At 46.5% G+C, this 576,716-nt stretch overlaps 1 protein-coding gene, 6 long non-coding RNA genes and 1 other non-coding gene across 17 annotated transcripts; 3 read left to right on the top strand and 5 right to left on the bottom strand.

The window, feature by feature from the left end:
* Window positions 1-96,165: 96,165 nt before the first annotated feature.
* LOC123586342 lies at window positions 96,166-142,086 on the bottom strand. 2 transcript variants are annotated; one of them, XR_006706755.1, is made up of 3 exons: window positions 141,928-142,086; window positions 135,431-135,491; window positions 96,166-97,053 (listed from the first exon to the last, which is right to left on the bottom strand). It is a non-coding gene; the product is annotated as an uncharacterized LOC123586342 (long non-coding RNA). The 2 variants fall into 2 exon arrangements; XR_006706754.1 differs by lacking the exon at window positions 96,166-97,053 and adding an exon at window positions 132,631-132,886 and having other exon boundaries at window positions 141,928-142,083.
* A 68,394-nt stretch (window positions 142,087-210,480) lies between these two features.
* On the bottom strand, window positions 210,481-507,732 carry PBX1 (PBX homeobox 1). Of its 5 annotated transcripts, XM_045455404.1 has the most exons (10): window positions 507,292-507,714; window positions 506,801-507,091; window positions 503,590-503,663; window positions 268,485-268,729; window positions 261,947-262,137; window positions 255,099-255,234; window positions 249,817-249,976; window positions 242,937-243,049; window positions 241,441-241,530; window positions 210,481-215,712 (listed from the first exon to the last, which is right to left on the bottom strand). In XM_045455404.1, the coding sequence occupies exons 2-10, from the start codon at window positions 506,989-506,991 to the stop codon at window positions 215,620-215,622; spliced, it is 1,293 nt and encodes a 430-aa protein (XP_045311360.1). In that variant the 5' UTR covers window positions 506,992-507,091; window positions 507,292-507,714; the 3' UTR covers window positions 210,481-215,619. The 5 variants fall into 5 exon arrangements, with proteins under 5 accessions (XP_045311360.1, XP_045311359.1, XP_045311362.1 ...); XM_045455403.1 differs by having other exon boundaries at window positions 506,801-507,732; XM_045455406.1 differs by lacking the exons at window positions 503,590-503,663; window positions 506,801-507,091; window positions 507,292-507,714 and adding an exon at window positions 312,540-312,681.
* LOC123586339 lies at window positions 219,286-228,621 on the bottom strand. The gene is made up of 2 exons (XR_006706751.1): window positions 220,773-228,621; window positions 219,286-220,259 (listed from the first exon to the last, which is right to left on the bottom strand). It is a non-coding gene; the product is annotated as an uncharacterized LOC123586339 (long non-coding RNA).
* LOC123586337 lies at window positions 226,220-227,072 on the top strand. The gene is made up of 3 exons (XR_006706749.1): window positions 226,220-226,369; window positions 226,834-226,905; window positions 226,989-227,072. It is a non-coding gene; the product is annotated as an uncharacterized LOC123586337 (long non-coding RNA).
* LOC123586340 lies at window positions 267,817-270,605 on the top strand. Its single transcript, XR_006706752.1, has 2 exons — window positions 267,817-267,927; window positions 270,266-270,605. It is a non-coding gene; the product is annotated as an uncharacterized LOC123586340 (long non-coding RNA).
* Window positions 352,765-360,601, bottom strand: LOC123586338. The gene is made up of 2 exons (XR_006706750.1): window positions 360,314-360,601; window positions 352,765-359,259 (listed from the first exon to the last, which is right to left on the bottom strand). It is a non-coding gene; the product is annotated as an uncharacterized LOC123586338 (long non-coding RNA).
* On the bottom strand, window positions 368,649-368,751 carry LOC123587056. Its single transcript, XR_006707124.1, has one exon. It is a non-coding gene; the product is annotated as a U6 spliceosomal RNA (small nuclear RNA).
* A 145-nt stretch (window positions 507,733-507,877) lies between the features above and the next one.
* On the top strand, window positions 507,878-540,879 carry LOC123586335. 5 transcript variants are annotated; one of them, XR_006706746.1, is made up of 6 exons: window positions 507,878-508,108; window positions 512,030-512,196; window positions 515,097-515,628; window positions 530,401-530,577; window positions 538,989-539,078; window positions 540,317-540,747. It is a non-coding gene; the product is annotated as an uncharacterized LOC123586335 (long non-coding RNA). The 5 variants fall into 5 exon arrangements; XR_006706747.1 differs by lacking the exon at window positions 507,878-508,108 and having other exon boundaries at window positions 511,403-512,196; window positions 540,317-540,746; XR_006706745.1 differs by lacking the exons at window positions 507,878-508,108; window positions 512,030-512,196; window positions 540,317-540,747 and adding an exon at window positions 540,843-540,879 and having other exon boundaries at window positions 513,853-515,628.
* The last annotated feature ends 35,837 nt before the right edge of the window (window positions 540,880-576,716 follow it).

Here is a 576,716-nt window from a genome sequence, read left to right as displayed (position 1 = left end):
CCACCCCTGTGTCCTCCCCGGACGGCCAGAGGACTCAGGGCGAAGGGACAAGGTGACTGTGGGGTGGTCCTGGAGCCAAGGACACAGCCGCACTTCCTCATCTGCCCCAGCGGCAGCCTGGCGGGGGGGCTAACGAGCAGCGGGGTGACAGGCAGGGACTGCAGGGGGGTCACAGCTGCTCAGACTGTGCAGGCACAGGGGCTGCGCCGCCCTCCCTCCCAAAGGAGGCTCTTACTGCCCGCGGCCGGGACACCTCGGGCCCCTTCACTCACCCCCTCCGACCTCCCACTCGTGGGTGCAGGCGGCCCTTGGCCTGGGAAAGGGTTCAGCCCGTTTACTTGCAGGGGAAAAGCCTCCTCCGTCTGCCCAGCGGGGCTTTCTGCTTCTGGCCTTGCTGCAGATGAGAAGTGGGGGGCAGAGGATTGCTGGGGTGCCCCAGCACTGGCGACACGGGCCTGCCCAGGCGTAAGCTTGGGAAAGCGCCTAACGCCTGTGGCCTCCAACACTCAGTCCGGGAAGTCCCCCTGGGTTTCTCCTGCCTCCAGCCTGGGACGGGAGCCCGGAGGCCACCTGTGCCTGGCTCTCCCTGCCACCTCCCCACCTGGTTGGGACAGGCTACTCCTGTCTTGTTTCCAGCCTCGCCGTGTTGCCCCAGCTCTGACCCGGGTGCCCGGCAGAGGCGGGTTCCGTGAAGGTTGTTGAGTGAATAAGACAAGCGAACCAACCATTCGGATTCGCCAGCTAGCTCAGCTCCGAGGAGCAGGATCCGGAGAGGCCCAGGAGCTCACCTACACTCCAGGGGCAAGTGTCACCCCCTTCCTGGCACCCCGTAGGGGTGCCCTACAGGCGAGGTCTCTCCCCTCGGCTCCCTCCTCAGGGACAGGCAGCCGCCCTGATCCTTTCGTTAGAAAGTCACCGTCACAGTGGGTGTGGGGACACCCCTGGGGGCAGGGAGGAAGCCGTTCTTTAAAGAAAAGCGTGTTCCTTCTGGAATGACGTGTGTCCCACAACCTGCAGAGCCCTTTGCACCTTCCCCACAAGCTGGCTTGTGCCCCTGTCCTGGAGCCTCTCTCTCTCTCTCTCTCTCTCTCTCTCTCTCTCTCTCGTGCTCAAGTGAGTTCCTGGAGGTACAGACCCCCTCCCAACCCCAGTGTCTCCCCCTCCCGATGTCCCAAACTGCCTCTTCCTTCTTCCCCCTCCTCCTACAATAGCTTCAGTCCAGGAGGACAGTTCCCGTTGCTGGGGCCAAGGGCGCTTCCTGATGTCCCCCATGAACCCCCCTTCTCTGTGCCGGCCTCTCCGCTGCGACCAGGAGGAGGAAGGCGACTAAGGAGGAAGAAGCAGGATACTAATGCCCACAGCCTCCTGCGGGCCCAGCCCGCGGAGGAACAAAGCTGTGGTCGCCGGCTGCGAGCGCGCACATTCGGCCCAAGCGCGTCACCTGCCTCTGTCCTCGAGACGCCCGCCGCGCGCCGCCTCTCACAACAGCTGGCCCACGTGTCACAGCCAATTAGGCTTTGGAGGGAGCGAGAGGGAAAGGAGTGACACCGCATATTGACCCCTGCTGTCGTGGGGGCCGGGGCGGAGGCCAGCACGCGTCCCCGCACAGCCACGCCGCTAATTAATCACCTCGGCCACCGAGTCGTGACAGCGCTTTGCGCGCGGCGCCAAGATCACGTGGAGGCAGGACCGCACCTGCAGGGACCGCGGCGCCGGCCACGCTCCCGGCCACCAGCCGCCCCTGTCTCAGCTGGCCCTGCGAGGCCTGCTTCTGGCAAGTCTTCTGGAAGCTGTTGGGGTTAAAGGAAAGGGTGGAAAAGAGCGAGGACACTTTCTAAAAGCCACAAATAATGACACGGAATGCCGATTGGTGGAGACAGCTGGGCGCAGAGACGGAACTGGCTGGGAGCCAGCCGGGGCAGGGCCCCCTCTCTGGGGCTGGTGACTTGGCCTCCTTCGCAGGTGCTCAGGGATTCGCGGGGGGCGTGGGCCTGGGACCAGGCGGCCCTGCATCTTCAGGGTTGTCTTTCCTTCTTTCCACTGGCTTCTCCCTCCCCCTTCGTCCTACCCTTCCTTCCTCAGGCATGCAGGGAGCCGGGCCTAGCTGCTGCACGTCTCTGAAGACTTGAATTAGATGTCGCCGCCTCCAGGAGGCACCCACTGTGGGTACATCCTCGGCCATCCGGAGAGTACCCTGCACCCTGTGTCCTGAAGTCCTGGCACTCGAGACCCTGAACTCTGACGGGCTATTTGCTGAAGGCAAAGGCCCGTCTGAGCAGCTCCCGTCTTAGTGCAGTCTCTGCCATAGTGTCTGGTCCCAGCTTTGTACTCAGCAACATTTGTGGAACGACTCCCCGGATAAGGTCTCATCTCACCTTCATGAGCTCAAGGTCCGCCGGAGGGATAGACACAGACCGGGTAACTGCACGGCAGCCAGGCAAAGCCTGTGGTGTCCCATGGCAGGGTTCGGGGTGGGGATAGGGGAGGGCAGACAAGAGAAACGCCAGCCCCCCCGCCTCCAGCCACAAAGCGCGCAAGGGACCTTGTGTTGTTGACAGCCGCTTTCGTGGAACTCTTGGGTGGAGTCCACTCCATTTCTGCCAAAAGCTCGAAATAATGGCCAGAGCGGTCAGGGCAGTCGCTGTAGGGCTTATTCGTGGGCAAAAGTCCTCCTTTGGGATAAAGCTTATCCTGGTCACTCACAGACTGAACACAGGCAAGGCTGCTTGCTTCAGGGGACACAAAACACAGCAGGGGCGTGTTCTGGGCCTCCATTGGGATATAGATCATTCAAGGTTCCTTTCTAATTTTAAGAGCCGGGAGCCATTTGCGTGTGCGGAATCAAGCCCAAACTCTTCCTCAGTGCGAGTGGGAGAGAAATCGTTCCGCAAGGTCAGATCCCTCCTGTTCCACGACAAGAGCCATCGTGAGCGGGTAGGAGCGGCGCTGGACGGTTACAAAACAGTGCGTTCTGTTTTTCGTCGGGCTGAGTGGAAGGAAGACTCTAGAACAAACAAGTGAGGGAGTTTCCAGCCTCTCTGTCAACGGTCACTGAAGTAACAGCTGATTCTGCGCAATCATTCACTTCCTGATAAAGACACTGAGTAGTCTCTGGCTCTGGAAGGAGAATATATTCTTCGAAAAGAGAATATGCCTTCAAGAAATCTCTACCCAAATGTTTAGGTCTTGGGATAACCCCCCCCCCCCCAAAAAAGTATCTCTGTGTTTCTAAAGAAAAATTTAAGTAAAGTATATAAAAAGAGTTAAAAAGATGGTTTAAAAGTCTAATAAGTGATACTTTAAGATGTCAGAAACTGGAATTTGTAGCTTAAATGTGTAAAAAAAAAGTATTTATATTAAGAAAACACAACCACGCCTACAGGAATGGCTGGTGCACTCCCCAGATTGCCCGAACCGAGAGTGACCCCGACCCAGAATTATGTACGTGGGGTGGGGGTGGGGGTGAAGTTAGAGCTGGTGTTTGTGAGGACAACAGCAGAGTTCCGGACCGTACTGCAGGGACATTTGACCCTGGGACTTGTCTATAGTCTACCTTTGGTTGTCAGCGTCAAATGGCAATGGTTGTACTGCAGAGAAGATATACGTTAATGACAGGCTAGGATTGAATTCAAGTGTGCCCTCTTGGCTGGAGTGATTTGGGGCCACATTCTCTTCTTTGGCTAGTGCTTCTCGAGCACACACTCGCTCGTGCACTCATATCCACTCCTACATTTATATCCCAACTAAGAACACAGAGAGTCAGGTGCTCTGCTAGGACTAGGGATACAGAGGGATAGTCGAGACATGCTCCCTGCCCCAGGGCTCTCTGTTCAGTGACCAGTGCTGTTGGATTTCTCTAGGCGTGGATGTCTTCCTTCAGGATGTAGGAATGGGAAGGCCAGTCTCAAGGTCATGCCGTTTCTGATTCGGACAGTTTACCTAGAGCAACAGCCAGGCTGGCGTGCATTTCATTTTGACTTCTGGTACTTGCTTTGGATCGATGCTGTCCAGTTTTGGACATTTCTAACAAAGTTTTGGTGGACAATAAATGAACCAGTGTGTGCTCTTTCAAAAATTACTTTATCCAGAAAGGAGTCAATCATTTAAACATTTTTTTCTTCCGGCTTCAAATGTGTTGCGTTTCTTTGTTTTTTTTGCTTTTCCTTTTACTTGATAACCAGTGCAATGCCAGGTATGACCGGGGATGCAGAATAATGTTCTCGTATTTCCTGTTTTCTTACTTGGGATGCGTACATAAGTGTGAGTGATAAGTGTGTGGCCATGCATGTGAGTGTGTGTGCACGGGTGTAGGGTTAGTGTGTGCACACGGAAGGGCATGTGAGGGCTTGTGGATGTTTGTATGAGAGTGTTTGGGTCTATATGTGTGTGCGTGACCATGAGTGTAGGTGTGGGTGAACACACATGTGAGTGAGAATATGTGTGGGTGGGTGTGTATCTGTAAATGTGTTCATAGAAGACGTGTGTGGGTGAGCGCAAGAGTGGAGGGGCAGCGTGCGTTTGTATGCACATGTATGCATGTGTGCACGTGTAGAAGTGTGTCAGCATGTATGTCTGTGAGTGACAGTATGTGTGTGTGTGTGTGTGTGTGTGTGTGTCTGTGAAGGCACTGTGATGTCTCTCTTACTGACAGACTCTGGAGACCAGACGTCTGCTCCTGAGAACGAAAACACAGGAAGTCTTTAAAAAATGTTGTTTAACGTTTATTTATATTTGAGAGAGAGAGAGAGAGAGTCACAAGCGGGGGCGGTGGGCAGAGAGAGAGGGAGACACAGAATCCAAAGCAGGCTCCACGCTCTGGGCTGTCAGCACAGAGCCCGATTTGGGGCTCGAACTCAGGACCTGTGAGATCATGACCTGAGCCAAAGTTGGACGCTTAACCAACTGAGCCACCCAGGCGCCCCAAGAAAAACAGGAAATCTTAGTATGAGGACAAAAGGCAGGCAACTTGCTCCTCCAGATGACTTTTTTGACAGGTCTTTTTCTTCCTAATTAGTCTTTAAATATGAAACCAAACTTAGTAAAAACAATAATAAAAACAGAGGGGGGATTGGTCTGAAAAGGAAAAAGATCCCAGAGATAGAATCCAGCAGGGATTGAAAAAAAATAGGTGACAGGCTGGACCTTTCTGGCAAAATTTAAACTGAGCAAAGATGAGTTGAGCCATTGCAGGGCGGGCAGTGTGCCCCCGGGCTCTGCTCTGTGATGGGCCAAGTTCCCAGAACGTGGGAGGACTTCTCTCCCAGCCTCCCCGCGCGACACCCGGAAAGCTGGGCAAAGGGTCTCCGTCTAAAAGGTGAAGTCTCCATCTAGTGGCCACACACAAAACTGCAGCTCCCCCAGAGCCGTTCCAGAACAAAATCAGAAACCAGCTAAGAGCAGGGCCTGAAGGCAAACCTGGGAGACTGCCCGAGTTGTCTGCAGCCCCAGCCTCCTCCCTGTGACATCATAGAAAAAAAACATGTTGGCTTCTGCCCCCAGTTCCTGCACAGAGCTCCCTAAAATCCTTGCAATTTCTTAAGTGATAAGAGCTCTCGGGGTATCTTTTGTTGTAATATCTGGTCTGTCCCGAGTTCCTGACGTTCCTTACAGTCCCTTAGAATTTCCTGGGGGGGGTAGTAGTGCTTTTGTCTAACGAGGTGACTGGGGGGGAGCTGGTCACCGGAAAGACTGAGTCATGGTTAGAAGCCCGGCCCCACCCCATCGTCCAGGCTGTGGGTAACCTGGGGACCTACTATTTGCCCTGGAGCCTGAGGTGGGGACGGTCTTGTGGGACTGAGCCCGTGACCTGCGGAGACTGCAGTAACCCTGAGTAGTGTCCGAATTATATTAGATTGTAGGACACCCAGCTAAGCATTGCTTGGTGTGGGGAAAAGCCCCGCATCTGGGGTCAGAAGTGTTGTGAGTGTGGCAGTGGTGTGACAGTAAAGGAGATGCCCAGGGGCTGGTTTCCTCGACCCCCCCCTTGCAAACTCCCTCCTGCTCCCTTCAAAGGCTCTCTGCCCTCCTGCCTTCCAACCACCGCAGCTGGCAAACTCTCTCTCAGTCATTTGCGTCTCCTTCCCCCATTTTCCCGTTGGGAGACGGAGCTGCCGCCTTATGGAAGACAAGGACGAAGGCCACGGTCAGAGGCGGTCCGACATGTGATTTCTGGACTTCAGTCGCCAAAAGGGTGGGCGTCGCGTTTTCTCTAAAAGGGTGGTGAGAATGGGCAGTCACACTCAGACACGAAGGTCACCAAATCAGCCAGCCTGCCAGGGCAGGTGCCGCTTCGGATGTGGCCCTAGGCAGGAGGTGGGCGAGCGCCCGGGCGTCAGCCTGCGGAAGGAAAGCCGACTCACCAGGCAGGTGGAGCCGGCAGGCACCTGTAGCCTGAGACTGAGCCGCTGACATCCAGGCAGTGGCCGCTTTGGGGCTAAGGCAGCCTCCTTGGAGCCTTGGGGTTCTAGAATCCAGCACACCCCAAGCATACCAGGAGGGTCCTTGGGGTTTATCGCAGATGCCAGCTATGGGCATGTAAAGTAAAACGAGCGTCCTCTCGTCAGAATAGAAACACTGACATTTCAAATGGCTTTGTGGAACAATGACAATGACAATGACTGACATGGTGAAGGGCTTTTTTTGTTTTGTTCTGAGGAATGGAGGGGCAGAGGGAGAGAATCTTTTTTTTTTTTTATTAAAGTTTATTTATTTTGAGAGCGGGGAGAGGGGCAGAGAGAGGGAGAAAGAATCCCAAGCGGGCTCCGTGCTGTCCGCACAGAGCCTGATGTGGGGCTCAGTCCCGCGAATCATGACATCGTGACCTGAACTGAAATTAAGAGTCAGATGCTCCACCGACTGAGCCATCCAGGCGTCCCTGAAGTGCTTTTGATGATGCCTGACAGCTACTTAATAACTATTAGCTGCTACGATTATTATGAAGTCATTTTCAATGGTGTCAGGGCCATCTTTCTAACAAGCCAGTAATCAGACACAAATATTATCTCAATCTCACAGACAAGAAAACTAAAGTGTCGAGAGCCTCGGCACCCTGGTTAGACTCTGGCTACACAGGGTCTCCAATCCCTGTTGACTTGAGTCCCCAACTCGCTCTCATCCAGTGTACCACACTATTTTTAGGGAACATGTAAAGACATGGAAGGATGTTCCCAATGTATCATCTGAAAAGGACAGTCTTACAAAATCATGTTATGGTACAGCCCTACGCTTGTACATACGTGTGTGCATGTGCAGTAGATGGCTGGGTGCAGATTATAAAGGTGGAATGAAGGGCATAAGAGCAAGAGGTCGGGAGCCCGTTTTCCGCGTTCAAGTTCTGGCTCAGCGATTTCCTCACCCTGTCGGGGAATCACAGACGAGGGTCACCTCTATGGACTGCAGAAACAGTGGTGGGCTTGTTATAAGAATTAATCAGGTGAGGGGCTCCTGGGTGGCTCAGGGGTTTGAGTGGCTGACTCTTGACTTCGGCTCAGGTCACGATCTCATGGCTCATGGGTTCGAGCCCTGTTTTGGGCTCTATGCTGATGGTGTGGAGCCTGCTTGGGATTCTCTCTCTCCCTCTCTCTCTCTCTCTCTCTGCCCCTCCTCGGTTCTCTCTCTCTTTATCTCCCTCAAAATAAATACAATAAACTTAAAAAAAAAAAAAAAAGAATGGAATCAGGTGGAACAGGTGAGCACCTGACATGGGGTGTGGCACTTATTATAGATACATACTAACACTTTACAGCCATGATCTCAACATAGCGTGAATAGGGGTCCTTGTCTTCTTCTGTTGTATGCATGTTTTCAAAGTGACCTGTCATTAACGTGTAATCCAGGCGAGATGTCATTTGAAAAGGATGCGGGGAAAGCAGGAGGGTCACGGGGGGCGGGAGACGGGGGGCTGGCTGAAGGTCCGGTGAAGGCTGGCGGTGGGAAGGGAGGAGGCTCTAGGCGTCCATATGCCTGGGTGGACCCAGCAGGTGGATCAGAGGTTTGGGGCAGCTGATCTGATACAGCTTGTGCTCACCGTGGCGCAGTGGAGGCAGCTCGCTCTCCCCAACACCTACTCCTCCCTTCCCGCAACCCCAACCTCTGGGTTCGTGACCGCCCCGAACACAAGCTACATTTCTGGCTTTCCTTGTAGTCAAGTGACTCCCTCTGGCCCGTGGCATGCACGTGCCGTGTGTCACTTCTGGGACGTGTCTCTGAAGGTAGAGGGACGTTGGCGCTCCACTCTCTGCCCTTCCTGTGGCTCGAAGCTGGACGTGGTGGCTGCACTTTGGACCCTGAATGGGAACTCACATGTGGCTGGTGTGATCCTCAGAGAGGCAGCTCCTGGTGGCCTCTTTGTTAGATGGCTTACTTTGGGACGGCGCTCGCAGGAGGGAGAAACAAATTTCCGCCTCATTTTAGCTACTGTTATTTGGGATTTTGTGCCATTCACGGCTCATTGGTTTTCAATTGTGGCCATCTCAGGGGACTCGTGGGAATATCAGGAGACGTTTTTGGTTATAACAGCTGGAGGGAAGCTACTGGCATCTTGTAGGTAGGGACCAGAAGAGCTGGCAACCAGTATACGGAAAGGCCTCCACAGCTAGGATCTATGTGGCCCCAAATGTCATCAGTGCGAGTTGAGAGACCTTGCTCACAGCTGAACTCAATCCTAATGTAAGTGGCTTCCCAGGAGCATATTCACGATGGCTTTGTAGCGAGATTTGACCTGCGGAAGCATGGCCATGAGGTTGGCCCGGGCCGTGGGAAACCCTGCCACGGTGATCCTAGCAGGATAGGGGGTCAATGGGAACAAAGATGAGCCTTGTTGAAAGCCACTTTTGTAGCTTCCGCTCTGAGGCAGAGATCCAGGTGACTGTCCCCTTACTGAGAGGTCAGTGTATTCTGGCTGGAGGAGGGGGGCAGAGGGGGGCACTCTGTAGTCACAGTTACCCAGGGCATGGATATTCCTATTCCATGAACCCTCCAGTGATACTGATGCACTTGGATGGCAACCCCGTGTCTCCCTGGAGGGCTCTCCAGCTCCAGACCTAGCCTAAGCCCTGGGCTTCTGGTCCACAAACACCCAGTCCCCTGCGCACCAGGCCTCTCCGGTGAGCGGCAGCATAAGAAGGGCCACAGATCTATTGCTTAGGCCAACACTGGCCTAGGTTAGGAGTAGGACGTGACTGGTCCCAAGGACCCAGTTGGCTGACCTCCCCCAAATCCCTGGGGCCATGATGACACTCTCAGAGAGGAAGTACCTCCCAGCCTGGAACCCAAAGATGAGCTTCACACGTCATGTGCTGTGAAGTCTGAGAGTGAGTGACATCTGCCAGGCTCTTTTACGGATGGACTAGCGGGTCTTTCCTTGACCAGGCGAAACCCTGGCAGAACAGTCCTAAGGAGTATGTGACTGCATGTCTAACAGCAACTCCCTAAAGCGGGACAGACATGGTTGTCTGAGTTTGGAGGAATCTGCCTCACTCTGTCCCCAGCAGCCCTGCCAGTATGTCTGCGAGAGCGCAGGGATTTCACAAGGGTGTTGGGGCTTCCCAGTCTCTGTGACTTGCCTTGATGGACCAGGGATCCCCCTGGTCCGGGCTGAGCCTCCGTTCTGCAGGAAGCGTGAATTGACCCAATCAGGTTGGTTGTAAGGATCGCCTCATTAAGCACTTCCGGATGTGGGCAGTTGGATTCCCGCTCAGGTCCTGGGTGAGAGGCTAGACATGGCGGCCCAGGATGGAGACCAGAAGTGGTGCGCATGGCAGGTGGTGAGATCGGCAGCTTCCTGTTCAACCACGCTGATCAACTCTACCGGAGTTTTGAAGAATTCTTAAAAATCTCTTGACAGGCATGATTAGAGACTTCTGCGACCCAACAGGAAAAATGATGGCAGCAACCAGGGTCAGATGATGGGAGTTCTAAGGCGACAGAGATTGGGTGAGAAAGAAGCCGAAGGTCAGTCATAATTGAGGAGGGGAGTGAAAATATTGGACGTAGTTGCTCAAGCAAATCAAGTGACTTATTTTAAAGTAGGGCCCTTGGGCAAAAATAGTTTTAAATAATAATATACAGAAGCGAAGAGAATAGTAATAAGCCTCCTATGGCCATGAATTCACGGCCCATCTTATTTCATTTTGTCCCTCATCGACTTCCTGCATCACCCTGTACCCTGAGATTATTTTGAAACCTCTTCATATAAATACTTTAGTGACTACCTCCAAATATATTCTTTTTAAACATTTTTTTTTCAACATTTATTTATTTTTGGGACAGAGAGAGACAGAGCATGAATGGGGGAGGGGCAGAGAGAGAGGGAGACACAGAATCGGAAACAGGCTCCAGGCTCTGAGCCATCAGCCCAGAGCCCGACGCGGGGCTCGAACTCACGGACCGCGAGATCGTGACCCGGGCTGAAGTCGGACGCTTAACCGACTGCGCCACCCAGGAGCCCCAAATATATTCTTATAAAAATAAGTATGATATCATTATCACACATAAAAAGGAATACTTTTTAATATCATCATTTAATTGGTGTTCCTATTTCTCCAACTGCCTCAGAATATTTTTCGTAGTTTGTTTTGCATAAAGATAGAAAATCCATGCACTGTGGTTGATTGATGCCATTTAAATGCTTTCTCAGGTTCCCCCCTATGTCTTTTTCCCCCGTTGCAATTCATTTAAGAAACCAAGTTGTTTATCCTATAGATTTTTCTCATGGTCTGCGTTTTTCTGTTTCCACTCCGAAGGCGATGGTTAATACGCTATTCAGTGGCCTACGTTTCCCAAACTTAGTGCTTAGGTAGAAGACAGATCAAATTTGGATGTGATTTTATTGTTGTTGTTGTTGTTAAGACTACTTCAGAAGTGGTGCTTTGCGTTTCCATTGGGGAGTACATTTGTCTGATTGTGTGTCTTTTTGATGAGTGTTGCCTAGATCCATTAATTCCTAGGGGTTGTGAAATTTGTGAAATGGTGACCTTGAACCCCCTCTAGTGGTCCAGGCTATACAGCAGGTATCTAAAAGGGCACCTTGCACCAGCTCTTCTGGGTTTTTTTTTTTTTCCTCCCCCGAGGAAAAGTATTTGCCAAATTGTTGAAAATAGTGTGGCAGAATGACAAATGTCAGACTGACATCTGTTGGGATCCTAATCCTATCCTAATCCTAGCACCTACTCATGCTACGACTCGATATGTAAATTCCTTCATTTCTCTGCACTTTAATCTCCTAATGTGTGAAATGGAAGTAACAGAACGCACCATGTATGAATGTGGTATTAGAAAGAATGTATATAAAATTGGTAGGTAATAAACTCTCGGTAAAAACTAACATTTGTCCCCCATCTCATTGACGGTAAGATGCACTTTTTTTTTTCACGTGTTAACATCTCTGAAATCGAGATGCATCTCATGATCTAAGGTATTTTAGTTTCAATGGCATAGGACTGCAATTGAGAGAGCGTTCTTTTGCTCAAATGCATTGAGTCTAAATCATGGATGTTGCTACCGAGACTCATAAGCACTTGAAATGGGCTTTCTGAAGTGAGCACACTGTTAATAGTGTCTATTGGTTCTAGAACTTTCCAGCTTCACAGAGGCTGTCCATTCTAGGATACTAGGTATGACTTTGATATACCTTGTTATTAGATCAACAAAAGTGAACTCTCAGAAGCGCTTGAAAACGCTAATATTATTATATAACATTAGCTGTTTAAGACGGAAGAAAATTAGGCATTGAGAAAGTGCACTCCCTCCTTGTTATAGGTTGCTTTGGGCCCCTCCCTCATCTCTTCCTTTCCTTCCCCCTTTTTCTCTGATCACAAGGAGTTAACTGTATGGGCCACATTCTGGAATTTGAATGGCGCTGTCATGGGCTGAATGTTTTGTGTCCCCCCCCCCCCCCCAGAATGCATACGTTGAAACCTAACTGATGGTACTGGGGTGGGGGGCCTCTGGGGAGTGGTTTAGGTCATGGGGGTGGAGTCCTCTTGAACGGGATTAGTGTCCTTACAAAAGGGACCCCAGAGAATTCCCACAGCCCTTCTGCCACTTGAGGACACCTCAGAGGCTGGCTGTCTGCTGCTGGTGGAGGGCTCTCACCAGCTCCCAACCACGCTGGCTCCCTGAGCCTGGCTTTCCATCTTCAGCACTGCAAGAAATAAGTGTCTGTCCCTTACAGCCACCCAGTCCCTGGCGCTTTGTCATCCCAGCCCCGCAGAATAGTGCGTGTGAGTGCTGGTCTCACCCACCTGCCTCATCCGTGGCAGCAGGTGGAGAAGTCCTGGCCATCTCGATCTTCCTCATGATCATGTTCTGTTTAGCTTCACCTTGGACGTCAGATATCCTTCTGTGCTTCTGAACAGTTAGATGTTAATAGTTAAATGCTTATCGTTAATGCTAAGCTTCACTCCACAGTTATATATTAATTCCATGGACCATCATCCTAAGGGGGGCATCTTTGTAATTTTTCATGGTCACAAAAACATTACAATAAACACCTTTGGGACAAGCATTCTTTTCTTATTTTGGATTGTTTATTTAGAATGGATTCCCAGAAGTAACGCGACCATGGCTAATCAAAGTGATTATTTGGGGGAAAAAAAGTATTTTTATAAGTTTGGTTTTAAGAGGATCTGTCCAAGGCTGAGGAATGATTCCATTAGGTCATGGAAGGCCAGGAAGGGAAGGGGTTTGGGCTTGGGCTTGGGGGCAGAGGGGTGTCATGGCTCTAATCATTGAGCTGTGACTCCAGTAGAAGCCGCTGAGCTGCTGATACACATTTTGGTGAGCTTCGATTCTTACCAAGAATACTTTGTCTTTGGTATTGATGCCTTCCTGAGCACAAAATGCCAGATATCCTGAAAAATCCCTTCCTTCCCACTTGGGGACAGCACACTGGAAATGCTTGATAATCAGTAAAGAACCTCTTATTGTCAAGTGCAATCAATGAGTTCTATATAATGTCTTTGGCCAAATTTCCACGATTCCCTTTTTTGGGGATTTTTTTATGACTTCATATCTAGGTAGTAGTGAATAGTTTACTGCTCCCTACGCATAACACTGTCTTTCACGTATTCTGCCTCTAACATCCTTCCTCCCCCTTGTCACCAGGTTGGCCCCTTTCGGCAGACCCTGTGTTGCTTGCCTACCAAACAGCCACTTTCCTCTGCTCTGCTGGAAGAACCCTAAGTTGGCTCAGGTTTAGAGCAGTAATGTGCTCAGTTGGTGGGCTCTTCCTGGTCTAAGCCAATCCTGGTGGTCCCATGATGCTTTGTCAACAATTGGTTTAGAACTGTGCAAGCAACCCAATTAGGGCTAATGGAACCTAAGAGGAAGTCTGCTGGAGGCTTCTAGAATGTATTTTTCACCCTGATACATGGCAAGAGTGCTCCCATCCTTTTCTACATTGGAACATTGTTATGTGAAGACGTGTGTTGTATGAAGCTTCAGCAGCCATCTTGCATCATGGGGGGCAATATCCCTGACATACTGAATATGGAGGGCTAGACCAATGGAAAGAGCTTGTTTCCTTCAGAGAGTAGAACGGCCCACTGTGAGTAGACACCAGCAGCTTATCACCTAGACAGAGAGTGGACACCGAGCCCTCACTAATGGCATTGTCATAGTGTGAAACAATGACAACGTTAGGAACAGACTGTGTCCTGGGCTTTTTCTATTTGGGGATGCTGTTTGGCTGCATGAAGAAAAATCTGATTAATGGCTTCATCAGACTTCGGCTTATATTTCACTTTTACATGAAGTCGTGAGGTAAGCAATCTCGACCAGATGCCGTGGCTCCATGAAGGCGTCAATGTCCTAGGTTCCTTCGGTCTTTCTCCTTCACCATCCTGGGCTCGTGGCTTCGCTTTCGATTTTTGCTTCAAGCCTGCTTCACTTGGACGCTCACGTCCACACTCTAGAGAGTGTGAGGGAGAAAGAGACAAGCCCAAAATGTCCTAGCAACTTCTGCTTACTTCTTCCTGACCAGAGCTATTACATGGCTACCTCTGGGGGTTCTGGGAAGCATGGTTTCTTGGGAGGGGGGGACACATTACCATCCTGAGTAGAACTGGAAACCTGTGAGTAAAGAGTGAGGGCTATGGGATAGGTAGGCAGCAACATTATTTGGGAAGATTCTCCAGCCACCACCATACTGGAGTAGATGTGTCTGGTGCAAGTGTGACAGATGGACATGTCACGTGCCACCAACCCGGGCATGAGCCAAGCTTAATGAAGCAATGGCACATTCTCCAATGTCACGGAACAGCTTCGGTTTAAAAACAGTTCAGGAGTACCTGGTGGCTCAGTTGGTCGCGTGTCTGACTTCGGCTCAGGTCATGATCTCGTGGTTCGTGAGTTCGAGCCCCGCATCGGGCTCTGTGCTGATGGCTCAGAGCCTGGAGCCTGCTTCAGATTCTGTGTCTCCCTCTCTCTCTCCCCCTCCCCCACTTGTGCTCTCTCTCTCTCTCAAAAATAAATAAATAAAAATTAAAAAATAAATAAATAAAAATAAAACCAGTTCAGCATTTTCTCATCGTATTATACTGCTGCAATTCTCCCCCCCCCGCCCCCCACTCTCTCTCTCTCTCTCTCTCTCTCTCTCGTTTGCTCTCCCAGTGGTCTCAAACTTGCCTGCACGCTTTTATCACCTGGAGCCACTCCTGAAGGCTCCTGATGTCCAAACCTCCCAGAAGACCAATGAAATCAGCCTCCTCGGAGAGGGGACCCAGGCCTCAGTACTTTAAAAAAAATTTTTTTTTTAAGTTCCCAGGTGATTCCGATGTGCTGCCACGGTTGAGAAACTCTGCAGCAGTGGTTTGAAATCCTGGCCACATATCAGAATCATCCAGGGGGCTTTCAAAAACTGCTGATGCCAATTCCCACCCCCAGAGATTCTGGCTTAATTGGATCGGGGTGGGGCCCGGGCAGCGATCGCTTTTTAAGACTCCCCCGGTGGTTCTAAAGTGCAGCCAGGTTTGGGAACCGCCTCACTGGAGCCACAAAACCAAGGCAGGAAGGAGGAATCTTTTCTTTTCTTTTTTTCCTAGGCAGTAAAGCTGGTAAAGTGCTATCACGTAGCATGTTTCTCTGTGTGCCCAGAACAGGGGTTCTCAGCCTAGCTGGCACATTCGCGTCCCCGGGGGCACTTTTTAAAAGTCCTACGTCCTGGGCTCTGCTCTCCGGGACTTTAACTCGGTGGTGGTGGGGCCGACCCCAGAATCTCGCTTGTCTATTTGCTTTTAAAGCCCTTGCATGACTGTTGCAGACAGGAGGGCGGAGGGCCACTGCAAAATATTAGTGAGAATAAGGATAATGATGATGGTGGTGGTAATATAGAATAATGGCCCATAAAAATTATAACTGTGCCAGTCGAAGACCGTGTTAGTGAAGACGGGGAAGGTTTTATACATGCCAGGGTGCTGACCACCAGTATCTGTGTCTTTTTCCACTGTTAATCCAGTATACTTTCTGCATCCTTAAAGAACTGCCTTCATCAAGAATGGGCTCTACTCATGTTTTGTCTGCTTTTTACTGTCACCCAACGTCATAGGGAGGCCCTAGAAGCATTACAGATTAACCGAGTGGCTTAAGCTATCAAAAGTCTCAAGGTACCTGTTTAAGGCTGGCTCCAATTCGCTATTTAAGCAATGTCCCCTCGCTGCCCTACCCCATCCGTCTTTTGGTGAAGATCTTAGTCAAACTTGTTGCTTGGGGTTGTGTAAACAGAGCCACCAGCCTAAACGTGTTATGGCTGTGACAGATGTTCCCGGGGATACAAGTGTGCCCTGCACGCTGGGAGCCTTGGCTGCTCACGGCTCAGTCCCCGCCTCCCTCCGCAGAGGCGGCAGGTGCTGGCAGGAGGGCACCCAAGGACACGAGCCTCTCTGCTCCTTCCTCTGCACACCAGAGCCCCTGCCAGTGGGGAGGACACGCGGGTCCCCGGAGAGACGCTCACAGGGCACGGCTGGAGGCTGGCCGGGGCAGATCCATCCAGGGTAGGGGTGACGGCCTCCCTGCTTGCCCTGAGCCCTTCCCTAGCTCTGTCCCGAATGCCTCATGACTCGCCTCCTGCAGCTGTAAGGGAAAGTGCACCTGCCCACTCAGGGGGGGAGGGGGGCGGGGTCACTCTGCCCTTTGGGGCAACGATGCCATATCCAGTCCTCATTGGGTGTCTCTCCATCTTCCTTCCTACTTTCAGAACGATTTCTTTAAATTTGATCTAAAAGTCCCACATGGAAAAGAGGTAGAAATCAGCACTCCTCTGATGGAAGAGGTCCCCGCCTCCAACCCCACCGCCCGAACTTCTACAAACCTGTAAGATTCCGCGCACACAGGCTGGATACCTCTGTGGATCCCCCCACCCCCGACATGCTGGGGGGGTTGCGGTTCAGAGTGCGCTTTTCCTCCGTTACACCGTAAAGGAGGCCGCTCTGAATGCAGGCAGGCCCGGGATGAGCCCCTGCACCTGGGGACAAACCTGGGTGATCTGAAGGCGGCCAGCCATCCCCCCGTCCCCACCCCCGCAGGCCTGGGGTATGCAGATTTGACAGAGCATTGCCAAGGCAAGAAAGGCCACCCCTTCGTGCCTCCGCGACTTGGCAGAGAGGACCACAGAGACGACAGAGGGGTGGTGTCTCTCAGCACCCAGATGCACATTATCAAGAAGATTAGAAAACCCCAATCTCTTTGCTCAAACTGCTTATATCTGGGGCGCCTGGGTGGCTCAGTCGGTTAAGCATCCCACTTCGGCTCAGGTCATGATCTCGCGGTTCGTGAGTTCAAGCCCCGCGTCGAGCTCTGTGCTGACAGCTCAGAGCCTGGAGCCTGTTTCACATTCTGTGTCTCCCTCTCTCTCTGATCCTCCCCCATTCATGCTCTGTCTCTCTCTGTCTCAAAAATAAATAAACATTAAAAAAGAATTAAAAACAAAAACAAAAACAAAAAACAAACTGCTTATGTCTGCGGTTTTCTAAGATCCAGTGCGAATGGTTAATATGATTGTGTTACTAGGAACGTGGTCAGTGACCAGAGCACAAAATGAGGCCAAAACTTTAAGAAAATGAACAGATTCCTTTTGTCTCTGATGTAAGAACAAAGTAAGAAGGACAAGTTTTCTGGTCCAACCTGGGCACGATGGACACTCCGGGCAGAAGCTCTTGTTGTGGGGCTTCTGTGTCACCTCTACTCGCTAGATGCTGGGCATCCTCCGACAAATTGAGACAACAAAAAATGTCTCTGAACATCGCCAGTGTTTCCTGATGGGCAAAGTCATCTGAACCATCACTTTGATCAGTTGGCTTAGAAGGCTAAAGACTATTTGCCAAGCCAATTTCGGGCCACAGGCTGGGGAGATAAAAATCATTTTAAGGCTAGAAGGAGACGCTTTTTCCAAGTCTGAAGGGAGAACATTCCAGGCAGCTTACTAATGGGGTCGTTTTGGGGAGGGCCCCTCTGGCCCATGAACACACACATGGGAAGTGGTCTGAAGGACGAGATAGCAGAGATCTTGTGAAGTCGGGGGTTCCAGAGCCAAGGACCCTGCACCTTAATTCGATGGCATAGCCTAGGGAAACTTCCAGCTTAGGAAGACCCCAGTGCGGCCCACACCGATTCATGGTGCCGAGAAAGTAGCTGAAAGTGTCAGGCTATGGAGAAGGCCTTGGAAAAGTAGTTGGGAGAGGCTGGCAGACCCAAAGGATCCCGAGAGAGACTGGGTGATGGTGGGGAGACATCAAGACTTTTGACGGAAGACTGAGACCAAAAACAGGTGAGGGGCACCTGGGTGGCTCAGTTGGTTAAGCATCTGACTTCGGCTCAGGTCACGATCTCATGGTTCTTGGATTTGGTCCCGTGTCGGGCTCTGTGCTGACAGCTCAGAGCCTGGAGCCTGCTTCGGATTCTGTGTCTCCCTGTCTCTCTGCCCCTCCCCAACTCGCACTCTGTCTCTCTCTCTCAAAATAAATAAACATTAAAAAAATTTTTTAAAAAAGGTGAGAAGTGCCCCCTCAAGTGGGCATCTCGGGGGGGCTGTACCTGAAGACCTGTACCCCACCCCCCACCCCAGCAAAGCCTGCAGAAGTAAGGCCCGCCCGAGTTTCTACCACCTGCGGAAAGTGTAGGACAAAGGGAGGACAAAGTCCCGAACTGGAGAACATTTGCTGTGACAGCGTCTCCCTTGCCTTGTCAATGCTTTTTTCCCAAGACCGCAAAACAGGATGGAAGGAAAGCTTCTGTTCAGCCTTAGAAAACAGTTACCCTTTGGCTCGCCTGCGTTTGTGACATTTGTGCCGGCTACGATGTGTGCAAGCCAGCGTTTCTGGTCTTCTTGGGCAGGGGACACATTCTCTTTTCTAAAGAAATACCTACGACCAGCCTTTCAGAGCAGTGTCCTGTTGAATACGCTTCAGGGACCGCTGGCATAAAGCGGACACGCTTCGTGTCTTTCCTAGAAAACAAACCTGTTCGTGGATCATTGTGCTTGCTCATTAGCAATTCTGAATTGTCTCTGTTGAGTGCATTTTTTGTTTTTGTTGGACTCAACGTGTTCCGAGTTAGCAGTCGGAGCCAGGCTCTGAGGGGCCGACGAGGAAAGATTCTGAGGTCTTGGGCATGAGGTCCGCCTGCCCTTTGCTGAACTTGAGACCAATGAGGCGTGCGGGAGCACCCGGGTGCAGAGCGGAAGACATCGGGCAGGAGGCGGGGGCCGGGTTTCAGAGCCTGGCCTTTCGCCTCGTGTGCTGGGGGAATTTAAGAGTTGAACTTGGGGCCGGACCTGGCTCTCCATCTGTCCAGTGCTCCCCAGCTCTCCTCCTCTCTTCTGTCACTTCCCTGCAGCCTCAGGGACATCCTGTTCAGCATCTTGGGAGTCCCCCAAAGTAGGAGGAGAAGGTCAGGTAGGAGAAGGTCGAGCCTGAACGTGGCCAAGGGGTCACAGTAGCGACGGCCCCTGGTGGAGAAACCCCATGTGACAGGTGCGTCCTCGGCGCCAGAGGAAGGCGTGAGTTGGTGGTTCTTCACAGAAGTAATTCGTTCTCCACAGGCCATTTGGTGATTTGGGGGGACCTTCTTGTCCATCAAACTGATTGATGAGTTTTATTGACACTTGTGGGTCGGGACCGGGGTCGTTACATATCCCGAAATACAGCGGACGGTCTAGCATGCCACTGAATTGTCCGGGCATCCCCTACTGCTTTGGAAAGTTCTGCTGGAACAGGCAAAAAGCCTATTTGTAGCTGCCGGAGGAACCTAGACCCTAACTCCATCTAACAGGAAAACACAAAGGACTTCTTGCAAAATTTTAGTATACCTTAGGGGTGCCTGGGTGGCGCAGTCGGTTAAGCGGCCGACTTCAGCCAGGTCACGATCTCGCGGTCCGGGAGTTTGAGCCCCGCGTCAGGCTCTGGGCTGATGGCTCAGAGCCTGGAGCCTGTTTCCAGTTCTGTGTCTCCCTCTCTCTCTGCCCCTCCCCCATTCATGCTCTGTCTCTCTCTGTCCCAAAAATAAATAAACGTTGAAAAAAAAAAATTTTAGTATACCTTAAATGTCCTAGACATGATCCTGTGTGCAGATCCCAGGGAGGGGTGTTCTTGCTTTGTTCAGAATTTTACCAGCTCTTTCTTATTTATTTCGAAAAATCGCATAATCTGTAGCAAGGTGCTGGTGGCACGTGAGAGGCCAGTATAGTCTTCTGCCTGTTGCATTTGTGACCATCACGTTTCTAGTGATTCTGATTAGATGCAAGTGTCCAAATAACGGTGCCTTCTAGAACACTCGGACCCAGATGTTATATATTTAAATGCAGATTCACTCGTTCATTCATTATACGTACACGTATTAATTCATTTTTTTGATTTTACTCTCCTTGGATTTTTCTTCTGTGTTACAATTAAGGTTTTTATGGATTCCTTTTGAAATCATATGCATAAGTGAGCTATATTCAATTCAAAGTGTAAAGAGCACAAGATATTTTTTTATTAACAGGGGACCCCCTCAGGGGCAAGGTCCTTGTGTGCAAAGACAATGGTAGCAATTCTACAAACTGGCCACTGGAGGTTGCTAGAATCTCACCCAAATGGGTCAGGGAAGCTGGCAGGAGAATTCTGTTTCTCCCACATTAAGTCAATAGTGATACAAATGGCTATTAACATTACTCACTCCCCCCCCTACACACACACGCACACACACACACACAGGATTGTGTTTCCCCAAGTGTCTCCTCTCGTATCTTTTACACGTGTGTCAGCATCAGGCTCCTTTATTCACGCCCAGGGCGCCCTGTGTCCGCTTTCCCTGAGGTTCAATTTCAAGGCTATAGAGATGTTGAGCTGCATGGGGGCATGACTGCCTTATCTCTCCGCTCTGGTAAAAATCAGATAAATCGGCGTTTTGCAGAATTTAAAATTAGACCATACATTACACGCTGTGTTGAAGTTTACCAGCCCGTATTGCCGCCCCAGGGGCAAATAGAACGAGTTCCCTTCAACAGAGCAGTATAAATGATACGACTCTTTTAACGTTAAAATAGAGAAATGGCCAAAGAGGGGGAAAAGCCTCAATATTTTTAAAAACTCTATTTGGCTATCAGAGGAAAAACATTTTTCGATACAACACGTCTTCAATGGCCTTAGCGTATTGCAAAGGCCTTGGCCATGAGACGCCTCCTGAGAAGCTATCTTTGATTTGAATCAAAATCTGTTTTCTTGGTGTCCCACAAAACCAATTTGCCTGGACTTTCACTCCCATTTAGAGATGTAGAACACATGCGCGGCACGATTTCTGAGGATTGTCAGAGAAAACAGGTCGTCAGGTCCACAGTGCTAGAGCTTTGAAGATAAGAGCCGAGAGCTGGGCTCATCAGCCCCCTCCAGTGGCCTCCCACCCCTTAGAGGGGAGCAGCCCGCATCCTGGGAAGGAAAGTGGGAAGATGACAATCAGGTTCAGGGTGAAGCCTGGGTCCCTCCGGTGAGCGGACGGAGCACGTGGGGGCAAGCTCACCGGTGAGTGTCTTCTGCTTCTTGTGTTGGGTGGGGGCACAGACATTTATGATACAAACGCGTGAAACAAACAAATAAAGCCCAAAGTGGGCCGTGCCCAGCCCAGAGATGAGAGGGCATCCTGCACCAAAGACGGTGATAAATCCAAGTCTGTGTTCCTGGGTCCGAAAGGGAGGGAAGAAAGGGTGGTTTCTGAGGTCACACTTCAGCTCGAAAAACCTGAATCCAGACTCAGATCTTGCTCTCTAGCTCTAAACCTAAGTCAAATCTGTACCTGCAGTTGTCTTGCAACACACGTTTTGCTGAAAGCTAGTTTAAAAAAAAAAAAAAGCTAATAAAAATAGTCAAAAGGCTGGCGGAGGTCCGTGTAGGGTGGAAGAGACGACATCAAGACGGCGACCTTTATTTGAGCAGGTAAATTTCACACAGTCTAAGATCCGTAGACCCTGCTTCTGTCTGAGCTCTGCACTGACCACACGCCCCGGGTATCCAGCTCCGAGAAAGACAATATTCAAAGGATTCTCCCTCTACGGAGAGGATCGAATAAATGTAGGAATACATTAATAGGCCTATCAGTGGTAATAGACCACTGTTAAGGAATTTCCTGATTTTCTTTTTTCCTGGGTCAGGATTTAGCCCAGCTACAGCCCATGGGCCAAACCCAGTCTGCTGCTCGTTTGTGGACATCAAGGTGCACAGCAGTGGTGCCCACTGGGATGGGTTTGCTCCCAAAGGGGCGTTGGGTCTGGAAACATTTTTGGTTGGCCGGTCGTGGGTCCAGCCGAGGGACGCTGTCACTCATGGTACGGTGCACACAACAGAGAATTAGTGGGCCAGAATGTCGGTAGTATGGAGCTGGAAAGTTCCCGGTGTTCTTTTCTTTCTTTCTTTCTTTCTTTCTTTCTTTCTTTCTTTCTTTCTTTTAAGTTTGGTTATTTGTTTTGAGAGACACAGGGAGCACAAGCAGGGGAGGGACAGAGAGAGCGGGACAGAGGATCCGAAGCAGGCTCCGGGCTGCGGGGCCCGAACCCACAAACCGTGAGATCATGATCTGAGCTGAAGTCAGCCACTTAACTGCCTGAGCCACCCAGGTGCCCCACCCTGGTTTTCTTGGTACCTGGTCACATTCATGGGTTTCTCCCCAGCAGAGCTGAGTAGTTGAGACAGAAATCATATGGTTCCCAAAGCCCAAAACATTTAGTGTCTGTCCCTTTATAGAAAAAGCTTGCCAACCCGAACCCAAATCTAGACCAATCAGTTAAGAACAAGCAACAAATAAACCCGCATGACACTTAAAACGGCGGTGTTTTATCTGCAGTGTGTGCAATGTCCCTTAGAAATCTGCTTTGACTTTTTATGGCTATGTTTTAATTCTATATCCTTCTGATTGCCACTCCATTATCTCTATTTATTAAGGCCCTGCTTACACACCAGGCACTGAGCGGAGGCCTCTGCCATTCAAACACAGACATAGTTCCTGCTCTTGGGGGGCAAGGGGGGGGTCCCTAGCCCAGCGGAAAGACAGACATTAATTAAACCATCGCCTTAGTGAATGTATAGTGACAAACTCTAGTAAGAGCTTGAAGGCTAGAGGCAGGTTGTGTGACAGTTGACTGGGGCTCAGCAAAGGCTCCAGAGCCTTTGAACAGAGGCTTGGAAGTGGTTTGAACAGAGCCCTAAGTGGGGCGTAGGGGTCAACTACACCAAGACTCTGTGCGATGGTGGCCCCAGGCCAGGTGCACAGGTGGTGGTGGTGAGTCAGCTGGTGGTAAGAGAGAGAGGTGGGGACCCTGGTAACTGAGGCGCAAAGAATCTCGAGGTGGAGGTGGTTGGTTGGAGATATTCTGGAGCAGCTCAGGGACCAAGCAAAACCCTGCGTGCCGGGTTGCACGTTTGGTCTTTATCCCAAGAGCGTTAGGAGTGAAGAGAAGCCTTGACGATCATGGGGAAGGGGATTTGGTTGGATTTGTATTTCAGGATCGTAAATTGTCAGACTCCAAAACTGAAAAAAAAAAAAAAAAGCTGAACTTATTTTAAAACGTAGTTATTTTATTTATTTATTTTTTTTAATTTTTTTTTTTCAACGTTTATTTATTTTTGGGACAGAGAGAGACAGAGCATGAACGGGGGAGGGGCAGAGAGAGAGGGAGACACAGAATCGGAAACAGGCTCCAGGCTCTGAGCCATCAGCCCAGAGCCCGACACGGGGCTCGAACTCACGGACCGCGAGATCGTGACCTGGCTGAAGTCGGACGCTTAACCGACTGCGCCACCCAGGCGCCCCTAAAACGTAGTTATTTTAAAAACCACTAGCTGATTAACTTGAGAAAAATCTAATGAAACCATTGTGTTCCTTTTTTTTTTTTTTCCCTTCCCAACGTAGTCAGTAAAGGGTCTGAATTCAAATATGATCGTTTTCTTATTATAAAATAGGTTGGTGTATGTAGACTCAGCTGGAATTCATCCTACAGTGATTTCTTTTTTTTTTAAATTTTTTTTTCAATGTTTATTTATTTTTGGGACAGAGAGAGACAGAGCATGAACGGGGGAGGGGCAGAGAGAGAGGGAGACACAGAATCGGAAACAGGCTCCAGGCTCTGAGCCATCAGCCCAGAGCCTGACGCGGGGCTCGAACTCACGGACCGCGAGATCGTGACCTGGCTGAAGTCGGACGCTTAACCGACTGTGCCACCCAGGCGCCCCAATCCTACAGTGATTTCTAAGGTCATACTTCTTTTGAAGATCAGTTGAATATTTATGTGTGTGTGTGTGTGTGTGTGTGTGTGTGTGTGTTAAGATTCCCAATTCTCACTGTGCCTTCTAAGTTTTCTAAGACTTTTAGAAAACGCTTCCCAGAGAGTTAGTAAAATCAATAGCTCATTGTATAAAGTCTCTTTGGGGTGTACCATCTAGTCTTTCTGTGCAAAATGTGGTTTTTAACAAGTTTTTATTTCCTTTTTTGTCTTATCCCTATAGCTGATCATACCTAGCCTACTAAATTTGTATTACTGTTCACTACCTGTCCACTATTATTAGCAGTACCTTTGGAAATGTAGTCTGCAAATCCTCTATGCGACCGAAATCAATAAAGTATTCTCTTGTATAGGTTAAAGGGTGGACAAAGGAGGGAGTGCATAGTAGGATGTGATTTTGGTTATGGTTCCTTTGGATTATTGACCATTGTCCTTCACGAAACAATGATTTCTATTCTCCAGCAGGAGTTGTCACAGTACGAAGTCCGGCTGGCTGTCTGGTTTGTGCATAAAGTTTTATGGGAACACAGCCACGCTCCTTTGTTTACATATTGTCTCATGGCTGCTTGAGACAAAGTTGAGTAGTTGTGACAGAGGTTGTACAGCTGCAAGCCTGAAATGTTTACTCTCTGGCCCTTCGCAGAAAAAAGTTTGCTGAGTCCTGTTTTAGAGAAAGCAGATGAAGCTATTGATATGTTCCTTTTACATAAGGCCACTTGGTGGCCACTACATACATAGCCTTTGCCTTTTTATGGGCACCCCAAAAACCCTGCATTTTCCTACCACTCAGGTAATACCCTAGAAAGGACAGATGATAGCCTTTAGCCCTTACAACATAAGCAACACTTCGCTAGGGATTTTAAATACAGTATCTCACAGAATCCATGCCCACGGATTCCTGGGTTACTCACCACTCTATTGCAGTGGATTAACTCCCTGAATATTTTCCATCAGAGCCACTTGACAAAGGACAATGGCTGTTGGGTCCAAAAGTAGCCTGTCGCTTCCTGGAAGGGGCCCTGCGTGGTCAGTTTTCAGGACAAACATAAAACGTACTTCCACGTGCATAGACCTGCCTTCCTTAGAGACAACCAAGCAGACTGTGCTTGAAATGGGTGCTCTGAGGCCGACTCCGCAGCCATTGATGGCTTATGTCCACAGATAGGTTTCTTCGTTTCATTCTTGAGGGATTTTAATTTCATCTTGAAGCATGTAAGGTAAGGGAGACTAAGAAACGGCTTTCAACCACCACGGGGTTCCAATATACGCTACATTCAAAGCTCTCTGGGGGTGCCTGGGTGGCTCATTTGGTTAAGCGTCCGACTTCGGCCCAGGTCATGATCTCACACTTTGTGGGTTCGGGCCCCACGTCCGGCTCTGTGCTGACAGCTCGGAGCCTGCTTCAGATTCTGCGTCTCCCTTTCTCTCTGCCCCTCCCCTGCTTGCACTCTGTCCCCCAAAAATAAATATTTAAAAAAAAAGCTCCCTGTTACCCGAGACCAGAACATTTGATGGAATTATAGAATTATTAAGGAAGCACCCCTTCCCAGCCCCATCTGTCATCATGTGAATATTTGCATCTCATAAGCAGGGCAAACTGCCTAAAGAGAATGTTGCTGTTGACATCACAGAGGGGCTCCAAGGCTGCCCCAGCCCAGAGATGCAGGGGTGGGGGGAGTTCTTCGGTGACATGTTATGGCATCGCCTGCAGCAAATGGAAACCCTTGATCTTTTTGTCAAGCTCATTTGAGTACAAAAGAACTCACTGCGCGTGGACCTTTCAGAACTCCAGTCCATTTGTCCCCAGATGCACAAACTGATTTGTGAGAATCAACTCAGTGGCTTGCGTTCAACAGGTTATTTTCAAAAGAGCCAGGTTTTTGATGTCATTCAAATTTCTTTTCCCTTGCAGCAATTTGTTTGAAAAAATAATATGTCTTTTTAATGCTTCTTCAAGATGGAATAAAATAATACTGCACCCTGGGGCTTTTCCTTACCATAGGATGCATCGGGAATTCTTTTTAATGTCTCCTGAACACACAGATACTCCATTCACCTCCCTGGTCTGGAATTAGGTCACTAGGGTTGAGTAAGTTAAAAACCGGAATTTTTCAAGTCCCCAACTATAAAGGGAATTACCCAACAGATGCAGCAGGCTCTGAAGGAATCATTAGGAGCCATTTAGCTAAATAATATCTGTGCTAACAAGTCCCACAAAACAGATTTCTGTGACAATGTGCATCCTACAATAGCCCTAAACACACATCACACCATAAGGGTTCTATCAGTTAATTAATATAGGGCGAGCGCTTAAAGAAATGAAGTCAACTGAAGAAGATTCTCTTAAGTGATCTCCCTGCTTAAAGAGCATGAGGAGAGCCACCTGTGTAGCTCGGAGAGCATCAAGTCTCCAATTGACTTTGTTTTGGCCTCTGAGGACAGGAACACCTGCAGAGTTTTGTCCTCCCTTGCCCTTCTAGAAACTCTCCCGGGAAATATGCTACTGCCACAGCAGGAGTGATGAAGAGTCTCATCTTATACGAGTTTGTCATAATCTTCTGCAGATATAGTCATTCATTTGTCCTTTCAACATTTATGAAGCTCCCACTGTGTGCCAGGCACGTGGCACTTGATGTTAACACACAAGGCTGCCTTCACTCCCTGACTGAGTCTCCCAATGTTTGTCACGCTGGGCGACCTTGCTGGATGACATTATTCCACTCAGGGAAGCTCTTGGGGCTTTAGCGAGTGAGTCTCAGGAGACTTCCAACTTGGACCCATCTCGTGAGCACTTTATTCCAAGCCCATAGTGGCCTTTTGCAGCTGTGGGTGTGCAGCACTAAAACTTTCTAGCCCCAACAACCGAAATCAGAAAGTTACACTAAATATACTTCACGGACATGCATGTGATAAGCCCCACTCTATCCCCCTAAACCAGAGATATCCTGGCAAGGCGTCTGGCCCAACCGTTAACATGTTGCCATTACAAGTTCACGTAAAAATTCATTTCCTCCTGTTTCTATATCAGAACCACCACCAAAGGGATGCTGGAAGTAATATGGGGCTGCTGGGAGTTTGGTCTTTAAGTATATAATCAACATCCAAGTTCCCTGGACATACGTGTGGTCCTAACATTGCTCATAGTCTAGTAAGATGAATAGCCAACAAACAGTTGCAATCCAGTGTGATAGATCGATAGAGCTGTGTACAAAGCCTACTAGTTGCATGAAAAATGGAGGGACCATTGCTGCCATGGCTGGAGGATTGGGAGTGGCTTCTTAGAGGAAGGGATGAAATACAGCCCTGAAAATCCATTCAACTTGGAGGATATGGGTCGAGGAGATGGGAAGGAATGAGCATTCCAGGCAGAGGAACAAAATGATAAAGCTCCAGCGAAATAGGGTGCTAAGGCCAGGGTTGCATTGGTAGTTTGGTATCACTGAGGCATCTGGGATGAGACAAGGGAATGTTGGACATGGGGATTGATAGATAGGCAGGGACTACAGAGCAAAGAGTAAAATATACATTTTTATATGAAAGGTGCTAGGCTTTTTGCAAGTAACAGGGTACCCTATTTATCACTGTATTACTCTGAGCATCAAACAGGGTGCTTTGGCCTTGTTAGATCCTTGCTAACTATCTACTCATTTATCTGTTGAATAAAATACTGAAACGATATTTTTCGATCATTTATTGGCCCATTTCTGCACAATTGGCTGGATCATTGGTATGGTAAACGGAATCACAACATGCACTCTTCCTAAAACTTGGGATGCGAGACACCGGTAAACAAAGGTATTCCTAGAAAGAGTTGCTGATCATTGACTTGGGCACAACATGCCCAACGTGGGTGGAATTGGTTATGTGGGAGGAAAACTGTACGGAAAGGTGTTGGGGGATGATTCCTCTTTGAGGAGTAGGGGACAGGAACATGATGGAAGGGTGCAGACTGTGCTCAACTCTCAGAGCCACACTGTCCCATAGAAACGTAATGCAGGCCGCATACACAATGCGATGATGTAGCTACGTTAAAAAAGTAAAAAGCATCCGGTGACATTAATTTTAACCATATATCTTATTTTAACCTTCTATAGCAAAATCGTCATGGCAATATGTAATTACTATAAAAATTACGAATGAGAAATTTTACACTCTTCCTAAAAACTGTCTTCAAACTCCTGTGTGCTTTATACTGATATCGAAGTTCAGTTTGGACAAGCCACATTTCAAGGGTTCCGTAGCCACACGTGACTGGTGGCGACTGGATCAGAGAGCGCATCTTGGACTATCTCCAAATAACCTGAAGATGAGATCACCAAAATGCTGCTCTCTACGGTTGATTAGCAGGTTATTGGCTTATACTAAAGAACAAAAACTTTCAGCCTGAGAAAGTGAAGTCCACACTTCGCTCCTGTAGCTCGCAGGGGCGGTGGTACATTGTTTGAACCATGACTCTTATCATGGCTGTTCTTTCTAACAAGGGACCACATAGGGGCAGGATACAATAATTGTTGACATTTACCGAGCACGTACTATGTGCCAGACGCTGCCTGTGGGTTATTGCACTTGATTCTTACAATGACCTATGAAATAAACGTTGTCAGTATCTTCTTTTTACACAGAAGAAAGTTGAGACTCCAAAGCCTAACTTTATTGCCCAACTTTACATGAATGGGATGAAAAGCAGGGACCATCACTGTTCTCCCTCCCAGCCGGCATCAGTGTCTTTGGTAATGTACTCATGCTGGCTGCAAATGTTTGCTACATTAGTCCTGCTAGAAGGTAGAAGGCAAAATGCAGGAGGGAGAGTGTGATAAGATCAACTGGGGAGACTGGCTTTCTAAGGGGGGGGGTCCTCAGAGTTGCTTCCAGAAGGATGAGTATCTCTCCACGCAGATTCCAATGAACAACTTTTCGTGACTCAGCTCAATGAGTCCATTTCCCCAATGGACAGTGAGACACGGAACTCATGGGGTTGCTTTTTCCCGCTCCTTTGGAAGTCTCCTCCCTCTGGTGTAGTGTTTTCATACTCAGGAAATTAATTAGGTGAGTCAAGAGTAGCATTTATCCTAATGAAATAAATTAAAACAGTCAAGAACAATAGGTATCGGGGCAGTTCTGGCCTCGGCATTCATATCCTTTCTGAATATGTATAAAGTCCCATCCAAGCTATCAGATGTTGATCTTGTGCATGTTGGACTGAGTAGAAGCGTTATTTCGTGAGTCTTCAGCTTGGTACAGGGGGGCGCAATAGGAAATGTGTTTCATTGGGCAGCCATGGTTGTGAAAGTTCGAAAACCACTGCTGTGTGTGTGTGTGTGTGTGTGTGTGTGTGTGTGAGAGACTGCTGAGCAGGGATTGCCTTCTTCTTGCCGGAGCTGGCCTGGCAACGTGTCTTCACAGCTCCCTGGGGCTGCCCATCATGGTGCTGAACTGCCCAGTGGACACAACTCTCTCCATAACGTGCTGTGCCCTCCAGCAGGATGCCTGGGGCTAAGGGGTGGGTGTGGGGTGGCCGCACCTCCTTCGCTGCCCCACCTCCCTTCCCTTACAGCTCCTCATCCCAAGCCATCTTCTGGTGCACCATCTTTGATGGGAGTTGACTTTCCCATAGGAGGAGAAAAACTCTAAACGTGCCTATCCCCTTAGTCCATGAGGAAAGCGCCCCGGATGTTAAAATAGTCACAGGGGCCCATTCCCCAACATCTGCATTTCTTTTTTTTTAAAGTTTATTTATTTATTTTGAGAGAGACAAAGAGAGCGAGGGAGGAGCAGAGAGAGAGGGAGAGAGAGAGAATCCTAAGCAAGCTTCGCACTGTCAGCACAGAGCCTGACGCGGGGCTCAATGACACGAACCGTGAGATCATAACCTGAGCTAAAATCAAGAGTTGGACACTGAACCGACCGAGCCACCCAGGTGCCCCAACATGTGCATTTCTTAATCTTGAGTCTTGGCCTCAGTTCTGCTCTTCTCTCTAAGAACACCTCCCTCTGCACTTGAAACTAGTCTAACGCTGTATGTTAACTAACTGCAATGAAAATAAAAACCAAAACCAAAACCAAACCAAACAAAGCAAAACACACAACTTAGGTATAGAATCATTAAAAAAAAAAAAAAAAGAAAGAATACTTCCGTCTTCTAACTTCTACTGTGCCAACTGTCATTTGACCTGTCAGGCAATCTTACAGGGGCAGATCTGGCCTGGGATTCATATCTTCTCTGGCAGCTGGACTTTTTCAGAGTGAGTTTCCATTATGGAATCATGCCCTAGATACGAGGAAGCGTAGTCCGGTAAGCCCAGCGTGTGTGTGTGTGCGCACAGGCCTGTGGCAGGGAGAAATATAGACCTTCCATGTCGTGAGGAATTTTCAAGTGATCCATGTTTTAGAAGCATTTGAGATGCCTAACATTTAAATTCTGGGGCCTTTGCCCAGGGAATTTTAGTTCTCAAGCCCTGAGCAGGGAGGGCCTAGGAATGTCAATCCTAACAAACGCCCCAGGGGATTCTGAAGCAGCCTTGGGACCTCCCTTTGAAAAACGTTGCCATACTTCCTTGAGCCACTTTCCCAGGGACGCTACCACCGGCAAAGCCACCTTTTCACAGTGGAGTCAGGACTTCACGTTATTATGCAGAACAATGTATTTCGTTCCTTTCTCATCCCCGGCTCACAGCCCTTCCCCTCCCTGCCTTACCACAAAGCCCACCGAGAAGAAGACTCAGGCGACTCCCCACCCCCACCCCTGCCACCCACCTGCAGAGCTAGAGTCCTAGGTAGTGGCTTCCCTGAAGGGCACACCACACCAGGATGGTGAAATAGCCACCTGTGTGTGCCTGGTTACACCTGGTGTGCAAGGCTTGGTGTGTGCACCAAGGCCTTTCTCCCCTGGATGTTCCAGCCGCAGTCACATTTACCTTCTGCAAGTTACAGGATCAATTCACTCTTCCGCTGAGAGAAATGGCTGAGAAGACCCTCAGGCTGGGTTGTTCAAAGAGCCTTTGGAGTTGGGGCGCCTGGGGGGCTTAGTTGGTTTAGCGTCCGACTCCGGCTCAGGTCATGATCTCACGGTTCATAGGTTCGAGCCCCGCACTGGGCTCCGTGCTGACAGCATGGAGCCTGCCTTGGATCCTCTGTCCCTCTCTCTCTCTGCCCTTCTCCCGCTCTCTCTCTCTCTCTCTCTTAAAAATAAAGCGAACATTAAAAAAAAGAGACTTTGGAGTTTCCTCTGAGGAAGATCATGGCCAGCTTTAGGCACACATCTGCCTTGGGGGGCCGGGAGGGTGAGGGGCGCAAACCATTTGTGACAGTCAGTGATTGTGCCCATTTCAAGAGGGGAAAGTCTGGGGAAAGGCAAGCCTAGGACTGAGGGGAGACATAAATGTGGTCGCCCTTCTGCCGGGCCCCTGGCCTGTCCTCTGTCCTCTGGCTGATAGGCAACCGCTGCTCTGCGTGGGCTAATTTACCGTGAAGACCAATAAACCCGCTCTTCTACCAACGACTCTAAATCTCAAGCTGATGGGCCAGCAGGTGTTCTAAGACTGCTTCTCTTCTTTTTTTCTTTACGTTTCTCCCCGCAGATTTACACTTGCTCAAAGGCTCCCTTCCCCCTTAATGTCCCTTTTCCTCAGCTCTCAATTTCATTTCTTGGTCTCTATTTGAGGAGGACTCTGCCCCTTGCCCGGACGACCTTTTCTCAGCATCATCCCGGATGCTGTACGTGACCTGGTTCCACACACCTAGTTCTTGTGGCTTGGGTGTATTTATAGAATGCTATCCTGCGATTAAACAGCTCTGGGGAGAGCCATTTTATCAACTTTTCCACAATGCTTTGTAGTCTTTTAATCACATGGTTGCCCTTCTGTATGGTTGAACCTAACCCCAGTCTGGGTTTCCTTATTATGTGATTACTAATGACTACTGTTGACTATGAGTTTCAGTCACATGGGCCTCCTTCCTATTCTCTGAACATTCCTAGGGACTTCCACTCTATGGCCTTTGTGCTGGCTGCTCCTCTTGCCTGGAATGCTCAGGTATCAGCATGGCTTACCCCATGACCTCCCTTAAGTCCCTCTCAATGAGTTGTACCCTAGCCATTCCTTTTAAGATGGCAACCTTACCACAGTCCCCATCCCCTTAATTGCTCTGTTCATTTGTTGTACTTACTGGTTCTTTATTGTTTGTGCTTTGTTGTCTGTCTCCCTCTGCTAGACTGCAAGTTCCAAGAGGCTGGGGATTTTGTTCTGTTTTGAACACTAATGTGTCCCCAAGCACTCAGGCCAGACCCTGGTTCATAGCAGGTGCTTATTTGTTGAATAACTGAAATCCCCCTCGAGGACAGGGTCTCTGTTCCCTCCCTGGATCTGCTTTAGCACTTCAGAGAATGCACATGGGAAGGGTTCAATAAATTGTCATTAAGCTCTAATTGTATTTTTATTACTCATTTCATAATAACCCATGGATGTCAAGCGACATCAATTCAAAGGTTATTATTATGTTTTTAATCCAGAGGCAGTAGTGGAGGAGGTGGGGCCGTGGCACACATGCTGTTCATGTTGTGTTTCCCTCCTCCTCCCACTCATGCCATTTGCTGGGTTGGCCTTCATGTCCCCTTGTGCCTCTCACCCACCGCACTTGGTAGGTTCTTCTCTATTAATTTAACGAAGGAGGCTGGCGGATTGCCCACCTCACTTTTGTGGCTGCAGTGCCTTGATGTCTGCATTTGGGGTACTGTATAAGAACTGCTATGATCAGGTTGATCTAGATGAAATTGCCATTTTTTTGTGTGAGTAAAAAATGATCCAATGTCAGCAGTTTCATACGGTTTGACCTAAACACCCAGTTAATCTGATGCTGTTGTGAATGGAACTGTGAATAACTAGACAAAAGAGACTCATCCGTGAAGAAATCCAGGCTCTGCGTTTTCCTCCTCTTGAGCCAGTTCTCAACCAGTTGGTGTGGATCCATGCTTGGAAGTGCTCAGCTAGATTCTATCTGTTCAATTTCGGAAATGACTCTCCTTTTCAGTCAGCTTCCAGGTTCTGAGCCCTGTGATCGTCCAGGGTGACAGTCAGAGTCCTGAGTATGTGTCCCAGGATCCCCTCCCTCTCAGAGAAACAGCACAACTTGATCATGCCCCCTTCCCCAAACCTTAAATGTCATCATCTAGATCAAGGGTCTGTAAGGTTTTCAACCTGTGAACCAGTTGGTCAGAGCCTCTATCGAGACCTTGCAAACCAGAGACTGCACTCCCACTCCTCAGCAGGAGAATGATACCCTGACATTCTAGAATAAATGGTACCTGAGAAGGAGAAGATGCCCAGTCTTTTGGATAAGGTGCCAAGAAGCAATGTCTGGACTTCATAAAATATTGATGCAAACCAGGAAACAAATGACAATATGTTCTGGTCACGAAACACACGAGACATGGAGAAGTTTAATGCACTGCAGAAAGCTGGTCGATCCCGTTTTAAGAACCATTGATTGGCAGCCAGTAATCGCATCTCTGTTTTGAAGAGCTGCATCACCCTTTTGGTCTGATTGAGACACACTCATCGTTCAACAAGGATTTAATGGGCACTATGGCAGCAGGGGGTCATAGGTGAGAGCAAGGAGTCCTACCTGTGCCATTTACAGCTGCAGGATCTTAGGGAAGTTATGGAACCTCTCTGTGCCTCAATTTCTCCATCTGTTACAGGGAGAAACTGGTGCCTACCTGATAGGTTTGATGTGAGAACTGAATAGATGGACACAAACATTCAAAAAGTGATTCACATCGGGCTTCACCCATGAGGAGCACTACATCCGTGTGAGCTACAACCATCACAATGTGTCTGCATCTTCAGAACACTCAGAGTGCCCAGTGCAACACAATTTAGGAAATGGCAGGGGCTCCTTGAGCGAGCACCTGCGTGAGAAAATGGATGTGGCTGGATGATCATAACTGCACCAATAGGCTGAACTTACTTATGCCTGTGTCCACAATTCACCAGGAAAGCAGATCAATGCAGTGGGGGACACATAAGACTGGTTGTTTGATGCTATGTATATATATCCCCCAGTGTTACTTATGTTTAATTGTGAATGTGGTTTAATTAATTGTGGCTGCAAGGATGTATTTTAAATCACCGTTGTGCAAACCATTATAACGGTCAATTTCCAGTACTCTTGAGGGGAACAGAAACCCTTGCCGGAGGAACTATTTGCGTTCAAGATAGGGTCCTGCCCATGTTCCCATTACCCAAATAAACTCTACTGTCTACTCCACAGGGCAATGGGGAATATTTCCACGATAATGCTGACCACGGGAATACCCATTTAGTGTTTCTGCATAGAGAATTTCTTCTGCTATTATTCAAGCATCAGTTGGGAAACACCATCTTGATCTGAGCGAGCTTTGATGATGCAGGAATTTACAGCCATAAGCAGAGAAAGATCCATTTTCTTCAACAAATTTGGTGGAAGCAGAAAAACATGTAGTAAATTAAACCTGATTTGCATGCCATTGTGCACGCATGCAGTCCTTCTTATGAGCCCGGGAATGCTCTTTGATTGAATTTTTCTTTTCCTCTATGTTTGTATGGTATTCTGGGAACAATCGAGGAGCCCTCTGTTGGCTAATTAACACCTGTAAATTCACATTGCCTGGTGTCTCCCTTATATTGCAGAGGTAATGAGTCCAAATCCTGGTAGGGTTGTATTTTTATTAAAATTTCTTCGTTTCTTTCCCTTTTCATGTCAAACAGATTGCTACACGCTTAACCCTGTAATGCCTTTTATGTTCTCCCATGACCCTGGGAAATAAAGCAGAAGGTAGAGAGCTATCATTGGGTTGCTGAGAGGCAGAAGTCAAACCCTAGGGATTGGTCAAATGTAGGTTCTGACTGTGTAGCGACGAGATAGCTGGAGAATGAAATTCCAGCCATTTAATCTGTAGAGCGGTCTACCTGATGCCAAATAAATGCTCACTAATTCATCAGGTATATCTTGAGCGACATGTATGTGATGATGAAGGCAAGGTGGTTTTCAGGAGGAGCAATGTAGCCACTGTCACCCAAGTCACAGCTGGCAACAGAGATAACAGTAAATAAATGCACAAGTGGCTAATACAGAGAAATATGCTCAGGGTACTACAGAAAAAGAGAGAAGGGAGAAACTTACCAATTCGGAGGGATCATAGGCTTCTCACAGTAGATAAAACTTAACCTGAGCATGAAAGGATGAGAGGACTTGGCTGCAGAACAGGGATGGGGCGCTCAGAGGAAGGAAATAGCATATACAAATACTCTGTTAGCAGAGAGTGCAGTTGCCCATGTCTGCACAGTTCCAGGGAGAGTTCTGATGATCCCTTCTATCACGGGATGGCTCCCATGGTAAAGACCAGTCCAATATGGCAATCCTGCTCTGTGAGGCTTAAAGGTCGTTTGGCTCTAATTCCTAGTTAGTCAGACTTATTCCCTAGGGTGGGCTGGCTATTGCATCATGACCTATTCCATGGAGGAAATATTCTTTGCTGACTTACTGGACATCTGCACCAGCAGTAGAGGTAACCTCTAGAACCACTTGTCAGGGAAAGCCTCAACACACAAGTAATAGAGAAACTATACTCCTTCCCTACATCCTTCCAGTCCATCTACGAGTCAGGGCACCAGATCATGGTGGACCTCAGGGAATCAACATGTACTCAGAATGACACAAACTTGAACCTGTTTTGTGTTGATGTACCAGGCCCTGTTGTTGACCAGCCTCAAGCTTGCCTCATTCTGAGTAGATATGGTCAATGGGCACTTTCTACTGGAGAGATTAATAATGAGTGAGACTCTACTCAAGGAAGTCAGAGTAAAGGGCCATATGGAGAGGTTGATTCTGTTGATTGCTCTATCCACTGAGGTGAGCTAGCTACCATAACAAACAGGTTCCCCAATATATCATGGCTCACACATAGTAAAAGTTTGCTTTTGTTTTTGTTTTTGTTTTTGTTTTTGTTTTTGTTTTTTACAAGTTTGCTTTTTGATGTGTAACAATACTGAGAATGAAAACAGGTTGATGGAGTGGCTCTCAACCGTGCAAATTATTTAGAGATCCAGGCTGATGGGAAATGAGCCATCTTCAGGTTGTGGCTGCCAAAATTACCTTGGGATTGTCCCCATTCCTACCAGTCACAGGAAAAAGGAACACGGAGGACAGGGTAGGAGAGATTTTTATGGAGTGCTTGGAAATGGAACACATTGTATCCATTCACATTCTATTGACTAGAACTCAGTCACATGGCCACATCTAACTGCAAGGGATTTGGGGAAATATAGTCTAGCAATATTCCCCCAAGGAAGAGGAAAACACGGATTTTAGATAATAGCTAACAGTCTTCCACAACCTCCCACCCCATCCACCTTTTATTATTAGACCTTATGTGGAGTTTGGATGTGGCCCAATAAGCACCCTGGACACCAGGACTGTGGTTTACTGTTATCATTGCCTATAAGTCACGTGGCCAATATGCTCTGTCCTCACTACTGCTATCCAGGGTGATGTGATGGTTCGTGGTTGATCGCCTGAGACCACAAAAATAAGAATTGGAGGAGCTTCCCCTGTGATTTCATGTCTGGAGGTCCACACTGATTTAAAATGATAAGATCTGAAGCTTTTGTCTGCTTCATTCGTTCATAGTTCTATGCAACATTATGACTGAACAAAAGAGATCCTGACAAAAAATTCTGAAAATAGCTGGGCTAGATTTCCAAACTAATTCTTGCGAGTCTTAGAAATAGGTTGTGTCAGACGACCTGAAAAGTTGTGATTGAACAGTTGGCGAGTCATGAGAGATATCTAGAATTCAATATCAAGAGATAGGAAGAGTATGAAAAGAATACAAGATCCTGACAGGTCCAGAAGTCCTTAGAGTTAACTGGAAAATGCATTTATGTATTTTAAGATACAAAGGAAAGCAAAATGCAACCAAGCAAGCCAGGGTTGGGAATGAGGTTTTCTGGGGTGAATGGAAGAAATCATGTATTATATAACTTGATGTGAACTCAACAGTCTATGAGTCCACCTCATCGGAGCGTTCTGATATAACCTTGGTAAATGGCACTACGCGTGCCCCATCCGTGTGATTGACAAATATCCAGTCCCCATCCCAGCCCAAACTCGGGATCGTCATATAACCCCCACTGACTCAGATATTATCCTCCCAAACTATTTGGGTCACACAACTGTTTCTTTTCTGGGTAAGCATCTTTCAAAACTCAGAAGATTTAGAATTAAGCATTGAAATGTTTAAAAGACAAGAACCACAGTATTGTTGTCTTCGTGTCAGGAATCTGAAAAACATTGGAATTTTAGTTATTAGTAATATTTAGATACTTATGATGACCTTTGAAGAATAGTTTCACTTTGTAACTTCAATTTAAAATTACAATTGATTGTAATTGATTTAGTCCTGTAATTTTAGGTTGAAATCTTACTAATTTTATAGACAGTGTTGAAATATTTAAGAGAACTTAAATTTCACTGTGTTTAAAAGTCTAATTTATTAGATTTATAAGAATTACTTAAGTATGGGGAAAGTTTTTCAGCCAGATAATTGAAGTGTTTAAGGAGAAAATTGAATATATTAAATTTATAAGGGCAGTTTAAAATTTGCAAAGGAGCTTAACCAAGTTTGTAAATGGGATCAAGCATTCAGAATGCCCCCCTACCAAAATATGATTAAGATTTGTTAGATTTAAAAATAACAGGATTTGTAAATTGAACTAAAAAGCTTAAAGAAGGATTGAGTTTTTGGATTAGTAACTTTAATAAAAGGAGTATTAATGACTACAACCAAAGAAGATATCTGACTGGAATTTGCTGGCACACAAAATGACTCTCGAGGACACACACACATATAATCCTTATATTTAGTAGATTTTATATTCAGGATTCTATATGAAGTTTCAGTCAACTTTTAAAACAGAAAAAAAAAATCAGTCAACCAGTCGTTTCGTGGAACGGAGTAGACCTTTCGGTATAACTCACTGGTCTTCAGATTCCTCTCCCAAAGGTTTCCCTGGAGCAAACCCCGTAGACGGAGGGCTGGTTCACTTTGTGCAGTGGTCCTCAAACTTGAGTAAGGGTGTAGACGCCCTTTAAAGGGAAACAATGCTCAGAGAACTCGGTGTTAAATTTGTTAAATTATTTTTACGTTATGCTGATATGCCTAACATAAAACCAGATATAAAGCGTTCGTGTTAACAGCTCTAAGACACCAAAGACACCTTCACCAACTAAATACAAACTCAGAGATACACATAAGAAGATTCAAACGAACTCAGGAATGTTCGGTGATGAGCCACGTTTGGCTGAAGCTGAGTCACAGTGTGCAACTCGAGTGTGGGACTGGCTACCGCAGTCCTAGGTCCTCGGAGTTCTCCACGTGCCCAGGCTGTTACCTTGTATACTGGCCCATTTGCACATCACTTTTCTCTACGGAACTATCTTGTACGGCCTGCTGTGATGTCATTTGGCCTCCATTTGGCACAAACGCATCATTTGCTATTCAGTTCACCTCTGTTCTTTTCTCATTAGTTGGAGCCATTAAAGTTGTGCCACTTGGCAAGAACCTAATTGCAAACAAAAGCAAGTAACAGTGAAACGTGGCAAAGCCCAGTTACAAAGCGGGTACTGAGATGATCCAGAATATTTGTTACATTCAAGTTTTTGGATTATTATAAAAGTACAAACTGAATTTAAAACTTACTACGGAATGTCCATCGATTTCAAGGATATCCCGTTTGAGAAACGTGTAGTAACATGGAAAGAGCTTAAGCTTTCTAGAAAGACAGGCTCAGGTTCAAACCTAGCTTTTCCACTTAATCCACAGGTGTGGGACCTCCTTGTGTCTCTTTTTCCCATTTCTAAAATCAGGATAATAATATCAATCACACGGAGCTGAAATGAGAAACAGAGGTAATACGTATAAAGTTGTGAGCAAACGGGTAAGCATTCAGTAAGAGAGAGTTAGTATTATTAGAGATTATACTTAGTATACTTGCCCAGTAACCTGTTCTGAGGGTGAGTGTGTGTGTAGTGAATTTTATGGCTAAAAATTAAAAAAAAATTTTTTTTGAAAACCATTGGCGTGTGATTATAATGATGATGATGACAACTGTTGACCCATTGTTATGTGGCAGTCACAACAACTTTACGAATTAGGTAGTGTCCTTAACCTACACTAGTAAAAAAAATTAAAATTAAATTCGAGGTGTATATATATGTATATGTATATATATGTATGTGTATATATGTATGTATTCATGCATGTATAATATAGATATGTATGTATACTTATGTATATGTGTGTATACATATGTGTGTATACATGTATGTATGCATGCATATATAATATAGATATGTATACATATTTACGTGTATGTATATGCGTGTGTGTATACACACAAATATGCATACTTTTTGCCTCCTCTAGTGCTTTGAACAAAATCTAGTCCTGGCAATACCATGACAACAACCTGAAATATCCCGCAATTTTGAAAGCCCTTGTGAACAGATCTTGCGGGTCTAAACTTAAAATGTAATTCCTTAAACATCAGGCAGAATCATCTCACCTTTTTGAAATACTATCGCGTGGCTGTGCACAGCCATCAGCGAGGAATTCACACCTCTCAAGCCTGCCTCTTAATGAGTCAGCATCCTTCATTTGATTCCTATTAAAATGAAGAAGCGTGAAACCAGTTCTCAAGCAAGTTGAGAAAATAGACTGCCTCAAGATTTTTCACCGTAATTTCATCCCCGGGGCCCTAGAAACGCAGACACACGCATACCCACTGGCTAACACCCCCCATTTCAGACACAAGTGTGCGTGCAGAGACATGTACACACACGGATACAGGGAAAAGGTTTGTTATTGTTATGCGAATGGATCTGTTAACTAAAATAAAGACTGGGGCATCGTCTAAGGAATTTATTAATTCTGAACTCTGAAGAAAATACCTGATGAGAATGAGTGAAACCATTTTCTGAACTTCCTATGAAATTCTTGGGGTTGGGGTTACAGACCTGTGTGCTTGGGGTTACAGACCCTGTGTCGTCATCTTAATGTGTTACTTCATTTTTGTCAAAGGGGAAAAATAAATTTTGCCCCAGAAAGCGTTAAGTGACTCATCTCACGTTACTGGCAAAAGGGTTCCCTTTCATGTTATAACGAGCCAGTGTCGGTGAAAATTTGGAATGTTGTCGCTCAGATTCTCAAAGGCTTGTAGGCTTTGGAGGCTGCGTTCTCCCTGTCTGCTCTCAGCACGAGGGGCGGACAGTTAGAGCACGTTGTTCTTAAAAGCTTCTGCCTGGACACCCGCAGATGACCTCTGAATTGACTTTTCTTTTCCTTCAAGGGAATCATTATTTTCAACAGTCTTAAACAGTTGGGTTGATTGAATCAACCGTACCATTATTTTAACAGGTCATTAAAATAAATGAAAAAAAAAAATTAAATGATTATAAAACCTGTGTTTTCTGCAGTATAATCACAGCCAGAAGCTCTGTGTGTACGTAATAAAACAAGGCCATGGCACAATATCTCATAATGTCCCTCAAGTATTCTTTGAAACCAGGAGGGTATAAATAAAATTCGTTAGCGGAGGGAAAAAATGTCTAGCTAACACGGCCAAGGGTTGAGAGCATGTTGTGATGACGATGTGAAGCTAGAATTTAGGAAAACAGGGCCCTTGCTTCTGCTCGCCAGCAATGAACTAGATTATACTGAAAGAGTTGCTCATTTTCTTTGCATCCGATCTTTTCCTATACTAAATAGAAAGAGTTGTGGCCCCACCTGTGTTAAGTCCTTAGTGTGGGAATCCATATTTGTAGTGCTTCAACGACTATCTCAGGCTCTCCAGCTGCGGCACAGAAGGGTTGTCCTTCCCGCTTACTTCTAGCGTAGGTATTGCCAGAAAAAATACTCTGGCCAATGAAACGTAAGCAACAGCACTGTGTAGGAGCTTTAAGAACCGGTGACTGATTTGCCGCCTGCTCTTGTCACTGTAGTAGTGATTATAGAAGCTCCCGGGGCCGACATCTTGATCATGGCAGGCTGGGGCCCTCAGTGACTCTACCTAGCGGAGCCCTGAGGCCCCATGTTGGATGTACAGCCTAAGTAAGAATTTTTATCATGTTGCGCTTTCGAGATTCTGGTGTTGCTTATTACCGCAGCAGAACCTAGCGCATCCTGATTAAAACAATGTACGCAAGCACTCTGGGGAGTAGTAAGGCTTCTTCCGATATAAGAAGGAAGAAACCATAGTTTCGAAAAACGTTTTTATTCTATTTGGGTTTTTAAAGAGCTCCGAAGGAAAATGGCATATTTCTTCGCAGGGGAACCTCCAGTTGTAAGTGCACAATAAGGAAGCAGCCCTGCGTAGGGAGAAACAGAGATGGAGAATTCACAAGAGGTACAGTAACAATACGCAGGTAGCTCCTGGTAAGCAAGCCAAGGAATGCTTCTGGTTTCATTTTGGTTTTTGCTGGTTTGGACATATGTTAGCATCTGTTTTTAACTGATCAGGAGAAATATAGGCTTGGGTTCTAAGAGAAAGTGTTGTTTTATGCATTCAGAAGAGACAATGTGGGAGGGGTCCTAGAAACACGGTATTTTGTTTTGTCAGCACGGTGTTCAGTTCTCTTCCTTTTCTTAATTGGAATGACTTCCTGTGGGCACGGGTCTGGCCGTTCTCCAGAGCACCCAGCCCTCCCCAGTGCCTCACACCCAGCCCCCCTCTACAGCTGTTACTGCCTCACCCCTGAGACCACTCTGATTTTGCAACCCTTGCACTGAAGCGGAGAGATTTCAGAGAGAAATGGGAGTTTACAGGAGTGATGAAAAACTTCCACGTCCGTACAAGAGTGGAAAAAATGTATACGTTTCTGTTCAACGAAACTGTTGTTGAGATCATACCAGTATAGGGCAACATGCAAATCATTAGAAACCAGAATCGACAACTCCTTGGGAGGAAGTTAATATATTTTTTTTAACCCTGAAAAGACAATTAAGAGCTAGGTGATGATTGAAAATTAAACTTGAATTGGATTAGTTGCCAAAGTGACTGACGTAAATGTGACATTTCTTTTGATTCTTCTCCTTATTTTTTTTACAACGTCCCCATCAAATGGCCAGATCCAGATATAAATCAATAGGAACTAGGCTGTCCACGTGATTGACTCTTTGTGACATTGACCATACTTTGGGCCTTGGACCATACTTGGGAAAAAAAAACACTTAAAGGTATTATCTTGCAAATCCGCCCTGCCTAGGAGAAGGCAAGAGATGAGCCCGGAAGAGACGTGCTGTGGTCAAGTACCTCCGGGATTTTGCAAGTCTTGGAATAGGAGTTCCACTTTCCTCGAGGACATTGTCTCCCCTGGGCCGATGTCTTAGCTGGAGTTACCTGGGAAGTTCAAAATCTTCTTTATAAAAACCTCTTTCTCTCACACCTAGATGCATTCTATCAGCACATCGTGCTGCCTTGGTTTCAACACGTATCTAGAATGTGGCCACTACTTTGTTTCCTTCACCACGCCTGTGACACCCCGCCCGCTCTCTGGCCGCCATCCCAACTCCAGGCTGCCTGCCTACCTCGTTCCATCTCCCCCCCACCAGTCCAGCCTCCTGAAACATGCCAGGGGCGCCCTGGCTTCCTTCTCTTCCCAGAATGCTTTTCTGCCAGACACCTGCCCAGGCACTCCTTCAACTGTCCACGTCTTTGCTCTAAAATCCCTATGCGCATGCTCGCTCCCCTTATACCAGGGTTTTTGTTATTATTACACTTATCAGTGCCTGACATTGTGCCATACATTTGTAACAGGATGTTAAAGTAAGACGCCGCCCATCTTGGAGGCCCCAAAGCTGGGAACGATTGGACAGCTCACTGCTCGTGCTGGGCATGGCAGCTGCAGCTTCGATAGGAGAAGCTAAGATTAAATTGGGAAGGAGGATTTTAAAAGTTTCAGAGTAAAATATCTTTGGAGAGAGGGCCAGGTGATGAGGATAAGGGCGTAGAATCTCAAGGAAAATACTGGAGAGAATTTAACCCATGTTTCCTGGAGTTTGAGGGTTCCTTAGGGACTGGGGTGCCTGGCTAAGAGTTAAAAAAAACAAACAAACAAACTTCTAAGAGAGAGGCTGGCTGATGCATCCTGTGGTGGGAGGCTAGTCTTTCAAGTTTGAGGGGGACAAGTATGTGGCTCTCTTTGGTGGGCTTTGTTTGGAGGGACTAGCGGATTGGGGAGGGGGGTGGTGAAATGAGGGAGAGCCTCTTTCCCACAGAACCTTCCATACCTGGATCAGTCCTGAGCTGGGGAGGGGAAGGGCAGGAAGGGGGATATTTGAAACAGATGACACAGCAAAACTTTTTAATCTGTTACCGTAAATTTATTTATTTATTTATTTATTTATTTATTTACTTACTTACTTATTTTCTTACAAACTTGCAAAAGGGACTCCTTCTCCAGACTGTTTCTAACGATTTTTGAGACCTGATCCTGTAGGACTGTCAAGATGGAGATGGCAGTCGAGGAAGAGAGGGAAGCAGTTGGAGAAATGGGGAGAGGGAGAAAACCCACCCCTGCGAAGGGAGAGCGTCTCCTGGAGAGGGAGAGAATCTTACTTTGGATGCCTCCCTGGCTCTCAGGCCTGGGAAGCAGCCCCAGAGCGGATCGGCTCTGTGGACCCTGGGAACAAAGATCTGAGTTTCTGCTCTCAGGGACCACGATGGATTGGCCAAGGTGCGTAAAGTGTGACTTTCGTGGGTGGAGGCCTGGGGGCCACGCCTTAGCTGTGAGCCCTGGAAAGATCCGCAGCACCGCAGAACCTCTGCATTGTCCTTCAGAGGGGAGGCTTGGTGCTGTACCGAGGGAGGTTCAGGGTCATAATTAATTTGATTTAGAGAACTTAAATAATGTCTTGCACCTGAGTGTAGTGGCTGCAAATTTATATCCACCACACAAGAGAATGGGGCCGCAGGGCGTAATCCTGGAGAGTCAGAGGAGAGGGATTAGGCCACCTTCTAATTAACTGCTCCATACAACGTGCCTGTCAGGTGCACAGTGGGCGGGTACCTGGAGTCCCATTTTGCCAGCAATAAAATTAAGTCACAAGCCGCTTGTCGACAGAGGATCTTGGAGTAAGACATTGTCAGGGCCAGAGAGCCAGCCAGAGCCAGAGGTCAGACAGCCCACTCTGGCTCCTGCCAGCCCTCACCCTTCCTCAGACCCCTCCTTCCGGAAGCCCGGGGCTCCACAAAGATTTAAGGGGAAACATGCAAAAAGCCTCATTGGAAATTGAATTAATTCCTGCCAGGGGGTGGAAAGGAATAAAAGGGGAATTTGCAAATCCATCAGGGAAAAGGGAGCATTACAGAGAAGAGAGCCAGTTATAAATGAAAAGGGGTGGGAAATTAATGGGGACTAAAATAGATTAGAATTTTATGTGCTCCGCAGGGTTTACAACACTTTGCTCGCAATTAGGAATAAAAATCACGGCCTCCCCAAACCCCTGATCCCCGGAGGCAAAGCGGGGAAGTGATAGGCGTGTAGGGAGAGCAAACCTGGCAGGACCTTCGTTACAAAGACTCAGGCTGGGCCTTGGTGGGGCAGCAGCCTAGACTTCCTGGGCCTTAGCCGTGTCCTCTGTGCACCCACGTCTGTAGGGAGACCAAGGCACAGGCGTGACGGGGGAGAGGGGAGCCACCAGAGGCCACCGCTTTCTCCCCTCCTCTCTCGTCCTGGTCAAGCACAGTGGAAACTGAGCCATTTCATGGTGGGCGTGGTTTCTCTGTAAAGGAAGGGAGATGTATTTACTAATGCTGGTGACCGCTGGCCTCTTTCACAAATAGGGTCCTGTGGAGACAAGATCCTTTGAGAAAGGTAGGAGGAGAAAGGATTACAAGCATCATATCTCCCTTCTTCTACAGATTCAAACAACCAAGGCTCAGAAAACATAGCTAAATGGCCCAAAGGGGCACAAATACTAGGCAGTGGAGGCTGGATTCAAACCCAGGTTTAAAATCCTCATCCAGACACGCTCTTTTCCTGGGCTGGGAAGAGGGGTGTAGGAGGGCAGGTTTGGTGTGCGAGACAGAGGAAATGGAACGGTGAAGTCACCACGCTGAGGTCTGCCTGCCCCAGACGACCTCCCAACCGGCTTTTGTAAAGGTGACAAGCCCACCGGGAGAGCTGCATTTATCTGCGGTGCTTCTCAGCTGAGGTGCTCCAGGCAGTTGGCATGGGACAGTTCTATGTTGTTCCAGATTGCAGGCTGTTTGGCATCATCGCCTTCTACCCAATATAAACTGGCAGTGCCATCCGTAGTCATCATGATAATAAAAACATTCCAGTCAGTTCTAAACGCTTGCTGGAGCCTGGGGCTGTCCTCAGATGAATATTGTGTCTCTTAAGAAGGGTAGCATGTTCCCTTGTATTAGTGGCTGAACTCTAGATTTGGAGCTTGACGTCTCCCCATGCCTTGCACTGCGGGAAAGCAAACCACAGAACTGAACACGGCAACACGCATCCCATTGGCTGGATTCACCAGCAATTAGCAGAGGGGAGGGTCGAGCAAGCAAGCATCCTGGGCTCATGGATGACACTATCTGAAACAGAGCCCAGGCTTCTACTGCTATCACCTCTAGAGAGATTCAGAAGGCAATGTGCAAAGAGTGTGTTTCTTCTAGTAAATGTAGCTACACAGGGAAGTCCTAGGTTCTTGATTTGTGGACGGGGAGACTGTACTTTCTGGTTTATCTGGGGATAAATCAACGTCAACATTGGGGATAACATCAATGTCAACAGCACCTTCTTTCCCTCTGGAAAGCATCCTGGTTTGCATGATAAAGTATATATTCCTCCTAATATGGCAGCACTCAGACAAAGGTAATTCCCTACATCCTGTGTGTCTGAGAACCTCCGTAGAACTTAGAAGTTCTTCCTTTGAACTATAGTATGTACTTAGCCACTGTTATGGTCTGATTTGTGTCCTCCCCCAAATTTACATGTCAAATTGCTAACCCCCCCGCCCCCCCCCCCCCCCCCCCCCCCCCCCCCCCAGTATCTCAGGATGTGACTGTATTAGGAGATAGGGTCTTTAAACAGACAATTAAGTCAAAGTGAAGTCATCAGGGTGGACCCTAATCCAATATGACTGATGTCCTTATAAGAAGAGGAGATTAAGACACAGAGGAAAGAACACCAGTGAACACATAGGGAGAAGGCAGCCATCTACAAGCCAGGAGAGAAACCTTAGAGGAAACCAACTCTGCCCTTGATCGACCTTGATCTTGGACTTTTGGTCTCCAGCACTGTGAGGAAATAAATGTGATTTATTTATCTAGTCTGTGGCACTTTGTTATGGCTGCTCTAATAAACTAATAAAGTCACCTTCTGGGATATATTGACCACCAGGAAATAGAAGACACAGTGTTCCTGGAGTGGTGGGACTTTGGGCCTGATCTACCAAACAGCTTCACTTGGTCTGTAAGACCAAGAGCCTGAGGAAGAAAAATCATTCTTGAGAGGCCAGATCTAGAGACAGGGACCTGGTCAGTGTGAAGTACCCATGAGGAGCTAGTGGTTCAGCCTCTGGCAATTGCAGACCTTTACAAAGCTCTGGAAGCAAGGCTTGAGACCTGGCCGCGTCCCCTCCCCTTGGCAGCCAAGGGGAAAAGCCTTACTTTTCCAGTGGGGCTGTATGGGGAAGGATCCCATGAGCTTTCTGACTTGAGCTGCTCTTGGTGGTTGCGTCTACCATGTACGAGGAACATGACTTCAGGGACGGCTTCTGGCCTTGAGGGTTCTGTGGTTACCCCCATAAAGCACACACACCGCCAGTAGGAGGGTAAAGTGATTTCGCCTTGTACGCTCACTACTCTGGAGCCTGGGTAATGGGCCCGAGAGGCATCCTGAGTGACGAGCGGGGCCAGCAATCTGCAATCCAGTGTATATCCACTTGCTAAGTGCTGGCCTTTGAGACCCTACAGACTTGCCTTCCTCTTGGCTCTGCCACGTGCCAGTGTTACCATCTTACGCAAAATACCGAATCCTTCTAACTCTAGGATTTGGGGTTGCAATACTATCTGCCAACTAGGGTTATTGTAAGGACTAGGTGAGATTATATACGTGAGTTTCCCCAATATACGTCTACATAAGGAAGCGTAGCCGATGCTAGTGGTAATATTTCTGGACTAGATCAATGCGACTCTTGATCTCTGGGAAGTGACTTCAAGCCCTACGGTGGGTGTAGATCTTACTTAAATTTTTTAAAAAATATTTCTGGGCAAAGCTCAGCTTCAGTGGTGTCAGCTGCTTTTCTGGCTCCCAAGGATAGAAATTCAAACACGGTTCATAGTGGAGGTCCTCCGACTCACAAGACCACCCTCAAGGTCCCGCACTTGGGGCCTGGTGGTCTTTGTCACTTACAGTGCATGTTTCTTCGTGGTTCTCAGCTCTTTCTGAGTGGAGACCTGTGTTTTCCTTGGAGCACCTATACCCCAAAATTCACCTTTAAGTTCCAAAGACTTCTGCTTTACCTTCTATTCCCTATCTGGGGATCGCAAACAAGGCAGTATTTCAGAACAGGTTATGGAGATGCTGATTCATCAACCAGAGTAAAACTCAGGACAGACTCCAGGGCCCCCACACCCCCAGGCGTACTGGCTTTGCAGGAAGAGTTCACCTTCACAAAGAAGGTCACCAGCTTCTTATAACCTAAGGACAGGAAGAGGTCCATTGACTCTTGGGGGACCAAGGTCTCTAATCAATCACCATCAGAAGTCCCTATCCATTGCCTCTACCCCTCACTTGGATCAACTTTATAAGGCTCAGGGCTACAGAAAGCTGAACCGGTCCCCGAGACTGGATTAGAAAAGGTGGCAATGTTGGGATGGTTTTTTAGAAAATCTCTAGGTTCCCAAACACACAATGTTTACCGATACAACACCTCCACCATCGTCAATATGTATTCCTGGTAGAACCAAAAGTCATTTCTAATGCCCTTCATATAATATCAAACTTCCTAAGTATTTGTTCCCTCTGAAGTATAGATTCCTGACTTCCTGCCTGCCAGTGTGTATTTCTCTTTAGGGAACTTTAAATAGTATCTGTATCTGCCCAGAGGATGTAGGTAAAAAGGAACACACACTTATTATGTTGTCCCTACTAAGGTATTTAAAGCAAATGATAGATAGTAGAGTCATCCCTTTATATTTTTTCATATGAAGTATTTTTGAGGATATAAACCATATACATCATTTAAGATACATATTATATAGATGAATAGATAAGAAGACAAAATACATGTTTAGGAAGAAAAATCTTTTGTACGTGTTATGTGTCTGTATATACACAGACACATACAGATAAACACATGTACACATATACATACATACATGTACACATGCATATACAAAACAAGAATTGCTCTGTCAGGAGACAGGAATATTTTTGAGGATCTTGATTCATGCTGTTAAAGCACCTTATGGAAGGGTTGTATCATGATATGGTGCCACAAAAACGTAAAGAGCGGATGTTTCAGTGGATAATAATGTGTATTGTCATTTAGAGAAATATGTGCTAGTTTATAGATGAAAATGATGTCTCCCTTTAATTCCTGCATCCTTAAAAAAACGGATGGCATAAGAGACTCCTAAAAACTGAGAACAAACTGAGGGTTTATGGGGGGGTGGGAGGGAGGGGGAGGGTGGGTGATAGGTATCGAGGAGGGCACCTGTTGGGATGAGCACTGGGTGTTGTATGGAAACCAATTTGACAATAAATTTCATAATAAAAAGATGCAAAAATAAAATGTAAAACAGTAAAAAAAAAAACAAAAAACGGATGGCCAGGTTGTACAGCTTTGATGTGTTAATTGATCAGCAGCGTTTGTCTTCTTGTGAATTGTTGGTTCTCATGTTACTATTTTTTAGGGTTCTGTTACCAACTGACACGCACTTTAAAATATCGCAGCGAGGGGCGCCTGGGTGGCGCAGTCGGTTAAGCGTCCGACTTCAGCCAGGTCACGATCTCGCGGTCCATGAGTTCGAGCCCCGCATCAGGCTCTGGGCTGATGGCTCAGAGCCTGGAGACTGTTTCTGATTCTGTGTCTCCCTCTCTCTCTGCCCCTCCCCCGTTCATGCTCTGTCTCTCTCTGTCCCAAAAATAAATAAACGTTGAAAAAAAAAAAATTTAAAATATCGCGGCGAGACCTGGTCTGACGCCATCTTGTGCACATGAGGACACATCCCAGGAGTTCGTCGCTCGAGGCTCGGATCCAATCCAGACTGAGGCTTGCCTGGCTGCAGGACTTCTTCTCTCCCAGTCACACGGCCCTTGTTCCCAGTGTGCCAGGGAAATGGCAAGCTAGACAATGTCTGTGTGGGGTCTGAGGCAACTCAGAGCCAGGACCCACATAAAAAGGGAGCTTAATTACGGCGACGCGGGTCCTGGAACTGTCTCATAAATAATTTCTCATTTAACCTCAAAACACTCCTATTAGACAAGAATCAAGTATAATTATGGTATTGACATTTTACAGATGAAGCTGCAAGGGTAAAATAAGATCCATGGGCATTAGGTCAAGTAGAGGTCAAATCCAGTCTTAGATTCAATACTATTATTTTATGATAATATGTAACACTCCATTTATCTGTCACCATCGGGAGGAAGAGGCAGTCACTTCAGTTAATTTTCAGTTAAATAAAAATTACCCCTTCAAATACCAATTTTTAAAAACCTTTTGCGGAACTTTCACAAAAAATACAACTGATTGATCACACACCCTTCTCTTTTCTTCCTCTTGAAAAGCCACTAAAATGATAGTAAATAAAAATTTTAAAGGCATAAAACACAACCATGAAGGGAACACCAGAGATGAAAAATTCAAATGAATTCTTGAAAGAGGGAGAGGGAGAGAGAGAGAGAGAGAGACGCTGAGTGAGAATATAGGGAATTTGTAACTGTTGAAGCAGGACATACAAGGCCTCTAGTGAGCAGTGCTACTGAGACTGTGGTCTCTGGACCAGTACCAACAGCAATGCCCCAGAATGTGTTAGGGAAGTGAATTTGTGGGTCCCGCGCCAGACCTACTGAATCTGACTCTGTGAGTGGGGCCTGGAATATGTATTTAAATGGGCTCAGATCATCCCTATACACAGTCAGGTTTCAGAAGCATCAGCCTAGAGAGCACCTAGACAATATAACTGAGGACGTTGTTCTTTGCCTTCTAATCCCAGAGGGGCTTGGATTTGCAAGTACCACGTGTGAGAGAGACCGAGGAAAACAAGATCCCTCCTTTCATTCATGGGGCCTGAGGCAACAGCACACGTGGGGTCCTCCAACCCCCAGCTGGCACCCCTTGTTACCCTTGCCTACATCCAGCTTCCTACTCTGCACCACTCCGGGCCTCCTGTGTACCTGCAGTCAGTCCAGTTGGCAACTGTTGCTCCATTGACACATATATGGTGCTCCTTGGCTACCGTTCAAGGCCTGGGGAGAGGCCCACACAGTGCCTGGAAGGAAGAGCATTAGGGCTGAGTGGGCAGGGAATTCTGGGGTCCCAGTTACTCAGAGCACATGGTCTAGAAGGAGGACTGTGAATATTGGATGCAGTCTCCCTTGGCCCCTCACACTCTTTGCCCCGGGGGAAGGGCTGAGGCCAGAGGAAAGACAGAGCAGGAGCCTCACAGAGCATAGGAATCAGGGCAGAGGCTGCAGGAACATGGCTGGGAGAGTGAATAGAGAGATACCATGGGGTTATGAACTCAGGGATTAATTGAAAGTACATGCATGACACCCTTGGCATTCCTTAGCGCCTCCATTAGCCTTGACTTCCAGAATATTCTTGCCTAAGTTGAGAAGTTGGATATCTTTTAAGGAAAAAAATGGCCTTTTCTCTTTTCGAGATCTCCCTAAAAAACAGTCATGCACTTCCAGCCTGATCGTCCTGGGCCATAGCCTGACAGATGAAAGCCTTGCCTACAGGCACTAAGCCCCTAGTCAGCTCTCGGTTGTCACATTTAAGAACTAAAGATCAACAGACAGTTGAGGATTTCCAGCACCATGAAAGATGGAGAGAAGATAGAAAATAACCTCATGGAAAACCATAACAAATAAGAAAATCTAAGAGAACAGAAATAAAACTAATTAGAATCCTCTGAGATAATATGAATAATTAGCATGCATAAAGCAAGAAATTATAGGGGTGCCTGGGTGGCTCAGTTGGTTTGAGCGTCTGACTCTTGATTTCGGCTCAGGTCATGATCCCAGGGTCGTGGGATCAAGACCCATGTCTGGCTCCATGCTGGAGCCTGCTTAGGATTCTCTCTCTCTCTCTCTCTCTCTCTCTCTCTGCCCCACTCCCCTGCTTGCATTCTCTTTCAAATCAATAAATCAATACATAACAAAACAATAAAGTATATTAAAAATTATAAGAATGGAAAAAGCCACCCAGGAAAGGATATCTGACATGAAGACACTGGTTTCCGAAGAGCACTGTCAATCCATGCAACAACCATTCGCTTCTCTTCCTCTTTTCCAACAGAATCCTAATTGCCTCCCCCTTCTCCAAATGCCTCCTGTTTCGGGGGAAACGTGGCCCCTTCCTGGCGCCAGGAGTGGATCTTGATTAAGATAACAGTGGTAATTCTGTTCTTTCGGTCACTTAATTGGTTTAAGGACGGGTTTGTGGACACAATACTGGCCAACGAGGTTTGAAGCAAAGTCTGCAGAAAAGTTTCTGGGAAAGATTGTTCTCCTTTGTAAAAAAGGACACAATGCAGATGGTTCCTTTTGTTCCTTCGGATCTAGGACGCTTGGAGTTGTTGCAATCACCTTGCTACTAAAAGTCTCCGGGTCCAATGACAGGGATGACACGTGAGGCTGCCAGAGCCCCTCTGTCGTGAAGAAGCTGAGTTTATTGGGGCGCCTGGGGGGCTCAGTCAGTTGGGCGTCTGACTTCGGCTCAGGTCAGGATCTCACAGTTCGCGAGTTCGAGCCCCGCGTCGGACTCTGTGCTGACAGCCCAGAGCCCGGAGCTGCTTCAGAGTCTGTGTCTCCCTCTCTCTGCCCCTGCCCCACTCACTCTCTGTCTCTCTCCAAAAATAAATAAACATTAAAAAAAAAAAAAAAGAAGCTGAGTTTATTAATCTCTTGTGCCATCCTCCTCTGGACTTTTTGCCGTGGAAGATAATGCCCTTTTTGTTGAAACCATTTTGAGCTGAGTCCTCATGTACTTGTAGCCAAAAAGGATTTTAACTGAGATATTGAAATAAAAATATTCAATAAGAAGCTTAGAAAGTAGTACCAAGAAGGTCCCTAAAAACACACAAATAGGCAGATAATGGGATATAGGAGTCTAAAGGTCAGACTTAAAGGTCACCCAGGAAGGAGTTCTAGAAAGAGCAGAGAAATGGAGAAGGGGGAGAAATTATCAAAGAAATAGTACGATGGAATTTTCCAGAGTGAGGGTAGTCAGTGTCCACATTGGAAGCCCTTCCCTATTGTTAATTAAAATAAATGGAGAAAGATCAAAATATAGACATACCATCATGGAATTTCAGAACACCAAAGATAAAAAGGCGTTTCCAGAGAGGAAACAAAATAGGTCACTTCGAAGAGAAACGACCATATATCTTATCAGCAATATTGGATGCTAGAAGTCAGTGGGACAATTCTCTCGAAATACTAATGAATGCTACAGAGAAGCATATTGGTCAGAGGCTTTTAAGTGTGCTTGTGAGGTTCACTTTGGCCTCCTGTATTCTGCCTTCTCTCATTAAAAAAAAAAAAAAAAAAAGCTAGCCTCAGGTTGGGCTGCTTTTTCAATCTGGATCCCGGAACAGGGGATTTGAACCTATCCACAACCTGGAAACAAGGCCGATGGCACTGAGGTGTTTCAATGGTGAAGAGAGTCTAGATATGATGGAAAGCTTGAAAAGAAAAAAGAAAGAGTAGCACAACTCCAAAAGGAAGACAATAGGAAACACTAAAACAAAACAAATCGTACAAGAAAGTAAATGTCATCAAAAAACTATAAGTGGCTCTACTATGAATGGTAGTTATAATCCTTACTGATTTAACTGAAATAACAATATAACTATATTGAGTAGAGGTCAAGATTCATTTTCCCCCCATACAAATAGCCAATTGTTCCAGCACAATTTGTTGTAAGATATTTCCTTTCCTCTGTGAATTGCCTTGGCAGCTTTGTTGAAAATCAATTTGCTTCATATGTGGGGGTCTATTTCTGGGCCCTCTGTTCTGTCCCATTGATCTATCATTATGCCAATACCATACTTCATTATTGTAGCTTTATGATAGGTCTTGAAATCAGGGCTCAGTATTCAACTTTGGTTACGCCTTTTTTTAGATTGTTTTGGTTATTCTAGGTCTTTGAATTTCCACACATATTTTAGAATCAACTTATCAATTTCTATTAAAAATGCTGTGGGTGTGAAAAGGATTGTGTTTAATCTATAGATCAGGGCGAGGAGAACGAATGTGTTAACAAAGTTGAGTCTTCCAGTCTATGGGACTGGTATCTCTACTTATTTAAGTGCTAAGTTATATCAGATATTTCGTACTTTCAGGGTAGAAGTCTTGCATGATTCTTGTTTAATTTATTCTTACATTTTTTATATTTGTGGATGCTATTATAAATGGGTTGTTTTTTTAAGCTTCATTTTCCAATTATTTGCTGATTTTTTATATTGACCTTGTATCTGGTGACCTTTCTAATTCCGCTTAACAAGTCTAGTATCTTTTTTTTTAAAGATTCATAAAGTTTCCTATGTAAACAATTATTTCATCTATGAGTATTTTACTATTTCTTCTCCAAACTGTGGACTTTATCCCTTTGCCTGTTGCCCTGGATAATACCAGAAGTGATAAGAGCAGATATCCTTGCCTTGTCCCAATCTTCAGGGCTGAAGGTATTCAATATATCACTATTATCAGCATTAGGGATAATGATTGCATAGGGTTTTTTCATAGACATCTTTTATCAGGTTGAGGTTTCCTTTTCTGACAATTGTTAAAATCATAAATGGATGTGGAATTTTGGCAATCTTTCCCACCTCTGTTTGTGGCTCTCATGTTTTTCTCTTTCACTCTGTCATTGTGATAACTTTGATTTTTAATTATTGAACTGACATCACATTTCAGAAGTAAATTCTACTTGGTCTTGAAGAGATTTTGCTAAATTTTATTAAGGATTGCTTTGTGTTCATGTAATGAAAGATATTAACCTGTAATTTAATTTTCTTGTGATAGCTTGTTGAATTTTGATATTAAGGTTATATTGGCCTTATGAAGAAATTGTGGGGTTCTCTTTTCCTCTCTATTTTCTAAAAAGTTTTGAAAGACTGTTATTATGTATTCTTTTATATATTTGGCATAATTGACTGGTGAAAGCATCTGAGCATGCAGTTTCTGTGTGTGAAAGTTTTTTTTTTTATTATCAATCCAATTTTTAAAATAAATAGGACTACTTCCATTTCCTATTTCTTTTGTGTCAGTTTTAACAAGTTGTATCTTACTAGAAAATTGTCTATTTCCTCCAAGATGTTGAATTTATTAGGAAACAATTTAATCTTACCCTTTTAATATCTGCAGAATCTGTAGTCGTATTTCCACTTTCATTCCTCATGCTGGTAATTTGTGTTTTCTGTCTTTTTTCCCTTAATCAATCATCCAATCAAACCTGTGCTGACAGCTCAGAGCCTGGAGCCTGCATCAGATTCTGTGTCCCCTTCTCTCTCTGCCCCTCCCCCCAGTCGTGCTCTGTCTCACTCTCTCAAAAATAAATAAAAACATTTAAAACATTAAAAAAAAACTTGATTATTTGTCAATTTCTTCTATTATTTGTCTGTTCCTATTTAATAATTTCTGCCCATACTTTATTTTTTCCTTTTCTGTGGTTTTAGTTTGCTTTCCTTCTTCTGTAGGATCTTAAGATGAAGACTTTGATCAGTGATTTTAAATCTTTCTTCTTTTCTAATATAAGCACTGAAAACTGTAAGTTTCCCTCTAAGTACTATTTCTCCTATATCTAACAAATTTTATATACTATCATTTCATTTTTCATGTAGTTCAAAGTATTTTCTACTTGTGATTTTTGACTCCTGAGTTAAGAAATCCTGTGTAATTTTAAAGCATTTTGGGATATTCTTTTGTTACCATTTTCTTTTTTTTTTTTTTTTAATTTTTTTTAATGTTTATTTATTTTGGGGACAGAGAGAGACAGAGCATGAATGGGGGAGGGGCAGAGAGAGAGGGAGACACAGAATCGGAAGCAGGCTCCAGGCTCTGAGCCATCAGCCCAGAGCCCGACGCGGGGCTCGAACTCACGGACCGCGAGATCGTGACCTGAGCTGAAGTCAGACGCTCAACCGACTGAGCCACCCAGGCGCCCCTCCATTTTCTAATTTAATCCATTGTGGCAAAAATATACTCTAGATTTCAATAGAGACATTTATGGCTCAGAATATGATCTATATCATTTAAAATGTGTATTCCATTCTTCATGTTGGGCATCATATTGTATGAATATCTATAAGGTGAAGGTAGTTGAAAGTGTCATTTGTATCTTCATAGCTTTATCAATTTTCATCCAGTTGTTCTACCCATTATTGATAGTGGAGTGTTAAGATCTCTAAGATTAATTTCTTTATTTCATTGTTAGGTTTTACTTTACGTATTTTTAAGCTCTATTATTTTATTTACATTCAATTACAGTTCTTTTGTCTCCTGATGGAATGGTCTTTATCATTAATAAATATTTCTCTTTATTTCTGGCAATACTCTTTGTTTTGAAATCTATTTCCCCTGATATGCTTATGCTTACTATCTGAATGTGCATCTTTCTTTAAAAAAATTCTTTTTCTTTTTCTTTATATTTGGAGTGCATCTCTTTTAGATAGAATAAACTTGGATCTTAATTTTTATACAAACCGTCAGAGCCTCTCAAAGTCCCTCAAATTACAACACTGAATTCAGGACCTTGCTTACTGTACTCATGTCAACAAATTTGTACTGGTGTCATATTATATCCCTTTCATCCTGATCCAAACTTTTAGGATCTTTTCTTACATGTGTTGCTCCAGACTTTTTATTATATAGTCAACAAATCTTGGGTTCATTTTCTGTGTTACATCCTTACGGGTCACACTTTGAAATGACTCCTTGGGGACCTGATGGGACTTGACTCTGGATATAGCTTTGAAAGTAATTCATGGTTGTAGGGAGAGGTCTTGAGGAAGATCTGCACTGTCCTGCAAGATAAGAGATGCCCTCACAGGTTCTTTAGGGAAAGGAAGACTAATCTCAGATAGGGCAAAAAAATATGCAGCCAGTAACAAACAAACCTTGGCAGAATATGGGAGTTCAAGGTCCTTGGCTTCGTCCGAATCTATTCATATATCACCATTCCAAATATTGCTATCCTAATCCTTTCCAGGTAACTTCTTGAATTTAACAGAAGAGATTCTGTGAGCCTATAAATTCAATTTGCATTGTAATTTAGCTACCCGCAAGATTGTGCTTTGGGAAGCCATTGCTTCCCTACCTACCTCTGGGGGGTCTGCTGCTAGGAGGCTGGAGGTAGGCTGAGTTGGGCTGTTGAACCAACCATCAGGCAGAAGAGCTGGGATGGAGTGAAGGAGATTGATGACAAGCTGGAATTTGCTAGGCACCTCTTCTTCTGCTTGTCATCATATCAAACTGCAAAGAACTTCAGACAGTAATGGCTGCTGCTTCACTTTCTACTCCCGAATTTCATGCCCATTCTTCTTCTCCTGGCAACTGTGGTCCAGAATCATGCAGAAGGGGACTCTGGGTAATAGGCTTCTTGGTTTAGCCAAGCTGGCAATAGAACAACCCAACACACACATCTTGAACACCACTCATTTTGTCTCTCCAAAATTATTTCTAAAATCAGTAACAGTGATTATCAAACTCAGGGATGCAGATCTTGATAATGAATTTTAAGGTGCTAAGTGAAAACTTCTAGATACCTCTCTAGTGTATGTGCATATATGTATATATAGATGAACATGTATGGATATGTCTGTATGTATAGACATATACACACGCAGGAAGATGGATTGCATGTAATTCTCTTGCCATTTTTTCACATATTTTATATTGAACATGCATTATTTTATAATCAGAAATTTTATAAATTACAACCAAATGAGTAAGTGCTTTCTTTTGCCTTTATTTGGAACGAAATGCTCAATGGCACATGTGCATACAGTTAACATTAACTTGACTCCATCAAAACCTATGATCTGGAACTTCCAGCGTTGTAGGCATTACCAGCTGAGTTCTTAATTTTGAATTTTATTGAGTAGATCAGTGGCTCTTTTTCTGCACTTTTTCTTCTCTACCTCCACCTTTCATTATATTACAAAGAAAAAAGCTTATTTATTTTCATAGTAGCAACCCCTTCCCACGTCCCTTCATATCCTCCTTTACAGAAGTGAAAACATTAACCTTCTCACTTAATGAAAATCATGGCCCCAAGGCTTTGGCACTGGACAGAGACACAGACAGCCTTAGGAAGAGGCACAGACTGCCTTGGGATTGGCCGCCCCCGGCTGGATCTGTGCACTCTAAATCTCCACAAATCAGAGCAAAATGCCTGGGTATTTAAATTTGGCTACTGAGAAAGAAGGATAAAAATCTAACAACCGTGTCTTCATTTCATCTTTGGGTTGTAGAGTGGGGATATGGGTTTCTATGCCCCCTCAGGGAAACAAAGGAGCTAGGCTGGCACTTAATTTCATCATGGGAATCATCTATGACCATCCAGGGGCCTGTGCCCGCTAGTCCCATTCCTCTGACTATATTTAGTCCATTATGAATATGGAATAACACTGAAGATGATTCACATCGACATCCCTCTGTCTAGCCTAATAACGTCAAAGTCATTAACAGCAACGTTAAGTTCACCCTGACAGTGTGGTTTGGAAACCTAGCCCTCTCCAGTGCCCTCCTCTGCCGTCTTGATGTCCTGGACACAAGAACCTAGCATGCATGCCCTTCCACTCCCCAGTCACCTCCCTGCTCCAGAGGTGGGGGGTGGGGGGGGGAGATAAAAAGGCCAGGGAGAGAAAAAGTTGCTGTTGGCTATAAGGACTGTGGATAAAATGTGGAGCCAGCTGGAGTCGGGCCCTTATCACAGAGAAACAGAGAGAGGTGAGGGTAAAATGGGAGTGAGTAGAGAGGCCTTTTCTCTTTCTCTCTGTCTCGCTCTGCCTTTCATTTTTCCTATGCATACTGGTCAAGAGGCTGATACCCTACAATCAACTGTCATTCTCTCATCTGTCAACTGCAGTGTTTTCATTGTTATTGTGTCTGGTCAGGATTTTCCAACAGAGGACTTCTCCAGATATTACCTCACATGTTACTCCATTAAGAGTAACTAAGTAACTAAGTGAGTTGTCTCCTTTTGGTCTTGATCATATTTATCTAAATAAATATATTTTCCTCATTAACCTGTAAGCTCTGTGAGGGCAAGGACTCTGGTTTGCCTATCATTTTGTTGGCCTGGAGCAGTGACCCTTATATCATGGTGTTAAAGACACAGCAGTTAAATAAATGAATAAAAGGAGAAAAGGAGGAGAGGTAAGGTGGGGTCGGAGAGAGAGACAGAGAACTTGAGAGAGAGAAAAGATAATCAAATATTGATTTCATTTTATATAGGAGAAACAGAGGTACTGAACTGGCAAGCCATTTCATTCAGGCCTCTTGGCAAAGTCCAAGTGAGTTACTGCATATTTATACTCTGGCTTTGGGGTTCCCATCCCCACCCTGAAATCACTTGTTCCTCTAAAATTACTGGCAACTATGTTGTGAGCTCACTTGTGCATGCCTATCCCGGATTTGCCTCTCTCTGGTCCGTGACAGATCATGGCGGTCAAGTAAATTCTGGGTAATTCTGTGGTCAAGGTAGAGGACCACACAGTGACTGACTGAGACCCTGAAACCCTTTCCCTTTGTTTTGGGTGTGGACTGTCGCGGTGGGAAGTCTATCTAACCTCTCTTCAGCTATCTTCACAACAAAACTATCTGGCCAAACTCTTGCAACTTAAAGCCAGAATGGGTCTCCACTCTTCAGTTGCATTGCTTGGCGTATGACAGAGAGAAACTCATAACACAGCCTTGTCTACTTGTGCCAATTTTTCTCTCCTTTCCTATATCACACCTAACACTTGTTCTCTAGAGGAAAAATCTCTTCCCCAACCTTCCTGGCAGGGGCTGAGTAGCCTTCTGCACCTTCCCCAGTATTAGGTTATCTTCCTAAACAAAGAGAAATGGCTTAAGAAGATATGAGATCCATTGGTCCAAGGGTCATTTGCACTCATTTGAGAGGATAGGCACAGGATTTCCAGCTGCAACAAAAGAAAAGATTTAGGGGAAGGACTCATATAATTTCCTTCTCTTCTGGGCCCAGTGAGGACCTGAGAAGTTCCTTTCAACTTCTTGCTGCTGAAGCTGGTAGCTTCTTTCTACTTCATAAAGGGAGGGTGAATAAAGAAATCATTTTGTCAACAGAACTTAATAGATATTCTGTTCCAAGTTAAATTGATGAATGGGACTATTAAACAAATGTGCGTGAACCCTTGGATAAAGGTGTGATTTTCCCTGGGAACCAGCGTGCGATCATCATGTCAAACCCTTCTTTTGGGAAATGATGTCCGCAGATCAGGTGCCCATCATAGGGCGTACTTTCACACAGGCACTGAACTCAGATGGAAGAGCAAATATAAATTCTAGAAATAAAATTGAAAATCTTAAAACTCAACAAGTTCCAAGTTTCTTTAGTATCCATAATGTTTACTAAATATTTGTGTTTTCCCGTGCCTGGTTCTCCGCTCAAATTTTCAATTCAGTTTTGTTATTATTGAGGCATAATTTACATGCAGTAAATGTTCTTATTTAAATGTACAGTTTGATGAATTTGGACAAATGTGTACATGAATGTAACCAGCCCCATTATCAGGATACAGAACTTCAATGCTGTTTGGATATTATGGTACGGAGAATTCACTTCATCCTCCACTGCCTGCCGATACTTTCCACCATGGTCCGGAGAGAGAAATGAACTGCATACTTGAGATGAAAAAGATTTGTTTGTTTGTTTATATCTTTAATTGTGTTAAAATATGCACAACATAACATTGATCATCTTAACCATTTTTAAGCTCACACGTTAGTAATATTCAGTATATTCCCATGGTTGTATATAACCCAATCCCCTGAACTCTTTCAGAGATGGAAAATAATTTTGAATAAATGTTACTTAAGTTACCATGCTGAGTTTATCAGGCATTTTCTAAGCTCCCAATAGGTCAGATCATAAAGGAGACACTTTACATATGTTCAAGAATATGACCTGTAAAATTACACCACCCAGCTTCAAACCCAAATCCCACCACTTAGCGTACTATTTCATCTCTAAGACACCACCAATCATGAGATTCATCATTATTATTTTAAACACTTAGAAGGAAAACAACGTCACTAATTAAACTAGGAAGCAATGCCTTCATAATGGTTCTACATGACACATGCCTCAGATCTACCAGTGTCTTATTGCCTTGAAATTTCTTTCTTCTTTTTCGAAGAATCTGGCCATTCTTTACAGCGCCATGCTTGGCACGTGAGAAGCAATCCTTTTGCACATATCTCAGGAATAAAGAGAAACAGCTTCAGCTTTTTATGGGCATCTTCCCTTTTTAGGTCTCATAAAAGACTTGGTAGTGTCTTGCTAGAAAATATGGAATTGTCATTCCTTCAGCAATAAATATTTGCATCTCAAATATAAAATTTATGGTCTGCTGCTCTATTGTCTTTTTGTGTCCACGATAACTTTTAATTTTATTTCCAAGCCATAGAATACACTTTCAAAAATATTTTAAACAGCTGTTAGGTTCAGTGCATGTAACTTGATGGAAGCCATAACACTGTCAACAGCCATGGCCAAGGTCACACATGTGCACACAATTGCAGTTATATTAAACTGCTGCCTGGTTACCAGCAATTGTGAGACATCATTGATTGTTAAGAGGCACCCTGATTTCAGAGATGTTAAATATGAAAAAATGTGCATAATATAATCCATGAAATACAGTGTAGTCTGTGCCCTTGGGCAGGATGTTTAACTTCCTTGTGCCTCAGGCTCCTGATCTATAAAATGAGGTTACTAATAATACTTGCCTCATAGGGTATGTGTGAAAATTAAATGAAACATTTAGCACAGTAAGTGATGTATAATAAGCATCCAATAAATATTAACCACTGTTGTTATTAATATATCATCTTAGTTGTATCCAACGATATCAGGTATCTTTTGCTGCATAATAAATTGCCTGGAACTTAGTGGCTTAAAACAATAAACATTTATTATCTCACAGTGTCTGTGAGTCAGGATTTTCGAGTGGCTTAGCTGGGTGGTTCGGGCTCAGATTGCCTCATGTGGTTGCAGTCAGGAAGTCAGCAGGGGCTGCAGTCATCTGCAGGCTTGACTGAGCTTGGAGAATCTACCTCCTAGATGACTAATTCACGTGGTGAGTGAACCATTGGTTTCTTCCTTTGAGCTTGTAAGGGAAAAATGAGGAGAAAGAAAACAGGTAAGTATCCTAAAAAAACAACAACAACAGAACCGTTAAATCTCTATTTCTGTGACATCATCAGGTTTCCTATTCCTCTTACCCTCTCCCAACATCTCAGATGGACAGGGATCTTTACCTTGTAGGGATAATTAAGCCTTAATTTCCACAGAAGCTGAGTTCTTGATGGCCACGTTTTATTTGGTTCCCACAGATACCCATTAGCTAGGGTTATGGGGAAAGGAGCACTAAAAGTAATCTGGTAAATTCATTCTGTTCTCAATATGGTGTTTCTTACTGCTTTTGTAGAGCAGTCACCAAGTTTCTTCTGATAACTGGAATTAAACACTCCCCCACCCGGTGCAATGATCTCCTCTTCTCTGCTTGTTGGTTTAGAGGTAAAGGAACACAAAATGGGCAGAAGGCACATGTAGCTGCCAGTTCATCTGAAGGATAATTTGATTTGCGGTTGGAAACTTCTCCACTGGGCTTTAGAACCTCCAAAAACATAACTGAGGTCCATAGGAAGAGGAAGGAGAAATTCTTCCAGTAGGTTATTAGATATAATAGTGAGAGAGACCTCTCCCAGTTTCAGTTCTTGACTCCTGAACCCATGTATGCTGACTATGGGAAGGTGATGTTGGTTTAGAGCATATATAGCATCTGAACAATAGTAGCCCAATTACGTAGGGTGTTATCTCTCAGCAGAGACTGTAAGTGCAGTGACCGTAGTCAGCCAGGTCACTGCTTTATCAAGCCAGCTGCCTCTACAAGTTGGGGAGTTTGATCAAAACAAAACAAAACACCGAATTCTTGTGGTTGCAAACAAGGTCATTATTTTATAAAATATGTCTACTGCTATTAGGCACTCTTGTGTGAGATACCATCTTGATGGATGAGTCATTTTTAAGTTTACAAATAATGATGCTGACCGAAACACTTCAGGTTATGAAAGCAAATACGTGTTTATTCCAGCGAAGACAAGATGCTACCTACTTTATAATAAACAGAGTCCAGTACAACGAACCTGTAAGCTGACCAATCCCCTTCAGGGAATAATGCCAATGGAGGGCTCAGCCTGGGCCTCTGCGGTTGGCAGATTGGCCACTCAGCCATCATGGTAGCTGGACTTGCTATGCAGAGAAAGACCCTGGTGTTAAGCCCACCTGGAGTCTTCCTCCATGCTTCCAGGGCCACCCTGTACATGGGTCCATTGAGTAAGCACTGGGGTGGCTGGGGACAAAGGCTGATTGTCATCTTTAATGAGCCATCATGCCCATTTATTTATTGGGCATCTCCTTGGCTGTGGATGCCTTCTAGTGGGCATTTATCAGGATAATCTCTTGATTCTCTATTCTCAGAGCTCCATGTGTATACTCCTTGTCCTCAGTTTTCCTGTTTTGTCCTTTCCAAATTCCTAATCAGCTAGCCAACCCATTAGCCACCGTCCATGAATCAGGGTAGATATGTAATCAGGCTATCTTTCCTTCCATACAAAGTGTGTGATAGAATATACTGCACACATCTGCCATGTGGTGGGATTTCCCTTATTACTACCTTTCAAGGCTGCCCTTGAATATGAATATAGTGCAGCGTCTGCAGAATTTTTGCTGTTTACTGTGATAATCTATGAACGAACCACACCAGTGTTTTCTCTTCTTCTGTTACTTGGTCATAGGGAAGACCACACGAGGCCATAGGAATAGGCTGGGGAAGAGGCAGTGGAACAGTGTGGACAGGTACCATAGTAGTCTGGGCTCTCTCTTTGTACAATTCGCCTGTGCCTTCTTGACCACTTGGGGCTCAATCTTTTACATACAATTTCTTCTATAATAAACTGATTCTTGGTGTGTGTGTGTGTGTGTGTGTGTGTGTGTGTGTGTGTGTGAATTGGGGGTTCTGTAGATAACACCCAGTTCCTTATGGGATATTCAGGTCCCACAGTCACTTGGCGACCCATTGTCATGCACTCAGTCTACACCACTGGCAATTCATAAGCTACTTTCAAATGCAGAGTGGTTGTCGATAGATCTGAGCTTGGCTTTAATCAGGTTCTATGCTGTGGTTTTCCTATTGGGCCTTCCAGAGGCTCCATACTGCATCTGTGTCTAACGTAGATCGTTCCTACATAAATGGGTCTTCTGGGTCATAAAGGCAGCTTGCATCATAGCTTTCATCTGTCACAGAGCCCTTTGTTCTGAGATTTGCTCAAAACTGACAGACTTAAGGATTGCTTGGTACATGGGTCAGAGTATCATGCCAAGATATGTATATGTTGCATCTCCAAACCAAAAGGCCACTGAGGCATTGTGCTTTGTGATAGGGGTATAACAACTAGTCTGTCACTATATTTAGAAGGAGTATGCCAACGTGCTCTGGAAAACTCCTGAACCCTGGGAAACTTGCTAATGTGGCAAGACTTTGAACTTTTTACAGGGTTTAACTCTTACCCTTTGACCTGTATATGTTTCTACTAAAGCATGTAGGAAGTTTATTATTCCACGACGAACGGTTCTGAATAGCATGATGTTGTTAAGTGACGCTGACGCTGAACAATCATGTTGCGAGCTTCTGTAGGATATCAGAACAATTATGACAGAGCAAAACCGTTGCTAGAACTCTGAGGAAATACTGTAAAAGTGTATTATTAACAATCCCCCATAAATGCAAATCGCTGCTGTTTATTGTTACCAACTGAAATGAAAATAAAGCATTTACCAAGTCAATAGCTGTGCATCTGACATTAGGGATGGTGATTCATTTTCTCTAGTAAATATTGTTCCCCTAGAATTACAACTATGATTATAACAATATGATTAAATGTTAATTCATCTGTTGCCATTCTTTATTTTTTTTATTGTTTACTTATTTATTTTGAGAGAGACAGAGGAAGAGAGAGAATCCCAAGCAGGCCCCACACTGTCAGCACAGAGCCCGACGTGGGGCTCTATCCCCACGAACTGTGAGATCATGACCTGAGCCAAAATGAAGAGTTGGACACCTAACCACCTGAGCCACCCACATGCTCCTCTATTGCCAATCTAGGTTTTGCACCAGACATAGGAAAGTTTATTGAGGATTTGGAAGAAATTTTCACATCTGCATCTCCCAAGTTTTTGGCAGAGATCCTATTTTCTGCAGTTTCCCTAAGTTTGTGGTATTGATTTTGCTTTACTATTTTGGTGGAGGTGGAAAGAAGTCAGTTGCAAGGGTTTCTTCTTGGTCCTTCCTAACAGAATGACCTTACTGTAAGGGAAGGGAATAATTACATAATCCGCTTTTTACCTAGTATTTCGACGTCTATTACACAGTCTGTGACCAGAGGAAACCACCCCAGATGAATCTGCATGGGTCCATTGTGAGATGAGCCAGACCAAGATTCCATCTATTATATGATCTTTACTATAATATAATATAATATAATATAATATAATATAATTAATATAATAAAGATATTAGGCCAGTGCACCATAATGGCATTTTGAGCCCCTGGGGATCAGCATTATTTCAGAGCCAGTATCTAATAATCCCAGGAAATTTATTTTTTCCTCTACTCCAGTGTACAATTACCCTGGTAAATGGCTTCAAATCTCTGTGATGTGGGCTTGGTGTGCGTTTTATGGTTTACAAGTTACATGGTATACACATGGCTGCATTACAGAGTCAACACTCAAAGGAATCTGGCTCTGAGGGTAGGGACAGACTTACTTCTAGGAACAGGTTGAAGCATTGAGAATCTTCATTATGGCAACTTAAGTTAGCTTTCTGCACATCAGACCCAAAATATTTTCTCTTGTATAAGTCAAGCAACCTTAGTAGACAGCTTATCTATGTTATATCTAGGGAGCCTGTGATGAATTACTCTTCATTGCACATTAAAACACTTTGATTATTATGTTGTCATTGTGGTCTGTGATAGTAATTGCCCTCCTCGTCTCTGATAATTAAGTGATGCCACCTGGCCTGTACCAGTGCAGGATCCCATTGGTGCCATTTAGATCAGGGAACTGAAATCTATTGCACCGTCCCCTAGTGCTTTCCCTATCCTGTAGAGGACAGCCACCACAAGAGCCTGCGGCAGTGCTGGTGTCCCTTTCACCAATGCATTTCTTAATTCCTTGGTGAAGGGAGTGTCCTTTGGGCCCTCCTCCTTGGGGGAGAGAGGACAGGGAGAAGTACATTTAGGGAATATTTAAGCAGAATGCGTATAATGGACCCGTTCCAATATTCCCACTTACTGACCCTTCAGATGCGTTGCTCTGCAGAATTTAGTGGTTTCTGGCATTTTGATTTTTTTAATTCAAGGCCATGGTTAATTATAGGTTTTGACTGTCCAAAACATTAAACCCTACATTTGGGGTTACTGTACCTAGGTCTGTGAAATGAGCTTGTTTGAATCCGGTATTTATTCCTCCTAGTCTAATGCCCTTACGATCCACCCTTGAGCTTCCCTTACTCCTGGTTGGGGAGGTCTTCTAAGTATTTTTATGTAGAGGCTCCTCCTCATGGAGCAGGGCTTCTACTTCTCTGGCTGAACGAACCTTTATTATTGGACTAGAGGCAATGACAGCTGCTGCTGCTGGTGGCCTGAGGAGAATTGACATCAGCTTGTGAGCAAGTGCCCCGGGAGCAGTCATTGAAAGCCTTTTATCCAGAGAAGGGTGAATTGAAGGAGGAAAAGAGGGGAGAGGGTGGGGGCAAGAGCTGCTTCCTTTGACAAGAGAGGTTGAGGGATTTTAGTGGTCCAAAGTTTTCAGCCCCATCTGTGTCTTTCCAGATAACCACCTCCCACATCTCATGGCTCCACTCCTTCCCACCAGGCTCTTGCCATGGTATGGAGGCAGTTAACTGGCACTGTAACATTTCAAGCTTTACAATCCGGAGTTAGGGCTTGATATACAGCCATATTTGCCTTACCACCATTGGAGAGGGAGCACTCTTCAAAGCTGCCGTGGTGGCCTTCGGATTCCTTACACTGTCCTCAACTACATTTCCACAGCTTTCAACTGATTTCCCTAGAGGTACACACTAGGGCAAGACACACAGATAGACACCAACAGAATTCTTCATTCCCTTCTCTGAAGTCTACTCCGGCTTTCCCTACCTCATTCAATGTTACTAGTACCCACCCAGTTGCTCAACCTCAAATTGAAGGTTCCTTTCCTTCCTCATCTGCATACCCCACCTCTTAGCAAATCCTGTGACTTCAGCTATCTTATGCTCCCATCCACTTACTCTAAATACCCTTATTGCTATAGCCCTGGTCTCCGCCACCCCATCTCTTGTCAGTCTCCCAACTGGCAATCTTACTTTCACTCCTGACAACTTACTCTCCACCCAGAACTCTGAGTGATCCCTAAAAAAATACAAGTGGAAGGGTATTCCTCTGCTGTTTAGAAACTCTCCAATGCCTTTCTGTCATTCTAGAATTAAAATGAATAATAATCTTTTTATCTCGTTTAAAAGCCACAGATGCTCTGGTACTTGCCTATTTCTCTGTTTTCCAGTATTATTACTCTCCCTAGACCGTTATGTTTTAGCCACATGGGTCTTTTAATTCCTTGAACATGCCAACTTCCTCCATCTTTGAACTTTTACCCCAGCTGGTCCCTCTGCCTGGATGATTCTTCCTTCTGATGTTTGAAGAGCTGGCTTCTTGTCATTCGGATTTCAACTGAAATGCCTTCTCCTCAGAGACATCCGCAGAGCACTTTTACCATCCTACATTTTTGTTAATTATGCCTTTATTTTCCTGCCTATTTATCCTCTCCCTCTCCCTTTAGAATATAACCATATTCACGAATGTATCTCTACACCTAGAACCTGGCATAGAGTTGTAAGTAGTAATTCAATATATATTTGTTGAATAAATGAATGAATCCTGCCTCACTTGAGAGGGAACTCTTTTGGCTAATAGGATATCACCTACGTAAAACCACGGAGGATGTGAGCCATTAACTAACCACTGGGGGCTACGGAGATGCCATAAATAAAAGGACATATTAGGTGCAAAGAACTTGATTTTTTTGAAATCCTTAGGTTATTTATGAGAGAAGAAAACCAATAGTAGGCATATAGGAAATTGCTTAATTATGAGATACTGAATATACCCATGGAAAATGACCAAACTATATATGTAACTAGGACCCTCAGTCTACAGCAGTTAAGTCCAGGAAGGCAACCTACTATCTGCCATAACCAATCCAGAAAGCCAACCCAGTATGTATATATCCAGTCAAGGAAGTCAAATAATAACTCCTATAAGCAGTTGGTCCCAAACAACCGGGGCTTGATTCATGGAGAGCTTTCCCAAGTTTTGCCTCTATTTCCAACTTAGGACCAACTGGAGAAAGCCAAATCTGCACCCAATCCCATCACAGAGGATACCCCTTTTCTAGGTAGTTCACCCAGAGCTTTTTCATCCCAACAGCCTCCAGTCAGGGCGTACCCGAAGCCTTCTCTTTTTTTTTTCCCAGTAAAAATGCATTCCTACCTTTCTGCCTATATTTGAGGCTCTGCCAAGCTTATGGGATGGTGGGTGACTCCCTTGCTATATCAAGCTCTGAATAAATAGCCTTTGCTTATTCTCTTACAAGTGCTACGTGTTTATTTTCACAATTATACCACCACACCTAGTACCTAGATAATTTGGGATAATGAAAGGATTCAGTGTGAATTTTCCAGATAATTTTGCAGCGTGGACCAGGCCTCCGGGATTTGAGATGGACTTTTGAATGTAAATGCTGTGTATAGCACACCATTTAATGCCAGAATCGTCTAATGAGGTTGCATTGTATTGTGTGATATATATCCCCAGGAGTATTGACTTGATAGATCATTATGCAGTCACATTGCCTTCTCTCTTCAAAAACAGAACAGAAAAAAAAATGGGAAAAAGAGGTTGAGTTTGAAAATAGTGTAAAGTCCCTTTTCTTCAAGAAATGTCTACCAAATTAAATATATATAATTATGTATCGTTATTTATCTTTAATGGATGTTTCTGACACAGAATTATAAGGGAAACTACCTTGCTGTTGTGGTTGCCTGTTTGGGTTCTGTGAGCTAGAAAGAAATTGCTTTATTCAAACCATTAATGAAATGTCACTGTCAGTCCACCTCTAACTGCATCATGTGCTTTTTATTCTTTGTGTTAAAAATAAAGAAATAAAGAAGAAAATATTTCCAGATACCATTTTGTTCCTCTAGAGGAGAGCTGTGTTCTTACCCCAAGCTTTATATTTATTTCCTGCTTATTTATAAATTTCACCATTAAAAAAAATCAAACATTCAAATTGAAGAACATAAGAAAAAATCATCATGAAGAATTTTCCCCTTGTATATTATATTTCCAGTCACATCCTCTAATTTTTCTGGCGATTTAGTGAAATGTTTTCCCTCTTTCTCCCTTTCTCCTCCCCTTCCTCCCTCCCTTCCTTCCTTCCATCCTTCCTCCCTTCCTTCCTTCTTTCTTTCCTTCCTCCCTTCCTCCCTCCCTCCCTCCCTTCTTTCCTTCCTTCCTTCCTTCCTTCCTTCCTTCCTTCCTTCCTTCCCTCTTTTCCCTCCTTTCCTCCTTCCCTCCCTTCTTTATTTCTGTTGTTTTTTTGCAAGGAGAGAATCAGAGCCTCTAAGTTACCTTTTCTCCCTGTGGCCCTACACTTTCTTACTCAGGCCCCTGATATGTGTATGCTTCATGCAGATTTTGAAAACGCATATTCTTAATAAACCACAATAAGTTGGGGTGCTTCGGTGGCTCAGTGGGTTAAGTGTCCAACTTCAGCTCAGGTCACCATCTCACAGCTCGTGGGTTCGAGCCCCAAATCGGGCTCTGTGCTGACAGCTCAGAGCCTGGAGCCTGCCTCAGATTCTGTGTCTCCCTCTCTCTCTGCCCCTACCCTACTTGACCTCTGTCTCTCTCTCTCTCTCTCTCTTAAAAATAAATAAACATTAAAATATTGTTTTTTAAAAAAGAAACCACTATAGGTTAATAATGGCCCCATTTTCTGATGTGGTCCTAGGACAGATGATCTGGAGTAATATGAGGTATACTTGATAAAAGTTGCTCTGTATTTCATATGGCAACACAGACTCAACTAAGATAGGACTAAGCAGCACGTTTGATTGAATCCTTAGGATGTAGTATTTCTCCTGGATAACTTGGTATCAGAGCAGCCATATCCTGCTCAGTCCTGGCTCCTTCAAACTCCTCAGCTCCCTCAGGAACACACTTCGGCAAAGCTAAACCAAGACAGCTAATGCTTTTTGCAAGCAATTGTATTGCTGGGGCAAGAGGTCTCCTGCCATAGGTGGGTGCCATGACTCAAACTTTTGAGCCTGGCTTTTGACACCACTGGTAAAGGATGAATCTGATCTGCCTGTCGTAGGAGGGAAGATGGGGCTGGAGGGAGCACAGGACTGGAAGCAAAAAAAATAAAAGGGGGGTCAACCGTGGCATCTTTATTGCAAACTTTCATTTATTTCATTATATTGGATGGAAAAAAAGGATTACAGGGACATGTCTTGGCCCCTAGACCCAGAGGCAGAGAGAATAAGTGGACCTGACAGGGTCTCCCTTCCTGGGCTCCCTGAACTGACTGGGCGGAGGAAGTGGTGACTGGTGGGATGCTGGGCTTGGAGGCTGCGCGTTACAGAGTTTAGTTTTGTGCTGGCAAGACTCTCAGCTGTCTTTGGCACCTAGAAGCGCCAACAGCAGCCCCCGGGGCTCTGGCAACTAGCCACCTTCGGAGCTTAAGCACCAAGGGCATTGAGATGCTTTGTACTTTGGTAAAGTGGTTCGCATCACGGCAGCCATATTGGTAACTAGCATGCCTCCAATACTTGCCATGTGCGATGCTAGGGGCAGTGTGTACGTTATTTTCTTGGGTCTTTGATACTTCACAAGGGGGATACCAATAATAGCCTTCTTTTGCAGAAGATGAGACCGAGGCACAGAGAGCTCGGAGGCTTGCCCAAGCCATGATTAGCGCCTAGCTCTACGTGTCCACACCCGTGATCCTAGTTTCTGTGCTATCTGGGAGAAATAAGCCCACGTGCCCCAATTCTTGGATTTTGGACTCAATTACGTGTGTGTGTGTGTGTGTGTGTGTGTGTGTGTTTTCTGCAGCAGTCAAACAATAAAAACGCCTGGCCTGTCACCCACTTTTTGTCTCTTACCTTTTCTCAGTCCCCAATTCATCTTTCCTTAATGATTATCAACTGTTAGGTTGTGCCGTGATTCATTCGGTACCATTTGCATTTATTTGCATAATATATTATGCGTCCTGCTCATGCTCACTCCTCTCCAGCCCTTGTCTCCAGGGCTCTCTACACCCCCCCACCCCAATTTTGGAACCCTCATCTATAGCCATTAACTGACTTAACAAATCTTTCTGTCAGTGGGGTACTTTATGGAAATTGAAAACTAATTAACGTTTATCTCGGCGGCTAATCACATAAAATCTACTGCCTTCCTATCTCAGGTTCTAAAATAACGATTGCCCGTGAATTGAGCAAGGAAGATCTTGATAAGTCCTGACAAGGCACAAGCTGAGATGAGAGGGAACCGGTAGGTTTCAGCCCCTTCTGCTAATGAGCACCACGGGGGCTATAGCAGTGGAGAGCCTCTAGGAAGAGGTGGCCTCTCCACTTGGTCAGTCGGTCACCTGGACGCACAGGCTGTGTCTGTACATGCAACATACACACAGATAGGAATGTTAAACACCAAAAAAAGTTGTTGATTTCGATGCTTAAAAATTGTCCTTTATAAAAAATACATAACCACTTATTCATCTGTTCATTCATTCCGTAAGTTCTTATGTATTATGTACGCTAGGCATTTTTATGTGTGTATTGTGTACTGGCCACTAATGTGTGATCCCTGGGTCAGCATTTAAGTTATAAGCCACAGACACTCAGTGGAAGGAAGAAAAGGGTTGTCCAGGGACATGTCTTAAGTAGAAAGCGATCAAATAGGAAGAAGGAAAGAAACTGGTTCTCTTTCAATTTGGGAGACCGAGTTAAGCCATGTTTTCTGAGTCAGCCAGGTTTCTTTACTATAGGACTTCTCAGAGACTTTAATATGCTCATACATATTGGTAATTGTGTGTGTGTGTGTGTGTGTGTGTGTGTGTGTGTGTGTGATATTTACCATATAGGATAAAGTTTCCTAGGACATATTTTGGGAAATTGTGACCTTCAGTGAAATCTTTTAAGTAGAAGAATTAAGATTAGAAAATAGGTATAAATAATGTTTCTGTGGTGGGGGAGACTTGAGAAGAACACTGTTAATGGGATGAGGGCCACTGTTGAGCTGACCTGGCGATCATGTGGCATGGGGACTGTGACCACATGGCCATCTCTACTCACAGGCGTGCCCCTGGCCCATCACTACCCTAGAACAAATTCCAAACCTGCACCCCTCCTCTGGGCTGATACAGTTCTGGATAGTCCAGGTTCCAACCCCTACTCCCTCCCCACTGGGTACCCTTGGGCAGTATACAACTCACACAACTGGTCTGGAAACCAAGTCTCCCCTTCATGCTGACCTTGACTGAACTTCTCAATGCCACACTTCGGTCTTCCAAACAGTAAGTCAACTATCGACATGGAATCACAGCAGAATCAACTGGAAAGTTGTTGAAAATCAAGATTTCAGGCCTTTCTCCAGACCCACCGGATCAGAGACACAAGTGGATCCCTGGAGTTTGAATTTCTGACAAGCATTCCAGGCTGTTCTGATAGATAGCCACTTTGGGGGACCTGTGTGCCAAGAACTACCTCGATTACATTTAAGTCGTAGGAGAAATAGCAATTTTGACCTAAAACCAAGCAATTCCTTTTTTTTCCTTAATACAAGAGGAAGACGGAATGTTTGGACAAGAAATAGAATAGAACCACTACAGCGAAAACTTATTAGCTAAAATTAATTTAGTTAGGTTTCTTAATTAAGCTGTCTACCTATACAATTGTCTAGTAGAATTTTGTTTGTATCCCTAAAGTACTTTCTATTCTAACAAATTGCATACTCAACAGGTGGGCGCTTCCAAGGGATGATATTAGGGGGGTTACCTGGCCCAGAGTTCAGAGTCTCCAACAGCCCCGTCCCCTGGGTCCCCTTGGGTTGTGGTAGGAGTAGGTGCCTGAGCTGGACTCAAACGCCCTGAGATGATTTCTCTAGCTGAGTGAGATGAAGCTAAACACCTTGCGGGAAAAGAAAACGAATTATGGCTTAAAAAAGCGACTCGCCTTCGTTTTGTCAAATGCAGATTTGTTGAAACTCAACTCTTATTAATACCAAACCCATTGAGTCGTGGTAACAACCTTCACAAAGCTCATAGCACATAGTTACAGATGGAAGATCCTGGAGGGTGGGAATAGCATGGCATTAACTTCAGGACCTCCCAGAACCCAGGATTAGTTCAACTAATGCATCTGTTTATCTTTTAGTCAACACATAACAGGTGATTTATAAGTATGTGCGGCGTTAATAAACATGTTGTTTTTGAAAATATTTTAAAATATTTTTTCAAGTGTTATAAATGGGTTGATGTAACAGTCCAGTCACAGGCATTATAAGATCTATTTTGGGTACAGTTCTTATAGTTACAGTGAACGTAAACTTAGCCAAAATAGGAAATCCAGAGTGACTTAGCAGAAAGCATGGCGGGGTCTCAGGAGGTCTGGAAGCAGGAATTGGAACATTCCCAGGTACTCCGGCTTTGTGCTTCCCTGCTTTCTCTCTCTCCTCCTCTCTCTCTCCTCCCCCCCCCCCCACCCCTGCCTTCTCTCTCTCTTTCTCTGTCTCCCTGTCTTTCTCCCTCTCCCTCTCTCCAGATGGCTTTCTGTGCTTTGTTCTATGACCTTTGTCAGACATGATCTCCAAAGGGCTCCCAAATGTATACGTCCTCCGTGCAAATGGATACATCAGGGTCAAATGAGTCCCTCAATCCCAACTCCAAGCTCTCAGGGGAGAGGATCTGATTGGCTCATTTTGAATCAGGGTCTCACTCAAGATCAAATCGTTCATAGCCGCGCTTAGGGAAAGAAGGGCATGTCCTAACACACATGGGCAACTAGACTCACACATGATGTTGATATGATGTCCTCAAAGAAGAGGAGTGTGAGCTGGAAGGGTCCCTGGAATGTCATCTAGTGTAAGATCCCTGTACTAGGTCCCCTGTCATTTGTACCCACTGCCAGCCCGCTCCATTTTTAGGGCATCTTCGTGCTTTGCCCTTATAAGGAGAATTTGTCAAACAACATAGTTGTGTCAATTAAATTTTAGTAAATGGGACATGACATCTGGATTCTGCAGAGAATGAGTCATTTAAAGGGATCGTGTGTGAACACTTTTAAATGAAGAAATAGCATTAATTTATCAGTTCTCTCGGCAAAGGTTTTAGCTGCTTAGATTTCCTGAGAGCAGGAACATGAACAATGTGTTTCTGTGCACTGCATTTTCCTTACAGAACCAAACACGGCATGTGAATAGAGCACTTAGGGAAAAGAACACCATGATGGTCAGGATTTCCGCTCAACAGAAAAAAAAAAAAGATTCGTTCAATAAACCAAGAACAGACATTTATAAAGACAAAATGGTATTAAAGTTCTAAGTATAAATATTTCAAAGAGGTTAAAATTATATTATTGTTAAGTTTGGATAAACAACGTTCGCATTTTGGGGCGCCTGGGTGGCGCAGTCGGTTGGGCGTCCGACTTCAGCCAGGTCGTGATCTCGCGGTCCGTGAGTTCGAGCCCCGCATCAGGCTCGGGGCTGATGGCTCAGAGCCTGGAGCCTGTTTCCGATTCTGTGTCTCCCTCTCTCTCTGCCCCTCCCCCGTTCATGCTCTGTCTCTCTCTGTCCCAGAGATAAATAAACGTTGAAAAAAAAAAAAAAAAAAGGACAAAGTAATGGTGATATATGTGAGTTTCAGAAGAAAAGTCAACATGCCATACTTACTGTGATCCTAAATATGCAAAGTAGACATTTTTTGTAAGAGGAATCACCAAAATATTAAGGGTAGTTACATATGAATAATTATAAAGGGCAATTTACATGCTTTTCCATATATCTTCCTATATTTTGAAAGTGACATGTCTTACTTTTTTACTGGGGGCTGATATAGTATTTTTTTAGTTAGTTTTACTGTTCTTTTTTTTTTTTTTTTTTTTAACAATTGGCTTTACTCAGACATCAAAAATGTCCCCAGCCTATCCTTTCTCTGTCCCAGGACGCGATCCAGGATACAGTGTTGCACCGAGTGGTCATGTCTCCTTAAGTCTCTCCAAGCTGTGACAGATTCTCATTCAGTCCTTGTTTGTAACGGCCTCAGCATTTTTGAAGAGTACCGGACAGGTATTCTGCAGAATGTTCCTCAGTTTGGGTGTGTCCGATTGGATCAGATGTATGTATTTTTTAAAAAAAAGGCTTTAGTTCCTTGGGCAGTTTCAGATTTGCAGAAAAATCGAGCTGGAAGGAGAGGCTGCTCCCACGTGCCCCCTTCCATCCCAGCAGAAAACATTTCCACGTTAAAAAAAAAAAATTAAAAAAAAAAGGGGCGCCTGGGTGTCTCAGTCAGTTTAGCGTCCGACTTCAGCTCAGGTCATGATCTCACGGTCCGTGGGTTCGAGCCCCCCATTGGGCTCTGAGCTGAGCCTGGAGCCTGTTTCAGATTCTATGTCTCCCTCTCTCTCTGCCCCTCCCCCACTCGCTCTCTGTCTCCCTCTGTCTCAAAAATAAATAAACGTTAAAAAAAAATTTTAGAAAACATTTCCGTAGACTCAAGAGCCAGTGGAACCTTGTGGATTATGGAATCCCAACCCATTTACTTCACAGATGACAACATGAGGCTCGGGACACTGAAGCCATCTGCCCAAGGTCACACAGTAGTGGTTCTACTTACAATACACACATTTTTGGTGTGTTTTTCAATTATTCTGAGTTAATTCTCTAAGTAACCTAAGGGATGCCTCTGTCATAAAAGTATGACACTCGGAAACTTTTGTGCGGCTTTTTTTTTTTTTTTTTAAGCTTCTTTTAATTGCAGAACTTGGAGACTGCCTTGCGTTAAGCTTCTCTCCGAAACAATACATGCTGACAGTCATTCTTCCAGCAAAGAGGCAAAGAGAGCCAGCATCTGGTTTTAAATATGGTTAGCACAATGGAGCAAAGACCCTGCTGAATGTATATAGAACTTCGCCGTTTACACAATCGAAGGGGGCGTCCGGGAGGGTTTTTTTTCGTTCCTCCTCTTTTGGGGGCTATCAAGAGACAGACGTCTTCTGAGAAGAGCATCTTTTTCTTGAATAATGGTTTTCAAACTTGCAAGGCACTCCAGGGCTACTGGGTAAGTGAAGCCCAGCTTTAGGTTGTCTGTGAAATTACTGACCGTCTCTGTGGTTTTCCACGGTTTTGTGTGCATGTTATTTCTGACTCCAACCTCTTCCCTCTCGCTTGGTCCGCAAGCTGTGCTCTCTTCCTCCTGCCCTAAGGGAGCCTCGTTCCCAGGGAATGCCCAGGAAATGGCCACAAAGCAGGCATCGTGAGTAAGGCAACCCAGAGATGCAGACTTGATCACCTTTTCCCTAAATGGAGAAAAGCGACATTGAGATGCCTCAAATTTTCTTTGGCTCAAAACCTTTATCTTCCTAGAATAGAGGGGCAGAAAGGAAAATCACGAGCTCAGGTTACAGTCAGAGGAATGTTTGAGTCCCAGCCCCACACTTCGTTTGGTTTAAGACCTTGCAGACGCCTGGGCTCTCTGACTTCTTCACCAACGGCTGCCAACCTTCCACCTCTGCAAACAGTCCTTAAGGCCGTGTAGACCCTGTCTGGGGCTTTCGTCACCGCCAGGGTGCTAGGCCTTGCTGTCGGTGCCCAGCTGCCGTCAGATTCCTAAGTGCACAAAACGAAGAGATAACTCCCCTTGAAGGACAGCAGCTCTTTCGGCCCAAACATCGGTGCTTCCTGTATACCCCAATGCGCGTGCAAGACCTCTTTCCTTCATCAGTTACAGGCTATAGCAAAACTCGCATTAAAGGGGGTTCCCTTGCCTCACCGTCTCACTCAGCAGATGCACATTATCTCAGATGAAGGTGGCTGGTTCACCTTCCAGTCTACGGGAGGTGAGCACTACCTTCCTTTCCTTGTTGGCAAGCCCTTAAGCTCAAGATGTCTTGGGTTGTTTTTTTGTTTTTGTTTTTGTTTTTGTTTTTGTACTTTCTGCCTCTTTTTTTGGTGAAGGGAGCAACCACTCAGAGAGCAGACTTTGGCGTTCCTCTGTGATGCCTGAGGGCTCTTATATTTTGTAAGCAGATCAGACCCTGACTGTATCATTTCCAAAGGTCCCTCACATCCGTAGGGTTGGAAACCCCAGTAAACAGAAAAGAGATCTATCTAGAGTGTGGGTTCTAATAAAAAAAGAAAAACCTACCTCTTCTAACTCAGTTTCCCCTTTAAATGGAACACAACTATTTTTATGTAGGCAGAGCCTACTCTGGGGACCGCTTGCCTCTTTTTCCGGATCTTTCGCCCATCTCCTGCTGTCCAACGTTTTGTTCAAGGGATGCCAAACATTTGGATTGTTAGCTGGATTTTTCAGTTTTGCACCCAGATGTTTGGAATCCTGTGGACATTGTCAACGATTTGTTTATTATCATCCAGCCTGTAATCACGCTGGGTCTGCATAATCTCCATCTTCCAGATGAAAACTGAAAAAGTCAGTCAGTCATCCAGATGCTTCCAAATGTCTGGGTGTTTGTCATTGCCAAAGAACATCTGGATGGCTGCAATTTTCCCCAGCTTTTATTCATGTCTTTGGCACAGACACAGTCTTGGGTTTACTTGCTCTGGATGCAGCACAATAAACAGCCTGAATGGGATGGGTAGATATTTAACAGAGATACATTCCCTGCGCTCCTGTAGTTAAAATGCTGGTCACTGGTCTGTGCAATTGGAAAACCAGCTCCGCCTGAGAAAGTATCCCAGGAAAGTGACAGGGTGACCCCCTAGTGTTCTCTCTAGAGGCCTGTCAGCTTCAGGGGAGTTAGGAAGCTGTGTACCGTCTCCATTGGTGTGCAGAGAGCCTCCAAGGCTAGAGATACAACTCAGAGAAAGAGAAACAGACCTTGGCACCATTTACAGCCCCAAAGATAAAGCCTGAAAATAACCATCCATCATAATGGTAGCAGATATCTAAAGAAAGCTTGGGGGAAATTGTTTGCCCTTTTGGGACAACTTTTAACAAGCTCTCTTCCAGCTCTGGCTTATTGTTCCAGTAAAATCTCCGTGCCTCGGGGCGCCTGGGTGGCTCAGTCGGTGAAGCATCTGACTTCGTCTCAGGTCATGATCTCGTGGTTCGTGAGTTCGAGCCCTGCGTCGGGCTCTGTGTCCCCCTCTCTGCCTGCCCCTCCCCTGCTCGCACTCTGTCTCTCTCTAAAAAATAAATAAACCTTAAAAAAATTAAAAAAAAAATTAAGATCCCCGTGCCTCTTACCTGAAGGAGGGGAGACTAAAGGAGGCAGAGTAGGCTGGCGGTGAGGGTTCAAGGTCAGGAAGACCCCGTTCACCTGCTGGTGCCGTCCTCACCTGCTCGGAGCCCACGCAAACTTCTAGCTTCGCCGAGTCTTGCTTTTCTCGCGTTGTCCGAGTGTAATAACGTGGCACGCTGTGGAGAGGATTAAATAAGACCATGTGTCTGAAGAGCTCGCCTAGTGCCTGCTGTTCCAGAAAACTCCAGGAAAATACACTTGAGGTAGACTTAAGACTCATCCTTTAATTAATGTCCAGAGTGACTCTGGAATTCAGAAGAGAGGCCTGGCGGAAGTCCTCAACAAGGAGTCAGATGGAAAACCCCAGAAGAAAGAGTAGAGAGCGAGGACCGGAGGTGGAGGGTCAGAGCCTGAGCTACTCCAGTACGAAAGGCAGGGCGGAGAAGGGTCAGCCAGTGAGGCGGGGCTGGGGGAACACTGGGAGGGAAGGTGTCCTGGAAATCAAGAGAGGAGAGAGTTTTCAGGAAAGACGGAAGGACGTTGTGGGTCACATGCTGCTAACTGGTCAGCAAGCAGAGACAGGGGACTGGGTGTGAGCCTAAGGGAGGTTGTCGTAGTTTGGCTTCCTTCAGAAGTCAGCCCGGGAATGGAGGTTCAAGCCTTGGTTGTTTGTCGAAGAGTTGATGGCCGGGGGAGGAGAGACAAAGAAGGGAAAACAGCCAGCGGCGTGGGGGCAACTGATGAGAACCACTAGGGAGACTGGACGCGGCTGTGAAACCGCTCCTCAGAGGGAAATTCCTTACCCATCAAACCCTGCCGGTCCCAGGTTGAGCCCTGCACCTGCGGTGGGAGGTGGGGGGGACCCCGATTGGCTGGGGTTTCTGGTCTGCAGGGTGGTGGCTCCGAAAGACAGCTGGGTAAAGAATTGCACACCCTGGCATCCGGAAGCGGGGCCTGCAGGCCCTGGGGAGGCGAAGGTGCAGAGTAAAGGCCGGGGCGGTGGGGCAGCGGGGCCAGAAACCGGACCGAAACCAGACGGCAGTGTGGGAGGCAGTGTGGTCCGGGGGCGGAGAGGGTAGAAGGGAAAGATGTGAGAGGGTCCAGGAGACGACACGAAGGAATTCTCCCAGAGAAGGAAAAGCCAACTCCCTCCGTTTCCATCTCTTCTCTGAACTTTCCCTTTACCTGCTTTCCTGCCGTGTCACCCTCATTTCACTGAACGCTGCCCGTCTCCTGAGGACACTACCCTTCCCCACAGCCCCAGTGAAGGGAGCTGCCTTTGCCCTCCCCTCCCATGTCCCTCAGAACCACGTGGGGCCACCGCCGGACCCGTCATTCTCTTCCTGCCTCTTAGAATCCACAGTTTCCGGGTTCTGGAAGACATCTCGCGATTTGCCCTTGCTCATTCATTCATTTCCCTGCTGCATCAATTTTCCTTTTTTATTTGTTCCAAAAGGCGTGTCAATCCCCATTTCTTGTGTTTGTTTCTGTTGGAATCACTGCTTATCTCATTTACCTTTGTTTTCGTCTCATGATGTTGCTTCCCCCCCCCCCCCCCATCCTGCGCCCACCCGCCTCCGCCTTCAGTCTGTGATGTTTTCTGCTCCTTTTTCAGAGAGGCCATCCCTTCTAAACCTTGTCTAAGGATGCCAGGCAGTTTCTGCACCTTCGCTTCCATGCGCTACAAAAGGCTAGTTTCGGAGAAATGATCTCTTCCCGGTCTTCTGGGGACTTCCTCTTGCTCGGACATATTTTTTCTCCTAGTCCCATTTCGGGTTATTTGTCCTTAGTCGTCTTTGAATAAAGCAGCGTCTCCGTCCACGTTTGTTGCTCATGGCGAAGGTATTGTTTTGGCTCACGTCTCGGCTTACCTAGGCGGTGGCTTCATCTTTTCAAATCCGCCACTGGAGGGTCAGTGGACGAGCTTCGAATCTGTTTCTCACTTTCTGGACGAGTTTCAGCCAGTGCACCCTGCTCTCCTGAGCTGGCCACTTACATCCACGTGGATGCTTTATTTTTGACTACTGAGAGTCCACGTGGTACTTTAAAATCGATTATTTATGGTGTGTGTGGCTACCGAGACTCCTGCAGTCTTGCCACCGAGAGTTTTCCCTTATTTTCTAGCCGAGCTCTTTTCTAAGATGACGGACCCCGCCTGAAGGAGAGTGATGTGCTTGTGTAGATAGCCAGACCACTAGGGAAGAAACGATGTTAAAGGAAAGATATCTTCCGAAAAATAAGATAAAAACAGAGAGGGAGAATCACCATAAGAGACTCCTAAATACAGAGAACAAACCGAGGGTTGCCAGAGGAGTGTTGGGTGATGGGATGGGTTACATGGGCCGGCCCTTGTTGGGATGAGCACTGGGTGTTCTAAGGAAGTGATGAATCACTAAATTCTATTCCTGAAGTCGTGATTACACTATATGTTGACTAACTTGGATTTAAATAAAACTTAAAAAAAAAAAAAAGGAAAAGTATCTTCCCATGTAGACTAACACCAAAGGGGAGGAAGGGGCTGTCCAGTATCCAGCTGGACTCAGGAGATAGCTGCAAGGGAAAGCATTGTAAAGCTTTACCTTATCTTTGTTCAGGAAGCCTCTGGTCCAGGAGGTGAGACTCGGTTATGCCATATGCCGAAGTCTGGCCAGGGTTTTCTCCACCCAGGTCTGTTGGTGTCGTCATTCGTAGCAATCACTCCCCATTTCCAGCATTAGATGGTCTGCTCTTCTCGTTTTTCAGAATGTCACCTTTCTTCCTCCTCCCACCCCGAATCCTCTGTCATACTTTAGGAACAAAGTGAGTTGTTCATGGTGAACAAGGTGATTTGGAGCGGCTAACGAGGTTCACTCTGGATCAGCAGCTCCTACCCTTTGCAGATGGGTGAAATATCTAACCCAATATATGGCTCATTATTATGACTCACATGAAGTCTTGTGACTCACATGAAGTTCTTGTAACCCATGTTAAGGAGCATAATAAACCGGGCCAACTACCTTATACCACTAATAACTAACCTTCTATTGCACCTTTATAAAGTTTTTATGCATATACACACATATTTTTTTTTTTCACTGACTCTTTCAGAAGAACCTCGTGAAGGAGGGAGTGTTGCCTGCACCTTCTCTTACAGAACGAGCTGCGGAGAAGTAAAGTGAAGTCTTCAATACCGCTCGCTAATTTAGAGCTTGGGCCTTGCACCCAAGTCCTCTGCTGTGCAGACCCATGGCTTTCAACACTACCCCTCCAATGTGACAAAGCACTGGGAGGGCACCTGTCCGAACGGCCCCATTTCCAGAGGAAGAACTTCCACCCCACTGCATGCCGGGGAAGCAGATGATCTTTCCGGAGGCTTGTCGTGAGGAGCGAAGGAAAGCATCTCTTCTACTCTGGATCCCACCCAGTTCAGCTGTACATGCGAAAGCCCAGCTACACAAGATGTTTTGTCAGGTGTCATTTGTGTTCCTTGTAAGAAATGCTTCCCAGTGAACACACTTAAGGTATCACTATTTGTTTTATTATTAATGGAAACTGAGCAGCAACATTGTCACTTGGATCATTTATGTCTTTTTTTTTTCTACTAAAAGTAAATTCACAGGCAACTGAGAAAAATGGACAACTACTTTAACAAAAAAATTTGCCATTTTATGAAGGAAGCTAAGGCTGGAAGCGAATAGGGAGGGCAGGGGAGACTTCTTGGTCTTTTGGATGTTGTCTCCGCTGTTTGAGATAGAAGATATATCCAAACCGTTGCTTTCCCTTTTCTTAGGGTGGGAAGGGAAGAAATGGTCAAAAGGAAAACTTCTTCCCACCCATTTTGATGTTTCCTGACATAATACATAGGAGCTGAGAGCAGCGAGTAAATTCTCACTCATTGTTTCCTTCCCATGGGGGCTTACAGGGACAAGGGCCTTCAGGCATTTTTTTAAGTTAAGGGCCTATAAAAACAGAGTTGTGTGGACATTTTCTCACAGAAGTGCCTGTACATTTGTTATCAAATAATTCAAAGCTATTTGAGCTTTCCTATTCAGTTTATAAATGGTCTTGACTTTATTTACCTTCTAAGCCTGGGAAGAGCCGGTAGGTCCTGTGTGCAGTCACTGTGGGGCCGCACACGAGGCAGAGAAGTCATGCTCAGCCGTGGCTGGTGGAGAGAACATAGGGGCAATAGCCCCAGAGAAGTAGAAATCTCCAGAGGAAATGCAAGCAAATGACTAAACCAACAGATGGAAACAAGACAAGAAGAACCAGAGTCTAAAACCTTAACAAATCTTGACCTTCAGACTCACGTCCCAAATAGACAACTGGGACTATATCAAAATAAAAAAAAACAGGCAAAGGTCTTGAAAAGACATTTCTCTAAAGAAGCCATAAAAATGATCAACAGGTACATGAAGAGATGTTCACCATCACTCATCACCAGGGCAATGCAAATGAAAACTACAATGAGACATCACCTCACACTTGTTACGATGACTATTACCAAAAAGACAAGAAATCGCAAGGGTTGGCGAGCATGTGGAGGAAAGGGAGTCCTCGTATACTATTGTGGGAATGTAAGATGATGCAGCCACTATGAAAACAGCCCAGTAAGTACCGAATGTTTCTTGTAAGAACATTGATGGAAAAAAATTAAACATAGAACAACCATCTGATCCAGAAATCTTACTTCTGGGTATTTATCCACAAGAGACAAAATCACTACCTGGAAGAGAGATCAGCTCCCATGTTCACTGCAATGTTATTGGAAATAGCCCAGGTATGGAAACAATCAAAATGTCCACCAGCAGATGAAGGGTTGAAGAAACCGTGGTATATACTTTGTGTTGTGTGTAAGTGATGAATCACTGAATTCCACTCTTGAAACCAATATTGCACTGTATGTTACCTAACTAGAATTTAAATAAAAATTTGAAATTAATATATATATATATATATATATATATATATATATATATATATATTGGAATAACTAACTGGAATATATATTTAAATTCCAGTTAGTTTTTTTTATTTTTCAAATTTTTATTTAAATTTGAAAATTAAAAAAAAATATATATATATATTGGAATAACTAACTGGAATATATATTTAAATTCCAGTTAGTTTTTTTTATTTTTCAAGTTTTTATTTAAATTTGAAAAAATATATATATATGTATATATATATATAGATAGATAGATAGATAGATAGATAGGAAAAACTAACTGGAATATATATTTAAATTCCAGTTAGTTTTTGTTTTATTTTTCAAAATTTTATTTAAATTCCAGTTAGGTAACATACAGTGCAATATTGGTTTCAGGAATAGAATTCAGTGATTCCATTATACATATATTATATATTAATATATTATATATTATAATAGATAACATATATATAATATTATTATAGATTATAGATTATGATATAATATTATATTATATTATATATATAATGGAATATTATTCACCCTTAAAAAGAAGGAAATCTTGCCATATGTGGGGACATGGATGGGCTTGACGGATATTGTGCTACGTGAAAGAAGCCAGTCACAGAAGGACAAATCCTACATGATTCCACTTACATGAGGTCCCTAAAATAGTCAAAGTCATAGAGACAGAAAGTAGAACGGTGTTTGCCAGGGGCTGGGAGAAGGGGAAATGGGGATTTGCTGCTCAATGGACATCGAATGTCAGTTATAGAAGGTGAATAGGTTCTAGGGATCCATTGTACAACGTTGGGACTATAGTAAATAAAATAGTGTTGCGAACTTAAAAATTTGCTAAGAGAGTAGATGTCATGTGTGTCCTACAATTTTCAAAAAGGAAGGAAAAAAACCTTTCATGTGCAAAACATCTAGAGACCGTGTTAAAAAGAACAAAGAATTGCAACAATGAGAAAAAAATGGATTGACTGTAGATGTAGGGATTTTTTTTTTTTTTTTTTTTTACCAATTTTCAATTCCATTTCATTGATCTGTATGTCTGTTCCTATGTCAGTACCACACTGTTTTGATCACTGCAGCTTGTTTGAAATTTTGAAATCAGGAAGCAGGAATCCTTCCTTCCTCTAACTACCAGCTCATCGGGTTACTTCCAGAGACTTCCTTTGCCCTGCTAGTCTCTCCACTCTGCGGTCTGAATGACGTTTCTGGTCCACAGACCGTATCATGATCCCTGACGCATGATAACTCTTCAAGGGTCTCCACGGTCTTCAGTTAAAATCCAAATTCCTTAATATGGCTTCAAAGATACTTTTCAGCTTTGACATCCATGAAATTACAGCCACACCACAAGAACACAATCCAAGCAATTCCAGTGTAGAACGATGAGTGGTGCCGAGGTTAAAACAGTAGGTGCTATGGAAACACATAGACAACGTTCCTAACCCAGGCTTGAGTGGTCAGGGAAGGGCTTCCTAGAGGAGGTGACACAAGGAAAGAGAGTGGGCCTCATCCGCATAAAGAGGAGAATATACAGAAAGTTGTTAATTGCTTGACCCCCCTGTCCATCCTTCTTCCAACTGTCAACTCACCTGAAAATAGCTCATTAGCAGAGATCAGTTGGTGTAACTTCCTGACACCCAGTGGTGACCACCAGTGGGCTCCAGTGGGAGCCCAGTAAGTACTGATTGTTTTGTGTGAGAACATTGATGCAATTTAATTGATCTGCAAACACTTAGGGCTAATTGTAGAGCCTGAACTCTCAGTCTTACCCAGAGCTTTGCCTCTGTTGAGAACTAAGACCAGATAAGGCAGAGCCAGGCGACTATGCACATCATGGGGATTCAGGCCAGGGAAGAGCTTGTGGGGACCCAATAAAGTCAACACTCTCATTGCACGGAAGTGAAAAAGCTGAAGCCTAGAAAGGTTCCATGACTCATCATGGGCCAAAGGGGTGAGATTTAGCAGAACAGAGATGAAAATATCAGTCTCCTAACCCCCAGTGTCACCATCTGCGCGTGCAGCTGGGTGGCCTCTTCAGGCACATCATAGGACAAAAGTCTGCCCTCTGACTCATCATCGAGGAACCAGACCTCGGGTGATTTGGGGACCTGCAAAACCGAACGTGCCTTTTCTTGTAGGTAATAATCTTTCTCCTGGCGAGACGGTGCTGATATCACCACAAAGGCAGCCTGCCCGAGCCAGGGTTCTGCAAGGCCGAGTGCTGTCTCCCGTGACTTCCAACAGAGCCGGCCTCCCGTACTTTGTATAAAAATTGGATTATTTAAAAGGGATTATTGGAATGAAGAACCTATCGTCAGGCATTTTGTACAGCCTAAATGATTGTGGTGCAAAGAGCTCCGCAGTACTGTTTTTAATGAATAAAAGGAGTGGTTGGGCCAAAAGTCTCTTAATATTTTTTCTATCACAGAGATTTTATGAGTATACTGATAGCAGAAATGATCACTTTTCAACTTCTTTGCTTTTGGTGAGCCTGGATTCTTGGCTGGCAAACACGGAAGGAAGGAGGACCAGAATAAGCTGAACATCTAGTATCTGCCGGGTACCTTCTGTGCATTAATATAATATGATATAATATAATATAATATAATATTGCATAATATTGTATAATATATATTATCAAACCTTGGTTTGCAAGCATAATTCCTTCTGGAAACATGCTTGTAATCCAAAGCACTTGTATATCCAAGCGAATTTCAAGAACCGTTGGCTCAGTTGTGGCCACATGACGTTCGGCATCCCGTACTACTCATATTATAAGACATCGCTCGTTTATCAGGTTACAATCTATTAGAAATACTTGCTGGTCTTACGGGACACTTGCAGAGCAAGTTACTTGCAATCCAAGGTTTTACTGTATAATATAATATGATATGATATAACATAATATACTATAATCCTACTGACATTGTCACGAGGTCCGAGCTTTACTTTACAGATAAAGCTTCTGAGGTTCAGAGAGTTTGTGTGGCTTCATCGAGGCAGAAGGCAAGTTTGGCCGGCTCCATGCTTCGACCTCGGTCTGTGTGATGTCCAAGCTGGAGGCTGACTCGGTAGCCCCTTTGGTTGGTCACACTGACCCCTTTTACAGTTTGTCGAACACAAAGTACAGTTCCACTTCAGTCATGTCTGTGATCACTGAATAAAATTCCAGGCGAAAGTATCCTGAAGGGGAGTTTAAATAGAATAAGGAATTTGGGCTCCTCTTTACCTTTTGGAGAAACTGCCTCCTGACTGTAGACTATCAGTGTTGTCTTCACCCGGGATATCACGGGTGGCTGCAAGAACTCACCTGCTCCGTCGCCTGGAATCTTTTTTATGCAAAGTTCCCAAAAGAAATGGGTTTTACTCAGCATTACTTAAATGCACAGAGGGAGAAATACAGACTGTTTCTTTCTTTTTTTTTTTTTTCAACGTTTATTTATTTTTGGGACAGAGAGAGACAGAGCATGAACGGGGGAGGGGCAGAGAGAGAGGGAGACACAGAATTGGAAACAGGCTCCAGGCTCTGAGCCATCAGCCCAGAGCCCGACGCGGGGCTCGAACTCACGGACCGTGAGATCGTGACCTGGCTGAAGTCGGGAAGTCGGACGCTTAACCGACTGCGCCACCCAGGTGCCCCTCTTTTTTTTTTTTTTTTAAAACATTTTTTTTTAACGTTTTTTATTTATTTTTGGGACAGAGAGACAGAGCATGAATGGGGGAGGGGCAGAGAGAGAGGGAGACACAGAATCGGAAACAGGCTCCAGGCTCTGAGCCATCAGCCCAGAGCCTGACGCGGGGCTTGAACTCACGGACCGCGAGATCGTGACCTGGCTGAAGTCGGACGCTTAACCGACTGCGCCACCCAGGCGCCCCACACAGACTGTTTCTTAGAGACGTCACTCCAGATTGAGAAGTGGGTAAAGCCGGGCAATCACCTGACCAGAGACTGATCCGTTCTGAGGTTTTCTGCTCTGTAACCAATTGGGGTACTTTCTTCTTATGACCTGGCCTAACTGACCAGGAGTTTGCCTTAGAAGCACAGCCTTGAGAGAAGTGATAGGGGATAACTCCTCCAGCGTTGTAGCGAACAGTCGATAAGAATCAATTAGGAGTCTGCTAAATATCCGCATTGTTTTAGGGACAGAACAGCTGATCGAACGCATCGACACTCTAGAGGGTGGAAGCAGATGATGTGAACCTATAACCACACAAAAAGTCATTTTGGAGACTGTTTAGTGCTGTGGAGAAAACAAAATGGAACATTGTGATATGGAGTGACCAATGAAGACGTGGGGTGGGGGTGACTGCTTTATGCAGGGTGTTTGGGGATGTCCTCCTTGAGAAGGTGATACTTAAGTGATGAGTAGGAGGCAGCCATGAAAACATCGAAAGAAGCATTTACAACAGAAGGAGTAACTAGTGTGCAAAGGCCCCAAGAAGAACATAATCTGGGTGTGTTGGAGGGTTGGAGGGGCAGAGAGTCGGTGTGGTGGGGACACCCAGTGAGTGAGGGACTGCGGGGAGTGATGAGGCAGAAAATAGGCACAAAAGTTTGACATCACTTTGTAGGTACAGGAAGTGCGGCAAACACCATTGTTCTCTCCCCCCTCCTTCTGATCCTCTGCCTTCTCAGAAATGAGATTACAATGTATTCTGGGAAGGTATGCTTCCCGCCCTTCTCCAGGAAATGAACCATGCTTGAGTAGGATGTTTCTTTTTAGCAGTGATTAACTTAGGGCTAGTCATGTAACTCAGTTGGGGACCTAAGAGGAGTCTTAAACAGAGCACTGGAGAAAGATTCTCCTCCCCCCTAATACAACAAAGCCCTCTCTGTCCTTCCAGCTCTTCAATATTGTTATGTGAGGATGTGATACTTGGAGCTGCCGCAGCCATCTTGCATCCATGAGGTGAGGTATCACTGATGCACTGAAGATTATAGATCAGAAAGGTGGAAGAGATTACGGAGCTCTAGAACCAAAGTTGGAGCCACTGACCTTTGGCATTAGTAAGGAGTAAAATATAAAACTACTTTCTGTTGGGTATTTGTGACTCAGAGTTAAAAGTACTCTAATATGGTAGGAATATTGGACTTTGTTGTGATTATAAAGAAAAGGCAGTGAAGAGTTTTTTTTTTTAAATTTTTTTTTTTCAACGTTTATTTATTTTTGGGACAGAGAGAGACAGAGCATGAACGGGGGAGGGGCAGAGAGAGAGGGAGACACAGAATCGGAAACAGGCTCCAGGCTCTGAGCCATCAGCCCAGAGCCCGACGCGGGGCTCGAACTCACAGACCGCGAGATCGTGACCTGGCTGAAGTCGGACGCTTAACCGACTGCGCCACCCAGGCGCCCCGGCAGTGAAGAGTTTTAAGCAGAGTAGGATTATACTTTGACTTAGGGCTGAAGAGATTTTTCTGGAGGTTATTTGGAGAATGGGCCACAGTGGAAGTAGGAAGAGTAGTTAAGAGCCTACTGCAGGAGCCCAGGATTGGGTAGGGATGTGAAATGGAGACGGAGGAAGTGTTCGCACTGGGGATGTGCTGTGGGGATGATATTGGCAGGACTTGCTGATGTGTTGGTTTGGATGTGGAATATGAGGAAAAGAAGGATTCACGTAGGCCTCCTGGATTTCTGTCCCAAAGAAAGTGATAGGTGATAATGGTATTTATTGAGACAGAGAAGAATTAGAGAGAGAGAGAGATGGAGTCAATGGTCCTATTTGATTAAATTAATTTTGGGTTGTTTATTAAAACCCCAAGTGGACATGATGACATTGTCCAGTGGAGAAGCATACGTGCAAGTCTAGAGCTCAGGGGAAAGACTGGGGACAGAGACACGGTTGAGAGTCATCAGCGTTCAGGGGGGTACTAGGTAAAATCAGCCACGAAGAACATAGATGGAGAATGAAGAGGACGGAAGGTAAAGCCTGGGGGCACGATAATGTTCGGAGGTGTGGCAGAGAAGACAAAGGGACCAAAGGAGAAGACAATCAAAGAACACTGACAAGAATGGCCAGGGAAGTAGGAAGTAAACCAGAAAATAAAGGTGCTCTTACCAAAGCCCAGACAAAAATATTTCAGTAATGTGGGAATACCAAGTGTAGCTAAGAGCACCGAGAGCTGAACATTGGTCATTTATTTTGGGAAGATCTAAGTCCCTGTTTCTCAATATTTAATGAGCATTGAGATTATCTGGGACATCTTATTAAAATCATATTCTGTGGTTGGGCTAGGAGTCTGCGTTTCTGCCTCTAAGTGAGGCTGCAGCAACGGGTCCATAGACCACACTTTAAGCATCAGAGGTCTAGGTCACCTTGACAAGAAGTCAATTTCCGGAGGTGGTAGAAGATGAAAGCCATATTGGAATGGGTTGGGGAGAGATTGGAGATGTAAGGAGGGGAGACAGAACGTGGGCGATTGTCAAAGATACAAAAGGTTTCTCGTTCTCTCTCTCTCTCTCTCTTTCTCTCTCCCTCTTGCTACCACTGTAGTGTGTGCTTGTTTGATTTGCATCTACACGTGCCTGCACAAATTCATCCTCCTGCTTATCACCCCATAAGATGATCGCTGTTATTCTCGAGGGGAGATCAGATCTGCCCTGCGCAGCCCCAGTGACCAGCCCCCAGGCTAAATCCCGGAATCACCCTAGCACTAGGGAGGCAGAGCATATGACCTTCAGGCTGCTGCAACCTTTGTGGATTTGCCACACTGCTGAAGGCGTCACAGAGCCACTCAGCAGACTACAAATCGTGACATTCCTTTCCAGAGGCCCTCCAAGCAGAGTCTCTTTTAGTGATGAGATATTTTATGGAAAATCATACATATAAATATAATATTTGTAAACTGTAAATTATTTGTTACGAGACTATCTTATGGGCTTTATTGTAAAGCACATTCTACTACCCACAGGTGCCCAAGGTTACCAGGACTCACGTTGGACTGTTCAGGTTCAAAACCCGGTTCCAATATTTATTAGCTGGGTAAGCTCGAGCAGCTTATTTAAACTCCCTAAATTTCCATTTCCTCACTCAGTAGAAATAAAAGTACTCAGAAGATTTCAGGGCACCTGGGTGGCTCAGTGGGTTAGGCGTCAGACTCCTAATTTTGGTTCAGATCATGATCTCACGGTCATGAGCTCAAACCCTGCATCAGGCTCCTGCTTAAGATTCTCTCTCTCTCCCTGCTTCTACTCATGTTCTCTCTGTCTCCAAAAAAAAAAAAAATCACTCAGCAGCAGCTTTGTTGAGAGAATTAAGCAAGATAATAAATATTAGCGCCTGGCCTGGCACCACACACATAGTAAAAGCTTCATAATTTTTGTCTATTATTATATAATTGAACGCATAAGGCAAGGAATTGGACCTTTATTAAGTATAGAATAATGTTAACTTTACAATGATTTTATAGAATGATTAACAAGGAAATGTTTGTGATGAATAAAACATCATTTTAGTCCCAAATTTAAAAATGTAAAAATTATGTGTGGTGATCAAAATACTACTAAATAGTAAAATAATTTCTGACATTGCTTTATTTTTTTAAAAAGGTATTCCGGGGGCTCCTGGGTGGCTCAGTCGCTTAAGCAGCCGACCTCGGCTCAGGTCATGATCTCAAGGTGCGTGAGTTCGAGCCCTGCATCGGGCTCTGTGCTGACAGCTCGGAGCCTGGAGCCTGCTTCGGATTCTGTGTCTCCCTCTCCCTCTGCCCCTCCCCTGCTCATGCTCTGACTCTCTCTGTCTTTCAATAATAAATAAACGTTAAAAAAAAAAAAAAGAGTGCACCTTCTTGGCGTTTGACCTGCACATTCTCATCCACATTTCGCCCATCCCTGTTGGTTCTGATCTGATGCCCTGCTCATCGCTGCAAGTTCTCTCCTGCTTCAACCTGGTTTATGAAACATCTCCTCCCTTCCACAAGTGTTTCTATAGACGAGCTTCCTGGCATGGCTTGTAACCCTCTCCAAAGTACTGCCCCCATAGGGAGTCGGCTGAGGTGTCCAAGGTCTCACCTTTCCTGACCTCAGGTGTTGAGTCTGGGTATATTTAACTCACTTAAACCCCATAGACCAAAATCCAGATAAACAACTTCAAATGGGATCAGTTGAGAACTGCTTTATGTTAGAGTTCGTTTGAATGTTATCTTGATGACCTTGGGCAGGATGGCAAGTGGCTTTCATTTCATGTGCTAACTCCAAATAATTGGTGAAGGCTGCCTAGAATATTCTGATGACTGTGGTCTGGGCTGACCCTTACCTTAAAGGAAAGAGTAAGAACAGGATAAGCACTGTAACCAGTTAGAAATTTCTGCCACGGGCCACCGAGCGGGGACGTGGGGGTTCACATCTGCCTTTTGTCAGTCTCTGAGTGGCTGACGGGGTGGGTTGCTTTCCTGGGTGCCCTTGGAGACTGGAAGTTTTTCCCTGCTCCTCAAGTGAGAAACTTTATACCTCTCCACTTTCAGGGGGATCGTACCATATTTAGAGAATTTAAGAAGGTTCCAAAGAGAAGAAGGACATTCAAACTTGCTGAAGGCTTACTGTGTCCTACATACTTTCATGGACATGACCTTTTTTAAGTATTAAAAAAAATACGTGTGGGGAGGGAATGATTTGCCCTGACTTGGAAGCAGAGCCTGCTGGCCAGGGTCAAATGTCCCAGCTGTTGGAAGAAAAGGAGGTTGGGGTCAGGGAACCTGCAGGCCCTGATATTTGTGATGTCACATTGTCACAGTGAAGTGTCAGAGAACCAGACAGGCAACACCGAATAATGAGAGAGGAGATAATGGGAAGCCCATTAGCATATTGCATAAAAACGAGTAACTCACACGTTGCTTCACTGTCACACGGCGCTTTGGGACCCCCAGCTCTGCTTCGTGTAGCTCAGGCACCCCCCATCACCCATTTCCTTACTCTGGTAGGTGGCTCTGGAATTCCTATGGGTGGGGACCTCATCCCATTTGAGCACATGCCTGAGGTTGGGGTCTGGGGCTCCAGGGACTTAGGTCCAGTTTTTGGCTCTACACACCTCTGCTCGAAAAACGTAAAGTACGTCCTAAAACTCAAGACCATTTTCTTTTCTCACAAATGAGAAACTTTAGCCCCATTATATACTCTAAAGGTTGCGACGACTCTGTACTGAACGTGCCGGGAACTTCCTCAAAAATGGTTTTTGCCTGGAAGAGGAAACTTTGCCTTTCTGGCCAGTTTACCCAGGATTTGTTCTCTCATGGAGCCTGAGGCCGTGTGAACTTTAATAATGTACGCTCTCTTGGCACCTGCTTGTGGAGGACTTAATGCTAAGTACCACCACCCCAAACACACACATGCACACATGCACACACTCATCCACACCCTAGTGCACACACATGCTTGTATTTCTGGCAGCCCCTAGAGATAGTTCCTGTGTATCCAGGAATAAATCCAGTCAGCTGCCGGGCAGTGTTCCCGGGTCCTGCTCCTCTCTCTGTCCCCAGTGTCACCACCTCCACCACATTCAGCGACCTGCTGCCTCTGCTGGTGCTGCTGTCATTGCGAAGGGAGACTGTTCAGGCTCTGGTCGGATGCCACGTCTCTTGCCATTGGCCTCCCTGCTTCCTCTGAGGTCCCGCGGCCACTGCCCTCCCAGACGTCACTGGTGTGGCTTCTCCCTTGTCCCACCAGACCCTGAAATCTGCCAGGAATTTTAACTAAGTTCTTCTTTTTTATTATTATCTTATTCAAATCTAAGTTAGTTAACATATAGTCTAATAATGGTTTCAGGAGCAGAATTTGGCGATTCATCGCTTTCCGGTAACACCCAACGCTCACCCCAACAAGTGTCCTCCTTAATGCCTCTTGCCCATCTAGCCCATCCCCCGACCCAACACCCCTCCAGCGACCCTCAGTTTTTCTCTGTATTTAAGACTCTCTTATGGTTTGTCTCCCTCTCTCTTTCTATCTTATTTTCCCTTCCCTTCCCCTATCCTTTTTGTTTCTTAAATTCCACATATGAATGAAACTATGTGATGTTTACCTTTCTCTGACGAACTTACGTTGCTGAGCATGATACTCTCCAGCTCCTTCCATGTTGTTGCAAATGGCAAGATTTCATTCTTTTTGATGGCCAAGTAATATTCCATCGTATATATACCATGTCTTCTTCATCCACTTGTCAGCTGATGGACTTTTGGGCTCTTTCCAGAAGCTGGCTATCGTCGATATGTAACTAAGTGCTTAAGGTAACATATCTGCACAGTGGTTTCTGGTTCAATTAGGGATACTCTCTCCCTCAGTAACCGTTACTGAAATGTGAAACGCAATCCTAGAGTCACTCCTCTCTTTATTTGTTTGGTCTTAAATTTAATTCACTGAACGTCCTCTGTGTTCATTGCACTGGGTGCCAGGCCACGGCCAAAATACTGCTCCCTCTAGCAGCACCACTTCTAATGACCACAATGACCACAACTATGACCCAGGCTCCTGCTAGACCCCAGTCACTGTATTCCGTGTCTCATTTACCTTAGTTTATCCAGTCCCCAGGACAGCACAGTGAGGGGCCAATTCCATCCCGATGTTGCAGGTGAGAAAGACAAAGCTTGTGAGGTCGAAGGGTCTGTTCAAGGTTGTCTACTGGCGACAAGTACCAGAGTCGAGGTCCAAACTCACAAAGCCGATGACTGAAAAAGGGTCACTACCCTCCAGTGTCACACAGTCCTGTTCCCTCTGATCTGAACACACTGGCATGCCATAGAAGCACGATCGTGTTGTCAGGCACATCCAGACAAACACACGTAGGGATATTTTGTGAATTTGTCAATCGTTGTCACCTCAGAAAAGAGTGGGACACCCATCATGGTGGACACTCAGGTGTGTCCTGTAAGTCAAGCTGACTTCGTGACCTCTTCAATGCAGCATCTTCCGCTCTGTGGTACCCCTGACCCCTTATGGCGGCTGTGTTCCCGCAGAGGGTGGACGTCTGGTGCAGTTGTAGGCTGTGATGGTACGGTGGTCTGGAGAGCAGGAAATGTGTCTTACCTCTCTCATTCCCACAGTTGGGGGTCTGTCTGTTTGAGCTCAGCAGGGGCAGAACAGGGATGCTTCTAAGGAAGGCCACCCTGGCTGCACCTCTGGGTGATACAGAACAGTTTCATGTATATGGTAGAACCCGGGGATCCACATCGACTGTTCTGGACTGAATGGACCTTCCCCCCTATCCTCCTATTTGTTGAGTGAATCCTTTTTTTTCTTCAAAAGATGCCTCAGATAGGAGGGGTCCTGTTTGGAACAAAGTGATTCGGGAAACACTTTGGGAAAGTGTTTGCAGGTCACTGCTCTTGAGTAACTTGATCTCAGAGAAGGGCTGAGGATGAGCAGAGCCACATCTATTACCTTACAAAAGGGACATTTGCCTTAATGGTAAAACAGTAACGTTCTAAGGAAATAACTGTTCGTAATGTTGTTAGTCACCGGCATGCAAAGTCATTTCCAAGCACTAAACATGAATGACGTCTTTGATGATGATTATCGGCATAGAAAGAGGGCCTGGGCTTTGTTATTATGGAGGGGGCTGGGGAAAGAGGAGGAGAAAGGGTGCTTCCCAGGTTCCTTCTCTTGCAAGAACGGAGATTGGAATCTGAGCATGAAGGCTACAGGTACAGAGACTGACCTCCAAGCATCCCAGGTTCATCCTGTCTAATGGGCACCAAGAAATGCTCCCCTTTCCCTGGGGAAGGAAGGATACTAAGCTCACTTTTACTCTGGGAACTGAAATGGGGAAAAACATCAACAACAAATACAGGTCAAGCTACACCGACAACGTGTTTTTCTGTTATCCTGCCGTCTTCCAGAAGCACCAGGGAAAGCAAGGAAATGGTGCTTCTGACCATCTGTGTGGCCCTTGGAGTTTTCAATCTGTTCACATAAACTGACCCACTATGTCTTCCAATAGCCCTGTGACCTAGGAATTTCCATTCACATCGTATAGACAAAAAAGTGAAGCTCGGATAAGGGAGTTGAATCCAGTATTTTCTAAAATCACGGGCTTGTGGACTAGGAGGCTTAGATGGCACCCAATCTAGCTGGAACTCTGGTTCAAATTAGTTGAACCCAACTTGATCCCATTGGATTCAGAGCGTTCATATATTACCTGGCTGTGCTTAGCACTGCATCAGATGCTGGGTATAAAAACCGGAATTGGTCGTGGTGTCTGTCCTTGAAGAGTCCATCTTCTGACGGGGGAAATGGCGTGGCAAACAAGAAACTCCCATACTATGAAGTAAATGATACCCAGAAGAGGTGTGGTGCAGTCTGGGTGGGGGCTATGACCTTGCCTGGGAGACAGCCCAGAAGGGTGCTTCGAACTAAGCTCTGGAGGAGGGCAGGGTTGTGGGGGGGAGGCTCTCTTCTGGAAGACCAGCTGGTGAAGGTGGTTGGGCAACAGGGCAGAGCCATGCAGGTGGAGGGCATGGCACGAACAGAGGACAAAGCAATGCTGCAGAAGGTCAGCAGTTCTGTGTGGTTAGAACACTGTGTTGTAGGAGAAAGGTGAGGAGGCTGGAAAGAGAAATTAGAATCAGAATCTGCAGAACTTTAAGGGCCTTGTTAAGCAAGTCAGATTTGCTCCAGTAGGAAATAGAAACTCATCGGCTGCTTTTAAACACAGGAGCTCAGTAATAGCGATAATGATAATATGACAATAATGAGAATAGGTAATATTTATTGAGCATTTACTACAAGCAGGCACTTTGCCAGGCACTTTATAAGTGGTACCTCAGTTAATCTTCTCAAATACACTTTGAGGTAGGAACGTTTAGAACCCCCATTTTACTGACGTGGACACCAAGGTTAGTAGCCTCCTGTGAGAGAGCCAGGTCTCCAGTGATAATGGGCTCCCGTGTCTCTGTTTGTTAGAAGGATCATGAAAGGTAGTGTGCAAGGTTGGCCTCGGTGGAGAACAGGGTTATCCTGCACAGACAAGCATGAGTTAGGCCCACTGGCAATGTCCTTGATTTCTGAGCTGGAGAGGGAAATGTCCCTTTCCTCTAGCACTTGCTTTACTCCCCAGGAAGCCTGGGAAGGAGCGGGGCCCCGGCTACCCAGGCCACCGGCGACTGCCTCCCACCTGCCCCTCTACCGACATACACCCCCTTTTCCTTAGTGATAGCTCTGAAATCCACCACTGTGACCCCAAGGTCTTTAGTCAAGTCAAGGCTCTTCAACCTAGGGGGTGAAGGACAAACAGGGTGGAAGCGACCGGTCCAAGACAGGTTGGGGGAGGCAGGATGAGTGGAGACCCCCATTCCATAGAACAGTCCCTGGAAATGCTCAGATTCCATGCCAATTAAATGTGGGTAATGTAATTGTGATTGTACTGGTTAAAGAGAGGAAAATGGCTGAACTGTAAATCAGTTTATTGAAATGCATTTTTGTGAGAGCAGAGTATAGGCATATCATTAGCTTGTAAATGTGTCTAATAAGCCTGTCTTCACTAATATGCCAAAAAGAGCCTAATTAACTTTTTTTTCCCTCCAGTTAGGCAGTAGTATGAGAGTCCCTGATCACATTTCCACACTATCTTTTTAGCATCAGCAAAGCGGCACTAAAACAGCCCCTGTGACATCTATAAAAATGCTAGTTTATAATTAGGACGATCTTGGCTTGAACAATAATGTTGCAATTTGTAGTGATGGCTTCTGTTTCTCTTTAATTTTAACGTATTAGCCTACAATGCTCTGGAGATTTCTACGCAGACCAGCCTGTTGCCGTTTCCAAAACTGCTGGCATTATGTGCTTTAGGTTGAGCAAGGAGGAGCAGCTGCTGTTTGGTAGGGTCATTTTTGTTTTTAATGAATGCAAAGGCAGAAGGAATACTGAGGAGGAAGCATCCCCCACGTGTGCTTAATTCATCGTCCGGACATGAGGACCACGTCTCGGAGACGATGCTGACGAGAAGCAGACACAAATCGCAAACAGCAGAATCCTGGTGTCTCCCGATGTTCTCCAGTGCAGGGGTCGTTAGCCTCTTTCCATCAGGGTCCTGGAGGCCTGGAAATCTCTGCCATGGATTCTACAAACAAAATTCCTCCTTTAGTCCCGTAAGTCTTCCGGGACTCCACTTGCTTACTGATACAAAGTGCCAACATCAGTGTCAAGACCACATCACTGATGTGCACTGTGGCTCTTTCTGGTCCGGAGTACAATCGCTCCTGTTGCCTGAAGTTAGGGTTCTTAGTACTGGGAGAGACTGCCCCCTGGATAGGCTTCAGGAGATCTCTGAACACCCTGAAATAGAACATAATTCTGATTGAACATCAGTATTATTTGCAGGAGATTTTACCCATACCAAAAACTTGGATTTCACCATTGAAGAATCTGCAGCAGGATATCTTGGATGGGATTAGGGGATCTGTATTAGAAAAAAAAAATACCAGGGGCACCTGGGTGGCTCAGTCGGTTAAGCTCCTGACTTTTGGTTTTAGCTCGGGTCATGATCTCATGGTTCGTGAGTTTGAGCCCTGCATCAGGGTCTGTGCTGGCAATGTGAAGCCTGTTTGAGATTCTCTTTCTCTCTACCTCTCTCTCTGTTCCTCTACTGCTTGTTCTCTCTTTGAAAATAAAGAGGCTTAAAAAAAATAAGAGGGTGCCTGGGTGGGTCAGTTGGTTAGGCATCTGACTTCAGCGCAGGTCACGATCTCACGGTTTGCGGGTTGGAGCCCCACATCGGGGCTGATAGTCCAGAACCTGCTCGGGATTCTCTCTCTCTCTCTCTCTCTGTCCCTCTTCCACTTGTGCTCTCTCTCTCTCTCTCTCTCTCTCTCTCTCTCAAAAATAAATAAATCTTTAAAAGACAACTAGATCATTTTGATGATTAACCTTTAACCGGGAAGAATTTTCACAACTGTTATCAGACCCTCAAATACCTTTGTGAGCCCCAACAAGATTAAGAGCTATTGGCCTCAAGAAGTCTGGCATTCCAGGCATGTTCCTTCATCTGGCCTCATCTTTTGTCCAACCCTGTTCTTCTACTGGGGATTGAGGGACCCAGTGAACAGAACCGCTCTCCCCTGCCTGAGTTCTCAGCCAATTTAGAAATAAGACAAATGAGTCCGGTGGAAGGGAGATGAACAGATTACCTTTATTTCCTAAGTGGCTACAATTGAGGTTGGCATACGGCTTCAAGCTAGTGGGCTTGTTAATACTGAAACCCCAGCTTTCTACAGATCCACCCACCCAGTGTCAGGCAGTGTTGGACTGGGGGGTAGGCACCACCCACCCACCAGAGCAGGAGGTGCCCCTGAAAACTTAGAAGTGGAGGAGTGGAATGGTACCCCACTCAGCTACTCTGAGCAGCTGGCTAGTTCTTTGTGCCTATTTAAGACAGTTGTTTTAAAGTCTTTGTCTAGGAGAACCCGGGGGGCTCGGTCGGTTGAGCGTCCAACTTCAGCTCGGGTCATGATCTCGCGTTGTGTGCGTTCGAGCCCCACGTCGGGCTCTGTGCTGACAGCTCGGAGCCTGGAGCCTGCTTCGGGTCCTGTGTCTCCCTCTCTCTCTGCCCCTCCCCTGCTCATGCTCTCTGTCCCTCTCTCAAAAGTAAATAAACATTAAAAAAATTTTAAAAAGCCTCTCCTTGAAGAGCGAAAGGGACTTTTCTGATGTCACACAGTCTGTGGGTGCAGAGCTAGGCCCCAGACACAGCTTTTCTCATTCAGATCCATTAAGATCAGCTTAAGAGATACACGTGCCGTGGGAGAGTTCAGCCAGTGGGATTTAAGCCACCCCAGCTATGCTCCCATCCTGTGTGCCCTGACTCTACCCTTTTCCAAACACCCTCCTCCTCTGTCTCACCGGCACCCGTGGTTTCTAGGTCTCCCCATGAGAGTGCCGACATGGCCACCCAGATCAGACACGCGGCTGCTGTCTCTCTTTGCAAGCATTGCCTCTAGAAGCCCCCCAACACCGGCCCAAGAATGCCGCTGGCACCAGGGCAGAGAGAGTGATGAGTGGCCCATGCTTTTATCTCAGGACGCTCACTGATTATCATGTGATTGCTGATGATGTCAGGCTCAAAGACTTGGGGTCTTCCTAGAACCTGGGACAGGGGCCTCTGTCAAGGAAACTAAACCTGTTCAGGTAACCTAAAAAACCGAATTTAAGGACATTTTTCATCGGGAACGATTCTCCTGCAGGATTCTATGTTATATATCCTGCATGGTGCCCACTGGTCTGATTATCAAGAGTGTAACAGGGAAGGGGGTGACAGCAGTGACTTGTTCTTAGCTACTCAGTGAAATCCTCGGGGTCCCGGTTTTGTAAACGTTTCGTGGATCACTAGCTCCTCGAGAATCTTACAAAGAGCTCCCACGGACAACGTGCATGCAAATAAACACACATTTATCCATGAGCTCGTAAGGGCTTCACGAGCCTCCCGAAATCCAGAGGTCAGGTTCAGCAACCATGTGGGCAGAAAGCTGGACTCAGGGGTCAGTGGCGCCTTGGTGGTACCTTAGCCTATTTGCGATGCCGGTTGGGGTCAGCCGGTTTTTTCTAGCTTTTGTCTCCTCCTCGGTTCAGATGTGAAGGGACAGTGTATTCCCAGTTGGGGAGAGAGAAGGCCATGCCTGGTGGCGGTCTCGGCCACCGGAGCAAGCAGATGTTGGTGGCACACAAGAAGGGGAGGGATGGAATCTGCCTGGTGGGGGTGCGAGGGAGTCTTGCAAGAGGCTGGCATGACCTTCAACAGGCCGGCTTTACAGAGGTCCACCCACAGGAATAGGTTGGAGATGGGGGGTATTGACAGGTCTTGACGGGCAGGATGCGCCGGAAGGCAGACAATGTTATGGGTCTTGGCAGGAACTGTCAGCACCAGGGAGGTTTGAAAGAAAGTGGCAGGAACTGAATCCGCAGACTGGGATGAGGGGCAGAAGCGCAGTCCCTGGGAAGGTAAGTCAGAGGAACAGTCCAACAGGAAGTGGAATGTAGGCAGGTCCTAGAAGAAAGACTCAAAAACAAGAACCAAGAGCCATCTGGCCACAAAAGTGGGGCTCGGGATGGGGGCTGAGACAGGGGACAAAGCTGTACATTCATAGAAGCCAGACAGATTGAGGACAGACACAGACAATTGATAAAGAAAGGATCCAATGAATTCATTGGTACAGGTATAAAAGCATTAGACCTCAATATTAATCAAATAACTGCAAACTAAAATAACACAAGATACCACGTTTCACTTATCAAAATAGCAGTGATTTTTTTTTTTTTTTTTCATTAAAGCAAAATAACAACTAGTTTTAGTCAGGGAGTAGGGTCATGGGTATACACACTCGATGCTGGGCCATTTGATTGGTATAATCTCTCCTAATTTGAAAAAAAAAAAAAAAAGTATGTCAAAAAATGTGCACATATTTTGGTCCAGCATTTTCACCTTGAGAAATGTATACTAAGGAAATGTTTAAGAATATGCACACCATTTAGCTATAAGAATGCTAACTATAGGGACGCCTGGGTGGCTCAGTCAGTTAAATGTTGGACTTCAGCTCAGGTGACGATCTCATGGTTCGTGGGTTCGAGCCCCGCGTCAGGCTCTGTGCTGACAGCTTGGAGCCTGGAGCCTGCTTCGGATTCTGTGTCTCCCTCTCTCTCTGACCCTCCCCCTGCGCATAATCTGTCTCTCTCAAAAACAGATAAACAGTAAAAAAAAAAAAAAATTTTTTAAAGAATGCTAATTGCAGGGAAGTCAGATGTGCAACAGTAAGTAACTGGTTAATATATTACACAATAACCACACATTGGCATACAATGAACAAATATAATCGATGGCATATTTATTGGCATAGGAAGATGTTCATGACACATTGCTAAATAAAATAAAAAGACTAGTTCCAAATATGTGCATTTGACATGTTCTCAACACATAGCATACTCAATAAAAATGTGATTTTTTTCAAGAAAGTTTTTATTTGAGCACAGTTGACACAACATGTAACATTAATTTTGGATGTACAAGATAGTGATTCGACTTCTCTACAGATTATGAAAAATGAGCATCAAATGGCAAAATGTCAATAGTTACTATCTAGGGTTAGTAGATACTGGGAATTTTTTCTCTTTCTTTCTTTCTTTCTTTCTTTCTTTTTCTTTCTTTTGTTCTTTTTTTCTTTCTTTCCTTCTTTCTTTCTTTCTTTCTCTTCCTTTCTTTCTTTCCCCTTCCTTCCTCCCTCCCTTTCTTTCTTTCTTTCTTTCTTTCTTTCTTTCTTTTTCTTTCTTTTTCTTTCCCCTTCCTTCCTCCTCCCTTTCTTCCTTTCTTTCTTTCCCCTTCCTTCCTCCCTTTCTTTCTTTCTTTCTTTCCCCTTCCTTCCTCCTCTTTCTTTCTTTCTTTCTTTCTTTCTTTCTTTCCCCTTCCTTCCTTCCTTCCTCCCTCCCTCTTTCTTTCTTTCTTTCTTTCTTTCTTTCTTTCCCCTTCCTTCCTCCCTCCTTTCTTTCTTTCTTTTCTTTTTCTTCCTTTCTTTCTTTCCCCTTCCTTCCTCCCTCCCTTTCTTTCTTTCTTTCTTTCTTTCCCCTTCCTTCCTCCCTCCCTTTCTTTCTTTCTTTCCTTCTTTCTTTCTTTCTTTCCCCTTCCTTCCTCCCTCTTTCTTTCTTTCTTTCTTTCTTTCTTTCTTTCTTTCCCCTTCCTTCCTCCTCCCTTTCTTTCTTTCTTTTTTTCTTTCTTTCCCCTTCCTTCCTTCCTTCCTTCCTCCCTCTTTCTCTTTCTTTCTTTCTTTCTTTCTTTCCCCTTCCTTTCTCCCTCTTTCTTTCTTTCTTTCTTTCTTTCTTTCTTTCTTTCTTTATTTCCTTTTTCTTTCTTTCTTTCTTTCTTTCTTTCTTTCTTTCTTTCTTTCTTTCCCCTTCCTTCCTCCCTCCCTTTCTTTCTTTCTTTCTTTCTTTCCCCTTCCTTCCTTCCTTCCTCCCTCTTTCTCTTTCTTTCTTTCTTTCTTTCTTTCCCCTTCCTTTCTCCCTCTTTCTTTCTTTCTTTCTTTCTTTCTTTCTTTATTTCCTCTTTCTTTCTTTCTTTCTTTCTTTCCCCTTCCTTCCTCCTCCCTTTCTTTCTTTCTTTCTTTCTTCCTTTCTTTCTTTCCCCTTCCTTCCGTCCTCCCTCTTTCTCTTTCTTTCTTTCTTTCTTTCTTTCTTTCTTTCCCCTTCCTTCCTCCCTTTCTTTCTTTCTTTCTTTCTTTCCCTTTTCTTTCTTTCTTTCTTTCTTTCTTTCTTTCTTTCTTTCTTTCCCCTTCCTTCCTCCCTCTCTTTCTTTCTTTCTTTCTTTCTTTCTTTCCTTCTTTCTTTCCTTCTTTCCTTATCTGTTTTCCTACTTTTCCTCCAATGAACAGGTACTATTTGTATAACACACAAAAAGTGAAAGTCACATTAAAAAAAATGGAAATCAGGGGCACCTGGGTGGGTCGGTCAGTTATGTGTCTGACTTCTGCTCTGATCACGATCTCGTGGTTTGTGGGTTCAAACCCCTCATCGGGCTCTGTGCTGACAGCTTGAAGCCCGGAGCCTGCTTCGGATTCTGTGTCTTCCTCTCTCTCTGCCCCTCCCCCACGCAAGCTCTGTCTCTCTAGTTTCTCAAAAATAAACATGAAAAAAAGGTTCTAAAATGGAAGTCGTTTGCTACATGCCTCCTTTACCAGGGGTCTTTGTAATACTAATTAGCGTGCCCCGATCTGCAAGTCAGGCTTAGATAACACAGTGGAGGCCTGGGTGGCAGCCACCAGGTGCCGGTACAAAGAAGGCAGGCAGTGTTTCTCCCATCCTGATTCCCTCCCCCCTCCCCACACCCTGCTACTGCCTAACACGAGGTCACCATCAGGCCCATAGCCAAATCCCAATTCCGCACCCCCCCCCCCGCCCCACCAATGCCTGACCTCACTTGAAAGAGCTTTTCTCAAGCTCCTTTTGCTAATGACACAGATATCAAAACCCCCCACCATGATGGCTAACAGGTCTACTTTGTGTGCGGCATTATCCCCATGTCCATAGCACAGCGCTCGTCACACAATAGATCCTTGATAAGTATTTGAGTAACTGATACGGCACAATTCTTAGAAAACAATGTGGGAAAGAGAGGAAAGGAAATAAAATTCGATTCCATAAGTATGATCTACAGGCCAAACACTATTTTAAGAATTTTTCATGACTCTTAAAAGTCAATACAACGTGGATGGAAATATACAACCCCAAAGTCAAGATGCCTGGGTTCTCCTTACTAGCTCTGTGACTTTGAGAAGGTTACTTAGCGGCCAGAACCTCGGGGTTCTCATAAGTGAAATGGAAAACGTGGCAGCCGGTCTCCAAAACCGGCCCCCAATAAGCCACGCCTCCTGATATTCATGCCCTGTGTAACCCCCTCCCACATTCACCTTCTGCCCACCCTTGACCTGACTGAATAAATAAAAGGAAACTGACAGTGATGTTCTGGGCATTAAAAGGCCTGGCGGATTCTGGCTCCGAGTGGTCATGCAAGAAGTCCGTCCTTCTGGGGACGCCGCATGGAGAGGTGAGGCCCTGAGACCACGTGGGGAGAGCAGCCCAACAATCCCATGGTCCCAGAGGAGCCTAGGCGACTCGATCCCCAATTGCATCTGAGAGCACCACACCACAGCCCCTTAAGCAAAGCCGGCAGAAGGCTCTCAAGTGAGCTCTATCAACTCCCAGAACTGTTAAGAAACAATCCAATGACTGCATAAGGCCCCGGTATCTGGGAGTGGACTATCACACATTAGACAACAAAACCCTGGAACAATCGCTTTTCCCTTTTTGATAAAATACAGTCGTGCCTATGAAACACGTGGAGCATAATAATTGCTCAGAAAATTTCATTAATTGTTCAGTCTTTGCAAACAATTCTGTACGGGAGGTAGGAAACCACAGGGCGGATTTAAGGAGCCAGCTTTATTTCACTGCAGCTGAAGCGGCCACTTGCCCCAAAGTCTCAGGCAATCTACAACCAAGTTTTCGGTATCAAAGCCCCCTAGTAACAAACAGCGAGGGAAAGAAGGACAAGGGCGCAGTGCGCCTGGAGGACCGGTTGGGGGGGTGATGGCTACCTTGTCTTGGGCGCTCGACGATTTCAGCTGGGGGAAATGAGCCACGGGGAGTGACTGCACCAGGAAGCCGCCACGCTCTCTCTCCTAATGCAACGTCATGAAGGGAGTGAAACTACAAATGGATGAAAATAGGGATGGAATATTTTCTAAAGATAATGCTTCCTGGCACCTCCAAAGCGCTCTAACGAACACCATCCGCTGGCAGAATGAGAACAGTAAGCGCCATTCCGTGTTAATTACATTTAAATGTAAATCTAAAGGCGCCAAGCTCAGACGAGTCATTTTCAATAACACCTCGTCCCCGGCTATTAAAATTTTTATTTGTCACCATCTAATTGATTTGTGTCCGTTTCAATGATTTGTTTACTTTACGCTCGTCACTTTTCTGGGCCAGTGGGAACAGGCGGCCGGCAGCCTTCATTTCTTCCTCTCATCAACACCTACCATCCCAAATATCTGACACTGGACCTTCTCAAAGTACAGTTGCCCCTTGGAGAACTTGGGTTAGAACCACGCGCGTCCACGAATAAGTGGATTTTTTTTCGATAAACACAGTATAGTATTGTAAATGTATTTTCTCTTCCTTATGATTTTCTTCATATTTTCTTTCCTCTGCTTACTTTGTTGTAAGATCACAATATATATAATACATATAACGTAAGAAATATGTGTTACTCAACTGTTGATGTTATCAGTAAGGCTTCTGGTCAACAGGAGGCTATTAGGAGTTAAGTTTGGGGGGAGTAAACAATTATATGTGGATTTTAGACTGCGTTGGGTGGTTGGTGCCCCTAACCCCTGACTTGTTCAAGTGTAGTGCACTTTCTGCCTGCTCCCTGACCTTATGGTCCTGCTGATTGAACCCAGTTCCAAAGTCAGCCCAGGGAGGCGTCCCCACCTAACCCTATCCCTCTCTTCCATACTCACTACTCAACAGGATCACTGGATCCTATATCAATATATTTTGCCTTTCAGGGTCCATCGCCCAACTTGTATTACATGTATGTTTGGTCTCATTCAGCATCTACGAGCTCTTGGGGGCAAAGTTGTGCTTTCTGTCTTCCAGCTCAGATGTTTTTCATAATGGGCAACCCACACAGTCACACACACCCCCAACACACACACCCTATCCAGTATTCTGAGTTTTAATTCCTTTCATCCAAATTTACTCATCATGCGTCCCCCCCCCCCACCCCGCCCCATTCTCTCAAGTCTCCTCCAAGGGGCCAAGAGTGGTGATGGTGTCATTAACGAAATGAAGGGCTGCTAATATGTTAATTGATCCTGCCAGATAATAATAAACTCTAAATTAAATAAAAATGCACGTATCTCCTTAGGATGAGAATTGAATCACTGGAGGACATAAGGGGCTTTATACTAGAGGAAGAGGGTGCATCATTATAGACAAGGAGACCTTTTGGACCCTCAAATCACATCAGGAATTCAGCTGCCTATTGTGCCCAGTCTTTGAATGCCAGGTTTACAGCAACTTTGTTTTGTAAACCTGAAGTGGCTGATGTTGAAATTGGGGCCTTTAGGGCCCTCCCCCACCTGCTAGATAATAAAAATCAGATGGGATATGGTACCCAGACATGCTGGGCTTTAGGACAAGTATAGGACAGAGGTCGCAGTAGAGGCAGAGAGGGACACACCCCCCCCCCACACCCTAGTTGCCTGCACATCCCCTCCTCGCCCTCCCCCACACTCTCCTTCAAGCTCAGCCAACACGCTCGTGCCTTTGAATGCCTCCAACTCGAGGCATGATATGTTTTCCACAGCAGTATGAATCAGAGTAGACATGGCTTCCAAAGAGCCAAAGGGAATGGCATTCACCCATCACTGCAGGGACAGGCACTGGAGGCTCCAGCAGTTGACAATATGTTTGTAACAGATCACTGGGCAATTTTCCAGTCTGATACTTCCACTCTGCCTGTGTCCTCCAGAGCACAAGGTATCAGGAAAGTTGGCAGTCTAGTGTGAATGAGGGTTTGAAACACGACCCCATCACACACCACGGGCTGGAAGGCATCCAAGCCATAAGACCCTGTAGGATCCATCTGCAAGTCTCTGAGCCCCAGGTTAATTGTACCAAACAATGGCCCTGACCCATCAGCACAAAAGGAAAGCTGCCAGGCTCACAAGCGTCTGTTCATTTAACTCGCCTTTCTAAGTGTCAAGGTACTTACGTGGGCTCATGTGTACGTGGTAAGCACGGGAATACGTGTACTGATGCCTATTAGTGCACATGTACACCTAGGCAGATAGCCACGTGCACACACACACATACATTCATGCACGTAAACACGCTTGCACGCACACACACGCACACACACACACACACACACACAATGCAAACTAGGGAGATCGTCCATCGGGCTGGCTCTTGAGTCAAGCCAACTGGACTTGGCCTTCGCAGTCTGCTCCCAGAGCCAGAGAGCACAGCTCTGCAATGCTCTGAGTAGGAAGCACGTTCTGGCTCCTGATAGTTACCTGAGCCTGAATACTTCTCCCCAGTACAGCCTGGCCACTTCGCTTTGAAAATCAGCAAGTCCGTGTACCAGCCACGAAACAGAGGCTTTCCACAGCCACCCAACCTGCATCCAGGATGCCACTGACTCCTTCTCCTGCTCTGGGGAAGGCCCAGAGGCCCCACATTGTCCCCCTTGGTCTTGTAGCTCTGCCTCCTGTCACATGGCTCTCCCTCCCCTGACTCTCATGGTCACTTGGCTGATGAGCATCCGTCCACGCTTGTGTGCCTTCCTGTCACTTCTGGTGGAGGTCCATCCGGCCGCGGTGATGGGCTGGGCTGGTGACATACTCGGTCCTCACAAGGTGAGAGAACTTGGAGTCAAAGAAATCACTGCCAAGGACACGTAGATAAATGCGGCCGTTCAACCCAGAGTAGTTTCTCTCTGTCCTTGCTCTTAGGCCCCTCACTCCCCTGTCTGCACTAGGTTATGGTACAGCTGGAAGCCTTCAGGTGTGTGTTAAGCAGTCACTGGCATCATCACAAGCCCATGTGTGGCAACCCTGCCAGATGGACACAAACAATCACATCCCAGGTACATGATAAGAGTTAAAAGCTTGAAAACGCTCCCACAGAATCCGAGGTCCACATGCAGTGGAACTTTGAGGGAAGGGGTCTCCTGGCTGAGGGGTTGGGAGCTCCGCTCCGAGAGGAGAAGGAGCCCAAGCCATGTGTGTGTTAGAAATGGCAGGAGCCACACACCCCCTTGTGGGACCTCGGGAGTCCCTTCATGGAGACAGTTCTGTGACAGGATACAGTCTGTCTGGGCCCCTGGGTACACATGTGAACCCCAAGCCAGGTTTCTGATTCCAGGTGAGAAGGATAAGAAGAAGGAAAGCTATTGCCCTCTTTCCAGGTGAGTTGCCTAAGAACTTCAGAATCCCATCGCTTCTGACATAGGGTCTGACAAGGACAGTGCTACCCAAGGGAATAATATTATATTTCTCGAGCAATTACTATGTGTCGGGCATAGTTCTAAATACTCTGCATGTATCTTCACATGTATCTGCAAGGTGGGGACTTCTTATTCCCATTCTGTAGAGAAGGAAACGGAACTAAGAGAGGAATCAGTTCTAGAAAGTTCACACGGCTAGCACGGGCACAGGTAGGACTTGAACCCTGGAGTCTGGCTCAGGAGCCTCGACTAATAACCATCATGCAGGCAGGGCGGATACACAACAGGAGGCCTGGGCATCATTAGTGGGTGCCGAACCAACAGGACAGTGGGGTGGGACTTCTCTGGACGGAAGCCATGGCACTTTCTCAACCTTTGTGACCCAGTGACCATACAGAGCACAGATAACTAAACCTGTTTGTGAAATCTCCGAAATAGTCTTTTTCCTCACCTTCAAATAGGAGGACAGGCCAGACTAGAGACCTGATTCTAGCAAATGGCAGAGGGCGTGGGGAGGAGGGAATCTTAAGTAGGGAGTAATCAAGTCATTTGTACCTTCAATGCGTCCAGGCAAGTTTGGTCCAGCACTGGGATCAACGATGCCTGTAGCCACTTCCAGCCTGACACCTGTTTTTGTGAATAAAGCTGGGACACAGCCATGCCCGTTCACTTACACGTTCTCTGTGGCTGCTTTTGCACAACAACATCAGAGTTGAATTGTTGTGACAGGCTCTACGGTCTCAAAGCCAAAAATATCTAAAATCTAGCCTTTTGCAGAAAAAAATTTTGCTGACTTCTGGTCTAGAGAAATATTTGTCCTTGAACATGTTCTCATTCAGTCCTCCCAGGCCGGCGCGCTCATTATGTTTTCTCATTCCCATTTTACAGATGGAAAAAATCCGAGGCCCTGAGGAGTTAGGCCATTTATTCAAAACTTCACGGCTACAACGTTCTGTGTGTCAGAATTAGGGCCCAGATCCCTGGACTCCAAGGCCAGTTTTTCTTTGATTTCATCCTTCCACATTTCTTCCATGTGTGTAGATGGCAGAGAAGCCTCTATTTTCTCCTCCAAAGCTCACAAAGCCCCGGGGAACAGGAAAAGTGGTAAATAACTCATGGATGCAGGCAGATACACAGTATTTTCTTTCACTCTCTGGTTCCAAAAACTCAAGGACACTGGATGTTGATCGCGCCCAATGACCTCTACTTTGCACAATGCATGCATGCATGAAGACTTCAGGCTTCTATCATGATTGTTTCATGATTGTTTTTGGAGTCATCGGAGAGCTCAGATCACAGAGAAACCAACCGGCCCTAAATCTAAGGAGAGACAGTGCCTGTAGGGAGAGAAGAAATGCAGAAACATGTCCACTTGGGGTGGACACATCTGGACACTGGAAAGAAGAGTTCCTTCCCTGCACCAGCTGATGAACTGGTCAAGGTGGTGTGCTGGCCCTGGGGGCCGGTGGGACGCTGTGACTCCCCCTAGTGGGGAAGAGTGGTTTGGTCGGCCCTCTCTTGCATCCTCCTTCTCCTGGCACTAACAGAAAAGATCAGAGAGCCCAAAGAAGGGTCTGTCGTGCTGCAGACACAGTGGAGAGGAAAAGCCGTCTCAGGGAGGGGCAAGAAATTCACCTAGATCATTCTCTTTTATTTCCCATGTAGAGCTAAAAGCTTAAATCTCTGAGGAGAAGGGCAATATATGCTCTGGCCCTAGGACGTTCGTGAACACTCCTTTATTTCAGCTGGGCAGAGGGAACGAAGAGGAAAATTCTACTCCTGGAGAGAATCCTGACACATGTCACCTTAGTAAAATGATGGAGGTTAACATCACTAGTAACACACATTGCCATCCAATACCCCCTGATACGATGCACTGAGAGGGTGCCTCACCTCCGTGGCATCCTGCCAATAGTGCCTAACTTCCATCTAATTATGAGGAAACATCAGACAAATCCAGGTGAGGGATAGTCCATAAAATAGCTAACCAGTGACCTTCAAGGCTGTCAAAGTCATGAAAGGGAAGGAAAAACTAAGTAACTGCACAGTTTGGAGGAGATGTATATGTAGCGTGTATATAGAGGTGTATATATTTTGACACATCATCAAATATAGCGTGGGGTCCTGGGGAGGATCCTGGAAGGGGAAAAAGAAAAAGGACCTTAGTGGAGAAACTTTTGAAATCTGAAAAACTCCACATTTTAGTTAATAGTATTGCACTAAGGTTAGTTTCGTAGATTTTATAAATATTTGTTTAAGATGTTAACGTTAGGGGGAGTGGGGTGAGGAACATATGAGGACTCTCTGTAGTCTATTTTGTAATCCTGCTATAAATCTAAAGTATTATTTTACATTGTGAAAACAACTCTTAAAAAACACATGTGAGCTGAATTTTGCTTTACCACCGATGGCCATTAGAGTTCCAGAAACCTGTTATTTGATCCCGATTGTTCTTTAAGGACTATGACACGTTGGTTTGTTTTCTGTATCTCTACTCCCTTAACTCTCTGACAATTATGTCCTTATCTGTAAACAAACATACCACTTTTTGAGTACAACATGTTTCAAAGATCCTTTTATTGACATTTTTCAAATAAATGACATCTTTTGCAAACTTGAGTGTCCTCCAATGTGCGTGCTCTCTAAATTGAATGTTCACACGTCAGACCCCGTCGGTTAACGAGTACCTACCAGACCGAACATAATATGCGCTTTAGCACCTCACTGCCTTGGTTTCGCTACCTCACAGCTGACATGGGTTTGCTCCTCCGGTCTGTCAGTCCTCCTCGTCATTCAAAATGCAGTGCACATGTTCCACTCTCGTCCTATTGTGCTTCCAGAATGTGGTTCTTTCACGGCTACAATATTCAAAACACTGAAAAGCTGATGCATCATAGGCATTGACCCATCAGAACTGACACTGGCCATCAACATACAATTTGGTCACACTGGTACATACTTGTTGAATATCAGCTCTTCGTTTCCAGTTGCACATTCCATTGAGCCTTGCAACCCACATAGCGTTTTAAAAGATGTGGCTGACTTTGCCCATCGAGCAGTAGAATCTTTAGGAGTAGCTTCTTCATCTTTGTGTACCCCCAACACATGTAACACGGTGCCTTTCCCCTAACACCGGTTCTGAGGACCCACAGAGCTAAGTGATGGGGCCGGAATTTGAACCCGCCATTAACTCTTATGACTGCACGTTCTGCACTCTTTGTAACGCGTCTCTCATGTATGCTGTGCTTGTTAGAATGTGTTTGGCTCCAAGGAACAGAATATAGGTCAACAATAGCTTTGGCAATGAAGAAATGTAATTATCTCACATCACAACGCGATGGTGGATCACACCAGGTTTATTGCAGAGTCGACACATCATCAAGAACCCAGGTTCACTCCGTCTCTCCTCCCTACCGTCCTCAGTGTGCTGCTTTTCGCACTTTAGGCTTCTTCCTCATGGTGACAAAATGGCTCCAAACGCCAGTCACACATGCTGGCATCTCGCACAGAAACAAAAAGGTACAGAAAAGAAAACCCTTGTACCCCAAGAGACTTTCCTTTATGTCTCACTATCCAGAAGAGGTTCATACGCCTAATCCTAGACCAGTCACCGGCAATAAGAAATGGAAGGTCTATGATTGGCGTAGACGAAATATAGTTCCTTCCCCGAACATGGAGAAGGGACCTACATTCCCAGGGAATAATCTGTGTCAAGACAAACCTGGGGGTCCATTGGCACGAAGGAAGAGGGCAATGGTTGTTGGATAGACAACCAGCATCTGTCACATATACTAACTTGAACTTTTCTTTGTTTTTTTATATGCATTTATACTGCCCCTTTAATTACATTCATTATGGTCCTGATAGCAAGAATCAAGTCTTAGACTTATTTTGCATTCTCTGGAGAGCCTGGTCCAGAGCTGAGCTCAGTAAATATTTGTTGATCGTTGAAGAGTTGAAGACCCTGTCATTCACGGTGCCTCCATATTTCCATGCTAGCTTTCCATGGGTCCCTCTGGTACACTTGCAGATGATGCCAAGCTGGAAGAAGGGTTACCAGGAACTCTGTGTGGCAATATTCAGTTCATTGGCTGGGCATGCACACATGCCAAATTATACACCAGGCAGACATTGGGACACCTGCTTTGACAAAGCACGTCTATTATGGGATTTGTGTAAATACTAATGCCAGCAGCAGACTTCTCCACATTCATCATGTTGGTTTCATTTCCATATTTTTGCTCATGTTACCTCTACTTCCTGGTATGCTTCCTCCTCTCCTTCTATTCTTTCACCTGGCTGAATCCCTCCACAGAGTCTTTCTTCCCAGATTCTTTCCACCAGGTGGGATTTGGGGGCTCCTCCTCTGTGGTCCTGGTTGGGGATCCTAATAATTGCGTATAATAATGTTGTGTGTCATGGATATGTGATAGTATTTATTGAGTGCTTACCATCTTCAAGGCTTGTGATGAATGTTTTAAATATATCACCTCAGTCAGAAAAAACTCTGTGATGCATTAGGAGGCATACTTTCTGGCTTGAAGTACAGATGATCGAATAATGGCAGAATCAAAGGTACAGTCACAAACTCTGAAAAATGCTCTCAAGGAAAACATACAGGGCCATGAACGTATCTGAGAGGGCAAGCAGATTTAGTCTGTCCCAAAGAAGCAATATTTCAGTTAAGAGCAACAGACTGAATGGACATTAGCCAAGTCAAGGGAAGAGGGACAGGGGAGTCTGAACAGAGAGCAAAGCACCGGTAAGGCCCCGTGACTTGGAGGGAGCATGATGGAGAAAAAGGTCTGTGAGAGTGCCACAGAGAGCAAAGGGAAGAGTGTTCAAGGTGAAGCTGGGATGACAAGTGGGGCCAGTCCGCACAGGCCCTCGTAGACTGCACAAAGGGTATCGTGTTGTTCATCTAAAAGCCACTGGGAAGGTGTTCCTTTTAATAAGTCTGGGAGAGGGTGACTGTGTGTGTGGGGGGGGGGGGTGGCGTTAGGCAGGAATCACATGGCTGGGTTTCTATACAAAGAAATGATTTGGGCTGTGGTGTAAAGACCTCCTAGAAGTTGAGGCAGAAGGATGTGGAAAGAAGGACTGGTTCAGGAGAGAGCCGGCGGGGCCTTAGACTAAGGTAGGGGCCATGGAGGTGTAGCAACATAGAGGGATTCAAGCTGTATTAGTTTTCTATTGCTGCTGTAACAAGTTAACAAGCGTAGTGGCTTAAAACAGCACGCATTTAGAATCTGACAGTGGGTCAGAAGTCTTGGCACAGAATAGCTTCACTGGGCCCTCCACTCAGGGCCTCCCAAGGCTGAAGCCATGATTCAGGAACCCCGGGCTCTTCTCTAGGGGCAACAAGGGCAGACTGCTTTCAAACTCACTTCAGGTTGTTGGCAGAATTGAGTTCCTTGCAGTTGGAGGACTGTGGCTTCTATTTCCTTGACACATGACCACCTTCATCTTCAAGCCAATGATGGTGCATCGGATTTTCCTCGTGCTTGGAACCTCCTACTTCCCCTTCTGCTGCATTTATCTGATTTTTACCTTAATATAAGCACGGGCATGACATTAGAGATCAAAGGCCACGGGGACCAAATTCTGCCTACCACACAAGCTTAATAAAGGAGATGAAATCAACAATGCTTGGAAATGGATTGAAGGGACAATAATTGTATTCTTCTTCCTGGCAGACAGATGCGAGTGGAGAGAAGTTAACCCCATATCGGGTGACAGGTGACTGCTGTTTATCAGCTAGTACCCTCAGATATTTTGCAAGTTTGACACCTAAGTGTGAGTAATGCTGCCTGGGTCAGCCCTGTGGGTCTCTGAACAAGCCAGTCCACCTCTTGGGGCTTGGTTTCCTAATTTTTTGTAAAAGGAAGGAATTGAAACAGATAGTCTCTTCCAACTGCAAATTTCTAACACTGAGTTAATCATATTCATTTGTCTTTTCTTTCTGCTACTTGCTCAGGAGCGGGCCAGGTGTGAGGAGAAGGCGCCGTGGAACAGCCTGCATATGCTGAATTCATCACGTCTTTTCATAGAGTGTAATGCCAACAGATGTTTCTGAGTCAGAATAAAAGGTTAAATATTTTAATAAAAAAGACACATGTTGAAAGTGATTTGGGTTTCTGTTAAACTCCCCCATACCCACCATTTTTTCCTCACATGCAAATGAACTGGAAGCTTATTAATGAGATGAGAGGCTGAAGCCTAATTAGCAGCAGGACTGGGGAAGCTTATATTAGCTGATTCAGCAAACTAACTGGATAATTACTGTAGCTGGACTTTGGCAGCTTCTAGAAAAGCTTATTAATGGAGCTCTCAGAAATTGCCTTGATTATGGTCTCTCAACCTAAGGGCTTAATCCAGGCCATAGACGTTTTATGGTTATTCTGTGCAGGGAATCACTGTCCTCCATCATCGTTAGTGGGCAAGCAGAATACAAACCATCTCCTGCTAGGTCAAAGCCTTATCAACTTGGAGACCCATGGGGTCTCTGTATCTGCTGCTGACCCAATCTTTCCTTGAGCCCAGTCTTCATTTGCTCCTTGGCTTCGAGAGATACACTTGATGACCTGATGATACTTTACACAATCATTGCCTATTTGACAGTAGGAGGTCTAGTATTTTAGGCATTAATTTTTAAAGTAAAAAAAAAACCCCACTTATATCATATTTAGCATGGTAGACACAGTTCTAAGTGACTTACACTTATGAAACCCCATTTAATCCTCACAAAAATGCTATGGGGTACATGTTATTAGTATCATCAATTTCCAGATGAGGAAACGGAGGTACAAAGTAATTCACCTGCAGTCACACAGTCAGTAAGAAGCAAAGCCAGTATATGAACTCAGGAAATTTGGCTCTGGAATCCAGACTCTTAGCCATATCCTTATGATGACTTTGTAGCTTGACATGGTAATAGTTAAGAGGAAAAACTGAACAAGGAAAAGCACTAGGCTCCCAAACTAAGCTGGCCATCTCAAACTGTGGTTGCAAAACCGGAACATTCACTCTATTTTGTTAGAATAACTTAATGTCATTTGACTTTTCCCAGATCTTGTTTTGTTATTAAACAATCATTTCTTTTCTGTGTTTATGACTTCAAACCTGGGTAGCCAGACTGCTTTCAAATTGCAATTATTTTGCCTAGTCTTTGGAGTTCAAAGTTAACTGGCTCCAGCTTACTGGTCTTGTCTTAGCTTGTATTACCAAAACTGTTCCTTTGAGCTACTGCCTCAGGGACTAGAATGGGGGGAGGATGTCCAGGCCCTCATCTTATGGAAGGTCTTGTCCTAGGTTACTTACTCTAACCTCTTTTTCACACTGAAACCTTTGTCCTGGTCTTCCTACTTTCCACTGAGCTGAATTTGTTAATCTTCTGCTCTGTTCTATGCACCCCTGAGCTGAAAGCTAGAAGTACAGGGTAAAACAGGACATAGTTCTTACTCTTGGGGAACTTACATAGCCTAACGAAGAAAATAGGCTCCATCTTTAAAATAAATCAATACAATATGGTGCGTGGAGATAGATGTAAACTTGGGGTTCTCTGAAAGATTAGAGGTGAAAATGTTTTTTGGAGAAGGTGATATCTGAGATGAGTCTTGAAAGTTAAGTAAGAGTTGCGCAGGTAAGAGAGTGGGTAGGTGAACACAGGAGGTGGGGGCCCCTGAGAATGGAACAGCCTGGGGTATACAGGGAAATGCAAGCCATGGGCTGTGAAAAGTGACGGGCGGGGAGTTGTTGCGTGAACTGAGTCTGGAGAAAAGGCCCATGACGTGGAGGATCTTGCACAGCCTGATAATGTGCTTGAGCTTATTCTACTGTTGGTGCAGACATCTTGAAAGGCGTTGAGCGGGGTTGTGAGTAGGCCTCTGACTACAGGAGGGGGAATGGATTTCATGGATCAAGACCGGAGACAGGGAGACCAGTTGGGTTTTGTTTGTTGGTTTTGCAGAGATACTGCTTGCAAATGGCATCTGGTTTGCAGCCCCAATGGTTCTGGATTACAACATTCCATCAAAATAGCTATTTACTCAGCAAAAACAAAGACTGATGGACCACATAAGAATAGCATGTTTGAGGACTCTACTGACTAAAAGTACAAGGGGCTGGATTAAGAGATTTTGCTTCAGGTGAAAGAGATCCTCATGAGAAAGTGTAGGAAGAGGCTTCACATCTCTGAGCCAGGGGCCTCACTGATCCCTGCAGTCCTCTTTAGGGTTCTTTATTTTTCTTGGAAGAGTTGTATTAATGTGCTGTTACCTTTTCCTCAACTCTCCATTTTTCAAACCATCATAACATGGCTTCTGCCCTCATGCTCTACCAAAACTACTCTTGTCAAGACCATCAGTGATGTCCCTGTTACCAAATCCAATGGACTCTCCCTTGGTCCTCATCTTACACAAACTCCCAGAAGCATTTGACATAGTCAGCATCATTCTCCTTCTCTGGTGACGTTCATGACACCTTCCTCTCTTGGGTTCCTGCCTGCCTCACCGGTTGGTCTTTCTCAGTCCCTATTTTGTGACTTCCTACTTCACTCAGAAAATGCGAGGACTTCCACAGGGCTCTGTGCTAAGCTCCAGTCTCTTCATTCTCTTCCAAGGTAATCTCACACTTTTCCATGGTTGAAATAACATTTTTTCAAATTTTTAATATTTATCTATTTATTTTGAGAGAGAGAGAGAGAGAGAGCATGAGTGTGGGAGGGGCAGAGAGAGAGGGAGACACTGAATCTGAAGCAGGTTCCAGGCTCCAAGCTGTCAGCACAGAGCCCGATGCAAAGCTCAACCTCCCAAACTGCGAGATCATGACCTGAGCCGAAGTTGGACTCTTAACTGATTGAGCCACCCAGGTGCCCCAAAATAACATTAAATCTTTTTTTTAATGTTTATTTATTTTTGAAAGAGAGAGAGACAGAGTGTGATTGGGGGGTGGGGCACAGACAGAGGGAGACACAGAATCCAAAGCAGGCTCCGGGCTCTGGGCTGTCAGCCCAGAGCCTGACGCGGGGCTTGAAATCATGAGCTGTGAGATCATGACCTGAGCCGAAGTTGGACACTTAACCCACTGAGCCACTCAGGTGCCCCTCGAAATAACATTTTTTTAATGATCTTGGTTCTCAAATGTACCTCCTCAGCCCAGATAACTCCTCTGAGCACCAAACTCACACCTCCGGTTTCATCCAGTATCTCCACCTGAAGGCCTATCACACACCTTTAGCATTACATATCCGATATGGAACTCTTGATTTATGACTTCTACCCCAACATGTTTTATGCCTGCTGAATATCGAATACTCGAGCTGAACATCCCCTTGAGTCCTTACCCTGCACTAATCAGCAATTGTGTGTGGTAAGCTGCTCAAGGTTGGAGAAAGAAGTCCTCAAAAGGATTAGAGGGAATGATCCCTGGTACTCACGCAGGGCTGGGAATTATGTCTGTTCCCACAAGGCAGGGTGAGAAACCTCATAATTTACAGGGCATTGGGCAGAGCGCTCAAAGGGGTTTGCCTCAGTAGTGGGGAAAATTAACCTCACACAAAAAACCCTAGGCTGTTGTACTGAGTAATCAAATTACAGATGAAGGAAAACAGCTTAAATGCAAAAGCTGAAAGGAGCAAACTATGTCTAAACAAATGAAACAGAATCCCAAAACAATGCTCAAGGATAGTTATAGGAATACAAAAATATCCAATATCCAACAAGGTAAGATTCATGCCTGATATGCAATGAAAAATTACCAGGCATGCAAAGAAGCAGGAAAATACGACCCACAATGTGGAGAAAAATCAACCAGTTGAAGTCGACCCATAATGACACAAATAGAATTAGTGGGCAAGGACATTAAAAATGTAATTGTAGAAGGAATGCAATTGTAACCAAATTGCATATGTCTAAAAACCTCGAGAAAAATTTAAGCACGTTAAGTAAAACCTAGAATGTGAGATGTAAAATACCCTAGATGGGGTTCATGGTAGATTAGACAATGCAGAATAAAAGAACAATGAACTTGAAGACAGCAATAGAAACTGCCAAAATTAAAACACTGACAGAAAAAAAAAAAAGATTAAAAAGAAAAAGAGAGGAGGAAGAAGAAAAGAAATGTGGAACATCTTCAAACAGCCTAATAAATAGGCATTTGGAGTCTCTGAAAGAGCAGGGAACAGAAAAAATATTTAAAGAAATAATAGCTAACATTTTTTTCCTTGGAAGAAAACCATAAGGCCACAGATCCATAGAACGGAATACTACACAGAAATAGAAAGTAATGAACCATAGACACATGGGGTCATATAGATGAATCTCAAAATAATTATGCTGAGTGAAAGAAGACAGACCCCCTTCCCCTCACCTCCCCCTACAAAAAGAGAAAGAATATACTGTATGACTATGAACGTACATCGTATATATGATTAACATACTGTATGAGAAGATACTGTATGTATCTATAAAGTTCTAGAAAATGCTAGCTAACTTTTAATGACAGAAAGCAGATCAGTGGTTGTCTGGGGAGTCAGAGGTGGGAGTAAGGGATTACTAAGGAGCACAAGGAAATTTGGGGGATGATGGATGTGTTTATTACACTGACTGCAGTAGTGTTTTCACAAGTGTGTATTAATTTCAACACTTATAAAATTGCCACTTTAAATAGTGAAGTTTATTGTATAGTAATTGTGTTTCCATAGAGCTGTTTTAGAGAAAACTTGACCACTGGAGAAATTTTGTGAACCACTCACTGTTTTGAAAAGTAGTAAATAAAAGGAAAAGGAATGACGGGAATAAAATTAATACTTTGTCCTTCCTTTCCTATATGAACTGTACCACTGGGTATCCAACTAATAGATAAAGGGAAATTTCTCATATAGATGTAACCCAGCTTAAAACAAATGACAGAAGAGTGATAGAAACAGAATTTACCGTTTTCTAATCCCTAGTGACTAATGGATCTAGGCATTGATAAGCAATGACTGCAAATACTACCGAAACCAGTGAGAGCAAGACATTCTGTGCTGCCTGATGTTAGAACACAATATCACCTCTGAATTAGTCTTGCAAAAAAAAAAAATAGACCTCGATATCCAACAACATAATCATGGGAGGCATAGAGGACGGGTGAACATGTTAAAGTATACCACGGAAGTGCAATTGGCAAAATGTAGTCTATGTGAAGCCCTACAGGACAAACCACTCAATTCTTCAACAAATAAATTACTGGGTTGGTGGGGGGAACAGATCAAGAGAATGTACAGATTAAAAGAAATTTAAGAGGCATTTCCACTAATTGCGATGTATACAACTTATTTGGATCTTGATTTGAACAATATGTAAGAAAGTGATGCAATTGTCATAAAACTGATGAAAATTTGAAAGCTGGGACACTGGATATTAGATGGGATGAAGTAATTAACATTAACATTTTATGTTAATTAACAACATGTTAACTTTGTTAACTTTAGGATAACAAGATAACTTTAAGATAAAGATAACATATTGTTATCTTTAAAATACGTATGTATTTTGTTTTAAGAGTTCTATACCCAAATATTTGTGGATGAAATACTATGAAGCCTGGGATTTGCTTCAAAAGAATACAGGATAAGATAGTGGGCAAGCGTATATGTAAAATAAGATTTGCCACAAGTTCATAATGGTTAAAGCTGGATGGTGTGTATGATAGAGTTTATTATTCTCTCTTATGCACATCACTGAAAATGTTAATAAAAATTTTTAAAAATAATTTTATCCTATTTGAAACCTGAGTTTTATTTTTTGTTTCACAAAGCTAAAGAAAACTACTTCAAATCATGTGGAATTACATGACCTAGAGAAACATGGAAAGTTAAACGAAGTTTTGTTTTTAATTAGATACACAACTGGTTTCAAGGACAGTAATGGCACCTGGGTAAAGGAGAGAAGCCTGCTTGTTTATACCCCAGGATGGAAATTATCGTATTTGTTTATACCCAAACTGAACAAATCTGACGCTGCGAGAAACCACAGACTTCCTTACCAGCATCGTTGGCAGAAACCCCTGCCTCGGCGGGGTGCGCGCATCCAGATTCTTGGATGTTCATCAAGACCAGATTGAGTCTTTAGGGCTTCACCCATCACCAAGCAGAAGGATGTTTCATTGCTTTCCCCACCACATATGTCACTGAAGATTAGGATTTCCTAGTTAAATCTTACCCTGAGGTAGTTGTCGGGAGCACACCTCATTTACTTAAGGCCAACGTCAACCTCAGAACTATAACATGTTTCCCTTTCCAACAAAGGGATGCCAGTCTTCCGTGTCGTGTTGGTTCTCGGCATGCGTTATAGTTTAGAAGCCTGTACATCCCTTCAGCATATTTTTGCATATAGCTAATCCTCCTGCTTTGAGTTCAACATCTTTGCTGGGATGACACCATGCAATACAACCCAGTGAGAGATTGCTCTGGAAAAGGAGTTGTTCTCAGAATCCCGTAGGAGAGTAAATCCCGCAGGAAGAGGGGTTTAAATTACTTGTTGTCTCTTCCAAAGCCATTCTGCTGTAGTCAGGATATGCCAGTGCATCTCAACCCTGGATGTGAATTAGAATCATGTGTGGATCTTGCAGATATCCTGATGAATGAGCCCACTTCCAGAGACTCTCACTATTGGCATGAAACAGCTTCAGGCATCAGTACTTTTTTTTAACAGTTGTCCAGATGATTCCGATGTTCAATAAAGGCTGAGTATCCCTGAGTAGAAAGGCCTCAGCTAACATCAATGATGATGTGAAACTCTGTGAACAGTGTTGCTGAATGCTAATCTCATGCCTATTCGTGAAGATTCGTGGGGGACAAAGGAAGACAATAGGCACAGCTGTAAGAAGATTAAATGCTTTACCTGAACTGAACTTGCTCCCCGTTTTCCATGTTATGTCCTCTGATCAATCCAACAGGCAAAAGGCTCATGGGTTAGCTCTTCCATTCTCTGGGTCCATTGCTGCAGACCTAGCATTCATGGACGCCGATGACAAGTGTAAACAGCCCAGAAATGGGACTCAAGGAGATAGGCTCTAGCCCTAGCTTGGCCATTATCTTGTTAACCTGTCTGAACCAGAAGGCACCCTCAGGCACCCTCTACCTACCTGCGGGCATGGCCAGACACCCTGTAACCGGTGGTGATGGTGTTCATCTCAAGGAATGGTTGCCCTGCACTTGCAACTGTTTTGATGTGTCCTTGCCTCCAATTTCGTCCCATTGTCTTAAAATTCACCTTGGTAGTTTTGCCTAGCTCCTATGGACTTCAGTTTAATTAGGTTCTTAGCTTGGCTAGAGACGCTGCCTTTCAGATTTCCCCAGGTCATAGCAATCCAACCCCACTCGTGCTATAGCCCCCAGCCTGTCAGAATCCCTGTCCCCCATCTGTAGTCCTCATCCTCACCCCTGCCCTGAGACTGGTCCCCTAGGATACCAGTCTTCCTAGAATTATGGGCCTCTTTGGAGAAAACCTAGTATAGAAAGACAGTAGGCTTTGGTGTTGGCCAAATTTGGATTTGAATCCCCACCCCCAGCCCCTGTTTACTGACCCTATGATCTTTATTTTTTTTTAAGTTTATTTATTTGTTTTTGAGAGACAGAAAAAGCACAAGTTGTGGGGGGGGGGCAGAAGAAGAGGGAGAGAGAGAGAATCCCAAACAGGGTCCACACTGTCAGTGCAGAGCCAGATATGGGTCTCAAACCCACAAACCGTAAGAGCTGAAGTCAGACGCTTAACCAACCGAGCCACCCAGGTGCCCCCACCTTGTGACCTTTCTTTTTTTTTTTAAATGTTTTATTTATTTTTGAGAGAGAGAGAGAGAGAGAGAGAGAGAACAAGCAGGGGAGGGGGAGAAAGAGAGGGGGACAGAGGATCTGAAGTGGGCTCCATACTGAGAGCATTGAGCCCAACGTGGGGCTCGAACTCACAAATTGTGAGATTATGACCTGAGCCAAAGTCGGACACTCAACCCACTGAGCCACCCAGGTGCCCCAATCTTGTGACCTTCCTTAAACTCTGTGGGCCTCTGTAAATTGTGCGTGACGATATTCATCCATTAGAAATATTGCAGGGAATACATTAGAGGATATCTGTAACGTAACTGTTTCACAATAGGTAATAGTACACCATTGTGTTGACTTTTGCCCCAAATCCAAGTTTCATTGTCTGCTCTGTGAAAATGGAGATGGGCCCTTTAGATATTTCCCCTTTGTCAGCTGGCTCACAGTAAAGCTTTTGTCCACAGAGGACGCTAGAAGGACACCGGTAGAGGACGGAGTTTTCCTTCCTAGTTCTTTGTGCTTTCATGGCAGTACCTTCCAGCAAACGCAACTTCCTCAGGGCCTGACCCCCGCAGCATGGAAAGATCCTTCCGAGCCACCTTACTGCAGCAAATGGCTTTCCAGCACCCAACTTCACAACACCCCCAGTGGTCGGCAGCTCACCCCAGCACCCCCACTCAAGCATCTTCATGAAAGAGCCCCCTGGCAAGGGCACCTCCCATCAGAGGCTTCCCTGGCTTATCCTTTGTGGGATTTCTCAGCAAGTGCTGAGTTGCGTGACCTCCCTGTCGACAACTTCCGCGGGCACCTGAAGGAGAGGTTCTAGCAAAGGCCACCTGCCTGACACCTCAGCGAATTCGTCATTATCCAGTACCCTCTCTGGATCCCAGCTCGAGAGGAGGAGAGAAGGGCATCTTTCCAGAGCACTCTACGATAGCCTAGGGGAATGGCGGTTGCTACTATCTGCTATCCTATATTCCTTAGAGAACTCTTTGCTTCTTACCAGCCAATCCCCTGTTACAGTTAATAGTATATTTTCCTTGTTCAAGCTCTTGTGTAGTTTCTCTCTCCTGACTGATATAGGTACTCAATTCATATCAGGGGAGCCCTAGACTGGAGAGATTGGCCTGTATAATCTCTTGTATTTCTCTTCCAGTTCTTAGACTTAAAAAAAAAAAAAAGTATTCCGTAGCTAGTGTTACTTCTTAGGATAATACAAAGTATAATGCATACATTAGGAATTAGTATCTGGAGATAAAACAATGAAGACCCTGACATATGACATGTATCCATATTAGCATATGGCCAGATTCAGGTCTAGCAAGAGTCCTTTGGTGATCGGTATCTCCTGTCTGAGGACCTTTGTTCTGCAGTAACATACTCTCCTACCTTGCTTTCGGAAGCATTATTAGAAAAGAGATTCTATCAAGGAGTTCTTTTCTGGAATGTCCCCCAATATGGTTTCATGAAAAGGGGTGCGTTAGTTCAGAGATGAGATTGCTTATCACTAGAAAACAAAATGTTCTCGGGACCTCAGAAAAATGAGGTGGAAAATTGTCTGCATTAGTGATTGCTTAGAGAAACAGAACAGGAATGAATAAAGTTTGGATAACAAAGGTCAAAGTGTTAATTGTACCACTAAGCTGGCAGTCGCTTTAATTTCCTGCCAATGGGATATTGTTGAGAAATTTGACTTAAAATTAAAGGCAGTCCCTTTCACAATGACTCACTGGTAATTGGTGCCTTGAAAAGATGGAACAGGACTTATGACTTGAGGTTTCTTTCTTAATTTGCATTTTTAATTAGATGGGATCTCAAAGGGTTTCTGAGCCTTTTCTCTTTTTGCCTTTTGCATTGTCTTTTTTGGATTGTTGCTCGCAATTAGAATTTGTAACGAATGAGTCGCTGGCATATAAATGTCAACTGTGAGGTAAAATATGGTTACTGAAGGACTGAGCAGGGTTCTGACCATTACTTTTTTAAACGAAAGCACTTTTCAAAAGGTTAGCACATTCCTTCGATGGGAGAGAATCGGTGGGGCTGGAAGAAGGGACGTCTGGATTTCACTCTGGCTCACGTTCGTTCTGTAAACTGTTTTCTCCACGTATGTTTGAGTAATTTCTGAAACACAGCACGCACTCCCACTTCGGAGAACATTTCCTTCTTATTCAAAAGCCTGTGTAGAATCAAGCAGACAAAGTTAACAATCCAGAAGAAGGGAGCTGGACTCGGTCATTCTTCAAAGAGCCTCCCTTGGCCAAATGGTGTGCATCTGGCCAAATCTCGTTTTATGAAACGATTGTAGGAAAATAACCACGGGGCCGATATTTGACCAGCCACAAACCAGTAGACTGCATTTGATCATTGCTAAGTCATTCTATGTGAACTCCTGACTTCGCTCGTTCGTTCCCATTCACAGAGCCCACGTCCTGGGTCGGGTGCTGCAGACAGTGGTGAAGTGGGCCGGCTATCAGAAGGGCAGTAAAGGCACAGCCGGACCTCCAAGGGGATATTAAAAGGACATATATCTGCCGCTCTAGGTACAGATCATCTAAGCTCTTTTTAAAGGCTTCTAAGGAAGATGATTCTGCAAACTCCCATGACAACCTATCCAGCATACTGCCAGGAACCACTTTCTCCCATCCTGCGGAAGCCCCCCATTCTAGGGCTAAGCCATTATTCTCTGGTTCTGTTCTCGGCTGCGAGAGAAAACAGCTGCTCTTCATCCTGCTTAGGTGAGCCTTTTATAGACTTCAAGACGGTGTCTGCCTTCTGTCTACTTGTGACAGGAAAGAAACTGGGGCTGCCAACCAAGATAACAATAATAATTTTCACTCGGAGATGGAATTATTATTGCTATGGTTACTAGTAAAATTTTTTCCAAAGGGGGAAAAAAAAGACATTTCTTCGGCACTGTGCCTCTGAGAAGAACAAAGTGCTAATAAACCCTGGTTTGTCTGCTTTGTTGATTACTCAGAAACATCAAACGGGAACTGCCCAGAATATGTCCCGCTGCCATTTGGATTCTGGCGGAGAACTTGATGAAACGCAGGTCCTTCTTTCAATTTCTGAGCAAAAGTTCAATGCTCAAACCCAACAGAATCTCCCAGTTTATTAAATCAGGGTAATTTCAAGAGGGGGCTTTGAAGGACGAAGCAAGTAGAGTGTGACTTAGAAGTTACAATTGTCATTAAGAGAAAAGGGATAGGACAGCTTTTCTTTTCCTCTCTTTTCTTTTCTCTTCTTTTCTTTTCCTTTCTCTTTTCTCTTCTTTTCTTCTTTCCTTTTCTCTTCCCTTCCCTTTTCTTCCCTTTTCTTCCCTTTCCTTCCCTTTCCTTTCCTTTCCTTTCCTTGCCTTTCCTTTCCTTTCCTTTCCTTTCCTTTCCCTTCCTTTTTTTTCACTGAAGAAAACCCCCAGAGAAGTCACAAAATGGTCAGGACAAGCTTATGTGCAGTTAGCTGCCTGGGTCTTGTGCTTTGAAGAATGGTAGGCATGACTAACTGCCTTCCCAAAATCTATCCCCCAGTGGCCAGCCAAGGGCTCACCATTCTCCCATCTGTCGTTTTTCTAGTTTTAGATGGAAAAGTTCAAAATTAAAGTAAAATTGTCTTCTGAGACAAATAAAACACCCAGTCATTATCAGTTCTTGGCTCTCACGCTCTAATTAGTTGGTTAGGTGGGGCGCCTGGGTGACTCCGTCGGTTCAGTGTCCGACCTTGGCTCAGGTCACGAGCTCACAACTCGTGAGTTCAAGCCCGGAGTCGGGCCCTGCACTGACAGCTCAGAGCCTGGAGGCTGTTTCAGATTCTGTGTTTCCCTCTCTCTCTGCCCCTCTCCCGCTTGGGCTCTCTCTCTCTCTCTCAAAAATAAAAAAATAAACTTTTTTTAAAAAGTTGGTTAGGTTAGTTCTAGCCCAGAGCAGGGCTCTAAGAGAATGGATAAGGACAAATGTGTGTGTCTGGGCTGAGGGGTTGGGGAAGAGGGAAGGCTGAGTTAATGCCATGGCACCCTGACCTTAGGGTCAAAAGTCCGCCGAGGGCAGAGATGTGGGGGTGAACAGGGACAGCCAGTGGAAACAACCTTACCAACTTCCCAATTTTCATGGCACTTTATATAGAGAGACCACACCTGTTAAAACACCATACCTGTTTTTTTTTTGTTGTTGTTGTTGTTGTTTTTTGGTAAGCTGAATTAAATGCAGTAAGTAGAATGTCAGTAGCAAATATTTTTTGCAAATCATAAAATATATTCTTACATTTTTATGTGTTCATGATTTTTTAAAAAATGACTTGTGGTGGCTTAAACAATTAATGCTTAATATGAAAAAAAGTAGAAGTTAATAAAGAAGGAGAAACAGAGTCTAGTTGAGGAGAAGCAGTAGTTAGCCTATGAAAGGTATGTATTTGTTTAGCTTTTATTTTATCGTTTTTTAAACCTTCTCTGAAGTAGGACAATAAAAATAGAGAAGTGTACATGAGACAGAGCTAGTGAATTTTTATAAACTAAATATACCACAAAAGTGGCACTCAGAGAGACGAACAGGACATTCCTAACACCCCCAGAAAACCTTCCCCTGTTTCCTTTCAGTTACCACGTCACCACAAGTGTGACCACTCTCCTGGATTCTGACAGTAGAAGTGATATTTCTGTTATACTTTATATAACTGGCCTAAAGCTGTGTATCTTCCTCCTTTTTTGGTCTAGCTTTTCTTGTTCTTTATGTGAGATTTGTGAGATTCATCAATATTTTATATATATTTATGAATTATTTCCTTCCATTGCTAATTAACATTCCTTTGTGTGAACAAACAATATATTTCTCGTTCTATTATCAACGGACACCCAGGTAGTGTCCAGGCTGGAGTATTAAAGGTACTGCTGCGAACATTCTATTCTCTGACATTCGATGAACAAATGTACTGATTTCTGTTGGTATATACTCTGGAGTAGAATTCTCTGGTCTTTGGGACTGCATATGTTCAGCTTTTCAAATTTCACTTAAAAAAAAAAGGCTGCTGGGATTTTGAGCACAACTTCATTAAATCTATAGATTAATTTGGGAAAATTGACACACTGCATTCTCCAATCTCTGAATGGGGTAAACTCATCCATTTAATTCATTTCTCTAGTAATAGTTTGTATTTTTCAGTGGAGTGGTCTTGTATACCTTTCCCTAGATTTATTTATAAGCATTTGACACATTTTGATGTTATATTTTATAATTTTTTCTTTCATATTTTTTGTTGTCAGCATATGACTAATTCTTTTATGTTGGCCTTATATTTGCAACTTGGCTGAATTCGTTTATACGTCTAATAACTTGCTGACTATTTTGGATTTTCTAGATGAACGATCATGTCATCTATGAAAAATGAGAGTTTTATTTCTTTCTTTTCATATGGATGCTTTTTATTTCTTTTCCTGGACTTATTACTATGGCTACTGCCTCCATCGGAATGTTGAATAAAAGTGAGGCGAGCCGGAATTTTTGCTTCATTTCCCAACTCAGGGGTTAAGTTTTCAATATTGTTATTATTGGCATGATATTTGCTACAGGGTTTTTTGTAGATTATCACATTAAAGAAGTTTCATTCTGTTCTTTTTTTTGCTGTGAGTTTTTCATGAATGAGTATTGAATTTTGCCAAATGATTTCTCTGCATCTATCAAGATAACGTTTTCTCCCATGATATGATAGCATTTTCTCCCTTTTTCTATTCATGTTGTCCATTGCACTAATTAATTTTGTAATGTTAAACTGCCTTTCTATGTCTAAAACAATCCTACTTGGCGCTGTTAACCCCCCCTTTTATATTTCACTGTATTCTATTTGTTAATATTTTCTAAATGAATTTTGAATCTATATTTATGAGAACTATGTTGGGCTATTGATTTTTCTTCCTTGAAGAGTCACTGTCAAACTTGAGAATTAGGTTATGCTGGTATCCAAAAAGATTGGGAAATGTTCCCTCATTCTGTTTCCTGGATGTGTTTGTGCAAGAGTGGTGCTATTTTTTTTTTTTTCTTAAATGTTTGGACAAAAACTTTTCTAGCCTGAAGAATCAGGCATTAACATGTTGGGGGGTTTTATTGCTGTTATTTTCCATATCAGGTTGTTTTTTTTTTTATTTATACCAGGTTTCCATCTGGTGTAGGAGTAGTGAATGCTTTGGGATGTTTCTTTAACTTTCAAGGAACCTCTTTTCTTCTGGGCTAATGACAATTCTACCCCCAGGAAACCAGGACCTAAGAGAATCTGTCTCACTTTGGGGGCCATAAAGTCAGGAGTAGGGAGTGGGTACAAAGAAGCAGAGAGGAGTGGCCTGCAGAAAGACAGAAGGAAGAAGCTAATACATGGAAGAGAACAGGGACAAGGGACAGACAGCAATTCCAGATGGCTGTCTGGTTCTTGGAGTCAGCTTTTTCCAGAGGCTCCATGGCCCTGGGTTCTGTGAGACATAATAGATTCCCCTTTCCTGCATAAGCTAGCTCTCGTGGTCATTGTTACTTGTCACCTAAGGAACATTAACAAATACAGCAGCAGAAACTTGAATCCACCAGTTAGGAGAAAGCATTATTGACACATTCTCATCACAGAGGTGGTGAATCGTTAGGGTTGGGTATTGCTATGCAGAGTAGACCAACAAAACAACCCTAGCTAAAATAAGATAGAACCTATTTCTGTTTTGGATAAAGTAAATTTAGAGGCAGGAAGTTCAGGGCTCATACGACAGGTCTTCAGTTATCAGGAAACTAAAATCCTTCGTCTGTCTTCTTTGCTACATTTGGCTCAAAATCCCTCCCTCGACATTGCCTCACAGTTCAATTTAGCGGCTGAAGCTCCAGCCTTCATGTTCAAGTTTCAGACCTAAAAGAAGAAGGACAGAAGGGCAGAAAGGAGCTCCAGGCTCCCCCTCAGTTGTATGGTGCTTTCTCAGAAGTTCCTCTGAACTATTCCGTTTACATCTCTATCGCCAGAACACAGTCAACTGGCCACTCTTTGCCGGTATAGTGTACTAAAAATGTCTTTTTTGCCTGGGACATTGCTAGACCCAAAGATATAGGGGTTCCCTTGGAAAGAAGAATGGGAAGTGGAGGACAGGCATAGAGCTAAAACCCCTGCAAGCCACATTGTACCTTTATGCATATCCACAAGAGTATATCTAAAAGCACACGAGTCTGCTCAAGTTAGCAGAACTGGTGATCTATCAAAATTCTCCACAGCAAGTGCCATTAAGCAGGGAGAGGCGGAGAGGCCACTGGATCCATGGCCATTGTCCCTCAGGAAGGGGCTGAGGGAAGCCACGGGCATGAGGTGATAAAAATTTGCTCCCTTGTTCACAACCCAGCAGTTGAGTTAAGGGGCTTAAATTTCCCATCAGCATCATAAATTTCCTTTGAGCTACTTCCTTTGAGATATCCAATATCTCTCCTGCTTCCTCCTGTAGAGACGATGTGCATTGTTTCTCCCAGGAAGCGGGCAAAAGGGGTTAGTTGGCAAACAACTAAAATAAGTTCTCTAGAGGCTCTTTCAGTCTTAGACCTATGCAGTGTCCCTATGGGACAATCTATAGAGGAAATTCATCCTTTTGCAATCGAGCAAGAAGTCCAAGTATCTGGAAGGGTCCCTAGAGCCCCCATGCGTGCTGACCAGAAGCACAAAGGTGAAAAGAGCAGAGGGGACTGGAAGAAGATGCGGAAAGAGTTGAGAAAGAGGGTCACACTCTCAAAAGGGAGCGCCATATTTTTTTAATGTCAGATCCTTGCTGCAAACTGCCGGCAATAAAAAGAAGATACCAGCTCACCTTGGGACGTGCGGATACTTCTGAATTTATGAGAAAGGACATCTGTGGAGCATGAAAAAAAACACATTCAAGGCAGGCAACAAGATCTGCTGTTGGAAGTTCTCTGGGCTGGGAATTGAGATTTTCCCCGGCTCAGAGTGCGGCTTTCTGCACTTTGTTCAGCCTCTGGAAACATCCTCAGTCCAACCGCACCACTGCTATGCATTCACTGTGTGAAACCACTCAGGCCTAGGGAGAAAGAAACTGTTTCCTCACTCACCCGAGATGCCCTTTAATCACTGGGATGCTTTCTGGAGTGGTGCTGTGGGGCATATGGTTAATCCCCAGCATTGCTCTTGTTACCAGGTTTAAGTTGGGTTGTATTTTCCCTTATCACAACTTGTGCACTGGCATGGTTTTCCGGAGGTTATGGTGTTTAAGCATTATTTGTGAAACATGCATAATGTTAATTACATTTCAAGAAAACCTCAGGACTTCTCAGAAGCAGACATGAATTCTGGAAAAGAGAAATAATTGCAATTTTCTCTTCTAGCCGAGTGTCAAAACTTTCTATAATGGATAAACGCACGGGCTCTGGGGTCAGAGCACATGAATTCAAATCTGAACTCTATCACTTAGCTGCTGTGTGCCTTTGGACAAGATATTTGGTTTCTGTGTCTCTGTTGACATATAGTAGTATTTTTTTTTTTAATTTTTTTTTTCAACGTTTATTTATTTTTGGGACAGAGAGAGACAGAGCATGAACGGGGGAGGGGCAGAGAGAGAGGGAGACACAGAATCGGAAACAGGCTCCAGGCTCTGAGCCATCAGCCCAGAGCCCGACGCGGGGCTCGAACTCACGGACCACGAGATCGTGACCTGGCTGAAGTCGGACGCTTAACCGACTGCGCCACCCAGGCGCCCCGACATATAGTAGTATTAATGCAAGGATTCAAAGCAGAACTCTCAGGGACGCCTGGGTGGCTCAGTCAGGTAAGCCTCGGACTTCGGCTCCGGTCATGATCTTACAGTTCGTGAGTCCAAGCCCCTGGTCGGGGTCTGTGCTGACAGCTCAGAGCCTGGAGCCTGCTGCGGACTCTGTGTCTCCTTCCCTCTCTGCCCCTCCCCTGCTCACGTTCTGTCTCTCTCTGCCTCTCAAAAATAAACAAACATTAAAAACAACGAACAATAAAGCTCATTACAAAGCAGAACTCTTAAAACAATGCTGGCTCTCTATAAATATCAGCTGTTATTGTGAATTATCAGGATATCATTTACTGCTCAACAAGATCACTGTCCAAATGGGTCTCCTCGAGACCCCCTTACGCCCACCCATCCGGAGAGTGACACACATTTGATCCACACACTTCTTTAGTTACTATTAAGAATTCCTGGGTAATACTTCCTGTTTTTGGTGGGTACCCACACTCCTGACAAGCCCTTTCTCTTACCTGAGAAAAATGTAAAGCTCGATCTGAAGAGACAGTCACAGTGTTATGGGCTGAACGTTTGTGCCTCAAAGGTCATAGGTTGAAGCTTAATTCCCAAGGTGACGGTACTAGGGGGTGAGGCCTTGGGGAGGTCATGAGGTCATGAGGGTGGATCGATGTCCTCATAAAAGAGGCCTCAGACACCTCTCTTGCCCCTTCTGCCGCGTGAGGTCACAGTGAGAAGACAGCCATCTATATACCAGGAAGCAGGCTTGTCGTAGACACTGAATCTGCCAGCACCTTGGTCTTGGACTTTCAGCCCCCGAAACTGTGACAAATACATATTGACTGTTTCGGCCTCCTGGTATATGGTATTTTTTTTTTTTTTTTTTTTTTTTTTTTTTACAGAAGCTTGAACAGACTGAGACAAACAATTACTTTTAAGCGCCCATGAGATCCTTTAAGCCTCCCCGATTCCTGGTACTCTTGGCTGTGGCAATGGCCACCCTGGTTTCATGCCTTACGAGTTGAAGCAGGTTTGTTCATGCCCGGAGCCCTCTATGCTGCTTCCTTTCACCTCCTGCCCCGGGACTTCTTTGTTGTTGCTGAAACATAAGCCACCAAGAAGCACCAGGTTCACTCCCCAAGGAGATGGCCCTGTGTCTAACGGGAGAAGGGAGCCAGCAGGGGGACTCTTCTCCCTTCCTCCACCGAGATGGAGTATCCTAAGAAGCAGCTACTCACGTGGTGCCTCAGGAGATGGTCCCGGGAGACCCAGCAGTCAGTTGCCCTGGACACCAAGAGCTTGGACACCCCTCGAATTCCTCCTCCTCCTGCCCTGTCCTGCCCCATTTTCCCTCCCTTTTGCTTCTGGGGGACTGCACTTTTAATGAAGTGGTATCACTTAGGCTTTTGACTGATGCTCTGCTTTCTGGGGAACCCAGGCTACAGCAAAATCTACAGTTTTTTTTTTAATGTTTATTTATTTTTGAGACAGAGAGAGACAGAGCATGAGCAGGGGAGGGTCAGAGAGAGAGGGAGACACAGAATCTGAAACAGGCTCCAGGCTCCGAGCTGTCAGCACACAGCCCGACGTGGGGCTCGAACTCACAGACCGTGAGATCGTGACCTGAGCTGAAGTCAGACGCTCAACTGACTGAGCCACCCAGGCACCCCAAAAATCTACAGTTTTTAATTGTAAGTAAGATTGGTCCCTTTTAAAACTACACTCATCTGGCTAAAATGAACAAATCAGAAGACTGTAGATGCTGGCGAGGAGGTGAAGAAACGGGAACCCTCTTGCCCTGTTGGTGGGAATGCAAACTGGTGCAGCCATTCTGGAAAACAGTGTGGAGCTTCCTCAAAAAATTAAAAATAGACCTACCCTATGACCCAGCAGTAGCACTGTTAGGAATTTACCCCAGGGATACAGGAGTGCTGATGCATAGGGGCACTTGTACCCCAATGTTTATAGTAGCACTTTCAACAAAAGCCAAATTCTGGAAAGGGCCTAAATGTCCATCAACTGACGAATGAATAAAGAAGTTGTGGTTTATATATACAATGGAATACTACTTGGCAATGAGAAAGAATGAAATCTGGCCATTTGTAGCAACGTGGTTGGAACTGGAGAGTGTTATGCTAAGTGAAGTAAGTCAGGCAGAGAAAGACAGACACCGTATGTTTTCACTCATATGTGGATCCTGAGAAACTTAACAGAAGACCAGGGAGGAGGGGGAGGGGGGGAAAAAGTTACAGAGGTGGAAGGAGGCAAACCATAAGAGACTCTTAAATACTGAGAACAAACTGAGGGTTGATGGGGGTTGGGGGAGAGGGGAAAGTGGGTGATGGGCATTGAGGAGGGCACCTGTGGGGATGAGCACTGGGTGTTGTATGGAAACCAATTTGACATAAGTTATATTTAATATAACAAAAATAAAACAACGTATTATTGAATGAAAATGTATGGCAAGTTGGTGCAAAACTGAACCTACCACAGAAGATGTGGGGCTGTCAGAACTTTTACACATTTTTACTGGGAGTATAAATTGGTACAAATGCTTAGAGAACAGTTAGGTTGAGTCTATTTAAGTTCTGCACATGCATACCCCAATGCTAGGTGTATACTCTTCCCCCAAATGTATGTATGTGCACAAAAAGATATGTACAAGAATGTTGACAGCAGTATTCTTTGTGATAGCTAAAAATTAGAGCAACACCTAAATGTCCATGAATAGCAGAATGCATGGATAAATTATTGTCTATTACTATACTGGAATATTCTACAGCAAAGAGAATGCACAAACGACAGGGAGCATAATGTTGAAAGAAATACAAAATACTATATGTCATAAGAGTTTATTAATATAACGTCCTGGAACAGTAAAAACTAGTCTATAGCGTTAGGAGTCAGAACAGGATTAACCTTTGGGAGAAGAGTAGGAGATAGCGATTCAGAAGGGGCAAGGTGATTGACTTTGAGGTCCTGGAAATGTTCTGTTGTTTTGATGTGGGTAATTGTCTTTAAATAATCCAATTGTTCATTGTGATTATTTACTGGTCTTCATATGTATGATTCGTGTACTTTTTTGTTTGTGTAGCTAGATAAAAAAGAGTTCTAAAATTAAAAAAGAAAATAAAACTACACTCATTTATTTTACATGTGCATATTAGAAGCTCCTATCCTGTGTGCATTGATTCTTTAGAGTGGTTTGAATCTTGATACCCATGGATTTCTTCCTTGGAAGTTCCAGAGATTCTTTAAGAGTAATTTTTTCTCGGGGTGCCTGGGTGGCTCAGTTGGTTAAGAGTCCAACTTCAGCTCAGGTCATGATCTCACAGTTCCTGAGTTCGAGCCCTGCATCAGTCTCTCTGCTGCCCGCACAGAGCCCACCTGGGATCTTTTGTCTCCCTCTCTCTCTGCTCCTCCCCTGCTCATGCTCACTCTCTCTCTCAAAAATAAACATTTTTTACATATATTTTTTTCTCTGCAGAAGATGAAGAAATCTTATATGCAGAGCCACCCCAGTGTCATAGCCCAGACTAAGGATCCGAGAAGGGTCATCTCCAGTCCTGGCCAAAAGCTATCATCCTTAACCGCATCCAAAATACCTAGCACGCTTTCAAGGTTATTTGTCTTCGAGACTTCATCACTTTGCTCTGCCAAACATCTAACAGTTTCAGATCTACTTCTGCAAAAGACGTTAGGTATGCCTACGTTCTCTACTGCCCTTACGTTAATAGGCTGGGCTACATTTCTTTCATCTCTCTGCCCCCCACCCTCACTCCTTGCAACCAATTCCAGGACCTCCCCCCATCTGCTATCACATAATGCTTTCAGCATTTACACACTGTTATTTATACATACTGAGTGCGACATGTAATGTGATATGATATGAATTTGACTGAGGTGCATTGGGGCTCCCTAAATAAGCCTTAGCTCAATATTATTCACCAGGAAGCTATTTATTATTGAATTATGTTTATGACTGTAAGCTTATATGACAAAACAATACCTGCTAAAAGACCCAGCATGTTTTAATAGCTCTTTACTTTTTCTTCTTTCCCTCCTGCTGCTCTCCTTTCTCATCACACCCATTTTTTTCCCCTCTTACAGGGTGGTTAATTCTTGAGAAAGAGAGCACCCCTATTTCTCCTCTCTCTGGATTTGTCCTGCCTTTCCTTTAGTGATGGGAAAAAATTTGCAATGATGTGGGAGACTAGTTTGATGTACCGCCCTACCACCTTCCTTGGTATGTAGTTCTCCCACCTTCCTCCCTCCCCGACTCAGACAGCAGTGAAGTATTCTTTACTCCCCACCCAGGATGCAAAAGGGCAAGGAAAAAGGGAGAAATGTTCAAGTTAGGCTTTTTTTTCTCTTAAATAGATATTGTGTTATGGACCGAGTGTCCTCAAAATTCCTAGGTTGAAATCCTAACTCCCAATGTGATGAAAGTAGTGGGGCCTTCAGGAGGTGACTAGATTTTGAGGGCGGAGACCTCATGAGTGGGATTAGTCCCTTATAAGAGAGACCCTGGAGAGCTCCTTCACCCCTCCTGCCATACAAGGACACGGTCTGTGAACAAGGAAGTAAGCTCTCACCAGACACCGATTTGCCAGCACGTTGGTCTTAGAATTCCTAGCTTCCAGAAGAGTGAGAAATAAGTTTTTGTTGTTTATAAGCTGCCTACACTGTAGTAGTTCATTCTAGAAGCCTGAACAAATGAAGACGTACCTTTCAAATTCATTATTTGGGGGGCGGGGGGAAGATGTAGGATGTTGAATTCTGGGAAACTGGCTTTTCAGGAATAAAAGTAAGATCCTTAAAGGATCTATAGGGAATAAAAATTATGTCTATCAATTGATTTAAAAGACATATGGAACCTACTTGCCCTCATAGAGGACACCTAATGTCCTTGGGAAGACAGCGGGGAGCCAGAGAGGAATTGGACATTACTCTAGGTCCCTAGGAAGCATCTCTGCATCCCATTCACCCCTACTCTTTCTCCTCAGGATGTGAAGTCACACCCCTTAAAAGCTTTCTTGAAGTGCCCAACTGCCATAGTAGAGGAAGAAGAAGAAGAAGAAGATGAAGAAGAGAGGACTCTGCAATCACCTATCAATTTTCCTGTGATCCCATAGTAGTTTGGAGCAATAATTGATGTTGTCTTAGATGCTTCTTGAGAGAATCTTTGAAGTAGCATAAAGAGAGTCAGCAGACCTGAAGAGGCCTTGTGGTTGGGTTCTGGGGAGGCTATGGCATGCCTCCCATGGACCAATGACAAGATTAAACACCACCATGGATGCCAGGAGAGGTTATAGATGCCGTGGACTAGGTGAGTGGTCTGAGGAATCATAGCCACTGTGTATATTAATTGGAATTATTAAAAAGGAGCGTGTTTCAAAGGCTTATGACGGGTTGAAGAGCTATTAAGTGCCCAAGATAGTCATTCTCACTGAACATTGAAACTTTAGCAGATCTATCGTGGGGCTAGAGGCTAAGTCCCCTTCTCTTATTTCCTTGGAGTCCCCTCAACCATCTAGTATGTCACCCACACCCACCATTTACAACCAGCACCATAATAGAAATAGGTAGAGAAGTCACTGGCCTTAAGGAATTTAGAATCCCCTGTCTAACAGCTCACCTTTCCCTTGCTGGAAGACTGTGTGCTGTCTCTCCATGGTGCCTCTCTTCAGCTTATTCTTCTGTAAAAGGAGAGAATAATATTTGCATCCTATTTATAGAAAGATGGAAATAAATTAGGTGAGCATATGGGCTCTAATGGACTCTGAGTTCTTTGGGAAAAGTTGCTGACCAAGGACAATACACTTTTTTTTTAACTGACCATTGCACATAGAATCAGTTCTTTAACACCACAGTGTCCTTCCTTTTTTTTTTTCCTACAAGATGTCATGTCATGTCTTTGCAAGACTTCCAGTGAACAGGAGGGCTCATCAATTTCAACCTAAAGCTATTAAAATGTTACTTTGTTAGCAATAATTAAGGTGTGCAGCCAGGGCTCCCTATAGATCACACTTGAAGGCACAGTCATATTTTTCTCCTATTGCTCCTCAGGTGTCTTAAATTGTCAGGTAGTCAGGGGAGGGGGGGTAACTGGGAGCTGGGCAAGAAAGGAGAGAGGGACGAAGATGCTTGCCTTACAAATAAAGGTAGAAACAATAAGAATCTTTTTCATTGAGCCAACCTTCTCATAAGAGTTGTCTAAGATTTTTTTTTCAGGTTTAATCTGTTGAAATGCTTCTAATAAAAATCTGTCTGATCAAAAACATTTCTTAATTAGATTTTTTAAGTCATCAAAGACTCTCACTAAAATTTCCCTTTGACTTTGGCTGACAACATATCTGACAGGCTATGAATTCTATAGCAATGGCACCAAGAAACATCATGTCATCTCCACCATGTTTTATTCGTGGGCTTGCTTTCTTCCACGGAATGAATCTTCAGCTGTACAAGAAAACGCTGCTTGTTGGCTGTTTTCTTTCTGTGCTCTTGGCCAGCCCACTCCACCCTATCTTCTGACATTCCAGAAAGATCATAGTCCCTTGGAAGTTTGTCAAAGTAATTTTCCTATAGAAAAATTAGCTTGCACAAAATTTCGAGGACATAGGGTATGGAAGGAAAGGCTAGTTTGGAACTCAAGCCATGGGGAAGCATTAGAAGCAAAAAAGACTTGGACTTTGAAGCCTGATGAATAGAGCTAGCTGTCTAGTATGGGTGAAAATGCATTCTTGTGTTTTTGTTACTCACCCTGCCTGGGTCCATAAGGACTGTAAAGTATTTACCACCCTGTGCATTGGAGAGGTTTTGATCACAAAAGAGATCCAGAGCCTGCTTTTATGAACTGATGGTCTAGAAGTTTGATGCAGTGGAAATAGCTTCAGATTTGGAGATGAGAGACCTAGGTTTTATTAATTATGTGACTTTGACCTCAACATCTAAAGACTTTCTTTCTTGGGGCACCTGGGTGGCACAGTCGGTTAAGCGTCCGACTTCAGCCAGGTCACGATCTCGCGGTCCGTGAGTTCGAGTCCCGCGTCGGGCTCTGGGCTGATGGCTCAGAGCCTGGAGCCTGCTTCCAATTCTGTGTCTCCCTCTCTCTCTGCCCCTCCCCCGTTCATGCTCTGTCTCTCTCTGTCCCCCCCCCAAAAAAAAATAAAATAAACGTTGAAAAAAAAATATTTTAAAGACTTTCTTTCTTTCCGATGAAGGAGTCAAATGGAGACACCTTCTACCTATGAGTAGTGTTATGAGGTGAAAGAACATTATAGACAATAAAGTGCTACACCAATGTTGTTTTTGCTGAGTTCTTTAGTAGACTGGATTCCTGACCCCAATTCTTCACCCTTCCCTGGATCCATGACCTTGGTCATAAGTATCACTTTGGCAATGGAATGTGGACATATACTCTATCAGCGGCCAATTCCTCACCTGAGCCTTAAGAGAGGTTGCACATTTCTGCCCTCCCTCTTGTGCCTCTGCCATTGTCCTATGTAGCTGATGGTCCAAGAAGGATGAGAGATCTAATCTGCAAATTAGAGCAATGGTTCTTGAACTTTAGCATCAGAATCACCTGGAAAGCTCATTAAAACACAGATTGGTTCAGTTGTTCTCAGAAGTAACTAACTTCCTTTCTCCCTCCCTCTCTCCCTTCCTTCCTTCCTTCCTTCATTCCTTCCTTCCTCCCTTCCTTCTCTATTTTTCTTTCTTTCTCTTTTTCTGTTTTTTCCTTCCTTCCTTTCTTTCTTCCTTCTTGCCTTCCTTCCTTCTTTCCTTCCTTACCTTTCTCTCTTTCTGTCTGTCTTTTCCTTCCTTCCTTCTTCCTTCCTTCCTTCCTTCCTTCCTTCCTTCCTTCCTTCCTTCTTCCTTCCTTCCTTCCTTCCTTCCTTCCTTCCTTCCTACCTTCCTTCCTTCCTTCTCTTTCTCTCTTTCTGTCTTTTCCTCCCTTCCTTCCTTCCTTCCTTCTTTCCTTCCTTACCTTTCTCTCTTTCTGTCTTTCCCTTCCTTCCTTCCTTCCTTATCTTTCTCTCTTTCTGTCTGTCTTTTCCTCCCTCCCCTCCCTTCCTTCCTTCCTTCCTTCTTTCCTTCCTTCCTTCCTTCCTTCTCTATCTTTCTGTCTTTCTCTCTTTCTGTCTGTATTTTCCTTCCTTCCTTCCTTCCTTCCTTCCTTCCTTCCTTCCTCCCTCCCTTCTATCCATCCTCCTTTCTTTCCATCCTTCATTTCTTCCTCCTTTTCTACCCCACTCCCAGTGTGTATCACAGGTCATATTATGTTCTAAAACAGTCCAAAAAGAGCAACTCCAGCCCATCCCCAAATGCAACTGAATTTAAAATTCACTGTCAAACCTGTTTCTAAAGACCAGAGCAACTGAGCCCAGCCTGTATCGGCCAACCTCCGGACAGCCTGAGGAGAGGTGAGCAACATAAATGCTTATTGCTGCATGTCCCTGAGATCCTGTGTTTGTTACACAGCAATAGCTGACCAATGTAAGTAATTGCTCAGACAGATTGCGAATTACAGAATATATGTTTGTCTTCTCAGTAACACGGCTTCTCAAAGAGAGGTAAGTGACAGCTGCTGAATCATGAGGAGGCTGCAGGACAGTCTTTAAAATCTCATTTATCAGTGATCTTTCCCAGGGAAACCCCAACATTTCTGCACCCCAACATTTCTGCACCCCAACATTTCTCAAGTTTTCCCCCACTCCTTTCCGCTTCTGACTCTATCTCCCTGCTCTAAGTGATCCTGGGAACTCATGAAACATGCCTCAGAAGCAGGTTGAAGATGAACTCTAAACACAGCCATACTAGCCACCAATGAATGGAGTGAGCTTCTCCTATTGGTCTATTTTAGAACACAACGTGACCTACAATCCAGAGATGACGCACATACTGAGAGAGATGAGGGAGGGAAAGAGGAAGGATGAACTTGCAGGGCCCCTTGGAGTCTGATGAACTCTCTCTGTTCAATGACCCACAGATGCAGTTTTTACAAACCTCCCTGAGTATCTGCTTGGGGGACAAAGGGGACCAAAGGACTGCATCTGTCCCTCTAGCTCCATTTTGTGTTTGATAACAGTTCATCCAGTGGGCACAGGGAACAGATAACGTCCCCCTCCATATGATAAGCTCCTCAAGGGTAGGGATCTTTGTGTTGTTCACTGGCATAACTCAAAAACCCACAGAAGTGCTGGTGTACTGGGCATTCAATAACTACTTTTTGAATTGAAAATGAATTGAATTGCCTGGAGGCCATACTATGGACAATATCTGGGAGCAGCATATTGCCGGGCAGATGGGCCACCCCTGCCGTCCCCAGCAAGCCGGTCACGCTGGCTCTCAGTTCCCAGTACCCACGCCCCTGCAGTACTATGACACCCGATCACAGGAGCCACGTGTTCCATTTACTATATTTAGCGACTTCTTTCTCTCTTAAATCCTTTTCATTAACTGGCTCATTTCCCACTCAGCTTCATTTCCTTTAAGTCTACACCCCTCCGTTGTTTCTTACCATAATACCATTATCTCTTGGCCATTCTGGAGTTTTTTGCTGTTTATAGGAATATTTAGTTTGCTCTTTTCAACAACATCGCAGTGGAGATGTTATAAAAATTTTACACCTTTGGAAACTGAGGCACAGAGAAGATGAGTAATTTGCAGGATGGAGGGGAGACTTGAATTCCCAGAGAGGACCGTCCTCCCCACTGCTCCATGATGCCTGGAGGGTGTTTGGCGCCTTTCTGAGCCAGCGTTAGATGCAGGCAGTGAATCCGATAAAGCCTATCTAGGTGTCTAGGACTATGATGTGGAATGCTAACTCCTATATTCCATCAGGGCGACGAGAAATTCACAGACTTCTAGACGACTCTGCAACCTGCAAAGAACCTTCATGCGCACAGTCTCGTTTGAGAGTGAAGGACTCTCCCTGGTTCGGGTGATGCCTTTTCTTGGTAGATTTCCTGCAGTTCTGTAAGGGAAAAAAAGCACGCCCAGCATCAGCGTGATAAATAATGTTCTATCGATGCAGCCGCTTTCCCAGGACAGCAACCCCTCGCACTGAGCTGAGCTGTGGCCCTGAAGAAGCCAAGATGATTCTCTGGGTCTCAAATTGACGTCTGGAAGTGGGATCATGGAAAATGGAGCCAGAGGAAGGAGGAAGAGGCAGCGAGAATGGGACATCTCCTCACCACGGAGGCAAATGCTGACGGGAGCACGCACAGTAAAATATTTTACTACGAAGCAGAATTACTCCAAAGACTGATGGGCCCGCTCGCGAGACCCACTCACATTTATGAAGGTCATAAGTTACAGACGCCCAGCCCGCTCGCAGGAGCACAGCCGTCACCTTTTATGGGTGAAACTTCCTGCAATATATTAAACTCTCCAGAAAACAGACAAGGGGTTTATGGCAAACGATAACTTTAATGCCTAGAAACCATTCGGTGATTTGGGGAGGATTATTAGTAACAAGGGCAAGATGCTGAGTCGTTTCCAGGCACCAGGCCCTGGCTCTCCTGCCGGCTCAAGCCAACCCTCTCTTCTCTGCATCCCAACCAGAAACGTGGACCCCGAGTCGCACCTGGGGTGAGAGGGAGTGTGAGTAGGAAGTGTGCTGAGGAGGGTGGACTGTTATGGACTGAAAAGAATTATATTTGAGGAGAAGAAGTGCCTGATGGGAATCCTTAGGTTGCAGCCCAGACTGTCGCCGGAGATCTATACAGGACGGGTGGCCAGGAGACAGCTACGATCACTGCCGCTTGTTACAAGTGATAAGGAGGTACCTGTCTGTGCTCCCCATGCTTGGAGGAAGTCGTAGAAAGGCCAAGGATCGCATCATCTTAAATGCTTTGCCCTATGTGATTTAGAGGAATCTGAGAAAGTCCTCCCCATCAAAGTCCTATCCCTCCGACTCGGTTTATTCCATGCCTGGCTCACAAAAGCATGGAACTGCGAGCCGATGGATACTGTCAGTCGGCAGAGGGGTCGCAGGAAGCTGGGCCAGCAGATCTGAGCACCTTGGAGTCAGCAAAAGTGTCCAATGCAGGGAGTCAGATGGGCAGGTCCTTCCCGCACGAGACATCCGTCCCACGGTCGGGATCGAGAGGGGCCAGAGCACTGGAGGAGGAGTCGGGTGTGTTTGAAATCACAGCCTGGGACTGCAGACATGTCACTGCTCCTGTGGGGACCTCAGTTCTATGGTTTGTAAAAGAAGTGGGTACGATGCTCCCATGGAGTCCTTTGTCTTCATAGCCTCTGACTGTGGCTTCTTCCCTGGGCTCCGGCTGAACATGTCCCAGCGGCACTCAAATGATATTTAGTTCTCCAAATGGTACTTAGACTTTTTTGTTTTCCCCATGGACCTGCTCTTAAAAAGCATGTTCAGATCATTCTTAGTGGCTGAGCATCAAATTTCTTAATTGCAGAACAGGGAAGGAAAAGAAAGGAGAAAAGCAGAAAGTGTTCCACAGTGAGAATACAGGGTCCTGGATTCTAGTTCTCACGGAGCCCTGAACGGTGTGCATACCTTCCCACACTGAACTTGCATTTCTTCCTCTATAAACTCAATGGGACCAGGGGCACCTGGGTGGCTCAGTCCGTTGAGCATCCGACTTCGGCTCAGGTCATGATCTTAGAGTCTGTGAGTTCGAGCCCCGTGTCAGGCTCTGTCCTGACAGCTCAGAGCCTGGAACCTGCTTTGGATTCTGTGTCTCCTTCTCTCTCTGCCCCTCCCCTGCTCATGCTCTCTCTCCTCTCTCTCTCTCTCTCAAAAGTAAATAAACACTAAAAAATTTTTTAAATAAAATAAAAAAACAAACTCAATAGGACCAGATAATAATTGCTTACATTTATGACTGCTTCCTATGTACCAGCCACTATCCTAAGTGCTTCACACGCACAAAGGCATTTAATCCTCACAATTCTATGGGGTAGAGATTATTGTTACACCTACTTTACAGATGGGGAGATCAAGGCATATAGGGGCTAGTAACTTGTCCAAGGTCTTACAGGGAGTAAGCGGCAGAGCTGAGATTTAAAACTCAAGCAGTCTGGCTTCAGAATCTAACTTTATGCAGCTGTGATTCTTTTTTGAAGCTGAATAAAAGTTCTAAGGAAACAGCAAACCTTTCACGATTTTCGGGAACCTTCAGATGGGGTCCATTTCACCTAACTCTGACCATATGGAGACAGGCAGACCCTCTGCACTAGCTCAGCAAGTTCACAAGCACGTGTGTCCAAATGTGTCATCCGTGAAGCTTCTAGAACATTCAGCTTCCAGACCTTCTTGTACGGATGGTGATCTCACAGTTATGGGCAAGTCCCAGGATGCCGTATTTGTATCTGATGTCAGAGGATGTCGTTGGAGGACCATGACTTTCTGGAAACACTGCTCTAAAGTATCACCGGGTATTTTCGGAGGCTCTTTCAGGAGTGAGGGACAGGTGAATGGGTAGACAGAAGAACGTCTTTGAAGAGCTCACCATCCTGTTAGAGAGAAAGCCCAACACAGAGATGTTACGATGACAAGGCGGCCCGGGATATTTTCACCTTCCCCACCGGGCTGTGACTCTTTTCCACCCATCCACGTACGACTCAAGTTCCATTTTGAGTACTTTGAGACAAGGGTAGCCTCTCTGTTCCCAGGACGTTCGGCTCTCAGCACTGTCCTGGGCCTCACCGGCAGCTCCGGGACCAGAGTTCAGGGGCGGGGTAGACATGAAGCCCACTCTACTGCCTTCGCCACCTGTGAGGGCAAGAGACAAGGGCCACTGCAAAGCCATTTGCACCCCGAGCGGCAGCCTTTAGCCAGGGTGGGTGCTTCCTGGTCCCCTCTGCTTAGGGAAGGATCCAGACAGACTATGACCTGTTTCTTTCTCCTATTTATGAAGGAGAGGTTGTCCTTGCAGTTGTTCACGGACACCCGAATATTCCTTCCGCTTCCCTCCACTGAGCGTGTGGGAGAAAATGCACGCGGGAATGACACAGTCCACCGTGTGATCTGGAATCCCCCCTCACCTGGCATCTGAACCAGGCACCTGCATCCCCCGTGAGCCATCGCTGTTTTGACACGAGTCTGACCGAGGCTCTCTTGTTGAGCTGCAAGGGACTCTCTTGTCCCATCGTGCTTTCCTGTCTATCTGTTATTAGATCAGCCATTTCCTGAGGGCAGGAGTTGATGGCTATAAACCTCATTGTTGTTTTGTTTTTAAACTTTTTTTTAAAGTTTATTTATTTTTAAGAGAGAGAGAGAGACTGAGTGGGCGAGGGACAGCGATAGGAAGACAAAGGATCTAAAGCAGGTTCTATGCCGACAGCAGCAAGACCGATGTGGGGCTCAAACTCAGGAACCGAGAGGTCATGACCTGAGCCGAAATCGGATGCTAAACCCACTGAGTCACCCAGCGTCCCCAAACCTCATTTGGTAATGCTCACGCAGGTTTCCATGGATGTGGGCGCTTAACACAAGACATTGCTCCCAGGTGAGGGTCGTCTGATGCTTACGTCACACCTGTGAATCCACCCGGTAATGTTGAAGCGTCTTGAAGCAAGTTACAGACACGGGAATGGCATTCCCTGGCTTGACATGCCATCGTTTAGTCTTACTTTCGAATGTTCGCTTGGCAATTGCACTGGTTCGTGGGATTTTTCACATGGGCTCCAGAATGTCCTGGAATCCTCCCTGCTCCATTCACCCCGCCCACCACAGCTACCAAGTGGAGACAGGGTAGAGGGTGTCTCATGCAGAGACTGAAGAGGGCTCACACGCTCTCGAATCAAGGCGACTCTCCTCTTACATGCACACATCTGCCTCCCAAAGACTTTCTTGTGGAAAGGTTTTTGACGCTTTGAGGAAAGGGTGCAAATCATGTGAACTTTTCAACTTATCTCTGGTTTAAATAATCCAACCCAGTGTTGTTGCTGCTAGTGTTCTGCTGCCCCAAAATGTTTGCTTGGTATTCGCTATATCCTTGCCAAAAAGATTTAACCAAAATGGGGCGCCTGGGTGGCTCAGTCGGTTAAGCGTCCGACTCTGGCTCAGGTCATGATCTCGCGGTTAGTGAGTTTGAGCCCCGCGTCGGGCTCTGTGCTGACAGCTCAGAGCCTGGAGCCTGCTTTGGATTCTATGTCTCTGGCCCTCTCCTGCTCATGCTCTCTCTCTCTCTCTCTCTCAAAAATAAATAAATATTTTTTAAAAATTAAAAAAAAATTTAACCAAATGGGGCTAAGCCCATCACTAGAGACTTCATGGAAGTTAATAAAAGTACATGTAAAGGACTAAGTCCATAGGTAAATATTTGTTATGATTAATATTATAATTATTATTAGAAACTGTCCTGCATCATTACTATTAATCCAGGAATGTGTACTTTTTACTAGAGTTTTTTTTTTTTTTTCAACGTTTTTATTTATTTTTTTTGGGACAGAGAGAGACAGAGCATGAACGGGGGAGGGGCAGAGAGAGAGGGAGACACAGAATCGGAAACAGGCTCCAGGCTCTGAGCCATCAGCCCCGAGCCTGACGCGGGGCTCGAACTCCCGGAACCGCGAGATCGTGACCTGGCTGAAGTCGGACGCTTAACCGACTGCGCCACCCAGGCGCCCCAACTAGAGTTTTTCAATAACTTCGCATAACTGAGTTCTCAGCCAATTCACTTTTCTTCATCTTGCTTACAAAGATATAATTTTTAAAACCGTCGAACGTCTTGCTGAAAAAGACATAGGGCGTTCTCCTGATCTGTCAGTTTAATACTCATAGTAAAATAAGGACACACATCCAGAGTGCGTGAATTGTTCATAGTGAATCCATGCTGATCCCAGAGACCACTGCTTTCTTTTTGAAATACTTATCATTGGGGTGCCTGGGTGGCTCAGTCGGTTAAGCGTCTGACTTTGGCTCAGGTTGTGATCTCTGGATTTGTGAGTTTGAGCCCCGTGTCGGGGTCTGTGCCGACAGCCCGGAGCCCGGAGATTGTTTCGGATTCTGTGTCTCCCTCCCTCTCTGCCCCTCCCCTGCTCTGTGCACACTCTCTCTTTCAAAAATAAACAAACACTAAGAAAAAGTTTTTAAAAAACACTTATCATTGGTTACTTCTCTGTTTGATAATTTTCCTCAACAGTACCCATCTATGTTGTTAGTGTGCAGTTTCTAGATTCAATCTCTTTTTTTCCCTGCCTGAGAACCTGAATTGGATTTTATTCTCTCCTGCCTTGTATTTTGTATGGTTTCTCAAAGATCTTCATTCTGTAGTTATGTCTGGAAGCTCCCTATTTTCTATCAAAATGAGAACAAAGTCCTTTCACGTGGGGCTAGCCCCAGGACTCCTACAGAGAGCTGATGTGTTCTCCTACTATCTGCACGACTGACCTGGGCTTTCTTTTCTGCTTTGAGGATCATCATCCTTGAAGAAAAATAAGGGGGTAAACAGAGAATTAAAAATTGCGTTTTGGGGCACCTCAGTGGCTCAGTCGGTGCAGCATCCGACTCTTGATTTCAGCTCAGGTCATGATCTCACAGTTCGTGAGATCGAGCCCCATGTCAGGCTCCGTGCTGACAGCACAGAGCCCGCTTGGGATTGTCTCTCTCCCTCTCTGTCTGCCTCTCACCCGCTCATGCTCTCCTCCCCCCATGAAATATATACATAAACTTAAAAAATGATTTAATAAAAAAAAGGAAATGCCTTTCATCTTTGATCAGGTGTAAAGTAAGGTTTGGCAGAGGCCAAGAGTCCTACGACGTACCCTTGGCCACACAGAATGAAACCAGTGAAGTATCTCTCTGAGCATCAGGAGGAAGACGTCATCATCCTCAGACACGTGGGAGAAGGTACCCCTTAGGTTCTGATTTGTCACTCCTTCTGGAATATTTGGTTTCACAAAAGGATGCTTCTTTCCCGTCTCATGCAAAATTGCACTTATGCCTCTAAGAGGCAGAGGCAGGAACTGTCCTTGGATTTTTCATTTGAATATGCCTGAATAATCTCTTTGAGAAAATGCATCCTAGTATCTAAGCCTGAATTCCTGTTACTAGATTTTGGGGGTTATGTCTTCTTTCTTCAGTGAGTTGGGGGAAAGCTCACAGAAGCTGACACTCGCTCTTCTGTGACATGAATATGTTTCATCTGAATCGAGAATAAATACTGGCCATCTGCTGTATGCTAAGGATTGTACCCGCCATCGTGGGGAGAGCGTGGCCATTAGATCAGACAGTGCTGCGTTTAAATCCAGAGTTGAGCTCTGAACTGCCACTTAGCCCTGGACATTTCATCAGCCCCTTGCAATCTAAATTTCTGCATTTGTAAAACAGGGCTTTTAAATTTTATTATACCTATTTCACAGGACTATTTTTCTGATTAAAGGAATATGGTGTGAAAACAGTCCTTCCCAAACTTTGCTGCACAGCGGAATCACCTGGGAATCTTTTAAAAATGCTGATAGCTGGCTCCCACCTCCGAACATAGTGAATTAATTAGTACAGGGCATTAAGAGGTTTAAAGCTTCCCTGGGTGATTCTAATGTGCAACAAAGTTTGGGAACCACGCATTAAAGTACCAGACACAGAGCAGGCAGCTGTTAAATACTGGCTTCTTCCCCTTCGCTTTCTCTTCGCTGAAAGAGCATTTAACAGCTTCCCAGGATACACAAGCTGGGTGCTCTATTTTCCATACCTGAGTTGAACAGGATGGGTCACTCCAGTGGGAATCCGTGGTGTGGACAAGGCAAAGTCCTTGCCCTCTTGAGGATGACATTCTCATAGAGCATCCTTTCCTGTAGACATTGCTTCCATGGTCATCCCTCAAGTTTAGACTTTTGAGTTTCCTAAAGATCTGTAGACTTGGCCACCTTCTCAAGTCAGAATGTGCTCCTCTCTTCAGTTCCCCTTCTCTGCTCTCCTCTCTTACTTCCGTCTCCCACTAAACACACCTCTGGCTGGTACTTATTTCTGGCTTCCAAGCCCTTCAGACCCAGGAGAGCTCCTATCAGGAAGAAGAGGCACCTGCCAAGGGCCCGTCACAGTGGGGAGCCTGCACCTGCCTCTAATCCTAATTCGCTTTCCACTAGAAGCTCCCAGGGGGCACCTTGACCCCCCTAACTCTAATTTGAACACGAGATTACTCACTGGCCTAACGTTGCACTCCCTGAGTCCGCTTCCATCAGGGACCCGAGAACTAACCCACTGACAAACACCTTTTACCCTGCAGGTTCAGATTGTCATTGACTTGGAACAGTTCATGAAGCGGCTTCTGGGACAAATCCTCCCTTGTGGGTTAGCGTATGTGGGTGCGTTGGAAAGATCTAAGTGGCTTCCTCTCCCAACACCAAATTGCTTTCTGGAGGATCCTTTTGTCATTGTCTTAAGTTGGACCGAAGTCAGGGATGTTGACTTCTAAAACCCCAGCCACAGGGCAGGTGGTTGGCATCCCACTGGACTTCAAGCTCCAAGACTTGATGCAGTGGTTCTCAACAGAAGTAGGAAAGATTACCTGGAAACTTTTCAAAAATAGTCACCTCTTCCACCCCATTTTATTGTATTCTGCTTGGCTGAACGGGCATGCTAGTATGTTTATCTGAGCAGAGAAAAGCCTCCTTCACCTAATCAGTCATTAACCAGTGACTCCATCATCACCACATAATTCAAAATCACAGATTCAGTGGTGAGATGCACCTGTCTCTATAAGCAGTTCTTTCAAATCTCTGCCTGATCATTAGAGTCATAAGTGTTGCTTTTACAGAATACGGATTCCCAGGTCCCACTCAAACTCTGCTAAATCAGACTCTTTTCCAATCGTGTGAGAAATCAAATCAAATAGCACGAGAAACAGGCTCCTAGGTGACGGTGGGTTCAGCCAGGGCCGACAACCACTAACATGGCGAGCGGAAGCCTGGAATCTGGACTCAAACGTGGAATAAATCTTTATAGAGGTCACAACACCCAATCTGGCATCTTGAACTAGCATCTTGGGTGCTCGGAAATAATAACAAAAAGTTGTCACCGTTGAGCACCTGTTCTATGTAAGCAATGGACAGGTGCTTTACACACGTTATTTCATCCTGTTCTCATAATAATCAACAGTATCTTGAAGTTCAGAGACCTCAAGGCTGGACGTGGCAGAATCTACACTGAGACCCCGGTCTAGTTCCAGAACTCATGCCTATTTCACACCACATTCTGCCCCGTGAGTGGTGAGTGCATGAATTGCCAATATTATAGCCCTTTCTATGGCCTTAGTCTCAAATGAAAAGTCACCTGCCACCTCATGCAGACACTTGAAATGAATACCCACTTAATCATACGCACATAGATGAGAACAGAACTCATTCCATGTAAATGCCTGTGTGGGAGCTTTTGGGTGGCTGAAAAAGGATCAAGCGTCCTCTGAATTTTAAGTTTTCAGTACCTGGGGTGCCTGCGTGGCTCCGTCGGTTGGGCGTCCAACTTTGGCTCAGGTCATGTCCTTGCCGCTCACGAGTTCAAGCCCCGCGTTGGGCTCTGTGCCGACAGCTCAGAGTCTGGAGACTTGTTTTGGATTCTGTGTCTCCCTCTCTCTTTGCCCCTGCTCACGCTCTGTCTCTCTCTCCCTCAGGAATAAGTAAACATTAAAAAAAAGAGTTTTCAGTAGCCATTTTCTTGGGAGAATGTGTGGAGCCTCAGACCCAGGCTGGTTAGACGGGGCTGGTGTCCAGAGGTTCAGGGATAAAGGATTTAAAGTTTGAAGGAGGCGTTTGGAAGGATGCGAGTGCGGAGCAAACTGCTTGCTCACCCACCACCGATGTTTTCCCCAGACAACGTTTCATAAAATAGATGATCTTAATGCCCTCGAATGGCATTTTATGGTTAACCACAGGTCCCACGTATTGGTCTACACATGAAAGTAGGCATTTGGCGTTAGGATCCCTAGAAGGGACATATATCAGGCAGGCAGACGCTGGAGCCAGAAAGCCAACTGAGCGGGGAGGGCAGAAGCAGACCAGGCCCATGGGTCTGTAAGTTCAAGACGCTGCCCCAGGGAGGAAATGACCCTGGGTTTGGCTGTGTGTGATGAGCTCTGGGCTCGTGGGCCATGGTTGGACATAAAAAGCTGTTGAGGGCCATCAAAGCACATCAGGCAAATTGTGAGAACTTCCAGTCACTGCAAAGCACCAGGGTACTCTGGATACTGTAACCAATCCACACCCCAACTTAGAGTCAGAGAACCTCCTGGTTCCCAGATGCAGGCAGTGGAGAAATGTGTGGATCCACAGCTCAACCCGTCTCTGCCATATGCACCTGCACGGGCACGTGCATGCACACGCGTGCACACACACGCACCCACACCGCCCAGCGGCTATTTTTAGGACATGCCCTTATCTCCACATTCTAACAGCCCTAAAGACCCCTGATATGAGGAAGATTCAGTACCTGTTTAGCTGAGGCCAGAGCTGGGGTCACATGATGTTTGCCAGGACCGGTGGCTTCATCTGGGAGTTTAGGAACAGATGAATGAGAGTCCAAGGGCAAAGGACACATCTTCAGGGAGACAGCTGTCTGTTCAGAGAGGCAGAGGGGCAGCAAGTCCTTCCAATGAAGGACATTCCTCCCTTTTAGCTCACTCCTGGTGCTGTCATTGATCCAGAAACTGAGTCTTAACGGCTCATTTGCCGAGAAGTACATCTTCCCTCGATTCGGTAAGAGGTGCCCACTGACACAGTGAGCCATTCACAGGGAATGTGTCCCCTCACATTGCTTTACCTGTTAGAAGGCTCTTCCTTCATTTGAATTAAAAACAGTGAACACCTACTAGCTGGGAACAGGTCGTAGAGTTTACTTGTGTTTAGGAGAACAAGTTCACAGACCTGACCACAGATTGGGAGCAGTGGTGAGGTAAAGGGAAAAAAGCAGTTCGAGGTAATGCCCAAGTTGCTGAGTTAGGCAACAGAAGATGCGTGGTTACAAGGTGGCATATTGCACAAGTTGCCCCTGCTTTTCCAGAAGGGCACTCGCTCTCTCATCGACCCTCTCCTTCCCCACCTGGATCTTTCAGCCTCACTTTCCACTGCTTTCCTTCCACCCCTGCTGGCCCCTTAGCACTCTGGTCCTTTCTCCTCATTCCGCTCACCATCTGAGACTCCCACTGTTAGTGCTGTCACTAATGATAATACCTCACGCTTGTGTGTGAGGCACACCTGACTTCCTCAAAACACGTCTATGTGCGCCGTCTCATTTTTTCCCTGCAAAACAACCTTCCTCTTTCACCAAAAAGTCACGTCCGCAGGTTGCTTTTCCTCCAAAGGTAAGACACGAAGACTAGTTTTTGGCTGCTTCATTTGTGTGTTTCTTTCTGGCCCTTGTTCTAGAATCTCGGTAGATCTGCCTCATTGTTGCTCATCTTGGACCCTGCACTCCTCACCGGCCTAGGGCACGGCAAGCACAAAGCAGCAAGAGCTGCGAGGAACCTGGTGATTATATTACTCGCCGAGGAATGGGGTTGACTGTTGTGGACACACACAACTAAAGCAGCCTGACAGTGAAATGAGCTGCCTTCGGAGGTGGTGAGACCCTCCTCACTGGAGATGTTCACTCGACAGCATGGTTCCTCCAAACACTGCAGAGCAAACTGGGAGTTAAAGTCGGGGCTTAGATTGAGAAACCCTATACTTCCTGTCAACCTCTCTGATCTTGGTACATGAAAGCATCTACCACAAGGGTTCACGAAAGCTGATCCCATCCACAAGAAGTATGGCAGCAAAGACTCTCCAAGGAGTGTGTTCTGAGGCCTCCTTTGTATTGAAATTCTGATAGGCCCACCCTCCTCCCTTCAAAGCATCAGTGAGTAGAATTCTTCAGGCTTTTCTTCCTGGTAACACTACCCCGTGGCCACCGGGTCTTAGAGCAAATGCCCCATTCATAGCTTTTGAAGGAATAGGGCTGGATTCCTCAGCCAGAAGCTACTGAGGTGGGAGAATCAACTTGCCCCTCATGCCTCTGGGTTGATCACTTCTCCATCCTTCCTCTCTTTTTAAATATCCTTTGGCACTTTAAAATGATTCCTCATGGTGCCTGGGTGGCTCAGTCGGTTAAACATCCAACTCTCGCTTTGGGCTCAGGTCATTTTCTCACAGTTCGTGGGATTGAACCCCACGTGGGTCTCCATGCTGGCAGTGGAGCCCGCTTGGGATTCTCTCTCTCTGGCCTTACTCCGATCATGCTCTCTCTCTCTTTCTCTCAAAATAAACAAATAAACTTAAAAAAAAAATGATTCCTTAGCATCTCCCTATACGTCTCTCCAAGCACCATTTGGTCTCACAAATGCAAACCATTTCAGTGTTAGTCTAAGGAAGCATTTCTGTAAGTGAGATTAGAGCAACACTTGCCCTAATACCTGCTACAGGAACACAGATCCTTGTGTTCAAATGTTGCTGTGCGTGTTGTTCCTCTTTGGAAAACTTCGATGCATATTATCATATTGGAAGTTTTGAAGAATCCTTCACAAAGAAACCTGTATCACTTGTTTGTTTGTTTGTTTTTCTTAAGTTTATTTATTTTGATAGTTGGAGAGAGCAGAGTTGGGACAGAAAGAGAGGGAAAGAGAGAATCCCAGTCAGGTTCCCCCTGATCATGAATGACGTTATGAGTTTTTGCCCTATCCGAGCCATTCTTTGCAGGTATTCCAAGTACCAACTCATTTGCCAGAGGCCAGTTATCCCCTTCCCCTCCAAAACAATGTTCTATGAAAGCATCTCTATCTCATATAAGTTTGTGGAACTCTGGGTTAACAAAGTGATACAGGTTTCGGAATCCCGATGTGGGGCTTGAACTCACAAACTGTGAGATCACAACCCGAGCCAAAACTAAGACTTAGACTTCACCAACTGAGCCACCCCAGAGCCCCTTGTTTGTTATTTTTTAACCTTTATTTATTTTGAGAGAGAGACAGGCAGATAGAGCATGAGTGGGAGGGAGGGGCAGAGAGAGAATGAGACACAGAATCTGAAGCAGACTCCAAGCTCTGAGCTGTCAGCACTGAGCCTGACGTGGGCCTCCAACCCACCATCCACGAGATCATGACCTGAGCCAAAGTCAGAGCTTAACCCACTGAACCATCCAAGTGCCCCAAAACCTGTATCACTTGTTAACCCAGACTTCCACAAACTTATTTGAGATAGAGATCCTTTCACAGAACATTATTTTGGAGGGGAAGGGGAGAACTGGCCTCTGGCAAGTGAGTTGCTACTTGGAATACCTGCAAAGGGTGGCCCGGATAGGGCAAAAACTCATAACGTCATTCATGATCAGGGGGATATAGCTTTGGTTTCTGGATTACGTATTGTTTGGATCAGCTTGTGCCACGGTGCCTGCTTCCACCTGCAGGCATGGGGACACAAATGTTGAGTATTGCAACGACAGTGCGCCCCTGGCACCTCCTTTGGGAATCAGTCTTTGATGAGTGCTGTTGACTTGGCTCCAAGTCACCATGCAGAGCAAGATGACCTTCACCTTCAGGGCTGTGACCGGGATGTGTCTGCAGTTTCCTCCAGGAGCAAGTGTATTTCATCCTCCAGCTCCAGGGCACTGGTTCTGCAGCACCTGGAAGAGAATGATAACTCTATCGTTGCCATGGGATGTTCCTGGTAATTCAGCTGGCAGGAGCGAGGGGCCCAGAGGCTCCCTTCACAAATCTCTAAATCAACTGGCCATGCAGATGCAGGAGCAGCCGCAGCTGTTTCAGAGGCAAAGGCCATTCATCTTCTGCCTTTTATTCTCTTGTTTCTGGGAACCTGGAAGAGTGAATATCTCTGCCACAAAGCATCACCTGCCCGGGCGCTCAACGAAGGTTGAGACTGTGTTCCACGGTTGGGACTGTGGAATGTGCTAGGTGCTTGCAGAAAGCTTCCACATGGAGGACCAAGTTCTTTTATGCAAAGGGCGTGGAGACGTTAGGATTCTGTTTTACAAGAGCTCATGGAACCCCAAATTCCTGCTCTGTAGCTCCTCTTGGCACTACTCAATATGATCAGGTATTTACGGTGCCCAGTACTGCTCCGAGAACTGAAGCAGGTCCAGAAAAAGGCACAAGATGATGGATCTGAGCTTCTGGTTAAGAAGCGGTCATAATACCTCTGAGGGGCACTAATTACCCCCCAATAATCTCCATTTCCCCCTTGAACCACTCCAAATAACCATGAGATCAGCAGGAAAAGAAAACTTTCCTGTGGCTCTGCCTCTCCACATGGATGTTTAATAGATGCCACACGCTCACCAGGCCCAAAGTTCAACTTTTGGTCTTTATTCCCAGCCTGCCTATTCCCAGTCTTCCTCAGCCCAGGGGAAAGTAACTCTATCCTTCTTGAAACAATAGTTGTAGAGCCATTCCTGAGTCAAGTCTGTCTCTGTCAGCAGGTGCATTGGCTCTACTTCTAGAAATAGCCAGAATCTTTTAATCTGGACCTATTGCACCCTTACAAAGGTCACCTTCCTCTTCTACCTCATTTACTGCCACACTAGTTTCCTGCCGTGTCCCCAGTTTCTGCCTTTTGCCCAGCTGCAATCTATCCTTAACCTGGTGACAAGTGACTCTTAAAATTTTAAGTCAGAAAGTGTCACTCTTCGGTTCAAAATGCTTCACTGTCATCCCTTTTTGCTCAAGGTATTACCTACAGTCCTTCAGTCAACTTCATGGGTCTCCCCGAGCCCCTCTGATCTTATTCCCTACCACATTCCTCTTTCTTTCTGCCCCAACCATATTTTTCCCAAATCCCCAGGCACAAACTTCCTCAGCACATTGTACTTGTTTGCTGTCACTTTTACCTGGAGATCTCTTTTCTCAAACTATCTGCATGGGTCAACCCCTTGCCTTCACAGGTCTTTGCTTAAGGCTCTCTCACCACCTCTACTAAAGCACTCACAGTCCCCCTCCACTGCTTTGTTTTTCTAGCACTTACCACCATCTACCACAGTGTGCAGTTTACTTTTATGATTTTTCCCACACCCATTTTCATCTAAGTTCTTTAGAGTTCTTTAGAGGAGTATTTGCCTGTTTGATTCACTGTTTCATGGAATATGGAAGGCACTCAACAAATACTCTGCATGAAGGAACCAAAGGGTGGTAATATTCACTCAACATATTTCCATATACCACCCATGAGACAGGTGCCACATATATTTAATTCAATCTTCATTCCTCTGTTAAACATGAGAAAACTGAGGCGCTTATCAGATTTAGAACTTAATCAGATTTCGAACTCAACCTACCCACCTTCTAAATCCATGTACCGGAACACTCCACAGCAATCCCGTGAATCCCCTGGGGAACCAGAGCTATTGGGATTCCAAGGAAAGAGAAATGAGTTGTCACTTAGGGGGGGCCTGGGAAAGGTTCACCCCCAAGCTAGAATTTGATGAGGACCTTGGCAGATGGGCACAATTCTGTTATTTAGAAAAAAGATGGTGTTCTAAGCAAGAAAAGCATGAGGGGACAGAGAAACAGAATAACCCAAAATTTGTTCATCCAAGAGTGACTTAGACTGAGTAACTGCTCATCCCAGTTTGCCCAGAACTCTCCTGGTTCTTGCACCAAAGATCCTGTGTCACGGGAACCCCCTCAGTCCTGGGCAAACTGGGATCATGGATCACCCTATAAGACAAATGTACCATTTTAATAGAATGGAGTATTTATGCGCATTGTTGAAGAAATGTTGAGAGTAACAGCGAAAAATGAATTTTGAGGCCGGGGGAATGGGTTTGGAGCTCATGGTGCAGGTAAAGGGAAGCCTTTACAAGTTTTAGAGTAAAGGCCATTGTGTGTGAACAGAAGAAGCCCACATGAAACAGGAGAAGGCAATGAGAGCCTAACCATGGCAAATAAAATATAGCATTGCATGGGGGCAGTCCAGGGATGCTAGGGAAACTCATAGCAGAGGAAGATTGAATTAAATCTAGATTAATTTATCCCACATTCCTTCAAAGAGTTGCTTCCTCTTGAAACTGGCACTTTTTCTTCTCCTTATAGTTCTTCAATCCTGGGTAACACCTGTTGTTAACGTCAGCTCCTGGGAGTGGATAGAGGTATGTCGTCTCCCATAGATTTGTATCCAAAAAGAACTTAGGGACCCAGGGAAAGCCTGTCTTGGCTTCATTTCACACTTTCCCACCCCCTAAATCTTCCTCTCCTACAGCATGCACCTATGAACTGCTTTTCTCTAGAGCAGCAGGGCTTATGGTCAAGATCCTCTTGGATGCTTATGCACTTTGGCTGCCTCTATATTAACATGTCTCTGGGGACACCGTCATGTCTTTTGGGAGCCTTACGCTTACTAATTTAGTGGAAAGTCCTTGTTGAAAGAAAGGTGTGAGTGCAGTGCTCGTGCATATTTAAATAGAGGAGAAAGAAGTACCAGGGAGCCTACGAGTGCCCTTTATCCTTGGAGGTATCCAGGATCATCTATGAAAATTGCACCAAAGGCAGTGATGCTGCATAAAAACAACCAAAATAAATGCATGTGATAGTTTCTTCCTCACTGTAGTGTGTTTAATATCAAGTACAACAGTCCTGCCATCAGAGGTCCTCAGCACTTCATGAACCAACTGGAATGGGAAGTAAGGCTCCAGCAAACTACTGCTCAACAGAGATAAACAAACTAGGCTTCTGGTAGAGCTGGAAATCGTCCTCTGCTCCCACAGATACCCTGCCAATGCATATGTGTGTGTGTGTGTGTGTGTGCATGCACACACACACACACACACACACAAGCACACCTGTTTCTTGTTTTTCAATTTCCAGAATATATGAAGGAATTTTGTCTTAAAAATACAAGTTCCCCCAGAAATAACTGGCTTCAGTGCCTAGGAAATTGTCATCAGTTCTTTTCAGGAGTCAAGTCAGGTTTTTCCCAAAGGTCAGAAAGCTTGACCTCCTTCCCTGTACCAGCTGTTTTCTGGGTGAGTCGAAGACAGTGCCCTGCACTTCGGTGGAAGGGAAGCTCTACCAATGGAGCCATGGTCCGCACGATGAGATGGATAGAAATCAGCTGATGGACACAGAGAAAAGAGTGTCTCTGCTGTTTTATTTCACTATTTTGGCACTGGTACAGAGCAGGGCCCAGAAACGTTCCCTCTTCCTCTCCCCTGCACATCCTCCTCATTTCAGTGTTACTAATTTGGATTCAGATGGAGCCTGACTCAATTCTGGATACCTCAGTTACTACCTGTGTGAACTGTGGGAGGGCCAGGGCCAGGCTATCCCAAAATATGCCGCTTGGGCATATTGGTTATTTTGAATTTAAATTTACTTAAGTGAGGGTGCCTGGATAGCTCAGTCAGTTGAGCCTCCAACTCTTGATTTCAGCTCAGGTCATGGTCTCAGTGTTGTGGGATCAAGCCCCACATCAGGCTCCACTCAGAGTGTGGAGCCTGCTTGGGATTCTCTCTCTCTCTCTCTGCTTGCTCTCTCTCTCTCTTTAAAAAAAAAAAAAAAGAATAGATAGATTTACTTGAGAAACAGCCAGAGTAAGAGGAACACTCTTACCCACCTTTGTCCCCAGAAAACAAGAAATAAGTCTCCCGTGTGAAAAGTGCCCTCCCTGTACCAGGAAGTAAAGAGACATCCTATCACCAGAGACAAGGAGTTCAGAGCTGAGAAAATTGTATAACAAACCTTGTTACTTTTACTAATTTTCCACCCTAGCCCAAATTCTGTTTAAAATTCTTTTTTTTTTAAAGAATTTTTTTTCTTTTCATTTATTAATTTATTTATTTTGTGTGGGGGGGATAGAGAGAATCCTAAACACTCTCTGTGCTGTCGGCACAGAGTCCAACTCAGGGCTCGAACTCACAAACTGTGAGATCCTGACCTGAGCTGAAATCAAGAGTTAGACAATTAACCAACAGAGTCACCCAGGTGCCTCTGAATTCCTTACTAATTGAAGCTCCAAACATATATTTTCTTTGTCCTGTCAATTCCTCACAGATTTATTGTTTGTCTAAAATACATAAAAACTGTGTTGGTCATTGGGTCTCAATTTTATTATTGGACCTCTGTGCACATGTAATTAAATTGTGTTTCTCTTCTGTTAATCTGTCTCATGCAATTTCATTATTAGACCACCCAGAAGAATCTTGAAGGGTAGAGGAAATTTTTTCTTTTCCAGCAACTGGATATTTTACTTAACTTACAAACTTAAATTTATTGGCCTATAAAGCAGGGAAACTCCTTTCTTGGTAGCCTGAAAGTTGCCATGGGTTTGTTGCAAGACATTACCAACGAAGTGCTTAGCACAGTACCTAGAATTCAGTAAGAGGTCAAACAAGGTAGTGGGAGTTATTACGCCTTCAGCTCTCTCTCCATTTTCTTCTTCTATTTCTTTTTGTCTTGCTCACTTGTTTCCTACCCTAACTTTGACTTCCAACCCTGGGAGGGCAAATTGGTACCTGTTTTCACCTGCCATTGATTGATTTTTTTAGATGGGCTGTTCTGTAGAAAAATTCTTAGGAGCTTCACTGGATTTGAAATTTAAAACCATCTCATTTTCATATGTAGCTTAGACATTGCTTGAATCTGGCTAGTTCAAAAAAAAATTTTTTTAAGATGGATATATGTTTAAAAAGCTTACAAGTTCTCTTGGGCACCAAATGGCTCTTTGGAAAGAATCGTGTGACAAGTTAAGTGTAAATGAACCAGAAACATAGAGATTAAATTCCTCCTGAAATACTCCTGGGTGTGGAAATTAAGGAAAAAGCAATTGCAAGATATCTCTCGTTTTGCAGACCTGCATTCAGCTGGCTTCCCTTAAGGATGCCTGCTGAGCTGTGGGAAGAGCTGGCTGGCTCAGCCTGGCCTCCAGGGTACCCCCGGAGCCATGGGGTTACTTCCTCCCAGGTGGGGCGGCAGAGGTGATTTGCTGGGGGAAACTTTCATTCCAACCGCTCTTCCGGCAAAGATCCTCTCCGGGGACCTCAGACTGGCACCTTTCACCATTGTTAAATTCACTTAAGATAAAAGCGACACCAGGCAAATGACAAGGGAAGAGCCATTAAGGGGTGAGCATAAGCAGTGACTGACAGGCAAGCTCTACTAAACACTCAGCTGCCAGCCCAGCCTCGGCTGGCATCACTCCCGAACGCCTGCCCCAGCCAGCGCTTGACAGACACAGGATGCAATCCAAGCCCGTGGGCCTCAGCCTTTGTTTCCTGGAGCTTCAGCCTGCAGGTGCGTCCACCCACAGCCACCAGCCCTCCGCCCCAGGGACAGCACCGAAGTCCAGGCTGAAAGGAGATGGTGGCCTGATGAAGGTGAAAACCTGCCCTTTGCCTGCCCTCAGGTGGGTGCCTGCAGCTTGCGGGCCATATCCACTCACATTGTCCTTAGGAGAGGTGAAGACGGAGCTCAGCCAACTATGAGGACACATACTCTGTCAAGTCTCTCTTTTCTCTAGTTGTTTTTTGGTCTTAGTTTAAAGTCACATTGGTCGCGTTGATCTTTTCTCGCGGTTGTGTACAAGGGGACCCACGGGGGCTCTTTGCTGGGAGACGCTCACCACCCAGCATCCCGGGAGTCCTGCAGCGCTGGGTCTTATTCACCTACTACTTGCTTAATAATTTTTATTAAGGTGCTTTGTTGGGAAATATTTGAAAAATACAAAAAGTTAAAAACCCACAATGAAAAGAAAAAGAACAGTCATTCAGAAAGCCCACAATTGTTAACACACTTACAAGGTTTGCGGTCTTGACCATGCAACCTTGGGAGAGTTTCTTTGCTCCTCTGTGCTTTCCTTTTCTCATCTATAAAATGAAGATTAAGTACAGAACTTACCTCGTGGAGTTGTGAGCATTCTTAAGAACGTGAAACAGTCAGAAGAGGGCCTGGGTGATGTAAAGACTCAACAAGACAGTCGTCATTGTTTTCAGGCAATGATTTTCACCAACCTGTGATTGCAACTACAGCTCCATTAGATCGGTGGTTCTCTGCCTGGGGAGATTGGCCCAGAGAGGACATTGGACAGTATCTGGAGACATTTTTGGTCACAACGGGGGAGGGGTTACTGCTGGCAGGTGTGGGTCGAGGTCAGGGATGCTACCAAATACCCTGCCATGCCCAGAATGGCCCCTTCAACAAAGAACGATCTGACCTCAAACGTCAGTAGTGCTGAAGTTGAGAAATCTTAAATCAGATTAAGGCACATATTATGTGACAGATCCCAGGCCCTGCTTGCTCACCCTGAACTTCAACTGCCCCTCAGGGCATGTCGCAATCTTTTCCAGGGGTTCCGGGTGCTTGGGAACATGCCTCTCCTCTGCCCCGGCCTCCTTTCCACCTGTGCCGCTGCCTCTGTGACGTGGAAGCGAACAGCTGTCCTCTGCCGATGCCACCCTGAGCCGAGTTGGAGGTTGGGGACAGGGTGGGCCAACGGCTTTCTCCCAAATCTCTGACGTCTTGTTTCCTAGATCCTGAAGTGGCATCACGGATGCCCAGAGGCTGGCGGTTTTTACCAACACAGCCTGCAGCTTCTCTCCCTACCTTGTCTCTTGGTGGGGTCTCAAAACCAAACTCTCTGTCTGGGTTTTGGAGCAGAGTCCATGTCATGGAAGTCATTCTCATCTCCTTTTCCCTCCATTTCCTTGGGTATCTCCATCCCCAAAATGTCTTTCCCTTCCTTCAGCCCAAAAGATAAGGATCTCGGGCATGTCACAGGAGTCACATTAGCTCGGGCGAACAGATTCTCAGGAGCAGCAAGCCAAGGGTATGTGCATCTCAGCAGTAGTCCTGTTAGTACCCATGAACTTACAGATAGAGAATTTTTTTAAGTTTATTTATTTATTTTTGAGAGAGAGAGCAGGCAAGGAGCAGAGAGAGAGAGAGAGAGAGGCAGAGAGAGAGACAGAGAGAGAGAATCCCGAGCAGGCTCCATGCCACCAGTGCTGAGCTCAGTGGGGGGCTCAAACTCATGAACGGTGAAATCATGTCCTGAGCCAAAACAAAGAGTCTGACGCTTAACTGACTGAGCCACCCAGGCACCCTGATAACATAACTTTTTCAATCAAAGTTGTGATGTTATCATACATTTGTCCCTTAGTACTGAAAATAAGATAGTGCCACACTGAATAGCATTATAAAGCAGCTTTGTACTCTTGTCTACTCACTTTCTAAAGATAAATTTCAGAATATAATTTAAGGGTTGTGAAAGAAAGGACTTAGGAACTCTGTCTTAGGCAACGTCCGCCCATTGTAAGTATATCAGAATAGCAATCCAACACCCAACCTGGCTGGGAAAGTGAAGTACCTTAGTCATTGGAAAGTTCTGGTTAGTTGAGAATTTCCACCCCCTAATACCATACGTGGAAAGATTATTTCTAAATAACATGCTTCACACTAAATGACAGAGAACAAAATTCTGTTTTCCCTTAATAATTCAAAGGGTACTCATAGAGCTTCAGGGTCATTAATATAACCTCACTTCTCACTGCAGAGTTTCAGGTGATGTGTGTAGAAGCTTTTTGTGAGTGGCAAAAAACAAACAAACAAACAAACTAAACTAAAGAAACATAAAGGTTTATAATTTCAGTTTTTTTTTATTTTTTTTTTCAACGTTTATTTATTTTTTTGGGACAGAGAGAGACAGAGCATGAATGGGGGAGGGGCAGAGAGAGAGGGAGACACAGAATTGGAAACAGGCTCCAGGCTCTGAGCCATCAGCCCAGAGCCTGACGCGGGGCTCAAACTCACGGACCGCGAGATCGTGACCTGGCTGAAGTCGGACGCTTAACCGACTGCGCCACCCAGGCGCCCCTATAATTTCAGTTTTTAAATGGGGAGAAACTATCTTGACCAGATTCGTCAAGAAAGGACATGGCTTAGAAACTTCTGATTTTGGATACGTTTCTGACCTCAATTTGTTTACATGTCATTTATCCCTTTTCCTCATAAAAGCAAAGTTAAGGGGCGCCTGGGTGGCTTGGTCGGTTAAGCGTCCAACTTCGGCTCAGGTCATGATCTCACGGTCTGTGAGTTCGAGCCCCGCGTCGGGCTCTGTGATGACAGCTCAGAGCCTGGAGCCTGTTTCAGATTCTGTGTCTCCCTCTCTCTGCCCCTCCCCTGTTCATGTTCTGTCTCTCTCAGTCTCAAAAATAAATAAACGTTAAAAATAAATAAATAAATAAAAATAAAAGCAAAGTTAAGACTATGTAAAAATTCCTTTTGCTCCAGGTTTTGGATTATGTTCCAGAGGAATATATTTTACTATAATCTTGATATTTCAAAACATTTCTCAGTCATCAATTCTTCTCTGTCTGCTCCCAATGAGAAAAAATCGGATGATCATAACAGAGAAGCATCACAGTGGGGGAAAAAAGGTACTTTCCACCTGTGCCTTCATTAAGTGAGGAATCAATGGATAAGCCCAATACTACCTCTTGTAGCCATGACCTTGGACAAGTCAATTATCCTTTCTGGAACACGTTTTCTTCATACAACGTGAAAAAAACAGTGAATCCCAAGATCTTTTTAAGTTCTAAACCTTCTGTGAGTTGCTGATTTAGTTTGTTCCTTCTGAAGGATTTGAAATTCTGTTCTCTAATTTTCTTGAAAAAAAAAAGTCTTGAGCTAAATAAAAACACTTTTCTTGGAAAACAGGATATCGAATGCAATTTCCCCAGCATCTTGGAATGTTGGCCAAAGCCCCAAAGCTGAGAACAGTGGATGAGAAGTAACTCCTCATTTTAAAGAGAGGAACTAGAAACATACTACCAAAATGTGCTCAAAGGAAAGCAGGACCTGCCCAGCGACCATCAGCCCCATCAATGTCCAGCACTGACTAGAAGACAAGTCCAGAGATTCAAATGGATGACTTATGAGATTCATTGAAACCTGGTTTTTAGACTAGCAGGGAGGACTGTGATGTCTCTTCTCCATATTCTTTCCTTCTTAATGGTGCCTTCCTCCAAATCAAGTGGTGGGGACACAAGAGAAATACTCAAAGAGGTTGCAAGTGCACCTGAGAAGCAAAGTGTCTCTCAATGCCCCCACGGGATATTCAGGAAGTGTAGACTGGGCTCTGGGGCTAAAGGAAGGAAATGAGGTGAAAGACTCCTTCTTTGAGACTGTATGTGAAACTCACGACTGGTACCTGCTTCTCCCCCTAGAATTCAGAAGGCTGGAGACCACCTGTGGCCATGCATAATGGTAGGTGTGAAGCGACAATGACAGAGGGTACCCTTTGGTCTGGCAAGGATGAGTGAGTTTCCTATGGCCAAATGGATCTTGTGGGGAGTCCCTAGACTTGAGTTACCATTCCAGAGGGCAGCCTGTTGGGGCAAAAGTTTTTAAGCAGTAAGAGGTAGGAGGTGAACAACGCTGACAGCCAGGATTAGCCAAGAGAAGATTACAGTAGCAGCAGTGATATGAAAGTCTTCCCCTCTTCATCCTATCACACTTCCCCCCTGCTCAGACCCCAGAAGATGTGGGGGGATGGCAGACAAAGAATGAAAGAACATATCATGCTTTCCCCCCAACTGTTGAGCAAGGAGTTAAAGAGAGGAAAGAAATTCTAGACTGAATCCGAAATTAAAGTTGTTTTTTTTTTTAATTTTTAAAGTTTGTTTATTTATTTGTTTATTTATTTTTATTTATTTTTGAGAGAGAGAGAGAGAGAAGGCATGCAAGCAGGCGAGGAACAGAGAGAGAGAGAGGAGAGAGAGGATCCCAAGCAGGCTCCAAGCTGTCAGCGTGGAGCCCAACGCGGGGCTTGAACCCTCAAACTGTGAGATCATGACCTGAGTGGAAATTAAGAGTCAGACGCTTAACTGACTGAGCCACTCAGGCACCCCTGAAATTAAAGTTTTAATATGAGACTGGATTGGGCTTTTTAATACTTTAAGGGGAGCAATAATTAATGAAATGACTCTATTTATAGCAGAAAGTAAACATATACTCCAGGATCTGCCTTGACATTCTATGAAGGGGAAAGAAAAGGAGGTATAACTAAACAAATGTCATGAGTGGTGGACTCCAGCTGAGTCAACACGAAAATAACGCCAATAAGTCTGGGATTAAGTGTGTGTTCAAGGACCACTATTTTTTGTTTGTGTGTTTTTATAGCTGAGAAAACGGAGACAAGGACTGTGATCCTTTAACCAAGAATCTGCTTCACCTATCCTAACAGTATGAGGTGGTTTTTTTCTAAACACATTTTTCTTTTCTATGGACGTCTTTATTTTCACAACCACAATATTACTCTAAAGTAATAATTCTATAGCAGAAGCAAAAATCAGTAAATGTCATTTCTTCATCAGATATATAGAGGAAGGTTTAAGACATGGTAGTGAAAAAACTCTGTCTATAATAAAGTAATGCTATAGTTTAACCATAGAATTGTTACTTTCAGTGACCTCTTTCTTCAGATATATGAGATTTAACAAACTGGTAGCGAATGTTCCTTATTTAGTTATCCCTGTATAAGCCATGTAGAAAGAAATCTATACCTTTCAAAGAAATTGCATTATAGAACTGGGTTCATGGAAAGTTATGGCCTTTGAAGATAGACAGATTGGAGTTAAATTCCTGGCTTTACCACCCACTAACTATGTGACCTAGGGAAAATCATTCAGTCTATCTGAACCTCAGTTTTCCAATCTGTAAAGGGGGACTACTAACATTTATTTCATTGAATCGTGAGGATTAAATAAAATCACATATACCACTCATCGACTCAAAGTAGACAGACAATAAATTTGTTTCCTGCCCTTCCTCTGCTTTTTGGGCCTAAACACAAGTTTGCCTAATTTTATTTATTCTAGTTTGATTGATTGATTGATTACATATATATGTATTATGTGTATGTATATGTATAAACACATATAGTTTACTTAAATGGATTTTTAATAATCATAAACATAATCTGTAATCTTTGCTACAAGTCAAAGAGAAGCATAATAAAATGTTTAATGACCTCACCATCCCCAATCCCAGCCTCCTTAAATATCCAGTATTAGTAGTTTTGGGGGGCACTCTCCCATAGCCTTCTCTGTGCTCAAACATCCTTTACACATCACTCTGAAAATTGCTTTTTGTCCCTTAAAATATATATTCAGGACACATCTCAGGTCAATATATATAACTCATGTTTATCCTTTGGAGTAGTTATATAATGACCCTTAACTTGATGACCCTATTTTAACTTCTTTTCATTGACATTTTGGATGCTTCCAACTTTTCCAACCATGATGCATCCATGATGGTTACTCACATTTGGGGGTCATGCCCTCTGAAGTCTTCATTTACCGAGTCTATAATCCCCACCGAGGGACTGCTGAGGCAAGTGTGTACATTTTTTAGGAGTGTGCACATTTTGATGTGAAAAGATATTGACCTATATTGTAAATTTTCATAGGTAAGTTCATTCTATAAAAACGAAACAAAACAACAAATGACTCAAAGAAACAAAATTCAATGAATTCTGTAAGGCAAAGGCCACTTTTTATGCACCAAGCCTTTAATTTACTCGTTTGGTAAATTCAAAATGTCAGAGATTGCTTTTTCTCTGATTGGGAAAAAGAAGACTTTCCATGCCAGAATGGCTGTGGTGAGTGGCTCAAGGGAAGCTTAATAATGCGTTGTCAACTTAGTGTCCAAGGCAGGGCTCTGGTCCTCAGACCATTTCATTCCCTCTGGCCATTAGCTTTTGTGAGTCAGATGTGAGCTACTTGCCACATTGGAAACTGCCCCTAATGTCACCATGCAAGCTCTTCCCATTTAGAACAAATCCAATCTCTGGGTCACTAGAAAGTCACATGTCACATGTCACAGACTGTCAGCTTTTGTCTCCCATCACTCCTTATTAAGGGTGTTGGCTGAGATCCCAACATCTTTATCTCTTAGGGGGTTGGAAGCCTGGGCAGTTTCTGTCCCTCTCTCTGTGGTTTCTTCCCCGTATTCCTCCACTTGGTCCTGGGCTTCTAGAAAGCTCTTGCTCAGAATTTTCTGACCCTTGGAGATCTGGATTCCAATACTGATCATATCAACACCAGTAGGATTAATGGGGAAAAAACCCACCAATCTATATCTGCATCCAGCTCTGGGCAGAATATAATATGGGAGTGGCCACGGAAGTTGGGCCTTTGTGTTCAAAAGAATCATAAAATCATTGTCCTCTCTGACTTTCTGCAAGCATGAGGAGGTGATTTCTTCTTAGTTTTCCTCCTTTAGAATAAGAAGAATTTCCATTAGTGTTGTATAACAATTATAATTATTATATCATATATTATTTGTATTACTGTGTAATAATAATGATTATTTTGCAAGCACTTCTTATGTACCAATTTGTTTGCGAATGCTTCTTGTACCTTGTCTTGTTTAATCCTTTCAACAACCATTTTGGATGAGGAAAATCACATTCAAGAACATAAGGTCACTTTTGGAAAGCATCACGATGATCAATTGTAGAGTTGAATTTGAACCTAGAACCATCTTCCTCTGAAACCCACGTTCAAATCCAACTGCCATGTTATGGTATAAGAAGTCCTGAATAGAACTAATGCAGGCAGACCAAGGTAGTGTTGCATGTCCCAATTACGTTGGCCAGGAACTTCATGAGGACAAATTTCCTCTATGTGCATAATTGGGCAAAAGTGTTGCCCAGTAAGGATAATAGTGTGGTCAAAATTTATCATATACATTCTATTGCTAGATAATCCATTTCAAAGGCATTAAAAACATCAAAACACTTCTATGATAAAACAGTGATGGCCTTATTTCTCTGATTATTTACAAGGAACCTCAGTGTCATAGGTTCTTGGGACCAGAGAAATTTAGATACTAAAAGTAGAAGAGGGACAACTGGGTGGCACCTCAGTTAAGTGTCTGAGTTCAGCTTAGGTCATGATCTCAAGTTGGTGAGTTTGAGCCGTGCGTCGGGCTCTGTGCTGACAGCTCGGAGCCTGGAGCCTCCTTCGGATTCTGTGTCTCCCACGCTCTCCACCCCTCCCCTACTCGTGCTCTGTCTCTCTCTCAAAAATAAATAAACATCAAAAAAATTTTTTTTCACTTTAAAAAAATGTTTTAAAAAAGTAGAAGAGACTTACCTTTTTACTTGATTGTTAATTTTTCCATTTCATGTCCCTGAAATATGTCATAGATCACACATTTGGGACATACCAGTAATGGCGATTTCATTTTAACGTGACAGAGAAGAGGAGCAAGACAAGTAAATAGACAACTACCATCAGATTTCATGAATGCTCTAAAAGAAATGAGTACAAGTTACGAGGGAGTGTAGAAACGGGGCCTGGTGTGGAAGGAGTGGGATTCAGAAAAGGATTGCTGAGTGAATATGACAGTGTGTTGGCTCTTAAATGAAAGAAACAAGTCTGTGAAACAGGAGGGATAGTAGAAGAGTGAATGGAGATAACTCAGCTGGAAGCAAGCAAAAGCCCCCAATATTTAGCAAGCATGGGGACCATGCTGAGTGTATCTCAGCGTGGATGGAACATGGGCTGTGGATGGAGAAGTGGTGACAGAGAAGGCAAAGCCCAGAATGCAAAAGTGTATCCCGTTCTGACGAGTTTGGATTTGATCCTGAAGATGAAAGGGAGTCATTGAAAGTTTTTAGAGGGAGAAACGATATTAATTCTGCATTTTCGAATAAGCACTAGAGGGCGCCATTGTAGCCAATGGGTCAGGAGAGGATGAAAATGGGGTCTGGATGAAGAAAGAGCAGGGCTGGACAAAGAGGGGCAAGGACGGAGGACAGATGAAGTGGATTCCTATTTAGCACCTAGAGTTGAAAGGATTTGGCGAGAACACGGGTGTGGCGTAGGTAGAGAGTGGGAGAAGTGGAGAACAAGACCCAGGTTTCCAGCTTGGGTACCTCGGGCACGTAGGTCAGAAGAACCTGGGGAAAAGCACAAGTTCTATGCCATCATTGGCCAGCTCTGGGTGTAAAGCAATTCTGGTATTGATCTGACAACTACTGTTCTTTAACATTCTCTGCGTTGGGTCTTTGTCATCACAAAGAGCAACGGCTCTTACTTTGTAGATGCACTGAGTTGCAAGTAAACAGACTCATGCTTGATAAACTGTTTAGTAAATCAGATGTTATCTGTCTCTGTATATATGTGTGTTTGTATTATGTACGTATGTATTATTTCTATTTGCCAACATATATTTATATTTATGTTTCTTTGAGCCCCTTAGAAAAACAAGAATTATGCAATTCCAAGGGTTCATTCCCATAATTATGCTTAATATCTGAAAAAAACAAGTTTACCTTCTGTGTTTTGATAAGGAATAAGGAAATACAAGTTCCGCTTTCCCCACTGGCCTCTTGGTTGCCGGGTGTTATGTGTATTGCCATTTATTCCACTGTAATGACTCGGAGGCTGACTGCATCTCTGTTCCTGATACGATGCTCCCTGTTTCACAAAAGCCCTTGGGATGAGGGAATCAAATATAGAATTTGCTGAAGGGCACAAATATTAGCAGTATTCAGCTACCCAAATCCAACCTAATGACATTCGTCTAAATCTGGGATGTCAACGGTGCCATTCACCCTCCATGACAACTGTTACTGCTTTTTTGTTTTTTTCTTTTTCCCATCCAGACTTTTTTTCAAAGGGAGGATATCTTTTGACTTGGTCAGTCCCTAAACTTCACTTGAGGAAGACGCACGAAGAATGAAGTGGTTTTGTATAGAGACACCATTTGTGAAGGTCTTACCGATTCCTGGTCGGCCCACCATGCCTGTCACTTCCGACATTGTGTGACCTCAAACTGCACAGCCTTTTTTCTCTTTCCAACAGCGTTTCACTCATGTGGCAAACTCGCAACTGTGCCTTATTTTAATAAGAGTAAGTGTGGTATTTCTCATTCTTCTGTTGAGCCAGTGTCATTTTTTCAAATATATGAGAAAACATTGTGTTTATTAAATACAATCCCATGAAATTAAAAACTGCTGTAAGACATCACCCAAGGATGTAGATTTAAGATGGTGGAGTAATAATATTTTCATTGAGCTCCTCTCCCTTGAAATCTACTAATCCATTGAAATTAGTTTTAAAAAAAAAAATGAAAGAATACAAAGGAGAATAAGCTTCCTCTTTGATGAAATAAGAAAATGCCACAAACCCAAGCCACAAAGTATAAAACACATCCACCTAATAATGTTAAGTCTGGGATAAGATGTTGGGACATAGGGGAGCCAAATACATGACTTCTTAGAACAGGAGTAATTTATAGCTGCCCCCAAGCCACCCTACCAAGGAAGTTTCTCCGTGGACTCTGGGTGAGGGAAGGAGAAGCAGAAAATGGACAGATTGGGACATGAAGTGTCTGTGAGCTAACCAAGAATCCTCTCCCATTTTCTTTTGGAGAATCAAGTTTTGTACAGACTTAGAAGTACTCCTGTGCTAAAGACTTTAACCTTTTCCTTAACCTTAACCTTAACCTATATAGGTTGAACATCTTCTTCCAGAACTTCTGGTTTATTTAACTTTTCCATATAATTTATTCGGTTTTGATGTTGCTTTTACTGGGTGCAGGGAACAAGCAAGGAGCCTACTGGGTAGCCTGATATATTCTTCCCTACCTTTGGTGCTATGTTTAGAAGATCTTATCCACCCTGATATCTTTATTGAAAGGTTAGTTCATCTGAAATTTATTTTGAAATTTTTCTTTCCCAGCAAATTAACTATTTAACCCAACAGGGAATAAACCAGACCTTCCACCGGCACCTTTATCCCGTGTTAACGTCTATATACTCCTGTCTGTTTTTGAGCCTTTGACCTTCGCTCTGTAGCTCTTTAACATGGTGGTGCAAGACTAAGTACTGCTCCTATTAAAACTGGTGGACGTTGAGAATGGCATTATGATCGGGTAAAAACTAATTAAGTCAGATACAAAGTATCTAAAGGTGTCTCAAATGTACTTTAGCAAAGATAAAAGGGGTTAAAACTAAAGGAAGTATAGAAAAAATGGATAGCTGTTGAAGCTTCACAAGGAACAGGGCTGTACTCCGTTCTTGTGGGCACGTTTGGAAAAGCTCGTAATAAAATCTTTAAAAATGTTCGGTTGACACGTATGGTAGCCATCTTGGATTCCCTCTGCTCTCCAATAACTGAAGACCCGTTCTTTTACCGCCGTCTCTATTGTAACCTCTCATCTGACTTTGCCCTTTTTCTCAGCTGTGGTAGCCAGGAGTCTCCTAGGTTCACCTTTCTTGCTCTGACCTCTTGGCAAACTGCTGACGCTACTCACTCTTCATTGGCTTGGACCAGCTGGTATGAGGCTGGCAGCCGCCTTGCGGGCTGTCCTCCAGAGGGAATAAAGGAGAAATTTCTGGAAGCCCGCCATTGGCCACTTGCCCTCAATTGTCCCACCACCCCCAGCCTTCACTCCCACTTCATGGTCAGGCACAGACATACAGATATCCTTCCTATCAAATGTTCTTTATTAGTTTTCTACACTTATTTAGAGAAAGCAAGAACCTGGTTTTCTATTAATCATAATTTTAGGCCCTCTTATTAATATATGTAGTCCATACTTCAGTTATCCTCTTGCTCTCTCCCTAAAGTTTCCCAAAACAAAGCTGCACCCCTGTAAGAGTTCTGATGAGTCTTCTAGAATTTACTAAATTCCTCTGGCAGAACATTCCACTAGAGATATCTCCGAGTGGAACACGTTGCATTTCCCAAGTGTTTCTTCCAGTGGACCAGCCACCACATCTCCTCTTTCTTTCTTCCTTTCGGTACCCTCTTTTCATCCTAATTTTACAGATGGCAAATAAGGAAACGTAATAAAATGGTAAAACTAAAATGGCAGTAGACCAGAACCTTCTCACCAAGATCATTTTTCCAGGCTATTTGCAAACCGCTTTGCATGCCTTTTCATTTAACCCCTAAAACACTCCCGTGTAGTATATATTACTATGTCACCCTTCTACAGAGGTACAAACTGAGGACCAGGGAGGTTAACTAAGGTTGCCCAAGGCCATGCAACTAATAAGTATCCGCGCAAAGACTCAGACTCAGATCTGTCCGAATGCAAAGCCCATGCTGTTGGAGGCCACCTAACACTGCCTCGCAAATCCTCATTTATTCGGGACTCACATCCATATTAAACACTCTTCATCCCCAGCTAGACCTGTCCCTTACTGCTGGGTGAGGGACCGTGCTGTTAATCACCATTGTGGGAAGAAACCTTTGTGACAGTTAGTGGTCTCCCCGCAAGTAGGAGACTTGCAATAAAACACAATAGCCTGTTTGCATAAGGACAATCTGCTCACATGTCAGGAAGCACAAGCTGGCGACAAATTTAAAGACCAGGCAAAGGAGCATTAGGCATCGCCACGTGCCTCCCACCCATTCTTGTCCCTGCGGCCTCCGTCCTGGACCCTGGGAGCAGCCAGGAAGTACATCCTGTCGGGTGAACCCTGACCAGACAGACGTTGTCATTTGACTTCGGCAGACCGTTCTGATCCAAACCAGCTCCCGGTGCAAACTTGACACCCAATCATGAATGCAAGTTGGTTTGACATGTACCTGGTTGTGAAAGCCAAGTTCTTGCCCCCAACCCTGCCTCGCTTGACGCCCCCCCAGCCTCATATGTCAGAAGGTGACATCCCAGGGGTCACCTGTAACACCAAGTGCGCAGAGCAGGAGATAGACAGGCAATGACAGCAGAGGCACCAGGACCCGCCTCCAGCCCAGGCTGGGGGGGACTGGGGCTCGCCCGCTGTGTGTCAGGGAGGCTGGGGCTGCGAAGTCCCCTCGGCTGGGTGCCACGGGGTCGGGAATGTCCCTGCCAGAATTTTCCCTGTGCTTAAGCATTGTACTCTTCTTCTAACCTCAGAGTCATTCATGGTGAATCCGGATTATCCACCGGCATTTTCCCAGGCTGGGAGAACCCGGGGTGCAGGCATGTAGACATGAGGGAACGACAGACAAGACAATGTACGGCTTTGCCCCAGACCGGCCCTAAAGGCAAGTCAGGAAGAGGCCATGTGCAAGCGGAGACAGAAACTTGCCCTGACTGAGCATTTAGTCCCAAATTAGCAGCTTTGTCTAAATTATATGATTTTATTGTCACAACAGCACTGCAGAGCTCGAAAAGGAACCAGCTCAAGACCCCACGTTTATTTAAAAACATTTTTTTTAAATATTTATTTTTGAGAGAGAGAGAGACAGAGTGCAAGTGGGGGAGGGGCAGAGAGAGAGAAACAGAATCCGAAGCAGGCTCCAGGCTCCGAGCTGTCAGCACAGAGCCCGATGTGGGGCTCGAACTCACGAACTGCGAGATCATGACCTGTGCCGAAGTCGGACGCTTCACCGACTGAGCCACCAGGCGCCCCAAGACCCCACGTTTATTACACGGTGGCCCCGGAACCCTGCCTGGTTGAGGGCACAGCATCCCTTCTATTACTATGACTTCCCATTATGTCTCTTCTCCTGAGGCAGGAAGAGCACTTGGTGAGTTCTCAGCTCTTTGCATCCCCTCTCCTGTCTGGCACCCCCAGAAATGGGAAGCAACATTCAAACACAGAGGCAAATCGGCCCACCCACTTGCCGAGCTCCCAAGGTCCTGTGGCAGCTAAAAGGCTCCCGTTCCTCCCAGACATCCTATAGCACCCATGGGACTGCACGGGGTCCTCACAACGAACCAGGCAGGGGCATTCAGCGCCACGAAGGCAGGGTCTGACTCCCATGGTGCCAAGGCTGATGCCTGGCAAGAGGGCGATGCTTTCAGGACCCTCCTGCTCATCTTTGCCAACACAGCTGGCCACAACGTAAGGGGCATCATACAGCGTTGTGTTCTCAGCCTGGGGATTTTTTTTTTAATTTTTAAAAACATCGAAGCCTGTCGTATAATTGCCAGTGTTTTATTTTGCCAAGCACATTCACAAAGCACCCCCAATTATTACCCCTATAATATCATAAAGAAGGGACCTTCTTGAAAAACATAGGAAAGACGTCATCTCATCATAAAAGACCAAGAAAGGAGGTTGGCGAGCTATGTTGACGGCCGTGGTGCATGTTTTGTTACAGGTGTATGAAGATATTCCCAGCTGCCTGAGTCCTTAGACTGACGTGTGGGCACCTCTGATTTTCCAAGGAAAAACCTGGGACTGAGGTTCAGGAGAACGGGGCCAGCCCTTGACCTCACCACCGACGGTCTATGTGGCCCTGGGCGAGTGACACCATCACCTGGTACTTAGTGTTCTGCCCCATGGGATGGCGTGACAGTAACGGCACCCATTTTAGAGGGTCGCTGTGATGATTAAATGAATCGTGGGAACTCATCTGTTGAGTAGGGAATTAGATAAAATGAGCTTTGAGATCCCTTCCAGGGAAAGCACTCCAGGAAAGCAGCCCTGGGCTCCTCTGGCACGTGCCTCAGAAAGCACATTCCCGACAGAGAGTGACCCTCAAAATGAAAGTATCCCATAAATCCCAAGGCAGATCAAATTTGGAGTGCATTCGGGCAAATTCTCGGCCCCAGTTTCACCCATGGTCTTGTCCTGGCCTTATTCACACGTAAACGAGAGCAGCAAACACCTCTGTGTTGTGCTTTGGCAGAGGTGGGGCCCCGGAAGTAGCCATGGCAGGCTGACCACCTCCGGAAGCTGGTCAGGAGGTAAAACGCAAGGACACGAAAAATTGAAAAAATCACAAAAGAGTTCGACCCAGAACCTATCACTAGCTGTAACTCCACCGTTTCAGGACCCCTAAATCCTATTCCATCTCGCTTCCAGACTGTGACACGCTCAGGAGTGTCAAATCTCTGGCTGACGCGGGGGAAGATGGCTGTCACAGGGCACATGTTGTGTGCCAGGCTCATGGCTGTGAGCAGGAAGGAGGGGGTGGTGGGATGTCTTTGCTTCTCCCTCCACTGTCCTCCCGCCTCTTCCTGCCTCAGGCCCCATCCACCTGAGGCCCACTAGGAGCGAGAGGCCCCACGTTCTTTCAGCCTTCCAAGGGGGCAGTAGCCACTGACTTATGCTCACTTGCCTTTCCTTACATGCAGCCAGATTTACACGTTAGGTGAATGAGGCCAGATACAGCTTAGGCGGGAGACATGCTTTCCAAAGCTCAAAGAATGATTTAAAAGCACTCCAGGCTCATTGCACCAAGCACCAGGCTGGATGCAGGTGCATTGGTGGCACCTGCGTTTGCCTAACTGTTGGACTTCATCCTGTCTCCAGACCCCATTGTCACAAAATGTGGCCCAAGTCCAGCCTCATCTATACAGAGGATAGTTACAGAGAGTCCTGCCAGCCCCAAGACATCCTGGAAGCCTGAACATCACGTGTAGAAGGCTGTGTGTGTGTGTGTGTGTGTGTGTGTGTGTGTGCGCGCCCCAATTACCCACCCAGGAAGAGTGAGGGCAATCTGGATGCAGCTTGCTAACGGACCCCAAGTATCAGCGTGTTATCATTTAATGCTGTGAAGCTTGTCTTCCACAGTCAAAGTGCACCTGAGGGTTAGTATGCCTGCAGGAAGTGGCATTAGAAGCTCTTACTAGGCAAGAAGGGCTGAGCCAAGAACGCCCCATGGCCTCACCACCAACTCTGCCCAAACCCTTCACCAGCCCGAGGAAGCTGCTTCCAACCCTACAGACTCTAGCACTTGGAAATATGTGGGAAGCATCTCGGGGATGCCTGAGCCAATGGCAGTGGGAGAGGGCAGTGGTGGAGCTTTGAAACGAATAACAGACCTGGACAATGTTTTGTAGCTGCCAACGTCAGGTTTCCCATCTGTTCTTTTAAGGAAAAGTTGAGGCACATCTAAGGAGGGCAGGAGGCAGCTTTCCGAGCTCTTGCCTTACCCAGGGTTTCTCCTTTTTTATTATTTGCACATGTGAACCAGAAGCTTTCAAACAAACTCAGCAAGTTTTATTGCCTTTTTCTGAACAACAGAGATAGTTTCTGTAAGGGCCATCGTGATTAAAATGGCATCCAAAGAGGCATCCGTACAGCCATAGGATAAAATAGTAAAAAAAGGAGGAAATCGTTCAAGAACAGCACAAACCATGGTCCCCTCCCCGATCAAGCTCCCACTTTTTTTTCCCCCAAGAAGAACCGACTTGTAAAACACTACAGGTCTCAACAGAAAAAATGCTAAAGATGCAAGAGTGAAGTTTAATAGGGTCCGCTCTGTGCTGGATCACCTCTCTTCCTTGAGAACGCTTACTGTCGGAAAGAGTGTCAGATCATGTAAATAGAGAAGGTGTGAGCATCCTGGGACAGGTGGCACTTCAGTGCAAACTCCTCCACCAGGAGCTGCCAGGACTGAACTGTAGCGGAAAGCCCCCCTCCCCAGGGGTGGGTGTGGGGCACAGGCCTAGAAGTGGCTTTGGGCAGGTTTGTCAGAAGCCAGAAAAAAAATGTGTACCACACATACATTGTGCTGGGGCTCATCCATCAGGCATTGTCTAGAGCCTTGTATTAGTCAAGGTTCTCTAGAGAAACAGAGAAACAGAACCAATAGGAGGGATACGTGTGTGTGTATGTGTGTGTGTGTGTGTGTGTGTGTGTGTATGCTCATGCATATGTGTATGCGTATATGTATATGTATATGTACATGTATATCATGTTTGAGAAGGGCTTGGTGACCAGAACCACCTGTCTGCTAAATATATTCTTCTCCAACCCAACTGGTAACAGCAGCACTATCTAACCATGGTCAATTACCCCATCTCCTTTCCTTCCTTGCTGGTCTTTTGTCACAAAGAGCCCAACATGCCCAGACAGCAGCTTAGAGTTCAATGGGATTTGTTCCGTCTCCCGGAGGCAGCATTCCTTCTTTGTGAACTGGACTTCTGAATCTACAGAGACCAGAGTTATGGAAAAGGGGTACACACCTGCCCAAGTAGGTCACTGGGAGTAATGGGAGTGTGGTCACTTTGATTTCTACCCCTTGGTGTCAGATTCTACATACCCCTTGGTGTCAGGGCCCAGCACCTGACAACGATCATCGATTTAGGATGCACAGTGTGTTATGGAAAATGGAGCCCCATCATCGCAAGGTATCATCTCTGAGCTGGTGCTGTCTTCCGAAATCCACTTTATTATGTTCCTCATGCTAGTAGCATCTGGATGATGTTGAATATCATAGGAAAAGTAGACTCCATGGTCATGTACTTACTGCCACCCCTCCTTTGCTACAAATTGAGTTTCTTGGTCCAATGCAATATTATGTAGACTCCTGTTTCAGTAGGTTAGACATTTTAGAAACCCTCAGAGAGTGGTACTAGCTAAGGCTTTGAAGGCAAGAAGGACAAATCCAAATGTGGGGTATCTGCAGACTCCAGTCAAGATGAATTCTTGCCTACTATAGACTGAAAGGGATCCCATGTTGTCAAGTTGCTACCAAGTGGTTGGTTTGTCTCCTGGGGATGGTGCCATTTTGGGGAGAGATTGGAGAGGAGCTGGGTTTGGTCTATGTTGCTGCGTAGACATTTGGCCATGGCAGTATCTAGATCAGGCTTGGTGGATGGAAGCCCATGCATGTGCCCTGCTGCTACGGGTGTTCCGTTTATGAGCCCATTGTGCCAACACTGTGGTGGCCAATGAGATAAACAGGCTGATATTAACCTTCTGAGTCATTCAGTCTAACTGGGTGTTTAGTGCCTCTTCTGTGGTGGATAGCCTCTGGCAATCATTGAGGAAGAGATACTTCCACTCCCCGAAGTCCATCCACATATGTCTTCCCCAGATCTCCTTATCTCTGATCTTAAATCTTTCTTCTTCCAGGCTCCTGAACACTAACCATGCCATTCGCCATTGCCCATGTGTCTCTATGAATCTTCACTTCAGTTCACTTCTTTTTCCAGACCAAGTAGAGAAAGAGAAATTCCAGAAACTTGTACTAGGTCTCCCTCAGTACGATAACTCAAGCCCCACAGACCAAAGAACCGTGTGAGGTTTCTATCAACTACCAAGTATATACATTCCAATTATTTATTTAGGGACTGAGAAAATTACCAAGTATGGGTTCATGGACCCAGAAAACGCCGTAAGAATCAGACCTAGGACCCCCATTCTAACAAGTCTATGATAATTATCTCCGTTCCAGACATCAATGTCAGCCTGGTGCCTGTGTCTAACAGCCTTCAACTGCTTGAGTAGCCTTCTTCCCCCAGCATATGCTTATCTGAGCATAGCCAAGGACCTTTTGGGGAAGAAATGGGAGAATCATTACCATATATATATATATATATATATATATATAGTCATATCTGAATGGTCTTTCCACATGGGCCCCCAGCCTTTCCTTCTGCCAATGACTTCTGGATCTGAAAAATGACTCATGCCTGGAAGCTAGGTAATAGACTTCGACTTTTAATTGGGGTGGCTGTGCTCAGCCTCCTGATGATGTATCCTTGGTTTCTTTGATTGTATAGATTAAACAACATTCTTATTGACTATCTCTCTATCTTGCCCCTGGAGATGCCATGTTTTACTAACCATCTCCATGGTGCTCTAAGTGTGCAATCTCCCTGGCTGCATTCCAACTTGTCACTCATTACAATAATTATAGCCTGGGCCAGTGAGATGTGGTTATCCAGCTTCTAGGAGATCTCTAGGGATGAGCATTTCACTACCTCCTGAGACAGCTTATATCATCATTACACATCCAATTTTGTGGAAATCCTTTCTTATGGAGCAGAAATATGCTTCCTGGAATTTCTGTCCATGTGACCACACTTTTAGCTATTTGAAAGAGCTACCAGGCAAATCCTCCTTTTTTTACGTTTCCCCAACAACGACTAATTCCTCTTGCTTCTAGGCTAATCTAAGCAAAGCCAGGCCTTCACGTTACCAAGGGGATCAGAATGCTCATCTCAGATTATCTGGAGGGAAAAGAGAACACCGGGGCGTGGCAAAGTAAGAATAAGATTATAATGCAAACAAGCAGATAACACACGTGGAGTGATTACTGGTGCCAAGCCCTGTGCAAAGCGTGTCATTCATATTATCCCCACCACAACCAGCCATTTGTGCAACAAATATTTATTAAGCACCTAACTCATTCTAGAAACTGGAGATACAACAGTGAAGAATACAAAACGCCCTGCCCTTAGAGAGCGTACAGTCTAGAGGTGGGAAACAAGCAATAAATAATTAAGTGCTGTGTATAGCATGTTAGGTGTTAAGTGGTAAGGAGAATAATAAAATGAGGAAAGGGGACAGGAAATGCCAGCGGGTTTGCAAGTGTAGATGTCATATTCAAGGAAAGTCTTGCTAAAAAAGGAAGCTGGGTGAAGCCCTGAAGGAGGTACAAGAGGGATCTCTGTGGATGACTGGGGAAGACTGTTCCAAAGAGAAGGGACAATACGGGCAAAGACCCTGAGGTAGGTATTATTATCTCCATTATACAGATGGTTAAATGACTTGCCCAGCGGAACACTGCTTGAAAATGGAGCCAGGATTCAAACTCAAGTCTACTTGACTTTGGAGCTAGTATATCACACACCTGCCCAGCAATGGAGTGTGAGCAACCTTAATCCAGAAACGCGCCATATCACAGATGGCGACAGACGCCTACAAGAGGGAAGCAAGGTGCTCAGATGAACACACGCAGACGATGACTGAGCTGAGACCAGAGCTCTGTCCTTGCCAGTCTACCGTCCCTGCCTCCAGAACCCAGGCGTCTATCCTCTGGCCAGAAATCTTTCCCAAAGCAATTAATGGACTTGGCAAACTTTATCGATGTATTTTACTGAGAGGCATCTTAAAGAGTCTTGTCTTGACCCAACAGATGATGTCTCTGTGCTCTGATTTCTCTCCGTGGCAGTGGGTTAGTAACAGGGCATAGACTGTGGCATCGGACACATCTAAACTTGAAAACGAGCTCCACACTTTGCTCACTCTGGGACCTTGAGCAAGTTATTAAACACCTCTGACTCCCAGCATCATCATCCCTAGGACAAGGACAGGAAAGCCTCTTAGGGATGAGGTGGGGACCGGACGCACGAATACAGGTGCAGCACCCTACAGAGTGACCGGCGTGTAGGAGATGCTCTAAATGTGTTCATGGTCTTCTCCCCGGGTGGTTCGTTGTATTTTCACATGCACAACTCTTGCTTTGTTAGTGTGTTATGAGCTTACTGAGCGTTGAGACGTTGTCTTCTATATCTAGGTACTCACCACCGTTTAAATTATATGGCGGTGCATAGTAAACGCTTACAAGTGATCGTTTGACTCCTGGATTAGTGGGGAAGAGACAGAGTAGTGATTATCGCTTTGGGACTCTGCTGATGGGACAGCCATCTACTTGCAACAACGTCTGCCAGCCCTCTGCTCACCAGACTTGTTCTGGCTGATATGCCTGGCCCGCGGGTGTCCTCTTACTCCTTCAAAAGTCAATAGGTGTCATTCTGGAAGACAGACCACTTTTCACTTTCACGTAGAGGAAGACATTTCTTCGGTCAAGGGAAGAGTAACTGTCACCAGCAGGACATCCAAACGATCAGTAGGTTCTTGCAATTTCCTGGTAAGAAGGCAAAATTCCAGTTTAACTCACAACTTCAACACCCGCTCTCCACAACTCTTTCATCAGCACTGCTATCAAAGAGTCAAATTGACCGATTTCAGTTTTTATTTCTTTTGCCCACCCTCTGGCAAGATCGCGATGAGCAGCTAACCAGCTGAAAATAGGAGGAGAAGGGAAAGGCCCAGACCTAGACGATGTAGGAAATGGCTCATCGGCCATCAAAAATGGAAGTTACTTTTTCATTCATGTAACGTGGGGCAAAAACTCGCCGTGATAAATATTGGGGAGAGTTCAGCGGAGTCACTGTTTATAATTTCTTCTTAAGGAAAACAAGTGACTCATGTGTGTGGCACTTTCTCTTACATTAGCTTGTTTAATCCTCATGACAACCCTGTGAGATATTTATTATTATCTGTGTTCTGCAGATGAAGCCACTGATCCAAGTAATATTAAATAGCTTGCCTGAGATGATACAGCTGGTAAGTCGCAAGCTCAGAACTTGAATCCACAGGCTCTTAGTTAGAATCCAATGATTTTCCTCTGCACCTCGTTTTTATGTCTCCATCTAAAGACAATTGATACAGGACAGTCTCTTCTGACCCTATTATAGGCCAATGAAGGCTCAGAGGAAGCATTACAGAACTGGTTCCTCTTTTAATGAATCTGTGGATACATAGGACCCGGCTTTAATGCAAAAGTATTTTCAGAGAATAAAAATAGTTTCCGGGGCGCCTGGCTGGCTCCCTCGGTGGAGTGTGTGACTCTCGGTCTCGGGGTTGTGAGTGTGGCTCCCACGTCGGGGATAGAGATCGCTTGAAAATAAAATCTTTTTAAAAAATAGTTGTTTCAAAAGTTAATAATGTTTCTAAAGTTTAATTTGTACCTGTGTCTGAATAGCTGATAATATCCAACAGGCATGAAGCTTTATCCCCAATCACTACAGACGGGGAGAAAAAGCATCCGTGTTTGATTTTGTGGGGAATCAAGAGGAGAGGAAGAACATATCGCAAAGTTGGAAAAAGAGCCAGTATTCTAACTCCCGAACTCATATGTTGCCCAAGTTCTACCTGACAAGCTTTTTACAATAAATCCGTCTATCAACAAATTGCCGAAGCATCAATGACATTTATGGACACATAGAGAAGAATAACAGAAAATGAGTATTATTGTCTTAAGGTAATAGAATTATCCTATTTTCCCAATTTTACATTTTGTGCAATGATCTTATGTTATTTCATACAAGGAAGGCATAAAGCAATAAATCTACTCACTTTACTGATTGCTAAGCGGGTGGCCATTTGCCTGGGGGTGGGCTACTTCTTTCCATCAAATTCCCAATATAACGACTGAACAGACACTCTTGGGAGATAGATTTCATCTGGATCAGAGGCACTGATAGCATCTTCTTAATGACATTGTGCATGGAATCAGCACCCCTCCCCTGAACAGCGGTGGCCTCAATTTCCTCTTAGTGCACCTTATAATAAGCACGGAGGGAGAACTTGATTTTGGGGGCTAATGTCCCGTAGAACAGCTTCTCTAGCAAGGTGTTGTATTGTTTTGTTTTGTTTTGTTTTGTTTTGTTTTGTTTTTACCTTTTCTCTTCATCGTAAGGGTTTGGACGATATTTTTTTAAGTCAATTATCTCAGTTAAATATACTCAATTCACTAACTGGTGTCATTTCCCACGTAGTTCACTAGTGTTTATAATTCCCCACTCCACTTCAGGGAAAGGAGACAGTTAAACTTACCCATCTGCAAATGAAGAAACTGAGGCTTAGAGAATGTACTTGTAAATCTAAGGTAAGTATGTACCCGAGAGCATGGCATATATGTTATTTTTCCAATTATAATTACAGGCTGGCCTATAAAATAAATACAGCTGCTCCTCTCCTTGGTATCACTCGCTTTCTCATTTATAAAGTTCATTAGTTCAGCAGAAAGTACTCAAGTCCTTGGTATTGAGGGCTTCAGAATAAACTTGATCTATGGAATTTTCACATTTTATGATGAAAGGCAGGCACTGTTCATGGATGAACTTACGCGTGGAAAACTGTAATAATAGGTTTATAATGGGGCGCCTGGGTGGCTCATTGGTTAAGCGTCCGACTTCGGCTCAGGTCATGATCTTGTGGTCCATGAGTTCGAGCCCCGCGTCAGGCTCTGTGCTGACAGCTCGGAGCCTGGGGCCTGCTTCAGATTCTGTGTCTCACTCGTTCTCTGCCCCTCCCCTACTCATGCTCTGTCTCTCTCTCAAAAATAAATAAACATTTAAAAAATTTAAAAAATTAGATTTATATTTCACCCATTTTCTCACAGGAGAATGTTATCCCATGATTTGAAAATCTGAAACAGAATCTGTCAAATCAAAGGAAAAGGGAGTCATCCCTTCCTCTTCCCGTCTGGGGAAATCCCATGGCTTGGAGAAGGCTGATGTCCTCCCCCAGATTTCTGCTAATTCAAGGTAGCAGTGAGCTGTGGCAAAGAGGAGAGCTGTTCACTGTTGTTGTCTCTGCCTCTCAGCCTCTTACAGCCTCCTTGAAATTTGCATCTGTCTTACACCACTTCAAGCCCAAAGAAAAATTTAACCCTTTCTTTGGAATTAGCAGCCACCATCACGATGAAAAATATCTATTCCCAGTATTTGAAATTATAATATCTTTTGCAAGAGAATTCCGAGCAGCCAAGTTTGGGAGGAATCACATCACCCAGCACCCAGGACTCAGCTCTCTGCTCGTTTCTAGGCTCCCTTTTTGTCTCCCTACTTCCTTCTACTTTCCCTCCTTCCTTTCTGTTATCCTGAGAACTCCAAGTTCACCTCCAGGTATGATAAAGGGCTGCATCGGGCTTCCTCCTAAATCTTCATGCCTACCTTATAATGTTGGCATATCAAAATTGACCCTTCTTTTTCTCCAAAGAGATCATTCTCTCTTTAGTGGCTTTTATAAGGGTTATAAACATTTCCCCCAAGGTTACCCGGACCAATCCCCTGAACGGGGCACACAGAGACAAGTAGAAAGGCCTGGGCAAGGCACAGACAGGTAAAGATCCCCGGTGGGAATGTGCTGTGGCAAACAATTCCTCCAAGAGTTAAAGACTGAATTACAGTAGGACCCAGGAGTCCCATTCCTAGGTTTATACCCAAGAGACATGAAAATGTGTACCTGTAGAGAACCTTACTTGCACATGAATGTTTATAGCAACATTATCCTAAAACCCCAAAGCTGGAAACAAACTCAGATTCCCATCAGCGGACGCATGGATAAACACAGCGTGGTATAGCCATGTGGTGGAATATTATTCGGCCGTGAAAAGAAACAAATCACTGATGCGTGGGACCACATAGATGAACCTTCAAAGCATTTTGCTGAAGGAAGCCAAACACAAAAGCACACCTATTGGATGATACGTTATTATACTATGTCTGCAAGAGGCAAATCCACAGAGACAGAAAGTAGTTCAGGGGTTGCTGGGTGATGGGGACCGGAGGTACGGGGAGTGATTGGTGAGTGAGTACAGGTGTCTCTGTGGGATGATGACAATGTTTTGAAACTCCGGGCAGCTGTGTGCTGTACGACATCGTGAGTCCTCTAAATAATACCAAACTGCACACTTTAAAACGCTTAACTGTATCATATGTGAATTTCAATTAATTTTTTTTAGTATGCCCCCCCCCAAAAGGAAAAAGAACAAGAAGAAGAAAGGGAGTCACGAAAGGGAGGGAAAGCGATGATGGGAGCTTCCCAGGCTCTCCCAGGTTGGGGGGGGGCTCTCAGGGGGACCCCAGAGTCGCCTTCACTTTCTGACAAGGTGCACGGTGAGCCCTGTAGTCAGGCTTTGGCAGCCTGGGCTCTAGACCTGGATCTGCCTGTCATCATCCGTGTGATTTTGAGAAAATCACTCAGTCTCTCTGGTCCTGAAAAGACGTTTTGGACTACACAATCTTTATATCATGTGGATTGCCTGAAACGGACTCTGGTTATTCGAAGCGGAAAAGGAATGGATCGGAAAGATATCCACTGGCTCGGAGAACCTTAGGAAGCCTAGTCGGTCCTGGCAAAAGAGAGAAGCAGGGCAGCATGGTGGGCGAGGCTGGCGGGGGTGGGGGTGGAGGCTCGCAGGGGAAGGGCTGTAGTCCCGGGGGGCAGGTCTCCTTGAAGTACTATTGCCAGAGCAAATGGGCTCATGGCGCTTTTACCTTGCATCTCTCTACTCAAGACCCAGAATCCTGGGGTAGAGGCTCATGGTGTAGGGGAGACCCGTGTGTGCAAATCTCACCTCGGATAGCAGCTAATTTAATTACAGCTTCAACAAGACTGCCCTTGGGGAGAGGCTGTTAGCAAGGGGCAGACACTGAGAAGTAAACAGTATAGTCTTTTAGGACTTTTCTTCTTCCTCCCTTCCTAACTTCCTTCCTTCCTTTCTTCCTTCCTTCCTCCCCTCTTTCCTCCCTTCCTTTCTCATTCTTTCCTCCCTCCCTTCCTTTCTCCCTCCCTTCCTAACTTCCTTCCTCCCTTCCTTTCTCCTTCTTTCCTCCCTTCCTTTCTCCTTCTTTTCTTCCTTCCTCCCTTCCTTCCTTCCTCCTTCTTCCTTCCTCCCTTCCTTTCTTCCTTCCTTCCATCCTTCCTCTCTTCCTTCCTTTCTCCTTCTTTCCTCCCTTCCTCCCTTCCTTCCTTCTTTTCCTCCTCTTCCCTCCCTCCTTTCTCCTTTCCTCCCTCCTTCCTTCCCTTCTTTCTTTCTTTCTTTCTTTCTTTCTTTCTTTCTTCTCTTTCTCTCATCTTGAGGGCTCTTACAAATATCAACTGGCTTTTATACAATGGAGAGATTAGATTTTAACAAACAAAGGTGAGCCGTTCTCTCCCAGAAAAATCCTCCCTTCTCTCCAGACTCCCAAGAAGATGGGCTCACGGGGTGGGGAGAAGGAAAGGATTGTCCTGGCTGCAGCTGGGTACTGACAGTGCCCACAAGGACCAGAGCCAGAGAGGGCTGGGAGTTCTGAGCTCGGAGCAGATGGCCAGGAGAACAGACTACCAAAGACCCCCAGGTACCGCAGCTCATCTGAGGGGTTTCATTTCAGAGTGTTCCCATTAACACATTTTCTTGGCTTCGTGTTATGGCTGCTGGGATGAGTGGCTTTTTTCCTTTTCCAAACTGTCCTTATCAGTAATGCAACAATAGCTAATTTAATTAGCTGACCTGAAAGGCAGCCAGTTTGAGCTAATTTGGTTTTGCTAGCTGCTCCCTGGTACATACAGAGCTGATAAGCATACTTCCCTCCAGACAAACAGTGGGGGTTGGGAGGGGCAGGGGAGAGCCACGGCGACTCCTCCAAAGTGTGTCCTACACCTATGGGATTTATCACTTGACCAAAGGCAAGTTATTCTTGAGTCAGTATCCCCCAGGGGCCTGTCAAATCTGTCAGCTGAAAGAGATAAAATGGACAACCAGGAAATTGCAAAGGCAAGGTGCCCAGGATGAGAGGGATGGGGGAAAACGTTCCCCTTAGCAGAAAGAACTCTTGGCCAAAAGATCTGGATCTCAGCCACTGACTGCCCTTCCCCAAGTCACTCCCCCTCTGTGTCTCAGCTACTGATGCTTAATAATCATCACCACTGCCCCACTTCCTTCGCCCGCATGTCGTAGAACGCCAATATGATGTAGATGACATTTTTTTGACGCATATCAAGGGTTACACCAATGAGACGGTTTTGATCATTAGCGCACTACCCTTGAGTGTATTCTCTGCTTCTCAAGGGCAGGAGCTAAATACCATTCTTCTTTGTGCCCCTAGCACTTAACGTGAGGTCTACCGTAGAAGGTGCTTGACATGCGTCTGTCGACCCAATGATAGAGAAACAGGGGCGTGAGGAGATGAGAAGCGGTGGTTTGAGGTACGAGGAGGTCAGCAAACAACTAGTAAATGTCATAAAAATAAGCCTTTTCAGTTCAGGATCTTAACCTTCTCCATCCTGAGCAAAAAGAAGAAGTTTTAGAAGGACACCGCCGTTTATGCCAGATCCGTACATGAGGCCACAAAGTAGCTGTTCTATTCCATCCACACCTCCGCCGATCACCTGCCACCCCAAGTTCTCCCAGTGCTTCTGCCCCAGCGAGTAGGTAAAGGACCACACCCAGGGTGGGCTTTTGTGTTTACTTGGGAGTCCTTTTCCCCTGTCAGCGCCGCCATTCAATGGGATACAGATCAGAGCTGGCATCGATTCACGGAGAATAAAGAGCGAACGCTTAAAAAAGTTGTGAAAAAGTTGTCAGTAGGAAAGATCTATATGATATATTGCCCATTCCCATTGTCTTAGCATGCCTTCCGATACTGGTATTTGCTCAAACTTATTTTCACCATCACGACCACTGCGTTGACCATCTGCTTGCCCTCCTCATACTCTCCCGGGGAGACCTCATCCACTCCTACGGCTTCGACGACATCCTAAATGTTCATGACTCACAAGTATTTCTCTTCGACCTTGACCTCACACCGGAGCTCAGGATCTAGAATCGCAACTACCTGTTGGAAGTGCCCACCTGGATCTCCCGTGGCACCTCAAACCTGAGAGCCCCAGAATTGCCCTCATCACCTATTTTATAAAATCTGTGTATCTTAATTCTGTCATCGTGAGTGGCTCACGGTTCCCAAAGCCAGAACCGCGATCTTTCCTTTATGTCTCCTTCTGGGTACACACTCAGTGCATTGATTTTGCCTTCTAAATACCCCCTTGGAACCAGGCCTTTCTTACGCAACTTATGTATTCTTTATCTTTCATCCTCTATCACAAATTCCAGACAGGAATATCTCAAAAGCAGACATTCTGTGCCTATCGGACAAATAAGAAACACTTACTCATCGGAACTGAATTAAAATTTCCCTCCTTCTATTAAACCAAATTCCAGGTCTTTAGTGAGTATCCATTTCTGTACTTAATGTAACTGAGTTCCTCTATTCTACTATACCAGGTGTCCCAGTGGGCTTGACATTGACAGCCCACCCCCAAGAAGGGGTGAGTACATCCTTCTCAGCTGGGACCATGCAACCACCCTGCATGCTCAGTGATGGGTTTACCCTCTGGTCTGGCTCAAACAGAGAACACTCAAGAAGCTTTTCCAGTGTTTCTCGCATAGACAGAATTGGCTCTGGCTGCCATAGTTTCTTCTTTGTGGATTCCTTGTCTTTGACTCACTTACAGCGAAACTAGAATCAGATGCGAATCACCCTTCATAATTTCAAATTACCGGTATATGCCTGAAATACACTTGAAGTATTGGATGTCCCTTAATAATAATTAGTGCCCTATCATTTTGTTCTTTCATTAGCTGTTTTCCTAATTTTTACTTGGTTACTGATATGGTCTTCATATCTAGCTATTTTTTCCCCAAAATGTGAACCTTTCATGTTAGTGAACAATGTCACTGCATACTGAAAGGTAGCCAAATCATAATGGAAGATAACACAAGGTCTTGAGCCAGACGGCCTCAGTTTAAACTCTGATTCTCCCATCTATTATCTGTGAGAAAAGAAAATGAACGCATCTTGGGTACCTTGGTGGCTCAGTCGGTTGAGCCACCGTCTCTTGATTTTGGCTCAGGTCACGATCTCAGGGTCGTGAGATCGAGCCCCACGTGGGGCTCCCACACTGAGCATGGAGCTTGCTTGGGATTTTCTCTCTACCTTCCTCGGTCACAATAAATAAATAAACATGAAACAAGAAAAGAAAATGAGCACGTCTCTTAGTTGTCTCTCGGTCTCAGTTTCCTCACCTCTATGTGGGTATAACAATGTACCCACACACTTCACAGGTTTCTTGTGAAGATTAAAAGAGCTAATTTATCAGCCACTCTTGGTGTTCTACTTGGCACAATTTTTGCCGATTTTTATTACAATACTTGATACTGAAAACATGAGAGACGTCAAAGGGAGTTTGATGAAAATACTGTTTTTCTTACTACAATTTTCTATTTGAATCGCCAAATCAAGTGCTTACCATGTACATACAGGTCCTGTGCTATCCACTTTACCTATATTATCCCATCCCACCCTCACACTGACTCCACGATGTCGTATTTGTCACACCCATTGCCCAGATGAGCAACCTGAGCCTTGGGGAGGTTAAGAAATGTGCCACTTGGCACGTAGATAGTAAGCGACAGTGTGGGAATTTGAACCTGAACTGAATCCAAAGCTAAAATTAAACAAAATACATACTAATTATTCAAAGTCTTCCTGCCTCTGTAAATAAAACAAAGAAAAAGAAAACACTTGGGTGAATCTCAAAATAATTACGCTGAGTGAAAGAAACCAGACCAAGAAAAAAAAAAAAGCGAGAGCATCTCCTGCGTGATTCCATTTATATAAAACTCTAGGAGATGCAAACTAACAATAGGGACAGAGAACAGATCAGTGTTGCCTGGGGAGGGTATCAGGTGGGGGGAGGGGTAGGAGGGATGGGTCACAAAGGAGGAAACTTTTGGAGGAGACGGATATGTTCATTGTGTTGCTTGTGGTGATGGCATCACGGATGCTTTTGTGTGTCAAAACCACCCAAACTGTATACTTCAAATATGTCCCTTATGTTCAGCAAAGCTATTTCTTTGAAAAAGCAAACACTGGAGGGGCAGTTGGTGGGCTCAGTTGGGCATCCGACTTCAGCTCGGGTCACGATCTCATGGTTCACGAGTTCGAGCCCCACGTCGGGCTCTGTGCTGACGGCTCGGAGCCTGGAGCCTGCTTCGGATTCTCTGTCTCCCTCTCCCTCTGCCCTTCCCCCACTCATGCTCTCTTTCTGTCTCTCAAAAACTGAATAAACGTTAAAAATTTTTTTTAAAAAGCAAACACTTGAGCTACTTTTATGCCCTCAAAATCTGACTCACTCAACACAAGGTGATTAATCATCATTAAGAACACAGCCCCGTGATGGGCAAAAAAGAAACAAACCCCCAAGCGTCAGGACCTCTGAGTTCATGGTGGTCTAACAAGATTACCATCACTTCACTGACCCACCTGGTGCTCACCCCCTCCGCCTTGAACTAGTGGTCTGACTTTTGGTAAGAGTTACTTAACGAAATCTTCGTGTTCTTACTTAGAGTGAGGACATTCGAGGCGAGGAATCCTGAGTCACAGGCCTCCCTGCCCCATGAGGATGCAACAAGATGGTGGGCCTAGACCGCTCAGCGGAGTATTTGGTTCCTGGGAACCCTTTATCAAGGTCTGCTAGGTGTTGGGAAGGTGCACGAAAGGTCCAGATGAGGCTCCCTGGGGTTTGCAGCTTCTGGGTTCAGGTCCACAGCCAGGGAGGGGGTGGGGGGAGATGAGCCATTATCCCAAAGTGACTCAGTCATTACACAAATGTGTGCCCTGAGAGGCCCCAGGCACTGGGGGGCTGTGATCAATCAATGTGTCAGGCTCTCTCTGATTCCCTGGGGGGCTCTCCCCATCTTCCAGCTCCCACACTGCCCAGAATGCAGAAAGGAAGACAGCAGCTACCCCACCCGGCTCGGACTTTTGCTTTTTCTGCAGAAAACACTGATGCAGGCTGCTTCCTTCCACTCCCCGCTCACCTTCCTGCGCTGGCCTGGCGGATAAATGAGGTAATAAGCTTAGCGCACGGAACACAGTGTCTGGGTCACAGGAGGCACTCAATAAACGTTAATTCCCTGCCCCCGTCCCTGTTGGAGAGGAGCCCTGACTTCCCAGAAATGCAAATCCACAAGCACTCACCCCGGTCTGCTTTCCCTGGTTCTGCAGAAAGGGGCCTTTTTACACCCCCTCAAAGCCAGCCCGCATCCCTCTCCTCTGCTAATTGTCCCACAGAGGCCACCCTGAGGCCCGCACCTCCCCGCAGAGGAGGCTGGGCTCATTACTGAGCCTCAGGAGCCTTTCTCTATCTTCACAGACATTGCTGGGTCGTCCATTTTAAATGACAAGGAAGCCAACCCGTTTATCAAGATCAGCATACTACTATATTATTATGATTATTTAGCATTTACATAACACTGTATTTGCAAAGTGCTTAATAATAATTTATTTATTGCTTCATCTAACTACTCACTAATGGAAATTCAAGGGGTTGTCCTGAGTTCCCTGACCTCCACTCTGGAGATACCTCAGGCCATTTCCAATAGCTTACCCAAGTCCCTCCCTCCCCCGGTAAAATATTTTAATGAAAACCATCTGGCATATATACATATATATATATATATATATATATATATACTTTTCTTTTTTTTGGCTTGTGTCTATTGAGACAATACTCCTACTTTACAATGAATAAAAATCAGCATTACTCTTATTATGAAGTCACCAAAGTCCTATTTCTCTAAGAGTAAATTTGAGAGCAAGATCTCTCTATTCCTTCCGCTCTGTGACACCTGTAAATCTATATGGAGTGGGATTTGATTTAATACAAATTCTGAGTCTTTAGCTTCCATGTAAGGGGGTTTTGTAGTAGAAGACAGTTTGGAGGAAAAGCTCACTGCTCCAGAGCACCCCCCCCCCCGCCTTTTCTTACCTACTACAATGAGTAATGTTTCTATCTCTGTCAAAATATTAGTAGAAAGACGATGATGAGCACGGATTGATATGTGTGAAAATTATACAGTAAAAATTTATGTGTATGTGTAAAACAATACATTTAACATGCAATACATAACAACACACATAATTTAAAAGTATCATACTGTAAGGGATCTAATACCTATACACCTGTAAAAAAAAAAAAAAAAATCAGTCGAGACAGGGATCTCCCAGCAGAGAGAAAATGGGTAGAGCGGTCTGGTCTCACTGATGGATGAGGAAAGAGACTACATTTCAAGGGGATCTAATACCTGACCCTTCTATCAAACTTGACTCAATGGGGGTAAGAAAAAAAATCTCAAGTGAACCTCCAAGGACAACAGTTTGTTGGACGGTGCCCCCTTCAGATTCCAGGGGGTGCGGCTTCCCCCCATTAGCTGCTCAGACTCGTCCCCCGTGGACGCTTCATTTGCAAGCCGAGAATCTGAACTGACGACGCGGACCCTCTCCTTTCCGTCCCTCCCTTTTGTGTTTGAACAAACTTGAAAGAAACCCAGGTGGGTCTGTGCCTTTTTTCTCCGTGGTCTCCGATCAAAGGTGTCTACCACAAAGGAATCTATCAAGGGACTTGATCAGGGTTTGTGAAATCAGAAGCCAACAAAACTATGTCTGTTTCTGTAATTAAAAAAAAAAAAAGAAAAAAAAAAGGCTGTCATCGGCAGGCTCCTGCAGAAGATTGTCATTGGCCCCTAGCTCCGGGAGTCACACAGGTGAATGGAAGTTCATAATTTAAGAGGTTGTATTGGCTAAGATTTTAAAGTCTATTCAGTAAGGTTTTGTGTAAATTCATGGAGGATGGATCCATAAGGGCTTAAGACCCGTATGTGGGATGCTTGCGAGAGCGTCAGGAAGGAGATCTCTGGCTTCGCTTCGCGGCTGCTGTCAGAGGCCTGGTAAAAGAAGGTATATAGCCTCCTCCCCCTCCCCAGCCACCAAGAAGGCTCAGCATTGTTCTGGGCAAGACTCGAGACTCACTCCCTTCAACAATTGTTTCAGAACATGCGGTAGAAGAATCTGGGACTTATGGAGGCCGGCGTGAATCTGCCCAGACTAACCACACCACGTTCATTCGCCATTTACCGTTTGGTAAGGGGGCCCAAGGAACCGCGCAGAAGGTCCACGACTCTTTCTTCACGACGCTGAACAAAATCCCTCCTGCCGTTCCTGGGGATAAGGTGGGTCCGGTGGGAGGTAACCTGCCAGTCGTGGGGAAGGACTCGTGACAAATGGATCAAGCCTCAGCCCCGGGAGCTCTCTCGAGTTTGCTACCAGGCTGGGGGCCTGGCCTGGCCTGTCCCAAACATCACTGAGTTGGATGAGAGAAGCATCCCAGGGGGGCTTAGGTGCACAGCTTTCAGAGTCAGACAGAGGGGGGTTCAAATCCCGATTCTCCTCCACTCTGGCCGTGTGTCCCCGGACGATTACTCAACTTTTCTCAGTCACAGTACGCTCAACTATCAAACGGGGATAGCACACGCTCCAGAGAGGCAACGTGAGTGCCGAGTGAACTAACGTGCTGTGTAAAGCCCAGGACCCGTCAGAGAGATACTCCAAATGTGGCACTCTTCGTCGCGCGTTCACCACACGGTCTGCGAGTAATGAGCTCGTATGCCAGATGACGACACCCGAGTCTGGAAAGGCCTCACGAGGCTGGACTCAAGGAGCAAATCGAATAGGATGGCATTGAGCGAGGATGAATGTAAAGACACTACAGTTAGGGGTGGGTCACAAGCTGCACCCAGGTCCGGTGGGGAGCACAGCTCACCTGGGGCGTTACCGGACTCAAAGCTCCTTCCCGGGTCTATGGGGTGGGGTGGCCGCCAAAAAGCAAATGCGGTCTCAAAGAGGCATGAAGGCAAACCCATTGTCTGGAACACAGGGAGAAATAGTGCCTGACTCCATTACCCTTCTCTGGGTGTTAATAGGAGTGGCAATAAACTGGGGTTTTCCAAAGACATAATCAGGATGGTGAGGGGGCATAAACCCCATCAGAGCAAAGAACGGCAGAAGCCAGGGAAACCAGAGAGGCTCAGGACAAGGGTCCACAGGGAACAAAGCAGTTACATGCGCCATGATGAATTAGAGCCATTGGGCTACCGGTTCCCAGCTCCGTCCCTGCTTCAAGTGGCTCAGCAGGGAGCTAAGACAAGGGGGGATTTCCAGAAAGGAAGGTTGCTATGCAATTCAAAAACAATACCTCTAACCATTAAGGCTGCCCCCACACGGGAAGGGAGCGAACTCCCTTCTCCAGGAGTGTCCCGGCTGAGGCTGCAGGATGGTCCCTGAAGGAGGTCCCTAGAGCAGGGTTCCACCTACAGCCCCGTGCCCCAGAAATCGTTTGCAAAATCGTATCAGCATACGCCTATGTGCGTTTTTCTCTAGGGAGAGGGCTCATGGCTTGCCTCGGATCCTTTATGGAGCCTGAAACCCTCCAAAAAGATTAAGATGAACTGAGCTGGTGTATTACTGCTTTCAATATTTATGGAACATCTATATGCTCCTAGGCTAGGTACTGAGGGCACAGACGTAAGTAAGATAGCGTCTCTGTCCTTATAAAGGGGAACTCCAAGTCTGGTGCGTTCTTTTCAACAGACGAGTTTGAAAAACTCCTCATCTGCACTGTGATGGGGAATGGTTTCCAGTGGAGCAGCAAGACATAGGATGGCTTATTCTACCCGAGATGATCTTCCTTCCAACTCTGGGATTCAGGGGATTCCACGACGGACAGTGGCAAGGTCCACTGGCCCCTGCCCTTCTTTGGGGGGAAGTTCTGCTGACAGCCTCACCAGGGATACCAGGAGGACGGGTTCGGCAAAACAGCAGACATCCCGACAAACTGACACCCCAGCAAGGCTCTGGGAATCACTCAACTCCAGACCTGCCTCTCCCGCCAAGATCCATCCCATCTGCGATGAGGCAGGCTTTCCCCAGGACGTCCTAAAATGAGATGCCATGACACCTGCAGGAACGTGATCTTGATCAGTTCATGAAAACCCAGATCACTGGCTGCCTGGGCCTTTGAGCACACATTAAACTGCCAACCTGCTTTACCCTTACGTACCCACGACGGAACGCCTGCCATATTGGGCCAATAAATTAGAGGCAGCAGTGATTCTCGCCCATCAAAATCTTACCTGGCTTCCAAGGCCTGGCTGTCACCCTACTTCTTCCAGAGGTCTCCCCAAGCCCCGTGCCTACTGAGAACACTCTGTTCTCTGAACCCCTGTAGCTCCCACTCTATGTACCTCTCATTAGGCACCTACTGTTTACCATTTTGTACTCCTGTCTAGCTGGATCCTCTGAGCACATTTTGTCTTGTTTTCGACCAGACAAGTTCTTGCCTGACTACATCATCAACTCTCCAGGCATGGAGAACCTGGCTTATGTCCTTCTCTGTCTTCCATCTAGCTCTGCCTAGGGCCGGCTATGTCAAAGGGGCTCAATTAAATCGGATGGAATAATGATTATAAAACGAGAGTGTTGAGGAGAATCAGCTTGATCTGGTTGCTAAGCATTTGGGAGAGGAGGGGTGGAGGTGGGATTTAAGACCCCCGCAGAGAGATAGAGGAATCTTCTATACCTCTCATCGGTCCCCACACCTGAACCAAATAGGAGGTAGGGAGCAATGCTCTCCTGGTCTCTCACTGTGATCTTCCAGAGGAACCCTGGACAAGGAAGGCCATGGAGACGGGGCAATGCCAGCAAACAGTCCCCCTGATTTACTTTTAAATTTGTTTGACTAGAATCATGGCATGCTAGAGCTGGAAACATGATAGAATTCAAAAGTATAAACTCCTCATTCTAAAGGTGATGAATCTAAGGGCGGCAGAAGTAATTTTAGGGTGAGAATTTTTTAAATGACTTGGTAATAGAGCCCATTAGGAGCAAAACTGAGACTCGGACCCAAATCACCTGAGTTCCAGATAAGTGCTTCTCTACCCAAACCTTCCAGAACTCTCCTGTATCTGCCTAAATAGAAACCATGGTCCTGGCAGAGGCCTCCGGTGCCACCTACTAATGGTCTTGTGTTCCTCTGCTCCAGCCATGCTGACCTCTGCTCTGTTCTTTGAAGCACCAGGCATGCCTCTGCCTCAGGACCTTTGAACATGCTGTCTCTGCCTAGATTGCTTATGCCCCCCACACACATCCACGTGGCTTGCTGCCTCCCCTTTTCTCGGTCTTGTTCACCTGTCTCCTTCTTACAGAGGCCTTCCCTGGCCATCCCAGCTAACATCACATGTTAGCCTGCCCCAAACATTTGCTCTCTTCCTCCTCTGCTAACCGTTCTTTTTAGCATTTACCGGTAGCATTCTCAATGTGTTACTTATTCGTTTTGTTTCGGCTTCTCTCCTTTAGTATCATGTGTGTTCTCACAAAGCAGGGATTTTCAACCTGCTGTTTGTTCATGATCTATCCCCAGTACTTAACACAAGGCCTGGTACACAGAAGGTGTTTAGTGAATGCTTATCAAATAAATGAAGGCAGTGCTGACCGGGACAAGAGAAAAAGCTCCGGAGTATCTTCTAGTTGTCGGGTGTTTCCTAGAAAACTGCCAGAGCCACACGGAGCCCAGTCGGGGAAGTGAACCCGCCTCCCTCTGCCGGTAGGTGTGGTCCAGGCTCCCTGACAAGCAGGGCAGGAGAAAGCAGATGGATGTCACGGGGTTTTAACAATGGATTTCAAACTGTGGCCTTCAGGTTTTTCAGTGCACTACCCTGCATCTTGTAGCATCTAAGTAAACCTCCATAGATAGACATGATGTCTGGGGCTGTTTGGGGCGGGGGAATCACTGAGGTCATATTTAGGTTTTGTTAAAATAAAAGCTCATTATGAATTCATGCTGGAGATAAAAATCAACATTCAAACTGTCAGGGGTCTATTTGCCAGTGGCCAGGAGAACCCTTTTCATCGGCCGGCAAGGATCCCCTAAGCTCACTCAGAGAGCCACTGACCTAGGTGAGGACACAGAATACGGAACCAGAACAATTACAGTCACGAGCTACCCACATTCATTGTGAAGTATCTTTGCCTGTGAGTCGTGCAAGTTCATAACCGGCTCTCAGAGGGACTCAAAGCATCTGAGTCCTGATCCGCACCTGTGCCCCACGGAGCATCGCCTGCGGGAGGGGGTCAGACTCCCAGGGCCTCTGATGTGAGCCCAGACCTTCCCCAGGGTCTCTCATGGACTCTCGGCCACCGTGGGCCCTCGTCAAGGGCCAAAGAAACCCAGGAGAGGATTCCTTTGTACTCAGTGACCCAAATCCAGCCATTTCCAGGCATTTTCCAAGTCAAAATGTCACAGGGTGGATATTTTAGCTCCGCCCATCCCTCGCCCACATCGTTTGCAAGCCAGCTAGGTTTCAGAGCACAGGGCCTTTCTCTCTCCACTTTCTTGCACCCCAGGTGGGGTTCCTGCATGCCGGGTAACCACTGGGACTCAGTGGTCCAAGCACCGGCTCAGAGCAGGAATATTCGCCAGGAAAAATCTCAACCCTTAACCGTGGAGCTCACACTGGCCCTCCCAGCCTTCCAGCGCCCCGTGCACGGAGCCAGATCAGCTTGGTCTTGATGCTTAGACCTTGGTCTTGATGCGTCCAAGCCCCTCCTGCCTCGGAGAGTGGCTCTGGAAACCGAGTGTCCACCCAGGGAGGGAAGGACTGCTCAGGGCAGACACCGGCTGTGAACACGGCCTCCCTCAGGAGTTCCCTCTGGCTGTGGCTGAACCAGAAACCGGGAAACCACCAGCCATTTCCTTATGGGTCTACTGCATATGCTTGGCCAACGGAAGCTAGCTGGAAGCTTCTCCTGTTCTTTCTTTCTCCAGATTCTCTTCCTCCCGCGCGAGTGCTGGGGGCCCACCTGAGACCTAACATTTGTCTGTTTTGAGAATAGATGAGTATTTATTAGAATTAAACAGCTGGGGGCCCTGTGATATTTAGACGGGCATTAGGAGGAGTGTATGAGGAGAAGATAATGCTGGGTCTTTTTTTTCTGTAAACCAGTCTGGTCTTAGTTACTGAGGGGATTTCTCGAGTCTCCTGTGAGAGCCAGATACAGTTAATTTCCTGCAAAAGCTGCGGGCTGGGCCGTGCTGATATTGCAGTGTTATTTAGAATAGAAAGGTCAGGCCTGAGATTGAATAATCATTGACAAGAAATCCACGGGGGATACAAAGCAGTTGGTGAGCGGCGACTGAAACCCAGCCTGATTCTTGCCTCCCCCCACTTTCCTTCCTTTCAGGTATCCGGCCGATCCTGAGTTTGTTTATTCTTCTTCCCGCATGCTCAGAGCTGATGGGCAAAAGGTGAGATGGGACAGGGGGAGAGGGGACAGTTTTCAGGTCTCATTCAAGATGGGACACTTCACCCCATGCACTTGGTAGGCCTACTCTGGGGCCGCCATTGACCCCAGGCACCCGCACCTGAATCACAAATGCTGGCTTCCTCCTCAGCACCTCAAGGCACTTTGTCCCCAACAGGGCATTTTTTTTTTCTGCGTGGTCTCTGAGCTGTAACCCGCATAGCCCAATTTCATAGCCTGTCCTGGGTGTGAAGTCAGGTGTCGAGCATCACAAAAGCGCCAAGGCGGCCAGATGGATAGGGCACCTGCTACGCGCCATGCGTGTGCCGTGCCCTTTGATTATAGTGTCTCATTAATCCTGGTGGCCCTGAGACCCTGCTGCACAGTGAAGGAAAAGGCTCAGAAAGTTCAGAGAGGCTGAATAACTTGCTCAAGATCTCCCAGCTTCCAAGCGGCGGGACAAAGGTTTTACACCGAGGGCTCTCGGCACCACGTGATCTCCTGAATTTCCGAATTTCCACCGTTCTCTGAATGATATTCTCCTTCTCTTTGATGCAGTCACCCTAGAGGAGTTCTCAGAAACCCAGGCTTTCAATATAAGTTTCTCTCTCATGGAAAACCATCTGTAGCCACTATTTCGGAGGCCAGATCCCACAAACTGGACGGCACAGGGTTGTGTCCAGGTTGGAAACAGGAGAAGGAGGCCATGGGATTTCTGAGGTCCCCTTTAAATATCAGATGTCACCCAGCTTATTTTTTTTTAAATTAGGTTAGCTTATTAAAAGTTTGGTCTTGGGGGGCACCTGGGTGGCTCAGTCGGTTAAGCATCCGACTTCGGCTCAGGTCATGGTCCCACGGTTTGTGAGTTCAAGCCCCACACTGGGCTCTATGCTGACAGCTCAGAGCCTGGAGCCTGCTTCGGATTCGAGCCTGGAGCCTGCTTCGGATTCTGTGTCTCCCTCTCTCTCTCTGCCCCTCCCTTGCTCACGCTCCGTCTGTCTCTCTCTCAAAAATAAATACACTTTTTTAAAAAAAGGTTTGGTCTTGAAACCATTCTTCAAAGCGTAGTCATCTTGCTTAATCTGTGGACTTTAAGGGGGACGGGTATTAAAATAATCAACAAATAGTCTACCAACCAGCAATTGAATTAACATCCAGGTTATGGTTACAGTTATTCTGAAGGTCATGATTGGAGCCAGGTGAGGGTTAGTGTCCACGTATCTCGTTAGAATAAGGGGAGGTCTATGGTTGCAAAGTCAGGATCAAGGCTCTATCTCTGTGGATAGCTTGTAATCTAGGTAAGATTGTCAGTAGGGAAGGCTACTCGAGGATGACTTCCTGGCACAGTGGCTTTTGGCCACAGCTCGTCTGACACTGTCCTGTGTTGTGACAGAATGTTCTGGCATCCAGTGACCCTTTCTGTGCTCTCTGAGACTCCATGGCTGGGAGGTATGGAGAAATCATGGAAAACGGGATTCAAGATAGAAGCTGGAACAACAGCTTCTCCCTGAGGGTTGCCCACCAGGAGGCATGAGACCTGGGTAGGAAAGTGATTAGACACCCCCAGTCATCCACTTTACCCCGGGTTATAGAAATTTATCTCCTTCGCTGAGATGCAATTCGATCTCAAACCAGTTGTCAAACCAGTTATGGAACAATGAATAGAAACATCTACTTGGTATGTATACATTTTAAAATGTCAATTAAAAAAGATGTGTGTTTAAGGGGCTGGTATTTGGACTAGAAGCTTGGAGTCCTGAGTTCTTTCTCCAGATGGGACTCCTCTTTCTTCTGAAAACTTGAGGAAGTTTGGTGCCTCGAGTGCATTTCCTGGGGCTCCAGAAAGCTCGGGGACTTGCCCTGCTAGTCTGTCTTAAAAGGTCTGCGTTTTCCAGTGCAGCAAGGACGTCTGCTATCTTTTCTCCCCAGCCCCTCCTGAGCTCCTAGTCCCACAGCCGGGCCAGGACCGCCTGTTTCTTCCCCCCTGCACCTGAACTCCGCAGTGAGACAGGAAGATAGACACGGAGAGCAGGAAACTGTATGTTCTGGAAGAAAAACAAAGAGGTGATACGGCTGTCGCACGTGGTCGATAGCTCAGATTCTGCCAAAGTCCAACCCGGTATCTTCACTTCGCAGCCGGGGACCCGTGGGAAAGTTGCCCAACCTCTCTACCCTTCGGTTTGGTCATCGGTCGTGGAAAGACAATGGCACCTGCCCGTGGGTTGTTGAGGAAATTGAGGAAGTGAATACGGGCAGAGCCCTAAACCAGTGCCCCGTCCACCGTAATCACAGTAAGGTGGAGACAGACCTTTTCCTGCCTGCTGTGCCTTGGTATCTTCAAAGCACCTTTCCCAGGGCTGAGCACCCTGGCGTGCACGAGAATTCATTGTGGGTGGGGGTTGGTGGTGATTCAGTTGGGGACTGCGGGCTCCTAGGCTCTCGTCCTGGCCCTTCCTCCGGACGCGGTTTCAGAAGCACCTTCAGAAGCGGTTTGAGGCTGCTTTGGGGCAGCAGGAAGCCATTCATTAACTCAGCAAACACCTGTATGGGCCGGTGCCACCCCGGCCACTCACTGCACAGCCCCTGCCTCTCCGTTTGAAGATGGGACTCAGGACACCTGCCCCGTCACACTCACGGGACTATTGCGAGCCCCAAAGGAATGTGTCGGCACAACCCACAAAACGCCAGATGACCTGGTGGCGTTAGCAGAATGAGCACGGTGACTGTCACCCCCTCCAGGCTCGTGGCCCTGCTGTCAGGTGGCCGTCCCTCCAGGGTGGGGCGGCACCAGATCAGACAGATGACCTCGGGAACGCAAGCTCCTTGGCACCATCTGGCATCCTCTGTGCCTCTGATTTATCAGCGCAGATCCGTTCCCACCCATAAAGGCAGGTTAGGCGACACCTTTACTGCCTGGCACAGTATGGAGCCGGGACGATCTTACGCATGCAAGGACAAGGTGCGGAGGCTCACCCCTGCCGCCTCAGCATGCGTGTCTTCAGCTAGGAAAGGCCGCAGGTGCTGCCCCGGAGACTGTGGCCGCTCTAGCCGCCCCGGGATGGGTCAGGCTGAGCCCTCAACATCACAGCGACCGAGGCCGTGCCAGGTGTCGCCCTCCCCTCCCCCACCCCCTCCCCGGTTGGCTCCAGTGGCTGCCATCCCTGAAGTTTATAGGTATCGTTACCTATGAAAAATCTGTTCCATCTGAAGACGGTCCGGGTTGGGGACGGGTGGCAGATTGCAATTTAATGATCAGATTAAAATATGCTAAAGCAAACAAATAAATAAATAAAAAGCCCAGCAGCCCGGAGCACCACAATTCATTCTGTGGGCAACGGAGGCTGGGGCTCCAGAGACCAGCTCGTAACTCACCCCACAGGCAGGTTTAGGAGCCCGTTACTGTATGACCACAAGGAGAAACAACTCTCCAAGAAAGATTTACACCCGATGGCGCTGGAGGCTGAAGGGCTAGGGGCCAGGAGAGGAGAGAGGAGTGGGGGGGAAACCAGCGGGTCCCGGAGCTGATAGTGGGCCAGGGCTGGTGGGAAGCTGCCTCACGTCAAGTTCAGTGACCCGCGTCTTTCCTCCCCTTACGAGTGCTTCCCACTCTCCACAACCCACCACCCTGGAACCAACTCTAACGGCACTTCAACCTAACCTGAAAATACCCCATGCCATAACGTAGGGTCATGTGTCTAGTCTGTGTCTTACCAGGCCGTGATCTCATGAGGGATGAGAACGGAAACGATTTATCTTCTTACCCCTGCGTCACGAAGGAGCCACTCCTCCCTCAGACCCTGCTCTCCCCGCTGAGAGCCTGCTTCACGGGACTCTGGAGCGGGGAGCAAGACGGATGAACGCGCCATCCGGGTCCCATGAGGCCCCCCCTCGAGTCCCTGCCCTTGCTCTCGCTGGCCTGCATTCGCGTAGCCGTCCCCCCCAGCCTCCCTGCTCTGACACAGCCATTGCACCTGCTGCCTCTCCTGCCTCGACCTCTCTTCTCACCCTTCGTGACATAATTCACCTGTTTTCGCAGATTGCAGCTTGGGAGGCAGCTCCCCAAGAAGACATTGTTGACCCCCTCGACCGATCCAATTTCCTTTAGCGTCAACTCTCCTAGGCTCCTAATTCTCGTATTCGTATTACTTACCGAGTTGCAGATTTACACCCACCTGTGCACATCACCGTGGATTGATGAGAGACCCCCCCACCACCACCGCCACTAGCCTGGAAGCACCCTGAGAGGAGAGACTAGGTATTTTCACGTTTGCTCGTCACCCCCCGGCCCAGCACCCGGAGCAATGCCAGACACGTGGTAAGCTCTCAGGAAACACCTGTTGATCGGAAGGGCGGGACCTTTCCTTCGGGATGTCGTCATCCTATGTGAAAGGGACATCACTGGAGCCCCCCCACCGCACCCTATTACTCCACGACCCGTCACCCTTTGCTCTCCCCTGATAAGTCTATGGCTGTTACGGCAGCAGGACCCCACAAAGCTGGGTATAAAAGTGTTGAGGGCAGCTCCCCGCCAGGGCCCGGGATGGCGGTGGGTTGCTGTTGTGTCTGGAGGGAAGAGAAAAAGGGTGAGGGGATCTGAGGTAATCATTCATTTCCTCCCTTTGGGGAAACTTTTTTTTTTTTTTTTTTTTTTACTCATCCTCAGCAAATGATGCTCTTGTACGAATAACAAATGTCAAATGCTCTGTCTGGGACTTGGCGGAGACAGAACATTAGCAAAGGCAGAGCCATTCAGCGAAAAGGACAGAATTTCTGTTTAAGGACTGAAAAGCCAAGTAACAAATGTCACCAGGAGGCTCCAGGGAGGCCGCTTTGCATCAACCACAGGCACTACGGAAAACACAAATGCATCCACAGCGACTTTTAATCACCTTGCACTTCCCCCTTCTGGAATCTTCCACGGGCTCTCTCACTCTGACGGGACCCCAGCTCTCGGCACTGTAGGATCCGCAGGTCACCATCCTGGCGGGACGGAGCCCTGGGGAGCAACCAGGGGAAGCGTGGGAGCAGCCAGGGACACCCTGCGTTGTGACTCCATAAACAGCATCACGAATAAGGACACCGCATCTCCAGCCACGGTGGTTTGGCTTCCGGTAAACTCGTTGGCTTATTCACTTGACAACTATGAGCCCAACTGCGTAGCACACGTGGGAGTGGTTGTTTTCCCACACTAGACTGTGCTGGGGATCATGTCTGATTGGCCTTTTTTATTTCCACTGAGGACACAGGTGTGTGGACTGACGTCAAGGGACTTTCGGATCAGAAGAGGACGGATGTAAACGAGTAATTGCGACAGGATAGGATCTGGGCTACAAGGGAGGCACACACAGAGTGCTGGGGGGTGACAATCCTCTATGGGGACTCCAGGCAAAATGGGTGACGTCAGCACTGCGCCTCGAAATACAGGGAGGTGTTGCACCAGGGAGAAAGTCGTCGTAGGCAGAAGAAAGTGTGTGTGCAGAGGCAGGTCCCAGGGAAGGCAAACAGCCTTTAGTTATGCCAGTATTTTCTCTGGGGCCAAGCCACCGTCCCCTCTTGTTCCAAATACTGCAATTGTCTCCTGAGTGGCCTCCCTGTGTCCAAACTGTGGTCTGTCCCCAACACCACTGCGAGCGTCATACAGAGACGCACGGGTTGTGTCACACGACATCATCTGCTGCTCCAAAGCCTCCAAGGCCTCCAGGCTCACTCAGAGGAACAGCCAAAGTCCTTAGCAGGCCCCCCAGGAGGCTCTGTGTTCTGTGCTCCTTCCACCATAATTTTCAGAGCGATGTCCTCATAGTCCTGTTCTGACTCAGCCACCGTGGGCTCAAACCGACCAGAGGTGCTCCTGCCTCAGGGCCTTTGCAAGGGCTGTTCCCCCGTCTGGAACTGCCTGCTCAGATCCTCCGACCGTCTGCTCCCTCACGTCCTTCAGCCTGTCCCCCCAGGCCACCCTATCTTGACTCACAGTAGGACTTCCTCCTTTCTTACCTTCCCCCCAGCACAATTACCACCCAATACTCCATTTGCTCACTCGTTTTGTTCGCTGCCTGTGTCCTTCCCACGAGGACCTAAGCGCCCTGACAACAGAGGTTTGGTTTAGTGTTGGGTCTCTGTTCCCAGCCCAGATCCTGGCACGTGGGGTGAGTGTTTGTCCCTCGTTGAGAGAAAGAATAAAGGAATAGATCACAAAGAAGTGTGTGTCCAAGCCAACGCCAGGGGCAGTCAGGCCTATTAGAGCTTAAAAATAATTAGGATTCTTTCTTTTTATTTTTTTTTTTTAACGTTTCTTTTATTTATTTTGCGAGAGAGCATGCGCAAGAGAGGGGCAGAGGGAGAGGGAGAGAGAGAATCCCAAACAGGCTCCGCACCGTCAATATGGAGTCCGACATGGGGCTCGATCTCACGAACCGTGAGATCACGACCTGGGCCAAAATCAAGAGAGGATGCTCAACCGACTGAGCCATGCAGGTGCCCCGGTTAGCATTCTTCCAATAAGTCACAGACTTGAGGTTCACAAGCTGGGTGGGCAGAGCTCACTTAAACAAAACTGTGAGGTCGTGCCATCCACGTTTCTCTTCCTCCTCCCTCCACGCTTTCCCTGAGCCTTTGTTCCTCTTTGCAGCCACCTGTTTTGACGTCTTACTTCCCAAATGCCAGAGATCTCACAAAATTTAGGGGGGGTGGAGGGATATGACACACCTTGCACGTCTTCCTTGAATGGCTTTGGTCTCTCCCCTCCCTTCCCCCCCCCCCCCGTTTATATTTCCGCTTCTGCCTCTCCCTCCTTTCTATGCTCCTTCTCGTTTTCCCTCCTCTCGTTCTGTCCCTTCTTTGTCCTTTCTACCTCCCCTTTCTCTCTTCCCTTTATTTTCCTGTGTCCTGCCTCATTTCCTCCCTCCCCCCCTTCTTCTCTTTACTGAGTGCCTACTAGATGTGCAACACGGCGCATCCTTCTCTGTGTGTGACAGATCTGGCCCCTTAAAGTCTCACCATTTATGTGGAGACACAAGATATTTGGTTACAGTTCAAGGCAGGGCCAGAGACACACAGGAAGGGTTTGGAGGAATGGGGATCCCGGGGAGCAGAAAGGCTTCACAGAAGAGATGGCCGCTTGCTCCAAGACGGAGTCTGTGACTGAGGCGGGGACCGTCATTTACGGCGGCTGACATCATGACATCAGGAGCGAGGTTTGCAAACAGGCTGGAATAAGGGAACCAGCTTGGAATTCTGGGGATGTTGTCGGAAGACTATTGGCAAGAGCCAACTGTTCTAATCTGAACTTACGGGGAAAAGGAGAGGTCAGTAAGGGCCCTCCACGTTCAGTACAGTAGAACCTTGGTTTGCAAGATGATTCATTCTGGAAACGCGCTTGTCATCCAAAGCACTTGTATATCAAAGCAAATTTCAAGAACCATTGGCTCAGTTGTGATCGTGTGATGTTTGGTGTCACACACTACTCGCATTGCACGACATCGCTCGTTCATCAGGTTAAAATTTATTAGAAATGGTTGCTCGTCTTGCGAAACACTTGCGGAACAAGTTACCGGCAACCCAAGGTTTTACTGTATTTCCTTTCTGCCGTTCTCACCTTGTTTCTTCACCTCTACAGAGCAACCTAACTTCATACACATATATTTCTGTTATTTTTCATTTTATTTTTATTTTAGAGAGGGGGGAGAGAGGGGCAGAGAGAGAAAAAGAATCCCAAGCAGTTTCCATGCTCAGTACAGAGCCCCATGGGGGGCTCCATCCCGTTACCCTGGACCATGACCTGAGCCAAAATCAAGAGTCGACGCTCAACCGACTAAGCCACCTGGGCGCCCCAACGTACATTTTTTTTTTTTTTTTTTTAAAGAAAGCAATTGCTAACCAATCTTAGTGATCTTTTTTGCTGGTGTAATCCCAGCACTCAGCTGCCAAGAAGTATTGGCTGAATTGAATGGACTTGAATTCCTGTATGACTGGAGGAAGACACAGTAACTACATTCCAGGCTTGGGAAGGCTCTAAATCAACATCATCATTGCTTCTGGGTGTTAGGGATTCCTGCCTTGTATCTTTGCGCCTCTCCTTGAAGCTAGATGATTGAAAATAATTGGTTCATACATTTCCTCAGCAGCTTCTGGAGCTTCCTCTTGCTCCACTCCTTGATGGGATTAGTTGTTTGCAGTCATTCGATAGCAAGAAGGTTTTCATTTTAGTCCACATCTGTGCCCATAAACCCAGCTTAATTCCATCTCCCCCTGGTTCAGGGCTTTGTTAATGGACATCATAGTTTTAAATTCTTGCCCAAGCTTGTGAACCGGCGAATACAGGCATATTCATCAACAAGGACCTACAGATTTGGGTGGCTTTTTGTTTAATCCCTTGTCTTATTGAAAAAGTAGTCCTACCAGAGGCTAAGATCCTTCTGAAGTACAGAGCAGTGCCTGGAGCATAGGAGGTGGTCGGGGCCATGCTCGTTCCCTCAAGAAACACAAGGATGCTCAAACAGGTGGCTGCCATTCCGGCAATGTCCGTGATGCCCTGGGCAGTAGCCCCTGGGGGGAGAGGAGACCAGGGCATTCACAGAATCCCCAGCAGACATTTCGCTGTTGGCATAAAGGAGGTATGGGCCATGCTCTGAAAGTCCCAGAGAGGAAAGTGGTGCTGAATACAGCAGTAATGTGTGGAGAGGCAGGACCGCAGACCTGGGAGGAAAAGACCTGTGTTTATGTCACTGCTGCTCCAGAGGCAGTGACTTGGCGGGGATAAACAGCCCTTCGTCTTCAGTTTGATGAGGTCAGAACTGGGAGGTCTGCTCCGTTCTCTAAGTTTCCCCGAGGCCTCCACTTGGATAGCAACTTGGCATATCTTTGGCCATTGATAAAAAATGGTTTTTCTCTTTTTCAGTTTTATTGAGATATAATTGACATACAGCGCCGTATAATTTTAAGGTGTAGAACGTGATGACTTGGCTTGCAGATATTGTAAAATGATTTTCACAATAAATTTAATTAATGTACCCCATCTCATAGATACCCCCCCCAAAAGAAAAATGTTTTCTTTCCCCCCCTGTGATGAGAACTTTTACAATCTACTCTCTTAGCACCTTTGAAATACACCATAAGCAGTGTCAGCTATGGTCATCATGTTGTACATTTCCCGATCCCATTTGGCGACTGCTACACATATTGATTAATAAGAAACTGGAAACCCCCAACCTTCAACATAAGTTAGATGGAGCTAGCAGACTGGCAGAGTATCACCTGTGTTGAAGTCATTCAAGTAAGACATTTGGAGCACACAGCATCCTTTCCTCCTAAGCTGAAATGTCCTTGGTGATGAGAAGCCTTAGAAAAGGAGGTTCAGGGGACAATGAGAATTTAAAGAAAGTACGTGGCGTGTAAAAAGACACTTGAGTCACTTCACAGACGTGTCCAAAGATCAACTCTGCTTATCTACTTCTAAGCACCAGGTGTGTGATTTCTCTCAAGAATTTTGGAATCTTTTAAGGTAGGAACTGCGGGCGAGTCATGGAAAAATGATGGAGGACGTGTTGATTGAGCCAGGGAGGTCGCAGGGATTTCCTCAGGAAGGGTAAGATCTTAGCATACCGGCTAGACTGATATAAAAAGAAAGAAAAGAAAGAAAGGAAAACATACCTGTAATTAACAGTTCTACCCATAATTAGCAATGGAACTAGAGAAAAGAGGGCATCCTGATTGTTACCAGTTCAGGGAGGGAGATACACCCAGATAGATACATGAGGAGAATAAATAATAAACACGTTTGTAGCAATGACTATGTCAGGTATTGTTCTAGATAGTAACTCATCTAATCTTCCCCAAACCTTATGAGGTAGGTATTCATGTTATCCGCATTTTATAGATGAGGAACCTGAGGCACAGATTGTTGAAGCAGTTTATCCTAGGTCACAAAGCTGGTAAATGGCTGTAGTATAATGGAAGATACTTTTAGTCTTTGTCCCTGGATCCTGGCACCGGAGGTCCTAAAACCCTTGGAATTTCCCGAGTGATAAATGTGATGGGAGCATCCTAGAACTCTTCAGGATGGGGGCTGATCCAGAAAAAGACCAAATCTTGATTAGAAACTCAAAACTTTCAGCCTCACCTCCCAGCCTCCAGGGAGGGGAGGGAGCCGGAAAGTGAGTTAATCACCAACGGCTAATGATTTCACTAATCATCCCAGGTGCTGAAACCACCTTAAGCACCCCTAAACCACAGGGCCTGGGGAGCTTCTGAGTTGGCAAATGCATCCACAAGCTGAGAAGATGGCACACCCCAGCTCCACGGGGCCAGAAGATCCCCACCCAGGACCCTTTTAGACCCTACCCCATGTATCTCTTCATCTGGATATTCATTGGTATCTTGTATAATCAGCCAGTACACGGGGTTTCCTGTGTTCTGTGTGTCAGTCTAACACATTATCAAACCTGAGCTGGAGATTGTGGAAAATCCCAATTTATAACTGGTCAGTCAGAAGCAAGGGTGGCCCAAGATGTGCACCTGGCATCTGAACCGAGGGCAGACTTGAGGGACTGAGCCTTTCAACCTGTGGAGTCGGATGCTCACCCTGGGGAGTGGGTGTCAGAATTGAATTGAATCGTCGGATACCTAGTTGGGGTTGGAATGTTGGAGAATCGGGCGGTGGAAGAAAAGTTCTCTCATCTAGCTTCAGAAAGAAGCTTCTTTACAAAATTTTTAAGTCTATTTATTTATTTTGAGAGAGAGAGAGAGAGAGAGAGAAAACAGCATGAGTGGGGGAGGGGCAGAGAGAGAAGGAGAGAGAATCCCAAGCAGGCTCTTTGCTGTCAGCGCACAAAGCCTGACTCGGGGCTCAAACTCACAAACTGTGAGATCATGACCTGGGCTGAAATCAAGAGTCAGATGTTTAACCGACGGAGCTGCCCAGGGGCCCCTGGAAAGAATCTGACGGTAGTGGGGCTAGGATTCAAGTCTGTATAGTTTGACTTTTAAGATCCTCATGAGCAGACTATATGTATTCCTCACCAAAGGATCCGGGAAAGCCCCTCTGAGATGTCCCTGTGGATGACTTTAAAGGTCTCACTAGATGATAAAAGAAAATGTGGACACATCTGAAGGGGAAAATCAAGAAGATCATGTTGAACGCTTCAAGGATGATCAGTGAATTTCAGCATTGCTGTTGCCACGTATAGGGGCTCTGAAACGTCCTGTGCTCTGCGGGTGGGTCCGGAGACTGCTCTAAGGGAGGGCTGGGGGGTGCTATGGGCACACACCACACAGGAAAACAGTGCCTGAATGTGGGTGATGCAAAGACACCTCTTCTTAGGACTCAGCTCAAGGCACGGAAAGGAAAAGACAGCTGAGCAGAATCTATCTGAACAATGGAAGCCTTGGACAGATCCAGAATTTTTGAAAACCTTTGCAACATAGAATTTAGAGAAGTATGCTAAAACAACGACAACAACAACAACAACAAAACACAAATGTCTGGGCTGACCGGCAAAGAGAGCAAACCCTCCGTAAAACCGAGAAGGGGTGTCAGTGGTGAAAAGGGGGTTAGACGATGTGAACTGTACTGGCTCTACTTTAAAGGAATTGGGGGGAAATTGGACAGAAACATGAAGGCAAGGCTCAAAGAGAGCTCGGGACGGACAGGCAGGGTTTGCAGGCTGAGGCCTGCAAATTCGACCTCAGCCCCTGTTCGACAGCTGGATGTGGACTCAGAGGGAGAGCTCGGATGGCGTCGTGCCCTGGAGAAAGTCCGGAGAAGGAAGAGTAGAAGTCACAGTGGTACCGGGATAAACACATCTGGGATGAGGACCACAGAGCTTCACGAGAAATGGAAATCGACATACATCTCGAACACGTCTATAGATACCAGGGGGAAGAAGGGAGTCTCAAGAAAGCCTGCGGACAGGAGGGGACCCATTTTACATTTTTGCATTTTTCACAAAGACATGAATATTTCAAAGGTCATTCTCGGAGAGAGGAGGCAGGCTGCGTAGATTGGATTGGTTCCCCCCGGACTTAGGAAGCAGAGTGCGAAATGAACCTCTCGACGGTGGCTTGTCCTCCAACACTGCCGGTGATACTAATCAACAGGCATGGTAAAGACCGCAATACAGACCTTCTTTTCACTCTTTCTCGTGTTTTCTGTCTTTCCTGCTTCTTCTCTGAACGATAACATCTCTGCTCTGGCCACTGATCAGCAACGTTCATGCGATCTTATGATCTGGGTTCTGCGAACTTGATTCGGACCAGAAGCCTGGGCTTCGCTTGTGGTTTCTGCATTCTGTGGGGGCAGGCTGCTGCTGAGATATGGTGCAAATACCTCCTCAAGTGACTTTAAAAAAAAACAACAAAAACAAAACGGGGTACTAGAGAGATTCAAAGCTGGATTCATCGAAGTTTGGAGGAATCGGAACAGGGACTGCCTTTCCCACAGACGGCCACTGCCATAGAAGGGAAATCTTCATTCTATTTCTATTTCTACTTCTACTTCCGGCTGAGAGGGGACCCAGGAGGAAACCAAAGAAGGCAGAGCTATAGGCTAGCATTTGAACTGTAGTTTATAAGAGAGGAGGATTTTATTTTGAACTTCAGTTTCTCTCTGGATACATATCAGCAGAAGGGTTATATTCAAACTACTGTAGCACTTGGTGGTGCCTTTGGTGCTATCAGAAGTTCCTCACTGATGACTCTGGTGAACTACACTGGACGGTGTGGCTGAATATCGTGGCACAAGGTGAATTTTGGCTGGGGTACAGTGTAACGTGGATGTGAACGAATGAGTCCTCCTGCTCTGAGTCTGGGGGCATCCAGAAGCTGGAGCTAAGCTGTATTTTGCATGGGTCCCTGGGAGATGCATGAGGACAGTGGTTCTCCGAAGCATGCGGCCCTGGGCACGGTCACTGCCACAGTCCTTTACGGCACCTCTGCCCCCACGCCCACACTGCCCAAGGCTACAAGCCATTGACTGCATCTCATGGGAAACCCTCTGCTGGCTTCATTTGTAGGCTGTCACTGCTTTAATGCAAGACATGAGGGCAATGTCCCCAAAGCAGAGCCTCATTCCTTGCTCCAGGCTTCCAGGTCAGAGATCCAGGCTAATACACACTTCCGGACGCTGTGAATCATTTCTTAACACGGAGCTCTAGAGGCACTCCCTACACTGGATGTTTCCAGAAGCTGTATTGTGGATAACAAACAGCGCTCAGAACATTGGCATTTTGCTGCGTGTTTTTTTTTTTTTTTTTTTTTTTTAAACCAGGCAGGTGCAGAAGTCTATAAAGATAAGCATGTAGAAACCAATGGGGGGCAGGCAGAGGGCAGTGAGCTTATCAGATTTGGTGATTTTAAGGCTTCAGACCTAAAGTCTTCAAAGTGACTGCCGGCCACCAGACTTGACCTGCCGGCCAGCAATGAACATGGGGTCACCTCCTGAAGGTGGGAACGGGTTGTCTTAATGGACCACAGCTTCCCCTGGGTGGTGACTACAGCCTGGGCGCTGGGACCGGAGTCTGGGCAAGAGCCAAGTTTGAAAAATGTTGGGGATGGGGGATGTCCCCTCCCTCTCTCACATCCCCATGAGGAAGAGACTTCCGTTTACTCTCCCTTGAGGGGGGATATTAGGTGGAACAGCTCTAGGGCCTGTGGGTATACACCCCTTTCTCTCTTCTCCCCACTGGAGAGTCACAAAGCCAACTTTGGAAGGTTGACTGGAAATGTCTTTCCTGGGAATGTGTCTAGTGCAGTGAAACAGCCACTTGGGATTGTCTTTTGCTCTCCCTTATCCATTTGGTCACCTGCTATGACATAGAAGGCCAAATGTCCAAAAAGTTGGGGTGTGGCATTACTGTCTGGAAGTGATAAACCAGGGACAATTTTTCCGCCCTCCCACCCCCATCGCCCACCCGATGCACTTGAGAATAGGGGTGGAAGCGACGTCCTGGTCAAAGGCTTCAAGAAGTGGTAAGCCTTCTTCCTACTCTCCCTTCTGCCAGCTAGATGTGAAGGACTACACAATCCAGGAGGGTGCAAGAGCCACAATGTGGAAGGAGCCAGATTCCGGAATCTGTGTACCGAGAAGAGGCACCCGGACCAGGAATACTGGCCTCGGGCTATTACCTAAGCGAGAAATAGACTGTATTGAATTTGAGGTTCACGCATGTTTGGTCTATTTGTTCCAAAAGTTTAATGTCACTCTAAGTAGTAAACTAGGGGGGCAGAGTCTGGTCCACAAGTTTCCATGCAACTGGAAAAGGAAGTAGTCTGAGCCCGCCTGGCACACCAGACCTCCCACGAGTGTGTTCCAACGTCTAGGTTGCAAGAAGGAACACGAGGCGTCCAGTTTGGCTGCTGGTGATGTTCTCCAAATCAGCATGAGCAGCGAGCCTTACGCTATGGAGGCCATTGGGCTCTTAGCTTGTCCATTAATAAACATGATCCTTTGATCCTCATTGACTCTCCATCCCTTTGATCCATATTCTATTGATTAGAATCACCATCAGGATGAGAGGGTGAGTGATGAGTTCATTCAAGACATTCATACATGCCTGCCTCATTGGGGCTCTGGAGACTTAAGGTGTGAAAACAAGAAATCGGTCATGTGATGTCCCTGGAGGGATAAGGACACGTCAAATGCCAGATAAGTTCCATCCTGCTCATGGATGGGAAGACGGTGTCAATGGCTGGGAGACAGCCTGAGGCCTGGAGGGCTGACATGGCACTGTGGCCAGAACACTTGGAGACACCAAACACCGTAACAGACCAAATCCAAAGGTCAGGGGCGCAATATGGGTGCAAAGAATGGGGAGAGATGCTTACATAGGATGGTAGACATCACGCATGGCAGATGTGCAGATCTACTAGAGCGACATCTAGCCTACAACTGAGTATGATTCATCACCCAGATTCCTTCCTCTAAACCACCTCTCGGGTACCATGAATTTCCAGCTACTGTGATTTCCCAGCAGACAAAGAGAAGGAAAGGGAAGCCACCGGGTAAAACAGCTGTGACTTAAAAACTTAGCATCTATTATGGAAAATCTCCCTGGTATTTCTTTTAACTGGTGCCTAGTGGGTGGCCCCCAGTCGTAGCTAAGCACACAAGGTGGGGTGCTCTGCCCGCCCGCAGCACAGCTCGTAATTGCCCATAAGAGCTCCCTCCCTACTTCTTCCCTTCCTCCCTTCTTAGTTCACAGGTGAGACAGGTGGCTCGTGTGGTCATTCGCCCCCCTGCCCTGGTCTGGAGCCTTTAAAATGATTAGGGCCACAGTGTAAACCATAATCCACACTAACACAGCCCTAGTTTGGGTTGCCAGCACGTTAAGAGAAGAAATTTACACAAAATACAAGTGTATATATTTTTTGCAACAAAAGAAACTATTTATTTGGAATATGCATTACCAGTACAAATTAGGAGACTGTCAAACCTACACCGTGTTAGTATCATTAGAGAACACAAAAGTTCAGTTGGAATCAAAAGGGACCGAAGCCTGTGCTCTCACAGAAGCAGAAAAGCTTAAACTTTCAAAACCAAAAACAGAGCAGAACTTTGTAGGTTTATACTCTGAATAGTAAGAACAGGGGAGGGGAGCAGGAGAATAAAACCAACAACCAAAGGAAAGCACTTCAAAATCATGGAAAACGCCAAAGGAAAGAAAGGAAGTCGTAAGAGAGGAAAGGGGAAAAACATTGAATGTTTTATTAATTTTAACAAAAGGGAAAAAAAAAGTTTACAAAAAATAGAAGATTCCAGAAAGCTTTGAGCTGGGTGTTGAAACCGTAAAGGTGATGTGAAAAGCTCGTCATTATTTTGTTGACTCAGGAACAAGCGTGCAGGTGTGTGGGCAGAAACACTGCCAAACCTTTGTTCCGCGGTCCTGCACCGTGGCCTACACTTTCCTTGCTTATGTTCTGGTTGCTTTCTGGACACTTAATCATTTGTTGAATGCAAGATATTTATAATAAGCTTCTTCCAGATCATACTGCTTTCTTTTCCCCTAGAACTAATAAAAAACATTCCAAATCAAGCCAGTTTAACCGTTTGCTTGAAGCAGCCGCCTACATCAGAGACGTAGAAGAGGTTTGTCGTCAAGAAATCAAACTTCACCTCTCGCCATTAAAAGGAGAGCACTGAGTCGGGCTCGATTTCTCAACTCTTCGTCCAAAATCAGGATTCAAGAGATCAGTAGGCCGACTGACCGACCCCAGGGATGGCGTCCTGGATCGAGTCTATGCAGCCAATGGTCCATCACACCAGGATTTCCTGTGGGATGCTTCTGGAAGAAAAATCCTCTCTGGTTGTAAGAGGGCTCATGGAATGTTGTTATTAATCAGGAAGAAAGAAAGCACTTTGTTGTGACATTCACAGGCAACAAAGGGCGAAAAGTCTTTCCCTTCCTTATAAAATGTCTCCTGGACCGACTCGTTGAATTTGTAAAGGGCCAAAAGGAGAACCCAGGTCCCTGTGTTTTTCTCGGGGACTGTGGGAATGCCACACGCTCTGAAAATACAGGGGAGCGATGTGACATCATGATGGGCTTCATCTTTGTCTTTGAAGTCAACTGAATTCCGGAGCAAAATAGAAGCACAGGGAAACCGCCTACTCTACCAATGTCATCTTTTCACATCACCTCGTGTACATATTTAAGGAATAAAAACAGCAAGAGCATAATCCTGACAATTAAAAAAAAAAAAGCACCCCCCCGTAATAAACAAACCAAAAATAACACAAAACATAATTTTTTTTTTATATTTTAAAGAGTAGGAAGAAAGAAAGAAAAGAATTTATTTCTGGGTCTCAAAGTTAATAAACATAACATGTTAGGTTGTACCTATGATGCTTCACTATCCCAACCTTTTTTTTTTCTTTTTTTTTCTTTTTTTAGTTTACAAAATGAGTTACTGTCACTTTTAAACATTGTGAAACAGGAAATGAATGTGCACAACTCGACACTTTTCTAGCATTCTTGAACTAATTCACAAATGCAAGAAAATAAAAGAAAAATGGGGGAAATGATTAATGTAGGTAGTCTGGCGTGAGAAACAAATGCAGGAATGATGCGTATTGTCACAGAGAGAAGAGGGGAGCCCCCCCATCCTGTTTTGCGTGCTATGAGGGTCATTTTTTAAAATTTTTATTATAAACACTATTAAATCCAGACCGCTTTTTTGGTTTTTTTTTTTCTTTATCTGAATATACAAGAACATTCGTTATCAAATGTTCATCATCAATACTACAAAGAACGAGACACAAGTCGCAAGAAACAATGGAAAATGTTAATAAAGCTGAAAGAATCGTCGAGTATTTTTTTTTGTATTTTTTTAAGTTTTTTTTAAATTTGAGTTTCTGTAGTTTCATCTTTTTTTTTTGGTATCGAAGTCAGGTTTTTCTGGGCAGAAAAATAAAACTCAGAAGGAAAAGAGGTGGGGGGGGGGCGGGGAAGGTACGTGAGCGAAGACGACCAGCAAATAAAGAACCACCACCACAGCAAAGTAAAAAGAATCAATGTAAGGAAGGTGCCACTTGTCACAAAGTACTGCACAGGCGTCAGTTTCACGCCAGGGGAAGGAGTCAGGGATGAAGAGGAAGAGGTGATGAAGAGTTACAAGGTGGGCAAACCCAAGGGCTACTTTTTCTCAGGGGAAATCGGCTGCCAGGGAAGATGGAGCGTTCTCGCTCCTGTCAGAAAATGCAGGAGTCCTGGGGCACATTTTGGTATCTGTAGGATTGACCTAATGTGGATTCCCAGGGAGCTGTATCTCCAGAGGCACGCTCTCTCCATCCCCTTCCTTCTGCCGCCAGAGATCCCATGCTTCGCTTACCGTCGGGGGATCTGGCGGCTGCCACGTTGGACGTGATGGAGGGCGTGGAAGGGAGGTGGTGGAAAACTGGAGCAGACAGGGCGGAGAGAAGTGCTGGGTTGGGAAGGTGCTGGGAGAGGTGAGAATCAGTGCACACTCCGGCGGGAGAGAAACTGTCTGTGCAAATGCAGCTCTGCTCTGCGTCATCAACTTCAAACGGCAATGCCTCAACCCAAATCTGGAATCATTCTTCCTGTGTCCCAGAGAACCCTTTTGGGTCTCTTCTGTCCTGTGCTCAGTCAGCCATGTGTTCCAACTGTCCTCCTGTGTGGGTGGTTTAGATTCCTGATGCTAAGCAAGACTCTCCTCTGGTTCTACAACTACGGGGTGGTCGGTCACAAGATGGCTCTTGCCAAGAAGCCTCCCTACCGAGCCCTGTTCTGATTGGGGCACAGGTCAGCAGACACCACCTTTCCACTGCTTTTAGTCATCACGGCCTTATCCCATCTTGCCAAAGATTTACTTTTTGCCTCTCCTTCAAATTCACACACCTTCCTGTTTCTTAGGTAACCCCTCTCCCCAGTACACACAGGAAGTTTCTATTCCTTACTGGAGTGCCATGCACGATTTCCATGACCTTGTTAGACGGCCATCCTCACCCCTCAGGGTCTTATATTTCTCCCACGGGCCTCTCAAGCAGAGTGCGTGTGACAGGGGACTCCGTACTTACAAGGCCACGTGCTGGATTCAAGTACAAACGAAGAGAACTGGGCCCTATTTTTCTAGTTTGGAGGCTTCTCTCTAGTCTATGGAACCACACAGACCAAAACAAACAAAAAAGTAACACCATCCCTTCCTTTCCTTGTCATCGTGGCAATGACCTCAGGATACTGATGCTACCTAGACGCTGGAACAGGGAAACAGTATGTTGCCCCTACGTGGCATGAACTGGGTTAGTTTGGAGATAACACTTCCCCTGACTTCACGTTTACGGATCGCATACGAATGAAATCAATTTCTTCGGTCTCTCACAAGCCTCTTGGTAAGCCAGGCCTAAGAATCCCCATTTCACAGGTGAAGAAAATGAGGCACTGAGAGATCTGACCAACCTGCTTCCACTGAGTCAAGTTACAGAGCCGCCATCGTTCCCGCTGGCACAGCTGGCTAGGAGGAATGTAAGCTCAGGTGACACTACTGAGTAACTCTCTAGTACGTAACTCTTCTCTCAGACATTCCCGGGGAATGAAAATCACTGGGACGATTTCACGGAGAATATCACCGCCCCTTTCCCCATCGCTCCCAGGTCTTCAAATGAAGCTGGCAAAACGTGCCTGGGCCGTGTGCTCACACAACCCCTCCAGAACAAGAATGTGGCGCCACGGAACACTCCGGACAATTAATGCAATGTCCCTAATACAAAAACAAAACCAGAACAGAACCAAAGCCATTGCAGACATTGCTAAGTACTGTGCGTGGCTCCCTGAGAGTCCAGAGGTGCTGGGAACGGGAAGAGCTTACACTGCAAACCTGGCTTCCACCGTGATTGGTCCCGTGTATGCAGTTCTGCGTGCAAGCCGGGGGGCCGCGGGGCCTGGAAGGTTCAGGCACGTGCTGTCTCTCTGTCTCCGTGAGCCTCGCTCAGAGCCGCTAATTCCCTCTCCTGGGCTAATTGCTGCAGTTGCTAATGTGGGTATTTCTGCAAGCGGCCTGTGACGGATCTGGAGAAAGTGAACGTGTGAGACCGCGCGCGTGCGTGTGCGAGAAGGTGCCGTTGAAGGGTTTCAGGGTGAGAACGTTCTACTCTGTAGCGGTTCGTTCGTCGCCATGCCCACTCGGATCTGGTTTTGCGGTAGGTTCTGGACCTTGCTTACTAAGAGTTGCATGGTCTCCAAAGACTGTGCCTCTGAAACCAAGAGCTGTTAGGAGAAGGAGGAGAAAGTCTCCGAGAATTCTGCCCTTCTGGTTGCTTCCATCCTCTCCTGCTGCTTGACTTCCTGCCTGGGGATCAACCTAGTGGAGGTGAGACCGGAAAATGTGGCACCTTTAGAAGCCCAGCTATGGCAGTCCCCAGGGCACAGCTAGGGCTGGGGAGGAAGAGGAAGAAGTGTTCTAAGCGGAGCTGGCCCAGGGAGGGGAGAGCAAGAGAAGGCAGGGGGCCTGGAACGAGTGGGGCAACGTTGCGCATTCCTGCTAAGAGGTAGTGAGAGTAAGAAGAGAAACTGGGAAGGGCTGCCTGTTCACAGAGGGAGCGAGGGATCCGAGTGAGGTAAATCTGGCTCCTCAAACCACCAGCGTGAAAACATACAAACACGTTTATTATTTTCTTTGTATTTTCTTTCCTCTTTAAATTCCTCTAATGGTTGAAAATATCCTTCCGTGGTGTAAGAGAGGGCGGGGGCTCCGGGAGTCTAGGACAGAGGGAAGGGGCGGGAAAGATGGCGGACACCAGGCTGACAGCTGGAGGCAGGGAAGGGTGGCTTCTACCCAGAAAAAAAAAAGGGAAGAGAGTATAAAGAAGTGTCCAGATTGGCTGAAATAGCATCCCAAAGAAGAGAAGAGAAGGAGACTCTTATTGTGTTTGCTGATTGCTTCGACCTCCAGTCTGACTGCTTCAGCGTTGGGAGAGAAACCCTCCCTCCTGGCCCTGTCCCGACTGGGGCACAGGGTCAGCCGGGATGCGATTGCTGGGAGATCAGTTGGAGGTATCAGAGTGAACACTGCCAGGGCCTTCTGTAGGGGAGGTCACTGATGAAGGGGTAGTGGCATCCTGCCAACCTCCATTAGCCTAGAAGGGAAAAAGGGAGAGAAGTCAGTCTTCTGAGATTGGGTGGCCATTTTGAGCAGACAATGACAACAAGGCAACTTGTGTGAAGGGCCTAGCACGGTGCCTGGCACATAGGACGCTCCTCGGCTGGGCCGCTATTCTTGTGGTTGGTAGTACTCCCTCCACCCTCAGAGGAGTATGGGCCCTCCCATTGAGCCTTTGGACACAAGGTTAATACCCCCCACTTCTCGAAGCTTTTTGAAGTCAGTTCAAGCTGTCAGATGATCATGGTGGTGCTCTAGGGGAATGACAGGTCGAGGGACCCAAGTTCTGGTTCCGACACTGGCCATGGCTAGCTGTTGACCCTGGTGAAGCACTTCTACGTCTTTGGGCCTCGGGTTCCCCTTTAGAAAAATTAAAAGATTGCCCGAATGCCTTCTAAAGCCTTTCTATGCGTGTTCCGTACGTTAGGGGATTCCAGGCACCTGTTCTGTGCAAGGTTCTGTATAGATGCTCTTGGGTATACAATGACGAGTGAGATACGGTTCGTGGCTTCAAGGAGGTGGATAAGACATGCATGTGAATGAACTATCATTCAAGGCAGAACCTAAGAAACAGTACAACCCAGTTGTTATGACGGTTCAGATGAAGGCAATACCCCATCTTGTTGGAGCATCAGGGAAGGCATCATGGAAGAGGTAGTGTTTGAGGTGAGCCTTGAAAAGTACAGAGGGTGATTCAGGCAAATAAAACAGGCGAAAACAAAGGTGGACCAGGGACTGATCTACACAAATATATCTAGAGAGGTGGTGATCCAGGAAGCTGTAAGTTTGATCTATGTTTATAGATCATTTTTCTAAGACTCTAAATCCAGAAGCATCCAGAAATGGAATTGTTCTGAAAGGATTTATTTTGATGACCACCCCTTTCCAAAGATATCCCCCCGTTAAAATGGCTGGAGGATGATTTGCTAGAGTGGTTAATTCACGATGCATAATTCAGGACTGTTTATGTATTTTAAAGCATTGAAATATAAGTGAGCTAAGATGCCTTTTCCCCGCCTCAGTTGCTGTGTTCCTTTGGAGTTAATGTACCTCAGCTCTAAAAATGTGAATGTTGAACAGACCAGGTCTTGGGCATTCTGGGTCAATTATTTTCTACTGTACTATTGCCACTTGGGAAGGTCACAACTTCCACTCTAGGATACTCCAGGGCACCCAGGACCTACATGCAAACGTGTTCACATTTCATTCATAAGAAAGCAGGGGTGCGAGAGAAAAGTGGGCTTCTGGTCTTGGGCATTCTGGGTCAATTATTTTCTACTGTATTATTGCCACTTGGAAAGGTCACAACTTCCACTCTAGGATACTCCAGGACCTACATGCAAACGTGTTCACATTTCATTCATAAGAAAGCAGGGGTGCGAGAGAAAAGCGGGCTTCTGGTCTTGGGCATTCTGGGTCAATTATTTTCTACTGTACTATTGCCACTTGGGAAGGGTCACAACTTCCACTCTAGGATACTCCAGGGCACCCAGGACCTACATGCAAACGTGTTCACATTTCATTCATAAGAAAGCAGGGGTGCGAGAGAAAAGCGGGCTTCTGGTCTTGGGCATTCTGGGTCAATTATTTTCTACTGTACTATTGCCACTTGGGAAGGGTCACAACTTCCACTCTAGGATACTCCAGGACCTACGTGCAAACGTGTTCACATTTCATTCATAAGAAAGCAGGGGTGCGAGAGAAAAGCGGGCTTCTGGTTTATGACTGAGACACACAGGCTTCTCAACCTTTGAATCCGGGCTCCTTTTCCTCTGCCCTTCTCATCCTCTTGGCTTTCTTTTTCACTGGCTCACCCAAAGGATGTTCCAATTTTCCCGGGAAAGCCGGGCTTTTCATTCAAAGCAGCTCCCACCAGTTACCTCGACACGAGGATAGATGTTTTTCCGCACCTCCCTAAAGAGCAAGCAGGTCTAGATACTAAGAGGGCAAAAGGTTAGCCTGGGCAATGCCAAGGGCATTTCACCTCAATTGGGGATCCATGAATAATTGCACGAAAATCCAAATCTCCATCTCCTGACCTAGTCAGTAGCTCCTCCTCCCCCTCTCCCTGTCCAGCACCCCTTGGTGGTGGATCCCTTGCCCTTGGTGAGGGATCGGAAGGGGAACAACGAGGAGGAAATGGGAACTCTTTATTTTACAGTGATTCTTTCTGGGGCGCCTGGGTGACTCAGTTGGTTAAGCGTCTGACTCTTGATCTCGGCTCAGGTCATGATCTCACGGGTATGAGGTGGAGCCCTGTGTCGGGCTCCGTGCTGGGCGTGAAGCATGCTTGGGCTTCTCTTTCTGTCTCTGTCTCTCTCTGCCCCTCCTCCACATGCTCTCTCCCCAAATAAATAAATAAACATTTGGGGCACCTGGGTGGCTCAGTCGGTTAGGCGTCCGACTTCGGCTCAGGTCATGATCTCACGGTTTGTGGGTTCGAGCCCCAAGTTGGGCTCTGTGCGGATAGCTTAGAGCCTGGAGCCTGCTTTGGATTCTCTGTCTCCCTCTCCCTCTGCCCCTCCCCTGCTCATGCTCTTTCTCTCTCTGTCTCTCAAAAATAAATAAATGTAAAAAAATAAAAATACAAAAAAATATTTAAAAATATACAACAATTCTTTCTGGGTTGTATAAAAATATACAACCATCTTTCTGGGGCCAATACCCTGTCATATGATCATAATCATATTAATTCAGTTTCCTAACGCAGGTTTGTCACAGGGGTGGCAAGAGGTTAGTCTCTCTTCCCGACCAAGAACATATATATTCTGGTGCCATTTTAGGAGGAGTGGGAACAGCGATTATACTCATTTTACCCCAAAGAAAATTCTTTAATGTCATTTATCTTTTCTGATTACAGAAGATAAGCTTATATAAGATTTTCAAATACAGTATTTGCAACTGGATATGCAATATAATATTTGGAAAATAGAAAAAGCATGAAAAACAAAAGGCGCAACTCTCAAAATCCTACTGTGCAAAGATAGCCAACTATTAGCATTTTGATACCTGTCTTAAGAATCCTTTTTTTATATGTGTGTGTTTAGCAGAGATAGATGGATAAATAAGTAAATGGCGGGGTGTGTGTGTGTGCGTGTGTGTGTGTGTGTGTGTGTGTGTGTGTGTGTTTGCTGAGTAGTACAGGATTTTAAGAAAACTTCACAGAGCTTCCTGAAGTACAGTGTCATGAGGCAGAGAATAAAGTGCTCGCACAAGAAGAGAAGACTCACGTATCTTGGAATCGACCTGGTGGGGGACGTGTAGATGCGGAAACCCCAGGAAAGCAGTCTACGTCCATGTCAGAGTACAAGGCGCAAAAACGTTTCACTACATCGCGCTCCTAATATATCACTACTCTTACCATTATTTAGCCATGCTTCAATTTCATTAAAGTAACAGTAAGTGGTGCCCAAAGTAAAGCCATTAGTAGAGAAAATGAGCCTGGCGGTGTCTCATTCGGAGGGATTTGGCAAGGCATCCTGGACTGACCAGAAGATTCCAGGAGACTCCTTTTGATTCGTGTGTCTGAGATGAAATAACTCAAACAGGAGACGTTTGAAAAAGTTTTGTTTTCTCAGACCAGTGCACAGGATGCCAGAGGGTACAGGAAACTCACAGATGGTAGAGACAGGAATCAGTTCAAGCTGATACCAAAACTGGCATCTTAATTATCCTAGTTGGCCCAGTGAGGAAGAATATATAAGACCTCTTAAAAATAAATAAAATCAATCTCTTTTCTTTCACTCCCCCTCTATCCATAAACACACACGCAGACACACACAACTTCAGATTGGGCGGTCAGCTATCCCCTTGTGCCCGGGGCCCCTCAACATTAACACTGAAGTCCTGTATTCCTGTAACTACTCCCCCCACCCCCGCGCCCCCCGCTAAAACCTCCGTGATCAGAAACTGCGAGCAAGCCCAACTTCGCCAGGTTTCCTGTAAATCACTCTGGCTGCTTCGGCGGCGCTGTTCCAGCCTTAATGCAAGCCGTTCAGAGGCTGCTCCGTCTTGGGAAACAGCTGACCTCGCTTACTGCCACGTTAACCCTGGGGAGCAATTCCTTCCCGCTTCCTGACTGCGGGTGCATATTAAGTAGGAAACTCCGCCTTTGTGTGTTTATTTATCTCTGGGGCGGGCGCAGGGAGCAGGGAGGATGGTCTCATTAGCGACCGTGGGGGCGGGGGGTGGCAAGAAATAAGACTTTCCTTCTGATTTTTCTTCTGCGCCCCAACTGCCGCCTCCACTCATCTTCGGATGCAAACCTCCCTTTAGAACAGACACACTCCCTTCAAAATGCTGATGTCGGAAACGCACTGAGGCCTCACGGGGGTGGGAAGGTGAAATCTGCAAAACCAAGTGTGCCCTTGTTATCTCTAGGAACATGCCTCCTGCAGGAGCCTTTACGTTCGCAGCTAGTCGTACAGGAAATTCTGCGGCCTGTGGCCTGGAAGCGAGGCCTGATCTCACATTTAATTCCACCAGATGAAGCCTAAGCCAGCAGCAGGCTCATCATGGAACCTCCTGGAGGAGGAAGCCAAAGGAATACACAATTAGGACAAAATGCACACGGTTTCCCAGACAAGAAAACCCGGACTTTCAAACACAAATTAAAGAAAGGGATTTGGGAACAAAACATTTCAGAACAAACAAACGACTGCGGACTCCACATCCTGCCCGAATGAATCTGGCACGTAATTGATATATACCCAATGTTGCCGGGACCCCCTCTAATGGATAAGGCGCAGCCTGCCTATCGGACGAGGCACAGCGAGCTCTGAGGCCAGGGATGGGGCAGTGGGGGATGGGAACACCCACCTGGGTTCTCCTGACCAAACGCGAGAACACGGAATTGTCCCTGAAGCCCCGACTTCTCTCCCTCTCTCTCTCTGCCACCTTCCCGAGCCCAAACAAGGGCCACCTGCCTCTCCCCTGCTGTTGAGGTTCCAGCACCGCTTTCAGCCCAGAGCAGTGGCTGCTGAGCTGAGAACTGCTAGTCCCACCCTCCGCTCCTTCCCGCTCTTCCTCTGAGCTTACCTTAGCAGCACACCGTTGATGCAGAGAATTCATCACCTGATGTGACAGCCCGAGCGAAGCCTGGCACTAAGAAACTCTCATTTGCAACCCAGAAATACGCTGAGGTGCCACAAACTGGCTGATGTCAGCACCAAGGAGAGCTCGATGTGCATATGGGCCAGATGCCATTACCAGAGATGCCTTCGGCGTGGGTGGGGAGGCGGACGTGCTCCAGGCCCCCAAAGGCCCGGCACTGGTGGGGCCGGCCAGGAAGAAAAACAAAAGAAACGGGGATGTGTGCTCCCTCTCCATGCGGACAGGCATGCACAGACAAACACACACAGCCACCACTCATCAGCAGGGACGTCGGCTCACTCGGCGGGGCCACATCCTAGATCGACCACTTTTCCAAGAAGCTCGAAGAACGATGTTTTCCTGATATGCGCACACTTTTCCCAAGATTATACCCCGAGCATTTGCCCTTGGGGACAAAACAGTCAAAGTTTCCCCGGAAAGTCTGACAACGGTTAGTAGGTGCCGGCCCACTCTGACAACCTCTGGTCCTCCCTCCAGCTGCCCCCAGAGTGATCTTCCCAACATGTAATTGTGATCTCCCTCTTTCACCTTCAGTGGCTTCTCATTAGCCTCCAGATGAGGTTGAGTGTCCTCACCAGGCCCACAATGTCCTTGATCTTGCCCACTCTCCAACGCAACCCTTGTGTTTCATACTTCAACCGTTAGCAGGCTGCTAAGAAATTCCCGGAACAGAGGAGTCAGTTCATGCCTGCTTCTTTCCCCTTGAAGACCCCACTTATCCAATGACATGCCACTCACGCCTTGTACTGTTCTTCAAGACTGAGGTTAAGTATCCTTGTGCCCTATCTGCCCCCGGCAATGTCTCTTCCTCCTGCAGGTTCCCCCCCACCCCCCGCCCGCGTTCTCTGTATGCACCTGTATCGCAGTACCCGGGCGGCCATACTGCATTTGTTCTTCTATATGTCTGCCTCACTCATCAGACCACGATGGCTGGGCTGTGGAACTTTGCTTCCGAAGTGCCTGCCACAGCACAGACTTTAATAAATATCTCTTGGAGGGGCCTACGAAGAAGTACATAAACGTTCAGCGGCAGGCACTCCAACGTTCCTTCTCCATCGTGGGCTTGGAGGGATCCACGGTAGCAGATCCGGGACCTCCGCGGTTTAGTCTGACTACACGGAAAGAGCTTGTGAGCACCGAGAAGCTACTCAAGCGACAAGGCAGAGGCAGTGCCAGGTTGCAGGGTGACTTCTACATCCAGGAAGTGAACTCTTCTCTTACTCAGCAGACATCAAGACATCCAAATAAGGAACTATATGATTAATATTCATACTGTTCTGTACTGTTTCTTTAAAAAACAGTTGGAAAAAAAAAAAAACAACAACAACAAACCCAAACACTGGACCCTGCCTGTCGTGGCTCCACAGCTTAGCTCACCATGTCAACAAGGGCTGTTCTCCAAAGGGCACGGGGAGGGCCTGGCATCTGGACTGGCCTTCCCGTTGCCTCCTCCGGCTTAGTGGGGTTCACGGAAATGTACGGAACAGACACGGTCCCTGTGTGGCCTGCAGGGGCTTTTCCCATCTTTATCCTCTCTGAGGCTGAGACTCCCACGCAGATCCAGCTTCTACCACCTTGGGATCTGGGAATGGAGCCGCCAGAGAAAATAGAGGACACCTCCCAAAGCTGGGATAAACAACAAGTAACTGTTTAGTGTACGTCTGTCCCGTGCAGTGTCTACACTCACTAGATCTGGGCATCCCTGCTGGGGAATAACAGGGACACTCAACCCAAAAGATTCTATTCTGGCTCACCGGGTACCCCAGGCAACTCAGAATCAATTTTGCTGCTTGTCCTGCTCTGACCTCTTGCACCTGTTTCTTTGTACAGGTACTTCTCTTCTGCGGCTAAAGCCACCTCTGCCAAATCCACGGCCAGCTTCTGCGTAAATTCCCGCTATTTCTGCCAGTTCGGCTAAGACCGAGATCGTGACTTGCCCTTGCAACTCGAAGCTTGCTCTGGAGCCTCAGCTCACCAACTCCCACCTGCCATCACATTTCCCCGGAGTCAACCCTCTGCTTGGATTATCCCCATGCTGCTGGCCCCAGAATCCCTGTTTCCATGGTCCCCTGACCGCAGAGGGTGTCCTCCCTGGTTGCCACCTGCCACTCGGTCAGTCCCTGGTGACCTTCCAGCCGGGTCCCACCATGCTCTCCCTTTCTAGGCGGGCCCCACCGCAGCTTCTCGAGCCTCGAGATTTTGCCCTGAAAGGTCTGTGTATGTTAAGACAAATCAGCCGTTCCTGGTAGAGAACAGATACCCTTGCTAACCGAGACTTCAGTAGTTTCAGCTGAATAACAGATCGCCCACTGCCCAAGTGAGGGTCCCTTTTGCTCTACAGATGAAATCCAGCGAGAGGCTCTTGGCCTTTGCCCGTCCCTCTCCTCTGGCCTCTAGAAACCTGCGTCATCTTCCACGGCCTGGTCAGAGAGCCACCTCCTTCCTCTTTCAAGGCACACCATCACCCACTTCCCTAAATGCCAGGACCCCCGACTTTTTGACCCTTCATGTTGACTTTTAACCATATGCAGCTCTTATTTATTTAAAGGTCTATGTGAGTACCGGCTCTTCCTCACGGTCACCATTTCATTCTGATCCACAAATACGTCTCCAGTGCCTGCCCCGTGCTATGCACCGGGCATACAGTGGTAGATTTGACACATCTGACATCTGCTCTCCCGCTTCTTCCTGCCTCGTGGGACACAGACATTGGATAACTTGTCAAAAGGACAAACGTAGATTCTAGGTGGTAGTAAGTGCGAGGAGAGAATATAGTAGGGACCTCATTGCACTCGGGCTTCTGGGAAGTCAGCCCAGAGGTGAGCGGATACAGACAAGTAGAAAGAGGGGCAAAGAGGCCACTGGGCAGAGAGAGAATCCCTTCCCAAGGCTCCAAGGAACTGAGAGGAGGCCAGAAGCAATGGAACCAGGAGAAGAGCAGCCACGGCAGCAAGATGGGGCCGGAGAGTGGCAGGGCTCCATCATGCCAAGGCTTGCAGGCCATATGAATGGCTTTCGTCTTCAGTCTCAACGAGATCACAGATCATTCAGCCACAGGGCCTCAGAGAACAGGGATCACGTCTCACCGGGAGCCGCTTGGTTAAGTCTCGAGTTGGATGAACAGAGAAACGAATGCTTTGAAAGCTTCCGTTGGCGGCCTGCCCTGTGCGTGCAAGGCCGTCGGGCCGCCGGTGTCTGTGATAACTGCACAGTAACACACGGATTGTGGTAGCGATTCTCTTACTCTGGTGGATGAGTCTCAAATGGTACACAAACCCTGCGGGGGTTCCTATTCCTACTTGTCAGGTGAGGAAACTAGGACTCAGAAACTAGAATATGCCAAACGCAGTCCCCGCTCTGTGCCACTATTTTAGACACTTCAAATTTGAAAAGGTCGGGCTGTGTGACACGTGTGGGCACCACACGTGAAGCGTGGCTTAGGGCTGAAGGCAGGGGATTCGTGTCTGTGGTTCCCCTTCAGGGAATCTTTGTGCTGTTTAGGAAGATGCCGGAACCTATGAGCCACAAGACGGCCTCAAAAGAGTCTTTTAGGGGATTCTGATACCGCTCACTCCTAAGCCTCAGTCCACCTCACCAAACTTGGTTTTGGACAAGACAAGCTCTACTGCCCTGGTGTTATGCCACTGTGGGTAGCGCCATCTTGCTAGTTAATATTAAGTCACCTTATCCGGAAAGGCGGGGTCCTGCTCGAAGACCTGTGGAGTAAATTTGGTGGCCATCTACCTGGGAGGAGCACGGACTCTCCATGACCAGTCGCTGCCTCCAACCTTATCTGGCACACACTCTAACTGCTGCCCGAGGGGTGCCCGTCGAAACCCAACCACAAGACCATTGACTGCCACATGGTCACCGGGCGCCACCCTGCCAGCACCCCGCACCACACGACTCAAGTGCACATGGAGGTCGACTCTGAGATCAAGACCTATGATGGCACCGTCTAAGCTTCGTCATTTATGAAGTCATCTGTTGTGAAGGCCCGCAATCAATACCGTCCTGTAAGGCGCTTCAGACACAGAGGATGGTTTTGGGTGACCCTTTCACAGCTCGCACGGGAGATGAAGTAGTGTGAGTTTCCAAGTTCATCCGTTGGGTTGCTTTCTTATTTCTGTTAAAAGTGCACATAGGACGGTGACACATAACGTCTCCACGTCCCACCGACTTACGGAGTCCCTATGTTAAATGTACATCAGGAGTTAAAAATCTGTTTTATTTAACTTTGCAGAGTCAAGGAAAATAAGTTCAGCTTGATTTAGCTAAATAGAGGTGCCTCAGTGCAGCAAAGTATTTATATCTGAATAAACATCCTCTACGCTCAGACCTGCAGAAACCAGCACACATCCACACTTAACACACATCCACACACAGTGTTCACCAACAGGCAAAATGTCGACACACTTTGTCATATTTACACAGAGCCACTACGCATGTAGAAAACACAACACCTGAAGAATGCATATAGGAACACGCACACACGTGCACACACACACAGATGCTGCTTCTGCTGGAAAAGAGGAGCTGTGTAAGACAACAGAACATTGCATCTACTCATATGGCCAAATCTGGATAATGCAAGCAAAGGGTATTTTTAAACACTTTTTTTTTAACTCTCAGTATAAATTATCCAACGGGCTGATTCTCCACAGCCCCAAGTTCTTCATTTTATTTTTGTAACCTCTGATTTTGCTTTGGCTTTTCTGAAAGGCTTTTATTTACTCAGGGCACACACAGAGATTGTATACACACCTTCACCATGAACGGTAGCCATGCACAGAACACACACACGCGCACACACACACACACACACGCGCGCACTCATGGTGTGGACCTGGAAGCTATTTACCATCACACAGGAAGCTAAAGCCCCTTACACTTTTCTGACCATCCAAGAGACAGCAATTACCCCAGATTATCAGACCAACAATGACATGCCATGTAGAGAGAGACACTGAGCCAACTCTGCGTCCCAAAGACTGGCATATTCAAGTACACTTAGGACATTAATAGCAATTTACGTGCCATCACTGAGACAAAGCCACAAAGGCGCCACTGGCAGCCTCTTATTTTGAAGCCTGTTATTTGTGGGAGTTACAGGCTATAATCACAACAGAAACTTTCAAAACCCTTATCTTCTGTGACGCACCAAATCTATTTCAGAGTCATAATTGCTATGTCACCGGAGAGTTTGCTGCTTAATGCACTCAAATGCCATTTAGTGTTTGCAGGGTCATTACAGCTCACAGAAGAGGGGGGTGGATACGGTGGGAAGCTGTAGGGGAGAATGCAGACAGAGGACGTTGAGGGGAATGTGCTAGAATGGGGCACTAATTTATTTAAGGAAGGGTATTGTTGTTTTGAGAATTCCACTTACTGACAGAAATGAGAACAAGGGCTTGAAAACAACCTATGGACTGGAGAATTCAGAATTCATGGATCCCCCCCCCCCCCGAGATCTTCTGTGGATGCTGGGGAGTGGCCTCTTTTCTTCTGAGATTCTCAACCAGGTGCGAGAGTGGGTTGATTTTTTAAAGTTGAATTTTTTTTTCCCCTTTCACATTGTTCCAGAAACCTCCGCAGTGGGAGTCTTCCATTGGTGCTGTGGGCTTGGGAATCTGACCTGGCTTTTCTGTATGTGCTCTGATATGGAACCACGAGGGCAGAGGGGGACAGCGCCGGTGATGTGTCAAAATTCAACAGCCCAGAAGAATGTGCTCCCTCACAGGTGGCAGGAGAAGATACCAGGAGACTGATACGGCAGCCAAACTACCAGAAAACAGCCTGTCACTCAGAAGACCATGTTTTAGACCTAAGTCGAGCTAAGGTCATAAGAAAGCTTGTTAAATGTCTGTAGCTTTCTTTCTTCATCCGGGGTACAAACTAGCCAAGGACTTACTCGGCAAATCCTAATACTTCCGGTAGTATTAGGGTAAACTGTCCAGGAACATTTGACTGATTAATATATCTCTAGGTTTTCCAAGAAAACTCTCGGGTTCTACTTGATAGCTCTGAGTTCTTTCATAGACTAGAAATATAGAAAATGGTAAGTGAATTCAGATTGCAGGGTTATTATTATTATTATTTTTTAAAGATCAACACCAGTATCACTTATAGATTTGCCTTTAGTTTTCCTAGGATAAAAATCCACCTTTCACGCTGAAGAACTTTCCACAGAAACAAGACAGAATGAGACCTGGAGCCTTATTCCACAAGAGCCCCCTTCTGCTGAGAAATAAGAGTTTTCTCTATTTTCTACATGTTGGAAAAGTGCACGATGGGATAATAACCTTCTTGTATAAAAGTTCTTAGAAATCGATACAAAAAGATGAACATTTCATACAAGGCTAACAAATGAAAGACGTTCAATCTCACTAGTAATCAAAGAGATACAAATTAAATTAAAATAAAAATGAGATGCCGTTTTATAGTTTGATAATTGACAAAGATTTAAAAAAACTGCTAAGACGCTGTTCCTGAGAGTGGGGAAGCAGGAATGATCATAAACTGCTGCTGGGAAACATACATGCATAGAAGTTTCCAGAAGAAAAATTTGCCATACATCACCACAGCCTTAGACTAGTTCATATCCTTCGATCTGGCAATTCCATTTCTAGGAATTTATTCAAGGAAATAACAGAAAATATACAGTGAGTCTTCTGTACTATGATGTTTACCACAGTGTTTTTAATAATAGTAAAAAAAAAAAAAAAAAAGGAAAAGAAAACAGCTTGCACGGTCCACTGTACACATTGATTAAGTAAATTATGGACTTTCCCTATAATAGACTCCTGTGTGGTTATTAAAATTATGTTTGAGAAGAAATGTTTAGTGATATGGAAAATATTCATAATATATTTTTAGTCAAATAAGTAGATTACAAAATGATATGTTCGATACGATCATAGCTTTTCTACACCTACACAAAACATACTTACACACAAAATGCTAGAAAGCTGGAGAGCAAAAAGTTAGCAGTAACTTCCTTCCATGTGATTTTCCTGCATTCTCCAAATTTTCTATGTTAAATATTAATTTTTAATCAGAAAATAAAAAGTAAATGCAGGAGTGCCTGGGTGGCCCGGATGAGTGTCCAACTCTTGATTTCGGCTCAGGTCATGATCTCACAGGTCATGGATTAGAGCCCTGCATCAGGCTCTGCGCTGTCGGCATGGAGCCTGCTTGGGATTCTCTCTCTCCCTCTTTCTCTGCCCCTCCCCTGCACTTTCTCTGTCTCAAAATAAATAAATAAATGTTAAAAAAAAAAAAAAAAAGAAAAAAGTAAATGTAAAATTTAGACAAAGCGTGTGCGGGAAAGTCCACATCTGATTTAGGTCTTTGTCTTGTGTGTTTGAAAGGTCTTGGCCAACCTCCAGAGCTCACTGGAAAACAAACCAGTGCAATCAATGGTCAAATAAATATAGGTCGGAGGCCTTTCTTAGATGGAGGGAAGTAGGACTCTTGCTTAGAGAAGAGAAAGTTATCAAATGACTTCCAAACTCTCTTCAAAATATAACTACCTGTGAAGAATGTTAATGTTGTGTTTCCCTTGCCACAAAAAATAAGGTCAAAGAAAGCGAAACATAGCAATCAACTTAGATGAGATGCAGAGTTGCTTGATTTTCCCTGCCCTAATGCCCAATGCAGTAATGGGGTAATAACCGATTCCAAGAAAATGCTTGCCAATCAAATGAATGAACTGTGGATCAAGCTCAAGGCCACAGAGACAACACCTGTCCCAGAAGAAAGAGAAGTTGGAGGATGAGGAGCGGGGGGGGGGGAGGGGGAGGAGGGGGGGAGGGGGAGATGAAGAAGAAGAAGAAAAAGAGGAAGCAGCAGCAGCAGCCATTTTTGTGTGTGGGAGAGACATTCTGAACAACAGAAACACAAAAATATGTGTGTTTGTGGGGATTCTGGGCAAGCAGAAGATCCAGTCACAGGCCTTCTTGCTGGTTTAAAAATAAATAAAGGGAAAGGGAAAGGGATAGGGAAGAAGAGAAACGTCCTGACTACAGGTTCAAGGATACTCCATGCAAAAAGCATGCATTAAGCACCTACTATGTACCATGCCTGAATTGAAGGCTAGGATACAAAACTAGGGTCCTTCTGTTTAGAAATCAGGGGGCCTCGGGGCGCCTGGGTGGCGCAGTCAGTTAAGCGGCCGACTTCAGCCAGGTCACGATCTCGCGGTCCGTGAGTTCGAGCCCCGCGTCGGGCTCTGGGCTGATGGCTCAGAGCCTGGAGCCTGTTTCCGATTCTGTGTCTCCCTCTCTCTCTGCCCCTCCCCCGTTCATGCTCTGTCTCTCTCTGTCCCAAAAATAAATAAACGTTGAAAAAAAAAATTTTTAGAAATCAGGGGGCCTAGAGAGAAAGAAAAGCAATCAGAAAAGGACTCCCATTCCAACCCAGTGAGCTAAGTACTACATAGATCCAGTCTGCAGGGACGGGGAAGTCCTTCTAGGAGAAGATAACTCTGAGCTAAATCTTTTTTTTAAAAAAAATTTTTTTTTTCAACGTTTATTTATTTTTGGGACAGAGAGAGAGACAGAGCATGAATGGGGGAGGGGCAGAGAGAGAGGGAGACACAGAATCGGAAACAGGCTCCAGGCTCTGAGCCATCAGCCCAGAGCCCGACGTGGGGCTTGAACTCACGGACCGTGAGATCGTGACCTGGCTGAAGTCAGACGCTTAACCGACTGCGCCACCCAGGCGCCCCTGAGCTAAATCTTTTAAATTGAGTGGGATCATGAGATCCTTGCCCAATGCCATAGATTCTGGGCTATGGATTCTATCGCTTGAGAACTTTAATTGGTAGGAATTGCCTGTAGGAAAGGCCAAACACAGTAGGACAAGATGCGGACAGAAGGGACATTTACAGCACCAGGCACTTGCAGAGCCCGTAGTCTACGTGGGAAGCGCCAGGCCAGGTACTTGAGATTTTCTTTTTAAATTTTTTTTTTTTTTCAACGTTTATTTATTTTTGGGACAGAGAGAGACAGAGCATGAACGGGGGAGGGGCAGAGAGAGAGGGAGACACAGAATCGGAAACAGGCTCCAGGCTCTGAGCCATCAGCCCAGAGCCTGACACGGGGCTCGAACTCACGGGCCGCGAGATCGTGACCTGGCTGAAGTCGGACGCTTAACCGACTGCGCCACCCAGGCGCCCCATTGTACTTGAGATTTTCAACAGCGAAATCAATCACGCTGGACAAGGAACAGGAACGGATACCTAGATGCCTGTTTTGCTCACCTTCCGTTCTGTTGTTGTGATTGTTCTGATGCCTGGTTTTGCCTCCCTCTGAACATTTTTTGTTTCCATTTGGAAATGTCCTACTTGTTTTAATAAACTTGAATTAAATAAGATCATGCATATAAAGTGCCTAGCACATGAGAAGTCAGTAAGTGTTAGTTATTAATACAATTATTAACTGTCATTTTAGCCTGTTAATTTTCTATCCTTAGTGTTTTTTAATTGTTCTTTAATTTACGGCTTTATACCACTTCCTTATTTTATTACCACTTGATCTGTTTTATAATCTTTGTAAGTATGTTCTTAGCTGATGTTATTTATTTTAACTACTCATCCTAGCTTATTTTATGTTTTTATTGTTCTCTTTAGTAATTGTGTTTCCTAATTGCTTTAACTTTCACTTTGCCACTTCACATGCAATTTCCTCTTTCTCCCACCATTTTGTTCCTCCTGTTGGTTCCCGTCGTTCGTTAGTATACTCTTCCTTCCCGATTGTGTTCTTCTTTCCTCGCTCTTTTTTTAAGAATTTTTCTTAATGGAAGTATAGTTGGCATATTTCCTAACTCTATGAATTTACTATTTGTCACTCTTTTTTATATTTAAATTTTTAAAGTTTTACTCCTATTCTACTATCCTTGTATTTTGTTGCACTTAGTTTTTAATGTACTGAAAATGCCAAGTGTTCAGTGTCAACAAAGAGGAGGGACGGTCCCGATAGAAGTCGCGGCAAAGCAAGGTGATCTCTTCTTATCCTTCCTGTTGGTCCAGGAGAGACGGTTACTTCTGTAGTTGTTTCCCCAGTTTCTTTTTTTTTTTTTTTTTAGTTTATTTATTTATTTGGGGGAAAGAGAGCAAGCAGGGGAGGGGCAGAGAGAGAGAGAGAGAGAGAGAGAGAGAGACACAGACTCCGAAGCAGGTTCCAGGCTCTGAGCTGTCAGCTCAGAGCCCGATGCAGGGCTCGAACCCATGAACCGTGAGATCATAACCTGAGCTGAAGTCAGACACTTAACTGACTGAGCCACCCAGGTGCCCTTTCCCCAGTTTTTTTTTTTTCTTAACGCTAATCTTCCCCCTCTAAAGCCATTATTTAACATGGGTAAGCTACTGAGGTAACAGGCTAAAATTTCCTCTTCTTCTATTTTACTGTCCCCAAGTTAAAAAAAAAAAAAAAAAGATTTCTCTTGATTTCATATCTAGATTCCTCCAACAGTCTTGCCATCTATTTTAACGAACCACCCAATTTCTCCATGAGGAGACCCTGGGCCTAAAGTTTCTGCTCTCTCTCATGTATGATCACTGGGTCCCTGGCTAAGTTGGTTAACCCGACAGGACACAACAGCAGAGTCATATAGGCCACATCCAGGGAAGGACTTTCTATGTGATTTTTAGATTTAATTTTAGTAAGAGAACCAACTGGTCTTAAGCATTCCATGTGCCACCCAAAAAAGGATACATAACATAACAGTCATAACTCAGTTCTCATTCTTTTCCATATCAGCCAGGCTCTAAAATATTTATGACCAGGAAACGTAACAGATTCTCTGAGTGGGAGGATCGTGCCAATTTCCTTTACTTAACATAAGAACTAGAGGTTCAAGACTCCCTCTGGACAGAGGGAAAGAACAGAGGCCTTGGAGTCACTTGGCTGGGTCCACATCCAGGCTCTAGCCCTTTCTGGCTGTTGGATCTTGAGGAAATGACTTAATCTCTGTCTGTTTTCTCATCCATGAAATGGAGAAGAGAGTGTTAATAAAAACACTAGACTGTATCAGGACACATATTAAGTGTTCCAAGTTAGTATTCTCAGTATAGGGATTCATGTAAGGTCAGGTTTGCCTCAGAACTTTAAGTGTGGAGTTAGCTGTGCCTTGTCTCTCTTGCCCCTCGGAAAGGGCACAGAGTGTTCAGTAGATCTCTATGACTCCCAGCTCTGGCATGAGGGGGGCCTGGAGCTTCTCTCCTCCGGGTTTCACCCCCTCCGGTTATCCCCTTAGTCTCAGGGTTGGCGGAAGATGGGCTTGCACACTCCCGTGACAGGTCACTTTCCCTAAGGAGGAATAATTTTGGACAGGTGTGTGGCTTTGAAAGATAATAGGTTTGTATACATTTGGCTTCTGAACTGGACTTCAAGTTAAGGGGGCTAGAGAAGAAAAGGGAGAAAAAGGCAGAAGATAAGAGGGGATCTATAAAAGCTTCTAAGCGAGGAAATCCACTCTAATTTTCAAATATCATTAGTGTCTGTTTTTATGTATTTCAAAAGTTTTAATTATGGAAAAGGGAACACAAGTCCCTTTAAAAGCAGTGATATCAAGTCCGAACCTAAGGTGGGTGTCGAATAAAGCATCCAATTTGATGTAAGGTGGACTTCTTAGCAGAGTCTGACTCTCAGGTCAAGCGAGGGGGAGAGTGGTGGCGAGGGAGACATCTGATGGGCTGGAGAAACACAGACTATTCTATGGACAATTTGTGCTCTGTCCTTCTTTTTCCTTTGTTTTTGTTTTTGTGGACTATCAGAAAGGGACAGACACAAGAAAGTAAGGGCAGTAGACTTCTATGCAAATGTACTATAGTCAAAAGCTCAAAAAAACGTACACTTCTTCTCTGCACACTTAAGTGTGTAAAATTTTACCTTGAAAGAGAGAAAAAAAACCTGTGATCAAATAGTGAACTCTAGTTAATGATACACATACCAGTAATGTTTATTTAGGCAAACCTGTGCTGCTGTCTACAATTTACTTTGAAATGCATCAGAAAAAGCAACCTGAGGGGTGCTTGCGTGGCTCCGTCTGTTAAGTGTCCAACTTTGGGCTACGTCATGATCTCACCAGTCCTGAGTTCGAGCCCCGCGTCAGGCTCTGTGCTGACAGCTCAGAGCCTGGAGTCTGCTTCAGATTCTGTGTCTCCCTCTCTCTCTCCCCGTCCCCCACTCACACTCTCTTTCTCGCAAAAATAAATCAACATTAAACAAAAGAAAAAAAAGAAAAAGTAAGCTGGATTGGTAGATGGACAGAAGGATGCAGACAAGGACAGATATATGATGAAGCCAGCAGAGTGAAATACTGATGACAGAATTATAGGTGGTAGGTATACTGGTTTTACTGTCAAATTCTTCCAACTCTTCTGTATGCTTGAAAAACTTGAAAATAAAACATTGGGGGAAAATTTAAAAGTAATATCCTTAATGCAAGGAAAACAACATAATCCCTTCTCGCGGGTGAATCCTAAGCAGCATTTAAATGTGCTCCTTGCTAGAGCAGAACTTCTCAAACTTCACGTGCTTAGGCATCACCGGGGAATCTCATCAAAGCACAGAATCTGATTTAACAGTCTTGGTGGGGCCCGAGCTCACAAGGTCCTGGGCAATGCCAAGGTTGCTGATCTGCGGGCCATGCTTTGAAGAGGCCAGCAGGTCAGGGAGGAAGGAACAGCTCAGCAGCGGCCACCAGAGAAGGCTCTGAGCACCTGGGGAATGTGAAACAGAAATGAGACCTCCTATAAGCTCCAAACGGTTTTTGGATGTAAAGAAAGGGTTCAAGAGGAGTTCAAAGAAACGTCCTGCTTAGGCTTGAAAATGATCAGGTTAGATGAACTAATGGCTGCCAGAGTTGAAAATTACTGCAAATAGAGCCATAATAAATGTGCCGTCTATATATTTACATTTTAAATCTCCCTCCATATTATTTCATTGTTTAAAGCATATTATGCTAATCGCAGTTAACTTCTTGTGCACGGTTAATTTTTAATAGAGAGTTCTATTTACATTAGGAAAGGCTTATTTAAGCAGAAAGCATGCTTTTCTGGGCTCTGTGTCAGGAAGTCTCCTGTTTTCACGGCATGGCTGCTGATTCAACACTATCATCCCACCTTTGGTGGCTACTCCGTGACTGGCAGGGCATCTAGAATGTTCTGTGCAATATGGTAGCCGCTAGCCACACGTGGCTATTTAAATTGCAATTAACTCAAATTAGATACAGTTAAGAATTTGTTTTTTCAGTCACACTAGCCATATTTCAAGCGCTCAACAGCCCTGCGTGGCTCATGGTTAACTTATTGGACAGCACTGAAATAGAAGCAGGGATGGAATGAGATGAACTCCGAGCCTTTCTAGGGTTCTGTGACTTTACAGAGTGCAAGAACCATGTCTTATGATGATGGATATTAGAAGGTTCTCAACAAACATTTGTTTAATAAAGCATCTATTCATTTATTTAGTTATATGGTTAGTTGTTCTAGACTCAAATCAGTCCCCCGCCTTCTGCCTTATTCTCTAAGTGCAGAATATAAACATCGAATATTTAGAGAGATGGAAAAAAATTTCCTCAAACTCAAATAGAGTCAAATAGAGATTTTGAAGTAGAGATTTTTTTAAGGTACCAAATCTTAAAATAACAACTGGATTATCTAAGACACAGGTCTCACATTTTTGTCTGAAAACAAGCTAAGACCATGTAACTCCTTCCCACAAGGCAAGGAGCCATCAGCAGTTATCAATGCCAATGTTTCCCACAATTAAATTCAGGCGATTTAATTAGCTTAATTTTTACTGAGGTCTAGAGGAATCCAGCCACTTTCAGGAGCAACTGCAAAACCAAACTGTCCTTTTGAGGTTGTGAATTTTTTCTTTACAGAGCAGACAGTGGGACCGACTTGAGTCTGGAAAAACTGACCAGATTCTAGCCCAAGGATAGCATGGCGATGGGGACAAATGTGGGCCTGACTGAACAGGATGCTGTAAACTACCAATTCCAACGAAAACAGCATGGTGTACATTGTCATCTCACAGATGGGACTCTTTTCAAAAAGACAAATTTCTCTTTAATTTATAGCTCTAAACTATTTCCCTTCCAGTTGTATTTTCCTGGAAATGGGGAAATATCATGTTTTCTAAGTAGCATATGATACTGGGAGAGGCCACAGACATCTCGCTCAGTTGTCCTTTTTAGAGTTCAGGAAACTGAGTCCTATCGAGGGAAAGCGATTTGTCCACGGTCACACAGGCGGAAAGTGGCAAAAAACAGAATACACGCACACACACACACACACAACCACACACACTATGGATGTGATCTTGCTTGGAACTAGGTTTGAGACCAAGAGATTTCTCCGTGACTACTCCTACAGAGAGATAAGGAGTGTCTAGAACAAAGGATATGTATTACAAGACCACAGTATGGAGGAAGGTAGATTGCTTAAACTACACTGGTTGGTCTTGGGTCTGCCTGTTCTGCTGTAGAACTCACTTTCAGATTCTCTTTCCTAAAATTCAGAGTAGACTGGCTCCCTTGTTCGAGTGTTCCAAGAACAGGAAACCTGGTCACAAAGTGCTGAATGACACTGAAAACTAAAACATGTGCTGACAGGCATCAGGATTTTACATAATCTAGGTACAGGCTTTCCCCAACCTGACCTGGATATAATAGGATGTCGTCTTATTCGCCAAGGTCAAAAATACTGACTTATTTATTGGATGGATGGATGAACGGACAGATGCACGGATGAATACATGAACACATGAGTGCATGAGTGTGTAAGGATGCCACTGGACAATTTGGACTCATTCGTTTTCTGTACCTTCAAGGGCTTTCCCCTGGCCACGGAGGAAAAACAATGGATGCCTAGAAAATTACAATATTAAGATATTTGTTTTTGCTTCTCCAACTATTGTGGGCTCAAATAAAATGCTTTTCCCTTCTCAAATGCTGAGCTGATATGGTATTAAGGTTTAAAGGCCTCATCAGATAAGAAACTAAAGGGGCTTCCTCTGTTTCCTTTTGACTCTGCCATAAAAGAAAGCCAGGCTGGAAGCTTCTGGAAGGCAGGAGTCCATCTACCCCATTCCTGCTGCCTTCAAATCCTCTGGAGATTGGTTCACCATGTTCAGACCTGTTGATTCTCATCACTCCCTTCACCCTTCCAGCCTGGGCCTGTTCACTGGTCCCCTACCGCAGCATCAGAAGGTACCCGAAGGCAGGTAAGCGGGGAGCATATCTGGATATGTCTTTGTACCTTCACATTTCAAATTCCACTTGGCAAAATAGAAGAATTAAAACTTCATATAATTAAAATGAGTTTTTAAAGATTTGCATATGAATTTTAATTATCACCCTAACTTCCCAGTCCTACAATTTCACACGTGGCAACGTCTTATTAATATATACTTTAAGTGGAGGGAGGTCTCTCTGAAGTAGTTAAGAAAAAATTAAAATGATGGCACGTAGCCAAGTATTACCAAGTAACCCTTCTGATACCTAAGCGCCTGCAATGTGTTCACCAGGATGCTATTTTCATCCTCAAGATTTATATTTTCTTTATTTCCTCAATAAGTGTCCTTTTTTCCCTCTGCCGAACATGGGAGAAAAGCAAACCCAAACAAAAATACATATGCTATGGCTTCCAAAGAGAAAAGTTTCATCTCTGTTTTTCCATTCCTGTAATTATCACAAAGCAAAACTCACGGGACGTTTCTGTCATAAACGGACATTGATGGCGCCCTGCCTTTACAGAGAGAACACTAACACTTTATTTCCACCTTCTCTAAAACTCTTGAATAAGAAACATCGTACAGGGGTTGCTCTTTTTCTTCCAGGGGTTTCTATTTACATTTAAAATTGGCTGGAGTGAACTCACTCCCTTAACTCACATTTGAAAATAATTAAAAATAAAGTGTTCCGCCCCGGGAAGAATAATGCTTTCTGCTTCCACGGATCTCTGAGAATTCACAAGGAAAGGTTTATGTAATGAAAGCTCTTCCTCCTTCCCATGTAGGACCTCAAGATACAATTTTAGGGGTTAGAGGGGGAGGCTAGAAGGAGTGGCAGGGGCTAACTCTACCCAAGGAGGTGTCCAGGGAGGCTAGGCTACAGTGGAGTCGGGCATCCCTGGAGCTGACAGGAGGAACCAAAGGTCATACTGGAAGGACTCTAGAACTATGGAATTTAGAAGGGGAGTTTAGAACTTGCTTATCTGGTAAACTTTATAGACGAGGCAAAAATACAGAGGCGATGCCACTTATCAAAAGCAGAGCCACAGGAAGGATCTAAATTTCCCAATTTCAAGTTGCTTCTACCCCCAACACGTCTGTCCATGGAGGTTTCAATGCCCCATCTGGTAGAGATGACAAAGAGAAAAGGCCACCAGAAATTATTTCTATTTCTACTATGGATGGTATCCCACAAACAGGTTTTGGCATAGGGTTTCTTTGAGGACAGGAGAAGTTCTGCAGAATTCAAAGGGATCATCCTCTTGACAATATCATCACTATCTAGCTTCATGGATTTAATGCTGATTCGAATCATGTTCTCAGAGAATCCGCACTGGCCAAAAGTTCGGAAACTTTTTATTAAAGGGCAGACTGGAGAAACTTTTTGAATTAAAAACACGGGATATTTGTGGGTTAGTAAAGCATTTAAAAGAAAAATCACTACTAGATACTTTACTGCTATGTAAGATGTGGATATTGGCCACTGAGTGCACTTTGTAAATCCAGTGGCGACTTGTCTTCTCTTACCTGATTCATTCATCAGCAAACATGTTTTGAGCAACTAATACAGGCATTTAGGAAATATTTAGGAAATATTCAGGAGTGAAAGACACGAAGACCAAGTAGGTCTGTCTGTTCATGTATCTATAACGCAAAGGAAGGGTATGTGTGATGAGGCAGAGAGAAGCAGGGGAGAAGGGCTAAGGAGGAAAACATAGGCAGCAAGGAGGAGACGGCTGTGGAAGCAAAAGGGATTTTTGAGGGTGGGGAGGCATGGGGAAGGCGGCACAGGAATGAAGGGCATTTATGGAGGTGGTGGCCATGAGCAAACATAGGGGGATGTGGGTAACCAGGCAACGATGAACTGACCATGTTGCCCAGCAACCAAATTCTACCTGGATGTCAGGAGGATGAGGTAGAAGGGCAGGTAGGTTGGGGCCAGAGTGTGGGAGACCCCGGATGTCGGACTTGGGGTTTGAACTCGCTTAGGTAGGCAGCAGACCGGCGCTGGTGATTTCCGGGCAAGGAATGGCAAAATTCAGAGGGTGTATGCAGGAGAAAGGAGACACCGAAGGCAAGAACAGTGACTAGAAAATGGTCATGTGAAATGGCCCAGCCAATGAACTATTCTAGAACTAGGGCAACGGCAGCGAGAAAGGAAAGAGAAGAACGTGATCTAAGTACGTCTGATTGACAGGGAAGTAGAATAACCTCCCGCTGTTCCTCAGAGCCCCTCTAAGCTGCTACGTGTTGTCCATTGTCGTCTGAGAGCACAGGGGACCTAAGCTCACCGCCGCTAAGGAAGGGAGTGTTCAGGACTCGCGAACCCTACATCCTTTTCGAAAGCGTAGCTTCCCACCAGGAGAGAAAAAAGTGACAGCCGTGTCCTGACCAATCCTCACTAGGAACTACCTACTGTAAAAAACTGCTCACACAAGAGGAGAAAAAAGGTCAGATTAGAACGTTATCGCTTAGAACATTTCATACTGCATTCGTGTGGAACAATTTCTACTTTGCCAAGCCCTTTCCTCCTTATTTTCTCATTTTCCCTGAAGCAGCCCTTGGGGTTTTAAGGGTGGGAAGTACTGGCCCTGTTTTCTGGAAGAGAGGTACGATGCCTGCCCACGGACACACGAGAGTGACCAGGGCCAGGGTCTCCCAGCTCTTCCGCGACCTTCCACGCCTTTGCCACCTGGGCTCACTGAAAGGCAAGTGGTCTGGACTTGATGGGATTTAAAATAGACGTTGGTTGGATAAGAAACGGGTGCTATGCAAACCCAGCCAGGGGAGCAGATAAAGGCTGCCCAGAAAATGTCCTCTGCCGAATGAAACACAATCCAGAGTCCAGCTGGAAATTCCATTGCTGCCTTGGGTTTGGGAATTGTTTATTTTTATTTCTTGGCTCAAACCTCTCATTCCTGCCCTCATCTCTTCTTGTCTCCCTCCTTCCCTCTTTCTTCTCCTGGCGGCCAGAGCCCCACTCTGCACGTACACACGGGTCCGTGTCGAACGCCACGGTCTAAAAACACAGCTTGCTCTAACCGGCTTCGTCTCCTGCAGGTGGCACCACGGAAAATTTAAAATGGATACCAAAAGGCACGCATCCTCCACGATCAGCCTTTGAATCATTTACCCCGCATATTAAAGGCCCAGAAATAAAACAAACATGGTTCCCAGGGAAAAAAATTAACGCACAACCACAGACTCTTTCGAGTGGCATTTTCAAGCCCAGTTTCTGTGGGAAGCTTATGTAATCAGACATAATTGTCTGCACATGTTTGGTTACCCTCTTGCAGAAATGATTCCCAGCCCACCAGATAACATCAGAGGGGTCAATGTTGACCCCCACCCCCAACCCAGAGCCTGAGTGGCACCCTCTTCTGCACTACCCAGTTAGGAAGAAAGATACCACACAGCAGAAGTGGGAGCCCATTTCTTGCCCACTCACATAGACTTTCTGCAGTTCCTTGTTTCAGTGTGCCTATATTCTCGTCCCCACCCTCTGGTACTTTCCTCATGTTCCTGTCTTCCACTTATACAGAGCGAAGCTTTCTCTGGAAAAAAAAACCTATCTTCAGAAAACGCATAAATGCATATGTGCTTGAAACCCCTCCCCCCGCCCCCCGCCACAAAGAAGCACAGGGCACCTTCCTTGAGCTGGCATCCGTTTTTGAGAACACAGTCTTCCACCAAGTATCTTGTATTTCTCTGAGCAGGTTTCTGGCAAGTCAGCCGTTAATACGGTAATAACGATTAGTAGGAGCCTAAGAAGAGAAGCACGCCTCTGTTCTGGAAATTCTTTCTGGAAAATTGCCATGATATTGCCCAGACTACATTCAATAGGGTTAGCTTTGACCTCCTCCAGCTCCTGCCAGAGAGGGACTTGATAAATATCATACAAATTCAGAGTGGATCCCACCAAAAGTAGGTAGAAAATAAAGGATTCCTAATTGGCAGGGGCCTCAAAAGTCACCAAGACACTTACAACCTGGTACTTGACTCCTTTCTCTGACATCCTAAGTAGCTAGCTCCGCCATGCTTGAGTGCTCTGATGATGGGGAAATCTTGACCTTCCCAGGAAGCCAATCCCTTCTCCAGGTAACTCTGTGAGAAAGGCCCATTAACTGTTGAAATGCGATGTATTTCCCTGAATCTTCCACCCAGGGCTTCTATCCTTCCCCCCTTCCGATCACTCACGATGAATCCAATCTTCCCCACAAATAACGTGTTTCAAATTACTATACACCAACCGCATTTTCTCTTTTATGGGCTAAGAACTAATTCTTTGAACGAATCCTTGTGATGAACCAGTTGGTATTCCATTGATTCCTTCTAGTCTGGGCTTAGTCATGTCTGACTTGACGCATGTGGGGTGGAAGGAGCCATCACCTCCCTCACTGCAGACACTGTACCTCAATGAGTATAGACTGGGATGCCATTAACATGTCATGCCTACCTTTCCTTCGTTCCATCCCCAACGCATTTGAATCACAACAACAGAAACAAACAAGAAATCGTCACCATCAATCAACCACAGTTTTCTTCTACAGTTCTGAGCCAATGGTTGTGGTGGCGCTTTCTGTGACCTCTAAAAGCCCAGGAAATGACCCCCTGATCTGAAGAACAGCCTCCTTTTCCAGGCTGCCTCTTGTCCCAGCTTGCTGTCACCGCTGCTGAGATAGCGGACGATTGATCTGAGAAATCAAGTTGGATTGCTGTCCCAAATCTACATTCGGTTCTCCTTGTGTCTGTCTGATCGATTTCACTCTGTGCGACACAGCTTGTCGCTATGAATTTTCATGCTAGTCAGAAGCCGCCAGCGCGCCCAAGAACACGAAGATGGTCCGCACCCCTCCCCATCCCTTCAACGCACCCGGCCTCTGAGTTAATTTCTTTTTTTTCTTTTCGTCCTTAGACAGATTGGAGAAAGGCTGTTTTTTGGTTTTTGTTTTTTTTTTAAGACCACAGGCCTGGATGCAATGGATTTTGGCTACTGGTTTTCCCACCCAGGTCCCCAGGCCCCTGCTTGTGGCGACATTTCCTACCACTGTTGTGCTAGGTGTCACCTGGTTAGCGGCTCCTCTCGGCTGAACGCGAGTGGCCGCAGGTGCCATGCGAACACTGATTGCGTGTGACAGCCCTAGACGCCAGCTGCCTGCGTGAAGCCTGCCCAGTCGCCACTTTTTGTGTGGGTGGAACGCTGCCGACGGCGTGGCCGATACAGAAACAAGAAACTAGGTGACCATAAAGCTGAGACGAGTCCTACTAAGTGGCATTCCAAGCCCTGTGGCTTTGAAATAATTGGTTATGATAGAAGAAACACAAAGGGTGGGGGAGCCTTGTTTTCTTACACTGATGCCCTGCGGACTGTACATCTGACTGGCTGCGAGTCCGTCACTGTATCCTCCTGTCTGGCTGATAACATGGCGAAGGGTATCCACCTAAACAATGAACAACAACAGAGAGGCAATTAGTCAGGGAGACGCAGGCAAAGGGAGGCAGAGAATCATCAGGCAGGCGACCGCGTGGACGCGCCACATTCACGCGATCGTGACGCAGGTAACCTCCCCGGGAGGGGCCCGCCAGGAGGCGGCCGCCTCTCTATCTGCCAAATCCGTTTTCCTTTCTGAGTTCAGTGAGCAAGACGGGAGAATGGTCAGAGAAACCTGGGATTCCCACCGCTGAAACTGACTCACGGCGTTGCATGAGACGGCGGGGACCGGGTGACAGGAGCAGGGACAGAGTGAAGGAGCCACACCCCCCCTTTCGTGCAGATCACCCGCCAGAGCTTCTCCTTCGCTGGTATCCCACACAAGTCAAGGCTCTGTCTAGAGGGGGCTGGGGCAGCCACCTCACAGACAGAGCGGTCTGTGACTAACGCCATCTTTTGGAGGACTCGGATGACGGCCAGCTGTTCGCTCGCTTGGCCAGTCTGACCATGGCTCCTCACACTTGTCCCCAGGCAGCTCCCTGAGCGAGGGGCTGAATCACTGGCCGGGTGGTCTCTTCCAGGCATGTAGGGTTTCCTGTTCCACACGCAGGGTGGGAGGGTGGGCTAAGGTGGTCCCAACTTCCCTAGCAACCCTGACCCAGGGCATTCGACTTTACCCTCTCACAGCAGGCTCTGTGCTGAGACCGGAGGGTGGCTTCCTGAGGCGTAGTGAAGGCGGGCTGCTTGCTAATGGGTACCAAGGGTTTACACCACACGACCTGATGTTTGCTTCCCAACATGGGCTCTGACTCATGACCAGAAACCCAAGTTCCTTGACCTCAAGGATGACTGAGAAGATGAGTTTAGTCAACATGGCTGGGTGTTTTTACAGCTTGAAACAAAAACAGGAGATACGAAGGCATTTGCCTACTCATCAGTTACCTCCTTAGTTGGCAAATATTGAGTGTGGGAAGCCCACGACCGAGAGGGAGACCTGCCACGTGAGACAATGGACTGAACTCCTCCTCCCTTCCCTTCAGTGAGGAAAGAATACGCTGCTGGTTCCACGTGCCCGATGGGCCTTGGTCGCCTCACCCTGGGCTTGCTATTCTCCTGCTTTCCCAGTGTGGCTGACAAGCCAGAGCCAAATGCATTCACAAAGTGTGGACGAGATTCCCCATGACCATGGCTGTCTTTGTTTTGTTTTGGTTTGGTTGTTGGTAAGATTGTGTTTCTGCCTTTCCCCCCTCTCTCTCTTTCTCTCTCTCTCTCTCTCTCACTCTCTCTCTCCCCGCCCATCGCTCCCTCTCTCACCATCTCCCTCTCTCTCTCTGGACAGACTGGCAAGTGCCAATACGACCGAGGGCTCTGGGACTCCAATGCATTCACCTGGTGGCACATTGGCTGGGTCCCTACCTGTGACTGCACGTTGGCTCCAACCTGGGCCCCTTGGTAAGAGTCCCCATTGAGTGACTGCACGCCCATGAACAAATCTCCAGAGTTTGACATGTTAAAAGAACTGGAAGAACCTGGAAAGGAAAGAGTGAGGCACCTGAATCACAGAAAGGCAAAGGGTCACAACCCCTGCAACTAACAGCCAAGAGGAAGAATGACATGCAAAGCGACACCCCCCCAAATAAACACTAAAATAAAAATAATATCAACAGAATCCGGTTAGTAGCATGAAGGACAGAGCAAGCGATAAAGGGTGCGTATCGTCCATGTTATGGGAAGCCACATCTTACTGCAAGTTGCCAATAGGACTGTGTCCCCTTAACAGCTTCAAGCTGAGAAAGGGGACATTTCTTCTTCTCAACTTAGTCTATGCGAATCGGAGACGGTCTCCAGACCCGAGACCTCTCTTTCATGCCCGTTAAACTCTAGGGGTTCTCCACCAGTTGAAGAACTTGGGCCGGTGCCACCATGTTGGAGCACATGAGCTGCTGTTCAGCTGGCTTTCAAACAGGCCACTGCCAACCCATCTGCCCTCATGTGGGAAGCAGCCCCGGGTGGGGTATGCATGAAAGCAGTGCCACGTGTTAGGGCTGGCCCTGGGACGCGAGTCCATTGACATTCCTGATTTCTGGAAAGAAGGCCGGGCTCCTTGCTGGGTGGCAAGCAGCCCGGGAGAGCGTCAAGGACTGCAAGAAGTCGTGAGAATGGTCACCTGCTTCCCTTGCCGCCCGCCATTACGGAGGAACGTGACACAGAATAACGGGCCAGGAATTCTGAAGCATGCACGGAATACGAAATGCTAATAATGACACTTATGGTAATAATAAAAGTGGGCCTCAAGAAAAGCAGTCAGCCATCTGCTTTCACCTCCCAGAGAAGAAGCCTTCTCCCAGGCAGTTAGCCTTCAGGCAGCACCCAGGTCGCACTGGGGTAAACCCAGCCTACCCGCAGCCGAAACACAAGGGCGTGGGGAAGCTTCATATTATTCTGAAGTCATCGTGCAGCTCAGCGCATTAGGAAAGAAAGCTCAACGTGCAAGGTTTGGTTAAAACATGACATTAGCCTAGAAAAGGAGAGACCTTAGGGACCCAGGTCAGTTCCACTCTACTTCCAACTCTGTCTTGTTCAAACTGCGCCCTTGCCCTCACACTCTGACAGCCATCATCCGTGTGGGATCACCCAGCAATGATGCCCCAGCTCTGACACTTTCTCATCTCCCAAGATAGGGATCTGCGCTCTCCTAGAGGGCTGTCTCCTGGAGCTCGAGAGAAGGCTCTTTCTGTGCCCTGGAAGAGTCCCTTAACCGGCAATGAATTCTGAACGCTGCCACTCTGTGCTATGTCTAACCGCTCATAGCGTCCCCATCCTCCCAAGGCAGGAGCCATTCCGAAGAACCCAACAGTTTCCTTGGGGAGATTCTCAACTTCCAGTAATGTGGCACAAATCTCCCCAACGTGTGGGTGAAGCAGGGTGCAGCACAGATCCCACTGTCACGTTGAGGTACATAATTCCCAGACCTGCATGTCCTATTTACATCCCTCTCAAACCTTTCCTTTAATTGAACCCAAATAATAACAGCCATTGTGTACTCGTTGTTACAACGCGTGCTCCCGCGTAGATGGCATCAGAACGGAGAACAGTCAGCTCCCAGATCCCCGAATGAGAATTGTCTGTATGACACCAGGATGTTTTTCCTCCGAGAATGTTTAGTTTGATGCCCAGGGATTTTCTTTCTCTCCCAATCAAATACCACGTAATAAACCCACACTCTATATGCTTCGCTGATGGCTTACGGGAAATTAGCACGCAAACGAAGGAATGGGAGAAAAGCCCCACAGGGCTGCAATGGTGCCGGGTACCATGAAGGTACGGAATGTGCCATTTACAAGATACACACCGCAATTGACACAGATGATTTAAAAAATATATGTGCATAGATAAATTGTAAATATGTCTGGCTGCCGAGTGTACATGGAAATAAATATGCGCATATCAATGTCCTTCATGTACAAGTGCATTTGAATCAGAGCAGTAATTGCAGGAATGATCCCTGTGTTCTTGCCTCTGCATTTTATTGTCCATACACCCATGTACAACATTACCATGGCTTCCGACCCTCTGATAAGGATCTAGAGGCACTGATTTTTCTCAGAGAAGAGGCCGCGTGCCATTGACATGGCATTAAGGCAGCCATAAGCCCACACGAGACTCTAAGTAAGGAGGAGAAGACGCGTTCTTCTCCTGGACTGGAGGTTAGAAAAAACATCTCACAGAATGGACAGCCTCCGGAGGCGGACGGACTTTCTTGACAAATAGAGAACAGGCAGTCTTAGCGGTGCTGCGGAATTCTCAAAGAACTAACACAGAATTACCTGGCTTGCTGAGAAGGTCCGTCAGGCACCTTACCTGCAGGTGGCTGGGAATCAGCAATTACTAAGAGCACATTTTGAGACGTGCTTGCCAGTTAAAAGGTTCCGAATTTGGAGGGGGAAGGAAGGCAAGTGGCTCATTTAAGCTGTCGTCCAGACATTTGGGGCATATACAGAGCTAAATCTACAATCCACTAGACAGACAAGAACTAATGGGTCACCTACGGATTCTAATGCATTTGCTCAGGCAAATATGGCAAGGCGGAGATGTGCTAACATCCATTTTCGGAAGATCATTTCCCAAAGACTGCATTGCTACTGAAGAGTCTTTAGGAGACTTAAGTTTGTTCAGAAAAAAACCAAAACAAAACAATTAACTTCATAATCCGAAAACCAGAATACTAATGATCAAGTCTAAACTTAAAGCAAGGTTTCTATTGACATTTTGGCCTGGAAATTTCCTTGTGGAGGAATGCTTTATGTATCGGAGGGTGGTCAGCCACATCCCTGGCCTCTATTCACCAGATGCCAGTGGTACCCACCTCCCCAAAGTGGGACAGCCAAATGTCTCCAAACATTACGGAATGTCACCTGAGGTACAAGTTCATCCAGTTGAGAACCAATGACGTAGCATAAGAGAGGATTTACTTTTCCTTGCTGAGGAATGCAAAGTGTTTAAAAGTACTGGCTGGTTATTCCCCATAGCATTTTCATAAACTGGCTGTGTGACAAGTATTACCCTAATTGTGCAGCCTTGAAATCAAGGCTTCAGAGAGATTAGATGGTAGCTGATCAGACTGGACCCCCTACACCATCCGGAGGCGCAAAAGATGGGGCGTCTTTGATAGACGTAAGCTTCGCTGCATCTCAGGCTTGCTTCTCTCTTTTCCATGATTAGTCCCCTTCCAAACTCCAAAAATCATTGCCACTTTCTACTCAGGACAAAGCACAAGAGGGAGAGGCTGTCTGGCTCAGTGTGACATCCCTTTAGCAGGCGCACATGGCAAGGTTCTAGAGTTCCAATTCCAGCAGGCTGTGTTTTCATTTTCTAACGTAGAAATTAAGGGAAGAAAAAAACACAGCAGAAAACATCAGTGTGATCAATTCTTTCGCTTGGCTTTAAAAAAAATTGTAAAAGTTCCTAAGGATTTATTAAGGATTGGCCAACCTCTCTGGGTGTGCTACCTCCTCTCTGTGGGTCCTACATACATAAACTTCTCTTACAAAGCCAGGATCTAGGGGTTTTAATAAGAACATGCTCTCCCAATCCGTAAAAACACCAAACCTCTATTAGGGGTAGCACACACATGTACTTGAGTTTGCCACTGACTAAATAGTGCCAGAGGAAGTACTTTGATGGCCAAGCTCGCAGTTGCCCCTAACACACGCCCCAGAGCCAGCAAAAGAATTCGAATCGTGGGAGGGGGTCCTGAGCCTCAATGAGCCTGGGGTTGCTTGGCTAATCACAGCATCTAATAAAATACCAATGCTGATGCTATGCGGCAGCAAAACATCTGTAACGCACAAGCCAATTTCTTCCTTCTTGGATGCTAAAATGTTCCCTAGAAGATCATCTGACTTTCCAAAAGGGGCCCTGTTTTTCTGAGATCTGATTCTTGCTCTTATAATCTCATCAAAAATAGGACAGTAAGGATGAGTTTCCCCAGGTGATTGCAGGATTATGGACCTGAGGTTATAACTGTTGCTTCAAATGGTCCCCATTTTGCCTTTTCGTGTGTGTGTGTGTGTGTGTGTGTGTGTGTGTGTCTGAAGATTTCATTTTCTTGTCATCCTTCCATTCTTTCTTTTTGTTCCATCCATTCTGCCCAACTCTGCTGGTGTCAGATATGAAACACGCCAAGTAAATGCTTACTCACCCCGCCCCCGGTCCTCACCCAAAGTGATTTTAACGAATTTTGCTTAAGGAAACAAGAGACCAGGCATACATCAACAAATAGGAATATTCAGAAGTGACCTAAATAAAGATACTTGAGTACTGCTTGTCTACACAAAAGCCTCTAGAGGGAAGAAGATTTACTTGCAAAGTATCCTTTTTGCCGTAAAAATGAGTATTTATATTTAGTAAAGCATCTGGGAAAAAAAACCCTGCTTCAATATGAAGGATATAAAAAGTTTCCAGGTTCCAGATCTCTAGACTTCAAACTCAGCCAAAATATATTTTCACATATTAACCTCTTATTCAACACTCCTATCTGTTTCAATGATCATTTACCCTTTGGAATTATCAAAGAACTAGTTAGTATACAAGATTATCAACACCCTAGGTGAAAAGTTTGAACATTTTAAAGTTCTCACTTTATCTGTGCAATGATACAGGTTGTGTTAAGAGCGAAGGAAAATGCAGAAAAGCCCCCATAAGACTTTTTCTGTTAAAACATTGATGAATGAAAATTCCGTGCTATTGCACATATACAGTAGTATTTTCTTTTGTCTCTGCTGTAAGAAAAAAAAAAAGCACTACAAAGGGGTTCCTCTGCATATTGTTTCCAACAGCTTAGGCACAACTGGACGGCTTAGCTCAAATTTTCCATGATAATTTACTCTGTGCTTAGAAGAGTCACATAAGTTGAAGCTACCAGTAAAATTCCTTAGAAAACTGTAATCATTGACTGACATTCCAAGAGAGGCAACATAATTCTTAAACCAGAGTGGTGGTGGGGGGGGGGGGGAGGTTAAAATGCTTACTTTTCTCTTTTTAAGTGCTTGAGAAACGAATAAAAAGTTACGGCTTTAGTAATGAAGGGAGTCCACAGGGCCCTTCTAGGGACTAGTCATAAATCATCCTCAACCATCTGCAATGCAGATATATCAGGGACAGGAAAAAGTCATTTTGATATCTGTTTTGCATTATGATAACCTTTGCAGGAGTGTTGAGTGTGTTTTTGCTAATGTTGACAGGATTGTACTTCTTCCAGAGACAAATGAACATGTCTGCCTCGCAGTGCGATTCAACTAAGTGTTGCTGGAGCCTGAAAGGCTTAATAGTTGACCAGATGGGGAAGAAGGAAACTCTCTGGTTATTGAACCTCTTAGCCTTGATCCTTTGTCAATCATGCCACGAGGGGGAAAGAAGGAAATACACACGCACAAACCTCAAAAAGTATACGCTCTTCAGAGTTACCCAACCTGGCATGCTGGGAAAAATAAAACTAGACTGAATTCTACATTGTCTTACCATGTCCATGCTTACAACGCTCAGGCCACTCTTCACGCGTGATTCCGTTTAAACAAAACAAGGCTATGATGGAACAGGCCAGTGACGTGGAGAGCCTTATGATACCAAATTAGTGCCTCTAGAAGCTCACGGAAGACGTTAGCATGTGGAGCTTTACACGTCTCCAATAACCATCCACCATAAGGTAGAAAGAGAATTTACTTTAGCGAACAAACAAGTTCCGGGGTCAAGGACGCTTCCCAGAAATGGTAGAAATTAGATTTATAATCCTATTATGGTCAAACATATTTAAATTTGTGACCCTTCAAGTTGGAGGCATCAATTTTCTTAGATGTGCACCGCACCACCAAAATCAATGCGGATGTTTCATTATGGGGGCAAATACCACATAATCTGAGACCACAACTATTTAATAAGGAACGATTTCTGGTTTCCCCTTACCAAAAAAAAAAAAAAAAAAAAAAAAAAAAAAAAGTACCAACATGCCTTCCATAGAATAGAAACACTAAGGTTAGATTTTATGTATTATTGACAGTTTTTTTCACATATGGAAATTCAGCACTGGTGGTACAAGGCAAACCCCAAAATATATTACGTTAGCCTGAACTCTGAAGTTAGTGATGGAACGCATATTCACTGAAGTAAAACCAGGAGCACAGCACATGACTAATACTATAATAGGAAAACTGGAATATGCGTAATTTGAATTAATGATTGGCAATTTTCTTTGTAGTTGACATAAAGAAACCAACAAGGTAAAACAGTAAAGAACAACAGCTATAAACAGTGGACAGGGGTAATCCCAGGCTGGCTTTGCACACCAGAGCACTGTAATGAGGAATATTCCTGCAGAGAGGTGGGTCTCTCAGACACTATGTGATGGGAACAGCAAAGTAGACCAGGTTAAAAACTTCATGTGAAACAGACTAAACGCTAGAGCCCCAAGGGACTATCTCTAAGTAACAGATCTAGATCTAGTTCATCTTTGAAAGGAGAATGTGAAGGTCTTCTCATCCAAACCAACCAATTTAGGTCCGTCCAACCTAAACAGACACATTAGCGCAAACGTCCGGACAAACCCGTCTTCTAAAGAGTAAGACGCACTGCTCTTTGGAAATGAAAGGAAAAACCCAAAGTGGCATCGACAACAAAAAAGACAAATCAAATACATCAGTGAACCAATCAGAAACCTAAGGGATTAAAAGAGAACCCCAATGTAGGAAAAGCAGGTATGAAAAATGGAGCACGATCCCCCCAAATCAAAGAAAAAACTAACCAGCTGAGTTAGGAGTCGAGGGTGAGTTAGCTTGGCTTCCATGGGCTGACACATTGGTAGCAGTGACAGCCGTTTTGGCAGCATAAATATTGGCTTCCTCTTGAAATTTACCTATGTTCTTCTTGTACCGGATTCGCTTATTTCCAAACCAGTTTGATACCTAGAGCAGTTTAAGAGAAGAGGAGAAAGTTAACATTCCATCCGGCGCAAACATCTCAGAGGAAACAGAAGGGGATCAGGAGAGGGCTGCGGAGGCAGGCTATGTGGATGGATCCTATCCTGATTTAACAACATCAATGAAAAAGATCTGAAGGAAGACTACTGAGAGGACCCATCGCAGACAATGAGATTCTCTTGCTTAGTACAACGCCATTGAGGGAGACCACTGTGGCAAAACTTCTTAGGAAGGAGCTGCTCATTGAGACTTGGACACTTGTAAGTTAGGGCAGGCATTTTAAAGTCGCGTACCTCTTTTTTTTTTAATTTTCTTTTTTTTACATTTTATTTAATTTTTGAGAAACAGAGTGAGACAAAGCATGAGAGGGGGAGGGGGAGAGAGAGAAGAAGACACAGAATCTGAAGCAGGCTCCAGGCTCCGAGCAAGCGGTCAGCACAGAGCCTGACGCGGGGCTCGAACCCACAAACTGTGAGATCATGACCTGGGCCGAAGTCGGACGCTCAACCGACTGAGCCACCCAGGTGCCCCATAAAGTTGCTTACTTCTTAAGAACATGACACCAAAATAAGCACAGCAATTCAGGCAAAATGCCTGTTACTGATCAATGCTAACACTGAGCAATCAAGGGGCACAGAATTTTAAATATCCATATATGGGGCACCTGGGTGGCTCAGTCAGTTAAGCTCCCAACTTTGGGTTTCAGCTGAGGTCACAATCTCACAGTTTGTGAGTTCGAACGCTGCCTGGGGCTACGTGCTGACAGCGTGGAGCCTGCTTGGGATCCTCTCTCTCCCTCTCTCGCTGCTCCCTCCCCCTCTCAAAATAGATTAATAAACTTAAAAAAAAAGAAATGAAAAAAAAAATACCCATACAAATTTATATCAACATATAGGTGCTCTCACTGATGGAATAATTTCAAATTTATAGAAGTTAAATAATGCTAATATTGACTAGATTCTTAGCGGCATGTACTATAGACCTTAGGATCAATATAATTCAATCTGGTGGATTTCACGAAGTATTTTGTGCAAAGCTTGGTGTTAACAACACAAGGAAACACTGAAGCGGACCACCTTACTCCTTTGAATTCCAGGCTTTAAATGCTAAAGCCAATACACAAAATAAGCCTACTCTACTTTCACTTGTTAATTTATTTCCTTCATGTGGCTCACAGCAGCTGTCCTCACTCCATTCTACATCCCCGTTCCCTTTGTACCACGACCTCGGCCACACAAGTACAGATGCAGTGAAATTCAAGTTTTACCCCTAAATCCCTGCCTTGTGAGGAATGTTTTATACCCTGTATTCCAGATATGACTCCAAACTAAAATGTTGTCTTTTTGTAAAGAAAGTTCCAAAACGAATCATGAATTTGGTGAGGGAAGAGAAAGTTGCTAACACACGTATCCCCAACACTGGCAGATAAAAATAATTCTTGCAAAACTACATTTATCTTTTAAATGCATTAGCAACACTTAGGGGCGCCTGGGTGGCTCGGTCGGTTAAGCGTCTCTTGGTTTCGGCTCAGGTCACGATCTCACAGTTCGTGAGTTCGAGCCCCACATCGGGCTCCACACTGACAGCACGGAGCCTGCCTGGGATTCTCTCTCTCTCTGCCCCTCCTCTGCTCTGTCTCTCAAAATAAATAAACTGGAAAAAAAAAAAATTAAATGCATTAGCAAAACTTAGAAATCTTATAAGGTTAGCCCTCACAGGCCTGGGTGGCTTATACCATGGCAGAAATACCAAGCCTTTGTCACCAAAATCAAACCATACCATTGCAGTATTAGTAAAGGAAAGGAGAGAAAGAAATTCCATGAGAAATTGTTTTATTTATTGTAAATGCTGGTGCCTACAGAGTTACATTAAGAGAGGAAGGGCACTCCGGGGCCATTTTAGGACCACAGGATATCTGATTTCATTCCCAAACTCATGCTTTCCGTGATGTAACTTCCACTCTTCAGACGACAGAGAGGAAAAAGAGGAAGATTTTTCTAAGATAACTGGATGATCTGGAAGAAAGGCGGAAAGTTGAAGGTAGTTTGGGAGGGCTTCTGAGGAAGAAAAGAAATGTCTGAGGTCTATGTGGTTAAATCAGCTACATGAGAGAAAAGAAGGAAGAGAAGGATGAGGGTGGAGAAGGGACGTGGCGGTGGAGTGATTCCCTTATCAGTGAGAAGAGCAGACAGATCGGCAGACAAGACGCTTAGTCAGTTCCCGTATTTCCAACATGGCCCACGAGGTGATATCAGATGCCCTGAGCCACGGATATAACCAGTGTTTTCATTAATTAGCTTGCTGTTCATAGTCATGGGGGATCTACTATGTGCGAGGCCCTGGGGACACACAGATGACAGACACAGTCTGAGACAGGTAATACACAAAAAATAATCGTTTCTCTGGGGAGAGTTTGATTGCCTCTTGAACTTGTTAAGTTTGAAGAGCCTGCGAAGAGCCATGGCAGGGTCCACTGGGAAGTAAGCTGTAGGAGTTTGGTGTTCCAGAAGCCTCATCTGGATGTTCAAATAAAGGTATACTTTCAGCTGGAGGCACAGTAGAGATCACTCAGACAAAGTGTGTAGAACAATACTTTTCTGAGTCAAAGTGTGCATGGAGTGCTCGTGAAAACAGACCCCAACCCGCTCCGTGCCATGATTCTAACTCAGGACTGGGGTGAGATCTAAGGATTTACATTTTGAACAAGCTTCCAAAGTGTCTTCTTTGAGACCACACGCCAAGCAGCTCTGGTAATACAGGAAGGGCTGTTTAGGGATCAAAGGGGAGGATGGTCTATAGAAAAATTTGGGTATATCAGCACACTTTTTGTTGTGGATCACGGGAGGAATCAACAATAAGTAGATTTTGAAAGAATCTGTGGCTAAAAAAAAAAAACAAAGGTCAAGAACCATGGTATAGGCATGAAGAGACGAAGGCTAAAGAAAAAATGGTACTTCTAGGGTCGAAAGAGACAGCAGGTCCTCTAAGAAGACCAAGCAAAAGTCGCCCAAGAGGAAGAAGGCAACTCCAGAGAGGACAGTGGCAAGAAAACCAAGGTAGGATAATTTCAAGATGGAGGGGTAATTATTAACCAAAATAAATGACAGCAGCAACAAAAAACAAAACAAAACAACAAACAAAACAAAACGCAAGAAAGATACAGCCCCAAAATAGCTACAGCACACACACACACACATACACACACACACACAAGCCCCAAATCTGCATCCCCTAGATTTGGGAACTAAAGGGAAATTTAATAAATCGTGTGGTCCAATGAACCATGATTGGCAGGCAGGGCTACTGAGACCCCAAAAGAGGGAGTTCCCTAAAATCTCACAGTTGATTCTTGACAAAAACATGCTCCTGGCCAAATGCTCTTGCTGTGATATTGTATCATACTGTCTCTCACTGGGACTTGTTCGGCAACAGTGGGACAGCTTAGTTGTCGAGAGGGAGTAATGTGATGGGGAAGGAAGAATGGCGTGGCCTTAAGGTGGGTGAAGGAAAGGGAAAGGCGATACCATATATAAATACTCATTTTAACGGGCAAATTATTTGCACCTTGCTTTTCCATAATGAAGTCAGTGAAGGTTGCTGGAACGGGCCAGGATTCCATCTCTGATCTAGATTTAATACAGACTAACTCCTGAAGAGTTCATTCTATCTTCAACAGGGATTTAGAATTCTGAATCCCAGAATTACAAGTCAGACCATATAGTGATTTAATTCTGCTTCAGAAGTAGAACATTCCATGTATCAAATTCGCTGTCAGTGACATGGCTCCTACCTGAAACCATCCTTTAAACATGCAGCAAATATCAAAAACATCAATTCTCTTCTCTTGTGGACAAGGGATCTGAAGTTGGACAAGAATGGTTCGAGACCTGGACAAAACCAGGTCACCTGAGCTTGACCTCTGGCGTTCTGCTTTCCCAGGGTTAAGACTGGAAAAACCTCCACTGGAATCAAAGCATCTAAGGAAGGTCTGAGATGAAAAGGAATTGGGGTTTGCAAGGCTGCTGCCAAAATCCCCACAGCATGTGGGGGAGGCCTTGGTAATCTCCTTGTTGTATGTACTCTGCGTGGAGTTCTCGATTCTGACTAGAATTAATTCTGCTTAGGTAAACAGAGGATGATGGGATCAGTACCCCACAGGGAGTAACAGAAGCCAGGATTTAATTCAAGGAAGTACAAATGTTCAGTTTATACAAAACAGCATCTCCTTTACTTGGAAGATGCCAGGTGAAGTTTCGTAGCCTTCTTCCCCCCACCCCTTTTATGGAAATGCCAGTACATTTGGTTCTCTTGCCTGTGACAGAATTCAGAGGGACTTTTTCTGTTAGATTTCAGAATTCTCACTACTGTTCTTAACTAGAGACCAGTGGACATCTTTGAGATGGCATTCAGATTAAATAAGAAGTTTTGGATGGATCCTTTGAGCCGACAAAATATACGTACACAGAAATATTGCCTACTTTTCTATTTCCATATTACTGTTGAAGATACCAGGTCCATAAAACTATTTTTATCATGTATCTTTCCATGCCGACTGGCAACTATTATGGTTATTGCTCTTTGGGGGAAGGGGGCACTCAGTGACATTTTGTGCAACCATTCTGATGCCATCACAGAGACATGTTAAAAGTCCTACCTCCCATCAGTTACAGAGACGAGCATGTCAAGAGAGGACATCTCAAAGTTCCATTCACTGGCTCCTTCTTGGGTTGGGCAAAAGATGAGCTAAGGAATGGCCTGTGTTTGAGCAAACCACGCGACAAATGCAGATGGCTTTCCCAGGACACGTAAGAACGTTGGCCCATTTTTAAAGCAACCGAGCATTCAACGGGAAGAACCCCAACCCTGTTTTTATACTGTACTCTATTCCTCCAGTTCTGCTAGACCCTCTCTACTTTGCCCAGGGACTTACCTGGAAGCTCTCCTATTTCAACTTACAAGGTGCTCCCCTTGCCATTTTTAGGGCTTTAGCAGATGGATGCTAAAGCGAGCAAGGCATGAAAGCTTGGTAAAGCCACACCTCCAAGACCCTGCCACGTGGGCTCCACCACAGCCAGGCTAGAAGCTGAGCCTTTTGAGGGCCCCTTACCTGGGACACTGTGATGCCACACTTCTTGGCTAACTCCTCTTTGGCTTCCTCACTGGGGTAAGGGTTGCTGAGATGGGAATAGAAATATTCATTCAGGATTTCCGTTGCTTGCTTGTTGAAATTCCGTCTCTTCCGCCTTCGTGAACAGAAAGGAAAGAAGGACAAAAAAGTTCACACCGAGTGCACATAAAAAGGGAGAGACGAGGATCTCCTTCTGGGAAAAGGCAAATTTTGGAGCGAAACGTGGAATTAGGGGAAATCTGCACAAAGGGGCTGGGTGCCAAAACCGCCGCGGAAGGCATTTGTTAAATGCTTCGTGGTGCCTCATGGGGGCACCGAGCAGAGAATCAGTCGCCAATATTTGTACAGAGGGGTGAGGACCATGGAGTTGTACAACTCAACCACCTTGATATTGAATCCTGGACCAATTGAACGCCCGCTGGGGGGCTGGGATGCCTCTCCAAGCCTCAGCTTCTTCAGCTGAGAGCGAAAGGAGTCACGCTGGCCTCGCAGGGTGACCAGAACAGGAAAATGAGGCCACACATGGAAAGGGCTCTGCACGGTGCCTGGTACATGGTGAATGCCCGGTGATGGTGTTTCTTCCTACCAGGCTCCAGGCACTGGATCTTCCCACTCATCAACTCAAATTACTCACTCTACACGTCTAGCGAGATAGGTACGGGTCTTCCCATCTACCAAAGTTCACTCAGCCGGTAGGTTATAGAGCCAAGACCTCCATTTGGGTCTGCCTGACTATACAACCCAGCCCTCTTTCTTATACACAAATCGCCTCCTGCCGATTACACAGAGACTCTATAGACGTAAGTTAAAAATAAGCGAGCATTTCCCCTTTCTTCCATTCCCAGGTAAATGCATACAATGTTCTGTAAAGGCATCTGGAGAAGAGGGTGTGGAAGAAACTAGAATCACCCCCCTGGACTGCTTGACCTCCCTCAGAAGGAGAGAAATCACACCAAGACCAGCTGCTAAATGGTAAAACAAAAGCCCGCAGAAATCCTCTTAATACACAGGTTGCTGAAAGGGAGAGAACCACTTTTGGAACAAAAGTGTTTTTCTGTCTTTAAGAAAAAAGTGCTAATTGAACTACTTTAAAGTGAGAATCGCTTTACTGCCTCCTCACAGCTCTGGCCTGTGGGCAGCTGGGGAGCTGTCTGGGGATGCCCGGCTCACAGCAGAGGCTGGCTGGCCCTCCTCGAGGCGGTGGGGACCCCATCGTTAAATGAGCTCTGTTAGCACTCTGCCTTTCTTGCTTTTATCAAAAGCTCTTCCTTATGGAAGAGATTTCCAGAACATCCTTGGTTATGCCAGGATACAGGAGTTCCCGATTTAGCCCAACAGAAAACACCGATCGCCTTGCTAGACAGGAAATTCAGCTAATATTGTATTTTCAGGGTCCCACTTGGATTAATTAACACAATAAAGTGCCTGATTTTACCGGATGAACACCATCTGTCCATAGGTATTAACCACATCTGTCCAGACTATGCCAAGCCCGAGTCACTTTCCCAAATCACGCTGAGTTTCTGGGTCACCCAGCATCAGAAATTGGGCAGAACGGATTAAAAAAGCCCAACTCGAAAAACAGGCATTTGTTAAAAGTCCTCGCCTGCTGGGAATTTGAGGAAAGTAGCCAAGTGGCTAACAAGGGCTCCCGGCCAGGCTTTCGGTAACCTCTGGCTTCTTCCCTGCCTAAAGAAAACAGTTGTCTTAGGCCTGGGGAACTGGACCCTGAAGGCTCCCCTAATTGGGAGAACCTTGGTTCATTCATTCAGCTGTCTGCATTAGCATCACACTGTATTTTTTGGGAGTCTTCCAACTGAGCTCAAAGGAAACCTCTCTGGAATGAGCTGGTGGGTGTGGGGCTGGTACAGACAGCTGTTCCCGACTCTCTTCTCATTGTGATGTGCAACCTTCCCTAGGCGGTCTCATCTACTCTGATGGGCTCGCTTATCACCTCTCTCCATGACGGTCTCCGCTGAGGGCCTTGGCAATCCCAAGATCAGGACTTTGCACAATTTCAAGAAACCTAGTGAAGAGAATATACTTCTGATGATACGCTTATTTGAGCGACCCCCCTGGCTTTGGCCTGAAGTGTGATCGGCTTGGTAGGTTAACGTTTGAGACTCTGGGTCTTGGGAGGTGGGGATCTAGGCTGTTAACGTAAGAAAGTGGGGGTTGATGAAATAGCATTGGATACATGTGGCGCTTTAGGAAGGGAAACTTTTGAATCATAGTGACTCAAGAGTGAGAAGTGCAGGGGCAGCACACATACGCTGCTAAGTACCAACTATCTTGCCTCCCGCCCTATCACCTCTTGGAGGATCACTGCCCATCTCCCATCGCACAGCCTAGACACTCCGCGTCTCCAAAACCAGCATCGCACCGCACCCAAATCAGCTCCGTTTTCTCCATTACCCACATCCCCATAGCCACGGTTCGGTGCGTCTAAATTTATTCATCCGCTCATTCAAATACCTGAGGACCTCACAGCTGCCAGAACCCGGGAGTGACTCAGCCTCTCCTGCTGTCTTACCTTCGTCCGATGACGGGCCCGAAAGCAAGTTCTGCCAGGTCTAGTCCTTCAAACCCAACTCTTCCGTTCCAGCCTATTGTCACTCTAGTTCTGAAATGGGTTTCGATAGGCCACTGTCTGATCATGTCACTAATCACAGCAATCACAATCACAATAATGATAATAAAATAATAATAATAAGGAATCCATAACGCAGTGATCCTTAGTATATTCTAGCTGAATCATTGTGTGAATACGATGATCCGGACGCTATACTAAGGTTTTTGTTTTCTTATTCCCTTGTTTATTCCTGTGTATAGGGTTATCCCCACTTTACAGACAGGAGTCCTAGGGAGGACAGGGTTACAAAGGTAGCCAGACTTGGAAACCACGCCGTGCAGTTTGGGAACTTATGCTGTCGATGACTATACTCCGTCCTCAAACAGCTCTGAAGGTTTCTGCTGCTTACCAGGACAAATTTTGAAATCTTCACGGGTATAGTTTAGGGTTTTGCAGCGGACCTAGCCTATCCCTGGTGCCTCATTTCCCCCATCCCTAAACATGCTCTGCGTAGTTTCGTCCAGCCACATCATTGCTTCTCCATTCCCCAAAGACACTCGTGACTTCCATGCTCCTGACCTCGTCACACCACCCTGTGTACTCCTCTCCTACAGCATTTGCCACAAGCTCACATACGTCTCCCCACCTAGACAGCAAAGTCCTCAAGGGCAGGAGCCATGTGTCACTCATCCTTGAAACGCTAGTGCCCTCACACACGGGAAGCGTTCCAGTAAGTATTGCTTGTCAAAGTTGGATCACATTGTTTCATTCTGCTCAACGGGGGGTGGAGGCTATTTGGCAAACACCACGCCAGCTCTGAGATGCCCCGTCCTGCATTCCGCCTCCCCTTCCGGTGCAGCCAGGAGGTAAGCATGTGTAACATGCGGTTTTAAGTTCACTGGTAGACGAGTGTCGGTTTGTCCCACAAGATTCTGAGCTCCTTGAAGGTGGGACCCACATTTATATATGTTTTTCTCCCCCCGCCCTTAGTTATTCCAGTGGCTGCTACAGCTTCTGGCAGAGACTAAAACTCAATGAGATACACAAATCTAAACACGGGCCAGTCTGCCCAGACCTTACTGGATGTCCTTCCCTCCTGTCGTCTTCCGCTTTACTAACTAATTTTTACGGCATCCCTCTCTCGGGGGGAAATGCAGAGGTGTTCTTCTGATATCTGATTATCTTCTTAGTGTCGTCTCCAGCAAAATGTTACCAAACAGAAGTTAAAATTATTGCTTGAAAACCATTAAGAGTGTTCCTAAGTTCTCTCTCTTTCAACTGAGAAAACCGTGCTTATGATGCTGACAATAACTTTACCAAGTTTTACAGCACAATGTTCGGTACATACCAGGAGAGAATAAATGTAGAATGAATGAGTGAATGAATGAATGAGTTCTTCTGGCACTATTAAGTCAATGGAAGGAAGAGAAAAAGGATAGGATGTGAATGGACACAGCTGGACCAAGCGCTCAGCTGAAGGGTATGGATGATAGAGTTCTAGAAAGGCGTAAGAGTCCAGCCTGGCATCCACGCCCTCCCCCGAGTGTGGCCGTGACGATAAAAAGGTATCATCCTCTGTTCAGGGAGATGATGTTAAAGCCTTAAAATAGTGAGATTCTCTTGCTGGTTTCCGGGAAGAAAGCAAGCAGCCAAGATGAGAGCTGGCCATGGAGAGAGTGGTTCGTGGGAGCTGGGACCTCGGTCCCACAACCACAAGGCACCGAATGCTGCCCACGGTGGGAATAAGCCTGGAAGAGGAACTGTGTCTCTGATGAGGTCACGGCCTCAGCTGACACCCAGATTACAGCTTTGTGAGACTAAGTTAAACTGTCCCCAGACACCTAAACAACAGAAGCTGTGTTGTAATAATGTTGTGTTGTTTGAGGCTGCTAGATTTGAGTAATCCGTTAGGTGGTCACGAGAAACTAAGACAAGGAGTGTTACATAGCAAAGCAGGACGCTTTGATTCTACACACCTGTTACATTACAAAGACTAATCCTATTACTAAGTCAAAGTCCCCCTGTATTTCATCTGTCTTCCATCGAATCTTTCAGGGATGAAGCCCTGGCCATCACACGCACGTGAATAGCAGCACCGAGTCTGTCTGTCTGTCTTTCTCACCAAGGTTTGTCAAGCCAGCTCCCCAATTACAGCACAGGAAGCAAGCAAGGAAATGAACTACCCAAATCAAGAGGTCCACACTTATTTTTGAGTGAGAAAGCCATTTTGCTTAGCCATGGGCTGGCATTTGGAGTTATATTCTTTCACTGATACCAAATATATCCTCAAAATCAATGCTAGTAACAATGACAATAGTTGAGTTGTTTTCGTTTTGAAGCTTGGCTCAGGGGCAAGGATTCAAAGGTTGCAACCAAAGCAGGAAAGAGACCCTCTGTTAAGTGACCGTCCTTCAGATGCCAACTGGAACCACATAGGCAAAAGCTGGTGGAAAGGACAGCAACTGTGTACAAAGCTCGCCTCGTTTGGGGTCTGACCTCCAACTGCACACAGCCCAATTCCTGCGAGAAGAAATCCAACAAGACAATGATTCTGCGCCTCCCTTCTCCCCGGGTTCTGTCTGCAAAAAGAATCCAGTCTGGGCCCAACTTTTCTCTTTTTCAGGAACTGCCAACACACATACCAGCTCCAGAATTTTAACCAGGGGAGTTTCCATGGGGATGGAAACAAGCCACACAGAGTGGCGGTGGCTGTAGCACGGGCAGGGGACCGACCCAGACAGAGGTCACCAGTCACCTGCACTCCATACCGTGTGCAACAATCTGCTTTAAAGAAGCCGGGCTGGCAGCGGCCACGAGGCCAGGGAGATCGACGCACAGGGGCCCTGCTTCAGGGTGACACTGCCTCCCCCATCCAGAGTCTTCCCCAGCTGGGAAAAGCTGTCTGTATTTTCACTCTGTCCTGACTTAACCCTCTGGCATTCTGGGGGCCCAGGGATACATTTTGCTGGCTGGCAGTCTCATTTCATGCTCCGTGCGACCCAAAACACACCGAAAGAAAGGGAGTTTAGGAGATGCCAGGAGTTTTAGAGAGGTCTGTGGATTGCAAAGACCACAACTGTGAACAGAGAGAGAGATACAGGTGAGAGAGCTAAGGCACGACGGTGGCAGCGAAAAAATTCTACCAGGAGCAGTGAGTCTTTCTGTCTCACTGAAAAGGGACAAAACTATAAACGATGAAATGGCATACTCCCCCGACATACCTAGAGCTTTAATAACTAAAATCATAGATGGGGATGATTTTTAGGGATCGAAGTAATGAACGATGAAAGCTGCATTTGTAGAGGTTGGCTAATCTAAGGGGGAGCATGAGTCGCCAGGGGCGCCCACACTCTGAAAACGTGGCCGCTGGAACGATGATCAAAATACTCCTCCGGAGTAAATGAAAGATAGGATTATCACCAGCTTGCAGGCCGCGAAACAGAAATTAAAGGAAATCAGAGAGAGATGCATAAACCCACTGGTCGAGAGAGTAAAGGACCAAGAAATGATTGCTTGCTCTCTGTTCTGTTTTTTATCTTTTTTTTTTTTTTTAAAAGGACCTTTCCATCCAGGGTTTCTTCACCGGGATTCTGTGAACTCACACGTGAGGTCAGGAGTAGCACTGCCAGACGAACACATCAAGCCTTGATTGAAAATCTGGCGCCTTATCAGACCAGCCCCTGCTCCTCTGGGCCCATGGACCATGGCCCCAGTCATCTCCATCCTCTTAAACTTAGCCCGGAGTGCCGCACGTGGCAATCCGCTTCCAAATATTTGCTGAGCTGAACTGAGTGCGCGCCCTGCCCGTATATACGGTGGAAGAGATCTCGCTCTCAAACCGCACTGTCCTGCTGGGGGACGCGCGTCACTGCAGCGTTCAGGAAGACCGCTAGGGGCCCAGAGCTACGACACGGCGGGAGCGAGTGCTACGAAAACAAACGTGCAGCTTTTGCCCTCACCCAGCTTGGTCATCCCCGCTGCGCACTCAGAGGGAGCCGCGGTGGTGACGGCAAGCATCCGTCCCCATCACACGTGCTCCCGGAGCTGTCTGAAACCAACGGCTAATCCGGTCTTGCAGCCTCCCGCACCCGACCCAAGAGACTTCCGCAGGCTGCCGTTTGGCGTGGCCTTTCACCCGATGAAAATGGAGCCTGTGGACAGGGCCCGCTGTGGGTCCCAACCCCAGATCCGGGATGCCCTCCCCACCCCCTGCCCCGCCCCTGCCAGCGGACAGGCGGCCCCGTTGGCGACTCACCGCGCGTCCAGAAACCGGGAGCGCAGGATCATGACGGCCTCGCATGTGCTCTGCTTAAGCTGCATCTGGATGGAGCTGAATTTGCGGTGGATGATGCTGACCATACGCTCGATCTCCTTGGGGGAGATGGGCCTGGTCCGGCTCTGCTCCCGCAGCAGGTTCATCACGTGGGTGGTAAACTCGTTGCACGCCTGGAACGGCAGGACAACAAACAGGGGCCGTGTGGAGGGTCCGGGCCCGGACAGAAGGCTGGGTGGGATTTTCTAGACACTGGCACAAGGGAAGCCAACTCACCCCACACAAGTTCGTGGGGTGTTGTCACGCCAGAGGGATGAAATAAATGGTTGCTTAGAAATACCTTGCATCATGTTTGAATTTAACTTTTGGCCACCATGGACATTTTTTTTCTTTTAAGGGAAAAAAAAGAATTCCTGTTTTTCATGATTTACTGTAGTTGAAAGGTGAGAACACAAATCCTAGTATAAAACGCACCCCACAGCCCGGGGCACCTGGGTGGCTCAGTCAGTTAAGCATCCGACTTCAGCTCAGGTCCTGATCTTGTGGCTTGTGGGTTCGGGCCCCGTGTCGGGCTCTGTGCTGACAGCTCGGAGCCTGGAGCCTGCCTCAGATTCTGTGTCTCCTCCTCTCTCTGCCCCTCCCATGCTCGTGCTCTGTCTCTCAGTAATAAATAAATGCTAAAAAAAATTTTTTAAAAAAATGCACCCTACAGCCCTTCACCCCAATGTTAACAGCCAGAGACAGTTGGGGGGCCAAATACCGCATAAACTTCTGCCTTGCTCATTATCTCTGATATATTAGAACTTCCAAATGTTTGATTTTCGGATGCATCAACAGCCAAAGAATGGAATCATGGAATTAAAAGCTAACCTTCCCGGGAGATTTTGCATCAACCTATTTCTCCTTTTAGTTTTATTATGAGAATTGCCTCCTCTGTCGGCCTTCGGAAGACCCACTAAAGCCACGACACAGAAGGACAGATCCTCAGAGGCCTTGTAGAAATAGCATCAACACATGATGTCGAGGATTCAGAAGCCATCTCTGCAGAAAGGAAAGCTCTCGGGTTAGACTAACGTACCATCAGCTCTGGAAGGGAAGTTAAAGATCGTATTTCCCACCTTCTTATTTTACAGTTGGGAAAACTGTGGCCCAGAGAGAGGAAGGGCCTTTTCTGAAGGCACATGGCAAAAAAGGACCAGCTGAGTCAGGACCCTTAACACTTCCTATTCCAGGCCGGGGACTTCCGTCCAAACTTTCTCCTCCGAACATCACTACCCTTCCTGTGGTTACTATTTCTTAACATCTGAAGTGTGGTTTCCTTACCTGAGCGTTCAATAAAATATCTATGCACAGGTTAACTCACAGCAACGTTATAAAACTGTATTAGATTCGTAACGAAAAAGGCAAGACAATCGTTGGACAGCTGAAGAACCAAGGACTCAAAGGGCTCCAACTTAATATCAATAACAGAAACACAACCATTCATGAGAACACTGCAAGGCCCCTGTTTTTCCAACGCAAAGCCTTTCACATCTGTCAAGAATGCAGTGACAACAACCCACTCACTGTTCGTTTCTCTAAGAAATCCTTTGAGGTTGGTTGGCCAAAGATACCTGGGGAGCCGACCAGGCAACGTCTACACTGGAGACTGGGAGGTCTGGTCTTTGACCCCGCCTCCCTAAGTGTCTGGGCAAAGCCTATCACTACTCCGTGCCTCGTTTTATGCATCCGAGGGAGTAGATTTAATCACTGCAAACCTGTAGCAAGGCTAGCAGCAACTACGGACCTGTACAGTGACCTGTGGACGGAGTGAACCGTGCTCGCAAACACAGGGGAGCACGCGAGAAGGGCCTGGATGGCCTGCGCTCAGATCCTGCCTCTGGGACTCACTTAGCTGTGGGACCTTGGAAAGTTGTCTAATCTCTCTGTGACTTGTCTTCCTTATTTGTGAATTGGGGGTGGCAGCACCCACCTCAAAGGGGATGGTAAGGGTCAGGTGACTTACTAGGTGTGTGTCTGGCTGCAGAAGGATGTGTCCGGGTGCCAGTTTCCCTCTTGGTAAAAATAAACAGGGTGATAAACACCTGCTTTCTACTCTGCAGGCAAATGCTGAAGATAAATCTGTAGATCAGGTCCACGTAGCATTTTGCTCTCCACTAAGAAAATTACTATATAAACCCAAGATCTGTATGAGAAGCTTCCTCCCTGCCCACCCAGCCCCCAGTTGTAAACAAAGGGAAGGACAGAAAACCTGGCATCCGCTTGGCTGGATTCGATGAGGCCACGGGGTGGGGAGTGCCGGGTTAGGCACACAGCAAGCATCCCGACCAGCTTTGTGGGCAAACGCTGCACCTCGCTGGCCTGCAGCCTCCTGACCTCGTGGGGGCTCAAAGAGAGGAGGGGCCGGATGTGGGGAGGCATTGTCAAGGGCACTCGCTCTCCGCTGGGAAGCCGCAGTGCTGGGCTCACAATAATGCGCTTCATTACAGGGAATAAAAATACTCACAATATCTGATTATTCAAGGCATTTCATCCTGGGGCCCTTTCTGCTCTGCCATAAACAGACAGTGGGGTCTTTTCACCCACTGCTGAGGTGGAACGAGGCAGCTGCTCGGGAACACACACTATAGAGCAGAGGCGAGGTCCAAGTCCATGTGAGACGGACAGAGCATAACGATCTGGGGTTTTCCCAGGACCTTCACTACCCATGAGTCCTCCTCAGATCCCGCCAGCCTCCACCTTGGGAAGCTGGGCTGCCTCTGTTAGGTCAGGTGTTCTCGAAGCGCCAGCGATGGGGAGAGCTGGGGTTACAACTCGCTAACTACACAGAACCCTCGGAGGCTGAAAGTTTCTGTGACGGGGCCGACTCCACTGTGGGCGGTCATAAAGGCAGTCACTTTCAGGAGGTGCCATTCCGGGTGCCCCAGAGACCCCGAGGATTTCGAAGGGACTCTTCCGAGGTTCCAGGGCAATGGTGTTTCTGGGAGCCGCAGACTAAAGACAAGCCCCCGCCTCGAACATTCTGCTCAACGGGCCAGAGTTTTAAGTTTCTGTCCTGCACTCTGTTGAGCCCGCCTTCTTCCCTCACTCCTTCAAAGTGGATTTGGTGCCAATCTCGGCAAAGAATATAACTAGGATTTAGGGTCCTCTTAGCCGTGAACCCGCCAACCCAGCCCAGTTCAGCCTTACAGATTCAGCCCCATCCACGCCCCAGCAGCATTATGTATGAAAGCCGGAGAGCCCTGGAGAGCTCCAAGACCCATCATTTAAAAAAAATATATCAGCTGGAATAAAATTCAGCTTTCTGACATCATGGTGTTGTCTATTAGAATGCATCAGTTCTTATATACCTTAGCTACCTACATGATCTGCTAAAAAGCATTTTACCAACACCATTTACTGAATAAAATAATTTCTTTCCTTTCTGTCTAATAAACATCTCTAGAAGCTTTCTTTATGGAATAACCTCAGGGTGAATCAAAGGCTGATTCAGGTAGGGGGTTTTTGTTTTTGTTTTAAGGGATGGGGTTGAGGAGGGCGATGATACCTAATTAGCAGAAAGCTAATTGATCGTCTGGTCATCTATCACCACCACGCTAAAAACAAAACCAATAAAAACAACAGAGTCAGCTATTAATAGCCAATTTGGCAACTCTACCCACGTACTACTAAAGTAGAGAATGACATTTTTACTTTCCTGAAGTTACCTGATTTTTAAAAAGCTCCCACAAGGAATGGTCACAGAAAAGTGGAGAAGATACATCTCCCAGACATATGAGTGAGGAGTTTAATGCCATAATTTCCCTACAATCCGTTATTTACTATAATTAACAATATAACTAGTATTAATAAATTACTAAACACCCAAAGTGTGTTAAGTAGGATTCAGTTCTTGCCCAGAAACTAAGGAAATGATTTGTTAGTTTTTTTTAAGAATAAGAAATACAGATGATCACCACCATACTTGTACAATTTGTCCTGCACCGATGGGAATTTTTCTAAGTTTCTGCTTTCCCACATCTTTATTATTTAAAATAGGCAGATATCGGGGCGCCTGGGTGGCGCAGTCGGTTAAGCGTCCGACTTCAGCCAGGTCACGATCTCGCGGTCCGGGAGTTCGAGCCCCGCGTCAGGCTCTGGGCTGATGGCTCAGAGCCTGGAGCCTGTTTCCAATTCTGTGTCTCCCTCTCTCTCTGCCCCTCCCCCGTTCATGCTCTGTCTCTCTCTGTCCCAAAAATAAATAAACGTTGAAAAAAAAAATTAAAAAAAAAAAAAAAATAAATAAATAAATAAAATAGGCAGATATCCAGGACCATATTAGCCCTGGCCTCTCTTAGGTACCAGTAATCTAGTCCATGGAAGTAACACAGGACAAGCTGACTCCCTTCCTGTCTACACAAGTCCACACTCTCTCCATATTGAGTGCAGTCAGGTGGTGGTCTTATAAGAGCCCATAAACTAAGGCTCAGAAACTGGATTCCAGGGCAAGCTCTGCCCTTCACAGGATGTGTGACCCAGATACACAAGCTAAGCCTTTTGATCTCCATTCCCTCACCTGTATCAAAATGGAGAGGGTGGCAGTTCTTGTCCTGGGTACCCACCCAACCACAAAACTGTCTTGAGAGACAAGTGCAATGCTGTTGGCAACAGCGTTTTACTCATTTTGGATGAGCGTAGAAAAATGACAAGGGGGTTTAAATCAAGTAAACAGTCAGTTCTTCTTTGTTGCTGGCAACCTGAGCTAAGAATAAAGCCAGTTTTCAACACCTTCCAGCCTAATATCCATCGTAGTCATGGGTCTAGTGGGGGAAGCCACCCTCTGGGCCCTTCTTGTGCCCCCTGGAGTTTGGAGGGAGTTAAATGGATGGCAGGTCTAGATAGGTTGTTATAACCAGGCTTAATCTTGAAGGTCAAGTAGGAACAGCACTGAGTAGGAAGAACTCAAGAGGCTAGCTAGAGACCTTTATAGGAAATATCTCCATCTGTCTTCCCAAGCTATCCCACAGGTGAGGGCAGACTCTGAACTCTACAGTGATGGATCGGGTTGGAGAAGCTTCAGGGATCAGCCCGCTACCTGGGCTCAGCATTTCCTGAGATCTTGGGAAGTGTCTCCATGATCCAACACTGTGGCAAGAATGTATGTTGTCTCCCAAGAAGGTGAACAGAAATGACTCACAGGTTCTTACCACCAGATCGCTTCTCTTTTCCTCCCCTCAAACCCTCCCCAGGCTTATCTGATCGTTGAGCTTCCATGCTTGGCTTCATACTTCACAGCAATTTTTTTCCCCCTCATAAAAGAAGGGACTCGGTAGAAATCCATTTCAAAGGTAGACGGGAGTGCAATAATGAAACTTTCTTTGCTTTAAAATTTAAAATGCCTATTTCTACTTTAAAATTTAAATTTTCTATTAAGTTTGCATTTGCCTTGTACCTAGATAGTCCTGAGTGGACTGTACAGGGTCTTTTGATTTGCTTTTGCTCCCTCTTCTTTCGTGACTCTTAGAAAAGAAAGCCGGAAAGCCAGCAATTTGATGAAAGTTAACTATAGAACTTCAGGATAATGCTGCATTCAAAAATGTGACAACAAACACACCTGTCGCCTACTTGTGGAAGAACGACTGGTGTAAGGGCCTTTTGCTCCTACTGACCAGAGGAAGCAGAATGGATATGCAAATTCCCGTGTGTGTGCGTAGAGGGGAGGGTCTCTTAGAGAGAGGAGCTCTGTTATTACGTACACTTTACATACTGCTTTGTAATTTAAAGTCTTTCTTATGCTCTCCTTCATATGGTCTTTGTGGTCCTGTGATGCCAAATGCACAGCTCTTTGCCATACATCACCAGCTTTTGGGTGGAATATGTGGACCACTGGGTCCTACGGGCCATCCGTGGGGTAGCAGGACTGGAATCCAACTTTGTTGCCTACAGGGGTCACCTGAGACCTTCTACTCTTCTTCTGGAGGGAGGTGAGTATCCTATTCTGTATCATGTACAAAAAGAACATGTTTGACTCTCAGTTGAATGCAGTCTGGGTACAGCAAGGGCTTTAAGGCTATGTTTTAGTATCCTTTCCCGTAGGATTCCATGAGTACCCAGAAGATAAGGAATCCTCCCCCAAATGAGCAAACAAGGGCCCTAGGAACCCAGCGACCACCCCACAGGTCAGGTGGTGACTCTGCTAATGACCTCTATTACCCTGATGAGACCTGACTGCATGCCAGGGGCAAATGCTCTGGAGCCCTAGCCTGAGTGTTTGTTATACTGACTAGTAATGTTTCCTGAAATCATCGCTTACAACTTACGTTTTTAAAATGCCTTAATGTCCAGTGTGCCTGGGTTTTTAACAGTGGATTTGGTAGACTCGAGGATTTGGATCGAGGATTTGGTGGACTCCATTCTGACCAGGGGCTCTGTGTTGAAGCACAGAGGCTGGCCCCCGGGGTCTCTGTAAGCCCCTGAGTTAAGAGGTTCTTCGTCCTTCCTAAAAGGTCCTGGCACCCGATGCCCTCATGGCCATGGTTACCTGCTCGTACTTCTCCAGCTCCGTGTGGTAGATCTGTCTGATCTGGGACAGCTTGGCTCTGTAATCGGAGTGCTCCACGGAGTTGTCTGAGCCAGCGCCTCCCGAAGCCGCTGCTGCGGCTGCGGCTGCCGCCGAGCCACCACCCTTCTCGGGGCCCGCCACCCCCTCGGCCAGCAGCATGTTGTCCAGTCGCATCAGCTGGGGGTCTGTCGGCTCCTCCTCCTGGGCTCCCCGGATACTCAAGACTGCAGAGGGACACAGTGGGAGGGGAGGGTTAGTGGTCACCCAAGCGAGCAAATGACGAAAAATAAAAACAAGGCTCAGCAAATCACCGAAGAGCTTGCAAAATGGCATCTGCAGAATGGGTGAGGAATCAGGTGAGGGGATACCGAGAGTGGGGGGAGAATGCCAGGAGAGGACTGCTTTGTTCCAGAAAGTAACGATGCTCCAGCTACCCAGAACAGTCCAATTCACAGGGGCAGAAGGTAGAGGGAGCTGGGGACAGGGGCCTGGGAGTCAGTGTTGCATGGGGACAGAGTTTCACATGGGAAAGGATGGTGGAGTGTCACATGGAGACAGACAGTGGTGACGGCTGCACTACTGAATGCACCTAATGCCGCCGAACTGCACCCTGGACGCTGAAAAATGGTCAAAATGAGAACTTCTGTTATGTCTATTGTACCACAAAGAAAGTTCAAAAGTAAAAAATTTAATTATAACAGAATATAATCTTCACGTTCATCCCCAAACTGCCGAATTTTTAATTCAAGAAAAGACATTTCCTTCTTCGTTTCTAATTTTAGATTTCCACGAGTTTGTGGTTTTATACTCATTGACTCTGTAATATTTGATCAGCCCGAATTTTCACATTTCCAAAATAACCTAAGCCACGTACATCCAGTCATTTTGGATGGAAATGTTGAGACCTTTCCTGCAGACCTGCAGGGAGGGTAGAGAAGTCTAAAAAGGCAAGAAGATATCTTGCATGTCAATGTCAATTATTCTTCAATAAAAAAAATAAAATAACAAAACAGCACGAAGGCAAATTGGCCATCAAGTGGGGAATATTTATCTCTGGACACAGAGATCTCTCCATTCCAGGGGAGGACTCTGTCCTGTTCGAAACCAGGGTGAGACCCATTTAACAAGCCGTTTTGGGTATTCAGAGAAGCCAGGTAGGGTGGAGGAGCCTCAGATGGATGAGATGGCTGCTTTTTATTAAAACGCGGTGGCCATTTGGGTGGGGGGAGTGGTTTGGACTGGAAGAGATCAAGTGTTTTAGTAAATCAGCAGAAGAGCCAGGCAGTCTCTTTTTACTACCCTCATACAACCTGCCATAAAATAAATCACTCATCTAAACCCAGTTTAGCTGTCAGCAGCCAAGTCTTTGTTGAGAGGGAACATGAAAAGAATTTCCAATTAAAAAAAAATGGAAAAAAAATTGGGGGTAAGTCGTGGGAAAGGAGGGAAGTGATTCGAAGAGAAGGAGTCCTACATCCATTTCCGTTTGGGGATGGGGATAGCAGGCATGATGTGGCCCGACAGATACGCAAGCACTGGAATGATCCGAGAATCAAGAGCGGTTTCCAGGTAGGGTGTCATCTGGGGAGCCCCAAAGGGGGGGTGTCAGTGTCAGTCATCTCCGGAGCCCCAGCCAGGCAGCCCCACGGGGCCGACACCAGGAAGGTGGGTATGAGCGCAGTACGAGGGAGCGTATAAATGTTCAGGGCATCCTATCACACAGAATATCAGCATGACCACACGTTCCTGGCTTCCAACAGGCATGACAAGAAGCAACCTCGAGCGTCGTTCGGAAGGAAATCCCAACTCCTGTGCTGAAAGGGACCCTGCAGCTGGGCTCTCACGACACATGAGACAGCCAAGAGGCATGCTGAGTCGCGGCCCAAGAGGGGCAGTTAGAGCAGAGGGTAAAAGGCACCGGGTAGAAGAGCAACGAAATAAGAAAGGGTGGCGGGAGGGAAGGGAGCCAGCTGGGGTGGAAAGGAGGAAGCCTGTGCACCTGTACACAAACACCATGCACGACCGGCCCCGTTCTGCGTTCACACCGGAATCCTTAACATTCTGCTTCACCAAAATAAAATGACCACACGGGTGATGGCACCGTTGAAGTTTGCTTTGTGGACTTTTTCTTTTCCAGTGAAATCCTTCTTTTGTCGGTCCAGGACACTCACTGGGAAATTGCCCCTTTGACTGATCTTTGAGTAACATTTGGTCATGTTACTCTGTCCCTTGAATTTATTTACCCAAACCTCCAAAGTCCTGTGAAGAACCTATCACCACTAACAGAGGTTTCCTTAAGAAAATAATTCAATGCTGTACCCATTTCCTGCATTAGACACCCTTCCCGTCCCCAAAGGAACGAAAAGAATGGGATCACCCAAGCACCCGGTGGTACAGTCCCTCTTCTCTGCACCTTTGCAAGTGAGGGCATTCGTGTGTGGGGTCTGTGGGCGTTTCTCTACTGGATTTTATTTGGCGAGTTGTAATTGCTTTATCAACAAAAATATTTATGGGTCGTTTAAAAGTAAAAGATTCGCCTCTGAGCCATTCTTTTACATTTTTTTTAATGTTTACTTATTTTTTTTGAGAGAGAGAGACAGAGCGCGAGCAGGGGAGGGGCAGAGACAGAGGGAGACACAGAATCCAAAGAGGCTCCAGGCTCTGAGCTGTCAGCACAGAGCCGGAGGCGGGGCTCGAATTTGTGAACCGCAAGATCATGACCTGAGCCCAAGTCAGGTGCTTCGCTGACTGAGCCCCCCAGGCACCCCTCTGAGCCATTCTTAAGAAACAAATGTAACTGCCCCACTTTAGCTTGGGCAGTAATTAAATTGTGCCGGGGCAAAATTCTACTCTCTTATCCACTAGACTGAATCTGGTGTCGCATATCCTCCAGAAGAGGCCACGGACTCCGGGAGAGCAGCCCCTGTACCCTCCCCACCCCCTCCAAGACTGCCAGGAAACCCCCACCCCAAGATGCTTGAGCCAATCAAGGTAATGCCTCCAAGTGGATCTTCCTGGCCACTCCATAGCCAATCCCTAGCGCACGTGAAAGATCTTATAATTTCTGGTCTCCAGGAAGGTAGCAAAGAGAAAGAGAGTGATGTCATCCGAATGGTCAGGACTCGCCCCATGAGGGCCAGCCTATAACCTGTCCACCCAAGATGATGGCAAAGATGCTGAGACAGCACATGAGCCTGGGACAACCTCACTCAGTCTGTCAGTTTATTCCATTAGCAAAGTTCAATTAGGAGAAAAGTAGGAGAAGCAGGGATAGATAGTCACAGACCAGAGGTCTGGCCCAGTCCCTCCACATACTAGGCAGGGAACCACGGGCATGTTACCACCACCAACATTCACTTCTGAGTGTATTTTCCCTTTCCAGACCCGCACGGTTTCACCTACCCCCTATTCTCCACTTTTTCTTTTTAAAGTCATTTTTAAAAACATTTGATTCATTTATTTTGAGAGAGAGAGAGAGAGAGAGAGAGAGAGAATCCCAAGCAGGCTCTGCAGCTGTCAGCACAGAGCCTGATATGGGGCTCGAACTCACGAACCATGAGATTACCACCTGAGCCAAAATCAAGAGTCGGACGCTCAACTGACTGAGCCACCCAGCTGCTCTCCACCTTTTCTTTTCTTTTCTTTTTTTTCTTTTCTTTTCCTTCTTTTTACTTTTTAAATTTTTTAAATTTTTATTTATACTTGAGAGACAGAGACAGAGAGAGAGAGAGAGAGAGTGCGCAAGCAAGTGCAGGGGAAAGGCAGAGAGAGAGGGAGACGCAAAATCCGAAGCAGGCTCCAGGCTCTGAGCTGTCAGCACAGAGCCTGACGCAGGGCTTGAACTCATGAGCCGTGAGACCATGATCTGAGCCAAAGTCAGAGGCTCAACCCACTGAACCACACCCAGGCGCCCCTCTACCTTTCCTTTGAAACAATCGATGGGATACACAAACTCTTCACACAGACTCTGCACACCCACCTAATTAACATTTTGTTGGTCTCGAAATCCAACTGGCTTTAAATAAAACAAGACAGAAAATTGCTGAGATCAGCAAAGCACACTGAAAGGATACACTGTAAGCCCCAAACCACCATGGAAACTTCAGGTTAGTCACACAGTGCAAAGCACTCATCTGTATTGACTCTTTTTTTTTTTCCCCCTGCTCAGGTAGAGAGGACAGATTTAGTTGAGGGGGGAAAAACACAGTGCAAATGTTAGCACTTAACTTAGCTTTTATATCATTGTACGGATCCTATGTATCATTGTAAGCAAATACTCCTTAAAAAGAAATTTGGATTTAGTAAGATTTTTTTTTTTTTTTTAATTTTTTTTTCAACGTTTATTCATTTTTGGGACAGAGAGAGACAGAGCATGAACGGGGGAGGGGCAGAGAGAGAAGGAGACACAGAATCGGAAACAGGCTCCAGGCTCCGAGCCATCAGCCCAGAGCCCGACGCGGGGCTCGAACTCACGGACCGCGAGATCGTGACCTGGCTGAAGTCGGACGCCCAACCGACTGCGCCACCCAGGCGCCCCTAGTAAGATTTAATACAGCTGGTTTCTAAACGTGGCCAGTAAGAAACTGGCCTGATGGAATACAGTGCACCTTAGCCTAGATGTTGCTTGCATTTATTTAGTTATTAAATTTTTTTAAGTTGATTTATTTATTTTTGAGAGAGAGAGAGAGCACAAGTGAGGGAGGGCAGAGAGATAGAGGTATACACAGAATCAGAAGTAGGCTCCAGGCTCCGAGCCGTCAGCACAGAACCCGACCTGAGGCTTGAACCCACGGACAGTGAGATCATGACCTGAGCTGAAATTGGACGCTTAACCGACTGAGCCACCCAGGCACTCCTTTGCTTATTTATTTATTTTTTTAAAAAAATATTTATTTTTGGGAGAGCACAAGCAGGGGAGGGGTCGAGAGAGGGGAAAAGAGGATCCGAAGTGCGCTCTGCACCAACAGGCTGACAGCAGAGAGCCCGATGCAGGGCTTGAACTCACAAACCACGAGATCATGACCTGAGCCCAAGTTGGATGCTCTACCGACTGAGCCACCCAGGTGCCCCTGTTGCTTGCATTTATACTCAGAATTCACAACTCATAAATAGGTCCCAAACCAGAGAACTGATGAAAATGAAATAATATAAAGATGGGGGGAAGGGAGCAGTCCTCTCCAAATTATACCTTTTTTTTTTTTTCAACGTTTATTTATTTTTAGGACAGAGAGAGACAGAGCATGAACGGGGGAGGGGCAGAGAGAGAGGGAGACACAGAATCGGAAACAGGCTCCAGGCTCTGAGCCATCAGCCCAGAGCCCGACGTGGGGCTCGAACTCACGGACCGCGAGATCGTGACCTGGCTGAAGTCGGACGCTCAACCGACTGCGCCACCCAGGCGCCCCCAAATTGTACCTTTTAAATGATACTGAAATCATAAATAAAAACTTTCAGGGTATGTGTCAGACTCCCCCACTATATGTGTGTGTGTGTGTGTGTGTGTGTGTGTGTGTATACACATGTATACATATACACTCACATAATGTATACATATATGATGTGTATATATAATGTATGTGTATAATGTGTGTATATATTGCATATATATAATGTACATATATAATGTATATATAAAATGTGTGTATATAATGTGTACAAATAATGTATATGTAACGTGTATACATATAATGTGCATGTAATATAAGTATATACAATATGTATATAATGTACATATAATGTATGTATATAATGTACATATAATGTATATAAATAATATATAATTATATAAGTGTATGTAATGTATATATGTGTGCATACACATGTGTGTATATAATGTATATATAATGTGTATATACTGTACATATTGTATGTATATATAATGTGTGTATACATAATGTATCATAATGTATGTATATATGTATACGTAATGTATATATGTGTATAAATAATGTATATATGTGTGTATATATATGCGTATATGTCTATATAATGTGTATATACTGTACATATTGTATGTATGTATAATGTGTGTATATAATATATATAACGTGTGTATAAATAATATATATATAACGTGTGTGTATATAGTGTATAATGTGTGTATATATGCATGTATATATAATGTGGTATCTATACATGTATATACACATATGATATGTGTATACATAGTAACAACATAAGCAAGAGAACACATTCATCTTCCACTACTTCACATAGAAGATTCTGGTTCTGATGGTCTTGGGCTGTGTCTCTGTGCTTGGAGGAGGCATCCATGGCAATAAACTGCATACACCTTATTTCTACCCAGAAGGAGAATCCGTGTGAACCATTATAAAAATGGGTGTTGGGATTCACGGATACGGAAACTGTTCAGCTAGTCGGTTTAAAAAAAAAAAAAACAACAACTTCCACCAACATTAAATAAATAAATGAAAAGGGTGATATGTCTAAGCAGAACTGATGCTACCTATTTATTGCTTGAAGCCAGCACACTGGTGTGTAGGAGACAAAATGATTATTTAAAAGCTCCTTTTTATCTCTGTGGCACCATGCAAGACTCAAATGAACCTTTCGCCAGGACACCAGAGATGTTAACACTCATCCTCCAAGATCCAATTTCCACCGGCGGAGCTGTTACCTAATCCAGCAACCATCACATATGATCAGGTTTCTGCTTCTCTGATGGGCGCCCTGCGCTCTCTCCCTCCCCCCCGCCACCCCTTGCTCCCCCATCCAGCAGCTTTTACTGAACCAGGTTTTAAAGGGCCAAGTCCCCTGTTTACAGCAGTGTATACAGGGTTTTAACAGTCAGGTCTGTACTCGTCCACTATCAGAGGACGTAATCAACTGCGGTGGGCTCGCTATCCAGGGGGGCTGCCCAAGGAGGCAGTTAACCCTTTTGCTAATGACCGCCAAGGAAGGAGTCTCCTCCTTGCACATCTACCCCATCTTGTATGAGACCAGTCAAGGCAGGTGAGTGATTTTTGTAGAAACTGTAACGAGCCCTTTGAAAAGCATCTGATGTCACATTGCCATGGCTGGCCCAGGGGTTAATTCTTCTTCCGTAAAACTCCCAAGATAAGGGGACTGTCATAGCACAGTCGGAACTGCTCTCACCACTGGTCTCCCGCTGTTCTTTCTTTCTTTTTCTTCAGAGAAAGAGAAAAACAAACCAAACCCAAAGGCATATTCAAGATCCTTGGCTGGGGGGGGGGGGGGGGGGGGGGGGCTGCATGCTGGTTTTGTCCTTGTCTGAACAACACGGATCCTGAGCAGCTCCAGCCTATGCCCACTAGAGGGCACTCTTTCTTCACCAAGGATGGGTTCTGCAGGGAGGGTCCGGCAGTTTCCAGTCCCCAAGTTAGCCTTGGGGGAGATGCCCCTGCTTAGACTCAACTTTCACGATGGGGGCTGGTGGCGGGGGAGGAGGGCAGATCTACAGAGAGGCTTGTCTTCAGATTTGGACAGCAGTCCAGGGACCTAAAGGTGGGCTGGGGGACAGAGATACTGATAGAGATATGGAGATAGAGATAGCACACAGATAACAGAGATAGACAGAAGACGACAGGTGGTTTGAGAAAGGGCATGAGGAGGCCTGGCCAGGGTAGATGCCCTCACACTCTCTGGCCAGTGTCTTTGCTTGATTGGAAAGTGTGAGACTTAAACCCCCCCGCTGGGGCATTTCATCGTCCATGGACTAGTCTTCACTACACATGACCAGGAAGAGTCAGGAGACAGCAACTCTCCCAGCCTCCCCCAAGACTGTTCCGCCATCTCTAGGAGAGAAGTGTGAGACGGAAATACGTTGTCCTTGCATTTTTAGGGGTACAGCCAAGTGCTGGCCTCCTGAAAATATCACAGACACCCCTTGTATTTGTTCATCAAGTACTTGTACATACCGAATTGTGTCACCTTATAAAACATGAAGTCCAAAGTGCATAGCGGATGATTCAAGATGACAAAGGCAATGTCACAACAAAGTAACTTTCCCCCCAAATCGAAGCAAATGGGCCACAGCCAAGACTAGAATCTAGAGTCTTAGACACCTTATTCTTGACCACAACATTAGGATGCTGACTCTTTCACGAACAGTAATTAAGTGCACATGATATCAACTTGGGGGGGATGTGTGCACATGTGTGTGCACGCACACAATGTCTTTCCACGCGCAGATGATGACTAACATTCTGGGGAGAAGACAACCAGAGATAAGGCAGGAAAGGAAGGAAGAAAGGTCTTCTTACTGACTTCTTAATTTCTTTCAATTCCTCCAAATCTGGTCCCCTTCAATCACCTCTTTCTGCCAATGGCACATAAACGGTTAGAGCCACCGTGCCACGGGACAGAATGCCCTCTTCTCTCTCGGCCAGAGAAATCCACTTATCACAGTTCTATCCTATTTCGAATCTCAGCTCGGCACCCTCCCCCACGAAACCTAACCTAATAATAGCCCAAAACAAACTCCCTCACCTCTGAGCCACCAGACCATGTGCTGTCTACACCATGGCCACAGGGCATCGCAGAACACCCGAGGTCACACCTAGCAGCTTGCCAGAGCAAGGCCGTGAGCTCCTGAAAGGCAGAGAAGACCTGTCCTGCATCTGGGTGTCCCCCATGTGGCCTCTCAGAGCCTCGGGCGCTAAGCACCTGTCCAAGCATTTCTTCACATGTAAAAAGAGCGAAGGAGGAAAAGATGGCGGGTGGTGGGACCCAAAGCCTTTTGCCTCACCATGCCAGGAGGGAGGTGGGGGGTTCTCGCGTGCCTCATCCCCTAGGTGCCAGTTCGAGGCTGGACCAAGGCCAGTATGCTCTTGGATCAAAGGCCTTCTCCCACGTCAAAAGTCTGCCTTTGCAAATCTGACGATTCCAAACAAGCAAATCTAGGCTGTCATTAAGCCAGAGTCTCCGGGACCCGGAGCCTGGGGTATCCCCAGAAAGCCAACGTTATCCATGAGGAAGGCTCTGGCTGCTGTGGCGAACCGGGCACGTGGCCAGTGCCTGGGAAGAACTCCCACAAGGGCTGACAGAGGCCCCCGGTGAAGGGGCCGTGCACACGATGTGACCACAGCTGAGCCCTATGAGGAACGCTCAGTCCACTTACATTACTGACCACAGGCACCTCTAAGGTGCCAGGAACGAGGTGGGTGCTGGGATTTGCAAGAGGAACCAGCCATGGGCTCCGGCTTCCAGAGGCCCGTGAGTTCTAGTCCTCTGGTCCCTTCTCGCACACGACGCCAACCGCCTCGAGGCCTGCGATGGGCACAGAAAGTCGCCAGAGGAAAACCCTCAACCAATGCACAGCCTCCTCCCCGTCCTCCTGGTTCTTTCGTTTCCCACAAGCCCGATCACACCCGCAAACCAGGAACTCCTCAGCTCGAGCTGAGAAACGACTATGACATAATTTGATTCTTCTACACCAAAGGAGGGACCGCAGTCTCCAGTTAGTGGCTTGAGGCTCAGGGTAGTGCATCCTGATGCTCTTAACCCCCTCGTTTGTTTCACAGAGAAGTTTATTTTCGTGTGCTTTTAAAAGAGTGTCCATCAAACAGTTGGAAACGATTAGCAATTCAATGCCCTGAAGTTTCCAGACCAGCACTCTAGCCGGCTATTGGTCAGTGCTTCTGGTTAACATGGGGGGTGCCAGCGGCCATGGGAGCGGAGACCCTCCTGGTGCCCCATGCCTGGTGCACGCTACGATGGGCTTGGGGCTGCCTTGTCAGGTGAGAAGGCCAAGGTCACGAAATCTTCAGGTGCTGGAAACCACGCTGGGACTCTGTGCTGTCTGTGTCTCAGCCCTTCAGAAGCTCAGGGACATGAAGGTGGGACCCCAGCTCCAGGGTCTCTTTAAGTGCCACCAGGGATTTAGCTACGAAGACAAGATGTCCTATGGCTCTTTCCCCTTTCCTTCTGGGTCTAGACGTGGCAGGTGGACCCAGAGAGGGGACCTAAGGGCCTTAGCGAATCGGCAGCAAGATCTTGAGATGCCTCAAATACCTCATCCTACAAATATTTCCCGAGCATTCCCTTCGGCACCAGGCACCGTGCTGGGTATCGAAACACGACGTGATGCCCTTACTGCTTCACATACAGCCCACAGCCACCAAATGTGCAGGGCTCCGTGGGAGGTTTTTGGGCGGGGCGGGGGGGGGGAACTAAAATTATAGGACACTCTTGAGATGATTTTAAAGTTTGTTTGTTTTGGGGGGTTTATGTTCTCGGGTGTTCTTTAGAGAAACACATCGCGATTTTCTTGTCACCTCTCCTTCTGGGCTAGGCTTCGGCGGGCCTGGTCACATGCGTTTTCTCCTTTTCAGGCGATGCTCGGGCACGGATCCCATTCACACGTCCCCTGCTTGGCACAGGAGACTCCCCGGGCCAGCTGGCAGAGACAGGGCTTATGTGCCGGGCAGCAGGCTCCTGCCTTTCTGGATGGGCACCGGCTGCCTGGGCGAGGGGCTTTGGTCCTTAATAGCTCAAGCCTGGACGGCAGCACGGGGAACCCCTTTGCCCGAAGAGTCGCTGCAGAGGCCGGTAGGAGGGCGTGACCCAGGAGCCCTGGACGTGTGAGGCCTGCTCTGCACGCGGTAGCCCAGGACGCAAGAAAGGGTCTCCTACCAGGCTGTACATAAAAGCATCAGGACTGGATAGCGGCCCGCTGTGCGTTCCCAGGCGATGCACGCTTTCTCTGCCACGGGAGTCTCTGAAAGAGGTGACCGCTGAGGAAGTGAGAGACACTCCTCAATATTCTCTTGCCTAAAGATGAAAATGTTCCGTGGCTTGGAGTCTCCGGTACCTTCTCTGCTTCGCTGCGAGTGCTAACACGCGGTAGATTTCCTTTCCCGTCATAGGTTAATATCCCCAAAGTGTGTGAGTACACGCCCAGGGCCCTCTTCTGTCAGCTCCACAGCCCGGCACGGAGAAGGATCACTGGTACAAAGTCACGTGCGGGATTCCCACGCCGTGACCCGGCCCTTCCCTTCAGCTCGGCTTCCTTATCACCCAGCCGTCAATAATAATATCAGCCACACCATAATTCTTATTAAGGATGAAATAAGGTCATTTTTATAAAAGCACATGTCTGTGCTCAGTAACTGGTAGGTTTTCAACTGTTGGTTAAACCCGAATCAATCCCATTGAAAAAGGTCCCTTTGGGAGGAATGAGAAAGCAAGACAGATTTAGAATTAAGAGTTTGGGTTCTGTATCTTAAGAATCAGCAACACAGAAGGAACTGGGATAAGTCAATGAGTGTTCACAAACACACACACACACACACACACACACACACACACACACACACCAGTTCCCCCCCCCCCACACACACAAGTATGCACGCACATGCACATGCACACTCTCCCCCAGTTCCACACACACACACACACAACCAGTTCCCCCCCCACACACAAGTACACACGCACATGTACACGCACACTCTCCCCCAGTTCACACACACCCATGCACACTCCCCCACTTCCCCCCACACACACGTGCACACACACATGCACACTCTCCCCCAGTTCCACACACACACACACACACACGTGTGCATGCATACGCACACTCTCCCCCACTGTCCTGTGATTCCAGGCAGGCTCATTTTCACACCATCACAGACCAACCAACTGATCCTCAGCCAACAGAATAAATTTCAAGTATCTTTTTGTCCTCTTTCTCCCCCCTTCACGTTCCTAGCTTCCTATTCTCCTCCCAAGCACATTTAAGAACCTTGCTTCCTCTGAAGCCTGAAGACTCCTCTCTTTACACAGAGCCCCTGACTTCGGTCTTCCTGAGTCTCGAAGCATCTGAGACTCCCGGACCTGGCAGAGCTCGCTCGGGAAGGCTCAGCCCTTCGAGAAGCTGGAACACCCTTCTGGGAACCACTTAGCTCTGACGCAGCCTCCGCTTGGGTCAGACAAGCTAGCCTGGCTGCTTCTCATTGCCACTTAAAAATAAATAAATAAATTATAACCAAAGAGAAGAAAGCCTGTTCACCATCAAGGTCTGAGCAAGCTTGTTTCAGTTTACTTTCGGGTGGGATTCAGGCCACACGATCATCCTTTGCCGCAGGGGCATTAAGGAACCCCACACTCAAATGTGAAAACAACCGGATGTTGCCACATTTCTATCATGTGTGGTCTTACCATCTTGACATCGTTTCATTGTCTTGGGACGACGCATGCTTTTCCGGTTCCTGGTGACAAGTGGGATTTCCTTGCCTGTATTTACAGACTCGATCATAGCAGAAGCATTTTATTTCTCCAACCTTCCAAACAATTTCATCAGAATTTAGTTTGAAATAAAGAACATTCTGTTCTCATACAGCATCCTTCCCAGTTTTTGAAAACCACAGAATAATTCAAAGGCAGGTTTCCTAATGCAATGTGCTACTGACCTTAAGGGATCTTCCCACAAGACAGTGATAACTGAGTCTTAGCCTGCTCCATGACTATTCCCCACTGCACCAATCACAGGAGACACGTACTAGTACAAATAGTACGCCCTTGCCCTGCTCGAGTTAGCTCACACCTCCGTCGATGGCCAGATGACCGCCATCGACAGAGGTGTGCACCCCAAGGACAGACAGACCATGACATCACAGATGGCAAGCAGCAGATTCCAGCAGAGTAGACGCAGGGTCTGGAATCAAATGAGGTGCAACATTCTAGTTCAGTCCATCCTTTGGCCTCTTTCATTCAGTCCTTCTGTTTCTCTCTCCATTAGAAACACGAGCCCCTTGACTCTATAAAGAGGATGAGAACTTGAAGTGTGGGAGAGAAAAATGACTAGTGTGTTTATCTTGAACAAGACAAGAGAAAGGGACTCCCCGAGGCTCAGACTACTGTTACCACTGCAACTCCCATTGACGATGAGATCATTTCACATAAATGTGTATGTTGACTATGCTAATATTATGTCGAGATAGGAGATAGGATGCAGTGTGTGCCCATCTCCTACTTGGGGCTCGGGAGATGGGCTACCTGGGGAAGGGCCTGGCAAAGAGTGTGGACGCAAAGGTGAAGGATCAGGTTGATCCGTTAGTGTCTTCCAATATATTCCTCTCTGTAGAGACGGAACATTGGCTTTTAGCTGAGTTCATGGCCACTGAGAGATGCTTTCCAGCTTCCCTTGCAGCTAGATGTGGTCGTGTCTTGGGTGACAAAATTCTAGAGACAGATGAGTTGAGGTATAATATAAAACTTCTAGGAATGTCCTTAAAAAGAAGGAATGTCTTTCTTGTCCCTCTCTCTACTCTTCTATTAGCTAGAACATGAATATAATGGCTGGAGCTCTAATAGTCACTTTGGACCACAAATTGGCCTGGGGAATGGAAGCCACGCCAGGAAGAAGTTATCATACTCTAGACACCAGCCTGGATGGTCACCTTTGGACTATATGAAAATGGGGAGAAATCAACTTGTACCTGAATTTTGTTTAAGTTAGTTATTTTGAAGGTTTTGGAAGTTCTTGTGCTTTGGGCAGCCTGGCCAATCCAAGCTAATAAGAAGGAGGGGGCAGAACAATTCTGCAAGGGGGAGAGAGTTCACGGTGGTTAGTGTATTACAGAGATCATGACAAAGGGGCAGATTTAAGACCTAGAAGCAAGTCACAGAAAAACCCGAGTCGCTACTGGGGAGAATTTCTTCCTGCAGAAGGAGAAGGTTTAGAACAGATAGAAAGAGGGCTGATCATCAGAGGGGCCTCTCTGGGAACTGCCCTGGCTAATCAGCAGATGCGGTGGGGGGGGGGGGGGGAAGATCCAGGAAGTCTGGGGCCGGGGTGCAGGGAAGGAGGTCCTCTGAGTCAGGCTGCTGGGTGACCTGTAGCCTAGAGTGGGGAAGACGGTGTTGGCGGTGAGAGGCAGCTGCACGTGGAAACCAGCTGAGAACATTCTGCTGCCTCCGCGATGAAGTAGAGAGCGAAGGGAGGTTCTGTCCTGACCAGAGGAAAACTAGGGCGGACCAAACCATAAACCTGGAGGCAAATACAGGGGCAGGAACCACACGGGAGACTGAATTCTCACAAACCACTTTGGGCCGCTGTAACTCGCCCACCTACATACAGCTCGTATTGGGACATTCCCTTACGCGAGAGTAAAATAATGTTTGCATCCTAAGCAGCCTGCAGGATCTGTTGGTTCCAGAGGACCGGAATGGGGACACAGGAGAAGGAAACGGGAAATCCTGATGCAGCGTACTAACAGAAGAAATCACGTCCGCTCACGTGGTTGGTGGAAGAAACGCCGCAGCTGAAGGACAGCGGGTCTATTTACGGGCGCCCCAGGTCCATTCCAAAACACATGCCAATTAGCTTTCCTTCTTCCATGACCACACACAACACCTGTGACCCCAGACAGCCATCTCACAAATGCATACAAGGTCAGGCAGGTCCTTCGGGGAGAGTCTACGGATGATCCATCACCACTCGTTACAAAAACCACCCTGAGCACAGGCCTCGCTGCTAATGAGTCACCATGCCAGCCTCAGACACACGGAGTTGCAGGATCCACAGGCAAACAGGCCGCGGGAGAAGCAGGATGCTTTTGCTGCGTCTCAAAACTTTCTTAGTAGCCTCCGAAAGCTCTAGGTCTTGAGTGACAGGGATGATTGGATGGCACACTGGATGCCGTGTCTGGATTCTCGCCCTAGGCACAAAATGCTGGTGGTGGTGGTGACGGAAGTGGGGGAGGCTATTTGAGATTATGAGTTCCAGACTGCAAAACATGCCTTCACTAGCCCGGTCACTGGATAAAAGAGAAACGTCTCCTGGGGACCACGAAAGGTCTCGGATTGATGTCTTAAGGGAGGCGTGACATTTCTGCATTGGGGAAGAGTCCGTGGAGCCATCATTTCCTACCTCTGACATCTGGGGACCTGTGCCTTTCCTTGGGGAATGAGCCCCGGTGGCCCTGACCTCTTGGACGGCCCTCCATGGCGCCTCTCCCTCTCCTCCCAGCTGAGCCCAGGGGGCTGAAACCTTGAGTGCATTAACCCCCGGCGGACGAGGGCTTCACTTCCCTCGAACCTGAGCACAAGCATTCAAATCCCATCCTGAACAGAGCTTCTCAGATGCCGAGTCAAGTTTCCAGGGGGACATTTTAAGGGAGAAGTAGATTTCGAGTAAATGATTGCAACTTATCGAAAATAATGTGCTACTTAGCGTCTGCGGCAAACATCCTGGCAGGCAGCTAGGGGAAGCAGCGCGGGAGCAGATGGGAGCGATTAGGCTCCGAGTTTCAGACGAGCGTTTTGTTGTCGTCTCCGCTTGCTTTTACATCCTGGTAAAATCCAGAAGAAGGGGAGAAGGGAGAAGGGTCCTCCGGCCCATCCCTTCTCCCGGCGCACTCGAGACGGGGCCCCTCCCGCCCCCCACCAAGCGTTCTCGCATAGGGGGCGCCTCCCACCGTGGGGAGGTACAGTGGCCATCATGACCATCATCATCAAAAAGCATTTAGCACCGCAAGGCGCTAGCTAAATGCATCAACGGTTGACAGAGAGACAGATGACAGGCCATCTTAATTTTCCTTTAAAGATCTGCCTCCCTGAGGCTGGGCCTTATTTACTGTGGTTCTTACTATATTTATCTGAAGAGGTGTCTTGTTTTCTCCTCCACTGAGTGAGCCAACATCCCTCGCTGACCCACAAAATAGCTGCTCTCAAGCTGATGCGGTGTGGGAGCTCCCCACCTGTTCCACTGGCCAGAGGTTAGCACGGCCCTACTCAGGGCCTTTCCTGCCACAACTTCCCTGGGCCACATCTGGCCTCGGGGGAGGACGACACCGAGGCCCAGAGCGCCAAGCATTCAGCAAGTGCCCGGCAGATCAGACAAGAGACTCGAGCTGTGCCCACTTCAGTAAAGGCCTTTGCAGGGGCTTGGCCTCTCCGGGGTCGCAGACGCATGGTCATCTTAGAAGCCAAATTTGCATTTCTCTTCCGGGGCCGCCTGCTTTCCAGCGGCACTTGGCTCAACTCTGCCAAACTGGTCATGTCCACTTAGGTTTCGTGACAGCCTCGCAGCTCAGTTAAAATAAAAAGCTCTCAGCCTGCGCAAAGTGTTACTGGCCTTCACGATTTCCCCAACCCTGCCATCTGACAAGGACCCAGGTCCATCCACTTGTCGCTCAACAGACACAGACTGCGTCTCCACTCTCTGCTAAGTCCTGTATTTCCACTGGAGAGACTCAATCAGAAATGAAGTCTGCAGGATCACGGGAGAAAGAGAAGCATTAGCTCATGACACAAAGCGAAACGGATAGGTGTGTGGACAACTGTATGAAAAGAACGGAGTTAGGGGTGGTAGTTTCTTGCGTGGGAATTAAACTTTACAAAGCGGCTTATCAAAAATGAGCTCGTCTGCATGAACATTCTGGGGTATTATTAAACCCTTTATTCACATGAGGGAACAGAAGCACGGGGGGGTCAGATGGACTCACAGCCGCACAACTGGTTATGCCGTTGACTTTAGGGCTTTCCCCCTACATCACAGCTGCCTCAGGTCTTAGTGCGGCCAGTAGCAAGCGAGGGCCCATGCCCGGAAACACCCACAGGACTGGACTGGGACCCCAGGGCCTGAATTAGCAGCTGGCAAGTTTCACAGGTTGGAGGCCAATGCGAACATTCATGGTGCCATTTGCAGAATTTCGTTTCTCTGCTCTCCTGAACTGGCCTAAACCAAGGAGAACTAGGAGCAACATGCGGTTTTCCCAGCTCCAATGCCCTCAATCCCGTTCCATCTTAAAAGTAACCCCCAAAGTCACAGAACTGTTTACATGCTAAACCGTCAAAATTACAGTTGTGAGAACACTTTTTTTTTTTTTAAAGCCTGATTTGTTTTTGCCTCTTATAATGGTGGATGCGGAGGTGAAATCCTGGCAGCCGTCCCGTTGCTCTGTTCGGGAACGACGGCATTGGCTTGCTCGTACAAGACCTTGGTGCTGGGGTTCGACACCACACGGTGGGAGGCGCCCTCTGATTTCAGGCTCTGTTCCCAGTGTGCAAACCACAAGTATGGGTCCCCTCTGTGCCGTCATACATGGCCAAAATGGCACACGGGCTCACGCAGGTGGGAAAGTAAGATGCTCTGAAGTCCTGCCGTGAAGAAAGTGCCGGATGCCTGGATCAAGTCGCTCAGTGTGCGCACTGTGTATATTTCCTTTTCCTAGAAAAAGTTAAAAGGTCTGGAGCCATCTCAGCCTCTCCTCCTCTTCTTCAAACACTATTTCCAACAGGTAATGATGGAACCATGACAACTTTAGGGCAAAAACTGGCTAATTTTAAGACTCCATCAACCAAAGCAAATTATGTTTATGTATTTGTTTCCTCTTCGAGGGAGGATCCCAGAGAACCGACTTCGGTCAAGACCCAGACGTTTCTACTTTAAGCAAACATTCAACCAATACTGCTGGTCCTAAAACTCAGGATGGCAGGGAGTTCAGAAAGGATGGAAAGAATCATGAAGAGAATAAAAAGCAGGGGTTTCCCTAATTCCTCTCTGCCTTGCTGCTACTGTGTTTGGAAGGAAATTAGACTCTCAAAACATGATAGTCTGGTCCCTGCTTATGTCCTGTGGGAAAACGCCCAGGTTTGGCTCGATGGTCAGAGTCTCCGGGATGCAATATCACTATTCATTTTCTGACTCTAAAAACCTCTGGATGGCTAATATTAACAACTCAGGCAACAACAGATGTTGGCGAGGATGTGGAGAAAGAGGATCTCTTTTGCACTGCTGGTGGGAATGCAAACTGGTACAGCCACTCCGGGAAACAGCATGGAGGTTCCTCAAAAAATTAAAAATAGAACTACCCTACGACCCAGCCATTGCACTACTAGGTATTTATCCAAGGGATACAGGTGTGCTGTTTCGAGGGGGCACATGCACCCCAATGTTTACAGCAACACTATCGACAATAGCCAAAGGATGGAAGGAGCCCAAATGTCCATCGCTGGATGAATGGATAAAGATGTGATGTGTGTGTGCGTATATATATACATATATATATATATATGTATATATATACGCACACGCAATATATATACATATACACACACATATACACACATATATATGTGTATATACATATGTATATATACATACAATGGAGTGCATCACTCGGCAATCAAAAAGAATGAAATCTTGACATTTGCAACTATGTGGATGGAACTAGAGGGTATTATGCTAAGCGAAAAAGGTAGGTCAGAGAAAGACAAATATCATATGACTTCACTCATATGAGGACTTTAAGATATAAAACAGATGAACAGAAGGGAAGGCAAGCAAAAATAATATAAGAACAGGCAGGGGGACAAAAACATAAGAGACTCTTAAATATGGAGAACAAACAGAGTGTTCCTGGAGGGGGTGTGGGAGGGGGGATGGGCTAAATGGGTAAGGGGCACTAAGGAACCTACTCCTGAAATCATTGTTGCACTATATGTGAATTAACCTGGATGCGAATTTAAAAAAAAAAAAGGTTAAAAAAAAAGAAATAAATAAATTAAAAACGTCTGAGATCATTTCAAAGATGCTAAGGTGAGTTTTAAAATGTGGTTTTCCTGGACAATTATCCTTTTGACAGTCAAGCCTTTACTCAAAGCAAAAAGGCTTGTACCACCAGCTTCTGAATGACAGCACACATACCCTATCTCTCACACACACACACAGAAAACACACAAATGCACAACCACGAACCTAGAGTAGACAACCAGTCTAAAGTTTTCACTGTGACTTAGAAGCTAAAGCCATACATACAACGATGGGCGCAAAACTCATAGATTTATAATCCCTTCAAATAAAGAAGAGAAAATTCATCAATGCACATCAAAGAAAACTTTCATTGCTCATATTAGGCTTAGAACGTGGCAGTTATTTTTCATAGCTCTGTTTTAGTGGGCCATACCCCTCTGCATGGTTCTCTGGATTTATCCTAGAAGTAGAAATTAATTCAAGTTCAGAAGAAAAAGAAATCTCCCTGGGGGTACAACTTCTCCATTTGGAGAATATGCTGATATTCAGGAGACAACAATTTCCCTAGAAAGGGGAAGGGAAGAAGGAGAATTTGGGGGAGGGGGGTGGGAAGAGGATTAAGAGAGGAAAGTGAAGGGGGAAAAGGCAGGAGAAAAGAGGGAGATCAAGTAAGTCTCAAGACGTCCGTGGATCAAGATGCATTACATGGACCACATGCCCAGTGGTTAGGACATAACACAGTGGCTCTTCTGTCTAAGTCTCATGTCACAGGGGCACCTGGGTGGCTCAGTCGGTTAAGCGACCGACTTCAGCTCAGGTCATGATCTCATGGTTCGTGGGTTCGAGCCCTGCATCAGGCTCTGTGCTGATGGCTCGGAGCCTGGCGCCTGCTTCAGATTCTGTGTCTCCCCCCCTCTCTGCCCCTCCCCTGCTCATGCTCTGTCTCAAAAATACATAAAAACATTAAATCTCGTGTCACAGTGTCCTTCCTAATATGTGACTTGTCTCTGCTGTGTCCTTTCCTTTCTTCAGCTCACCATGTCCTTTCCGTCTAAGGAATACTCATGTCCCTGGGGATTTAGAGTCTACCTCAAAGAAAGAAAAGTAGGGGGGCAACTGTGTGGCTCAGTCGGTTCAGCGTCTGACTCTTGATTTCAGCTCATGAGTTCGAGCCCCGCGTCGGGCTCCACGCTGACAGTGAGAAGCCTGCTAGGGATTCTCTCTCACTCCCTCTCTCTCAGCTCCTCCCCTGCTCATGCTCTCTCAAAATAAATAAAGAAACATTTAAAACAAAAAGAAAGAAAAGCAGGAATGCGTGAGGGAGCTGTACGAAACACCCAACAATTCATACTTGCGGCCCCTTTTTACTGAAATGTATTGATTAGCGTTTTCACTCACTAAATCCAGAACATCATTCTCGGGGTGTTTACCATGTGCCAGGCAGTACGGGTATGCTGGGGACACAGAAATCAAAGACAAAATGCCTGCCTTAAGGGAGTTCCACGGAGAAAGGCAGACGAACAGATCTTTCACACAGACTAGCGTGGACAAAGTTTACTCACCAAAATGCCTCCCCACTTGTGATAGTTTCACAGTCAAGCGTGCCTGCCGTTCATCCTAATGTCCTCGCTCCAGTGTAGACCACCACATATTCGAGTACACACAGCGACGCCAACATATCCTGGCACACAGGTTGACGAGGCCAGGGGCCAGGTGCTCGTGTCCACCCGTGACCAGCGCTCATTTCGTCCTTGCGCCAGTGACTTGGCAGCCACTTGTAGAATTTAAACACGAAAGAGCCATCACTAGGCAGAACCTCAGCTCCGCATCTGGGGTCAGGATCCCTGCCCTCTCCCTGGAGAGTTGCTCTGGTGGGAGGAGTGGGGGGGTGGGGGGTGGAGTCCCAAGTCGCTTGGCAGGCAGTCTTAACGAACGTGGTTCCCCCTCCATGAAGACCAAGGGCCCTGTAGACTGCACCCAAGCCACAGCCGCACAGCCCACCAGCGATGGGCCGGGAGGGAGAGACAAAGGTGATTTCAAGGCTTTTGTGGCTTCGAAGAAGACATCTGTGGATGTGAGAAAGCACTCAAATGGTCTCCGCAGGCATCCCTGCCCTGTGGTCGGCCCTGTAGTCTCAGGTCTGTGGCTGTTGACTTCACCAAACACTCAGCTTTGTGCCGCCATATTCCTCCCTCCCTCAGGCCTCAGCACCCCACCAAGATGGTCCTACAAAGCTACCGGGAAGGTGTGGGGCCGTGACCTTTCACTCCGTGGTCTTCGACAGAGAAGCCTGGGGACGAAAGTCTCAGACTCCTACAGTCTTATCTAGTTCCTTCCGTGAACAGAGAAGAAAAGTAAATACTGAGCCTGCAGCGCAGAGGTTGGGAGGAAAGGAGCTGCGATCGAGACTCCCATTTCTTACCCGTCCCAGATCTGAGGGGAAGCCGGCTACCCCTGACCCCTAAGCAAGCTTACTCAGTGCAGTAAGAGCACAGACGGCAACCGGCAATAATTCCACATATGAACAACTCTTGCTAGGCATGAAGCACACACCAGACGGTAATCAGCTTATCTAATAGAACAGGCCTCTTTTCCTAACACAGAGGAGGATTAGCAGGCTTGAATTACAGCCGTGAAGTGTAATCAAGCCCTGATCGGCACTGGCAAAGGATACTGTATATTCCTGCTGGGCCACGGGTTATTGGCGCAGGGTGGTGGACCTACGGGGGACAAACAGGAAATGCTTCTGGTGGTAATTACGCTGGGAGACAGCGACTGAGCAATGGGGAAGAGCCAGTATTACGGGAGAAAAATCAGATTACAGCGGACGCCCCCATCCCCATTCTACTGCTTCCAATCTGTGGCAAGTCTCGAAGTTGCTGCACTTGAGCACATTTTTCAGGTCCGTTAAAAACACAACATCCCCTAAATCACAACAAGCCAGGGTAAACTTCCCCCTCGGCTGGCCACAGAAGCAACGTGGGCAGTGTCCGTGGCACTGAGCCCACGGCCTCTGACCGTGGTGACCGCTTGGAAATCCAAGTAAATAAATTTAAGAATTCCTTCCTCAACTGGAAGAGGCCAAGCCAACTCAACCCTTTCCTAGCCCCTGGACGGAGCCTTCTCAGCGGACTTGAGAGTTGGCGTTTTGTGATACGAAAAGGTCTTAACTTCCTAAATTCTGTGAGAGGAGATACCACGGCTTCTGAAATTTGTGAAGCTTCCCAAAGGACCTTGCTTGAAAAGGAAAACATTTTTAAGTTTCTTTTCTCTTGTTCTGCCATTTCTTTTCTTTAAAAAAAATTTTTTTAATGTTTGTTTATTTTTGAGAGAGAGAGAGAGACAGAGTGTGAACAGGGGAGGGACAGAGAGAGAGGGAGACACAGAATCTGAAGCAGGCTCCAGGCTCTGAGCTGTCAGCACAGAACCCGACGCGGGGCTCAAACTCACAAACTGCGAGATCGTGACCTGAGCCGAAGTCGGATGTTTAACCCACTGAGCCACCCAGGCGCCCCTTGTTCTGCCATTTCTTCATGATGGACCTTTCCTAACATCCTCTGCATAGAATCCCTCCATGTAAAGCAAATCAACAGCCTATTAGCCTTCTCTTCTGAAGAATTAATCACGGTGCCCTTTGAAATTCCTCATCTATCTTGCCATCTATCCCTTTCTGCTATTCGTATTTCTTCAAGATCAAAGAGTCCAAAATGGACGCCATACCTTGGGCAACTGCCTGCATTAACATGGGGACTGCCAGGGAAAAAGGACTTCCTGACTTTCCTGAGTCGTGGACCTACCTCTTGAGGCAGATACATTGATGGTACAAACTTGTTGCTCACCTGCCCTGGGGCCCTGCCACACTCTTGCTTCTCTTCAGTTGAATCTCACCTCAGCTATTTCTTTCTCATACCTGCTTTTCAATGCCTTGCCAACACCCAATTCCTCCCAGTACACTCAGCAGGTGTCTGAAGGTGACATCATGAATCCCCTCTAGAGATCATCCACGGGTTCGAAAATGATGTGCCTGAACCACCTGCCCTACCAGCCCCATGGAATCCCTTAAGCCATACGCCCCCAAAAGCACTCTCTACCCTTGATCACAGAGCGGAACCCTACAGCAGAGATCTTCATCCACATGGTCTCTGACAGGACGTGTTGAGGCCAAAACTGTCAGACTCTTAAACAATTTACAAGTTCATAAAAAGTCATCTTTTATAACAATAGAAGAGACCACGGTAGAGTTGCTGTTGCACATAAGATACACAGAGTGTCAGCAGTGGAATGTTGAGCTCAATGGAATGTTGAGCTGAGGGGTCACCCCGTACTGTCTAACAGGATGCAATCCATCTGCCAAGAGCAGAAGGTAAGAAAGAGACACAGTCATATCAAGAAGGACTGTGTGGTGACTGTATTTGGGAACCGGGTCAGGGGAGAAAAGAGTTCTAGTCAATGAATGTGACATGGTGGTGAAGATCCTTTGAGAGAGCTTATAATTCATGCCAAAAGTGCAGCCAGAATAATTCTAGTATTTAAAATTATGCTGCCCACACAGAGAGGCTGAGAACCACCAGGGTTAGCGGGACAAAGCCACCAAAGACAAGAGCCAAGCTCTATCAAGAATTCTCTTGGTGATGGGGCGCTCGGGTGGCTCAGTCGGTCAAGTGTCTGACTCTTGACTCCGGGGCAGGTCATGATCTCACTGTTCGTGAGTTTGAGCCCCGCGTCAGGCTCCGCGCTGACTGTGCAGAGCCTGCTTGGGACTCTGTCTCCCTCTCTCTCTCTCTCAATAAATTAAACTTAAAAAAAAAAAAAAATTCTCTCGGTGATGAGTTCAGCTGATCTGAACTGACAATGGTTTTGATAACCCAAGAAGAGTTTAGGGCTGGAGCCCAGAGCTGGGCGTGGTCATATCTGGAAAATCAGACACTCTGAGTACAAGCACCTCTCCTGGTCTGACTCAGCAGGCACCTCTCCCCTCTGACAGGCCCAACCACTTGAGCCAGGCCTGCATTCAGGGGCTGGCTAAAGGCTAAATCCTGCCAGCTTTGCTCACGCTTCTAGCCAGCCCCAGGGGTCATCCAACTAGCCTTGCAAACCACATTCTACTATCTCCACCCCACCCCCAAAAGCATGCAGGGCAGCAACACTGCCCTCCTGAGGTATAGGGTATGCAGCAGGGGAGGGAAGGGGCCACACCCCAAGCCAGAAATGCAGCTTCTGTTACAGCTTTCCAAATTGGTACGGGGTCCCGCTACCAACAGTCACTCTGTACCCCAGGGAGTGTGGCACCATCTGCAAAATGGGCAGCTGCCTTTCCCTTCCTGACCTGTTGTTAAGTTTTGTAAACACACTCTCTGCAAAGCCCTCCCAAATTTATTTTCCTAGCTGACACCTTCCACAGTCACATTGAGCAGGGACACTGCTAGAGTGGCTTGTCAGACTGGGTGAAATGGTGGTCGCCTCTCTGGCCAGGATTTAAAATGTCCGAAAGGATTTTAAACCATACACTCTTAAATCTAGACTTAAAAAAAAAAATCGCATCACTGAACCCCAAGATCTCGTGGCAAAGAATTTTGGTCTCGTGAATCTGTAATCAATTATATCCTGTGGTGGAAAAGCTTTGCCATACGAAGGTGTTGCTGCTATACAAATCTTTGTTGAGTTTCCGATCTGTAGCTGAAATGGGTCTTTTGCAGCAGATCTTCGGGGAAGAGCAATCGGGTGCTTTCTTGAGAACAGATGAGCCGTGGGGTCTTTTCCGTGCTCGGGGTAGGGCCCAAACTTGAATTCAGCTCTGTCTTCCCCTTCACCGATCTCGGGTTTCTGCATTCCGTTCTCCTTCCCTCGGGTTCCCCCAGCCCCCCTTGGGGCCAGGAGGCGCGGTCCCATCCCAGCAGACAGGTCTGGCGGGGGCAGGTGGGTAATTTTTCCCTTTCAGCTTTAATGGCTGCTATTAACAATAAGTTGCCCTGCCCTCCCGATGGCTCAACTTGCAGCTTTTTCTCTGATTGCCTATGAGTAACGCTGTGTCACATGAGCTGTGTTTAACAGAGGTGTAATAAATGCCAAAGAAGAAATATTGCCCAAAATAAAAAAGAGTTTGTCCCTGTGTGGCCAGGATCCCATGACTTACAACAACGTTCATTTTAGCTTCCAGCGCAATTTCCATTTGCATTCTTTTTTTTTGTTTTTAAGGGGTCTCTGGGGGCTTTAAAAAAGCCGTTTAAGAAAAAAGCCAGAAAGACTATAGTGACTGTCGAGTGCAGGGACTTCTGCGTCCCAGACAAATGACGCGGGCAGACAACAGACAGACTGACCGACAGGGGAACCCTCTGGACTAAGGGGACAGACAGAAGCAGGTAGAAGCAGGTAGACAAGAAAGCTAATTACTGAACGTCTCCCTTGGGAGAAAGGCAGACTGCTGTCCTTGGTGTGGTTGGGAACACCGGCCTACCAGGCTACCAGGAGACAGAGATCGGGGAAGGGAAGGCTGGATACCCCTTCCCCCCAAACACACACACACACCCCTGGGGCAAGAAAGACATCAAGTTGTCATTTAGTTGCAAGAAAACTCTATTCTCCTTTTGATAATAAGCAAAAAATACTTCTACGCTTTTCAAATAGTGGCTGGTCGGAGCCGTTCCAATCTCGGAGAAAAAAAGCAATAAACACTCAAATTCCCCGGCGGTCCCTTGGTGGAAGATGTTGGTCAGGAAGTATTTCAAATTCTCAAGGTTTTCAGGCAAAGGGAAGACAGAGGAGTAAGGAGGGTGAAGACCCCCCTCACACACTCCCCTACCCAGGAATCCTGGGAGAAAAAGTCTTGTGAAGATGGGGTCTTAAGGGAATGGGATCAAGAGGTACCTACTTCTAATTTGCTTTGCTGAAAATATCAGACAAACACAGAGGGGCAGCGGTCTCTGGAATGATGAATTCGCAAATGCTGCGTGTACTGGCCTGTGTCCCTCTTTCAAAGGTCATAGACCTCCTGACCTCCTTCTCTGCACACCTCTCACGCCTGTGTAATAAATGCTGGACGCTTCGCTGCGCATCTGAGTAACAGATTCAGGGGCATCTAAAGACGCCGTGATACCAGGGCTTGGCTTCAGAAAGGCACTTTGCTCAAGGAAATTCCCTGAGCTGGCAGCATAAACTGGTAGAGATGGTGACCGTTTTCAACGGTTCCGACGGTAAGAAGAGACAGGCCAGCAGGAGAGATCGCCTGACCACACCCTACAGAAGAAGACCCTGGAAAACACTGGAGCCTTGTAGATGCAGAATGCCTGCAGCTCTCTCAGAATAAAATAAATGACATCAGAAAAAAAAAGGAATAAGAAAAAGAACAACCGGCCATTTTCTAAACTGAAAGAGCTAGTGAGCGAGCACGAGCCAGCCTTTGGACGGAGATTGGGACTCCTTTTCTGCTATAGGGCTTTGGGCTCTACCAAGAACCTTCCTATTACCTCATCCACACGCTCGCGTCTGATCCACACATCACTCTTCAGAAGTAGATCACGTAGAACCCATTTTTTAAGGAAATTGGCTCAAAGACGCTCAACTCAGCCCAGGTTTACACAGCTCACTCAAGTCCAGTGCTTCAAAGTCCAAGCCCTCGGCACCATCATGGGCTTCCGTCCTGGGACTGGGAGAGGCAAGGAGTGCCTGGGTCTGAGCAGGGGGATGGACGTACTGTTCTCAAGCCCGTTCCCTTGTGGTGAGCTGGAGTGAAAGGTAGGGGTGCGAGCAGGTGCAGGCGAGCTGAGAGGGTGTGTGGAGATACTCAAGGGCACGGCCTCTTATGGCGCCTGAACAAAGTGGGGCATGATGGCAGCCAGTAGACCCAACTCCCTTTTAGTAACAAGTGCCCCTTCACTTAGACGACAGTGATTCGCAAACCATTTCATCTGGTGCCACAGGAATAAACATTGGCTTGAAGTCCACGTTTGGCACGTGTTCCCTAGATGGCCACCTCATGCCCCAGCTTCCTGGTTATGACGACCTAATTTTTATTTGTGCAGCACACATGGAACACTTCATCTGATCCTTACGAAGGGTCTTGTCGAAGACTACCTCTCTTGGTAAATGACACCGCGAGACTCCATTAGGTGAGGGACAGAGAAGAGAGTATGACCCATGCCTTCCCCACTTTATCTAAGGGTCTTCTGAGCCTAATGCCCTTGTTTTATACTCTACCCCCCCCCCCCCCCCCCCCGCACAGAACCTGAGTCGGAGATGGAGTTGTTTCTGACATCAAAGGGAATGTGTCTTCTCAGCTCCAGAGGGGCCAGGAAATGACAAGAACTCAGGGTACAGACCCATGATTTGGGGCCAGAGTCTCATTCAACCTCTGCGAGATTCTTCGCGATCCTCTCAAAACCTTGAACCGGCGAATTCCATTTATTTGTGAGGGAATCGAACCACACGTACAGGTGAAGGCAGTGTATCTAAAGTTTAAATCAACCCGAACAGACCGATAATAAAAGCACCCTTACGTCACACAAATAAGCAAATACTCAAGGACGTGAGGCAGGGTGGAGTGGGCAAAGACAGTGGTGAGCATGCGAAGTTTCTTTTAGGGAAGAGCTGATACGCGTCTCTCTCGATTGTGCTATACTCCGCTCAAGGCAACTGTTCTCACCGGTGGGAACCATTCTACTGGGGACCACTGGGTTTTACACAGTGGAAAGGTGATGTAAGCTATAAATCCAAATCACATTTCAGAACCATTTCAGTGAGCAGAGGCAAAGTTATAAAGCAGTACTCAGCTTTATGAGGACCCGGAGAACGTTCACAGCAGAGGCCCATCTTGATAGCACGGTTCCTACTAGGTTGAGAGGGCTGGATGACCTCGCAGCCTCTGTTCCTCTCCCTGTCTCTGGCTTCCCGGGCTGGAATCGAGATGGGAGAGTAATCTGGTGTGTGGGGAGGAAATGGGCTTTGGACTTAGAATCTAAGTCCTGTTTGTATCACTTATTGGCAGGAAGGCCGTGGGCGACCTTTTGGAACTTGTTTTTTTGCACTGTAAAATAAAGTTGAGGGTGCTTTCTGTCTGTGGCTTTGGGGAGCCCCTAGTCCACGGCTGGGTGTGAAATACATATTAGGTTTTTGTTCATGTCCCTTTTGATAGTAGGATTTCTAGAAGCTCAAAATTTTGGCTTAGCCTCTCCAGAATAAGTTGTCTTTGTTACATGGGCACATCTACTGATGTACAAAAAACTGGGGCACCTGGGTGGCTCAGTAGGTTAAGTGTCCGACTTCGAACCCCGCATCAGGCTCTGTGCTGACAGCTCGGAGCCCACAGCCTGCTTCGGATTCTGTGTCTCCCTTGCTCTCTGCTCCTCCCCCTCTCATATTCTCTCTCTCTCTCTCTCTCTCTCTCTCTGCCCCCCCCCTTAAAAATAAACATTAAAACAAAACAACACAAAAAACAACAACAAAAAAGCCCCATGCATATGGAGAAACAAAAATAAAAACAAAAAAATACCCCCTCCGTCCAAAGATGCAGAGTTAAAGCACATTCTGGTTCAACAACACGAGTCCTTTGTTGGAAATCTTGTTCTACTTAAATACCCTGTGGTTTTAGCTGCAATTTCATGTTTTGTTTAATTGTCCAGAGTGGCAGATGTGATTTTCGTGTGCGTTTCCATTCCACCTGTTTTCGTGCCAGAAATACATGTGGAAGGTACTGGGACTTCTACATAACGATGGGCCTTATCTCCACTTAAAATAATAAACTTACAAACTTGAAACTGAACCAAATCTGGGTTGGCAGGGAGCACAGAAGCCCAGTTTTTGATGTGTGCTCCCTCCCACTTATCCATTCTCTTCTTTGCTCCAAATCAGAATTCTTCAGGAATGACTAATAAAGAGATAGCTTTCCTCATGCAAGGGAGAGTTAACACGTTCCTGGTACATCTACACAGACAGGCAGACGCAGGAAACCACCTCCATCCTGCACCTGAACCCTGTTCCTCTCTGGCCCCGACAGGGTATACGTGCCTCCTTCCCATTCCCTGTTTACAGAGGCCCTGAGAAGTTTCTAGGGCAAAAAGTATTCCTTGTATCCTAAGCAAAACCTCCAAACAGGGCTGACCTTATGGATGAGAGACCCATGCTCAGAAAGACTCTGTATTTGGTTTCACGCTCTCAGGTTGCCATCTTGAAATTCTAAGTCATTTTTGAACAAAGGGGGGAGGTTCACATTTTTGTTTTGCACTCAGGCCCCAACAAGTTATATAGTTGGTTCTGCCTCAGAATGTATTTTCTTATTAAAAACGATCCTGTAGGGGCGCCTGGGTGGCTCAGTTGGTTAAGAGTCCGGCTTTGGCTCAGGTCACGATCTTGCGGTTCCTGAGTTCAAGCCCCGTGTCAGGCTCTGTGCTGACAGCTCAGAGCCTGGAGCCTGCTTTGGATTCTGTCTGTCTGTCTCCCTCTCTCTGCACCCCCGCATTTGTACTCTGTCTCTGTCTCTCTCTCAAAAAAAAAATACACATTTAAAAACTTTTTTAAATAAAAAATAAAAACAATCCTGTAAATAGTGACCTGATATATAACCCAAATAGGACCAGTGCATCATACTCAAGGCACACTCTATCTTAAAACCAGCACCCATGTCTGGGCCTGGGAACCTAACTGTGTAACACCTGCCAAAAACGAAAAAGCTATTGTCAGGAGATCAGCATCAGGAGAGACTGCAAAAGAAAAAAGCGGGGGGCAGGAGGGATAAACGAAAATGTCTCGAATACAACCCGTTCATCAACTGGCACCCACTGAAGGGGTATCGTACTCTAGAAGAGCCCTTACTTTTTATGTCCAAAGTGGCATCAGAAGACCTAGGGGCAATGTCCAGTCTCTGCGTCCCACTAGCTGGGTCTGCCTCTCCCAGCCCAGCGCCCCTCACGCATTTCTTCTAGAGCCTTTCACAGAGCACCCTGCGAGGAGCTGGGCTTGGCTGGTGCTCCCCATCTGTAAAACGGGGGTGACGATGGTGACCACGGTGAGTCAGGACCATCAGGGAACCTCAATATGAGAGGCGGGTAGACAAGATAAGGGAACAGAAGTGCTCGGCAAACTGTAGAGTGCCAGGCCAACCAAAGGCTTCTCTTCTTCCACTTGCAGGATGATGATGCTTTGTCCGTGTTTGGTCCACTGGTCCTCCAAGATCTTCTCCCAGCGCCCCCCGTCCTCCCATCCAGCCACACGGAAAGCATCCTTGTAGGGCTCTGTTCAACTAGACTATGCACATCTCCCCCTCCTCTGCTTCTCCAGGGCTTTGAATGACGGCACACAGCTCAGTAGGTCCTGTGGACACCCCACGCGTCACGGATTTATTAGAAATCACAGCTACCAGTTGTTCTCCATGCTGTTTGCTCGTTGCCAACTGGGAGCTACCCGTGCAAGGGTGGGGACCATACGTTACCCTTCTTTTGTCTTCTTACAGCAATTAGGACTTTGCTAGGGGCATGAAACGGGCTCATAAATACTTTCTAATATATTCAAACAAGGTAAGCTGAGTCAGTGAGTAGAGCACATAAAGGCATCACTATGATCTCACATAACAATCTTTTAGGGGGCGTTTCATACCCTGAGAGAAGGAGTGTATCTGATGGACAGGGACACAAGTTTCCATGGTGCCCTAGAAACTGGATGGCTTTATAATCAGACAGACCTATTCAATTCTGGTTCCTCTGCCTCTTATTAGCTGTCTGGCTCCAGGCAAGTTAGTTCACTTCTCAAAGCCCCAGATTGTTTCCTCATCTGTAAACTGGGGGGAATCACACGTATCTGGCAGAATTGCTAACAGGTTTAAATGAGTTAACGTGTGTAAAGTCATCAGACGTGTGCTTGGCACACAGAAGGCATCCGGTACCTGTTAGCTGCTTTCTCTCAGACTTTTGCTAGGTGAAATTCATTTTGAACAGTTAGGACTCCACCAAGTATTTGCTTCCTCCTTCCCCAAATCTGGCATCAGAAAACAGTCCCTATCAGGAGCCAATCACCTTCATAGATAAAGCTGGTGTTCCCTTACCTCAGGCCCCATTTGCAAAACAATCAGAGCAAAAGTGTCCTGTTTCCTAAAGGACATTTAACGTCCACTCTACTGCACAGGGTGCGCACGCGCGCGCGCGCGCGCGCACACACACACACACACACAATACACCCAAGACAAATTTTTTAAAGATAACATTTCATCTTTCTGGGCAGAGACAGAATCATGGGTGAATTAAGGGCAGAACTGTATGTATATATGTCTTTATACCACCTGCCAATTCTTGTCAAGACATTATCTCTTTATGTTCCCGGAACTGAGGGTTAAATCAATATCCATATACTGGTGATGACCACATACATAGTTGTTGGCAGAAAGGCCAGGGTGGAGGAAAAGTATCTTAAATCTGGAACTATATGGATATCTGCCTTTCAGTGCTGGAAAATTCCTTCCCAAAGGAAGAAGATCAATTCATAGAAGAATTATAACAACGTGACTAACAAAAATGAAGGGGAAAAAAGCCTTGAGTCATAAGAATAATGTCTTTAGACATAAGAAACAGACAGTAGTTTCAATGATGATAAAGAAATAGACTAACCTACAATAATGTCTTTAGACATAAGAAACAGACAGTAGTTTCAATGATGATAAAGAAATAGACTAACCTACATACTTCATATAGAGTTGTGAAAAAAGGCTTTGTATCTGGAAATATTTCACTACGCATCTCAAATTATAGTCTATGTAGATCTATGTACCAAAGCTGCCACGATTTTTAAGTCTTTTTCCAGGTAGGTGGACTATAGTTATTTTGACAAATCCCAATAGCATTATAAAGGCAGAATAAAAGAAAAACATACAGCTGAAAATGTAACAAAATAAGACAACTAAATTAGGGGACCACACATCGGGGTCTAAATAAAATACGTGATGGCGTGGGCAAGCCTGTAAAGCTTCTCCCGACATTCTGAAGAGACCAGCAATGTTCACTCGTGAGTAATGCGGTCATCCCCACGTTACTACAACAAAAATATTCGAGCAAGCTACACTGTCAAGTAGTCTATGTGGATTTGTGACCTAAGGAAAATCCTATTAAGAGGCCAAAGTGATATACAATGTGAAATATTATACACAGATACACAAATGCACACGAAATTCTTTCTGTCACAAACATATAGGGGCTCTGTTTTCATCTTATCCTTTGAAAAACATAAATAAATAAAAGTTGGCCACCGGCTGTCAGTATCTGTGACATGTGACGTGTGTGCGGCGTGATTCCAAAGCCCTTCGGGCATCTGATTTAACTGACAAAGTGCCGAGGGAGGACACCCTACTTGCTCAGCTCATGGCCAAGGACTCGGGTGATATTTGGACTACAAGGCAAAAAGTACATGCCCAAGTAGATGGAAACCGGGATTGGTTTTTCGCTAGAAATAAAGTCAGGGGTAAGAAGCCCTCTCCACTGAGGCCAGATGGAGACACACAGGTTCCTTGACCACGGGCGGTAGAATAACCAAGGAGTTGACCCCATAAATCTCTGCAATCCTATAAACCACTCTTTTATGATTTCAGCGGAAGTAACACCAAGGGGGCTAGTGGATTTCGCAGCTACGTATTTTTTCTTTTTTTTAATTCTGCAAGAAGTACACAAAGTCAACTTTAAGAATTTACACCGGGGCTCGAAGGTCACTCCCATCTCCAAGGACTGACGGCCAGTGGCAGGATCAGAGTCAGACCCTTATCGGTCTCGCTGTTGCTCTCCAAAGCATGGCACCTCCTCGGCACGAATGCATTCAGTTACGCCCATGTAGCAAACGTTCATGAACACAATGATCAAGATTCGCCTTTGCCTGTAGCAAACAGGCTCTCTGGTTTAATAGGACACTTCGGTCCCGAATCGGCTGTAGACAATAAAAATGACTACCCGGTCTATCATACCTGGTCAAGGGTCAAGGGACATTTGGGGGCTAAGGTTCCCACTTCTCTTCAAGAGCCGGTGCGATTTCAGAAGTCTACCCTGTTTCTAAGAGGTAACTGAAATATTTCCACACAGCTACGTTTTCAAGGCTGTTCCTTACAGCTAAGAGTGGCCAGATCAGTAAGTCCTAGTCAATGGGATACAGGGGGAAGTAGAGCTAGTATTCTAGAAAGTCCTCCTAAAAAGAAGTTAGTCCTTCCTGACTAAGTGGCTTAGTCAGTGAAGCTTCTGACTCTTGATTTCAGCTCAGGTCACGGTGTCATGGTTCCTGAGAACAAGTCGCATGTGAGCTCAGAGCCTGCCTGGGATGCTCTCTCCCTCTGCCTTGCTTTCTCTCAAAAATAAATAAACATTTTTTTTTCTAAAGGAGTAAGTCCACTCTTCTTCCTTACCTCTTCCTCCATTCTGATGCCTGGAATGCAAAGATTACACTTGTCTTCTATTTCTTGAAATGGGGGGAGTGTGGTTTCTACTGAAGTTGAACCTAATCCTAACACATCTGCACGGGATTTGAATTGTGATTTCAGAATCTAAGTTTGTTTTCCAATCTGTAATCTAAGAAAAATAAAATACTTCTTCAGAGTTATCAGGAGGGTAAAAACAGAGATATTATACACTAAAAGTATTTTGTACATTGAAAATTACTGTACCAATATTAGTATCGTTGCTATTATTTTTCAGTTTATTTCAAATTACCAGAGAAAAGTAGGTCAACGATTGACAAATTAAAGCCAGCTAAAAATAGGAACTCTAATTTCATTTCTCTGGCAAGATTTTTTTATTGGCAGAAAGTGAGTCCAAGATAATTAGTTGTATGAAAGTGAACACAGATTATTAAACATTTCTAATTGTTGTATTCCTAGAAAATTGCTATAAAGACATTCTTTATGAATGCAAAACAGGGAACAATGGCATGTCTAATTCCATGTAGGTCCCAAGTTTCTACTGCTTGCTCACCTAAAATCATTTGGACACAGAGCTGAGCCAGGAATCAAGGTGGACGGAGACCCACGGAGGACTCCATCCACAGCACGCTTCAGAACCAGATGTTCAACTACTAGGTCACCTCCAAAAAATGTTTTAGCATAAACCAATATGAAAATAAAGCACACTTTACTTTTAAAAGTATGTAAGGGGCTCCTGCGTGGCTCGGTCAATGAAGCCTCTGACTCCTGCTTTTGGCTCGAGTCACAATCTCGAGGCTCGTGGCATCGAGCCCTGTGTTGGGCTCTGCGCTGACAGTGAGGAGCCTGCTTGGGATTGTCTCTCTCTCCTCTCCCTCTGTCGTTCCCCTGCTCTCTCTGTCTCTGTCTCTGTCTCTCTCTCTCTCTCAACATAAATAAACTAAAAAAAATTAAAAGTGTGTCATGTCTCTGAAAAATGTAACCCTCTGTTTTGGGTTACTCCTCACTGTTCTCTCTCCACTAGGCTGGATTCCATTTAACTGAGTAGGAAAAAGAAGGGGTGAGGCTGAGCTGAGAGGTGCTGCAGCTGGCAAGGAAAAGAACAGGGTCCCTTAACCACGGCTGGTGCTGACCTGTGTGGACTCGGCGTCTCAGCTCCTACTATCACATGCTCACACTCTCTCGTCTACATCGGCGATTTCTCTTGTAGACCACTTCATCCTTCATCTTAAATGACTTAAACAGAGGGGCGCCCGGGTGGCTCAGTTGGTGAAGCGTCCGACTTCGGCTCAGGTCACGATCTCGCGGTCCGTGAGTTCGAGCCCCGCATCGGGCTCTGTGCTGACAGCTCAGAGCCTGGAGCCTGCTTCGGAGTCTGTGTCTCCCTCTCTCTCTGCCCCTCCCCCACTCGTGCTGTCTCTCTCTCTCTCTCTCAAAAATAAATACACATAAAAAAATTTTTTTAATGACTTAAAGAAAATGCAGGTGGGTAGAGTAGGAGACAGTGTAAATGCATGCCCCCATTTCACTTTACAAGGTAGATTCCCCCAAGTGAAGAAAGAAAAAATAACAGACCTACAAGTGTGACCACACAGAACTGGCTTCCCACAGCAGGTGAGGAACACAGCAAAATTTAAAAAAATTTTTTTTAGTGTTTATTTATTTTTGACAGAGAGAGAGAGAGAGAGAGAGAGCATGAGCAGGGGAGGGGCAGAGAGAGAGGGAGACACAGAATCCAAAACAGGTTCCAGGCTCTGAGCCCTCAGCACAGAGCCCAATGTGGGGCTCGAACTCACGGACTGCGAGATCATGACCTGAGCTGAAGTCGGATGCTCAACCAACTGAGCCACCCAGGTGCCCCGACACAGCGAAATTCTTAATAAAAAATCATCTTCGTGGAGCATCTGCATAATCTCATGAAATCTCAGTCAATCAAAGGGAAACATGGCCGCTGGTTTTCCCCCATTCTTTGAAACAGCTGGTAGATACCTGAACTAGAAACTCCTCTGAATGCAACTATAACACTGCATTTGCCCAACACTTAGCACTCATGAATTTGGGGTTGAGGGAGAAAAAAAAAAACCTTATACTGATCCCAAATAAATACAGCCTGAATAAACAGCATGCTTTCCTACTTACCTAAATGTTCATAAAAATAATGCCCCAGTAAAAGAACATATTCAATGTTTATTTTTCAGACTTCCAAAACACTCAAACCCGAGCCTTTTGGCACGCACGAGCACGCACGCGTGCACACACACGCACGCTTACACTACTACCAGTGTCTAATAAATATGTGCATATAAGATTACACTCATAAGTTTGCATAATGTGCTGCACACGTGTGTTCTATTTTTAAACACCGACTTAGTGAGCTGCGTATACATGTGTTAATCTGAAGACAAATCCTTGTCCCTGACCACAAATGTGTCCTTAAGTGGCATGATGCGACAGGGCAGGACTTTTAACGGCACAGAGGCAGAGAAGTGGTTGTACTGAAGGTTCTTGAATAAGTCATGGAGTCAGAGGCAAGGAATCGACGAGAAATAGGCAGGAGAAAGAAAGAGGCAGGGTGGGGGCTGAGGCCGCTTGTGCATTTGTCCTACGGCCTCAGCCCAGGTGAGAGGAAAGAAAACATCCAAAAAACCAACTGCGACCGTTATTCCCTCGGCTTCCAGTGGGAGTGCGACCAAGTACTCTGAGGGCAGATCTAACAGCCAATGTCCGAGGCGGGACACAGGCAGTTTGAGAAATTCCTACCCATCAAGCTTTATTGTGTTATTCCAACTAAGCAGAGACAAAAAGACAAATCTGAGCTCCCGACTTTCATTTATAATTGAACCAGGTCCAGAAGGATGAATCAAGTACCATCTGTAACGCATGCTGCATTAGCAGCCGGGAGAATAAAATATTCAAATTACTCTAGGCTACCTCGCATAATGACAGGGCTACAGAAACCGACTTGTACGTGGGGGGGCGGGGCGCAAACGAAGAAAAGAAAGTTTTTGTGTTTTGTTTTCTTTTTTTTTTTCAAGTTTATTTTGAGAGAGAGAGAGAGAGAGAGAAGGACAGACAGGTAGACAGAGAATCCCAAGCAGGCTGCTCACTGTCAGCAAAGAACCTGACGTGGGGCTCGAACTCACAAACCTGGAGATCATGACCTGAGCCGAAATCAAGAGTCGGACGCTTAACCGACTCAGCCACCCTGGCACCCCTGTTTTCTTTTTTTTTTTTATTGTTGCTATTTCTGGGCAAGAATCAACCCAAAAAGTGTCATTCTCAAAGAGAGAAAAAAACATAGTTGGGGGTGGTGGGCGCTTTTAATGTATTTATTATTCTCAGAAAAAGCTGAAGAAGGGACAGAGGGAAAGAGGGAGGGAGGCAGGAAGAAAGGAAGAAAGGAAAAAGAGGTGGGGGGAGGGAAGTGCTGTCCCCAAATTCATCAATTTAGAATCCTTCTCCCTTTAGATACAGAATCCTGTGGTTCTAGTACCTTCCTTTGTGTACACAGGGGCACTATTTGGGGGAGGGGGCGCGGGTGGAGTCGAGCTGCTCATTCTGATACCGCTAATCAGGGCTGCCGAAACGTGTGACATGGTAAGTGGCTGTAGCCCCTAGCAGTAGTCAAGACGGAGTGACAGGCTCCATTTAAGATGTCACTGCACATAATAAAGTGTAAAACTATACTTAAAATAAACGAGATAGAAACAATAAACTTGACTCAGTATTTGAACTTTTACAGACACACGGAGCCTGGGAGAGAAAGCATGTGTGCTCTGGGACTTTGCAGAGGCTCCTGGTTCTACGGTGCTTTTACGACTCCCATTTCTGGGAGATCCGGTCAGACTCCAAGTGCAGGTCAAGTGGTTGTACCTTATCATGTGAACTGGGCATCTGACTCGCTCACAGCCCCAAACCCGAGGGGGCAGCAGCACAAGCCACGCCAAGGGCCAATTCGAGAGTCACCGTGTTCCCTTCAAACGCCTCGGAAAGGGACGTGAGCGCGCTTCCGTGTCCGGGTTCCGGAAGTTTCTCTCAGCTACAGTTCTCTGTGCCCCCAAACGTCCACCTGTGCCTTGCCGCAGCTTGGTTTCATCTCTTCGGAAGGTTTAACGCAATATTGTCAAGGCTGGTTGGCCCCAAATTGGAATGATACTTTTTTTTCCCCCTCCAGGGCCTGCAATTACTGTTACATGTGGGGGTGGATTCAATGTCAAAGCAAATGTTTTCCTTATGTTTCTTTCTTTAAAAAAAAAAATAAAATAAAAGCATAAATGGGAGCCAGCAGACAAAGCTGAACCAGCCACCCAGCCTTCTGAGTCATAGACAGGCACTGAACGTGGACTTCCTTGTGTGTTAGACTTGGGGGCTTCAGCTCCGGTGACCCCAGCCCCGAAATCTGTTAATGCCACACGTAAGGGCAGGGCTTGGAATGAACCGCTACGCCTTGCTAGCACAGCACATTACTGGAATTTGGGCTCAGTCAAAATAATGTTATAATCTACTGCCTATATATTAGTTACCATTTCCACCTTCTATCCTAGCTGCCTGGCTTAATGACTTTTAGCAAAGTGCATGTAGTCCAGTGTCCAGAACTGGGTTCAAGAAAGAGAATAAATGGGGGCCTGGCTGGCTCGGTTGGTAGAGCTCACGACTCTTGATCTTGGGCTCGTGAGTTCAAGCCCCGTGCTGGGCGTAAACATAAAACGTTTAAGGTTGTTATCATCCGCAGGAAATAAAAAGCAATGGCGGGGTGCCTGGGTGGCTCAGTCGGTTAAGTCTCTGACTCTTGATTTCGGCTCAGGTCATGATCTCACTGTTCATGAGATCGAGCCCCATGTCGGGCTCTGCACCGACAGCATGAAGCCTGCTTCGGATTCTCTCTCCCTCTCTCTCTTGCCCTCCCCTGCTTGCTCTTTCTCTCTCTCAAAGATAAAAAAAAAAAGGCAATTGCAAAGTTGCATGAATTAAAAAATAACAATAATAATAATTAGCAGCCCCCACTCCAAAGCCTGGGCAGCCCCTTGCCATTAAGGGTGACCCTGACCTTCTAGGATATCCAACCCGACTCCTCTTAAGAAGAGGTTTGTTTGGCCTTCTCTTGAGCTTAATTTTCCCTTATACTTCCTCATCATTCCATCCGGCCTGGCACTCTCATCATTTGGTCAGTCAGCAAGTGTTTGGTGAGCATCTAGTGCGTGTCAGGCACCGAGAGCCCGACAGACACTCAAGACGTGCCAGTGGAACTGACCAAACCGAAAGGAAAAAGCAACAGACTTTGGTTTCAAACATCTTGACTGCTGGAGGGAAAAGAGAGTGAGAAAAAAAAGTGAATCACCGAACTAGCACACTTGGAGGGAGGCTAGGTGTAATCCCACCTTGTCCTGTGCACTCTAGTCTTGCACGTGGCTGGCTGCTGGAGAGGAAAAGAAAGGCTGCATCATGGATTCTGAAGGTGACGGAATAGGAAAGAAGTGAGGAGAGGCAGGTTTCCACCCGGCCACAGGCCCTGGGAGTCCCCTTCCTGCCGTGCTCTGATAGGGCTCATTAGGCGGGGACCCTTCTGTCACCTGCTTTTCCCATGTCCTCGACTCCGTGGAGCTGAGATCAATCCCCAGCATCAGGGCACATCTAAAACCTGCCACTTCAGAGTCTGTCTGCAGCTTGCAATGTCACTTCCCACCAAGCCGGGCTGCAGTCACTCGGAGTGGGAGTTTTATTAGCCATAAGCCATGACACCATGCAATGATATATTTAAGCAATAATGAACAAGAAAACAGTGGTTGCCTGAAACAACCATTGAAGTGGTAAAAATAACCAACGGTGTTTTGTGAACAAAGTGCTACGTGCAGAGTAGATTCTGTAAGAAGCAAAATAACACGGGCTTCGGGGGGCCGGGAGGGGGGGGGTTGGGTCAAGTTGTAGGACCGAAGAGGGGAAACTTGCTGGGGAACATGAAATACTGCAGGAACGTCAGGTGGTCGTGGCCGTGGCTCCGAGTGGCCAACCGGATGGTCGGAGTCGATCCGCTGCCCGACCGATAATCCCACGTGTCCCAGAGCTCAGCTTGCCTACAAAGTCGAATTGCCTCAAAAGCCACGAAAGGCCATTTCAAATTATAAAAGTATTAGCGTTGCAGTGGAAGATAAGAACTACAGGAGAATTTACTCAGTCTTAGGAGATCCGAATAGACCCAAATGTTCGCTTTGACGGGCCCAGCTGAAGTACGGACCTCGGCCTGGCCCGCAGACCTCACGGGGTTTTACTGGGTCAACGCAACCTGTGTGAGAGCCTGAGTCAGTGCAGACTGGGCTACAAAATAGAAGCAGCATGATTTAGAGGTTTAAAAAAAAAAAAAAAAAGGTTTAAACCGGCTTGGAAAAATGCCTTTTAAAAGCCTTTTCTTCCTTCTCTGTCAATACCCAATTGGCTGCAGGTGTAACACTGACTTCATGGGCCAACTATGCAAAATGGGTAATATAATTTACGTGATTAGGAGGGTGGGTGAGATAACACCTTTCAAGCCCTTAAAACTCTTTAAGGTAGTTTGGAAGGTGAAACATGACTTTGGGGCTGCTATTTAAAAATCAACCCCTTTGTGTTCCCTATTTGGTCACACTCCAGACAATAATAGAAAATACGAATCTTAAGTGTGAAAGTTACGACTAGGTTACAACGAATGCCGTTCACTTAGAACTGTTCAGGTCCTGTGTTCACATTTTGAAAACTTACAATGTTTCATGACTTTTTTCCACTTGTACTCTCTGAAACTGAATCTCAAAGTCACGGTCAGCTCATCAAAAATATCACTGGAGTCCCTGGTCGGGTTATATCCTTGAAACCCAATGTAGTTTATATACATCTCCCCTCCAAGAATCTGCCCACGGGGGCAGTGATGTTCTCTGTCTTGTTCATTGCTATAGCTTCTGTTCTTGGCGCAAAAAAAGGAGCCCCATAAATATTTGATGCATCTTCCTCTTGACCAAAAAAATAATAAAATCTAGATCAGCAAGTTTCAGAAATCTAGCTACAAACCTTACCTTCACTTCACTAACTCCAAACACTGTGCAACTCCCAATGTATCACTGACCTAAGAGGGTTGAGTTCTTCAGCGAGTTGCTACATAAATATAAAAAATTCTCTCCTTATCTAGACTTTATCTTTTTAAAAAGCGTTTATTTAACATTTATTTATTATTGAGAAACAGAAAGATACAGAGCATAAGCATGGGCATGGGAGGGGCAGAGAGAGAGGGGAAACACAGAATCCGAAGCAGGCTCCAGGCTCCAAGCTGTCAGCACAGAGCCCCACACCACATGGGGCTCGAACTCATGAACCACGAGATCATGACCTGAGCCGAAGCCGGACGCTTAATAGACTGAGCCACCCAGGCGCCCCTAGACTTTATCTTTGACAACTGTTTGAATTATGATTTTTGTTGTATTATCACATTATGACTTCTCTGGATCCCAATCTTTACCCTTCCCCTCTGCACACATGTTCCTATGTCATGATAAGCCTAAATGCATATATTCATAAATAAGTATACAGACATCCAGAGTTGGTACTAAATACATTACCTTCTTCCATTTGTCTCATAAGCACTGAATCCGGAGAGCTACGCAACATCCCAGGAATTCTCAAATCAATTTTCCTCTAGTGAGTGGATTTTAGGGTTCTGGTATTTTCATTACATAGGCTTCTATTCTGAATGACCAGAATTCACGTGATGCTTTTTAAATTTCTGGACTATGCACGCAACGTTAGGGTGTCCTAAGACCCCACGGCCAAGTGTTTTTTTTTTTTTTTTTAAATCACAGCAAAGAAAAAGTAATTATGACTGTGAGCATAGGTGTATGGCATTTCTGTGTAAAAAATGTGTGAATTATTTCTTTGGAAACAAACAAACAAAAAAACCGCTCTTCTAATTTTTAACCCGTTTTGCAATGCCCAAATTAAAGGGGCCCTTTTTAAAAATTGAGGTTTCCAACTGACCCCACTGTTTTCCAGAAGACTACAGAGGCGGGGGGGAAATCCACCAGCCTTTTTGTGACAGGACTTGAGTTACGTAGGGCGGCGTGAGGGAGGGAAGGGGGCTAGTCTTTGTGCCCGGCCATCCCTGTGCAATGCTATTCGCATAATATGACAATGATGGCTTACATCAAAAGCCACAGTGCAAATAATCCCCTTCTCCATGCCATCCCGAAGTAAAAGCCGGCCCCTTAGAATGAGAGGCAAGGTGCCAGCATTAGATAGTCCTTGTAGGCCAGCTAGCTCTGCACAGAGGGGAAGGCAGGGGAGTTTTCTTCCTGAATTGGGTTTTACGATGAATGCTGACTGGCACCAGGAGGCTACCTTGGGCCCCCAGAGCCTTCTTAAAACCCTGGCAGCCAGCCAGGGAAGCTCCAACTTTGCGGCCCAGAGAGAGCCATGTTGGCAGCTTGTCAGGAGCCAGGGAGTTACACGGCGCCCTGGGGGTAATAATATTTTCCAGAACGCTCAGGCTAATAGTCCCATGACGGGCGATTCTAAGGACTATAGGTATGCTCTTCCCTGTCCGCGGTGTTGAGGCTCCCATCCATCTCCGCAAAGTGCCGAGGCCACACTCCGCTGACCTTCAATGGCAGAGTTGGGGACACATCCTTTGTTTCACGCCACTTCATGAGGGTGCTCCATTCAAGCCAAGTCTGGCTTCTACTTATTGTCATGCTCTGAATTATTTTAAGAAAAGAACATGTTGTACATGTACCTGGAGGCATTCTGGCACCGGATGCCTTTTTCTACCTTCTTAAAAAAAAAAAAAAAAAAAAAAAGGTCCCACAATTACCTACACATAAATACACAGTACAGATCCACACTGGTTTAGGAGGATGTCCAATTGACACCCTGGTTTCTCTCTAGATCAGCAAACTGGAATCTTCCGTTGTTTCTCTGAAGGCAGCTGCAGAGGCCGACGGTTGACAAGCTCTGTTCTTCCACCGAAGGTCCAAGTAGGGAGAAGCTGTGTTTCGTCTCCCGGATTCATCCTTAGCTTCTGAAATGTTAATCTCTTTAATTTCTCTCATCACGATGGTTTTTAGGGGGGCCTGGGTGGCTCAGTTGGTTAAGCATCCGACTTCGGCTCAGGTCATGATCTCAAAGTTTGTGAGTTCGAGCCCCACATCCGGCTCTCTGCTGACAGCACAGAGCCCGCTTTGGCTCCTCTGTCTCCCTCTCTCTCTGCCCCTCCCTCTCTCTCTCTCCCTCAGTCTCCCTCTAAAAAATAAACATTAAGAAAAACATGATTTTTAATTCTTAGCATCACCTTTAATACTACTTAGAAATGCGTAGGGTTCTCTGTTTACATTTTATTGATGGAAAAGATAAAGACGGAGGAATCGAGTTCGCACCTCCAAAACGTTCAGATAAAAGAGATCCGTGGTGCCACGGAGCCTGCTGGGTGAGCTGAGTCAACTTCAGGGGCTGTAGTACAATCTATGATGCACCATCACAAAAAAATGATGGAGCGTAACATGCCCACAAAGCCAATCTGTATCACCTTAATATGTAGATCTCTCTCTCTCTCGCACACACCCCTCTATTTGTTTTAGAACAATAAACTGCATTTCGTTACCCTGTTGAAAAGTAGGGTAGCCATTTCTCTTTACACAACGACTTTTTTTCAGGCCCCGCGAGGCAACGGCATTGAAACCCACATACAGGTTGATGCCAGTTTTACGTGTTGAAACAAACCAGTCACTCTTTCTCCTGCTAAGCAGTTAAATTAGAGAGTATTCAATTAATAACAGCTGAATATTCTGTCACATTTAGGAAGATGTATGGTAAGACAAGCGAGTTGTGATGTATCTGACAGAAATGATAAAGGTTCTCCCGACACAGTCTGGCAGATACTTGGCTCCTACCGCGGCTCTTTCTCATGTTCTAAAACGTCAGCAGCACAGACCCAAGATCCAGCACTGGCTTCAAGAAAAGAAACACTCCAAAGCGAATCAGAGGAGCCTCTGCCAAGTTCTCGAAAGGTGTCCAGCCTCTGCTTTTCCCCCATGAGCCACGGACCCGTGTTCCTGTCCCTAAGCGAGCCGGGCACTCAGGCATCAAGACAGCAGGTGCACAGTCATCTGGGGATCCTGGCCACGCCGGGTGGGGCCCAGACAGGACGTCCCCCCACCCCCCACCTGCCCAGCCCAGGCTCACAAAGATACGCACTTTCCCCAAGCCCACGCCTCTAATGGCCAAGCGAAAATGCTTTTCTTATTTGTTACCTATTCCTCGAGAAGCAGGAATGCTGACCCCTTCCTGGCCACATTAAACAGAAATCCCCCCTCTCAGGGGCCTTTCAAGGCTGCCTGGCCCCTTCGGAGCGGGAGGGAACAGTTCAGACTGCATTTATCCCTGCTCCCAACACTGGGAGCCTTTATCCACATTCCGTTAGCAAACCGCTCAGGCCCAAATTGAAAAGGAAAGAAAAGAGACCACAGTAAAATTGCTAACATACGGGGAGTAACAGAGCAATGCATGACACAGTCCTAGGACACTCTCCCCGGCCCCAGATCCCGCCCCCCCCCCCAGCCCCCGGCGGGCCAGCCACAGTGGCCCGGGGGAGGGGGGGGGGCGCCGCTCTCATTTCCGAGAACCCACAGGGTCAAAGCCACACACTGGCTGTGTTGCTCACAGATGGCACTGGCAGAACGGAGCGAGGGCAAACGCGGTCTCACAGGACGCGATGTTAACTTCCAGGCAGCTCCTTCTCGAAAACTGAAGTGTCTGTGTCCCAAGGGTGGGGGCCACGGGACCGAGAGCAAATGCAAAACAAGGAGGTGGAAAGTCCTGCTACAAAACGACATGAAACCCACAGCAAACCAAACCACACCGAGCCGAAGAACGAGGAGAATTCAAGTAGCCCTGCTTTCGCACGGAAGCGATCAGAGCATTCGTCTAGAGTTTTGTTTTCAAAACAAAGGCGAAAAGTTGTTGATTTAACTCGAGATCGGTCTTTGCAAAATGGGGTTGCACCACCTAAGAAACCCCAGAACCCCATGCTGTGCACTTTTTTACAATCACGAAAGAATCAGAAGAAACAAAAAAGCCTAGCCAATATTTTGCGCTTTTCCACAACTTTTCTCTGGCCGTGTGGACAGGATTCATGTCGTTTTCACTGTCCTCCCACTAACTCCATCAACAAAAAATGTGCAAAACACAAACTTACTCATGTCTGCTATTAAGAAATCAAATTCAGGGGGCGCCTGGGTGGCTCAGTCGGTTGAGCGTCTGACTTCAGCTCGGGTCACGATCTCGCGGTCCGTGGGTTCGTGCCCCACGTCGGGCTCTGGGCTGACGGCTTGGAGCCTGGAGCCTGCTTCCGATTCTGTGTCTCCCTCTCTCTCTGCCCCTCCCCCAATCATGCTCTGTCTCTCTCTGTCTCAAAAATAAATAAAGGTTAAAAAAAAATTAAAAAAATAAAAAAAGAAATCAAATTCAGGGGCACCTGGGTTAAGCGTCAGTCGGTGAAGCGTCCCGACTCTTGATTTCAGCTCAGGTCACGGTCTCACGGTTCGTGAGTTCGAGCCCCGCATGGGGCTCTGCACTGACAGGGCAGAGCCTGCTTGGGATTCTCTCTTTCCCTCTCTCTCTCTCTCTGCCCCTCCCCTGCTCATGCTCTCTCTCCTTCTCTCTCTCAAAATAAATAAAATAAATAAGCTTTAAAAAAAAGAAATCAAAATCATCTCCAAAACCCTTTCAAGTTACAGTCTTTCAAAATTCTCATGCCCAAACTCACACACCATCCCCCTGCAAAGCGACTGAAAAACTGATACCAGTCCCAAGGATGCCACAGACTTTTCCCAAGGGCAGAAAGCACTTACACGGTCACGGAAAGGCCTCACCTCCTTGCCCCAGCGGCAGAGGCCGAACCATCTTGGCAGAGTATATCAGCGGATTCACTACACTCTTCCCTGGATCAAAATGCCCCTTGATTTTTTCATGTTCCACAGAATTATGATTACTGCCAACTTTCCCCTCTACTCTATTGGCAAATGCCTTGGATGAATAAAGCCCTCGTGGTGTTTAGGAGCACAAGATCACTTTATTCCCCTAATACACCCAGTGACACCGTGGGGCAACAGACCCTACCACTTAATTAGATTATAGAACTGTCAGGAGTGGGTGAGGTCTTGAATTTATGTTCCAATTAATATTTAATAGAGCTTAATTAACAATTCCCCCCTCTCCTCCTTCCATATTCTGCATTCTTCCCCCCGTCTTCGTTCTCAGATCTTGTTCTAGGATGGAACTATGGCTCGCAGTATCTGGTAGGGTAGCACCTAGACACCAGAGGCCGGTTTTGCTTAGAAAAGGCACTGGTTGTGGTGCCAGCAGAAGAAATTATGGGGAAGCCTCTTTCTTAAGAGCTTGTCCTGTGCCTGCCTAAATGTCCAAGCATTCAGGGTGCAAAACAAAAACCTGACGTGAGCTAAACGGACATGCTGATTGACGACCCCTTTAACTTGTTCATTTCTTGGGAAGTCACTTTGAAGCCTCCACGGCACTTGAAAGGCAATGGTGCTGACACTTCCTCAAAGCCAGGGATCACACAAAGGGAAAGAGAGCTTTTAGAGCCAGCAATTCTCAAACATTTGGGGCGTGGGACCCCTCCACGTTCTTAAAAAGTTCCTTAAGCCCGGGGCGCCTGGGTGGCGCAGTCGGTTAAGCGTCCGACTTCAGCCAGGTCACGATCTCGCGGTCTGTGAGTTCGAGCCCCGCGTCAGGCTCTGGGCTGATGGCTCAGAGCCTGGAGCCTGTTTCTGATTCTGTGTCTCCCTCTCTCTCTGCCCCTCCCCCGTTCATGCTCTGTCTCTCCCTGTCCCAAAAATAAATAAACGTTGAAAAAAAAAAAAAAAAAAGTTCCTTAAGCCCTCCAAAGAGTTTGTGTTCATATAGATAATAGCTAACGGTATTTGCTGTATGAGAAATTTGAAACTAGAAAATTTTAAATGTCTCTTCATCCATTTTAAAACAGTAATAAGCCCACTACATGTTAACATAAATGTTTTTTATGAAAAATGCTATTTTTGAAATTAAAAATATAAGAAAAATGTTTTACATTTTTGTAAATCTTTTTTTTTTTAATTTTTTTATGTTTTCATTTTATTTTTCAGAGAAAGACAGAGTGAGAGCAGGGGAGGGGCAGAGAGAGACACACACACAGAATCCGAAGCAGGCTCCAGGCTCTGAGCTGTCAGCGCAGAGCCTGACGTGGGGCTTGAACCCACAGACTGTGAGATCATGACCTGAGCCGAAGTCTGACACTTAACCAACTGAGCCACATAGGTATCCCAACATTTTTGTAAATCTTTTTAAAGTGTGACCTAATAGAAGGCAGGGGGGTCCTCATATCTGCATTCAGTCCTTGGCAACGTCATATACCATGTAGCCTCTAGAAAACTCCACTGTATACTCATCAAAGACTGAGTGTGAAAAAAAAAAAAAAGGCAAATAATGTCTTAGTATCATTATCAAAATAGTTTTGACCTCCTGGTTCCCTGAAAGGGTTTGCAGACCCCCCAACCATCTCTGGAGAGCTGCATGTAGCACTGGAGAATTTCAAAACGTTTTATGGATACAACACAACAGGCATGAACAGGTCAAATCGCCCTTCACTCCCCCAGTCTCCACTCTGATCATCATAGCTCATTACGCCATACATAAACCATTGGTTACAAGTTACAATGAAGACAAATCTGACTACAGGCTTTCTGCTCCAGAACTTACCCTGCTAGTTCTTATAAAACGTTCTTACCTAGGATATAAAATAAGGAACACTTAAAACTAAAAAGACACAAAGGCAGAAGAAAAAGGAAAAACAAAGTCTTCTCCAAGCCTCCTACAAGCTACCTCTTGTTCCAGTATCCAGACTGAGATAAAGCTGCGTCAGCCAGGGACAGAGCCCCAAGGCAGCAAGATGGCAAGAGGACATCATACTATTTCAGATCGACTGCACTCCCCCTGGCCCTCCCCACCGAGAATAGCCAGACCAGACATCAAGTATGAGTGTACTTTTTCTTTTTAATGCCCTTGTTTGAGAATATATTTTAGTTGCTAAGAAACTAGTTTCTTATTGTAGATTCAGTGAGAGTAAAGATAAAGCAACTGTCAAAATAGCATGTTATTTTGACAGTAGCCATATCATAACCATAAATGATACAGTTTATCTGTACATTTTTACCTTCACTAATGGGGTCTAAATACTGTATTCTCAGATATCTCATACATACACAAAGACACACACACACACATGCTTTTTAATAAGGCCACCACATAGCAATGAGCACTCCGGGAACATGAACGAATGAACACACACACCACTCAGCCCAAATTTGAAAGTTCCTCTTATTTATTTATTTTTAAATGTTTATTTTTTTGACAGAGAGAGAGAGCACATGTGCACAAGCAATGTGGCGGGGGGGGGGGGGGAGTGGGGAAGGAGGAGAGAGAGACAGAGAAAGACAGAGACACAAAGACAGAAAGGGAAAGAGAAGGAATCCCAAGCAGGCTCCCCGCTGTCAGTACATAGAGTCTGATGCGGGGCTTGGAATCATGAAATCATGACCTGAGCCAAGATCAAAAGTCCCACGCTTAACCCATTGAGGCACTCAGTCGCCCCAGGGGCCCGTGAAATCCCCCTTGTAAATGCAACTTTAGCAAAGTACAAACACTCTACTGGCTTTAGCTCAGTGTTTACTACGTGTGAAGTATTTTTTTTAAAAAGAGATAAAACTGCCTTTTATTCTATTATTTTTTTAATGTTCATGTATTTATTTTGAGAGAGACAGATAGTAGGTATGAGCGGAGGAGCAGCAGAGAGAGAGAGAGGGAGACAGACAGAGAATCCTAACTAAGCAGGCTCTGTACAGTCAGCACAGAGCCTGACATGGGGCTCAACCCCACACACCCTGAGATTATGATCTGAGCCCAAATCACAAGTCGGATGCTGATCCAACTGAGCCACCCAGGTGCCCTGAAATTGCGTTTTTAAAAAGTAATACACATTGTCTTCTAAGCAATAATGTTTTTGCTTAAATCCTAACTTTTTATGTAAAGCAAAAAAGGCTTGGGTAGGGCTGTATTCACTCAAATCATCATTCCTACATACTGACTCTCAGTCCCTGAGAGGATGGTAACCACCATCGGACAAGGCAGACCTTCTATACTGGCCTGCTTGGTCTGTGGTTCTCCTGAACCAGGCACTTGGGCTTTGATTGGGCACCCTCCCATCCCCTCAGCCATCCGTCCCAACATCCCCTAGCTACTGTCCTTGTAGAAAGCTTTTGGTGTGGTCAAACGGTCCAGGCCTCGCTTATTTTTTTTTTTAATGTTTTATTTTTTTTTTAATTTTTGAGACAGACAGAGACAGAGCACGAACGGGGGAGGGGCAGAGAGAGAGGGAGACACAGAATCCGAAACAGGCTCCAGGCTCTGAGCTGTCAGCACAGAGTCTGACGCGGGGCTCGAACTCACGGACCGTGAGATCTCGACTTGACCCAAAGTCGGACGCTCAACCGACTGAGCCACCCAGGCGCCCCCAGGCCTCGCTTCTTTAACAAAAGTAAGTTCATGTGAACGATCAAATCTACCAAAATCTCCAACAACTCAAACCAAATACCTGAATCTATACTTCATCACATTTCCGTTTGGCTGACAAGCAGTTTGGGGCAGAAATGAAGGAAAAACAAAAACAGATCTTCATCTCCCTATGTCTACCTACCGAGGGACTGGTAATAATAAATGCTATTCATCATCACTTTCACCTATTTCTTAGGGCAATTACCCTTAAAACTCTATCTAAGGAACAGTAAGCGGTTGTTAAAAATCATTATTTCAAAATAGTATAGCAACATGGAAAAGTTCTATACTGTTTTGTTAGTTTAGTCATAAGCAAGATGTTGGTGCCTGTTCCAATTCTAGCAATCTCACCTACATCTCTATCTATGCATCTCTCAGTCTACAAATGGATAAAAACGAGGGAGATAACAACAACAAAAAAAATGCAACGTGTTGCTGTATCTGAGGGGACAGGATTGTCGGTATTTCTTTCTTTTGTTTCCCCAACTCTCTGTGCTGCTTTAACAGCATCTGGATAATCACAAAGAGAAGGAAGGACATCTTAGGAATTCAGCCGTACTTGATTTTCCCTACTTTGGGGTGGCTTGAAAAGTTTTACCAGAGGTAGTAATACCTATCCAGCAATGTCAAGGTTAGGCTAAAATCAAACCTATGATTAGAGTTGTACGTGGTTTCTTTCTGGCTTCCTCCTCATAATGCTGATCCTCCTTGAACTGGAGAAAGATGTCCTGTCTTCTCTAGCACCCAACTACCACATCCCCCCTCCATCCTGAGGTGCTTCCGTAAGATTAGGGTGGTATTTTCAAATCCTCATACAAGATCTGAGGCAATGTGGTGATCTTTCTCCCCATCCAGAATAAAGGACAGATGTCATGGCCGTTTGTTCCCCATGACCAACAGTCCCCGCTTCTCGTCAGCTCCAGGAGAGCCTCCTCTGAATTCAGCCAAACCGCAATGTGTAAACACTTCTGCTGTGAGACTCGAATTTGGTGATAGAAATTCCAAGAAGCCAGAGGCTTCTGCAAAATAAGTGAATCATAGGGAAAAAATCTGCTCTTTTCTGATTGACCCTTTTAATGACGTATTATTTAACCTTCGATGATCGAGGTCACAGAGCCTGCCATGACCTCTTCTAATGACTATTAAGCTGACCTTAGGCAACAAAGCCAGCAGGAATGAGAATTGATTAGGAGAATGTGCTGCCTCTTTCTGAAGAGGCCGGACGTAGAGTTCTTATTTCCACTTAATTATCTCTTGGCCTGTCCTCTGATACACATGACTGCTTCTAGAAGCCAGCAAGCCGGAATCACGAAGCAGTGGAAGTCAGGTGAACCCCCATGAACTGTCTCTCCCTGCTCTCCTTGGGGACGTGGACACACACACACACACACACACACACACACACACCCCTTTGATCACACCATTACCATTTATGGTGTGATATGGTCTTTCGGTATCTTCTGTTTTGAATAAAGAATCTGAGGCTCTTAGTGTTTAACACTTTGCATCTCAAATGCTGCTGATCTATTTGTATAATTTGTCAAACCGAAAGTAAAAAAAGAATGCATGGTGTCCACACTATTTCCCATATTGGCTGAACTTCATTTTGAGCTTAAAACGGTGGGGAGACCTTTCTTCATAGGTTGTTTGGCATATATTATTTTAATACTCACAATCAGTGTATATGTTAGGAGATGGAGTAAGAAATATTTCTGCTGTGATATGTAAACCTTATCTCCCAGCTGTCAACCTTGAATCTAAACAAAATTCTAAAGCTGTCTGACCCCACCATGGGACACAATTCCTCCACAAATATGCAGGCTGTGATCTTCCTTGGTCTCACTGCAACTCAGGTCAAGTCCTTGGGCATCACCAAGGTCCAGCACATGTCTCCACTCAAAGGATTATTAATTATCTCACAATTGCTTTACTCCTTAGCCCAGGAAGAAACGGCAAACGAAATCCTACTTTGCTTATTCTTCACGTGCAAGATGGCAGATACTTTCATTTCTAGCGCGCCCGTGGTCGTTCAAGATTCAGAGAGGTGCAGTTACTTGCTTACGGTTACAGAGTCGAGGGCTGTTCTAATCTAAGATCCAGCGAGCAGAACACAAGATACACAAAAATGTATTGTCCTAGTTACATCTGTAATAGGCCAAGAATATAAACATGACCGAACTTGTCTTCGTCCTAGCTTTTGCAATCTTTTCTTGTACTTTCAAATATAGACATGAAACACACACACACACACACACACACACACACACACACACACACGTATGGATGCCACATTAACATAAACAAGAGAGTAACAAACATAGTACTCTCTACTGTCTGGATCTGCTAAAAGGAAAAAGATCATTCTCAAATTCACTAGTATTTAAATCTGGAAAAAAAGGAATTTAGTGGACAAATAAAATTTAGAGTCAGAAGATCGGAATTTGAGCTAGTCGTCGGTCACTTTTGAGTTAGGTGCCCCCTGGAAACCCAGGTTGCTGAAGCCTGAGCTCCTCACCTGCACAAAGGGAACGATACCCCTCAAGGACTCGCGGGATAATAAAATGAGACAATGCGGTGATTTTCATGTTTTCTGAAACATGAAATCCTTCCTTTAGGATTATCTGGAAGCACCATACGTAAACTAGACGAAGGCGGCTACACTCCAGAAGAGAAGTGAGATCCTGTCCCAAGTCACCTCAACCCCACCCCATGTACCCACAAGCAACCATGAGGACCCCATGGAATTCTGTGCAGAAAAATTGGAGATAATTCATATAAAGGCAATGTAAAACGGTTGTTGCTAGGGGCCCTGGGTGGCTCAGTCGGTTTAGTGTCCGACTTTGGCTCAGGTCATGATCTCGTAGTTCGTGAGTTTGAGCCATGCGTCAGGTTCTGTGCTGACAGCTTGGAGCCTGGAGCCTGCTTCGGATTCTGTGTCTCCTTCTCTCTACCCCTCCCCACTCCTCAAAAATAAATAGACATTTAAAAAACTAAAAAAAAACTGTTGTTGCTAAAAGGAGAACTGATAAGAAATCTAGACAGGGAACACATAGAAGAAAATAAAAGACAACTATTCACCATAACTTTCTCAAGTGACACTTAAGAGTTTGACTACTTGTTAGCACTTTTACCTACAAATCCCATGCTAAGCGACCAAGATGTGTGAGCACAGTGCTCCCTATTAATTTACTATCCATTCGGAACCTCTTGCACCAAGAGGCCAAGCACAGGAACAATAATTCTGAATACTTGTGACACCTAAAAGCTGGCTTTCTTAGCTTTTCTTTGGCCATAGGAAAATTAGAGTCAATACTTTATTTCCAAATACTTAGGATGGCCACTTAAAATATACATGTTATACTGTTCTTTTTATTTATTTATTTTTAATTTTAGAAAGAGAGACAGGGGAGGGGGGCAGAGGGAGAGAGAAAGAATCTCAAATAGGCTCCGTGCTGTCAGTGCAGAGCCAGACACAGGGGCTCGAACTCATGACCCATGAGATGATGACCTGAGCCAAAATCAAGAGTCAGATGCTTAACTGACTGAGCCACCCAGGCGCCCTGGAGAGATATATATATATATAGAGAGAGAGAGAGAGAGAGAGAACGAACCCAACATGGGGTTCAATCCATGACACTGGGATCATGACCTGAGCCCAAATCAAGAGTCAGATGCCCCATATACTGACTGTTATAAAATAATCAGAGGCCTTTCCTGGGCATTGCTCAGGGCCATGTGGCAACAGCGTTATCAGTGAGAGATTGTTTCAACTCTGATATTTAGAAGGTGTCATGGAGGCCACCTGGGAGGATCCTTCAGAAGCACATGGCTCAGGAATGTCAACTCTGGTTGGACCAGACAGTACAAGCATCCGGAGGAGAATGGAACTCAGGATTATGATATCGACAGCCATGGCCCTTGGTCCCATATGTACATCTGAAGGCATGAGCCAAATTCACTAAGAGACTTCTGAAGGCTCTTGGAGAGGTCTGGCCTCAAGATGGTCTCTCACTCAGCTCACGTCTTTATTAGACACCTCACAGAAGGAGTGAATTGGCAGAAAATGCTTAGAGCCTTTGCCCTAACCTGTAGCTGCTTGACTAAGTTCACGACTAATGACTCCTGAATTGATAGTGTTACTATTACTTTCTTTGGGTGCTTTACGTTTAGAGGATGCAACTCAACTAGAAGATTCAAAGCCACTTACTGGGTTGACCGTGTTGAGAAGCAGGGAGGCACCTCATCTGTGGTTCTCTATGCGCTTTCCAACACATTAATTATTATAGCACTCTGGCCAAGAGACAATGTTATTAGCCCAATAAGATAAGGGCAGAAGTGTAGGTGTTGATATAACTGTTATTGTTAAGATGAAGTCGCATTTGGATTAATAAAGGCTCGATCCTTTATGAAGCACTTTCAGCAGGCAGCATGTGATGATAAAGGGAAGTCCCAGGGCAGCGTCGGGGAAAGACAGAATTCAGTAATTCTAATTTCCAGGCCATTGCTCAGTCTGTAGCCCATGCTTTCCTTCTATTTTTCACTGTAAAGTTTAAGTTCCCTGCTCTGATATTTTTCCTTGGTTGGAGAGGCAATGTGGCACTGTGGGAAAAAAAAAAATATGGATTCTAATATCAGCTTTGCTAGTATCTAGTAAACGTACTTAGATATGTGACCTTGAGCGACTTTCTTCATCTCTCAGACTCAGTTTCTCCATCTTTAAAATGAGAATAGAAGTATTAACCTGTAAGTCTGATGTAGATAATAAAATATTACCATCTAAGTTTGGTGTCGAGAAGAAAAATATTACCTCCCAAGTTTGGTATATTACACGGAATAGTCTTGCAGATGACAAGTAATCAACCAAGATACCATCCCTCCCTTCCCTCCTGCACTCCCCCCAGTCCCCACACACCCTATCTTTTTAGATACAACACCAGACCAAATAGCTCAACTAAGATTTGGGACCCACGTAAAATCTCCACCTATGCTGATGAACAAACTTCCCTCAGATTACCTATATGTTGTTCTTCCCCTGCCCTATAGGGTTGTTGCAAAGATCCAAGAAGGCAATGGATCTAAAGACATTGGGTATGGAGGCTATACAAATATATCAGAATAGCTGTGAGTGCTATAGTCACTTCACGTAAGAGAGCCGTGTTCAGTAACTATTTGCTCATTGGACACATAAGAGGTTGTGGTTGGAAGCTCGTTAGTAGTGAGTGTAGACGATTTGTGTTATCTCAATCCAAACATAAAGAAGTAAGGAACTACAGAATGGAGAAAAGGGAATCTCCTAAAGTTACAAGATTAGGCTAGAAATGAGCGTAGGAAACATAAGCTACCACTGAGTCAGACACATTACTTTGAATTTCAACTTGGTGTTGAACGTGGGTGTCGTCTGCCTGTGTCTTCCGCTATTTCTGAAATTCTGCTAGTGTTCTCTGCTGTTCTGTGACCTTACCTCTCGGTGTTATCTTCTGGTGTATGGGACAGACGTTGAGATGATAATGCCCCAAGTCCATACGACCCCATCTGACTTGCAAGTTGACGAGCCAATATCCACTCTACCTTTCCTCCTTAGAATCAGAAGTCCGATGTATTTAGAAAATATGCCCAGGTAAATGGTTACATTCTTCAGCTTCCTTGAAGCTAGCAATGGCCACGGAACTAAGTTCTGGGTAATATGTATGTGGAATGTTCTATAAGGGTTTTTAGAAGGCTCCTTAAAGGAATAATTCAGATAAGAAGTATGCCCTTTCTAACCTTCTCCGTCCTTCCTGATTGCCTGGAAAGTTGATGTGATGGCTGGAAATCCAGGAGTAATGCTAGATTATGAGGTGACCTTGGGGGTGGAAGTTAAATGCAGAATGATAGCTTTCTAAGGCCCCTCGCTCTCAGATGACTCACTTTTGGAATTCTAGTCCACAAGATACTGTTTAAGCCACCAATATTTTTAATGTTGCTGGCAGACGGATCTAATGCTAAGTGATACAGAGTTGGTAAACTGTCGAAGAGAATCCTGGATTTTCTTGGAATCGATTTTGGAAACATACATGAAATATGATGCGTAGTCTCACAGATGCTACCTAATAAATCCTGAGGGGTCTGGCTGATATAGTTATGCAAAAGTGCAGGTTGGACAGATAGCCTTTCCAACAGCAGCAGACGAAAGTAAGTTTTTGAGTAAAAAGATCAAAATAGTGGATAGTGAGGGCTAGGAGTGTTGGGTCCTTGAGTCCTGAGGATACCTTAGTAAAAATGAGAGAGCGAGACATGGAGAGAGAAAGAAGGATAGGAAAATAGAACAGGTCAGCATGTCCGAGTCAACCAAGACTGACTTTACAGTGGAGGAAGGAAATGAACAAAACAGATCAATAGAACCGTTATCAAATTTGTTATCACGGCAATGAATATTCCTATTATCACGGGCATCTAATTATGTTGCCATTGATTGGATGTTTGCTGTGGGAGGAAGGCAACAGGTAAGATACTACCAGGAGCATCTCCTTCGGGCTATAGCTCATTTTTTCTGGCTTTGTTCTGTCCCAAGTCTCGGCCCCTCAGGAACCTTCTTCACTGGCTTACACTGCCATTGGCCAGGAACTGACCCCACAGCAGGAAAGTCGATTGTATTATTGGAGTCCAAGCTTGGTGCCACTCCTTCTGTCCAGTAAGTAGTATGCAAAGCCATGACTCCTCTGCTCTATGATGAAGTCATTCATTACCATTTCACATTCATCACTGTCAATTGCTCTACAGTGACTTTCAGAAGCCATGACTCGAGCATTTTCAAGCAGCAGGCTGGCTAGAACTGTTAACCCCCTCTCTGTAGATTTCCAAATAAAAGCCCAAATTTGGTGACAAGGATCTCCACGTGGTCTTTGTTTGCGTCAAGCCGCAAGCAGCAGCTCTGTGATTCCCTTTTTTTTAAGGGTCAGAGGTTGGGGCGCCTGGGTGACTCAGTCAGTTAAGTGTCCGACTTCGGCTCAGGTCATGACCTCGCGGTTTGTGAGTTCAAGCCCCATGTCAGGCTCTGTGCTGACAGTGCAGAGCCTGGAGCCTGCTTTGGATTCTGTCTCCCTCTCTCTCTGCCCCTCCCCCGCTCACCCTCTGTCTCTCTGTCTCTTTCTCTCTCTCTCAAAAATAAATTTAAAAAATAATAATAAAACAAAAGATGTTAACAAGGTTAGTTAAAAATGGACTGTTTCCATAGAGCAGGTTCCTCAAGTAGCTACCAGAGTTCTAATGCAGATATTGGCTTCAGGGTGTCATTCATTCATTCTTTATTTACTCATTTGTTTGTTTACCACAAGTCTCCTACTATACTAGAAATCCAGTTTTGTGATCCTCAGTGTTGACTACAAGATAGATACTCCAGTCCACAAGTAACATTGATACCCCATAGTTGAAGGCTTTGAAGACTTTTCTCCCTCTACCTAGTATAGAACAAATACCAAATATCTGCACATTTCCCTATTCTAGAGTTTCTCTAGAACTGACTGTACTGTAAGTAGAGAAAAATACTTTTCTCTTCGAGACTCCCTAGAAGAGGGGCGCCTGGGTGGCTCAGTCGGTTACGAGTCCGGCTTCGGCTCAGGTCACAATCTCACGGTTTGCGAGTTCGAAGCCCCACGTCAGGCTCTGTGATGACAGCTCAGAGCCTGGAGCCTGCTTCGGATTCTGTGTCTCCCTCTCTCTCTGCCCCTCCCATGCTCATGCTGTCTCTCAATAATAAATAAACGTTAAAAAAAATTAAAAAAAAAAAAAGACTCCCTAGAAGACTGTCTTTCAAAGATGGTATTTTTTATTTGGCTCTTAGATGAAAACTACAACTCTCAGCTTTTCTTCTTGCCCATAAATTTGCATTTTTTCCAGATGGGATATGGTTTCGCCTAGAAAGGTTAAAGAAATTTCTATTTTAAAAGAATTAAACCATTGGCTGTTAGCTCCAGGTTTACAAGTCCCTCTTGGAACTGATGGTGACATTTCTTTGCTGTTCATGTAGGTGATTTTCACCCTCGTACTTCATTGTAGCTTTGGTGGTTCATAAATCAAGCACACTTACGTACGTGTACACACACACACACACACACACACACACACACACACGCTGACTACAGCCTCCTCCTAGGATACCAGCTTCACACTGTTGTCTCCATCTAGAGATCATAACGACGACGACGGCCAGGGGACTTATTAAAACACTCTCACCATTTATTAGAGCAGTGTAGTGAAAAAGAGAAAAAAAAAAGGTTGGCTAACATCCTACCAGTGCAACCAACTGGGACTCGCAGCCCATTTCTGCCATTACCTCCTTGTACAGGCATTACATTTCAACGACAGGAACGAAAGACGCTGATCCACTATACCATCATTCTTTCACTCTTGGATCTGAAATACATTTTACTTATAGCACCCTTTCTGGACGGTTGTTAACAGGAATTGCAATTTATAACCTTGGAAATCTGACCAGCATCCCCTGGAATAGTAAAAGCATACCTCTAAGTCATAGGAATTCTGGATCACTAAAAAGAATTTTACCCTAACGTCTTCCTGGCTCACTGAATCCAGAGCTATGCTCCTCATGACCCACAGACACTGTCCTCCCTCCATGAGCCTTAAATAGTCACAAGGACTACTTGGCCAACTTTTCTGCTTATGTCTTAGAAAATGTGTCTCTCAGTACATCCCTGAGCTGGGATAAGTAAAACTATTAATACCACATGGTAGCAAAGAAGAAGAGGAAGAATTAGCCCTTTACTAATGTTAACACCAATACTCACACATAGGTAAATTACCAGCTCGTTAGATTTTCTCTTGTTAAATTTTTACAGTTTACTTACAATGTTTAATAATGTCCCATGTCTGATGGTTTTGAAATCTTTATCCTATATCTAGTAACAGTGATCAGATATCAATATCCACAGGTAGAGTTAATTTTACCTTTTCTGTCTTCCCACAGAATTTTGCAAATATTTATATTATAAAGCACTTATCACGCGCTCAAAACAGCTGACTATATATCTGTCTGTTACATAAACTATGAGTTCTTTGAGAGCAAAGATAATGTCTTACTCATGCCTGGCACCTAACAGGTACATATCCAATATTTTGCAAATTAATGAATGAATTCATATTGGAATCCGAAGTACCTTATACAAATCATTGGTGTATATCAGGTACTCAGTAAATATACTAATTCCCTATTACATAAACCCTTCTTGGTGGGGTCTGAGCTTGGTGGGCCCTCCCCAGATGAGTCATAGATTCGTTTCTTCCATCCACTGGTCCCTCTCTCTGACATAGTCCCCTATTTGCAATATAGCTGCCTGCTACTGGACATCAAGTTTATGGCCACTAGGCTGTGAGTTCTCTGAAGACAGAACTGAGTCTTTTCACATTTTTTTATCCTTTCCATACTGTAAGTTAAAACGTATTTTCTTCATCATATGGCCTAGCACATATAAAGCATATGGCATGGAGTAATGGCTCAATATGTTCTGTTGCCATGGTCGTGGATCACAGGAAAGAAAACTAGGACCCATGGGAACTGAACCTCTGGTATTGAATCAATGACTAGGATGCTCTCCTGGCCTCCGCCAACCGGCTATAGCATTTCACCCATCACCCTCTTGCCTGCATCTCTGTCCCCAGTCAGTCCTTCACTTGGAACTTTTATTTCCTCTTCTCGTGTTTATATCAAATTGTCCCTTCTTCACATATAAAAATCTTTCAAGCATATCCTACCTTGCTTACGCTTAAGTCACTGAAGCCAGGAGCCAACAGTATCTTTCTCCACAAAGAAATGGAGACTTTCCATAAGGTGCATTTACATTTTTTTAAAGCTATAGACCTCTGGTATTTGTGCCTAAGGAAAATGGACCCTATAACTAAAATATTAAAATGGCACTCAAATATTTCAATATAATCTATTTTGTCTCTGAGATCTCAGGTAAACGCCAATGTGTATGAAAACACACACACACACACACACACACACACACACACACACACACCATCAGTGTTGCAGCAGGAAGCGCGTCCAATCCCAGAGAAAGAGACGGCGCTGGGCAGCTTAACTGAAAAGGAAGAAAAAAGGCAAGAGGGGGAAAAAAAAGTATAATCATCTAAACTTTTAAAGACAGCAATTTAAGCAAATTGCCATATCTGCTTTTAGAAATGAAAGGGGAAGAAAAATGCTCATTTCTTTCGAAGCAAAACCGAGCAGGTCAATGGCTGTGACAATCCTCTCAATAACCACTAACAAAAGACCAGTTTGGGTGGTTAGGGAAGCTGTTCAATAGCAGGTATTCATTGAATCTTGGAATAATTTCGCTTCCCACAAGCTGTGAGAGCGAACCAAGCACTGTATAGAATACAGCCTGCTAGGTAACACATCAGCAGCCGTGGTGGAAAAATAAAACCCGCAACCAAATATTTCTTGAGCTTTAGCGCGTGATTATTTACTCAAAAAGGCAGGGAGCTGAATGTGGGGCCCATTTAAGGCACAGGAGCAGGTGAGAAGGCTTCACAGCAAAAACCACGGAGACGGAGTAGGCACGCGAGCGGAGGTCTGTGATGGATGGACACCCGCGGAACGCACATGGTGCAAGATATTTTACCTTAGACGACAGAGCCGTGGCGAGTTTTTGGACTACAGCTTCCGGGGACCAGTGTCACCTGTTGCATAATTTATTGAGTCCCCTATGGCGTGCACGACATGAGAAAGGAGCATGGGGACTGGGAAAGGGTGAAAGGTATCACCAAACAGACCGACCATCACACCAACTAGACCCTGGATAGTTACAAAACTATTCCCCAGACGGGAAAGCACAACAGCATTGTTTACATAAATAATAGCGGCAGAAATGAGAACTAAGTGAGCCATTTAGAAAAGGTTTCTTGCACCAGGTGAGAAATGGGGCCAGAGAACGCGATGGGTAGCACAACCCTGTTTTCGTGTTTCCTTAACTGACCGCACAATTCAACTAGGTCAGCTCTTAATTAAGACCTGTCAATTTTAGGAGAGGTTTTATTTTAATGTTACTTAATTTAAAAAAATTTTTTTTAATGTTTATTTATTTTTGAGAGAGACAGAGACAGAATATGAGTGGGTTGGGGCAGAGAGAGAGGGAGACACAGAACCTGAAGCAGGCTCCAGGCTCTGAGCTGTCAGCACAAAGCCGACACGGGGCTCGAACCCACGAACCGTGAGATCGTGACCTGAGCCGAAGCTGAACGCTCAACTGACTGGGCCACCCAGGCGCCCCTAATGTTACTTAATTTTAAAAACGGAGTAATTTGCACTCTTTATTGGAGCATAAAGATTCTAGAACACTAGAAGTCTGTATCAACTGGCCTATTTCTATCACTGTGAGATCTCACCTAATTTTTCCTTTGTGGAAAAGACGGTGTAGTCTCACTCAAGGAAGAGCTAGAAGAATAACCACTTTAGAATACAGTGTGGTAGTTCTTATAAAATGACATACGAAGTTACTACGTGATTAGGAGTACAAGTCCTAGATGTTAACCCAAGAGACGTGAAGATACATTCCACACAAAGATTTGTGCACAGGTGTTCGTAGTAGCTTTATTCATAAGAGCCCCACATTGGAAATGATCCAAATGTCCACCACTAGAGGAACAAACTGTGCTATTTTCCCACAATGAAATCATACTCAGCAACAAAAGGAACACATTACAGAGCCAAGCACCAAGGGGGGGGGGGTGCCTCTCAAAATACTATTTTTGAGATTTTATATAAGAAGCCTGTAACAAAAGACTCCATTCTGTACAATTTCATTTATATGAAGTTCTAGAAGAGGGAAACTATACATAGTGACAGAAAGCAGACTGCCAGGGGCAGGGATGGTGGTGGGGGTGGTGCATGGCTGTAAAGGGGCAAGAGGCAACTTTATGAGGAAGTAGAACAGTTCTCTGTCTCAATTGAGGTGGTGACTGGGGGGAGATACGTAGATTTGTCAAAGTTCAACAAACTCTACACATAAAACAGGTGTATTTATATAAACCACACCTCAGGGCACCTGGCTGGCTTAATCGGTTAAGCATCTGACTCTTGATTTTGGCTCAAGTCGAGATCTCAAGGTTGTGGGATTGAGCCCCACGTCGAACTCTGCACTGACAGCAAGGAGCCCGCTTGGGATTCTCTTCCTCCCTTCCCCCCCTTCTGCCCCACCCCCGCTCATGCGGGCTCTCTCCCTCTCTCAAAATAAATTAATAAACTTTAGACAAATAAAAATTAAAAAATAAATTATACCTCAAGTCGATAACCATAAACACTAAAAAAAAAAAAAAAAAAAAAAGGAAAAAAAAGGAAACAATATTCACACTTCACTACTGAAATAAAGACTCTGACATAGTTCCCTAACCTCATCCTACTTTATTTCTTGACTTAGGGGACTGATCCACCCCCACCTTTAAACACCACTAATGTCACACGCGATGCACGTCAATCGAACTTCAAGTAAATGACCATTCGGGGACCTGAGAGCTTAACAAACCAAGGCTCACGGAAGGACTTTCCTCGGGGGGCTCTGCCATCAGGGGGCCAAGAGAACACAGAGTGGGCACACTTCTCAGCGCTGCCCAAAGTCAAGGCAGGGAGGTCCTGAGGTGAGACCACTGGGTCGAGTCCACTTGGACACATACCTGTCTCTCTCATCTCCTTGGATCTTGGTCAACAGCGTTCCCTCCCACTTCACCTCCTAATCCTCCGGAATCTCTACAGCAAGTACTTCTCACTCACTTCTTACTTGGAAACTCACAAGGCTTTCACAGGGTATCTCTTTTCTGGTTCCCCCATAGTGCCACCCACCATCCCTCACGTGAAGCTCTGGGCTTCACTTCAAGAGGGACTAGAAGGAAACCAGACACCGAGAAACCCTGTGCTTCCAAGCTCTCTTCTCCACTTCCTTCTCCCTCCGCTGTTGCAGCAAATCCCTGTCGTCTCCTTCCCATTCGGCTTTGCTGACTTCTTCTCCCTCCTCCCCTCCCTCTGTCCATCTTGTCGACCTCATATTAGGTTGACAATGATTTTTCTGACTTTCGGTGCCTTTCCTGGCTTGTGCCTTTGTGAAAATCTATGTATTTTCTGAAGGATAATGCATATGTCATTGTTCCTCATGTGGCTTTTTCCCTTTTCTTCACTCGGGTAGCAGAGGAATGGATTTTTCTCAAAGAGGGAAGATGAAAGGAGGAATTAGGTGGAGACGAGAGAGCGTGGAATGAGAGAGGAAGGTGTCAATTAAAAAAATGAACCCCACCGCATCCCCCTCTTGACAGGTGGGGTGAGTGGAGCTGACAGCCGTCGCATTAGCTGGCTTTGGTGGAACCCTCATGCCTCGTGGTCCCCCGAGCTCCAAAGGAGTGATTCCGGGCCTAGCGGACACACTCGCACATTTTTACTTGGTGTTCCGCCGCCTCCCCCGCAGCTATTTCTAATAATGGTAATTATAATGATTTGAGGCTTAAGCAGGGCAATCCCGGCCTGAAGGCAGATTGTAATGAAGTAGTCAGGGTGAAGGGAAGGGAGGGGGGCAACCGGGGAGGAGGCTGGATGGGGCGCTTTTGGGCCTTCGATGGCTTTGTCTAGTCAAGTGCAACCAGGCGGCCTCCATCGGGGAGCCCCGAGTTCCATCCCGCAGGACATTCAGAAACCTGTCTCTGTCGGGGAAGGAGGATCGGATCACTTACACCCACAGACAGGCCATGCTGACTCCTGGGCAAACCGACAGCTTCGTGTGCCCGCACTCTCTCTGCCCGCGGCCCGGGGCTGGCTGCTGTTCTCCGGGTGGTGGCTTGGGTCCCACCCGACACGCTGGGCCCAGCGTCTCCCGTGCCCTTACCGTTGATAACACGGTCCTAAGAGCCTTGGCCAGAATCCAATTACTGCTGATATACATCTTCTCTTGACTCCAAATGGCTCTTTCTGCCATTGAAGGATACCCTGGAATGCTGAAAACTTGTCCTGATTGCTGAGTTAATGGTCATGTGGTCCTCGGCTCTGAAGGAATGGCCTTAGGGGGAGCCTTGATAGGCCTCCCCAGTCATCAGCGCTACCCCACCTCTCCGCTCAGCCCTTATTAAAGCCATTCGTTCTGAAAGCTACAAGAGTATGTTTCCTCTTCAAATGCTCGAAAACAATAGCAGGCAGCCGGGGATCAGATAGAACAATGCTTGCTTAATCACTATTCTTTTTCCTTCTCTTTCAATTGCTTCCATTTTCAGCTTTGTTCCCCACTCTCCACGGCAAGGCCCCTACATGCCTCTCCGCGATTGCATACACGCGGATATATGCACACACATATAGGCACACACACACACACACATCCATAATACTTAACAACAAATTTCCGAAGTGCAAAAACGTGCGTAGTCTCTGTATGTATGACATATAGAATTTAATCTCATTATATCCAGATGACGCTTATTTTTGGCCTCTCTGAGCAATCAATACATTCTTTTGCTGCCAAGTGTTGAATGAATACGCATATCTAAATACTTCATTTTACAAAAGCAATATTTATTTTTTTTTCAAATGATCGTGGTGTTGCAAATATGGAATGTATTTATGTTGTGGCTGGAACAGAGATGAGCTCAGCTGTGGTGAATATATATAGAGTTTATGCAATATAATGTAAATAATTGCATAATACATATAATGAAACATATTAAACATTTAAATGAAATTCTAACTGGAAAGGAACACTTTTGTAATAGCATTAATGCATTACAGAAGCATTTAGAATGTTCTCGGTTTCACTTTTCACCTGATATCTATAGCTCTTGCTATCCAGCTCAGGAAATAATGCCATGATATGATCTCTTTAACTCCACGTTTCCTGACTTCAGAGATATTCCTAAAGCAATTGACTTCATTGGCAAAAAGGCAGCCCCATGAATATTCCTTCTCCAGATCACAGTACCATCAAATACAATTTTATCTTTCCCTTCCTCGCCCTTTACACGCTGTCCAGGCACCTAAGTAAATACTACCACAAGAGAGAAAAATGTTCAGTATGTCAAACCTTGTCACTCATGGTAATGGTACATTATTAATTTTGTCACACTATAATTCATTAGTACAGATAAAATAATACCATGTTATCCTCAGGGCCTAGTCCTGTGTGCAACATACAACAGGCATCAAATAGTGTTTGTTAAGTCAATCCTTATGTGATAGCCGTATCACGGAAACGGGGAAAACAGTACCCAATCCCTAAAACTTCAATAATCAGTACATGGTGGGTCACGGCAAATACTTCATCTGATGGTGATGGCTTGCAAAACAAACAAAATCACATTAAAAGAAGCATTCAGATCATGAAATTAATTATTCAGACAAGAAATAATAGCAGTAGTTAATTAGCATTGCAATTTTTATATTTTCTGTATTTTCAAATTTTTTAACGTTTATTTTTGAGGGAGAGAGACAGAAAGCAAGCGGGGGAAGGGCAGAGAGAGAGAGAGAGAGAGAGAGAGAGAGATTCAGAATCTGAAGCAGGCTCCAGGCTCCGAGCTGTCAGCACAGAGCCCAACGCGGGGCTCAAACTCACGAACCGTGAGATTATGACCTGAGCCCAAGTTGGACGTTCAACCGACTGAGCCACCCAGGTGCCCCTGTATTTTCTGTATTTTAAACATGCAGATGAATTGCCCATTGAAGTTGATTTTGGCCCATTAGGTACAAGCACTGCTTCCTTCAAACCATTACTGGTAATCAGGACCTACAATACTATACTTCTTACAACAAAATTCCAGGAGAAAACGAGAAAGCAGATAACTTCAAACTCTAGGGTACTAGCACCTGATGTATTAGTGCTGTACATAAAGTGCATGCCCGCTGAAATCACATACATCTGAATGTCCACCAAAGTCACAATCTGCCAACACATGGTGAGAAATTCAAGCACACATAATAAATCGACACTCCCACAACATAGCAACACACAGTACATAAGTACCTGCATGTGCCCAATAAAGTCCAATCACCCATTTGCAAATTGGTCAACTAAAGAAAAAAAAAAATGAGTAGAATATTTCTGTGGACATAGTGAGAAACAAACACAAAACAAGGGTCTATGTGTTAGAGCACGCTGTAATTGAATAAAAGCTATTTTCCTTTTAGTTAAGATTTTAAAATATTTGATAGAAGTGAAAATCTCACTTACAATTAATTCCACTATAAAGTTCTTTAATAGTCTTTGTTTCTAGTTTATTGAAAACTTGAAATGGATATTTAAGTGGATAAAAAAAACAAATTTCAATGTTTCTTCAGTCCCAAATTAAGCCTCCCTTTATGTCTGAGCAGTACCCTTCTGTCAATTTTTGAAGATGACCTTACTTACGTACAGATTACTTTTTATCCTTTAATTTTTGTAATTTAAATTTTAGTTAGTAGCAGGCTACTTTTTATAAACAGATGGTAGTACACAGAATAAAACCACACTGCGTGGTATTCCAGTATTCTTTTTCCGCACCAACATCTTTTGGAATTTTACAACCAGATAAGACCTTCTTTGAATCCAACTTTGAAACGATTCCAGTCCTAGGATATCCTTATTAGATGATACAAAGACCTACCTGCATAAGTCCTGTGTAAGAAGAAAGGTGGCGTTGGAAGCAAGAAAGACTCTTGAGAGTTGCCCTGCTGGGTACCCAAAGACGCGCATGGATCCAGGGCTCTGCGGTCGAGGGAGAGGAGGCGCCCATTGTGTCAATGGTGGCACTACACCCTTGTGGGGCACAACAGTGAATGAGACACACAACCAGGTATCGGGGAGTTCTTAGTCTACTGGGTGAGTCACAAACATCCCGAGATCGATGGCATCACCCACCCAGTGTGTAGAATGAGGTCCATCTAGAGACCATCCGAGGTTGGAACTCTAGACAAATACCAATATCTAAGGGTCTGATGGAGAAAGAGAAGCCCATTAAAGGGGAACAAAATCATTCAGAATGATAAAGGCCAACGGAGTACAGCTTCTGAGAAGAGGTCATAAAGAAAAGTGTTAAACACAGCAAAGGAAGAAGTCCAGTAAGATGAGGACTGAAAATTACACGTATGTTCAAGCACCTGTGGCACTTGGGTGACATTATCTAGAACGGTCCCAGTCAAGGATGGAGGCAAAGGAAGGCTGAAGTAGGCTGAGAAAGATGAGCGGTAGATTTCTGCTGTTACGCATTTGAAGGATATAAGGAAGGGAAAGCCTAGACAGCTATGGAAAGACAGAGCCACAGGAAGGTTTCCGTAGGTTAGAAAAGACTTAAAAATGTCCACGAAGACACAGAGGACAACAAGACCAGAAGAGAGAAGAGGCCAGCATAAGGGGCAAGGGTAGAAGAATCACCTTTATATAAGAAAGGAAATAAATATCTCAGGGCACCTGGGTGGCTCAGTCGGTTAAGTGTTCGACTTCGACTCAGGTCACGGTCTCACAGTTTGTGAGTTCGTGCCCCCCATCGGGCTCTCTACTGTCAGCACAGAGTCCGCTTCGGATCCTCTGTCTCCCTCTCTCTTGGCCCCTCCCCAGCTCTCTCTCTCTCTCTCTCAGAAATAATAAATAAACATTTTTTTTTAAAGAATGGAAATGTCTCATGGAGGAAGCAGAACAGGAAGGCAGAATACGGATACATTTAGAGACAACGCGGGGAAGGTGGGTAGAGAGGAGATGGAGGGATTTTTGAGATTAAGGAGTTCAGTTTTCCTCATGAAGCAGAAAGCAACGTCCTCTGCCAGAAGGAGGCTGCATTTAGGACTAAGAAGGGCACAACACGTGTGACAGTCACTAGGGCAACTAGCTTGTCTGCAAGGAGTGAAAGCATGAACGGGCAGGGCGGAGCGCCCAGGTGAAGTTTGGGAACCGGTATCTGGGGCGGCACTCGTGTCGCACCCACGTGATCCCGGCCCTGCCTCACCACTCCTTGGTCCACCCCTCGGTACAAAAGCAGGCCCATGTTTGCAGAGGGCAAGGTGGTACTCAAAACCGGATGACCTGGGGCGGATTTCTAGCCCCCTCTTATTTTTGCTTCGATCACCTACGGGGAACACCTCCTGCGCCCCGGCACCAGGATGGCGTCTGGCTCCTTTACGAGCTCGCAAAGCCAACCAGGCGATCACAGAAAAAGAAGGCAAGGCTGGCTCCCACGTTCACCGGGCAGGCTGGTGTTTTGCGCATCTCTTTGCGGGTTGTCCCGGCCCTCTCCCCAGCATCAGCCCTGTCCTTCTGGATGCCCGGGGTGCAGGGAAGGGCCTGGTAGTTGATGCCCTGGGAGGCCCTGAGCGCTGACCCTTCCCGCACCTCCGGCCCCCCGCATGCCGCCGGCGAGGCCGGAAGGTCGCGGAGACCCGCGGCGGCGGGGGGGGCCGGGGCGCCATCCGTGGACCCGCAGAGCACACGCGGGCCGCCAAGCCGTGCTCACTTCTGTGGCAGACTTCATAAGGCTCCGCTCTTTGACTGGCGTTGAGTTTATGTGAAAGTAATTAACAGTAATTAATCCTTAATTACAGTAATTAGCCAAGTCGCAGTAAATTAAACCACATCTGGAGCAGATGAGGGCTTCCGAATGGGAGGCAAAGAGAGGCGACAATCGGGGAGATGCTGAATTCATCTGACAGCATCTGATTAAGCCTACCTGTTGCTGGCAGCCTCATTTGCATGTTGTTTTTGTTTGCATTTCCCAGTAACCCTTTCAACGGCATTCACAGTGTGGACCTCTTGGTCCCTGCTTAACTACCGGTTAGGCAGCCTTGCTGCCGTGGGAGGAGGGAGTCCCTTCACATCCAGCAGGGTGGTCGGGTTTGCCTGGGCTTTATTGATACGTTTTCCCCCTCCTTCCCAACAAACAAAAATATAAATAGCAGGGACCTCATCAACTGACAGGCTGAAATCAGAGAAGCCAAGCGAGATTTTTTTTTTTTTTTTTGGCTGATGAAAAGGGAAGATGATATGAGCCATTAACATGTCTGATGGGGGAGGGAAAGTGAAGAGTCGAAAAAGGAAAAGACACTTGGAAAAATGGGTCACAGGGGTCATCACTTGTAAAGAAGTTCCCAGAGCCTACAGAAAGGGAGTCGAGCCTCCAGAAGGCCTACATGTCACCGACACAGACATACGTGCACACACAGACACACACAACACACTGGCAAGAAACACACCAGACTCCTCCGTTCTCTCATTCTGATGAGAACCATCCATCCATGCATTACGTTGTTGCCCACTTATTTTTTTTTACGTTTATTTATTTTGAGAGGCGGGGGGGTGGGGAGAGAGGAGGAGAGAGAGAATCCCAAGCAGGCTCCACAACGTCAGTGCAGACAGAGCCCCACGTGGGGCTCGATCTCACAAACCGTGAGATCATGACCTGAGCCGAAATCAAGAGTCAGACGCTTAACCGACTGAGCCTCCCAGGCGCCCCCGTTTTTGCACATTTAAACAAAGAGTGCACTCAAAATCCCACCATCCAGAGAGAGGTGCTGACAAACATTAAAAGGAGAGAAAATATGGCAAAATATTGGCATTAAAGGTTATTCTAGTTGCTTCTTTAACACCAGGGGGACACAGCTAGTTGAGTGAATTTGACTTGGTGCCCTGTCGCTGCTCTAGACTTGACCAAGCTTATCCAAGCAGTACATGTTCTGCATATTGAATCCTGGAGCCTGAACAGCCTGGTTGTCCGGATCCCATTCTACTTGTGGCAGCTAAAGTCAGGACAACAGAGAGGGCCACAGATGTCATTGCTACAGTAAAACACTTCAGGGGGAGATGGCGTTGAACTTTTTCTGAGAGGTAGGAGAGGGCTGGGGGGAAAAGGTGAGAGGAGGGGATCCCCTCCTTCCTCCAAGTCTTACACCTAACTAGGTTAGAAGACCCAGGACGAAAAGCGACACTAGGCCATCCTCACCATGATTAGGGCGGTCCTAGGACACACGCTTCCATGAGCTGAGTAGGCACTAGAGAGGTCAGGACATCCACCTGCTGACTTCTGGGCGCACGACTGGCGTCGCCAGGCCGTGGCCAGCAAGGCACGTACCTGATGTGGCACGGGGCTGGCTCTGTACCAGTCCATCCACCCCGTCTTTCTTCACCAATGCCATCAACTCTGGGACTAATTCTCAGGGCTATGTTCACGGAGTAGAGCAAAACGAACTGTTAAGCAACAGATTCACAGACTCCACGCTAACTTCACAAGCTAATAAGACCTGCCATCTCTAACCTCCTACAGTCCCCGCTCGGCCTATGCTGCCCTCACAGGGACTTATATGTGGCTTTAGATGTCCTGAAGCCCTCTAGAATGTATCCCAACAAGACTCAAGATCTGTTGCTTCCCAGATGTGCAACATGAGGCAAGTTAGAAACTAAGTCTGTTTCTAAATGTTCAAACTGGGGCGGTGGGGGGGGGGGGGGGGGGGGGGGGGGGGAGCACTGATGGGATCTACATCATCACGTTATTGACAGGATTAAATGAGGCCATGAATGTGAAATGCTGACCACAGAACCTGGCGCACAGGGACTATCTGGGAACCGTTTCTTCTTTTATTGTTATTATTATTATTACCATCTGTCCTTTGCTTATTACAGTTATATGAGAAGCAGCACAGACTCCCAAGCCAGACTGCCTGCCTACGTGGACGAAATACGTTGTTTATGAGCCGTGTGACCTTAGATAAGTCAGTTAACTTCTCTGGACCTTAGGTTCCTTCACTGTAAAAGAGGGCTAATATTTATACCTACACTTCATCTACTTCTCTAAAATTAACTGCCTAAAAGGCACTCAGAATCGCCCCAAGCATATAGTAACTGCTACATAAATGCTGCCTCATAGTAGTATTTATGTGTATACACACATGAAGACATATGTAACACACACACGCACATATATGCAATACCCTGAAATCTCCAGATCCGTAGTAAAAGCACTTGTATCAACTCATGAGTCCCTAGAAAGCAGACCCAACCTACTGCTACCCTCCTAGATAAATTCTTAATACAAGCTTTTTGCTGATACAGTTGAGGAAGAGGGGGAAGAACACAAATGAAGACACAAACATAAGTACATGGCTAACTGTCTTCAGTAGGACTTTGACCATGTCATAGTGAGCCGATCTAACAACAGGACATCATATAGGGAAAATTCATTTTGCATCAACAAAGGTACTCTGAGCATTTGAAGCAGACTGTCCAAAATTCATTTCCTACTTACTGTAAGAATTCCATCACCTATTTTCTGTTTGCTTTCTTTAAACCTCTAAGGTCAGTTTCCCAGTATTCCTGGATGCTGCCTTGAAAATGCACGTTCTCATCTTTATTCAGATGTCCTATCAAACATACTAAAAAGCAAAGCGGCCGTTGCAGACTGAGCAGAGAAGAGCATGAACACCTAATGTGGGGCTCAGGAACCTACCGGCAGTTAACCCTACAATTACCTGTGATTTTCTACAAGTTATAATGAGCTGCGCCATTTGGCATATCAAATTCCTCCTGAATGGTTTTGCAGTCCTCACCCTTGCAGAGACACGGCTCTGTGAAGAAAACTAACAGGTCATTTAAGCTGAACCATGTTGCAGTGGATGGGGAGAACATGGGGATAAGAGATGTATCCTGCAGTTAAAAATTACTCAGTGACTCTTGGGGCCCCTGGGTGGCTCAGTTGGTTAAGCGTCCGACTTCAGCTCAGGTCATGATCTCACGGTCCGTGAGTCTGAGCCCCGCGTCGGGCTCTGTGCTGACAGCTCGGAGCCTGGAGCCTGCTTCGGATTCTGTGTCTCCCTCTCTCTCTGCCCCTCCCCTGCTCATGCTCTGTCTCTGTCTCTGTCTCTCTCTCAAAAATAAATACTAAAAAAATTTTTTTAAATAAAAAGAAAAAATTACTCAGTGACTCTCAACAGGTGCAAAGTCAAAAACCAGAGGCCTTGAGCAAAACACATGCATTCTGGCGGAAAATAAACAAATCTTTAGCAGAGAGAGGTCCCCACCTTCTGGGGAGTGAAGTACGTCTAGTTAACTTGACTGGCCACGTTTTCTGCATTTCCCCCAATTTCATTATTCAGGCCATGTCTAAATCCGGGAGAGGTTATAATTCTGAATAATGGGCTATCTGCTGCCTGTGGGGGGAATGTTATAATGATAATAAATAATTTCTGAAAATTACAAATGACGTCTATGCTTTTGGCTCCATTTTGGAAAACACATAAATTATTGGTTTGCCCAAGAAATGGGAACATGGAGCGCGGGCTCCTTGCTTGTGTCTCTAAGAACCGCGGCCTGAAACGGGTCACCCGTCTTAATTAGTCACACCCATTCACACCCGAAGGCGTGGGAATGAGCCACCTCCACTTTACCTTCATTGGTTTCTCTTCTCAGATGCACAGCAGATGATGGAGGGAGGGCACAGGTGCTGACAAATCCCACTAGCAACAGCAAGGAGGTATGAGCCTCCCTCTCAGATGAGGGACGGACAACTTCTCCCACCTGCCCCACACAGAGGAAGGCGGTGCACAAAATTCTGGGGGCTCAAACAAAAAGAAACCTGTACACCGTGCCCTGCCACCAAATTCTAGCCGCCGACAAAGGCCAGAGGCCCCTCCTCACGTGCCAAAGGAACGTGGCCGTGAGTCATGTCCAGTACACGGGACAGGGCCGCTGGCTTTTTTGTTCCACACCAACTCAAGACCTTGACACCACAGGGATATGTAACACTGAATCTGCAAATCTCAGTACTAAAAAACCAACTGCAAGGGGCGCCTGGGTGGCGTAGTCAGTTAAGCATCCCGACTCTTGATTTTGGCACAGGTCACGATCTCAGGATTCACGGGATCAAGCCCCACACCGGGCTCTGTGCTGACAGTGAGGAGCCTGCTTGGGACATTTTCTCTCCCTCTCTCTCTGCCCTTCCCTCACTCTCTCTCTTTCTCTCTCTCTCTCCCTCTCAAAATAAGTAACTAAACTTAAGAAACTGTTTACAAATAATTTTGAAAAACAAAAACCAACTGCAACCATGTGAGTGGATGTCGCAGGGCCAGGAGACCCATCTGAGCACTAACCCTCTCAGCTCAGAAGCACTAAATGAAGGTCATTTGCCCTGTTTACTTTTTAAAGTATGTCAGTTCTCGAAAAGCGCCCTTTATTAAAATGTCCTATATGTGAATTGTATTACTTTGAATTATAACCGAATGGAGTTTTATTAACGTGACGCGGTGAACAGCAGATAAAACTGCACACGCAGAGTCCCTGACTTCTAGAATCTTCCAATGAAAACCAACAGACGCGTGCAGAGATTTCCTAAGATCGTAAGACAGACACTAAGGCCACACATTAAACAAATACATAAATTAAGTACGTTAATTACTGAATTTCATTATGTATTCATTATGTGCGTTCCAAGGGTGAGTGCAGTAACTCACTCAGGAGCTGCTAGAGGGTCAGACTATTTATCCCCGGGGGTCTGTAACTTAATAAAGCCTAAGCTTAGTGTTAGGCTTTAGCGAAACCGTAACACCATATTGCATTGCCCGAGCGCCTGACCAAAATGCGGTGATCAAAACGTAGCTGGAGGGATCCCGGAAAACCAAGGGGAAGCCTTCTTCCTACATTATGGAAGCACAAGCGAGGCTCTTGGAGAAAGCCAACGCTAAGAGGGAAGCGGGGCCCCAACTCCGTGTCTGCCTGAAAGCATGCAGACGATGTCACAGCCCTAGATGTCTCTCACTTCCTTCCCGTGCAGAAATGCAGCCCGCCAAGCCCCACACAGAGTGTTATTAAGACACAAGCAAAGGGTGACCATGAAGAACTGTGTCACCGCGGGAAGTGCAGGGCTGCTTTGTACCAGTAAAGCATTATTTTGTCGTTATGGGTTTTAGGGAGCACTTCTCTCCCTAAAACACTTTCTAAAGACCACTTTTAGCCTCCAGAGACGTCCATTTCATACCCAACAGACTTCAAACATAGTGCTAATTCAGTGATGAAGTGTGTGGCCACGCTCACAATTTTCTGTAATTCTGGATGTGACTTCTGCATGCATCTCTTCCTATGCCCAGATGTGACCACGGCCCGGTTTTTGTTCTTGTTTTTTGGTTAATTCATGGGTCTCAGCCATATTTATGACCGAATGTCACCTGGTTAATTGAACTGATCCTATGGCAATCTAGCTTAACCACTGTTTGCATGGCTAAAATAACTGGTTTGGCAAGGTCACTGTCCAGATATTCCGGTGACCTACACGTAGACTCAGGATCATCGTTCCCACCGTGTCCCCATTCTCTCTACACTAAGGCCATGGCAAAAAAACAAACAAAAAAACAAAAAACCAGCCCCTGCAAACTGTAATCAATCTATTCAAATCAGGAAGACCTACATCTGGAGATGTAGCTGTGTAAGCTGACCAAAATGTTTGTATGTAAAAAAAGAGATCACAAGAGAGTGCACAAACTCTGGTCATTCCACGGTAGTCTCAAGTGATTTTTCTTCTTGCCAAAAACAGATCTAACTTTTAAGGCTAAAAGAGCCGTACAAGAATCCATGTAGTATAACACTTTTCCAGCAAGACACCAGCCAATCACCCAGGGGAGTCAAAAATTTTCAACTGAGCACAAGGGTAGAAAATTCCAGACGCTCTTAGGTGGTTAAATTTCATTTCCAAATCCGAGGGTTGTCAAAGGCTCCCTCTACCAACTGAAAAGACAGGGCAAATCCCATCATGGTGCCACTCTACTTGTCTTGAGCAAGTCCCTTGCATTCTCTGTCTTGGCTTTCTTACCAAAAAATGATGGAGAGTCGCTTCACAGTCAGAATTTCCTTGTGTAGGCGAAGTGCTTTGAAGATAGGAAGCCAGACATGTTAACGGACCATTATTTTTGCCCCAAAATGTGTTTGCTATGTGCTGGGCATCAGATGTCTCTGATTTGTGCCTTAGTCGGAGTGTATGAGACACGCAATGGTTTAAGGATTGCTGGGAGCAAGACAGAACTTTGAGATGTGTTTCCAGGGAATCAGCCAGTCTGGAGAAACACCAGTGGCTGAAATCTGACCTGGGGGAAAGCGGTAAGGTGTTACAGAAGTTGAGGCCATGCAAACAAAGGCAAGCGAGGGGCTAGCATGCAGATTAGGAGACAGTAAAGAGAATTGAGGTTGCATGTGAGGTCCTGGATACCTAGGGAGATTTCCCACTGGTACGACATCCTCGTGGAATTAACTTATTTATGTATTTGTTTAATGCGTGACCTTAATGTCTGTCTTAAGATCTTGGAAAATCTCTGCAGTTTCTGGCAGACAGAGCAAGCCCCTCTAGGAGGAGCAAAGAAACATTCTGAAGACTCAAAAATGTGAAGTCAACTGAGCCTCAATTCAACCCAAACCTTTGGGGGTTTATGCGTTATTAGTCCGTATCGCGGCTTCCGGTCCCTTTAGAACAGGAACTCTCAAAGGCCTGACAAAGAGGAACGGACAACTGCAGTTCCCCATTTTGCCTTCTCACTGTCTGCAAGTCTCCGCTGGGAAAAGATGCCATGCTTAGGAGGCTTACACACCAGAAGGGATTTCTAATGAAAAGCACAACCCAAAGATCCCTCTCTCACTACGGGACCATCGCATTTGTCTTTCAAAACTCAGGACCAAGTGCCGGCATCCCTACACATACAATGGAGGGATCCCAAGTCGGCAGGATACAGGCAAAATGCCCAGCAAGTCATGTCCACAAGCACCAGTGACAAGCAGGGCCCATGACTCTTATGCCTAGAGAGGCAACAAAGACAAACATCAGAGTTTCCTGAAAGTAGCCCAGAGGAAAGGCGGAGCAGCTCAGGAGCCAGTGGACGGGTCCCCATCCCTGGATGAGGCACATGGCCTCCTCTCCCTTTGCTTTGTTGCTAGGAACGGAATCAAGGATTATCTTTCTTCAGCTATTGCCAAGCCAAGGGTGTCTGCGAGAAAAAAGTAAAATGCTAGACGTGAAACACATCATTGCTGTGGTCTAGAGGAAGTCATCGGCCTTTGCTGTGTGCGTGTGTGTGTGTGTGCGCGCACGCATGCGTGCACATGCTCCTGAGAAGCAATATTAAGGGGTTAGAGGCTCAATAAAATGCCTAAATTTTTGGATTTGGTTTACATCCTTGTGAACCGCACAAAAGCATAAAGTATCTTTGTTCTTCTTTTAAGTTTTATTTTATTTATTTTGAGAGGGGGAGAGAGAGTGTGTGAGAGAGCGGGGCAGGGGCAGAGAGAGAGAGGGAAAGAGAGAGAATCCCAAGGAGGCTCTGCACTGTCGGTGCAGAGCCTGACCCAGGGCTCGAACTCACAAACTGTGAGATCATCATCTGGGCCAAAGTCAGACGTTCAACCGGCTGAGCCACCCAGGCGTCCCAAGAGTGAAGTTTCTGATGGGGCTTTCAGCCGGACCCCACTACGAGGATACATAACCCAATGACGTCTGATAATGTCACTTCCAGTTGGAACAAGATTCTTCTAGGCCTTCGAAAGGGTGACTCAGAACCAACTAAAATGCTTGGAGCTTCTAAGGTTGGGCCAAGTTTTAGGTGAAAATATCTTATTGTGGGTACACGTCTGTGCGCAGGTAGACAGACGGACAGGCTCGTGACACCTAACGTGTCCGCCGGCTTACCCTATTTGGGGCCAGAAGCTGAGCTCAGGCAACACCCTCCCTCATTTCAGCACCTTCCAGGCTGTGGGTGCTGGCCCTTCTTCTCATCTGCACGGTGCAAATTAATTATACACTTTAATTTCATGAATTATTAATTTGATTCTGACTCGGCAGCTTATGATTATCCAGCGCTACAGACTATACAATTCCAGCTTCATTAAAACATCACCAGCTGCCTGAGAGACAGACATTAAATAGGGGAGAGCAATAATAAAATTAAGCTTCCGGCGCATAGCAACAGAGTTTTCATCAGCCGCAGGCAGTGCAGGGCTGAGCTGCCTGGCTGGCCCGCGCAGAAGGGGGAAAAGTCCTTTCAAGAGGAGTCCACACCCTTCTCCGAATGTGCTTCTTGGCCCTTCCAACATGCACACAACTTCAGATGGTCAGATGGCATGATGAGGGGGAGGGGGTGTGTTCATCTGTCGATCTCTCCCTCCAGCCCCTTCCATGTGCCCACCACCCACACTCGTCCAACATTAACTCTTTGATGACTGCCAATGCTCCAAGCAGAGCCAGGCTGGCCACCACCCAGCATCTGCGAGCGCCAGCTTCCGAGCAGGGGCCACAACGGCTGCCAGCCTAGCAGACAGAGCAGAGCAGAGCATACGCCTCTAAGGAGCCAGCCCAAGATACTTCTTCACCCTGCGTCTCTTTTCCCTCTTCTTTGGCTCTTTGGGTTTAAGGAGAGGCAATGTGATAACTAGAAAGGGACTGGGCTTTAGGTGCAGCTTGTAGTGAGCCCAATCCAGCCGGTAAGTGCACCCTTCAGAGGTCGTGTGTGCCTAATGCCTAATCTAGGGCCCGGCACGTTATCAAGGACTCAGTCGGCGCAAATTCCTTACTCCTCGTGTTCACATTTTATAAAATGAGGGAAGTGAGCTCCTAATCTCTAAAGTTCCCATCGATGCTGATTTCTGCACCTGTGTGTGGAAGACATGCCGTAACTTACAAACCTTATGATGCTGAGCCAGAGTCGATAACTCTTTCCAAGAAGTTTCATGCTTCCTTTTAACAGGGAGCATTAGAAAATCACATATATATCACTCAACAAGATCACTGCCATAGGTTTTTAGCCGTATCCTCCTGAAAAAACCCTAGGCAGTTATTCCTCAAAAAGAAGTCCTGGGTTGACGGTCACATCCTTCTTCAAAGAATTCAAGAAACCACTGGATGCCAAGACAAGGCCCCAGCTCAGCAAGCATTATGGAAGTAAATGGGAGAAGTACAGGAGAAAGAAAGAGAGAGAGAGAGAGAGATCCAAGCCCCCTTCTTCCTTCTACCATGTATACAAAAAGCCCAGTTAAGAATGCAGCCCTCGGAGCACCTGGGTGGCTCAGTCGGTTGAGCATCCGACTTTGGCTCAGGTCATGATCTCACAGTTCGTGGGTTCAAGGTCTGTGCTGACAGCTCAGAGCCCAGAGCCTGCTTCGGATTCTGTGTCTCCCTCTCTGTCTGCCCCTCCCCCACTCATGTGCGCTCTCGCGCTCTCTCTCTCTCTCTCTCTCTTTCTCAAAAGTAAACATTAAAAAATTTTTTAAAAAAGAATGCAGAGTCCTCTGTGGATTAATATACTCCTTCAAAAATAAAACCACAGCACTTCCTCCTGGCAAATTTGTGGCAAAACAATTTGTAGAAGGAAAAGGCTGGAATTTAGACATTCCACTTAACTGCTTCAGAAATCTAAGGACCTTGAACCTTGTGGGATTTGAAATCGATGGAATTAATTAAGGGAGATGCCCAGCACTCTCCACTAAGTAATCAGCAGGTACAGTAGACCTGAAAGTCTATAAAGAAAAATGGAACAGGATGACATTGAAGGAGGCAGGAAGGATTAAAAAATGAGCGTCCGAGTGGGAAAGGCACACGCCCATTGATCGCAGCTTAAGAGACGAAGGCTTCGGCGAGCAGGAGGGGAGAGGATGGTTGCAGAGGGTGAGCGTAAGCCGTGCAGATACGTATAATCGGTGACAGCCAGGCAGAGCAGGCAGGGAGCCTGGAGCTGAGGGTCAGTCCGGGGATAAAGATGCAAAACCGGGTCGAAGATATTCCCATTTTACTGGACAGTGTACCACTCTACATCATGTTGTAGGGCGTTCATTGACTATCTCCTTCACCACCGTGGAAGCTCCATGGGGGCAAGGGTTTTGTCTGTTCTGTTCTCATTGTATCTCTAGCACCTAGAAAGCAGCCTGTCACCAAAAAGACGCTCGATGAAGTTTTATTAAATGCATAGATAAATAAACAAATAAATGTAACATTCCAAGTGAATATAGGTACCCTGGCTACTCCCTGGGTGGGAGTCTCCAGTTCCCCAGGGCAGCCAGGTCGAGAAGGGGGAAAACACAGGTGAGCTAAGAATGAGAAATCAAAGAACAGCCACTCCGTGAACAACACGGGCTTGAACGCGGGTTTGAACTGCGGAGGTCCGCTTACACAGATTTTTTTACAGTACAGGGCCGTACGTGTGTTTTCTCTTCTTTTTTTTTAAATATTTATTTATTTTTGAGACCGAGCGACCATGAGGGCAGAGGGGGCGGAGGCTGGAGGATCCAAAGCAGGCTCTGCGCCCACAGCGGAGAGCCCGACGGGGGGCTTGAACTCGCACACCGTGAGATCACGACCTGAGCCGAGGTCAGATGCTCAACGAACTGAGCCACCCCGGGCGTATTTTCTGTATTTTCTCTTCTTTACGATGTTCTTAATAACACTTTCTTGTCTCTAACTCCCTTTCTTGTAAGAATACAGCATACATTACCTCCAGCACACACAATACGTGCTCATCAACCGTTGATGCTACTGATAAGGTTTTAGGTCAACAGTAGGCTGTCATGCTTTGGGGGAGTCACAAATTATACCTGGATTTTCAACTGGGCAGGGGGTTGGAGCCTTTATTCCCTGCAGGGTTCAAGGTCACCTATAAAATGCTCAGCGTGCACACCTGGGGAACATTAGTGAACCTTTAGTAACTTGCTTTTCCATGCTAACGGCAACAAATAGAAAAGGGAGGGAATGCAGACAAGTGTCTTGGAAGGTGTTCCACAACAGGAAGCAACCGTGCTGTCACAGCAGAGGACCACAGTTCCAAGAAGTCAACTGCTTTTGCTTTCAGGTCGTTATGCCTCCACCTCTCCCCTCTCCCGATCCTGGACAAAGAAAAGCAAACACCGCCACCCTGTTTTAGGGATGGAGTCCCTGAGATTTGAAGTGGTGCCCAAAAGAGAATTCTGGCCACCCTGAGAATCACAGAGGAAGTCTGAAGACACTCTAGCCCCCAGCTTCATATGCCACCCAGTCAAAAGCCTACTCTGGGGCCCGGGGGTGGGGGGGGAGGGGGAGGGAAGAATGACAGTGAGTCCCGTATTCCTTGGTGCAAAGATGACCTTTCGACCACAGAGCACAACTAGAGGAAGCCCCCTGTGTGACAATACCAAGAGGCAAATTCCAGAAACAGGAATAGACCGTCTGCCATGAGCTGGAGAATGCTCACAGACCCCTGGGATTATTAGAAGGAGCTTGACTGACAGACGCCCACACCCGTTCTAATTTACTGGGTCATGTCCTTACTGGTTCAGGTGAGTAGAGCATGGTGCCTGCCTAAGATATCCTGACGCTCTTCCAGACAAAGCGATCCCCTCGCCCTGCCCAAGAGGATTCCCCTAAAATCCGTCTTTTGTTACAAGAACGGTACAACCGCTGGATGCCTTGTATACCCCGGAAAGGAAGCCACGGGAGCCCTAAGCCAACCGCAGCCCCAGTAGAGGGAAGCCCCTTCCCTGGACCAGAGATCACTAAGCCCAACAAGCCACGTCCCCCCCCCCCCCCCGGGCATCTCTGTTACCTTCACAGGCATCTCAGCACATCCCTGCCCAGTGCTATTCACACTGGAGAAGGCACTGACTGGGTCTGGGGGGCAGGGGTACTCAAGCTTCAGTGATATTTCTCCATGTGAGATTCCCGCCCCCCCCCCCCCCCCCCCCGCCGCCTCGCCCTCCCCGTTTCGGTACTGGCAGAAAGCATTCTTTTTTTTTTTTTTTTTTTTTTTTTTTTAACATTTATTCATCTTTGAGAGACAGAGCATGAGTGGGGGAGGGCTCAAGAGAGAGGGAGACACAGAATCTGAAACAGGCTCCAGGCTCTGAGTTGTCGGTGCAGAGCCCGATGCGGGGCTTGAACTCACAGACTGTGAGATCATGACCTGAGCTGACATCAGACACTTACCCCACTGAGCCACCCAGGCGCCCCCAGAAAGCATTCCTGAGGGGTTCCTGTTCATGTCGGCAGACATTAGCCCGAGAAATAGTAGCTTTTGTTTCTGTGTCTTCTCCTAAATGAAAGTTAGAAGGCCCCAGGGCTCTTGGGTACATCCCAGAGTCCTAGGTGACCTGCTTCTTTGTGGCCAGGACTATCACGTGGGGAGTGACGTGCCGACTTTCGAGTACGAATGTCAGTCACAGGAGTCTCTCCGAGGGGGCAGCATGTTCACATAGGGAACCTCGGCACAATGGGGGACTTGACACACAGTAAAAGCCCCAGCAGGTTCTGCCACCTAGGAGCTGAGAATCCAGACAGGGTGAAATTTCCCATGAGCCCAGATAACTGTAAAAATGGCCTTCTATCATCAGACCCACAAGATTGTTAAAAAAAAAAAAGAAGGAAAGAAAATTAAAATATGCAGAACAGCGAAGGAGCATTTTCAGAAACGGAGAGCACAATCTTTCATTGTGTGCCCTGTCCTTATAATAAAAACACAGTGTTGGACCTGTCTGGACACGGGGACTTTCTGGTTTCCGTGTGAGGCTGGACATTTTGCATTCAATACAAATGAGTTCCTCAAAATCAGAATCAATTGTCATAAAATGGAGGGAAGTGTTTTCCCAAGGGGCAAGCACTGGCGGTACAACTGGAAATGTTCAACTTGATTATAATGCTTCGCGAAAAGGTCAGCGTGGGATTTCAGAGCTGTACCTTGAGGACGTGCGCCGTGTTTGCAGGCAGGGGTGAAACGGGGAGACGCGGGCTGCCCAGGCTCGCACGTCCGCATCACTCTGATCACATGTCAGGGGGCCAGCAGCGGACCGTGTGCTTCGGAAAGCAAAGAGACGCGTTCGCACACTTGTACGCGCGCACGCAGTTAGACGCACGCATAGCCGCACGCACTTGTGGGAGCCAAAGCACTTCCAAATTCGATGGCGGGAAGAGTGGGCCATCACTGGCATGTTCACTGGAATGGGACAAAAACAGTGTTCCCGTATAATCTCGTAAAGCACTGGATATCCATTTAGCGGGACACAGCACAGAATCACCTGGGGAGCTTTTCAAAAATGTACATGCCTGGGCCTCCCCACAGCCGGGGATTCTGATCCGGGACAGGTACGATGTTTACAAAGGTCTCCAGGCGATGCAAACACACCACACGTCTCCTCCCTGGTTTCCTGTAAACACTATATTTACAACTCCAATTAACAGCCTAAAGCTTTCAAATCCTCCGGCCAAGTGAACACCTCCAGGTTCCGGCCGAATGTTTGTCACCGAATTGCATCATCATTAGGATCAGGGCTCATATTCTACATTTTACTGCAGACATCAAACCATGAGCTTCCTAACCTCCCCAGGCACAGGGCAAAGTACAGACAGAAGAATTTCCGCGAACCCTACCTCCGATTTAAACCTGCGGGAGGGTGCAGAGAAAAATGGCTCAGCATGGAGTTGCTTGCTCGTGGGCCACTACCCTGACCATTTGTTCCCTCTCGCAGCCCAGCATGCCTGTGTGGGCCTCCGGTAGCCCCCAGCTTGTTCGGTTTATCAGATCTGACGGGGTCGCTGGCCGGGAGCAAGGCTGAGCAGAATTCTGAAACACTTCCGTGATCAACCAAAAGGTTGTCATGTGGCCATTTCCTGAGGGTCAGCCCTTCCTCTTTCAGTACCTCCAAGGGTGATTCGACTCGAGGGAGGGGGCTTCACCACACACACTGGGAACACGCAGGGCCTCGGTCTCAATTCCAAAGACACCGAAACTCGGCCTCACTCGCAATTCACATTTCTACACTTCACAACCTGAAATTCCGAAACAGATCGCTCTCTCAAAACCAGTCCCTGCCACAAAGAGAAGAGTGGGTGGCTACGTCTGCCATCTTTATAAAAAGTCCAGCTGACCAGAGAGTCAAAAGCGTGGTCATCTCCAGCCAGGCCGTCTCTGTCATCAGCTTTGATTTCACAAAGGAGCAGAGGCGGCTGAGTTCATCCCCAAAGCCCGGGCAATGCAAGGGTTGGCTGCTCGAGGGCTCCTCAGCGCCCAGTGGATGGATGCTCATCATGTGATAGTAATTAGAACCTCTAAAATCACTTTAGAGACTACATTTGTGGCCCAAATCCTAAATACTCCTAGTTGTCAAACATTCCTCCTTACACCCACACATCTCAGAGTTAGTCCTAGCGAAGCAGCATCCAGAACGATGAAGGCCACCACACCTTGACCTCTCAGAGCTCCTGGACGGGATCCAGTTGGGATCTTCAATGGACAGATTTTCACCTCCTGCATGGCTGTCTTCATGGGGATTGGGGTTGCAAAAAATAATATCTTTTTGCAAAAAATAATCTGGATTCTCTAAAGTTACCTTGAACATGCTACAAGGCCAATGCAAGATATTTTTCTATGTTAATCGACATGTCTAAACTTAGAGTCAAAAAACAAAAAACAAAATCAAACAAAACAAAAGGTGAAACATGCTGGTAATGGCAAGTTCACGCTTTTTTACTACAGTATCGTAGCTCAGGAATCAGACTTAACTCCACGACAGAAGCATTAGGCACCGCTGGGCAAAGTCTTTAACTTTTTTTTTTCTTTTTAATGTTTGTTTATTTGAGAGAGAGAGAGAGAGAGAGAGAGACCGAGCACGAGCCGGGGAGGGGCAGAGAGACAGGGAGACACTGAATCTGAGACAGGCTCCAGGCTCCGCACTGTCAGCACAGAGCCCGACGCGGGGCTCAAACTCACAAACCGTGAGATCGTGACCTGAGCCAAAGTCGGGCGCTTAACCGACTGAGCCACCCAGGCGTCCCAGTCTTTAACTGTTTTGAACCATTCGGAACTATCCGAACTACTCAGAATAGTTTCTGAATCCATGCAAATGGGATAACGCTACCTATCTTGATATTTTTTTGAGAATTAAGTAAAAACAAAACGTGACGTCTGGCACATACTAAGTGCTAAAGAGACTGCTACTATGTTAAGCCGTCGTCATTATGATTATTAACGGAGATTCATCTCCTTAAGGTCATACTGGGTACTGTTGTCAGCGATGGGCTAGAACTGGAGGGGAGCAGGTATTACTTCCACTCGGCGCTCTGAAACCGCCGTCTCCCCCTAGTGGAAGCCTATTCATTTGTTTGTTTTTGAACTCGGAAGGGTTCGGCCAAAGGCACACCTGTTTCCAGACGGGGCTCGATGAAATAAATGCTTCATTTTGTTTCTCTGTCAGAAACGGGGCCCTAGTCCACGTAGGGGATACGTCTAGAGAGCGTTTGTTCTAACTTTCTGGAGCTAACACACACCTGCCCAAGTAGCGGGGCTGATGTACTCCCACTATCCTGGAGCTCCTAAGACGGTCCCAGCTGCTGCTGGAAGGATTTTTAGATGCATTATTTATTTGAACACCTGCCTGACAGAGCTCAGTCTAGGAAGGGAGGGGACACTGGGACACCCAGGGATTCCTTCCCGATATGGTTGCATTTGCTGGTCTGTATTCAGCCTGTGGCCATCGAAGGGCCTTCCTCCTCCCCAAGTCTGGTTCTGACCGCACCACACACCAGGTGGGTAAAAGTCTTCAAAGAAAACACAACCCACGCCGCTTAAAAAAAAAAAAAGTTTATTTATTTATTTTGAGAGAGAGAGGAAGACCGGGTGAGCACAAGCAGGGGTGGGGGGCAGAGAAAGAAGGAGAGAGAGAATCCCAAGCAGTAATGTCAGCGCACAGCCCAATGCGGGGCTTGAACCCACGAACCGCGAGATCGTGACCTGTGCCCAAATCAAGAGCCGGACGCTTAACTGACTGAGCCACCCGTGTGGCCCCCGTGCCATGTTCTTTTTTTTTTTTTTTTTTTTTTCAACGTTTATTTATTTTTGGGACAGAGAGAGACAGAGCATGAACGGGGGAGGGGCAGAGAGAGAGGGAGACACAGAATCGGAAACAGGCTCCAGGCTCTGAGCCATCAGCCCAGAGCCCGACGCGGGGCTCGAACTCACGGACCGCGAGATCGTGACCTGACTGAAGTCGGACGCTTAACCGACTGCGCCACCCAGGCGCCCCTCCCGTGCCATGTTCTTAAACAGAGGCTCTCAAGTCATCCAAGAACCCGAAGCCAATGCCATGCCAAAGCGTGGCAGACACAGAGCACCCTGCCCTGGCAGCTATTAACACATCAGTCGCTCTCAGCTGTCCTCCCCGTGGTGGCACACTTACTTCCAAAGGTGGTATCGCTTCCGTTATTTTTACTGAAAGGAAAACTGAGACACAGCAAGAGCTGCTACACAACTGTCACCCCCTTTCCCGTTTTCCTGCCTTTATTTCTATGGTTCGCCTCAAGCGCAAGAACCATTCTTCCCTTCTGCCGACTTCAAACCTACCCATTTTTCTTTTTTTTTTTTTTATTTTTCTTTTAACTTTTATTCATTTTTGAGAGACAGAGGGAGACAGAGTGTGACTGTGGGAGGGGCAGAGAGCAAGGAAGACACAGACAAAGCAGGGTCCAGGCTCTGAGCTGTCGGCACAGAGCCCGACGCGGGGCTCGAACTCATGGACCGCGAGATCACGACCCGAGCCGAAGTCGGACGCTCAACCGACCGAGCCCCCCAAGTGCCCCAAACCTACCCATTTTTCAACCCCGAGCTCCAGCTCCCTTCCCCGACCAGCCATGTCCCACCATCACCACCACCACCCTGGAACCGAACTGCTGTCTGCCTCCAAAACTGAACATTGCCCGTATCATCACATTTAATATTTGAACTATGTTCCACATTGAGCCGTCACAGCTGCAGTGTCTTTAGGTCTTGTAAGAAAGGAATTGCATATGTTTTCCTTAACTGTTTGTAACTCGGCACCAGGCACGCGGGGGGTGATGAACGCCAGTCTGAAGGCTGACTGAAAGGCCCTCGCCAAGCCACGCGGCAATCTGCCATTATAAAAATGTTCGCAGGAAAAATTCTTGCTGCCGGCGCACGGGGTTGGTTCACCAGGTCGTGCTTTCTCTGCACACTCCGCCTTGGGCTAAATTGCCTAATTTTTCAATATTTAGTCTTCCCATTCTGTTCAAGGGGGTAAGGATCTTATTATTTATTTAACTCACAGGAGTCTTAAGCGACCGACTGTTTATGGAAGGTTCGGAGATCCCAGAATGAATGATGCCGCGTTTAGTGCAGAGTGCGGCCGCCTTACGCAGACCAGTGGGCGGTGTGTTCAGAGTCCTGCGCAGAGAAACACCACTTGGCAGTCACCACACACACCGTTGTCATGTGATCTGGAAACATCTCGCTGGCATAACTCATACGCAGAATGTCTTTCTATGTAATGACCCAAATATGCCAGTCACGTGCCTCTGAGAAGCAAGTAAGATTCCAGAGAACTGCAGTTTTGTTATACCCACCCCCGGCCCCCCAACTCCCAAGTAATCTCTCTGCCTTGGAGTTGGACCCTCTGAACGGCGGCCTTCAAAGTCTGTGTGGAGAGTCTGCCTCTGTGTGTAGTCATCTCAGGGTGATGAGGAAAGGAGCCTGGTATACAAAGGGCCCTGGTAGGTAGGGTGAGTGAAGGTCCCAAGATACAGATTTTTAACTGACTGACAGAATTTATGCTTCGAGGGGAAAAGCGTATCCCGGCCAGGATTTCTGAGTCAGAGGAACAGACTCCGATAATCCACAGGCTTTCAATCCAGCCTCTCGCTTTGAAGGCCTGGGCCAGTGAAGCAAAAGTAGACATACCTACGTTTAACTCACCCACTCATCAAGTACCTCCTGGGACCCAGGTGTTATTTAGACACTAGAAAAGAGCAAGTTAAATAAGGTCTCCACCCGGGGTGACGTTCCCCGTCCATCACCGGGAGACATGGAAAGATCCCACAGCAACACAACTGGAGGAGGTTCCTGGACAACTCAAGAACGCACCGGACTCCTGTTGCTGAGAACCCAAAGTCAACTGACCCTCAGGAGCACGGGGTCTCCCCAAGGCTTCGTGAACAACCAACCGCAAGGCAAACACACACCAACAAAAATTCCCTGATTATAATCGGGCCTCTGCAGGACCCAGAGGTCTGTCATCAGAACCGCCCAAGATCCCGTCACCATTTTTCACTGTTTCTGCTGAAAGAGATTTAAGAAATGCGAAGCTGGGAAGGTGCACACAACTTAGAAAAATCATTTCGTGAAAGAGTCATCACTGGAGAAGTCCAATTCAAAGTCCTATTCATCCGTTCACTCACTCCACTATTCAACAGTCAACATCTCTTGAGCAGCTCCACATGCAGAGAGAGGTGAGAGCTGGTGTCTTGGGAAACACGGGAATGGTCGGCACGGTCCCAGCTCTCGAGGAACTTACAAGATCAATCGGGGAATCACAAGCCTCATTTTACAGAGGAGTAAACAGTGGCATGGAGAGTTCAGGGATGTATTTTAAATTCTTCATCCCACAACTAAGTCATCCTGTAAGGTCATCATAAAGATGAAAAAGCACTGGGCTAGAAGGCAGGACCATTCTCCTCATCCCTAGTCGGAGCCCCCAGTTCAGGCTTACGGGGCAGATGCCCCTCCCTGGGGTTTCAATTTCCTCATCTCCACAACGAGGAGATAATTCTTTAGAGTGGGTCCCTCCAGCTCTAAGATTCCATGACTCGAACACACATGACCAATAATGTTTGGGAGTTAGAATCTCTCAGGGAGGGGATTTAAATGACAATGGTTACTCCGCTGATATAAAGTCCTACCGAAAGGAATACGGGAGCCATTCCATTCCATTGACATGGCTGTATTTTTTCTTAGAAGGTGCGTAGCCCGAGGTGGGATACGTTCTCTTCTGTGGACTTTCTACCTGGTATTCTGCCATCTTAGCAACAGTGGCAGAGAAAGCTGGAGCCCTTCCCTACATCTCCCTGCAGCCCCTGCTAATTGCCTATAACACAGGGTAATAAGTGTTTGCAAGAGCTATGTTGCCCCCTGTAAGAATAACTGCTCCAAAGATAATGTAACCAGTCTACGTGCGATGTGACAAATGGGGACTTGGACTACGTGTAAAGAACTCTTAATTAAAGGTTTAATAGACAGTGAGAGGACTGAACTAGATCATATGCAAGGTCTCTTCCAGCTTTAGATTTTTATATTATATTACTATGAATTCAGGGAAGATACTGAAAAAGATCCCTTTATGTTGAGTTCACCAGTGCCTCTGAAACGTTAACCCAAATCATTTATATCCCATTGATTACATTGTATATTATTATGTATTATCTCCAAAAAAGGAGAATAAAAGTCGGCGTCGAAGAACCTCCAAGTGGATTTTTAGAAACAGACTGTTTAATAATTTCATTACATTTCCGACCCTCCCCAGAGGTTTTCTCTGAACTTGGGGGGGACGTCTCCAAAACTGCGAATCAGCTGGCCATTTTGCAACACGGGAGCTATAAAATCATATATGTGGAGATCTAAATGATGGAGAGATTTCTACTTAATTTTTCCCTTCCTGCTCCCACGTATCAATTGTCCTTAAAACTCATTTTTTGTTTTTGTTTTTTCAGTGGTAGACACACAGGTGGTTCTTATTTCAGGCGGTTCCAAAGGTTCTGCTATTCAAAGATTAATGAATAAAAGGAGCCTTGTAAATAGATTTGCATGATAATGGTGATAATGCTCTCTGCTGCCTTCTGTGCTTACTTGGATCTGTGTGCCCCTGAAAATGCTTCCCTCCCTCTCCCCCCCCCCAGGCACCGGTCCCCTGGCCCCTCTTTCCCGCCACCTGACTCCACTCACTCAGTCTTAGGCAGACAAAAGTGAGTCGGGAATTGGGCAGCTGCACAGAGAGCAGGAAGAGGAGAGGAAGAAAGCAGAGAAGAGAGATGGAGACAGACAGACAGACAGAAGCAGAGTAGAGACTAAAATGCCATGGGGCGCCTGGGTAGCTCAGTAGATTAAGAGTCCCACTCCGGCTCAGGTCACGATCTCACGGTTCGTGGGTTCGAGCCCGCATCAGCCTGGAGCCTGCTTCTGAGTCTGTGTCTCCCTCTCTCTCTCTCCTCTCCCCTGCTCACACTCTTGTCTTTCTCTCTCTCAAAAATAAATGAACATTGAAAAAAATAAAATAAAATGCCTAATGCGCTTTAGGCTAGGAAGATTTCTGCAGAATGAACAGAGAAAAAAAATACCAGACTTCCAGACTTCCACTGTCTTCGGCAAACAATACCTTCAAACTTCCCTTCTGCTTATGGCATCTGCTGCCCAGCACTATTATAGCCTCCCCCCTACATTTTATTTTCACCACATGCTTGACGACCTCACGTAGTATCTTTTTGTCTCAAATCTGTAACTGTTCTAGAACCACACATATGTCAAGGCCCAGGTGTAACCTGTTTCAGAGAGTTGGGTCTAGGAGCAAAAGCTATAGATCTGGCTTTTATCCATCTCCGTAGAGGGACAAGTTCGAAGGGCTCTTCCTTGAAGGCTTTGCCGGAAACCTACCCCTCTCTGAAAACCAACAGTTTCTCCCTGGGGGCTGAGTACCAGCTATTAAGCCATGAGGTCACGGTGTCTCAGGCTCTAGACTTCCCTGAGCCTCCCTCCATGTCCTCTCTCCACGCTTGGGGGGGTGGGGGGGCCTGCCTGTGTTCCTCTCACCCCCCAACCCACTGTGTGGTCTCTAAGCCAGTGTGAGGATGATGAATTGGGCAGGGAATGTCATTCTGGAGGAATGCCACGAAGACGCCCCAGCAAAGTGGATTAAGACAGAAAGCAAAAGTCAGTCCCTGCGGCAGGGGAGGATGGGGGAAGAACCGAGCACCTAGGCCTGGCGATCCAGATGATCCAGATGGAGACTCCCAACGGCGGGAAGATGCTAAGCCATCAGGGCCCACACACCAGGCCAGCCCCTCGCCTTCCTTTGTCTCCCAAGACCTGCATGTGTTTTCCCTCATTTGAACGGCGCCCTGAGCGCTGGAAGCCGGGCTGACCCTCTGCCTCTCATGTTGATTAACATCCCGCGGGGGCACACGGTGCTCCCCGCCCCCCCTCCCTTCCTCTGCGCCTTCTGATATCAAACCGGGAAAAGGGAATCTAAAAATAAAGCCGGGGCCAGAGTGTGTACCACTCGATTGGGCTCCTGTGCTCACAGATCTGCTTATTTTGGCCTATCTCTCCCCAGCGATAAGGCTGCTAACAGCCTGTTATCAGCCAGTTGGTGAAAATGTGCTCCAGCCTGATTAGGCCTCAGTCTTTGCCAAGGTTATAAACAGCCGTTATCGTTTTCCCGAACAGAATAATCCGGACAGTATCAGCTCAGAAACATATGGGCCACACAGAGAAGATAGCCGCTGACGGACACTTCATTTTAATTGTAACGAGTGGGTAGCAGCAGCCGGCAGACAGCAGACAGAGAGCCCCCGATTGGCGGCCGGGCTGTTGTTTTTTTTTTTTTTTTTTTTAAATCCCTTCCTCCTTCCCTGGTTTCCGACGCCTAAACCGCTTTGATATTCTGGGTGGCATAATGAACCGGACCCTACCCCAGATGCTACCAGTCACCAAGCATGACCCTCCCCGAAAAGGCAGATGGGACCTTTCTGATTCTCTCATGGAAAAGAAAAGGAAAAAGAAAAAAGAAAAAAAAGCAACAAGGGGAACAAGGGGAGAACTCCTGCAGCGCTCTCTGCTCTTCAGCCCCCAGTTCAACTTCAATAACCTGTCTGCTCACCCCACCCTGATCTCATCCCCACGGCCGTGCATCTTCGGGGACCCCACCCGGGGCCCTCAGCACGCAGCGGGGGGATACTTGTAATGGAGCGTGTATGCAATTCCCTCCAACTTCCCACACCCGGACGCACATCAACCGCGAGGACGCTGGCGGGGGACAAGCCTCTGCTTGCGGGGACCTTGTGTCCCGAAAGCAATTTCCCCAATCTGGTTTCTCCCCATGCTCTTTCCTGACAGACTTGTTCCTCAGGCTTGTCACAGGAGAGTCAACTACCTGGAGCCGTGGAGGGGAGGGAGGGGACAGAGCGCAAAGAGAATCGCGAAGGTCAAAGTTCCGCCGAAAGCGTTCATTCCCTCTCTGCCTCCGGGTCCGCCTCTCGGTGGCTGACAGCGCGGCCCCGGGTCGCGGCGGTTGGCCAGTGGCCAACGGCCACCCTGTCTTTTCACGGGATGACGCCGTTTCCCCTCACGCGTCAGCAGAAGCGAGTGGAAGGAAGGGGGCTGAAGAACAGGGAGGAAGGGTGGTGGCAAGAGGGGGCGCCTCCCTGCACCCAGCAGCAGACGCGGTCTGCCATCACTGCCCAGCCACACGGGCTCCCACCTGGTGGCCCAGATGCGGCAGCGAGAGCAGGTGGGGTTCCAAGGAAGAGAAGCACGGAAGCCCCCACCTTGGACTCAACTGTCGCTGTTCACACTTCTGCTCAACATCGGAAGACGTTAAGCACCTTCAACTTGGGCCTGTCTTTTTTCTCCTTCCCTTCTCCCAACTTTCGCCCTTAAACCCTCAGGAGTGCTTTCCCTTTCCCCGTCGAAGGCGGCACCGGCCACGGCCGGCCGGCGCACACACTCCGTGAATTCAACAGCACTGGAGAAGTCCCCAGTTTAAACTCAACTTGTGGGGCCTTCTAACAAGGACGAAGAGCGGAGAACTGAAACGAGAAAAAGGAAAGAGGATAAGTGAGCCCAGAAGTTCCTCCCTACCCACAACGGTGCCTCTCCTCTGACATCAGTTTCTCATTCTGCAGAGAGAGGATGGTATCGCTTTGCCCGGGAAAGAAACAGTCACAACAGCGAATATTTCCCGAGCACAGGTGCACAGGCCGGGCACAAGCCAAAGCATCCTGTACGCGCTTGCTGATTTAATCCTCAGAATGATTCTATGATTCACGCCCAGGTGACCAGCTCCCAGCTGCATCTACGCAACGCCAGCGTCTCCTGGGTCCCCAGGAGCTCACATCCAGGGTACACCCTTTCCTGGAGCGGCCCCCTCATCTCTCTTCCTCCACATGCACTCCTCCACGGATTTACAGGGGGCTCACGAGAAGCCCACCTCCAGACTGACCAAGTGCTCTGGCCCCCGAGACTTCTGGTATTTCAGTGTCGATGCCTGTAATAACACCAAATTCAAAAGAAAGAGAGAGAGAATTCTGCTGCCAGCTGAAATGAGCCTGAGGCACATTTTGGTTTTAATTCTTTTTTTTTTTTTCATGGCTTTTCAACACCTGCTCTCACTCTTCCGCTCACCCTGCAAAACGTGGCTTAGGGTGCCTTGCGGTATCACTGCGAGACTGGCCAGCAGATCCGTGCAAGACTCTGCAGTGGGTGGTCTGTGTGCAGTGTCTTGGTGGTCTTCAGCTCAGTCCCCCCGGACCAAGTTTCAAAGTCACAATGGTCTTCCCCTAGTTGCCATCGGAATCTGAAAATATCCGGGAAACGTGAGAATCCCCCTCGGAACCCACGAGCGGGCTCAGAGGCAGTTTATTCAACTTCAAGTGGTCCCCCCCTCTTTTTTCTATTTTTGTTTCCTTATTCTTTCTGTTTCACCGGACCCTGCTTTGTTCTGCTACAGTTTGGGGCTATCAAGCCTGCAGGATTTCCTGCAACAAGCAGCTGGACCTATCTCTCCGGTGGGTCTGCTTCCCATTTCGTCCACGGCCCTCTTTTCGCCTGAGAAGCGTCCACTTCCGTAGAAAGCAAGCCAGTCCTCTCCGTGTCAGCAACGGAGGTAGACGGAGCCTTCGGGGTAGTGGATGTGGACGAAGCGGCCACAAAAAGTGGGCTGGGCCGCCGCCATCTTGTCTCTGCCCAGTTGCCAGTGTGGCGGAGCGTGTCCCGCCTTCTCAAGAGCATCTGTGGCCCCACTGCCGTTGCCCACTTGCTCGGGTGTCCCCACGGCTGTGAGCCCCTGAAGGACCAGGGCCCCGTCTTCCTCCAGTCTGTATGCCCGGCACACAAGCACGGAACGCGGCATACAGGAAGCACTCAATAAACAGCGGCTGATCGCTTCTCGGCCTTTTGGCTAAGATCAAGTGTAATAAACAGCGGCTGAAGCGAGGAAAAGATCCAGGTCGAACCTGCCGAGGTGGGTGTTCGAGGCCAAGGAGACAGCCTTGATTCAACACCTGGCTCCCCCCCTCCCACTAACTCTGCCGTGGCCTCAGTTTCTCCATCTCTCAAATGAGGATAAAGTACCTGTGCCAGAGATTTGTTGCGACTGTGTATGTTACCAGCACTTAGGGGCACCTGGGTGGCTCCTGATTTCGCCTCGGGTCATGATCACACGGTTCACAAGTTCGAGCCCTGCCTCGGGCTCTGCACTGTCGGTACTCGGGATACGCTCTCTCTCTGCCCCTCCCCCACTCGTTCTCCCCTCCCCCAACTCTCTCTCTCCCCGTCAAAATAAGTAAACTTAAAAAACAAAACAAAACAAAACACTGCAACCAAAAATAATAGGCAGACTTTCTAGATACTGATTTGCAGAGCGGCGCCTGGTGGCTCAGCCAATGAAGCATCAGACTCTTGGTTTCAGGCTCAGGTTGTGACCTTGCGGTTCACGAGTTCGGGTCCCACCTCGGGCTCCGCGCCCACCGTGAGGCGCCTGCTCGGGGGGCAAATGCACTTTTAAAATAGAAAGCCCTGGGCCCACTTAGAAAACGGTGCCCTGATAAGCAGTTCCTATTTCTGAACGTGCGTCCCTCGCTCCTCGACACCCGCCCCTTACCCAGCCGCTCTGGTGGCCGTCCCGCTCCGACCAAAGAAAACGCCGCATCCGGGCACCCTGGTTCCAACCCCTGTCGCGCCAGAACTCCGAAGGCCCCCCGCGTCGCTCGGCCTCCGCGGCTTCTGCGGCCCGGGCTTGGCCGCGGTCGCTCCGCATCGCCTGGCCGCAGGCCGCCGAGGACACGGCGTGACCTCCCGGACGGGGACGCGTGGGGGGAAAGCGAGGCCAGATGTCACGTCCGCTGCCAAGTCTCGCGCCGGCGACGCCCTTCCGAGTCCGGCACCGGGCGGACCTCGCGCGGGGCCTCCCTTCGGGACGGTCCTTCCCGCGGTCCCTGCCGGACATCGCCCCCCGCCCCCGCCCCGCCGAGCCCCGGCCCCCCTCGCCCACAGAGGCCCCCCCCCACCCCGACCCCCAACTTCTCCTCGGCTCCCCCCGTACCCCCCCCACCCCCGCAACGCTCCTGGGTCTGGAGCCTCCTAACCCATTTGCCCTCCCCGGGGGCCCGGGCGCAGAACCGCGCTTTCCTTCCTGCCCCCGCCGGGAAGCGGGACCCAATTCCCAGACGGCTCTGCTGGGCGAGCATCGAGGCTTCACGGGAGCCTGGAGGACGGCGTCTGTGCTCTCGTGCACGCGCACGCACACACTCTCACACGCACACACTCTCGCGTGCACACTCCCTCTCACACACACACTCTGTCTCTCACACCTATTCACATTCCCCCCCCACACACTCACATGCACACTGTCACACACATACTCTCACACACTCACGCTCACACACGCACGGTCTCTCTCACACACACATTCCCCCCCCACGCTCTCACACGCACACTCCCCCTCACACACTCTTTCACACACGATCTCACGTGCACACTCCCTCACACACACACACACACTCTCACACACACTCACATTCCCCCCCACACACACACTCACATGCACACTGTCACACACATACTCTCTCACACGCTCACACGCACACGGTCTCTCACACACACATTCCCCCCACACACTCACACACTCTCACATGCACACTCCCCCTCACACACAATCACACACACTCACACCCCCCACTCTTGCACACACACTCATACACTCCCTCACACACATACGCTCACACGCTCACACACACGGTCTCACACACATCCCCCCACACTCGCACTCCCACACACAAACTCCCACACTCTCACACTCACACCCCCCCACTCGCACACACACTCACATGCACACTCCCCCTCACACACTATCTCACACACCCACCCACAAACTTGCACACTCTCACATGCAGATTCACACACACGCTCACACATCCCCCCACACTCACACTCTCCCTCACACACACTCTCACTCTCACACTCACACCCCCCCACTCGCACACACACATGCACACTCCCTCTCACACACATGCTCTCACACACACATTCACCCCGCACACACAGGCACACTCCCCCTCACACAATCACACACACCCACACTCTCACATGCACACTCACACGTTCCCCCACACTCAGACACTCCCTCACACACACACATACTCTCTCACACACTCATACACTCACACCCCCCACTCACACACATGCACACTCCCTCATACACATACACTCTCACATTCACCCACACACACACACTCACATGCACACTTCCCCTCACACACTATCACACACACACACTCTCGCACACACTCTCACATGCACACACGCACACGCTCACACACTCACATTCCCCACACTCACTCTCCCTCACACACTCACACATATACACTGTCTCACACACACTCACATCCCCCCACTCTTGCACACGCTCACACACACTCCTCCCATACACACACTCACATGCACACTCCCTCACACACGCACACACACACTCTGTCTCTGATACACATGCACACACATGCTCTCACACTCACATTCCCTCCCACACTCTCGCACACACACACACTCACACACGCTCTCACACACACATTTCCCCCCATACTCTCGCACACACTCTCACATGCACACACTCCACATGCTGACTCCCTCTCACACACACACACTCCGTCTCACACACTCACATTCCCCCCACACTCTCGCACACTCTCACATGCATACTCCCTCACAGATACTGTCTCACACACGCTCTCACACACACACATTCCCCCCACACACTCACACACCCTCACATGCACACTCCCTCTCACACGCTCCCTCTCACCATATGCTCTGCCTCTCACACACTCACATTCCCCAGACACACTCTCCTGCACACACATCTACATACACACTCCCTCTCACACACATAGTCTCTCACACACTCACACATTCTTACACATTCACATTGTCACACACGGTCCCACACACTCATGCTCCCTCACACGCACACAGTCTCTCACACATACACTCTCACACTCACCCCCCCACTCATACTCTTACACACATTCACACGCACTGCCACGCACACACACAATCCCTCCCACACGATTACGCACTCACCTTCCCACACTCCTGGTCTCTCACACTCGCGCCCACACCCGCTCACACCCCCGCGAGGGTGGCCGTCCCGTCAGCCCCAGCGCGGCTCTCCTCTGTCCCGTGTCGGGCCCGGTTCCCCGCCCCCCCCCCCGCGGGAACCGTGCCAAACAGCACGACAGCCCGTTCCGGCGGCAGGCCACGAGCAACCCGGGGACACCGGGGCCCGGGCTTCAGGTCACAGCCGCTGCCTCCGCTAGTCGGAGTCCCGCCCTCCGCGCCGGCGGGGCTGGGGTCGGAAAGCGCGGCGTCCCCCGCAACACTCACGGACGTCCCCGACACTCGCCGTCCCCTGTCGTCCCTGCTCGTTCCCTCTTGGCCTCCCCCGAGGAGTCCGCAGCCCCCCCCCCCCCCCGGGGACCCAACGCGGCAGGTGGCGAGCCGGCCGAGGACGTCAGTACCTGGGGACAAGCCCGAGAGTCGACTCCGCCTGGGAACTTGGCTGTGACTGGGGTTCTTGTCTTCTTCGGGGGCCCCTTTGCCCCGGTTGAGGGTTTTCCTAAGACTGCCAGCCGCCACCTCCCCCGCGGTCCCTGGAAGCAGGACTGAGGACGCCAGGGCTGAACGGGACCCGAGCAAGACCCTCCCGCGTCTTCACCAGGAGTGCTTCCGGGGGGGAGGGCTGTGTGCACCTGACTCCGTGAGTTTGCGCCTCGGGGTTCTCATCACGATTTACGACAGAGGCCGCACGCGGTGTTTCACTCCGTAAAGCGACGCCATCGTTTGTAGGCGTGGCCCGCAGCCCACCAACGAGGGGCCAAGCACGTCCTCCGATGGCCAAGTTCAAAGACGGGCACACTGCGCGTGAGACTCCACAGCTGCCATACACGACGAGTGCCCACACGGGCATGGCTCTTGGTTTAAAAACTCAAGAAGGTGGATCACGGTCTAAGGAAACCAACGGAACTGCAGGGCTGATGGTGAACAAAGCTTTTGATTTGCCAGGAGGATCACCAGAGGTGTCTCACCAAGAGCCCCCAGCCTTCCAACCGCACGATCTGCCTTCCAACCATGTAATTCACATCCAGCTTATCAGAAAAACATTTAGTGCCTAAAGCGAGTTATACCATATTTGTTAAGGATGTCACACATCTTCACAAAGAAAACCTCTGATCCGCCTCTAGGGTAGGGCCCAATGACCTATAAAGACGGCGAGAAGAGGAGAAAAGATATATTGCCTTGTGGCTAACATCCCCCGCCATCCAAGGCCACAGAGACCAAAAAGAACAGCAGCTGCACAAAATAACAGGATCAAGACACCTTCAAGCTACCCCTCACTAAGTCACAAGTGTCTAGAATTTTTAAAAAGAAGACAAAAAAAGAAACAAAAACCCACAGAATTCCAAAACGCAGGCAAAATAAAATGAAAGGCCTATTATAACTTACTGTCTTTCGAAAACATAATATCCTAATTATTCTGTAAATGTCATGGCCATTAGGCAAATTAACATGAAATCCCAGATCAAAGTGCCATTCACACATAGATACTTACATAACATTAGGTGGCTGAAGGTGAACAGGTGCTATAAACAGCTTCTTTGAATGTTTTTAATGTGTCCGCTGGTAAAACCTTCTGAAGAGGTTAAAAAAATTCTAGAGCACAAATTGAAAATTAAAGGCAAGTTGATGGTACCTCAAAATTAAGCATGTCAAGTGAGAAAATTATAATCAACGTGTCTCTGTACTTCTGAACCCCTTCACCGCGAAGGCACATAATACAAACACGTGTATGTTTATGCACACAGGATTCTGCATGTGCATAGGAAAAGTCAAAAGAGGCTAACGCATATGAGTGGTTAATCATAAGAGACTACGGAGAGAATCTGCAATCCAGACTGATAAATGGATGTACTCGCAAACACATGCCCTCAGACCCAGGCAAGTAAACAGAACATGTCCTGTTATAGAGTCAGGTGATCCTGAGAGATTATATGTAACATTTTCTTTATTACTTATTTATTTTAATTTTATTTTTTAAGCGTTTATTTATTTTTGAGAGAGAGAGAGAGAGAGAGAGAGAGAGAGAGAGAACACAAGCAGGGGAGGGGCAGAGGGAGAGACAGGGAGACTCAGAATCCGAAGCAGGCTCCAGGGTCTGAGCTATCAGTGCAGAGCCTCATGCGGGGCTGAGCCTGAGCGGAAGTCAGACACTTAACCATGAGCCACCCAGGTGCTCCTATTTATTTTTATTTTAGAGAGAGAGACAGAAAGAGAGAAAACAGGCAGGAGCGGGGACGGGAGCAGAAGGAGAAAGAGAGTCCCAAGCAGGCTTCACGCTCAGTGCAGAGCCCGACGCGGGGCTCAATTCCATGATCCTGGGATCATGACCAGAGCCAAAATCAAGAGTCGGACGCTCAGTTGACTAAGCCACCCAGGCGCCCCTCTATGTAACATTTTATAGACTGAGTTATGTTATATTCTTTGGGTAACACTATTTCAGAGAAGTTCATAGGCAGACATCTCTGAAAGTAACTAATCCTATAATTTACCATATCTGGTAACTATAGTTCTTGTAATTATCAGACAGAACCCATATTATTTACTGTATTATTTACAGTAAAAACATTTTTTCCAAGACACATTCTAACATTGTATAAATGATTGCTTCGTAACAGGGGATGATTATGCCTCCAGGGGGCATCTGGCAACGTCTGGAGACATCTTTAGTTGTCCCGGTGGAGTGATGGGGATGCTGGCAACCATGGTAAAGAACAGAGATGCCGCTGACCCTCGTACAGCGCACGGCACAGCCCCCACAACAAAGAATCTCCTGGCCTAAAAAGTCAATGGTACAGAGACTGAGAAACCAGGATGCAGATTTTCATAAACATTAACAAAATTCCTCAAGTCATGTCCCCGAAAGGCCTTTAAGAAAGAAAACATGAGGGGCGCCTGGGTGGCTCAGTCAGTTGAGTGTCGGACTTCAGCTCAGGTCATGATCTCACGGTCCGTGGGTTTGACTCTGTGCTGACAGCTCGGAGCCTGGATCCTGCTTCGGATTCTGTGTCTCCCTCTCTCTCTGAACCTCACCCGCTCATGCTCTGTCTGTCTCTCTCTCTCTCTCAAAACTAAATAAATATTAAATTAAAAAAAAAATTTTTTAAAGAGAAATAAAACATGAGAAGTTGAAAGCCATAGAAGAGAACTCTTTTTAGTAGCATTTCGATTATTTGCATATATAGCTGCTTGCGGGGGGGGGGGGGGGGAGATGCTACCATTTATTACTTAAGCTAAAATATGCTCTGAAAACCCACCACTCATACTCACCTTAGAGCCATACACTGAAAAATTCTGGGAAATCAACAAGGAGTTGACAAAAAACACCCCAAGCTGTCCTTCAGTGAACAGAGGAGTGTGTCCCGACCGACGGTGTTAAAATCAAATAAAGTAAGATACAATAAAAGCCAACTTTTTAGCCAGCGAAGAATAAACACATCTGGTATTTAGAGTCCTACACGTGTGTATCCATCCAATTCTATAGCATCAGAGCTCTGACGCCCAGTAATATAATAATATTATTTTTGAGATCAGTTAAGGTATAAAATGTGCGTACTCTCAGTCTTTAATATTAATAAGTCTTGTAACTAGCGGTTTCTCGTAGCCCCGAATTCTTGAGCACAACTAGAAAGGGCACTTATCCTGAAAAATCTAATAAATTTACAGTTTTATATACTTCCTTCAATTGTAAAAGTCTTGTTCAATAAACTTTAAAATGCCACTATAGAGCAATAACACAGACAGTATAAACCCAGCCCTGGGAAAGCTGTGCAACCAGAAATTGTTCCCCTTTCTGCTAGAGCAATAAAGTTTTATATGTTTGAACTGACTGTAAAAAGGTTTGAATGTTGGCAACTGGGGAATAATCTGTCTTCTTTATAGTTATTATCATATTTCCCACAAGACCCCTTGGTCTGTGTCAATCCTTCTTGTATATGACACCTTTGTACTGTCAGCGAAAGCAAGACTACTTTACTTTTTTTTTTTTTTAACTATAGGACTTGTATCTGTTTTCCTTCAGATTACAGCTAACAGGAATAAATTATTTCTGACAAGCATCTATTGCAGTATTTTACCAAATAAAGCTGCTTGTGAGCTGCTTTTCCGAGAGCTAGGGGGGAGCCTCCTCCCCTTCCCTCCTCTCTTTCTCTCAGCTGATTCAAATGCAATTCAGGGATGGTTACATTGGAGGAAATGCCAATAAAAAGAGATTTGTAGGAAAGTTGCCCTGAATGCTGGAGCCCACCGTAACAAGGTGGTGCGGTCCTCATGGGTGCCGTTGGGTCTGTGTGGAGAAGTTTAGGAAAGGTGGGAGGACGAGCCATCTCTTTTTCTTCCCAACCTGTCTCAGGTCTGAGAGTGTTTGTGCTTCTTGGTTCAGACAGAAAGCCGAGTCCAGCCAGCAGGAGTGGCTGTGACCAGCAGGAGGGACGTCCAAGTTGTCACGTGGAGGCTTGGGCTCTTGGCCAACAGGTCACCGCCACTGGAATGAGCTTAGGCTCATGATAATCAGCAAAGACACTGTGTGTGTGTGTGTGTGTGTGTGTGTGTGTGTGTGTGTGTGTCCGAATATCGTGTGTGTGTGTGTGTGTGTGCCTGCATGTCTGTGTGTCTATTTGTGTGTGTGTCCGGGTGTCTGTATGGGTCTTTCTCCCTCCCCTAATCCCACTAAAAAGTCAGAGAGGAACGAGGATATGCGCAAACACAAAGTTTTTCAAAATCAGACGACATTGTGTGGTTGGACGTCAATGGAACTGGCCCGGTTAAGTAAATTATGTCTGCACTCTGGAATAGACAGTCCCTCCGAGAGACCACGAGAACAGGATGGGCAGTCACTTGAACACAGGTGCATACATATTGGCATATATGCATGCAAGATATACTCATGGGAGTGCACACACTCACTCTCAAACACAACTCAGCCAACTCCAAATGAACAGTCAACTCAAACGTGGAAGTTCTGGGGTAGGGGGGTGAATGCCCAACGAAATCTGTAAACCTAGCAACTCTGCCAAAAGGAGGTCCTGCACGTGAAATTGAGTAGATACACTGGCCTCTCGGTGACCCTGGAAAAACATGGAGCTTGTGAGCACATTCAAGTTCGTGAATGTGAATCCACGACGTCCTCTTACGTTCCCCTCGCGATCCCCATCTCCACGAACGTTCAGACAACATTATCATGTGCCCTCCTGGCCCTGTTCGAACAGCAAACATTCTTACCTGTGTACAGACGACACGAACAAGTCTCGTGACGGTAGTTACCTCACAGGACCAGGAACAAGGAACACCACGCTCCCTCCCACCGCCCTTCCCCCGGAACCGCTACAAACGAGACTTTTTAACAAAGGTGTAGGCGCGCGCATCTCAACGCCCCGCCTACAGGAAAACCATGGTTCCACAATACCGGTTCTTTATTCTCTCCAAAATGGGTTTCCTGATGGAGGTGAAAAGCTCTTGGGTTTGGGTCATATGTCACAGGGGCATTAACAAAAAGGACAATAGTTGTGCTTTTTAAAATCAGGGGCCTAGGACACAGACGTAGGAAAGGGCACAAGTGACAAGTGGGTAGCTCGGTGGAACAATATGAAATGCCTTACAAACGTGCACATCATCCTTGGGCAGGACCATGCTAATCTTCTCTGTATTGTTCTCATTTTTCATATGCGCAGCTGAAGTGAGCGCGTAGGCTGCATTTAAAATGCTCTTACGTGGCGGCAGATGGCCAGCTTCAGGACCCGTAAGTAAACCACCCCCAGAGTGGAGCAGCAAAGGGAACTCCCAAAGGGTAAGGTATGTACCACAGGCATCTAATTCATGGAAGGTATTTAAGAAATGCAGATTCCTTGACCAGCTGCGAACGCAGGGCCTGTGAATCTGCATTGTATCAAAAGCCGAGGTTATTCTGCAGGATCACTGATCTTGCCTGCTGAGGTCCACCAGCCATTCCCCCCTGAATCACGTTCCCTTTTACAAATACGAAGGGCCTCAGTACACACCCTACTGACAGAGCAGGTGGTGAAATTCAAAGCACTGTGCACCATGCTGTTTGAGACAGAAATGAAAGGGATCTAGAAAAATAGTGTCCAGGGGTGCCTGGGGCGCTCAGTCGGTTAAGCGCCCGACTTCAGCTCAGGCCGTGATCTCACGGTTCGTGAGTTCGAGCCCCGCGTCGGGCTCTGTGCCGAGAGCTCGGAGCCCAGAGCCTGCTTCGGATTCCGAGTCTCCCTCTCTGTCTGCTCCTCCCCAGCTCATGCTCTGTGTCTTAAAAAATAAATAAACATTAAAAAAGAAAAAGAAAAATGGTGTCCTGGAAGCCTTGCCTTGTTCTGCCTTTCCCCTGAACTCTGGTCTCCATCCATACCCTTCCCATTCTGTGCATCCAACTGGGGTCTGGATGCCGAGAGGCAGAGTTCTCCTGAAAAGGGCAGGAATTGGAGCTCTCCCCTACCTTTATTATTGTTGTTGTTGTTGTAAATTTCAACAACCTCCCCACCCAGGGATTTGTACCTCACTGGGTCCTAAAATACACCCTGCCTCATGAATCCAAATGTAGCTGGCTTTTATAGGAACACAGTTGAAGAAATATCCTGGGACTCTAGAGGCACTCAGGAAGACACCATGAGAGGCTCCAGCTTCCAGAACAGGCCAGGGGCCGGAGGATCCCACTAGCCCAAGGCAGATTCACGTTGAGAGGGTCTGGTGCTGGTGTTCTTCAGCTTATAGATTCCATCCAAATTTGAGTATATGCTAGGGAACTCTCGCAAGATACAAATGGAGCAAACAAGGCCGACCAGCGGGCATCAGGCATTATTGCTAGTACCATTGCTTCTCAACAATCCTGATTCCCGCTGATGCTACTACGGTGGGGACCACAAAGTTCTGGAGCCTGCCGGGTGTCAGGCACCCGTCTAAACTCTTCAGATGCACCAGCACATTTCACCCTCAGCGCTACTCTTACCCCAATGCACCAACGATATTATTCACCGAGAGACAAGATGCTGTCACAGGTTGGGACTATTCTCCACGTACATCTAGCATTCATTCCTGTTCTATTCAAGGCTGCACGTAAGGGTGTCTAGGCATATGCAGTAGCCAAGGGCAGGAAGAGAACTTTTCTGTTAAAAGCTGGCAAGAAGCTGAGGAAATAACAAGAGAGGCTATACGCTAGGGGCCTTGGGACGTCAGATAAGGCTTCTTTCTAGAAGGAACCTGGAGTCTGGTGAGGGAGCCTGGAAATGGGCAGAAGACAGCTATATATGATAGCATTCCAGGGAAAGAACTGAGAAGTGATTGGGGCAGAGGGTGGTGTAATGCCAATGATAAGAAAAGAAAATACATATACAGTACACATCCCTTTTCTCAAGAAAATTGTAATGTCCTTCATCAGACAAGATACCCTCACACAGAACAATCAGAAAATATCAGAAACTGTAAATAGCCAGCCAGTGCATACAGTCGCACAAATCTGAGGAATCAAGAGAAAGGAAACTTCAACGCAAGCTGTGGTTTCTGAAGGGCGGACAGAGACACGCAGAGGACAAACAGGAGACAGCATCCCAGGAGGAGCCGCGGGAGGCAAGACAACCAACCTGCCTGGCAGATCTGGACCCAGGAGTGAGGACAAGATCCTGACGAAAAGGACGCAGGCAGATAAGCCCGGCCCCTCGCCTGGCCGACCTCAGACATGGAGCAGAGTCAAGGCCACGGCACAGCCTGCCAGCAAACCTAGGCCCTCCTGCTCCTGTGGAAATACTAACGACCTCGGAAATCAACATGACAATAAAAACATAAAATCCCCAGAATGGGAACCCTCTTATCACAGCACAGATAGGGATGGTGGCATGCACTCATACACAGCAGGTGGATCTCAGAGGATGCGGTCGGGCTGAGGAACACCCTAGATGGAAAGGCTCTGGGGAAAAATCCAACAGCTGCTGGAGGTGGGGTCGGTGCTTCAACAGGAAGCCCTTTCCAAACGAAATCAAGGCCAATGATGGACATTCACTAGGAGTCCTTCTCACTCCAAAATTCAGTGGTTCTGTGAAACCTCTGCACAGGAGAGGGGGGAATACCCCAACTCTTAGATGACTCTGGTCTCCTGGGTCCCCCCGACCCAGTGCCAACAATATAAACATCCAACCGGGGCGGTGTCCTTGACCGTGTGACCATCACTGTAACATCAGATGAGAACAGCACTGCTTGAGGTGAAAACATGTGAAGCTGCCGGCTTGAAAACATTATTTCTTGGGTGAAGTTCTTCACCTCATCACTTAATACACGTTTATTGTTTTGTTACTAACAACAGAAGTAATGGTAATACTTTGGTATCAGCATAATATTTTATAGCCTAACAATACTTTCATAAGTGTGATTGTGTTTACTTTCTTTGTAAGTTTTTTTAAATTCATTTTGAGAGAGAGAGAGAGTGCACAAGCAGAGGAAGGGTAGAGAAAGACGGAAAGAGAGAGAATCCCAACCAGGCTCCGCACTGTCAGCTCGGAGCCCAATGTGGGGCTCGAACCCACGAACCGTGAGATCATGACCCAAGCTGAAACCAAGAGATGCTTAACTGACTGAGTGACCCAGGCACCCCTATGTTTTCTCTTTTTTTAAAAAAAAAAAGTGTGTTTATTTATTTAGAGAGAGAGAGACAGAGAGAGAAGGAGAGAAAGAGAATCCCAAGCAGGTCAGCCAGGTCCGACACAGGGCTTGATCCCACAAACTGCGAGATCATGACCCGAGCTGAAATCACAAGTCGGACGCGTAACCGACTGAGCCACCCAGGTGCCCCTGTTGACTCTTGCTAATAAATGTATCCATGTTATAGGTGAAGACCCTAACACCCAGAGAGGGTAAATGACTCACCCAAGGCCACAGAGCAGGTAACCGCCAGGGTTACACGGGGGCCACATCAACTGAGCCCTCATAATTTACTAAATGCTTGTCATATGTAAGAGATGGGGCTGACCTCGACTAGGATGCAAAAGTGGGTGGGAAAGGTCACAGGAACCCAGTGCGAAGGACAAGCACCTTGAACCCCGAAACTGACCACCCTGCGGTTCATTTCACACCACCCTGCCTACCTGGCTGGGTCCCTCCCATCAGCCCAGCAGATGCAGGGTCCCCCTGACCCGCTCACCCTACGGCAGGCACTGAAATTGGCAAGGAGGTAATAAAGATGACCCTCTCTGCTCCCCTCCTCCCTCCTTACAGCAAAGCCACCGCATTCTGGTCAGCAGGCAAACAAACAGCTAGGCCCTGGCTACACAAAGTACCAGGGAATCTTTGGGGGGGGGGTTCCCCAGGGGCGCCCAGTAACACGAATTTCCATCTCTCCCAAGTAATCGAAGCGCTCCCCGTCGGCCTCCGCTGGAGAAACCAACAGAGCCCCCCCAGCCCCCCTACCCCAGCAACCGGGGCACATGCTCCCCGCGGCCACAGGGATCCCGAGCCCCTCAGGAGCTGCCGAGGCTTTCTCATGTGCCGGCTGCTCATCCAGCGTCATTAAGGACACGCCGGTCTCCACCGCTTCCCCGCCTGAAGAAAAGCCACCCACGGGCTCCGCGCAGAGGGACACGCGAGAAGCCCCCGGAACCCACAAAGGGAAGCCAGCGTGCCGAGGGTTAAGCGCACCCTGTAATAAGCATCTCTGTTCCGGCGTGTTGCGAAAGCCCATTACCTCCCGCCACATTACCTCATTCATTTCTTATATGCGGATGGTTTATTTTCCCATGAGCACCCTGGCTCTCAGTATTAAGTCCCCTCCTTCGCCTCTATTTCTCTATCCATCACATTTAACACTCTGACAGTAACAGTCTATAATGTTTCTATTCTACAAAACCGCTCTGTCAACTCCGGGCTTCCAGAGCAGCAACTGAGGAAAATAAATAACATCAACGCCAGGGACGACAGCATCGCGGCTCCCTTTCTGCTGGGCTTTTTTATTTTATATTATTCTACAAAGGGAGAGAAAAAAAAATAAAAAATAAATACATAAATAAATAAATAAATAAATAAATAAATAAATAAAGCGGGGGGGGGGGGGGGTGGAAGCAAAGAAGAGAAGAATTTCCTTCGCATCCAGTAGACGCTTAACAGACCTGAAGGGACAGTCACGGCATTTCCCTTTCAGACAAAGAAGTGATTTCCCCTCTCTCTTCTCGAATCCCCTGACCGCCTCCCCCCCTTTCCCTTTCCACGGTGGTTTACAAAAGGACTGATATTTACTGCACTCCCTCTACCTGCCCCCGGAGAGGCAGAGCAACATAGAGCCGAGAGAGTACGCGGCACCCCGTGCACGGTGCAGGGTGATTCATAAATTCTTGTCATCTTTTCTGGAGCAAGAAGGGGGTGGAGGCAGGCCAGTGGCCCACAACATTTGTGGGGGGGGGGGTGGAAGGGGGGAGACACCCAGGGAACAGCAACTCTGGAACCCAAGAGGAGGCAGAAAAGGCAAGGAAACATGAACTCCTGAGAAATAAGCCACTCGGGAAAGCTGCCTCGTCTCCATATTCCGGGGGTGTCCCAAAGCTGTGTTTATTTTCATCCTCCGGGATGTACATCGTTTAAAAACGTGTTATATTTCCATCTAGCTTCTTTAAAAGATCTCCAGATAGCTGGGCGGATGGATACTCTTGAACATAATTTGGCTTCCTCTTCATGACCCAAATCGTTCATCATTATGAATGCCAATTACCACCCAGACCCACTGCTGGATGGGAGTCTGCCTGTCTGTTGTACATAAACTCCATCTGCTGGGCTGCGTAAGTTCTCTCCTCTCCTTCGTAGTTTTACTGCCTCCCGGAGTAGCCTTTTCTTCAAAGGCAGTACAGTGTTACAGTCAAGAGCATGGCCACGGTACCAGATCATGGAAGCCAAGACCAACTCTGGGCCGTGGAACCCCGTTTCTGATCCCCTCCAGGCTCTGGCCTCCCCTGTGAAATGGAGACAAGTATGGTGGTTTGAAGGCTATCCGAGTTAAGACTTGCAAGCGTTTAAGACAATGTCTACAGTTAGCAAAGGTCAGCTGATCTCAGTAAATATGAGTGATTACCATGCCTGCATCCTGGCAGGAGCTAGAAAACGGGACAGCAACACGGTTCGAATCATGTTTGAAATAAGAGTAAAGTGGTCTTGGGTGGGGGCCGGTGGGCACTCTGATGAGTCAACTGGCACAGGCCGGAGTGCATGGTGCCTTTATTGTGGACACTTGGAGGCCTTCTACGCTAACGCCCTGGCTCCAGACGGGTGAGGCTGCCAACACTGAGTTCGGAAGGGTGAGATGTCACTCTAGAGAGACTCGTTCGGGATAAGGAAAGAACAAAGAGACAGGAGACCACGCTGGAAAAACAACCAAAGGAAGGCCTTTCACCAAACACTGCCAAACACAATCCTGCCATTCCTTCTCTTCAACGGGAGTAAGAGGTACGATGTATAAAAGTGCTTTGAGTGGTATGAAATGCTCCGCGCCTTACTGTCTTTACCAACGGGACCATCATTATTACTCAACTTCGCACCCTAGAGCTGTTAAAAAGCACTGCTAACCCTAAAGGCGTTCAGAAGTGGGAGTCTGGTTTTTCCTCGACTGCTACCCAAGGGGCCACGGGATTTCTTTTTTCCATCTCCGTCTGTGGGGGGAATGGAGCAAAGGGCAGGCTCAGGGCCCAACCCTCTTGACGATGGGTACCCTGGGGATTCACGCACATCGACTCCCCAGACCTGCTCCCCACCAAGGGAAGGTCAGACTCCAGCATGTCTAAGGCTCTTGCCACAAAGCTTCAGAATAATGCCTGCATTCCAACCGAAGGGGCAAATGGGAAAAAAAAAAAAAAAAAAAAAAAAAGTCAAGACCAAACGGGATACGGCATGTCTGATGCCCAGAGGCAAGGAAGGACTGGTTCCCGAGTCTTCATTTCTTGTCTGGTTCAATTCCAAATATCACCAACAATCTAACTTACAGAGGCAAAGATCACTTCTGCTTTTATGACTTTTTATTTGGGGGTTGGGAGAGTAGACGTAAAGACCATAATCAGACTTAAGTGACATTATTTCATTATTTTAAATGATGACATTTCATTAGTGCTGCTTATAGTATTCCCTGACACTTTAATTTTTCTATTTTGGTGACAGAAAGGCAAAGGTGACCTCACAGCACCAAAGATATCCCCTAGGGAAAGAGGGAGCTGAGCCTTTCATACAATTTCTTTCCAACAAATTAACACTGAGTATGCCTATGTATAAAGAAAGCACTGGAGGGGAAAATACATAGGTAGGTGCAGTTCCTGCATTCCAAAGTTGATAATTTAGTGAAGAAAGAGGGACATATGAACAACTGACTAAAATTAGGAGTTGAATAATTAGAAAATACATGCTAATTAAAGCTACAGGCATTTTGTCCTAGGAACATGGCAGAAGGGGTGATTACTTTGAATGCCAGTCTTAGGAGAGCTTTCAGATTTTCACAGAAACAGAGATATTTGGGCGGCTGCAGAACTTTCCACTGTTAAGGGCTCAGCTGACATAGTCATTCAACCTATATTCAAACCCCTACTCTGCCAATGCCAACCTGGGTAATTTGGGCAAGTAATTTAAGGCCTCCAAGCTCAGTCTGCTAGTCAATAGAGCGGGGACAATGATAGTATATACATGCTAGGCTTTACAGAGAGGGCAAACTAAAAGAATGAACGTAACACCGTGCATGATATGCAACCCCTAAATGAAGATTAGCTGTTATTAATAGAACACTTCTCCAACCCTTATGAAGTAGGTGACATTACCATCTCCACGTTCACTACGGAGATAACAGACATGAGAGATTTCAGGTCAATGTCACACAGTAGATGGGAGGATTCTGGACACAAACTCAGGTCAATCGAACTCCAAAGTCAAAGTTCTTTCTCACTATGTTTTATTCTTATTCAAGAAACTCTGTTTCCTCCCAGAAAGGAGATGCAAGATCTAGAAGGCAAAGTCTCAGAAATCACCAGAAAATAGAGCATGATTCTAGCAGATCACACATGGTCTCTAGTGAGACGAAGTCACATGAAGGTCAGATACACAGCCACTAGGAAAATCAACAACACACAGAAGTGATCACAGTATTCTATGAAACTGAAAGGTCTAACACAATCCGAAATGAACAAAACTCTACCAGGCATTCAAATTCCCTCCCCTTCCTAATTTCCTTGTTCTTATTAGTGCCAAGCCCATTCTCCCAGGTAACACCTTGAACACAGATACAGAGCTAAAGAGATGGACGAACTCAGAGTCTAGTTCAAACTTGTGCAGGATGCACAATCCTGGCAAAGACTCATTTCCCACAACAACATGATAATGGGCATCTTATGACCATGCCCTCTGGCTATTTGGGGGCACTTGTAATTGTTAAACAGCTCTTCACTGTGCTAAGTAAACTCCCATCTCAAACTTTTTGTGGAATCCAAATGAATCAGTGAATTAAATGATTCAACCATTCTTTCCATCTATCTATTTTTGAGAGTCAGAGAGAGGCAGAGCACAAGCGGGGGAGGGGCAGAGAGAGAAGGAGACACAGAATCTGAAGCAAGGCTCCAGGCTCTGAGCTGTCAGCACAGAGCCTGATGCAGGACTCAAACTCCCAAACCATGAGATCATGACACGAGCTGAAGTCGAACGCTTAACCGACTGAGCCACCCAGGCGCCCCTCAACCATTCTTGACCCCTACCTTTCTTTCCCTCAACCTCCATATCTAGATGGTCACCACACACTCTTAATCTTTCTTTCCCAACAGGCTGAGACTATTCATTCCCAAAATACCACTCATTTACCCAGACCCCAGGTCCTCTTGTCTCCTGGGTGACTTCCATGGCTTCAATCTGTCTTCAGTCTAGTATACATCCTGCACACTTTTATCAGAATAAAAGTCCTTAACTCTGGTTTTAGTAGATGTCATCTGTGCTTAAACATCCACAGGGTCTCCACTTCTTACCTGAACCCCTCTGCTAGACGTTCAATGCCACACTATTCCTACCACTTTACCTATTACATCCTATTTCTCATACTTCCCAATATGTATCTTCCAACTTGGTTGAAGCAACCATTTCATAGGACAGTCCCACAAAGAGACCATGCACAGAGAAGCACGTGTAAGTTTTATGTAGCATGTCTAGAGCCGTATAACCACTCATGGATGAGCTAGGGCTCACTCCTCAGACTCCCTGTCTAGGGCTCTCTCAAAGTCCATCAAAATACGATATAGCACTAAAGTTGCCTATCTCTAGAGAATGTTGGGACCAGTGGGTAAGATGGTACCCATTGGACTCCCTAGTTCATACACTGAATGATTATGGAGCACTTAATAAATGCTCAAGCCTGTTGTAAAAAAAAATGGAAGAAGGATATAAACAGGCATTAACCTCAAAGTACTTATGGTACAATGGGAAAATAAACATACAAAAAATAAAATTACAAAGACTAGGTAATAAAAGTTAGGGGCGCCTGGGTGGCGCAGTCGGTTAAGCGTCCGACTTCAGCCAGGTCACGATCTCGCGGTCCGTGAGTTCGAGCCCCGCGTCGGGCTCTGGGCTGATGGCTCGGAGCCTGGAGCCTGTTTCCGATTCTGTGTCTCCCTCTCTCGCTGCCCCTCCCCCGTTCATGCTCTGTCTCTCTCTGTCCCAAAAATAAATAAACGTTGAAAAAAAAAATTAAAAAAAAAAAAAGTTAAAATGAAGGAATATATAAGGCAAAGTGAATACAAAGAAAAAGGAATATCTAGGACTGAATCAGAGTACTCGGAAAAGGTCTCTGCTAGGGTTTCAATAATTAGCTGTAGTTTACTTTACGGATGGCAGGTACAGGGATTCCTGGTGGGAGAGACAACCTTCAAAGGTATGGGGGAAAAAGTGGCAAGTTTTAGGTATTGTAGGTGACTCCACATATTTGTAACCTACAGTGATCTAGAAGAAAATGGTAGGAACTAACCCTGGTGAGGTAGACAAGGGCTAGATCTCAAGGCTAATGGACCTACGCCAAGTCTTCGGGGCAGACTTCATCCTGCAGATTTCCACGTTGTGTCTACGATACATACATACTCGATGATGATCAGATTCCGGGCATACTACAGAGGGTGGGCCCAGAGAAATGCACGATTCCCAGCAGACTACTAAGCTACTTTTCTTCCACTCTCTCGGCTTTTCTTGTAAAAGCAAAAATCCCCTCTGGATTTCTTTCAGTTAGCACAAACGGGTACCAAGGTAGGTCTTTCATAAAAGTAAAGTGGCTCAATGCGGGTTTTTGAAAAGTGAACCTGCACCTCCCTGTTCCTCAGCAGGCACCCCGGGGAAGAGCAGGGCCACCCAAAGGATCCGGTGAAAGCTGCCTGTGTGATGTCTCCTCCCTTCCTCGGCAGTGAGTATGAACAACAGCGTTGGTTCAGAGATGCCTCCTCCTATAACTCCAAGCCAGATCTGTCCTAGATGTTTACCTCTGCCATGTAACAGTGGTCCCTACCCAACATCCTCCCTCCTCCGCAGACACAGAGGTCCCAGGGAAGGCCCCACTCACACAGGCACCCCTCTTGGGATTAGCACAGTTGGGCCAAGGCTCACCAAAGCCATGTGCTCTGGTGGAAAGAACCCAACCTGGGTTTAGTCTTAGCTCTACAACTTACTAACTCTGTGACCTTGTGTCCTTTACTTAACCTCTCTGTGCCTCGGTTCCCTGATGTGAAATGAGAACCAAGTAAAAATACCCACCCCCTCCCTTCACATTCACAGTTGTTGTGAAGATGAGGAAAGTGAATGCTCCTGAAACTTTTTTTGATTTTAATATTTATTATTTTTAAATAGGTACTGTGTTTACAAGATAAAAAAAATACCTCTACGATACGCGTGTGATTGATTCCCACATGCTGCCGGGTCTTGCTCCCGCCCTTGGCTCCGTTCCCTCATCCCCCTCTCCCACGGGGCTTCTACAGGTAACCATTTTAATTCTTTGCTTGTTTATCTCCGCGGGGTTTCTTGAAAGGATTGTTTCCAATATAAAGTGCTATATAAAGTAGTGATCATTGTTGTAATAGGAAAGTAGGTGGTGAGGAGAAGGACGGGGATGGATGGCTGTGTTGTCTATCAGGGTCCCCATTTCCTCCATGGAAACCTGCGTCATTATTACCATAGTTCACACTGATCCGTTTCAACTATCCATCGAGCCACCCACTCATCCATCTATCCATCCACCCATCTATCCAACCAAGCAATACTTACTAGTGCCACCTGTACTCAAGGCTAAGTGACAGCATAATTCGAGGAATGCTAAGATTAGTAAGTGCATCTATAGCACTTTTGGGTTCATACCATCATCTTTCATGCTTATGCTCCCCGCCATACTCCTTTTCTGTCTGGATGTGAGCTGCCTACAACCGGTAACCACATACTAAATGAAGCTTTTCTATCTCCCAAAGCACATGGTGTGGTACACCCAAATGCATACAGCAGACACTCAAACAGACTTGAGGTGGCCACAGACAAGAAGTCCTTGGTGCTGCATCAGTCAGTCAGGGGGCCTGGGGTCCAGCAACCTTTCCATCAGTGGTGGGAAAATCCAAGATGGCCTGCAGGCCCTGGGAGGGGGCGGGGGTGGTCTTAGACCGGAAGGAAGCTGCCTCAGCCTCTGGTTACAGGGAGAGGAGATTTGAGGGCATGGGTCTCTACGTTCTCACTCGGTGAGAAGGGACAGAGCAGGAAGAACAAAAGGACGGGCGCTTATAACAGCTTCCAACATGGTGACATGACCAAGGAGGGAAAATGACTCAGCAGAAGGAAATGTTGTGCATCAGCTGTTCTCGGCCAAGGAATTGTGCGGCGGCAGAAACACAACATCCCAGCAGCTCCTGCCCCTGCCGCCAACACTCAAAATACTTCCCTTCTTTTTTGTGTTAAGATTTGGCAACTTTCAATCGCTTTATAGCACATCTTTGAGCTGTCCATCAAGGAGGCTTCCTCGTGTTGCCACCAAATGACTTTGCGACCTTGAGTTACAATGCAATGCAGTGCCTCTGTGTCTCTACTGCTCCATCTGTGGGATGGGGGCCACAGTCCCTACTCTGTCTTCATTGTCAGGTGCCAGAGAATCAAGTGTGCTAACATCCACTAATAGAAGCATCCTCCAATTAAAATGGGTATTGGTGTTGGAATAAGTACTGACTCTCTCCCAATGAGGGGGGGGAGGGGGGGGAAAGGCATTGTTTTTAAATGAAGAATTTTTAAGGTAAGAACCAACTGATCACACACCCGGCAGCCATTTCACGTTATTTTTTTTTCCTGTTCTGATCTTCCAACCCTAGAGAGACCTTTGTGGACTCTTCTCATAGTAGGCCTGACAACCTCTTCCAAAGAATATAATTTTAAAGGTCAATTCCAAATCCAAGCTTTGAATCTCTTCTATTCCTCCCCCACCAACCTTTTTATATCTGTCTGATGTGCCCTCTTTCCCAGAGACTCACAGCCCCCTCCCGTCGAGCCCCCTCCCGCATCCTGTGTGGTGGAGATGATAACCAATCATGAAAACCCGCAGCCTGCAGACATTGGAGCGAGCGGGTGCATGGAGGGGAGGCCGAGGAGGAGCCGGTCAGGATGCATGTAATCAGAAGGGTTATCTAATGCTAGTTTCATTCTAATTGAGTCAGTACCATATGTCACCCTGCAATAACATCGCAAGCAGCATGCAACTGAATACATATTTAATTCACATAATGGGTACAGCAGTAGAAGTAATCAAGGCAGTTTGCCATAAGCCATAAAGAAATGTAGCTTGTTCCTATCAAGAAACATTTGGCACTTAGGGAGAGAACTGTATCACCAGCGAGAGGGGAACCGTATTACTGCGAGGGCTCATGGGGGGAGGGGGAGGCAGAGCTGTGGGGGGCGGGGACATGGGGAGAAAGAGATGAGAGGGAGAAGGAAACCAACAAATGAAAACACGAAACAGATTAAAGCCAGAACATCGATTCCCTGCGAATGAAAATCAATGAAGGAATATTGTCAGTGGATCGTTGACCATCTCAATATAATTAACAGTAATGGATTTATTGGCAGTAGCTTAATGATTTAACGTCAAATGTGGCCCGGAATTTCCTGTGCTGTCACGGGCCCTTCTCATTCCCTCCTGGCCCAGTCCGCGTCCCAGGAAATGGATGGGGCTAGGGAGGGTTAAAAACATTCTTTTTTTTTCACATCCCTTCATCTGGATTGGCATCTGACAGAAAGCTGCTCGCCCATTCCCTCATTTCCTCCCTCAAGGAGATGATTAATACCGCTGGGCAATGCTCATCAATATCTTTGGACAGATCAACTAGAGTTTTCATTAAACCCATATTAATGTCCTAGATACACAGCTGTGGACAGGTTATTCTAAAAAAGCGGGGGGGTGCAGAAGAAGAAAGAAAGAAAGAAAGAAAAGAGAGCAAAGAGAAGCAAAACCCTCCATTTCAGTTAACTATTCGCCTGGAATTAACAGGAAACCTGGCTCCTTCCCTCATTAGGGCTTCTTCCACCAACATGTTTTGATGTATATTTCATGAGGATAAACAAACATTCATTTCACTTTGGGAAGGTGTTTGCTGTAATGTATTGTCAGCGTAGCCAACAAGGAGGGGACATTAATTTCAATTCTGGTGTTTAAACACTTTGGCGAGTCCCAATTACTCATTCCCCAGCTCGATATCAGGAGCCCCGGAGGAAGGTCGCTGCCTCCCCGTGCGGCCCCCTGGGCGCGGCCCCGCCCCCCAGTGGGCACAGCTCTTCCCAAGTGGGGAGAGAGCGGGAAGCAGGCGAGATGGCTTGTCACCCGGCCAATCCACAGTCAGACCTCGGCAAGAGGGGCCAGGAAGACGGGGCCTCGCATTGCTGCCATCCTTGTGAGAAGCTGTGTGCACGCAGGAGTTCGAAAAGGAAGTCAGATCCTGTTTTTTTCTTGGCCTAAATCTGAGGATGCCAACCTTTTCATGGAGAAGAGCAAAGCCTTGATACCTAGAAAGCTAGATATTGGGATGAGAATGGGAGAATGGAGACAGGGCCGTGTGTCACTGAAGACCTTAAATATGGATGCAGAAGAGGTCATGGTCCTGGGGGACCTGGAGGGGCCCCTGGTGGCACCTTCCAGCCACTCCACCGTCAGAAATGTCTGCGGCAGGACTTCCTTCCATCTTGCAAAGGATGAGGAAAGGAGACCTCCTGCATCCATGAGAAAATGAAGCTTTGCAAAGCTAGAGGATGCAACAAATTTATTATTCATGATTATTATGTTATTTGTTTCTATCTGCATTTCTTTTTTTTTCTTATTTCTTTAATGTTTATTTATTTTTGAGAGAGAGAGGCAGAGCATGAGCAGAGGAGGGACAGAGACAGAGGGGGAGACCCAGAATCCGAAGCAGGCTCCAGGCTCTGAGCTGTCAGCGCAGAGCCCGACATGGGGCTCGAACTCATGACCTGAGCCGAGGTCAGACGCCCAACCGACTGAGCCACCCAGGTGCCCCCGCATTTCTTTTTTTAAGTTTATTCATTTTGAGAGAGAGAGAGAGAGAGAGTGTGCGTGAGTAGGGGAGGGGCAGAGGGAGGGAGAGAGAGAATCCTAAGCAGGCTCCACACTGTCAGCGCAGAGCCCGACGTGGAGCTCGATCTCAGGAACCTGGAGATCATGACCTGAGGCGAAACCAAGAGTCGGACGCTAAACTGACTGAGCCACCCAGGCGCCTCTCCCTCCATTTCTGATAGCACCTGCAGCTTTAGCAAAAAGTTCTTCTCGAGGCACCTGGGTGGCTCAGTGGGTTAAGCCTCTGACTTCGGCTCAGGTCATGATCTCGCTGTCTGTGAGTTCGAGCCCCACGTCAGGCTGACAGCTCAGAGCTGGAGCCTGCTTTGGATTCTGTCTCCCTCGCTCTCTGCCCCTCCCCCGCTCATGCTCTGTCTCTCTCAAAAAATAAATAAAAACAACAACAAATTAAAAAAAAAAAAGTTCTTCACAACGTGCCAAGCCTGTCTTGAAGCCACCAGTGAACTGCCTGCACTGTTGGACACAGCAGAGGATCTCTCTCCACGTGGGGAGCCGGCTAGCAAAGACTTCACCAAACCAGAAGAATCCTTCCTAATAGCGTGAAGAACTAGCCTCAGGTCTATCTAAACAGTTACTTCCGGCTAATGATAAACTATTTAAAGGGAGGTGCACACATGTCTCAAAGATACAACTGTAAGGTTGAAAAATGAACGTGAAAAGATGGCATGACGGCGTGAGATATGTGTGCCCTGGCAGGAGCGAGAGCAGCCAGGAGAGGCAGGTGTCCCCCCCAAAGTCTCTGCGTCCGGGGAGCACCGGAAGTCACAAGCGGGAAGAGCCCAGGGCCCACGTGGTACCTTGGGGATAGCACAACACACAGGGTCTCAGATGCATGCCCACAGCAGGACCCAGCTGGGAGAGTTAGCGATATCTGGAAGACACAAAGCTAAGAAGGACAAAGAAAACCCCCCCTGGCTCTTATCAAAGTTACTTCTTCCGTGAGTGAATGCTAAGCCCACAGTTTCTCCATATATGAGGGTTTTTTTTTTTTAATTTTTTAAATGTTTCTTTTCGAAAGAGAGAGGGAGCACCCCATCTCCCAGCGCCCCCCTCTCTCTCTTTGCTCTGTCTCTTGCCCGCACTTTCCAAGAATCCAGCAGCTCAAGGGTTAATATCCAGCACCCAGAAGATAGTCCCAAGGGTCATGCTCCACCACTATGGCTGTGTCCACGCTGCCTGTCGGGAGTCCACGCCGTGCTGGTTGTTAAATAGTCTGGGCATCACTTCTGCATCCAGGGTTGGGAATGGTCAGTGCATCACTCATTTGTTCAACAAACTTATCCGCGACTGAGAGCGTACTGGCCTGTGCCCAGGAGATCAGGGAAATGAAGTGGGATCCTGGTCTCTCTCACTGACTCGCCCCTGTGAACCCAAGGAGGGAGGCATCACCATTCCTTTCTGCCTTCTGACATCTTAATGCACACCTCCTTCCAAGGGTCCTGGGGCAGCCAAGGAAACATACCTCGAGAAACTGTGGACTTAGCATTCGCTTAAGGAAGAAGCAACTTTGATAAGTTTGAAAGTTTCTGATGCTACCTCTGCTGCTTGTCACCTGCTTAGTTCCCATCAGACAGGCCAGGGAAGCTTCCCAAGAAGCCAGACCAGACAGGTTTGGCAAAGCAGAGAAGCCTGATAAGATCTGGGTCTCTGGCAGAGAGGAGAGGCTGGGAAATTGGCAAATAGTTCTGTCACAGATCAAAAAAGACTTGAGGCCAAGAACACACCCTTGTGGGGTCCAGGTGACCTACCACTGTCATCTAAAAAGAACCAAATGTAATGGGGTGGCTCAGTCGGTTGAGTGTCAGGTTCTTGATTTCTGCTCAGATTGTGATCCCAGGGTCGTGGGGATCCAGCCTAGCATCGGGCTCCACACTGAGTATGGAGCCTGCTTGGGATTCTCTCTCTCTCTCTCTCTCTCTCTCTCTCTCTCTGCCCCTTTCCCCTGCATCACACACACACACTCTCTCTCTAGAAGAAAAAATAAGAAAGTAAAAATAAAGAAATAAATTTTAAAACCGTAATAGGACTCAAAATAATAATAAGGAGCATCACTTACTGGGCATCTAAGGCTCTGCACATACCCTCTAATCTAATCCGCACAGGTCCCCTGCCCTGCAGGTAGTTTGTCCCTTCACAGGAGAATAAACAGAGGTCTGGGGAGGTTAACTAGCAATGCCAGTAAGTGGCTAACGCAGGATTCAAACTCAAGCCTGACCAGTTCCCACCGGGTGGTGCTGTGCTCTGTGACTCTACAGACGATGGGCACCTAACAGTCTCCACTCAGAAGGCTTCAAGAAGCCACAGACTGAGGTGCTCTCCAGCACCAGGGAAGGCACCCCGTGTAGACAGGATGCACACAGGCTTTGGACTCTCACACAGGCTTCACCCTTCACCACCTGCTCAAGTTTAGAAACGTCACTCAGGTCCCAGATTCCCCATGTGAGAAATGGAGACGATGCCCACCTCTTAGAACTGTTGTTGCTAATTGAGAAAAATGTTTATGAAAGTCCTAGCGTTGTTCCCAGTACGGAAGGAATGAAGAGCAATTCTCCTCTGGTCTCCGGGACCCCTGTCCCCTCGCAGGGAAACCGGAAACACTTCTGCGTTATTTCATGCTTCCAAGAGGTAGGAGGGAGGAAAAGAGCAGAGCCTGGGGTCCGGGATGGAATTAGGACCTGCTGGCTTTAGTCATCCACTGGGGGGAAGCCGACTTTGCTTCCTTCCACCCTAGGAAGCATGACGGTGCCCCTAATTTGTAGGTGAGGTAAGACCTTCCCGTTCTGGAACTCTGTGATACGCTGCCACTACGCTATTTTCATGAGCTAAAAGGACATTTTTCATGAAAATAGAACTAAAAATAACAACAACAAAAATAATGCAGAGAGATCTAGGAGAAGACATCCCCGTCTCCCAGGAATAGCCGTGACAGAGGAAGCCTTCAGAAAGGCGGCTGTAGAAGAGTCTGAGGAACACCGGAAGATTCTGCGAATGCCTTTGGATGATTCGACATCCCTTTAACAGAGCTACAACTCCACAGTCAGAAAACGAGGCTCAAGTCTTGATCCTGGCACGTAACATCCTGTGTCACTCAACCTCTCTGGGACTCAGTTTCCCCACCAGTAACTGGCTCTAGTAATTCACATCTAACTCCTGGCGTCAAGGTCATGATTAAACGCCGTAAAATAGTTATAAGTGAGTCCTCTTCTGAATTTGTTATTAAAGTTCAACACACAGGACTAAGTGGTTCCTAACCATAAAATTCTATAGAACGTTTATTTACTTTCTATATGCTGGATATGACTACTTAGGTTTAAGAACAAAAAAGTTCCATTATTGAGTCTAGTGCCTCAAATCTCTTTTGCCAATACATGTGGTACAAGAAAGACTCTATCTCAGGAGGCTCCTCCCATTGTAAGTGACTTCTTGATGTGTGAGGCACTCGTTCTCTTTCCGTATTTATTCCCCTTAGGAAGTAACATCCAAACACATCTTGATGCCCAGAGAAGCAGGTCTATGAGTCTAGGACACTTAAACATTTAAATACAGTCTTCTCAACCTAAGGGCTGAGGTCAGAGAAGTATCCTGGTCTGCCCTGACCACATGGGATCCTTCTTTCCAGGGTCTGTCCATTCTGGCTTCTAAAAAAATTTTTAATTTAATAAAACCATTAAAACCCGCTTCTCAAAACTTAGGGAAAGCACTAACACATAGATTCCCTTTGTTCTCCTTCCGTTTTTCAGAATTCATAAAGCATAAGAGAGATCAAAGAATAAAGACAGTTCTTTCATTTCTGCAATCCTTTCACAAAGTATCAAGAAACAGGAAAAACACGATGATAATGCTATCTGCCAGAGATAGGTAGATGTATCTACAGATTCATCTACAAAAAGCAAACAGCATGCTTGAGCCTGAGGAATTCACAAGGATATTCACAAGGCTGTTTTAAATGTAAGTCTAGCTCTTGGATATTCCGCACATAAACAACAGAAGAGAAATCTTAAGAGGAACTATAAATCTGAAAGTGATCCCGCGTCAATACAAGAAAGAAGAGAAGGGTGCACCGTAACGCACAAGCACATAGATTTTACCATCACAGTAAGTGTTAAGTCTGTAGACCGGGTTCAGCAGCCTTACCTAGCTTACCCAGTGATGGATCCAAACCAAGTGTGGGCGTGTGCGTGTCGTGTGCAGCCAGGTGGGGTGGTGGTTCCCGACACATTAAGCAAGATGACACAGCAGAAAGGCTTTGATTCCATTCACATGGTCTGGGTTTGAAGGTCACTTCTACCCCCACCCATGCAAGCAACCCCAAGCAAAGCATTTAGCCTCTCCACCTCGGTTCTCCGGGTTGTAGCACAGGGAAGATAATGACACAAACCCTGCTTGTCTCATTTGTTGTGTGAGTCAAGATAACAGAGGGGAAGCCATGTAGCCAGTTAGAAGGAGCACTGGCTCCGGAATCGCAGGGCCAGACTTAAACGTCTTATTTGTGGAGGCGGGGGACTTGGCTGGCTCAGTAGAGCATTTGAGTCTGGATCTCGGGGTTATGAGTTCGAGCCGCACGTTGGGTGTAGAGGTTACTTAACAATCGTCTTTAGAGGCGCCTGGGTGGCTCAGTCGGTTAGGCACCTGATTTCAGCTCAGGTCATGATCTCACTGTTTGTGAGATCAAGCCCTGCATTGAGCTCTGCACTGCCTGTTTGGGATTCTCTCTCTCCCTCTCTCTCGGCCCCTCCTCTGTTCCTGCTCTTTCTCTCAAAATAAATAAATAAACTTAAAAAAAGACAAGTCTTTAAAAGAAAGTCTTATTGTGGATGCTTTTTACAGGACCTCCGGGCCATTCCTTGAAATGCTGGGTTTCCTCTTCTACAGAACAGGGCTCTCTCTTCCACCGCAAGGCACCCTGGTGGGCATCAGGTGCCAGAACACCTGATAGGACATCTGGAAGCTGCACACCTCTCCACGGATGCTAATAGGGGTCACGCAAATGTAAGTTACTGCCATCCGCTAACTGATCTGTATCTGGCAACTTTGAGTTTTGAACCCAAATTGGATGAGGGTCCTAGAATGACCACTCCCTTAGAGGTTTTCTTCTCCCTTTGTGCCCTTTCCCCAGGACACGTTTAGCGAGCCGCTCTCTGCATCAGAAGACTCGCAGGCTGGGTTCCGAGCAGAACTGGAGGCTGGGGGGAGGGGGTGGGGGGGGGCCGGGGGCGGCGTGCAACAGAATGATGGAGAAGCCCCGAAGCCCCGAGCTGCCCTGCCCTTGCAGGGATCCCACCAGGAAGGAAGGTTCGTGAAGTGAGCAGAAGAGGAAAGGGAAGAGCTTCTTTCCTCCCATTCAAGTGGTTTTCTGCTGAGGGCCTCCTGACCACGGAGGCCCCGGTAGAGCAGCGACCCCAGCATTTCGACCCCAGAGCCCCCCAGCCTGACGCCTCAGCCCCTGGTTTCCCTCACAGCCCCAGGAAGGAGGTGGCCTCCCGTCAGTAGCAGAAAACTGGGGGTAGAACCTGGGACATGGTTATCCTCAGCCTGCACGAATACCCTTGCTTTTTTTTTTTTTAAGTTGGAAGTACCCAACTTTGATAATTGACAGATAACAGCAACTATTAAGCAACTAAAAGTCATCATTCCTAAAATAAAAGTTCCTTGAGGTCAAGTTTTTTTTTTTTCTTTTCTGCTTTGTTTACTAAAGTATTCCAAGCACCGAGAACAGTGCCTGGCATCTAGTAGATAGATGCTCAATAAATATTTATTCAATGGATGGATGAGTCCATGGCCAGACAGATGGCCAGACAGATGGGAGGGTGTATGGATGAATAGGTCCTTCCTGTGGGTCCAGAAAGAGCCATACCCAAACCACTCTCGTTTCTAAACACCTGCAAAGAAACTGAGCGATCCCCAAATGCAATTTATGAGCCATTTTCTCACCAGTGCAGAATAACCAGAAGGGCCAAGCTGATGTAGGGATGGCTCAAGGATGGCTCTCTGAGAGAGTATGTTAAAGAAGGTAGGATGATTTCTTCCCATTTCTTTTCATTGGGTCTATAACATCCTTGGTAGATCACAACTGTTTGGTTTATTTTTTTTTAACATTTATTTAGTTTTTGAGACAGAAACAGAGCATGAGCGGGTGACGGGCAAAGATAGAGGGACTCACAGATTCCAAAGCAGGCTCCAGGCTCCTAGCTGTCAGCACAGAGCCCGACGCGGGGCTTGAACTCACAACCCGTGAGATCATGACCTGAGCCGAAGTCGGACGCTTAACCCACTGAGCCTAAACGGCCCCCATCACATCTGTTTTGATAAATCTATAAGAAAGACTTACATTATAATTACATTGTGATTATATGTGTCACATTAACGCATTTTTACTGAGTACTTCTATTCTATACAAGGAAAATACTTAAAGGCAAGCTTTTGTTTGCTGGGATACTTCAAACATTCCCCCCAAAGTCTTCTTTACAGTATTCATTTATTCAACAAGTTTCTTTCTTTCTGGGTAAATAATTTCATCGGCAAAGACAAAACAAAGGTAAATCTGAGTTGCTCAGGACCAAAGATCAAAACTTGGAGCAGAGCTTAAATTAACGCGTCTCTCTGTAATTCGGTTTTCCCTTACTTTCTTTTTTTTTTTTTTCCTATCCTCAGCTACACCTCATGGTTCATTTCATTATTTCCTCTCCTTTGTCCTTAAAGCTCCTTGTCACCTCGTGAGCAACCCAGACTTGGCCTAATGCAATCACTGGGTTTCTCTCCACCTGTCCCCAGACTGCTGAGGAAAAGTCACACAACCAAGTTTCCATGGGCCTTCTATGTACTGGTCTGGAACAAAACCCAACAAGCTGCTGAAAGCTGGGGTCCTCCCCTCAGAGGCACCGAGAAATCTACTCACAATCGACTGCAATGTATCTGCGAACAGTTCTGTCTCCAAGAGGCAGCTATAACGAACTCCTCAATTAATTAATATTTTAAACCATCTAACGTAGAGGGATTTCTTTTAAATGCCTAACTTTTCGACTTCTTTATTGTTTGTTTACCTTCTGGTTACCATTCCCCGTTGTCAAAACATACACATGTACGTATGTGCACATACGTATACGCACACACACACATATACGCGCACTTCGCTTTCTATTCTCTGAGCACAAAGGAAATGAATGCAACCAGTTTTCTCTTCCCTAGTTCTCAGGTTGTAATTCGTATTGCAAGAAAAAAGTTTAAACGTTTCAAAGTGCCAGGCTCGCACACAGTAGGTGCTTCATAAGTGTCTGTAGAAGTAGAAGCGAAGCACAGAGAAACTCAAGGAAGTGAGAGTGTTCAGCCTAGGGGAGAGAAGAGGAAGGGATAAAGATAGGGGCCTTCAAATATCTGAGTGGCCGGGGACGCTTAGGGGGCTCAGTTGGTTAAGGGCCCGACTCTTGATTTCGGCCCAGGTTGTGACCTCACGGTTCATGAGTTCAAGCCCCGTGTTGGGCTCTGCACTGACAGCACGAAGCCTGCTTGGGATTCTTTCTCTTTTTTTCTCTTTCTCTCTCTCTCAAAATAAATAAACTTAAAAAAAAAAAAAAAATATCTGAGCAGCCGTTGTACAAAACAGCAGTGGATTTCTTTTACACTGTGTCTAAGGGGAGCCCTCAGATGGATGAGAGAAAATCTCACTGAGGGAGATTCAGTCCGTCAGGAGAAAAAACAGCCTGTTTGAGACGCAGAATATCCTAACAACTTTTTGTTAAATAATAATGATCTCCAAGGCTCCTTTAAGATAGAAAAGCTCTGGGGCGCCTGGGTGGCGCAGTCGGTTAAGCATCCGACTTCAGCCAGGTCACGATATCGCGGTCCGGGAGTTCGAGCCCCACTTCGGGCTCTGGGCTGATGGCTCAGAGCCTGGAGCCTGTTTCCGATTCTGTGTCTCCCTCTCTCTCTGCCCCTCCCCCGTTCATGCTCTGTCTCTCTCTGTCCCAAAAATAAATAAACGTTGAAAAAAAAAAATTTAAGATAGAAAAGCTCTGTGCTCTTACTACCCCTTTCTAGGAGTATTTAGACAAAATCTGGGTGACACCAGCCAGTCCTGTTGAAGCTTGTGGTAGTGTAAGTCCACTGGGTAGGCGTTTAAAATCGGATCCCTTCTGAATCTGTACTTCTAAAACTATTAATGTCTTCTCTTCCAGACAAACCCCAACAAGCTTAAAAGCTTTGCTTAAAAAAAAAAAAAAGCAAATGAATAAAATAAATGTTTGTTTCATGAGCTTCTAAAATATAATCTTTTAGTAATTAATTTCTAGTTCCTTATGGGATATCTGTGAGACCCATCTGCCTGGAAACAGGCTTTCCTTCTGCATTTGTTAAACCATCTATGCCCACCCCACCAACAACACACAGGTAGGGGCCAGACTTCCACATGTGACAAAGTAATGCATCTGCTCTACTCTGAGATCTCATTCCCACCAGGAAGGAAGAAACCATTAATTAATTTCACACCATCACTGGTATTTCCAATGACACCTCCCTTGTCCAACTAAGATCAGAGCGGTGGCTTGAGTTTTATTTTTAAGAGGAGCTTGGGGTCAGGAGACACAATTTGTGCACTCCATGCCGTCATTTCCTTCCTCCGAGCCTCAGATTTGCCACCCGTAAGACGGGGTGGGATCCGTGTTTGCCCCAAGAACCTACTTCACGGAGCGGTGACAAAGATCGAATGAGAACACAAACATCGATGGAAACCCTCTAGTGCTATTATTCAAAGGCGGAAGATTGTTTTTCAGGTAAATTTTAAAAGTAACTACGAAAGTAGCAGTAAATTTTGCCTTTTAATTACTTAGGCAATAATTAAATGAATACAGTCTGTGTGACTTTTTCTTAAAAAGCAACGTAACGTCTCAGATTCAGTGATCGGACTGCGGTCGACAACCTGCTGATCTCACGGTGTGACCTTAAAAATCCAAAGGCCCGGGGCGCCTGGGTGGCTCAGTTGGTTAAGCGTCTGACTTCAGCTCAGGTCACGATCTCACGGTCTGTGAGTTCGAGCCCCACGTCAGGCTCTGGGCTGATGGCTCAGAGCCTGGAGCCTGCTTCGGATTCTGTGTCTCCCTCTCTCTCTGCCCCTCCCCCATTCATGCTCTGTCTCTCTCTGTCTCAAAAACAAATAAACGTTAAAAAAAAAAAAAATCCAGGGGCGCCTGGGTGGCGCAGTCGGTTAAGCGTCCGACTTCAGCCAGGTCACGATCTCGCGGCCCGTGAGTTCAAGCCCCGCGTCAGGCTCTGGGCTGATGGCTCAGAGCCTGGAGCCTGTTTCCGATTCTGTGTCTCCCTCTCTCTCTGCCCCTCCCCCGTTCATGCTCTGTCTCTCTCTGTCCCAAAAATAAATAAACGTTGAAAAAAAAAAAAATTTTTTTTTTTAAATTAAAAAAAAAAAAAAAAAATCCAAAGGCCCAAAAGGGCTGCCAACGTCTAGCGAAAGCCCAGGTGACTGCACACACCATGTCCCATCACGTATTTTCAAAGCAGCCCTTCAGCTACCTCCTACCTTTGCATGTCTCCTACTGAGCTCTTACGTCCTGACAGTGGCCTCCTGCCTCTCCAGTGGCGACAGCAGCAGATTGCCCCCCCACCCCCCACCTGCCCCGTGAGTCATTTCATCCTTTTCAAAGTGTCCACAGAGTTTTTGACAAGGGCTTCTTAGTCCTCCATCATCTCCTGTCATCGTCTCCTGCCCGGGTATCATTCATCAACCAAATAAAAAGCCCAGCCCAGGAAACAAAGTATTTGATGTGGTTAATTAAGAACGTGGAAAAAAAAAAAAAGAGAGAGAGAGAGAGAGAGAACGTGGAAACCACGTAACCTTTAGCGGGCTGATGAGGAGTCGGAGGAAAACCCAGGGAAGCTTTTCATAGTTATTGGCAAGCCAGTGTCTCAAAACACCGGCCTGGATACAAGAAGATACATGTAGAATTTGATTTGGTTTATTTCTTCCCCCACCCCCCGCACCCCCCCCACCCCGACTACGTGAGGACAGTTTCCTCACTGCTTACATGATATCTCCGCCATCGCAGATAAATCTAAATTAAAATGACCTTAGAGCTCCTTCCATCTCCAAATGGGTCCCCCCGTGGAGTCTGGAACACAACAAGTCCTAATCAACAGACCACAACAGTTCTAAAAACAGTTGTCTGTCAAACTGCCCTGCAGACCAGAGGCCAGGGAGGGGCTTGTGGACACGGTCCCCTTCACTGTGGTCTCCTTGGCACTGTGTGGGTAGCAGCAAAGGTGGAAAAAAAGGAAATGATCTCTAGCTGATTTAAAAAAAAAAAAAAAGCCTCGCACTAGTGAGCTCAAGGGCAATTGAAAAGAAAAGCGTCACCTCGAGGGGTCACCCAGCCGGACCACTGGGGATTAAGGGAGCTAATGTTTTCGATTGGAATTAACCAGAACCCGCCCTGTAGAGAAGACACAGAAGCCTATCCTCTACCTTCGAATCCCTTTGTCCTCCCTTCGACAACCCCCAATCTCCCACTTGCTGACAACAAAATCTATCACAGGAATCTTCCTTAGGAAAGAGTTATCTTAGGGGCGTCTGGGTGGCTCAGTCAGTTAAGTGTCTGACTCTTGATTTCGGCTCAGGTCATGATCTCGAGGTTCATGAGTTTGAGCCCCGCGCTGGGCTCTGCGCTGACGGCGTGGAGCCTGCTTGGGATTCTCTCTCTCCTTCTTTCTCTCTGCCCCTCCCTCGCTTGCACACACACTCTCTCTCAAAATAAATACGTAAACTTAAAACTTTTTTAAAAATAAGCGTCCTTTTTTACTCAGATAGTCGTCAGCATATACATCGGCTAACGAAAACCAACCGATTACAAAACATGGCTTTAACGTATCATGGGGATATGGTCTGCTTCCCTCTAGATGGGCTGTGGCAGCTGGGTGACTGGTTCCTGGGATTTTTCACTCGAGGCCCTGGCCACCAGCTCATGTTCTCAACCAGAAGCGTGAAGAAGGCCAACAGCTTTGCTCATCAAAAATGCAATTTCCCACACACAGAGGCAATAGCACAAAACTATTTTCTTTCATTGCCAAATGAATTGTGTTTGGTAATCTGAAGGCATCATAAATTTTAGACACACAGGACCCAAAAAGGAGCTCGCCTTTGATGCTGGTTGCGATTCAGGGAGGGCACTGGGTGGACATAAACGGGCTGGCCGCTCCTGGGACGTGGGAAAAGATGCAGATCCTGAGAGCTGAGTTCGTAATCTGACGTTCGGGTCTGCCTCTTGGGTTGCTCTATCTATGCACCAGAGGATTTCCTCGTCCTCTATAAACAGACACACCCATGTGCAGGAAACAACGTCATTAGTAACCCCCTTTCACTTACACTTCCTCTGTAAGAAAGCCACGAAGGTTCCCCACCACCAACCACGTCTAGCCTGGAAGCCTGTCTTGAATGAGTGCACGCTGGAAGGGAAAGACCATGGCTTTGACAGACGGAGGGGGAATCCACCATCACGTATACTTTCTATTAAAAATGGGCCAATGCTACTAAATGGATAGGGCTGTTGGGACAGGGATTAAATGATGAAATACATACGTGAACTACCTACTTGAAATTCTCTTGGTCTCCCTTCCATAATCTGACCCTACTCATCTTGCCTTAGTCTGTTTGAGCTGCTGTTAACACAAGGACCACAGACTGGTAGAGCCATCGGTCTATAAACAAGAGAAATTTACTTCTTAGAGTTCTGGAGCCTGAAAAGTCCCGGATCAGGGTGCCAGAGGATTTGGTGTCTGGCGGGAGCCTGCTTCCTTTTTCCTCGACGGAAGGCCATTTTCGCTCTGTCCTCACATCGCAGAAGGGGTGAGGGAATTCTCTGGGGTCCCTTGTGTAAGGGCACTAATTCCATTCGTGGAGGCCCCACCGTCATGACCCAGTCTTCTCCCAAAGGCCCCACCTCCAAATACCATCACATTGGTGATTAGGTTTCAACACGTGACTTCTGGGGGGGCACAGACAGTCCATCCATAGCATCATCGTATTCCATTGCTACCATAACCCACATCGTGCTCAACAGGCAAGCCCACATCCTCGCCGTCACTCCCTTCCAATGCAGAAGTGGTTCCTAACTCCAGTCACCTCCTTAGTGCTGGTGACTGCCTCCTCTCCCACCCTCGTGCCTCCCCCAAGCACCTCACCCTGCCCCACCTCCTCTCTACGAAGCCAACTCTAATTATGACGAACTCTAAGCCAAGGCTTTGGTCTCTGAAATATCACTGTACTTTTAATCCCTGACATCTAATTACAAGTTCACCGAACATTATCGTCTGCAGTTTATGTATTGTGGTCTTCTCTCCCAAACACCGGAAGCTCCCCTAAGGCAGATAATCCATTTTTTATACTTTTTTTTATAGACCTCACAGCACCTTAAAACGGTCAGTAAATGGTGCAAATAAATGCACTTTGTAAACTGTCAAACAGGGTGTGCATGGAAGATATTCTGACTTGCCATAAACCGTGAAGGCCTGGCTATTACTCATGTTTGGGACCTTCGCAGTACCTTCCAGTTGGGCAAGGGGTCAAAACTAGGCCAGGAATCCTAACGGGAGTGTCCAAATGAGGTGTGGCAGTGATCGGTGATCAGTGACGGGTATGGCAGTGACGGTCTTCTGCAAAAACGAAAACACCCAGGCAGTTACTGCTGTGGGTAGAGGGGGCTCTGGGACAGCAAGTCCATTTAAAGGCTGACCTCAGCCCTTGGCTCAAGGTCAAGGTCGAAGCTTTGAGAGGAACTCTCAGCTGCTAGGAAGTGAATCAGGCAGGGCCCCTTGAGAACAACACCACTAACACATATTAAGCAGAACAGTTAAAAAACAAAACAAAACAAAACAAAACAAAACAAAACAAAACACCTCCATATCAGGGGGCGCCTGGGTGGCTCAGTCGGTTAGGCGGCCGACTCTTGGTTTTGGCTCAGATCATGATCTTCCCCAGTTCATGGGTTCAAGCCTCGCTTCGGACTCGATGCTGACAGTGTGGAGCCTGCTTGGGATTCTGTCTCCCTCTCTCTCTGCCCCTCCCCTGCTCGTTCACTCCCTCTCTCAAAAGTAAACGAATAAACATTTTTAGAGAATAGTATTAAGAGAAACCTCCACATCACGTAGGCTGGCAAATTGAGGGACCAGGCTTTGAACCCAGGCAGCCCCACTCCAGAGGCTCTCCTCTTAAACCCTTCACTATAATCCATTTCAAGACTTGGTGTCTGAGCCCCAAAAAGTCCTTGAACTAAACTCTGCACCTATGACAGTCATGCTCCAGGGCTTGAGATTCTGGATCCCCTGATCCTTATGAACCAGCTGGTGTCAGCTGGATGCTGTAGTTTCTACCTTCATCCACACAATCCTGCCTCTTTGTCCTGCCTCCTTAGTTTAACCTTTCTGGTCCACCTGATTTTAATTTCTTATTTTTGTTCGCCCTTGGTTCCATTCTCTGTTGGTCTAGAGCCAGCCCTACTCCCCGTCTGCTATAAAAATCCAGTACCTCAAGGGATCTGCTCGTTCAGGAAGGAATCTGAAAGCAGAGAAGGAATTGACAGTGGAAGTCCACACACTTGGCTGGACAAATACAACACAGTTATAAAAACACTTCATGGGCCCATGGAGGCCCCGGTTTATCGCAGGCGATTGGCAGACGGAGAATGCAAAGCCCCTCCTTTTCTTTCTTGGTCCCCTCTGTGCCACGAGCTACTTGGATCCAGCCTTCCTCTATCAAGGTGGGCTCAAGAACCTAGGCGAGGGGACTGAGTCTGTTAACTGCCCCAGTCCATGCCGAACAGAAACAGCACAACCCTCCTCCCAAGGCAGGATCAGGGGAGAAAGGTGCCATCGAGGGAGAGGGCGTGAGGGGTCACCAGACTCCAACTGCAGACACGGAGGGACACTCGGCACACAGATCGCACCAAACCTGGTGTGCACAAAGTCCAAGACCTAGCGTTCTGGACTGAAAGTCTGTGTCACTTCAAAATACACCTGTCGGAGCCCTAACCCCCCACGTGAGAGTCGTAGGAGGGAGGCCTTCGGGAGGTAAGTAGGTTTCGAGGAGATCGTGAAGGTGGAGGCCCCCATGACGGTATTAGTGCCCTTCTACAAAGAGGAAGGATATGTAAGGATATCTGTCCGCCATGTGAGGGTACGAGGAGAAGGTGGCCAAACAGGACTCTCACCCAGAACAGAATACACAGGCACCCAGATCTCGAACTTCCCAGCCTCTGTTTACGCCACCCTAGTTGACGGTATTGTGTTATGGCAGCCCGAGCTGACTAATTCACCCAGGCTGGTGAAAGAGGGGCATTTCATGTCCAATCCACAGCAGGATCTGCTTTCATCCAAGCACGTCCAGGGGGAGATGATGCAAGAAGACTGCAGCTAGTCCTTAGGATCCGATGGGGGTCCTCGGGTTCACGCATGACAACAGGAGTAACGCCAAGGATCTCGCAGCTGCCGAGGGCAGAACATGAAGGGAAAAGCCAGTAAAGTGCACGAACCCCTCATAATGGTGGGCAATCCAATGCAAGCCATACAACAGAAGGGCTTCTGAGACCCTCATTGAAGAGGAAAGCCTGCTCGCCAGCTCTGGCTCTGGCCAGCTCTCAGCGGTGCCCGGCGCCAGGGTGGCGGACAATCACGCAGAGGTCGCCGTCTCCACCGGTGGGGAGCTTGGGAGGTACAGACCGATGGCTAGGTCTCTTAATGCTTCTTAAGCGAACAGTAAAACGAAGACATTTCCCACTGTCTTCCATGCTAAGGATTGGATGCCAGAGGTAGAAAAAAGACCCAGAAGAGAGCCTTTATTTCTATCCCATTTCTATGAATGAAATGGTTTTACTTCCCCCGCCCCCCACCAAAACTCCTGGGGGAGAGATCTGTAGACATGACCTGTCAGCCCGGGACAAGGAATTCAACCTTGGGCTTGCTGTCCTGGCTTTGCCCTCTACCAGCTGTGGGACTTTAGACAAGCCATTCTAGACCTCTAAAGCTCAGTACCTCCTCTTAAAACGGAGTTAATTGTATTTCCCCTGCCAATCTCCTTGGTGTGTTTTTGAAGATCCAATAGGAATACAGATGTGAAAGCATTCGGCAAACCATAAAGTACCACGCAAAGAAAGGGGTTACTTCCACGGGCACCACAGAAATCCTAACGCTATCCCATCAAGTTTAAAGACACTTCCACTAGGGTGAGCCTGTGACCTCTTTCTCTGACCAACCACCCTGTATCACCTTTGGTCTCTGTTCACCTAGGACCAGTGGCCTCCAGGGTCAACTGATTCAGACTTGCGTTTCTTCGTTTTTCCCAGTTTGTTAGAGTTAGTAGTTTTGCTCCCCTGAAGCTAAGGCATGCTGGGTGGCTTCTAAATTCTGGCAGCATCTGTAAAAATTTCTGCCTGTTTAGTTGGCATCAAGTTCTTAATGGTACTTAGTGGTTCAGAATTAATTTCTCCACCACAGAATTATCCAGGACATTCCACGCCTATTTATAGCTTTCTCAGGAGTCCCTGACTACTGGCTTTTACTCCAAGTCCCTAGGCTATCTCTTTTAACAGGAAAAAGGGTTTTGGTGGCAATTACCAAGGTCTAGCATTCCAACTTAGCAAAGAAATGATGACCTTGGCAGAGCAAAGCAAAGTCAAGTACGTGGGAAGAAAACTAACTATTTGCATATCTCAGCCACAGAATCAACTGAAATGGTATTGAAAACACAAAGATGCTAAGGCTCTTTGATCTAGAGTTCAACTTCTCATTTCCCTCTTGTCCATGCATAAGTCATGACCCCGGGAGACCTAGGCTTGATACAACAAAAGGGGGTCTGCTTCTAGAAAAACATTTCAGGGCCACAAAAACAATGCCATCTCATGTGAAGTGAGGAAGCCCCAACCTTAAGAAACTTGAGAAGCAGAGGTGGAGGCTGACCCATGACTGAGGGTGAAAGGGAAATAAAACCAGCCACGTGTTGAAAGGTCAACTGGACGGGGAAAGTCTCACCATTGGAATCCACATGTACCCATATCTTATTTTCAGCTCGGGTCACTCTGCCCCAAGTTCCCAGTGTGTAAAACACTGACAGTTATTCAAAACCCCCTGGGCACTGTGCCTGAGCTGAGGTTTTGCATGTGGCCAGGCCAGGAGACCTTGCAAACCACACGGCTGTCGCTTCGCCCCCTAGTGGCTGGTGTGGCCCGTGCTGCGATCGGTGGGGAATCGTACCCCACTCTCCCTAGAGTTCCAACCAATTGGTAAGTTCAGGGCTGGAAGAAATGCTGTCCCTGCTGAATCTACAACGCCAAAATATTAGCAGATTCATAGGAGCTTAGTGTCCTAAGACAACTTAAAAATGTCAGTAACTCTTCTGGAAAAAAAAAAAAAAATGCTAGAGAGGCTGGGCTGACCAAAATATAGAGAAATAGTGGCCCTTGGAACTTGGATTCCCTGGAGGACAAGTCCCCCTGCCCCCACCACCGCTGCCTTTTCGGGTACTCCCAGCCCCACTCTGACTTTCTGAGAATAGCACTGATAACTTATTTAAAGCGTTCCATTATTGTAGGTGAGGGACACTCCAGTGACCAATCTGCCAAGAAAATCCCTCCACTGGGGTATGTTCCTCCCCACCCCCCTTTTCAACCTTAACATAAAATGTGTCATATACTATGATCACGTTCACAGCATTTATCTGCTGGTTAATATGCATGTATGGTAGAAATGCGCTGGGGCCCAAATAGGTTTGCTGGATAGAATTCCTCAAAGAAGGGCCATGGATAGGAACTCAGAATTTTATTACATTCACATGCACACCCACATCTGAGTGAGTGCAGTGCATTGCTGTTGGCCCTTTCCGTCAAGTACAATTGTAGCTTGAAGACAGAGGGGGGAATTAGAGAATAAAAGATGAAAGAAAGAGAGAGAGAGAGGGAGGGAGAGAGAGGAAGGAAGGAAGGAAGGAAGGAAGGAAGGAAGGAAGGAAGGAAGGAAGGAAGGAAGGAAAAAAAATAATGACATTTCCCCCTGCCTTTGAAGTGCCTGCACATTGACCAGTTGAATTGGGAAAAGGACACACTAGGGGTATCCCCAAAGCCAAGACAAGGTGACTGAGGACACTCCCCGAGATAAGGACAAAAATAGAAGTCTCTGTGTGCTCATGTGTGTATACACATTTGCAAATAATCAGATGTACACGCAAGAGGCACAGGCATGCTTCTGCACATTTATGTGCTATACAGACATGTGTTCACAGACATGAGGCAAATATCTCTTTACAAATACAATTTAGCAGGTATGAGACTGCTGATCAGCAGCAGCTTAAGAAGGGGGAGAAAATCCTGTGGAAATCATTAATACTCCAGGAACCTCTAAGACTCAACCTGAATGCAGACACTTAAGCTCTCAGCTTTGCCATTAAAGCTGGGGCCTAAATTATTGATCTCTTGCCTTTATCAGCATAACAGTCACGTCCCAGTATCGAGATCTAAGTACACTGCGGTCCCTCTGCTGCAGCCACTGAAATAATTAGGAGAAATTCTCATTAAAGGAGAGTGAAAGGTTCAGAGACGGAGGCAGAGCAAAGGGTCCGGGAGGGTGTTTAATGTCTTCCATGGGGTCGAGAGATCACTGGGATCAAATCCCCGAGCAGTGCCCACAGATGACAGCTTATCAAAGGGAGGAAGTATAAACAATTCACACATGCAGTGGCCCTCTGTGGTGTGTTTACATCTGCGGGTGTCTATGTGGAGTCACACGCAGGCTGCAGAGAAATCGCCCGTCCGTGTTCACAGGGGGGTGGGGGTGGATGGCAGGGCTGGAGCCTCAGCATGTCGGGGGCGGGGGGGGGGGGCCTGGAGAGCGCAAAAAAAAAAAAAAAAGAGAGAGAGAGAGAGAGAGAGAAAGAAAAAAGAAAAACAGCCAGGGTAAGAAAAATACATGAAAAATAAATAAAAAGAAACATATTAATAATGGAAAACCCACTGTGGACTCTCTTCAATTTAATTTATTCATTCTTTGAAAGTACAAGGGGGTCTGGGGAAGAAAGGAAAGGTAAGGCATATGGGCAAGCCAGCACTTTCTGATGAGCTCCCAGTTGGGTTAGCAAAGACACCAGGATAATATATACCGCGGATTCAGACACCCACACTCACATAAAACCTATACTCCGATGGCAGAGCGGCTTTCCATTGATTTGAATGCAGATTTCGCCAGCTTCTCCTACCCTCCCCCACCACTTACCAAAAAAAAAAAAAAAATCAGCCTTTCACACATGTTCCCAGAAATGGCCCAGACTTATAAGGAGAGAGCAAAGGACAGAGAACAGTCTTTCAGAAGCCAGACCGGCGGAGGGACAGGGTTACGACAGGGGAAATTAAACATGAAGCAAGCGGTAAAGCCGTGGAAGGAAAGGGCAGATGAACGGAAGCCTCTCGCCCAGCTCCAGGCAGGCGAGCCAGCGTGGGCACACGCGTGCGGGCACACGCGTGTGCCCGCACATCCGAAGTGGGCCCATATTTAACGTCAACGTGCAGGCACTGAAAAGAAAAATTCCATCTCACACGGCTAATCAGAATTGTTAGGGAGACCATTACCACAAACACTGGGAACATCTGAAATTGATTATTTTCACTTCATTCCGTTAATGAAATCCTCCAGCGACCAAGCCCTAGCCCTGGACGAATTTCTACATAATGAAAAGAAAAAAACAAGAATAACTTCGCTGAGTTGAAAAAAAGAAAAAAAAAAAAAAAAGGTGGGGGTGGGGGTGGGGGTGGGGTGTTGCTGGCTGTGTATTTGAAATATACAGGTATTTACTCCGTGGTTTCTGTCCGTGCAGAATAATTGAGCCGGGCTGAATCTGTTCCCACCATTTTGTGAGAGGGAGATATTAGCATGGACCTCACATCCCATAAAGAGCACCACATCATTAAATGTCTTGGGCTGGCGCATAGGGAAGAGAAATGCGGGATGTCACCGGCTGATAGGGAAGAAGACTTGATGTTATTTATTAGGGAACACTTACCAGAAACTGCATTTTCTCCATTTGCATTAGATACGGGGCCGCTGCCTCTGCAAAGTGCATACATGCGCGCGGACACGGGCAGAAAGAGAACACTCCTTGGGATTCCCCCCCACCGCCCCAAGCTTTGTTCGTTGTCCCCTTAATCTCCCGGGCACCCAGGCCTTGGCTTCTTGGACGTCTTCCCCACCCGTTCTGCCCCTCTCTCTGCTCTGCGCCCCCCCACCCCAGTTTTCTTTCCCAGAGTCGCTTCCTTGCTCTAAAAGCCCCTGTCCCTCCCGCGCTCTCCATGCGCCCATATATTCAGCCTCAACCCATCTTCCTTTCAGTCCTGACCCCGATGCCTTCAGCCAGCTGGCTATTGAGATGTCAGGATGTCTACAAGGAGAGGCCATCACAGCAGGGCTTATGGGTGGGTTTCCCCTAAATTCATGAATTACAGGAGTCGCACGGGGTGGGGTGGGGGGGTGGGGCAGAGGGGGACAGCTGACACATATTTTTTAATGAGAGTAAGGGGAAAGCGGAGTTCAAGCTTCCAGCGGAAGTGCTGAAATTTCCCACCAGGGGATTCTCCTGGAAAGGACGGTGTGGAAGCATAATTGCCCGGCCCTGGGTTCCTCCCCAGCATTTCATCCCTCTGTGGGCCAGTCATCAAAACAATCCGGAAATTTGCTCTAAAGATGCAAGCCTCAGGCCATCGGCTCTAAAAGAGGTCCCAGGCTATTTCCTCTGGATCTCCCTGAGGGTGTGCTATGGTGAGGGAAGAAAACCAAATAAGCCTTTCGAGTGGTGGCAGCTCTCCAGAGTCCACGCTTGGGGCCTCGGTCACTTGGGGGCAGAGTCGGGCTTCTTCTCGGACTGCCCACCACTTCTGTGCCCTGGTATTCTGGAAGCAGTCAGATGCGCATGAGGAGTGCTCTCCAGCCCTCCTGAAGAGCGAGCTGGTTGTCCCCCACCTCCAAAAGGTCCCACCTGGGAATGTCCCACCCCAAAAGGCACATCCACATCAAAAGCCACGGGCGTGGCAGGAAGCACCAAAGGCTACAAACACGGGGGCGTGAGGCTAGGGGTGAAGGAGTGGCTTCCCCAACTGTTTTGTGACCTCAGGAGAGGGCGGGCAGGGGAGACCCACTGGCCGACAGTCAGGAGAGGCGGTGGTGCGTCTATTCTGGAAAGGACTTCTGGAAAGGACTCCTGGATCTAGAACTCGGTCCGTACTTGAGACGACTTCCAGGGAGGAGAAGGAAAAGGAAGGGAACAGAAGGATTTCTGTGACACAGGTTATGCTCACCTGCCAACAGCCACATCTACCAGGAGAGCCCGCCCCGCCCCCCACGTCCTCGGTGCATCTACTGGCGGGGCGCCCCTCACCCCGATCCCTCGTTGCCGTCTCCCCGATGCGGCGGCCTCTCCCCCACCCAAAGACAGTGGCCGAGTGTAATTATGCAGAAAGCACCACTGGAGCTATATCAATAAGACAGACGTCTGTTGTATCATTCTCTCTCAGTAAGGCATTTCTTCTCCCCAATTGCTCATATAGAATCATAGCCTAATAGCATCCCATTAACATAATTGCCAACACAACTAGTGTTCCGTGTCTCAGAGCCATTTACTTACTTTACCATAAAGAATACCAAAACAGCCCTAAAATCACAAAGAGGAGGAAAGAAGATGGGTGGGTGTTGGGGAAGGCGCGAGCAAAACTGTACCCCTTTTATATTCCCTTCGCTCCCCAGAATGGGGTTCCAAGACGATAAACACAGGAGTGCCTCTCTCATCTGCGGGAATCGTAACACAGAGCCTTCCTACCAGACTCCCAAGCAGACGTGTGCTAAAATCTAAACGGATTCTGCCAGGCGAAATGAAATTCCCATTATTTTTAATTAATCCTTAATTAAAATATATTACTCCGCAGATTCCGCAAATCTCTCTTAATATGCAAATGCGGCCCATTCAAGGATATTTACATATCATTAATTAAAACGGCACATTCTTTCAGCCTAACAAGCTGAGGGGCTGTGGCTGCTGCTACGTTGGCTCCAGGAACCCGTCCTGGCAGTCCCAAGCTCATCTGATAAAAAGACGTCAAGTGCTGGCCCCGCTGGGGGAAGGTGAGGCAAAAGGGGGAAGCGGACGCTATCCTCAGACACTCTCCAGCACCAGGACTTCAGGTATCATCTTGGGGCCGCGGCCAAGAGATTCTGGCCGGGCTCTGAGGCTCCCTGCTGTCTACACCGACCTGGAGATCACCTCGGGACCCAGCCCCACTGGGGTTTGGCCGGGAGGCCGTGCGTTTCCAACTCGGGCAACCCTGAGTCGTGGCGGAGGTGGGCCGGGTGCAGGCGGGGGCGCTGGCACGGGAGAGGATCTGTACACCCTCGGCCGCTTTGCGCTACACACGTGAAACCTTACGGAGCCTCAAAGTCGGCCACCTCCCTCTTGGTCAAGACGCGACGGGGTTTGGTGGGGAGAAATGGAAACGGACGCAGGACACCAATCCCTCTACCAACTGCTTAGGTTAACAGCCGAGGACGGCTAGGGAAGGAGTCACGGGGGGTGGAGAGTGCTATGTACTCGAGTTCACAGAGTCCAAGTTTAAGACCATGTAGCAAAGGGTTGACGGTTGGGAACAGATGATAGGAGCCAGTGACGATGACACAGCTCCTGACCAAAACGTAAAGAAGGAGGAGCTCGCCAAGGAGAAGCAAGTGGAAATGGACATCAATCACCATTTCCGAAGACAGGCCTTATCAATCAGGGAGATCTGCAAACAGCACTCCAGCCACCCCCAAAGCGGGATCGGGGACCATTTGCGCCCAGAGAGGAGGACAGCCTGCTGGCCTCAAATATTTCACCGTCTGGACCACCTGAGACTAGGACAGGCCAGGAAACAAAATGCAGGGGCGCATAAACTGTATTCACAGCAAGTTTTGTTGTCCAGAGACCTCTGGGAGCCCCTGCAGGTGAGAATCCCACTGGTGGCAGCCGCCTGGGCCCTCTCCCTGGCTAATGACTCACTCTCACAAAGTCCTTCATTCATATCTGTGTCTCAGCAAACTTACAGTCGATTATATGCCATAGACACGTGTGGACATTTTATTTTTTTAATTGTATTTTTGATGTTGATTTTTGAGAGAGGAGACAGAGCACAAGCAGGGGAGGAGGAGAGAGCGACGGAGACACAGAATCCAAAGCAGGCTCCAGGCTCCAAGCTGCCAGCACAGAGCCCAACATGGGGCTCGAACCCATGACCTGAGCCAAAGCTGGACGCTCAACCAACTGAGCCACCCAGGCGCCCCTCTGTGGTCATTTTAATAGCTGAAACCAAGAATATGAAATCTTTGAATTTCAAGGGTCTACCGTGCTTAAATGAATAGCTTACTTCTCAGATTATGACGAAGGTCTTGTCCGTAAGATACCTTCGGGCTGAAGTGGCTCCTCACAGGGTCTGAGATACAGCTCAGTGACCCAACACTCCTGTCTTGGCCCAAATGTCTTCTGTTTCTTTGTACGCTGTAGTCCCAAGAGAGTCAGATGTATTGTTCTGCCAATATTTATTTTTTTCAGATTACAAACTTCTACGAGGCAAGGACCTTAGCTCAAACACTTGCATTTCCTTTTACTTAGGTCACTGGCATGTGAAGACAGAAACTAAATATACACACACACACTGGATGATCAACATGAGATCAGTAAGATGAAGGGACAGTCACAAGGCCAAGGGTTCTCGAAAATGGCGCAGCAGGCCTGAAAAAGCCTTCAGAGGTGGTGTCGGTCTGAGCAGAGAGCCACAAAGCCTGCAAGCTATTATCTAGAATGCTAGAACTATCCCAAGACAGACATGAGCTCAGGCTCTGTTCTGCGGGGGCAGCCTAGTGCTTACAAGCAAATCCAGGTTCAAACCTCAGTTCCACCCAGGAAAAACTGCGTGCTGAAGACAGGTTACACACAATCTCCAAATCTCAGTGTATTCATCTGAGAAAAGGAGGATCAATGCCTTCTTCCTTTCAAGAGTTCTGTGAAGAAGATTAAGTGAGATAACCTAATAAGGCCCTCAGCATATAATCAGGACTCCTAGAAGGTAGTGATTATTAAATTATTTTTTATTGCTACTTTTGGGGGAGGGTGCAGAAGTTTCATCCTACTCCCTCAATTCTAAAATCCAGTGACTCTCAGGAATCTTCTTTTGCATCCCCATCCCTCATCCTCTGTATTTATTTCAGCCTTTCTCCCAGGCATTATTAACTGATATTCTCTGAAACCAGTCTAGGGACATTTCTATTACTGGAATAGCAATAACAAAAGCCCCACAGTTCTACTGAGCTTATCAAGCTGCAGAATATCTGCTCCATCAGCCAGAATGTGTTATCAGGCTTCTTAGAGCAGCTATCATTATTTCATTTTTCTTTCTCAGACTAATCTGAGAAACGAACACACTAGTACATTATAACAACATAAGCATTAGCTAAATACATCACTGAATCTTTGAAACCTTAGGCATATCTATATACAAAAGCATCACATAAGAATAATGATAATAACAGACTTAAGTCTCCTTTTAGCATTCGTAATGTGCCCACCGAATGCAGAAGTGAACTGAGCCTCTTTTCGGGCCATCCAGGCTTTGAAGCTATTGGAAGAGAGCCGAGCAGCCAAGAAAGACGCAGGAGGGAGCCACCAAGTTAGACATACATATACCCCCAAGAAGATGGCAAATGGGGACCTGCTCTAAGGGTGAGGCATTCATAGCACAGTGAAAAGCACCCAAGGGCCACATTCCAGAGCTCCCCGACTCCCCCGAGCCACCCAGTCTGGTGCACCCCTCCCTCCTAAAGTTGCTCCAAACTGCGAATCCCATACCTTACATCTTACTGCTGCCGAATGTCTTTGAGACGTGACGATTGTGATAACTGTCTACATTAGGAGTCCACCTTCCCAAGGCCAAACCACAAGACTTAGAACCTCAGACACGCCTGCAACTCGATGCAGGAAGGTAAAACTGGGTCCCAGCGATCTGATGCAGCTTACATTTGGAAGCGGAGCAGTTGAAACTCAGAGGACTCGGTCTTTTGGCAACCACGCTGATGAGGCATGTGGATCTTTAGGGGCAGAAGTGGCCGAACCACCGGCAGCAGGTCCGGAGTGTCCTGGCTGCCAGCAGCGGAGGCAGAAACCTTCCCCTGCATGAGTCTCCCTGGTTCCCCTAGGAGTGGCGGACACAGGCGCTGGGGCCATCCAGACGTTCTGTGAGCTTACCCGTGTCCCGTGTGTTTTTTTTAACCTTTGTTTTTTAAACCCGCGACCTTTAAATAAACTTTTTATTCTGCTTCGAGTGGCCAGTGTGTATTATTTTTTAACGAATTAACAATCCCAATGCAAATGACATCACCCATTCTGCCTGCCCAGTTAGACAACCATCTCCTAACTAAACCCCTCATGCAGAACTCATGACAGCCCTGACAGTCCACGGAGGAAGGGGACCAGCCCTCTCCTTCCCCCACCCGTTACGAAAGCTCTCTTTTCTAAGAGCCTATGAACACACATTCCAAGTCCGTGCCACCACGAGGCTCCCCAAAACGCAGAAGGACACCGGGACCCGTCTCTCGTGAAGGTGGTTCAGCTCGAGCCAGAAACCCTCGTATGTCATGCTGGTTGATGTCGCGACCAATGTTGGCATCGCCGCCGCCCGTTATCAAAAGCAATGTGAACACGTGACTGGACAGCCAGGCACCACCCACAAGAGCTTCCTCATCCCACAGAGGAAGACACAGAGCATTAAAAGGACATCGGGACAAGGTCCCCCAGCCGGTCACTGTCCGATCCTCATGAGAAGGAAAGACGCCTTCGTGTGGAGATGAGGGAGACTTGCACTTTCTGAGCTCCCTGGCCTCAGTTCATCTACTTTCATCGAGACATCTGTGTCTTGCTCACTGCCATACAGCCACCTCCCTCGGCTGCCTGGATTAATATCCGTAATTCAAAATATTCCCCAGACGCAAAGTGGCTGCCAATTTCGGACCAACAAAGCAAGCGTCTTGCTCTTTTGGGATTGACCGGCCACACGTGGGGAGACTGCTTGAAACCCCTTGACAAAACCATCAGGTACCATTCAGCAGGCACTGGGATTCCCGTACACGGGACCACCATCTCTAACTTCCTTCCACTCTTGGCTCCTGGGAAGAGTAATTCACTTGCACATCATCTGATGAGTCAGAGCTGTACGATGAAAGGTGGCCTAGGGTTCACCCCAACGTACCTGGCAATTGATATTTTACTGAAGGCGCCAACACATTTCCCCATACTTTGCTAATGTAATTATTTGCATAGGACTATGATGGATAGGATATCATACCAAGAGCAGTACATTGAGGAGCGCTCAAAAAGTGTTCGATGATCTCATAAATGTTTTAATTGCAGTGACAGACAGGTGCAATCATCTCATTAAATGTAAGTATCTTTGATATAGCTTTACTTTTAAAGAACACACAGCACGTCGATGATGAGGATCTCTGCCTTCAGAGCCTCGATCAGGCAAGCTACGGGCCAGAGCCCAAAGCACACCATGGTGAGCGGGTTCTGCGTTTCGTGAAACAGTAACATATTATTACACTACATCATGTTGTATCCACGGGGAGAGGTGCCCCACTAAGATACCTTCTGCTCTGACCAAATCTCAAGATAAAAGACTTAATGGGGAAAAAAAAAAAGCAACTTCACATTTTGCTTAAGTCATCCCTTTGGCTGACATATGTGGGCTGCTGTGGCTTCTGCAGAGGCATCTCAAAGTTACAAAGCTGGGCGGGACGTAACTAGTTCCGATCAGAATCCTGCGCATTAACCACTTTCTACCAAAAGAAAATCAATATATGTGCGCGTTCATAGGGATGGACAACACAGAATGATAAACCTCCGTATCAGAAGAAGGTAACAATGGGGGAGAAAGAGTGATCATAATAACCAAATAACCAAACTCCAGGAAATTGTGGAAAAGACCAAAACGGCTTGGGAACAAAGGCATCCTCTGCCATCAGGCTGTGCAGGACACCTTGACCCCGGGGGGAAGCTCAAAGCCCAAGCTCCCCCAAGGTCCAGGGTGGAAATCCAGGCTCGCCAGAAGGGTCTCCTCAGCGTGTCCTGTGCCATCATGCGTGGCACCAGACTACCACATCTGACTGCGGGAGCTCAGGACTGACTGGGTACAGGTGGTGGCATAGAGGACGCACCCGGAACTTTCCAGGACTTCAAGGTATTCTAGACGCATCCTGTGAACTCTGCCAAAACCATGTCTCCTAGAAGGCCCGACGTCTAGTCAGGCTGAGCATTCCAAAAACAGACAGAGGAGGTATTTAAGAAGAAAAAAAAAAAAGTCTCTTTCTTCAAGTCTGGAAGGAATTGATTTAATAGGATTTAGAGAGTATTTAAGAAGAAACCATTCATGAAATTGATGCTCTCTATGGGAGTGGATGTTTTTAGGTCTCCAGGCTTTTTTCCTCCCCTTTTTAATTCTATAACCAACCTAGTCACCTCTGCTTGAATACTTGAAGTAAAAAAAAAAAAAAAAAAAAAAAAAAGAGCTGACACTATCTTTAACTTCCACTGAGCTGGAAATGCTTATGTCTCCAGGGATACCAAAAATAAAATTACAAAGATCAATAGGAGAGGCTGGTTTATGGTGATATTGCCGGTGGCCGCTAGGCCACATGGAGGAAAGGGTCTTAGGCTCTCCCTGTGGATGTGGAAAGACCCTGGACACGAACCACTGGTACCTTGATCACTCAGGCCAAGGTGGTACATCCTTCAGACACCTGGGAGAGAGCGCAGTCTGCCAGGCTCACGCACGGACGCTCAGCACTCGCGTTCCTCTTCTTTCTGACCACTATGGGCGCTCAAGAAGAAAGGTTAAGAACATGGCGGTGGGGGTTGAACTGAGAAAGAATTCAGTCCGACGAGGAAGAGTCGGTGGATGCAGAGGAAACCAGAGAAGAGACTGGTTTTGCTCTCGGCCACTTCCCGCCTGTGTTTAACTTCAGGAAGGTGAGCGAGGACTGCCGTAAGCAACGTGTCTACCTGCAAAAGCCCTGAGCTACTGCGACGTGCCGAGGCTCTGGTGGTCCTCCCCGGCGGGAGCACCGCAGAGATCTCCATGAAGGCGCCTGGCTCCACAGCTCAGGCAGGTACCGGTCACCCGACACAGAATTTGTGAGGGAGGAGTTTATAAATCCTAGAAAGGGGCTGAGTCGTCCCAACGGTTGATGCATTATTTGTTTAGAGGCACAGACCACGATCTGCATCAGTGTTAGAAATAAAAGACTACACAAAAAAAAAAAAAGAAAAAGAAAAAGAAAGAAAAGAAAAGACGCATCTCGTGCTTGGGTGTTCCAAGCTCAACGACCAGCCAATGCGCTGGAGAGCTTCAGTCCAGGGCCACGTGCCTAACAGCAGCACTGTTTTGTTAGCCAAGAAAAGGAAGCAGCGGGAACACAGGTGTCAGTACAACCACCAAGTGCGACCTCTAGACAAAACCGCTTCCTTCTTCCTTCGCCCAGGTGGCAGACTTCGCCGCCATCACCTTCTCGGGCTAACAAGGTGACAAGGAGCCACAAGTTAATATAAAGGAAGTGTACGTCGTGCCAGAAGCGGTTCCCTCTTCCCCAGGAGGGGGTCCCCACGGTGTCCTGGATCCCTCCCCCATCTCTCAAAACCCGCAGGTGTCATGAGTCTCCTCAGCTCTGCCCCGTCGGTGCGGCCCAGAGGCCTCGGCCTCCGGGCAGCTGCTTTTCGAGCCCGGGTGGGAGTTCCCCAAAGCTCCAGGCCCCAGCATGTCCCTTGTGGGCAAGGTCCCCAAAGGCCTCCGCACGAAGCCCAAACCAGTATTTCAGGCTCAGACAACATTCCCGTATATACACGAGAACCAGGCGCCCTCACTCAGAGAACCGCGTCTTGATCCTGATCCACCCTGGAAAACATAACGGGCCCTGCCCCCCTGCTCCCTTTCCTCCGGGAAGCAGTTTCTGAGACAGCATGTGACCCCCCCCCCCCACTAACGTCCTTGCCAGCCAAGGTTTTGGGTCACAAACAGCAGGAATGGACTCTGGCTCACCTGCTGAGGAGCGGAATTTATTGGACAGATACGCGGTGCCTCACGGAATCAACAGGAAGCCTGGAGAAACCAACTCAGAAAGCTAAGCAGAGGCGGCCGAGTGCACAGCCAGCGTGGGTCACAGGAAGTCACCAGGCAGGGCGCCGCCAGCTTTGAGGCCACACCATGCCACCAGTCCCACCCCTCCATCCTCCTGTCGCCTCTGTCGTCTTGTCTTTCTGCTCATCTCCCCACTAATTCAAGGCCGGGCACCTATTTCCAATCGGCCAAGCGCCAGGCGTTCAGGCCCAGCTGCCAGGGAGAGGGGAGAAGCGGGGTCCGCAGGAGCCTGTTGGGGGGCGGGGGGAGAGGACGCTCTTCTCGGATTTGTCCCCTGCTTGCTCGCTCCAAACCCAACCTCCCCTTCCTCGCTCCAAATTCCAGTGGTTCGGCAAACGGCTTTGGAATACACAGCGCACGGTCACGACGACACGAGGCGCTGGGGGGGGACAAGGGGAAATCGAAACCATGGCTGCTGTTCCCCGAGAACTCAGGCATCACTGCCAGGGAAGGGGGGCTATGTTCCCACGGCGAGGTGGGAGACAGGTGCATGTCCCACGCCTGAAGCTTAGAAGGAAAACACCTGTGCTGCCCTCCACGTGTCCAGCCTCAGGACTTACGACGTGAAAGGCCCAAATCGTACTGCAACCGGACCTTCCCCCGTCCCCAACAGAGATGACACGAACCGGTTCACAGCTTCACGTCGGGGCACGTGCCCAGGACGTGATTTCTAGAGCTTGACACCACAGACCGAATTTCCAGCAACTCGGGGAAAACATAGCTCCTCCGCGTGCCCGGGTCTCACCGTCCACGAGTAGGAGTAAAGGGGTGGTGACAGAAGCCACACTTCGTAAGTGCCTCCCACTCACCAGGCACTGTGCTGCACGAGGGATCGGCAGGGCCGCCATCCGTCTTCCCCATGATCTGGGTGAGGGTTCTAGAAACTGAAGAGTCGACCATCAGGCCACTTGATGACTCCACACCGGGGCAGGTTACTCAGGCTCTTTGCCCTTTGTTTCTTCAGCCATAGACCTTGGAGGATGGTGGTGAGTATTCAAATAGATAATATATATCGAGTGATGAGAACAGCACCTGATATGTAGGTGCTCAATAAACACTGCCTACTTATTAGTATAAGGTAGCTCTTAAAATCCCCATTTTCTTCATCAGTAGCCTGACTTTGGAGAGGTTAAGTAGCCCGCCCAAAGTCATAAGGCTCGCTCTTGCATGTAGGTATGTAGAACTGGGATGCCACATTCAGGCTTGACTCTAAAAAACAGTGTTATTTCTGTGATACCACACTGTATACACTGTCAAACACACTCAGGGGTGTGGAGCTGCCTTCCAGAGCAAAGGCTCTAGTTCCACTGCTTGTGATGCCGAGGAACTGTCACAGCAATGATCCGTTTTAACAGATCTCTGGGATTCTATCTCTAGTAACATCTGTATGTATTTTGGTCATTCTTACGCAAGAACTGCAATTCCGAGAAACCCCTGCGACCACGGCAGATGCAAAGCAGTGTTCAACAGGTTGATGCACACACCAGGCTGGGGTGGACCTTTAAAAATGACAGCATCCTTGGGGCGCCTGGGCGGCTCAGTCGGTTGAGCGTCTGACTTTGGCTCAGGTCACGATCTCACACTCTGTGCGTTCGAGCCCCGCGTCGGGCTCTGTGCTGACAGCTCGGAGCCTGGAGCCCGCTGCGGATTCTGTGTCTCCCTCTCTCTCTGACCCTCCCCCGTTCATGCTCTGTCTCTCTCTGTCTCAGAAATAAATAAACATTAAGAAAAAAATTTTTTTAATGACAGCATTCGCTTTCCTGGTGTTTGGGTACAGGGTCACTTTCACAAGCGCATTAAATCATGGCTGCAGGATCGGAGTGGGTTGTAAGGTCAATCTGTTTTTGTTTTTGTTTTTGTCCCTCTGTTCTCCTTCCTTTTGCTCTTCCTTTCTTCTTTCTTTTTATTAGTTGAGAAATAACCACAACCCCTGGATGCCCTCATGGTTACAAGAGAAAGGGACCGACTTCTGACTTTTAGGTCTCCCCATCTGCCACCCACCTGCCACCCATCGCTCTCCTCGCACCCTTGTCCTCTAGAATCTGCCTGGCATCACGGCACAAATGCCAGCAGCCATGACACCAGAGCCACCGAGAGGCAAGTCTTCAGAGGTACCTTAGCAGGAGGCCATCCCCAAAGCCACCAGGATGACAAGATGGCAGGTCAGCGAGTAGCAGGGGCATGAGGAGTCTGTTTAACTCTGGGACTATCTGTCCATCACTTTTCCTTTCCAAACAGCATGCAGGTTACACGGGCTTAAGCCACAATAGTCAATAAAGCCACACAGATCAGGATGGGTAAGCAAAAGGCAAGAGGATGGCAAATCTAACTCAGGAAGGAAAAGGGGCATTCCTTTCCTCGACCGCCCTACTGTGGTAAAAGCAAGCCCCCTTTCCACTCGAGCAGACCGAAAAGGCAAACAGGTGCACTCAGATCACACAATGTTGGACCAAACAGTGCGATGTGAACGGACTCAACGTCCAACGTCCCATGGTTCAGGACCAACTGAGTTGTTATTAGCATCTGGTATGGATTTCTTGTCTCGTTTCTGCCCTCGTAAAACAGGTGTCATGGAACATGCTAGAACTGAGAGACTGTTTTATTTCTGATATTGAAGTAAATCTTAGCCAACATAGTACATAAGCATTTACTGTTATTTTGATTTTATTGCTTCGATTAATCCCAGTTTTAATACATCAGCGATAATATGAGGTTTGATTTACCATATTATTATTATTGTCTACTGTCGAGATAAAAGTCTCCCAGTTACGTGACAGACAGCAGATGTCCCCACCTTCTGAATAGATACCAACGCACGACACATTTCCTACGCCCTAAAAATGTTTAGCTAAAGTGGGTAGAACGACCCTGGTCACTGAAATAAGCGTTCCACTCCGATGTCCCTCCATTGCCACATATTTCAGAAGCTTGTCTTTCGGAGTCAACTCTTTTTTATCATCTTTACATATGTCCTTGTTATTTCTCCACCCTGTGGAAAACAGTACCAATACACCCCCTAATGTTTAGTTTTGTTTGTTAAGCTCATTTGCAGAGACTAGAATATGCTGTCTTAATACCATTGCTTTAGTCAAATACCCCACATAGATTATTTATTTCATGTGTAACACAGCCTTGGTGTCATACAAATTTCCCACAGTTAACCCATTCGGAAACGCACACTTGGGTCACCAGCTGACGAAGAATCTTATCATCTGCCCTCGACACAGTATAACCATATAATACATCGCACATAACATGTGAAAGATAATAGAACAGCACAAGGGTATATACCATTTATGTAACACGAGGATACCAGCATCCACAATTAGTCGTATTACAAGAATTTCCTGTATGGTTTAGCATTTTACCGTCCTTTTATTTTCTATTTCACAGTGAGCAGGGTTCTCCTTCATTTCCTCACTGTCTATCACTCAATCTTAAATTGACACAGCAAATCCTCCAGTGACATCAAATGGCATGCCATGTTTCAGCCAAATTCTAGACAGTTTTCTCCTCATAATTTATCTAAGATGAAAGGAATAGATGTGTTTTGGTCCCATACAGATTTGAGAGCCTACTTCGTCTTGAAATGCTATGAACAAGTATTTTTTTTTTTTTATAATTTAGTTTCAGGGAAATGAAAACACTCAGCATTACCAGTTTGCTGATCTAAATTAGCTCAGATGAGATGAATTCTACTACTTTTTAAAATTTTTCCAACTGCAATGGTTTAAGACCCAGCAGAAGAACACAGATTCTACAGACAAATTCTACAACTGGGACAAAAATTTCTGAGAGACATACTAATCTTTTCCCCGTTCCGAGTTATTATTTACTTGACAAAGATTATTCATCAGTCAACTATAATGGAGATTTCATTAGGGTATAACTGATTTTGCTTCTACATTCCTCAGTCTGTATACTTGCCTAAGCTACCTGGCCAGAGTTACTTACTTACTTATGTGTTAGACCAACACATACGTGGCATTTCTTCCCATTCAGGAACTCTATCAATAGATCCTAAGAGTTATTCATTATATTAAGCAGCCCATTTTCTCTGCTCAATTAATCAGATAATGAGAGCATCTCATTTTGACTCTCTTAAAAATATCATTTCTAAAACATTTAAGAATATACCATGTTAGGGCCACCTGGGTAGCTTAGTCGGTTGAGCATCTGACTCTGGACTTCGGCTCAGGTCATGATCCCAAGGTCGTGGGATCAAGCCCCACATTGGGCTCTGCGTGGAGCAAGGAGCCTGTGTAAGATATTCTCCCTCCCTCCCTCCCTCTCTCTCTCTCTCTCTCTCTCTCTCTCTCCCCTCACCCGCCCCCTCCCCTGCTCGCGCTTTCTCTAAAATTAAAAAAAAAAAAGAAAGAATTCCACTGTCTATCTGCAGTTGAAGGATGAATATCCACATATGATCCATACCAGTCAAAGTGGAATATACTATAATGGGGAATAGTTATATCACCTTCCTGTTCCATATATCTACTGATTCCAAAGGCAGCCACTCCCTCATTTGTCATACTAAGTCTCCATCAAGTACTAGGTTCTAACAACATAGCAATAGTTTCATTATGAAAGCAACCTACCCGTGCCGCAGAAGAGGATTAGAGCAAATATATCACCCAACTGTATACAATGCTTTAGATCCCTAAAGCCCAGCACAAACAAATAAACAAAACAAAAAAACAGATGGCCACATCAAGGAGCTCCAGACCAGCAGACACAAAAATGAGGTCAACCGCAAGAAGAAAATCCAATGGGCATTTTGCCAGAATTATCCACATCGTCTTGATCGTCCCAATGGGTCAACACCAGACGTACCTCCTTCTCTAGGAGGTTAAAAGTGGTCCCCACACCCGTGTGCCTCATCAGTCCTATTATGCAACACTGGTCTTTTTGACTTCAGAAGCCAGACCACACCCCATAGCATGAGCATGGTGCCCTGCAGAAAACAGGTGCCCAAGAAAGATGTCAGAGATGGGGGAGGGGGAGGTATGCTGAATTAATGAATAACTCCTTTTGGATAACTTCCATAAAATCAGTTCTTTCCCCGAGTGTCCTTCGCTAAGGCACCATCCCCAACACAAGCTGACCCGCTAGGGGCCCTTCTTCCATTTCCTATCACACTCCGTGCTCCTCCCGGTGACAACATGTATCACATGCTATTCGCAGCTGTGTCCCACCCCCCACCCCACCGAAGGCAAAGCTGACTTTATTTATTTATTTATTATCCCCAGTTCAAGAAATGCTGCTGAATGAATAAACAAATGCTTAAGATTCGGTTAAACTGCCATGGTTCTTTCATGGGCTCACGATAACGGAGTCCTTCCTGAACAAGCCTTTATAATGCTACATAAGTGTGTATCATATGAATTCATGTGTGTGGGGGGCAGAGAATGTAGGACGGTTGATGTGATGCCTCCACACCTCTCCTCTCCGACCATTCTCTCCCCGCTTAGGCTAGTGAGAAAGTCCAAACAGCACTGGGGACAGTTTAAAGAAGGAACGAATTTGAACTCCAGGATTTCTTGCTTTCCTGGCCCCCATCTTTGCAAACCCCTCTAGATCTGTGCTGTTCTAATGTGCTCAGCAAGGCTGAGACAGTGGACTATTAACAAGTTTACATCAATGAAACCTGAGAACTCATATCTTACCCTGATGTCAACTCTAACCAGAGCACAAAAGACCGGGCCTCTCTTTTCTGTCGGGCCACTTTGCAAGTGGCAATTCCTTGGAAACACACACACACACACACACACACACACACACACACACACACTGCCCAAGGGAACAGTATTGGGTTATGTCAGGGAACCTGAATTCTCTTGCTATTCTAAGTTGCCAAATGCTAAGTTGCTCATTGCTAAGTTGCCAAATGATCGGACAAAGTTTTCCAGATTGTCCCTATAACTAGAGGCTCCCCTGTTCACTGTACTTAATACCTGCCAGAGATTTCTAGTTTCAGTTAGTGACGCCCTTGACTTCACTCTACTATTTGGAAAGGAAATGGCAGAAGTGTCTCAAAAATAAACTTCCACTTTGATCTTGAGAGAAGGGGCAGCGGAATTCCAAAGTCAAGCAACCAACCCAGAGTGACAAAATGCCAAAGAAGGGCATCTTGCTCTATTGCTGTGCTTACGGTCGTTAACAGCAAGGGACAACGAACCAGACCATGAACTCCAAGCAAAGAGAAAAATAAGTCCCAAGCGAATTTAAAGCATCAGTTTGTGGGACAAGGTGTGAAAGGTATGTGGCCATGAAGCCTGGGTCGTGGGCATCTCTGCTTTCCGCTCCCTCTCACCTGGTGGCATGGCCCGGCGACTGAAGCCAGCACAGCCAGGCCAGGTGACCCTGTGCTCCACAACTGTTTTTAACATCAAATTATTTCCAAACAAAATTTTTCTTAAAAAAAACAAACCTCAAGTGGGATTGCATAAACAAATAATGGTACATTCATACAACAGACTATCCACCCACTTGGCAATAAACAATCGATCCAAGCAACAACATGTAAAAATCTCAGAAAACATTACAATGAGCAAAAGCTAGGCACAAAAGGACAGTGTTGACCTTTTAACAATGTGGGGGTTCGGAGTTCCAACCCCCGCAGGTAGTTGCAAATCGATTCACTGGGGTATTCCTTTTCATTTTAACTCCAGTATAGTTAACATGCAGTGTTATCTTTCGTTTCAGGTACACAATACAGTGGCTCAGCAATTCTGTACATTACTCGGGACACATCCCAAGTGTATTCTGAATTCTCTTCACCTACCTCCCGCATCCTCCCACCCACCCCCACCCTGGTAACCATCTGCTTGCTCTCTAGAGTTAAGAGTCTGTTTTTTTGATTTATGTCCTTTTGCTTCGTTCACTTGTTTTGTCCCTGAAATTCCACATATGAGTGAAATCGTATGGTATTTGCCTTTCCCTGACTGACTTATCTCACTTAGCAGTATACTCTCTAGATCCATCCATGTTATGACAAATGTCAAGATTTCATTTGTTTTTCTGGCTGAGTAATATTCCACTGTATATAATACACCACGCATCTTCTTTATCCATCCATCGATGGACACTTGGGCTGCTTCCGTAATTTGGCTAGTCTAAACAATGCGGCGATAAACAGGGGTGCACGTATCTTTCTGGATTAGTGTTTCTGTAGTCTTTGGGTAAATACCCAGTAATGGGATTACTGGATCATATAGAAGTCTATTTTTAACTTTTTGAGGAACATCCATACTGCTTTCTACAGTGGCTGCACCAGTTTGCATCCCCACCAACAGTGCATGAGGGGTCCTCTTCCTCCACACCCTTGCCAACACTTACTGTTTCTTGTGTTTTTGAGTTTTGCCATTCTTAACTTTCCATCTCCTCTAACACCAACTAATAATAGCGTAATGTTAACCAGAAGCCTTACCAATAACATAAACAGTTAATGCGTATTTTGTATGTTTTACATATTACATATTGTATTCTTACAATAAAGTAGGCTACAGAGATTTTTATGAAGAAAATCAGAAGGAAAATACATTTACAGCACTTACGGTATTTATTGAAAAAAATCCTCATAAAATTAGACCTGCACACTCAAACCCGTGTTATTCAAAGATCAACTGTATATATACCACATGATTCCAATAATAGAAAATGTAAGAACTGGCAAAATTAATCTGTGATGGTAAAAATTTTGAACAGTTGTTATCTGGAATGGAGGTTGGGGGTGAACTAAAGTTCAAAGTGGCAAAAGGAAACTTTCCAGGGGCGCCTGGGTGGCTCAGTTGGTTAAGCGTCCGACTTCGGCTCAGGTCATGATCCCGTGGTTCATGGGTTGGAGCCCCACATCGGGCTCTGGGCTGACAGCTCGGAGCCTGGAGCCTGCTTCGGATTCTGTGTCTTCCTCTCTCTCTACCCCTCCCCAACTTGTGCTCTGTTTCTCTCTCAAAAATAAATAAACATTTTTTTTTTTAAAAAAAGGGAAACTTTCCAGGGTGATGGAAGGACTCAATATCTTAACTGGGTTTTGGTTACATGGGTAACTTCACTCATCAAACACAGCTAAGTATATACTTAAGTTCTATCCATTGTACTGTATGTAAATTTACTGCGGTTTTTAAAATTCAGCACCAATCTCCTCCCACCTTTGACTAAATCTAGGAAGTTCTGTGGTATAAGGGAAAAAACATGAACTTCCAGAAAGAGAAGACCTAAACTATGACCCCTGTCACCCTGTCACCCCCATCATCTTGAACAAGTGAGGTAACATCTCCACACACTTCCCATCCTGTGAAATGGAGACTTCTATTGAAGGTCATTCAAACAAAATACCCCAATGACAAAATACCAGTCACATAGAGAAACATGCTGTAAATAATATGATGTTATATACAAAAGAGACGACAGAAATATTATTCCCCAGATTGGGATGGGTGTGGGTAAAGATAACCTACCAGAGAGTGCCTCCATTAGGATAATTTTAATTCATGTGATGATTTTTCTCTTTCCACCATTTTAAGATTCTTTTTTAAGGTAGGCTCCATGCCTACCCACGACCCTGAGATCAAGAGTTTCAGGCTCCACCGACTGAGCCGGCCAGGTGCCCAGCTTTCCACCATTTTATTTGTTCGTTCATTCATTCATTCATTCATTCATTCATTCATTCATTCAGAGAGAAAGCAGGGGATGGGGCAGAGGGAGAGAAAGAATCCCAAGCAGGGGTCCATGCTCTTAGCGCACAGCCCAACACGGTGCTTGATCCCACAAACCATGAGATTGTGACCTGAGCTGAAACCAAGAGTCGGATGCTCAACCGACTGAGCCATGCAGGCGCCCCTCCACCATTTTAAAACATGGATTTCTGCAGCTGATCAGAGTCACTAAACCAGGAGTGTTCCTTCCATCTCCATATTTCCTTATACACACACACACATGCACACACACACACACACACACACACACACACACACACACATACCCTCCATAAGCTCTGCCTGTTCTCCCTCCCTCTAGCTGCTCTGCCTGGTTTGCAAGGTGCCCAATCTGCATAAACCATGAGGATAAATCAATCAGGCAACGAGAAAAAGGCAACAAACCGCAGCCAAGGCCAAGGTGCAAAACCCCACTCCGTGTGGGGTAGGTCATCAGGTCCCACTGAGAGACCTGGATGTCACCTTGCTTAAAGTGGACTGGGTCACCCATCTGCGGCGTCCCTCTCTTTTCAACTCTCCCCGCCTGCGTTTTTTGGGAGGGTTGTTTGTGTGCTCCCCACACCTCCCTCTTCCCCTGCTCTGGCGTTCTCTCCCGCACTTTCTCTTTCTCTCTAGGCTGGGTTTAATTTGACACCTTGAGCTTTGGTAACGAGGTGGGGAGCAGAGCAGCCACAGCGGAATTCATTAGGCTCAACACTGCAGGGCCCGCTCTCTGTGCGTTAATGACATCGGAGGGTAGGGAAACGAGACAGCCACCACGCGAGATGAAATAAACATGAGGACTGTCAGCAGTGACAGCCTAAGCAAAGGGGACAAAATGAGCCAGGTAGAGACCTTTCCCCGTCCGCACAATGCAAACCGACAGCTTGCAAGGCCCCCCCTCCCCACAGCCACCCCCCTCCCCTTACCCAAAGCCGAAGAGTGAGTAAGAGGCAGGGGGAGGAGGAAAGTAAGAGGCGTGGATGGGAAAGAAGGAAAGAAAATACAATTAAATTATCATTGTTTTAACGTACAAATTTCATTTATCAGTTTAATGTTGGCGCAAACCAAATGCCTCACCCTCCTTCGGAGAGGAGGCGCAGGGAGGTTGGGAGCTGGTCTGCGATGCTTGGAAGGTGCTTTCCTCCCGCCTCCCCGCCTGAAGCTCGCTCTCTCTCTCTCTCTCTCTCTCTCAGCTGATTTCTTTTTCCTGAGTGGCACCACCACCACCCCCTACCTTCAACCACTATAACTCCGTCTCTCCCTGTTGCTAAAGGCAGCAATGGAAGGAGGAAAGGAAGGGAGAAAGGAAGCAGAGGTGAAGACGAAGGGACAGAGATACTGGATTCTGTACGTGTTTTGTTTTAAAGGTGAGAGGGGGGTGGCAGGGGGGTGACAAAGAAAATCCAGCCAGCATGAGCTACATCCAGACAGGGCTTTGCCCACCCAGAAGACCAAGCACCCTGTTCCCAGTTACCAGCTGTCAAGAGGGTTTACTGGCAAGGAAGGTCTTAGGAGCGGCCATGGCCTTCTCTTCCTCGCACAATGCAGAAGGAATGCACTGGCTGGAATCAGGCTAAGTCGGGACCCCCCCTCTTCCAATAGAAATAATCCCCCACAGGGGCGCCTGGGTGGCGCAGTCGGTTAAGCGTCCGACTTCAGCCAGGTCACGATCTCGCGGTCCGTGAGTTCGAGCCCCGCATCGGGCTCTGGGCTGATGGCTCGGAGCCTGGAGCCTGTTTCCGATTCTGTGTCTCCCTCTCTCTCTGCCCCTCCCCCGTTCATGCTCTGTCTCTCTCTGTCCCAAAAATAAATAAACGTTGAAAAAAAAAAATTAAAAAAAAAAAAAAAGAAATAATCCCCCATGGGAGAAAGCACCCCCCCCCCCCCCGCCCCAGCCCCGACACTGCACTCGCCGCAGGGAAAGGTGGCTTCCCCAGGTTCAAAAGGAGCGGACTCTATCCAGTTGGCCACAACGTGAAGCCCAGGGCTGGGATCTGGAGTGTGACGTTTCCCTAATTCAATCTGCAGATCCCACAGCCACAGCTAAGACCTTCTGCCACAGCCCTTCCCAGAAACCTTCCCCTCTTTCTCAGCCTGTTTCAGAGACAGGACGTTAAGTGAGCCACAGCTCATACTTTAAAGGCCAAGTATCGCTGTTTTCTTTGGCCATGGACTTCTCAGGCAAGGTTTTCAGAGAACTCCCAAAGCTAGCAATATTATGAGAAGGGAAAAGAAAGCCATCATCTTTTTTATTAGCTGGCATTCAAGGGAAAGTATACGGAGGCTGGATCAGTGACAGAATTCAAACTTAGAACAGACCAACACGGGTCATTCCGAGTTGTTTGAATGGAAGTTTTCCCTATCCAACCCCTTGGGGGGCGGGGTCTGCCAATCTGCTAGGGCTTCTGCCTCCCAGATGTAAAGAATGCGGGAGGCCAGGTGTGAACAGTGGGGGCTCCTGATGCGTGAACTTAGCTGGTCATCACGTAGGAAGCCACATGGCCATGACTCCAAATCACAGATATGAACAACTGATGCCAGAAAACGACTTGTTTCACACACAGGAAAAAACAAACAAACAAACAAACAAACCCCGGTAGATATGAGGTATCACAAAGTTAGGGGCCATGACAATTCTTTCAGACACGTCCTGGGTTTAAGGCCTAGAGACGGACTCCCAACAAAAGTTTTGTCTGCCTTCAACACGGACAGAACCTTAGTTTCCTCCTCAGAAAATGGTTAACACCTTCTTCTCCCTAGATGGTGTGAAAACAGATGGGTTGGCCCCTTCTACTAAGCATTATAATCCCCGAAGGAAAGCGATCCATTACGAAAAGTGCAGGAGAAGAGTTTTACATTTAAGAGACTAATTTTGTTTCAGGCCAGAAAATATGATTATAGAACATCTTGTCAAGGGAAAGAGACACACACGGTCCATTTGTTCTGGAAGGCAGAGAGTGGAGTGATGGACAGCATGGACTGAGCTACGTCTGAAGGCCAGCGTTAGCATGGGTCACCTGAAGGGGGGAGGCCAGGAGTCCATCCTGAACACAAAGGTACCACCACACAGGCCTGCCGTATCAAAACAAGACAAGCAGAGAGATTAAGTAACGTCACAGACACCAAAGGCATGGTAGTTAAACAAAAAGCATGTGCACATTTTTTTTAGGTTTCTTTATTTTTGAGAGAGAAAGAGACACACACACACACACACACACACACACACACACACACACACACACAGTGTGAGTGGTGGAGGGATAGACTGAGAAGAAGACACAGAATCTGAAACAGGCTCCAGGCTCTGAGCTGTCAGCACAGATCCCGACGCGGGGCTCGAATCCACGAACCGCGAGATTACGACCTGAGCCAAAGTCGGATGCTTAACTGACTGAGCCACCCAGGCGCCCCAGCGTGTTCACATTGGAACTGCCCTGCCATTTAATTTCTTCCGGTCTGACGTCTAATTTCTAGCCCTGTGGCTAGCGGCCCCAGCTCATTTGCATGTTTTCATTACACTACCTTGCCCTGCCCAATGTCAGAGGTGATCCCTTCAGAAGCCGCCTTCACATCTCATATTCCCTCACTATCTGAAAGAAGAAAGCCAAAGGCCCTCCCACCAAGGCACCAACAGGACAAGCGAAGGAGCTAGTGAGTACAGTGGAAAGAGGAGGCTGCCTTTAGAGACAGAAACAAGTGTCTTCCCCTCCTCTTCTCCACTATTTACACGTTTGGGGACCCTGGGCAAATGATTTAGCCTCTCTGGGCCTCAGTTTTCTCCTCTGTATAATGGGCAGCAGTGGCCTCTGGGCCACATGCAACTTACATATGGTAAGTGTAATGTACCTAGGACAGTGCCTGGTGTGTGGGAGACACGTCCAGTGGGAGTGAGGCAGCTGAGGAAGGGTCCAAAGAAGCGGCCATGACAGTTGTGAAGTTCCCCAGCCTTGAAGTATGTGAATGATCAGCTATGGGAGCCTGATGAACCACAATTACTACCAGAAGGGCCCCAGAGCCTGATAACATCAAAGCAGAGTTAAAACTCGCTCCCCGCTCCCAGTTTCTCCGAGGAGCACTGCCAACCATACCCCCACCCCGATAAGCCCTGCTTCCTTTCCTTTCTTTGGCTACTCTCGACCTCGGCCTGCTCTAACCAACCTCCCCGAGTCCCCACAGCAGCTTCTGACGCCCCTGGTGCAGAAAACCACCAGCTGGGGTGCTCTGAGAAAACCCAGCCCCCAGACATTCTGATTTCACTGTTCCCGGATGGAGCCCAAGCATCGGCGGTGTTTTGCAAAAGTTCCCCGGGTGATTTTAACGGGCAGCCAGGGTTGAAAACCACTCTGTAGCAAATATACTTGTCACTGAAAGGTTTATGCATAACATGAAAAAAACAAACAAACAAACAAAAACGTTTCTATTACCATTATGACTTACTTGGCCAGAGTATCACGCCTCTCACCCTAAAAAGATAAGCTTCTGGGGCTCCATGAAAGATCATACCTGGGAAGGGCTCGAGAGGTCAGCCAGGTCGTCTCCATGTGTGGAGGAGGCTCCGAAAGGTGAAGTGACTTTCTCTGATAACACAGCAGCTACTGGCACAGCTGAACTGCCCCCCTTAGAGCCGCAGGATGTCCTGACCTTTCTCTGGCTCCCGCTCTGAAGTCTGGATGGCGGACACCCACTCTCCCTGTCTTCTCCTTCCTCTTTTCCCATCCTTCCCGGGGCTTCCTGAACCCCTGGCCTTGTTCCCGATCTTTAACGCTAAACGTTATCAGTTTGAAATGTTCCATATAGTGCCTGGAGCTTTGAGGGGAAAGGTGCCATGAAAATCTTAATAAACAAATAAATAATTCATACGAGGCATTGGTCTATTCTCTGCACCACTGGATTTCAAACATTTCTTAGAGGCAGGCTCTCACCCATAAAAGCCCTGAAACAGAAGGGCGGGGGTTGAAGTTGGCGTGGGGGTCCAGAGCCTCACGGGCTCACTCCGCTGCCAGGAGGGCAGCGCTGGGCCAGCCTCACACCCTTCCTGAGGCCCCACGGGGCATAGACTGGAACCCGGCCCAGCACAGGACGCACAGCCGCGTTGCACACTTAGGACGGACAGCCCAAAGAAGAGTTTCGTTGCATTACACATCCTCCTCCTCCCCAGAAATAACAAGAAAAAGAAGTCATTTGTTGTAAAACAACTACACCTGTGTGAAAATCGCATGTATTGCAACTGGGTTGTGACAGAAACACAGAAACCTGGCAGTGGTCAGAGCTGGTCAATCCACTCAGTGCTGAAATGGGATTTAGGTCCCCCAAGGCCATCAGAGAAAACCTCTCTCCACGTGGCAAGCTCCCCGTCATTCGCGCATGTGTGCATGTATGTGACTCTATTTGTCTTCTCCCCCAAAGACTTAGGGTCTCCAAGCCCTGTTTCCGTTCAGGAGCAAAGGGAAATGGACAAGCGAGGAGGCCAGGTTGGGCCACATTTCCAGCCCAGAAGCATCTACGGGTCTTTGGAGACCAAGAATGCCTCCCTCTCCCTGATGGTTTTTACAGAAGAAACTCAAAAACCCCTCAGCTTGATTCCTTAATTTCCGTGGCTGCGGATGACAGGCCTTCCCACTGCTGATCTAACCAGTTAGGCAGCGACAATTACTCATTCAGTGGCTACATTTGCCAAAAACATTGGATTGATGATTTTAAATGATTTTCATCATATAGATGAGGGGAGGATTACAGCCGATTCTTGTTTCTTTGCTTGCTTGCTTGCTTATTTATTTCTTTAATCACCATGTGCTCCCGAATCAATTCCCCCTTCATGCTGCTCCAGAGAAACTCTGGCTCACTTAAAGACGAGGTCTGGGGCGCCTGGGTGGCGCAGTCGGTTAAGCGTCCGACTTCAGCCAGGTCACGATCTCGCGGTCCGGGAGTTCGAGCCCCGCGTCGGGCTCTGGGCTGATGGCTCAGAGCCTGGAGCCTGTTTCCGATTCTGTGTCTCCCTCTCTCTCTGCCCCTCCCCCGTTCATGCTCTGTCTCTCTCTGTCCCAAAAATAAATAAACGTTGAAAAAAAAAATTTTTTTAAAAAAAAGACGAGGTCTGAGCACCTGTAACAGGCTGTCAAGGAAAGAAGGCAGAGACAGAGAAATTAAATCTCTTCAGATTTGCATTGTATACTCCTGGTCAAGGTGCTTGGACCTTCCTTGCATCTGACCACCTCCACAAGACAGGCGGCACGCTCCCCATTTACAGGCAAGACGACTGAGGCTGACCAAGGTCACATGACTTGCCCAAGGTCACACAGTCTGTGAGCCTGGAGCTCGGAGTCGGAGCCTTCCACGTCTCGACTCCCGCCTCACAATTCTCAGCCCCCACTGTGACCCTGGACGGACATGAGTCAAAATCACTGCGGAACTTGTCATTCAGCAAGGTCCTTGTCACGATGGTGGCATCATTGCTCTCCCCCAACTTCTCTGCTGACAAATCTGCACACTCGTGGGGAGTGAGGTATGTCACCTCCGTGTGTGGGTTGGCAAGAATAATGGCCCACGAACCATTTTTTCAAAGGGCCACTTACTTTGTCCTTAATATTTCAAACCCAAGCCCTCTGCCATCATTCTCCTCCTACCTCTAAGTCCAAATTCTTTTTGACCACCCCCCCCATACTGTTTCGCCCTCACCCCCCTCACCCCCCACCTTAAAATCAAACAGCCATGGAGTCTGTTCAGATGCCCTATTCATCAAGGAAATGAATTCCATATGCATAATTCATTTCTTTTGTGAACTTTTTCCCCTGCGGGGAGTTAATGCTCTCCAGTGCATTGGGGACCGAGGCAGGCAGAAGGGACCAGTGAGCGAAGGGGGCAAAAATGCCTTCCCCGTGTAGCCAGGACAGAGAGGGGCCAAGAGGTCTGGCCTCTGCTGGCTGGCACCTAGAAGTCCACCATTTTATCTCGCAAAAAGCAAGGGGGACCCTGGACCACTGATCAGAGGACAACAGGCTTCGCCTTCAAGGGCGAGCAGCCAGGGGAGCCCGGAGGCCTTCTTTCCAAGCCCAGGGGCTGACGGTCGCCTGGAGAGACAAAATGGATAGATCCCTTCCACTCCTCCGTGCCTCTGCTCATATTAAAAACCCAAAACTAAACAAAGAGATATACACCGTGCCCAATGCAGCATGTTTAACAGCTGTTGCATTTGGAGAAAAAGCAGTCCCCAGTCCAAAGTCAGATTTGAAAAACGGCTTTATTAAGGGAAAGATTTACTGTATATGAACTCCAAGACTAGAAAGAGGAGGAGGAGGGGCAGCTGAGAAAGACAGATCTGCCAGACGGGGAGCCCAACTGACTCCGCTGGCTGATGTTACCTTTTGGCAAGTTTCGCTGACCCCCACGACCTCCTGGAAGTGACAGACCTTCGGTTATTAACTCTTTAATAACAGTCTAGAACCCCAGAGTTCAGAGCTGGCTTGATAAATGGCACAAGAGATTTTAAGGCCAAGAAGGAAGCTTCTATTCCAGCACAGCCTACTTCGGGGAAACTGAGGTTACTTAGCGTCTTATCCGAATTTTCAAAAACACCTCTTTCTTTTCACTTCTCAGCTTCTGCCTTCCTCCCTCTCCACAGACCCAGGGGAAGGGGCTGGTAATCATTTTAGATTTGGGGATTCTCGTGCCTGATTCTACAACCGCCTCGTCGTTCAGGAACTGCATCTTGGGAAAAGGTCCACTAGCTACCTGTGGGTGGTCTGATGTGGGCTAGACAGGATGAAGCCAGTGAACTAAGTACGAAACAGAACTGCATCTCCCAATACGTGGAAAGCAACAGAAATTCTGCTGCGATTCCCGTACGAGTAACCTGTCCAGGCAAAGAAAACCGCCAACGGCTTCTATCTAACGTATGAAAACCAGAAAGTGGCCGGCCAGTTTTATTTCACCATCCACTAGAAGCGTAACGCCAAAATACGCGCTCCATAGGGAAGCAACGGAGAGCAATAAAGGATATGTGAGTTAGAAATTAAAGCACCCCCTGGGGTTGGGGACCTGGGAGAGCTCCTTGCCCTGGCCTCACAGAGCTTACGGTCTATTTAGGAAAGAAAGAAGTGTGAAGGGAGTTCTAAAGTTCAAGTGAGCCCAAAGAATATAGAGATGCCTCAACAAGCCAGACGCCACCGGCAGTCGGCAGAGATTCCCAGAGACCCCTCCATGACAGCCACCGGCCCACGGCAGCTTCACGCAAAGGCTCTGGAGTTGGGCGGACACGCGTCTGAACCCCAGTGATGCCACTGGCTGGTTATGTGACTTTTGACATGCATTTACCCTCTCAAATCTCATCTGTCAAATACACCGTATAATGTCACTTCTTCGTAGGATGTTTGTACGAATTTAATTAGATTAAGGCGTATACAATAACTTGGTCGTATGCCCAATGATGTATGTGAGTAGTATACGCAAGAAGTACCCAATAAATTACAAACTGAACAAGGTGTTAGCCCATTTAAGCACTGGAAACAAACATGGTGATATAGACTGACGGTGACGGGTAAGTTGGCTTGGCACGAAGTCTGATGTAGCCCTATAACTTGCTTCTTTTATTATTATTTTTTCATTATTTAAGTTTATTTATTTACTTATTTTAATGTTTATTTTTGAGAGAGAGAGACAGACAGAGAGACAGAAGAATGGGGAGGGGCAGAGAGAGAGAGGGAGACACAGAATCGGAAGCAGGCTCCGGGCTCCCAGCTGTCAGCACAGAGCCCGACGCGGGGCTTGAACCCACAGACCACAAGAACGTGACCGGAGCCGAGGTCGGACGCCCGACCGACTGAGCCACCCAGGCGCCCCTCTAACCTTGCTTCTTATATGGACTGGCTAGAAGGTGAGTCCAAGAGAATAAAGGAAACCAACCCCTCAGCCGAAGACCTGGTTTTTCCATCCCTCACTCTGGAAGTATCTAGCTTCCACTAGGTGGACCTTCCACCTCCGTGCTGTGTTTCGGCAAGATTACCAGTCAGCGTCTCTCTGCCGCCTTTGGGGATAATCTGGACAGTAAGTAGCATCGCCCTGTCACGGGGGTTCGGAGAGCTTCTGCAACGCCCCATTTAACTGCTCTGTGCTCCTATCTTCGGGCTTCATTAGCATATTTCAGCAGTGCCTTGATGGATGAAGATAGATGGGGGAACATCATCCTTGGTGAAATCACTGTTTCATCAAGGTTAAACCAGCCTCGAGCTTCGCCACCTCCCTTTGTTTGGCTAGGTCTCTAATAACAAAATTAACGGCAGAATTAATGCCCAGGAGGCTCCCGGTGAAATACACTGATGCCCCCAGAATGAAGCTTTATCCCGGACCTCCCAGTTTATAATCCATCAATCAGTTGCTTCCATACTTTATTTTAGACTAAAACATCACCTCCATCACAGCAGAAGCCCGCCTCTCCAGCCTTTCCTCTGAAACAGCTGGGCTGGGAAAAGGCTAAGAGGGAGCCTGTTGCCTCAGAACTGTCACAGAGACGCCAGTCAAAGCAGACGACACAGGGCGCACGTGCACGTAGGTCTGCTCTCTACCACCGGACCGCGAGCTCCTTGAGGGCAGACCGTTTTTGTCCAATGTCCTTGAAACACCTCATGAAGTCTAGTGCTCTCTAAGGCAAGTGGCCTCTGTTCACTACGGCCTTCGCTTGTACGAAGGGAACCGTGTTCGCCACGATAGAAACGTCTACTGTTGTCCACAAAGGCCCACGCAACACTTACCACCCAGTAGGACTTCACAAGACGAGGGTGCAGTGCAAATCCCGCGGCCTTGACCCCACGGGAATTGCCCCCAACAAGTCTCCACATCACCCCTAAGGGATTTCACCTCTGAACCAACCCCTGGTTGGGACACCCCTGGGTGGCTCTGCATGGGAACACGGAGCGATGCCCTCGATGTTCCAGTCGGAGGCCAACCCGAGGAACAGCGTGTCTGGGGGCCAGCTGTAATTCCATTTCTTGTCAGCCGTCACATCCCCTTGGCAGGACGCTTCTGCTCTGTGGGACCCAGCCTCCCCAAGGTGGAAGCAGCCTGCACGCAGTCCCCTCACCTCCGAACGGGTGTCACTCCCGACTTCCCGTGTGGTCTGCCGGACAGACGGCGACGGGAATGTGGGAGTGCACGTGAGCACCCCTGAAAAAGAGGTGTGACAGAAATAAGCCGCGCTAGACGACGCGAGCAGGATATTGCTACCCTGTGCATCCAGATAATTTCCTAACAAAATGGGCAAGGGAGAGGAGGAGGGGGTGGGGGAGGGAAAACATCCCCAGAGCGGCATGTTAGTTACATAACTCATCGGGGTACTTTATCTCACTGGACCTCGATTTTCCAGGGGTGTTTGTGAAGATCAAAGCCTTCAAGCTTATCAAGTGTTCTAGCTTCCTTACAGGAAGGGGCGTTAGCTGAATACCAAAAGTCGCCGTGACCGTGCAAAAACCAAGCACGACGTGTGAGATGGGTCATGAAAAGGATGCAAATCCACAAGCTTGCACCATTTGGAGGGGCTGGGACTCAGCGGGCAAGAAAACCTCCTTCCTCGCAATGTTCGTTGACATTGATTCTTGAAAAGCCCCAGGAAGAGCGAGCGCCGGAAGGTCCGTAAGCCTGGAGGCTGTTCCCCGGGCCCGCTCTCCTGGTTTCTTCCCCGAGGAACAGCTGAGGGAACACCACTGAGCCTTTCGTGGCGGCCAAGGCCGCCGCCAAGCCCCACAGAGAGAACCACATGAAACCGCCGCACAAGAAGGCGGGCTGTTTCCACATATAGCCAAGCGGGAGGGCGGCTGAGGAAGCATGTCTGCGGGGGGAGAAGGCCTCGCTGCTGTACTGGCCTCCACTCAGCCACCGGCCGTCCTCCTGGCCTGAGCCGGTCCCCTGGGTGCCATCGCGGGGGGCTGCTGGACCCCTCTGAAGTCGGATCCAGGGATGCACGGATCCCACCCATGTCTCTCCCCTCCGCTCCCCTCCCTTCTTCCTCCCTGCCCCCAAGCCGCAAGTAGAATGCTAAGATGACTATCACGAGTCAGCTGTGGCACAGGGCCACAGAATGTGACAGTCAGACGCCGCTCAGAGAGGACGCAACGGAAAGAACAGGTGGTGTGGAATTTTAGAACCACGCTACTTTGAGCATTCCGCTCAGAGGCCCGGAGGGCTGCTCACAGGGGCACTTTTGGAAGGATGGTCTCTCCCCGCGCAGAGAACAAGACATGGAGGAAGATGCTGGTATCTCGGAGGGGCCGGAAGCAAGAGCCAGAAGGGGGTCCTGAGAGTTCAAGTCCCGCCTCCGACAAAGAAGGGAGGCCACGAACAGCTGTTTGTCCGGAAGACTGTGCCCGTGGCTTCAGACGCAAGGAACCAATGAAAATAAGCACATGCCGTCCCGGGTGCTAGCGCGAGCACGTGGTTTCCGAGGATCTGTGCTGGGCAAGGGCCAGTCCCCCGAGCGGAGCATCTTCAGAGTCAGAGCTAAACATGCCGACGCCTCGACTTCCTCCGAGAAACAAGTCAACATGACCATCACCCGCGCTGGGGAACCTGAAGGACGAGAGCGCTTTTCACAGGTCTCCATGAGAGAGGCGAGCCGAGAAAGGGCAGCCTTCCCCTTTGAACCCCGGAGCCACTCTGTAGACTAGAAGACACACAAGTCTAAACAGAGCGGAGAAGACACGAGGCCTTATTTCAACCCTGCTGATCGCACCCAGCTCCGTGGAGGCTTCCAGAGGCCACGCTGCCATCTGTCCGGAGGTCACTCACTGGTCATCCTGGAGTCTAAAAGTCAAGTCTCAGGGTGCCTGGGTGGCTCAGTCGGTGGGGCGTCCGACTTCGGCTCGGGTCACGATCTCACAGCTCGTGAGTTCGAGCCCCACGTCGGGCTCTGTGCTGACGGCTCAGAGCCCGGAGCCTGCTTCTCATTCTGTGTCTCCCTCTCTCTCTGCTCCTCCCCCGCTTGTGCTCTGTCTCTCTCTGTCTCTCAAAAATGAATAAATGTACGGGGCGCCTGGGTGGCGCAGTCGGTTGAGCGTCCGACTTCAGCCAGGCCACGATCTCGCGGTCCGTGAGTTCGAGCCCCGCGTCGGGCTCTGGGCTGATGGCTCAGAGCCTGGAGCCTGTTTCCGATTCTGTGTCTCCCTCTCTCTCTGCCCCTCCCCCGTTCATGCTCTGTCTCTCTCTGTCCCCCCAAAAAATAAATAAACGTTGAAAAAAAAAATTTTTTTTTAAAAATGAATACATGTAAAAAAAAATAATAATAAAAGTCAAGTCTCAAGCTCCTGGAGCCTTCTCACTCCACAGGGACTTCCTACACTACTCCAATCCCTCTGGTTTTTGCCAAAGACTTCATGTACCACTTCAGGCCCTAGGATTTTGGTTCATCTTGGAAGCAATGGTCTCTAGAACTCTGAACAAATAATCTCACTATACCATAGTACTGTCTCATCATCTGTGAAATGTGTGTCAGCCAGTTAACCATCCCAACTGATTCTGTAAGGACTGTCTAAGAAACCACTAAAAATAAATTAAGACCCTCCAAGCCGCCCATGAACCAAGTCAAGCAATAAAGGAGGCCAGTTTCCTGTCTTCTCTAACCTAAATGGAGGGAAATACTGGCTCTTCCTTTAAAAGGCTAAGACTTGGGGCGCCTGGGTGGCTCAGTCGGTCAAGCGTCTGACTTGGGCTCAGGTCATGATCTCACGGTTTGTGGGTTCGAGTCCCGCGTCGGGCTCTGTGCTGACAGCTCGGAGCCTGGAGCCTGCTTCGGATTCTGTGTCTCCCTGTCGCTACCCCTCCCCTGCTCACGTTCTGTCTCTCTCTGTCTCTCAAAAATAAATGAACACTAACAACGACAACAACAAAAAAGACTAAGACGTAAGACAAAAACCAAGATGTCGAAGTTTGTTCTGCACAAGCTTTTGCCTTTCTCCTCCCGATTTCCCGTTCTTGAACCACAGAGGGGACGGTAACAACAATTACCAGCTATGCTAACAAACTTGAGTCCTTTTGAACCTTCAGACCCACTCGGTCAGGCAGATACTGCTAACCCCCTCGCAGGCAAGAGCACGCGGGTTCAGGTGGGGCACGCGCCTTGCACAAACCCACCCTGTGGGGTGGGAGCAGAAAGAAGGATCGAACCGGGGTCGTCTGATGCCAAGCCTGTGCTCTGGCTGTGAGCCAACTCCCACAGACCGCGACCAGGCAGGTGGCACCCTCACCCAAGAGGGGGTGAGGCGGTGAGCACATAGTCCCTTTTGCTCACTGCCAGGGCTACCTCCCTCAAGCTTGCGGCTGCAGTAACCCCCAGTCCTCTACACACACACCCACCAAGGCCCGAAGTCTGACTCAGGAGGCCCCTGCCAAGCAAGCGTCTTTAGACTCCGTAGCGAGCAGGTGACCTCGGCGAGGAGTGTCACGCGTGAGGGGTGCGGGTCAGAGCTGGGAGAAACGGTCGGCCCAGCAGGGCTCACCTGCCCTGATCTCTCCCGCCCGCTTTGTTCCCCAAACCTCAAAGAACAATGGGTAGTCACGATCCGCTCTCTTGTCTTTTCCACTTAGTGTGTGAGTGCGCGCGCGTGTGTCTTTATCAGAGAACTGGCTGTTTTATATTATATTCACACACGCAGAGCAGGGGCTCGCCGGGCCCAGTAGAGGCAGCACCCGGAGGAGCGAGGCACTCTTCTGAGCTTCCCGGTTTCGTTTAGCAGTCAACCTCCAGGTCCGACGGTGCGCAAGAACTTCGAAGGGGAAACTGAGGAACGCGGCATAAAAATGAGGGCTCGGTGCCAGACGGTGCGGAAAGTAATCGCTTGAAAGCGGGCACTTGCGTATTTATCTACCGTGGTTCGCTATGTTTTCCTACATCTCGTTGTGCCTAGGGCAGAGAGTGACCCGCAGAAGCCATCTGTATTGTCCAGCAGACCAAACAGGAAGAGGCGCAGAAATCTCGGCAAGTGGCCACGCGGCCTCTGTTGCTAGGCAGCGCGATTATGTCCATTCCCCGCTGCTTGGCAACCGGCATTTCCCATCACATACACACACAGCCACAGCAGCAGCACAAGGGCCTTACAGCTTGGAGAGAAAGGGCTGCATTTCAAAGGAGCTTCTGAGTGTGCATGGATCCCCTCGACATTCCGCCGATATCCAGATGGCCCCCAGAGCGAGATGGCCCCATTTAATCAGAAAGTGTCCCTTTGGTGACACTTGAATTTTACCTGATGGCTGTACAAATCTTCTACTGCGTGCGGTGACGTGCCAGAAAGAGCCTGAGTCAGCAAGCTCGAGCTTTTGGAGAAGACAGCCTGTGCTCTCTGCCCCATCCCTCTGAAGAATTCATTGGTAGAATGATCGTTTTCCCAGGATCGGCTGTCTAGCAGGCTAGGCTTCAGAGGGCCAGATACCTTAAATGACGATGTTTCTTTCTGTGGTCCCCGACCAAATGCCAGCTCAACCTGGCAAGCGTCTCTTAACGGAGGGCAGAACTGTCCTACCGTCACCTCATCGGTCACTATCTGTCAACTCAACAGCACGGCCAAAGTCATCAACTTATTGTAGCTGCCTACCGTATAACAAGACTCCTGCAGCCCACCTCCTGCCTGCCTCTGAGTGATAAAGAGATGCCCAAAATCCCACTGGAAGTTAGTGTCCCAGCAGGCACTTGAACTCAGAAGCCCTCGGCCACTAGTCAACTGTCCTGGCCACCATGAGACCCGCTCCATTGTTTTCTGCCTAGACCCACGGAAGGATCGTGTTAATTCATTTTTTATTCCACTTTTCTTTCAGTCCAACCTTTTAATGTAGCAACTGCTCTCACAGCCCCTTGAGGAGAGACCCCACAGAGTTCTGCTCTGCCCGCCAGGGGAAGCACTCTCCTAATACCATCAAGGGCAGACGCACGCTCTTCTCAATCTTTCCGCAGGCTTTGAGAACATTCTCCGGCACCATTCCGATTCTACTCTGCGTTCGGTGAGATCATCCAAAGTGATAACCTCATTGGTATTTCATTTTCTTCCCGGCCCCAGCTGGAGAATTTTTCCCCTCATTAAAATTAACGAGGTCAGTTTCCCAAGCTCAAGATACCGAGCACTCCTGTTGGAGTTTTGTTTCTTAAATTGAGCTACAGTCTCTAAGTGCAAAGTTATACTAAGCGTCATTTACTTTATTGCTGCGTAATAAGAAACCAAAATGGAAGTACTAAGCTATCCTCCCCGTACATCTGACACCTCAGCAGCCACACGCAAACACACACAAACCACACATCCCCGACTCAGCCCGTGGCTTCCCTGCGTTCCGGCCACAAAAGGAACCTCACTGGTAGGAAGAAAAAACAAAACAAAACAAAACTCGGGCCTCCTAAGTGGCCAGGGATCCAGCTAGCATCCCAACCAACTGGAGAAGAAAGACACAGTCTCCCTGGGCATTTGACAAAGCCACGGCGCCCCCGTGGACAGTAATACAGGGTAAACGAATCTGAGCCGAGGGGAGGGGCTCGCCTCGGCAGCCGGTGAACAGGTGACCAGATATCCAAAAGCTTAAGGTGGCAGTCCCCCCAAAAATCAAGGGCGCATTATATGTCACCAAATAAGAGACGTCCTTAACACTACATCCCTGGTGAAAGGAAGGGGAGAAAACAAATAAACATAAAAAGCCAATTCCATAAATGAGGTGGAAAGGCGCTCTCCCGGGCATCCATGAACACTCCTATCCCACATGCCAGAAACAGGCTGGGCTCATCCACCTTGTTCCAAGCTGGAGTAACATGCTTTTGAGACAGTCACGCAGCAGGGAACACAGTCCCGTTCAGACTCCCTCCTTCCCTCCTCCTCTCAATTTCCTTCTCCTGAGGTAGCCCAACCAACTTTGGGCCCCCCCACCCGTCTTCCCCCCACCCCCATGCTGTAGACCTGTAAAAATAAGATGTAACTATAACTGGACTGAGATCGAAAGGGGGGTAAAAAAAGATGCTGGGGGGAAGGACGCAAACCTGGGAGGGGATTCCCACCAACTAGGCCGCTGGATTTGTCAAGGATTTGACCAGGGCCAGGGAAGGGGAGGGAGCTCTCGGGTCCCAGTGATGGCTCATCAAAGTCCAATCAGAAAGTGGGGGAGGACCCCGGGCAGCCTCATGTGACCCAGCACAGAAAGCCAAGTCTCGAGAGGAGCTGTGCACGTGAGGAAGGTGCACCCAGACATCTTTACTGAGCCTGCCAGAGAGCGAGAGACACAGACAGAGAGAGAGACAGAGACAGAGAGAGAGAGAGGGAGAGAAGGAGAGGGAGATGTGGGTGGGGGGTGGGGGGGAGAGAAGCGGGGCGGGGGGAGAGAAGCAAGGGGGGAGAGAAGGAGAAAGAAAGAGAGAGAGAGAGAGAGAGAGAGGGAGAGAACGAGCAAGGGAGTCTATCCAAAGCTGCATCCGAACGAACCTTAATAAGTTAATGCAGAAATCCTCCCAAGGAGTCTGGCTACAGGAGACGCTGGTCTCCCCTGAATCAAAATCTGTTATGTTGTAATATAATAGATGTAAATTAAAACAGAAAATCTATCATGCCTCTAATGTACCCTGATGGCTGAGTGTGTGGATCCGTCCGAGGAGAGGCACCAGGAGGAAGGGTGATATATGGCGAAGCTGGATGGAGGGCGAAAACCGTGGCGAGGCGCGCGGCGGAGTGGCGCAGCCCGTTCACGCTCCTCAGACCCAAGGGCAAGAGACGAATAAATGTTGATTAGTGTTGATTTTGTCCGACAAACGCCTGTCGAGTGACAGTTGGGCTAAGCTGCACTGAAAGAGAACCATTAATCTTGGTCTGGTTTAAGTAGAGTATATTAATTTGTGTCATTTTTACTAAGTCGTACTGAGAAAGGCCTCTTACCGCTTTGCATATGACTGCTGTGGTGGTTTCGCCTGGTCCCCCTCCCCCCCCACCCCTCACCCCCCACTTTCTAAAACAGATACCACGGTGGCAGCAGCAAATTCAAATGACACAGCAGGGGAGCAGGGGACTGAGAGCCCCTCTCTTGGATTAAGAAAATAAACTCCCAGGGTGTTGGCATAGCAACAGCATTTCAGATGAACTGCTATATATTCAGTGATTAATAAATTAACATTTTTTACAGTTGTTCCTCCTTTCCTCCCCACCCCCACCCTCCCCAACCCCCCCCCCCACTCAACACTTCAACCTTCTCCACGCTGTGTCTCTTGCCTCCTCTAAGGAGACAGAAAGGAGGCTCCGCGTATTAGCAGCCCAAGAGTTAACTCCTGCCCACGGCTGCCATCCCTAAAGACAGACAACATGGCCTCTTGTCACCCGTGAGGCTGTGAGGAGGCTGTGGGGCCAGCGGGCAGACCCACATGGACCTCCGTTCAATATGGTGCTCGCAACATGGGTCTCTCCAAGATACAGCCGGCAGCGGTCCTCGGCCCCAAACGTCTGGGCCTTTCCAAGTCCCGACAGGCTAGGAGACAACCAAGAGTGACCTTGCCTCCCCAAAAAACACATCCTTCTGAAACAAAGACCCCCAAGGCATGTCCAAGGGGGCCTGGACCTCCCTACTGCATGCCATGAAAAGAAAGTGTGTGTCTGTGGGATGGTGATAAACCAATAGGACGCTGACACTTCCCTTCTGAGCTTACGGTCGCCCACCAGGCACTACAACAGACTTGGGCAATTCCTATTCCAGAAACGGAACCCAATCGGCGTTGGAAGGGAAGAACAGATACTAAGCACTGCCCTGGCCCTCTGGTCAGTCAAGTTGGTGAACTTGAACATGAAGTCAAGTTCAAAGAGCACTCTCTTTTGAAAGCCTTCATGAAGTAGTATTATGCTTCAGGAAACAGGAAGAGGGAAATGGCAAATCCTGTGCTTCAGCAAAACCATCTCTTGGTCCAAGGTGAGCCCCAGCAGGTGCGGAACCAGGCCGGGTCCCGCGGATGGCCGACGGCGGTAACCTCAGCCCTCAGGAGACACATGCCCACGACATCCCTGAAGGAGCCTCCGGCCAAATCGCTCAGCAACCCACAAGTTCGGGCTCTAAGAAGACCAGAGGAGGAATACTCAGTGAGCAACCCAGAAACCTCCAAAGCAGAAGAAAGAACAGAATAGACTGTTCCAGAGCTGGCACTGAGGGTGACAGCGTTCCAGGCAGTGGGGAGCTGGCTTGCAAGGTGGCAGCATTGAAGAGAGCTGGGTCATCATTATCAAAGACGGTTCTGAGGGGGTTCCTTCCTCAGCTAAATGGGAGGTTAAACTATATAACCTTTTAGGTAGCTCAAGGCCACTGCTGGAGGACGAAGGAAATAAATAACATCAAAAGCACTGTGAGGCTTACCATGTGCCAGGCACTCTCAAGTGCTTTCCGTACATTAGCTAGGAGGGGCATACCTACGAAGTAGACGGCACTATTATTCTATAGATTAGGGTACAACACAAAGGGAGCTTAAATAATACATCTAGGTCGCCTAACATATACACGGCAAAGCTGTGACTGAAACCAAAGTCACAGGGTCCAGAGTCTACGCTCTTAGCTCCGGCAGGACGATGTGCTCCATTCAAATTCTACCAGACCCAAGCAAACGACCCATACATCACCGAGACCCTTGAATGATAGCAAAATCGACCTGGCCGTGGAAACTCCAGGAATAGAAAATGATGTGATTACAAACAGTAGAAGGAGAGAAACAGAAGACGGTCCTGAAAACCGAACCCAAAAGAAGTCAGTCAACACCTTTCAGCCGCGGACACGCTACGCGAACGTAGTGAGGTGGACCCAGTGTCAGGAGAACTGGTTCTGGGTCCCAGCTCTGCCACTAAGACCTGTATGAACTCAGCCGAGTTAACATCCACTCTGGACTTCCCTCTCAGTGTAGCAACTGGTTGGCGATTTCTAAGGTCTCTTCCGGTTCTTAACCCAACATGAGTAGGTATAGCGCCATGAGATCAATTTCCCACTGTTTAGGTTATTCCCAGAGTCTCTCTTAACAACATCCTTTTGTGCCTCCATTTTTGCCTTTCTACCACCATCCAGCTTCCGGAGGACCCCAATGAGTTCACGGCCATATCTTCTCTAAACCTTAAACAACACACGCGTCCAACGCGTCCACACCATTGGCTCTCCCTAGTCTACTGATCATTAGAAAGGCCTGTTTTTTCGTGGGTTGGGGGTGGGGGGCTGATATAAAACAACAGACTGAGAAAGAAAAAACAAACACACACAGGGGATGAGCAGTGCTGAACCCATTGTGAGCAGTCTACCTATTCTACGTTAATAGGACGCCTATAATTCCTGAAATCGTCCACAGATTATGAAAACCTGTTATCTCAAGGTCCCAATCTCGGGTCCAGCAGGAAAAGGCTATACAGGGAGGCTGAGGACAGATGCGCCAGGGTCTCACCTCCCTGAACTCAGAGCCTGACTTCTTCCCCACCTCCCTCTGAAATCAGAATATCTGAATAAATATTCAGAATGGGCCATACCCTGGGAGGAAAAAAAGCATAATGAGGACTCAAGGGGGGTCAGGGTAGTGGAGGTCCTAAGGATCCTTCCCCTCCTCTGTTAACTCCAATGCTCCAGGACGAACGTGTCAATGACCATGTCAATGAGGTGCCGTGAGGGCTGTTAATGCCCCAGCCGGGCCAAGGTCCCATGGTTTCAGGGCAGAAGGGTACTAGGTCAGCCCCAAATAATCGTGATGATAACAATAACAATATTAGTATTTGTCCGCGGATGGGGCGGAGTGAAAGCAATCACATTAAATCCAAGGGGACTCCGATAAAATGACGCCAAGGGTCAGACCGAATCTAACAACAGCCTGTGATTTGTGGCCCTACCACGGCTCTAATTTGCCTCTCTCCGGCTGACGGCCCATGAAGGTGAGGGGTGTCGCTGGGCGCCATCCAGGCTCGGCCTGCGGAACAAGAAAGTCACAGCACTGCTCACTCGGGCCCCGACTCTGCCTCGGCCACTGGGGCTTCCAAACACGAGGTTTTTAGATACGAAAAGAGTCCAAAGCGGACCGACTCTGTTTCCGGGACCCTGATTTGTATGGTTTTCCTTCATATGCTACAAAAGCGAATTTATCTTGGTCACCTCACATGGATATTAACTGCCTTCCTCCTGTTTGCTTCAAGTACATCGGATGCAAGGGTCTGCCCGCAAAAAACAATATGTCTTGTTTATATATTATCTCGTGTGCATCGTAAACAGTAATGGCAGGGGCTGTCTTTTTTCTATCACACTTGTAAATATGCCCAGAGGCTAGGTGGCTTCTCCAATAAGTAAAATAAATAATGAATTAAGTAAGTAGACCTGTCCCTATGTGGATTATTTATGTTTTGCACCTTTAGCTCAGTAAAAGGGCCAACGTAAAGTGACAGCGTTTACGTTCCTCTTTTACTTAATTTTTTGTGCCCCTTCCTCAGCCCCCATGAGTTCATGACTTGAATCGGAGAGGTACGTTTTCTGGCTTCCCCGTGTTGTTTGCATCCCAAGACATTTAGGTTTGTTCCTTTTTGCTCTTGGTTTTTGTTTTATTTAGTTTTGAGAGAGAAAGAGAGGGAGCACATGCCAGTAACGGAGGGGCAGAGAGAGAAGGAGACACAGAATCTGAAACAGGCTCCAGGCTCCGAGCTGTCAGCACAGGGCCCATCACAGGGCTCGAACCCAGGAACCGCAAAATCATGACCTGAGCCAAAGTCGGACGCTTAACCAACTGAGCTACCCGGGAGCCCCTAGGTTTGTTCAAAAAGCACTCTGAAGACTGTTACCAAAACTGTCTCTTCCAGTGGGTTCATGAAACTACTCGTTTTATTTTAGCCAGAACTTTCAGCTAGCATCGAAGCCAGATGGAGGCTTTTAAAGGGTGTCTCACACACACACACACACATAAATGAGACAACAGTTATGTACGTTAACCTGTAAGGAAAAGAGTAAGCAATATTATGTGTTACTAAGGTTAATCTGCGGCTCCTTCCTGCCACCCCCAGCTTCTGCCAGGTCCCCAGACCTGCTATTTCATAATCCACTGTCAGTTACATCATATTACCTAAGAACCTGCCGGAGGCGACAGAGTTACCTTCATAGTAAGATGAGATTTGCTGACTCTCAGGCTTTTGCATGATGATGCCAAACGCTTGTCATTCTCATTTTATTATGAGTCACGGAGGAAAGAATTAAGCACATTATTAAAAAAAAAAAAAAAGATCCAAAGATTGCACAAGAGAGTAAATAATTGCCAAGTACCTTGTGAGGGCAAAGTGATTCAGAGGAAAGAGCGTGGGTCTTGAACTCAGAGAAACCAGAGCTTTGCCACCTACTAGTTATGGGAGATTGGGCGATTTCTTTATTCTCTCTAGGGCTCAGTTTCCTCATCTGTCAAGTGGGAATAATAACTCTTTCAAGGTCATTCGATGTGCGTTACATAGATTATCTCATTGTATCTGCTCGACAGGAGCCCACTGACTGAGCTCTTCTCACTAGTATTTGGAAAACAGCAAAATGATGTCAAATGGAGTACCACAGTGTTCTCTGGTTGGTAGATGGATTACGGCAAATGGCTATGGCTACAGGCAGCTTATGTATGAAACAGCAAATACGCACTCATGAAATACATGAGCCCCGCATCACACCTGCGAGTCAGAAAGGCCAAGGGAAGATCTAAAACAGAGCACGACCTGTCTCCTAAAATGCCACATTACCCAGGCACGTGAAATACCTCACTCAGACTTAAGAAATTCAGAAAAGAAGGGGGCGCTTAGGCGGCTCGGTCGGTTAAGCATCCGACCGGCTCAGGTCATGATCTCGCGGTGTGTAGGTTCAAGCCCCGCGTCGGGCTCTGTGCTGAGAGCTGGGAGCCTGGAGCCTGCTTCGGATTCTGTGTCTCCCTCTCTCTCTCTGCCCCTCCCCCGCTCATGCCCTGTCTCTCTCCCTCAAAAAAATTAAATGAAAATTTAAAAAAAAGAAGACGAAATCCAGAAAAGAATCTATCCATTATTCTTTTTCATGTCATCCAAGAGTGGATTATATCCTCTCTCTTTCTATACACCGTGCCAAAAAAAAGTCTCAGATCTGAATTCATGTCCCTAATAAAAATCACTAAGGTCAGCTAGGTAGAATCCCATGAGCACCCTCCCACTGATCACAAGCACTAATTCTGTTAATGACTTTAAGTGACATCGGGAAAAATCCTACATTGTTCTAGAACGGTTTTATTCACCTTCCTTTAAAAAGTGCTTTTCCCGATAGCATTTCTCATATCATCTGTGATTTCTCTGGCACACTCGTTCACGCCATGTTTCAAAAGAGAAAGTCAAAATATTGCCCATATAAAATCTATAAATATATGTAGCAAACGCATGAGCATTCCAAATGTGGTTGAGATAAGAGATTACGGAAACTCTGACCTTTCATCAAGGTGTTGGCAAGCCAACCTTCGTGCTGGAAAAAGAGTTGAGAAATCTGGGGGAGGGGATTGCCTTCCCACCTGTCAGTCTTTGCCAAACGATCTCACCACTCAGTACAGCTACACCCACGTTAGTGGGAAATTGGCCCGGCAGCACAACCTTTTGAATAATTTCTGTTGTAAGGCATCATGGCAAAGCTGATGTCCAACTGGGGGCTGAGACTTGTGGGTTTTTATCCCACTTGCACCACCAAAGACCAAATGTGACCTCGGCAAGCCACATACCAATTTATACCCGTTTCCCTCAAGGTAACCGCACACAATTCGATCACTCAGTTCCATGAATCCTGTCACAGCCCACAGACAGTCAAGGAGAAAGAAAGTCTGCGGAAAGGGAAAAACCTTAGAGACACAGAGAGAAAGCCCCCAAAATGCATATGGGAATCTGTAGAAACTGCCCTATGAGGGATTCCAGAAAGAGTTTCTGTGCGTAAAGGGCTTTCCTCAGCCTTCCGTCTGGCCACGGCACTTCCTACGGTGGCCAACCACTTACGCAAGTCCGCATTTAACTCGAAATGCTTCACGTCTTTCAATTGTGCCTTTGGATATTTCTTTTTCTTTTCTCTCTTTCAATTTCTAGATCACGGATGTCAGCTTCTTCACATCCCTTAGAGGACAGGTTCCAAGACACGCGAGGGATAATTAACGCGGGGACAGCCGCGGCGGTCTAATAAACAGAGCTTTTCGCATAAAAGAGGAAAAAAGTGCCGCGGATGAGCAGGGTGAGGGCCCCAGCCGAGTGTCTGAGGTCAGCCCAGACGGGCACTGGCATAAACAGCGTTGCACGAAGATGTCATTCTACTCTACCCTAAGCAGTGGTGGAACAGTTGCCATGGCAGCAAAGGTACTTTAGAGGGACACGAGCAAAGAGAGACTTAAAAAGAAAAAGACAATATGTGGCCTAAACAAAAATATGTGACGGTGTAAGGGGTGTTGTAAAGCCTTTATTGCCACTTGTTAAGGAAGACCTGTATAGCTCACTCGTGAGTAATAAGGCGGTCAACCCAAACTAAGGCACTAAAAATTTTACAGCACCCCACATATCACATACATCTAGATAGACAGAGACACGGAGAGATACATATATAATGGATCTCCACTGATCCGCTCACAAACGCGCAAGCAAATGTTGCTACCGACACCGCAAACGCCATCTTCTAGTAGAGTTGTTAGATTTACCAACATCCTGAATTTATCGGCTCTCCGACTCCACGTACCGTCCGTTCGGTTCTTAAAAGGTCCAGAAAGTTCAGCAGCAATGAGAGAGAACAGTGATGGCTTCCTGGGGAGCGCAGACCGGGCAGGTGCATAAAGCCTGGATTCCCAGTTCTTCTGGGCACTCCACAGCTAATTTAGTATTTCACCGTTGGATTAAATGCTCCCGCCTGCCATCGGGGACCGTCGAGGTGACTGTCGGGGATGCAAAGAGCGAGGACCACCGCAGCCCAGCGCGGGAGATGAGAGACTGCTGTGTCGTACGTCTGCGTCCCCTACCTTCCCCCTCCCCCCAAAATACGCCCCAGGAGTATCAGTTCTAAACGTATGGGTAGTCTCATTAGAAAAAGATGGGCTCGAAGACCGTGTGTCATGAAGGCAAACCCATGGTAAGCCATCATAGACTTTTAAAAACACTTTTGCAAAGTGAATAAAGACTTTTTAAAAAATTTTCTGCCAAGCGAATGGGTTTTCTCAAGGCGAGGTACACAGAACCCAGGGAATCCCACTCCACGCTGGGCTGAGAACAGATGGCCCCAAAAAGCAAGGGGCGTATTACCTCGCTCAGTCACCTGACTCTAAAACAGGTACAGAAAAAGGCCTTCCTGGGGGCCGTGCTCGATTTACTGCAACTCCCAGGTGCCGGTTTCAAATGTACAGTCACAGCCGGAAACCAGCTTGGGTAAACTCAGCGGGCCGATCTTGCCCACCTCTAAGTGCGTCACAGGGATGGGTGTGAGAAAAAAAAAAAAATGAGATTACATGAATGAAAGTGCTCCACGCTCTTTGGAGAGAAAAGTAGGCAAAAGCTGCAACGTATTGGTATTATTATTTCTACTGAGTCATTTCAGAAGCACAGACACAGATGTCTGCCTGCCTGTTAAAGATGGCGTGGTGCCCGCCCCCCAGCAAAAGGCCACAGTCAGTCCCTTCTGTGACTCAGAAAATGTGAACCGCTCGTCTCGCTTCCCCGAAAGCATCTCGTCTATCACACTGGCTTCTTGGGACTTCCTTCAAGCGGAGGATGGTTATCTCCTTTGTCTGCCATTCGGACCCTCCTGTTCTGGGCGCTGAGGGTCCATTCTGGGGAGGCACCACTCTTAATTTCATCACTGCCGAGGTGAGCCCTGTCCCCCTACCATGCTCATCGAAACGGGAGGCGACTCTTGGCTGAACGGAGGACACCGAAGCTGCGGGCGACACAGTGATCAAGTCGAGCCACACGTCCTCACCGACACATTCCCAAATCAAAGGGCCGCTCATAATAATGGAAGTTCAACGGCGTCCATCTTAGAAGAGGTAAGTGGGCCAAGGGACTGTGTCAAAGCTCCAACTATGAAAAGGAACTGTTAAGTTTCACTTCCTTTAAAAAAAAAAAAAAATTAGCAAATGGCTCATTTTTCCTTAAGGGGAAAAAAAGGCATTTTCAATTAGGTGAATAGAAGGACAAACGCTCCAAGAACGTTTTGCTGAAGTTATAAGTGCTTTTGAAACCCCTCCTGTCAGAGCGTTAGTAACACAAGATTTAAGATGCCCAATTAATTTTTTCCAGCCACCAGCCAAAAGTAGATGCAGGAGGAGGTTAAAAGCTAAGTGTTTAATTAATATTAAATTTATAAGATTCTCTATCACTGAAAGCATTGTAAAATTGAAAAAGCAGTTAATTTTACGGTTGCTGTGTATTCCTCTGCTTTGATCTTTGATCTATGATATAAAATCACCAACTGTAAAGATTCGCCAGCTTTATTATACCTGCTTAATGGTAAGAAGGAAGAAAGAGAGGAGGAACCCACAGACATGAGTGGGAGTGGGGCCCTGAAACTGGTCATTAGCGTTGATCAGAAAAACTTAAACGCGAAGAAATGCAGGAGGCAGCCTTTGATCAAGCCCCACGTGGAGACGAGTCGTGTTCATCTCATCCATTTCCACACCTCACTTTTCTGGAGCGTGAAGACCGGCAAAGGGCAGGCGGCTCTCTCTGACTTAAGACAAAACACTGAAGGGGAGCCTGGGTGGCTCAGTCGGTTGAGCGTCCAACTTCGGCTCAGGTCGTGATCTCACGGTTTGTGGGTTCGAGCCCCGCGTCGGGCTCTGTGCTGACGGCTCGGAGCCTAGAGCCTGTTTCGGATTCTGTGTCTCCCTCTCTCTCTGCCCCTCCCCCACTCTTGTTCTGTCTCTGTCTCTCTCTCAAAAATAAATAAACATTAAAAAAAAAATTTAAAGAGACAAAACACCGAAGAAGAAAAGATTAGGTTGCATTTGGGAAGAATTTTCTGAAATTGAGAGTTGCCAAGGCTTTGATGGCTCATCGCAAAGAGACCCCATAACATTGCCTTCTTACAGAGAGAAATCCTGAAATCAGAAAAGTGTGTGTCTCATGCACCTGTCTTGAATGGCCTATGTATCGATTCATTCTACCAAGGGCTCCATCAATGCACCCACATGCCGAAAGCCAGGCCAGGACAAAGAACACTCAGCCAGGGCAAGGAGTCCTCTCTAATCAAAGGCATTCACAAAAAGCCCTACTGATAAAGGACAATGGGACAAGAATCAGAGGCGACAGGGGGAGAAACCTGCCACTAGAGACGTCACCGTCCTGAGCAAATTTTTCCCAAGGTTTCAAAACACCCTATTTCTGCCAATCAAGACAGATGTTGGGGCCCTCTCAACACCAGACCCAGTCATGAATGTTTCAAGTTCGAGGAGGGGAAAGAGTGTATATGCCCCTCAAATCAACTGAGCGTTTAGCCGGAAGGACACATACTTGCCTTCATCCCCCCTGGCCCAATATGGCGGGGAGGTTGTGAGCCCGGGACTGAGGATGGGGGGAGCGGGTTCAAGGACAAACCAGGAGGTGGAGACAAGAGACCAACCCCTGCTCCCAGAACTTGGTATCTTATTCTCCAAGACAAATAGGGACATTTCCAACTCCTGGCCTCCTTCAATTCTGCCTCAAACCCAGAGACAAAGACCTATTATGCAGAATAGATTTTACAGAAAGGCAGAAGGAGGGTGAGGGGGGATGGGATCATTCATGTGAGGTGTTTTTCCTTTTCTTTTTTTTTTTTTTTTCCTTTAAATCCCATCAGGGATCTCATTATAATTTCATTATTAGTAGAAAAACCAAATAAGTGGCAAGGAAAAGAATCTCAACTTAATATTAACGCACACACTCACACACACAAAGATGAAAAATCTTCTGAGCTTCAAAGCAGCTGCTAATTTTCCCAGCTTCAAACGACTCGGGGAGAAAGACACTGATAATGAACGTGCCTTTTCCACCGGCTCCCTTGTAAACTTTTTCTCTTTCCATCTCCCTCCCCAAAATCTGTCCTCGTTTTAACTGGAAACAAACAGCACCCATCCGAACAGGATCCCTGGGTTAATTCATACACAACCTTTTGTCAGTGCTTTATCAAAAAAAAAAAAAAAAAAAAAAATGCAGGGGAAATACAGGAGTGCGATGCCCATCTTCAGAGGACAGTGACACAGCATAGTTTACTGAATCAAGGTTTAACGGTGAAACCGAGAATCCCAGCGTCTCAGGCCTCGATGCTGGGGAGAGCCGAGAACAGCAGCGCAAAAAATAAGCCCAAGTCTCCCAGAACACCAAAACCACAGCATTTCCGACTTGCCACATTCAAAAAGGGCTTGCAGGCAGCTCTCCTTGGCACATTGCAAAACAGGCAAGGGTTAGCCTTGACAAGACGGGTTCCCCCTCACGAGCAAACATGGACCACAGGCACAACGATGGGCAGTGCCTGAAAACGAGAAGATCAAACGCCTCTGAGATGGAGAGGGCAATTTAACAAGCAGAGTGATACATGTTTTCAGATCCATCCTTTAAGGTAACCCAGAAAAAGGCAAAAGAAGACAACCTTGAGGACTAACGGAGGTACCACCGTGCAAGGCCAACCTCTTCCCAAGCCCGGGTCCCAGAACCAAACCAGAAGGGACCACATGACGAAGCCTGAACTGGTTAGTAAAGGAAAAGCACTTAAATCGACGCCTGACACAGAGGTAGGGCTCAAGATATAATACAAGCCAGATGAAAAATCTACCCCCTTCCACGTTCCTGCATGGTACCAGCGCCCCACCGCCTTGGGAAGAATGACCAAGGAAACATGAGGAACACACCTCGTTGCCAATAACCTGATGAAATATCTCCCAGGAGTATGGAGCCGATGTGTAGACCGCTAACTTTCCTCGTCTCTGTAACTGTCTCAAGCATCACGAGGCTACAAACGTTAGACATGCTCACACTGAATATATGTTTCTGAAAGCTTTCCCTGGTGGGTAAGTGTGATACGACGAGCCTACCTCTCCCGGGCATTTTAATCCTGGACAAAAATAGAAAGAGAGCAACTTTGCGGGAACTTCAGTGCCCATAAGTTAGTGCCACCTGTATACTGCAGCGCCCAAGACCCTAGGTGAGTCACGTATAGAATACGTCCTTCCAACTAAGAGGAATTTCGTACCCTATGGAAATATATTCCTGAATGTACAGTAACAGTCACAGTAGAAACGGACAACACCAGAAGGAAACTTTCATGAACGCATTTTCAAGAACGGAGTAGTTGCCCAAAGTGAAAGTCACTTGCTCAATTTGTACAAGCGGCTTGATGACAGAGGCTTCCAGCCCTTGTGACTGTAGAGTCTCCTTCTCGGTGTCAAAAAGTTGTAAGGACCACAAGGGAGTCAGTGCATTTTTAGCTTCTACAGCTGTGGGAAGTCGCCCATGGACAAAAACCCAGACAGGCACTGAAAATTGCTTTTTTAAGTGAGCGTGCGTTTTATTAACTGCAATAGCATCTCATACACAATGAATTTTAGCAGGCATTATCTGCGTGCGTGTGTATTCATGACATGACTCTGTTTATTGACGAGGCTTTGCGTGCACGTGGATTTCCCAAACCTTTTCAACAGCTGCCTGGCTCCCCCAGGGTCCAAAACCCACAAATTGGGAATCACTGTCATAGAGGCAGTAAGATGCCAATTGAAGAGACACATGCCTCTAACCACTTTTTTCATTGAGAGGAAACGACATGCAAGCAGTCGAACGATTTTACACACACTACCCTTGTTTTACTCCTACCCACCCGATCAAAATGCTGATGGACAGGATACAGATAATCTCCCCGTTTACATGGTCTTGAGAGTTGGTTTATTACACAATACGGTTTCTCTTTGGCACAAGAACCTATCTCCTATCTCCTATGTATGCGTCTCCTTCTACAAATGGCAAGTGAAGATATTGTGGGGAATAACGTAATCCAAGCAACATTTCTAACAAAGAAGTATGTGCATGATCAAGGACAACAGTAGCAATTGCTTAACAGACATTAGTAAATAATTCTTCCAATACTGTCAGCCTTGTGGTTTTCGGCCAGGGGAAGGACGATAGGAAAGCAACAACACCCATCAGAAAGACTGACCCCCACGCCAAGGTACGCCCAGCATTCACGCCCCCCCAGGACACACCTCCTCCCTTGTCTCTGCGCGATTTCCACTCATTCCTTCTCAGCTCCTGTATGTCTGAGGCCACATGCGACTGGATTTGTCAAGCCCCCTTTTAACAACTTGTTGTCACAGTCCATTACCAAATTGCATATAGTTATATATTCCACTAATTAGGCTTCTAAAATATCATTAACATGTCTCTTGATCATTAGCATAACGTATGAGGCGTCCTCGTTAGGCACGACTCGAGTTTGTTAACGTGGTAATGAAAGGCACAAGGCAGGCTCGGTAGGAACCACGAAACACAGGGGTGGGGAACATCCAGGCACGGACGCTGAGCCCCAAGGATGCGGACAGAGACACAGACAGACAAAGGCCAAGGGGAAAGATGCAAAGCGTGCGGACGAGGTAGAGAAACACAGCCAAAAGAACGCGACAGGAAGCCAATGGCTTTGGCGTGTAGGTGGCTGTTCTGGCAGGAGGGGGAGACCTAATGCACCCCGTACCTTTTTTGAGGGAACTGGAACCTGGCAAGGCTCTTAATTTGCCAAAGCAGGAGAAGCTTTTAAAGGTTCCGAGGCAAGAAGAAAACAAAGTACACAAGTGTCTTCCTGTCTTCTGACCTGATACACGGTCACGCCCGGGTGTGCCCTGTCTCCCGAACTCCTATCCCACCCCCTCTCCAGAAGCGGTTATGGAAAACTGCAGGCGGTCTCTTAGAATTACCTGGGGGCGACATTTTTCTCTTGCTCACCAGGCCCTTTATTAACACACCGGTAGATGTCTCTATCTATCTGTGCCCACTGCGTTAGTGACGATCTTCTTATGTGTAATGGGGCAGGTCTTACCCCGGGAGATTGCAGGCATGCTAGGTGCAGAAGACGAAGAAGGAAGGAGGGCATTATTCAAAAAACAGCAACGGTGTGTGTGCACGATAAGCGTGTGTCAGCACGGATGTGAGCACGCACCAGCAGTGTGCCGGACGCAGAATGGGGTCTCCAACAGCCAGGGGAGCCTGGCTTTGGTACTTCAGGGAAGCGTCTCTAACTGCGATGAGAACAGAATAAGGTATTTGGTGTAGGGAGCGCTGGCAGGCATCGGAAGGGTAGGAATTTGTAGAAACTTGGAGAAATGAGATAAGAGCCCAAGCGGCTAATTCATCCCGAATAAAGAAGAGCTTGGTCCAAGTGAGCTAGGCCTTGGTCCCAGGAGAACAGCCTCCCAGGACCCAAAAGAATCTCCCTCCTTTTGGGAACGCAAGCTGGTGCAAGCCACTCTGGAGAACAGCATGGAGGTTCCTCAAAAACTGAAAACAGAACTACCCTACGACCCAGCAATTGCACTACTAGGTATGTATCCACGGGATACAGGTGCGCTGTTTCGAAGGGACACATGCACCCCCGGGTTTCTAGCAGCACTTTCAATAATAGCCAAAGTATGGAAAGAGCCCAGACTGTCCCTTGACGGATGAATGGATAAAGAAGATGTGGTATATAGATACAATGGAGTATTACTCAGCAATCAAAATGAATGAAATCTTGCCATTTGCAAAGATGTGGATGGAACTGGAGGGGATTATGCTAAGTGAAATTAGTCAGAGAAAGACAAATATCATATGACTTCACTCATCTGAGGACTCTAAGAGACAAAACAGATGAACAGAAGGGAAGGGAAACAGAAATAATATAAAAACCGGGAGGGGGACAAAACAGAAGAGACTCACAAATCTGGAGAACACACTGAGGGTTACGGGAGGGGTTGTGGGAGGGGGGATGGGCTAAATGGGGAAGGGGCACTAAGGAATCTACTCCTGAAATCATTGTTGCACTATATACTAACCAATTGGGATGTAAATTGAAAAAAAAAAAAAAAAAAGAATCTCCCTCCTTTCCTCGCTACTATATAACAAGATGGTCAAGAACTTGGGAGCCTGGGTGGCTCAGTCAGTTAAGCATCCGACTTTGGCTCAGGTCATAATGTCACGGTTCCCGGGTTCGAGCCCCGCATCAGGCTCTGTGCTGACAGCTCAGAGCCTGGAGCCTGCTTCCGATTCTGTGTCTCCCTCGCTGCCCCTCCCTTGCTCGCCCTCTGTCTCTCTCTCACACACACAAATAAACATTAAAAAAATAAAAATAAAAAAGAACTTGGGAGTCTGAAAGTCCCCCCAGTCTTGTAGCCCAGAAGACTCTCTGGGCTGATGTCTATGGCTCTGAAATTTCATACAGATAAACTGGAAACATCCAAAGGGCTCAGAGTGCAGCACAGAGAGGAGGGTGTCACAGCGGGTGGCTTCCCAAGAATGGCTTTGGCAGGGACAGCCCTGGGAACAGAAATCGAGATGTCCGGCAGCCCAAAGTTTTAAACCAACTCCTTCCAGTACGATGCCTTCTCCTATGCAGTGGTCATTTCCAGAACCACTTTGCCTCCTGGGGCCACACTTCAAGAAGAGTAGATTCAGCAGTTTCAAGTATTAAAGCCACTGCCACAGCAGAAAAGACGCTGAGTCAACCTAGACAGCACCTAAATGGAAGTTTCTCCTGTACTGTCTAGCTTAAGTAACACACAAAGGAGTGGCCCTATGAGCATATCAACAATCCCGTGCCTCAGTATGTCTATGCAACCAGGGTTCCCCTACACGGAAGGGAAGAATCAGTCCGTTGCTTTTGCAGACCAGATTTGGTATGAACGATGGGGCCTTTTTCTTTGATCCAAATGTCTCATCCTTAAAGAAGATGGAAATAAAATAGTACAAAATATCTATCCAAATGCCCATTCAAACATTCTATGGGCAGACACGGGAGTAATCAATCCTCTCTGAGCTCTGAATGTAATTCTTGCGTTCCAGAACCACAGAACCCTTTCTGGTTAGACACCTCCATCCATCCTTTTCTCAGTGGAGTTGTTACGACACCCCACTGGCCAAATACGCACCTTAGATGAGAATGATTCTTAATTATGGCCAAAAAGATGGGCTCTGCACCAAGAGGGATGGCCCAATTTCAAGGCTATTTCCATCCAGAAGTCCTTCGTGGCTTATAGAATAGGCACCTCAGCCGCCCAGGACTGCACAGCCACCGACCTATAACAGCCTCTGAAGGGGAACGAGTAGTGAACCAGTCTGCACCCAAGGCCCCGTGCCAAACAGCTCCCCAGGCAATCTTTTGCCCTGCTTTTCCACATCCATAGCAGCCAGACGAATGTCCGTAACGGCTTCGGAGAACTTAATTCTCCCCCCTCTGAATACAACAGAAGAGGAAGGTAAAGCATAAAGGCAGAGAAAGAGAAGAGCTTTTTAAAAAAAAATTTTTAACCAAAAAAATGAATGGAAAAGAAATATGTCCTTGGGTTTCCTCCCAAAACCCGAAGTCAATAGTTACAAATCCAATCATACATTCAACCATCTACTCCGCATCAGGCCTGGTTTTAGGCTATGGGGACATAGTCGTGGGCAAATGTCTACTTCCTGTGAGGGGTTGGGGAAGTGAGGACGGAAAGAAAAAAATGCTCACGCATATACGCACACATGCACAGATGCAAGCATGTGAACTGGGAGAAGAACCTAAAATTATAAGGGTTATTTTTTGGAATGTTTTATTTATTTGAGAGAGAGAGAGAGAGAGAGAGCACGTGCATGCACACGCAAGTGGGGGAGGGGCAGAGGGAGAGGAAGACAGAGGATCCAAAGCAGGTTCCAGGCTCTGTGCTGTCAGCAGTGAGTCAGATGTGAGGCTTGAACTCACAAACCGTGAGATCATGACCTGAGCCAAAGTCGGATGCCCAACTGAGCCACCCAGGTACCCCTATAAGGGTTATTTTTAAAACCATGAGATGTTATTGTTTGTATGCATACAATTATTAGAATTAGCTAGGATTACACTAATACATAGCCTCGAAATCGTGACTCGTGAGAACTGCTTTAATAAAAAAAAAACAACAACAAAATAGATTTGCATCTTAGGATCTTTATGAGTGTATTTAAAGTACCTGAATACAAATGTTTCTCTACAGTGGTTTATACTTTTCTATAAAAATCTGCTTGGATGTTTACAGTCCTTATTTCGTGGACCCGCTTTACCCATGGAAAAAAAAAGTAAAATTCGCCGTGTCCCTATAATAATGATCACAAATTCAGACTCAGGAAAATCAGACCTGGCGACATCTGACCACAGATAAAGAAAAACAGTTCTCCTGTCCTCAGAACACCGGAAATGGATACAAGGTGCCTGTATCTGTCCCACCTTCACCTTTCTGCATGATGCTCCCAAAAATTGCTATTCCCAGTACATGCCCCACCCCCACCCCATCCTCCTCTCCGTCAACCAAGCACAGTTAGGGGAGAGGAGCCTCTCTGAGAGAACTGGTACTTTTTTTAAGTTTACTTTTCTATTTTGAGAGAAAGAGCATGGGAGGGGCAGAAAGAGGAGGAGAGAGAGAGAATCCCAAGCAGGCACTGCACTGTCAGAGTGGAGCCCGATGGGGGGGCTCAAACCCATGAACCGCAAGATCATGACCTGAGCCAAAATCAAGAGTCAGAGGCTTAATGGACTGAGCCACCCAGGTGCCCCAGAGAACTGGCACTTTTTTTTTTTTAATTTTTTTTTTTTAACGTTTATTTATTTTTGAGACAGAGAGAGAGGGAGCACGAACAGGGGAGGGTCAGAGAAAGAGGGAGACACAGAATCTGAAACAGGCTCCAGGCTCTGAGCTGTCAGCACAGAGCCTGACGTGGGGCTCGAACTCACGGACCGCGAGATCATGACCTGAGCCGAAGTCGGACGCTTAACCGACTGAGCCACCCAGGCGCCCCCGAGAACTGACACTTTTGATGGAGAAAACAGTTAGTGATACGGGTAACGATACAGCTTAACTCACAGGACTGTAGTAAGAGCCAGCTGGGACGTTTAAAAAGTGCCTTGTAAACTACAAAACCATAAATAAACAAAATTTACTATAAGCACTATGGGGCAACAGAATGGTGGACAAAATACCCCAAAAAGCCACAGTTCACCAGAGCTTTCCCTAAGATGTCTTGGGTGCCTGTACTAGGATTTCTCCAGACTCTTGAAAGCATCCTGGATATACCACCACATCTAAAGCAGGACTTTTTTTTTTTTTAAGTTTTTTTTGATTTATTTTGTGAGAGGAAGAGAGGGAGAGAACAAGCGGGGGGGGGGGGGCAGAGAGAGGGAGACAGAGAGAACCCCAAGCAGGTCCCACGCTGTCCGCATGGAGCCGGACATGGGTCTCAAACTCACAAACCGGGAGATCAGGATCTGAGCGGAAATCAAGAGTCGGACACTTAACCGACTCAGCCACCCAGGCGCCCCTAAAGCAGGATCTTGTAACCTGACAAAATTTGAAGATCCACAGATTGTCTTTCAGGGATTGCTTAGCTCCCTGAAATTCCACGGGAAAAAAACACGGGTGCATCAAAGTTCATTTTCTGGGGAGAGGGCTATAGCTTTCATCACACTGCAAGGGGACACCCGACCCGGAAGAGACACCCCGCTCCTGCTGTAAACGGGCAGACTTAAGGCTGTGCACCAAGGATTACGATCACGTAGGAGTTGATATTGCAAGAGTTTGGGAAGGCATCCGTCGCCCCGTCCACGCCAGCTGGTCCTTCAGGTCATTTTCCTCCCCTTGAGCCCTCCCCACCAACTCCCCACCCACAGCCCCTTAACTGAATTATCCAGTAAGCCTCTGCCTGAAAGATCCTGGAAACAGCTCCAACAGAGTGCAGTTTGGGGCGGCTTCCAATTAGCCTTCACTTGGCTCCTTTTTTTCCCTGCCAAGTCTGTGCAGTGAGTATCCAACACCCCGCCCTCCGCTTGGCTCGGGGTTTAGGGGCAGGGAGGAGACAAGTATGTGATCAAGCTGGTAGATGTCAGCTCCAAGGTGTACAGATGTCCCGCCTGAAAGCGGAAGAGGGGAATTAGAAGGGTACCTGGCAGGGTGCTGGTGAAGGGGGCTGGTTTCCCGTGAGTTTCCTTCTTTTGTTTCTCTCCCTTTGGCCTAACCCTAACTTTCCTTGCTGCCACTTCATTATCCATGATCATTTTACCCTTTTCTCTGCTCACTGGCTGACGATCTCTCCATTTCATCTGAATCCCAGTGGAGATACATCCGAGCTAAAAACAAAGCTGATGGCCAATTAAAAGGTAAGTGCCTTATGTTAAAAGCCAGAACATTATACTTCAATATTCATAATTAGGTAGCTTTTGAATGACTGAAGAACAATGCATGTCCATATATGGGGCTAATCAGGGCACCTATATTTTGCAATCCAAATCAACCAATGTCTGTTTAACTGATCGCCGAGAATTACCTGCTTCCTTATTGGCTGGCTCAGAGCCTCAGTACTTCGTAAATATTAGAGATGTAAAAGCCCTTGGAGTTCCTAATGTGTTTATTTCAGCATAACGAATTTTTCAGGCAAGTGATAGGATTATTGAAGCGGAGCTTGGCAAAAAAAAGAAAGAAAGAAAGAAAGAAAGAAAGAAAGAAAGAAAGAAAGAAAGAAAGAAAGAAAGAAAGAAAAAGAAAAAGAAAAGAAAAAAAAACAAAAAACAAAACCCACTGGTTTTGGCAGTTCTACTCTTCTTCAGGAGTAGCGTCTAAATAGGGCATAAAGATTATTCACTTGGGTTTAATGTTTCTAAGTCAAAATAAAATTTCACTTCCACCCTCATTTCTTTTCCAAATGGTTGGAGCACCAAAGGTGCCTGAGAAGTTGTACAAAACTAACCAGAAATAAAGGAGAAAGTGAGCGATGAGGCGGGAGATCGTCATGGATCCGATTCAAGTGTCCTTCAGCATCCCCTGGAGAAAGTCCGGGGCTGGTGTGGACCGGCTCAAAGTCCACCCAATGTGATTTTTCTCCCAGTAGGAAGTCAATATGGAACCTGCTCTTGGAACTTTTAAATGATGCTTTCAAGTGTTCATTAATAATGCAGCTAATTTGGGGGCGGGGGGGGGGGGGGGGGTGGAGCGGGGGAGGTGGGGACAGGGTGTGAAAGAGGTCATGCCATCTTACCCGGGAGTTAGGACAATGTCACTTTACAAATGGAGAGCAATGGCAGGCCAAAGCAACGCTCACAGTCACCAAGCAAACCCTTACTAGAAAAGAATCAAGCGCGAAGATCTCTACTCCCTGCAAGTGCTCTGTCCACTGGGAGGCAGCATAGGCTGTTGGAAAGAGAAATGGGCCAGAGCCCAGAGATCTGGGTTCCAGTTCCTGCTGTGTCACTGACTTGGCGTGGGTGTCGCGGCCAGCAGCAGAATCCTAGTTACAAAATTAGGACAAAAAGAAGAAAACTGAGACCAAGGATGTGAAAGTCTTTTGAAGGGAAAGGTAGAAGCTGCTGAAAGGAAATCCACACGTTCAAGAGTCTAGGGAATGTGGGAAATGGTCCTAAATTTTAGCTGCAACTGGCGGTCCCTTGTTGTGGAAAGACAGCATTACTACAGGGACTCAAAATAAATAGAAGAGAGCAAAATGCACTTTAAGACCGCATTTTCTAAAGTGTGTTTCTAAGAATCCTAGTCCGGAGAGAAGGTCCTCGGGTCAAATAAATTCTGAATACGCAACTCCTACCCTCCACACACCCCTTGGGGAGATTTATGACACACATTAACATATTAGAGCTCCTAGATGCCCGTCAGTAAAAGAAAGCCCTTTAACTCCCTATTGCCCAAACTGACTTGCGTGGGCAACCGTGCCTCACACACCAACACAGAAACAACTATCCCGAGAAGGCATTACCAAATGCTATGGTCAGCTATTAAAAATGGCAGTAATATCTCGTCTCCAGCTGGAGAGGCAGCATTGCTGAACCACCATCCAGTATTGGGTGGGTGGTCAAGGGCTTTGCAGAGTTTTATCCAAAATCCCCTCCATGTTCTCTCTGCTCAACAACGTGCATTTGTGAGACAGCTGGCCAAGGTGAAAGGTTAATTCTGTGGCCATGAAACTCAGCCCAGCTAAGAGACTCATATGAGGGTTGAACCTTGTCACCTTGGCCCCATTAGCTCTAACCAACTGAGCTGACTAGCCCCCGACATTAGCCTTAGTTATCATCTCTGTGGGAAATAAAAAATGGAAAGGCACCAACACAGGGCCTATGGGCTTCAGTGTACAAACTTCAGGACTTTTTTTAAATAATATTTGAGACGAAGGTATGCTATTTCACCCCTAACAGGAAAGAAATAGTCAAGAGGTAACATGATATGACCTCTGGAGCTGGACTCCAGTGGATTCAAATCCCTGTTCTACTATTTAACAGCCGTATGACCTTGAGCAAATTACTCCACTTATTTGAACCTCAGTCTCAAAATCTGTAAATTAGGATAAATCTATTCCATTCCTTAAAGGATTACTATGAGGATTACGGGAAACGATTTACGTCACTGGATTTAGCACTTATGCCTAACACGTGATAAGTATCGATAAATATTGGTTATTATTACTACCTTTAAAAAGACCGAATCATCTCAGAAAATGCAGCTCCCTCTCAAGCTAGCATGTAGAAAATGCAATTTGGGGATTTCTTTTTCCTGTTCCATATGGTATTTTTACCTTGTAATTTCTCAGAAAATAAGCCTCTTCAACTTTTACTGAAAATCTCTGCATGTGGTGGAGATGGCCTCAGTCAGGGTTTTGCCCTCGAGAACAAATTTGTAAATTAATAATTTCGGTAGCTAAAACAATATGATTCAGCTAGCCGAAACTCATTATACTGGTATACTCCCAGGAATATATTTCTCAAGGGAGATACGCCCAATATAATGCTACGTGACGGCAAGGTGTTCGTACTCGGCCTAACCTCATGCTGCCCACCAACAGGGTAACAGTTTCCTACCACGCAGCACAGGAGGAAAAGGGGAAGCGGGGGAGAGAGAGACCTGGGGGCACAGGGAGTGGTAAGCACCTGGGAGAAGGGACCCAGGGACTACAGCAGGGCACAGGGTAGGAACAGCTTGCCGCTTGGATCAGGCACAGACTCAGGCGTCGAGAACTGGCCTAGACCTGTTCATATGCTGAATCAGCCCCAGGTTTGGAGACCAGCCACCGAAAAGTTGACCGGGAGTCACACAGCAACAGCTCCACAGGCCAGTACAGAAAGAGACTACGCCAGCCTCGGGATCCCTGCTCCCAAGGTGCCTGTGACCATATTGCACATGGTCCTGGGGTCTGTCGGCTCGGGACACCCCGGTGAGAAGGGTTTCCATGGTGACCACCTGGAAAGCACCTCAGTGACCAAACACAAGGACCCCTCGCCTCCCCAGGCTCCTGGCTCTTAACCTCCAAGACCCTTCTGGGCATATCCGGCCCTGGGGGAAGCCAGATCCCAAAGTCAATAGGGTGTTCTAGTCGTTCGCAGGAAGGCCTGTGGGCTCTCCCTCCCGCACCTTCCTCCACTCCGCTCCTCCTCCCTCGTGACAGATCATTTGTAACTGTCTCGCGGGTTTGACTTCGTTGTGGTGGGCACAATTCAATGCTGTTCTAACTAACAGAGTCCTTGTCCGGAAAACAAAACCACACAAAAGTCAGTCTGGCTACTCTGGCTGTGTTTAGTGACCGCTTCACGTCACTGCCTCGTCGACCCAATCAATGGTGCCGCAGTGTGGCTGTTAATAAAGCTGGATAAAAACAAATTGATCACAAAAAGGTCAATTTGGTACCTACCATTTAGAAGGCTGGCGTCTGAACGTGTGTCATCTGTGGGGGATCAACGCCGTATAAAACCAGGAATATTCCACCTTAACAGTCATTTGCCTAACAGAAGGAAAAATTACTCCAGAAAAGTCCTGTTATTGATCCATTACTTTTCTATTAGGGCAGAGAAAATTAGATACGGAGAAAAAAAGAATGAATTTCGGGTTTTTTTCCTTTTTTTTTTTTTTTTTTTTAAGTTTATTTATTTATCTTGAGAGAGAGACAAAGAGAGAGGTAGAGACAAATCCGGGACTCATAGTGCAGAGTCTGACACGGGGCTTGAGCCCACGAAACGTGAGAGATCGTGACCCGAGCAGAATCCAAGAGTCAGACGCTTAACCGACTGAGCCACCCAGGCACCCCAAGAACGAGTTCGCTTTTTAAAATATTCCTTGTGGTTATTTGAAAGGTTATTTCAACCACAAGTAGAAGTGGAAATAAGATGGTCAACAAGACCACACTAACCCATAGATTGTTAATAAAAGGAAAGGAAAGGAGGTCCAACTCAACTCTTTTTCTTATTTTCTTCTTATTATTTTTTTAACCCTTATTTATTATTGAGAGACAGAGCATGAGCATGAGCAGGGGAGGGGCAGAGAGAGGGGGAGACACAGAATCTGAAGCAGGCTCCAGGCTCTGAGCCAACAGCACAGAGCTTGGCGCGGGGCTCGAACTCACAACTGAGAGATCACAACCTGAGATGAAGTCAAATGTTCAACCGACGGAGCCACCCAGACGCCCTGACCCTTTTTCTTATTTGAAATCCACTGGTGACTCCACGCAGAAATCCTGTCCATCAACTTCCTTTGGCTACCTGGGAGATCTACAGTTTGGAGGAGTCCTCGCGACCCAAGAATAAAGGGAAAAGTTGAACGCCGCTTACGTAACGTAGCTGACATGATCAGGGAAGGCAGCCCGAGCCACCCACGGGTCACGGCCTACCAAACCTGTTCGTCGTCACCATGAGCATTGTAAGGAGGCCCAATTTAGACCTGCCGTTTCCATGAGCTGCCTCGACATTTCCGAGGGTGAAGATGAATCCCAAGGGCAGTAGAAGAGCAGACTCTTCGCCAGCCAGTTGGCAGAAATCGGTTTGCAATATCGGAGGGGCCAGAAGCCACAGGTCAACAGAAAGAAAGAGACCCATAAGTGGGGGAAGGGGAGGGAGCGAGAGACAAGGAAAGAAGGCAAGAGACAAGAAAGGTCCAGTCGAAGGAAAAAGAGGCGTAGGGGGACCGACCTGACTGCGTGACCCTGAAATTCCGATTGCGTGACCCTGAAATTCCGAAGGCAGCACGGCTAGGAACGGGACGAACCACTGTCCTGAGATGTGCATCCCAAGCCTCCAGGACAGAATAGGCCTGTGTCTTCTGGTCAAGACCCTTGATCCCTCTTTGCTTCACTCTGCCCCTTTACCTAATGAGAGGGGTTGGAATAAACGGTCTCCAAAATACACTCACTCTCTCAGTACGTCTGTTGTGCTTTTGTGTACTGGCTCACACGAGGAGGGCCCAATCCCTGATGGCCCCAATTCAGGGAATAACAGAAGTGTCCCTTGCTTCCTGAGTGTCAACGGGGGGCAAAGAAACATCCTCAGTTTCTTCTGTTCTATGCCTTTGTTTCCCCCGTCAGACATCCCACGGCCAGAGCCTCGGGAGTTAATGGAGTTTCCTCACCGGACTCTACTTTTCAAGGAATACATGCCGGGTCTTCCCAGGCTCGGGTGCCCACGGGGATCACCACCCCAGGCTCCAGGAGAAGAGAGACAGAGAGAGAGCCTGAGGGGCAGTGTAGTGGCAGCACCCGGGGATCTCCAGCACTAGACCAGCACATGCTCTGTAGACATCTGGACTCAGACTGAGACTTTGGTCAGAGCCTAACACGGAGCCTGGTTTCTTTGTGTCTTCCCCAAGGCAGCCTCACCAGAGACGGAGATGAGACCAGGACATTTATATCGTTGTCACCAAAAAGTGCTTATTTGTTCATTTATTAAAACTAAGAAGGGGGTGCCCGGGTGGCTCGGTCAGCCGAGCGTCTGACTCTTGATTTTGGCTCAGGTCACGATCCCAGAGTCGTGGGATCGAAACCCACTTTGGGCTCTGCATTGAGCATGGAGCCTGCGTAAGACTCTATCTATCTATCTATCTATCTATCTATCTATCATCTATCTATCTACCTAATCTACCTAATCTACCTATCTATCCATCCATCCATCCATCCATCCCACTGCCCCCTCCCCCACACGTGCTCGCTCGCTCTCTCTCTCTCTTTCTAAAATAATAATAAAAGAATATATAAAAATAAAAATAGTTAGGGAGCACTAACTATATATATAACAGGCACGGTGCTAGCTGGCGGTCCGGGTCCTGGGAGACCCCGGGGCTCTCAGGGACAGACAGACACAGACTGTGACGCCAGCAGAGTGCGTGAACACCAGCGCAGAGACCCATGTACCATGTAGGGAGACCCTCAGGAGGAGCCTGGGGACGGTAAGAACAGCTTTACGGCAATCCGGAGATTTGAGCCGGTCCTCCAAGAAAGAGGAAAAATTTGCCAGGTGGCACGGAGGTAGGGAACGCATTCAAGGCAGAAGACGCACTGCAAGGGCTAAGAGTCAGCCAAGGGTGTTACCTGTTCTGAGAACAGTGACAAGTTCAGTGCCGTTGGCATGAAATGCTCCCCTGGACAGTCCAACATGGCTTTCGGTATAAGTATCTAGGCGATGGCCTCAGATGGCTTGCCTACAGGTACGGTAACAAAGCAGTTCGGGTCAAAAATCGGAACACGAGTGGCACCTGTGTGGTTCAGTCGGTCAAGTGTCTGACTTCAGCTCAGGTCACGATCCCACAGCTGGTGAGTTTGAGACCCCGTGTCCAGCTGTCTGCTGTCGGTGCAGAGCCCCCCTGGCTCCCCTGTCCCCCTTGCTCTCTGCCCCTCCCCCATGGCGGCGCACACTCGCCCACGGGCTCTCTCTCTCTCTCTCTCTCTCTCTCTCTCTCAAAAATAAATAACGTTAAGAAAAATTGGAACGGGATGCCTGAGCACGAGCCACTTAAATCTTTGAGACTAACCCAGAAAGAAAGAGGAACCTAGGAGGAGAAAATACATTTGCAATCTGTAAAAATATTTCTGGAAGGACTTTTTAAAGGAAATTCTCATACGGTATTCCCTACATGCCAAGCACTCTTGGAAGCACTCTGTATACACTAACTCATTTAACATGCCCAATAACCCTGTGTGGGGGACTATTATTCCTCATATTTAACAGACCCAAGGTTACACGCGCACCTGCCCGAGGTTAACCCACCCATTAATAACGGGGCCAGCGCTGGAAAGCCCAGTCGCACTTCAGCTCCAGTCCTCTTTAACCACAAGGCTTTCCCACCTCTCTTGAGCCACAGGCAACAGCCACCTCTAGGAAGCCAGAGAGACTGGGGAGGTGGGGACAGCAGCAGGAGGCCCAGCACATCTCTTCCCCACCTAGGCCGGCGCTCCCAGGGAGGGCCAGGTAAACTTCACACTATAGAATCTTCAGTGCCTTTTGATGCAAAACAAATGTAAATATAAAAATGCGACTATTCTGAAATGTTTAGGGTACAAGTACTGTCCACAAAAAAGGCCACAGGCAGCAGCTGGAGGGGAGGGAGCCCCAAGAGCCCAAAGGCCCATCAGCTCCCGCCAAGTGGATCAGCCAAGTGCAGGGAGCAGCTCAGGCACAGCAGGGGAACCAGGGCCGAACTCCAGCCTTCCAGACTGACTCAGTCACCAGGAAAGCACCCCCCTTCCCCCCCCCACTCCAAAGGCCTCTCTTTCCTTTCTACTGTCACTTCCTAGCTCAGTCCCGCCACTGCGCCCTCAATGGCAATGCGCTGGAAATTAAGACAATGGCAACGGACCCCAGCAAGACAGCTCTAAAGGGGCAGCCGCCAAGCCTCCTTCCACAAGAGCACTCCCCAACAAGAAAGGTTGGCTCCGGCACCTGGAAGAGGAAGGGCCAAGCAGAAAAAAGCCGCACTCCTCACTGACTCAACTCCAGTGCGAGCCCCTTCTTTCCCCCCACCGCCCCCCCCACCTTCTTGAACTAAGAGCCCATCTATTATACCACGCCATGGTTCATTTCAGCAAAAATCAACTAGCATTCTTCTGACCTGGGGCAAAAAATTCCCTCATTGAGATCCTGAAAAATAACATTACATCATGTTGCCCGTGTCAGGTTTATAAATGGGCCAGGGGGAGGCTGGGGTGTAACCGGACACTATCAAAACACTGGCCCTCGGAGAAGAAAGAGAAGAAAGGAGGCATTGTTGCAGGCTGTCAGCTCCCCTCTTGCTGGAGGTAAAGTAGGAAGCAGGGGGAAATGTTAGTGGGAGGCCGGGCACACCGTAGGCCCTCCCTCACTCCAGCTCCCAAGTCAGGCAGCCCCCCTCCAAAATGGGGTTGCCTCCATTTCCTGTGGGGTGCGTTAACCCTCATTTCTATTCCCTTGGCAGAGTGGACGGCCGACCTGTAAGTAATGTTTATTCCCATGCCTCAAAGCCAACAAGCAGTTCGGTACAGGATGGCACATCCAGGGGACATTTTTTTTTTTTTTTTTTTTCTGAGCAGGCTGGCTCGCTTCTCTAAACAGACAACCAAAAAGAGAACTGATCCCGGGTGATTGTGTATACCCGAGAGTAACAATCTTAATTGAAAGATAGAAATGGGAACATGACCCAAAGCTAGAGGGGAAAAAAAAAAAAAAAACAAAAAAAAACCAGACCCCAAGAAGGGTCAAGTGAACGTCCAAGCGTAAAGCAAGAAATCCTGAAAGCTGAAAAAGAGGGAAAAAGGAAAAAGAAAAAGGCATTTCAAAGCGGGGGGGGGGGGGGGGGGGGGCGCTCCGAGGGACAGACCAGAAAGTGACAAAAAGACCGTGGGAGGTTATGAAGCTGGGACAGACCCCACCAGCCAAAAGTGCTGGCACAAAGATTACAACATTTTCCTGGATAAAAGGAGAACAGAAAGGATTTATGGTGAGAGAAAGTTCAGAAAATAGAAAGCAAGACAAATGTAAGCCAGCCTGACTGGAGACAGAATTCATTCTGCTGGTCAAACATCTAATGTGCTTTTCTCTTTTCTTTCTTCCGCAGCTCCGGGCTCAGCTTGGAAGGACAGGGGAACATGCAAATGTGTGGCCCGAGGCTCAGGGGCACGAGAACCAGGTGACTTCCTCCACCAGCCCGTCCCCCCCCTCCCTCCCAACAAGGGTGATGCGGCAGCCCCAGGACCCTCCAGGACCACAGGCCCAACTAAGGTCTGTGGCGAAGCAGAGGGACACAGAGATCACTTGTGTTGCTCCTGGTACATCCTTGTTTCCACCAAATTGTTGCTAATCCAATCATCACTCCACCAGGAACTTAACCTCTTACAAAAGCTCTCCCCACCCCACCCCACCCCAGCCCAGTGCCTTCTTGGCCTAATCCACCAGCAATTAAGAAAGCGGGCCCTGCGGACCACTGGGTCCCTGGTTGCTAAACTCTGCTTTTATGTTACCCTCACCACGTTTTCTTTGGAACTCGACGGGGACCCCTCAACTAAAGTGGAATGGGGCCCCATGGCCCAAGTGCATCGCCCTTCAAAAGAGCTTTCCCACAGAGCCCTGGAACCAGCCCCCTCCCGGGTTCAAAGGAGGGAAGGGGAGGGGCCGAGGACCACCCTCCAACTCAGAGCTTACATTTCCCTCACAATTCCAGGCCCTCGAGGCTCCCCTTCTGCGGGAGGCTCTTGTTGGCGCCAGAGAGGGCTGCATTAAGGCTTGAGGCCGATGGCAAGCGGGGACAAGGGGGCAGGGGAGGCCACCGAGGTGGCAGCCATCCGTTGCCTTGGTACTGAACCCAACAGAACAAAAGGAGCCGCACGGGGCAGAGGGCTGGACGTCGTGAACTTGCGCCAACCCTTGGGTGTCTCTGTCCCCTTCTGGGACTTGCCAGGAAGCATCTTCTCCGACACCCTCAAGTCACGGGAAATCCTTCTCTGCTGAAGAGGCCCAGGCACTAACTCCCCTCTTGTTTTGCCATACCCCCCGCTGAACTTACAGATCACTTTTCAGCGAATGAGGATGGGGTGCCTACTGTGCGACAGTCACTGGGCTGGGTGCTGGGAATACAGCGTGAGCAAAATCGGGATGGTCTCCGCCCCTAAACATGCTTGCCTTCCTTTCCCCCCACCCCACTCCCCCTCGCTCCCCGTTTCTAAAGCTCTTGTCAAATTCAACAGAAAGGTTTTAGGTGGTTCCATGAAATCCAGGTGGCTCACAGTAACGGCCCAAAGAGCAAAACCCTAGAAGAGGCTGAGCATCTCAGAGTGCCTGGGGGATGGGGTCTGGGGGGGGGGGGGTGCTAGGAGGATGGGGCCGGGGAGGCCTCAGGTAGCCAGGAGACAAGAAGGGAATTTGCAGGGATAGAAAAGGGCTAACAAAGAAGGAAGCGAAAGGTACAGGAACATGAAAACGAGGATTTCTGGCAATTTCCCTCCGTGTTTTTCAGAGGGTAAAACAGGTCCCGCCATGCTTCTGTCCCTAGAGGTGTTCACGTCTCTGATTAACAGTAAGAAAGTACTCGTCCTGGGGCGCCTGGGTGGCTCAGTCAGTTAAGCATCTGACTTTGGCTCAGGTCCATGATCTTGTGGTTCGTGTTCCAGCCCCACGTCGGGCTCTGGGCTGACAGCTCAGAGCCTGGAGCCTGCTTCAGATTCTATGTATGTGTGTGTCTCTCTCTGTCCCCTCTCCTGCTCATGCTCTGTCTCTGTCTCTGTCTCTCTCTCAAAAATAAGCATAAAAAAATTTTTTTAAAGAAAGAAAGAAAAGAAAGAGAGAAAGAAAGCCTGAGTCCTTCTCAAAATTGCCCAGCATGCTGAAGCATGGTAGAGTTACAGGGAAAGGCCATGTCCAACCAACACCCAAATTTTATGTTCTTAGAGACTCGGTCTCTTGTTCTGAATTTATCACTTTCTCAGAAAAAAAAAAAAAAAAAGTGCCAGGAGAGGCCTCCTGAAAAGTCGGACGCCTCTGTCCCTAAATTTATTTTTTAATTAATGAGTAAAGGGGAATTTATTGTTTGAAAAAATGTCTGTTTCATATCAACTCTTTTTCCTTGTTTTCCCCCAGACAGTGGAGCTCCAAAGAGACCAAGAGCAGATGTTTTATATTTCAGGAGAGAGCAGTCTCCCTCAATTCCTGAAGGATTCCTGGAATTCTTCTACTTAACAAAAATTAGCTACAGAGAAAGAATCATGAATCATGAATGGGAGCCCGGGAAGCCTCCGGGAGCCAATCCTTTCTTCCTCCTCCCGTCACCCAAGGGCTGTCTGGTGCCTTGTGGGTTCCATGGAAAATCCTCTGGAAAGAAGCGAGGCATCAGGCTCTTCCAGTTACTCCAAGAGCAGGGCCATGTTCTGTGATCAGAGGAGCCGAGCCCAGCACCATACTCTCAAGAGCTAGAAGCTGGAGTCAGACCTGTGTTCTGCCCCCAGCTCAGGTTCAGGTTTGCTACTCACTCAGGTAATAAACATCTCTACCACCTCATCTGTCGCATAGAGCGAACCACCTATGACCTATGTCTCCAGCTGGAGACATACAAAGATCGAGCGAGATGTGAGCGTACTCTAATAAGTTAAGTACTTATACAAGTGAAAAGCATTTGTATTGTAATCACGGACATATGGCGTTCTGTTTACAAGGACTTTGGGCCGACCAGTACACGTCTGCACGCGTGGATGGGATTAGCAGAGGCACAGAACACAGAGGCTGACCTCCACGAGGCTCTCGAAGGCTGCCCATCCCGGGTCAGGTCCCTTTGCTACTCCTTTTAAGGCTGTTGCAAGCTTTAACCATTCAATATTGATTCGATAAACATTTATTGGGTTTCTGGCACAGGACGTGGCCCATGTTGGGTGCCCGGTAAATATTTGCTGAATAATGAATGAATGAGGGCCTAATGCAGAGATGAAAAACTACATGGCAAGTTGCCACCAGCCTCTGCTCCTGAACCCACATCAGAAAACCATTAATGGACTAAGGCGCTCTTCTCCGAGGACCTTGTACTCAGCTCAGAATTCTCAGACTTGGCACATGAGGTGAAACCTCTTGGCCATTCCTGACCTAGGCACAAGGATAAAACACACCTTAACCCTATGGTCATGGAGCTCACAAACTCATGGGAAATAGTCAGTAAATCGACAAATGGAACATAATGTGTGTTAAGGACAGAAGTAGGGGGAGTCCAGAGCAAGGCCCTGGCACCCCATGATGTGGGTGAACTTGCAGTTCCCATACCTGCCTGGGCTCTGAAGGTGACACTCTTTCCAAGCGTTCCTCCTGCCTCTCTGATAACCCTTGTCTTACCCTCTTCGACCCAGCCCGCATATGTTGGCATTCTCGGTGTTCTTCCCTGGTCCTCTCACATTCTACACAGACGTTCTTGTACCCTCACACTCCTCCCCCCATAACATCGGTTGCTATTTACATACTGATGCCCCCCATGTTCATGTCTCCAGCCCTGACCCTTCTCTGAAGCATATTTCCAGCTGACCCCTGGACTTGAGTACCCAACAGGCTACCCAGCTCATCCTCCTCCCTGCTCTGTTCAGCCTCTGAGAACCTTGATATGCTTCAAGCATTACTACTGAAGCCTTCCAAACTGGGAATTCTTAGCTTTGGCACAACTGGAGCCCGGGATGGCCCTGGACTCTGGCCATCACGATCACGTGACTGGAGGCCTCTGCACATGCTGTGTACTCAGCCTTGGATACACCACACACTCATTCTCCAGCTACGCCTCTGCATCCCTCAAGATCTACTGAAACTTGGTTCTAATGTCACTTTGGCATCCTTCCCCCAAACCTCACTGCAGAGTCAGTTAGACCATCTTCTGTAAATCAATGAGCTTGTAAGATTCTGAAATCCCTCTCACTCATCAAAAAAATTAAGTTATAATAAGGCAGTATGAATGTTTATGCAATGTATGTTATACAAAATCCGCAAATGCCATCAGTCCCCACGCACAAATAAAGCATTAACTGTCTCCTTCACTCATTAAGTAAATACGGAGTCCTTGCCATATGGCAGAGAATGTTCTAGGTGGCAGGACGGAGCAATGAGTCAAAGTCTTGACTATCACATAGCTTATACTCAAGCCTCAAAGGAACGTCTCAGCCACACACCGAGACGCGTCTTCAGCTTATTACTAAGAATTCTTTCTATTAAAGTTTAATGCAGTCCTCTCTAGAAGTTCATTTTGTCTGCCAAGTCCTTTATGACGATTACATATGGATGCCACAGTAATAAGCGGATGGCATAAGCAAGGACTCACAGGACCCAATAAAGGGGCCATGTCCACTCCTGATGGGTTATGGCTAACTCATTAGACCATGTGACAAAAAGTCAGCACCAAGTGTGGGCCTGAATGACAGGGCATCGCGGTACACAGGAGGCGTCCTGTACAGGTGTCTGGTGAATGAATGAATGAATGAATGAATGAATATTAGGATGGAAGGAGCCTCAGAAATCTGTAATCCTAAGAGTAATGAGCCCACCGTGTAATGACCATAAAGTGCAGACAGGAAAGAAGGCAGGCTGTGCACCAGCAAAGCCTCGTACAATTTCTAGAACCTCTGCACTCCTCGGTTTCCTCGTTGCTAAAACAGGATTAAATAAGGGGGTGCCTGGGTAGATCAGTCGGTTGAGCGTCTGACTTCGGCTCAGGTCATGATCTCACGGCTCGTGGGTTCGAGCCCCGCGTCAGGCTCTGTGCTGACTGCTTGCTCAGAGCCTGGAGCCTGCTTCAGAGTCTGTGTCTCTTTCTCTCTCTGCCCCTCCCCTGCTCGTGCTGTCTCACTCTGTCTCTCAAAAATAAATAAATGTAAAAAAATAATAATAATAAAATAAAATAAAACAGGATTAAATGAGATCATGTACAAAGGGCTTTGCACTACGGCCAACAGTACGTGTTCAAGATGATCATATTATTCCTTCCTAGCTACAGTCCAGTCACTGAACTGAAAAACAGGCCACATGAAACTTAAAACTCAAAGCATATAAGGCAGATATCCCCGGGAAGCGCTCTGTCCCCACGCTGGTGGGATAGGTCGGTGTTTTCCACGTAGCCTGTCACAAGCCCTCTATTTGAGAAGAAACGGATTTCTGGAAAAGTTAACCACACTTTGCACAAACTCGGAAGTTTGTTATCTCAACAGAACCCACTACCTTCCATGGTCCCTACGATGCCGCCTAAAAAACACGTGTAATAAGACACTGAATCACACAAAGGCTTCTTCTGGAAACCCCTAAATATTTCGGTATCTGTTTCTGAGGGTCCATATATTCACATAACGGAGTGTTTCACACAAAGTGCGACTACCCCTCACGCAGGTAAAAACACCCCAGCGCCGTGAGCGGAGGCCCTGAGCTACATCTGGCCAGCCCCTCCAGGACAAAATTGCATTATTCACCTCTCATTTTAATTTTTCAAAGCCTGAGACAGAGCTGAACTTTCTCCACATTCTGTTTCACTTAGGCAGTTATTCAAAATTCCTCTCTTTTGCAAGCAACCATTCCGAACCGGAATGGTTAAAGAGAAAGAAAGAAGGCTGAAAACACAAAGACAGAAAAGGAAAAACAGGGAAAGGGGGGGCGGGGGGGGAGGGAAATAGCACGAACTCTTTTGGCCCTGCCTTGTGTAGAGAAAAAAAACGAAATGCTGCTTTCCTAGTCTCATTATTCCCGCTCTGTGCCTAGTGGCTACTTTTAGAAAACTCTGGAGGGTGGGGGCGGAGTGGGTTGGGAAGGAGGAAGGAAAGAGGTGAAAGATAAGGAAGGGAGGTAAGGCAGCTGCAGAAGAAAAGAAAGGAGGGGGGACACGAGGCTGAAACCTGACACCCGGGCACTCGGGCCTGCCCCTGGCCTTCTGGACTGAACACTCGCCAGCCCGGGGAGGCCCTCATGGAGGCCGCATACATTCAGCCCCTAATTTACAGCCGGTTAACGGCAAACATGCTACAAAGTACCTTTGGGGACCTCTGAGGACAGAAAGGAATCGGGGAGAAATTAGGTGCCTGGAGAGCTCCCCTCAAAGGCAAGGGCCCTTTCGTGCAAGTGAGCAATTTAGGGACTTTGTGGGGGGAGATGTGCGGGGGTGGGGGGAGCAGGTCAAGTGGAGGAAACACGGGGCTGGTAGGACCTCAGGGGCTGGTGGGACCTCGGGGGCTGGTGGAGAGGGCTGGGGTGCCCGGGAGGGAGGAAAGGCGCAGGCTTTCTTGCCCGTGGGGCCGTGTGTGGCTGCGGGCGAGCGCTGTGCCTAAGTGGGCGACACCCACTCTTCGCCATCAACCAGACCCTTGTTCAAGCAATGAAATTAACAAGAACATCAAAAAATACAATACAGTAAAAACCCACAAGAACAACCAAGGCCCGGGCGTTTTCCTGGAGTGCTAAAATGGAGACCCACTTCCAGAATAGGGCAGAAGCCTGAAGTTTGCCCCAAGCTGCAGAAACTGAAACCCGGCTGGGTGGCGTGGGGGCGTCATGGTTTGGAGGGTGGGCCCCTTCCTGGCAGTCCTTCCTTCTCCTAGGCTGTTTCTCTCCAGCCCCCACTGTACCTGTGTGTGCTGGGAACAGCACAGGGCTTTAACTAACCAGGGCCTGGGAACTGGTCGGGCAGCTTTTCTCCCGAGGCCACAATGAACAGTGGCTGGGCCAAAACGCAGGCGTCCGAGAACCCCCTTCTCCTCTAGCAGCCGGGCCGACCCGGGAAAGAGAGGCTAAACAGATTACCTTTTAACTAACAGCTTTACCTAAACGGATTAACAAGGGAGGATTAACTTTCAGAGCCACAGAGCGGCCACCACCGCCAGCAGCCAGGACGGGGAAAGAGACAAGGGGGGTGCTCCCTGGAGTCTCCCCAGAATGGGCCCGCTGCAAAAGGAACCCCACAAGCATCTTCAGAGTACCCGGCTGCAGTGTATGAACCCTTACGATCTTCAAGGAAATGCAGTGAAAGCTCAGGGTGAGGCAGGTGGCAGGGATGGGGAGAAGGGCACGTGCTCCACGGGGGCACACGGATGCCACACCACATCCCCCAAGACTCACCCTCCGCCCAGCACAATCTCAAGTCCCGCATTCCCATCCCCTGGGGGAAAGAGTCGCGCATGCTCCCCTCGCCGGTGACCCCCACAAATGGGGCAAAACCGCCATCACCCTCGCAATGAGCTTACCTGCCAGGGAATGAGGTTTCCTCCCAATCCCCTTTAACCACAGGTCCAGTGACCTCCCTCCTCTCTCCTTTGCTTTATTGTCAGCACAGGAGTCTTCTCACCTCCAAAGGGGGTGGCTATCGAATAAAGAAATCCCTGCTGCATTCTGATTTTCCCACGGCAGAGAGATTCCTGATTTGCGAGAAAGGCAAGCCATTCTTCAGGTGCGGAAATCACCCCCATGGCCCCGTCAAAAGGGATCCACTGGGATGACTCTAGTCTGGGATCCACCTGGGATTGCCCCCGAGTGTACCGTGTGACCAGAGACGGCCCGACCGCGTTAGGGATGGAGTCCGTGGTGCAGGAACAGGTCCACGGCAGTGTTAAAACACTGCTTTAACCACTTAAGCTACACTGCTCTAAATAGGCATGGTGGTGTCCCGGTCACTAGGAAATTGCTAGAAGCCCTGTTGGCTTTGTGTCGAGAGAGGAAGTACAGGTTGACTTCAGTTAAAAAGGAATAAAACCGTTTAGGTCCTTAAGACTTCCGTCATTTTAGTCGAACACTACACCTTGGCTTTTTTTTTTTTTTTTTTTTTTAAGGACAGTCCTGACTCACACATTCTACCCAAATGTCCCCATAAATACACTCACAATTATCAGGCCCAACAGACTAAATTGAGATCTAGGAGACAGGAACACCATGCCTCATTATTCAGCATCAGGCGAGGTACTTCAGATTGCCAGGGCGATTAGGGTCTTTCGCACTGCCCCCAAACTGGCCGCTGTGAATTAAAATTTGCTTTGCAAAAGAACCGCTCATGAGGTCTGAGTTGCATACACACACTGGCTTCAACTTTTGTTGGCTTGTTTCAAAAGAGCACAGAAGCTTTTTAAGAAAAGGGGGGAAATGGGGGATGGGGGTTGCACAAAGCCTGCTCTTTGCTTAGCAAACGAATAGGAAAAGTAAGACGAAGAAAGGACACCCGCCAGGATGTACCCCCAGTCTTCCTAAACTCCAGCAACAGGCTTTTAGAAAGGGTGCAGCCCATTTCGTCCAAGCTGCCCCCAAGCACTTCTATGAGAGCAGGGAGACAAGAGACAAGTGTCCTTCCAACCTCCGGCATCCCGACTGGATCACCAGTTGTCCCCAACTCAGCCCGCGTCCCTCCCCCACCCTGAAGGACAGCCCCCCTCCCAAGCTGCTTTTGTAAGTCTTGACCGGCACAAGAAAAATGATGGGTCTGAACTATCAACCCTTCCCCAGAAAGGACTAAAAGGGAGAGGAGGCCACGGACAAAATATTCACATGGGAATACTGTAAAAAAAAAAAAAAAAAAAAAAAAAAAAAAAAGAAAGAAAGAAAGAAAGAAAAAAGAACAGCTAAGCATTTGCCCAGCAGTTCCAGACTGGCCTGAAGAAAGAGAAAAGAAACATAAATAGAAGCGGGAGTGGGCGAACAGTAGAAAGAGACTGGGGTCAAGCTCAGGATCTATTAAGAAAGAATGACACAGTTCAGAGAAAACTGGGAGTTCACGCTGGCGTCAGAGGAGAGCGAGGTTGGGGTAGAGAGTGGTGTGGGACATGAGATCTTGAGGGACAGGTGGAAGGGGAAAAAAAGAAATCGGTTGGTAAGCCTGTTGACGCTTCTTTGCTGAAAAACCAGGAGGAAAAAGACACAGAAAACGGAGGCCCATGCAGAGGAACACTACTTTGCCTATGGGCAGGGAGGGGCTGGTGTGGACCCAGACCAGGAGTCAAATTCAAGCTCAGCCACATACCTGTTGAATAACCTAGGGCAAGTCACTCCCCCTTTTGAGCCTCCATTGCTCCATTGTGGAAGGGGATAATGATACCTCTCCTTCTTACCTCCAGGTGGTTTGAAAGGTCAAATCTGATAACATAAATGAAAATGTGCTATGAACTCTACGGTACTGCACAAATGTCAAGGTATGAGGTTCTTTATGAAAAATGTGGCTGCCCAGGTAGCCCTTCAAAACGTCCAGAAGGATAAAGGGGGCAGAAGGGAGCTGGGGAGGGAGGATCCTGCTGCCCAGAAATGATAAGACAAATGGCAAAACCAGACATGAGCAGGTTCTCCGAGGACTTCACCACATAGTGAGGGCTCTGGGCATTCAACTAAAGACCACTTGGCACTAGTCTGCTCATCGGAAAAGTCTGGAAATTAAACTAGTTCGCCTCCAGCAGGTGACTCTTGTAGCTGTGAGAGTGCATGGTAGGCGTCTGTGAGGGTTGGATAGGAGAGATACCCAAGGATGACGGCAGACAATGGAAGGCTATGGCTTAGGCCCTCCCCGCGTGCCCTTGACCCCGCCCAACTCCAGTCTGAAATCCTTCTCTGGATTCTACCACGCTGTAGGAAGGTAGGGAGGAGAAAAGAAGGGGGAAAGGAAAAGAGAGAGAAAGAGAAACATATTCTTATTCTACTAGTCGGGTTAACCAACCAAACAAACCAAAACCAGAAACCCAGAACTGGGAACCCTACAGAAACGTACGGCAACAATTCAGATCAGTTTCCTAAAAGGCCAAGGCTTCTTAAGTGCCCAGTTACCCGCTACAAACTAACTCATCTAAGGAATCACATAGCCACAAGACCCCAAAACCAAGGTCATGAAAAGGCCATTCCTGAAGTCCTAAAATGTGGAAGAAACTTAAGGAATTTGTTAAGGAAAAGTACATACATGTCCTGGCTTCAAGGCCACACCTTAGAATTATCATCACTGGGGACAGCCAAATGGGTACAATGGTCCGTATAAAGAATTGGGAAACTCTTGCTTTGGGGTCAACAAATTTGGAAGTATGGTAGACAATTATCGCTGTGCCCCTCCCCAAAACTCCTTTATGATGCCATCATTCCAACAAGTCAAGATTGCCTACCCCTTCAAAGAACTATGTTGTATTTTCCCACCATCGACGCTTGATATCACAATCTACCTTCTAAGGGGATGACCGCCTTCCCAGCTAGCAAACCAACTCTATTCCTTCCAGAAATGACAGGGAGAGGGGACACTCCTCCTACCTGGCCCTATGGGGCCACATAAACCCATCCCAGCTGAAGGAGTGAAGTAACCGGCAGTACACAAAATGTAAACATGACTGTGAAGTGGTGTTTTCAAATTGTTAATTGCAATGACCATTCCCCCAAACGAATCTCACCCTAATGGGCAACTTGTACCAAAAAAACATAGCAAAATAAAGACCAGCAAGAACTCCTATCTTGAAGCCTGGGTCCTGGAGCATGCCTTCATTAACCCCCAGGACTGTTAGGAGCACAACTAAAGACGGATCATTGATCCCAGTCAGGAAACCAGCCTCATATCCCAGACGTGCCACTTATCTGCCGTGTGGATGTGTCAAGACACTAAACTTCTCTGAGCCCCGGCTTCCTCTTGAATAATTTTTTTTTAAATGTTTGCTTATTTATTTTGTGAGAAAGAGAGAGAGAGAGAGGACAAGCGCATGAGCAGGGGAGCCGGAGACAGCGAGAGGGAGAGAGAGAATCCCAAGCAGGCTCCAGGCTGTCAGTGTAGAGTGCCACGAGCCATGATATCGTGACCTGAGCCGAACTCAAGAGTCAGACGCTTAACCAACTGAGCCACTCAGGTGCCCCAAGATATAGACTTTTTTTTAATTTTGGAGGAGTTGAGCAACATACACGTAAAAAAATAAATAAAAGCTTAGAGTTTAGTATGGAAACAAAATTAGCGTGCCCTAACAGCGGTCAAAATAATAACACCTTAATTCTCTGCACGCTATCATGTAGTTACCATTATTCCTACTTAACACGTAAGAAAACTGGAAAGTTAAAGGCTGTATCTAAAATGAGGATGAATGAAACAGCAGCTTCTATCCTACAAACAAGCACTCTCTGCAGTAGACTCAAGTTTTTCCCAGATCATGGGCAGGTCTCTAATGGTATCACAGTGATCCTGAAAGGCATCCAAGAACGCAAATAGTACATGGTAGAAACAGATCCTAAAAATGAACCTGCATGTCAATGAAACACAACAACAGCCAACGTTTTCCCTTGTATTTGTTCTTCATAACTCAGTCTAGTACTAAAACTGGCCTGAAACAATGGACTGTCTTTTACTGGAAAAGTCTACTTTCTCTTTTTCTAATCTATGTTCAGGGTGCCATATTGGACTCCACCAAAGCCCTGAAAATTACAACCTTTGGAGCTAGCTTGTCAGCCGCATTTCCCTAGCATGTATTTTTCTTAGCCAGCCCAGGCTGGGTGTCTCCTTCTGTCATTTTTTTCTTATGAGCCCATTTGCAAGGACAGAGTCTAATTCCATGTTCTTTAGAGCGCCCTTCATACTGCTGTTGATTAACACTAAATAATAATGATGTTTATAATAATGGCTGTCAATAATCATAACCATAACCATCATCGCCATAAATAAGATTTCCCACTGGTGGTTTCTTGAAGCCGGTGAATACACAGTGACCGTATCGGTTTGGAGATCACCTCCTAAAAGCAAAGCTGAGCTGGGTGGTGACAATGAGCAAATCAATCCCACATAACATGCCAAAGGTGGTGATTAATAAATGCCTCTTCTTCTTCTTCTTGCCCAGGGTAGTGCAAGGGAAGTTCTGAGCAGCAAGGACCCCGTTCCACTGAAGGGAAGGAAGTCTGCTCGGCAGACGTACCAGGGATTTCTACTTCCCCTAGACAGGCTGAGCAATCCGAAAGGTCTCTCTGCTACCGGAAAGAGTACGATGTACCTTTGGGGACAGGCATGGAGCTGTCTGAAAGCCCACTGACAGTGGGAGCCCTCTCTAAGCCCAACTGTAGAGTGTCAGAGAGAAGACGTAAAACTGTAGCAGACACCAGGTTCTTTTGTCTTCCTACTGAAGTCACTTGAGTGCAGACGGTACAGTGAAAAGAGCTCAGAAGGCAGACTTGCTTCATTTCTGCCACTTACTCCTCATAATTCTAGGCCTCACTGCCCTAACCTGCAAAATTTAACAGACCGGATGTGAGTTGTCCAAGAAGGTAAAAACCAGCCATGGTTGGCACAGAGACCTTGAAATGTGGCTCATCTGAACGGAGATGTGCTCTAAGGGTAAAACACATACTCAACTTTAAAGACTCAGTCCAAAAAAAAAAAAAAAGAAATGTAAACTCTCCTTTATAATTTTAAGTCCATTACGAATTGAAATAATATTCTAGATATATTGGGATATTCTTGGAATTAATTTCACCTGTTTCTTTTTGCCTTTTTAAACATGGTAATTGCAAGTTCTAAATTTTCTATCTGAATGTAACATACCTCTCCTTCTCAGTACTGGACGGGATGATCTCTAAAGTCTCCCCTGCAGCTTTAATATTCTGTGTTTCATCCCGCGCTTCTGAGTGACCTTTCCTCAGCAAGTTAGTAACAAAAAAGGATTGAAATCTTTTCCTTACAGAGATTCGATTTCCTTATCTCTGAAATGGGGATAATGCCACATTTCGGGGGAGATGAAACAGGAAAGTGATTTTAAATTAATAAAGTGCTATGCAAATTAGGTTATTATAATCATCGCACTGTCCTGTTACTTTCCAGGAGGTCCTATCTGGAAACAGCAACCTGGAATACAGGGGCAAAGCAAAAGGAAGGTGGGAAAAGTAAGGTTCCCCCAAAGGGAGAGAACATCAGCTTAACCCTAAGAAAATCAGGAGCTGAGCCTCTCAAAAGCAACAGAGACCTAGGGCCATCGCGCGGGGCCAGGGAAGAAGCCGACACAGTGAAAGCAAGGGCCCGCTCTGGGCACAGAAAGCACCCTGATCTCCTTGGTCCCCAAGGCACAAAGCACTTTATCCTTTACAGGAGACCGGATGGTACGCACCGACCTAGCAAAAGCTAAAAAAGAAGACAACTAGCAGTATTTTTACAAAGTCGCGGCCACTTTCCATTATTTATTTATTTATTTATTTACTAGCCCTCTCAGCAACTTTTGGGGGTGACCCAAATACCCTCACGTTTACAGACTGAAAACAAAACAGAGAGGTTAAGTAACTTACTGTGGTCATGCAGCCGGTAACCACGAAGGTGGAATTCACACCCACGTCCGCCTACCTGATCAGTCTTCCCATCAGGAAAAAGGGGCGAGGATGTGGGGCCGGCTTAGTACTTCTAACCTTCAAGGGTACAGCTTAATTCTTCTGAAGGAGCCCTGGGATCTGGGGTCCACCTAACATCCGGAAAATCAAAGTGCAACCACAACTGCACGATAATTGTGTCTGGATCTAGAAATAAGTAGCCTGGGTTTAGAAAAAATGTTAAGGGCTGTGTGTTACAGATGCTGGAGAAGTGTTAGTTCCCAGGGCGGGAAGGAGAGAGGGACCCGCCAGAACCCAGGGTTCAGGAGAAAACCCAGGAGGAGTCTCCATCAGCAGCAAGGCAAGTGAGGGGGGGGGCCGGCTGGGGCAGGTTTCGGGGGGACTAGCATGCCACAGGCAGCAGCAGACCCCACTCAGGAGCAACGGGGTGGTGGGAAGGAGGGGGAATCCCTGAGGCAGAGAGCTCAAAGCAGAGGAGGAAGATGCCCTGACCTCTGGCCGGCCCCCTACGGCCACGGATCTTGCACTGCTTTCCAGCGTCCTGTGTGCGGGTGCCACACCAATTCCAGAAAGGTCGTGCCCTTCCATTCCCCCTGAACCAGGCTGGACTCGGCCGCCCTCGTTAGCACCTGCTTATCCTGATGGCACTGGGAAGCGGGGCTCGCAACCGCAGCCCCCGCTCCTTTCCTGACCCTTGAGAAGGAGGGGGCCGTGCGGGGACCATCGTAGCTTGGGACTGTGGCGCAACTGGGCGAACTGGCAGCAATGGAGAACTCCTCTGTGAATGCCTATAAACTGCACTGAGGAGGCTGGCACGGGGGTTTACGAGCTGGATGAAGTGTTCCTCTCCCGTCTCCTAGGACACACACTGGACTCACACGGGAGCTCCACCTAGACTCTCGCACGGAGACCGGAGACCGTGAGCCCAGACAGGATCTTGGGAGCTAGGATTCCCTGCCACCCTCTCTCCGAACCACCACTCAGCTTGAACAAAGACCCTCCTCCCCACCTCCCTCCGGCTTCCCAACCCCCACCCCCTTCAGCTGCCTTCCCCCAGCCACATTAACTACTCAGAAACCCAGCCACCCCACTCTAGACTTACTCAGGAATCACATTCTTAGAATAACTCATCAATTATACCTGTCAACTTGCCAAGAATACCACAGGGGAGGTGGAAAGTCTAGACTGCCTCTAACTACAGCAGCACAGCACCCCTCTTCGCAGGGGCCCCCCACTTTCTGCCAATGGCCTTTGCAAGTTCACAAGAAACAAGGATCCGAGGCAACGCAGGAGCGCCGGGGCTGGAGTGTAGACCGGGTCACCAAGCTACTCTGGAGCCCGGGGTGGCGCACGGCTCTCTCCCCGTCTCCGCTTGGAGACGAGGAAAACCCGGCACCAGTCTGCTAACAGGATGTTCCGCCACAAAAAGCCTGGGTTAGGAAACGTTGAAGAGAAATGTCACCTTACTACTCGAATATGCACACAAACTCGTCGTCAATAAAGGCGCTGCCAAGGAAGCGCCATGACAGACACACTTTTTAATTAATTGGCAAGGATCATTAGTAATTAAAACATCTATTGGAAAGTTGATTCTCCTAAGCAGGATAAATTCCCCCATCACCATGGATGCTTCTGATACAGTTAGAAAGTCCTCTTTCTGTCAACCTGTGCAAAGGTAAGCGCTCGTCGCCTGCAGTGATTCCGGATCCCACTTCTCCAGGGTCTTAATTAAGAAGGTTGTCCCTCGCTTCCCAAACCCTCCGAGCTAACAGAGCGATCCTGCAAAAACACCACCGGGCGTGTGCTGTATTTCCACGATAACGCACACGGCCATCGATGAAGCTGGTCTCGGGCAAGTTATTTTCATCAGCCTTTGCTTCAGTTTCCTCACTTGCTAAATCGTGACCATTTCCACCTCCCAGGATGGTCGTGTGGATTACCGGGGCTCATGCACAGGTGCACATACGAAATGCACACAAAACGCCAGACATGCTAAGACGTGTAAGCATGCAAAGATTTTAATTTCACCACCCACGGCATCCCTACGAGGAGGATAGTTTGTCCTTTATTTGGTTTACAATTTATTTAACAGAGCCACAGCCAGAAGGAGAAACAGAACCCAAGGCGTCCTGACTCCTTAGACCCATTACCCGTTCACCCCAACGGAAAGAACACCTGATTCCCCGCATCGCCCACACTGAACGGCTGGCGGGCAGCACCACCTCCGGGAGCCACAGAGTTCACCACGATCCGGACGACTGAGGGGAACAAGAGGCAATAGGTCTGGTCACAATGCCAAGCAAGATTTCACGCTACTGTCCTCTCCCTGCAGGCTCGCCCAAAATGGCACCTTGCAACTGAATTTCCTCCTTACCAATTCAGGCCCCACTTTTCACTCCCACCAGCAGCTTGCTCACGGGGCCTCAGCGGTGCTGACCTCGGAGGCACAGGGTGGATGGAGCCTGGGAGTCACGGCAGGAGCGTGTGAAGCAAGCAGCACAGGAGAGCAGGCCCAGGGCCCCGAAGCACTAAGGAAACAGGGAGCAGTCCCTACTGGGGTCGGGACGATCACAGCACTGCCCTCCGTTTGGCCTCCTTCTTCCTGGTTAGAGCTGGCTGATGTATTTCAGGGAGCGGTCACTACAAGACCTTGGAAAAGTCACTTCGCCTCCCTGGCCAGCCATCCCATCCTGGGAACGGGAATCCAAAGAGCATCTGTCAGGCCCCCTTCCCGTGGTGACAGGTGGCTAATATCACCTCCGCCCTAAATACCTCGCAGGGATGTGAGACAATGAATGAGCCAGCATTACAGCCAATATTCGACTCTCCGGCAATAAACAACTCACCTTTTGGAGGTAAACGGGCTCTTTCCAGGGCACCAGGGGATCATTTAGCACTCTGGAAGCAGTAATTTGCTCTATGGTCCTCTGGTGTCCTGAGAAGTGCAATCCACCTCCAAAAGGTGAACCCTTAACTCCCAGAGAATCTGTTTCCTCACAGTAGGATCAGAAAGCTTCAGCGTTTTCCGCTTTAGGAAAAAGCACCCCAGCTATCATTTTCCGGCCTCTGCTCTCCACTCCCCCCCCCACCCCCGCCAGCCGCGTCTCCTTACAGCACCCCCCCCCCCAGACCCTCCTCCCTCCAACAGAAACCAGATGAAGCCTTCGGCAAACGACTGGGGAGCTCGCAGTGTGTGCCTGGGGACGCTGCAACAAAAATCCCTTTCCGAGGCTTGTCTGTCGAGGGCCCCGGCAAGTTAATGGGAACCCACGGCCCCCTCTCGCCCGGCTGGGTCCTCAGCATTTGATTCCTGTCTGTCACTGAGTGATGAGGACAAAGGGTGAGGAGTCAGGAAAAGGTCTGCGCCACTTTGTTCGGAGTCTGGATGCGAACTTTGGATGAACTCTTCATCGGGGAGGGGGCTGGGGAGGCAAGGGGAGGCCAGGGAGGAGAAATCCACACAGCTCAGGCCTCCAAAAAAAAAAAAAAAATCCTCTTTAAACAACAAGAAAGGAAGAAAAGGGGGTTAGGAGGGTAGAGGCAGCCTCCCTCGGCCCCCTTAGGAAAAAAAAAAAAGGAGGGCACGGTGGGGGGACAGGGGGTGTGCTTAAGGAAACAGAAGGCCGGGGCTCGACTCAACAAGGCTGCCGGGCCCATGCTGTGGGCTGCTGGCCAAGAGCGAGTTCTGCAGTCTCCCCCTCCAGCCGGCTCTCTTTCTCCCTCTATTTTTTTTCCCCCTAAACTAAAGGGAATTCCTAATAAAGCCACAGCAGACTCGCAGAGAAGCAAAGGGAAGGGAGAAGGAGCCTGGGGTGGGAAAAGACAGATCAAACTGCTTGCTTTTCCGAAAACCCCCAAATTGCATCTATGCATTTGTGCCCGTAAAATGAGAGCACGCTTCGCCCCACGACAGCGCACACCCAAAAACGTTTCGTGCTGAGTCTGCGTCCCCCTTCCCGCACCGGGGTGCACGAGTGGGCTTACCTGTGGTGCAGGCCGGCAGCTTTTCCTGGGTGACCTTCCCCCCCGCCCCCCGGAACCCTGTCGTTGCTAAAAAAGGGCCATTAACGTACAGTTGGAACCATCGCAAAAGCCAAGTTTGTCTTCTTTGTGTTCAATAAAACCCCGCTAAAACTCCTTCACCTGCACTTACCATCGATTTTTCTATTGTGCTCCACAGGCGTGTGTCTCTCACTCATCAGACTGTCTTTCATTCTGCGAACCTCTCTGACCACATCTGGACGTGAGGTTTTTCAGCTCCCGGGGATGGGTATCCCTGCTTCCTTCAATTATTTTGCGCCCGCGTGCAATCGCACAGTCACTTTTGGTCCGGCCTCGGCCCTTTGGTCTCTGCCTCGAGAGTCTAGATTTCAGTTCCCCCCAAAATCGGGTGTCCGTCCCAAGCATGGGGAGCGGAGAGGTGCCAAGGCCTCTCCTGCACCCCCGGGGCTCTTTCCCCTCTTGACCTGTATGGAAGACGTGAACTTAAATGACTTGGTGGGGGGGTTCACACTCCCAGGGCTGCAAGAGGGGGCGCTGCGGCCAACATCTGGCAGTTGGCTCCCCGCCCCTCCGGGGAGCACCCCCTGGGGTGATGTGTGAGGCTGTCCCCCCATCTCCCCAAGCACCAGGGTGGGCTGCTCTAAATGGTAGCTCTGTGCCTGTGTCTCAGATTCACAAAATCCTATGTGACAAAGACGGGTAGATAGATGGGCCAACGAGATGGCCCTTCATTTATCTTCTGGGAAACTAACTCCATGCAGTTGCTAACTGAATCCATGTATTGAAAACCTCTCGTTTTGCATTGCTAGGAATAGGAAAATAAACTCCACACAGCCAGTAAGTGTGTGTATGATGTCCTTGCTCTAAGAAAATCAGACGCACAGAGATCAACAACTACCGAGAAAACAAAGAGGCAGGTGAACCGTTGAGTATTCCCATTACAAAAAGGGCTCTCTGCCCTAAAAAGGGATGCTCCAAGCCTCGCCTGGAAGAGACCTTATTAACCACTCAAATCGAACCCCTTCACTTAAACAGGAAGCAGGCAAGACCTTGAGTATAAGCAACTTACCAAGTCAACACCCTGCATAATGCCCCTCCCGTGTCCCCTCCACCATACACACGCTTTCATAAAGCTAAGGAGTATACTCAAATAAGGGACACGGTTTTCAAATAGCATACACGCACGCACGCACGCACGCACGCATATGGGGGAAAGACACCGGCACGTCTTACGTGAAGACACAGCTGTAGTTGTAGCCTGGCCGGGTGCGTGAAGCCAGGAAAGGTGAAACAGGGATACGCACACACAAACCCAACCAGCCAATGAACCACACGTGCCATTTCCATTGCCCACATAGTCCTGCGCTCTCCTTGGGCATGAGGAGTGAGGGTTTGTAAGGTTGACACTCAAGTTTTCGTTCTCCAGATAAAATCCTGATGGACCGGTTTTTCTCTGTGGGCAAGTAACCTCTATTCTCCAGGTCCCTCCGTGGAGAACAGTGTCCCCACGCCAGGATCTAACTCCCAATCACAACCCTCTGTCCCACCCTCCTGGGATCTCGAGCTTCATATCCACCGCATGCCCCACCGATGCCAGGGTCAACAAGATTTCTGAATCCACGCCATGTCCTAAATCGGCCCTCCACGTGCCTGCCAATCTGTGGCTTCTTCCTCTTGCTTCAATTTTCAGCAGGTTTGAGAAGAAATCTTGAAGCTGTGGTGTGAACTGGTAACTTACAAAGCCTCTCGTACCCACAGCTCCCTAGAGATTCGCAACCACTGTGGAGGCGGACCGGGTCGGCCCGGTGAGTGTCATCAGCGCCCACACAACAGGTGAGGAAACCACGCATGCACCAGGAGCAACAGCGGCAGGCTCCCTGGGTACCATCTACTCAATAGCGCAACAGGCCACTAATTGTTCCCCTGCGTCCGAATGCCGCTTGCTCCCCGTGGGCATGCGTGTTTCCATTTTGCTCTGGAAATGAAGAAGCAAAAACATACGTTCTACTCAACACTCATCACACGCCTAGCGCCACGTTTGATGCTTGCTCTTACACCGGGGATGACCGTAGCATCTTCGCCCACGAACAATCTCCTCTGGGCCAGCAACGAAATACACACATGTGCATCTTCTGCAGACACCACGCTTTGTGTTTCTTACGCCTATCTGTCTGGACCCATTAGCGCATGGTCTTTCAACATCCTAAAAAATGCTCTAAGTTCCAAGGGCTTCTAAGTACAGCAGCTGTCTTCTCCGTGTATATCAGAGCTGGACGACTGGGTTCCCAGGCAGCTTTTCTCCCTCTTGTAACTTAGCATCCCAGGAAGATGCCATTTGCTGAATATTTGACTGAACAAATAAATCTCCATCTGTAACCATCCCTTCCTCAAGGAATGTTCTGGAAAATGTGTGAGACTAGAAATTGAAATTTATTTTGTTTATTAATTGCACACAGGGGAGAGTCCTTACTCAAGGACAGAACAACACACGAGCGTCGGAGGTAAAGAAAAGAGTCTCCAAAGCAAAGTGCAAAAGTCTCTCAGCTAGACAGGCACTGTCGTCTGTTCCCCTGATGCCCCACTTTGGGGGAGGCCTGGCAACTGCAAAGGTCATAGATAAGAAGTCTTACACAGACTGTGGTTCTCAGACAGTGGGACGGCCACAGAAAAGTCAGAGGAACCGGTTCCAGTGGCTTCCAAACCAAGCCCAAGGAGACCTTCTTTTCTATGAATGTACAGTCAGAAGATGTCAATAGTAACCTGATGCTACATCACGATGCCCACGGCATTTCCCTCACTCCGTCTCATCACGTGGGCATTTTATCATCTCCCAGCATCACAAGAAGGGTGAACGCAGCAGAGTAAGATATTCTGAGAGGCAGAGACCACATTCCCACGGTTTTTATTACAGAATACTGTTAGAATTGTTCTTTTTATTGTTGGTCATTATTCTTAACCCCTTACTGTGGTGAATTTATAAATTAAACTTTATCATAGATATATATGTACAGGGAAAAATACAGTTTTTTTAGGGTTCGATTCTACCCAGGGTTTCAGGCATCCTCTGGGGCTCTGAGAACACACCCCCATGGAAAAGGGGGGACTGTACTGGTCCTCAAGGACCTACTACCCTCCTCAAAGCCCACCGTGAGACTCCTTGCCTAAGACCACCCCCCTCCCACCCCCCAGCCCCAGGAGAGGGCTACATAGCAAAGTCACTAAAACAAATGCAGGACCCTACATGGGTCCTGTTCTTCAGTCAGAAACATTTGAATTGCACTGGGATTAGGGGAAGGATATCCCCAGGGAGTGACCCTGAAAAGTGACAGCCCCGTTTGAGATATCACAGACTCTGACTAGGAATTTTCAGTGGGAGGAGGGGACTGGTGGGGGGGGGGCAATTCTCTCTTTACTCCTCCCCAAGGACAGGTTTAAATTACATGTACTCAACTGGAAGGGGGGGGGGGGAGGTGGAGCATGCCCAGAGAGCCTCCTATTCAACTACTTCCCCTGCCTCAGGGTCTACAACCTTTTCTGCCTTAATAAAAAAAAAACCCACTTTGAACGTCTTGGGCTTATTTGTTATTTCCTATTATTATTTAATGGAGGAGTCCTTTTCCAACATTTTGATTGATCTGATGGGAGGAAACGTGGACAAAAAGTCATCACAAGCAAACTGGTGGCTTGATTTTTGGGAGAGGGCAAAGAGAAAAGAGGAGGCTTTACAGATGGGAAGAGACCGGACCATGTGAGGATGGGCTGGAATCTGAGCCACTCGCTAGAGAAACAACTGTCCTGCCTACTTCGCCCACCTACACAACCCCGGGAAGGCTGTATCTGGCCAGTTTCCTACATCTGATCGTCACTTGTCTTTACATGGTTTCTTATGTCTCGTCTCGCACACTCTCCCCCAACCCCCGTTCACCCCACGATACCCCGAGCACCCTTCACCCCTCCAAGTCCCACATCATAACTCGGAAAACCCAGACTCAGAGGAGCCATTCAAGAAATGCCCCCGTTTGGTAACAAGCTGATTCCAACCAGAATCTCTTTGTGTCCAAACATGGGATTCGGAGCACTTCACGCGAGGGACCCAGGAAAACAGAAGATGTCTTCTTCTCAGACACATCACAGAAGCGCCCACAGAATACTCAGAAACGAGCACGCTCACAGCAGATAGTAGCAATTTTGGAAATAATTTTTTAAGAGGCTCAGTCTGAAAATATAAGTAAGTCCAATTTAGATTTAGATGAATTATCTGTGACTCCTTTTTTCTTCTTTCCTTCAACCAGTATTTGTAGAGCATCCTGTATTATATACGTACATATACATGTATGTGTGTGTGCGTGTGTGTGTGTGTGTGTGTGTACCAAGCACTGTGCTAGCATGGCTCAGTAGTTTACCATCTAGGAGGAGAAGCTTACAAGCTTAGAGAAAACTGGCGTCATCTTTTTTTCTGGAAACAGCTGAGAGCACGCTGTGGGCGAAGCACTAGGCTACATTTAGGTCACCTTCACGGCCCTGCTCGATGCTGCCCTGAAGCCCTCTCTTGGTTTTCTCCCAGTGGTAAGCAATCTGAAGATTAGATCCTGTCTCGCCTCGCCCATTCCAGACACCCTCTGCTTTTCAAAAGTTCCCGTTGAGCTACTTCAACTTTGACGAAACACCTACACTCGTTCCTGTTTTTGCAAACTGAAAGAAACCCAAAGAGGACTTTTGCTTTTGCGGAAAAAAACGGCAAAAGGCGATTGATTTGCAGTGAGGGTTACATGAGGCAGGGTGCACCCGGCCAGCAAGGAGTGCCACCCAGCTCCTTCCTGGGACCCACACTCATCCGGGACTCTGACCTGTGTCTGTGAGCACATGAGCTGAGTCTCCACGTATCTTGCACATCCCCCTAGCAACAGGTGTCCTAAGGTATCAGAAAAGCCTAAGAGAGTCTGGGAACGCTCAAAAAATTTTTTCCATGTAAATTGATGGTAATCGTTTCTTTGCTTTACGCCATTTCAGCTTATGAAAGGTTTCATTCTACCTTCGGACGGAGGGGAACCCGTATGCCTAGCTTAGACGTGGCTGATACATGTTTTTAAACAGAAGGAAGAAAAAGAGACGGGAAGGGAAGCAAGCAGGTAAAAAGTCTCTCTTATTAGTATAGTGATGAATGTCTAAAAACTAATGACACCAATTTTTACAAAAAGCCAGATGTGGCAGCCATTTGCTCTTCCAACTCTATTTCGTGAGTATGTCCCAAGGATGCTTTGTTCTCCCAGCCTCAGGACCCACGTTTTCTCTGCAAGCCAGTCACAGGGATGGCAGTGGTGGCCACCACTCCAGCCACCCGGTGGGGGATGGAACCACAGTCTCCCCACCGAGGCTGCCTGGTCAAGTCAGGAAGTGGGGCCCCACTCCCCGCCCCCAGGTTCCACCCAACCCCCACCCACCCCAATGGGGTTCAGGGAGGTTGGGTTAGTCAGCCCAGGACCTTCTTTGCTATTTCCTATTATTACTTAATGGAGGAGTCCTTTTCCAACATTTTGATTGATCTGATGGGAGGAAACGTGGACAAAAAGTCATCACAAGCAAACTGGTGGCTTGATTTTTGGGAGAGGGCAAAGAGAAAAGAGGAGGCTTTACCCTCAAATAGGACCCTCTTTCCTAAAAGAAAATGGAAATGAGAAAGCAAATCTTCGAGACAATCTCCTCTCTCCTCGGTCAGGAAACTCTCGGATGCCCTCATCATTGCTGTTTCTGCCTGCCTCTCCTGGCCTAAAGACCCACACACAAACTCCAAGGGGAAAAGCCAGCTGTACCGAGAGTGTATTTTAAGCAACTGTATACTCCGTTCCATAAAAGAGAAAATGCTCATGCCTCTATTACATAGCACTTATCCAGCCAAACTCCAATGTACCTATTAAGATGTACCTATTCCCAGACGACCATAAGTAGCCTCGAGGGCAGGAGCTTTTGATTGATCCCTCTTTTTAGCAGCGAGTACTCACTGAATGTTAATAAATGGATTTATCTCCTTTTTGGATAAACAGATAAAACAGGATTTCAATTCAATAAATATCAACTGAGTATCTACTGTCTGCTGGTCATATAAGTCCCGATCATTATTTTCCAGAAATTCGTTAGTCTAATGAGGGAATCAGATCACAAACCAATAATTATAATAAAACCTATTGAGTGCGGTGGGGGCATTCTATACAAAGGGCTATGGTAAGATATGAAATATGTTTATCATGTTGTAGAGGACAACATCTATCACATTATTCAGCATCCTCCTATTATGAACTATGGGAGAAATTTTGCAGGAAGTCAAATCCTGATTCATTTTCAATACCAAATGCCTTGACATTTGAAACTGATCCTGTTTCCCTTTTTGCTTTTGCTGCCAGGGAGCAGAGGGTTAAATCTGTAATCAGCTCTCTAGGATCTGGACTCCATAGGGTTCTAGACTAGTTTGATCCACAGTCAGAAGCTATTTCCTTACCAGCAAAAGGACTGGGAAGTCTACAATGAGAAAGGATCGTCATGCATGCAATTTTACACACTAACAGTCCCCTGCACTTTATTTTCTACCATAATTTTCTCTTCTATTTTCCTCATTTATTTAGTAAATCTCTTCATTTTGCTTATCCTTTTTGGTAAAGTGCTTGAGTTCCTCTTTGAAATGATACGAGCAATACACAAATAAGTAAGATCCATAACGGGTTCTGTTGCAAAAATAGGAGACAATTTCATCCCTGAGTACGTAATCATCCACAAGAAATGAAAAATTCTTACAGCCATAAGGAAAATGACAGGAAGGAAATATAAGTATGGGAGAGGGGCGGGTGGGTGCTTATAACAGGCAGCAAGTTAGGATAGTAAAATTAGTGAATTTTTCTTTTCTAAAATTTTCTTTATTAAGGTCTTCCTGGTATTAAAACATTTCCTAAACAATAAATTTAAACAGGGGATATACCGGGGCCCTGAAGTGGCTCAGTAGGTTGAGCGTCTGACTTCGGCTCAGGTCATGATCTGCGGTTCATGGGTTCAAGCCCCACCTCAGGCTCTGTGCTGACGGCTCAGAGCCTGGAGCCTGCTTCCGATTCTGTGTCTCCCTCTCTCTCTGCCCCTCCCCTACTCACGCTCTCTCACTCTCTCTCTCTCAAGATAAATAAACATTTATTTTTTTAAGAAATTAAATTTATTAAAATTTTTTAAAATAAATTTTTATTTATTTAATAAAAATAAATATTTTTTTAATTTTTTAATTAAAAAAATTTTTTAAATAAATAATAAACATGGGCTATGCCAAATTCTTTCTTTTTTCCTTAAACACCTGGACAATGTGAAGATACTAAGCTTTGCAAGAGTCACTGTCACCAGGATTTTGCCTCCACCCAGGTCCTTTTTTTTTTTTTCTTTTAAAGTTAATTGACTTTTTTTTTAAGTTTATTTATTTATTTTTAAAGTTTTGCTAGGCAAAGTTCTCCCATAGTTCATAATAACAAGATTCTTTGAGAGAGAGAGAGAGAGAGAGAGGCGGTGGGGGAGGGAGAAATGGGGGGGAGAGAGACGGGGGGAGAAAGACAGAGGGGAGAGAGACAGATGGAGGGGGGGAGGGAGGTGGAGGGGGGAGAGAGACAGAGGGGAGAGAGAGACGGTGGGGAGAGAGACAGAGGGCAGGGGGAGAGAGACAGAGGGTGGGAAGAGAGACGGTGGAGGGGAGAGAGACGAAGGGGGGAAGGGGGAGAGGGAGGTGGAGGGGGACAGGGAGGTGGAGGGGGGAGAGAAACGGAGGGGGGAGAGAGATGGGGGGAGAGAAACAGAGGGGGAGAGACGGGGGGGGGGGGCGGTGCGGAGAGGGAGGTAGAGGATGTGAAGCGGGCTCCGAGCTGTCAGCACAGAGCCCCACACAGGGCTCGAACTCACAAACCGTGAGATCATGACCTGAGCCAAAGGCGGACACTCAACCGACCGACCGAGCCACTCAGGCGCCCCTCCAACCAGGTCCTTTACACCAGGCTGCTCCGGGGCCACCCCACTCCTTGGAACACAGTTGTCCCCACCTGAAAACTGAGAACATGCACTTCTCAAAACAAAGGGGCGGCTTCATTCCCACGAGTGGCTTTGTGGCTGGACACAGGAGACTTTCTGGTCTCACCAGTGCAACTTTCAGCTTAGAAAGCTGAAACTTTCAACTTAGAATCACCTGAGCGCCCGGGGGCCTGGAGTGTGGCCACAAACGGGGGAGGCAGGACAGAAGGGACAGCAGGACCAAGAAGGGTGTGCAAGAACGAGGCACTGTGCCCTGCTTTATGCTCCTGTCAAAAACCCAGGCTTCTGAGAAGGAACCAGAAAAGGTGATATACACCGAAGAGGGACAGTCAAGCTGTAGACCACCTATGAAAATAAGTCATGCTCATTGCCTGAAAGAAATCAGGAAGATTCTAAAAAGATAACAGGCAGAGGCCTAATAAAAATCAGGGAATAGGCCCAAGGAGAATTTTGGACTTATCTCCTTTTACTTATGTTTCACAGTCAACCACAGCCAAGAGATAATTAAATTTATGTACCTGAGAAACAGGACCAGAGATGGGTAGAGCCAAGCTATTTGTTTTTTGGACAACTAAGTAGGATTCCACAGGATTTTTCTTGGAAGAATCACAATTTAAAGGGCTGTCACTCAACAGGAATGCATATTTCTGCAGAAAAATCCACAATTTCGTACAACTTTTTGAGGACCACCCGTCCCACGTGAGCCTCTCGTTAAGTTGTGTGACTTTAAGGAAGTTCATTAAACTCTCTTCACCTGTTTCTTCATCTTACAAACTGGGGTAATAATGGTAGCTCTGTGTGTAATTAAGTGTTCCGGGCACATTACCTATTATTACCTCCGGACAGAACTCCCTGCTCCACAGGGAGGTGAGGGAGCGTCAACTTCTGCTGACATTTCCAATTCGGCTTCATCCAGAGATGACCCATCATCCTGCCCTTCCCCCGGCCTTCGGGTCATTCGGACAGGGTAAACGCGAGGAAAAGGCAACAGCTTCAACCATCCACACGGCCTGCCTCCCTTCCTCGGCCGACAGCCAGGACAGACAGACCGTGCGTCTGTGGGTTCTGAGAGCCGGAGGAGCCTCCGGGGGCTGGCCTGTCCCAGCACCTGCACTGAACAAGCTCCTGGACCAGTTTGATCCAAAGAGACAAGGAGCTATTTCCTTACGAGCGGAGCGGCTGGGCAGACCACGATGAGAAAGCCATCACCAGAGTCCCAGAAACCTTAAGGAGACAGGGGGTCTAATGGCACGTGGCCTCAAAGAGCATTAAGTTAACCCAGTGTCTCCTACCAGCAGGGAGGGAGAGGAAGAAAGAAGGTAGCTGTGGAGGGAAGGGGATGCATGTGAAAGATGAATCTAACCATGAAAATTTAATTTGTTAAAATAATGACTAGAGAATGACAGATAACGCACAAATTGTCTACATGCATTTATTGAATACATAATAAATGTGTGTATGAATATATATAACTATATATGTGCACCGTGATAAAAATTAATTCCAGCTTCTAGAAGCATCACTGTTTGTCTCCCTGCTGGCAAGAACCCTGGAGCACAGAGGTAAATTTCACACTTCCTCTCCGCACTCTCTCAACACAGACGTGTAGCTTAAACTACCCAGGTGAGCAAATGTCACAGAATGCCTATTCAGCGAGTGGTAAATTTCAGCCATCCCAGGGAAATGCCAAGTGGTCTCAGGTCACAAGTTTGGCAAATAGCAATTTGGGGGTGCGGGGGAGGCCCCGGTCGAGGCACGGAAGGGGTCAAAAGAGAGAGTGGAGGGGAGAAGGCAAAGCAAATGAAACCGGGCGACAAGATTTAGGGAAAGGCAAGGCCAGACGCGCAAACTCGGGACGCAGAACATTTCTCAGGCTGCCTACACGAAACACAGCAGCCTCTGAAGCAAAGAAAGCACGCTTCTACACGTACTGCCCAGAAGCGTTCCTGAACTCTCTTCCAGAATGACCTTGACAGCCACACTCCTGGCCCCAAGGAACACATCCTATCCTGGGCACAGGACTTTCGGGGCAAGTCAGCTGCCTATGCTACAAAGATCCTGACCACGATTCAGCCCCCCCCCCCCCATTGGGCTGGGAGCTCCTGGACGGTTAAGGGCCACAACTTGCACATTTGTATTTCTTCTAGGTCTCACATAATGTCCCACACAAGAAGTTTCCTAAGTATTTGCCCAAGGAACCAATGGTCCAAAGTAGGGTACAAACTCTGCAAATTACATCACGTCCTCCAGTAGGTCTAAACTGAAAATGTGTAACAGGCATTGAAAAACTAAATCCAACCAGGACGGGTCTGCATTTTTAACTTTTTCACTATCCAACCCATGGGACCTAAGAGTCTTCCCCCAACATCTCCAGAACCCACAGCGTTCAAAAATATCTGGCCAGACTTACTGAAAAACAATTAGACTTCCATAACCTCCACTCAGGAAGGGCAACAGTCAGGTGACATTACAGGTGAGAGATCTTGATAAGACCACCCATCTTTGCACACTTACGCCCACGTGGAGGCCGCCAGGGAGATGCTTTCCTCTTTAGGGTAAGCTTCCAGGAAGCGAATCCACGGTGGCAGTTACCAAGATATCTGAGCCTGAACCCCCTAGGAGGGGAGGAATCCGTACAGTAAATGAGTAGGAGGATGGGGGTGTCCCAATCAGGAGCAGAAGGAAGCAACTGTTTTCACTCTTCACTGTTACCATTGCCGGTTGGAGCGTCGCTACTCCTATATTTGAGCTGCAATGTCTGCCACAAGCAGAAAGAGCACACCAACTCTCAGCCTACCCAACAGCCCCTTCCAACATCTCCCCCGGAGTTAACCCGGACCAGAAACCCCTGCTGTGAAATTAATAATGGGCCTGGTAGTTGGTGGATCAGAGACTGGGCTGGTGCAATTCATAGAATTAATTCACGGATTTGGGAAGTAATGAGGGAATTCAACCTTTCCGACTTCTAGCTCTCCCACGTGCATTCAATGGAAAGTTTCTGGAGGGTCTATTGCAGGACCCGGGGGTTGCTCTGCGGGGCTGTAACAGAGCAATAATAGGAAAGCACAAGAATCCATTTAAGAATAATAATCACACATCAAGAACATCTTTCCTAGTGTAACTTTCTAAGAAGAAAAATAAAGTAATACGGCTTAGGCATGAGCATGATGACAGCCCCTTCCTGCCCCGGCTCCAGTAGGCTGGGGGGCTGGGGGGCTGGGGGGCTGGGGGGGGGGGAGGGGAGCAATTCCGTGTATGTACAGGCGGGGGCGGGGGGCAAACTCCCAAATCACTTTTCTCTTTGCTTAAGACTCCCAAGAAAGACCAGACGCGTCGCCACATAAGAAAGTAGGTATGTCTGAAGGCCCCAAACCTTCTTCAAGTGTTCAAGGAATCAGACCTCCCTTAACAAATGTCAGGGCCGTTTAGGGTCCATCAAGGTTCTCTGCGTTAAAAATCCCCCCAGGGGAGGGTGCCGTGCTCCCTGCAAGGGCTGAGAGACAAAGGAGACACCAGGGCTCCTGCAGCACCTTCCGGAGGGTGGTGTGTCATTTCATTTCACGCGCACAAAGCACCGACGGGAACGTTTAAGGACGGAGAGGAAACGACACCGGGCCAACGGAGAAAAGACGCTGCAGATCAACACGCGTGCGTGGGAGCGCGCACACTCTCAGCCACGTGCTCGCACGCCGCCCTCTGCGTGGCACCCCTGCACGCAAAGCCACCGCCGCCGAGGTCTGCAGGCCTCGGGCACGTCGCACACCCGGCGCCCGGAAAGCGCTGGAGCCCTGCTCCCCGGGGCCAGGCCTCGTGCCCTCCAGCACCCTCACCGCCCCTCCCCACCCCGGGGCTCCGACGCCCCGACAGCGAGCGAGCGGCCTGACCCGGTGCGGGGGGGGGGGGGGGTGCAATGAAGGGTGGGGTGTGCGATGAAGGACGCGTGGCGTCCGAGGGGGTGGGGGGCGGGGTCACCTCCTGCCACCTTCTCGGGGCCCCAGGGCGCGGAGCGGGGGAGGGGGGAGAGGCCGCTGGAAGCACGCCCCCGCCCCCACTGCGAGAACCCCCGGGCAGCCCCGCGTCCGCAGGGAGCCACCGCCCCTCGCGCGCCGCGGGTGGCCCGCAGACCGGCCTGTCCCCGCGGCGGCCCCCGCATTTCCCTAAGTTCCCAAAGTTTTCCGCTGCCGCGCATCCCCCTCAACTCCTTGCAGACGACTCCGCCTTGCCGCGCACCACCTGGCGTGCGCGAGCCGCCCTCGCCCTCCTGTCGTGGCGGCGGCGACGGTCCCCCCCCCAACACTGCGGGCCGCTCACCTGGCCGCAGGCCCCGGCGTCCCCCCCACCCCATCCCACCCCACCCCCGCCGGGACCCAGTGCTCGCGCGCGCCCCCGCCCGCACCCGCCCCGGGCCTCGCCGTCGCCGGGGCTGCGGGGTCACGGCCACCCGCGCACGCAGGCCGCACAAAGGAAAAGCCAGGCCCGGGCTGCCGCCGCTTTGTTGTGAAGTGTCTCCTAACGTCGGCAGGGCGCGAGGCCCCGGAGCCCCCCGCGTGCAGGCTCCGCAGGAAGGCGACGCCGTGCACACCCTCCCACCCGGAGAGCAGAGCGGGCCTCGCGGAGGGCGGGGAGGCCGGGCTCCTCGTTAGGGTCCCCGAGAGGCTTCCTTTGTTAGGGACAAAAGAGAAATGCAAACTTTCCATTCGATTAACAATGGGGATTACAAGGAGGATTCTCCTCCGGGGACGCACTTGGGCTCAAATCACCCGCAGCCCTCACTGCCCTCGGAGAGACGCCCGCCTGCCCTCCCTCCCGGGCCTGCCAGCGCAGGCCACTAGGTAAACTTATTCCTTTGACCTACTGGCAGATTCAACCCGGTCTCAAAGCACAACAGACACAGAACTTCACGCACACACACATACACGCACACACACATACACGCACACACACATACACACACACACACACACACACACACACACACACACCCCTCTGCGGGCCGCACTTCGTCTTAGAGACAGCCAAACATCTTTCTAAATACCCTCACTTTAAGTCTCCAGAAGCCCCCCTGAAGGGTAGGTGGGAAACAGGCCTTGTTTCAGCGTTTCAGCTGAGGCAAATGGGAAACAAGGAACTCTGCACAATTCCAAGGTGAAAGGCAAACCCAAGTTTCCCCGACTTTTTCCTCTGGGCTGCGCCGTGTGAACGAACTTGCACAGGTATACTGCCCTTCCAATCCTGCAACCACCAATCTTCGTGTTTTCCAAAAAGCAATCTCCAGCCTAGAATCCAACAGCTAGCTACAAACAGAAAGGATGCAGAAGAACCATTATTTGCCTTCGGTCATGGAGTCTACAAGGTGGATTAAACCGGGACTGGCCTCCAACGGGCCTTGTAAATGTGATGCTAAATACTTCAATTAAAAAAAAAAAATCACTATTTTTTTTCCTCTCCCGGTTTGCATTCTCCAATTCAACTTGACTGATGGAGGCAGCTTTAACACCACCATAACCACTTTTATATGACTGTCTAGAAAAGGGACGAGGAGTCAAAGGATAAATTAAAACTGCAGTAATGAAAAAGAATTTTATAAGTGCTCCACCTGCCTTCCATCCAAGTCTTGGGCAGGACTCATGTTGAGGCTCATGATCCACGGGATGTGGGGTCAGCCCTCTAGAGTTGCCCATTCCATGGATGTGGAAACCTGAGACTAAGAGGTTAAATGACATTCTTAAAATAACACACTTTGGAGGCAGTCAGCAGTGCACCTCAGAACTCCTGACCCTGACTCTGGGTCCTGCAAACTTTGTCACACCATGGACTCCTCTGGACTTTGTCCCTTGTATTCTAACTGTAGGAAACAAGATGGCGGCTTCCACCTACTCATTCTCTTGTGGGGGACATTTAAGATGTTAAGGATATGGAAACAAATCATAAAACAATGTTATGAAAAGAAAAAAGTAAAAAAAAAAAAAAAGAGGTAGTGATGAACCACCTCATCCTAGTTCTATGCCAAAAAAGAAAACAAAACAAAAGTTTATGCCAGAACAACCATTCCTTGGCCAAGCTGACCAATACGGAAGACCCGAGCCACATGTAAACCCTGAGCAGTTAAGTATGCCTAGTCCACATTCAAGACGTGCTGTAAATATAATACACACAATGGGTTTCAAAGTCTTAGTACAAAAGAAAAAATAAAATGGCTCATTAATAATTGTATGTTGATCACATGTTGAAATATTTTAGATATTTGGATTTAAAAATCTATTTCTTAAAATTAATTTCACCTCTCTCTTTTTTTTACTTCCTTTAATGAGCCCCTAGAAAATTCAAAACATTAAATTTAAGGGGCGCCAGGGTGGCTCAGTCGGTTAGGTGTCCAGCTCTTGATTTCAACTGGGGTCATGGTCTTGCAGTTTGTGGGTTCGAGCCTCCCATCAGACTCTGCACTGGCAGCGTGGAGCCTGCTTGGGATTCTCTCTCTCTCCCTCTCTCTCTCTCTGTCTCTGCCCCTCCCCTGCTCTCTCTCTCAAAATAAATAAACATTAAAAAATTAGATTTGAAGTTACCTATGTGTTTACCAGACAGCACTGTTTTATGGGATTCCTTTTCAAGAACTCAAGGACTGAAGGAGGAAAGTGCAGATATGCTGGGATACCTTCTGTTGAGATTTGCCCAAGAGTCTTTTCCCCTGTTATACAGACAACCATTCAAAGCACGTAAATGCAGCAGCATCAGGAGGCATTTTGGTGAGCCTCTAAAACTCCTGGACCAACCTGCTAGAAAACCCAATCTGAACAGACAGAGCCAAACTCATGAGTAGGGTGGTCAACACTCTGCCATGTGGTTTTGGAAAAAACAAAACCCAAAAAACAGTAGTTGGCATTTATTGAGCATACTCACTAGACTATATGCTTTGTATTATTGTGTTTAGTCCCCCAAATTACCCCACTAATATTATTATCTTTACAGTATAGGTGAGGAAATTGAAGCTCTGTTACATCAAATAACTTATTAATATTACACACCAAGCTAGGAATGGAATCCAGGGTGGTTTGCCTCGAAGTCCTGGCTTTCCCTATCATACTAGACTGCTATTCAAAAAATTGCCCAATCTCTTTTGCTAATTTCTCCCTTTCCAGGAACCTCACACCTGAAATTCCAACAGTAGAGATTCATTCCTTTGACTTAAATTTATCAAAGACAATTTTTTTTAGAGTAGGTGTCGATGATCAAAGACGACAAAAAATACAGAACCCTAAATATGGAGGCAAAGAAGAGATCACTAATTGTAGGAAAAGGTTGAAAACAATGGAAGGCCGGGGGTGCTAGAGACAAAAGGTGGTGTCATTTACAATATGACTTAAGAATACAACACATGTTATGGGACTCCATTTATGTGAAATGTCCAGAAGAGACAAATCCCTAGAGGCAGAGGTTAGCAATTTCTAGGGGCTAGGCAAAGGGAGAAATCTGAACTGATTGGTCATAGGTACTGGGTTTTTTGGTAAGTGATGAACAAGGATCTAAATTTAGGTTCTGCTGGTGGTACGATTTTGTAAATATACTAAATCACTGAACTTTATAGTTAACATGGGTGAATTTCATGGTACATGAAGTATATTTCAAGATGACTATCAGGGGCGCCTCGCTGGCTCAGTCGGTAGAGCCTGTGACTCTTTACCTCGGGGTCATGAGTTCAGCTGCCTGGTTGGGCACAGAGTTTGCTTTAAAAAAAAAAAAAAAAAGAAAACCATTTAAAAAGAATAAAAAAGAATAAAACCTACAATGTATCCAGGCTGTCATTATGATAAAGATAAAATTTTTCCTAAATAAGAAACATATTAGGAAGTCAGGAAAAGATCCTTGTTACCCTAACCTCACTTTATGTTACTCTTCCTACTTTCAAACTTTGTAAATTGAATGGATGGGTCCACATGTTTTCAGAGAGAAAATATTTTTAACTATAAATACATAATACCTCTAGATGCTGATGCTAAGAAAACACAATCACGAATATATGCAATCTTAGTTTTTTCAGGTAGTTGTTGTCCAGTTTGTGGATAACTAAAAACCTTTGTCTTTGTTCCTACTCATTCTTTCCCCCTTTTCATCCAACCTAGTCCCAGCCTTTTGGCCAGATAGAGCTAATTCTCGCTTTAAGAGAACAGCAAGAGAAACAAAAGAAAGCAAATCTTAAATTCAGCAATTTTTGTCTCTTTTCAGCATAGAATCACAGAGTCTTGGAATTGGCTTGGTCTTTAGGGACCATCTGGTGCAAGCCTCTCTTTTTCATAGAAGAAAACAGGGCCCGAAATAATAAAAGCTAACAGTTATTGACTGCTTACGCCAGGCACTGTAATTTACATGTATTACCTCATTTCATCCTCACCACACCCCTCTGTGATAGGTATCATAGTACCTCCTTTTTATAGATAAGGAAAATGAAACACAGAGAGGTATAGTAACTTGAATAAGGTCACAGAGCTAAAAAGTAAGAGATGTGGGATACAAATGCAGAGACCAAGTCCTTAACCACTACTGTTAGAGTTCCTCCTACAATTCTTTAAGCAATTTTTTGCCTATCATCGTCCAACTGCTTAGTGGAAGGTCCAGAATTAATACAGGTGCAGGGCACCCATCCTCATAACCACTTAATGACAAGAGGGTCAGTGCCAGATGTAGCTGAATCTATGAGCTCGACCCAAAAGGATGATTTTTTTTTTTTTTTTTTTTTTTTTTTACCCATTGCAATCTTGATTTCCGCCAATAATTGAGAGATTGAAACATAGCTGTCAGTGGTAAGAAGACCTTCTGGGAAGTCACTACTGACCTTATTCTGCCATAAAGGGAGATAGTTTTTATAATCTTATGACCGTCTATACCTGCACTTTTTTTTTTCTGGAAATCACTCTGCCAAGTTCTGAGAAGTGACACCTCTCAGATGCACATGGAGCCACAGATTCAACCAGAGAATTCTCCCCGTGAGAGACGCCCAACCACCCGTTACATAATTACGGACTGGTAGATACGCTCTTACGGCCTGAAAGGGTTGACACAGTGACGTCCTATGAAATGGGACAGGATATGGGTCCCGACATAATTTATTACAGAAAACACAGCATCTTTTATTTAGACAGCCCAGGGAACTCAAAGCACTTTGCAAACAACTCATTCATCCTTCCCTTATTTTATTTATCAATTACTGTGTCCCTTACAGCTGGCCACGCCACCTCAGGTAAGGGACAGGGGTGGAGCCAGAATTATCATATTCCTCTCGCCCAGGGACAAATGGCAGTGCAGATGGACCGGGTGGCTCTCAGGGTCACGCGAAAGTGAAGAAGAGCAGTCTTTGGGAGCTGGATCCAGGACACGACCTCGGTCATGTGGTGTTGTGTATATATATATATATTCATACACACACACACACACACACACACACACACATATAAAATGAGTTGTTTTAATATATGAAAAGGGAAAGGAATGAAGTCTATTTGGAGTCACCTCCCCAAGTTCAAAACATAACAGCCTCCATCTAAAAGGGGTTTAAAACCAAAATTAAGGCTAAGTTTTCCTAAGGCATGAGTGGAAACCGTGTCTCCAAAGAAGCTGGGGTTATGCTTTAAATTAAACTGAAAATGCTCTCCTATTTAAATATGTTCAGTATTTAAGTGTTGGTTTGTTTGCTTGTTTGGGGGTATTTCTGTAATTGTGCCAACAACAACAACCAAAAGTTCATGGGCGTCAGTAGAAGGCAGGGGAGAGCACGTGAGCTGCCTTGCACCAGCAGAAAGCTCAAAGCACAGCCAGGCACTACGCCCCCTCCCAGCACCACCCAACTGGGAACCCACAGCCTCACCCACCCCCCCAGCTCCTGACACCCACGTCCCTGGGTCTGTGAACCCTCTCCCAAACCCTCTCTCAGTTCCCTTAACTTACATCTGCTCCCCAATCCTCACAGGCGCCCTGACTGTCAGAAGCGACCCCAAACTTCCAAAACTCTCGTGCGGACAGGTCTGCCCCCATGTGCTTTGCACCCCTCCTTCGTACCTCTCCAATGCCAGAATTTATCAACTCTACTTCTTTTTTTTTAATTTTTTTTTTTTCGACATTTATTTATTTTTGGGACAGAGAGAGACAGAGCATGAACGGGGGAGGGGCAGAGAGAGAGGGAGACACAGAATCGGAAGCAGGCTCCAGGCTCTGAGCCATCAGCCCAGAGCCCGACGCGGGGCTCGAACCCACGGACCGCGAGATCGTGACCCGGCTGAAGCCGGACGCTCAACCGACTGCGCCACCCAGGCGCCCCAATCAACTCTACTTCTAAGAATGGATCGCACTAAAGTGACTGGAGAGACGGGATACTTCCCATCAGTCAGTGTTGCACGTCTATATACAGCTTACGACCAGATTATGATGAACCGTGTATTGTCGAATCCCATTACTTCTGCCCAGCTCACTGCTGGACCTGGATGGGAGTGTTCAAGCAAAGCTGGTTTGTAACTTCCCTTCCCTCGCACCCCCCTCCCCCACTTTTCCCTCTCAGCCCCTTCCACAAAAAAAAAAAAAAAAAAAAAAAAGACAGGAAAAAAAGAAAAGACCTAACGCTTGAACTTTGTGATCAGCAAGAAAAAGTTTTTTGCATTTGCCCGCTATGGGTGAACTTCCATGAAGTCACTCCTGCCACCGCGACCCCAAAAGGAATCTGAGCAGAGGCAGCTCTAAATTGTCTAAAGTTATTTCACTCCTGCTCGGCTCAAGGCCTCATACCATCAGAATTATTCCCCTGCTGGATACAGTGTCGCTGCATCCTGCCCCTCTCCTACTTATACAAACACACACACAGACACACACACGCGCACGCACGCGCGCGCACACACACACACACACACACACACACACTATTCTCTAATGCTGTAAAGAAGAGACTACCAGTCCCATAATATAACTGCTGTATTAGAAAGAAGCGGCAGGCAAGAATAAGGGAGCGTGTCAAAAGTGAAATACAGTAGTAGACTTAAACACACACATACACACACACACACAGATCTATGATGGGGGTGTTAATTGAACACAGAGAAAAAAGAAAAGAGAGAACAAAAGGTTGGTAAGGAAGCAAAAAAAAAAAAAAAGAAAAAGAAAAAAAAAAGCCTAATTTTTTTAACCTCCTTCAGTGATTTGATTTAACTTCAGCGCAGATAATTCACAGAGGAAAATCGGCTGGAAATGCCATATATAGCTATTATGTTCTAAAATTAAAAACTATTCACAACAATTACCGCTCTTCATTGCTGTCTATAAATATTCTCCCTAGTAAATGGCACCCAGTATTTTTGGGGTGTTTTCCTAATTTTTCAACCTGCGTGAATTTTGACACTAAAGTAAAAAAAAAAAAATCAAAAGACATTTGATATTATATGCAAGATCTTTTTAAGAAACACAGTGTGTTTGACTTTTTTTTCTCCTGTTCGATCGCATCACCCCCCCCCCCACCCCTACATATACGCCTAGGTAAAAGCCAGCATTTTGCTACTATGTCAGAAGACAAGGAATGTTTCCTTAAACACAAAAGAAAATAAGATATTAAATGGCCCAAAAGTCGATATTAAATCCCTCTGATCCCAGAAGGAGACAGCAGATAAAAGCCACTTGTGAGATACACATTGCTGTGGGTTTCGACACGGGTTTCCTTGCTGTCGTTTTTGAGACTTGCCGCCCGGAGCGTTCTGCAGGCCTTCTTTTTTCTTAGCATTTATTTTTAAAAAGCAAAAGGGTATCAAAATAAAAACTCACCCACACTCTGAAGCAAGAAGACACATGGTGTGTTTTTTTTTTTTTTTTAATATCCTCACAGTAATTTCTGACTTAAATACCCATCAATCAACTGTAATTTAGACGGTGCTGCCTACTTCGGGTGCTGCGCGCATGTTTCCCTCGAGTTGCAAAAGGTGGGGAAGACAATCTTCCCCACTTAGTTCTGAGCTCTCGCACTGAAATCGCGAGCAAAAACAAAAACAAAGTAAAAGCAGTAAATGAAAGCCATTACCGCTGCTCCCCTCGGCGTCCAGTCTGCCTTCTAAAGGCCTAGGTGAGCCGAACGTGGGAACTTCGCGAGCGAATAAACAAGCAAGCCCACCCTGAGCTGAGCCCAGTAACCTCTGCAGTGCTTGGGCCGGAAGCTCAAAAATGCTCATTCGAGGCCAGGGGGCTGGGAAGAAACAATAGGGAAAGTCCCATAACAATGAAGGAATGCATAGGAGCTGACCCTCCAACAGATCTGCCTACCAGCCCTGGATCCAGAGGGGGGAAGAAAAAAAAAAAAAAACTCCTGCAACTTTACACACTTTACCAGACACATCGACCGCATGGGAGATACACTGGCACAGAGACGGGGATTTGGGCAAATCCTGAGCGCCGGGGGAATCATGCTTCAGAGTCAAAGGCTTCTGTTCCACACACCAGTTGTCTATCTCCCCACCTTTAACACAGAACACTCAGCATTCCAGGAGATGTTTCTTCCTTCCCCTCACTCCTTCTAACATACAAGTTGGAGAGAAACAAGGAGGAAAGCTTTTTTTTTTCCCTTTTTTTTTTTTTTTTTAAACTTTCACCCATGGGTGCCCTCTCAATCCAAACCTCTATCACGCGTGTGTGCGTGTGCACACGTATATTTCCCCTTTAACACAGGGGCAGGGATCCTTATCTTCTTAATCTACAGTACTTCATAAACTATTTTTTAAATATATTATTCTAAAGACAACACACCGAAACTGAACTTAGATTTTTAAAAATGTCCAAACACCAATTCATCAATTGACAGGAAATTTTAAAAGCGAAATATACAGTCCAACGATAGATTACACCTTTCAAGCGTTATTTTTGACCAATACCCCTGCTTCCTATCACCATAGTTTAGCCAATGTGAATAAGGAACAAACTCTTTAACCCACACCAGAACCGGATCTCTATTCACACCCATCCACTTTGATCTACTGCCTTGGTAGGTTTTAATTAGAAGGCTAGAATTAAACACTTTGACCACAATATACATTCAAGTGCCCCGATGGGCTTCCTTTCCATAAATATCTGATAAAGTGTCTTCCAAAATTGAGTTGCTTTAGCCTGGATTATCAAATATGCCTTTATGTCTTGATTCTATATTTGATGAATCAAGACGGGCAGGAAAGCGTACTAGGTTAGAAGCAGATTTCAACAAACCAAAAATTCAAAGTAAATAAGCATTGGAGATCAAAAAAGAAAATGAGAAGGAAGAAAAAAGGAGAGGAAAAAAATCTATATACATATACTCAGGTTTCCTACCCTGGCTAATAGGGAAAAAAAAGCTAAAAAGTGTGACAAACTGGAAGGGCTCTTTGATATTTGTATGCACAATTCATAAATCTCTTAAGAGGTGTTTCACAGCTAAAATAATGTAATTATCAGCTTTGCAGTAAGGTTAGGTTTTGGCAAGGCAACCTGAAAGTCTTGAAGGTCTGAACATTACTGCTCAGGTGCTTTGTCTGGAATGTTGTGCACAACACAAATAACATTCAACAAAGGAGCTGCTTACTAATTTCACATAGATTTCAAGACCCAAGTAATTACATATTCGATCAACGGTCACATCTTGAAACTATTTATTCTTTTAAAAGAGAAACACAGAGAGCTTTCAAAAAGAAAGCCACCCTGGGTGCCCTTCCCCCCCCCACCCCTCTTTTTTATGTGTAACTATCAATGTATATCAACCGGGCATGCAATCATATTTATTGTCACTTTCATTCATGTCATGCCCTTGCTTATATGGTTTAGATATGAATTATTGACTGTTACACTCCTTGTTGTAAAAAATAAATAAATAAATAGGATGGCAGGTACTTTGCACTGCTCTGAAGCAAGCAAGTCAGAGGCCAGCAGAAGCTCCCGCTTTATATAACCACCCCTCGTTCCTCATCATTATGCTCTAGTTTCAGATTGCCTTCTCAACTCTCTCTTTTTACAAGGGAGAGATTCAGCCACTTTGGAGAATTAAGGATTAAAATAAACAAACAAGAGGATGTTGCTAAATGTCCTTCCCAGAGCATCTGTTGTTTAAGAACACCTCTGATTGATGACTGCTATTTTTTAATTGTTGCTTTAAAATTTAAATGCCCTCCTGGGATGTGTTATAAGTGTGTTAGTCCATGAGAGGAGGTCTAGAAAGTAGAAAAACAACAGAATGAGTGATCTCATGGCATTATATTCTCCTAAACCCAACGCTTCCCCCTGCTATGAAATCACAGGGCACTCAAATACCGATAACCTGACGTTGTATAGTGCTTTCCACAAAGGTATTTGACAACCACCACTGCTGAGAAACCTCTAGCTTGCTCCTTTGTACCATTACAAGAAAAAAAGGAAAGGAAACTTTAAACAGCTTAGCCCCCATGCCCAACTCCAAAAACACCAGGGTTTTAAATATGGGCCAAAATACATTCCTTCAGGAAACAGACTTTTACTTTCATATTTTTCCCCCAAAGGCACATCATTCTATCAATTTCCCTTCAGAACCTCTATTCTAGCCCCAGTTTCAAAGAGGCTGGTAACAGAGTTAAGGAAAATAAACCAGTAATGCTTGGTAATAACTGTCAAGGAAACTTGGTGCTTTCTTTCCCAGGAAGCAGGGCTACTAGAACTCCCTATTGGAATACGCGATCCATCTTGAGAGTACTTTTATTCTGAAATTTTAATATTTAAATAATGGGTTTGTGATTGCTGGCTAAGTGAGTCAACTGGCCAAAGAAAACGCTTAAATGTTGAAATCTCATTCCTACCTGTTTTTTCTTTGATTTCACACAACACATTAAACAAGGCAGGCTTCATTCTGTGGCAGTTTAAAGCATGTTTTCTGCAAGAAAGAAACAACATAATGGCTTAGGTGGACTTTCAGAATCAAACTGCTGATAATGCACAGGGGGAAAAATCCGAACATTTAGCCAAAATTATATACCACGCATAACTCTGTGGCATGCTACGATTGTTTTATGACTTAATATACAGAGTCCCGCCATAGAAAAGGAAATAATGTTAATTAGCTGAGAGAGAGTAGGGATTTAACTACAGAACAGAACTAACCTAAATTATGCCCATTTAGGCAGAGTTAGTTTTTTTTTTAATAGTTTAATCAAAGTGGAATTCTTAAACCAATAATCCTACATCCAGGGCAATGAATACGGCAAAGCTAAATGCATAGGATAACAGTTTTCTATAATCTATGCAACCACCACAGCCTAGGAGCTGTCTGCCTCTTAGTCTGTGTGTGTGTTTTCAAATTTAATTCATCCATGTGTTCGAATTCATTCCGCAGATGCCCCTGTATTCTCATAAACACAAGATGCTTGAAAGGTCTTCTGAGTAGAACTGTCAATTTATAAAATTTCAGTCCCCAAGTTAAAGAGTATGGAAATGCATTGCCAGGGGGCAAACATACCCATATGGGGAATAAATTCATTTCTCTGTGTTCACATTATGCCTCTTGTGCACACGCCGCTTATTTGCAGGTGTTGAAATTCAATTATTTACAATTAGGACCTTGCACCCATTGGGGAAAAAATAAATACAATTCTGCCTTTCAGATTAGTGATTTACCTGGTTCTGGTGTGCGTGTGTATTCAGAATGCACTTGAGGAACAAAACAATACCTTTCCCTTTATTTTACTATGGAAGCACTTAGCAGAAGGATATTGTTTTGGAAACAAAATACTGATCGTATCAGCTATCAGTTAAAGGAATTCTGTTTACAAACTGAAATTAATGTGTAAAGACAAATGGAAGCCCCTGGCACCCCAGACACATGCAATTCTTTTTTAATTCTTGCGAAAGTTAAAAAAAAAAAATGGACACACGTCCTCATGAAGAGCAGTAACCAGAAGCAGGCTCTCTATACTGTGAGTAGAGTTACATTGTTTGAACAAAAAGAAAGCTCAATGGTGCCTGAGTTCTCATGGGGGGGGGGGGGTGAGAAAAAAAGGTACAAAATACTTTATTGTATCAAAGACCTCTTTGAGGGCCTTTTAAAATAGTTTTCATTAATTGCATTCTTACATATAGGCCCAAATGGAAAAACAAACCAACAGGACTAATAACAACAAAAGCCCCAGACGGCTTTCCAGAAATACTACATTTCCACAGCACATCAATGGGGTTAGAGACAGAGAACAGATTTCCCCATCCCAAAATGTGGGTCTAATCTCTCTCAGCATCTAGGCCACTATCTGGGGACACCCGCCAAGCCACGGCTGTCCTCAGCTGTACAAAAAGGGAGTACTGATCGTACATGAGGAAAGTGGGAAGTCTCGAGCCTTCCCGGCCCCTTGCCACTTCACAAACTTGTTATTAAACCAGTTTATTGGTATGTCTGAGTTTCTTCTTCTGCAACAATGTAATGGAGAAATCTGTTCCAATTCAAAAAGAAATTGCCAGTGGGAAAAATCTTCCACTTTGCTGTAATTATTAGCTTCTCTAAAGATAATACAATTGGAAGAGAGCACCGATTAATTTTCGAAAACTTTCCCCCATTTAAAAAAAAAAATTAAACACAGTTCTGGCTTCGAACATTTCTAAGTTTTCCACACTCAGTACTTCTGAGTTTACATGTTGCATGTGCCTGCAGCTAAAATAAGGGTGTAATTCATAACATCCACGCTTTTAACCGCTTCGGCTCATTTTCTCAACTCAAATTCCTTACTCCCATAAGACGAAAATACATATAATGTCTTTTCCACATAACTGAGTCATTTGGGGTATAGGAATTGTGTACATATTAAAAAAAAAAAACAACTACTTCTGAGATTTCACAAAGCAGGGTAATTAACAGTAAAGACATATGTGGTCATTAGATTTTTTAAATTCTTCTTTTCGAGATCGGCCTTGGGCAAGCTGTTTCTAGGTTGCCATTGACTCTACATTTTGTTTTGGAAGAGAATTTACTGTAAAATCCTGGAGTGTTGAACTGTCTACCTGGCAATGGATTAACTTGAGAAGCTACACAGCTTCTTTATTGTGTTTCCTTAATAAAGACCTTCCTGTCCTACAGTACTGAAAATACATGAAATTCACACATGCCTTCATTCCTATTTCTGTGCATTCTAAGTGGTCCTGAAAAAGCATGGGAAAAAGATCATGCTTGATTTTTGTCCCCCCACCCCCTTTTTTAAAGGACCATACATTCTGTGCCACAGAGCGTTGGTAAAGTGACTCATATTAAGAGACAATAAAGTTAAACTGAATATCTGAGTCTCCTGAAACTAACCAATATGCCTCAAAGCAAAATCATGTTTTCCTTCTTTCCATTAGCTTTTTTCTGAAACAGAATCAAATGAATGCAAAATATTTTTTGGATAGTTGACAAGTACTGACAAAGAATTAATCTGCTTTTTTTAAAATTTTATTTTAAGGGGGCAGAAAGAAGGAAAAGCTCAAAATTAATTTTGGAGGGGCACATCAAGAAAGAAAAGCCAAAGTCTCTGAATTAGGTGAGGAGTCACTAAATTTGCAAATAAAGTGTTATTGGGGCATTTTATTTTGTAATGTTACGGAGTCCCTCAACAAGAAGGCATGGAATGCTGTCCAAAACTTGTCAATTCTGCTCTCTCTGATACTTTTTTAAAGCAGTAAAAAGTGCCGAGGGCCGCTTTTGGATCCGTTGGCAGTATTTTCGGCGTGCCTGAGTGTTTGTGTGGACATATATGAATATCTCTATATTCACACACACACGCAAACACACACACACACATACACACACACACACACACACACACACATACATACACACACACAGAGCCACATCTCGGCATGGGCGATTACACTTTCGATAACAACGCTCCTTCCAATTTTACTCCTCCGCCATGTAGTTGCTCGTCAAAATGGGAAAAGAAATAACATTTAAAAAGAAAGCGCTGTGCTGATTCGGTTCCCATTGTTTCCCCCTGCGAGAGGGAGAAAAACAAAAAACCCCAAGAAAGGAAAAGAAAACCTCCATCTCACCTGGCCTGCGCCTCATCCAAACTCTGGTCTGTGATGGTCATAATTTGCTGTAAAATGTCTCCAATGTCCTGCTTCCTCCCGCCCTCCCCCTCGGTCCCTCCGGCCCCATCCTGCAAGTGCTGGGACAGGCCGGGGTGTCCGGCCATCCCGACCCCAGCATGGGAATGCATCAGCCTGGGCTGCTCGTCCATCTCCAAAGGCAACAGCAGCCCCCGGCTCTTCCTCTTCTGCTCCTCGGCTCGGCTCCTGGGCAGCACCAAGGCTTTTTATCCTTCAAGCTGGCTTCAGATCCTTTTCAGGATAAACAGGGAAGGGGGGAAAAAAGAAGACCAGAAGAAAAAAAAAAAAATCCCTTTGCCTCTTTTAGAGGCTGGTGGGAGGATGGGGAGTGGGGAGGGGGAGGGGGGCGTGAAGGGGTTGCGGGGTGAGGGTGGGGATAAGGGCTGGTGGGGAAGGGTGTTGACTCCAAAAAAGCAAGAAAAATAAACCACCTTCCCACTTGACGAAAAGAAATCAGAGCTGGCTTTTGGTTTTTCAGTCCGGTCTCCTTTGCAAGGCAGAAATGGGCTCCCGGCGCTTAAATCTGTGGCTTAATCCTTTTGCAAATATGCATTGATCGGGAGAAAGGAGAGGAAGGCAGGGGGATTGCAATGCAAACTTTCCCCCCCACCCCCCGCTGCCCCCCACCCCCACTCCGGGCCAGAGTGATCTCAAAGGGGGTGGGCTGTTGCAAAAGCCAGATCTCCCCCGGCCGCGGCGGCAGGCAGAGCACAGGCTCTCTCCTCCTCCGTGTCTCTGCAAACTCCGGCAGCCCCGTCAGCCTCCTGCTTTTGTTTAGCTCAGGCTCAGGACTCCAGAAACACATACAGAAAAACCACAGCCTGCGAGGAGGAGGAGGAGGAGAAGGAGGAGGAGGACGACGAGAAGGAGGAGAGGGGAGGGGGCGGGGAAGCCGGGAGGCGGGGGAGAGAAGGAGGGAGGAGGGCGCGCAGGCCCCGCCCCCCCGCCCTGATTGGCCGTCGGCGGGAAGACGGGCCCTCCTCCCCCTGCTCGCCTCCCCGCACCTCCCCTCGGCCTCCTTCGGCTCCTCCTCGCCCGGCGCCCTGTCAATCAGAGTTCAGAGGTGGGCCGGGAAGGAGGCCGGGCTAGTGCCAAGTCTCCGGTCCTTAAAGGTGCCGTGGTACCCGAGCCCCAGCCCGGTTACTGCCCAGTCCTGTCGCCAGCCTCGCTTTAGCTGCTGTCCTTGAGGAAAACGTGGCCCCGCTTCAATGCAAACGTGTAATGTTGACAGGAGAGAGCACAGACGGTGTGAGTCTACCCCCCACCCCTGTTTTCTTCTGCTGTACCGTTGCAATTGAAAACCGGATCCTTGTAAAGCCTTAGACCTCAGGGAAACGGTGGCGAGCAAAAGTTTGTCAGCCCGAAGTAGTTATGAAACACAGCTGAGCTGCTAACGTAACTAACAGTGACCTCTAATAAGCGGCGAATGTAATCATAGATTTTCTTAAAGATCACAGTAGAGTTCAAAGGAATGCTGAGCTGTGTGGCATTTGTGTTGCGTGAAAACTGCATTGTGAGCTGTGAAACAAAATAATGTTGAAGGGAAAAAAAAAAGATTAATAAATAAGTCCACCAAATGAATCCAATTCAACATATCTCTCCCTTCCCCCTGGGGGAAATTAGTTATTTGGCTTAAATACTTAATAAAGAAATGCATTATCACAGTCTGCTTCTAGTTTTTAATATAGTCTAATAAGCATTATTAACTGGAATAAGAAACGAGCTGACATTTATTGAATGCCTACTATGCACCAAGTAATTTGCATGACTTATTTAATCCCCAAGACATCTCTGAGTTATGGATTATGATTTTCACTTTGCAAAAAGGGAGCTCAGAAAGATTAAATAACTTGTCCAAGGGTCCCATAGTTATTAAGTGTCAAAGACGGAATTCAAACCAAAGTGTGGGTCTCTCCAAAAACCTGGTGTTTCAGCTCTGCGACGTGCCTGGATCTAACAGAAAAGTATGAATCGTGTAAAAATTAGCCACGTGTTCATTGCCCGTGTTGTTTGCAAAGAGCCTGAGAGTGCTTAAAAAGATAATACATATTTGAACAAGATGACTCAAATTGAAAATGGGTAGGAAAGAATGAAAAAAGTTTTAATAGAATCGCCCCCGGGGGTGGGGCGCTAGTAAGAAACTCACAGCTGAAGTCCAGGACTATAGCTCGAGGTAGATCACAGATTTGCCTCCCATCTTTTCACCAGGCCAGGTGAGAGGAGAAATCTGACTGGCTACGCAATCACCATGGCCAAAAGAGAAAAGGGCAGATAAATGACTTAGGAAAAGCCCAGAATGTATTGGAATATAAACTGTTCTCTGTAGCCCGCCCTCTTCCCGGATGGTAACCCAGCCAACGGAAATGGGTTGAACCATTGCAAACCTCAGTGTACCCAATCTTCAAGATGGGAGGAAGCTCTGTCGGTGGTTTGGGATCCTCAAATAAAATGTGATTCTTTATGTCACTCCAACCTCCTTCCCAATCATTATCAAAAACAAGTTTGGCAACATAAGGAGCCCTTATGAAAGGATTTCAAAACAGTTTTTAACAAGCTACTTGGCACTTATTGGCATGAGGGCATGCACTAGGGAGTATTAATTGTAATTATGATGCAATTACTTAATAACAACTGTTTTATTCACATACTTGTAAACTAGTTTTTTAAATCACCACTAATAAAAAGTTGAGCACAAAACGATATCCTCAAATTGTATGTCAATCACAGTGGGTAGCCCTCACAATAATGAAATTATCTCACCTTCGGTAATAGAAAGAAGTCAACCCAGAGCCTATATAAAATCAGTATGGGAACAAGTAATTTTAACGGAAAATCTAATAAAAGTTCTCCAGGCAACATATTGGAAAAGGAACCATCAATACCAGAAGGTCATTGTCATCTAGGAACATTCTTTTTGGGGGTGATGAAAATGTCCTAAAATTATATATAGTGTGATGGTTGCTCAATTCTGTGAATATACTAAAAACCAGAATCTTTTTGTAGAGAAAATTGTACATTTTGTAAGTGTGAATTTTATGGTAATGTGAATTATATCTCAATAAAGCTGTTTTCTTTTAATAAGAAAATAGGGAAATAAGAAATGCCCACACCAATAGTATTAATGACAGTTAATATTTAGCGAGTGCTTAGGGCGCCTGGCTGGCTCAGTCGGAGGAGCATGGGACTCTTGATCTCGGAATCGTGGGTTCAAGCCCCATGTTGGGTATAGGGATTACTTAAAAATAAAATCTTAAAAAAAATTACCCAGGGGAGCCTCTGTGGGTCAGTCGGTTGAGCATCCGACTTCGGCTCAGGTCAGGTCATGATCTCACAGTTCATGAGCTCGAGCCCCACATCGGGCTGGCTGCTATCTCGGCGTGGAGCCTGCTTCAAGATCCTCTGTTCCCCTCTGTCTGCCCCTCCTCTGCTTGCTCTCTCTCTCTCAAAAATAATAAATAAATATTTTTAAAAAATGTATTGAGGGAGAGAACAAAAAATAGTAATCGAGTGCTTTAGGATGATTAGGTATTACAGCTGATCCTTGAACAACACGAGTTTGAACTGAACAGGTGGCTTTTCTTAATAAACACAGTAAAGTACTGTAAATGTATTTTCGCTTCCTTATGATTTTCTTAATACCATTTTCTTTTCTCTAGCTTCCTTTATTGTAAGAATATGTATGTGACACATATGAGAATACATACATCATACAAAATACGTGTTAATCAACTCATGTTATCCGTAAGGCTTCTGGTCGACGGTAAACTATTATTGGGGCTCCTGGCTGGCTTAGTCGGTGGAACGTATGACTCTTGATCTTGGGGTTGTGGGTTCGAGCCCCACGTTGGGTGTGGAGATTACTTAAAAAAATCTTTGAAAAAAAACAGTAGGCTATTAGTAGTTAAGTTTTGGGGGAGTCAAAAGTTATAAATAGATTTTCAACTGCACAGGGCATTGGTACCCCTAACACCCATGTTGTTCAAGAGCCAACTGTGTATTCATGGGCTGCCTGGATAGCTCAGTGGGTTGAGCGTCTGACTCTGGCTCAGGTCATGATCTCACGGTTTGTGGGTTCAAGCCCCGCGTAAGGCTCTGTGCTGACGGCTCAGAGCCTGGAGCCTGCATCTAATTCTGTCTCCCTCTCTCTCTGTCACTCATGCCCTGTCTCTCTCTCAAAAATAAATAAACATTAAAAAATTTTTTTAATTAAAAAAGAGTCAACTGTATATTCAACATGCAGTGTTCATTTAATCACTACAGCTGTCTCATGTCAATACTTATGCTTTTCATTATTACTCTGTAAGGTTGCCAAAATATATTTCAATATATATAAACTATAGCTGAGATAGCATGTCCTCGAAGCCCTGTGAGAGATGATAAACAGGGAAGCCCAATTACAGTGATTACAAGTAAGCTTTGGGGGCCTGGGGGGCTCCGTCGGTTGAGCATCCGACTTCGGCTAAGGTCGTGATCTCACGGTTTGTGAGTTCGAGCCCCGCGTCGGGCTCTGTGCTGACGGCTCGGAGCCTGGAGCCTGCTTCAGATTCTGTGTCTCCTTCTCTCTCTGCTCCTCCCCCGCTCATGCTCTGTCTCTCTCTCTCTCCTTCAAAAATAAATAAAAACATTAAAAGTAAGCTTTGAGTGATTAGTAAAAGCATAGATATTGAGGTCAGACAGCTGTGGTGATTAAAATAATAAAGCACCTTGAACATACAGTTGACCTTGAACACTTGGCTGGATGAGGGGCGCCTGCTCCCCGTGCACTCGAAACAACTCACGTTACTATTGACTCCCTCCAGACTTGACTACGCACAGCCTACTGTCGTCCAACACCATATGTGGGGAGAAGAGAACATGAAATAAGGAAGAGGGATTGGGAGAGTGGCAGTAGAAAGGGAAAGGAGAGGCGATTATGAGGAACACGTTCAAGGTAGAGCCAATAGAACTTGGTAACTGATTTTGTGTGGGTTGAGGGAAGGATAAAAAAAAATGTGTTCCAGCTGATGTGAGCAGAGTGAAGTGGCATTAACAGAATAATAATTATAACCGTAGATACAATTTGTTGAGTGCTGATTGTGCTTCGGGCCCTGTGTGTCCATTACCACTTACTTTTAGTGACGTGACACTTAATTTTAACAACTTTGGGAGATTACCATCTCCATTCTGCAGATGAAGAAACCAAGGTTCCTGGGAGTTGAATTACATCACCAAGTATGGATTTGAGAGCTGTCTTATTTTAAACCCATCATGGAGAATAAAGGAAGTTAAGAGGAGACGCGGCCACAGGTGACATAGAATAACCATTGGAATCGCCTGTTTGCACTAAGGAACTTCTAGTAGGTTCCGAGGAGAAATTGACATCCCTTGGGCATCGGGACAAGGGATGGAGAATGCTTTGTGTACCTTCCATATCTCAGTGGGCCTCTAGTTGTAGTAGATGTTTAACAAATATGTGTGGAAAGAATGAATGATGCCTGGCAATCATGCTGTGTTTCTTCAGACCAGTAACTGAAGTCCACCGAATCATGTTTCAAAGACATGAGCCATTATCACATTTTGCCAGTTACCCCTGTAGTTCTCAGCCTGGTATCGTTCTAACGTTTACAAAGTCATCTCACCATGTTTACCTCTGTGTCAAGGTTTAGTTTACCCTGAGGATTCTCTCTCCAACTTCGTTAGAAACCCACTGGTACGTATTCTCGTCTTCATTAAGGGACAAAGCAGGGTGCAAGGAGCCCAGTGCGTTCCCCGGAAAATAAAATGGAGATGGGCGCCCGGCATGGTCCCAGAAATAAATCCACGACCACGCAGTCTTCTGCCATCTAAGCAGACACTCATCTGTGTATCTCTATGATTATAGTTGAATTGGCCTCTAGGCTTCTGTAACTTTTCAGCTTATGTGGGAACAGAAGTTGTCCTCTGCCCAAGAGGGTCGCAACCAGAGATCACAACCCCAGGTAGCACCTCAGGCAGTCGATGGCCCCGATTCCTCTGACCAAGGATTCTTTCTTTTCCAGCTCTACTCTTACCCCCTCATTCCTTGCTTTCCTTCAACTTTTCCAGCCCCTTCTCCTACTCCATTCCTCTTGCTCTGCCTCTCCTTCTGTCCACCCTCTTCCGTCCTACTCCCAGAGATCCTTCCCTCCCCACTCGTCCTGTTTCCTTGCCTCACTGGGCAGGCCCTGAGGCAGTGCTGGGACCACCACCACGGAGCCCTGATGTCATAGGTCAGAACACGGAGAGCCCAGAGCAGGGGTTCTTAACCGATGATGCATAAATGAGCTCCAGGAGTCCCGCGAACCCTTGGACATTATGTACAAAAGTTGGCCGTAGGCACTACCTGCCGTTATTTTTCGAGCAGGGTCCATGACATTTATCAGAGTCTCAAGGGATTTCAAAACCCAAAAAAGGTAACATCAAGTAGGCTTGGATTGTCAAGTAAAGTAAATGGTACTCTAAAGTAAGCATCTTTTTTTTTTTTTCACTTTACTTTAAAGTAAACCATACCACTTGGTCTGGAGAAACCAGGTGGCTCTTAGCAGATGAGATTTTCTAGGAATATCCGCCTATATTTCCTGAATGGAGCGAGCTACCAGATTGTCAACAGCGCATTAGGACGGACTATTGAATGATGGTCAATCTAATTTCAATATCAGGGCTAAAGAGCTGCAGATACCGACCCTTGAAAGCAAAGCAAAAGGGAGGGGTGGGAATCTGTCACGGAACATTGACATTGTTGCCTTGTTCAAGGCACTGGGAGTATAGTGGTAGTAAGACAAACCGGATTCCCTGAATTCATTGAATTCTAGTGTAAGAAGCAAATAAATATAGGAGCTCAGAGACTCGTAAATGCTATGAATGAAAGAAAGCAGGGTAACGGAACATGGTACTGGGGAGGCAACATCAAACAGGGTGGTCAGAGAAGAGCTTTCTCAGAAGCCGACATTGGGGTTAATCTTGAGTGGTGACAAGCCAGAGATGGGTAGGTCCTGGGAAAGAGTAATTGGGCGGGTGGGGTAGGAAGCGGGAAACAACAAATGCAAAGGGCTTGAGCTTGGATGTGAACTTGAAGGAAAGAAAACCAGAGAGGCGGGAGCATAGTAAGCAAGAGAAGAAAAGGATACATTGATGACATCAGAGTGGGGAAGAGAGACCAGGTAATGTACAGAATTTCAGGCCAAGGTAAGGACTTGGGATTTTATACAAACCCACATTTGAAATCCACCGGAGCATACTAAGCAGGGGAGCGAAGATAAACATTTATTTAACAAAGATTTGTTTGACAACCTACTGTATACGAGTCATTTCCTAGTCATGAGGGTCTATGCCAGGCCCGGCCTCTGCTCTCATGGAACTTACATTCGAGTGAAACAAATTAAATGAACCCAGCGACAGGCAAACACCAGGGAATGATAAATTTTATAAAGAAGATGAAGTCAAAAAGTGCGGCAGAAAGTGACCTGCAGGCTACTATAGACTGAGTGCAGGAGAAATGGCCAACACAGTGGCCCCAACTGAGAAACAAATGCGCTAGAATGTTTGAGGTAAGAACCAAAGACAGAGGGGCAAGATGGGGAGAGTGGTTCAAAACTGAGGTCAAAGAAGAAATGAAAATGTAGGTAACGTTTAGATTAAGAAAATGAAAAGGCATTGGAAGGTTTTAAACACGATGTCTTCATCTGTTTGAGCTGCTATAGCAAAACACCATAAATGGGGCGGCTTCTAAGAAATAGAAATTTCTCTCTCCCAGTCCTGGAGCTGAAAGTTCAAGATCAAGGCACCGGCGGTGTCCATGTCTGGTAAGCGCTTGCTTCCTGGTTTATGGGCGGCTGTCCTCTCATTGTACCTTCCCATGGCGGAAGGGGTGAGGGGGCTCCGCGGGGTCTCTTGTGAGAGCACACATCTCATTCGTGACAGTTTCACACTCATCACCTAAGCATCTCCCAAGGCCCCACGTTCAAATACTATCACGTTGAGCATTAGGTTTCAATGTCTGAACTGCGGAGGGACACAAACATTCAGTATTAACACTGGAGAACAACGTCCACTGACTTTTACTCTAAAGGTATAATGGGCTTCAGTGCAGAGAATGGATTGCTAGGGTGGAGATGGGGTTGAGAGGAAGCTGTTTAAGAAAGCACAGCGGTAACTTAGGCCCCAAATGACGGTACCTTGGACAAGTACCGTCGTACTGAACAAGGTCAAAAGGATTAGATTTGGGATCTTTCTTTTGTAGGTAAAGCCGACGGGACTCCCTAGAGGCTATGACGTAGAAGGAAGAGGAGGACAAGGAATTAAACTTCTGGATTTTGGTTTGACCAGTTAAATAAATGGTACACCACTTACTGTGGTGGAGAAGGTATCCTCTATGAGGTAAATAGTTGCATTCCCACTTTACAGATGAGGAAACTAAGCTTCAACAAATATGATTCCAAAATCTATGCTTTATCCACCACAGTGTCTTTGCCAGGAGTGTGGATTATCCAGGTTTGATTAATGGGCATAGGAAAAAGGATATATATGGCAAAACAGGCAAGTATCTTGACAGTGTGCGTAAAGTGCATGTGTGCATGCCTCTGTCTGTGTGTGTATGTGTGCGTGTGTTCTTGTAATCTTGCTGAGAGAAGTGTAGATCAGCTCTCTTATTTTTTATCCCTTCCTTTATCTTCTCCATCTCTGAAAGTGGAAAGATAGTGGAGAAATCAGAAGACTCCGGACTTGAGACCAGCCTGTGCTGCGGGTACCAGGATGAACTCTGACAAACTGAGGTCAGTATAACAAAAAATCATGACCTAGCAACTCGAATAATCGTCACGCGTGGTCAGAGTGCAGAAAAGAGTTTCAGCTGCACAGATTGTGGAGACAGCCTTCCACCCCCAGAGTCCCAGGCACAAATACAAGACAGGGTAGAGCCCAGGGCTTAGAGGTCAAACAGACGCCTGCCCTGGAGCTCACCAGCTCTGTAACCTCAGCCAAGTAAGTCCACTTATCAAAAGCCTTATTTTCACAGCTTGTAAGGTTGAGGTCAGGTTAGAATTCGATGATGATGAATGTTAATTCATACTATTCCTCTTGGGTGGTTTCTTCTAGACTCGTGTCATTTTCCTTCTGTCCATCCCTGCCTTGGGGACCACTAATGACATCATGCTTTCCTCCATAATTCCTGAATCTCACAACCCTTCCAGAGAGTGACCTGCTTAAATATTTTCTCTTCTCCGTCCTCCAAATCAAACTTTCTTTTGCTTGAGACTATTCCCATTCACTTTTGACTAAAGCACTTTACTTTATAGTATCAATCAAATATAAGTGAAATCGCTTGACATAATTGTATAGCCCCCAAAAGGAAACTTTATTTTAGGGGATCTTCATTGTTAGTGTATCGATTAGCTATTGTTGTGTACCAAGCCATCCCCAAATTAGTGGCTTCGAACCACAACCATTTCTTTTCTTTTCTTTTCTTTTCTTTTCTTTTCTTTTCTTTTCTTTTTTTCCATTGCCATCTCTTCTTGTTCACAAATTTACAGATCAGCTGAGTCATACTTGGCTGAATTTAGTTGGACTTATTAAGACAGCTAGGAGGTTGGCTGGGTCCCAACCAGTCTAAGATGGCCCCGCTATAATATCTGACAGTTGCCTAGCTATGGTCTGGGGTGACAACAGCAGTCAAGGCTTGCATTTCTTGTCATCCATCAATCTAGCTCAGACTCTCTCATGTGGTAGAGATAGAGTTCCAAGAGGAGAGGTGAAAGTGCCCAGTGTCTTTTGAGGCCTAAGCTTGGAACCAGCTTGGAGTAGCTGCAAAATCACATCACAAAGGGAGAGGTGAAAGATCGGGAATATTTTTGGAACAAAGCATTAGAGTGGAGCCTTGACCTGGGCCATCTTGATTGTCCTTACTAACCCTAAGTATCCTTTGCTCCTTCTCTTGTCAGTCAGTAGGTACAATTTAGCCTACTTCTGGTTGCCTCAGTAATACTAACCCGGGGCTATTCTCCTTCTTGAATCTAGCCTTTGTGGATCAACGTTGTCTAAACCTAAGAACCCTAAGTGTTTCATTTCCCCAATGAAAGGGAGTTTGAAGAACAAGGGGAGGTAATAGAAAGGCACTTGCTGTTGGAAAGAAGCAGGTTAGACTCTTTTTTTATAGACTTTATTTTTGGGGCGCCTGGGTGGCTCAGTCGGTTAAGCGTCCCACGTCGGCTCAGGTCATGATCTCGCGTTCTGTGGGTTCGAGCCCCGCGTCGGGCTCTGGGCTGTCAGCCCAGAGCCTGGAGCCTGTTTCAGATTCTGTGTCTCCCTCTCTCTCTGACCCTACCCCGTTCATGCTCTGTCTCTCTCTGTCTCAAAAATAAATAAACATGTAAAAAAAATAAAATAAAAAAAAATAAATAAAGACTTTATTTTTAAGTAATCTCTACACCCAATGTGGGGCCCAAACTCACAACCCTGAGATCAAGAGTCACACGCTATACCGGCTGAGCCAAATGGGCACCCCCGACCGGTTAGACCCTTATTCTTAGGTGACCCTCCTTTAGCATAGCCCAGCCTTCTTTTCCTCCATCTACATATGTTTGTACATCAAAAAGATCATTAGAAAACTGAGACCTCTAAAAAATATATGTATTTTTCTTGTTATATTTATTTAGAAAAAAAAAATTTTTTTTTCAACGTTTATTTATTTTTGGAACAGAGAGAGACAGAGCATGAACGGGGGAGGGGCAGAGAGAGAGGGAGACACAGAATCGGAAACAGGCTCCAGGCTCTGAGCCATCAGCCCAGAGCCCGACGTGGGGCTCGAACTCACGGACCACGAGATCATGACCTGGCTGAAGTCGGACGCTTAACCGACTGCGCCACCCAGGCGCCCCTAGAAAAAAATTTTTTACGTTATTTATTTTTGATAGAGAGAGACAGAACACAAGTGGGGGAGGGGCAGAGAGAGAAGGAGACACAGAGTCGGAAGCAGGCTCCAGGCTCCGAGCTGTCATCACAGAGCCCCACGCGGGGCTCGAACCCACAAACTGCGAGATCATGACCTGAGCCGAAGTCGGACACTTAAGTGAGCCACCGACTGAGCCACCCAGGCGCCCCTCTTGTTATATTTAAAAGGAAAACGTGGCTGGCAGGCTTAGCTAGTTGTAAGCACCCAACATACATTCTTCCTTACTCACAAATCACAATTATTTTGACAGCAATGTACCCAGTTAGATAACTTAATCTCCCAGGCTTCCTTGCATTTAGGCGTGGTTATGTGTCATAATTTTGGGTAATGCAATATAAGAAAACATGTCTTGGGTTGAACTTCTGGGAAAGCTTTTTTTTTTTTTTTTTTTTTTTTTTTAGGGCTAAACATGGACAGATTTAGCATACTCATGCCTTTTGCCTTTCCCTTTCTCATTTATTGCCTGGGACGTAGATGTAATATCTAAAGTATCTAAAGGTAAAAGAGTAGTCTTTAGACAACGAGGATGAAAGGTGTTGCTGTGGATGGTTGAAGAGGACAGCAGAAATGGCCTGGATCTTTAATGATCGCCTCGAAAACCATCCTTGTCCTTGACTGCTTACCTCTGGATTTCTTCTTAGAGGAGGTAAAATAGTTTGCTGAAGTCATTGTAATTGGCTTACGAACACATGTACCAAACGCTGTCTTAACCGATATAGCAACTAAACTTGGTCACAAAAGTATACACTGATCTTAACGCTGTAAGTGACTTCGAGAAGAAATAAAGAAGCTATTTTGTCCCCCCAGAAAAGAGATCGTGAAGGGTCTGTTGCTTCTCCTTGGTTGCTTCTCCTGGTCGGCACTGGGTGTGAACAAGAGGTGGGAATCATATAAAAGTAAGGAAAATCTTAGCTGTGTGGATGGGGAGGCGAGGTCAAGAGAAAGGAAGTAAGCCATTCTGTAGATATCCAACATGCCAAAACTTTCCTCCAAATGTCAAAGCAACAAGCCACCAGGCAGCTGGACTGAACTCATCCTTCTCTTGCACTTCCTCGTAATCTGTTTCTCATCTAAGGTAAGGGTATCACCACCCACCCATTCTCCTTGGTCAAAGAGCGCTATCTTCTTCAGCCCCGTGGGGACTTGATCACCAAATCCTCTAGAGTGTGCCGCTTCAACTCAGACCCTTCTGTGTATATGAATGAAGGAGACAGATGTACAAAGATATTTAACTGCTGCTCAAGACATCTTTGTCTTCATGGACAACGGCATTAATTTCCCAGTCACTGGTTTGTCCCCATTCTTGTCTTCAGTCTCAAGTTCTGGCACAGTTGTATTCCTAGAAGCCAAAATGTATCTGTTTCTCCTTTGCTTTAAAATATCGAGGAGCTTTGGGACACCCGGGTGGCTCAGTTGGTTAAGTGGCCGACTTCGGCTCAGGTTGCGATCTCACAGTTTGTGAGTTCGAGCCCCGCATCGGGCTCTGTGCTGACAGCTCGGAGCCTGGAACCTGCTTTGGATACTATGTCTCCTTCTCTCTCTGCCCCTCTCCTGCTCATGCTCTGTCTCTCTCTCTCAAAAGTAAATAAACATTTTATTAAGTTTTTTAAAAAAAGTTAAAAAAATAAAATATTGAGGAGCTTTGAAAAAAAGTATTTAGGACCTTTGTGTTTGGATGGTGTTCAAATTCCTCTGCGTGGCATATTAGGACTTTCAAAATCTACCCGCATGTTACATCTCTAGCCGTATTTCCTATTATTGTCTCTGCACTGAATTCCAGGTGAACCGTGAACTTTCATAATTCTATAAAGCAGTAGGTGCTCTATCAGAAGTATCTTTCTGTCTCCTTTCATCAGCTAAACCCAGCTCAAATTCCTTTCTGTCTTTCCCAGGAAAATTAATTATTAATTATTTTGGACCTCCTACATCCTGTTCACATAACTCTTGGTTTTGGGGTCTGTGAGTATGTGAGGGGAGCCGGTGCCCGAATGGCTAGCACATGGAAACATCTCAGTGTATCGGAGAAAAGGGAAAAGACGGAGAGTGTTTCCATTAGAGACTTTTTTTCTTTTCTTTTTGCTTACTTCTTCTAGTGAACGTGAAGTTGAATCTATGTCTTCATATACAAAGGGAAGTATTTTCAGAAAATTATTTTTGAGGAAAGCGGTAACTCATGTTTCAGAAAGTCAGACTGCAGAGACACCCAAGATCCCTTCTAGCGGAATTCTATGCCAAGATATATGTATATATATTTTTAATGCTCTATCAGAATATTTTAAAATGAAAAGTTTGTAGAATTCGGTTATGTAACTAAATGTCTGAAACCTTCCCTTTGCTTTGTATTTATATGTTGATAAAAGCCAATGGAAATCGATGAACTTTATATTTCTGAATTAGCTCTTTGGATTTCAACAAATTTCAAGACAACATAAAGTAGTTCAGTGGACTAAGTAATGATGATAAAATGATAGACAATTTTGTGTTTCTCTTGGTTGAATCACATTTTGTAAAGTCAATACCAAATATATAAGTTAATAGCAACTATCTTTCTTAAATCGGTATTAACTACCTACATTAGTTAGGAGTAAAGGATTGTTTTATATGACACTTCCCTGAATTATGAGGTTACTGAAAGCAAGACATTACTTATCAAATAGGGCAGAGAATGGAGAGGGAAAATACTAATTCTGCCTCGATCTAGTCACTCTCTGTGGACAAATCGAGAGTGAAGTTGAAATGAGAGTCAAATACACACACACACACACACACACACACACACACGCTGCCTCCCAGGCTAAGGTGATACCTCCATCATCCTGTGCAAACAAGTAGAAGCTCGTGCTGTATGATGGAGGCTTATTTATGAACAGAAGAACTGAAATTGATCTCTCCCTTTCAGTATGAAACAAGACCCATCAAGCTGAATTCTCCAAGGTTACAAAAAGCAAACACTTCTGGATTTCCACTTCTGGCTACAGCAGACTAGTCGGTATTGGACAAGTGCTCCTGACAATAACAACTAAAAAGGGTTAAAATTTAAAAAGCTGTTTAAAGGCATTTGAGGATTAGTGAGTGAAGACCGAAGGTCCTATGACCCAGGAGACAAGAAATTTACAGAGGAAAGCCTTGCTTTTAGCTCTTTTTCCTTTGGAGTCATCAGCTAATTTTTAAGTGGCTGCCAGGAGGCTGAGAAACTGAATAAATAGTCTCATCATGCTAGGGAGATAAATAAAGTGATAGCTCAGGGCCCCTAAGAAGGAGACTTTCCTATAGATACCTCAGTACTGCATTAGAACTAGAGATGAAGAAAAAAAAAAAAAGCTTTTTTATAGAAAAGCTCTCACAAAACTTCAAATCCAGATTCTATTTAGTACAATTATAGGCTGGATTCAATTGCTCTACCCTACCCATCTGCCTCTCAAAAATCAAAGTACATCCTCTCTAGACGTATTGAACATTAATTGGAATTGCAAATTATCTGTACAATTTTCTACATGCAGCATTCACCATTATTGAAAAATTAATAGGCATTCGAGTAAACAAAGCCAAATGCACAAAAGCTCAGAAAAACAATGGACACAATCAAATGCACACAGGAAGTCCCTATGCATATATTAAAATTTATGCACGTGGCTTTTAAAATACCTGTGACTTAGAGAAGGAGGTAAACCGTGAGACTCTTAGCTACAGAGAACAAACTGAGGGTTGCTAGTGGGGTGTTGGGTGGAGGATGGGCTAAATGGGTGATGGGCATTAAGGAGGGCACTTGTTGGGATGAGCACTGGGTGTTATATGAACGTGATGAATCACTAAATTCTATTCCTGAAATCATTATTACATTATATGGTAACTAACTTGGGTTTAATTTTTTTAAAAAAATCTGTGATTTATATATTCAAGAAAAATAGGGAGGAAATGTGTGGAATTTTAGTGGACGCTCGTAATTTATGAACACATAAATCCTAGGATTGAACAATCAAATAACGAAAATGAGGAATGTAATAGACACACTTATCAGCCAAGTAGACATAGCTGAAGTGAGGTCTATGAAGCAGGAGATAGGCCAGTAGATCCTATACAGCCTGAAACACAGAGACAAAAGAAGATGAAAATCATAGAAAGACTCCTATGAGATAAATGGAGCACAGTTACAAGGCCTAATATACATATAAATGGAGTCACAGAAAGAGATGAGAGATAAACTAGGTCAAAACCTGATCTGAAAAGAAATTGGCTGCAAATGTCCAAAGCTGATGAAAGATATGAAGCCAAACATTCAAGAATAGCTATGAACTCCAAATGGGAGAAATTAAAAGAAAACCACACATAGACACATGGTAGTATGACTGCTAAAAATCCATGATAAAAGAAAAAAAGAAAGAAAGAAAAGAAAAAAAAGTCTCAAGAGCGGTCAGAGAAAATACAAACATTACTTTCAACAGTAAGATGGACAGCCGACTTCTTAATAGAAGCATTTGAAACCAAGGAACAGGAATGGTCGTGGTAAACCACTGAAAGAAAATCAGGACTGAAGAACTAAGGGCTATAACCAGAAACAATAATTTTCTAGGGATATTAAGGCAAATAGAGAAGGGGATAATGATACCTTATGCTGCTTTTTAGGAACCGTGTAATAGATGGTGAGCTCCTTGAAAGCTCTTCGTGGTATTCTTGACAGTGTATCAGAACTTCAAGACTTGTGGAACAAATGAAGAATGTGGGGCCATTTGGCCTTTCTACGTGTGGGTGAAGCTGATCCGTTCTACTGCACAACTTCACTAACAGGTGGGCCCCACTACTTTCCAGTTGTGTGATACGGAGAAAATCATTTAACCCCTTGTATTAGCTTCCTGGGCTGCCCTAACAAATTATCACAAGCCAAGTGGCTTAAAACAGAAATTGATTCTCTCAGTTCTGGAGTCTACATGGTCAGAATCAAGCACATCCATGCTCCCTCCGAAGCATCAGGGAAGAGCCTTCTTGGACTCTGTAGTTTCTGGAGGCCGCTAGCAATGCTTGGCATTCCTCGACTTGTAGCTACATCACCCCAATTTCTACCTCCCTTTCCACATGATCATCTTCACTTGGTGTGGATCTCTGTGTCTCTAAAGCTCCCTCTCCAGTTATTGGATTTAGAACATCAAACATTGGATTTAGGGTCCACCCTAATCAAGTATGACTTCACCTGAACATGATTCTATATGTAAAGACTCTATTTCCAAAAAATAAAGTCACATTCACAGGTGGGGGTGGGGGGTAAGGACTTCAACATATCTTTTTGGGGGGGGGCACCTGGGTGGCACAGTCTATTAAGCGTCGGACTCTTGATCTCAGCTCAGGTGTATTTAGTGAGTTCAAACCCCTCATTGAACTCTGTGCTGATGGTGCAGAGCCTGCTTGGGATTCTCTCTCTCCTCTCTGCCCCTCTTCTGCTTGTTCTCCCTCTCTCTCTCTCTCTCTCTCTCTCTCTCTCAAAATAATTAAATAAACATTAAAAAATTTACAAAAAACATATATCTTTGGGAACACAATTCATGGTACTGTATCCCTGAACTTCACTTTCTTCTTCTATAAAACAAATATTATGATACCAACCTTGAAGAGTTATGATAAGCAAGAATCTATAATGCTTAGGACCCTTAACAGATGGAAAATAAGTTCTCAAGGCAAGCTTTAAAAACTAACTAATATAAGAGAATGAAATATTAAATACATATATTGATAGAGCCAAGAAGGGGTAGGTGAATGAAAAATCCTATTAACTACACACGGTGATAAGATTCTGCCAATGAGGAAACTTCATTTTTCTTCAAGAAACTGTAATAGTCAAATATCAAATGGGCCACTAAGAAAATACAAGGACCAAAGAGACACAATCGAATGAATTTCTCAGCCCGTTTTTCCTTCAGAGTAAGGTTTGGCACATTCCTGTTTGATTCTGTTCCCATTTCTGCTATCAGCAAGATGTGCTGACATTGGCTACATTGTTACATTGCTTAATTTATCTTTGCTTGGATTTCCTCACTTATAAAACAAGAGATTCAGATCCTGTTTCAATTAGGAGTCAAGTGAGACAAAATCCAGTAAGAGTAAGAGTGGCTTAAATAAATAGGGGCTTAATCTTTTTTATCGAGATATTGTGATATTATATGTATATATTTGGTCTTTGGCCCAAGTTCCTGGCAAAGAGGTCCTGAAACTCTTGTATTTCCTGAGTGATAGAGGTGATAGTAATATCTTTCATTGTAATATTTGGTCTTGGTGACCCGCATGCACCCTCCCTCTCCCCCGTTTGTGACAAAAGATCTTCTAAGACCCTTGGAATCTCCAGAGCGATGAGAGTCTTTTTGTATGCTAAGGAGATGGCTGGTGGCTTGGAGGTCCCCAGATAGGTTCAGGATGGGATCTAGTTGCCAGAAAGACCAAGCATTATCAGAAGGCTAGAACTTCCAGCCCCACTCCTAACCTCTGTGGAGCGGAGAGAGGTTAGAGATTGAGCCAATCACCAATGATCCAAGATTTGTCTGTCACCAATGCTCAGCCATGTCTGCCTAAGGGAACTTCCATGAGCAACCTAAAAAATGGAGTTCAGGGAACTTCCAGGTAGGTAAACACGTGTTGGTACTAGGAGAGTGGTAGGCCTGAAGAGGGCAAGGAAGCTCTGAGCACCCCTTCCCCCAATACCTTATAAATCCCCTCCATCTGGTTGTTCTTGAGTTGTATCCTTTGTGAAGTAAAATGTCTTCATGAGTTCTGTGAGCTATTGTGGCAAAATATCACATCTGAGGGTAAGTTGTGGGAATCTCTGATTTCCAGCCTGGTTTCCAGCCATAAGTACAGAAGGTTAGGACTTAGACTGGTGTCTGAAGTGGAGGGAGGACAGTCCTGTGGGACTGAGCCCTTCACGTGCAGGATCTGATACTAACTCCAGGTAGATAGTGTCAGAATTGAGTCAAATTGTAGGACACTCATCTGGTGTTGGAGAATTGGTTGATGTGGGGGAAAAAATCCTCACACATTGGGTGTCAGAAGTGTTCTATGGGTAGAAACAGATCTCATTATTTACATACCAGCAAAGCAGAAGTAGAACAGTTGCACCTTTGAGTTGGATGCTTACTGACGTTAGACGCTAAGACCCTTTTGTATTTCTGCTTAACTAGCCCTTGCGTGTTGCCTGTTATTTTCTTCGTAACAAGGCAGCTGCTGGAGCTCTCGTTCCTACATCCACGTTAAGACAGAAGGAAATGGAGAATCAGCAGTTCCCAGTCCTGTCTGTCTTCCTTTATCAGGTAGACAACAACCTTCCCAGAAATCCCACAATAGGCTTCAGCTGAAGATTATTGGTCAGAAATGGTCATGTGACTACCTTAGCTGCAGGGGAGGCTCTAAAAGTCTGAAACACAATTGTCCCGTTGGTCAAGCACGTTATGTCTCGTCTCCTGGCACTGGTACATTTGACCACAAAGTCGGGGTTCTCTTAGCAAGAAAAAGTGGGGGGTGGGGGTGGGGATGCCTATGGACAGATAACTAGCAAGATCTTCCGCAGGTCCCTTTTTGCTGAGTAACTGTCTATTTTCAAACTTCCAAATGGTGGGACACCTTGAACCCTCCCAGGTTTCTATGACAAACTTGTAGTTTTGAACCACAACTTGAAATGTCTCAGATATCTGTAACAACCTGGAGACCTTAATTCAAGCCTAGATTCACTAGAATCTCTGGGACACTAGTCATATTATTAGACTCTAATCTCTATTATCTTTAACATCTAGCAAAGTGTGTGTCTTACAATATGTTTCAATAATATTTAGTGAGTGGATAAACTCTTAGAATCTCTGAAAAATCTTAGATAGTTAGGAGAAGCTACCTCATATTCAAATTATAATCATGGCTCAAGATTGTGCTGCAAGAATTTTTCTGATTAGCCAGGAAGTAATCCAAAAAGGGAGGATACTTCCTCAGCTCTTACAGAATAATAGGCAATTCCATAAATGAGCATTTTTGTAAAAATTAAGGGCAACTTACTAGTAATGTGCTGTGCAACTTATTAAGGTTATTAAAATCGGTCTATATCTAGAGTTCACTGAGACACACGCTATTAAATGAGTCTGCCACCAGACTGGCAAGGTAATTCTTGCATTCGAACTCAAGCATATGTTTGGAGTTTAAACAAATTTCTAGAAGGACTTCTTGACATAAGTGCATCATATCTTAAATGAGTTGTATTTTTTTTTTATTTTTTTTTTTCAACGTTTATTTATTTTTGGGACAGAGAGAGACAGAGCATGAACGGGGGAGGGGCAGAGAGAGAGGGAGACACAGAATCGGAAACAGGCTCCAGGCTCTGAGCCATCAGCCCAGAGCCTGATGCAGGGCTCGAACTCACGGACCCGAGATCGTGACCTGGCTGAAGTCGGACGCTTAACCGACTGCGCCACCCAGGCGCCCCTAATGAGTTGTATTTTTTTTACAATTAATTCTTCTTAAAAAAAATCAAAGTAACATCTACATAGTTTCAAATGTCAAATTGAATTTCAAGGCTGTTAACCCCCAGCATTAGTCCTCTTTCCCCTTTCACCAGAATCCCACCTCCCAGAAGCAGCCATAATCAGTAATGATAGCTGTTCCTTCTGGTATTTTTTAATATTTCCCTCTCTTTTTTTTTTTTTTTCAATGTGTATTTCTTTACTTTGAAGAGAGAGACAGAGAGTGGGAGCAGGGAAGTGGCAGAGAGAGGGAGGGAGAGAATGCCATGCTGTCAGCGCATGGCCAGATGCTGGGCTCAATCACATGAGCTGTGAGATCATGACCTGAGCCTAAGTTAAGAGTCGGACACTTAACCTACTGAGCCACCCAAGCGCCCCTGTATTTCCCTATTTCTAAGTAGCATACCCACACTTAAGTTACTGATTTTGTTTTTCAATTAAGACTTTATGTATTAATCTCCTATTATTTTGTTATTCATTCATTGTCGTGGTCATTCATTAGGCCCTTGGAACCAGGAATCTTACATCCTTCAGTTCTGGGAAGTTTTCCGGTATTATTTCTGTGAAATTGTGGTTTGTGATAAGAAAAGTGTTCTTGGTTTCTCTCCTCTTCCTGACAATGAGCTCCTACAACCCTTGCATTTTCCCAAGTGATAAGGGCTATAAAAGTGGAGTGGGGGAGGTGGGGGCAGATATAGAGGAAGGTGGAAGGAGAGGTTTTGTTATTCATAAGAGCCTATTTCAACCACACCTGAAGTTATGTTAATGAGGCAAACTTTTGGAAAGACCCTAAGGAGGAGAGGGAGCTGGTTGCCAGGGAAACCATCTTTGGATTAGAGGGTTCAGGCCCAACTCCTACTTTTGGGGAGGGAAGAAGGACTGGGACTCGACTTAACCAGCAATGGCCAATGATTTAATCAGTCACACCTACAAAGTGAAACCCAAGGAAGGCATCATGGAACCCTGATTTATAGCTGATCGGTCAGAAGCACAGGTGACAACCTGTGATTGGTGTCTCAAGTGGGAAGTAGTTTATAGGGCTGCGTCCTTAACTTTTGGGATCTGATGCTAATCCAGGGTAAATAGTGTTAGAATTGAATTGAGTTGGAGGACACTGGGTTGGAATAGAGAGTTAGAGAATTGGATGGCGTGGGAAACCCTCTTCCCCAGTTTGGTGGCCAGGAGTAAATAGTGTAGAAAGAAGAAATAGACTTTCCACTTCTTTGATGATTTCTTCCTATTTATTCTCTCTTTGTGGAACTTTTTGTGTGTTTGGTGTTTTACCTCTTGGTTGAGCCTTTAAACCCGCCCCCTCTCCCATCCCTTGCTGCCCTTTCCTTCCATATTAATTTCCTTAGCTTATTTGTTTATTTGTTTTTTGCTTTATCTTTTATGGAGATTTCTTTAACTTTTCCAAGTCTTCTATTGACTCTATTTCTTTTTCTTTATTTTTTTTTTAAGTTTATTCAATTATTTTGAGAAAGAGAAAGAGCATATGCTCGCAAATGGGGGAGGGGCAGAGAGAGGGAGAGAGAGGATCCCAAGAAGGCTCAGCACTGATCAGTGCAGAACCTGACTTGGGGCTTGATTCCACAAACCATGAGATCATGACCTGAGCCCAAGAGTCAGAAAATTAACCAGCTGAGCCACCCAGGTGACCTCTTTATGTCTATTATTTTGTTAATTCCTAAGGATTCTTTCTTATTCTCTATTACCTTTTTATGGTAGGATTTTCCTTCACCTTATAAAATTCCTCTTTTTAATCTCTGTGAAGATATTGAGTACAATACTTATTATTTTTAAGTTTTTTATGTTCTATGAGTTATCTTTTTCTCTAAATGTCTTTTTTATATTTGTTTGTGTTGGTCTCTACTGCATGGGCTAGTTGGAGCTGGGGGCTTTGTCTCTCTGTTTGCATTTATGAGTGAAAGCTCTAGGCTGTTGATTGAAAACCGTGTGGGGTTGGCTCATTGACTGGTGGGTTTCCGACGATGATCAGGCTCATCATATCGGTCTTTTGTTGGGAACTCTCAAAACTTGATTTTTCACCTGAACTAAAAGCTAATCCATTTTTTTCCAGAGAATAATTTTTCAAGTTTTATCTGGGGGATCTCAAGCTTTTATGCTGGCATTCTGAAAGTGAGGTAGGAGAAGGAAGCTGAGGTCTTCTCATTCAGTATGCAGAACTTTTCTCTTCATTTTCCTTCTTTTTTTTTTTTTTTAATGTTTATTTATTTATTTTGAGAGAAAGAGAGCATGAACAGGAAAGGAGCAGAGAGAGGAAGAGAGAGAATCCCAAGTGCTGGAAGGGCCGTGAAAGAATTCATTCAAGACAGACCAAAGGAGACAGAAGTTTATTGAATATATTTCAAGGGAGCCGTGAGCAGGACAGCAAAGGAGAGGCTGTCTTTCATGAGGCAGTGGGTCAGGGCCGTTTCTAAAGGGGGAGGGTTGGGGCGCCTGGGTGACTCCATCTGTTAAGCATCTGACTCTTGATTTCAGCTCAGGTCATGATCTCACAGTTCATGAGTTCGAGCCCTGCATCGGGCTCTGCACTGACAGCGTGGAGGCGTTTCCTTGGGAGTCTCTCTCCAATCTCTCTGTCCCTACCTCTCCCTCTTCTTTCAAAATAAGTAAATAAACTTTAAAAAACCCGGGGCTTGGGGGAAGGTGAGGAGGTATGGCACATGGAATCTTCCCCTTTTTTGGAAACTGTGTCTGGTTGTAAGTAGCCCATTGGTCAGTTAGGGTCCGTGGATATTTTGGGGTGGGTGGCCTGATGGGCCTGTGTGTATTCAGCCAGGTGGTCACTGTGAGCCCTTTCTACTTTTCATTGCTCAAGCCTGTTGTCTAAAAGCAGCCTCTACAGGTTATAATTTCTCAATTGCTTTCATTTAAAAAAAAAATTTTTTTTAACGTTTATTTATTTCTGAGAGAGACAGAGAGAGACAGAGTGCGAGCAGGGGAGGGGCAGTGAGAAAGGGAGGCACAGAATCTGAAGCAGGCTCCAGGCTCTGAGCTGTCAGCACAGAGCCGGACGCAGGGCTTGAACCCACGAACTGTGAGATCATGACCTGAGCCAAAGTCCGACACTTAACTGACTGAGCCACTCAGGCGCCCCTCATTTTTTTTTATTTAAAAAAAATTTTTTTTTTCAACGTTTATTTATTTTTGGGACAGAGAGAGACAGAGCATGAACGGGGGAGGGGCAGAGAGAGAGGGAGACACAGAATCGGAAACAGGCTCCAGGCTCTGAGCCATCAGCCCAGATCCTGACGCGGGGCTGGAACTCACGGACCGCGAGATCGTGACCTGGCTGAAGTCGGACACTTAACCGACTGCGCCACCCAGGCGCCCATCATTTTTTTTTTTTTTTTTTTTTTTTAAAGTAGGCTTCCAGTCCAGCACAGAGCTTGAACTCAGGACCCTGCGATCAAGACCTGAGCTGAGATCAAGAGCTGGACGTTTAACCAACTGAGCCACCCAGGCACCCCTCAATTGCTATTATTTATTTATTTATTTAACATTTTTATTTTATTTTATTTATTTTGAGAGAGACAGAGATAGAGCAAGTCGGGGAGGGGCAGAGAGAGATTGGGAGAGGATCTTAAGCAGGTTCTGTGCTGTCAGCGTAGAGCTGGATGTGGGGCTTGATCCCATGAATCATGAGATCATGACCTGAGCAGAAACCAAGAATCGCAGGCTTAACTGAATGAGCCACCCAGGCGCTCTGAATCATGTAGTTAAATAACTTGTTCCTTGTTTTAGCTTCTGCAATAGTGTGATTTTTAAGAAATATCTATTTGGCCATTCAGATGACCAAAATATATTTCTCACGTATATATTTGGTCTTCATCCACAGTTCCGGGCTCACAGCCCCTCAGACCCTTGGAAATTCCTGAGAGTGATAAAGGTGCCTTTTATCATATAAATGAAAGTGACATTTGGACCCCACCCAAGGGTGGGACTGGTTGCCCAAAGAGCAGACCTAGTTACTGGAGGGTTGCAACTTTTAGTCTGACCTTGCAACCTCCTGACCTCAGGACCTGGACCCTGGGGAGCTGGGGAGGGGAGAGGGACTGGAGGCGGAACCAGCCAATGGGCCAATGACTTAGTCAATGAAGCCTCTCGAAAAACCCAAGAGGACCGGGTTGGGAGAGCTGCGTTGGTGAACGCGAGCAGGCTCAGGAGGAGTGGTGGCTGGAGAAGTCTGGAAGCCCCTGCGCCCTTTCCCCAGACCTTGCCCCTGGCATCTTCATCTAACCGGTGATTCACCAGCACACCCTTTACTGGTAAGTGTGAGGAAGTGTTTCCCTGACTTCTGAGAGCCACTCTAGCAAACGGAAAGGAGCTAAGGAGGAGGCGGCTGGGCCCTCCGGACCCTGGGCGCTGGGTGGGGAGCCCGGGTTGCAGCCTGTGACTTGTGAGCGGTGCGTGGGGTGGGCAGTGGGGGGTCTTGCGGACCTGAGCCCCCAGCCTAGGGGATCTGATGCTCTCTCCGGGTACGGAGTGTCGGAATTCCGTTCTCGGACACACTGCTGGCTTCCAAGACTTCTTTGGTGTTGAGTGGGAACCCCATTTCCCCACGTTGAGATCAGGAACAAGGCAGAGCCCGATTCGGGGCTCAAGCTCACAAACCAGGAGATCGTGACCTGAGCCGGAACCCAGAGCCAGATGCTTAACCGACTGAGCCACCCGGGCGCCCCTATATATTACCTCTTTTTACACAATAATGGCAAAGCATACATACTGTTCTGCACTTTGTGCATTTTACTGATCTATATAAAGATTATTTTATATCAGTATATAGTATTGTTTCATATATATATATATATGTAGAGCTTACATTAATATATATATTACATTAAAAATATATATATGTAGAGCTTACATTAAATCTTTGTGATCTTTGCCAAACTGATGGTTCAAAAAATGATATCTTGGTGTGTACTTAATTTGTAGTTTTCATATAATAAATGGACTGAGTGTGATAGCTCAGATTTAAGCCATTTGTATTTCTTTTTAGTTGAATTCCTTATTAATATCCTTTGCTCATTTTCTTTTAGATTATTATTGATCTGCAGGAGGCTTTTATATTTGGAGAAATTAATCCTTATGATATAATTTGCAAATACTTTCTTCCAGTTTTTCATTTACCTTTTGGTTTTACTTACGGTGTTTTTTGCTATACAGAAAAGTTTTATTTTATATAGTCAAATTTATCAATATTTTATTTTAGGAGTTCTAGGAATTTCAAAATAGTCTAGGAAGCTTTTATACGGAGAGTATAAAGCATTGTTCCCATTATCTTGCAAAGCATTTTTTTTTTTTTTGGTTAGTTATCCTGATATGTATTTGAGATATGGATCCAACTTAATTTTTTCCAAATAGATACTCAGTGGTTCTAGATTTGTAGGCAGATAATAATACAGTTGCAAAATTTATTAAAAACATATTTTTCGAACTACAAGGAGAAATGAACAAATGCATAATCTTGGGCAGAGACTTTTAACCCCTTTCTCTTAACAACTGATAGATCCGATATTTAAAAAGCCTAATACAAGGGATGCATTTCTAGCAAGAGCGATCAGAAGAAAAGGAAGAAGTCACAAAGAACCCTGTCAGAAATTTCAAAAAGTGCCATGCATGTAGGTTCTGTAGCCACTGAAATGATAGTAAGAGGATCTTGGGAATAAGTTTGTCAATAATGAAGTAACACGTTTCTAGTAAATCGAATTTGCTCGAGTGGCCACGGGAGTGAAATCGAGAATGTGTGAAGTCCTGTAGCGGTTCAAACAAATTGAATCTAATTAAACACTTTTCCACAAAAGAAGTTCCAAGTTCAGCATGCTTTACCGTTTTGTTTCTGGATAGTATTTAAAGGACAAAGACCAACAGTCTTATACATACTCCTTCACAGAACTGGGAAAAAAAGTAGCACTTTACAGCCACGATAACTTCGATATCGATAATCTGCAAAGATATCGTGAGGAATAAAATTGATAGACCTGCCCCTTCCAGATGTAAAAATCCCAAACAAGTTATACTATTAATACATCAAATCACTCAACATGTAAAAAGGGTACACATTCTGAATGAGTTGAGTTTATTTCAGTAAGACAGGGTTAGTATAATATTAAAATATCAATACGGTGTGGCATGTCAGCCGAATAAAGGAGCAAAATAATAGTGTTAATTGATGTAGTAAAGGCGCATAATAGAATCCAACATGCATTCATTTTGAAAGCTTTTTATAAACTAGGAATACCAAGAAAGTATTCTTAATCTGGTCAAAATCGTCTATAAAAAACTACAAATGACATAATTCTCCTCCCCACTCCAAGACACAATCTTTTTTTTAAAATTGTTTTAATGTTTATTTATTTTTGAGAGAGAAACAGACAGAGAGACAGAGAGACAAAGTGTGAGTGAGTGAGGGGCAGAGAGAGAGGGAGACAGAGTCGGAAACAGGCTCCAGGCTCTGAGCTGTCAGCACAGAGCCCGACGTGGGGCTCGAACTCACAAACCGTGAGATCATGACCTGAGCCAAAGTTGGACCCTGAACCGACTGAGCCACCCAGGTGCCTCTAAAGATTTTATTTTTAAGTATTCTCTACCCAACATGGGGCTCAAACACACAACCCTGACATAGAGAGTTGCATGCTCTACCCACTGAGCCAGTCAGGTGCCCCACGAAAATAAAATCATTTTAAAATCCCTACAAATCAATAAAAAAGAAAGACTATCCAATATAAAAATAGTCAAGAAACTTAAACAGGAGTGTCACCATCGAAATGGTTTGTAAACATACGAAAACATGCTCAATCTTCTTACCAATTGGGGAATGAGAAATTAAAACTTCAATATGACACCAGTACATAACTTCTAGAATGTCTATTATTTAAAATACAGACAAGTACACAGAGGATGTGGGGAAGTTGGAGCTCTCATACTCTCTGGGTGGGAGTGTCAGTTATTACACATACTTTGGAAGCATCGTTTACTAAAGCCAAATATGCACACACCTTAAGATTCAACAATTTTACTTTTAAATACATATTTAACATGGTGCACGCATGGGCACTTGGGTGGCTCAGTAGGTTAAGCGTCCGACTTCGGCTCAGGTCATGATCTCACAGTTCCTGAGTTCGAGCCCCGTGTCGGGCTCTGTGCTGACAGCTCAGAGCCCGGAGCCTGCTTCGGATTCTGTGTCTCCCTCCCTCTCTCTCTCTCTCTCTCTCTGCCCTTCTCCCACTCAAGCTCTGTCTCTCTCTCAAAAATAAACGCTAAAAAAATTGCACACACCTTAATGTGTACCAGCAGACGTACAAGAATGTTCATATCTGCATTATGCATCATAGCCCCACGTTGAAAACAATTCACAGGGTGCCTGGGTTGCTCAGTCTGTTAAGCGTCCAACTTTGGCTCAGGTCACGATCTTGGCGTTGGTGGGTTCCAGCCCCACGTCGGGCTCTGTGCTGACAGCTCAGAGCCTGGAGCCCACTTTGGATTCTGTGTTTCCCTCCCTCTCTGCCCCTCCCCTGCTCTCTCTCTCTCTCTCTCTCAAAAATTATAAACTTTAAAAAAGTAGAATACCATTTATATGAAATTCAAACTGAAAATCTCAATGAAACTTGAGATATACACTTAAAAATTATACGAAAAATGAAGAGGTGTGGTTATCATAAAAGGATAATTGCTATGTTCAGTGCGGAGAAAGGGAATTGTGATGGGAATGGGGTACAGAAGGGCTCTGGGCAACTGAATCCTATTTCTTGTCCTAGGTGATAGTTACACAGTGTTGGTGATAATTCATTAGGTGACACATTTGTGGTTTCTATGCTTTTGCGGAAATGTAACATATTTAGTAGTAAAGATATATAAAGGAGGAACATATTTTACATCCTGTTTTAATTAATTTTTTTAGTGTTTATTTATTTTTTTTTTTAATTTTTTTTTTCAACGTTTATTTATTTTTGGGACAGAGAGAGACAGAGCATGAACGGGGGAGGGGCAGAGAGAGAGGGAGACACAGAATCGGAAACAGGCTCCAGGCTCTGAGCCATCAGCCCAGAGCCCGACGCGGGGCTCGAACTCACGGACCGCGAGATCGTGACCTGGCTGAAGTCGGACGCTTAACCGACTGCGCCACCCAGGCGCCCCTGTGTTTATTTTTGAGAGAGAGACAGAGCGTGAATGGGAGAGGGGCAGAGAGAGAGAGAGAGAGAGAGAGAGAGAGACACAGAATCCGAAGCAAGCTCCAGGCTTTGAGCTGTCAGCACAGAACCCGACACGGGGCTCGAACTCAGGAACCGTGAGATCATGACCTGAGCCGAAGTCGGACGCTTAACCTACTGAGCCACCCAAGTGCCCCTTACATCCTCTTTTATGTGTTAAGGTCAGAAATGCAACTGAAATAAAAATTACATGAAATAATACCTTTACTATGAGTGATACACTCAGATATATCCGATTCTTTTCTCTCCTTTTGTCTTCCATCTCATTCCATTTTTATTTCTTTACTCATTTTTGAGAGAGCACAAGCAAGGATGAGGCAGAGGAGGGGAGAGAGAGAATCTTTAGCTGGCTGTGCACCCAGTGCAAGGCGCTCCTTGAGGCTTGATCCAGGATCTTGGGATCATGACCTGAGCCGAAATCAACAGTCAGATGCTGAGCTGACTGAGCCACACGGATTCCCCCATCTCATTTCATTAAAAACAAAAAACAAAAACGCTGGCCATAAGCTACACCTTTCTATTCTATTCTATTCTATTCTATTCTATTCTATTCTATTTACCTACACCATGATTTTTTTAATTAATTATTTTTTTTTATTTACATGCAAGTTAGCATACAGTGCAACAATGATTTCAGGAGTAGATTCCTTAATGCCCTTTACCCATTTAGCCCTTACCCCCTCCCACAACCCCTCCAGTAGACCTCTGTTTGTTCTCCATATTTATGGGTCTCTTCTGTTTTGTCCCCACCCCTGTTTTTATATTATTTTTGCTTCTCTTCCCTTATGTTCATCTGTTTTGTCTCTTAAAGTCCTCATATGAGTGAAATCATGATATTTATTTGTCTTTCTCTGACCGACTAACTTTGCTTAGCATAATACCCTCTAGTTCCATCCACGTAGTTGTAAATTGGCCGTAGGCTACACTTAACTGATTTAATGATTTGCAGTTTGAAAAACATTCACCCTGGCATTAAGAAACTCTTGGGGTTCCTGGTGTAGCGACTGAATTGATCCCAACTGAATTCCCAGTTGAATTCCAAGTTGGGATCAGAAATACCCATCTCTCTCTGGCAGGGTTGCTCTCTGTCAACACCGCTGGCATTTGGGGCTGGATAATTCTTTGTTGTGGATGCTTGTCTTGCACACTGTAGGTACTTAGCACCGTCTCTGGTCTCTTCCTGCTCGGTGCCAGTAACCCCCCCTCCCCCCGACCACACACACACACCTCCAGTTGTGACTCCCTAGCAGGCGAAATTACCTCTGTTGAGGGAACCACTACTCTAGAGGCTCTATAACTTTCTAAACTTGGCTCTGCCTTTATAAAGAATCCATAAGTTAGCATTTCTCGAACATCAGTGCACATTAGCGTCACCCGGATATTCTGTCTGAGAAGTGGGCTGGGAATGTGCCTTCTTAACAAAGATCCCAGGTGACTCTGATTCAGGTATTTCCAAAGATCACACTTTGAGAGACATTGCCCTAAGATGACTGCCCTTTCGAATGAAAATTCCCTTGGAGGCATTAGAATGTTCCAGATATATTAGTTTTCAAGGGACAGGTCAATGCACCGGAAGATAATAAGCTTCTGCTGGGTAAGAAATCATGCAAAACATCCAAGGTCTCTTTAGGGGGCAGATCTGGTGCAGACACCAGTGAAATCACAGCCATGGGGTCTGTTCTCTGTGTCATTGTTCTGTGACGTGTGCGGAGCTCACCGGGGAGGGGCTGTGGAAGCACAGAAACTGAGTCTGACCTTTCTGAGTCCGCGATTTCCCTGAAGCTCACCCAGAAGCATGAACCAGCATCCCTAGTAAAGACACTGCCGTAGCATTTGCCAATTACTTCATGCCTGATGGAGAAGCTGAAATGCCTCCCCATACTTCAGATTTTTTTTTTTTTCATCCCAGTTAATTGTTCTTCCTAAATTGAATGATCTATTTTTGGAACTAAAAGAGATGCAGTGTAGGGAGAGAGGAACCGACAAAGCCCAAGGCAGAGAGGGGAGGTAGTTGGAGGAAATGCAGGAATGAGAGGGGATACTGAGTGAATCATCTCCCCCCCTAGCAAACACATCAAAAGCAGAGGAAGGGCCTTCTCCCCCTGCGAGCAGGTGGGTGACACAGGAGGGGCTGGGAGTCTTGCTGAAAAGATGAACACACGAAATGAAACAGGGCAAAATTCTGGGAGTCCTTGTGACCCGGAGGCTCAGGCCGTAAAAGTCATCGGGTGTTACCTTGGAGCTCTCTAGTGGGTGAGAACGCATTCTTATCACCGAATCAGAAGATGAGAAACCCTGCTCCTTTACCCTATTTCCTACTGGAAATTTATTTGAAAAGCGCTGTGGCCTTAAAATGTGCAACTGTCTAGTGGATGTGATCCCAAGACTGGCGGGTCTTCGGATGCATTTCGTCCACAGGCGCGTCCGATGAGGCACGTGTGCCCCCAGATATGTGTATTTCTAGTGAACCCAGAGCCGGAAGTAACATCCCCCTCAGCCAGACCCTCTGGCTGTTACCAAAAATGCACTGGAAAAAAGGGTAGGCAAGTGTTGGACCTGACCATTGGCATGGATATCGGCATCATGCGTTTTATTGCCTCTGTAAATAACGCTTCTGTTAACTCCAGTGGCTTCCTCTGATCCTTCTGCAGCCTGAACGTCATGCTCAAAGCTTTGGAGCCTGCCCACGCTAGCCATCTCTGCTGCTTCTCCTCTCTAGGCATCTCAATTGTAGTTACATCTTTAAAAGACTGTCGTTTATGCTGTGAAATGTTTAGTAAAACTACAAAGCCGAACACACGTCATTTTCTTCAAAACACATAAGCATTTTGGCCCGCAAAAGAGACTACTCCGAAGACAGCCAGCTCGACTTTAAAATGCATGGGGGAAAGCAGAGACCTTTCCAAGGCCCATACGATCATGCCATTCCTTTCACCCCTCAGTGGATATTTTAACGATGCGTGTAGTTCACTCCTGAAATGATTCAACTAAGGAAAGGGAGAGGCGGCCGACCCCTGGCTACGTTTGCCTTGTACCTGCCGCGAGGGGTCCAGAAGAGGAGCTCCTTGACTGTCCACGGCATCAGTTTTTCCCGTTCTCCTGCCATTTTCGTCCAAGCATCCAGGGGGTAGCACATCCGTATTTCTCTGTGTGTCCGAGCAGTTGATTTCCAGCCACTTTACCAGGAGACTCTAACATCACAGGGGTGGAGAATGGAGCATGGGCAAAGAAAGGAAAGATCGTGGGAATGATAGCATTCAACCAAACAGGCTTTGCAGATCCCTTTCACGCCAGGTTATAACACAAAGGTTGTAGGATTGAAAGATCCTTGCTTTCTTCCTCACGCATGTCCACGTTCGGGCTGATTGAGTAAACTTCCGTTTGGTTCTAGATAGCTTCTAAAGGAGATGAGGTCCTATAGTGCAGTGACAAAGAATACGGGCTTTGCAGCTGGCATGCCTGGGTTGAGATTTTGGCTTCATCTAGATTCATGCAACCTTGGGAAAACCGAGTGACCTCGAGTCAATGACAACCTCTTTATGCATATTGACTCATCTGTAAAATTAGAATAATAGTAGTGTGTGTCACTACTGTGTGGCTGAAATGTGTAGTTGGATGGAAAAATAGCTGGAATGAGGGGCGCCTGGGTGGCTCGGTCAGTTGAGCGTCCGACTTCGGCTCAGGTCATGATCTTGCGGTTCATGAGTTCGAGCCCTGCGTCGAGCTCTGTGCTGACAGCTCGGAGCCTGGGGCCCGCTTCGGATTCTGTGCCTCCCTCTCTCTCCGCCACTCCGCCGCTCACACACAGTTTCTGTCTCTGTCTTTCTCTCTCTAAAATGTAAATAAACATTAAAAATTTTAAAAAAGATAGTTGGAATGGTTGGTTCTGGTCTACTCATTACGAAAAATAGAAGTTATGATTGTTGGTGTTATTAGTATTATCTCTTTTATACATTCAAAATCACTGACAATGATGTGGGAGATTGAATTCTAACAAATTCTGGGGAGAAATGTCAACAGTCAGGGATGGGGTGCTCCCCCTATCCATAGGTATTGAGATAGCTCACACTTTGAGTAACCCCATCAAGTCCTTCCAGAACCTCTCTGGATTTTATATTTCTGGAATGCCCCTGAGAGTGTTATAAAGCACATTCATCTGGATTCAAAGATGGGATTTTTTTTTTTTTCTAGAATTGCCCTGTGACATCCTATCTTGAGTTTGTTCTTTCCGGGGAGTCTTACAGGAGTAAGAAATGGAAATGTTTCCGGTTATTTGAATGTGGTTCAGGTGTGGGTCCTTATTCACTTCTGTTACCATGTGTTTGGTCAGGAGTTGAGTGTTGTTTTTGGCACTTAAGTTGTCAAATCCACCATTAATTGAATAATCCGCTTAACCCTGATTTTCTGGGTCCACAGGTGGTTATCGTGGCTATACTTCTGCTATTTTTATATTGTTTCTATTTCAGATGTAGGAAACATCTACGCTGAAACTGTCTCTGTGGCCTAGTCTCACCTCAAAATCTGGTCCAGGGATCTTGATGGATTACTCTTTATGAGTGAGCAGAAGAATAAAAAGACGGTCTTCATTCACTGAAAGTGTATTTGCTCATTGAATATTTACCAAGCCCCCATTATACATGTAAGTTACTGCGTTTGCTATTGAGAACAGACTGTTGACTGAGATGGACCCCGCCACCTGCCCTCATGGGTGCATTTTGGTGGGAAGAGTACAGCGGATGCTCTGTGACTATGTAATGAAGACATGAGACCAAATCTGAGCGGTCAGAGATGTTTTCTTGAAGAAGTAACATCAAGCTGAGGTTTGAAGGATGAATAGGCATTTATTAAATGGGGAGGAAGAGAAGAAAGAGGCAGAAGGAATCGCGTGTATGGCTCTGGGCATGGCAGGAACACAGTGAAATGACGTGAAGGAAGGTGGGCGCAGAGAAGAGGGGGGAGTTGGATGTGAGACAGGGAGAGGGAGGCAGAGACGGGCCAGGCAAGGACTCAAGGCCAAGTGAGGAGTTTGAGCTTGACCCAGAAACAATGGGAAATCACGAAAGAGAGTGACCTGATCAGAATGGTGTTCTTTTTTCAAAAAAAAAAAAAAAAAAAATTTTTTTTTTAACGTTTATTTATTATTGAGAGACAGAGAGACACAGAGCGTGAGCAGGGGAGGGGTAGAGAGAGGGGGAGACACAGAATCGGAAGCAGGCTCCAGGCTCCGAGCTGTCAGCACAGAACCCGATGCGGAGCTCCGACCCACAAACTGTGAGATCACGACCTGAGCTGAAGTCGGTCGCCCAACCAACTGAGCCACCCAGGCGCCCCAGAATTGTGTTCTTAAACACACTGGCTACCTTGTGGGGGAGAGAGAGTTCGGACATAGGGAAAATGTTGAGTAGACCGTTAGTTTGGAGGAATTGTGAACAGGGGCCATGGCAAGGTAGATGTGGATAGAAATGGATACAACCGAGGAACATTTAGGAGATGACGCTGAAGACGTATTGGTGATAAGAATACGGGAGGCGAGATTGCATACTTAACCATGAACCAGACTTCTGGTGGCCATCATCACAAAACAAGGGTTCGCTGCAAGAGAACCCAGTTAGGCGAAGTAGGGACAACATGGCCTCAGTTCTGAACTCTTAATTTTGTGAAACCTTGGCAGGGGTGGTTTATAAATGATTAGCAACTGGCTCTCCAAAAAAAAGAAGAAGAAAAAAAAAATCCCTGAATTTGTAGCGTTGGCCAATTTCCGGAGTGTAAAAACTCTCATCGTGGTGGATTTCAGCCTAGCCATCGCACGACGGCCTTGAACGTGGAGTTATGAAGAGATGCTTACAGCGAGCCCTCATGAGCCAGGGTAGCCTGGCTCCAGCACACCAGTGACTGAAGAGACATCTAGAAGGAAATGACAAGAGGTGGGCGGATGTGTAATTATTGGGCTTACAGGAGCGGTCCCGACCAGGGTCCGCAATCATCAGTGTGTGAATGAGAATGCATACTTTGTGGAGTCAGAGTGTCTGGGTTGGTACCCAGACTCTGCCCTTACTAGCTTTACGATTGGGGGAAAGTGACTTAGCCTCTGTAGGTCTCAGTCTTCACACGTGTGAATGGGGATGATAACAGTAGGTGATTCATAGAGTAGCTTCCAGAGAAAAGCGTATGGAGATGGAGTTGCCACACCTGTCGTATGTCGTACGCATGTGCAAAATGAAATCCTTTCTTGTTGTTGTTGCTGTCTTTACCTTTACGTTTGTTTTATTTATTTATTTTTTTAATTAAAAACATTTTTTTAACATTTACTTATTTTTTAGAGACAGAGAGAGAGAGACAGAGCACGAGCAGGGGAGGGGCAGAGAGAGAGGGAGACAAGGAATCTGAAGCAGGCTCCAGGCTCCAGGCTCCGAGGCATCAGCACAGAGCCTGATGCGGGGCTCGAACTCCCGAACCGCGAGATCATGACCTGAGCCAAAGTTGGACGCTTAACTGACTGAGCCACCCAGGCGCCCCACTTTTACGTTTGTTTTAAATGTGCTCTCCCTTAGGTTGGTTATTTCTCTTGATAACTTCTCCAAGTTTGTAAGCATGTATGAACATTTTGGGATTCTAGTCTAACTGTCACTAAGGGCTGTGTGGCCTTGAGTGGATTACCTAAACTCTCTAGGAGTTAAATTTCACCTTTGTGATACTAGATCATGCCAGACGAACTCTGAGGGCTTTCTTAGACCCTAAACGATGTATGATACGACCTTTCGCAAATCCTAAAATTCTTGGTCATCTTTGATATCTTTCTTTCTCTCACCTCCTGAACCCAATTAGATTTCAATTCTTGTCCATTTTGCGTCCATAGTCTCTCTCATCCCTGACTTTCCTCCACCTCTGCCTCCAACTCTCCATCTCTGTCCTCTGCCACTTTATTGTAAGCTCTTGTTACTGCTTGTCAGACTATTACGGTGGCCCTCATCAGGTCTGGGACCACTAAAGTGGCTCCCTAGACAGTCTTCCTGCTTCCTTGTCATTTCTCCTTTTAGTGCATTTTATAACATTGCCAATTAAACTCTCCACGTTTGTACTTACTTTTTATTCTCATGCCATGTCCTTCTTTTAAGGCTAATTCAAATAATAGTCTGTCCTTTAATATCAGCTTTTGATCATCTACTCTTGTGAAATCTATTATTCACGCTAATAAACACCATCATCATACCATTTCTCTTAAATGCTAAGCGTATATATAAAAAAAATCCTGGTTCTTTTATCAGGGTGGTTGGTGTATATAGAAATTAAGCTGCTTGTAGGTCTTTTTGTTTTTTTATTTTTAGAAAGACCATTTTCCATACACAAAAGAGTTGAACAAACGTGGCAGTCGATTCTTTTGTGAAGGCAGCAAGCAAAAATTTGTCGTTTTGGGATTTGATATTTTTTCAACACAAAAACACAGCCATCATCTTCTTTTTGTTTCATTCACCTTGTGAGTTTTGGATGCGTTTCGCAGGCATATCTGTTGTATTTTTTTTCCTTAAGGTCAATGGATCCATAATCCATGAATTAAGGGATAATTATCAACGTGTCATTTTCTAATAATCTGCTGGTTCTGTGTTATGACGTCACTTAAATATCCAAGTTGTAGTTCTGGAGACTACTTACTTGTTTCCTCTTTGACCAAGAGATTGGTCTCCTAAAAGTAATTTAAGTGGAGTCGAAATCCAATTAACTTCGCAATTCCATGAACCGTAACATCATTTTAGCAAATGATTCTAGTTAGAGTATTAGGAAAACCCAAGTCATTGCTTGCTTCCTTCAACAGTAGACAGAGGGGAGGAAACAAAGAGGAGGGAGGGGGGAAGTAGTTCCAAACATCTATTTTTCCAGTTATTAGACAGAGTATTGGATAAGACAGCTGGAGACTGATACAGTCTTTAAGATGTCATATGATTTCTGGGCGTCTCTTTCTGTCTCTAAAAGTGGAGTACAGGAGTAGAAAACACGCCCAGGTGACATTGGTCAGCTTTCAGGGTACCTCATTCTGCAAAGTGAGAAAAATGTTGATTCTTACATTGTTGTGTCTAATATTGGGATACATTTTAGGATAAAATCTATTTTTCTATTATTATGTTTATTTGCATAATGGCATCAGCCATATCTTGGACCAGTAAGCCATTTAGAAACGCATCTTTGAAATATTTTAATCCATGTCTTTATTTACATATTTGTGTATGCGTATAAATATAGGTGTATGTGTCATGTCATTCACATATATACTCACATATAATATATAGAAAGAGAGAGGCGTTGCTTCAGTGGCAGGGTGTTTTTGTTTGTTCGTTTCTAATCTGCTAAAATGCCTGTCTGGGAATAAAACACTTTTTTTTTTTAATGTTAATTTATTTTTGAGAGAGATAAAGAGAGAGACAGAGTGTGAGCGAGGGAGGGGCAGAGAGAGAAGGAGACACAGGATCCGAAGCAGGCTCCAGGCTCCGAGCCATCAGCACAGAGCCCGATGCAGGGCTGAACTCGTGATCCGCGAGATCCTGACCTGAGCCGAAGTCGGATGCTCAACGGACTGAGCCACCCAGGCGCCCTAGGAATAAAACACTTTTTAATTTATTAGCCCCTAAATTTTTAGTGTTTTTTTTTTCTTGTGAAATCAAAGTTCAGTGAACCTGAACTTTCATGTCTTCTTAGTAGTTGAATGTGGCAGAATTTTGGCATGATATAGTGATATTGAGGCATGTAAGAAGAAAAAATTCTACCTTCTAAAAGTTAATTTTTTAACTAAATAAATATTAAGAACAAGAACAAGTATTTGCTTTTGTAGTAAATTCTGCAGTGAGAAAGAATGAATATCTGGGAATAAGATAGCGGTGTTTCTGACTTAACGTGAAAGGTGCAGTCTTGCAAACTTTTCTGTGGAACACATGTATGTCGCATGAACCTTACTTCCTTCTCTCATAAAACCTGAGCCCCCGGGGATAAATAAATGGTCTCTACTGTGTAGTAATGTTAAATTTGTGTATCATAATCGGATGGTGAATTCTTTTGAATTAACACATTTTTATAGTTAAATTTTATCCATTACGGTGGCCGTAACTTTGAAAAGTAGACATTTTGTCAGAAAACTTACTGAAAAGTTACTGGGGAAGTTGGACTTTCATTAAGAAGAATTTACAGTACCCATGGGGCACCTGGGTGGCTCAGCTGGTTAAGTGTCTCTCTCTCTTTTTTTTTTAATTAAAAAAAAATGTTTATTTATTTTTGAGGGAGAGGCAGAGTGTGAGCGGGGAGGGGCACAGAGAGAGGGAGACACAAAATCCGAAGCAGGCTCCAGACTGTCAACAAAGCCTGACATGGGGCTTGAACTCACAAACTGTGAGATCACGGCCTGAGCCGAAGTCAGATGCTTAATCGACTGAGCCACCCAGGGGCCCCAAGTGTCTGAATCTTGATTTAGGCTTGGGTCATGATCTCATGGTTCGTGAGATCGAGCCCCCTGTAGGGCTCTACTGTGGCAGCGTGAAGCCTGCTTGGGGTCCTCTGTCTCTCCCTCTCTCTCTCTGCCCCTCCCCTGCTTGAGCTCTCTCTCTCTCTCTCTCAAAAGAAATAAATCAATATTAAAAAAAGAGAATGACATAATAGTTGTAGTGCCTCCTGTTTGAGGTCTCTAGTGCACCTTGAAAAGATTAAGATTAAGTCGTGTTTGTGGAGCATGTGTACGTGCCAAGCTCCTTGATTTTTATTTATTCATTTATTATTTTTAGAGAGAGGGCACAAGTGAGTGAGGGGCAGAGAGAGAGAGAGAGAGAGAGAGAGAGAAAATCCCACGAGAGACAAAGAGAGAGAGAGAGAAAGAGGGAAGGAGAGAGAGAGAAGAGGGGCTCACCTGAAGGAGGGCTTGTGTTCACCCAATGAGGGGCTCGAACTCACCAACCATGAGATCCTGACCTGAGCTGAATGAAGTGAGATGCTTAACCGACTGAGCCCCCTGGGTGCCCCTCCTTGCTTTCTTTGCTTATCTCATTTAATTTTCAAGATCATCTTGTAAAGTAGGGGTGACGTTTCACTCTGTCTGCCAGTCTCTGCCACGGCCCTGCAGATGCCCAGTGCTACCTGACCTCCCGGCTGCAGCCCCAGATTCCCAGTAGCTTGATTTCTCACAGGCACCTTGCTCCAGCTTGCCAAGCTCTGAGTGCCCATGTGGTCTCTATGGCAACCAGCTCTGTCGCCGGTTCTGGTACTGGTGCATGCTGGAGGATGTCTCCTTCCCACTGAGTCCCAGATCTCACTTCTTCTGAGCATCGTGAGGTTCTGTTCAAACACATCCCAGAAGGTCTGAACAGGGACTTCTGCACACTTTAGTGTGAACTTATTTTATATGTTATATGTATAATAGCTACTAAAGGCAGGTATATTAATATAACATCATGTAATAGGTACACTGGTGTTATGTAAATAAATAAATTATGTAATATAATTTATATGTAAGCTACATACTTTATCTATATTATAAATTTGTACATATATTATAGGCATTTCTGAAGGTATCGTAAAAGGCAACTTCATTATTTTTGCTAGCCTCTCACCATGCTACTTCTCGCAATTAACTCTAAAAATGACTTCTCCCTTTTGGATTTCTTAATCTCTGAGGGCGTCCCTGTCTAACAAGTCATCCAAGCTACCCTTTCCAGCATTTTCTTTGACTTACCTTCACTTCTTCATGGCTCTGATATGTCAACAGGAAGCAGTACATTTTATCTCCAAAATATCTCATATGAGGACTATTGAAAATACAGTTGTAATTATGTCATTCCCTTGGTTAAAAATCTTCTTCACTGAGTTTAGAATAGAATAAGGTAGGTTACATTTTCACATTCCACCTGTAACATTTATTTCCCCACTGTCCGTGGCTACAGGCTTCATAACCTGTGATTTGACCATGGTTTTTTTTTTTTTTTTTTTTTTTTTAATGTGTATTAATTTGTTTTGAGAGAGAGAGAGAGAGAGAGAGAGAGAGACAGCGAGCATAAGTGGGGGAGAGGCAGAGAGCAAGGGAGAGAGAGAATCCCAAGCAGGCTCTGCAGTGTTGGTTCGGAGCCAGACACAGGGCTCAAACTCATGAACGGAACCGTGAGATCATGACCTGAGCCGAAATTAAGAGTTATATGCTTAACCAACTGAGCCACCCAGGCACTCCTGACCATGGGCCTTAATCAATAATCATGCCTTGTTCTCTGGAGCTTCTGTGTCTCTGGACACACTTTTCCCCTTGCCAAGATCATGCTGGTGCTATATGACCCATCTTTCTAGACTGAAATGTCACTCTTCTATGAAGCTTCCCTGGGTCCTGCTATCTTTAAGACAAAATTAATCTGTGCCTCCTCTGTTTCCCTGGTAGGTCTGTTCACACCACCATTATTATATTCATGATGCTTCAAAATAATTAGATATTTATGGGGCGCCTGGGTGGCTCAGTCGGTTGAGTGTCCGACTTCAGCTCAGGTCACGATCTCACGGTTTGTGAGTTCCAACCCTGCGTCACGCTCTGGGCTGATGGCTCAGAGCCTGGAGCCTGCTTCCGATCCTGTGTCTCCCTCTCCCTCTGCCCCTCCCCCATTCATGCTCTGTCTCTCTCTGTCTCAAAAATAAATAAACATTAAAAAAAATTAAAAAAAAATAATTAGATATTTATGTGTCTTACCCTATGGACCCGGAGCTCCTTCAAACCAGGGACTATGTTTCATTGACTTTTGCAACACCTTATACAATGCCGTGTTTAACACAGAAATAAGCAACTAAAATAACTCAGAGGAGTAGTTTTATCCTATCACATAAGGCAGGGCAGAAGTGGAGAGGACAATGCAGTGGATAAGTGGTCAACTGACTGGTAATGCAGAAAATGTTGAAACTGTTGCAAAGCACAGACATGATCTTTTCATTCACACTGAACAAATAGTATTTTAGGAGATAGTCTCATTATTTCCTTGCAAGGATTAAATTTCTTTTTACTGTGTTAAAAGATGGGAACACAGGGTTCCTTGACTCAAGAAGTTTTCCTCTGGCGACTAAGATCAAGTATAATTTCCCCCTCAAAGGTCAAATGGACAAAGTGGGAGAAACTTACATGATCGCCAGGCACCTGGCCCCGAGTGGGTGGGGACCAAGGACGTGTGTAGGGAGGGGGCTGCGGGAGGAGGAGAGAGAAGAAACAAAATAGCAAAAAGCAAGACTATTAGGTGCTGCCCAAAGAAAGACCGGTCAGAACCGAAGACGCAACAATTCGGAAATGCAATGGTATTCAATAGGAAAAATGGGGGTTAGGGTAGAAATAACTTGCCAGGGCTTCTATTCTATAAAGTGAAGTATGGCTGTGACTGTTGGTAGGTCATCGTTTCCGGGCCTCCTTGTTTTCACAGAAATGCCGAATGTCCACACCGGCTCTCACTTGACTCTGGTTCGGCGATTTTTGTGAACGGCGCGGGAGGAAGCCAGGAGTCCCCAGGGAAGCGGCTGGGGGGGGGGGGGGGGCGGCGCAGCTGGTGGGGTAATGGTGCAGCGGCTTGTGAAACAGCCCGGGCTCTCCATTCTCCACCAGAGAACTTCCAGTCGACCGATTTTACAAAGGAGGTTTCTGTGTGCGAGTTTGTTTGAAGAAAGTTTCCTGGCTTCAAAAAGTTTTTAAAACCCTTGGTCATGCCTAGGTCTAATCCTTTTATTTTTAGGGATGCAGAAAATGAGACCCAGAAAATTCAAGTGACCCCTCTGGAGCCACACAACTGTTACTGTATTAGCAACTAGTTGGCAAAGTCGTTTGCTTTTTATTTTTGTCGCTGTTGTTATCGACTCCGTTTGCTCAAAGATGTGGGGAGTGACAGCCATTAGGGGAACGGGGAGAGGGGAGGACCATAGGTTAAGGACTAGGGTGGGGACCTCGTGACAAGGACTTGTGCTTTTCTGCAAAATGCGAAGACAAGTTAGAAGCTTTCTCTCCCATTTCTTCCCTCCTTCTAGAATGCTGCTCTCGGTCCTATGAATCTCTGCAACAGCTTTTCTTCCCCAGAATAATCACAAGGTCTCCAATTGAACTAACTGCTTTATTATACATGTGTATTATATATGCATAATATATATTATAAATACATGTATTTTGGGTGGATATATGTATGTATAATGTGTAACATTTGATAATGCAATTGATGTGAATTCTGGATGGCCTGTAGAATGTGATTATAGAATTCAGAGGAAATTCTTTGTTTGCAGAGAAGTTTCAAAAATTCGTCACACATTGGCCTTAAGATAGATTGGATTTACCCAAGCAAGAGATGTTTCTCTTCCAGGATTCCATTCCTCTATGATGCTGGAGGATAGGGTGTGGTCACTAGCATAATCGCCCGGGGGGAGGGGGGGGGGGAGCAAACAGGGGAGTGGCTGGAAGACTTTTTCCTGTCCCTCGATCACAAAAGAAATCAGGAATTTAGTTTTAGGTGGTAGAGTGATGCATATAAGCGGTGGAGAAAGACTACAACGAGAGTTTGTGTTGGGAGGGAAGCGAGAAGGTTCCGTTTAGCGGCAGGATATGAGGTTCTCGGACATCCCCACAATGTGACGGGGAGATGATTCCGTTGGAAGTAAGTAGCCAAAGAGGCATAAAAGGGCTCTGTGTGAAAATCAAAATGAGTTGCACAATGAAAGTGTATGATTCGGGCAAACGCGAGAATACTAGAAGGAAGAACGAAGGCTGAATTCTGCAGTAGGAAATAGAAGATGAACAATAGAACAAGTCTAAGGGAGACCCAGTTTGGACTGAGTGAACTCGCAGAAATGTTGAGACGGGGAGACACTGCCAAATGAGATGATATTGGAAAATGAGAGTGGAAAAGCCAGGGATGTCGTGTTGAAAATTAACACAAAGGAGCAGGAGCAGAGGAATATCTATCTAAAGACATTCTAGGCAGTTGACCAGGTAATGGCGGAGGAGTAAATAATGTGGCCATTAAAATTGCAAAATTAAGCTTCTCTCTTGTTTTGGGGGGAATTAGAACGAGTTCATGCAGAATAAAGCAATTACCACACATGAGCTCCAGTTAAGGTTTCCGGCCTCCCGATGGCACGCATGGCTTTGTGCCATGAAATCAGAGGAGACAAGACAGAGGCGTGTCATTGACATTCCAGCAAGTTGCGAAGTGTATGTTTCAGGGCAGAACCAGGCTTTTTCAACTTCAGGAATGAATTCAGAAAGGCTTCGATTTAGCAGAAGGGGGATTCTCAGATTAAAAAGATCAAATTGGGAGTCACCAGCACAGATGAAAAATGTCTAATTTGCGCACGCGCGCGTGTGTGTGTGTGTGTGCACGCGCGCTCGCACACGGGCACGGGTGTGGGTGCCGTGATGAAATAAAAAGGGACTGGAGCACAGCAAGTAATTTAACCATTTAAAGATACAATTGTTTCATTAATATTTACTATTACCTGTTTAAATATTCATGACGCCTGGCCTCCCCTCCCTGTCGAACAGTGTCGACCACCAGCTCAGCGCACCGAGGTCTCAATTAGCCATTCAGGCCGACAGGACACTCTCAGCCGAGGGGCCCTCAGCCTGCAATGGGCTGAACACAGATGATGAGATGGTCTGTGGCCAGAGTGAAACAGACTTTCCCTGGGCTGAGTTTACAGCACAACAGAGGTTACAGAAAGATCGTCCCCTCAAGAACACAGAGAGGAACACTTTAGGAATATGTAAGTGAACATGGACAAGTGAAAAACCTCTGCCTACCGAGCGTGGTATCCCCTGGGGAGCAGTAGTGAGATGTGAGCCCCGCTAGAACTCACGAACTGGGAGATCACGACCTGAGCCGAACTCAAGAGTCAGAGGCTTAACCGACTGAGCCACCCAGGTGCCCGAGATGACCTCGTTTCTAATCCTGGTTAAACAGTCTGTGTGAAATAGGACTGGGAGGGGGTGCCTGTGAAGGAGGTGCTGGGAAGGCAGTTATACGCGCCTCAGCACTGCCCGTTGCTGTGGTCTCGGGCTCTCCTACGCGGAACACAATGGCAGCACAGGTTCACCTTAATTGTCCCTCTCATGTCTATCTCTCCTCTACACTGTGAGCTTCCGGAGAACCTCGACTACGTTGTGTTTATTGTGCTATTTCAAGAGTCTAGCTGGCATATTGGCCAGTAGGTGTAGCAACCCTTTTTTCAATAGCTTAGCCTCTGGGAAGACAGGGTGGATATTAGAACATGGTATTCGTAAAAGTAGCTGGATGGTTCTATCCCTTGTGTGAGTCTCCAGCCATTGTGGAGGTGCCCACGTGCAAGGCAGGAGAGGCATTGCTGTCCGTTAATAAAATAAAATAAGATAAAATAAAATAAAATACAATATAAAATAAAATAATAGCTTCTTTTTAATTTCCTCTGGACCCTCTGGAAACCGGCAATGACAGTGTCGGCTTGAATAATGGCTTGTCATGCATGTCCTGATCCCCAGAACCTGTGGATATGTTCGTTACCTTCCGTGACAAAGAGGACTTTGAGAGCCTGCTCAAGGTGAAGGGCCAGGATAAAATGAGATCACCTGGATTATTTTGGCCAATCCAATCGAGTCACAGGAGTCCTTAAGAATGGAAGGGGAAGGCAAGAAAGTGGGTGGGAGAGATGCCACACGGGAAGGATCTGGCCTCCAACTGCCCGCTTTGACGACGGAGAAGGAGGCCACAAGGCAAGGAGTGTGAGTGGCTTTTCAAAACCAGGACCTCAGTCCTACAGCCGCAAGGAATTCAATTTTGTCAACAACCCGAATGAGCAGGCTTCTCCCCCGGAGCCTCCGGAAAGAAACCAAGACCTCTGACATTTTCATTCGAGTCCAGCGAAACTCCACTTCTGACCTATGGAGCCGTAAGATAATACATTTGTGTTTTTCCGCCACTGCATTTGTGGTCCTTTTTTTAGGGCAGCAATAGAGAACTAACACAGCATCTCTGACGAGCAGACTGCATTTCCCGTTAAGCTTTCAGACGCTCCCCGGACTTTAACGACACTGAGGCCGTACTGAGCCATTTACCAGCGGTGAAGGATGAACTCAAAGTGTACCCGAAGGGTCCTTTTCTCTCCCTAGGAAGGGGCACTGAGCTCTCATTGTGTTCACCGTCTCCTTGGGGGCTCTTTGGGCTCCCGTTGGGTTTAAGGAGGGGAGCCAGGTACGCAGCCTGACTTTTAATTTGTAGGATTTAGTTTGTTCCAGCAAATGTCTCCAGAGCTCTTGTCACGCACAAAGTGAAATCACCTATATGCTGTATCTTTAAAAGCCGGGGAAGTGCACAGAGCAGCGGCAGCAGTCAATACCAATTTCCACATCTGGATCAATACCGTGGGATGGCTCTGTAGCTGCAGAGATCGTTCCACACGCGCACGCAGGGAGAGGGAGGGCCGGCCAGAGGAAGGGAATTGGTTTTAATGATTTCATGGCTCTGAGTAGTCCCTCTTTCCCTCTTTCCTTTAAAAGACATAAATGCATAAAATTAGGAACCAAATTTACGAACCTGTCAGCCTGCCTCCAAGCCAGCTTCTTTCCCTCACCTGTCACCCACAGTGGCATCCGATGGAGCAAATGGCCTTAGTCTGTGCACGGGTGACACGGGTGGCGGAGAGGAAAGCGAGAACACGCTTCGCAGTCGTGCAATAATAACATACGTTCTTCATTTACAGCGGGCCTCTCCGCGAGGCCCTCAGAGGGCAGTTTCCTTAATTCACAAATAGAAAACAAGGGCGGGCGGCCTGTTGGCCAGCACGCGGTTGACGTCTCCGTGGTGCCTGAACGCGTGTGCTTGGATAAGGTGCAACTGAAGCGTTTTCCTGGGCTCTCGCACTGCAGCCCGACCGGGTAGTTCTGAGTGATGGAGTCTCCCTCGTGGGAGGGACGGGGGAGCTGTTTTTCACAGGCAGACTTGGAGCTGCCAGGAGGTTGCAACTGTGATGGAAACAGCAGGGGAAGCTCAGGAATCCGATGCCATTAGCTTTGCTGGATGCTTTCCCGGTAGGTCAGGGTCTCGACCGTTTCTCCCCCTGGGAGTGGACGCAGCTCTGACTCCACAGCGCCTCTGGGAGGCCCGGGCGGCCACGCTCTGCAGACACACAGCCCATTAGCTGGCCTCCAAAGGAGGCTGACCCTCACTCGGAGTAGGCAAGCTCATCATCCGGAGGAGCCAAACAAAGGAATAAGTATGTCCCCTCTGGGCCCTGACATAATGGGAAGCTTGATCCTCGGCTTGGTAAATGCCGCAGCCTCAACCGTGACCGGCTCAGTCTCGAAGACAGATCAGATGACTTCCAGGGGTGGTTCTGTGCGACTCCCAGCTGCAGGGCTGGGAGGTGGCGTGAAGGAGAGTGACTTTCCCGAAGAGTCATCATAAAACTTCCCTTCCTCTTCCTCCTCTCTTGTATTGCATTCCGCTCTACGGTTTTACAAGGCATTCCATGTAGGTTAGCTCCCCTCCTCCTCCCGGCAGCCCCGTGCATTTGATCCCTTTCCCGTGCCTGAGGGTCTCCTGGGGAGGGAAGGTGATCATTGCCCCGGGGGAATTAGGGAGCTGGGGACCGGATAGGCCAGCGAGCCCCTGGAGTGTCAGGGCGGGCCAGGAGCAGGGCAGCAAAGACCCATATCATCTTTCACTCTGATGCTGTACGTTTCCACAAATAGAAGCAGAATCATAGACTCGTCACATTCTAGCCGCCCGATTAAAAATAGGCTGACTCTCCACTCGGACTTCAGCCAGCTGGGCCTGGGTTCATTTTGTCCTTCAGCAGGGATCCCACACCCATTCCCCCGAAAGGACAGACTCGAAGCACTAACTCGGCAGGGTGAGCCCTGGAAGGCAACACGTTTCTGAGATCATTACGGCTTTCCTTTGAGAGCCGGTAAATCCCCGCTAGATTAATCTTCGCCAAACAAGATTTGAGAAAAGCGCAAAATGCTAACCATTGAAAATGCTCTCGTTATTTTGCAAACAGTCCCCCCTTGCTTCATACACATTCTCAAACTGCCCACACCGTATGGAATACTTCCTGATGCTTGCTTTATGGTTCCCCCCAAAACCCCCTAAATCAATTAACAGCAATTTGCTTGATTATGAAACTATAAACACAGATATAAAAAGTGCCCATAAACCTCCCAATAAAGCACCCAACAAAACAAAGTCTTCTGGCTAACGGCTAAATTAAGCGGGGTTTTGGTTGTTGTTGTTGTTGTTGTTGTTTGTCATCATGTGGGTCCCCCGTTAGCCCAATGAGAGGTTTGTTAGAAGATGTTCACTGGAGCACAGGTGATAAGCAGGTACACCCTATCTCAATGCAATGCAGTTTGCTCTTCAAGGAAGACCGTTTTGGCTAACCACCACCCCAAGTGAGGTTGAGGAGATTACCGTGGTTCTACAGCATAAGGTAGAAGTTGCAAGGAAATGCTTTTCGTGTGAAAAGAGGTCCCCCCATACTACCAGATAAATGGCCAAAGGGGAATGTCCAAAACAATTGTTTGCGTAATCTCATTGGGTGGCCATGAAATTCAATGGCGTGGCCAAAGGGCATTTATGGGCATCCAACCTGTGTCAGCACCAAAGACCCTCCAGACCCTAATACGCATAGGTTGTATTAATTATTTGCTCTTCAAGGAACTTATTATGATTTTTTTTTTCATAGCTGATAATAACGGCCATCTAGTTTAAGGCACCTATGACATAGCGAAACACCAAACTAATGAGCGTAAAGAAAGGCCCAAGCATGTTTATGGTACCTTGGTTAAAAAAATGCCCTTTTCCTGGTGGCCCGTGAACTTTCTCCTACTTCTGTGTAGTTTGGGGGCTAGAGCCATAAGAAAAGCCTGCTTGTCTATGTTTCACTCAATAGCTGGTCAGAAAAGGCATGTGCATGCATTGACGGGCAATCTGATCCTGTCCCCAGGAAAGGAAATGGAGCTGACATTGGATATACATCACGTCTCTCCCTTTTTCTTTAGGGCCCCAGCATGGCACATTTGATTGGGGGTCATAGTTGAACTTAAGATTTTTTTTGCGCTTTGTTTTCACTCATTCCATGAAATTTATTGAGTGCCTACTAAATGCATGGTGCCATGTGCTTGGCATTTATTTAATTACATCTTGCATCATTTGGCAGATTGATTCCATAACCATAGATTAGTTGGCTGGGATTCTAAGTTTGCCCCATTTTCCACGTGGCTGTGAGTTAGATACCCTACCTCGGGAGGATACTTCAGTTTCATTCACGATGGGCTGGGAATAATAGTAACTAACAGCTGCTTAGAAGCATGCTGGATGATTCATGTTTGAGACAAGGTAAGGCTTGTGAAGTTCAATTATTTCATTCCCCAAATGCCAATTTGAGATTGGTGGAAGTAAATTTGTTTTTAATTTATACTGCAATAGTTAGTTACAGCCTCCTCCAAATATTTACTTTATTTATTTATTACTGTTCTCTAATTTACTGACTGCCGGCTGGATTCTTGGGTTTCAATACTGAAGTTGTTAACTTGGATTTATTGGCCAAACTTGAGTTCTTCCCTGAAAGGTTTTTAGAGGAAATGCAGAGGTATAAAGCCAAAAGGTAGATCAGCAAGTTTCACTAAGAGTTTTCAAGGGAATTAGGGGCTCCTGGGTGGCTCTCCGTCAGTTAAACATCCTACTCTTGGTTTCGGCTCAGGTCGCGGTTTCACAGGTTTGCGAGTTCAAGCCCCCAGCCAGGCTCTGTGCTGGCAGAGTGGAGCCTGCTTGGGATTCTCATTCTCCCTCTCTTTCTGCCCCTCCTCACTTGGGCAGTCTGTCTCAAAATAAATAAATAAACAACAAACAACAACAACAACAGAAAGAGTTTTCAAGGGAATTAAATTGCATTTGCGTCTGAGCTTGAATTTGGCCTCCTGGCTTTACTACTTGTTACATGGTTCTGCAACCGTTTGATTTGAATTAGTGTATTTAGTTAACTCACTTTGTTTTAATGGCCAAAGACTGCCTCATAACCTCATCAGTCTTCACCGCCTTGACCTCCCCTGTGTACTATGTATGGGCAAAAATTGCATAGGTGTATTTACCATATAATTGGCAGATATCACGACTAAAGTTGTTTGTATCTTCATGAATTCAAAATAACCAGTTTATAATACATCTATCTATCTATCTATCTATCTATCTATCTATATGTTTATACATACATGTATAACATTTATGTATATACATAACATATGTAGATGTGTAGATATGTACATGTATAACATATATGTATATACATAACATATGTGTGTGTATGTGTGTGTGTGTGTGTGTGTGTGTATATATATATACTTTTTTTTTTTTTTTTTTTTTTTGGAGGTGGGGCAGGGGGAGAGAAAGCGGAAGAGAAAGAATCCCGAGCAGGCTCATGGAGCCCGATGCGGGCTCGATCTCAAATCTGTGAGATCATGACCTGAGCTGAAATCAAGAGTCAGACGTTCAGCCAACTGAGTCACCTGGGTGCCCCTCCAGTTTATACTTTTAAAAGTGATCAGGTGTGATACATGTCTAACTCCCAGCACCGCTGGGGCTGAGCCTCAGCGGGACAGGGCTGAGGCGCTCTCATGAGACCCCAGCTAGCTGTGAGGATAAGTCGAGTGAGGAGGGTCTTGGGGCTAACTCCAAGTCAGTCATCTCAAAGCCTCAGAGACTCCAGATCAAGTGGGAGGACAAGGTAGGGGTTGGCTTACTCCGAGCGAAGCTCAGCCTTCTTTGCAGGGGAGCTAATGGGCTGTGTGTCCACAGAACATGTTTGCTGGAGCCTCACAGAGGGGAAGGAGGGGAAGGAGGGGAAGGAGGGGAAGGAGGAGAGCAGCAGGAGGTGAATTTGGAGCTTGGGACAGGGAGGGCAGTGGAGGCCACTGTACAGACTTTGTGTATTGCTCTTGGTATGATCCAGAACTCACTGGAAGGCGTTGATCTAGTGAGTGATGGGACCCAGGGGGCAACGGTGGGACGGAGGCTGACGTGGCAGCTGTTGCTGGAAAGCATGTGAAGGTATGGCAGTCTGAACCAGTGGTAGCAATGGAGAGAAGGAGAAGCACTCAGTCGCGGGATACATCGTGAAGGCCAAGCCAAGGGGATTTGCTGCTGGGTTCAGTGTGGGCATGAGAGAGAACAGGAAGTCAAGGCTGCCTCCAAGGGTTTTGAGCCTTGACTTGATGATGACTTGATGTCATCTACTGATGGGGAAAACTTTGGGAGGAGCTTGTTTGGAGGAACAAGGCAACCAGTTCAGTCCTGGACACGCGAAGGTGCTGACGCCTATCCGCGTACTCAAGAAGGATGTGAAGTGCGCAAGTAGGTCTAGAGGTCTGTTGATCCGGGAGGGTTTGGGAGGTATCGATATATAAATTTAGGGAGGTGTTAGCATGCAGACGGTTTCCATCTGCAGGACTGGGTGAGACTAGCTGGGTGTCATTGTAACTGGAAAAGAAAAAGAGGCACCAGGGGGTGAGGTTTGGAGCCTTGCCAATATCAGAACTCCGGAAGAGGGGGAGGAGCTGGTGAAGGACACCGAGGAGAGCAGTCTCCAAGGTCGGAAGCAAAGAGGAAAGTGGGTCACAGAAGCCAAGCGCAGAAAAGTTTTCATAAAACGCGACATGCTGAATTGTTGTCAGTTGCTCCTGATCGATGACACAGACTAGACTAGGAATTCACCCACGGAACCGGGCGTGAGGCCAGGAGCATTGATGAGGACAGCTTCTGTGGAATGGGTCCCAGCGTCCGTGGGGCACGAGGGAGCGGAGTGCCCAAAGTGCACAGTTCCTCTGCAGTTTCCTCGTAAAGGGCACAAGAGAAGAAAAATAGTAGCGGGTGGTAGTTATGGGATCAAAGAAAAAATTTTTTAGCATGTTGATGAGATAATTCCGTTAAGGAAAAGATGATGATACAGGACAGAGCGAGGAAATAATGGTGGGAGCAAAATTCTTGGGTAGGAGAGAAGGGATGTAAATCAGGGCACAGGTGGAAGGCTTGGCACAGCCACAAGGCCCGGATTTAAACCCGCCCAGTTCAGAGGTAGAGTTAACCATTCTGCATACCGCCTAGATTCGTAGTTTAAAGTGTTTTTATTTTTTATTTTTTTTTAATGTTTATTTTTGAGAGAGAGAGGCAGAGAGTGTGAGCAGGGGAGGGGGCAGAGAGAGGGAGACACAGAATCCTAAGCACAGAGCTGTCAGCACAGAGCCTGACGCGGGGCTCGAACTCACAACCATGAGATCATGTCCTGAGCTGATCATGTCCTCTTGCCTAACTGAATGAGCCACCCAGGCGCCCCTAAAGTATTTTTAAAACTAAGCATCCGACTCTTTATTTATTTATTTATTTATTTATTTATTTATTTATTTTTGCCCCTAAAGTATTTTTTTTTTTTAATTTTTTTTTTCAATGTTTATTTATTTTTGGGACAGAGAGAGACAGAGCATGAACAGGGGAGGGTCAGAGAGAGAGGGAGACACAGAATCGGAAACAGGCTCCAGGCTCTGAGCCATCAACCCAGAGCCTGACGCGGGGCTCGAACTCACAGACCGCGAGATCGTGACCTGGCTGAAGTCAGACGCTTAACCGACTGCGCCACCCAGGCGCCCCAACCCCTAAAGTATTTTTAAAACTAAACATCCGACTCTTTTATTTTTATTTTTATTTTTTTTTGCCCCTAAAGTATTTTTAAAACTAAGCATCCGACTCTTTATTTATTTATTTATTTATTTATTTATTTTGCCCCTAAAGTATTTTTAAAACTAAACATCCGACTCTTTTATTTTTATTTTTATTTTTTATTTTTATTTTTTTTGCCCCTAAAGTATTTTCAAAACTAAGCATCCGACTCTTTATTTTTTTATTTTTTATTTTTTTTGTCCCTAAAGTATTTTTAAAACTAAGCATCCGACTCTTGACTTCGGCTCAGGTCATGATCTCACTCTTCTTGAGTCTGAGCCCTGAGTCGGCCTCTGTGCTGACAGCACGGAGCCAGCTTGGGATTCTCTCTCCTCTCCCCGCCCCTCCCTTGCTAGCTTGCTCTTGTGTGTGTGTGTGTGTGTGTGTGTGCACTCTCTCAAAATAAATAAATAAATAAATAAACTTAAAAAAGTCTTAAAAATTTTTTTTCAAATGCAGTCTTGTAATTCACATGTAACAGATTCACATGGTTGAAGGAGTGGGTGAGAAATGGACCCAGAATCCACAGGCTTTGCTGCCCTCTCTCCCCTCCACCCGCCAAGAGCCCTTTCACCAGCATCTCAGATCACTGAGACTCTGAGGAATATAGTCCGAAAAGCTGTGGCCTAGACAGTCTATTTACTCATAAAGTTCTTCGAGTCCATGTAGTATAACTGGTTGGTCCTTAAATCTCCCTTTGTAGGGTACTGGCCACGTCCCGTATGGGAGCTCTGTGACATCAGCCAAAATGGAGTGGAGGAGGTGAATGAAAATGCTTGCTTTGTGAGGACTCAGGGTTCCCTCCCTTCCCCTCCCCAAACCCCTCCCCCCCCCCAGAAAAAACCTAGCAAGTCATTTGCAAAACAAGACATCCTCAAGGAGGTAGCAATCCTGTTAACAGTTTAGGCTTGTCTTCAGGAGCATCTGTTTTAATAGCACATCTGTAGGGGTGTAGTACTTACCGGGGTGACCTAGGTTTTGTCTTAGAGAATTTAATGGATGCCTTTCTTTCTGGTCTTGAAGCCCTCTCCCTACACAATTACTTAGTTGAAAGTGAAATCGTTCTGCTGAGTCCTGAAACGGTAGATCAATAGCTGAATAATGCTGTGTGCGGAATCCCAGGTAGCAGCCATGGCTAATGAGGCAGCGGGTAAGTGATTTCACCAGTGTCTGAGCTCTGACGCCAGGAAGGAGTGCAGGAATGCTGCCCAGAGGGCCACTTTGACAAAGAGGAGAAATGAGGGCGGTTCCTGGTGGAGACAGGTGCGGTTGTAAAGGCAGGTGCGGTTGCACAGCTTCCTGGGAAATGAGAGCACTGGGAAGGGGAGGGGAGGGGAGAGGCGCACACAGAGCCCTTGTGTCTGGGAACTGGGAGGCCTGTAAGGATCACAGCTACATTGTTAGTGGGAAATTCTTTTTTTTTTTTTTTAATTTTTTTTCAACGTTTTTATTTATTTTGGGAACAGAGAGAGACAGAGCATGAACGGGGGAGGGGCGGAGAGAGAGGGAGACACAGAATCGGAAACAGGCTCCAGGCTCTGAGCCATCAGCCCAGAGCCTGACGTGGGGCTCGAACTCACGGACCGCGAGATCGTGACCTGGCTGAAGTCGGACGCTTAACCGACTGCGCCACCCAGGCGCCCCTGTTAGTGGGAAATTCTATTTGACCCTTTGTTCATTCATTTATTCATTCATTTACTCAATGAATGCTTGGTTGAGCACCTACTGTGTGTCAAGCAATTTGTTATTTACTGGGAAGCTAACCATGACACAGGCCTTGCCCTCAAGAAGCAAATAGTCCAGAGGCTCAGATGGAAATGAAGAGGAACTTGATAGTTACGGAACATTGGGGCACGTTCAAGGATGGAGATCCGTCCATGGGTTATTGTCTCGTTCTTCATTTTAGTATTTTAATCCCCGTTTTGCTGAGATTAGTTCCTTAAAAGGGGAACCCAAAGGATACCTCTTTGTCTCAGAAACAATTCTTTCCGTGTCCTTGGCATACAGGAGTGACCACATAAAAGCTGTTGGGATTGAAATTAGATAGCACTTTTAATTATATTCACATGCATCATTTCAGGGTTATTCCCTTTTAAGACAGATGAACCTTAGTATTATTATCATCCCCATTTTCTGACTTGAAGTATTACGCATCAAAAAAGGATGTTTTATCAGCTAATTCACACGGCGTCCGTAACTAAGAAGTGCGTGGTGTGTGTAGCTCTTCCAGAAGTCTGTGCATTTTCAACGTTTATTTATTTTTGGGACAGAGAGAGACAGAGCATGAACGGGGGAGGGGCAGAGAGAGAGGGAGACACAGAATCGGAAACAGGCTCCAGGCTCTGAGCCATCAGCCCAGAGCCTGACGCGGGGCTCGAACTCCCGGACCGCGAGATCGTGACCTGGCTGAAGTCGGACACTTAACCAACTGCGCCACCCAGGCGCCCCTAGAAGTCTGTGCATTTTAACATGGCCAATATCCTAACTCGGTGCTGACTCAGGTCTGAAAATCAGAGAAGGCATCACATGCAAACTAATATTTTGGGGGCAGGGGTGGGGGATTGCTTGGCCATCCTCAAATTATATCAGGAGGGGCGCCTGGGTGGCTCAGTCGGTTAAGCGTCCGACTTAGGCTCAGGTCATGATCTCATGACTCGTGGGTTCGAGCCCCACATGGGGCTCTGGTGCTGACAGCTCAGAGCCTGGAGCCTGCTTCGGATTCTGTGTCTCCCTCTGCTCCTGAGACTCTGGACCTGACTACCTGGTTGCGAAGAACCTTTTCATGGCTCTAATGTAACTGGGAAACACAGCCAAAAGTCACTGGTGAGAAGTTAACCCTTCCTGGTGGTGCTGGGTCCCAGTCTCTTGGGGCAGGATACAGCACCCCGGTGACAGCATCACCCTAGAGCCAGCCAACCGAAGTGCAAATCCCAGCACTGCCACCTGATGACCTTGGGAGAATTCCTTTATTTCTTCGTGCCCCAGTTTCCCCAACTGTAAATGCGGTTGTAGTATACTCACATTCTGCGAGGGGTTATTGGGAGGATTAAATGATTCCGTATACGTGAAATGCTATACGTACAGAGCAGATGCCATATAAGGCTTAGCTGCTCTTACTGTTATATTTCTGTCCACATTCCCCCCATTCTCTGCCAGCAGTTAGCACAAACATTCCCAGGGACCTGCCTAGAGTCCTATGTTCTAAAAATGGCCACGAGTCATAGATAGGAAGCCAGACCCTGAGCCGTCTTTTCCTTTGCATCCCTAAGGCCAGCCAGCAATTGGCAGAAATGGGAGAAGGTGACCCTGCCTTGCTGTCTCCACCCACACTTCTGTATCATACAGTCGGAAGCCGACTAGGAGGAAAGTGCTTTTGAGGGGCTTCTACTACCCAGCTTTCGTTGGGTGGTGATGGTACTTCTTTTAGACCTGCCGACGAGGTTCACCTAGCACTTTATTTTGTCGTACAGCATCTTGTGATTTCTTACATATAGGGGAAGCTTTCTGCCCTATTGCTTCTCCAGGGTGGTCACCGATGATTCAAGGGCTTTTCAAAGGAAGGATGGAAACCTATTGAACATCGTACCCGGACCAGGTATTGCTTTGGGCACTTAACACACAGGATCCCCTTACAGGTTTGTTACAACCCTGCGAGATGGATACTATGATCCCAACTTTGCTATAAACAAATTGAAGCTCAGGTTATGCCCCATCCCCACTGACTACGGTCCCAGAGCAAGTAAGTTGCTGAGCCGGGATAGGAAACACTATTGATCTGACTCTGAGGATGTGGCTCTCGTCCTGTGTTTAGGGACAAGATCTTTTAGGGGTGTCTGGGTGGCTCAGCCGGTGAAGCGTCCCACTCCTGATTTCGGCTCAGGTCCTGATCTCACGGTTTCATGGGTTCGATCCCCATATCAGGCTCTGCACTGGCAGCGTGGAGCCTGCTTGGGATTCTCTCTCTCCCTGTCTCTCTCTGCCCCTCCCCCACTCGTGCTCACCCTCTCTCTCTATAAACAAATAAATAAAATCTTTTATTGCACAGAGCAAAAATAAAATGCAAATGTCACTGGGAGAGGTGACACCGATGTATGTTCCTATTAGGGGACAAGATTGCTGCCAGACCCTTCCTTGAAAACAGGCGTTGATAAGAGAGACAGCAGTGGAGAGAATCTCCGTGACAATAAATAGCAAAGGAAGGGGGCGTGGGGCTGGAGAGGAACACGGCATGAAGTGTATTCGTTTTCCATTGCTGCTGTAACAAATTATTATAAACTTAGTCACTTGGCAGCAATGCATTATCTTGCACCCAACAGGGCTGGAGGGTCTCCAGGCTGGGGTCAGGGTTAAACAGGGCTGCATCGCCCTCTGCGGGTTCTAGGGCCGAATCCATTTCCTTGCTCATTCAGGTGGCAGAATTCAGTTCCACAGGGTTGTAGGACTGAGGCCCCTGTTTCCCCGGTGGCTGTCAGCTGGGGCTGCCCTGAGCTGGTGGAGGCCTCCCTCTGGCCCTTGCACACGGCCTCCCACTTGTCAGATCCAGCAAGGGGATGTCAAATCCTTCTCATGCCCTTCCTCCAAGTGATGCTTCTACATTCCTTGCTCCAGGCAGGATAGGCTCTCCGTTTTTAAAGACTCATGTAATTAGATTGGGTCCTCCTGGATAATTCAGGACGCTGTCTCCGTCTCAAGGTCCTTACCCTTAATCGTATCTGCGAAGTCTCTTTTTCTATGTAAAGGGGTGTATTGACAAGTTCTGGGTATTAGGGCTTAGGCATCTTTGTGAGGAGGCATTATTCTGTCCACCACCAGAGGGGATCCTGGGGTCACCTATACATGGTGCCCGTATCATGGCTTTGTCCTGGGTCTCCTGGTCTTGGGCAACAGTTTTGCTAATTGTTGTCTAGAATGGATCCAAAAGTCAGGATGAGGAAGCTCCACGCTGCTAACAGACAGATCCCGACCTACCCCCAAAGGGTTTTTGGCCTACCAGCCTTCCCAGTGTCCCTTTAAAGCAATTTGTAGTCTGTTATCCTGTATCATTAACCTAATTAGTATAATTGCACCCAATTACGTAATCAGTGTAAATACATGAAGAGTCCCATAATTAGACGATGTAATTAGGTAATTAATAGATGACGTGGGAAAAATCCATAGAAAACATTCTGAAATGGACATGGTGCCTGCATGAAGCAGGCAATTTGCGAACTTCAGCATCTCAGCCAACTCCTTCCGCTGAAAGAGAGATCCACAAACGAATGAGAATCCAAACCATAAAATTCTTGTTCTAAAAGCTCCTGCCACCTTGTAGCATGTTCTTCCATCCCCAGTTTTATGAATACGTGGCCAGGTTCTGTCTCTATGTTGCTGTTGAGGAGACACAGTTCTCCCACAGAGCTGAGTTGATGAAAAAATCTGGTCCATGGTACGCCGGATTTGACACTGAGTCTATAGATAGAAGGAGAATGTTATTAAGGCCGTGTCTATATGACCGAAGTAACCAGACGGGGGCAGAGACGGAATTGGGCTTTGCTAACAGTCTCACCAGCTGATTCTCCCTGAGGCAAAGTCAGTTGGAACACCGGCACCTGTTGCTTAAGCAAATCTGGTGACTCTTGGGAGTTCAATGGAGAAAGAGGCCTGGTCAACTCCATCTCCAAGTACGTCTTCAGTGTATCCACTTTCTGCCTCTGTGGCTGACACTCTTGGTCCAGTGGTGGCTCTTCTACCTGATCTACAGTAGCAAGGTCATGCCCCCCTCCATGTCTTGTTTTCCATCGTCCCTCCAGTCTCTTCTCAGGCAACCAGAGGTGTCTTAAGATCAATCCACAGCTAAACACTTAAAAAAAATTTTTTTAACATGTATTCATTTTTGAGAGACAGAGCATGGGTGGGGGAGGGGCAGACAGACAGACAGACAGACACACACACACACACACACACAGAATCTGAAGCAGGTGCCAAGCTTCAAACTGTCAACACAGAGCCCGACACAGGGCTTGAACCCACGAACCATGAGATCATGACCTGAGCTGAAGTCGGATGCTTCACCAACTGAGCCACCCAGGCACCCCTAAAAACTTTTCAGTGTAGGAATACCCACATCTTTTATCTTTGCAAGGGCAAATACTTTAATTTCACATTTTTCCCGACTCTACTGAGATATAATTGGGATATAATATTATGTAAGTTTAATTTGCAACTTTTAAGTATATATTATTGTTACCAATAGTCACTGTGCTGTATATTAGATGCCCACAATTCATTCGTTTTCTCACTGGACGTTTTCACTCTTCGACCTTCATTTCCCCATTTTCCCCACACCCTAGTCCCTGGTCACCACCAATCTATTCCCTGTTTCCATGAGTTTGGTTTTTATTTATCTTTATTTAACTTTTCATTAAAAAAATTTTAATTCCGGTGTAGTTAACATACTGTGTTATATTCATTTCAGGTGTGCAATATAGTGATTCAACAATTCCATATATCCCACAGTGCTCAACAAGATAAGTGTACTTTTATTTTTATTTTTTATTTTTTAAATGTTTATTTATTTTTGAGAGAGAGAGAAAGAGAGAGAGAGACAGAGGACGAGCAGGGGAGGAGCAGAGAGAGGGAGACACAGAATCTGAAACAGGCTCCAGGCTCTGAGCCATCAGCACAGAGCCCGATGCGGGGCTCAAACTCACAAACCGTGAGATCATGACCTGAGCCGAAGCCGGATGCTCAACCGACTGAGCCACCCAGGCTCCCCAAGATAAGTGTACTTTTAACCTCCATCCCCTCACCCACCTCCCCTCTGGTAGCCACCTGTTTGTTCTCTATAGTTAAGAATCTATTTTCTGGGGCGCGCTGGGGGCTCATTCAGTTTGAGCGTCCAGTTCCAGATTTTGGCTCAAGTCATGATCTCATGGTTTGAGAGATTGAGCCACGAGGTGGGCTCTATGCTGGCCGCGTGGAGCCTCCTTGGGATTCTCTCTCTCTCTCTCTCTCTCTCTCTACTGCTCCCCTGCTCACGTGCACTCTCTCTCTCTCTCTGAAAATAAATAAATGAACTTAAAAAAAAAGAATATGTTTTTTTGGTTTGTCTCTTTTTCCTTTGTTCATTTGTTTTGTTTCTTAAGTTCCACATATGAGTGAAATCATATGATATTTGCATTTTTCTGACTTATTTCTCTTGGCATAATACCCTCTAGGTCCATCCATGTTGTTGCAGATGACAAGATTTCGTTCTTTTTTTATGGCTGAGTAACATTCCAGTGTGTGTGTGTGTGTGTGTGTGTGTGTGTAACATATTCTTTAACCATTCATCGATTGATGGACACATAGATTGCTTCCATAATTTGGCTATTGTAAATAATGCTGCATTAAACGTAGGGCTGCACATACCCTTTCAAATTCGTGTTTTCATATTCTTTGGGTAAATTCCCAGTAGTGTGATTACTGGATTGTAGTGTAGATCTATTTTTAACCTTTTGAGGAAACTCCATACTGTTCTCCAGAGTGGCTGTGCCAATCTGCTTTCCCCGCCACAGTACATGAGGGTTCCCCTTCCTCCACATCCTTGCCAACAGTAGAAAACCGACATCTTTAACACAGTCTACAGGGTCTCCTGAGATTAGGTCTCTGCCTATCCCTCAAGCTTTTCTCGCACCTTCTCCCCAAATAATCTTTCCACATTGGCTTTCTTACACGTCTTCACATGTACTAAGCTCTGTCCTATCTCAGGGCTTTCCCTGAAGCTCTTCTTGTTGCTTGGGGTATGGTGTCCCTTGTCTCTCAATGGCTGAATCCATTCATTGTCTAGGCCCCTAGTTCCTTAGAGAAGCTATCATCCCTTAGTTTAAAACATTTTCTCATTACAATCTCCCATAACACATTGTACCTTTTCTTCCTGGCATTCATCACAATCGGTAATTCTGCATTTATTATCCACAATATTATTTTGTGATCTGTACCATCCACTAGATTGTAAATTTCATGAAGGCAACAACCATGTGTGTTCTGTTTGCCACTAAATCCCCAGTGTTTAGCCCATAGTAGAAACTCAGTAAATATTTGCGGAACAATGTGTCGAAGGCGGGGCCTCCAAGATCCAACAACAAGTTATCACAGCAGCGGCAAGGGCCGATTCAGGTCACAAGGTGAGAGGCTGGGATGGGGGCCCCACCATCACAGACAAAAGAATATAAACAGCAACTGTAGGAGAGCTCGTACTTCACTGGGTGATGACCATTGTCCCCTCCTCATACCTGCAACTACGAAGACTTTCAGTAAGAGGACATCTAACTTTCCCTGATTGACCCTTGTGATTAGGCTTTGTCTTTTATCCCCTCTTCTTTTAATTTTAGCCTGCCTCTCAGAGAGAAACCCAAAGAGCCTTTGTCGTTGACCACATGCGGACATACTGTTAAATTGGTTTTCGCCCTCCGCCTTGCGTTCCACATCCTAGAGAAAGAGAGTGGGAGGGTGAGATGGTTCACTTGTCTGGTGGTGTAGACCTGAGGAATGGAATAGAGGCTCCATTATGAGCAAATGGAGCAGTCAAAAAAAAAAAAAAGTTGGGGGATGGAAGTGTTTTGAGGGAAGAGTGCAAGAAGTGGTCTGCTTCTGTGTTTCCACACCTGAACTAAAACCCAGTCAAGGGCAGCCTCAGGCTGGACTTTTCACTTCTCATTTGCCGAGGGTTATTGCGTGTAGATCAGTCCTCTGACGAGCACCGATTAACTGTAATAATTTCATTCAGTTTTCTACTCCTAATCATGTTTATTCTCTCGTAAATATTTATGGAAGACCTCCCTACTTGCCTGGGACTTTGTTAGGTGTTGGAAACGCACAAAGTCGTCCCCAAAATCGGATCTCTGGGTCAGCCCTCTAAGAGCATGAGTAACGAAGAACATTTTCAAGGAGATAAATGGCTATGGCTATAACTTATGCCAGAGGATGCCGATGGCAAGTCTACTGGATTAGTATGAGCAAGGCAGCCATGGTCGCCTGTCTCAGAGGACCTACAGTTTGGCTGACACGGTGGCCTATGAAGCGAGTGATTCCAGTCAAGTGTGATGGATATTATGCTGGGGGAGGGATAGGGTGCTATGAAAACACCTTTTAGAGGAATCTCACCCACTCTAGGCACTCAGGAAGGGCCTCCTGAGAAAAAATTAATATTTAAGCTGAGATTTACAGGAAAGGTAGGACTCGGTAAGGTAAAGGCCAAGTGGTTTAACAGTGAGTTATTTTTTGAGAGAGGGCAGATATATATGCAATGACAGTGATGCAGGTATTGGAAAGCATGTCCAAAGTCCTGGAAGTGAGAGGGTACATGGCATATTCATTGGACTGAATGGAAGAAGAGACACATGACTGATTTGTAAATTTCCAGGCAAGAGGGTGTCTGTCTCCTGTCCCCAACAGGAGGGAGCTCCTTGAAGACACGGAAATTCTTATTTTTTGTTGTATGCAAGTAAAATATTTATACTCTATATAGATAAAATATTTTATATTTCCTAATTTACATTTCCCATATCACCTAGCATAAGATAAGGTGTGTGATGATGACTGATCAAATGCCATCCTGGATGAGTTTTACTTTTATCGGCTTTTCACTTGTATCAGCATTAGGAGAAATACGTTTAGGAAGTTTTATAGTGAGTGTCCAAATGGCCCAAAGCTACGCTATGCTGGTATTTTATTTTATTTTATTTTATTTTATTTTATTTTATTTTATTTTTTAAGTAGGCTTCAGGCCTAGTGCAGAGCCCAATGAGGGGCTTGAAATCATGACCCCGAGATCAAGACCTGAGCTGAGATCAAGAGTTGGCTGTTCAACTGACTGAGCCCCCCAGACCCCCCCATTCTATGTGGTTCTTTAAGGAAGGTGAATCCTGGAAGGATGATGCCGTGAAACATTTCAAATGAGAATTACAGAAGAAAGTTTATAGTCTGTCTTCTTCCTACCAACCAGCCTTCTCCTTGCAAATCCATATCTCTGGGTCAACCCTCCAAGGGCTGGCATGACCAGCGCCATTTTCAGGGAGATAGATGCCTACATCTGGGCTTACCGCCTGCACCAAGAGGACATAGTTAGTATGCCTGTTGGATTGGCTGACCAACCTCCACGGCATGGAGCAGTGTCAGTGACTCCAGTGAGGTGCCAGCAGGCATATACATCGATCATAAATAACGTCTCAATATCCTATAGCAGGTCATAAATCAAAGAAATTAAAAAATATCTTTCTCTCTGGTTTGTTCCAATGGACTGGGAACTTGTCTTTTTAGGGTTACTGCATGACCTGGCCTTCTGGTCCACAGCAGTTTAGGTCCTTTTCTTAACTTTTGGTTCCACAGAGTCTGGAGAGCCGATTATAACCACCTATGGCGCTGTGTGTGTATCACTGGAGAAAGTAAAGAGTCGCAGAACCTTCTTGCTCTACCCTCTGTCAGTACTCAGCACATACTCTAGTGACTGTTAGATGGATGGCTCTCTTTTTTGCAAGTATGCTATTTCCCTCAGTGTTGACATTAAAGATTACATAACCAGAAGGAATTTCGTAGCTTGCTAAATCCCACCTCTTTCTTAGTAGGGAAAGAAACTGAGACAGGAGACAGAAAACAAATTTGTTTGAACTCATCCACACCTTTGAGAAGGAGGAGTGACCCGTCTGATTGGAATTTGAAAGAAGGGACTAGTCACGCTTGGTTCATGAGTTCGCGAGTTCCTCCTGAGCGGGTCCATTCTCATTGGCTCTCTTATCATGGCGTGGGCTTCCTCGGATAGGCTTTGCCTCTGTAGGAGGTGAGGAAGAGGCTTGAAGTTGTCCATCCACTTGAGATTTGGTGGGTAGGGTTAATTCTGGAATAAATATGACACAGCCCATTGTTGCCATGGACCAAGCCATGTCCTCCAAGCCAGACTTTTATAAAGTTGGTATTTTGATCTCTGTCCATCTAATCCCTGGGCCTATTTCTTATTGGTTCCGAACGTAGAAGGAGGAGAGAAATGTTACGTACCGGATACTCCTACCAAACTCCCGATAGCCACTCTCAACATTGCTGGCCCATCGATCCCTAAACCTACCACTGCCCTGGCTTCTGCCACTGCCCCCATCCTGCCTCTGACTCTAACACCGCCGCCCCATGATTACAGCAGTAGTTACAAACCAGGGCTCCCTTTCTGAAGAGTTTGATGACTTTCCGAAAGCCCTGTTGCCTTCCTGATCCTCCCGAGTCCCCGACGTTCTGCCATTGCTGACTCTTGCGTTTTAAATCCCACATTTGTTTTCAGAAGAACTCTTTCTTAATGTACACATCTAATTTGGCATCGCCGTGTAGGGCATCATAGAGGAAGAAGTATGGGTTTGGTGGTCAGATAGGGAGGATGTCAAAGTTGAGTCTCGGGAACGCACCGACCAAATCAACGAGGATGCGCTGAAAGCAAAAGCAACTTCGGCACCTGCACGGCTTCACCCACCAAAGGCGTGTTTGAAATCCATACAAAGTCTGTGGTCGGTGCTGGAAGTTCTCGGGGGCAAGTATCGGCTGTGTTGCATCATTCTGTCACAACCCCGCCAGGGAGAAGTGCCCCCCTCCGAGAGGAGGAGCCGTAGGCTTGAGCACGGACACCAACACACGGCAGTGCGATCTGCCTCTTCTGCTTACATCTCCTCGTCCACACTGGCAAAGCGGCTGTGCCCGGCTGTCAGGGGCTGAGGATCTGATCCCTTCGTGTACCAGGAACTCGAGAAGAGCCAGATACCGGTGAACATGGAGAAGATCACAGAGAATAATTAGATTTAGCCTCTAAGGTTGTCCTAAGAGTTAAGTGGGATTAACATACGCACAATTCGTGACACCCTTTGGGTGCTCCATAAATGTGAGTACCCTGGAGCTCAGGTACTAGGGAAGGGTGGGGAGGAGACTGGAAAGTCACACTGGAGGTTCTGGGAATCCATACGAGTTAGCACAGGAGACCCGGTTGCCCGTGTATTTCACAGGAAGTGTGAAAGCAATAAGCAGGCTGCACTTTTGCCTCTTAGCCCGGTGCCTCGCACAGGCGACACAGCGCGTTAGGTCACACGTGGCTCTTTTCTTTCACATGCATGTGCTCACCGACACTCACGAGGCGGCCAGGGGCAGGGGAGGGCAACAGCATCTCTTAACGCGGTGCTTGTGCCCTGTGCTACTCTCATTGCATTACAGGATTGTCTTGCCCAGTCTTTCCAACAGCCCTGAGAAGTGAGGTCTACCCTCATTTTCCAGAAGGGGAAGCCTCCTTCCCACGTGACGTGGGAGCGCTGAGGCTTGGAGGTGGGTTTCAACCCGGCTGTGTCCGCCTCCGATGCCTTTAATCTCCCTACCACCCGGCCTCTTTCCACGGTTCCCTCCTGAGCCTGGCACCTGGGGCACACCAGTGAATGCTTGTCGAAGGAAGGGGCATCACAGGGTCAAACTCTGCCAACCGCGATTCCGACAGGAGACACCTTAGTTCCGTCTGCAACCGTTGCCACAGAAGATGGCCGTGGGTGGCTTTGGCTTGATGAGAAACCTGCCTGGATCGTCTGACTCATTAGGGAGAGGTTGACATGCTCATTAGGCAGAAGTCTTCTCTGACTGGGAGACAGGGGCCCTGGGAAGAAGCGTGCAGAAGCCTGGGATGAAACCTGGAAGTCTTGAACTGATGTTTGCCGCGGCCTGGGCCTAAGCTCTTCATTCCACAGCAAGCTCGTCGGGTCAAATGGAGCTGAGTCAGCTCTGCCACGTGTCCCTTCTTCCCCCAGCCGGTGTCTCATTTCCTCACTGGCACGGGAGACACCTGTGCCTGCCTCCTCTGTCTTCGGATCTCCCTTTCTTTCTTTCCCTCTTTCTTTATTCTTTTCATTCTCTTTTCTTTCTCCTGTTTCTTTCTCTCTTTCTTTCTTTCTTTCTTTCTTTCTTTCTTTCTTTCTTTCTTTCTCTTTTCTCCTTTTTCTTTCTTTCTTTCTCTTTTCTTTCTCCATTCTCTTTCTTTCTCTTTTCTCTTTCTTCTTTCTTTTTCTTTCTCTTTCTTTCTTTCTTCCTTTCTCCTTTCTTTCTTCCTTTCTTTCTTTCTTCCTTTGTTTCTCTTTTCTTTCTCCTTTCTCTCTTTCTTTCTTTCTCTTTTCTCTCTTTCTTTGTTTCTTTCTCTTTTCTCTCTTTCTCCTCTTTGTTTCTTTCTCTTTTCTCTCTTTCTCCTTCTTTCTTTCTTTCTTTCTTTCTTTCTTTCTTTTTCTTTCTTTCTTTTTCTTTCTTTCTTTCTTCCTTTCTCCTTCTTTCTTTCTTCCTTTCTTTCTCTTTTCTTTCTTCTTTCTTTCTTTCTCTCTTCTCTTTCTTTCTTTCTCTTTCTTTCTTTCTTTCTTTTTCTTTTCTCTCTCTTTCTTTCTTTCCCCTTCTTTCCTTCCTCCCTCCCTCCCTCCCTCCTTCCTTCCCTCCATCTTTCTCTTTCTTTCTTTCTTTCTTTCTCTCTTCTCTCTCTCTCTTTCTTTCTTTCTCTTTTCTCTCTTTCTTTGTTTCTTTCTTTATCTTTTCTCTCTCTTCTTTCTTTCTTTCTTTCTTTCTTTCTTTCCTTCCCCTTCCTTTCTTCCTTTCTTCCTTCCTCCCTCCCTCCCTCCATTTCTCTTTCTTTCTTTCTCTCTTCTTCCACTTTCTTTCTTTCTTTCTCTCTTTCTTTCTTCCTTTTTTTAATGTTTATTTATTTTTAAGAGAGAGAGAGAGAGAAAGAGCCTGTGTGCCAGTGGGGGATGGGCAGAGAGGGAGACACAGAATCCGAAGCACACAGCTGTCAGCACAGAACCCGACGCAGGACTCTAACTCAACCATGAGATCATGACCTGAGCTGAAGTCAGAAGGTTAACGGACTGAGCCCCCCCAGGCGCCCCCCAGGTCTCTTTTTCAATGTCCTTTCTGCAGAGAGGCTTTTCCTGACCTCTTTCTATTTATTTATTTATTTATTTATTTATTTATTTATTTAAGAGAGAGAGAGCATGCGAGTGGAGTCGGGGACAGGGCAACAACAGAGGGAGAGAGAGAACCTCAAGCAGGCTCCGTGTTCTGCATGGAGCCGGACACGGGACTCGATCCCACAGCCGTGAGATCATGACCTGAGTTGGACGCTTAACCGACTGAGCCCCTCAGGCGCCCCCCCACCCCCCACCCCGACCTCTTCCTAAAAGGATTTCCTGTTACTCTTTCTCAGAGGCTGAGGAACACAGCAGTTCATAGCCTGGTTGACCTGCATTCGGTCCCAGCTCTGCTATTACTGGCTCTGAGGCCTTTGGAAATGACTTAAATTGCTCTGTTCCTTAATTTCCTCATCCGTAAAATGGGGATGAAAATAGCACATCCGTCCCAGGGCTGGTGAGGATTAAAATGAGCTGGTGCAAAGGAAATTCTTAGACCAGTTGGTGGCCCGTGGAACACTCCGTGAGTGCTGACTGTTCCTGTTCGTACAGTGCTTTTGTTTATTTCCCTCCTACTGGTTACCGCGCGTTATTATTCACTGGCGTAGTTGATCAGCTCTCCCTCACAAGTAAGTGCCAAGAGGCAGAGACTGTCTCATTTATCGGTGCATCCCCCACTTCCTGGCCTGATGTGAGCTGCGTGAATGTTCGGTGAATAAGCAAATGGATTGTTTATGCAAGAAACCCTGTGAAGATGATTTGGACACTGTCCCTGCCCCACCGGAGCTTACTCAGCGTAGTGAGGAGATAAGACAGGTTAGAAGAACCACTCGATACCGGGAAGACTATAGTTGGTATTCGCAAAAACGAAACACCAAGGGTGATGGCGCCGGGCCAGCATCAGGAGATGCTGATCTGTGGGCACATCCGGGAGATGCCGGCCTGCGGGCACATCCGGGAAGACTTCCTTGTGGTCCTTAGCACCGAAACCGGGGTGCATAGCCGATGATACGTTTGCGTGGTGTTTGCGGAGTAGGTGCCTGGAGCAAACCGGGGAATGGAGAGCAAATCGGCCGATTTTAACATGTAATTCACTGCAAAGTGAATTTTCCTTGCCTGTTTCCCACTGAGAAAGATTACAAGCAGGGAGCATCTTCCGGCTGTCACTGAGCCCGCTCAGGACGAACACGGAGCCCAGCTCTTCCTCTGCAGGCCACCTGCGCGGGCGCTCATTCCATTTCCAGTCTTTGCTTCTTCCTTGTCCAGAGTCTGAGCCTGTCCTTTCTTTAGGACTTGGAGCTATTGGGACCATTTAAATTAATTAATTGAATAAGACCTCTTTATTTAAAAATACTTTTTTTCAATTTTTATTTATTTTTGAGAGAGAGAGAGAGCACATGAGCAAGCAGGGGAGGGGGAGACAGAGAGAGACAGAGAGAGAGGCAGAATCTAAAGCAGGCTCCAGGTTCTGAGCTGTCAACACAGAACCCTGAGCGGGGCTTGAACCCATGAACCGTGAGATCAGGACCGGAGCCGAAGTGGGATGCTTAACCGACTGAGCCACCCAGGCGCCCCGGGACCATTTCAATTCGAATGTTCAAATGTTTATCCTCTGGGATTGTGACGGAGGAAAATATTTAGAACTGTAGGTCTGTTTTGAAAACAAACAAACAAACAAACAAACAAACTGGCTTTTCTGAGGTTCCTTGGCAGATTGGTTTTCAAAACAGAGGGCTTCCTCCGTGATGCCTACCGACCCCCAAATTGCCAGAATGGTTACAAATACAGAATGTCTTTAAAGGTTGTTGTATTTGAGAGACCCTGAGAGGGTTCCAAATTCTTGATAAGGTCTACGAAGGGGGCCCCACGCCTAGAAAGAGAGAGTGCCCATGTCTCTCTCTGCATCCTGCTGTCCGTGCATCTGGGAGCGGATCAAGGATGCTGCTGCTAGACAAGAGAGGGCACTATTTGCACCTGCACTTGGCAGGTAAAGGTGGTGACACTTAATGAGGCTGATGCCATTTGTCCTTTGGTTGTTACTTGACTCTGTTGCCTTGACAACCTGGAAAGGTGAAAGCTCCGGGACAGGGACGGCTTAGAAATCTCGCCCTGAGATGGTTCATAGCCCTCAGGGTGAGCCCCCTCTCCTAAAAGAGTGGCTTCATTTTTCTTCCCTGAGGGTGTGGGGATGCCCAGGTCGCCCCGTCCTGGTGTGGAAACCACCCCCACCTCTCTCCCCGCAGCAGGTGGGGCAGAACTTCCTTCCTGCTGAGAGAGCTCCGAGGGAATATGGACCCTAGGGAGTCTCTGAAATCACAAGCATTTAGAGGAAAATTGAAGCTCTGTGGAATTTTAATCCGCCTTCCCTAAAAAAGGCACATTGTTGTAAATCATTGCTCCATTAAGTCTTTTGTATTCCCTAGTTAGTACTTTCAATGTTTCCCTTTGCCTTTGTTGTTTTTTTTTTTTTTTTTTTTCTTTAGCTTCTCTGCCTGTCTGCCTCCTGTCTTCTCTGTGTCCGTCCCTAGGAGTCACAAGGAGCTGGTAGTTTCTCATTTGGACTCTGGGGCAATGAAACTCTGTCCCAGCAGGCGTGGTAGCACTATCTCAGGGAGATCCAGCAGAGGGACCAAGGGGCCCTTTGCTACCCCAGCCTCTTGGCTAGAAGATGCTTCCTTCCTCAGACAAGTCTGTGATACCAGAGAAGTCAGCCAGCATCCTGAGCCCCAGGCTGCTGGTCGAGCTTCTCTTCATATTGAAGGGTGCTGAAAGAATTTCCCACCGAGGTGCAAATTTTGAAATGAAAAGGGGTGTTTGAATTCCGGACAGGAAGGAAGAGTCTAGGCCCTAGTGGTCATGTTCTTCCAGGATTTCAGGCAAGGACAGGTAGCTAGTAGAGACCATTGAATTAGAGATGGTCCTTGGCCTTGGTAGGCCGCATTGCTGAGCAGACAGAAGGCACCGTAGGGAATATTTAGGCCAATTAATTTCTTTTGCGTATGAGGAAACTGAGGCCCAGAGCAAGGAAATGCTAATTTGAAGTCCTATATCCAAGTAGCATAGCTAAGACTAGAACCCAGGTCCCCTAAGGGTTCCATTCAGTGTTTATTTTGTTGCATTAATGGATTTTCTGGAAAAGGATCCTGTTTTAATGAAACATTAACAGGCCTGCGGGTATTATAGAACTGCTTTTGTAGGTTCAGTACCGCTGAACATTCTTGATGAAGAAAAAAGAACTGAGAGTCTAGGAAAGAGGGCGATGTACTGAGTAACAGTCTGTGTCAATCTTAGTCTGCGTGGACATCATCCATTCATTCGTTGTCTTTCCCCAAATATTTAATGAGCGCCACAGTGTGCAAGGCACTGGGATATGGGCAGATGAGAAAGATAATGGCTCAGCATTCCAGAAGCTTATGGGACTTTTGTATTGCAGACAGCATTTGACTTGCATTTTGAAACACAGGCTCTAACTGGAATTAATTTCAAGTGCCCAGTCTTTCCGGAACACAAGCTTCTTGTAGAGAAGCGAGGGCCTATAAAGTTAGATTGCAGAGATGTGTATTCTTCTATTAGTAAGTTTATAGGTCTGGCCAATTAAGAAGGTGTGGCAGGTATAACCTCGCTTATTTTTTTTTGTGAGACGTTTGAATTCATCGATCACAGACTTCTTGTAATAAACTGGAAATTCTACGCCAAGCAATTATTAGGTGGTCAAAAAATAAACTGTAAGGTTACGTTGATCATCGTTTGCCAATGTAAACTTAATAAGCATTAATTTCTGGGTGCATGGAAGAGAGGAGAGGTCAGCAAGCCGTAGCCTGAGGGCCGAATCCACCCATCACTTATTTTGTAAATAAAGTTTTATTGAAACCTGCCTTGAGTGTTGGGTTATGCATTGTCTATGGCTTCTTTTGTACTATGATGGCAGAAAGGAGTAATTGCAATGCCTGTAAGGCCTAAAATATTAACTCTCTGGCCCTTTCTGGAAAAAGTGGGCCAACTCTTTTTTTTTGTTTTGTTTTTTAATGTTTATTTACTTATTTTGTGTGTGTGTGAGAGAGAGAGCAAACAGGGGAGGGGCAGAGAATGAGAGAAAGAGAGTCCCAAGAGAATCCCAAGAGAATGCCACCTTGTCGGCATAGAACCCACCCTCACGAACCCACCCTCATGACCTGAGCCAAAATCAAGAGCTCTCTGCTCAACCGACTGAACCGTCCAGGTGCCCCAAGCTGGGCAACTCTTAAAATAGAGCTGGGTGATTAAGTTTGCAGTGCTGACGCGTTTGTGTGGGAGGGCTTGCTGGCTTACTGTTCCAGTAAAAAAAACCTCGGTGGGTATCCCCAGCCAATGCGTCAAATCCGGTAAAGACGAGAACAAAGTGTTTAATCGAGGGGAAGGAAGGAACTGTAGAAATGAATATCAGAAGGACTGGTTTTGTGTTAGTAAGGCAGGAAAAAGAAGGTTCCTGAAGGTCACCAGCTGACGAGACAGCAAAGTTTTCCTGCAGGTAAGCAAGAGCTATCAAACTGTAACGGTCACGATATTATTAGTTAACATTTGGTGAGAGCTTACTCGGAACTGGTATGTTAAGGGCTTCACATGTGTTAGCTTGGTTAATCCTAACAGCAGTGTAATTACTAGGCCCGTTTTAGAGAAAGAAACTAAGGCTGGATAAAGTAATTGCCCAAGATCACACGGCAACTCGGTGATGGATCCAAGACTTGACCATGGCCAATATCATTTCAGAAGCCATGTTCTGAACCAGTATGTGCCATTGCCAACCTATAATCATCCTTATTGTTTATCCAGCAGGCATGGCTTTATGAGAAGGGTGGTGAGAATACAATATAAGCAAGGAGAGTAATTAATCCAGCAATAGAACAACACCAAAGTGTTCAAATGAGGACTGGTTTGAAATCCCCATGTCTTCAGGCCAACATTTAGACCACTAATAGTTTTAGCTCAGAAGGCTCAAATAGGATTTTTCTTTTCCTCCGTAAAATTTTCTTTGCCCAGAATTCTGGTTAAAAATCCAACTCCATAGGACGGCTTACATATCCTTAGGAATTATTCTGACTTGCTGAACTCTTAAAAATCAGAAAGCTTGATATCCCAACTTTTGGGGATGGGTGAATGAGAAGAGGAAACCTAATTATTTAAAGAAATTCTCAAACTTCTTCAACAAGGTGATAGTCCCGAGAGAGTAAACAGAACGCAGCCCGGTCTGTTTTCTGACAAACCTCGGTGCTGCAGAGAATACTTACCACTGGGTCCCTCCTGCCATGTCTGTTGCTCTTCCCGCCAAGTGGAAAAAGGCATGGTATTCATCTGTTGACTGTTTCCAGTTGAGGGAAACTCAGAGAGATACAGTCTCGGGCTCCGTGTTGCGTCACGTTCCCTGGGACGCAGACCCTGAGATGGAGACTGGCAAGCAGGGTTATTGGGAACCCTTGCTGTTTTGAGGGAGGAAGCAGTGGGCAAATGAGGAGGTTGAACGACGGTCACAGCTGAGCATCTGTCACAGGGAGCTGCTCTGGGAGGGAGCCGCTCGGGGAAGTCCTTGCAGAGCAGT

Source organism: Leopardus geoffroyi, chromosome C3 (genome assembly GCF_018350155.1).
Source record: "Leopardus geoffroyi isolate Oge1 chromosome C3, O.geoffroyi_Oge1_pat1.0, whole genome shotgun sequence".
Classification (NCBI taxonomy): domain Eukaryota; kingdom Metazoa; phylum Chordata; class Mammalia; order Carnivora; family Felidae; genus Leopardus; species Leopardus geoffroyi.
Note: the sequence above shows the minus strand (reverse complement) of the source record. Positions and strands in the feature narration are given on the sequence as shown.

Excerpts from the sequence above, each read along its gene's own strand:
- PBX1 (XM_045455403.1), bottom strand. The coding sequence starts at position 506,991 with ATGGACGAGCAGCCCAGGCTGATGCATTCCCATGCTGGGGTCGGGATG. Across the intron at positions 503,664-506,800 it reads TTGGATGAGGCGCAGGCCAG|AAAACATGCTTTAAACTGCC; the intron begins GTGAGATGGAGG and ends TCTTTCTTGCAG. Across the intron at positions 243,050-249,816 it reads CTCGACTCCTAACTCAGCTG|GTTCTTCCAGTTCTTTTAAC; the intron begins GTTAGTTTTTTC and ends TTTCCTTTCCAG.